This window comes from Myotis nattereri (genome assembly GCF_964212035.1).
Source record: "Myotis nattereri genome assembly, chromosome: 5".
Classification (NCBI taxonomy): Eukaryota; Metazoa; Chordata; class Mammalia; order Chiroptera; family Vespertilionidae; genus Myotis; species Myotis nattereri.
Window position 1 is genome coordinate 41,722,212 of NC_138080.1, and position 467,692 is coordinate 42,189,903.

General features: G+C 39.4%; 3 protein-coding genes across 6 annotated transcripts; 2 read left to right on the forward strand and 1 right to left on the reverse strand.

The window, feature by feature from the left end:
• The first annotated feature begins 112,874 nt into the window (after positions 1–112,874).
• Positions 112,875–136,696, forward strand: HPF1 (histone PARylation factor 1). Its single transcript, XM_081090931.1, has 8 exons — positions 112,875–112,992; positions 116,297–116,456; positions 118,316–118,505; positions 120,406–120,504; positions 125,911–126,061; positions 130,498–130,585; positions 134,221–134,393; positions 136,442–136,696. The coding sequence occupies exons 1-8, from the start codon at positions 112,942–112,944 to the stop codon at positions 136,571–136,573; spliced, it is 1,044 nt and encodes a 347-aa protein (XP_080947057.1). The 5' UTR covers positions 112,875–112,941; the 3' UTR covers positions 136,574–136,696.
• Positions 136,697–143,275: 6,579 nt separating this feature from the next.
• CLCN3 (chloride voltage-gated channel 3) lies at positions 143,276–232,118 on the reverse strand. Of its 4 annotated transcripts, XM_081090933.1 has the most exons (14): positions 231,573–232,118; positions 215,909–216,084; positions 179,068–179,225; positions 176,209–176,308; positions 174,203–174,390; positions 172,553–172,675; positions 170,989–171,195; positions 166,562–166,642; positions 165,107–165,652; positions 160,005–160,191; positions 155,916–156,314; positions 152,646–152,862; positions 147,439–147,514; positions 143,281–145,736 (listed from the first exon to the last, which is right to left on the reverse strand). In XM_081090933.1, exons 2-14 carry the CDS (start codon positions 216,066–216,068, stop codon positions 145,578–145,580), a joined length of 2,601 nt encoding a protein of 866 aa, XP_080947059.1. In that variant the 5' UTR covers positions 216,069–216,084; positions 231,573–232,118; the 3' UTR covers positions 143,281–145,577. The 4 variants fall into 4 exon arrangements, with proteins under 4 accessions (XP_080947061.1, XP_080947062.1, XP_080947059.1 ...); XM_081090935.1 differs by lacking the exon at positions 147,439–147,514 and having other exon boundaries at positions 143,276–145,736; XM_081090934.1 differs by lacking the exons at positions 215,909–216,084; positions 231,573–232,118 and adding an exon at positions 198,293–198,533.
• Positions 232,119–243,208: 11,090 nt separating this feature from the next.
• On the forward strand, positions 243,209–395,733 carry NEK1 (NIMA related kinase 1). The gene is made up of 34 exons (XM_081091794.1): positions 243,209–243,761; positions 261,000–261,148; positions 261,551–261,647; positions 265,783–265,880; positions 273,182–273,265; positions 276,253–276,320; positions 276,449–276,535; positions 278,793–278,847; positions 281,159–281,359; positions 286,743–286,803; positions 292,992–293,143; positions 301,273–301,332; positions 301,573–301,632; positions 301,728–301,775; positions 301,939–302,013; positions 307,668–307,831; positions 322,223–322,325; positions 337,648–337,731; positions 338,149–338,232; positions 338,636–338,710; positions 339,300–339,395; positions 354,353–354,484; positions 357,291–357,356; positions 357,439–357,667; positions 367,657–367,809; positions 371,557–371,733; positions 373,954–374,074; positions 376,671–376,759; positions 377,597–377,844; positions 383,259–383,410; positions 386,163–386,371; positions 388,154–388,284; positions 388,461–388,593; positions 394,273–395,733. Exons 2-34 carry the CDS (start codon positions 261,032–261,034, stop codon positions 394,284–394,286), a joined length of 3,723 nt encoding a protein of 1,240 aa, XP_080947920.1. The 5' UTR covers positions 243,209–243,761; positions 261,000–261,031; the 3' UTR covers positions 394,287–395,733.
• The last annotated feature ends 71,959 nt before the right edge of the window (positions 395,734–467,692 follow it).

Sequence of the window (467,692 nt, forward strand, 5' to 3'; positions counted from 1 at the left end):
GACAGGCAAACCTGAGCTAATCATTTGGCCTATCAGAACCTCAGATATAAAGCAGGAATAATATTTTCTCTTCCAACCTGATAGTTATTAGTATAAGAATCAGAGTGGGCTTGGGGGGCTTAATCTGTTTGGGTAATCTTACCCATGACCCCTGTTGGGTGGGTGGTTTCTAGGTATTTCCAGAGGTTAAAAAGAAAGATTATCAGGGAGCAGTCTTAGAACATTAATGTAACAAACTCACTCATCTTCCTTCTCCTCTCTAATCTCTCCTTAATGAAAATTAGCTGAAAATGAATGGCAGATTTCACAGTTATCTTGGGGTTCTCACTTAGCCTCTTGATTGCCTTACCTGCCAAATAAGTATGATCTCTACTGTCCAATACAGAGTACTAGACACATGTGGCTATTTCAATTTAATTATTAAAATTTTAGTTCTTCAGTCATACTAGCCACATTTCTTTTTTAAAAAATATATTCTTATTGATTTCAGAGAGGAAGGGAGAGGAAGAGAGAGATAGAAACATCAATGATGAGAGAGAATCATTGATTGGCTGCCTCCTGCATGCCCCACACTAGGCATCAAGCCCGCAACCCAGGCATGTGGCCTTGACCAGAATCGAACCCAGGACCCTTCAGTTGACAGGCTGACGCTCTATCAACTGAGCCAACCCGGCTAGGGCCATACTAACCACATTTTAAGTGATTACACAAGACTAGTAGCTACTGCGTTGGCAATACAGAAATAAAACATTTCCGCCATCTCAAAAAGTTATATTGGACAGCAATGATTTGGATCATTTGTAAAGGCCAGTCCAGCTCCAACTAAGTTCCTTGTTTCTTATATACTCTGAGTAAAGTCCTCTTGTATTGGATATGTAAATATATGTGCACCCCATGTTAAAGAAGGAGTTGGTGCTTTAGTCAACAAAATATACAACAACTTTGGCACATTATATGTGTTACGTAGTTTTAAATTTCTAACTGAAACATTTCCTGGGGCAATATATTTACACTAAAATTCTAAAAGAATTATTTTACTGGAGTAGAAAGACGCTCTTTAGTAATACCAATTTTTTTCTCACTTCCTTTCTAATCTAGTAGGGTTTTTTTATATATATATTTCTTTTTCATGTAACCTAATTCTATTTTAGACAAGTAGATAAAGAGGACAATTCTGCCGAATAACCTTGTAATCTAAAACCTGTAGCAGTTCTCTGAGAAGCAGCTGCTTCATCCCTAGGGCTATCAGGCATTTCAATTAGTAAGCTGAAGAAAAAAGCACATTCGTTTCCATTCCATTTTTTTAAATGCTGACACATCACTCAGTCATTCATAAACTAAAAATAAACACAAAAATCTCCTGGTACTTCAAGACCAAAAGTCAAAGTTTAAACTTTTTCAAGACTGTTTTACCAGGTTTCTTTATTCTCTCTGACCATCTGACAATACTTAAGAATATTTAATTCCCCTTCCTCCTTCCCTCCTTCTCTTTCTTTTCTTTCTTTACTTTTCTGTCTCTCTCCTTCTCTCACTCTTAAAGTGTGCTAGCTTTATTCTCCCTACATCCTGTTTTCAAAAATTATTATAGATGCAATGACACCACACTATAAAAAGTTTGGAAAACTGGAAAAAAATGGTGTGTGGGGGGGGGCATCTGTAATTCCATGTCTTCTTCAAATGGCTATTAGCACTTTGGTCTATTGCCCATTAAATCTTCTAACATAGTACTTGTTTTTGTATAATTATAGTATGCACACAAATGTATACTTCTCTTTTCAAAATAACATCTCTAGCCCGGCCGGTGTGGCTCATTGGTTGAATGTCGACCTATGAGCTTGGAGGTCACAGTTCAATTCCCTGTCAGGGCACATGGCCAGGTTGTGGGCTCAATCCCTAGTAGGGGGTGTGCAGGAGGCAGCCAATCAATGATTCTCTCTCATCATTGATGTTTCTATCTCTTTCTCCCTCTCCCTTCCTCTCTGAAATCAATAAAAAATATAAAATAACATTTCGATTTTTTACATTTACCAATATAAAACTGGAGCTTTAAATAGAGCACTTATTTGTTACTTCTTCCTTCTAAAAACAGTGCTGATGGCTAGGCGAGGAAATAAAAGTACCATCTCACTTTAAAATTGGCAAACATGACCTTCTAAGTGGTAACTGTCATTATGTACATATTTTCTCTCTTTTTATTCTTTTTTCTTCCTCTCTATTTTGCATGTTAAAAAAAATCTCAATAAATATTTGTTTCTGAAAGTTTACACCTCCCTGGGGCAGAATGAAATTGTTAGGGAGAACCATTTCAAAAGCTGTAACATCCAGCTGGGATCTTCCCACGGCCCTGATTGGGCCTTGCTTGGAGGTTCTGCAATCTGGGCTGCTCTGCTCAGAGCCATGAGGTCCCTGACATTCCTTCCTCTCCCTCCCCAAACCCTCCCCACTGTGAAGGCTGGCTTCCTTCTCCTCCTCATAATAAAAACTTAATTTTTCCAGTCTAGGACTAATAAAACAGCGTGTCTCTGGATCCAGCTGAGAGAAACATTTAAACTAGTAAGTCATCTCTATCTATAAAAATTTAATCTGTAAGGAAAGAAAAATCTAACAAGCCAAGACCTTTTGTTAACCACTTAACTTTAGGTTTAAGCAGACAAAGGGAGATTATTAACCCTCCAATGCATTAGAGGTTAAAATTGGTCTTAAGGTACAATATTTAGCTTTGAAGGTGAATTTCAGTTTTGCCTTCCCTTTTGCTGAATTGGTGGTTTTCCTTATGGTGAATAATGCCATCTTGAAATTTGATTTTGCTAATTTTTTTTCTAGCAGATCTCTTGATGGCTAGGTTCAAGTTTTATATAAAAGCCTCAATTGCTGAACCATAAAACTGGTACAGTTCTAAAGCTATTTTTTCAGACATAGGAACATGCAGAGCAATCATTTGTTGTCACTGTCTGGAGCCTGGGTGGCAAGAGAAAGCGTCTGAGGCTGTGATGGGAGCTTTGCCAACAGAAATACCAGCACCTAGATTGTGCTATTCTGCAGTACACCGTGTCCTCAAGGGATGTCACAATTACATTTCAAGAACACTCAAGGCTCCAACAGTAGCACGAGATCTCCTTTCCTGTTTCCTAATTCAGAGCCTTGCAGTGTTATTCACGCCTTCATTTCCTTTTGTGCTTCAAAAGAGAAATTACAGCCTGGTGTCAGCATGATCATCACCTGGCCAAAGTGGAATTATACCAGAGACAGGTAAAGCTGTACATTCTGATTCTAGACAATAATTTTGATTCCTTTTTTACTTTCCTTCCAATCACCCTGCATTCTCTGCATTCTCTGAAGTCTCTCTCCCTCCCCCTCCCTCCCCCTCCCTCCCCCTCCCCCTCCCCCTCCCTCTCTCCCTCTCTCATTTCTCTATCTCCAGCTCTTTCTTCCCCTCTCTTCTTCATGCTACCCCCATAAATAAGACTGCAGGCTCTTTGGGCCTCAGGAATCCAAGCAAATACCTAAATGAGCCTTGAAGCACCACTCAGTCAGGCAGCTCTATCTGCATGCAGCACCACTGCTTCCCACCAAAGGAAAGAGAGATCAAATTCAGTATATTCAGAGGGGAAATGAAAGGATTTGTTGGTTTTTGTTTTGTTTTTCCCCCCTAGGGTTATGAATATTGTCTTTGAATCATAGCCTCCGTAGGTGCTTGATAATTTAGGTCTAAACCATCTTGCCTGTCCCATTGAAATATTAAGTCACCAGATCAATGACAATATAGTTAGGACACATTATAGTAAATAATAATGATAACAATTAACTTTCCCCATTTATGCTTAGTACATGTATCATGTGCTGTAACTCTCCTTCCACACCCTGTGAAGCACATCTGCTGTTTCTCATGCTGCCTGAGAGCAAACACAAATTTACGCAAATGTACTCCATTCTGTAATGTGATTATGGGGTGTTGGGAGAGGGCAGGAGGGAAGGGGGAAAACATAAACAGAGACAGATAGAAAGAAGCTGCCCAGCCAGCATGGATCAGTGGTTGAGTGTCAATACTGATTCCTAATCAGGGCACATACCCAAGTTGCAGGCGCAATCCCCGGGGTGGGGCATGCAGGAGGCAGCCAATCATCATTGATGTTTCTATCTCTCCCTCTTCCTTACTCTCTTAAATCAATAAAAATACATATTAAAAAATAAAGAAGCAGAGAAGTGTGTGTATACAAATATAACCTAGACTTCAGAAAGAAGAAAGATAGTGCCTGACCGTGTTCTCCCTAACACATTCTCTAAGTGTACAGGTATACATATAACTGCCATGGTCTTCATATTGTGTCATTTCAAGTGGCTCCCAGATTTGTTCCTGTCAATACAGGAAAAAAGAAAATCCTGCTGAAGATTGAAAGAAACCAATGAATCCTAGAGTCTATAGCTATGTAAGTTCTATGTACTATTATATGCAGTTATATTGTAAGAGAGAGATGGTACATTGAAACATGTTCTTATTCCTTTTTTCCCCATCACTTTCTTGCATATGACATTTCTCCCTCCTAACCAGAGGATTCCAGCTGCTTAAAGGAGCATTAAAATTATTGTAGAAATGTAAAGAGAAAGAAAGCTTTTGACTTCCAGAAGCAGGTTTTTGAAACCCACAGAAACATACTAGGCTTGAAAGTTAAAAGTTAGAGAAAAGGGATTTTTAAAGCCTTAAATAATTCCTCTACATCTCAGCAGCAAAACGTGCAGGATTGGTCATAAATTTACTCTAAGCCATCAGCAGGAAGAACTAAGGATGGGCCATAAAGAGCACTGCAACCAGAAAGGGAAGTTTGCATGTAATGAGTTGTTTTACAATGTTAAGGTTATGATGGAGTAATAATCATGAGATGAATGAGATGAAGTGGCCTGAAGCACTTAGCACAATACCCATCATGTGATAAAAACTCACATGTTGATACTTGCCACACTACCTAATAAATATTACCTCTCTACTTGTCTGCTCTGCCCCCCACCCCCAGACCGTACTTGTATTGAGGGCAAGAATTCTGTTTTGCTCAGTGGTGCATCCTCAGCTCCTATTACACAGCTTGGTGCTCCATAAATATCTGTGGAACGAATGAACCTTAATGCTTCTCCTAGACAAAGATGTTCAGTAAGAGGTCAAAACTTGGGCTTGCTCTTAGTCATCTATCTACATAACACCACCTCAAACACCATTCTGTTTGTGGAAAAGAAGACACAAATCGAAATTAATCATCTGCATTTTAGGTTTGATAAGGATGCAATTTCTTTTTACTCTCAGGGTGATAACATAATGATATGGACTACAGGAAATGTGAAGGCCTCTCTATCTTTAGTGAGCTCTTTGAGATGCAAATAACATCTGTCCTGCATGATTTAGGCATTCCCTTGCCTGAGGACAGAGGCCTTGGCCAGGCCATCTCTGAAAGTGCCTTCAGCTCTATTACCTATGATGCTACTAACCAGTTAATATTTTTCTGTAATTTGCTCTTAGAAACTGCCTAATAATACAGGTTCTTTCATACAATTTGGTGATGTGACATTAATCTAATACTATGTAACCACTTTGCCTGCTCCATCAATGTCACTTACTCTATGACCCTGAAGAATTATTCAAGGACACCTTTCCTTTTCTTCAACTAAGCAAAGACCATCTTTAGGGCCCAAACCTCAATTATTTAATACCTACCTGGAGTTTCAGATTCTCCATGTACAAGCCCTTATAGTCCTTTGTTTCCTACTTTCATCCCATCCAATTATATTCCTTTTTGCTGTGATGAACTAAGTAGATTGCTAACCATAAGGACTGAATCAAGAATCTGTGTGTCAGAGCTTCCAAAATATTTGAAAATGCCAAACCTCACTGTAAACCTGTGTCCATCTGTCCCTTAGTAGCACAGCCTGATATCACTAAACCCAAAATACAGACTAAGAAGAGAACCTCTAGTTAGAGGATCTCCGTGGCTCAGTGGCTCATTTCTTCTCCACCACCCAATCTCAAATCACACGAAACAGAGATCAGAACTGATTATCTGAAAGAAGTTTATTGAGGCAATAAACATCATAGCTTCACAAAACAGATGAATTTTTCTCAAGGAAAATTAAAGTCTATGTGGATCTTGAAAGTCTGAGCCAAAGGTAGCTCTTTTGCTGCCAACAACTTACACACTATTCAGCTTTGCCTCTGCTTATCTTCTTTATACTTTAAAAATTAAGTAATTTGGCCCTAACCTGTTTTGCTCAGTAGATAGAGCATCGGCCTACAGACTGAAGGGTCCTAGGTTCAATTCTGGTGAAGGGCACGTATCTCGGTTGCAGGCTCCCAGCCCTGGTGGGGGCGTGTGTGGGAGGCAACCAATTGATGTGTCTCTCCCAAATTGATGTTTCTCTTTCTCTCTGTCTCTCCCTTTCCCACCTATTCTCTCTAAAAATCAATGGAAAAATATCATTGGGTGAGCATTAAAAAAATAAAATAAAATAATTATTTTAAAAAATTAAGTGATTGAGATTGGCATTCAGTAATAGCCATAACTGTCACGTATGGGTGCCTAATATGTGCCAGGCCCACTAGCCAGGTGGTGCCACCTATACATAGTCCACGTGGAAGGCAGCCCTAGAGTGTGTAATGTTGCAGCCTAGCCCAGTGGTCAGCAAACCGCGGCTCATGAGCCACATGCAGCTCTTTGGCCCCGTGGCATGGGCCACAAAGTTTCAATCGCACTATAAGTGTGCGCCTGCTCGTATTTTGTGGAAGAGCCACACTCAAGGGGCCAGTTTGCCAACCACTGGCCTACCCCATCAAACAATCATACAATTCCATCCTTATACTCACATAGGGTAATATTATCACTCCCACTTACAGATGACAAAACAGGTTCATTGAGGTAACACAATTTACCACGGTCACACAGTAATAAAGAACTCAGGTCTGATTCCAAAGGGCCTGCTGTTGTCAGATATCTGGCTCCACACTTTGGGACTAAAAAATAAGCAAGTGGACCTGGTCTTTAAGGACTCTGATATGCAATTTGAGAAAACAATACAAACTCACATAAAATTAAATAGTAATGAAATAATGTTTCAAGTAAAAAGAGAAAATGTGTCACAAGGCAAAACATGACTAATTTTTAAATGGACCATCAGACACTAATTGGTACAACCATTTAAAGGAAAGGGAGATCTATAAGTATATAAAAGCTCTGGTAAACACACTCCATGTATTAGAAATCCTACGTAATAAAGAGCTAATATACAAATGGTTGTCACTCCCTCATGCCATAACAGCTCAGAGACTCAACACTGGGAAGAGGGGAATGGGGACCAGCCAGTCACAAATGAGCTCACAAGAGAGGAATGGGGAACAGCCAGGCTGTGGTCCAAGAGAGGGACAAGCCGCATACCCTGCGGTCCCAGGTGCCTGTGGCTGTGGCCCGGGCAAAGCTGCCTGCCCATGGTCCCCTGCAGTTGCAGCTGGCTCGGGCGAAGCCGGCCCAGGTCCTGGGTGCCTGCTGCTGGCCAGAGGGAGGAAAGCCCAGGTCCTGGGTGCCTGCAACCAGCTGGAGGAGGGAATCCTGGATCCCGGGTATGGGGTGAGGCAGAGGCGGTTAGGGATGATCAGGCCAGCAGGGGAGCAGTTAGGGGTGATCAGGCTGGTAGGGGAGCAGTTAGGGGCAATCAGGCAGGCAGGCAGAGGTGGTTAGGGACAATCAGGCAGGCAAAGGTAGTTAGGGGCAATCAGGAAGGCAGGAAGGCGAGCGGTTAGGAGCCAGCAGTCCCAGATTGCAAGAGGCAGTCGGACATCCCCCAAGGAGTCCTGGATTGGAGAGGATGCAGGCTGGGCTGAAGGACCCCACCCCCATGCACGAATTTCATGCACCAGGCCTCTAGTCTATATATATAAAAGGCTAATATGCAAAGTGTCCCCACGGGAGTTCAAACGGGAGACCAGAAGTTCTATCGCTCGCTATAACATGCGCTGACCACAAGGGGACGACACAGAACGAAGGAAGGCCCCAGCCGGCAGCCAGAAGGCCCCAATCGTCCCTGATCGCCAGCCAGGCCTACGGACCCTACAATGCATGAATTTTGTGCACCGGGCCCCTAGTTTCTAAGTAAGTGCCTAAAACTGGAAGAAGCACAAAGCCAGAGAAAAAGATAAAAATATGACCTCATTGCTCCTGCAAATAGCCATTGGAAGAAAAGCCAGAAGACATTTACGTACAGGGAAGAAATGATAACAGTCCAAGGCAAAAATGTCAGAACTCTGTGAGAACGATTTGATGTGATTCCCTTTCCTTTAGAAAGTTTTTATTTCAGATTTAGCTTAAGGCCTTGGGAGCTCAGTATTTAAAATGTGTGAAAGGTATTATCTAAAATGAAAATGCTGTAGATGGTTTGGGTTTTCTTTTGTAATTTAATACAAAATTAGCTTAAAGAACTATGATTTTGGAAAAAGAATATTGAAAGATTTTTTTAGTTTAAGACTGATAAGTAGAAACTGCACTGGAAAAATCTAAATAGTAACTTCCAATTTAATACTAATGTTGATGGGTGTGAAAATTAAAACATTACATTCCTCCACGTTCTAATATGTAAGTAAAGGAGATGTTGATTAATACTACAGTTTTCTCTTATAAATCTGCATCGTAGGTAGCAGTTATGTGCACTTTTGAGAAAAATCAAGTAAACTAGGGTTTATAAGAAGCCTAGAAAGAGAATATTAAATTTATATCTGAGCTCTGATTCTTTCATATGCCAGAATGGTGCTGCTTCCTTTGAATGGTTAAGTAAGTGTTTTGTTAGCCAAAACATATTACAGTAGACAAAACTATGACAGCAGAAAAAGTATGGCCCACACAGTTATATGTGACTAAAGAAGGACTAACATTTTATAGACCTTAGTATGCAATCATTTTCATATGCATTTAATTTTCAAATTAAATGCATGCTTCCTTTGAATGGTTAAGTAAGTGTTTTGTTAGCCAAAACATATTACAGTAGACAAAACTATGACAGCAGAAAAAGTATGGCCCACACAGTTATATGTGACTAAAGAAGGACTAACATTTTCTAGACCTTAGTATGCAATCATTTTCACATGCATTTAATTCTCAAAAACACCTTTGTGGTAAATATTATTTTTAGCCCCAATTTATAGATGAGAAATTAGCTCATAGAAGTTAAATGAGTTATCAGGTAAATTGCAGAACCATACTTAGACTCCTGTATCCCAATTCTAACTTCAAGAGCTTGCGACAAACCATTGAAACTGACTTATTCTATTAGTAATATACATGCCCCTTCTTCATATCTATTGACTGCTGGAGAAATTTGATTAACCCTTCTAAGCTAATATGATTTCATCATTCAAGGCATAAAGGATTCCAAAATGTGACTGCATTCTGATGCAGAGTCCAAAGGAATGAAATTAAAGAAAACTACTGGCATTGGAACCAGACAGGCAGCCTAATTGGACTTCCACTTTTCACTGCCAATGTGAACTACAAGAAGTAGTTTAACCTCTTTGGACTTCAATTTTCTCATTTATAAAATAAAGATAATAGGACCTAAGTCATTGGGTAGTTTTAAATAAAATACTGTCCATTCATTTATCAATGGATAAAGAAGATAGTACATGTATACAGTGGGATTTAGCCATAAAAAGAATAAATGAAATATTGTCATTTGCAATGACATGGATAGACCTAGAGGGAATTATGCTAAGTGAAAAAAGTCAGACAGAGAAAGACAAATAGTATATGATTTCACTTACATGTGGAATCCAAAAAGCAAAATAAATAAACATATAAAACAGAAACAAACTCACAGATACAGATAACATTTTGATGGTTGCCATATGGGAGGGCGATTGGAGGAATGGATAAAAAAAAACAAAGGCAGGCATTAAGAAGCACAAATTGCCAGTTATAAATATAGTCATGGGATATAAAGTACATCATATACAGGGAATATAGTCAATAATATTGTAATAACTATGTACAGTGTCAGGTGAGTACCAGTGTTATCAGAGTGATCACTTTGTAAGTTACAGAAATGTCTAATCACTATATTGTACACGTGAAACTAATAGTGTATGTCAACTGTAATTGACAAACTAAAAATTATTTTAAAAAAGCAAAATATTGTATAACAATATGTAATGCTCAGAGAATCCTATAAAATAAAGAGGTAATATGCAAATTAACCCTCATGCCCTCACAAGATGGCTGCCTACGACCAGGCCAGCAGGGGGGTTAGTGAGGGACAACCAAAGGACTGAACAAGCAGGCTGCGTGGGGCAACCAGGCCAGCAAGGGGGCCGTGAGGTGTGACCAGGACAGCAGGGGGGGCAGTTGGGGGCAACCAGGTTGGCAGGGGGGGCAGTGAGGGGCGACCAGGCTGGCAGAGGGGGGCAGTTGGGGGCGACCAGGCCAGCAGGGGAGCCAGTAAGGGGTGACCAGGCCGGCGGGGGAGCCAGTAAGGGGTGACCAGGCCGGCGGGGGTGGGGGGGCAGTTGGGGGCGATCAGGCCAGCAGGGGGAGGGCAGTTAGGGGCAACTAGGAAGGCAGGCAGGTGAGCGATTAGGAGCCAGCGGCCCAGGATTGTGAGAGGGATGTCCGACTGCCAGCTTAGACCTGGCAGTCAGACATCCCCTGAGGGGTCCCAGATTGGAGAGAGTGTAGGCTGGGCTGAGGGGACCCCTCCCCCCCATGCACGAATTTCATGCACCTGGCCTCTAGTATAATATATGCTCAATTAATAGTAAGTCTGCTGCCATCATTTATTCAAAAAGTATCATATTGAGTGTGTATTAGAAGATGGGAATATAAAGAGAATGTGGTTCCTATCCTCATAAATGATATATTTCAGCAATAGTTACTTCCACAATTTTTATCATAAACTCATTATTTAAAAATTTCTGAGCCACTATCCTAAATACATAAATGTATATAAGATTTTATAAATTATATGCACATACTACTATGTGCTAAAAATTATGTGGTTTACAAAAAATACACAATAAATAACTGCAAAAGAATAAACAAGACTGGATTATCTTATATTCCCCTTGGAATGTACATTTTGAACGAAAAGTCAGCAAACTTTTCTATAAAGGGCCACATAGTAAATATTTAAGGTTTTGCAAATGTCACATCTCTGTTGTGTGTTTTTCTTTGCTTAAAAAAATTATTTAAACAACCCTTTGAAAATGGAAAGCAATTCTTAGCTCCAGGGCCTACTTGGACAGTAGTTTGCCCATCCTTGTTTTAGACCGTAGACTGTTTTAGAATAGATGATTCCAGATAATGAGCTAGTAAATAAACAAATACTATAGCAAGTACTATGAATCAAATCAACTGTCGAATGCAATGGAGAATAAGGGAAAAGAGGCCAACCTTAGTTAAATTGGCCTTAGCTAACGAGAAGGCCACACTGATGCTGAGACCTGAAAGATAGGGAGGAGCCAGTCACAGAGGAGCAGAAGGAAAACTTCCTGGCAAAAGAGAAGAACCTATTGTACCAGGTGCTGAGGTGGAAAGAGCTTGCTTGTGGAAGGACTGACAGGAAGGTTTGTGCCTGGAACTTGTGAAGGAGAAAAGAACAAAGTGTAACATGTGGTTTGGGAGTCCGGCAGGAGCCAGCTTTGCAGACTTTGTAAAAGACTCCCTTAAAGTAAAGCATTTGGAGCAGAAATGGAGGTAAAGAAGATAAAATCAGCAGATTATCTGTCTCACGAATATAGACAAAGTGAAATAATAACCAGAAGGTCGTGGATCAAGGATTGACTTCTGGGGCAAAACGAAAAGTTAAAGAGAAATAGAAGGCTTTTATTATGTCCTCAAGCTATTTAAGACAATTATTAAACTTGTAAGTTCTTTATCGTTATTCAAGCTTGAAATAAATTCCTCACTGAGGCTTGTGTTCTGGCTTTCATTAACCAAACAATCCAAGTTTAGGACAAAACCCTCATCTGCCCACATATCTGTTGTTTTTTAAGTTTATTCTTTTCCAGTTTAAATTGCATTAAAATACTTTTTTTTGGAAGGCTGCACAAGAATAGCACTATTGCCTCTGGGGAGGGAACAAGAAAGTGTGTAGCATAGAGGTTGGAGGGAGATAATCTACCTCCAGAATTTTGAACCATGTGGCTCTAGTACCTATTCAAAAAAACAAATAAATTAAATTTAAATTTAAATTTTAAACTGCATTCTGTACAGCCCCAGAAAAAAATTAAATGGTTCTCTAAAAATTCATTTGACTGGCAAAACAGGCAATTTTGCAATTCCAATATTTTCAATAACTTTACAAAGCATGTATATATACAGTTAACAACATTATACATTTTATCATAAACTCATTATTTAAAAATTTCTGAGCCACTATCCTAAATATGATACCTAGAAAATGTATAAATTAATGAACAAATTTTAGTCTAAGAGAAAATAAAGCAGTACAGTTAGGAATTTTAAAGTCAACTTACTGGAAAACAATTTGGAAGTTCTTCAAAAAATTAGAGTTCCCATGTGATTGAGCAATTCTATTTCTAGATATATACTCATAAAAATTGTACATGTTTATAGCAGCATTATTCATAATAACCCAAAAATGGAAATAACCCAATCGTGGTGAAGGCCTGGGACAGGGTGGGAACCGGGTGGAGGGGGCAATGGAGGAATGAGTGTAATACTCTCAACAATAAATATATTTTAAAAAGAGGAAAAAAGTGAAATGAAGTACTGAGAAATGCTACCACATGGATGAATCTGGAAAAATTATGCTTAGTGAAAAAATCTAGTGATTAGAGACCACATAGTGTATGATTCCATTTATATAAAACATCCAGAATAGGCAAATTCATAGAAACTGAAAATAGATTAATGGTGGTCTGGGGTGGGGGGTGTCATGGGGGAGGCAGGATTGGGAGTGACTGCTAGTGGGTATTGACATTTTGGGGGGGTAGGGGTGGAGGATGCTCTAAAATTAAACTGCAGTGGTGGTTGCATAACACCATGAATATACTAAAAACCACTGCATTTTACACTTTAAATAGGTAAGTGGTATGGTATATAAATTCTATCTCAATAAAGCTGTGGTTTTTTAAGAACTTATAAAGGGTTACTCAAATGCCACATTGTAACCTAAGTTAGGATAGCAGCCACTTGAAAGACCAGCACTGCACCTGAAACTAATACAACATTGTATACCAATGATTATTTATCAAACAAATTTTAAAAAGACTAACAATGTCAATGTATATTTAAAAAGACTAACAATGTTGAAATTATAAAAATGGACACCAACAGGACATTCTTTTCTTATAAAAAAATTAGTTTGGATTTCTTACCTATTGTGCCAAAAGTATGACCTCTGTGGAGTTAGCTATTCTGAAGCACATCAGTTGCCTACAGTGATCCCCTTCACTAACTGCCCTCGACTGTGCAAGATAATGGGCTGAAGTGGAGAAAATATTACAAAACTATAAATAGTCCTGAAATCAATGAGAACGGCCGTTAGCAGGCACTTTGATCCTCACAGATACTCAGCCTGTGGGTGCCGGGACTGCAATTGCCTTCTGCCCAAAAAGAAGAACACAGGTCAAGAAACTGCAGAGAATCTACAAATAGATCATCTACCTGTGGGCCACGGATTATTTATAGCTCATTCCTCTAAATCACCCTCCATTCCTGATAGATTGTTTCACCAACAAACATGAGCAATGATTTCCTTTGTGTTATAAAATATTCCTGCTATTTTCTTTACATAGTCTTGTTTTGCCACCACAGTGTCTCTATTTCGTCAATAGTAAGGGAGTATAAAAGCATTAGTATTAATATTAAATCTATTAATATACAGAAAAATATTAGAAGAGTATCTGGCACATAGGATTTGGCTTGATAATTTTATTTTTTTCTGAAGAAGCGTATTTGTTTTAAGAAAAATCCTAAATATGTTTAATTCAGTTGTTCAGTTAGCCGTTAACTATTAGTAATCAATGAATGTCTAGTACATGCTATTTATAGCAACAAAGGAAGGAGAGATGACGTGTTATTTGAATTCAACAGAACAGAAAAGTACCAACAACACCCAAATTCTCCCAAAGTTCTGAGAAATCCAATCTCATTCATTTCAACAAATAGTCCACAACATAAGGCGCCTCTCTCTCTCTCTCTCTCTCTCTCTCTCTCACACACACACACACACACACACACACACACCACACACACCACACACAGGGTACTTCTTTTCTTCCATTAACATAGCTTTAGTTCTGCTTTCTCTGCTAAGAAAGTCCTATACCAAAATAGGCAGCCAGTATCCAGATGACTTTGTGAAGCAACATTTCTCCCAAGACAGTAAAAAAAATAAAATGCTAGCAGTACTTATGGATGAACTAGAAAACTTCCAAAATGTACCTTTTTATTATTATTATTATTATTATTATTATTATTATTGATTCCAAAGAGGAAGGGAGAGAGAGAGATAGAAACATCAATTATGAGAGAGAATCATTGATTGGCTGCCTGCTGCGCACTTGGGATCAAGCCCAGGTATGTGCCCCAACCAGGAATCAAACCGTGATCTCCTGGAATCAAACCATGACCTCCTGGTTCATAGGTCGATGCTCAACCATTGACCCACACCAGCTGTGCAAAAATGAACCTTTTTGTTTGTAACAAGAAATGCAGAAAATGTCTTAGTTACAAGATTCATCAAATTCAGAGATAAAGCAATAAAACTAAAACAGCAAACCACTTTTTCCTATATGTCTTAAAACAATGTTTACTTTGAAATTTCAAACTTTCAGGAAAATCTAGAGAATAAACTTTGCAAACAATCAGGTGTTTAGCCATCTATTTTTTGCAAAATTATATTGCAGAAGAGACTCCAATTTCCAATATTTTTTTATCCTCCTTTCCCTGAATCAAGGGCAAAATTGAGAATTATCTGTTCAATAATATGCTGTGTTATTGCCTATCCTTTCTTTTCTGCCTATTCAAATGCTTTTCAATGAATAGCCCCATTAGCTGTAATCTTATTTCTATGGAATGAATAATGGAAGCGTGGAGAAGAGCAGGTCTTACCCAAAGTCATGCAGTGGTAAATCAGCATCCAAGCTGACCTTATTGCAGCTGGTACAATTAGTACAATTTCAAACCAAGACTCCACCAGATATTGTTTTCATAAACAAAAGATAAGCCAATCACATCTTTAAGAAGATAGAAATCAGAAGAAAAAATGAAAATAAATGTTAGACAATTCAAGAAGTGAGAAACAAATAAAATAAATAATAATTTTAATCATCTGTGCCAGAAAAACATACTTTTATGTTCAAACATTTTTAGGAAATAATGTTCTCAATGACCTTTCATAAAATATGGAACTCCGTACACAATAATTCTCTAGTTTCAAAAAAGTTTGTAGATCAATAACTTGTAAAGCAATGTTTTCTATAGCAAGCCTGCTCCTCTTTACCTAGTTTCTCCCAGGACTCGAGATTTTACTTTTCTCTTTCATCCTAAATGAAAGTAGTAACTCTTATGGCTAATGTCCCAAGATATAAACTCTCAAATAAACAAACACAAACTGTGCAATACTGTGTGATTTATATCATTTTTCAGGAAGCAAAATATTAATCTTATCTGACAATTTCTAGTATATTTTGGGCCATAAATTCTGCTATATTCATCCATTATTTTTTCTTCACAACTCTCTTTTCTTAAATAGAAAAATGGTGGTTTAAATAAATAAACCAGGTCTCCACAACCACAAATTTAAGTATTACCTGTCTCTTTAGAAATAGGATATTAAGATTGATCTAGTTCCTTCTATTCTTAGATTTTTTTCTTTTATACTTCCCAACTCTTACTATCCTCCAACACAACCAAGAATCAAATAAAACAGAAATAAATACATGTTCCAAGGGCATTTACCTGGGAATAGGTTTGTTCTCAGAAGGACAAAGTGCATAACAGATCAAGTATTCCCCAAGGGCCCAATGAGAAATGAGCTTGCAAGTCACATAATAAGCACATTCACTCACATGTTCTTCCCATAAATCGAAACAATAAGGAGGAAGGTCAAAACACCTCTGCTCCCCTGGGAAAGAGATGGTACATTCTTTTTAAGAAAAACCGAGTCTGGCCAGTGTGGCTCAGTGATTGAGTATTGACCTATGAACCAGGAGGTCAGGGTTTGGTTCCCGGGTTGCAGGCTCAATCCCCAGTAGGGGGCATACAGTAGGTAGCTGATAGATGTGTCTCTATCATCAATGTTTCTATCTCTCTCCCTCCCCCCTCCTCTCTAAAAAATCAATAGAAACATTTTGTATTTTTTTAAAAAGCAAAACTGAAGCTTGTGATTTTGTCATTTGAGCATCTCACTAAAACTGGTATTTCCATCATAGGATATTTACCACCATCCTACTATACTCCTAGCTCAAGGAAAAATCTAGAAAACCCTTCAGAGCTACAGATAGCAAAGCACAATGTAACCTAAAATTCTCAAATAAGTTGAAAATCATAGCCATCATTTAGTGAGCATTGGCTATGTGCCAGGTACTTGGGGCTCATATGTGCTATATGCTCATCACAATCTACTGTCATTAACATGGTTTACAGGTAACAAAAGTCAGGTTAAGGAGGGCTAAAGAATTTAGTCAAGAAAACCAATAAATGGCCAGGCCTGGATTCAAAGTCATATCCACTTTAGTCATTTGTTCCACAAATATTTGACAAGAGCCTGCTATGAGCTGGGCACTGACTGCTCAAGCTCCTGGGAACATAGCAGGAAGCTTACATTCGAATAGGGGGAAAAGACAACAGACAAATATGTGTACATGTCAGTGACGGCAAACCTATGACACTCGTGTCAGAGGTGACACGCGAACTCATTTTTTTGGTTGATTTTTCTTTGTTAAATGGCATTTAAATATATAAAATAAATATCGAAAATGTAAGTCTTTGTTTTACTATGGTTGCAAATATCAAAAAATTTCTATATGTGACACGGCACCAGAGTTAAGTTAGGGTTTTTCTAAATGCTGACACACCAAGCTCAAAAGGTTCACCATCACTGGTATATGTGTACATACAGACACAGATGTATAGTCAGGAAGTGAGGATTATCATAAAGGAAACTAAAACAGACTGAGAAGACAGAGTGACAGAGCAAGGGGTGCAGTTTTGGATGAGGTATCCAGGGAAGGCTTCTGTGGGAAATGATGCCCGAACAGGAAATGAAGCAAATGAAAAGGCCATGCAGATACCTGGGTAAAGACCCTCCCAAGAAGAGGGAACATGAAAGCCAAGACTGTGAGGTAGTAGAGGGTGTAGTATGTTGAGGCAACAACAACAGCATAGTCTTGGGGCTCTCACAGTGAGCCAGAGGGAACAAGATGTGAGATAGGGCTGGAGGCAGAGCCAATGGAAAGATCTTTGGATCCTACTGTAAAGAGATAAGAAGCAGATGGGGGATTTTTGATCAGGGGATGAGATAATGTTTCACTCCAAAGCTACTAACCTCTCTGCTTCACTGCTATCCTCAGAGGAGACAATTTCCCCTTTCACTTGCCCACAACCTGCTTCATTGACACCTGTCCTAGGACCCAAATTGCCCTAGCCTGTTTCCCTGACCACAGTCATACAGAGATGTGGTCGTTGATGGCTTGTTACTGTCATCCTTCCTTCTGCCTTATGGAAACTTATGAGCCTTGTACCTCCCTCTGCTAAGGGCAACTTTCTGAACCCTCCCTAGAAAACACCAATCCAAGGGGATTAAAGACTAGAATACATTTTCCAAGTCGCAGCCCACTCCTCCCACTTCTCTGCATGTAAATATCCCCACTGTTGTTGTGCTTTGATATTTTCATCATGGAGCAGGATTAATTTGGATTCACAGTCCCAGCCACATCTTCCAGGACAAAGGACAATAGGCGTTCTAGTCACGCTCTAGATACTTCTGGGAGCTGGAGAAACAGCAGTAAACAAGATAAAGTCACTCTGCACCTGGAGCTTGCATCCCATGTGTATCTACACAGCGATTCTCTATCAGGAAAGGGTGGGCGGGTCTTTGTAGTTTGAAGAAGTAAATGAAATAAAATATTTTCTTTGATTTTAGTTACAACACTCTTTTTATTTTAAAATATTAAATAACTTTAAAGGAGGGCATGTTTTATGTTCACCAGGGGGAAAAAGGCTTTAAAAGGCTAAAAATAGTGCAATAGAGAGCATTAATAATACTCTTATTTTTGTTATATATACACTGAAGCAGTCACTTTAAAGGGAGAATTTCAAATGATAAAATGGGGAAGGTGTCATGAAACATGGACAGGGGAGATTATTTGAGAGCAAGCGAAGTCTCCTTAAATCACCCACTGACTGCTCCATGTACTCAAAGGCTGGCCCCGTTCAAACAGCGGACTTGGGGTTCCTTCTATTTGTGCATCCCTGACTCAGTGGTTACACCTTCTGTTCTTACCAGTACTGCTTTAATGTACTTTCACAACCACAACCCATGGTTAGATGTTCCCATAAAGTTATATTCAGCCTCTTTTCTTTATTAAAAACTAATTCTAAGGGCAGGCAATCAAGACACCTGGTCCTGTACTCTTATTCTTCAGAACACATAGAGCTATAGAGCAGAGGCCTCAAAACTACTGACTGGTCCATTTTTTCATCTCCTACTTGTCAACTGGCCCGTGTGTGTGATATATAATATTCACATACATCAATTTTATATGTATGTATAAATATGTACATATCTACACACATTACATATGTGTGTGCCTATATCAATATATCATATTCAGTAACTGCTCATTTTCTTTATCAGCATAAGTTGTTTCTTATCAGAGCTAAAATTCTCCTTTATCTTTTGACAGCACTTATGGCCATTATCCCGACAGACATTCACAACCACATCTTTCCGGACAAAGAACAATGCTCGAACCACTGTTTTCTAGGGTGGCAAGGTAACTCCTGGATATTGATCTCCCCCTCCCCAATATTTTTACTTCCTTCCTTTCATAAAAACATTATCAAAGAAGACTTCCCAATCTCTCAAGACCTTGGGGAGAGTGGAGATGGAGGGGGTAACACTTGCCTTCAGAAGGGTGTTTGTGGAGAACCACCCTCCCCATGCCGATGCTGAGCTATCTTCTCAATGCCTCCCCCACTGTAGCTCCTGGGTCCAGGAGCATGCATCCCCCAGTCTACTCCCTAGAGAACTAAGCCCAAGAGGACGGCAGCACAAACGGTTAAAGATCAGACTGATGTCTGAGAAAGAGGCTTATTAATCTGGGACATTTTTACCCTTCAGCTGTTGCATGTGGAAACAAATACACATTCCACACTCTCCCAGAACAGGTGAAGGAATTTCATAAGCAACTGGTCAGCTGGGTGGCTTTACACTGACTTTCCCATCCGTTTGACATTTCTTTTCTTCCCTTCTCTTCTTTCTGGCAGCAAATTTCTAATCCTTATTGTTTTCTATGGCTCACATCTTCTACAAATACAAATTTATTGAGGAACTGACTGCATGCTCTGTGCTTGCTGCTATCCTATCTAATAATAGAGAAACAGGGTAATTGACCATAACTTCACTACCCTTCCCATTGGCTAATCAGTGAGATATGCAAATTAACTGCCAACCAAGATGGCGGCCGGCAGCCAGGCAGCTGAGGCGAACAGGAGGCTAGCTTGCTCCAGTGACGAAGGAAGCCAAGGTTCCCCGCCTGCCGCTGCTGGGCTCTGAGCTCCAGATGCGACAATGTTGCAATTATAGAAGCTAAACAAACCCAGAAACCTGCTTTCAGCCACCAGCGGGCTCAGAGCTTAGAGTGCCAGTGATGGCAACAGAGTTTCAATTATACAAGCTACACAAACCCAGATACCTGCTTTCAGCCAGCCATGGCCTCAGAGCTGGAACTGGCTCTCAGCTCCAGTGACAGCTATAGAAGGTAAATAAATCTCAGAATTAAAAAAAAGAAAAAAAAAAGAGGCTGGGAGCTTCAGTCGCCCGCCAGCCTGAAAATGGCCCTCAGCCCCTCACCCAGACTGGCCAGGCACCCAAGCGGGACCCCCATTCTGATCCAGGACACCCTTCAGGGCAAACCAGCCAGCCCCCACCCGTGCACCAGGCCTCTATCCTATATAGTAAAAGGGTAATATGCAAACTGACCCTAACAGCAGAAAGACTGGGAATGACTGGTCACTATGACACACACTGACCACGAGGGGGCAGACCCTCAATGCAGGAGCAGCCCTCTGGTGGTCAGTCACTCTCACAGCGGGGAGCTCTGCTCAGCCACAAGCCAGGCTGATGGCTGCCAATACAGCGGTGGTGGTGTGAGCCTCTCTTGCCTCCTCAGCAGAGCTAAGGATGTCCGACTACAGCTTACGTCTGCTCCCTGCTGGCAAGTGGGCATCCCCCGAGGGCTGCTGGGCTGCCAGAGGGATGTCTGATTGCCAGCTTAGGCCCAATCCCCCGGGGAGCAGGCCTAAGCAAGCAAGTGGTCACCCCCAAGGGGTCCCAGACTGCAAGAGGGCACAGGCCAGGCTGAGGGATCCCCTACCCCAGAGTGCACATATTTTTGTGCACCAGGCCTCTAGTCTATATATATAAAAGGCTAATATGCTAAGTGTCCATCCAGGTAATGACATCACGTAGCAATGCCTGGCTTCCTCTCCCTAGAGACTAGCCTCCTTAGAGTTTCTTCAGCCCAGGAACACGACTTGCTACATAGCCAGGTGGAAACATTTTACACTGTAACCAAATGTCTGTGAAGCATTTTACTGTGCCTCATCTTATTTGATCCTCACAGAAGTCCTGGAGTAGGTAGATAGGAGACTCAGTGAAATCCTATTTTATTTTCATTAGCCAGAAAACAGAGATTTAGAAAGTTTAGAAACTTGACCCGACTGAAAAGAAGTAAGAAATGGTGGACCTTGAAAATGACTTCAGGTTTCCTCACTGTGCAGAATATAGTCAAACACTGCTGCAGTTAAATATTTTACCCTTTGTTCCCCCTGCATGATCTACAATAATAATCTGCTTCATGTTGCTATTTACTGCTGTGTTGCTGACAATTACCTGAAAAAGAAGTTGGGGTGCTTCACTGGGCTGGAAAAAGTTTAGCTAAATCAGAAAGCAGGTCTAATTAAGCAAGTTTATTCTATATCTACAAAAGGCTAAGTTGACTCATGCAAGCATGATACATATAAAGCTCTTACTGGCACCAATCACATGCGTGTGTTTCAACCTGTCATTGTTGATGATGAATTTGGTTGACTCTTCCATTATAGAGAAAGTGCAAACAGCAATATTAAAATATTTCTTCTAATTAATTTCCTTTCAGTGTACACAAATTCATGCACTAGGTCTCTAGTGTGACTATACAAGGTATTTACCAAAGATAGAGTCCAAGATTTGGAAGTGCTTATGTTCTAGGTGGAGAACAAAAACAGGTAAGAAACGTACAGACACAAAGGAGATCAAAAGTGTGGGTTGGAAGGCTTTGGGGAGGATAGAGACCTACATTGGACTTGCAAGGGTTGTAGGGGTTTTTGTACAGGAGTGAGTATCTCCAGAGGCCATTCCCAGTGAGGCAAGAGTTAGGCATGAGCAAGATGAGTGGGAAGGCTGGTGAGCAGACTTGTCTGATTCCATCAGAGGTTACTGCATCAACATTCGTGGGTGTGTATGTGTAATATTTGCAATCCTTAAATATTCTTTTTACTTCTCTCTCTCAGGAGTAGATAAATGGAAAAACACAATGCAAGATTCATATTTTTTAAGGAAGAGCTGGAATAATTTAATATGGAATACATCCCAAACCACTACTATCACTCTCCCAGAGAAAAAAGAACACAGAGACTCCTCAAAGGACCCAGCAGCATGTTTTAAAAAGGCTTATATACCCCTACCTGGGCCTGTATTTGTGGATGTCACTCTGCACATGAAACAAGAGGAAATTCTCAAGATGTTAATATTTCTTCCTCTCTCCTCTCTTTTTCCACTTTACTGGAGAATGTTTCACCTCTGAGCCTGCTCCTGCTTTCTGTTCTTGTATACTACTCATTCCTATAGCATTTCAGTGAATATGCATAAAGTCTGAATCATAAGACTAAAATGAGCACCATTGCAAGATCTGAATGTGCCAAGGAGATTCACAGCCAGGATATGTAGGTTGAGCTGAAAGCAAGAACTAGGGTTCTTTTGTGATTCTGTTTAACACCTACATTCTCTCACCTTTATAATGGATTACTGTGTTTCTCTGGGCTCCCTGACTCACTTGTCCTTGCATATAGATAGAAGTTTGTTAATTTGTAATGGAATTTTTAAGGGGTATGGATTTGGAAACCCAAGACAATAAGAAACCTCTAAAATGCTATAGTTTCCTGAAGGAGAGAGCAGCTGTCCCTCAAATATTTTATTCTAAAATCAGTAGCACCAAATTGATTTTAGTGACTTTATTTTACTCACAGATGACGACTGGCTCGACCTCAGCTCATGTCTCTGTCACTGTAATCAGTTCTAGGCTGAGAGAGGAAGAATTATGCTTGATAGGTAATTTTAAAAATGACAGGAAATAGCATTTGGTCTTTTTGAGGGTTAACTACAGTTTTAAAAAGATAATCTATTGCCGAAACCGGTTTGGCTCAGTGGATAGAGCGTCGGCCTGCGGACTGAAAGGTCCTAGGTTCGATTCAGGTCAAGGGCATGTACCTGGGTTGCGGGCACATCCCCAGTAGGAGATGTGCAGGAGGCAGCTGATCGATGTTTCTCTCTCATCGATGTTTCTGACTCTCTATCTCTCTCCCTTCTTCTCTGTAAAAAATCAATAAAAATATATTTTTTTAAAAAAAAAGTTGTTTTTTTTTAAAAAAAGATAATCTATTGAGAGACAAAAATCACATAATCATATCAATTGATGCAGAAAAGGCATTTGAAAAAGTCTGACACCCTTTTCTGATAAAAACCCTCAGCAAAGTGGGACTAGAGGGATCATAACTCAACATAATAAAAGCCTTATATGACAAACCTACAGTCAACATCATACTCAATGGGCAAAAACTAAAATCATTTCCCCTAAGAACAAGAACAAGACAGGGATGCCTGCTTTCACCACTCCTGTTCAATATAGTACTGGAAGTGCTAGCCACAGCGAGCAGAAAAGAAGAAGAAATAAAAGGCATCCAAATTGGAAAATAAGAAGTAAAATTGGCAATATTTGCAGATGACATGATATTATACCTAGAAAACCATAAAAACTACATCAAAAAATCATTAGACCTAATAAATGAATTCGGCAATGTAGCAGGATACAAAATTAATGCCAAGAAATCTATGGCATTTTTATACTCCAATAGTGAACTTACAGAAAGAGAGATTAAAAAAACAATCCTATTTACCATTGCACCAAAAGAATTAAGATACCTAGGAATAAACTTAACTAAGAAGGTAAAAGACCTATACTCCGAAAACTATAGGACGTTGAAAAAAGAGATAGAGGAAGACATAAACAGATGGAAGAACATACCATGTTCATGGATTGGTAGAATTAATATCATTAAAATGTCCATACTACCCAAAGCAATCTATACATTCAATGCACTCCCCATTAAAATACCAATGGCCTATTTCACAGACCTAGAACAAACACTCCAAAAATTCATCTGGAATAAAAAAAGGCCCCAAGTAGCTGCAGCAATCCTGAGGAAGAAGAACAAAGTAGGTGGAATCTCAATACCAGATATCAAGCTGTATTACAAAGCTACTGTTCTCAAAACTGCCTGGTACTGGCACAAGAACAGACATATAGACCAATGGAATAGAATAGAGAACCCAGAAATAGACCCAAACCACTATGCTCAATTAATATTTGACAAAGGAGGCAAGAGCATACAATGGAGTTAAGACAGTCTCTTCAATAAATGGTGCTGGGAAAATTGAACAGATACATACAAAAAAAATGAAACTAGACCACCAACTTACACCATACACAAAAATAAACTCAAAATGGATAAAGGACTTAAACATAAGATGGGAAACCATAAAAATATTAGAGGAATCCACAGGCAGCAAAATCTTAGACATATGCCAAAGCAATATCTTCACTGATACAGCTCCGGGGCAGTGGTCGGTAAACTGCGGCTCATGAGCCACATGCGGCTCTTTGGCCCCTTGAGTGGGACTCTTCCACAAAATACCGACTTCTGCGCATGAGCCACAAAGTTTCAATCACACTGTATGTGCATGCCCGCACGTAGTATTTTGTGGAAGAGCCACACTCAAGGGGCCAAAGCGCCGCATGTGGCTCGCGAGCCGCAGTTTGCCAACCACTGTCCTAGGGCAATGGAAACTAAAGAGAAAATGAACAAATGGGACTACATCAAAATAAAAAGCTTCTGCACAGCAAAAGAAACCATCAACAAAACAACAAGAAAGCCCACTGCATGGGAGAACATATTTGCCAATGTTATCTCCCATAAGGGTTTAATCTCCCACATTTACAGGGAACTCATACAACTTAACAAAAGGAAGATAAACAATCCAATAAAAAAATGGGCAACGGACCTAAATAGACACTTTTTGAAAGAGGACATAAGGAAGGCCAAGAGACATATGAAAACATGCTAAAAGTCACTAATCATCTGAGAGATTCAAATCAAAACAACGAGGTACCATCTCACACCTGTCAGAATGGCTATCATCAACAAACGACAAGTGCTGGCAAGGATGCGGAGAAAAAGAAACCCTTGTGCACTGCTGATAGGAATGCAGACTGGTGCAGCCACTGTGGAGAACAGTATGGAGTTTCCTCAAAAAACTAAAAATGGAACTCCCATTTGACCCAGTGATCCCACTTCTAGGAATATATCTCAAGAAACTAGAAACACCAATCAGAAAGGATATATATACCCCTATGTTCATAGCAGCACAATTTACAACAGCTAAAATTTGGAAACAGCCTAAGTGCCCATCAGCAGATGAGTGGATTAGAAAACTGTGGTACATGTACACAATGGAATACTATGCTGCTGTATAAAGGAAGGATCTCCTACCATTTGCAACAGCATGGATGGAGCTGGAGAGCATTATACTAAGCGAAATAAGTCAGTCAGAGAAAGATAAGTATCACATGATCTCACTTATTTGTGAAATATAATGAACAACATAAACTGATGAACAAAAACAGATTCAGAGACAGAGAAGCATCAATCAGACCGTCAAACCTCAGAGGGAAAGTAGGGGAGGGTGGGGGTAAGGGAGAGAGATCAACCCAAAGGACTTGTATGCATGCATATAAGCATAACAAATGGACACAGACACCAGGGAGGTGAGGGACTGAGTGGGAGGGGGTGGGGGGCAATGGGAGGGATAAGGACACATTTGTAATACCTTAATCAACTTTAAAAAAAAACAACTTTATCACCAAGGGGAAAAGATAATCTAATTTACTAAAACTCCAGCTGGCAAAGCTTGAGCAGCATTATCTCTGCATTAGGTTTATATTAAATTAATCTTTCTTTTTCTTTTACTGTTCTTTAAAGTTTAACCATAATGAGGAAGAAAAGGAGTAAAGTTTTGCACAGCCTGAATTCGGAATACATTCATTTCTGAGTCACTGATGAATATAAGATATAGAGACTGGGCATGCTGACCATTTAGGCTGGAATTGAGACTGGATTGTCCAATGTCAAAAGAATGAGTGTTCACTCATGCTGCTGAAGAATGAAGGACAAAAGCAGCATGAACTAAGATTTCAACAGTTAGGAATGAAATGTTTGGAAACTTACCTTCATCTCAAGTAAGGAGGAAAAATAATAAGCCACTGATTCTATCTCTAAACCCTTATGGAAAGTTGTCTTATGGTTTTTCTTCTGTTGCATGGAAGAAAAGTACCTCATTCTCCTATGTGTGTAAGAGTTACTTCTCAATAAGTTTGGTCCCTATAGAAGTACGGCTCAGATCTTCTGGAAAGGTATCGACTTCAAATATTTTGATTGGGTCCAGGCAAGGACTGGGAAGGACTTGTTGGGTAAGGATGTTCATTGATAACCAGTCTTCCTACTCTCCCCAGGAACAACCAGATTTCCCTTTGGTTATGACCTGCTTTCTATCATAGAAGTTGCTTTTTAAATATATATATATATTTTTTTTTATTGATTTCAGAGAGGAATGGAGGTAGAGAGAGAGATAGAAACATCAATGATGAGAGAGAGTCATTGATCAGCTGCCTCCCGCATGCCCCACACTGGGGATCAAGCCCCCATCCCAGGCATGTGCCCTGACTGGGAATCAAACCGTGATCTCCTGGTTCATAGGTTGATGCTTAACCACTGAGCCACGCTGGCTGAGCATAGCAATTGCATTTTGCCCTATGCAATACCCGAGAGAAATTCTTGGTTTGGTTCTCAGGAGCTAAGGACAGAGGTCATCAGTTCTGCACTGCCTTTCTTTGCTTAGGTCTACAAAGACAGGAGGGAAAAATTACTGTCTTATTCCCAAGACCTTTGGATGTTATTTCCTAGTAAATAAGGAGGAAGGGGAGGAACCAACTAACATCTCACACTTTTTTGTCCTGTCCATTCCAAGAATTTTATGCTAAACCCAATAATAAATCCACACTGTATTCCTAAACTAGGAGAAATTACCTGCTGTAAATAAGAGGACAGTTGAACATCACAAAGGGCAAGCTTCATAAAAAACAAATTTTTCTTCCTTGTGACAGCTTTGTGGGAGAGCTGGATATCAGCAGGATTTTGAAGGTGGCCTTCGAGTTTTCATGTACTAGTATACATTACTCTTTGGGAGCAGTAAGTAGGGTAATGGTTCTCCATTTAAATGTTCTGGTGATGAGAGCCATCCATTTGTCACCTTTCCTGTTATTCCCTTCCTAAGATAAAGGAGGATGGCATGCTAAGGCCAAACCCATCACACAACCGGGCACAGATGCCTCAAGGAATCACCCCTCCAAATCCATCACATCCTCACATAAAAGCAAATAGGTCTACAAAAACAAAGAAAGAAACGAACCAGAAGCACTTCGTCTCTATTTCCCCACCTCATGGAAGGTCCACACGACATTCTCTACACCTCTGCTGGCCATGCTCCCCCTGATAAGTAGGTGGTATATAGGATTTCCGTGTCACAGAATGTCATACTAAATCACCTGTGACTGCACATTAAAGCTTCTGTTCTTTGAGTATAAGAAATCCTGACTTTAGGGTTCCCCATGAAAACTCACGGCCCACTAGGAAATTATTGTCAGCCATTACATTAAATAACAATTAACACTTCAGCAAGGAAAGACAGTCAGGTAAAGTAAGAAACTATGACAAAGCAGAAAGTGGTAGTGAAGAAAGTGACTTGGCAGAGTTAAGGGACCTAGAATAAGGCAACAGCCCTAAGACAGGGCATGAGAGAAGAATTCTGCCCTTCCAATGAGAAGTAGTAAACTCAGAACTGGACAAATGTAAAATGGTGATGACATTAAAAGCACTTACCTCACAAAATCATTGTGAGGAAGGAACAGGACCGTGCACATTTTAAGCACTCTGAACTGAAAATGCTATATCCGTATTAGCTCAATACTATATTCGTATTAGCTCAATACTAGCATTAACTGATTTACTTCTAAGACTGGCCCATAAGATTTTCTTACCTGTCTTTGGCTGCCACCCATTTTTGAAGGAAAGGTACCATGTACCTAAGTACTTATGGTTTATACTAGAGGCCTGGAGCACAAAAATTCATGCACTGGGGGTAGGGGGTCCCCTCAGCCGGGCCTGCCCTCTCTCACAGTCTGGAAGCCCTCAGGGGATGTCCTACTGACGGTTTAGGCCCACTTAAGCCACAGTCTGGACTCCCTCTGTGGGAGGCGACTAGGCTGATCAGGGGAAGGCACCATCCGCATCACCCCGCTGCTGCTCCCATTGCCAGCAGCCGGGGCTCAGGGCTTCCTGAGCCCACAGCTACCATGAATACAAGGCTGCCTGAGTCCCAGGCCTCGCAGCTGCTGTGGCTTTGTCTGGATGGACATCCAGAAGATGTCTGCCCTAATTTGCATATGACCCTTTTATTAGTATAGATGGTCAAATATATAATCACAGTACACAATCCTTTGCACTAAATTTTCATCTAATTATTATTAACTCAAGATATGTGATAAAACATTTAACTATTTCTCACCTAAACATTATCTGCTTCTAATTAAATGGCTGCAAAAATTGCAGATTGTTATATTTAGAATATGTTTACCAACCATTATATTAAGGTTCCTGGGCAATCCCACTTTGCAGGATGGCCATCTTTCATATTGTATAATCTTGCATCTACACTGTAGTGGTAGATGACTGGCTTCTGATTCTAGGAAATAGCACCAAACCTGAATTCTGTAACCAAAGACTGGCCTGAAATCTGTAACCAAAGACTGGCTTGTGCAAATACCGTACCCTTTACAACACTCTGGTTCCTCTCTTGTGCTTTTTATTTTACACAATTAATGACTCCAAACATCAAAAACATTTCTGCCCCTGACATTTCTCCCACCATCTCACCTTTATGGAACTCTCTTTCTCACTCCTTATTACTCTCATAATTAAAAAAGCATGAACTTTAGATATCAAATAAAACTAGGTTTGGATTCCAGCACATTCACAGGTTATAACTATGACTTCAGGCAAATCATTTGACTCCTCTGAAACTGTGTCCTCACTTATTAAAGGGGGTTGCTATGAGATAATAAAAATAAGATCCCTTAAGAGGGAGAAGAATGAAAAGCTTTGGGTAACATGCCTAGGCAACAGAAGACACTCTGTACCATCGGTTCTCAACCTGTGGGTCGCGACCCATTTGGGGGTCGAATGACCCTTTCACAGGGGTCGCCTAAGACCATCCTGCATATCAGATATTTACATTACGATTAATAACAGTAGCAAAATTACAGTTATGAAGTAGCAACAAAAATAATTTTATGGTTGGGGTCACCACAACATGAGGAATTGTATTAAAGGGTCGCGGCATTAGGAAGGTTGAGAACCACTGCACACTTGAATTCCCTCATTTCTTCTGCTGTAGCCAAGAAAGCTCCCTCATTCTCCAACTTTCACAGATCTCTCTTCTGATTTCTCTATCACGGACCATCTGCCTCCTCAATTCCATTCTAAGCATGTTGAGGGAAAAGAAATATGCCTTACAGCCCTTCAGGACTCCATTTGGTGCCTGTAGTTGGTGCCACATAGTATTATTATATCCAGTGAATGATCAACAACTGGCTTTTGTTCTTCTTCTTAATGATAATAAATCATATCACCGGCCTTTCCATAATTTTCTAAAAGTTGTCTCTTTCGCCACATATGTTTTCCAGAAATAGTGACAGCTGAATCAGTAAGAGTCAGAGCAGAAAACAGAATTCAACTCAACTCTAAAAAAATAAAAGAGTCTTTAACAAAGGACTTTTAGAGGTATGAGCAGTTAAGGGAACCAACAGGCATGTTGAGGCCCCTAGAGACTAGGTCCACAGGAAGCTGCTACCACACTTGGGCTGAGAGGGTGAGAAGAGCTGGGGAACAGCAGGCATTGTGCTTATGAGGGACATAGCCACTGCCAGACATAAGGGGCTGAAGCAAAGCAGTGAGGGCCCCAGCAGAATAAATTCCCTAACCTCTCACTCCTCCCAAACTTTGATCTCCTGTCAGTATTTTTCCATCGGCTGAATCTGTTTAGAAGCTAGTAGCAGAGGAGCCCAGGTGATGCAGTCCCCAGTTATCAGCCTCCATGGTACGGAACACAGCAAATAAGGTGAGAAAATAATGTAGGATGGGGACAAATGAAGAATAACCAATATAGGGTAACCTTCAATTTGTAAGTCCAAGGTATCAGACATTTTCATTTTTGTCTCATATAACAGAATAGAAGATAGGATTTCAGAAAGCTAGTCAAGGTCTGGATGAAAAAAGGAGTTCTTTAGTAAATTGACAAATTCAGTGACGGAAATTTCATCAGGTGATCTGATCATAAATTCTTAACTGTGTAGGTCATGGTGGGTAGTCAGTCAGTCATGCCCCAAGCATATAAAAGGTTTATCCTTGCCTTAAGCAAGTCCTGACCATTGTTCTTGTGTATCTAGGTTAACACACCTTTGAAATGACTCTTTTTTAGACCCCTCAGAAGCATAACCACCCTCAAGAGAGCACATAATCTTTTTTGTTGTTTTTGTTCATCCTCACCCAAGGACATTTTTCCATTGCTTTTTAGAGTGGAAGGGAGGGGGAGAGTGAGAGTGAGAGAGAGAGAGAGAGAGAGAGAGAGAGAGAGAGAGAGAGAGAGAGAGAGAAACATCGATGTGAGAGAGACACATCCACATCAATTGGTTGCCTCCCACATGCTCCCTGACTGGGGTCAGGGATTGAGCCTGCAACCAAGGTACATGCCCTTGACCGGAATTGAACTCAGGACCCAAGCTGGCTAGAGAAAGAGACCACATAATCTTAACTATCCTGTAATTCAATCCCTGCCTTGCTTTCTTCCACTTTCATGTAATCTTCCTTATGCTCCTTCCTTGATTCCAAAGCATAAAAGAAACTATAAACTGTCATTCTCCAGAGCATTTAAAACCTTGCTTCGCAGTATTGTTATCCGTTTGGCTCAAATAAAATCTTATAAAAATTCCCTACAGGTTTAGATGTTTCTTATAACAACAAAGGTTGAAGGCCTGGGGTGGGGGGCAGGTGCAGGCTTGAAGGTGACAGTGGGGGGAAAGAGGGACATCTGTAATACTTTCAATAATAAAGATAATTTTTTAAAAATATTTACTCTCAAATAAATCCAGTATTGGAACAAACCATTACCATGTTCCTCTTGACATCTTGACATACTGCACGAAGGAGGACACAGCATCATTTCTGTGATAGTCCTACCAAAAATCACAGCCAAAATCTAATTATATAAACCCAAATTGAGGGGCATTCTACAAAATATTCTCCAAAACTTTTAAGGTCATGAGAGATGAAGAATGACAAAGTACCTCTTCCAAATTAAGGGAGACTAAAGAGATATGAAAACTAAATGCGACATGCCATCCTGGATGAGAACATTGTTATCTTTTACTCTAAAGGACATTAGTCAGACAATCAACAAAATTTGAGTAAAATCCATAGATTGGGTATTTATAGTTTCATTATTAATTTTCCTGATTTTGATTAATTTTCCTGATTATATAAAAGAAAGTCCTTTTCTTATTTGAAGGCTATACAGTGCTAAAATATTTCATGCTAAAGGACACAGTGTCTCCAACTTACTCTCAGATGGTTCAGAAAAAGTGTGTGTGTGTGTGTGTGTGTGTGTGTGAGAGAGAGAGAGAGAGAGAGAGAGAGAGAGAGAGAGAGATCGATCAAGCAAGAAAAATAGGGGGGAAGTGATGTAAACAATTGGTAGATTTTGTTGAAGGATATCCAGGAATTCTTGTTCTGTTCTGTGAACTTCTGTATAAGTGTGAAGTTATATTTTAAGAGAGAGAAGTGCTCTAGCCAATGATTGAGGATGATATTTGCAAGAACTGCTCATTTACGTCAAGAGAATGGCTAGCTCCCCACTGTTTCACCAGCACCTCATTAAATGCATGTTACTCAGACTGTGTCTGGGCACCCAATGACTTCTCCTCTCATTATAGAACTCCTATAGGGAATTTCTATTATTTTCATTAAAATTTGTTCTGTTTTCATTTTTAATGGTCTGGTCTTAATGTTTCAACATTGGAAGCTGCCTCTAATGTTTTCTGTAGGTATAAATTGTCATTTTAAAATAGGAAGAAACCAAGTAAAGCAAAAAGCCATGACATGTCTTTGTTGGAAGGGTTGGCATGAAATCACAGAATTTTCTGCCACTTATGTAAGGCAGTGAATGAGTAATGAGCCTAATACTTATGCCAGCCTTTAAATTGGACTATTTTCCTCCTCCAAAACATAACTGGCTTTCTGATAGAATCATAGCAATTTGCTTATTTTCCCACTGCCTCTTCTGATCCCCTGAGCAGTTGTTTGAAAAGACTATGATTACATATATGGTATGTACATGCATCTTTCTAGATGTCTTGGAGAAAACCAACAACTGCAATGGTTTTTAGTGTGGGAAAAGCACAGCTAAACCTATTACAACTTCAAAGTTAAAATAGGCTTCCAGCTTTTTAAAATATTCTGATGATAATTGGGGAATTTAGTTTATTTTGGTGGTGATTGTTTCTTGCTTGAGGAGCTTGGGGATGGAGAAATGTCCATGTTTTTAGCATATCTATTTTAGCCTAACAAATGGTACCACTGAAATCTAAGAAAAATAAAGAAATTCTATGTCACAAGAAGATAGAAAAAAAGGAAACCGTGATACCAAGTACCCACATGATTGCTTTTAAGATTTTGATTAGCAGGTAAGTGTGTATCATTTTTATGACACCAGAATTTCAATATGTTATTATTCAACAAGCATGTATTACGTACCTACTGTGTGCCAGGAACTATGGGGAAACAAAGTCAAATACGACTTGATTTTGACCTAGAACCAATTAGCTAAACTACTCCCAGATTCTTAAACCTCAGAAACTGTGAGATAGTGTTTATTTTAACCAGTAAGTTTCAGAGTAATTTGTTATAAACAACAGATAATCAATGCTGCTAAATGAAAACCAAAAATATATGATAAAAATTTGCCAAAACATTAGTAGCAATTATCACTGATTAGTTATGAGTATTTTTCATTTTCATTGGGCTCTCTTTATCTTTTTCCAATTTTCTCTATTTATTACATACTCATTTTTAAAAACAGGATAAAATGAAATCAAAACATTTTTTTTAATTTTTTTGCTGTTTTAATACAAAGTTAAATTTAAAATGGATTTTCTTTCATTTCTATCATGTGTGTGTGGGCCACAGGATGTTGCAGGAACACTGGTTAACAAAGATATAGAAAGAGGGGCTGCAATGCCAGACAATATAATTTGACAAAGAGTTTGAATCAAGTATTACACCCAGATAACCAACCCATATGAAAGCCAGTAAGTGCTTTGAAAAAGCTTTTATTGATTTCAGAGAGAGAAAAGAAAAGGGAGAGATAGAAACATCAATGATGAGAGAGAATCATTGATCGGCTGCCTCCTGCACAACCCACACTGGGAATCAAGCCCCCAACCAGGGCATGTGCCCCGACCAGGAATCAAACCGTGATCTCCTGGTTCATCTGTCGATGTTCAACCACTGAGCCATGCTGGTCTGGCGTGAAAAAGCTTTTTCAACTTTTCAAAATTGAAAAATGTCATACTTAGAGAAAAGTAGCAGGAATAGTACAAAAATTTCTGTATACCATCATTCCTATGCACCAACATTCTCTAATTATGAACATTTTGCCACATTTACATTATCAGTATCGATAGGTAGGTGATAGATAATATGTGTATCTCCATGTCATAGCAATTATCATTGTTGTAATTTTACATTTCTTTGTATAATGATTTGTTTCGGTCTTTCCAACTATAATGTAATTTTTATAACTTTTTATTTGCCATTTTTTCCTGGTGGCTTAAACTGGCTCATACATAGCAAATGCTCAATATTTTGTTTCATGAATGAAGAAATGAAAGGAATGAGAGATAAAGAGAGAGTACCTGCCTCAAATCTTAAAGTTATATTTAAAAAGGTAGTATGTGTTTTATTTGTGTCCATGAACTGAGCCAGGCAGTAAGATTCAAGATGCAATGCTGAAGTAAAATCCAAAAGCTGTAGGAGGACCATAAGAAACAGGACAGAACGTATATATATTTATATGCATAGCCCATGGACAAGGGCAACAGGGTAGTGAAGACCTGGTGGGGGGAGGGAGGGGGAGGGCGGGGGGAAGGGGCTGAGAGGATGGGGGTAAAGGGGGGTGGGAGATATCTGTAATACTATCAACAATAAAAAATATATATTTTTTAAAAAGAAACAGGACAGAGAGTTGGTCCCAGAAATAGCATTCAAAGCAAGAAATTAAGCAAAGCTTCCTCTTGAAGCAGCTTATTTAAATTCTGTGTATTGGTCAGAATGGGCTAGGTTATGCTGCACTAGTAAACTACCCCAATTCTGTGTCTTAAACAAAAAAGATTTATTTCTACTTCACAGTACATGTTCAATACATGATTTTGGTATTCAGCTGGGAACTCTATGTCACCCTCATTCCAGAATCCAGGATAATGAAGCAGCCTCTATTAGGTACCTGCTAATAATCATGCCAGACGGAAAGGGAGTCTGGGAGGTCTAACCTCACTCTGGCTTAACTGTGACATTTCTTGTTGTCATTTCTGCTTTCAACTCATTGTCTACAAGTAGTCACATAGGCCCAAACAATCACAAAGGCAGCAGGAAATATGATCCTACCACATGCCCAGAGACAGAGAACTGGTAATACTTAGTGAATTGCACTAATGACTACCAGCATTGATGCAGCTTGACATTACCTGCTCAGCAATCACTACAAAAAATTGGTTTTATAGAGTAGGCTAACAACCAACAATGAGAATTTTACAGAAATCCAACATAAAGTCATTGCTTATATTTATCTAAGCACCAATGTTTTCCACTCTTACTATCCTTCTTACCTCTCTTCCATTTCTTCAGTGAGATTCCTAATCATCCCAGAAGTATTTAATAACAAAAGAGTAAAGCTTAATTATTTTTTGAAATTTTTAAAATATATCTACATTCATCCATTCAACAAATTTACAGCACTCATCTACTATGTACAAAAAGAATATAACTTTTTCACTGCAAAACACTGGTCATAATAGCTTATAATTTCAACTCTGGACCTTTAAACAAGATAATGGTGTGCTAAAGAAAAACACCAATGTGGGGAATCCAAGATTCTAGTCTTAATCACATTTTCCAGATACAACAGGTGAAGAAAAAGGCCTTAATACTAATATTAAATTTCTGAGGTTAACTTCCACTGCCAAAGCCTGGTTATATAGGTCAAACGCAATAATATTAAACTAAATCTCTAACAAAAACAGATCGATTTAAAATTATAATTGTGTTATCTTTTGAATTATATTTTCAAGACACAACAAAAGCAACTTTCAATCTTTTTGGCTGTGAGTAGGTATTAAACAAAAATAAGAACTGGATCATATTTCAGATAATTTAAATAATGTGAAACAGAGGACAGGAGTTCTTCCAAATACTCCAGAGATTTTGTAAACTTTATTAAATCAACTGAATAATTCAGCTCTCTCTATGCTAGAGTTCCTTTGACTTCATTCTGTGTGCATGTATTTGCCTGAGAGAAAAAGAGAGAGAGAGAGAGAGAGAGAGAGAGAGAGAGAGAGAGAGAGAGAGAGAGATTGAGATTACTTCTCACCAAAAGTCTAAGGTAGAACAGAAGAATGGAGGGCAGTTTTTGGAGGTTAGAAAATTAAATTGGAAAAAGAGGACTGATCACATAGAAAGTCCCAGAAAAAGGAAAGCAGCTTCTGCTATTTCATATATTTTCTCTTTCATTCATTCAGCCCCTCCTATGTGCTAGGCAGTATTATAGGAGCCAAAGATACACAGTCAATAAAATAAAAAAAGATCTCTGCCCTCATAGAGTTTACATTCTGATGGGGAGGGCAAGCAATCAGCACATCTAAAGAAATATAAGAATATCAGACCATGATAAATGCTATGAAGAGAATCAAACAGAACAGTAAATGTCATGGAGAATGACTATGATTAGGAGATGTTTTAGGTGTGCTGATCAGAGAAGGACTGGAGCTATCTGAGTTGAAGCCAAATGATGGGAAGGAGGCAACCTTGCATTGTCTGGGGGAAGATCATTCCAAAAAGAAGGAAGAGCTGTGTCAAGCCTCTAAGGCAGGGATGAGCATGGCATATTAAAGGAAATTCTAATGGAAGAAAACACACACTTAAAAAAAAGAAAAAAGAAAAAAAACACATACCTAGTCATACCCTGATGAGACATTTTAATTCAAAGGATAAACAGAAAATCTTATAAGCTTCAGAATAAACATATTATCTTACTAGAGGCCCAGTGCACCGAATTCATGCACTGGTAGGGTCTCTAGCAGCTGCCAGCTGCCGGCTGGGTACTCCCCTCCCCCCGCCCCCCTGCCACCTGCCCCCCACTGCTGCCGCTGGTTGCCGCCTGCGGGCCCAATAGCCCTACCAATTGCCCCACTGCTGCCCGGCTCCTAAGTGCTGAGGGAGCTTGGCGGCAGCCCCGCCCCCCACCACTGCTGCTGGTCGCCCTGTGATCAGATTGGCAGGGCATCGGGCCCCGGCCCAGCTCCCTCAGTGCCTGGGAACCTGGTGGCAGTGGCACGGCGACTGGATCAGTGGGGTGATCAGCCCCCGCCTGGCGACCAGTGGCTTGCACCCAACTTGGCCTGGCACCACCCACTTACCTGCTCCACCATCCCGCCCTAGTCCCGCTCTCATGGGGACCCATCAGGGCTGGCAGCGCCTCCACTGCTGCCCGCTGCCAGTGCTTTGCCGCCCCCCTGGTAGTCAGTGCACATCATAGCAAGTGGTTGAACTCCCAGCAGAACTCCCTCCCAGTCGAGGTGACAATTTGCATGTTAGGCTTTTATTATATAGGATAGGAAAGGTACTGGGGCTGCCACTGAAGTTGTCATTTGCTACATAATGCTGAGAGTCAGTCGACCACAGGGAAGGCATTCTGAAGTGAAGGTTGGATGGCTCCTCTGTAAGGACAAAGGAAAGTCAGTTTCCACATTGGAAGACCCAGAAAGCCTCTCTTCTATACGTGTTTTACTAACAAAAGTACCCAAGGAGGTAGTCTGGTGAAATAACAAAGGAATCTGAATAAAACTGTCAAGAAATAGAAAGATGTGGTAGAAAAGAAAAGGCAGTGAGCTGTGAAAACAGCACAATTTACTGTGCAGTATCAGTGATAATGTTCTTGTAACATTTAAATCATTTGTTAAAGAAGGATTCTTAACTAAAACAGACCATGTTTAAACATGTTAATTTCAAACTGGAAGTAAAAATCCAGCTTATTTAAACTACACCTGGATATCGAGGAAACAGAATAGGAAGAAATAAGGAATGTTAAAGCTCTCATCTTTACAGTGATGGGTATGGTATCAGATATAGCTTAAATTTTTATTTTGTTCAAGAAATATAGTGCCAAATGGTTATAAAAATGTGAGCATATCCACTAGTAGGATGGATTTAAGACATATAATTTCTAGACATCTACAGAGGGAGGAAAAAGGAATAAAGAAAGCATAATAAAGGAGGGGAGTTATGGATGTGTGTGGATCAGGATTATACAGTAAATCTCTGTACCTTGCCCTCATTTTTGCTGTGAATCTAAAACTAGTCCAAATTTTTTAATTTTTTAATGAAGCCAAAAAAGCATAATATATGATTCCAACTTTACGACCTTGTATAAAAAGCAAAACTACACAAACAATAAGATCAGTGGTTGCCAGGGGCTGTAAGTTGGGGAGAGGAGGGAGGGATGACTAGGTAGAACAGAGAGGATTTTTAGGGCAATAAAGCTACTCTATAAGATACTGTAATGGAGAATATAAGACCTTATGCATTTGCCAAAAACCATAAACTGTACAACACAGAGTGAACCCTAATGTAAACTATGGGCTTTACTTAATAATAACATATCAATACTCACTCGTGAATTATAACTAACAAATGTACCATACTAATATGAGATATTAAGATAATTTGGGCTTGTTTATGTAGCACCAGAGTTCTAAGAGTAGCAAACATATAAACCTCAATGCACAAACATTTCTCAAGTCTCTGCTTACATCATGTTTGCTACTGTTCCGTTGGCAAAAGCAAGTCATATGTCCAAGCCCAGAGTCAGTGAAGGAGGGCACTACCAAAGAGCTTGGATACAGAGAGGAGTGAACAAATTGGGGCCATCACTGCAATCATTCCACCATAATGGATTATTCAGTAAATGATGCTAGGAAAATGGAACCATTTGTGTGGAAAGTAGGTTAGATTCCTATATTACACCAAAATAAATTCCAGATATATTAAAAAATAAATGTAAAAACTGGCATATTCTAATAACAAAGTTGAGATAACAATGTGGAGAAAATACTTGCTATATATATAGTAATAAGTTAAGAGCCATACTATAAAAGAGATCTTAGAAATAAATAAAAAACATAACACGTATGTTAAAGCAGTGGGGGAAAAAGACTGACAACTCATAAAAGAAATACAAATGGATTTTAATCAAAAGAAAATAGAACCGGCCGGCATGACTCAGTGGTTGAGCGTCAATGTATGAACCAGAAGGTCACAGTTCGATTCCCAGTGTGGGGTATGCAGGAGGCAGCCAATCAATGATTCTCTCTCATCATTGATGTTTCTATCTCTCTCTCCATCTTCCTTCCTTTCCTCTCTGAAATCAATAAAAAATATATTTTAAAAAAGAAAATAGGACCAACATCAGTAATAATCAAAGAAATGCAAATAAAAACAAAACCAAGGTATCAATTTTGCCAATTATTTTGACAAAATGTAATGGTTAATGTCAAGTGCTAAACAGTGTGTGGGAACAGATGTCCTCACATATTAGTTAGAATATAAATTGTCATTGAAATTTCTAGAGGGCAAATTAGAACTGTATACCAAAAGTCTTACTTTGCATATTCTTTGATCCATAAATTCAATTTATGAGAATTTAACCAAAAGATAAGTGTGAAAGAAATATATAAAATATATGTATAAAAATAAAATATGACAGCCCATTTTTAAAAAGCTAAAATTTAGAAACAATCAACTTTTCCTTCAATAGGATTAAATCATGATGTATACATGCAATGGAATACTATGCAGCATTCAAATGCATAAAATATATCTTTATGTATTGCCACGAAAAGATATCCATGATAGTTTATTGAGAGGCCTGTGTAAATTAAATATTATCTGAGTTATGTGTAAATTTTTGTCATCTGCATAAACAATTATGGAAGAATAATTACCAGACTGCAGGGTTTTTTTGTTTTTTCACTTTCTCTATTCTGTTCACAACGTTTTTTACAGTAATGAGATGTCAGAAAAAATATTATTTTGCAATGAAATTAATAATATCATTGTGCTTTTAAAAAAAATTACCTCAAAGAATTCTTTGACAACTAGTGATTTTAAACAATATAGGTAAAAGTTTGTGAACCCTGAAGATAGAAAGTGCAATCATGGACAATGCAATGCAAAATGCTGTTTCTGGCAATAATGGAGAAGACATTTTGAAGGTCTCAAGGAAGAGAGGTCATTAAAAGAAAAAAAATTTAAGCAGCATGTAAGCTGAAGTTTAATGAGAGGCCATTGGCCTGCAGAGCAGGAGTCATTCAGTGGGCCTGAAATGAAATGAAGGGGGTTGAGGTTAAGAGAGACATTAAAAATCCAGTCTTGCCTGGCTGGTGTGGCTCAGTGGTTGAGCGTCAACCTATGAACCACGAGGTCATGGTTCAATTCCTGGTCAGGGCACATGCCTGGGTTGCCAGCTCAGACCCCATTAGGGAGTGTGGGGAAGGCAGCCAATCAATGATTCTCTCTCATCACTGATGTTTCTATCTCTCTCTCCCTCTCCCTTCCTCTCTGAAATCAATAAAAATGTGTGTGTGTTTTTTAAAGAATCTAGTCTTTCAGTGAAGTGTGTCTATACAGGATTGGGGCAACAGTTGTGAGTACAAGAAATAAGATTGTATTCTTGTCTTATTTATTAATTATTGTATTTATTTGTTTTATAACTGTAAGCCTACTTTTGTCTATCCCTGTATTCTGTAAGTCTCTGTGTTGTCTTTGAGTCTCAAATTTCCATCCATCTCTAGGTAATATAAGCCAATTAAGAATTACATATGTGAGCTAAACACAAACTTACGGTCCTAACTAATGACTTAAAGTCATTCTGCACTTCTATTAATGCCAGAGCTGATTTGAGCTCTAGTGAAATCTCCCTCTCTTTTGGGAATGTGCCATACCATAGGAGGGGGAGGGTCTGCAGCAGAGGCCAACAACCACGTTTTTATACTTGCTTAGGCACAGCTCCACATTGGCCAGATTGTTAATTTGTAAGTTTGGAAATCATTGCCATAAGGAAATAATGGCCTCATATGTCAATTTAACAAAGGGCCAAACTCAATGACATTTATTAAACATGAAAAAGATTTATAGATGAGGAAGGTGTGCTGTTTGGCAAACAGGATAAACTGGTAGTGATGCAAAATGGCCATTTCATTTTGAAGATACATTTGTATTCCTCATGCTCCTATCCTGCCATTTTTCAAACAAGGACACTGTTCATTGGGAAGTGCTATCTCACCTTTAAGGCTTTCATAGAGAAAATATGTAGTGGGGGAAAAAAGCACAGACTTTGGAATCTGAATCTGCATGCCAATATCCTCTTCTGAAAAATGGGCAAAATATTATTCACCTCACAGGATGCTATGAGAATTGAATAAGCCAATATATAGTCTAGAATGTTGTGAATATTTAGTGACTATTTTTCTTTCCCTCCCTTTCCTCTGGCCATTCTTAATTCCTTATATTACTTCTAGGGCCTTCTTTAGCTGTTCTCATACCCCAAATCTTCCAAAACCCTGATTAAAACTCACCTCCTACACAAAGTTACTTTTTGTTCTCATTTAATGTCTGTACCACATGAGTTCCTCGCATGCTTGGAGGATGGGGAAAAATATTTTGTCTACTTAACAGCTATGTAATGAGCTCCTACTGTGTTGCCAAATATGGCCTTATCTCTTCAACTACATTAGTTCTCATGCTCTACGACAGGGGTGGGCAACCCTTGGCACACGTGCCAAACATGGCACGCCAGTAACTTCTGCTGACATGCAAAACCCTCTCTTATAATCTTCCATTTACAATTTTTTTCTTAATATCGACTTTTTTATTTTTCAGATAAATTCAGTGTAGGTGCATCTTAGATAAATAAATAATTTTACATAACAAGTTATCTTAAAGACCATAGACATGGATTGATGAGAGAGGGGAAGAGCAATTTCTATGCCTCTGCCTTAACTCTCCCTGCCTTCCTAGATCCGACCAGTGTTTTCGTTTCATCCACATACGCTTGTGAATCTTTGTTCTCAGTGATGAATTTTGTTAAGTCTCATAATAGGAGTAGCCTGACGGATGAAAGTAGTAGCTCGTGCATATCTCTGAAGGTCACGAAATATAAACCTGATGTAAAATCTCTGTCATCAGTGATGCAGCAGCAAAAGTCCCACTGATAATATCAAACAGAGTCATAAAGTTTTCTGTCAGACTATCAGTATACATGTATACATTAAAAAATAAATGTAGCCCTAACTGGTTTGGCTCAGTGGATAGAGCGTCAGCCTGCAGACTCAAGGGTCCCAGGTTCGATTCCGGTCAAGGGCATGTACCTTGGTTGCGGGCACATCTCCAGTAGGGGGTGTGCAGGAGGCAGCTGATCAATGTTTCTCTTTCATCAATGTTTCTAACTCTCTATCTCTCTCCCTTCCTCTCTGTAAAAAATCAATAAAATATATATTTTTAAAAAATAAAAAATAAAAATAAATAAATGTATTTTTCATCATCATATACTGTGTTTTTGTCGCTCGAATGAATTTTATTATTTCTTCAAGGTTCTTCACATACATACACCTTAAGAGATATCAAGTAGGCGTAACATGTTCTCAAAAAATTAGGGTTGGCACGCAAAATAATTTTGAGTCAGAGAATTTGCTGGTTTTGGCACGCACTCACAAAAAGGTTGCCCACCCCTGCTCTAGGACATTACATTAAACTTTTTTGTCTTCCCCATAACACATACCATATAGGTTACTCTATAATAATTAATTACGGGCTTATGTTGCTTGACTGACCAAGAGATTTTATATAAGGCATTCAAATTATGTTTGTGAATATTTTAAAGGTAATTTGGTACATTGATAATGCCAATGTCAATTACAAGCACCAGTGGTATATGAATAGTTTGTGAAAGAAAAAAAGAAGCCAGTTTTCAATCTGTTCTCATGAAAATCTCTTTGCTCATGTCATGATTTTTAACAAAACTATATCTCATAGAGAAACAGGTCTTGCCTCCTGGTAGCAGAATGTTTTTAAATTTACTCTTCATTATCTAGGTATTTAATTTTTAGTTTTATATTTTCTATTCATGCCATGAATGATTGAGTTAATATCTCCAAATTGTAAATTGGTGTAGCCACTATGGTAAATGCTACAGAGTTTCCTCAAAAAATTAAAAACAGAACTACTACATGATCCAGCAATTATACTTCTGGGTATTTATCCAAAGAAATCCAAAATATTAATTTGAAAAATATATGCACCTCTATGTTCTGCGTTATTATTTACAAGATGAACGACTAAAGAAGATGTGGTTACATGTATGCAATAGAATATTATTTGTGCATAAAGATGAAATCATGCTATTTGCAAAACATGGATGGACCTAGAGGGTATTATGCTAAGTGAAATAAGTCAGAAAGAAAAAGATAAATACCATATGATTTCACTGATATATTGAATCTGGAAAAACAAAATCAATGAACAACCAAAAACGAAAAAGCTCATAGATGCAGAGGACAAACTGATGGTTGCCAGATGGGAGAGGGGTTGGAGGGATGGGAAAAAATAGTTAAAGGAATTAATAATTACAAATAATTACAAATTGCAAGTTATAAAAATAGTCACTGATCAATTGATGCAGAAAAAGCGTTTGACAAAATTCAACACCCATTTTTGATAAAAACTCTCAGCAAGGTGGGAATAGAAGGATCATACCTCAACATAATAAAAGCCATATATGACAAACCCACAGCAAACATCATACTCAATGGACAAAAACTAACACCATTTCCCCTAAGAACAGGAACAAGACAGGGATGCCCACTCTCACCACTCCTGTTCAACATAGTACTGGAAGTATTAGCCATTGAAATTAGACAAGAAGAAGAAATAAAAGGCATCCAAATTGGAAAAGAGGAAGTAAAACTGTCCTTATTTGCAGACGACATGATATTATACATACAAAACCCTAAAGTCTCCATCAAAAAACTACTAGACTTAATACATGAATTTGGCAATGTAGCAGGATACAAAATTAACACCAAGAAATCTATGGCCTTTCTATACACCAATGGTGAACATACAGAAAGAGAGACTAAAAAAACAATCCCACTTATCATCGCACTAAAACAATTAAGCTACCTAGGAATAAACTTAACTAAAGAGGTAAAAGACCTCTACTCAGAAAACTATAGGACGTTGAAAAAAGAGATAGAGGAAGACATAAACAGATGGAAGAACATACCATGTTCTTGGATTGGTAGAATCAACATCATTAAAATGTCCATACTACCCAAAGCAATCTATAAATTCAATGCACTTCCCATTAAAATACCAACGGCATATTTCACAGGCCTAGAACAAACTCTCCAAAAATTCATCTGGAATAAAAAAAGACCCCAGATAGCTGTAGTGATCCTGAGAAAGAACAAAGTACGTGGGATCTCAATACCAGATATCAAGCTGTATTACAAAGCCACTGTTCTCAAAACTGCCTGGTACTGGCACAAGAACAGACATGTAGATCAATGGAATAGAATAGAGAGCCCAGAAATCAGCCTGAACCAATATGCTCAATTAATATTTGACAAAGGAGGCAAGAGCATACAATGGAGTCAAGATAGTCTCTTCAATAAGTGGTGTTGGGAACATTGGACAGATACAAGCAAGAAAATGAAACTAGACCACCAACTTAAACCATACACAAATACAAACTCAAAATGGATAAAGAACTTAAATATACAACGGGAAACCATAAAAATTCTAGAAGAATCCAAAGGCAACAAAATCTCAGATATATGCCAAAGCAATTTCTTCACTGATACAGCTCCTAGGGCATTGGAAACTAAAGTGAAAATAAACAAATGGGACTACTTCAAAATAAAAAGCTTCTGCACAGCAAAAGAAACCATCAACAAAACAATAAGAAAGCCCACTGCATGGGAGAACATATTTGCCAACGTTATCACCGATAAGGGTTTAATCTCCAACATTTATAGGGAACTCATACAACTTAACAAAAGGAAGATAAACAATCCAAACAAAAAATAGGCAAAGGACCTAAATAGACACTTTTCAAAAGAGGCCACTCAGAAAACCAAGAGACATATGAAAACATGCTCAAAGTCACTAATCATCTAAGAGATGCACATCAAAACAACAATAAGGTACCATCTCACACCTGTCAGACTGGCTATCATCAACAAATCAACAAACGACAAGTGCTGGAGAGGATGTGGAGAAAAAGGAACCCTTGTGCACTGCTGGTGGGAATGCAGACTGGTGAGGCCACTATGGAAGACAGTATGGAGTTTCCTCAAAAAACTAAAAATGGAACTCCCATTTGACCCTGTGATCCCACTTCTAGGAATATATCCCAAGAAACCAAAAACAATGATCAGAAAGGATATATGCACCCCTATGTTCATAGCAGCACAATTCACCATAGCTAAGATCTGGAAACAGCCTAAGTGCCCATCAGTAGATGAATGGATTAGAAAACTGTGGTACATCTACACGATGGAATACTATGCTGCTGTAAAAAAGAAGGAACTCCTATCATTTGCAACAGCATGGATGGAACTGGAGAGCATTATGCTAAGTGAAATAAGCCAGTCAATGAAGGAAAAATACCACATGATCTCACTCATTTATGGATAATAAAGACCATTATAAACTGATGAACAAAAATAGATACAGAGGCAGAGCTGCCTCAAACAGACTGTCAAACTACAGCGGGGAGGCTGGGGAGGGTTGGGGGGCGGGGGGGGGGGGCGGTAAGAGATCAACCGAAGGACTTGTATGCATGCATATAAGCATAACCAATGGACATAAGACACTGGGGGGTAGGGGAGACCAGGGGATTGTCAAGGGCAGGGAAAAAAAGCAGATATATGTAATACTCTTTGTAATACTTTAAGCAATAAAACAATTAAAAAATAAATTAATTAAAAAGTAAATAAATAAAAATAGTCACGGGGATGTAAAGTACAGTATAGGAAATATAGTCAATAATATTGTAATAACCATATATGGTGCCAGATAGATACTAGACTTATTGTGGTGATCCCTTCATCTATCCTATCTAATAATAGACAAACATGGTAATTAACTGTACCTCCAACACGCTTTTCATCGGCTAATCAGGCTGATATGCAAATTAACTGCCAACCAAGTTGGCAGCCGGCAGCCAGGCAGCTGAAGCGAACAGGAGGCTTGCTTGCTCCAGTGAAGGAGGAAGCCAAGGTTCCCCGCCTGCCGCTGCTGGGCTCTGAGCTTGCACTCTAAGCAACTATGTTGCAATTATAGAAGCTAAACAAACCCCATGCTTTCAGCTGGTTGGCCGAGCTGGAGTTGCAACAGTGTTTCAATTATAGAATCCAAACAAACCCAGATACCTGCTTTCAGCAGCCATGGTCTCAGAGCTGGAGCCGAGCCTCAGAGCTAAAGCCGGCTCTCAGTTCCAGTGACAGCCATAGAAGGTAAATAAATCCCAGAATAAAAAAAAAAAAGAAAAAAAGGAGAGCTTGGGAGCTTCAGTAACCCACCAGCCTGAGGCCCTCATCCCCTCACCCAGGCTGGCAAGGCACCCCAGTGGGGACCCCCACCCTGAAGGGGGTGTGACCAGCTGCAAACAACCATCATCCCCTCATCCAGGTTGGCCAGGCACCCAAGCGGGACCCCCACCCTGATCTGGGACACCCTTCAGGGCAAACCAGCCGGCCCCCACCCATGTACCAGGCCTCTATCCTATATAGTAAAAGGGTAATATGCCTCCCAGCACCGGGATCAGCAGAGCCGCGAGTCCTCCCAAACCCGGAATCAGCGGAGCCACGAGGCCTCCTGGCACTGGGATCAGTGGAGCAGCAAGGCCTCACTGCCCCTGTGTCAAGCAGAGACGCGAGGCCTCCTGGCACCGGGATCAGCAGAGCCGCGAGACAGGTGGCGGGGCCACAACCTCCCTATCTGCCCTGCTCTGTTCGTGACAGGGGAAGGCGCCCCAACCCCCTGATCGGCCCTGCTCTGTGCCTTATGGGGGGAGCTCCCCAACCCCCTGATCGGCCCTGCTCTGTGAGTGACAGGGTATGGCGCCCCAACCCCCCAATGGGCCCTACTCTGTGTGTGACGGGGTGGAGCCGCAACCTCCCCATCGGCCCTGCCCTGAGTGTGACAGGGGGGAGTGCCCTAACCCCCTGATCGGCCCTGCTCTGTGGATGACAGGGGGCAGCGCCCCAACCCCCTGATCCGCCCTGCTCTGTGTGTGACAGGGGGCGGTGCTCCAACTCCCCTATCGGCCCTACTCTGTGCATGACAGGGGGGAGTTCCCCAACCCCCTGATCGGCCCTGCTCTGTGTGTGACAGAGGGGAGCTCCCCAACCCCGATTGGCCCTGCTCTGTGACAGGGTACGGAGCCCCAACCCCCCTGATGGGCCCTGCTCTGTGCGTGACAGGGGGCAGCGCCCCAACCCCCTGATCGGCCCTGCCTTGTGCGTGACAGGGGGTGGTGCCGCAACCTCCCCATCGACCCTGCCTTGAGTGTGACAGGGGGCGGTGCCCCAATCCCCCAATCGGCCCTACCCTGAGCGTGACTGGGGTTGGCATCACAACCTCCCGATCCACCCTGCTCTGTGCATGACAGGGGGTGGCGCCCCAACTCCCCAATCAGCCCTGCTCTGAGCCCGACCAGGGGCTGCACCTAGGGATTGGGCCTTCCCTCTGCCACCCGGGAGCAGGCCTAAGCCAGCAGGTCGTTATCGCCTGAGGGGTCCCAGACTGTGAGAGGGCACAAGTGGGGCTGAGGGACACACAGCCCCCGCCAGTGCACAAATTTTTGTGCACCGGGCCTCTAGTATATATATAAAAAGCCAGCGACCGTAATGCCGTAATGACTGGAATGACTGGTCGCTATAACGCCCACTGTCTCCCGCGGCCTCTCTCCCCGGCTGGCTGTGCCCCTGATCGCCCCCCATACCCCAATAGGGGGCGTGGCCAGTTGGCCAACCTCCTGCAGCCCCTCCTCCTGCCCAGCCCCACCCCAGATCGGCCCCCCCCACCCCAATCAGGGGCAGGGCCAGCCAGCCAACTGCCTGCAGCCCTTCCCCCCGGCAAGCCCCGCCCCCTATGGGCCCCCCCCATACCAGTCGGAGGTGGGGCAGGCCAGCCAACCTCCCATGGCCCCTACCCTTGCTGTTGACCCCCAATCGCCCCCCCACCGTATTTGGGGGCGGGACTGGCCGGCCCACCACCCGCAGCCCCTCCCCATGGCCGGCCCCACCCCCAATCAGCCACCCACCCCAATTGGGGGCAGGGCCCACCAGCCAATTGCCCTCAGCCCCTCCCCCCAGCCAGCCCTGCCCTGATCAGGCCCTATCGGGGTGGGCCGGCCAGCCAACCTCCTGCCATATCCTCCTCCTGACAGGCCGGGCCCCAATCCTCCCCAATTGGGGCGGGACTGGCCGGACCCCACCCATGCACAAATTCGTGCACTGGGCCTCTAGTAAGGTATATAAAGGTCTAAACACTATGTTGTACACCTGAAACAGATATAATATTGTATGTCAACTGTGATTGAAAAATAATTTTTTTTTTAATATATTTTATTGATTTTTCACAGAGAGGAAGGGAGAGAGATAGAAAGTTAGAAACATCGATGAGAGAGAAACATCGATCAGCTGCCTCCTGCACATCTCCCACTGGGGATGTGCCCGCAACCCAGGTACATGCCCTTGACCAGAATCGAACCTGGGACCTTTCAGTCCGCAGGCCGACGCTCTATCCACTGAGCCAAACCGGTTTCGGCTGAAAAATAATTTTTAAAAACACATTGAAAATAAGAGTGGATACTACCAAAGACCACTATAGAACATTGCATATTTCACGTTAACTAGCCCTTAACTAGAAGGATACAGAAGAATAAGCATTCATTCACCCCAAATAAATGAGTTACTTTTTGTTAAGTGATGGGGATGATTTCTGCAAGCAAGTTCTGGGACAATGGACAGCAGCAAAGCCCTGCTGACAAAGAGCTGAGACCAGATTACAGTGGAAGAATTGGCAGAATAGTGCAATGATTCAAACACAGTTGCCATTAATCATTTCAGCATTTTAAAAAAAAAAAAAAAGGACTAAGAAGAAGAGTATAAAGAGCAGGTTACCAGTTATAAATCAGATGAGCTCTGTTCAAATGAGCATAATTACTACATGGGGTATTCTAGTGAGTAGCAAAGAGACAATGGAGTTGGGAAACATTTGGTAATCAAGAGGAAATGTTAAAAAACACACATATATAAACACAATGATGGTGTGGTTCAAAAGCCTAGACTGAGCACTCTGGTCTTGATAACCCTTCTGAGTCTTATTTCTTCCTCTGTAAAATGAAGGAAATAACATCTGCAGCCCTGAATTGAGAGGAGTAAATGGGTCCTGGGAAACCTTTTATAAACTCCAAAATGTCTATATACAATATTGCTTTGGGTTTTTAAGTTCTCTGCAAGCTCCCATCTGCTCCTCCTGCCCCCTTTTTTCGTGTTCCAAGGATGGGTCAGGGAACAGGGCAAGGGCATTTTATCGCTCTTGGTGCTAAGAGGTGGAGCTTTCCCTCTGAGAAGCTGAAGGACTAAGCTGGGTCAACAGGAGTACAGTGAATTACCTCCGCTGATCTGAATACCACAATCCCAGGTATGCATCTTAAATTTTCATTAGCATTTTAAGCAGTCAACCAGCTTGACAGTTTATATTGAAATTGCAAATCCATGTACAATCTTAGACTTCCCTTTTTCTAAAGTATCACTAATCCTTACTTTAGACTTGTGCTGCTGATATTTAAAACCAATGTGCAGCAGTTTTGTTCCTGTTAAATTGTATCCTGTTGACTGCACCCTGCCAGTCCAGCTAGCTGATATCTGGCATTCTAAGGATTAGCCTACCATCCTAAATTTGTATTGCCCGTGAGAGACAGCATCTTTCCTGGAAAAGCTTGAAATCACCTAAAGTGGTGCACTTGGTTTGGTGACCATCCCTCCTGGAGAGCTCTTGGAGATGTATAATGTACATTGTCATACTGAAAGCTCTGATAGTCTGCAGTAAAGAAATCTGGTTAACTGTTTAACTGAATTCTAACCAGGGAACATACCTTAGGAAATGTTGGTATTAACAGGGAATGAGATACTATGTTGCATTAAGAAGAATAAGGCAGTCCTATTTGAAGTGACATATAAACATCTTCAAGACATTATTAAGTGAAAAAAAAGGAAGTCCAAGACCATAATCATATCTAACAGAATTTTAAATAAATAAATAAATAAATAAATAAATAAATAAATAAATAAAGGATATAGGTGTGCATGTGTACATAAACTTCTAAGCAAGTATATATAGAGAAGGTTGTAACGATAAATAGCTACTGCTTTCAGTGGTTACATCTGGAAATAGGTATAATATAAACGTAATGGAATGGTGATGAAAGTCAGTAAAAAAGGCTTTGTGAAATGAGTTAAACAGGTTTTAAACATTAGGTGAAGAATATCTCCTACGTTTTTTCAGATAAAAATATGGGCACTATGCAGTGTAATCTTTACAACCTGCCTTGATTGATGTGATGTTAAGGTAAACAGAGATGTAACCTCAAAAGAGCACACTACAGAGCAGTGCAAAGAACTGGCTTTGATGTTGGTTAGTTCTGGGTTCAAATCCATACTCCTCCACTTTCTTTTTAAACCTCAGCTTCCTCATTTATAAACGCAGGTTATTTAAGACATAACTGAAGAACAAAGAGTAAAATATCTGGCTCAAATTTTACATTTAACTTCTCCCCAACAACTTCCAAAATTGCTTTTGGAAGCAGGCAAGTCTGAGAAAAATTAGAGATCTGTCAGAAATGAAACCAAAAGATGGGATTGGAATCCAAGAAAAGCCCTTTCCATTTCCTTCTAAGCAAGAACTAATGCTTGCACATCAATCTTTACCAGTGAGCATGCGTGGAAGAGGTCCTGCCGGAGGGACTCAACGCTGTACTCTGTGGTCCTGGCTTGTAACCACTGAATCCTTACAGAGGCAGCTGAGCTATTTGGGCCCCAGAAAACGCTAATTCCAGTTCAAGTGAAATTGGAGCCAAAAATTTCAGACCCACAGCAGCTACACAAAGTTGCATTTAAGAGAACACTGTGTCTTAAAGAATTCTTAATAGGCACACAATTTCTTTCAGAGGCTTTCGGGAACATACTGAGATGAGTCACTAAAATAGAAAAATGAGAAAGAACCTGAGAGGAGAAAAGGGACTGGAGTTTATGAGAGACCTAAGGCATAAGGGCAGTGAGAAATAGTGCAAAGAAGCCATAGGTTTGTGACTTCATAGCATACAAGCCAAAAATCATGAGAGAGAAATTAAGATTTCAGGAGAGTGAATAAGAATCGATTTTTTAAAGTACTAAATTTTAAAAAGCAATGGATTTACCTCATGGAACATCTTAAGGTGGACAGATGACCTTTTAGTGATTTTTATCAGGCCCTGGAATCCTACTGTAAACTCCTTAAAAATGCCATCTTGTGAGAGGAAAGAAGAGTGCCACTTCCAGGTATTCAGTAAATTGTATGTAATTTCCCAAGGACAATGGACTTGGGAAAGTTGTGTTCTGAGCTGTGGAGGTGGAGCCATGTTACCAGGGAAACGAGATGGTATCAGGGATGAGTCCCTCATAATCAGCATCCATAAATGCCTCTTGCGATGAGGAGCTGTCCTGCTGGCACCAGCTATTCTAGAGAGGCAATCTGGGTATAAATCACTCTAGTTGAGGATTTTTCATGGCAAATTTTTAAGCTGACTAGTCCCTCTTACATACAAGCAAGCACCTGTCCTCAGTAATCAGCATTGCTGAGGGGAAATATTTTGCCCTCTCCTGGTCTCCATGGGTGGATTTTCCCCAAGCCTCTCTCCACCACTTACTTTCTCTGTCCTTGGTAAATTTGGAAAGTATATCTGATCTATAGCTGAAGTCCATTTCCTATTTTCTTGAGAGGAAACTTACTCTTCTGATCTTCCTACTTATTATAAATTCCCTATCGTAGTACTTACCCTAAGTACTTGGTACTTAGTAGTTAGTTACCCAGGTAGAAACATCAGCCCTGGTCTGGACTACCAGGGTCCAGATGGGTAAATCAGGCTAGTCCTGGGGGTCAGTTATGGCTCTCTATTGACCCATATCCCCAACCTGAACTCTATTTGTAACAAAGAGGATTTCTTTAAAGTACACATTTTTAATTGATCAAATTATTGAGAGATTGGGTAGAAAAGATGGATGCAACTTCGAAGCCCCTCAGAAACCCTTACAAGGTGCTCAATTATGATGAATGTACTTTAACTCTAGCCCAAATACCATATAATTCAAAGATGCCTTTCGATGGGCTCCCAGAGGTCCATGGACCCCCTGAAAATTTATAGAAATATTTACATGTTAAGTTCATTTTTCTGTACCCAAGAAAGGTTAAGAAACACCACCTAACTATTGACAGCAATAAAATAAATTCTACATGAATCCCAATGCCAGATATTTTCAGCATGCCTACCATTTTATATTTTTCCACTACCATAATGCTCCAAATATATATATAAAAAAAATTTGACTCTCTTTGCACTATTTATGAATATAAGGCTTAGCAAAATTTCTCATGCAACAAAGCCTCTTTATTATTTATACCTGGCCTATAGCAGTCAGTTTGTTTTGTTTTATTTTTAATTTTTTACTAGAGGCTCAGTGCACGAAATTCGTGCACTCAGGGGAGGGGGGTCCCTCAGCCAGGCCTGCACCCTCTTGCAGTCCCAGAGCTCTCAGACATCCTTAGCACTGCCATGGAAGTGGGAGAGGGTCCCGCCACCGCGCTCGCCGGCCTGCGCTCGCCAGCCATTAAGCCTGGCTCAGGGCTTCTGGCTGAGCAGCGCTCCCCCTTGGGAACGCACTGATCACCAGGGGCATCTCCTGCTTTGAGCATCTGCCCCCTGGTGGTCAGTGTGTGTCACAGTGACCGGTCATTCAGCTGTTCAGTTGATTTGCATATCAGCCTTTTATTATACAGGACAGTGATGGCAAACCTTTTGAGCTCGGCGTGTCAGTATTTTGAAAAACCCTAACTTAACTCTGGTACCATGTCACATATAGAAATTTTTTGATATTTGCAATCATAGTAAAACAAAGACTTATATTTTTGATAATATTTTATATATTTAAATGCTATTTAACAAAGAAAAATCAACCAAAAAAATGATGAACCAAAAAAATGTCATAGGTTCGCCATCACTGATATAGGATGATAGCCCCTTGGCCAATTCATACCATCCTCAGGATAAATAAAACAGATTTTCCTGAGGTTTAGGAGTTTGCTGGTTTTTGTATATTTGTGTTGTGAGGAAAGGTGCAATATTGAACAATTGGCTGCAAACTAAAATTTACCATGCAGACATAGAGAAAAAAGGACTCTAAATCCTGCAAAATCTTGAATAGTGGGTAAAATATAAATACACACACACACACACACACACACACACACACACATACATATGTATATGTGTATAAAAAGGACTCCCAAACCCAGTTGGTGTGCCTCAGTTGGTTGAGCGTTGTCCCAAACACTAGAGATCACTAGTTCGATTCCTGGTCAGGGCACATGCCCAGGTTGCGGGCTCAATCCCCAGTAGGGGGCATGCCAGGAGGCAGTCAATTGATGTTTCTCTCTCATCAATGTTTCTATCTCTCCCTCTCCCTCTCCCTTTCTCTCTCTAAAATCAATAAAAACACTTTTTAAAAAAGGACCCAAAAGTGCAAAAAGTGTTCTAAAAAAAAATGCAGGCTTCACCATGGGCAAGTCTAGATTCCATGATTCAGAAATTAATGTAAAAGTTTTCCTCAAACCAGTGATAACCTGAGCAGACCCAACAGAAGCAAACCACAAATTGCTCAATAAACCCAAAGCACCTGAGTTCATTAAAAATAAACCTAGCTAAAAATGAGCCAAACATTAAAAAATTACATACCTCACAAAGAAGCAATCCACCCTAAGAGCCAACAGATGTGACCGCAGGAAAATTAACACCTCCAAGAACCCCAGATAGTAGAACAAGCTAAAAGACTATACAATCGGTATGCTAGAAATTATTAAAGGAAGTGTAATAATAGTAAACACTTACTTGGTGCTTAATTTATCTACACTAATAAAAGAGAAACATGCATATTGGTGTCACTCTGCTATGCCCACCAGCCAATCAGGATGAGTATGCAAATTAACACAACAAAGATGGCAGTTAATTTGCATATGCAGGCGTGGAGCGAAGACTGAAGGCTCCGGCCCGAGTAAAGACTCAAGACTGAAGTTGACTGAAGACTGAAGACGACTGAAGACTGAAGAGGCTTGGCTTCTCTGCTGTGGTCGGAGCAGAGAAGCCTCAAGGTTTGCCTTCTCCGCTGCAGTCGGAGCGAAGGCCTGGGTCCCAGGTACTGGAGGAAAACCAGTGCCGGCAGCCAGGGGAAGGAAGGCCTATTGCACAAATCTCTTCGTGCATCAGGCCTCTAGTAAAAATGTAATCACTCACATTAATGGAGAGGTTAAATGACTCAGACAGACTTGAAGAAATTAATGGAAAAGGTATACTATGGCTTCTCCAATCACCAAAGACTAAAGACTGAGTTGATGCTGGTGCTCAGAGCAGGCAAAGAGGACAAGGATGGTGACAGGAATTAGTCTTGGACACCAAGCTGGGCCATATGTCAAGGACATGATGATGAAGTTCCTGGAGGAAATCTCTCTTCTTTCCTCCCTTGACTTCTTCCTGGGGACTTTCTTGAGGATAAGGTACTCAGGATGGCACCCTTTCAGAGACAAAAAGCAGGAGACCAGCATACCAGTTCTAAGGTATCCTTGGCTAAGTGGGAATCATAATAACTCATTGATCTAGATGTCGAATGTTCCAAGGAAGTGGTAACTTCCTTCATGGGTGTCCTCATCTAGGCAAGGCATGCATTAGCTGAGGCAAGAATACTTAGGAAACAAATCAGCAAATCCTACACTCTCCTGGCAAGGTGGATGGACACTGTGACTCTGCGATTCTGTTTCTGATCCCTTCCTTCCGTAGTGGTAATTTCTCTGTCCCTCCTTCCAACAGGCTACTGCTAATCAATGGTATTTTGCCACTACCCTGGGGTAACTTGGCTAAAGCCATCTTTCATGCCATCTCCAAGGCACAGCCCAAGTTTCTCACTCTGACCTGGGATGAGATAGCACTCAGTCTCTTGATCAGAAATTCCCTGATCATCTTGAAGAGCCGCACCTGGTGTCATTGAAGAGAACTTGGGATTCTGCTGTGGCCACCAAAATGCTTTTTATAGCAGTAAAATAAAGTGAATTAAATGTAAGGGTGGGAGGGACTAGACATACCAGGCAAGTGTTAAACAATATAGACTTCTGGGGGGAAAAGTGAGTTGGAATGGGAAGATTAATAATAAAAAGCAGCCCTGGCCTGTTTTGCTCAGTGGATAGAGCATCGGACTGCGGACTGAAGGGTCCTGGGTTCGATTCCGGTCAAGGCCATGTACCTTTGTTGTGGGCACATCCCCAGTGGGGGGTGTGCAGGAGGCAGCTGATTAATGTTTCTCTCTCATCAATGTTTCTAACTCTCTATCCCTCTCCCTTCCTCTCTGTAAAAATCAATAAAATATATTTAAAAATAATAATAATAAAAAGGAAAACTTCACCAAGAAGATAAAACAGTCCTGAACCTGTATGCACCTAAGACATATCTTCAAATTTTTCAAAGCAAATATTGACAGAATTAAAAGAAAAACTGACAAACCTACAGTCACATACATAGATTTTTAATTTTTTTTTTATTGATTTCAGAGAGGAAGGGAGAGGAAAAGAGATATAGAAACTTCAAAGAGAAGTTTCAAAGAAAGAGAATCACTGAACGGCTGCCTCCTGCATGCCACATACTGGGAATCAAGCCCACAACCCGGGCATGTGCCCTTGATCGGAATCGAACCCAGGACCCTTCAGTCCCCAGGCTGATGCTCTATCCATTGAACCAAACCAACTAGGGCCAGTCTCATAGAAATTTTATACACCTCTGTCAGCAACAGCTAATACAAGCAGTCAGTAAAGAATGTATAAGAATTGAAAAACATTAAACTAGAAACTCTCAAATAATTCCCTGTGGAGAATAGGGTAAGTCCTTTCCCTGCCGTATGAGAAATTGTCCTGAGAGAAAACTGAAAAACCGTAAGACTCCATAGGCACCAGCCTAATGAGGCCAGTTTCCCCTTGTGCCCAGGAAAAAGTCAGGCCTGTTGGGGTTTAAGAAACAACTAGGTACTAACAGACTCCGGCAAACTAAGTTTCCAGACTCTATAGAACAGACAGCTGCAGATAAAAGTAATGGGCCTCAGGTTGACCAGTTGTCCCTGGTAAAAGTTTGATTAGGCCATATTGGGTGATTTTAACAGTCAAGCCAGGCCTGGTTGGCCAACTGAGTAAAGCAGATACTTTTGGGAAAGGAGAATTTTGACCTCCTGTAGATCAGATTGAAGATTCCTTTCCCATGTATTTTCCCTAACCAGGCTTACAGGAAACAATGGACTTTCACAAGGTGGAGATTTCAGTTCTTAACACAGCATGGCCTCACTCTTTCCTGGTTCATCCCAACTAACCTCCTAGAACACCTCTCTTTATAGCCAGGAAGAAGCTGACATGCTTTTAGAACATTCTCTAAATAGATGCTGGAATTAATAATTCAACTAGGTTAATTCTGTTGTTAAGAATCCCAAAGATATGGAGAGGTACAATAGGTTTTTCAGATGGAAAGTAGGTAGGATTAAAGTTTAAAGGCCCTATTCCCTCCGCCCCCCGCCCCCCGCCCCCAAACACACACACACACGCTGTGTGTCTCCAAACTCAGGTTACAGGAAATGAGGGCAGAGAGAGATTAAATGTCTGGTTTAGCCAGTGAGCTGCACAGCCAAGATTAGAACTCCAGGCACCCTGAGCCACTTCCTCTGTGTCACACTGCTGCCTTATTTCCTGTTTTTCCACTCAAGCTAAACATTGCATGAAATTTGAAAACCAGTCACCAGCTAAAGAATGTAAAACCTTCAGGTAATTAGGGATACTGTTTATAAAGAGTCAAGAGAATGCAATTATTAAATATTAAGATATCTCCCCATGTACCAAATAGATAGGTTTGAACTCCAACTATTAGGCTCAATATCCTCCTTCATTTTGCATTTGGCTATTAGTTTCATCAAAACTAGACATGTTTGAGTGGGGCATGCTGAGGTTTTTGTTTGTTTTAGGGTATTAACTTTTCAACGAAACTAACAACTTGAAATGGCAAAAAATGAGTCCATCAATAAACAAACCAATCCAGAACCTACGTTTTTGCCAGGGTCTTAAATACGTATTTATTTATAACTTTAATAACATGTAAAGGAAATAAGATACCTTTTGTAAGAACTAAGGCATTTAATTCTTGTGTAGAAGGCTAAAAACATATTCATTATAGCAGACAGCTTGTTCTGCTTTATCTTCATTTGTTATTTCTTCACTTCTGGTATTTGTTTACTTTTATGCTCTACAGCAGAGACGGGCAAACTTTTTTTGTAAAGATCCAGATAGTAAATATTTCCAGCTTGATGAGCCATATAATCACCTCTGTTGCAATTACTTACCTCTGTCACTATAACAAGAGAGCAACCATAGAAGATATGTAAATAAATAAGCATAGCTAGATTTGGCCTCAAGCTGTAGTTTGTCAGATCTCTGTTCTCCATTACAAACCATATTGTGTGGCAGGATAGGACAGTTTGCCAAGTGAACTAAACAGTCTAAACCAGTTGACGTTTTTGTGTACAATTAAACTTACTTGATCTCTTCTCTTTATAATTTATTTGTATGACTGGTTTCACCCAGGAAATTATACGTTTTGATGACAGTAACAATATTTTATTAATCTAACTAGAGGCCTGGTGCATGAATTCGTACACCTGTGGGGTCCCTTGGCCTGGCCTGGCCTGGGGGATCAGGCCAAAACCTGATCTCCGACATCCCCCAAGGGGTCCCAGATTGTGAGATGGTGCAGGCCAGGCCGAGGGACCCCACCAGTGCACGATCAGGGAGGGACACAGGAGGTTAGCCAGCCGGGGAGGGGCCGCTGGAGGGCTCCAGGGCATGTCTGTCCAGCCCGTCTTGTTCAGTCCCATTTGGCTGAACCCCAGCAGCAAGCTAACCTACCAGTCGGAGCATATGCCCCCTGGTGGTCAGTGCACATCACAGCAACTGGTCAACTGGTTGACTGCCTCCTGGTGGTCGGTGCATGTCATAGCAAGCAGTTGAGCGGCCTTAGTATATAATTAGCATATTACACTTTGATTGGTTGAATGGACGACTGGACGACCGGACACTTAGCATATTAGGCTTTATTATATAGGATATTCTCCTTGAACTTCACACTAGACACATGTCCCAGAGGAAAGATAATGAGCTTAACTATCCAACCAATCAGAATTCAAATCTTGATCTTGCCGTTGATCTGCTGTGTAACATGGGGTAGGTCATTGACTTTGAGCTTCCATTTCTTCATCTATGAAAATGGAGATTATTTCTATTTCATAGTGAAGATTTATTTAATATAATATAGGTTAAACATTTTTATAAAATTTCAAAATATCAAGTGACTCAACCAATGGAAGGCCTTATGTTTTTCTCCACAAGGCTCTCCTTAGAATGATTCTTGAGAAAGAACACCAGTACCTGGTCACAGATGAATGGCAGTACAAGTTCCCCTGACTCCCTTCAGTTTAAGATATATTGCCAATATGGTGGTAAGTGTTCCTACTCACATCCACACAAGGCAATTGTTTGCTATGTAAGATGATGCAACAGGTACAACTCGCCATGTTTGCATAAATACTTATTCAAAATGAGCTCAAAGAGCTAATATAAACATACAACCAATTTATTTTGTGTGCACCTGCTTAACAATCCAGTGATAGGGGAAAGCTTATTCAATAGTAAATACTGTGATTTACAAGGTGTACAGTATTGTAGAGTTTAAAACCCAGTATTACAAAGTCAGAAACAAGCAATGGATGGTCAAGGCAGTGTTCTTGGCTTTGTTTGCTTGCAGATTAAAGGGGATTATGTAGCTAGTATTCCTTCCAATTAAAATGAAAACCAACTAGGTTCCTTTACTATTTCAAGCACTGCTAGTTAGTTTAGTACAAGGATGACTGAACCCTGAGGGCCACATGGCTGAGATCAGAGGTCACACTGGCACAAAGCAAAAGGGAAGACATTAAAAAGGATGCTTGATTGATGGGAATACTCTGCCATGGTTTTATTTTTCTCCTGGATGTTATAAAAAAGATAAAGTGAAATCTGAGGAAATAAATCTCCTGGTGCCTATGGGAGAGATACAATATGCTATAAAACATCAAATACACAATCATGTTGCAATTTGTGAGCAGTCAGGAGGAGAAAATTTATTTTGGTCCTGCTAAGATTACAGAGCACATGAGAAGTAAGGGGAAAACTAAAAATAAGCAATGCACACTTAAGGAAAAAAGTTCCAAAGGATTTTTTCTTTATAGATTATCAATTGGGATGTGGAGAGGAGATCACTCTCGCTGAAGCTAAATTTCCTGAACACTTTTATTTACAAACTTCTCAGAATGCTTCTGGACTACCATCCCGACCAAACAAGTTATCAGAGATTGCTGAGAAAAACAAGCTAATTCCAGTATTAGCCAGAGTGGCAGGTAATTGGCAAGGTACATAGGCTTGAGGAAAGATGTACAATGCACCCTACACCCAACATAAATGATTTTTAGAGAATTTGTGCCCTGTTTCCTTTTGCTAATCTGGGTAGAAAGCTACAATCAACATATAATTATTGCTCCTGCCAGAGATCAGCTCACTAATAGCAATACCTACTGTTTATTGAACACCTTGGCACTTCTGTTTATCTCATTTCATCGTCATCACAATTGCTCAAGGTAGATTGTATGTCCTCTTAAAATATGAGGAAAGTGGGCCTCTGAGAGATTTGGAAAGAGACCGATGACACAGAAGCGCTCATTCATAGAGCCAGAATTCAAGCCCAACACTATTGATGCCGAAGTTTATGCCCTTTCAACTCTGTCAAAAGCCACCAAAATGTTTGCTCACTATTGCTTTAGTGTCTGTCACAGAGCAATGCTGACTTCCTGACAGGACATATGTAACAAGTTAAGAGCCTATCAGCTACACATTGACTCCTACTAAAAAAGCATTTCAGTCTTAAATTTAAAAATTGTACAAGAAATACCTGAATAGACTGCATTTCTGAAATGCATAAAACTTGGGAAGAATGAAAACCAAGGAACTGGTTTTGTTTGTTTTTCAAGAAGAATCAGGACAATCACTTGCTTTCCTTCCCAGTCATCTTCCATCACTTCCTCCACAGAGAGAAGAGCCTTCTCTCACCCTCTGGTAACAGAAGAGCCTTCTCTCACCCTCTGGTAACAGCTCAGGTTGACCAGCTGCCTTCATAAAACTATTTGTGCTGAATTTACACAAGTCCTCAGTCTCCCCAGAATTTCTTTCACCCATGTCTGGGGTAGAATTTTTATTCCTAAAGGGCTTAGGGGCACCAGTCTTATCTGAAAGAGACCACTGACCTCCAATATTATAGCACTTTATATAAAATGAAAAGTGTCATTGTCTACTAGTATATCAAAAAGGATGGTTAACAAGCCCCCATTCCCCCTTCCTGGGAAGGCCTCAGCTCTCACCTTTGCTCCAATTCCTTCACTTGTACCTTCCTATCTTCCACTTGTACCTGGATCTTGGTGTGTGTTTTTTTCCAACTATTTACATTCCCAGACTTGTTAAGAAGTTGAAGAAATCGAGGGCAAATTTTATGTAGTAGGCTCCATGCCTTGCCCCGGCCCCAGCTTTCTGTGTTTTCTCAAAAACAGGTAGCCCAGCCTGCAGTGATCTAGAAAATCTAAAGAAAGGGCCATCATTCCCCTTGCTTATCCTTCAACTCTGCAGGATTAAAATTCTTATTATCATGGATCTACCTATTTTATTATCAGGCAGTTGTTTACATAGACTAAGGACACTGAGACTGTCTTCCCAGATCAATGTGTTACAAGATCAAAGTCATCTTCTCTTCCAGCCACCACAACCCTCACCCTTTGCCATCTATCTGCAGCTTATGCACGTTAAGGCAGAGGGCTGTGATTCGGGACTCTCCTCCACCACACACACTACAGGGCTGAGTGTGGGTCTCCCCACCCAGCCTGCCTGCTTACCACTTAGCAGCCATGTGACCTTGTATGAAGTCCTGAACTTCTCTAGGTCTCAGTGGCTCCATCCATCAAATGAGAATATTTATAGTGCCCATCTCATAAAGGTGTAAGGATGTCATTAAAGAACCCATGTAAGTTGTTTAGCTCAGTACCTGCATTTGTATGTGCTCAACAAATGCTGTATCGTTATTCCCAAGTGTTCTTATCCTAAAGTCTCCACTTGTGAGAGGCTTGAGAGCCATGGTGTTATGATTTAATACATGCTTGATAATAATTGGTACCTTCTACGAAAGAGTTTGAGTATGTGTTTGTTCCAATGCAATGATGCTTTCTGTTGCTGGATTTTGCAGGGACCCCACAGAGATATGCTCTCCTTGGGAGCCAGTCTCACACAGATGAACACCATTAATTCTACTGAGCCTGTGGAAGTCAACCTCTACCTACTTTGATCCATGAAATGTGTTTATATGAGGGCAAAGTCCTTCATCACTTAAGGGACAATAACTTACATTGTAAAAAATTCCTTTTCTGTGCACACCCTCTGCCCTGGCACTAGGAACACTATGAACACAAGTGAAGTGAGCCTTTGTTTCCTTTTAAAATCTGTCTCAGTATCACTACAGTATACTAGAGGCCCAGTGCACAAATTCATGCACAGGTGGGGTCCGGCCAGCCTGGCCCAAATCAGGGCAGATCGGGGCCGGGCCTGTCGGGAGGAGGAGATAACAGGAGGTTGGCCAGTCGGCCTGCCCTGATAGGGGCCTGATCAGGGCCAGGCTGGCTGGCGGGGAGGGGACTTGGGCAATTGGCTGGCGGGCCCCGCCCCCAATTGAGGTCAGGGGTCGATTGGGGCCAGCAGGGCTGGCCTTGGGGAGGGGCTGTGGGCTGTGTGCTGGCCGGCCCCACCCACAAATAGGGTCGGGGGCTAATCAGGGGTCAGTGGCCGGGGGAGGGGCCATGGGAGGTTGGCCGGCCGGCCCCACCCCCTATTAGGGTGGGGGGGCAATCAGGGGCAGGGCCAGCCTGGGGGAGGGGCTGCGGGCCAATCAGGGTGGTAGGGGCCCATCGGGGGTGGGGCTGGCCAGGGAGAAGGGCCACAGGCGGTTGGCCAGCCGGCCCCACCCCCTGATCTGGCTGGTTCGCTGGCTGTAGTGGGCATCATAGCAACTGGTCATTCTGGTTGTTACGGCATTCCTGTCGCTGGCTTTTTATATATATAGATAAAGAGGAGGCAGAAGCCTAAAGGGGGGGAAAATTGTATACTACACATTCTTCTCTGTCTGACTACTTAGACAAAGATGGTAGTTGCCCTTTCTACATGTAAGACTGGTAGGAAAAGGTCCTTCTCTTCTTGTCATGGTTAAACCCCAATAAACATAAACAAGGAGAACCAGCCAAGTGTGGTCTTATGAGAAAGCTTAGAAGAAAGACACAATTCTATGCAGGTGGTACAAGGAGGAAAGTATTGTCTCTGTAAAAGTTCTGAGATACTCTCCAGGCCAACCCTGTGTGAGTAAGCCATTGTTGATCAAAGCAAAGACCCAATGCAGAGAGAGCCTGAGGCTGACATGAGGGAGTTAGCAAGCCAGGGCAGGTCTGCAGGATGGGGCAACTAAGGATAGAGAAAACAAGAGATAAATGGGAGAAAGAGACCACTGAGACTCGATGAACTCTGCACGCTTTGGATTGCCACATAATCCCAGTCCATGTGAGTACATAAGATTTACAAGTATTTCAAACTTTTAACAGGAAGCCTCGGTGTGGTCTGCAGAAGCTCCTCACAAAGGTAGCTCAACTCTAGAATCTTACTTTCCTCACAGAGGCCAAGGAAGGTGGGGACTAGGAGCAAACAGTTTAAAGACATTTGCCAACCAGAACAACTGCGGGAAATATTACATGTTTCCTCATTGTTTTGAATGAGGGTTTCTCCCAGTGGTATAACCCTAGATGCCATCTGGATAGGAGCAATGAGGCTTAAACCTTATCAAGAGAATATACTTCTTGCCCTGACCAGTTTAGCTCAGTGGATAGAGCATCAGCCTGCGGACTCAAGGGTCCCAGGTTTGATTCCGGTCAAGGGCATGTACCTTGGTTGCGGGCACGTCCCCAGTGGGGAGTGTGCAGGAGGCAGCTGATCGATGTTTCTCTCTTATCGATGTTTCTAACTCTCTATCCCTCTCCCTTCCTCTCTGTAAAAAATCAATAAAATATATTTTTTAAAAAGAGAGAGAATATAGTTATCCACCTGACACAGGTGACACATGGCAGCTGTTCCTTATATCTACTTTCCTTTTTCTTTTCTTTTTTTGGCTGTAAAGAAATGCATCCTGCACAGATGGAGGAATGTCCAGTGTTAAATAACAGGAAAAAGTAACAATTCAGGAGCATTTACAGGTACAGTACAAATATAATTACCAGACCCTGGAACAGTGCAACCTCTAATTTTAGCTACTTCCTTTTGTTCCCTTACTGCTGCCCCTTGCCACCCTTCACAATTTTCCCCCATAGTAAAAATTGCAAGTAACAGCTGTTTTGGAATTAGAAACCCTCTACCCTACTTATTAGATCTGCTTTGCTACTGGTTAAGAATAATAGATGTGACATCAAGTTTTTTCTTCAGATTCTAATAATACCCTTTGAGATGACTTTTGTTCAACAAAAAGATACTGGGAATCACTGACGAAGTACACACTTATTGGGTATCTTTCTAAATTTCTTCTTCCAGAGGAAATTTCTTTCAGAGGGACATTGTTACAGTTCTATCATCCCTTATCCACCATCCCAAAAACCCAAAAGCTCTGAAAATGGAAAGTTTTTCATAACACAGTTGGCAGCAAAACCTGGTCTGACCTGAACTCATTAGAAGTCAAAACCTGGCCTGAACTGGCATAAGTCTATTTATAGTTTTAATTTATTGCACAATGTATTCTAAATGTAAATATACTTTTCTACAGAAATATTAATGTGCTTATCACCTAGTGCTTCCCTAGACCCCATTGTACATACTATGTGATATATCACCATTCTAAAATCTGAATTCTGAAACACATCTAGTCTCACAAGTTTCAGATTAGAAATCGTGGTCCAATAAATACTTGTCAAATCAATACACGAGTGAACTAAGAACTTCATTGGTGCATGTTTTACTGCACTAATCCCAAGTCAGCTTTTGAGCAATGGCTATGACCCCTTTGCCATCTCATTAGACACTCTTCTAAAGAAAGAGGAGCTCTGTGTCTTTGACATGACCGACAGCACCCTTAGTTTCTTTTGTCATATATAATGATGGATAGTGGTTGAGCCCTGGCATCTACTGGATCGCTGTACCTCATCATCCACTTAACCACTCCCTCCTCCAAATAGTTATTAAGTGTTACCACAAGACACTATGCTAGCATAAGAAATACAAAGATAAATTAGGTTTACTCTCTGCTCTCTAAAAACTCCTATATGTATACAGAGAACAGACTGGTGGTTGCCAGGGGTGGGTATGGGCAAAATAGGTAAAGGGGGTCAAAATGTATGAACTTCCAGTTATAAAATAAATAAGTCATGGGAATGTAATATACAGCATGGTGACTATAGTTAACAATATTAGATTGCATATTTGAAAGTTGCTAAGAAAGTAGATTTTAAAAGTTCTCATCACAAGAAAAAATTTATAACTATGTATGGTGACAAATGTTAACTAGACTTATGGTGGTGATTATTTCACAATTATACAAATATCAAATCATTTTTGTTGCACACCTGAAACTAATAGGATATTATTTTTAGTCAACTAGAGGCCCAGTACACGAAATTCGTGCACTGAGGGGGGGGGTCCCCCAGCCTGGCCTGTGCCCTCTCACAGTGCGGGAGCCCCGCGATCCATCACCCCAAAGAGGTAGGCCCTGCCCACCCATCTGGGGCTCCTTGATGGATTGCCCCAAAGAGGTAGGCAAGAGCTGGGAGTCCCGCCCACCGCAGAAACCCCAGCAGAAGCCCTGCGGAGCAGCCACCAGGACCCGCCTCCTCTGCATGAGGTGGCAGGGACTCTCCACCGGGACCCACCTCCTCCGCGCCATATGGAGCTGCGGGACCCCCCAGGCCTCGCTGCGCAGAGTGGCCACCAGGCCCCACCTCCGCTGAATGCGCAGCCATCTTGTGACAGCATGAGAGCATCACGGAATCAGGGAATGATGACCACCTAGGCTATTATTAGTATAGATAATATGCTTCAATAAAAAAATTGAAAAAGTTTTAAAGTGAAACTAAAATCATGAGAAAAAATAAAAACTCCTATTTATAATATTAATATCTATACTAATAAAAGGGTAATATGCTAATTAGACCGGGAGACCAGCCAGGGAGGGCAGTTGGGGGCCATGAGGCCGGCTGGGAGGACAGTTGGAGGCCATGAGGCCAGCAGGGGAGGGCAGTGGGGGCCATGAGGCGGGCCAGAGAGGACAGTTGGGGGTCATGAGGTCGGCCGGGGAGGGAAGTTGGGGGGAGCAGGCCAGCAGGCAGAGTGGTTAGGGGTGATCAGACAGGCAGGCAGGTAAGCAGTTAGGACAGGGGTGGGCAAACTTTTTGACTCGAGGGCCACAATGGGTTCTTAAACTGGACCAGAGGGCCGGAACAAAAGCATGGATGGAGTGTTTGTGTGAACTAATATAAATTCAAAGTAAACATCATTACATAAAAGGGTACGGTCTTTTTTTTTTAGTTTTATTCATTTCAAATGGGCCAGATCCGGCCCACGGGCCATAGTTTGCCCACGGCTGAGTTAGGAGCTAGCAGTCCTTGATTACAAGAGGGATGTCTGACTGACATCCCCCAAGGGGTCCCAGATTGGAGAGGGTACAGGCCGGGCTGAGGGACACCGCCCCCATGCACAAATTTTGTGCACTGGGCCGCTAGTTATAAACTAGAATGTTAGAAACCTAAAATATATTCTCTTATATAAAATAGTCATTCATTCTTTCTAACAAAATTTTATTAAATTCTACACTAGGCCAGTCACTAAGGATACAAAAGTGAACAGACCTTGTTGGGGGCACTAAGTGTGTTGAGGGAGGCTGATGCTTGGGAAAATTTGTCCTTTTGCAGCCAACCTTACATAGTGAGGGGAAATGCCAATCTCTGGCTAAGAAAGTAAAAAAGCTTTCCCAGAGGTTGTGATATCTGAGCCAAAGTGGGTGCTTCTTTAGGAAATAAACCAGAGAAAGGGTATCCTAAGGAGAAGGTACAGCATATGCAAAGGCACTGAGTCTAGAAAACACTTGACCCATAGAGCTAGAGTCCATTTGGAATGGATGCAGTTCAAAATGCATGAAGGAATAGAACATTTTTTTAAATTTTTTAAAATGTTTTTATTGATTTTAGAGAGCGAGAGGAAGAGAGAGGGAAACATAGAAACATCAATGATGAAAGAGAATCATTCATCAGCTGCCACCTGCACACCCCCTCATGGAGATGGAGCCCATAATGTAGACATAGGTCAACGCTCAACCACTGAGCCACACCAGCCGGCCAGCATAGAAATAGAACATTTTTAAGGTGAAGGAGAGACATATCATGAGAGGACTATGTTTGAAGGTAAGGAATGTCTACTGTTTGCTCTAGAAAATGAGGAACACCTGAGGAATTTTAAAGTAGCCAACTGGCATGATCAGATTTGTATGGTTTAATTTTTTTAAATGACATGAGATTCGAAGATAGGGAATAGTTTGGAAAAGAACAAAGAGAGTAAATTTGTTTCTAGCAAGATGCCCTTAGGATATTCAAATAAGAAATATTTGTCTTGCAGGACTGGCCCTAAGTAAAAGCTATGAGGCCTTAGGCGAAATCATAAAGAAAGCAAAGTAGATTTTCACCACCCTCTGCCACTCTGCTTCCCTGCGTCTGTCTCACTTCCCCATGGAAGTCCTCAGGGACACTGTCACGGCCAAACTGGTCAAGCTGCATTTAAAAAAAAATACAACTGCATTTATTTTAAATGGAAGGGCAATGTACTTTCCCCTTAAATATTTTTTGCAGCAAGGAAAGAGTAGATAATTTATACAATAAAATCATCATTTTCTCCTTCCTTTTTCCTGAGTGCTATATTTCACACACTTTAAAAGTAAGGGGCATCCCAAAAACAAAGTAGTAAGTATGGATTGTTCATGTGCAGCCCTCAGATGTGAATTCTGGTTTAATTTTTAAAATCTAAGTAAAGGCAATAAGGCAACAACTCAAACAATTACCTGTCAATTCCTTTTTTATAAATATGAAACAAATGGGCATTATTAATTCTTGGGTAGAACTCAGAAGCACTGAGGGGAAGGAAATGTATATTCACATCCTTTGATAGGACAGTATTTAACAATGACTAATTTTATTTCTTGGTCTGAAAACTCTCTCTAGCCTGTTATTGTCTTCAAAAGGATGGGATGTGATTGGCAGGGCTTTTCATGTCATTTAGTGTGGCTACAATCACGTGAGCATCTTAATAAACAAGGTGAGGATACGAATGCATTTTGATCTAAGATGCTCTTCTGAATTAGCTCCTTCATCTGTACATAATTTGGCTCCATGAAAATAAAGTTAGAATGTTGCCTTCTTTAGGTGTTCTCTTTTAAAATTTAGATATCTTGGAATGAGTCCCACACCCACTTAGGGATTTTGAGTCACACAGCTAACTTGGAAGAGACGAGAATCTAAACCTTGCTTTCTGCTTTTCTATTCATCTACACTTCCGATTGTCTGATTATAATCTCATAAAGAAACCTGAATAGAAAAATGTTTCAAGACAAAGTTATACAAAAATGCTCAAATGAGAAAATACTTATTGTGTGCCTTATTGAATGCTAAGCACTACTTGACATGGCCATCGCCTTCACAGACCTTAAAGAAAAAAATAAAATAAAATAAAATAGCCCAGCCACAGTGTTTCAGTGGTTGAGCATCAGCCTATGAACCAGGAGGTCATGGTTTGATTCCCAGTCAGGGCCAATGCCCAGGTTATGGACTTGATTCCCAGGATAAGGCATGCAGGAGGCAGCTGATCAATTATTCTCTCTCATCATTGATGTTTCTATCTCTCTCTCCCTCTCCTTTCCTCTTTGAAATCAATAAAAAAAATCTTTAAAAAACAATAAAATATCAATACCATGAATATAATTCTTTATATGAGTTCCAGTTGGAAATCACTCACCACTCCATGAATAATGTGGGAAGCTCATGCAGCTCACCAAGCTTCAGTCTTCTTCTCTGCAAAAACAAAACAAACAAAAAAAATGGAATAAACTCTTCCTTATTAACTTTTCAGGATGATTGCATAGTTAAAACCAGGGGTTGGCCCACCTGACCTGGCCCTCCACATGATTTTGTAAATAACGCTTTATTAGAACACAGCCATACTCATTTGTCTACGTACTGTTTATGGCTGCTTTCATAAAAATTAAGATCATATATTCAGCAAAGCTTAAAATATTGCTTATCTGCTCCTCTATAGAAAAAGTTTTCCAACCTCTCATTTAGATCATTGTTATATATGTGCAGAAATTTGCAATATTGTGCATGTATTTTCTATTTGGTGCAGGAATAGACCTCAGGCTGCATAGAGGACCTGCCCTACGAGAAGATAGGATACCTGGAGCATTAATCTTGGATTGACCTGGTTGCATGGTAAACACTCAGGAACAGTCAGGACTCACCCTCCATCTGGTGAGTCTCCAGAGCAGCTAAGACGGGCCTAGAAGGCTATTAAATAAATAAATAAGTAAGTAAGTAAGTAAGTAAGTAAGTAAAATGGTAAAGTTGGAAACAGTAGAGTATTACAGAATCTGACAAGACCTTTCTCCCAACAGGCTGTGTACCCTATGGCAATCAGGGACCAAAGGGGCAAATACTTTAGACTGGGAACATGCTGCTAAGGTGTTTGCCCTGTGTGCATCTATGTCCAGGTAAATGCTTTCTTTTAAAACTGAAATATAAGAAAGTACACGGCTTTTAAGTATACACCTCAGTGCATTTTTATCTATGTATATAACTGAGTAACCAATACTTAGATCAAGGTATAGAACACTTCCAACATCTCAGAAGGCTGCTGGGAGCCCCATTCAGTTGATAATCCCCTGAAGAAACCAAATATTCTGATATCCTGTTTCTTCATATATTAGTTACTAGTGGCCCGGTGCACAAAAGTCGTGCATGGGGGGGGGGGGATTCCTTCAGCCTGCACCCTCTCCAATGGGGACCCATTGGGGTATGTCTGACTGCTGGTTTAGGCCCGATCCCACAGCTAGCAGTCAGACATCCCTCTCACAATCTGGGATCACTGGCTCCTAACTGCTCACCTGCCTGCCTGCCTGATTAACCCTAACCCCTCTGCCTGCCTGCCTGATCACCCCTAAGTGCGTCTACATGCCTGCCTGATCGCCCCTAACTGCCCTCCTGTGCCACCCTGGTGCCCCCAACTGGCCTCCCCTGCCGGCCTGATCTCACCCCCAACTGCTCTCCCCTGCTGGCCTGATCGCCCCTAACTGCCTCGGCCTGCCTGATCACCCTTAACTGCCCTCCCCTGATGGCCTGATCTCACCCCCAACTGCCCTCCCTTGCCAGCTTGATCTTGCCCCCAATTGCCCTCTCTGCCTCTGCCTCTGCCCCCACCACCATGGCTTTGTCCTGAAGGAAGTCGGACATCTGGAAGATGGCCAGTCAACCCAGTCTAATTAGCATTTTACCCTTTTATTAGCATAGATACATTATATAGGATAGGATTGCTTAAATGGGGGGGGGGGGAGCCTTTTTCAGCAGGAGGAGATGCTCTTGGCAGACAAAAATACATAATCCCTATATCTGAACTGATAGCCAGCCATATGCACTATACTGCCAAACCGGTCATTAAAAAATTGAACTGCTTTCTTACACCTTATACCAAATAGCTATTGCCTTTAAAACCCCTCCTCAGCCCCCACCTTAGGTTCTGCCTTCACAGTTCACCCAGATTAGGTTCTAATTGGTTGGTTTCTATGCCAGTCAGCGTCAAAAGCTCCACCTCCTAGGCCAGTGATGGCGAACCTATGACACGCGTGTCAGAGGTGACACACGAACTCATTTTTTTGGTTGATTTTTCTTTGTTAAGTGGCATTTGAATATATAAAATAAATATCAAAAAGATAAGTCTTTGTTTTTCTATGGTTGCAAATATCAAAAAATTTCTATATGTGACACAGCACCAGAGTTAAGTTAGGGTTTTTCAAAATGCTGACAGGTCAAGCTCAAAAGGTTCGCCATCACTGTCCTAGGCAGCCACTGGCTCCTCATAGTTCACCCAGACTTCGTTCTGATTGATCGGTTTCTATGCCAGTCAGCGTCAAAAGCTCCGCCTCCTAGGCAGCCATTGGCTCCTCTCACTTTACCCAGATTTGGTTCTGATTAGTCGGTTTCTATGCAAGTCAGTGTCTCAGGGCCTATCTCCAGGCCTGATCAGCGGGGCGGGGCTGATCAGCAGCCCCCACAGAAGCCCAGATAGAAACAGGCACGGCTGCTGGCAAAGCCCGGAGAGAAAGAGAGAGGCAATGGCTGATCAAAAGCTGCCACGAAGGCTGCAGATCAGACCCTACCTCTCTCTGCGGGTCTCTCTCCTGGCCTGATCCACAGCCCCCTTGGCAGTCAGTGCTGGGTCGCCACGCCCGCAGCAGCAGCTGGGTTGTCACAGCAACCCAGCACTGACTGCAGGACTGACTTCAGGTCGGTGGAGCCTTCGGTCATTACGAACCCTGGGTTTTCATATATTAGGATGTCTGGTTTTTGAACATCATATAAATGGAATTAGACAGTAGATGCTCTTTTGTGCCTGTTTTGTTGTTTTTGTTGTTGTTGTTGTTGTTTGCTGTGGACAAGGCACATGACTTGAAGATCAGTCGTTCCTTTTCTTCGCTAGGAAGGCGGTCAAAATAACATAGGAACAGAACAGAAATTGGAGTAGCCATCCCACTGCCTACCTCAATCTGGTGTGTTGGTTAAAGGCAGAATCCCACCAGTGCCCCTAAACACATGCAAAGATCAGCTCATCGCAGTTCTCAGAGGGCAAATACTGTTCTGCTCCCACATAGCTAAAGTCCATAGGGGAAGACTCTCCCTATAATACAATGCTTGCCGCACCCTCAGCAGTCTGCCCTCTAAGATCCCCCTGGTGCCTGCACCTCTGCCGGTAAAGAAACATAATCCAAAGAGGACCACACCAAGACACATCATAATTAAAATGCCAAGAGCAAAAGATAAAGAGAGAATCTTAAAAGCAGCAAGAGAAAGACAGTCAGTTACCTACAAGGGAGTACCCATCCGACTGTCAGCTGATTTCTCAACAGAAACCATGCAGGCCAGAAGAGAGTGGCAAGAAATATTCAAAGAGATGAATAGCAAGAACCTGCAACCAAGATTACTTTATCCAGCAAAGCTATCATTCAGAATGGAAGGTCAGATAAAGAGCTTCACGGATAAGAAAAAGCTAAAGGAGTTCATCACCACCAAACCAGCATTATATGAAATGCTGAAAGGTATTCTTTAAGAAGAGGAAGAAGAAAAAGGAACTCTTACCATTTGCCACAGCATCGATGGAACTGGAGAGCGGATAAATACCACAAGATCTCACTTATTTGTGGAATATAATGAACAACATAAACTGATGAACAAGGACTGATCCAGAGACGGAGAGGCTTTGATTGGACTGTCGGGCCTTGGAGGGAAGGTAGGGGAGGGTGGGGGCAAGGGGGAAGGATCAACCAAAGGACTTATATGCAAGCATATAGGCCTAACCAATGGACACGGACAACGGGGGGGTGAGGGGATGAGCGGGGGGGGGGGGGGTAGAGGGTACACATATGTAATATCTTAATCAATAAAAAAATATATAAAAAAAAGAAACATAATCACCTGTACAAAAGCAGCCCCTTACCTATGGACAAAGATGCCAAAAGCTGCAGCAACTCACCAACAGTAAAAAAAAAAAAAAATTGAGCATGTTTAGCATTTAGCACAGAGCCACCCACACTAAAGGCACCTGCCAGGCCAGAACTCAATCCTCACTCTCACAAGCTGCACTTCTAGTGAACATCCTAAGACTAAGCCCATTGGCACAGGGATGGGTGGGTCTGTGAGGTGGTCTGACAACTGGAACTCTTCTCCACACTGAGTTCTGAACGGGTTGTGAAATGACACAAAGAGTAAGCGGAAGGAGAGCCAAAATATCCCATGTTTTACTGATAAGGCCTAGGGTGATGGACACAGACCATATCTGCAGGCAAACAGACTTCTTAATACCAAACCCTAGAATGAGACACTCACCAGTCCAATCACAGACGAAACTACATCATCTCCGGCCTGTCCTGACAGCACAGAAAAGCTAGGAAAATGTTGGCTCTCTGCAGGCAGCTGCTCCCCTGGGACCTGGGAGAGGAAGGAGCTGAGTTACACATGCCCAAGTTCTCCTTCCAAACCCCCAAATAGATTAAATCAGCCTTCCTCGCTGGGGAGAAGGGAATAAGGGAGTGGAAAGAAACTAGATGTTTTATAATACGTGGGGCTTCCTCCATAGAGCAGGAAACATCAGAAAACAGAAAAGAGTATTCCTTCAGCAGAAATGTAACCTACCAAACTCTTAGCTAATACATCATTAGCAAATGTTAACCGGTTAAAATATTAACCCATACTTAAAACATGGAGTAAATATTAATCAGAATGTTTTATTAATTAATTGAAAATCCCTTTCATGGACCATGAGCGATAAGAAGTTTTTAATTTTTGCAAATGGATTTATGGGTCAGAAGAACAATATAGCTTACAAATAGGGCATCTGTATTTTAAACAAGATATACTCATTTTATGGATCCACTTTAAAAAAAACACACAAGACTTTTTTTTAATAACTAACTACTATAAAATAGGAGATAGAGACCTCTTCATGAGAGAATTCAAAGAATCAACTTTACTATTTAAATACTTTCATCACCAACTATTATTTATTATATCTAATATCTATAGCTAATAAAAATGTCCTTTGGACCCTGGCCAGTGTTGCTAAATGGTTAGAGTGTCAGCCCTCACACGGAAGGTCACATAACTGGGTTTCAGGTTCGATCCCAGCCCTAGGCTGGGTTGTGTGTGCCTGAGGCAACCAATGGATCTCTGTCCCGCTCTTGCTTCCTCTCTCTCTAAAAAAAATCAATGGAAAAAATATCCTAGGGTGAGGATTAAAAACAACAAAAACGTCCTTTGGAGCAGAGCGCTACTAGTATTTCAACAAGTCTGCACTCTTTATTACAGGGTAGCCTAGGCAGATTTAAAAGACCTGTGATTATACAGTCCCTAGGATATTACTTCACATCAGGGATAGTGATCATTCAAATGATATTTGTATGACATCCACTACCTTTGTTCAAGAGCAATCTCAAAAAGCGGATTTCAAGAACAAAGAAGGGGGGAAAGTGCCAAAATATCTAAAATGATAGATAGAATACACTTTTTCAAAACTGAAAACCAAAAAATTGCTTTCTCCATGTGATACTGCGTAAAAATGAAACAACGATCACGTTTGAAATTTCACAGCTAAGTTAGCCAAGTCCATTAAATCGGGCATGCAATAAACTACATTTTCTAAACTAAGAACAGAAACACAAATAGTCGTGGTGATGTTGTGTTCTGCCACCGTGCTCACAGAATCTTAAAACACATCATAAGTCACTACCAATACAGAAACCGCAGGTGTCTCCGCACGTCTCCTCAAATCAACTGCCCGGGCTTCCACGGGGCCGCCTGTGAACACGGCGCCCCTCGGGCTGACGCCAAGACTTACAGCTGGACACCAGGACAGGAGCCCAATTATCACAAAACCTTCCGCTACCACCCTAGCCAGGCTTGCCTCCGTGGACAGAGCATCGGCCTGCGGACTGGAGGGTCACGAGTTCGGTTCCCGCCAAGGACATATGCCTGGGTTGCTGGCTCGGTTCCCAGCTGGGGGGGGCATGCAGGAGGCAGCCAATCAATGATTCTCTCTCATCATTGGTGTTTCTCTCTCTCTCTCTCTCCTTCTCCCTTCCTCTCTGAAATCAATAAAAATATATATTTTTAAAAAAAACACACGAAATCTTTTGCTACCCATGGTTGTCTTTTAGATGCTCTTTGGTTTAATATCAGGGTGGGGAACCTCTGTTCTGCCAGGGCCCATCTGGACATGTGTAACACCATTCGTGGGCCATACAAAATTCTCAACTTAAAAACTAGCCTGCTGTATTTGGTCAAACTTCTAGTGAACCCCTCACCTCACCCCCAATGCCTCAGCAGCGCCAGACCTAGTGGTTTCTGGGCCTTCTACAGCCGGCGGGCCGGATAGGATGTTCCCCGCGTTTCCTGCCGGACAGAGCTCCTGGGGGTGGGGAGTACAGCACAGTGTTTCCGAGGCCAACATCTCTCGAGCCAGTCTACTTTCCTCCGTGTCTCGGGAAAGCTCTTTACCTTTGCCTCTGTCTTTTGGTTTGTTTTTTTTTTCATCTCTAACGGGCAGGTGATGCCCGCTTCAGCAGCCACCCCCCACACACACCCTTTACCTGCAGTGCCACTGCCTGTCGTTTCGAAAATACGACATGGAAATCCCAGAAATAAACCTCCCAGGCTTTAAAATGTCCGCCTTTCTGAGGCGCGGGATGAAATCTCGCGAGCCCTGCCGCATTCCCGCGGCGTCCGAGGGCGTGTCCACGCTGTGGACGCTCCCGCGGCGACCCACAGTCTCTCAGTAGCCGCGGGGGTTGCCGGGTCGACTGTCCCCGCGTCTCGGCGCCGGTGTGCGAGTCGCCGCACAGTCGCCTAACGCTGAGGCGCGACGCCCACGCCGGGCACCGCACTGCGTCTCACCGCGTCATCACAAGAAGAAAGGTGACTACAGCGCGGTAAAATATTTCCAGACAGACCACCTTCACATGACTTTTATTGCAGTATGTTGTTATCATTGTTGATCTACTTTTTGTTAGTTATTATTGTTAATCGCTTACTCTGTTTAATTCATAAATGAAAATGTATCATAGGTAGGCATGCATAGGAAAAAATGTGATCTATTTAGGGTTCCGTACTATCCACAGTTTCAGGCATTCACGGGGGTTGGGGGGCGGGGAGGGGGGGCGGAGAGGGGGACGTCGTCCTGGAACATAAGGGCAGACTACTGTACATCCCTTCTATCTTAGGACATGTCCTATCATTTCTTCACTATTTTCTCCTCTCAGATTCATTCTATACACCAAGCTAGAGAGATACTTCTAAAATGCAAATCTGCAACTCCTTGCTGCTAATATTTCGGTAAATAAAGTGTGGAGCATTTTCCCACATCATTTCTGGGCTCCGCATTCCCATTTCCTTAGTTCTGGACTCATTCAGTGTCGTGAGACATTGATGTTCCATGGTCAGGAGACTGCCAACTCTAGCTCTAGCCAGCTGGGTGTGACTGGGGGCTGGGTCGGTCTCCACAGTCCCAGGATCCTGGTCAGTAACATGAAGTCATGGGACTAAGTCATCTTCACATCCCTTTCAGCTCTTTGACTTGGCAGAACCAGTAAAGTAGAATGGAGAAAGTCTGATTTAGTTTTGAGTCCTGGCTTTGCCAATTATCAGCTGTGTGGCTTTGTGTATGTACCATTAGCTTCATCACAAATAATATAGTGGTATATAACCATAGGATATAAAATATGCAGAGATATAATGGAGTTCTTCCAGTATAAATATGGTGATATAACAATATCTTCTAAATTGAGTTTTTAGATGAATTAGTTATATGGTAATAATTATTTACACTCTGATTTCTCTTTTCAGTTAAACCTTGTTTGTTGTAAAATTGTCTGCCTTGTGGATTATCTGAGGAAATCCAGAACTTTGTATTCATCCCTACACCACATTAAGCGTGAGTTACCAACAGAAATATTGAGTTGGTGACATACTGTGGGAAACATGAAGTGCTGTGAAAAAGTGCATGCTCTCATTAATGCTCTAAACCTGATGAAAATTATATTTTATTTCCTGGTACTTTAGATTATCCATGCCTTTATCTCTTTTTGTTGGTGGTGTTGTAAACAATTAAATGTTGAATAGCTTGTCTAATTGCCAAAGTTACTATATTAGGAATGATTCACTCTTCAAGCATTTATTGTGGGTGCCATGCCAGATTCTAGACATATCTAATATAATAATAGAGGAATGTGCAGATTAGCCGGGACGCCATGATGTCACGACCAATCTACAAGCTTCGGAGAGCTACAGGAGGGTGAGGCAGTGAGCTACCAGCAGTGGAGAGCTACCAGCGGCAGTGGGCGGGGTAGCCAGCTGAGGCAAGCAGCAGCGAGCTACTCGTGCACAGATTCGTGCGCAGGGCTACTAGTAAATACATAAAGTCACTAACGGGTCCTGCCAACTAAGGGTTGGCAGTTCAACTCCCGGTCAGGGCACATGCCCAGGTTGCAGCTTCAGTCCCCAGTCAGGGTGTGTACAGAAGGCAACTGATGCTTCTCTCTTATATTGATGTTTCTCTCTCTTTCCCTCTCTCTCTAAAAATCAATAATGGGCTTTCCTGAGAGGTGCTGTTGGAGAAATACATTTTATTAGCTCTTCTGGGAGAAAAGAGAGAGAAAAATATTATGCACATACAATAGGCTTTTAAGCAGAAACGGCCTTCATTTGAAAGGATTGCATTTATTGATTGACATTTGAGAGATCTAATTTTACTTTGAATGGCCCCTCAGCACCTTTTTCCTTGACCTAGTTGTTAATCACAAACTTCAGGGACTTCTTGAATGGCAAGCTTGATTGTTCTTATCCTGCAGGGTTAATACTCTAGGAGGAGTTAACTTTTTTTAATGTGGGTTCTGTAAATTTACCTTATTAATACCAATTAGCAAAAAATTAAGTGAGGCTATTAAGGCCTCTGCTTCATGATAGAAAACTATCTCTTAAGGAATTGAGGAATTAGTACTTCTGAGTACAATATACTGTATATGTGTACACATAGATATAGATGTAGATTTAGGTATAGGTATAGATATAGACATAGATATGTACACATATATATGTATACATCTATTATTTACTATGATGACATATTATTCATAAGTTATGAATACAAATTCCACTAATATCAGTTAGACTTGAATTCTAAAAATGTCACTGAAAAATTCTAGCAGTAGGTATAATTATTACTATTTTATAGATCAGAAAACTGAGGTAAGAAACGCTGGAAATTTTGTCCAAGGTCACCATCTTACAGAGTTAAGTCTCATAACTCAGGTCTGTCTAGCTCTGAGTTCCTCCCTTCTCCTCTCTGCCAAACTGCTCTGCCCATGGAGGGTACAGATTGCATAATGTGTCATTCTATCTGTTTGCATAAAAAGCCAGGCCCTGCCCTAGCCAGTTTGGCTCAGTGGATAGAGCGTCAGCCTGGGAACTGAAAGGTCCCAGGTTCGATTCCGGTCAAGGGCACATGCCCAGGTCGTGGGCTCGACCCCCAGTGGGGGGCATGCAGGAGGCAGCCGATCAATGATTCTCTCTCATCATTGATGTTTCTATCTCTCTCTCCCTCTTTCTTCCTCTCTGAAATCAATAAACATATATTAAAAAAAAAAGTCAGGCCCTGATGCAAAGGACATGCATGGAATGGGACTGTCGTTCACTCATTTATTCATTCACTGAAAATGAGTTTTAATGAGAGACGACCATGAGCCAGGTACTAAGTAAAAGGGTGAATAACAGACAAAAACCTTATCCTCTGTAGTTTACATTTCAGTGGGGGTTGTTAGGCACTGAACTAGAAAACAACACAATAATTTCAGTTAGTGGTGAGTACCTTGAAGAAAACAAAAGAGATGATGTGATCGAAATTACTTAGGTTGATCAGGAAAGGCCTTTCTGAGAGGGTGGCATTTGAGCTACACCTAAATAATGAGTGAAACACTTGAAGATGCGAGGGAGAGGAAAGTGAAAGTGCAAGACCCCTAAGGCTGAAGATTGACTGGTATGACCCATGGGGCAGGAATATGGTGAACTGGAGGGAGGAGATGTAGTCAGGGGCTAGCTAATGCAAAGCCTTGCAAGCGTGGTAAGGAGTTTATGAGGGAAGCCACTGGAGAGTTTTAAGCAGGGGAGGGAAGCCATGATCTGGTTTCTATTTTTAAAAGATTGCTCTACTATGTATAGAATGAATTGGGGAGCAAGAGTGAAAACATAAGAGCAGTTAGTAGGTTGTTGCAAAAATCTAAGCAAGAGCTGACAGTGTGCATATGTGAGCTGTATTTTGAAGACAGAATTAATAGGAGTTGATTGACCTTGAGGAATGAGGAAAAGAGAGGAAACAAGGACCCCTTGGTTTGAGACTAAAGTAATTGGATGGGTAGTGGTGCCATCTGAACTGACGTAAATATTTCTACATAAGAAATGTTAAGTTTGAAATGCCTTTTAGCTACCCAAGTGGACACGTTAAGACAGGTATTCATGTCTAAAGCTCAGTGAAGATATCCCACTAAGAGGTCTGGGAATCATTGGACTAGTAATGGGTTTTAAGTTGTAAGCTTTCTTGGGAATGTGTACAGAGGGAAGAGATGAGAGAATCAGCCCAAGATCTTCAGTTTTTACTAGGTTTACTATCTTCCTCGAAGATTTTCCTATTTATTTGTGATTCTTAAGAAGTGCTTCATATTTGAAAGCTATAGAGCATACTATTTGCCATTTGACATTAGACATACTTCTACATCTTGATCCAATAATAGCATAGAATTTAATTATAATTTCAATGCCTCAGTGCTGTCACCATTTCACATTCTTTAAATAATTCCACAATGTCATATTAGTTGAGGAAAAGGAAAACTCATAGCTGAAAGTTTATTTGTCTTAGTTTTCTCTTTGAGTTTACCAAACACATTGTCTTTGTCTTTATTTATGCTGTATTTACATTTTATGGCCAAGTCTCCTGGCCAGATGCTAGTGTTTCTCATTTCTTTCTCCATATTCAGATGCAAACATGAAAAGGCATGATGTCATTTTGAGTACATTAGTACATTAAGATAAATTAGACTTATAGTAACTATAGCATTTTCTGGGAAGATGTTTTATGATCAAGAGGAAACTTAGAATGTGCATCAACACACTTTGGGATTTTTTAAAAATAACTATGCCGATAGTAGGCAAAGGATTTTATATTATATTCTGGACAACTATGTACACTAGGACTTATCTCCTTGATACTGTCCTTCACTCCACCATCTATCTAATAAAGAGTAATATGCAAATTGACTATCATGCCAACACACAAGATGGCTGCCCCCATGTGGACACAAGATGGCTGGCAGGGGAGGGCAGTTGTGGGCTATCAGGCCAGCTGGGGAGGGCAGTTGGATGCAATCAGGCCTGCAGGGGAGGGCAGTTAGGGGTGACTGGGCCTGCAGGGGAGGGCAGTTGGGGGTGACCAGGCCTGCAGGGGAAGACAGTAAGGGGCAATCGGGCCAGCAGGGGAATAGTTAGGTGTCGATCACTCTGGCAGGGGAGTGGTTAGGGGCAATCAGGCAGGCAGGCAGGCAAGCGGTTGGGAACCAGCAGTCCTGGATTGTGAGAGGGATCCCAGATTGGGGAGGGTGCAGGCTGGGCTGAGAGACACCTTCCCCCCCAGCCGCATGAATTTCGTGCACTGGGCCTCTAGTTGTATTATAAACAACTTGAGATTAGGGCAGGGCTATGCCTATCTTTGTATACCTTGCATCATTAATTCATTTACTCATTCATTTTTTTCATTTAGTATACTAACAATTATTGAAGACCTACCATGTGCAGGATATATAAGATGAGTCCTTGAGTTTATAGTCTAATGTGGAACTCAGAGAAATGAACAGACCTTGTATTCAGTGCAATCTGACAGGTGTTGTGATGGTGACATGGCCAGGGTATGATGAGAACACATAGGTGAAGCTCTTAGAAATGGAGGTCAGGACAGCTTCACAGCTACAGCTTACGCTTCAGGGCTCCTCAACTGTGCCGACCCCTTCCAAAACCATGGTAATGTGTTCACATGCTCATAAATCTTTGTGAATTTGGTACTTTTGTCCTAAATAGGAGTGCTAACATTGCCTTTGCTTCATGCCCCACCAAACCTGAATTTTACCCAAAGAACAGTTCATGAAAATCTCCCAGAAGGAGATGACACAGGGCTGGATCTTGATGAGAATGGGTCCCAGAGAGGAGGAGTCCAGGTGCGTGGAGGCAAAGTCAGGAGGAGCATTGGCATTTGGAATATTCCCGGTGTAGAATGCAGTGTGGGGAAGCAAGTCTGTGTATATGCAAGCACCTGGGTGTTTACTGGAATCTTTATGCTTAGTCTTTAGACATCCTTGCTTAAAGGACACTGCAGATGCATGTGTCTTCTCAAGGATGCCTACCCTACTGATAGTATCAAATAGTTAATTTTACTTCAAGTTAGTGTTACAATTAAAGCCTGAGGAGGCAGGCGTACGGGGCTGTTTGGTTTCTCTAGCCATGCAGTCCCTTCGCCCTCTCGTTCACAGAAACGTGTGTCAGAGTAATCATTCATCCATTGCTCGGGGTCTGCTGGTCAGCCCTGGCAATGCAGCATGTGCAAAGGCTTGGAGAAAAGAGCACAAGGTCTCTCGGATATAAGCCCATATTTCACTGTGGCTGTAGCATAGGCTGCAGGATGACAGCTTGAAGTGAGACTACAAAAGTAAGCAGGACTTGGACGGTGAAGGGCCTTGCATGCTATGCTAAGAAGTTTGGATTTATTCTGAGGATTCACTGAAGATCTTAAACAGGAGAGGAACTTCATTATTTTATGTGTTAGAAAGATGACTCTGGCAACAGATTGGAAATAAGTTGAAAGGGAGCAAGAACAGAAAGCAGCAGTGAATTCAAAGAGGAGGTTGTTGAATTATATACTATAAACCTCTATTTGACTGGATAACCCTTACTAAAACTGCTAGTTCCAATATATTTTCTTAGAACTTTGGTGTCTTTGACTTTTATATTCAGCTGCTACCACTTCTTTCATTCTTTCTTGTGAATACACGTGAATTCATTGCATTTTTCTACTCCATTCCTATTGCCACCACTCTGTCCTCTGGATGCCAAATCTACTCCATCTTACTTCCCTTGATTTTTTTCTCTAGCCATTTTTACTTATCTAAAAATTATTTTATCTTACTACATTCTTTAAGTCTTTGTGAGTTTCTGAAGGAAAAATAGATCATTATTCTTGACAAACTTCTAGTAATCATCTTGTCTGTGGTTTCCTTCTGTATTAAATAGGGTAGGCTAAAGAAACACTGTTAAAAAAATTCTCATAGACTTAACACAACGGAAGTTCATTTTTCAGTCAAACCAAATGTCTATAGAAGGTGTTCTACAGGTGTCCTTCCACATGGGGTGTCAGGGACCCAGGGTCTCTTAATCTTGTAGCAATGAAGCCTATTGTCAATGCACTGCCTCCAGAGTTGCTGGAGAAAGAGGGAGAGCTGGGGGCAGAGGGAGAAAGGGAGAGAGGGAGAGAGGGAGAGGGAGAAGTATACATGATGGTCTTTGTTTATCCAACAGCACTTAGAAGTTGCAAAACCAAACCAAGGTTTGTATGAGTTGTAAGGTATGCTTAGTGAGGAAAGGCTCAGATATAGCCAAGAATCTGTGAACTTACCTAGACATTCCAAAGGGAAAGTTAAATTAGTTTATTGGGCATTTGTTGCTAAAATAGTTTTCCTCATTACATTCACTTACATGTTAAGCACTAGTGCTTAATAATGACACAGTGAACATTTGCTGAATGTCCCTTCAACTCTGTGGGGTTTTAGCACTTAGGCTGAAATTAAATGTGTTTTAATGTGACCAAATAATATCAACAAAATTTAAACGAATGTAAATTGAAGTGTGACCCAGAGAAATGAGTTTTTTACTATTCCTGAAGATCTGACACAAGATATGGATAAAAACTATTCCTAGAACATCCTTTCCTATGAAGCAGCTACACTAAAAAACAGATGCTATTAGCAGAAGTGTTAAGTAAAATTCCTGTGCCAAGAGGGAGAAATAAAGTGTGGCATTCCTATGACATCTAAGGTAACTAGAACCTGGTAAATATGTGGAAAAATTATCAATCAATGTATTCATTTAGACCTTGCACTGAATTGCCCCAAAATATCATATGTCTCAGGGTATGGTTTGTCTGTTTTTTTAATTTTCTATTGTGTCAAAAAAACATAACATTAAATTTACTATCTTAACCATTTTTAGGTGTTAAATATAAATCACATTGTTGTGCAACAGATCTCCAGAACTTTTTTTATCTAGCAAAACTTAAACTCTATTCACGTTAAACAACAACTCCCCATTTCCCCTCCCCTACCCGCTGGTAAGCACCATTTTAGTTTCTGTTACCTCAAGTTTGACTGCAGTAGATACCTCATGTAAGTGGAATCATATGATTTTTGTCCAGCGGTTCTCAATCTATGGGTTGTGACCCCTTTGGCGGTCAAACTACCCTTTCACAGGGGTCGCCAAAGACTATCCTGCATATCAGATATTTACATTACGATTCATAACAGTAGCAACATTATAGTTATGAAGTAGCAATGAAAATAATTTTATGGTTAGGTCACATCATCAGGAACTGTATTTAAAGGGCCAGAAGTTTGAGAACCACTGTATTTGTCTTTTTGTAACTGGCTTATTTCACTTAGCCTAATGTCCTTAAGGTTCATCCATGGTGTACCATGTCGGAATTTACTTCTTTTTTAAGACTGAATAATAGTAATGTTAATGCTTAAGTGGACATTTAGGTTGTTTTCATATCTTAACTATTGTGAATAGTGCCATAATGAACAAGGGAAGTGCTAATATCTTTTCTAAATCCTGCTTTCAATTCTTTTGCATAAATACCCAGGAATGGGATTACTGGGTCATGTTAGTTCTATTTTTAATCTTTTGAGGAACCACCATAATGTTATCTATCGGGTAAGGGGTTTAATACACTTTTCTCCAATCATTCCTCTGAAGAATTAGGAGCTACAATTTACTTTTCATTGAATGAAAGATAAAAGTAAGAGGAATTAGACCCAACTCTGAAAGGAAACATGGTAAGAGAACCAAGAAATTAATCCAAGACAGGAAGCCTCAAATTCATAGACCCACTCCCAAAAATTCTGATTCATGATGTTCATGACTCTGATGCAGACCCAGGCTTGGGAACCATTGCTCTAGGATATTACTAAGATGGTGTCACAACAGACAGTGTCACAGCTACAACAGGCACAGGTCTGGTGAGGCAGAGATTAGGCAAGGTCAGGCCAGAAGTAAGTCAGACAAACACAACAGAATTTGATTCAGGCAGTGGTCACCGGCTTCTTTATGACAAAATGGCAAGTGTCAGGGCAAGCAGAGTCTTCGAAACAACTACAGTCAGGTCTACATGGTCAGCATGTGCTGGAAGAGTACAGTACCATGGATAGCTCCCTGTTGGCTACATTGATTCAAGCAAGCCTTTTATTATCAGAATAAATAAGTTTACAAAATAGTTTCCACCTAGCAAAAAGTTCTGCACATATGCCTCATATAGTGGCTGTAGCATAAGGGAATTATACTTATTCCACCACCACTACCACTATCCAAGCTTTTGATATCTCTACCAAATGGGAAATTTATCTTCCCATGATGTACCTTTCCTAGGTGAATGCCAGATTCTGCCAGTGTCCCCTGTGACATTTAACACTATCAGTAATATTGAAAGCAACTGCTATCTGAAGAATGAATATAGATAAATTGATAGCTAGATACTTTAACTTTGGATAATGAATATTTCCAATGACACCTTCATTTCAAAGGCAGGCCTCCAATTAAATGAAAGAGATCATAGTACTGAAAATATTCAATGAAATATGAAAGCTATTTTCACTATCCTCTCTCACACACAGAGGGAAAGTTGCTGTTTTCAATGGACATTGATACAAAAGTCCAAGGAGAAGCAATAGTATTCTAAACAAATGAGTTATCTCAGAATCCAACACCTTAAATACAAATGTGTTACAGAGAGAAGATACAATGATGATTCAAACAAGACCTCTTATGTCATTTTTGTTCTTCTGACAGATCTTAACTCAACCTGCAACCAGCAGGCTCTGTGATACATTTAGGTGCAAAGTACTGGAATAAGATCATAAGTAGTTACACGCTGACAAATCTGGGAGTTTTCATGAAATCTCTCAAGTAATATGTGCTATATAGACTTTCACTTGGGGAGAGTGAATTGATCCCTTTAAGGATGTTTCATTTAAATCAGTGGTTCTCAACCTTCCTAATGCTGCGACCCTTTAATACAGTTCCTCATGTTGTGGTGACCCCCAATCATAAAATTATTTTCATTGCTACTTCATAACTGTAATTTTGCTACTGTTATGAATCGTAATGTAAATATCTGATATGCAGGTTGTATTTTCATTGGTACAAACTGAACATAATTAAAGCATAGTGATTAATCACAAAAACAATATGTAATTATATATGTGTTTTCTGATGGTCTTAGGAGACCCCTGTGAAAGGGTCATTCGATCCCCAAAGGAGTCGCGACCCACAGGTTGAGAACCGCTGATTTAAATAGAGTGGTAATTTCCCCAAATAGTTACAGTGTAAAAAGTTCTCAAAAAGACATGGAAGAAAACTTGCATTTTTGGTATCTCTAACCAAAAAAATGTGATGAAGAAAGAGACCAGTCAGAATCAGTTCATTCTGTTAGTCATACCTTCATATTCTTCCCCTTCCATTGTCCCATTAAAGCAAAAGCCTTGAAGATCCAATCTGCCTTGGGTTTTGCCCCAAGTGAAACAAATGTAAATAAATGGGGGGAAACATAATCTTTTGCCTCTGGGGTTTTTTTTATTTATATTGACCCAGAATAACTGCTGCCTGGTGTGTGAAATTGGGTGACCATATTGGCAACCATCCCCTCCATGCCTGAAACACACACTGATGTACGTGCCAGCAATGACAGTAGAGACACTAAGCTGGTAGTTGCCAGGGAAACTGTATATCTCTGCTGCCCACAATGTTGGGAGGGAGGGGTTTTGCCCTAAAGTAATAACTTAGAAAAATTAGTCTTTTGTCATCCTAACTGATTTATATATTCTATCCTATATATCAACACTCACTGGTTTACTACTTTGAACAGCATCAGGCCCTTTGGTGTATTTACTGTTGAGATACAGCATTTAAACCCAATTTTATAATTAACTTCTCCAATTACTTACACATCTCAATTGCTACTCAGTGGTAAGAGGCTTATTTTTAAATGTTCTTTAGGGTTGCATACCTGTTTCCAAGGTAGTTATATTGAGTTTGATCATCATATCCAAACCGTTTCCATGAATGCAGTTGTTAATATAACTTTGGGCTGGTTTTATGTGAAAACTATCATCTCACAGCAGAGTGGTCCTTGAATACCTGCTTCAGAGTCACCCGGGTTGCTCATTACACATGCAGAGCATCCTGGCTGCTGCTCCAAATGTATGAAATCAGTGTTTCTGAGAATGGAGCCTGAGAAGCTGCATGTTAGAGAGTTCCCCAGGTGACGGTATGCACAGTAATGTTTGAGACCCACAGGTATACCGGCTGGAATCAACTGTGCTCCTCTTCATTTCACCTCTTGCCTCATTCAATAGCACTAACTAAACAGTATTTTTTAATTAAAATTATGGTTGCCTTGGTTCTTCATTTATTTATTCAACAAATATGTCATTGCACAAATGCGATGAACGAGGCACTGGGCTGGGCTTTGGAGAAACATCAATGCACAAGACAGAGACATTCCCTGGAAGCATGAAGCTAATTCCTCCAGGGAAGACAGTCAACAAATAATTTCATAAGTAATTGCTCAATTACAATTTTGACAGGTGCTACTTAGGAGAAATGAAAGCTATTAATACCAAGAGGAGCTGACTCAGCCCTAGCCGGTTTGGCTCGGTGGATAGAGTGTTGGCCTGTGGACTGAAGGGTCCTGGGTTTGATTCCAGTCAAGGACACATACCTAGGTTGCAGCCCTGATCAGGGTGCACGTGTGGGAGGTAACCAATCCAATCACATCAATGTTTCTCTCTCTCTCTCTGTCTCTCCCCCTCCCTTCCACTCTCTAAAAATCAATGGAGAAATATCCTTGAGTGAGGATTAACAAAAAAAAGGAGCTGACTCAGTCTGAGAGCTCAGAGTGGTCGCCTCTGGGAAGGGAGGCTCAGACAGGGATCTGAACACTCAGCAGGGAAGAGCAGTCTAGAACAAGCATTCCCGGTGGAGTGAACCTATGCCAGGGCTCTAGGGAAGGAAAGACTAATGGGAAGAACAAAAGCGGTAAGAATGCAGCTGCCAGAGTAGGCAAGGGCCAGCTGATTCCAGCCTTTTTGAGTCCTGTTGAGAATTTTGGATTTTAATCTAAGAACAGTAAGAGAATTTTTAATATTCTTGCTTTGTCAGTGAGTTCTGCAGCTGTGGACTGACGGAAGAACAGGGGCAGTCAGAAGACAGTGAGGGCTCAGGCAGGGTTTTGCCCAATGACATGGGGCCGGAATAAAGCTTACAAATGAAGACGTTCAAATCATGTCCGATGAAAGCAGGACCCTGGAACATTTTAAGGTCCTTAAAATCTTGACAGCCTAATTTTACTAACTTTAAAATAGCTCTGGCAACCTCAGACTGCCCTTTATAATCAGTGATAGTCATTCATGAGGGAAAAAAAAGTAAAAACACCAATGGGCATCCAAATTGTTCATTCCATGCCGTGCCACTGGACTTTATGTGGTTTGTGGCTGCAGCCCTTTGTCTCCGAAAGAGAAGTGAGATTTGGTTGGGGCTCTCTTCCTGGCTGGGAGCACAGTCCCTGTTAACATGCAAACTGTAATGATGGTAGAGTTGAGGAACTTGGCACTCAAATCCTGGAACCTATTATTCTACTAAGTTAAACACAGGTTTAAGTTAAAAGGAATTGTGTTATTTTAAAAGAGTCATCAAGCACTATTTTAGTCAAAAGCACACAGTGAGAGTAACTAGAAAGAAGCTTCAAAGGAAACATAGAATGAAATCATTTTGGAACTTCTAATCTATAATGGTCAGTCTCTCTTTTTATCCTGGGCTATAATAAACAACAAAGCCCTTTACTTTCCTTCCTCAGCACATCGATAATGTGGTTTGAAACTTTGATTTGGATTATACGCTATACTAGGTATACTTTGAAAGCACGGTCAGCTATCATTGAGAGTCTCTACTGTCAGAAAACTCTTTACAGAAATCAGACTTCAAAAACTTTATTTATTTGAACACTACTAAACCAAAATTGGTGAGAGCAAATCTGATCTGAGGTTTACGTTTAATGTGTTTTTAATCAAAAGTTTAGTAAGCAAATTTCTAACATAAACAAAATTGAAAGAAAAAATTTCTTAAATACAAAAGAGTTCAAGAGAAGTCACTGTAAAAATAGTTAATATACTATTCATGAGTGTCATCTATTTAATACATCAGGCCAATGAGACCTCTAATCAAGTTCCTGAATATATAGCAAGTTTTTTTCTGAGAAAACATAGCAAGTTTTTCTTATAGTCATAGTTATATAATTAATTATTCTGATTAACTAAATATATATTAGTTAGTATTTAAGTAATTACATATTACTATATATGAGTTAACTATATAAAATTAGTTACATATTAATTAAATACATCTGTATAGACTTGCCATGTATACTCCAAATTGCCTAGTTCTGAAAAACTGGATAACAAAAAAATATTATTTCCAGAAAACTAGCTAAATATAATTGAACCTTCTTTTTCTTGTTTATTTGTGTTTTAAATTTACGCACAGTACAATTTTTTAAAATGTTGATTTTTTAAATATGTTTTTATGGACTAGAAAGAGAGGGGAAGAGGGAGGGATAGAGAAATAGAAACATTAGCCCTAGCTGGCTTGGCTCAGTGGATAGAGTGTTGGCCTGCAGACTGAGGGCTCCCGGGTTCGATTCCGGTCAAGGGCATGTACGTTGGTTGCGGGCACATCCCCAGTGGGGGTTGTGCAGGAGGTGGCTGGTCAATGTTTCTCTCTCATTGTTGTTTCTAACTCTCTATCCCTCTCCCTTCCTCTCTGCAAAAAATCAATAAAAATATATTTTTTAAAAAAAGAAAAAAACATTTTTTTTTTAAAGAAAGAAATAGAAACATTGATGTAAGAGAGAGATGGATCAGCTGCCTCATGCATACCCCCTACTGGGGATCGAACCCACAACCCGGGCATGTGCCCTGACCAGGAATGTAACCATGGACCTCTTGATTCATAGGCCGACTCTCAACCACTGAGCCATACCAGCCGGGTTGCAGTACAATTTTTGATGTTTATTTATTTCTATGAGCTATAACATATATATATAGATTCTTATAATTGCCGTCACACACCGGATACAAAACCACTCCAACACCTCAAAGAATTCCTTCATGTTGAACCTTTACAGTCAGATACTCTCCCCACCCCTAACAGCTGGTGACAATCTGTCTGTTCCACACTTGTATAGTCTTGCCTTTTTCAGAATGTTATATAAATGTTATATAAATATAGTATAGAATCTTTTGAATCTGGCTTCTTACACTGAGCACAATTCCTTTGTGATTCATCCAAGTTGGTTCAAATGTCTTCTTTTGATGATTCCCTAAATAGCATTTCACAGCCCTCATACCATTGATGCAAACAGCATTTATATATATAAACAGAGAAACACATAGAAACTGTAGGAAATATGGTATAGTTAGTTGGGCAGTTCAACTCTAGTTGTTCTTTATATGAATAAGATCTCCATATCAACTAGCTTGTTTACCCTTTGTTTCTTTCTAATAAAAGTGCCACATAGAAAACCAGTGGTAGTTATATTTAACTTGTCTGCTCAGCAATTTTAAGGCTTCCCCATTGCCTATCAACTTAAGTCCAAACTCCTCCTAACCTAAAGTTCTCTCAGAGCTTTTTTATTTTCAATCTTATCTCCACCAACTCCCTCAAGTCATCTACTTTCCAGCCAATGCAGGCTCTTCATCTGTCCCTGATACACTTTTCAGTTTTGCAACATTGTGCCTACTCATTCTTCCAGGGCCAGTTCAGATGCCACCTTCTACCTATAGTCTTGCCTAATTCCTCAAGGCTGCCCCCAAAGGGTATTTAACCTCCACTTCACATCGCTTGAATACCTCTCTATTTACATCCTACCTGAGGTGAAGGAATCTATACCTGCCTTATCCCTTCCTACCTCCTTTCCCTCACCTGCTCTCCTCATCACCCACTGGATTACATGCTCCATCATGGAAAGGTACGTCTTTCTCATCTTTGTAAAATACAGAGCACCCAGCATAACATCTTCAACTATTATTCAAGTGACACTAAAGCGTCATATAACAAATAAGCGTCTGGCTCTGGAAGACACAAGAGAGAAAAAAGCAGACATCTGAAAACTGATGGCAAAAAATGGCAATCTGACTATAATGCCACTGGAAAAACATTTTGCAGGATATTCCTGAGGTAACCATGTGACAGCAATTTCTGGACAAAAATTTTATACTTGTAAAAATTTGGCTGTAGACCATGGGTATTAACTTATATTACAGAAGAGCCCTTTATATTTAAGACTCCTAATCTCTTTATAAGCCACACATGCCATATTAATGAAATAAAACTTTTTCTCATTGGAGTGACTCATGGAAGCTGTTTCACCTGAGGATCAGAAAAATGGGCTACACTTTAGCTTCAAACACATCACTTAAGAGTTGGTTGCCTATAAGGCAGGAGTCATCACCCTATCATGGTTACTCATGTGATTGTTCTGCCTCCTTCAAGTGGTTTATAAACAGTGTATGTATAAGCAGGAATATATATATATATATGTTATATATTATATTTTTATATGTTAAGTATACCATATATGTTATATACTATACATTATATGGTATCCATTGAAACCTTCCCTGTCCCAAGCTCCTTCTGCCATGCATGTCACCCACATGTATATACTTCCTAGAAGAGATAAACTAAATGTAAAAACCACCCTGACTCTTAAAACATCTGGGCATTTGAAGTGCAATCTCAACCATTTCCCATCCCTTAAAGTTACACAGCCCTGCAAGGGTGCAGCCTGCTCCCTCCAGCTTCTCTAACGGTTCAAATCATAGCGACCGTCAGCGTGGCATTTGTGACGGATGGCAGCAGTCATCTCACAGAATCAACCACAGCCAGAGAGAGGAGAGAACAAGGTTCTGATTCTGTTCCACCACTGACTGGATATATGGACCCATGGAAGTCCATTTAATCCTGACAACAGAACTCTAAAGTAGGGAATCCTATTGTGATCCCCATTTTACAGAGGAGAAAACTAAGCAGGGAGAAGCTAAGTAATTTGCTGAAATTTACATAACTAGCAAATCATCCCCATAGTCTTGTTTCAGGGCCTGTACTCTTAAACACTAAGCTCTACTGATGAGTGAGTCAGGAAGAAAAAAACTAGGCTGCCAGACTTAGCAAATACAAATACAAGACACCCAGTTAAATATAAACTTCGGGTAAGCAATGAATAATTTTTAATATAAGTATCTCCCGTGTAATATTTGAGACATACTTATACTAAAAAAGATATTCTTTGCTTATCCAAAACTCAAATTTAATTAAGCAGCTGATCTATAAATTGGCTACCCTATGGGGAAGGGATGCCTGAGATGTGAGCCTAAGCCTCTCTGTTTCCCAGAGAATCTTCTCATATCTGCTGTCATATTTGAATACATGTTTCTAAGGTCAAAATCATGCCCCAGCTCCAGACCTGGTCCTGGACTTTGGTCAACTACTGAAGTTAAAAGGCAGGCCAGTTTGACCCAGCATCAACAACAGAAAACATAGCAATCCTATGATTTCAGTCCTTAAAAACCCACTTAACTTCTGTGCCTGATTTTTAAGAAAAATTTGAGTAGAGACCTGTAGAGACATTAGGAAAAATTAAAGGATGAGAAATGGGTAGTTTATTTTCCTATTCAAGAATGCCAATTTCTCATAAATACTCTAATAAGAAAAATCATCAATGTTTTCCAAGTACTTAAGGAGCCCAGTTAGGAATAGGGCCGAGAATAGAGAAAAGGAGAAAAGCCGGAAAGGTGATATTTAGATTTCTGCTTATAGGGCATGTTTGAATGTTTACTCAAAACACACATGCAGGTTCTAGACAACTATAGTAAAATGTAGGAATTTTTAAAAAGTCACAGCTTAGCCAGGCCCGGCGTGGCTCAGTGGTTGAACGTACACCTATGAACCAGGAGGTCAAGGTTCAATTAAAAATATGTATTTAAAAGTCATCAGCCAAAACCGGTTTGGCTCAGTGGATAGAGCGTCGGCCTGCGGATTGGGGGGTCCCAGGTTCGATTCTGGTCAAGGGCATGTGCCTGGGTTGCGGGCACATCCCCAGTGGGAGATGTGCAGGAGGCAGCTGATCGATGTTTCTCTCTCATCGATGTTTCTGACTCTCTGTCTCTCTCCCTTCTTCTCTGTAAAAAATCAATAAAATATATTTTTTAAAAAAAATAAAAGTCATCAGCTTAGTATACTTTTGGTGACTTCTCTTTTTTAAAATATATTTTTATTGATTTGAGAGAGGAAGGGAGAGGGAGAGAGAGACAGAAACATTGATGATGAGAGAGAATCATTGATCAGCTGCCTCCTGCACGCCCCCCTACTGGGGATAGAGCCCGCAACCCGGGCATGTGCTCCAACCTGGAATCGAACCGTAACCTCCTGGTTCATAGGTCTATGCTCAACCACTAAGCACACTGACCAGGTGATGACTTCTCTTTTAACATTAAATGGTGTGCATTCTTTATGATTCAGTTAAGTTTGTCTGTGTTCCCACATGGCTTGATCACACACAAGTGAATAAGCAGAAAACCATCATCTTTACCACATTTACTATTTACTGACCATCATCCAGAAATAACTGTCCTTTTACAACTATAAAGGCTTTCCTCTCCCCTCTTAGGACAAAACATTTTAGGGGAATAAGAGACTCTTGACAGAATTCTGATGTTCAAAATAAGGGTAAGAATGTACAAGTACACCCCTTAAAGGGAAAGAAGCATTTTACCCAGAGGCCCAATGATTTCACTCACAATCAGACCAAATTAGTAGAATCCCATTTAGGGAGACTTACCCTGAAAGAGGATTTAAATTGTTGCTCCAGCTTTGATCTTATACAAGTCACTTAATCTTTCTCTCTAAGTCTGTTTTCTCACCGCTAAAGTGAAAACAGTAATAATGGCTACCTCACAGGGTTGTGAGCAATGAATGAGTTAGTCCATGTGGCATACTTTACACAGTGCCTGACCTATATTAACATGCGATGGATGTTACTCATGTGTGTGTTTTTTTCCACCTCCCACTTCCACCACTCCCAGCGAACACTGAGCCCTCTCCGCGAGGGCCTGGTCCCCAATCCCGCCTCCCCCCAAGTCCCCTGTGGCCTCCGGACCGGAACATCCTTGTTGCAGAGCACCGCAACGGGGTAGAGAGAGTCGTTGTCCTCGTGTTACTGTTGCTATTGGTCCTTTGACTCCAAACAGTGCACCATGGGCCCTCTCAGTAGGTTCTCAGTAGAAAAGCATACTTCGGCCCTTGGGTCAGGTTCCTTTCCATAATTCAACTATCTTCTCAGGGTGGTCAGTAGAGTTGGCAGATGTATAACTGAATTCTTGGTATGTAAGTCTATATATATAAAAGCCTAAGTGATCAAACGACCAAACAACCGGTCAACTGATCACTATGACACTGACCACCAGGGATAGACGCTTAATGCACAGGATCGGGCTCCCTCCTGTCTGGATTGGGCCTATGGGGATTGGGCCAAAACCGGCTATCCAATATCCCCCAGTGGTCCTGGATCGTGAGAGGGCACAGGCCAGGCCGAGGGACCCACTGGTGCACGGCCTCTAATATGTCTATAATTAGATTTCAGTGTTCTTATAAAATAAGTTCTCAAGCCACAATTTTTATATTTCTTTTAAAAATCTGATACTTTTCCACAGATATTTAAATATTTCAAGTTTTATAGACTAATTATTAAAACTAATTTTTATTTTTAAAATATTTTTTATTGATTTTAGAGAGGAAGATAGAGGGAGAGAGAGGTAAAAACATCAATGATGCGAGAGAATCATTGATCAGCTGCCTCCTGCACTAGGTTGATGCTCAACCACCGAGCCACACCAGCTGGGCAGAAACAGTAATTTTTAAAAGAAAAGCTATTTCCTTTCTGACGTTGATTATATGTTTAGAAAATAGATTAATTTTGGAAGTTTTTTTTTATCTCCTATGTCACTTAGTCTATTATACTTTTTCACACTAGTGAAGTTAGACAAAATTAGATTTTAAGGCAAAAATAATTCTCTGCCTTTAATTACACTTTTTAAAATGCAAATTAGGTTGTAAATAAAAAATATTGGAGTTTCTGTAGCTTAAAAATAAATGAAGTTGCAAAGTCAATATCATATAAATATGTGTCCATCTGGCCAACCTTAAGATAGCCAAATTTATTCTTTCAATTATTTATATTTAACAAGAATTTAAACAGCTCCCTCTTGTGGCTTAAAGAGCCCTTGGCAATCTAGAGTTGGGTCAAATTATGTCATTTTAGTCACTGCACTTTCACTTAATAACATATTGTCTGTTTGCTGCGGTGGTGGAGGAGAGCAGAAACAGGGGCTGAAATAAATGTTGGTGCCTGGAGATGTAGATTGTATGGATGTAGTCGCTTTATTTATTTATTTATTTAGTTAGTTAGTTAGTTAGTTAGTTAGTTAGTTAGTTTATTTTTTACATTCATTTGAGAAAGAGAGGAAGGGGTGGCGGGGGAGACGGGGGCGGGGGGGGGAGGGAAAGGGAGAGAGAGAGAGAGAACTTGTTGTTCTACTTATTTATGCATTCTTTGGTTGATTTTTGCATGTGCCCTGACTGGGGATGGAACCCGGGACGATGCTCTATCCAACTGAGCTACCTGGGCAGGGCCGATATAATCAGTTTCAGATTGGAATTCTGGTGTAGTGTTTGTGCTGCTTCTAATTCAGAGGCTGTATTTCTATAAAATGAAAGATGGAGCTGTGACCAGAGCGGCTTATTGAGTGAATGACTGCCTATATTGATTGGTTGAACTTCAAGGAGCTCAGAAATCCTGATATCCAGTTTACCTATTTTCAGCTGAACGGCTTCAGATCCAAAAGGTATAAATCAAAAGTCCCATTAATACATTTTCTGTTAAACTTTTCTATAATCCCTGAAACTCCGCGTTAACCAGTTGTTCATACCAGAAATATTTGGGGAGGTGCCATTATGCACCAGACACTGTGCTAGACACTACAGTAAACAAAACAGACGTGGCCCCATGGTGCCCACAGCCTGGTGGAAGGCACGCATTAAACAAGCACACTGTGACATGTGGGTTGTGGCAATCACTGCAAATGAAAATGACAGGGAGCGCCACAAGAGGGGTTGAGGGGAGAGGTGAAGAAGGTGAAGGGATTGAGAAGTACAGATTGGTAGTTACAAAGTAGCCATGGGGATGTAAAGCAGAAAATACCATATATAGTCAATATTGTATTAACTGCATGGTGCCAGGTGGGTACTGGATATCAGGAGGAACATTTTGTAAAGTATGTGATTGTCCAGCTATCATGCTGTACACCTGAAACTAACACAAAATAATATTGGATTTAAACTATAATTGAAAAATAAATAGAATTTTAAATAATGACAGGAGATTGAATATAGATAGGTACCTTAGAGCAGGGGTCCTCAAACTTTTCATTTTTTATGTTTTTATAAAAATATATTTTATTGTTTTTTTACAGAGAGGAAGGGAGAGGGAGGGAGAGAGAAACCTCATCAATGAGAGAGAATCTTGGATTGGCCGCCTCCTGCACCGGTCCTCAAATTTTTTAAACAGGGGGCCAGTTCACTGTCCCTCAGACCGTTGGAGGGCCGGACTATAGTTTAAAAAAAAACTATGAACAAATTCCTATGCACACTGCACATATCTTATTTTGAAGTAAAAAAACAAATGTTTTCGGCAGGCTGCATGTGGCCCGTGGGCTGTAGTTTGAGGACCCCTGCCTTAGAGAAAGCAGCCTCTGGGAGAAATGACTGAGTAGGAATTTGCCAGATTAAGGGAGAGTGGAAAACTAGTTCCAGTAGGAAGAATAACATACACCAAAGTTGAGAACAGGGAAGAGCTTGACTCTTTGTAGGAACTGGAAGCACCTAATGGGCTGGAGGAGGTGGTAGGAGAGGGTAGAAGGAGGTGTTAGGCAAAAGCCAGGTCATGTGCAGCCCTGTAGATCTCATGTGGGCTTGGTGCATTATCCTGAATGCACTGGGTCTCCAGGAAATGTTTCAAATGACTGATATGTGCTAACATGCTTTTGTTGAAAAGTCATGTTGGATGCACGTGTAGACAAGGTTGGAGGGAAGCAGGAATGGAAAATTGCAGTATATAAAGGTCACTGTGTTATATACCTGAAACTAATATATTGTATGATAACTATCATTTAAATATAATTTTTTGAGAAAGACAGTTGCAGCATTCAAGCTAGAAATACTGCTGGCTGGAACCTAGATGGTGTTTGAGAAGATGGCAGGAGGGAGCAAGATTTTAAGTCTATTTGAAGATTACATTTGACATGATTTGATGATGAAATACAAAGTAAGGCATGAGGGAAAAGGAGGCTTAAAGATGACCCCCAAAACAGCAAAGACAATGATCTACAACTGTCTGCAAAAATATGAATGAATCTCACAAATAATGTAGAGCCGGACAAAAGAAAAGCCAACGCAGAAGAATAACTCCCTGAAGCTCTCACCTCCTCCCTTCTCTGAAGCTGCTGGGTGCCCACCAGAGCCTGTTCAGGTCATCTGCCTTCCAAAGTCATGCATAGAGAACCAACATGGAAAAATCAAAGCTTAAGATTTGAATAGTAGGAGGCAACCAACCAATGAAGAAATATATGTTAGACACCTTAGATGTTGAAGAAACTGTTTAAAATTCTGAGTAAGACAAAAATGGGACATGCAGCCGTAACTGGTTTGGCTCAGTGGATAGAACGTCAGCCTGTGGACTGAAGGGTCCCAGGTTCGATTCCGGTCAAGGGCATGTACCTTGGTTGCGGGCACATCCCCAGTAGGGGGTGTGCAGGAGGCAGCTGATTGATGTTTCTCTCTCATCGATGTTTCTAACTCTATCCCTCTTCCTTCCTCTCTGCAAAAAAAATCAATAAAATATATTTTTTTAAAAATTGGACATGCATTTTTGAACATTATGTTTAATAATGTAACATAATCAGAACATTCTGGTCAAAAAATTGAGGGAAGTAAAAAGTAGAGACTTTATTTATTTTCCTGTAATGATAAAATTACTTTGTGTGAATATATGGTAAAAGATGCCATGCAACACTATGAGCAATATTACTTTGAATTTTCTGTGTATTTTTATGCCAACTGTCTCACAAATTTTTCAGCTGTTGGTATAAAACCAAAATAGATTTTTCTGGCCCTAAAGTAGAAAGTTTCTACTAGTCAAGAAAAGAAACACCGGCCTTTCCAATTGTCAGAGCTAGAAGTAGCTTGAATAAAGAGCCCAAGTTTTTTAGCTGAGAAATTTGAATGGGGAGGGGGAATCATCTGAGGACAGTATTTAAGAATTTCCAATAGAAGTATCTAACAAGAAGTGGGGGATAAACAAAATTTCTATTTAAAACAATAAACAGCTCTAACCAGTTTGGCTCAGTGGATAGAGCATCAGCCTGCGGACTGAACGGTCCCAGGTTCAATTCCGATCAAGGGGATGTACCTTGGTTGCGGGCACATCCCCAGTAGGAGGTGTGCAGGAGGCGGCTGGTCGATGTTTCTCTCTCATTGATGTTTCTAACTCTCTGTCCCTCTCCCTTCCTCTCTGTAAAAAATCAATAAAATATATATTTTTAAAAAATCAATAAAATATATTAAAAAAATAAAACAGTAAACAAAATATGATGACGAGGACAAGGAGTTGAATGTGAACTTTAGAGGCTTAATTTGGTGGTTCGGTTCAAAGGAAGTTGACAGGGAAGTGTTTAAGCAAAATTGTTTTATTTATTCTGACAGTCCCCACACCGAATCAGAAATGTTATCACCTTAATCCCACAAAGGGGAAAATTCTCTTTATTATGGAAGGAAAGAAATGTTTCTATCTGCTTTCAATGGGGTGTCAAATTGACTTCTTTCAGATTTTGATACACTGGTCTCATTCTTTATATTGGTTTTCAGGAAAAAAATAAAAAAGAAGAGCAAGACTATAAATCTGCAAAGAGAAGATAAGGAGATTTCACAAGTCAGACAGAGACTAACCATATCAGGACCCCATTTGGCTTAGAACAGTTAACATCACAAGCTTGAATCTGTCGTGTACTTGCTGGTTTTAAGCAGGAAGCCAGAAAAGCAGATTTGGATGCAGCGGGCCAGTAACAAGCCACCCTAATCCCCCTTCAGACAGGGCTGGGAGTGCAGGAAGCTCACAGCTCTCCGGGAACCGGAACATTGTCAGCAGATAAAAGCCAGTTTCCTCAGGTCATGCTCTTTCTGGGATCAGCATGTACTCCATGACTGGTTAATGTGGGGTCTGAAAGTCCAACCCTCACCCCTAAAACTTGGGAAATTCAAAAAGCCTTTTGTTCCAGTGCTCCCTATGAGGTCAGCTGAGGCCTTTCTCAAGCAAGATTTCATTCCAGTCCAACTTCTTCCTCGGCACAACCCCATTTCCTTTGCTTCTTGTCCACAGATGTAAATCCGGACGATATTCCTGCATCAACTTTCTACTTGCTTACCTCAGATTCGGCTTTCCAGGGAATGTGGCCGCCACACAGACATTGCCAAAGGCATATTTTTTATTTGTTTTCCTAGATGTAGGGGTGAGGAATGAGAGGTTAAGTCTGGATCCTAATCCCTTTCATCAGGAAAACATTCAGAATCAACTTCATGTGATTATAAAGTAAGGCAATCCTCAGTCTATAGATTAATCTATATAATAACAAGGAATCCAGGCTTATGATACTGCCCTCCTTCCTGACATTCTTCCTCTGGCTACCAGGACATGAAATATTCTGTTTGTCTTCCTACCTTTATGACTAATCAACCTCGCATGCCTTTTATTATTTATTAATGAATAGTAAATTACCCAGGTATGCAGAAATCACTGAAAATATTAATTGTGATACAGAGCTATTAAATTTTCTCCTTCTTTAGCATCCTCACAATAGTAAAAATAAAAGTATATCATTCACTTAATTAACAACTATACATTGAATAGCATCTGTGTATCATAGGTGGTTTCGAGTTTGGGGGAAAAATGAATAAGGGATATTCTGCCCTTGAGAAGTTTAACATCTAGTGTATATTGTCTCAACCCTATCAAATCCAAGCTCTTTCTAAAACAAATATTTTGTAATGCCACCATTATAATTATGATATAAAATTCATTGGTAGTTAATCTATAAATTTAAAACACCAATATAATGCCTTGGTTGTAATATAAGCCACCCTAATCCCCCTCCAGACAGGGGGATTAGGGTGGCTTATATTACAATTGACATCATTCTTGGGGGCAAGTCCTTTTATATTTTACAATTGATGGCAATTGTAAAATATAATAAAATCAAAATACATTTTACATTTATAAACTATAAACAAAAGGAAAGTGAATTGTAATTTTTTTAATGTAGTTTAATATATAGGTACTATAGAAAAAATCAGATACTATGCCTTACAGAGTAGCACCCTCCAATCATTGTGACAACCAAAAACTTCCAGAAAATTTCTAAAACGCTATTAGCAGCTGTTCTGCCTTCATTGGAAATCACTAATTTAACTATTTAGGAGAAAAGAAGAAAACTATTTGCTATGTATCTGAAAGGTGGGAACTACTTCCAATATTTGAAGAATTATGTGTGGCACTTAATGTATCTTCATTCTAATTAGAACAAGACAAGACAGAAACAACATTTTCAAATAACACCCTGTTATGGGCTGAATGTATCCTTGCAGAATTCATATGATGAAGCCCTAACCCCTGTACTTCAGACGGTGATTGTATTTGGAGAGAGTACCTTTAAAAAGGGCATGAAGTTAAAGTGAGGTCATAAAGATGGGCCATAATCCTGTATGACCAATGTCCTTATAACAAGAAATTAGGACACAGAAAACACAGGTAGAAGGATGACCATGTGAGGACACGGTGAGAAGGCAGCCATCTGCAAGCTAAGGAGAAAGGGCTCAGAAGAAACCAGACCTGCTGACAGCTTGGTCATAGACGTCTAGCCTCCAGGATTGAAGAAAGCACATTTCTGTTGTTTAAGCCACTCAGTCTGTGTATTTTGTTATGGCAGTCTTGGCAAACTAAGACAGTCTCCTAGATGGGTGTTGGAAGGTTCAGACAGCTCTAGATTTCCTGCCCAGACCTGGGAAAGTGAGAAGGAAAATGAAGGGAATGGACTGAGAAGAAGCATTTGAGTGGAAGTAGCTGAGTAGGAGGCTGAATAGCTTTTGTGTTTAAGGAATCCTGTTGCCTGCTCATTAAATTTAGTATTGTATTCAACATTGGGGAAAAGAAAGACATGATTCTCATAGAGAAGTCTGTGTCAAAGCAGTAAAAGAGAGCAATTGTGAGCAAAAATCTAATTTCCAATTGCATTCTCAAAATGTAGTGTGCGTAAAAAAAACACACAAGGGAATTATGCATGCAAACGTCTAATAATTGCATGGTTAGCAGAAGTTTGCTCCAGCAGAAGGGAGACAAAATAACATATACTTATTGTATAAAATAATAAGGGTTCATCTGTAAAGACTTGTTTTCCAGTCCTGCATTCTGTTCCACCACATGTTCATTTTGATGCATCGGTCTCATGTTGCTCAGGCCCATCAGACTGCGACTGCATTCTGTGTGCTTTCACCATCACTGCTGACTCACAGTAGATCTGAGTTTAACAACGACAAACCCTCACTCCTTGTTTCAGTATTGTTGACATGGCAGCAATGTCTTCCCTAGAATGTCCGTACCATCATATTCCAATGGAGGTGTGGAGAAGTAAGGGGAGTAGATGGGACTAATCCCTTCTTACCATGGAAATAACACACAAGCAAGAAGAATATAAAGACTGCATGAACTGGAAGAAGAAAATGTTTGCTCCATTGCACTAATTTTTTTACAGAAGCAATAAAATATTATTAAGCCTTTACTATGTTCTGGACTCTACTAAATACTGCAGAAATACCCACGAAGTATAAAAGGACTTGCCCCCAAGGATGGTGGCCCCTAAGGATGATCATCTATCTGGAAACAACATGAGCATATATGAAGCAAACTCTTAGATACTGATCACAGATCTACCCTGACTAGGGCAGCAGCAGCTGAATCAGTCCAAGTACCAGGAGCCAACACCTTCAGTCAAGAACATGTAACAGAAGCACACCCAGGTCTCCTCATATTTACCTGGCATTGAGGTGACACCTGTTAAAGTAGATTACATCATCCGCAAGCAGAGGCATCAGTTGCTGCTCCATTATTATCTCAGCTTTGTTAATAGTATCTGTGTCAGCATTTCTAGTGACTGTTTTATTAATGAGTAATATTAAGTGTAGAGGGCAAGGACAGTAGATTTAAGGCAGCATCCATGAGAAACAACCCCAAACCCTGAGTAGAGACCATAAGTAAATATCTTCCCAGCCTGGTTTCTGATTCCCATAGATAATACCAATAATATGTTTAAAACTCAAACATTTATCTAGACGGTGTGGCTCAGTGGTTGAGCATCAACCTATGAACCAGGAGGTTATGGTTTGATTCCTAGTCATGGCACATGCCTGGGTTGTGGGCTCAATCCCCAGTGGGGAGAGTGTAGAAGACAGCCAATTGATGATTCTCTCTTACCATTGATGTTTCTATCTCTCTCTCCCTCTCCCTTCCTCTCAGAAATCAATATATATATATTTAAAAACTCAGACATTCAGGGAACCACTGTGTAGTCTAGGAAGGCGGTAAAGATAAGGTAACAAAAAAGGAAGTAAATGAGTCTCCAAGAGTCAGTAGATTTCTGATGTCGCTGTATTGGTATAACAATACAGAGTTCCCAAGGGCTTGCCAGCTCTTGCATACTGAAGGGTCATACCAAATTATAGGTAAGGTCAAACTGATTCCTCTCTTGCCCTTATAATACAGGGCTTTGGCCTCCTGAAAAGTTCCCCTTGAATGTTTCTGAGAGTGCTCAGGAATGGCTTGTATGTGCACAAATAAATGGTCATCTCAAGTTCTTCATTGCAGCTGCCTTTCCCAGCATTGGTGCTGGTCCCTCCATGAAATCTGTGCTGTCCCTCATGTTCCTAAAGAGAAAAATCCTGGAGGTTCTGAAGCCTGGGGTTGTCGCTACACCAAAGCCCTGTCATGTTCCTAAGGTAACAGGCAGATATTTCTTTTTCCCTCTGTGCGTCACACTTTTTCAATCATAAATAAATGCAATGTTGCCCATGTCCCTTGGTCTCCCAGTGCCCCTCTCCTCGTGCAGCCAAGAAAGCAGTCCCCCAAAGAGGGCTGGAGAAACATAAAATAATATCAATGGCTGTCAGGTAAAAACACATAATATGTGCCATGCACTGCTCCAAGGAGTTTACACAAATTAACTCAAAACACCCCTGAGAGGCATGTTTCTAATATCCCCATTTTAGAAATGGAGTCACAGAAATTAAGTACCCACCCCATAAGTAGTAGAACTGGGACCTGACCCCAGGCCCTCAGGCTATAGAATCTGTGCTCTGAAAATCTGCTTGACAAACATCAAGCTGTCCTTGACATTCCTCTTTCCCTCGGGTACCACAAATCCTCCAGCCAAATCCCCACTGAGAATAAATCCCTTATGGTGCTGGTTTGAGCTGAGACTCATGCTACACTAGCATCTTCCAAGGTTTTCGTTCCCATTACAATTTAAATGCAGTTTCTCTCAAGCCCCAAATGTCATGCATTCAGCCACCGATGCTCAAGAGTAGCATGAGCTTGATTTGTGTCATTTTTCCGTACTGTTATCTTAGCATTGATAAGCTATCACAGAAGGACAGAAAAATCTGTGATGGGGCCACTGCCCAGGAATTAGGAACTAGCAGGGATCTAAAGTGGGAAATAACGGGAGGCAGTGGGGACTGGAGAGGCAATGAGTCACAGGTGAAAAGGAAATTGGAGAGATGACAAAACAAACATGCTGAACTTAGTTCTACCTTTTGCCACTGAAATAGTGATTGTTATGATACTACAGCCAAACCTGGCTTCTGTTGTTACTCAAATTCCTAGGCATTAAAAGAAAACAAATGTACCTAGGTCCTATTTTGGTCAGCCCTCAAAATACATCTTTTCCTCCTCAAGATAATCCCAGTGAACTCTGAAGTGAGAGTTCACCATTTCACGTGTAATAATTTGTGAGCACTGGTCTCGGGTGCAGCTGATATAAATGACAATCTCAAGGGCTAGACAGCTAGAGGTGCAACCTGAAAACAAACTGGTTATAGTAGCAATTCATTCTGTGACAGACACTGCATGGTGACTTCTCTGAAAGCATCCCACAGGATAAAATAGCTTCAGTTTGCACAGAATATGGCAACTGACAATTACATCCCAATAGACACATATATATTTTTTAATATAATAGATTTTTGGAAGAATCAGAACTTCCCTGAGAGCCTGGGAACTTGGAGTGCTTGCTCCTGACTTGTGCTGTGAGGCCCAAGAAGCCAAAGCTTGGCAGTAACCCAGGGTGGTCATTGCAGGAGATGAGGGGGATCTTGTTGACCTTAAACAAATAGCCAACGAGATATTTCTCCTGCAAAATGGGCTGATTCAGAACAATAAAGAACTGCAATTTGGGACATGCAGTTTAATGGTGAACCTTGTGGAAGCCCAGAGAAACAAAGAAGAGGAATCTCTTTTATGGACTAGGAAGTCCTTTTATAAAGGAAGAGTCCATTGGAGAAGAGTCCAAAAGTTTAAAGTACAGTGACTTTTCATTGGCTGAGTTATGGCAGCCTCCCATTGGCTGGGCTGTTCCGAGGCAAGGAGGAGTCTTTTCCTCCTCCTGCTGAGGTAGTGAAGTACTGTCACTTCCTGTCAGAGATGTAGGGTACTCATTTTCTATTGAGGTCAGTCTCTTCTAGACTCCCAACTCCATTTTAAATGAGGCTACCGTTTATTAGTTTTTCACAGTTCTGTCACTGAGGCGGGGAGAGGGGAGAAGTTTGGGGTGAGAAAGAAGTAAAAGATGAGGAGTTCCAAGTGTGGCTCCTTCATCTTTTCTATATGACCTAGAGCAGTGGTCGGCAAACTCATTAGTCAACAGAGCCAAATATCAACAGTACAATGAAATTTCTTTTGAGAGCCACATTTTTTAAACTTAAACTATATAGGTAGGTACATTGTTATTAACTTACTTAAGGGACTAATTAAGCTAGCCTTTGCTAAAAACGTCCTCAGTCTGATTGAGGTACGTTCGCTGAGGTCGACCCCTTCCAACTCTCCATCCACACTCATCTTGTATACTTGTTTCGTCTATCTCCTTTCCAAAAACCAACTTCTGCGCATGGGCCATGAAGTTTCAATCGCACTGTACGTGCACAACCGCACGTGGTATTTTGTGGAAGAGCCACACTCAAGGGGCCAAAGAGCCGCATGTGCCTCGCAAGCCGCAGTTTGCCAACCACTGGGCTAGGGGATGGACCCAATGCAAGCCCAGGAAAGCTTAGGAAGTTGGTTGCTTATTTTGAAAAAGCTCCTGGTTTTAACCCCAGGGGAACAAAGAGCATTCTCTCACCCCCTCCTCCTCTTCCTCTCTCCACTACCTGGTAACACGCTGGTCAGTTCATTTATGTGCTCTCCAACCCAGGAACACGTGACCTTGTGGGCCTAGCTGCTACCTGGTTGCAGCAGACAGCATAGGCTCCAAAGGACTAAGCCTTAATATGGAACAGAAACAGCGGCCTCTGGCTTTGTTTTGGCCCTGAGACAGGGTTGGACTTTTTCCATGGCAGGACAGAGGGAAATGGGACATTTGAAACTCAGGAGGGGAACTCCTTTGATTTTCGCATACCGAATAAATCATCTTGCCACACCACAATCTCCCATGTGTAGATCCTTGGAATGCTTTCCTGGCGATCCAGGGAAAGAACCTGTTTTCCACACACAACACCTGCAAACACTTCTACCTCTCGCTGTTGTTCAACAGGTCAAGGTCAACACTAAATCAACCTCATGGAACAATTACATTAGCAGCAGGAGTCCTGGGGTGAAATCAGAAAACAATCTTTTCCCACTTGACTATTCAGGTCCACTATTTCAGGCAGGCTCTTTGTCTTGCATTTGAATAAAAACTCATAAGTCACTCTCAAATAACAAGAAGTCTTCCGGCAATGTCACGTCATTAAACATTAGTCTTGATTCGGTGATGCATATGTTCAGTCTGGTGCAATAAGTTAATATTTTATTCTTCATTAAAAGTTAAGGCTAAGGCATGCCTGGGAAAGTGGGGCTGCAGCTTCTCTCTCCTTTCTGGCCTCCCACTCCCACACCTGGGCAGCCACTCACTCAGGTGCTGGGGTCCCAGGAGCTGAATTTTCCAGAAATCCTCTTTACTCCTTCAGGCATTTTTAGGCCTTCCAAGTGAGTAATGGATTAAGAGGAGCAAAAGTGGTTTTTGACCACCTAAATCATTTATTCACTCAACCAATTCATTAAATTATCCATTTGACTTTTTGATTTAATAATAATTTATGGGATGTCTGCTATATAAAGAATACTGTGCTAGATACTGTATAAGACACACTCTGCCGTCAAGAAAATGTCTCTCTCGTTCAGATGAGAAAACATGCACGCAAAAGGCTATGTATATTAAGGCCCTATGGTCATAAGTGCTGTAAGAATTAACAAAGAAAAGTATCCTTTCCAACATGGATTAACAGAGAAGACTTTATGAGGAAATGGGAAGTGAATTTAAAACTTGAAGGTTATGATACAGAATTTTTGGACTGGAACCCAGATTCTTTGTCCACTGGAGTCGAACAAGGACAGACTCCCACATGGGGAGAGGGAAAGAGTCCCACAGAACAGACTCCCATGTGGGGAGGGGGAAAGGGTCCCACTGAGTTCCTTTTCCCTATGGCTTATAAAGGCTGCAGATCCTGGTGCCTTGATATCCCCAATGATTGGTCACTATTCCCTTAGATCGGTTATTATAGTGACTCCTGAGGCCCTCCTCCTCATTGTCCTATTCCTTCTGGGCTTTCTTCCTCCTTTATTTTGTGAATATATCTTTCTTGGCTACTTCCAGTTCCCTTATTTTATGGAGATGTAACTGCACCTGGCTTCCTTGTGTTATGGAAATGTACCTTCCCCCAGTCTGTAGCCCTGTGTTTTTCCATGGACCCCAATTCTAAAAATTCCCTAAACTGCCTATATTCCTTTATAGTTCCTGTTTCAGTTGTGTAATACCAATAGCTCAATATGCTATTTTACATACATATTATTACTTAATCTCTTCAACAACCTTGGGCAGTGGGTACTACTGTTATTTGCAGTTACAAATGGGGAAAATAAAGCCTAGTGATTTCAAGTCATGTGTCCAATTACATAGCTGGGAAGTGAAGGATCGGGGACGCAAACCAACATTGTTTTCTTCAGAACTCTGGGAAGAACTTTCCAAAATGGGAAGTGGAGTTGGAGAATAACATAAACAAGGGAAGAAAGTGAGGGAAACTAAAGGGTGGTCAAAGTAGGAGCTAATACAACATCTCATTTTGACTGAAGGTAATAATGTCAGTAGGAAGAACTGGGAGATGGTATAAGAGTTAACTGGGACAGGAAATTCAATAATCTTCATATTTCAGTAGCCCTTAAGAAGAAACTCTAACAGAAGAGGATGTCTAGCAGATACATGTCCCAGAGTGTTCTCCCACAAGTTTTTCCTGAGTTCGAGCTTGTGTTTGTTTCACCTCTTCATTTCTTTTTTTTTTTTAATTTTTAACATACTTTTATTGATTTCAGAGAGGAAGGGAAAGGGAGAGATAAAAACATCAATGATGAGAGGGAATCTTTGATCGGCTGCCTCCTCCACGCCCCTTACTGGGGACCAAACCCACAACCCGGGCATGTACCCTTGACCAGAATCGAACCCCAGACCTTTGAGTCCGTAGGCCGACGCTCTATCCACAGAGCCAAACTAGCCAGGGTTCACCTCTTTATTTCTTTATCATGGCAGCAGGATTTGATCTGACATATCTTTACATAAGGAGGGTCTATTTTCACAGTCCCGTGTTTTAATCTTTGGGTGTGTTTAAAGAATATAGGGGAGAAATGTGAAAGAGGGAAAAGAATAGTCAATAGAATCACACTAGGCAGGGAATAAAATAGTGGAATGACCTGGAGGGTAGATCTGTCAAAACTAATTTCTCCCCCTGGAGCCAATATATCTATCCTCATGTGCTTTTTAATCCTCAAACATAGTCATCACTGAAATTTTATACTTACTAGACTCTCTGGCTACTTACTACATTTTTTCCAAATTAAAAATAAACCAATAGCCATGCCCGGGTTGTGGGCTCAATCCCCAGTGGGGAACATGCAGAGGGCAGGTAATCAATGATTCTCTCTCGTCATTGATGTTTCTCTCCCTCTCCCTTCCTCTCTGAGGTCAATAAAAAATATATTAAAAAAATAAATAAACAAATAAAATAATAAGTTTAATCATTAATCGCTGCTGGAGAACAAGAACTTCAAAACTCTGGTGTGCAGACCATTACTGGGTCTGTCCCTATATTGTAATTCCTATAGGAGTTGCTGTGACTTCTGTGAGTGAGATCCAAGTGGAAATACCAAAAGTAACAGGCATAGAATAATTTCTATTTCCCATATTTTTTCACCATTTCTTAGAATAGGTATGGTCCCAGACTTTACCTTCTCTTTTCAGACTTTTTTTTTAATACAGTAACTTTTGAAAACTTGTTTTCAATCCCTAAAGAAGAGACACAAACATACATGATACATTGCTCAAAGAGAGTCAGAGTGAGGTGCTAATAAGTTCTGCGGTAAGGAATTGCATTCGATTTTGTTTCACCGGGGAGTCCCATACTTTCCTTCTTATAATAGCTATTATCGTCCTGTGGACAGATGTTAGGAAGCACTGTTACAGATGAAAATAAAGATATGCAGGTTCTGGCCTGTCAGACTGGATTATAATAAAAAGCCTTTTTGGTTGACAGGAAAAAATATAATGGATAATGCATAACGGTAAGTGTATTTTTTATGCATTAGACACCCATAAATTGCATATCCTGAACATAAACTGCTGCTGTGAGTTTTAAAATGCTTAAGATAAAAAATAAATAAATCAAAGCTTAATCATGTCTGGTCTCATTTTTGTGCTATTTCTCACAAAATACATTTTCTAGATTTCCAGAAAATTATCTGGAATTTTTTAATGAACATTCTAAATGTCTCTGAGCTACATGCCCTGTCTTGTTATTTCACCTTTATAAATAGTTATGAGCTATTGAAAACTGCAGAGATACAATTGTGTGCTAAGACAGTACAACTGCAGAATGGTTTTCCCCCCACAAACTGCAATGGAGCCCTCCTGTGGCTAATTTAATCCAGCAAATTTTCCCGGAGCTAAGCAGAAAAGCATATAAAGAAACAGTTTTACTGCAGTGATTGCCATGGCAATGTGCTTTGAGTCTAAGAGCCTTGGGAATAAACAGCCCAATGAAAAATATATATTTCCTTAGAATGAGAAAATAAAGCCCAAGGAAAGAAGAAACAGAGTTTACCTCTTTATTTTGCAGTCAGCATCGAAAGCCATTCTCATCAATTGCATGGTGGTGGTTACCAAAAGGAGAGGCCTAGAATTTAGAAGCTATGTCAGCAGTGAGAAAATATATGAACTTATAAAGAGGAAAACCACCTATTTTCATGGGTCAAATATACCAGATGTTAAATGAAAAAAGGATTCTCCATTTATCAAAAAATAATTTCTCTGGAAGTCTTTATATTTGAATGTTTGCCGCCATCCCCCCCCACTCCCACCCCTCCACACCAATTCCTACGTTGAAAACCTAATGCCCGATGTGGTGGTATTAGCAGGTGGGGCCTCTGGGAAGTGATTAGGACTCTGTGTCCTTATAGAAGAGGCCCGAGAAAGCTCCTTTGCCTCTTGTGCCATATATGATTACAGTGAGGAGACTGCTGTCTATAAGAAAGCAGATCAGGATCAAAGTGGCTAGAAAATTGGAATGTGATGATTTTCATAATTCTTATGCCTCTTTTATCTGAGTCACAGGAATCCTGAATATATACATTGTCTACCGGTCTCTTCCATAGACCATGGGCTCCAGGAATATAGCAACTACATCATCTTGGTTTCTCTAGTGCCTAACATAGTTCTGTTGTAGAGTTGGCACTTACATATCAATCAACTTTGAACAAGAACTGCATAGCAACAAAAGCTTTATTTGGGGGTTGGTTTAGGAATTACAAATCCAAGAGATAGAGATTTGGGTAGAAATCCAATTGCGTTCCCAGGGAGAAAGAAAGGGCAGAGTTTATAAAGACAGAAAAAGAGGGGCTTCCAAAGAGGGTTACAAGTTGCTTTCAAAGAGCTGTGATTGGTGCTGGCAAGCGGACTTACATTATGCTGTACATGATTAATGTCTATTGCTAGGTGGAATTTTTATTTTGTAATAGAGAATGCAGTGATGCAGTGCCAGTCCAGGACCTGTTGGTTTAGCTCAGCTCAAAAGTTCAGTTTCATATTGAGGGAGTGTGTTAACTCAGTCTCCTGGAAACCTCCTGGATCCGCTTTAGATTGTTCTCTTGACAATACCAACTCCATTTTACTGTTTTTCTTTCACATTATAAATGTTTCAAATGAATAAATGACTTAATGGATGAAAGGAAAGGTTAAAAATTATTTAATGATAGTGATTGCAATTCACTAGTGAAAATCAGCCAGTCAATTGGTACTTATTATTATTTTATTTTAGTATGTTTTTATTGATTTCAAAGAGAGGAAGGGAGAGGGAGAGAGAGAGAGAGAAACAGCAATGATGAGAATCATCAATCAGCTGCCTCTTACATGCCCCCTACTTGGAACTGAGTCTAAAATTCGAGCATCTGACCTGACCTGGAATCAAACCATTACCTCCTGTTTCATGGGTCGACACTCAACCCCCAAGTCACACTGGCCAGGCAATATTTATTATTTATTGCATACATTATGTAACAGTTTGTACATGAAGCTATATTCTAAGAAACCGTGGTAAAAAAAGCAAATGGATTGGTGAATCACCTGGACTTTTCATCCAGTGTAAATGTGAAGATTTGGGCCCCATTTGAAGACTTTTTAAGATGTCTTTGGATCAGCCAGCCAGTGCTCACTATAGGCTACATGGTCCCGGCTACTGATATGGATTAAACAGAGTTGGGCAGACCAAGCATAATTTGATCGTTGTTTAATCAAGTGGCTTGCCAAGGTCAAGTGGTCACAGATAGAGTCAGCATGTGTTGTCCAAGGTTAATGCAACAGTTCATGCACAGCCATCAGTGTAGCAACGTCTAGGGATCAGCTCTGCCTGAAGATTCTGCTGACTTTAATCTGGCAGTTTAGTCAAAAATTGACCTTTCGAACATCTCCGTTTCCTCCGGACATAACACAATAACCTGATCTCCCTAATTAGATCCCTCATGACCAATCATCCCCCAAAGCAGTTCCTCTTATCCGGGAGACTGAGAACCTGAGTGCCCTAAGGGCTCTGGGCCTTCTCAAGCAGATGTTATCCTCTAGGGGTGGGCAGTGGCCTGAGACATGGGGACTCATTTCATTCCTGATTACTAGGGTGAATGGTTTCCACCATTTAGAGCAGCGGTTCTCAACCTGTGGGTCGCGACTCCTTTGGGGGTCGAACGACCCTTTCAGAGGGGTCGCCTAAGACCATCGGAAAACACATATATAATTATATATTGTTTTTGTGGTTAATCACTATGTTTAATTATGTTCAATTTGTAACAATGAAAATACATCCTGCATATCAGATATTTACATTACGATTCATAAGAGTAGCAAAATTACAGTTATGAAGTAGCAACGAAAATAATCTTATGGTTGGGGGTCACCACAACATGAGCAACTGTATTAAAGGGTCGCGACATTAGGAAGGTTGAGAACCACTGATTTAGCGCCTCATGAACTGGCTTGTTAAAGCTGTAATTCCTTACACATATGCCAGTTTATGTGGTTATCATGCCCTGAACACTGCTTCAACGCTAAGTCTGGCTGTACCCCAAGACCTGAGTGGCATCCTGTCTTGACTTTAATTTGCAGCAGCTCTCATAACAAATACAGAAAGAAGTGTTTATTCAAGGAGCTCGATGCAACATCTATGGTCCTGAAAGCATGCAAAAGATTAGAAATAAATACTCCTTTTAAAAAATTTATCATTGATTAGGAGCTTGAAGTTAGCTGACTACTAGAATCAGTCACTCTTTTAAAGAATGAATAATAATGCTTTATTCCATTTCCAATGTCTTTTAGTAATTTCTGTTTCACTAACACCCAACCACTTAAATAGTGAATCCAGTAATATATATTTTAAATTTGGTATATATATTTTAAAATATATATCTATATGTAGATATATAGAGAGAGATACGTATATAGATAGATAGATATATTTCATAGCTACTATTGCTGCAGCATTTTCTCTACTTTATTATACTTAGGATCCTTTTCTTTTGTAGCTAATTCTAGTTGGTTGATAACCTTGAACTATGCCATCTTAACATTTTATTTACTTGTCACTATATAGTTCTGATAGCGCATGTCTGAACTCTCAATCTTTAGAATGCTACAGAATCATGTCCATGTTCCTCCTTTTACATACATTTTTATGAGAGCACATATTTAAAATATCGTATAATTCTTTATTGGAAAGTCAAAGGTCCTGTCAATCACCCATCACTTCTCCCATCAATTCTCTGTTTTCATACAGAGAATTTTTCTGTAGAAGACCTCCAGCACCATCACTAACTTTCAGAGATACAAATCTCAAGAGGATCTTATGTAAGACCGATTCCTGAGGAAAAAACAAAGGGTTAGAAAGATAAAATTTTTGTTAATTTCAAACCACTCCCACTGAATTTTATTTGAGAACTTCCTGAAATCATATAGACATAGGGAAAGCACCAACCAGCCCTCATAGGCAAGAAAGAAAGTTATTTTCCTCAAAGAAATTCCCAACCAACTTAAGGCAGCAGAAAAAGTTTAATTGTTGCATATCCTTATTTCCTCTTTTACTGACTTTTTCGAAACAAGGGACCCAGAGCTCTGTCTGGTCCCCCAATTAAAGGGAGATTCAGAGGATACAGTAAAAAAAAATGTATCCTTTAGATATGAATTTTTTAAGTTATTTCAAATATGATAAAAAATGCAAGTGGCGCCCTGACGGGTTTGGCTCAGTGGATAGAGCGTCGGCCTGCGGATTGAAGAGTCCCAGGTTCGATTCCAGTCAAGGGCATGTACCTTGGTTGTGGGCACATCCCCAGTAAGGGGTGTGCAGGAGGCAGCTGATCGATGTTTCTCTCTCATCGATGTTTCTAACTCTGTATCCCTCTCCCTTCCTTTCTGTAAAAAGTCAATAAAATATATTTTTTAAAAAATGCAAGTGGCGCCCTAACTGGTTTGGCTCAGTGGGTAAAGCATTGGCCCATGGACTTAAGGTTCCTGGGTTCAATTCCAGTCAAGGGCATGTACCTCGGTTGCAAGCTCGATTCCATACCCTGGTCGGGGCACATGTGGGAGGCAACCAATTAATGTGTCTCTCTCACATTGATGTTTCTCTCTGTCTCTGTCTCTCCCTCTCTTTCCACTCTCTCTAAAAATCAAAGGAAAAAAAATATCCTCACATGAGGATTAACCAAAAAAAGGGAAAAAAATGCAAGTAGCTTTCTGAACTATAGACCTTATATAATTCAGTGCAATTATATAATTCTATAAACTTCACTGATTGCTAGAAAGACAGTATCACATAGTGTTGAGAGTACTCTGGAATGTCAGACTATTTGGGTTTGAATTCTATCTCCTGTGCTTGCTGTGTGACCTTGAATAGCTCATTTAACCTGTCTGAGTGTGAGCCACCTTATCTGTCAAATAGTAATTACCTTAAAAATTATTATCAGGATTAAATGAGTCAATACGTATAAAGCACTAAGAACAGTACTGTTGCAAAGTAAATACTGTATTATATATGCTAAATTTCATTGAATTCTGTAAAAAATTGCTATGCATGTGCGGGCCTATATATCTAACACATGTAACGATAAATGAAAACATTTATCAATAATTGCTTTGTTTCAATTATTGGTGCACACTGATACTCTAAAGAAGTATAGCAAATTTGGTGAAATTTATCAGTTTCTTCAAAATCATTGTGGAATAAACATATAAATAGAATGAGACATTAAATGTCAAATGTTGAGTTAAAATATAAATTTTTATTCACATCAACAAAAATGGTTAAAATCAAGAAAAAGGACAATATATATTCAGGAAATAGAGAATTCATCTCAGGAATGAGGCACAGGACATTCCCAGGATGGCAGTGAGGGAGACCCCAGAGCATCAGTTGAATGTAAACTTCGTTGTGCATAGGAATCACTGGGGGATCTGGTTAAAATGCAGATTCTGATTCAATAAGTCTGGGTAGGGCTTAAGATTCAGAATTTTTAACAGTTCTCCACGGGATGCTGACACAGCTGGTTCGGGGACTACAATTTTGCACTGCAGAGCGTAAAGAACAAACAGTCCAGATTGTCACAAGACTAGGAAGAAAGAATGGGAGAGAGAAATTGATTTGCTTCTGGGAGATCATTGAGGATGACAGTGTTAGGCCGTAATAGTACAGCACAGTAGAAAAGGAAGAGGGATGAAATAGAGGGAAAGGTTAATCTTTACAAATCAAGGGGAAACATGGGCTGGGGTGAGGGCAATGCCCTATATCCAGGTGTTTATTTGCCCCTAGTAAACAACTGAGGTGGAAGGCCGCACCCCCTGAACGGAAACAAATTGGGGGTCCGGTATCTCAGGAGTATCCCTAGGAGATGCTCTGGAGGGCGGGGATGCAGCCGGGTAGTGGGCGGAGCCTCGGCCGGCCTGACTCCGAGCCTCAGGGGGCGGGGCGTAGGCGGAGTCTTCTCCCTAAATAGGCGCGCTGGGGGGCGGCGCAGGCATTCGGATTGGTGGCTCTTGAACCCGGAAGCAGTCGGCGGCGCTCGGAAGCCTCGGCGGCAGGCGGGAGACGGCTGGTCCAGCAGTTGCAGAATGGTCGGCGGCGGTGGCGGGAAGCGCAGGCCCGGCCGGGAAGGGCAGCAGGTACTGCCACGGAGGCGGTGCGGGCTCCGCGGGCGCTCTGAGTGGTAGCCGGGGCGCCAGGGGGCTGCTCATCGCACTTACCCAGTGACCACCGAGCGCCGGCCGTGTGCGCGGGTCGGGGCCGCTCTTTCCCAGAGTTCTGCTGGGTTTGGGGCCAGAGACGTAGCGCCTCGGCATCTTCTGCTCTCTCCCGGCGCGGCCAACCAACAGTTCATTCATTCATTCAACCAGCCAAATTGATCGGAGGCCGGGCGCAAGGCAGGCGCTGTGCCGGCGCCCCTGCCCCTCGCGGAGCCCCCAGCCTCGGGAGGCGGGGCACCAGCGAAGATAACGTGTTGCCGTAACGCTTTTGTTGGCTTTTGTAACAAAAAATGTGTAGCGAGTGCTGTGGGAACATGGAAGGGGGATTTTAACCAGTCCCTGGGAACTGTGAAGGAAGTCTTTTAGGGCGGCTCACCAGTGTGAAAGCGTTCGTGAAGGCGGAGAAGAGAAACAAGGGCCCAGAAATCGGTGCAGAGGTGTTTGGGCACAGCGGAGAGTCCCGCCAGGCTGGAGCCTGGGAGGTGGGGAAGTAAGGGGGACCTGATCCCAAAGGCAAGGGGGGTGGGGGGATGATCTGGGCCTTCATTATATTTGGGTCAAGCATCAGCGCAGCCCCTGAAGGGCACAGCTGTCCTAACTTCTAGTTATTGGGGATGTGGAGGTGCTGAATTGGTGTGTGCTGTAAGGCAGAGCTGCTAAAAAATAAAAATATAAATAAATCCTTATCTCCTTTTGGTCAGTGGACCGCTTTGACAGAGTGATAGTGTTAGAAACGAAATAACAAAAATAAAGATGACTCTATAGAGACTACAGCTAACAATAATTGCCAGATTCTATATATTACCTGCTAAGACTTTTCTGTGTGTTTTTGTAAGTAACTTACGCGCATAAACAGCCCTATGATGCAGGTGGAGCACTGCATATGCCCTGTTGGTAAATGAGTAAACAAGGCACAGAGAGAGGTGAGTAACTTGCCCAGGGTGACCGAGCTGGAAATCAGAAGGCAGGTGTCCGTCAACCCAGGTCACCTCACCAGGTCATCGTTAGGCAAAACTGCCTTTCAGCGAGGTAGATAGACTGAGACTTTTCATTCTAACAACTTAAGTGTGAGCCAGTCTTTGGACCAAAGTTGGCTATTAAAACAGAAGGGAGGGTAGGTCAGAACTTGATATGTTCCAACTGTTGTATTTGCAGTTGGAGAAGCAGCATGAAGTGCTGTGCCCAGGAGCCAGCCCATCTGGGTTTAAATAAATCCCTGTCCTTTCATTTTATACTTAGGGCCCTAGGGGTAATTACTTCAGTCTCCTCATCTGTAAAATGTGGATAATATCTTGCTCATAAGGTAGTTGTGAAGATTAAATGAGTTAATCCATAGAAAATCCTTATTAGAACGGTGGCCTGGCACATAGTAAGTGCATAATAACTACTTTTTTTATTATGTATTTTTATTATTATTATCTTTATTAGTTGTTTGCTGTTATCATCATCCATTTTTGGATTCATATTTCAGCACCTTTTTTGTTTAATTCATTAGGACCTCAGGCACATTATAATCTTTGGCTTTTTTACCTTGTTTATTTAATGACATAACAAACACCTGTAAAGCCACTGCCCAACCCGAGAACTGAAACATTGACAGTAACTACATCTACTTGTGTTCCTCACCTGCCCTCTAACTTCCTGTCACCCACATTCAATGTAGCTACCATCCTGAATTTTATGTTTTCCCTTGCCTTCTTTTTACAGCTTTATCAGCTATGAGTGTATGCCTAAACAACATTTATTTATTGTTTTTGAACTTCACAAAAAGGCTGTGATGCTGCATATAATCTTCAAGGACTTTTTGTTTCACTCAACATTCTATTATGAAGACTGATTCATAATATTGTGTGTACCTCTATTTCATTTTCACAAAGTGTAATATTACATTGTTGGAAATTCTGTAACTACCTCTTCTGTCAGTAGGCATTTTTCATTTATTCTCTGTCTTCTGCTCTTAGAAACAGTGCTATCAAGAACATTCTGGTATGTGTCATCTTTGTAGGCTTTGATGCTACCTAAAGTAGTATCAATAAACTTGAGTCTACTGGGAAAATTGAAGGCTATAAGTATGAGAAGGATTTAAGGTTAAAATTTTTCAACCTTGGCACTATGGACATTTTGGGCCATTTAAGTGTTTGTTAAGGAAGCCCATTCTGTGCATTGTAGGATATTAGCAGTATCCCTCGCCTCTATCCCACTAAATGTCAGTAGCACCTCTCCAAAAACCTCTCCAGACATTACTAAATGTGTCCCTTAGGGAGTTGGGGCGGGCGGGGAGAAATCCCTCCTGGTTGAGAAGCACTGACTGATGGGAAGAATAAGAAGAGAAGAACTTAATCCAAAAGAAAGGTTCTAAAAAGAAAATCAGCCGAAACCGGTTTGGCTCAGTAGATGGGGCATTGGCCTGTGGCCTGAGGGGTCCCAGGTTCGATTCCGGTCGGGGGCATGTGCCTGGGTTGTGGGCACATCCCCAGTGGAAGATGTGCAGGAGGCAGCTGATCGATGTTTCTCTCCTATCGATGTTTCTAACTATCTCTCTCCCTCTCTGTAAAAAATCAATAAAATATATTTAAAAAAAAAAAAAGAAAGAGAAGAAAATCAGATTGCTACTTGCAAAACTAAAGATAAGTAACCTCCAACTGAGTATTTTGTCATTATAGAAATTTATCGAATACCTAACATGCATTATAAAACTTGGCATACTTATATAATGAGCCTATTTTACAGACATGTTGGAGATCAAGTTTTATGACCTAGTCCTGGCATTAAAGGGCCTTTTGTGAAATAATTAACTAGTAAATTCCCTTGTATCCAGTTATTTTGGACAATTGCATTTGATGTGATAACAATATATATAAACAAAACGCATGGTGAATCCTATTTACCAAAAGAAGGCAAAACCTGCCTCTTCCTTATTCCTCTTTTCCCACTTTTTACCTTTTCTTTTTACTTTAGTTATTTTGTTGTTTATATTTTTTGTTTTTATTATCTTAGAGAAATACACTTAAAGACTTGCTGTATGAGTCCTCTTAACTACTATATATTATAAACTTTTTTATTTGCTTAAAAGAATTCCCAGATTTTACTCAAAAATACCATTTATAGAGTTTCAAAGTGTATCTCATAGAGTTGGGTAAACAGAAATAAACAATGTTGTTATTTAAGGAAAGTTATTGAAATTACTGTTTGGAGAAAAAACATTTTGTATGCCAATTTTCAGTGTGAAATAACAGTTGATGTGAAGAAGAGTAAATCCTGTGAAGCTGATGTCTCTAGTGACCTTCGAAAAGAAGTAGAAAATCATTATAAGCTTTCTCTGCCTGAAGATTTCTATCACTTCTGGAAGTTCTGTGAAGAACTTGATCCTGAAAAGCCAGCTGGTGAGTTGTTCCAGAATCGTTCTCCTACTTCTACCAATTGAAAAGACAGTAGGAAACTAAACCAAGGATCTAAACAGTTCATAGAAAAGGAACCGTTTCAAACAGGTTTCTAATAAGAGAAACATAAGCTTATGCTAAAAATTATACCACTATCGCCTATTATCCTGGTAAAGGTAAAGAATTTCACAACATCCTTTGATGAGGGTTTGAAAGAAAACAAGTATTCTGATATGGTGCAAGAGTTTTAGTATGACTTTTAGCAACTTATGGATTATGTGAACCAAAATTATGTTCAATGATATATATTGAAACAAAAAATAAGAAATGGCTTAAATGCCCATCAGTAATGCATCCATTCAATGAGTATTCATTGTTTTAAAAGAGTGAATCTGATTTTTAGGCAATGATAAAGTATCATGCCTGAAAAATTTTAAGTGAAAAAGAAGAGTATAGAGTATTCAGAAGTCAAGGATGCACACACACATCCTTATATACTTCCTATGTACGTATACTATCTCTGAAGGGATACACAAAAACATGATGTTTTTGACGAGTTACTTTTCACTCTTACCGTTTTGTACTGTTTAAATTTTGAGCATGATGTGGGGGGAGAGAAGCACTAATACTCAATTGATGAAAATGAATCATATTGGTAGATAACTATGAATTTTGACAATATATCAAAATACTTAAACTCTGCAGCTACTTCTCAAAAAATATTCATGGTTAAGATATTCACGGAAGCATTGTTTAGAATAGTAAAAAAGTTAAACAGTAAATATCAATAGTAGAATAGTTATCTATAATGGAACATTGTGCAGGTATTAAAAATTATGTTAAAGAATTTAATTTCATGGGAAAATATTCAGAAAATTTAAGTGAAAACAGAATGGAGAACAAAAAAAAATTGGAAAACAGCATGATCTCCCTTTAAAATATCTATATGTTTATATTTGTTTATAGAGAGGGGAATGTTATTACTGTCTACCAGACTATTAACCTGGTTATCACTGGCTAGTGAGATGGGTAGTTTTAGTTTTTATATTGCTTTAAAAATTAGGGTGTGCTGTCTTAACTTCCCGCCAAGCTGAGCCATCTTCTCCCTCCAAGGAAACTGTGCTCTTATTCACATTGTTACCTCTTCTAAGAATTTTCTTCCTTTCTCCAGCCCCACCATGGAATTCCTGGAATGCTTACTTCTCTCTTAGAAGAACAACCAGACCCATCTTATATAGTTAGAGTGTACATTTGAACAGACTTCATAACTGGTATTATTTAACATTCTCCCTCTGTGGTCTGAGAATGGAGATAGAAGGAATCATACAGCATTTGGTTGGCTAGATAGATTGTCAAGGAGGCAAAGGAATCCCACAGTGATAATTAACTGAAGTGGAGGGAAAGGGAAAGAAATGTTTTCATTAAATAAATTATTCATGTTCCTTAATGCACACTCATTTGTTATCTATCATGTTTCTCCCTTAATCTGGGTGTGCTACAATTATCTAAGGCTCACAACAACCTAGTAATGAGACAGGGTAAGTGTTTGCAGCTCCAATATGCCCATAGGAAAACAAAACAGTCTTGCTTTGGCCAAAATAACAAATGGCAGGAATGTTTGAAATGTATTCAGTGGTAAATTTAGGAGGAAATCCTAAATGTAAGTGCCACATTTTTATTGCTCTGATTTCTTTTCCATTGAGTGTTTATAACTAACATCTTCACATGTAACTAATTTTTTTTTTTTTTTACTTTAAATGATTTTTTAAGATAATTGCTTAGAAATAGTTTACTAGTGAAAGGCATTATGTCCTATCTGCCTCTAGAAAGTTATTGTCTAAATAAATTTATTTAATTTATAGATTCACTTTCCGAAAGCCTTGGACTTCAGTTAGTGGGTCCGTATGACATCCTTGCCGGAAAACATAAAATGAAAAAAAAATCATCAAGCCTGAATTTTAACCTTCACTGGAGATTTTACTATGATCCTCCTGAGTTCCAGACAATAATTATTGGAGATAATAAAACTCAGTTCCACATGGGGTATTTCAGGTAAAGGATCTTTTCCTCTAAAATATAGTTACTGTCCTTCTAACAAGCATAAATAAATATTCAAAGTGAATGGCATATTTTTACCTTGTTGGTGGGTACATGGGCCATCTGTTCTTCTGTTGCTATCCTAACTTACCCTAGGATGGGTGAACTCTAGGTTTAACCTCACTGGTTTTTCCTTTGTGGTTATAAACTTTTTCTGGGGGGAAGGGCAGTTGAGAAAAGCTCTTTTAACTCAAGGAAGATAGTTTAGAGCAGATGCTGTGACTTTAATTAGCCATGTGCTTCAAGGGACCATAGAGACAGTCAGTAGTTAAGAATGTGCTCTAGCCCTAACCAGTTTGGCTCAGTGGATAGAGCGTCAGCCTGCGGACTCAAGAGTCCCAGGTTCGATTCCGGTCAAGGGCATGTACCTTGGTTGTGGGCACATCCCCAGTAGGGAGTGTGCAGGAGGCAGCTGATCGATGTTTCTCTCTCATCGATGTTTCTAACTCTATCTCTCTCCCTTTCTCTCTGTAAAAAGTCAATAAAAATATATATATTTTAAAAAAGAATGTGCTCTAGCTCTTTCCCTTTGGCGTGCCACTGAAGATCCTGGCGTTGCCCTGCACTTGTGACAGTCTTGATGCTGCCCCCACCTTATACCCACCAATAAGTCAATTTTCTATCAAAAAAAAAAAATGTGATCTGGAATCAGGTCCTACTGACTGGTCCTACTGTTTGCTATCTGACTGACCCTGTGTCAGTCATTAGTGATTGAATTTCTGTGACTTGGTTTCTTCTGTAAAACTGAGGTTAATATGGATACCTAATAGAATATTAGGGATTAAATGGCTCTGTGCAAGGTGCTTAGAATGCTAAAGAAATAGAAGTAGGTTACAGGGAAAAATACTTGTACCAGTAGAGATGCTGTCATTTAAAGTAAAGATTAACTATAAGATAAGAGAATAGAGGAAGTGTAGGAAACATGCCAAGGGAGAAGCAATGTGGTACAGTAGAATGTACACAGTGCTGGAAATTGGGTTAGCATAGATTTCACTTCTGGCTTTGTTGTTAATTTACCAGGACATTGGCCGAGTGCGTCATCTCTCTATTTTAGTTTCCTCAATTGTAAAATAAAAGAATTTGATTATATGTATACTAGCGGCCCGGTGCATGAATTTGTGCACAGATGGTGTCCCTCAGCCTGGCCGGTGTTCGGGGCTGATTGGGGCTTATGGGGGGTGGCCGGCTGGGGGGAGGGACCGCTGAAGGTTGGCTGGCTGCAGGAGGTTGGCTGTAGGAGTGCACTGACCACCAGGGGGAAGCTCCTGCGTTGAGTGTCTGCCCCCTGGTGGTCAGTGTGCATCATAGCAGCCGGTTGACCCATCATTCAGTTAGGTCGTTCATTTGTTTAGGCTTTTATATATATAGATAAATCAGATCCTTTTGCATCTAATGTTTTATAATCCTGTCTGTCCTCTTTTGTTTTTCTGCCTTTTTTCACAGACTATAATACTAGGGTTGAGTTGATGGTGTATATAATCTTCCCTACTTCTTTTTGATAGGCTTTACTCCCCTTTTCTTATATTTAGTTATACTCGTAACTAGGTCCTAGAAATGTTTTTTTAAAAAATACGTTTTTATTTATTTTAGAGAGGGCAAACCGGGTATGTACCCTGACTGGGAATCAAATTGGCAACCTTTTGGTACATGGGCCTAAGAATCTCAATTTTAGGTTCTGTATATAAGCAAGATTTGTCATTGCTATTCCTAAGAAACTTAGAGCTTAAACCTGGCAAATTCCAATCAAAAAGCAAACAAACATGTAGATATAAATTGTTGTCTATAGACCTAAAAATATTACTTGTCTAATGTAAATTATGGGCAGCTAAATTTTTAATATCTTTTGCTTAAACAGGGATTCTCCTGATGAACTTCCTGTATATGTTGGTACAAATGAAGCAAAGAAAAACTGTGTAATTGTTCAAAATGGAGATAATGTGTTTGCTGCCGTTAGGTAAGGAAATTCTTTATTTCAATCCTTTTCTAATTATATTTGTTTATAATATTTGTGCTATATGAGGAATTGAGGTAACCTAAAAATTCTAGATTTCTAGAGATAATTTCTGACTTTTGCAGGTAGTCTTATACTTATATTCTACTTTTCACTCCCCACCCCCTGCAAAAAAAATATCTCATATATCTAATTATCTTATTTAATGAAACTATTCCTTAATGTTGACCTCAGTTGTCCCATCGGAAAAGCAAAATTTTTTTTAGTGAAAACTGATGATATTTTAAACACCATCACTATGGATTCATAGTAAGAGCTCACTGTATCTAGTTCAAACAAATATTTAATAAAGTAAAACAGTGCTCATAACATCCTCAGAAGGGCTGATGGAGCAGCCTGAACCTCCAGGAATGAAAGATGTGGGCAGAACTGGCTCACCAATGGAGTTTGTCTCTGCCACCATCAGGAAACTGGAAATCGGCAGCTGCTGCCACAACAAGTGGCTTCGGGACCACACTGTCTTTGCTATAACCTGGGCCAATAAAATGGATGCCCTGCCCTCTGCCTCTCAGCCCTCATGCAGCTAAGGACCAGGTACTGAGATCTCAGCTGCAGCTACTCCAGAACAGTTAGTTGCCTCTACAGCTATGCTCACTGGTGGACAGCAGAAGCACAGCCTCCTCTCCCCGGTATCTCTTCGGATTTCAGAGTTGCATCTGCTTGAGAGAGCTAGGTCCCATGTGGAGTCTGAGCTGAAGAATAGTATGGGAAATGCAGCAAGGTCTCTTGTGGAAGGGGCTTGGGATGGAGCTGAGCGAGCTAGTCCACAATGCACCAGCCTCAGACAGAACTCGAAGCTATTTGTTAGCAGCTATACAGTTTACACTGTACAAAAATGAAGAAAGCCATCTTTATCATTTAAATACAATAAGTAGATCATGTTTTGTGGGAACTCTTTTTATTACCCACTTTTTAAAAAGACTTATGTCTGTGATTTAATAATGCAGATTTGCAATAAAAAATTCAAACTAACTGGACTGCGCTGCTATGTATATGTCATACATACCCGTGTATTTAAAGGGCAACTCGTAGACATCCAAAAAAGGTTCTTTCTCTTCTGATGCTTCTGAGTTTTATAAAATGTTGCTTGTCTCTGTTATACAGTTCTTATAGTATCTGTTCTTATAGTAAATTTTATAATTTACATAGAATTTAAAGTTCTTTTAAGCCCTTCAGATTTACCATTCAGTTGAAATTGGTGCCATGTTTATTAGAACTGATATCTGTTTACTTACCTACTGTCTGTCTCTTGCATTATCATGTAAATTCCATAAGGACAGAGGCTTTCTTATATAGAGTACTTGCCCCATAGTAGGTGCTCCAAATATTTTTGACATGCAAAAACACCTAACTTTTCATTAATCTTCTTAAAAATCTCTTTAAAAAAGAAAGTCATAGTGGTTATCTGAAATAATCCAAGACTGTTCTGGTATTTTTTAGCTTTTTGGAGAACACAGAAAAGAAAAAGAAAAAAAATTGGTGATAAATTTATAATTTAGGTGAAGACCAGCAAGTAAGTATTTGAGTACCTATTTCACTCAGATGTTTTCAGTCTCCAATAATTTATCTCAAACATAGAGGTAAAAATACTATAATGTCTTTCAACTGTTAACAACTGTTTTAGTTTTTAAGATTTTCCTTTTCTTAAAAAGCTACTAGAACATTTAGTTTAACTTATTTCTATACCAGCCTGAGTAAGGTCTTTGAAGTGAGACCATCCTATATAATAAAAGCATAGTATGCAAATTGTCCCCTCAACTGGGAGTTCATCCTGGCGTTTGACCAGGGGGTGGGGCCAGCCAGGGGAAGGGAGGGAGTACCCAGCCGGCAGCTGCTAGGGACCCTACCAGTGCACAGATCCTGTGCACTGGACCTCTAGTTTGTTATAAACAAATTATTTTTATGCCCCAGGAAACTAGTTCACTTTGTGCAAGATTGAATAGTAGTCAAAGAAATGCAAATTAAGCCAACAAAGATTAGTCAAGAGTAAAGAGTGATAATACCCAATTAGATGATAAGAAACTACTGATTTAAGTGTTAATTGGTAAAACTTTTACTAGTGTAGAGAGCAATTTGAATCTTATTCCAAAATTTCATGACAGATTATTAACATTGCCAGGTACTACGCTAAGAAAAGAAACATTTTTACCCTTAAATCAGCAGTTCCATTTCTAGCTAGTTAACTATAGAACTTCTGGACAGGTACACAAATATGTGTGTGTATTACTGATTATTGATAAAAATGAAAAATTGGAAACATCAAATTCAGCAATGGGAAAAATTAGGTCAGTAAATAATAGAACGTCCATACACTATAATGCCAGGATCCTTGTATGTTGATTTGGAAAGATGTTTGATATATGAAGAGGCCAAATAATAGAATAGTGTAGAATGATTCCTTTTTCATATTGTTTAATGAACATAGGAAAAAATCTAGCTATACTCAAAGTTTCCATTTATCTTTGGACAACAAAATTTGGAGTGAATTTTTCCCCATTCTGTTCTTTTAGCAGTACTTTTGCCCTCACCTCTTTTTAGAACTCAGGGATCCCCAACAGTCCACAGTCTATTTTTTTGATAACTGCTATTTAGTTAATGGTTTTAATCGTGACTTCATATCAGAACCTCCTGGGTTACTGGTTAAAAGTATTTGACTTTGAGCTCTTTTGGTCCTGCCTCTAAAAATTCCACTTCAGTACATATAGAACAGGACTAAGGAATATATGTTGTTAAATACACATTCCAGATATGTCTAAATGTAACACAAAATTATACTTTTCTAATTTTGATATTTCAGTTTTTAAAATTTATTTACCCTACATTTAATGAATGCTTAATTTGTTCAGGACCGAAAAACTAAGCAGATTTGAAACTTAGTAAAAGAATAAATTTATTTTATCCAATATATCAGATCTTGGGTGATATTGTTAAATAATCTTTTTTCCTCTTGCCTGCTGCTCCATCTTTCTCTGCTGCATTGTACTGGTAATGTGAAACCATTAACTAAGTAGCAGTTATCAAAGAACTGTGTGTGGACCCCTCAGGGGGTCTCTGACACCTTTTTAAGAGGCCTATGAGGTCAAAACTATTCACGGTATAAGATGTCAGTTGTGCACCAGTGGCACAGAGGTAATGAAAGGTGGGTAATACTTGTTAATACCTTGACAAGAATCAAGACAGTGGTTCCAAATTAGCAGTCATTACATTATTATTAAGGTAGTAATATATTGTGTGTCATTTAAGAATGTCAGTGTTGAAGCAGTGAAAACATTAGAGTTCTATCATTGCGTACACACCCCTTAACATTCTGTGTGATGAAATGGGACATACCTAGAAAGAAAGCCTTTGTGCATACTCAAGTGTTGGCTTGTCTCAAGGAAGAAGCTCTTGTGTGACAGAGCTGTGAGCTGAACTTTCTCCACAAATGAACCAAAGAAAACAGCTAACTGTATTTGTTGCCAGTGGTTAAAATTCAGGGTTTCAAAAACAAAAATTAGAATTGGGGAAACTTACAAGCACCATTGTGAGCTTGACAGCTTCTCACTACCTAACGACGTTTCCAATGTGACTAGGGGTAATAGTAACGAAAGTGATTTTTTCATATTGTGATATATCAGAGTGAATATGATATAATGAAAAGTTTCAATATTTGGAAGATCTGCATAATTGAGTATTTTCTAAGTGATCACTGCTGTATTCATTCAAAATTCAAGGTACCCTAATGGATTTTAATGAAACAGAGTACAAAATGTTCCTGGTTGTTATTTCAGTTTGTACTTGGCAACTGTAAGCTTCAGAAAGCAAAGTATTGGAGAGTAAGTTGAAGCTGAGAGACAAAAGCTGCATACATTGCTACCAAGATAATCATAATAATGTGATAAATGTGGAAGACAGCAATTAAGTGCCTTAAGTAGCGATAGAGTCTTCACAGAGATATTTTATCTAGGCCTAGAATGCCTACGAGCTTACTAGAAAAAATGGAAAGAAGGATGTTCTAGGCAAGGTAGCAGTATATGAATGAAAGTATGAAAACAAGAGGTGCATAGTATTTGAAGGCCTGTATGCCATACCAGAGAGGTTGAGGAAGACTAAAATTGATTCACCTGGACCTGATGTCTTTAATTTGCTTTTTATGGTTGATATAAACATATTCTCATGATACACAGCTGGTTATGACTGAAGGTAGCATTTGGTGTAAGTATGTGTGCTGTCATCAGAAGACAGTGATTTGGTGGTCTTGATTTCTGTGGCCCTGTGATCCTCCCCTGCTAACTCTGAACTTGAGTAAATGGATTGTTCTCTGTCCTCAGTTTCCTGACGTGTAAAATGGGGATAAGAATAACACCCACTATAAACGTTCTAACCTTTTAAAATGCCAAGTCCACAGCAAACTGTCAAATGTCAGTAGTAATAGAAGCGACTTTCCTCCTGGGAGTCTGGCAGTGGCTACAGAGGAAGGGGGCTGACCTGTGTTTCCAGCTCTTCATTTTACTCTCGCCCTCCTGTTCTGCTGGTTAAAGTCTTAACCTGCTTATGATAAAACACAGTTATTTCCGTAACTGGCAGTAACGTAATGTACTGTTCTCATGCCTTTTGTATTGTGCTTCTGTATAAGCTTATAAAGTAGCTTTGCTTTCCTTTTATGTTTTCCAAATTTATCTTAAAACAAATTTGAAGGTAACATTTTTAAAAATCTGCTGATCGCCCTAACCGGTTTGGCTCAATGGATAGAGCATCGGTCTGCAGACTGAAGGGTGCCAGGTTCGATTCTGGTCAAGGGCATGTACCTTGGTTGCGGGCACATCCCCAGTAGGGGGTGTGCAAGAGGCAGCTGATTGATGTTTCTCTCTCATCAATGTTTCTAACTATCCTTCTCCCTTCCTCTCTGTAAAAAAATCAATAAAATATATTTAAAAAAAAATCTGCTGATCTTCAGTATTATAACAGTGTCTCCTGGCTCTTCAAAAATAAAAAATCCTTTTGTGTACATTCTATTTCCTGTAATGCCAGACTCCTCCACAGCAGTATGTAATATCTTAATATCAAGTAATGCCACATAATACTTGGCTTAATCTCAGCTTTGTAAATATCCCTATATCTTTATTGTAGACAGAGATAATACACATTTCAATCATTTGTTGGTTTTGAGGCTGAAAGCTTTTTATTGATACTGCTTTTCCCTTGTTTGAAGAAATCTATTGGGGATTATGAGAGAGCTGTTGGTAATTATTCTGCAGTCTTTTTCTTAATGGAATTTGATGTTTTTAACTTAGCTCCTTTCACTTTCCCAAGCCTGTGTACTTAGTACAGTGGCCTATTGTATAACGAGGGCTTTTAATTCTTTTTCAGATTATTTTTGATGAAAAAACTTAAAGAAGTAACAGATAAAAAGAAAACTAGTTTCTTGAAATCCATAGATGAAAAGCTCACAGAAGCAGCCAGAGAACTGGGGTACTCACTGGAACAGAGAACCGTGAAGATGAAACAGAGAGACAAGAAAGTAAGATTTTTAAATCTGTTAATCGCTGGCTATTTTGCTATTTTAATAGGGTTTTTTCCCCTCCCTTGACTCCTTCCCACGTGCCCCTTATCCTTGTCTTTTCACCTGCTGCCTCATCCTAAGGAGAGCTGGATGCCACCCCTAGGACTTCCTCCATGGCTGTGTGACAGACACCTGGACTGTCATGAGGACTGCACTGGAGCAGGGCTTAGTTGGTCTGTGGGTCGTTACAGGTCGAGTTATGTGCTGTGTTGCTACTGGGGTTGCCTAACTCATGCCAGTATTTTCCACGCTTTTAATCTTGTTTTACCACTTACTCATTTAATAGAACTGACTGAAGGCAGCTTTGCATATAATTTACTTAAATTTCTTTTTTTAATGGGTAAGGTCATTGGCTAATGATTTAGTGCAAGGTGTCCTTTGGGAGTAGATTTGTAAGGCTATGCCTCAGAGTGCTTTCCTCAGGGCCTCTAAGGTGGTTGGTTCCCTTCTGAGAGACAGTGTGTATCCAGATTTGTTCATTTCCTCCAATAAATGTGGGTCTTAGCAGTCCTCTCTCCTTATCCCTTCAGCATATCGTGTTGCATCTCTCCTAGTGCCTGTAGAGTAGTGGAGTGCTTTGTAAACAGCAAATACTTTGGTAAGGTGTTGGATCCTTTGGTTTATCACTTAGAAATTCAGAGTAAGTTACCAGACAAGCTAGAATTCTGCTCTGGGGTAAATGAGAATTCTAGAGGAGTTTGTTCCTATAACCTCTGGGGCGGAAGGACATTGGTCACTGGAGAATGAGGGCACCCCAGTCTCCTTCCGCCTCTCACCATTGTCTTCTGTAGCTGGTTCCTTTGAATGTTCTAGGCCAAATGAAGTACTAGTTACTCCAAAATAAACTAGTACTGGTGATGAAGTACTTTACTGTATTTGGTTATTGAAAGTCCTACTTTAGGTCCTTCCCTGATCGTGACTCAACTATAGGGTGATGTTCTGGTAAATTAGTCACTAAACTGCAGTGTTAGCAGTTCTTTCTTTACTCCTGTAGACCAAAAAGTTTCTAAATATATACATTTGAATGAAACTCACTACAATAATATACAGAGATCCAACAGCAGACTAGAGGATCATAAGAATCAAGTCAAAGATTTGAAATACGAAGAAGCAAAAACACCCAACCGGAAAAGCAAAAGGAAAAAAGAATACAAAAATATGAAGACAGTGTAAGGAGCCTCTGGGACAACTTCAAACGTACCAACATCAGAATTATGGGCGTGCCAGAAGAAGAGAGAGAGCAAGATACTGAAAACCTATTTGAAGAAATAATGACAGAAAACTCCCCCTACCTGGCGAAAGAAATAGACTTACAAGTCCAGGAAGCACAGAGAACCCGAAACAAAAGGAATCCAAAGAGGATCATACCAAGACACATCATAATTAAAATGCCAAGAGCAAAAGACAAAGAGAGAATCTTAAAAGCAGCAAGAGAAAAAAAGTCAGTTACTTACAAGGGAGTACCCATACGATTGTCAGCTGATTTCTCAACAGAAACCATGGAGGCCAGAAAGGAGCTGCAAGAAATATTCAAAGTGATGAATAGCAAGAACCTACAACCAAGATTACTCTACCCAGCAAAGCTATCATTCAGAATTGAAGGTCAGATAAAGAGCTTCACAGATAAGAAAAAGCTAAAGGAGTTCATCACCGCCAAACCAGTATTGTATGAAATGCTGAAGGGTATTCTTTAAGAAGAGCAAGAAGAAGAAAAAGGTAAAGATAAAAATTATGAACAACAAAGTGACAACAAATACATATCCATCAACAAGTGAATCTAAAAATCAAGTGAATAAAAAGTATGGGCACCTCCAAACCCCTCTTTGTTTGGGGTTTGGAGGTGCCCAGATGAGGTGCAGCTGTGAAGCAATGCAGGCTGCTGACGAGCCTTAGGCCTTCTTTTGGAAGCTCTGGGGTTCTTTGACCCAGCTGCAGTTTGTTAGGTTTTAGATTGCAAAAGGCCAGGCCATTCGTATGCAAAAGCCTCTGCGCAAGGCTTGGGTGGGGCAGGGTCTCAGGAAATCACAGTGCAAATAGCAATGGTTGCCTGCTGGCCCTGCCCCGGATAGGTCCTTGGGTCTCTATGTCCCTCGGCCCCATGCAGGAACAATGAACGCTGCAAGCACCTCTGAGAGAAAGCCTCCCTTGTGTTCTGGCCCAATGCCAGGCAGTCCAGTTTCTCCCCCTAGGAGTCTGGGTCCCTAGAGTCTCGCACAGAATTGGAGTTCAGAGCAGTTGGGAGTTTGTATCTCCCTCCTGATTGAAAAAGACCACAGCGTACCCAGTTGCCAGCCCGTTTCACGCGGCTACATACCTCCGCTCTTCTGCACCTCTGCACCTCCTACCAGTCTAGATGCGCTTTTCTCTTTCCCTCTAGTTGTTGGACTTCCACTAAGCCAGCCTTCCCGTGGTTCTGGATTTTAGTTGTAGTTTTGATGTGGTTGTGCGAGGCAGCAAATTCAGGTGTTTACTTATGCCTCCATCTTGGTTCCTCTGTATTCCTGATTCTTGAGTAAAGACTGAGCTTATATGTACAGAACAGCTATTAACAATTTCTTCCATCAGAGCCTTATTTTATTTTTCTGCCATCAACTATCATTTATTTCAGGTAGGATTCCATAACTGTAAATAAGATATGATTGGGGTTTAAACTTCATAGGCATATTTTTCCTGGCCTACTCCCCTGTTGTTTTATGCTTGTTTGTTTGTTTGTATTTGTTCTTTTTATAAAAACAGCTGGTAAAAACATAAATATAAAGAAGAAAAGAACTTATAAGACCACCATGATTTTTATCCTGCCAAAGACAACATATTGGTTACACTTTCTTTGTTATTTTAATCTCCATTTTAATTTGTACTTTTCCAGTAAAAATAGACCACTATACAGTACATTAGAAATCAGTATTTTATACTGACAACACCTTACAGTGCTTTGGATTGCAAAGTCCTTATGATTTACCTCATTTGACCTTCAAGGCAAATCTGCAGAGTAGGTAGGAATTATCATCCTATTTTACAGATAAGTAAATTGAGATTTATAGATTTGTCCAAAATCATAATTGAGACAGATCTGAGACCTGAATTCAATTTAATAATTAGCATTCTTTCCACTCCATCCTCTTACTAATTGACTATAAGCCACTTTGCCTTTTTTCATTCCTAGATTTCATTATTAAAAAGGTACTTTGACTTAATGATATTGTAAAATAAGGGTATACCATTCTATCCACCCCTGATCCTTATGCCTTAGAATATTACCACCGTGGTACAGGGTTTTCCTAAATTTGTATTTCTATTGTCCATAATGAAATTATGATTCTGGTATTTTGCTAATAATTGATACTTCTTTATAGACAGTTAGTACAGTTTATCATCTGGGAAATGTGAAAGTACACATGATGGTTTTTGTTGTATGTCAGCGTAAGATAAGTCAGTATATCACTTTTTTCTTTATCAATACTGTTTTATGACCTGCTTTTTATGCTTATGAATATATTGTGATTATTGCTTCATATTGCTAAATTTAAGATAAATATACCTCATTATTTTAAGTGGCTATGTTTATGTTCAAAGTTTAGGTTGCTTAACATTTTTCAAACAACCTTGCCATGAATATCCTTTTATACCTTTATTTGCACACTTATCTGATTTCCTTAGAAGAAATTCCTAGAATTAGTTTTGTCAGGTATACATGGTTTTAGATGATTGTGTGTGTATGCTTTGTTTTTTAATTTTGTGGGGTTTTGTTATTTGCAAAACTATCCTATATATGGTGTTATATTCCCACCAGCAATGTATGAGTGCCTATTTTCTCCATATCTTCACCAGTACTGGGTATTATCAGGTCTTTATTAATAATACTTCCTTGTTTTAATTAGCTTTAACTAGTTTTAATTATTTGATTATAAAGGACATTAAATATTTTTTACTTCTCTGTCGGTCATTTGTATTTCATTTGTGAACTATAAAATCTGCCCATTTTTCTATCGGGGGTTAGAATTAGTCTTCTTTCTTCCTTATGTTTTCCTTTATTTTTAAGACTCCTTTACAGTTGAACAAATATTCTGGCTTGCCTCCTGTAATAGCATGCCATCGTTCTTCCCACACAACTCAGGCTGCAGACTTGTAATGATGACACGAGTAATAACAGCCAGTCAGTTCATTGTTTTATAATTGCTTGAAGTCCTTATGACTTAGCTAATTTTAAAGATAAGGAATGTTAAACCTTTGCCCTGGCATCCAAATTGACTAATATAAAACGTCATTAAGTTATATTTTGACAGAAATGTTGAGGGTTTGTGTGTGTGTTCTGTTAGGTTCAGGTGAGTTTTTGTTTGGTTTGTTTAGTCTGTTTACCATGATTAAGTTTTTTTTTTATTTTTTCTTAAACTTAGGTCGTGACAAAGACCTTTCATGGTGCAGGCTTGGTTGTTCCAGTAGATAAAAATGATGTTGGGTACAGAGAGCTCCCTGAAACAGATGGTAATGTATTTCTCATGGACATGTGTATATGTGCATATATATGGTAATATCTGGAGGAAGGCTTTCCTTCTCTGGAACAGTAGGTGTATACATGTGCCTTCGGTGGGACAGTCACTAGAGCTTAGTGATAAGGAGCACGCTCCGGTTTTAGGGTTGGTCAGGCCTGAAGTAAAATTGGGTTTGTACCTGTGTAACCTTGAGCAAATTATTTAACTCCACTAAACTTTGTCATTTTTATCTGTAAAATGGTTAATAATGGTGAATACCATTTATAGGGAGGGGTGTTTGGGGTATAAAAAAGTATATAAGGTCTTAACACAGTGCTTGCCTTAATAGTGCTTAAATCATAGTAGTTACCCCCAACTGGTGTGGCTCAGTGGTTGAGTGTCGACCTATGAACCAGGAGGTCACAGTTCAATTCCCGGTCAGGTTACATGATGGGTTGCAGGCTTGATCCCCAGTGTGGGGCGTGCAGGAGGTGGCCAATCAATGATTCTCTCTCATCATTGATGTTTCTCTCTCCCTCTCCCTTCCTCTCTTAAATCAATAAAATATATTTAAATATATATATATATATACACACACATATATAGTAGTTACAGGCATTTAGGGAATTTCAACTTAGTGCCTAGGTTACATTTTCTGAATTATTTCAGAATCTTTGACGTTGGTCAACATACAAGATAGTAATTATTGAAATAGTATGTTTTTATGTATTACTTTGCAAAAGTTTTTTCATCTGCAGATAAATGAACTTAGCATTCAGAAGTCCAAGATCCTGAACTAAATCATTTATGGATATGAAAACACTTTGAAAATGGACTATTCATACACAAACTATAATTATTGCTATGTTAAGAAAACAAAATCACTTCTCAACTCTTTCCCCTTCCCTTTATTCTCTTATTACTTTGAACATCCCTGTGGGCATTGCCTTAATTATCATCCTGTTCCAAAGAGGATACAACTTAGAAGTCAAAATTAGCACTTCCTCAAGGAAGAACCAAATATTCCTTCCCAGCTTATGGATTTGGCCGTCAATTTATTTTATTTTATTTTATTTATTTCAGAGGGAAAAGGGAGGGGGAGAGAGAGAGAGAGAAACATCAGTTGATCGGCTGCCACCTGCATACCTCCCACTGGGGATCAAGCCTGCAACCTTGGCATGTGTCCTTGACCTGAATCAAACCCAGGACCCTTCAGTCCACAGGCTGATGCTCAATCTACTGAGCCAAACCAACTAGGACTTGGTTGTCCTTTTTTTTTAAAGGGGAGAATGATGGTTTTTATTTTTTTAAATATATTTTATTGATTTCTTTTACAGAGAGGAAGGGAGAGGGATAGTTAGAAACATCGATGAGAGAGAAACATCGATCAGCTGCCTCCTGCGCACTCCCTACTGGGGATGTGCCTGCAACCAAGGTACATGCCCTTGACCGGAATCGAACCTGGGACCCTTGAGTCCGAAGACTGACACTCTATCCACTGAGCCAAACCAGTTAGGGCTGGTTGTCCATTTTTTTAAACAGAACCAACCGGCCTTGCTTGGTGTTCTCTGGGGTTAGCATCTGGAAATCTGCATTCCTAATGAGTTCTCTACAGAGGCTGTTCTCAAACTTTATTGTGCTGCAGAGTCTTTAAGCAGTAGATTGAAGTCTCACAATTATTCAGATGTATTACTTTGTCAGCTTCACATCACATTAGAGGAGTTCCATGAGGAAAATGAATATGGCTGGGCTATAGAATAAGGTAGCTGTTAGTCATATGTGGCTGAGCACTTCAAATGTGGCTACTGTAACTGAGAAGATGAATTTACTTTAATTCAGTTGTTTATATTATACTAGAGGCCCGATGCACGAAATTCATGCAAGGGGCTTGGCCCTCACAGCCCCAGATTCATCTGGAAGGATGTCCAGTCTAATTAGCATATTATGCTTTTACTATTACAGATACAAAAATGATTGTTTTGGGTAGTTGGATTAAGTTAAATATCTAAAATAATTAATTTCATGTTTCTTTTTTACTATGAATATGAGAAAAACTTTAACCTGCATTGTATTTGTTGGACAGGATAATCTGTCCCACTGTCCCACTGTTCCACATTTCCGCCCTGAGTCTAGAGGTACATACTCTGTCTCTACTGGGGAAGACCTGTGGGCTCTCCTTACTGTCTAGTCTTCTGTTTACATTCTTCTCTTCAGCCTCTGCAAACTCACCTATTCGAAGTTTTGACAAGTAGAATTAGTGTCTTGTTTGGGAAAGGTTGAGAACATCTGTTACAGAAATAGCAGTCTCTAAAACTTCAGGGTTGGTGGGTTTTAAATTGTAGTGTCTGGAATAAACCCTGTTACCCGCCCCTGGTTGTGGTCCTGGGGTTTTATGTCCAAGATCTTCTTTATTTCCCTCAACTGTTTCCTAACATTCTAAACATTAAATCCTTCAGTGGTTTAATTATTTTTGAATGAGAAATGGTAGCAAGACATGAAGGACCTAAAATCATCTTGCTTCTGCCTACTGTTATTTGCTAAGAGGAGTAATTGACTGGCAGCTTGTCAGTGTGTGAGTGTTCAGCAAATCACAGTACGATAACCATGCCAAAGTTAAAAGCCCTAGTATATCTTTACCACCCCTGATAATCCTTATATTTGTACTTAGTACCAATAGAATATTGTGCCTCATACATGTAACTTGATAGCTATGTATCATTCTTAGGTGTGATTGTTAATGTTTAAACCAATCCTTTTCTCCCCACTTAATTAATCACTTAATTTAAAGATGTGTTTTGTTGGTTTCAGTAATTGCCATTCTTTTTATTATTGGATAATCCTCCAGGAGGTACTTTCTCAAAAAGGTCTAATTAGATGTTCAGTACCGTCATTCTCATATGCACCCTGAGATCTGACACACATTGGCATCCAGCAGATAGTAAGAAAATGTTGAAAGCCAAAATAGAAATGTTAAACCACTGTTCTTTATAGTTAAACATTAGACATTTTCCGTGTTCTTTCTTCATATTACACTTCTGCATAGCTGCACTTCCCCACTTGGGTAAAGGTTTGATTTTGAAATGTTTTATTGTTGTCTTTTCCTGTATTTTTTAAATAAAGAAGGACAGGGCAAAAAGGGATGAACTTTACTGTCTATTTGGATTTTATTTAATCCAACTGCCAATAAGGACTATCCCAGGGGTGCTTTGCATATGATCTCTGTTGCCATATTCTTTTGTTGTTGTTGTTGTTGTTGTTGTGTGTGTTTTTTCCCAACCTTTTAAAAACAGAAAAACATTCACATTCTTAGCTTGAGGGCAGTTAAAAACGGGGGTTGGGCTAGGTTTGGCCATAGTTTGCCAATCCCTGGACTAGCCTACTGAATATCGTTGAAAGCTTAGTGAAATCATGATTGCAACTAGATCCACTGAAATACTCACATTTTGCTAATACAAGAAATCATTTTGTTAAGCCATGTTTATGCTTGAATCTTAATTAGAAAAATTATAAAATTGCCATTCTAAATTACGTTGCCATCCAAGGTTATATCAGTAGTATGAAAAGTCCTAAGAAGAAAAAAAACCCAGCTGATACTTTTACTTCTGAAGATGATTATAGATAATTTTTAATATCATTGATTTCTTTCAGCCAACCTCAAGAGAATTTGCAAGGCAATTGTTGAGGCACCGAGTGATGAGGAGAGACTAAAGGCTTTTGCTCCCATTCAGGAAATGATGACCTTTGTGCAGTTTGCTAATGACGAATGTGACTACGGCATGGGGCTAGAGTTGGGAATGGACCTCTTTTGTTATGGTTCACATGTGAGTAAAAAACCACCACCAAACCTCCCCCTGTTCCCCACTCCTTCTCCCCTCTTCCCTCCCTCCCCCCCCCCCACACACATGCACATTACATATCCAAGTTTTAGCACAGGTAGGGTATGTATTTCAAAAGGAGCTTTTTGAAGTGATTTTAAAGAAGATATTTAAAAAATACCTTTTATTTGAAATTCATCTTATATTCTGGCAAAGGTGACTTACCAAGATTATATGCCTTCAGGTTTACATTAAAGTGAATTTACTTTAGATGTATTAAAGGAACATGCATGTGTGGGTACATACACACCTTTCTCAGGGCTCCATTTCATTTCCTACTGTGATGGAGGAGTTATTTGTCCTTGTGCTTGAATTCCTAGATGAAGAATAAATACTATTTTAAAATAGCTTTAGCCTTAGCCAGTTTGGCTTAGTGGGTAGAGCGTCGGCCTGTGGACCAAAGGGTACTGGGTTCAGTTTTCGTCAAAGGCACGTATCTTGGTTGCAGGCTCCTCTCAGGCCTGGGCCCTGGTTAGGGCTCATGCAGGAGGCAACCAATCGATTTGTTTTTCTCACATCGAATTTTCTGTCTTTCCCTCCCTCTTCCACTCTCCCTAAAAATCAGTGGAAAAATATTCTTGAGTGAGGATTAACAAAAATATTAAAAGTAGGCTTTAAATTACTTAAAATATATGAAATGCTAGTAAATCATTAGCTAATTAAATAGGACACACCTACCCAACAGTTTAGTCAGTGCGTACTCAACTATAGTTGCCTCAAGGTCAAAGAGGCAAGAAGGTGTAGTGGCTTCAGTGTGTTTCTAGGGCCAGCCTGTTCGGTTTTAAATTACATCTGCCCCACTTAAATGCTTTGTAAAATTTGGCATTTTTTCCAACACCTTTTTTTGTCTCCTTACCTATAAAATATGTCTGCACGCAGACCATTTAATTCCTGTGATGTCACCTACAAAGCACAAAGAGGTAAACCACCTTGCACAGGCAGTCTGGTTCCCGAGTCAGCCTCTAAGTTAGTAATTCCCAAACCGTAAACAGCATAGGAATTAGGCTCTGTTTCAGTAGATCTGGGGTGAGGCCTGAGAAGGCCACGTCTCTGAACTGCTCCCAGGTGATGCTGCCGCTGCTGCTGTGCACATACTGAGGAGCTGGACGAAGCCAGCAGCGCACGTTAGCGCACATCAGTCATCTGCAGGGCTGTTCAAACAGACGGCTGCGTTACCCCCCGCCCCAAAGTGTTTCTTGGGTCCTGAGAATTTGTAGGTCTGGTGAGTCTCATTTGAGAATTCTGCTTCCTCTAAACCACATTACTGTCTTTCCTCTGCCTTCCTCATGTATGCTTACCAGTAAAAATAATCCAAATATTTAACAACCAGAATGACAGCCTTGACCAACCAGAACAGTGCTTGGCCTACTAGGAAATGAACCAGTTTGATCAAAAAAGCCTGATTGTTGTGAAAAGTTAAATAACATATAAGAATATATGAAAAGGTGTTATTACACAGAACCTAGCACATAGTAAGTGCTAATTCATGTTTACCAACAAAAGCATTGCCAGTTTTTCTTCAAGTAAATAACAGCAGTAGTCTAAGTCACTTGATAACCCAGGCAGGAGCTTAAAGGATAGAGGGGTTTACATGGTAGGTGGAGGAGAGAGAATTTGAAAAGGGATTGGTTTGAAAACTCAAATTCAGCATACCTCTTCATAACAAGGTAAAAGCATTTGATTACATAGTTTGGAGCAGAAAAAATAAAGGTTGATCAATCTTATCTAAGGAAATAGGGAAGCTTACGTTTTTAACTTGGTTTTCTTCTGAATTTCCTTCAGAATATACCATTAGTCTTTTAGAGCTACAGAATTGCCTCTTGGACAGAATGCCAGTGGACAGAATGCCACTGTCAAAATTCAGTCCTAATCAATTGAGAAAGTAGCTAAAATGATTTGGGGAGTATGCTTTGTTAAATGAGTGCTTTTTAAATCTATTTTCTGTTACCAGGGCATCTGCTTTATTCTCTGCTTAATGTTATTTTATTTTTCAGTATTTTCATAAAGTTGCTGGCCAGCTTTTACCTCTTGCATACAATCTGTTGAAGAGGAATCTCTTTGCAGAAATTATTGAAGATCATCTGGCAAACAGAAGTAAAGAGAACATAGACCAGCTTGCAGCATGAAAGCTGGCTTTCCGTGGTGTACAATATTTTAAAGCATTAATATTAAACTTGTGATTTTTGTTTGTTTTTAAGGGATACAGAAAATAAACTGATGGAAACATTTACTAAAACTTTCTATAAATCTCTTCTGGTTTTGTTTTGTTTTTTTAATTGTTGACAGAATTACAGATGTCTCCCATTTTCTCCCTTTTTGCCCCCCCCCTCAAATGAACTCCCACCCTATCCTACCCCATCCCCATACTATTGTCTGTGTCCATGGATTATGCATGTATGTTCTTTGGTTAATCTCTTTCTGTACCCTCCCACTGAGATCTGATCTCACATATAAGAGAGATAATGTGATATTTGTTGTTTTAACTGGCTTCGCTTCACATAATAATTTCCAGGTTCATTGTTGCTGTCTCAAAAGGTAAAAGTACCTTCTTTTTTTTTACAGCTGGGTAGTATTCCGTGGTGTAAATCTACTTTTTTTAATCCATTCATCTACTGATGGGCACTTGGGCTGTTTCCAGATCTTAGCTCTCCTATATAATAAAAGCCTAATATGCAAATTAACCAAACAGCAGAACAACCGGTCACTATGATGCACACTGACCACCACGTGGCAGATGCTCAATGCAGGAGCTGCCCCCTGGTGGTCAGTGTGCTTCCACAGGGGCTCCTGGTGAGCGCAGCGGCGGGGAGCCTCTCCTGCCTCCATGGCAGCGCTAAGGATGCCCGACTGACGGGAGCGGGCCTAAGCTGTCAGACATCCCCCAAAGACTCGTGGACTGCAGGAGGGCACAGGCTGAGCTAAGGGACCCCCCCCCCCCAGTGCATGATTTTTGTGCACCGGGCCTCTAGTTGTAAATAATGCTACTATGAACATAAGGGTGCATATATTCTTTCTGATTGGTTTCAGGATTTTTAGATATATTCCCAGAAGTGGGATCACTGGGTCAAATGGCAGTTCCATTTTTAATTTTCTGAGGAACTTCCATACTGTTCTACACAGTGGCTACATCAGTGTGCATTCCCATTAGCATTGTACTAGGGCAGTGAGGGCGAACCTTTTGAGCTCGGCATGTCAGCATTTTGAAAAACTCTAACTTAACTCTGGTGCCGTGTCACATATAGAAATTTTTTGATATTTGCAACTATGGTAAAACAAAGACATATTTTTGATATTTATTATATTTAGATGCCATTTAACAAAGAAAAATCAACCAAAAAAATGAGTTCACCTGTCACCTCTGACACGCATGTCATAGGTTCGCCATCACTGTACTAGGATTTCCTTTTCTCCACATCCTCGCTAGCACTTATTGGTTATTGATTTGTTGATGGTAGCCATTTTGGCAGGTGTGAGGTGATCCCTCATTGTAGTTTTAATTTACATCTCTGATGTTAGTGAAGTCAAGCACTTTTTCACATCTGTTAGCCATCTGTATGTTCTCCATAGAGAAGTGTTTATTCAGATCCTTTGCCCATTTTTTAATTGGATTGTCTTCCTGGTGTTAGGTTGTATCAGTTCCTTGTATGTTTTGGAAATTAACCCCTTATCTGATGTGTAATTGGCGAATAATATTTTCCCATACAGTAGGTTCCCTTTTCATTTTGATGGTTTCTGGTGGGGTTTTTTTCATGTGCAAATAAATGGTAGTCAAATCATCTAAATTGTGAGATCCTAATCACATTTGAAAGTCATCCTTCAATGTCACAGGAATTCACCACCAAATTCCTAGATAACCAGACTATCCTCTCCTCCCAGGAGTCCTTTTCAGTATTTAACATGGGCAGCTAATAATTTATTTCTGAGACTTGAGTTAATAGCTATAACTTTAGAGATCAGATTTATGAAGGGTGGGAAAGGCACAGCCATGATACTGTACAGTATTCTCCTAGAGTGCCTGACCCCACCTAACGAAACTGCATTTTAACAGGGTCTCCTGGTGACTCATGTTTTCTCCCATGGGAATATTCTTTAAAACAATTCTCCTTCTACTCAGTCTGTATTAGTAATCCTATTCCATAGTATACATATAGTACTAGGGGCCCAGTGCACAAATTTGTGCACCTTGAAAGGAACTGTGGGCCACGAAGCTGCAGTGGGCATAGGGGTGGGCCTCGGCCCATCTTCCATAGCCCCTCCCGCCCCAAATGCTCTGGCACCAGCTGTGGGTGTGAGCGGGACCATCGCCAGCAGCGGGTGCGAGAGACGGCTGCCGGTCCCAATCGCCTCTCAGGAGCAGGGGGAGGTGGAGAAACCCTGAGGGGCAATTAGGGCTGGCAGCTGCTGCTCACACCCACTGACAGTGCCAAGCTATTGGGGCCAGCGCCAGGTGGGACTGCAGGGCACGGGAGCAAAGTATTTTCAGTAACTGCCAGAGGCTCACCCCAATGACAGCGACCTGCACCCTGCCTTGGTCTGGTGCCCCCGCTCACCTGCTCCACCATCTTGCTGCAGCTGATGCCTGCCATGTTCCGCACATGTCCCTGGCGGTCAGCGCACATCATAGTGACCGGTTGTTCGGTCTAGTTTCATATTAGGATTTTATATCCTATATAATAAAGAGCTAATATGCAAATGGTTGTCACACCATAACAGCTCATTTAACAGTAGGGAGAGAGGAATGGGGACCAGCCAGGCTGCGGCCCAGGAGAGGAACAAGCTGCCTGCCCTGCAGTCCCAGGTGCCTGTGGCTGTGGCCTGGGCAAAGCCGCCCGTCCACAGTCCCCTGCAGCTGCGGCCGACCCAGGTGAAGCCGGCCCAGGTCCTGGGTGCCTGTAGCCGGCCAGAGGGAGGAAAGCCCAAGTCTCGGGTGCCTGCGACTGGCCTGAGGAGGGAATCCTGGGTGTCCTGGGTGCAGTGCAGGCGAGGCAGAGGCAGGGGCAATCAGGCCAGCAGGGTAGCAGTTAGGGGCGATCAGGCAGGCAGCTATGGTTAAGGGCAATTGGTCAGGCAGGCAGGCAGGCAGGCAAGTGGTTAGGAGCCAGTGGTCCCAGATATTGAGAGGCAGTCAGACATCCCCTCAGGGGTCCTGGATTGAAGAGGGTGCAGGCTGGGCTGACAGACACCCCCTCCCCTCTACAATTTTGTGCACCGGGCCTCTAGTATATAGATAATATAACATAGAAGTCAGTATACTATTCATTTAGATTTTAGTTTTCCATTGCAAATTACTTCATTGTACTTCCAGTACAAATCTGTGTTTTACCAGATTCAGATCCTCATTAAACCTGACAAAATGTCCTTCACTTGAAAAACAAAGCAAATCATGAAGTGTAAAATAGCAAACATTGTGGATTAGGCTAAAGAGCCCATAAGTTCTTTCCCTTTCATATGGACTACAGGAAAGCCCCGAGTTCATCTAGTTTAGTCCCCACATTTTGTAGTCCCCAAAGTTACCTACTTTGTGAGCTGTGTCCTTAAACAGATGTTATGAGATACTTAATGTTTTTAATAAAACGTATGAGTGGACTACTTAAAAGGAAAAACTTCTAGTCAGGAATTTTAATGCCTCATCTCCAGTTATGCCATAAGTATACAGCCCCCTCAATAAGAAAGAATATACATGCTGGAGAAAAAAACAGAACCATTAACCTCAAGTTGGTCATGCTGCTGCCCTTCATTCCTACTTTCACATTTTTCCCAAACATGCAACAGATCCTCCATCCTCAAGTTTATTTCACAGAAAACAGAAGCAATAAAAACTTCCATGAAATCTCACATTACTACCATTCCTCATTCCTATGAATGTTGCTTAGTGTCCTGCTGTGTGCGCAGATGACATCCCTTTTAGCTACTCAAGGACCCCTCAGTTGATCAATTTCCCTCTTAAACATTCCCATCAAAAATGAAAGCTATAATGTCCTGCATCTTAAAATACCCTTTATCACACATCCCTTTTCTGAAAATCTCAGGAGCTCCAATAGCTGCCCTTAATTCCTTCCAATCTCTGGCAAACCTGTTCCAGATTTTTGCCTGATCCCAGCGAAACTGCTTTGGTCAAACTTGTTATCGCCACGCTGGCCTATTTTCAGTCCTCATTTACTTGACCTACCAGTTAAAACTTACTCATTTACCTTAGGGGACTACCCTTAATGGCACACTCCCCACCCTACCTCACTGGCTCGTTGTGGGGAGCAGCTATAGGGTTAAGCCTCGGACTGACCTTTTGGCAAAGTCACAAGTCCCAGCTTAGAGGGCACAGTCCTCTAAGCATAATTAGGCTTGACCTTATGCTCCCTAGATCTTATCTGGGAAGCTAATGGGCTGAGGGAGGTGCAGGAAGTGGCCAAAACAAGTGAAACTCACAAGAACAGTGTAACTATGGTAACCACTATCTTATTTACCTCTGACTATAAAATAAAGGCTCAGCTTGCCTCTGGATCTCTCTCTGTGGCCTCAGTCAGGCACAGGAAGATCCACAGAGACTAAAGAGAGCTATGCTGATCATCTAAACGCTGTCTCTGTGTAAATCATTCTTCACCAACTCCGTCCACACCTTTGGGAACCCCTGGACCGCTGGGGCTGGACCCCGGCAGCTCATCTCAAATCCAAACATACAAGTGCATCCGTTCTCAGTCCTTTCTGTCCACCTCCTCCCGTGGTGACCCCTTCCTGTCCCAGGATGCTTCCCACGGTCTAAGTCTCAGGCTGCACTTGGGAGTTCTCCTCAACGTGTCTCATCTGTACAACTGCCTGGTGGACATATGCCCACTTAGACGTCTAAAAGGCGTTTAAAACGTAATGCCTAAAACCAAAATTCCTCTCCGTACACATCCCCCAATCTATTCTTTGTGATGTCTTTCCCACGTCAGTCAGTGGCCATTCTGTTGTTCTGTGCTCAGACCAAAAACCATGGTGACAACCTTTACTCCCATCACTCCACATTGTTGGCAAATCCTGTCTTCCACCTTCAGAATGTCTAGAATCCAACCACTTGAACAGCTTCCACGAGTTCCAGTCAGATTCAAACCTCTATCAGAACTTACCTTGTTATTCCAAGAGCCTTCGAGATGGTCTTCCCACTTCCACCCCTGCCCCTTCCAGTCTATTCCCACTGAAGCAGCCAGAGATCAATCACATCACTATTTGCCTCACCAGAGTCCCGCTTTATTCAGGACAAAAGCCAAATTCTTACACACCCAACCTCGTTTCTCATCTCATACCTTCCCCCCTCCAGCCACAGTGACCTGCTTACTGTTCCCGGTACCTGTCAGGCATGTCCTACACTTCAGGATGTTGGCATATATTTCCTCTTCTCACAGATAACTATAATTCCCTCACTTTCTTTAGGTTTCTGCTGGGATGTCACCTTATCCCTGAGGCCTTCCTTGGTTACCCTAACAATAGCATCCTCTTCATTACTTCGCTCCCTTAGAACTCTGTCTGATTCATGTATGCCTACAACAATGTGTGGCATGTAGGAATTATTTTTCCACTGAATCTGTGGTATTTACCACCATCTGGCACCATATTATGTGTCTCTTTCCCAAATGGAATGTAAGCTTCAAAGACAGAGAATAATGCCTAGTACACAGTAAGTGTTCAATAAGTACTTAGTGAATGACCAAATGAAATGAATGATAAAAGTTCTATCCTTGAATTTTTAGTAAAGTGCTTGCCTCTTTACTAAAAGTTTAATATTAGTAGACTCCTGAAATCTTTTAACAATTCAAATGTCACCACTTCTTTTTAGGCAGTTCTATTAGCAAGTTTCCAAGGTAAAATTTTAAAATGTAAATCACATATTTTCTCTTCATACAAATAGCATAGTATTTCTTTCTTTTTAAAAATCATGGTTTTTGCCCTAGCTTGTTTGGCTCAGTAGATAGCGTCGGCCTGCAGACTGAAGGGTCAAGTGTTCAATTCTGGTCAAGGGCACATGCCGGGGTTGCGGGCTCAGTCCCCAGTAGGGGGCGTGGAGGCAGCCGATCGATGATTCTCTCATCACTGATGTTTCTCTCTCTCTCTCCCTCTTCCTTCCCCTCTGAAATCAATAAAAACATTTAAAAATAATAATAAACACCATGGTTTTGTGAATGTAAATGGAAATGAAAACTTTCTGTAAACCTGCAACTTGCACAGACAGGGAGGCTCTGTACTATTGCTGGTATGTATATACCCTGCTGTTCAATCCAGCAGCTGCTGTTTGGTTGCTCCTTGCTTGCACCGTGCATGAATGGTTCTGTAATCTGAGGGAAGCTTTACATATATATCACCCCTTTAAGGCTGCTTGTGCAGGACATACTGGCCTGCACTGCAAAAAGAGTAAAAGTGGAAGGGTTTCTATGTATAATTGAAGGGCAAACCACACATTGTCATATAGATTTTAATAGATATTCTGATTAACTCATCACAGTAATCATTTTTACTGTAATGATATGCAGCTTTACTATACTAGTATAAATAAAAACAGATAAATACAGCTCTAGGCAACATCACAGGTTAACAAACTAAGCATTCTTCATGAACCAAAACTGAAAACAATTATTAGGAAGAGATGCTGACACCCTTGCCCATTCTCATCAGACCTTCTCCAAAAAGCGACGCAAATAAGGTGCTCCACATATTATTTGCCAATCAGCCAGGCACATATATTTCATGATCTCCACTATTTCACAGTTTGGTGAAAAAGCAGACATACCTCAACCTATCAAGAAGAAAAATGGAACAGATCGTAATCCCAAAGAAAACCACTGAATGCATAGAAATATGGCACTTTTCCTGTATTTCAGCTGTAAGACACATCAGAGAGAGAAATACACCAAGAAGAAAATTAATATCCACCTTGAGTGTTCACCCTGAAATGTCAGTCTCTGAAGCAGGATAGGCAATGAAAGGAGGCCCTAACATGAAAAACAAAATGCATGTAAAGTTTACTATGATGAAGCTACCTGCAAAGAAACTCGCTTCTCTTTCCAAGGCTTGTAACTGAGAACAAGCAATTAAGTTGTTCGGTAGCCAGTGCTGAGGAACTCACACTCCAGCAGCGCCTTGCACGCTTCAGACAAGCTGGAGATAAGATACACACAACCATCGTTCAGAAATTATCGTACTCTGGATGGTCAAAGAAACTTTGAAGGGGCCAGAAAACTTGAAGTCTGCCAATGTAGGGAAGTGTCTTGGACAAAGTACCAATTTTAGGCAGATAGAAAAACTAGAATGTTTCATGGAGTTTCTAAAATTTTTTCAACTTAACAATTGTCATTCTAATATGGCTTCATGATCTTATAAATCTTCAAGATTTTACCCATTTTATGTGATCTTACAGATCTATTAAAAACTAGGAAGTGAAGACTCACTTCCAAAAAAGCAGCTCATTGCCAGTTTGTTTCAGAAAATGTCTGCAAAAAATCACTTTCCAACCAAAAATGCATAATCACAGAATATTTAGGCCGGTCCTTCAAGAAAACTACCTTTGCCGATAGTGAATTAAGACCATGATTAAGACAGACATTCCCAAAAACAATCCCAAACATACCCCAATACATTTTCAATTCATCCTGCAAAATATGCACTGCGAATAGTCAAAACATCATTGAATACCTCTGGATGTGACATACCCGAAGATTCAAAGGTTATGTTCTGATTACAATTTTAACTATTTTTGCAATTTCATTTGATTTTTTTAAAGGTAAACACTATTTAATGTTTGATTTTAATCTTCAGAGTGATTTGTAGTGTTTCAATTTTCCATTAATGAGTCAGAATGGACAGGTCAGATGATAGAATCCAGGGGATGGCAGTGAAAGATCAGAAGAAGGTTTATGTACACATTAGATCATAAATAACCACATCTTCTCTCAAACCCTTGTTCCCATTGTAAACTTTGTTCATATCTCCATATTTGTAAGTCAGAATTAGTCCATAAAAATCACATTAAAAAGGTAAAATTACTTAAGTGAGATATTAACTGATCTGTATTTTATAAATTTTAATCCATAAAAATATAAATAAGAATGGTAAATTTTTAAGAAAAAGAAATATACATTAGTGCAAGTTATGAATTACATTTCTTCAGTGTCAGCAGTAAAATATCTTGAGGAAAGAAAAAAATTACTGATCTAATTTCAAGAAGAAAAAAAAATTCCAGTGTTTAAACATGCAGTTAATTCCAGATATAGCTAAACAGAATAGTTACTTCTCTTTACTGTCAGAGCAGTAGCACGGTGCTTCCTTATGCTGAACAGTACTTGTATTTCATAGCAGTTTTAGAAATAGAAAATATGCATAAGACCAGGTCACATTATCCATAAAATCTGAGAGGGGGAAAAACAAAAAGATTCTGAACCACACAGCACAAAGCTGAGAGATCTCATTCATGCTTCATTCAAGATTGTACCTGTTTGATCGGCCTTTGTTATGGTGCATGTGTCGGCTCCAAGCATTCAGCGATGGTAAAAAAAACTACATGGTTAGTGGCATAAGAAACACTCCCTTCTTGTGATGAAACCTCAGTAAAATCACAGTACATCTCAATATGAGAAAGGATTGCTTCAAAAGGGCACACCAATTTAAAGAGGCTTTGTTACAGAGAGAGAAAGAAAGAGAGAGAAGCTCTTCTGGAATGTAAAAAGGTAATGCTTAACTATACAATTCATGAATTAAACAGAACAGTTTTGATTAAAAAAGGGCAAGACCTGCAGTCTTATAGATGGCTCAATTCAAAGTAACCCCTCCAGAAACGGGGACTGATAACACGTCTTTGCGATGTTGGAGTAACAGGCCGGGTGCTCCAGGGCTCCAGGGCCCTCTCCTTTGGGGCTCAAGTCTGCACTTTCATGGCACATCCTCAGTTGAACGCATCCAGTGCAGAATGACAGGAGGTGGATGGCTGCTCTCCTTAGACGGGGAAATACCTCACTCATTTCCTTCTCTCTCCTTTCCCTCCCCCAAACAATTCCTCCGTTCCACCAGCATTATTTGCAAACCATGTTGCAAAAGCCTGGCTTTTATATTTTCTTTTTCTTTCTTTTTTTGTTTAAAGGAGAACTATAGGTAGACGACTCCCTCAGGTTACAGAGTTGTGCTATTCAACAAATGAACTTCCTCTTCTGCCTCCTCTCTGTCCTCATCTACGAGGTTCAGTTGAACATTACCGAAGCGGGGTCTTGGTTTGCCGTCTGGGCCATATGACGGAGGATATCTTTTTTTGTTATAATGCCAAGGAGGCGCCTGAAAAAAATAAAGAGAAGACTGCCATTAAAATAAAAGGGAAAAAGAAAATGAGAAGCTACATTTATAGCTAAATCCTTTTTGTTGACAGGAATAGAGCAAAGCAAGTGCCTGATATTGTACTTTCAAAAATATTTTATTGGTAAAGATAATCAAATTACCCAGCTACCATCCTTTGATATAAAAAGTATTATGGTCACTAATAGTACAATGTTCTTTCCACTGAGACTCTCATTGAAGTTGAGCTATTTTGACTAATGAATGCCAACAAAAAAGTAACAAAAAAAAATGGGAGGATGTATGGAGAAGAAATTATACTAATCCCATTTGAGAAGGAATATACATTCTTATCACACCAAAAAAGCAGTAAATATTTGATGACCAAATCCCCTCAATATTCCATTTTTTAAAACTAAAATTAACTTTTAAAAAACAGATTGCCCAGTTGTATGCATAATCTTCATGAAAGCACATACAATTGAGATAAAATGGTCAACACAGAACCTCAATAGCAAACTTCAGAAGCCAGAATAAATCTATAAGACAACCCAACACTCATCAATGTTTTCCTTTTTTGATTTTGGCCAAAAAAGTTAAGATAGAGTGCTTTTATGAAAGTCTTAGTTGTTAATGCTTACATTAAAAGATAGATGAAAAAATCAAGAAGCAGTCCTAAAATATTATAAGTGAAGCACAAAGCAGGATGAATGAGTAGCTACTTATTATTCTGATTAGTAGTTTTTTTAAAAGGATGCATGAAACACTTGTGAAATATTAGCATACAACAGGAATACACAATCAGTTGTGTATTAAACAAACTGGGACAAGTTTATATAGGTATGGCAATTGCATGGCAAAATAATTTCAGGCATTTATTGCTAAAGCCAGACAATTTTTAGGTTATGAGGTAAGATAATAATTCAAAATTTATCTTTAGTCATTAAACCACTAGGAAGGACATAGAGTCTGTTAGAACAAATGCATCTGACCCTAAACACTGCTTACAGCACTCTAGAAGCATCATACAAAAGGGGCACACACATATTCTAGGTCCAGTTCACTAATGAAATGGCAAGAGACACATTATTGACTTTGAAAGTATTGAGGGTATGGAGGGTATAGCAGAAAAAGAACTAATGCTATGCTCACACACATTTATATATACACATACATATTACGCTCCAGTTAGTGTGCCCATAAAAAAATCCATTTAATTGTCGGCAAATTTAACATTGCTAAGCTCGGTTAAAATGATTTGTGAGCTTAGATTTACCACAAGACTACCACAAGATCAGGAAACATTTTTTTTTTTTAAAAGGAGGGGGAGGGTTTGGGGTGACGGGGTAGACATTTTTAATCTGGCATCCTCTGAGACTGGTGTAAGCACTAAAGTAGACAGATATGTTGTGTTACTTTAAAAATGTCCAGTAATATTTACTCAGTCAACTGCCAAACTCTTTACAGTTCTTAAATTGCAACTAATGATTTTGATGAGATGTTAACTTTTGCTTACTTCCCATGAGTGAAATTTTACATACATTTTAATTTATCTTACAGGCATATTATGAGATAGAACTGAAATTGGCAGCATGTAGGCCTTTGCTGGGCAGGTGTCTGGGAAAGAAAGGACTGAACAGTTCACAAGTGTCATGCCTCCTGACGTCTAAGGTGTCTAATGAGGAGATCTCATATATCTAATCACCAAGGGTTCGACGTGCTGCTTTAGTTGCTCGAGATGCTCTAATATGTTCTTCTTTGTGATGATCCCCAAGACAATCCTGAAACAGATCATGTTATGCTAATAACTGTGAGAAATTAAATTAAAAGAGGTTCCAATCATAATGATAATGAGAGAAAGAATAAAAACATGGACCATACGAATGCTTTTAATGAACACTAGAAAAATAAAAACAAAAATGGTTTGAAATCCCAGGTCCCAATTGCATAAATTCTACTGACTTTCAAAAGTGACATGGTGCTATTTTCAAATACTGGTGGGTTATTTTCCTTGTTAGGTTAAAAATCAAAATGATAAAAGTTTACAATGAAGATGACTACAAAGAAAAGTACAAATAATATTAATACACAACTATAAAATTCTGAAATTTATTTTCATTTTCACTGTTCCTTCCTTTGAAGAAAATGTTTTTCTAATATCTAAAATGTCACAGTGCAGCAGGTATTTTCTGGATCTACCTCAGCAATGTAAAGACAGGAGAAATCTCAACCTTTATTGCCTATGAGACTTGAGAAAGCCCTTTATTTTACTATTACTTGAAATTAAAATTAAAGGCAATGTGTACCAAATAAATAGTGCTGACCAACAAACACCCCATAATTTTCAGGACCTACTGAATGCTACTTCTTAAAGTAAGCAAATAAGACTTGTTTAAGATTAGGGGATCAAAATCACTTTCACTTTATGAATTCTTTTCTAAATGATTCCCAGTTAATATATTATTATTATAACATCAAGCAAAAGAATGGACATAAATTCTCTGGATACTTGAAAATAATTAAACTTTTGCCCTAACCGGTTTGGCTCAGTGGAAAATAATTAAACTTTTAATTATTAAAACAAAATTCTGGTTACCAGTTTTATAACGAAAGTCAATGAATTCAACTACAGTATATGACAATATAGACAGTGAGTGTCAAAAACCTTAAAAAGTGCCCTGGCTGGTGTGACTCCACTGGTTGGGTGTTGTCCTGTGCACCAAATGGTCATGGGTTCGATTCCTGGTCAAGAGTACATTGCTTGGGTTGTGGGCTCAATCCCCAATAGGGGGTGTGCAGGAGGCAGCTGATCAATGTTTCTCTCTCTCTCTCTCCCTCCCTCCCTCTTCTTCTCTCTCTAAAATCAATAAAAAGATATATATTTTTAAAAACACCTTAAAAAGCTTTTAATCTTTAAATTTGGGAAGCCCACCCAGAATTCCCTTCAGGGTAATTGAACATATTTATATTTCCTTGGTGATCAGGTTAAGTGAACTTTAATTTTTTAAAAAATATATTTTATTGATTTTTTACAGAGAGGAAGGGAGAGGGATAGAGAGTTAGAAACATCGATGAGAGAGAAACATTGATCAGCTGCCTCATGCACACCCCCCACTGGGGATATGCCTGCAACCAAGATACATGCCCTTGACCAGAATCGAATCCGGGACCCCTCAGTCCGCAGGCCGACTCTCTATCCACTGAGCCAAACTGGTCAGGGCAGGTTAAGTCAACTTTACTATTAAACTGCCTTTGAACATTCTGACTTCTTGAAGGGTGTCACCAGGGGACTTCACATAGTCAAAGTAGCTTGGTCCTACGATAAGTCAGTTATAAAAGAGTTCCTTAGGGTGGTGCCTGGATGTGAAGGTTGGGAAGCAGGGAAGGTAGGGAATAGGAAAGACATAAATAGGTTCTATGCCAATGTTTTTCATTATTTTTTTTTAATAATGTACTGATCACTGAGAACAAGATAAACTGAAAAGTTTGCAGAGCACGGGAGCAAGATCCCCACACTGTACTACATAAAATAAGCACTCACTCAGTAGATGTTCTTCTCTGATGTTTAAGGTCAAATAGACAACAAAAAAACATCAATTCACTTGAATTTACACTTGTAGTCAGGAAATGTGAAAATCTTGACAAAATTATTCTAATTTAATTCTTATTTCATTATTTCTATCCAATTATAGAGTGACTAATTTCAATAATATATTAGTAAGCTCTGCCAAAACACAAGGTACACAATGGAAAAAAAAATTATGTTTTTAAGGAACAAATGGCAAATTTAGAGATTTACAAAGCAGTGATTATATTTACAAAGTAATAGCCCTAAAAAGAAGAAAATACATATATCCCCTTCTCTTTAGCTAATGGAGAAAAGTGATTTGAGCATAATAAGGCCAGTTCAGTGCTGCTTTGTGAATTTCAGGAAATGTAAGGAAAATCAGTGCAAAATGTGACCCATGTAGAGACTGATTTGCTGTTTCTTGTGGGCTAACAAACAATGATGTAAGAGTTAACAGAGCATGACCCAACATTTTTCAAAGTCTGTTCCAAGAAAAACCAAACATCCGAGTTCTAACCCTGTCCCTCCATCAAGAAAAGGTTTAATATTCAAATAAGTTTGGAAAATTTGTTTTCTATTATCCCACTTGAGAATCAAATAATACCAACATTTTATAAGTTCTGAGAAGTTACAAATAAATAAACCTCAATTATATTTAATCCAATACTTTCCGAACTTACATGATCACAAAACTCTTTTAGGACAATGCCTACTGACATCCTGCTAGTTCTACCAAGACTCGAAGATTCTGAAAAATTCTGCTAATTAAAATTAAAAGTTAGACATCTATAACTGGCATCTTTACAGACATACTTCCCCTTGTCTCTCTGGTCTCATTTTCTCCTGGCATCCAAGGTTCCAGATTTGTTATATCCCTTCCCCCAAATAGTTATTCTCCACCACCTCTAAGGACCTAGTAGAAACTATAAAATGTGAGCAATTGTCCGGAACTTCATAGTCTATACTAAAAACCAGAAGATATAATTTTTTTCTAAGTTTAAATCTTAAATTATTTAAAGTGAGAATAAAACACTACTTTCTTACACATTTCACAGAAAAAAACCCCAATAGACACCACCCCAAAGGATCTCTTCTTTTTTATATTTATCAATCTGTTTTCCTTACAGGACAGAAATAAGGAAAATATAATCAGGGCAATTAAATGTGTTCCTTTAGAACAGGGGCTGGCAAACTTTTTGACTCGAGGGCCACAATGGGTTCTCAAACTGGACCGGAGGGCCGGAACAAAAGCATGGATGGAGTGTTTGTGTGAACTAATATAAATTCAAAGTAAACATCATTACATAAAAGGGTACGGTCTTCTTTTTTTTTTTAGTTTTATTCATTTCAAACGGCCGGATCCGGCCCGAGGGCCATAGTTTGCCCACGGCCGCTTTAGAAAAAAAGCCACACACACACACACACACACACAACACAAGCTTTCTTATAAACACAGTATCAGGTAAGATTTTAATTAACTATCCTCCATTTCCCCCACTTCATTCTTTTTTTACACTTTCTTCTAAATACACTTTCTAATGTCTGTGCTACCGAAACCTGAGAATTAACCAGCAAAGGGAAATACGGTAATTAACTCGTATAGCTTTGTGGACATAGTTAATCATGACTAGAGAATGACAATATGTTTGGTCCTACATAAAAGAACACACCGTGGCAAGCACAGAGAACAACTCAAAACAAGTAAAAGTTCCTAACAACTCATCTTAGCTTCCCACTAAATCATTTATAACTAAAAGGGCCCAAGAAGCAGTAAACCTTTATGAAGTTACTCCATTTAACATGTACTCATTTTTAAACAGTGAAGTTTAGTACCATTATTTTTCACATTAAACAACACTAAAGAAAAAGGTTCTTTTACTACATACATCTCTTCCCATCAATATCTGTAATATTTAACAATTCTGACCTCCCTGCCCCTAATCAAGAACTTTCTCTCTTTAATGATTTACTTCATATCATCTCCAGTTATTTTAACTGGCTAGCACAGTGAAATCACTAAACATGGATATCTTTCTAGCTTTATATTTCTATTCCTAACACAATACAGTATCATATATGTCCAAGAAAATAGGTTAAGATTCTATCAGTCAATTACATTATAAAACAATAGCAAGACATTGGGTTTTAAAACTGGAAAGATATTTTATTCCCTGATCGCTGACTTGCTAACCACGTGACTGGGCAAGTTACCAAACCTCTTCAAGCTCCATTCCTACATCTGTAAAGTCGGGATACTGCCACCGACTCTGCAGAGGGGCTGCAAAGTTAAATGAGCAAGGTAGTCAATAAACAAATTTCCTTTATTTTTGTCCTTTCTCCCTCTTTTCTCTAGATAGGGGGTCACATATTTTGTACAAAATGATATTTTAGAATACCTGCTGTGATTCTCTAAGTGTCTGGTATTTCAATAGCTTCAGGCTATGCATGCAGTTTATGCACAATCTTCTGTTCCTCATTTCTAGCTTTCCCTTTCAGCCCTCAGGTAAAACAACGTTCTTAAGTATCTCAACTAGGAACAGTAACATAAAGGGGGAAAAGGGGCTAGAGAGAGAATGGGAGGGAAGCAGGTCCCAGGTCAGGAACAGAGGGAGCAGAACATGAGGGAGCAGTATGTGATCAGGGAATAATCCTCTGTGCTACTCTCCACAATCCCTGTGACATTTGCCAAACGCAACCTTCCTATTTCCCCATCCTCAGAAATACTGGCAGTTTGTATGTTAAGGGCAAAAATAATAAATTTGTGCATTTTAAATACATGAGTATTTATATGTAAAAGGTCTGTGAGTGGAGAAGGTAGAAAAGAGGAAACAAAGCATTTGCTAAAGGAAGTTTTCAGCTAATTTACAAATTTCATTTAATTATGCATTATTTAATTATATTTCATTTAATTATATATATTCCCTTGTTACATGATAAATTTAAATAACAGCTGTCACAGTAAACAGCAGAACATCTAGAAAGTTATTCTGCACTAGAAATACATATTTTAAAACTGAAAGACAAGAGGAAGCAGGTGTTGGCAGTCCTCCACACAGGTCAGGGCCACCTCTCGTCCACGGGAGGAAATGCTCGAAGCACCACGTAGGTGCTGAAGATGTTTCAGTGTCACTACACTTTGTCACTACACTTTGGCAAAGATCTGGGAGTTGACATTTTTCTTATTCTCTGGTGTCAATCTGATTGATCTTGTATTTATAGCCACACTAAGAGCCAGACTTTCCCACTTGGGAGCTGATTACACTCTCTCCTATTAAGTGCATATGAATTCCACTAAAAGGGATAAAAACCTCTGACAAGTGAACTGATTTTTTGATGAAACTTACCCATTGTGAGTTACAAGGCACTGCCTCAGGCCCAGCTTTCGGAAAATATCCACCACAATCTCCATGGGGGTGTGGTCCGTCACTGTGAAAGGGCTCATGTCAAGAATGCTGCGAAGCTTCAAGGGCCGCGGACTTTCTGCTGGCAGAGACGGGGTGTGCTGTGCAAAGCACACACGAGAGCTGCCCACGATACCTTCTTGTTTCTTTCTGGCACTTTCTGAAGAGACAGAGAAGACCAAAAATTAAATTTGACAGGTTTTATTTTACTTTAAGGTCAGAGATTAAACAAATAAAGCAATGTATCCCATGACTTTTGGTCCCTTCATTTTTTCCTGTCTTCTTAAACAAAAAAGGAATAAACTAAGAAGTCAGCAATTTCTTATATTTGACAGAATCAGAACCCATCACCAACACACCATCTGCATGTAAATAAAATATGTTTTGGTAAACCAAGGTTCAATTGTCTTTAGTGGCACTGACCCTGTTTATTAACTCTGGGGGGGATAAGGAAGCATGTTTGGAATATGAGATTTTTAAACCTGCACAAATTATAGGAATCCATCATCGAATAACACCTGCCTGTGCCAACAGTCACTTCTCCTGCCTGGGAGGTGGGACTAAAAAGAGCTTCATCCTTGCTTTGACAATGGTGTGTACTTCACCACTGTGAATTAGCTCCTTCTCTCTCTTTGCTAATGTTAACATTTAATTTTCTAGATGAGTCACAAGTATGAACAGGTGGGTGAAACTACAATTACGCACATAATGGGCACGAACTGACTTCCTAGGTTTTATCTGAAAGGCTGTGATAATTGCCCCCTCCAGTGTGCTCGGCCTCACATGCTTCGGTCCTGCTGCCTACTTCCACTCCCTACTCTGAGTGCTAGACAGGAAGTGGCAAGGAGGCAGAAAACTGCAGAGGAAAGGGAGAGGTCATGGGAACAAGAAGGAAATCCGTGAAATGGAGAGAATACAAAAATAAAATAGCCAGCTTTATGCATCTATTTTGAGTTTAGTGTGTATTCAAAACTGTCCTATAATAAGGTATTTTATATATTATTCTTATATGTGTAAAGCCTTACAGGTCCACTTTTCCCATTCAAAAACGTAAACTTTACAAAAATGTATGTGGATAAATACTTAAGGTGTGTTCGAAAAGTCATGTGACTAACATTTCTGAGGATGTGACTTGATCTCATCTATCTAAAAGTACCTCTATTCCTGCCCTAACCAGTTTGGCTCAGTAGATAGAGTGCCGGCCTGTGGACTGAAGGGTCCTGGGTTTGATTCCGGTCAAGGGCATGTACCTTGGTTGTGGGCACATCCCCAGTAGGGGGTGTGCAGGAGGCAGTGGATCGATGTTTCTCTCTCATCGATGTTTCTAACTCTCTATCCCTCTCCCTTCCTCTCTGTAAAAAATCAATAAAATATATTTTTTTAAAAATAAAAATTGCCCTAACTGGTTTGGCTCAGTGGATAGAGCGTCGGCCTGCGGACTCAAGGGTCCCGAGTTCGATTCCGGACAAGGGCATGTACCTTGGTTGCGGGCACATCCCCAGTGGGGAGTGTGCAGGAGGCAGCTGACCAATGTTTCTCTCTCATCGATGTTTCTAACTCTCTATCCCTCTCCCTTCCTCTCTGTTAAAAAAAAAAAAAAAATTAATAAAATATATTTTTTAAAAAATAAATAAAAATAAAAAATAAAGTACCTCTATTCCCTTGTGAACACTATCTGCCAACCCAACATTCTATTTCTCAAGACAATAACAAAAACTAAAAAATATATCCACTGACTCAGTGAGAATGTAATTCTTAACTTTACCACCTTCTTCTTTTAAAAACCTGGCCTTCTTTCTTTAAATTTCTATGTAAATTCCAAAATTCTGATCTTTTCCATTTCTTTGCCTGGCTACCATTAAAACCTAAAGAATGGGAATCTAAACAGTGAAATTAAACTCTCTGATTGTAGGTTTGCCATGGCAATGACTTAGAAGCTGAAACACTTGAACAGAGACAAGTCTGACCACATACTTTGCCCACTCTGGCAACTACTATTGTATTACTTAGAGCAAAACTTGGAATGATGGGATTGCCGGTCTTTGAAAAAGTCTTCTAAAGGTGTAAGCCTTTTCCTAAACTGAGTAGGATATTCTCCGAAAGCTATTTCCTTCTCTTTTTTTCTACTTTAATAGCTCTTGCAAATTGAGTTTCTTTCCAATTTGATTTAAGAAATACTCTCAACTACACTGTCTAGTCTTTCCTCTTGCAATGACACAAGAATGGAAATATTTTACAGTCCTTCTGCAATTGCCACAGGGATAAGTTGAAAGGGGAATGACGAGCTCACATGAATGACCTTTGGAGACAGGGCAAATGCTTGACACTTCCAGCTCAGGGGCCTCTACTAAAAACTGCAGAGTGTCAAAGCAATTACTTAATGAAAATATTCTCTATCACCTTTGGAGGTCAGAGGGGAGAGAGGGGAGAGAGTGAGCTGTGTAGAAAAGGACTAGAAGCCTTATGGGTCTCCTTATTAAGACTGTAGTACTATTGGGTAAGAGGAAAAATTCATTTTGGAGGAACACAATTGCTTCCTCCTCGGGGAAAAAGTTTAATTTATTTCCAAGAAATAACATAGTATGCCTAATGCCTTTAAATTTTTTCAGGAAATGTTAGCTCAAAATACAACAGCACTTACATACTTTTTCAACCTGACGTTTAACCACAAATAAAATCTCAATGACTTTTTTCACTTTAAACTAGATATTACAACTTAATATTATAAACCTAAACCCCAAAACTAAAAAAAGAAGACCTTGTGAATCTGGTATGAAACAGGCCAATGAAGATGGAATTTTCAATAACTTGCATTCAAATAAGCCAACTTTATTAAATAGAAGAATGTATTTTGCTGGATGCCCTGGCACTTGCTAAAGTCTTATATGTTCATTAAGAGTAATTATATATTAATTAAGAAAAATCAACTTAACAAGGCTTATCTGAGCGGGGGTGGGGGGGTGGGGAAGTATCTGAGTCCAAACTAATAATAATGCCAAGTCAAAGATAAAACTCTATTTAGCAAGAAAACAACCTATGGAAGCATAAATTCCTTTTCTAAAGAATATAAGACCTGCCTTCACAAACCCAACCAATTAAACTTTATTGCTTCCTATCTTCCAGAAATCTACTATATATCTATGTCTATATCTACCTAGATATCTAGATACTGATACTTATAAATGTGTATTTTTTTTTTTTTTAAGAAGGTACCTATTGCAATTGTCAGGTCTCTTCTGAGGGCAAATCCTACTAATCTCTGAGATTCTTTTGACATTATGACAGGAAAGCCATTGTAGCTGGTTTCATTAATCATGTTTTCTATGTCATCCACTGTCATGTTGTCTTGTGTCAGGACAGCTAAGGGAGGATCATTCCTTCGAGGTCTCATGACATCAGCAGCCAGGGTGGTATGAGTGAATTCTTCTTTTGCATCCAAGAAAGGGTATCCATTTAACCGAATGTGCGCTTCATAAATGCCTTCCCTACCAAAGGCGTCTCCAACCCATTTACTGGTCATTACTGCAGCCATAAGGGGGACAATATATTCCAGGCCTCCAGTAAGCTCAAAAACAATAACCACCAGGGAGACAGTCATCCTTGTCACTCCACCTGAAAAAAATAAGCACCACTGGTCAGGAAGGACAGGAGCCTCATCAATACTTGCTAGTAGAATTTTTGCACTAGGCAAGTGAATACAAACTTAGTGAAAAGGATTATCATCGAAAACTACTATTAGGATAATTATTACTATTTTAATAAGATCTAAAAGAACACCAATCATCTTTGTTTGTAACACAGAAGACTTGAAATAACATTTCAAAACCTGCTTGCTTCATATAAAAAACCACAGCTGTCCAACCAAAACAACTTTGCCATTTTGGTTCACTGCGATAGCAAAGACATAATTTCACCCTTATAAAAGATCATTCATTCTCAAGGAATTTGGTGAAGCACATCATAGCTTTCTTGTTTACTACCAACTTACAAATGAAATTTATATGTGGGTAGAATATTAATTTACTATATTTCTCTCCTCTAAATCTTTTCAAAATAAGCAAAATGTTGATGCCTGTGGTCTATGGTAGCAGTATAATATTCCCTCCCTCAGAAAACTCATCTCTTCATCTATCCCAATCACCATTCTGCACTACCTTCTCTATGCCAATGCCTCCCCGACATGTCTCCCTCTACAGCTACATTTGCCCCATGTCTCCAGCTGTGCACGCCTTATCTTATTGTGCTTGTCTTGACTTCCTCTAAAAAGACAGTGCACAAGCACTGTCACAGAAAACATCACACACTTAAAACTAAACTACTCTTCCCAAAGAGCTCCGCATTCCAACTTCCCTGACTCCAACAGCCAGCATCACATTCTTCCTGACAACCTAGGTAATCATTCTTGGTTCATCCTTTTACTTTATCCCAACACCTACCTAGACTCTCACCTAGTCCTATCTGATTTCCTCTGCAAAATATCTATGGGTACCTTTTTTGAAAGTCTCACTATTCGCAACCTAGTCCAGACCCTCAAAACTTTGTTCCTTGATTTTAATACTATTTTGTGTTACCTCCTTAACTCCAGGCCTATTACCTTCAATCCACTTTCTAAGCCATGTTCCTAGGTTAATCTTTCCTAAGTAACACTTTCACCATGTTGCTTCTTCGCTCAGAAACCTACCAGGGCTCACCAGTTCATTCTATATTAAGCTTAAACTCTTCCTTCTTGTTTTTTAACCTAAAAATAGAAGGGAGAAAGGACCTACTATTATCTATCTATACTCTGCCAGGCATGTCCTAGTCAGTTTACAAAAGTGTTTTTAAAAATTATTTTTTCATGAAGAACTTATTTTACCAGGCACCATGCTAAGAGCTTTATATACATTTTATCTCATACTAGTGGCCCGGTGCTCAAAATTCATGCACTGGGGAGGGTCAGGGGGTTGGGGAGAGTCCTCAGCCCAGTCTGCGCCCTCTCGCAGTCTGGGACCCCTCGGCAGACATCCCTCTTGCAATCCAGGACCCTCACTCCTTACTGCCCACCTGCTCGCTCACTGCTCAGCTCCCTGCTCCTTAGCGGCAGGCTCCTTACCGCCCGGCTCCTTACCGCCTGGCTTCTGGCTGAACAGCGCTCCCTGTGGGAGCACACTGACCAGGGGGTAGCTCCTGCGTTGAGCCTTTGCCCCCAGGTGGTCAGTGTGCATCATAGCGACTGGTCATTCAGGTCATTCTGCCATAACAGTCACTTAGGCTATTATATACAGTAGGTCCTCAGGTTACATCAGAGATCTGTTCCTACAGCTCGATATAACGCAATTTTCGCTGTAATTTGGAACCCACCTACCTAAGCACCTACGTCACTCACATGGAGCACATACACAGCAGTAATGAAGTGAAACAGTAAAACAAATTTAAAAGAAATATAACAATTCCTAACCTTTACTTGTGGTAAATAATAAAAAACATAAAGCACATATGTACATATGTCAAAATGACAGACTTTCTCTTTTTATAAATACTGTAAATGGGAGATGGCGACGTAACCACGAAACGACGTACGTCGAGTCTGACGTAACCTAAGGACTGCCTGTATATAGATAATCCTCAAAACAACTGTAAGAGATAGGTAGTTATTATTTCCATTAAAAAATTTTTTTGAAGTAAGTAAAGGAACTTTCCCAAAGTCATCAAGCTACATGTGGCAAAGGCACAACTGCCATAGATCTGACCGATTCCTAATACAAATTCATCCTAACTTAAACCATGGCAATCTCACAGTCTGGGTCCTTCTCACCATCCAACTTTTTGTTTCCCAAAAGTACCCAAATGCATTCTGTACTTCAATACTGTCAGTTTCTTCAGAGGCCCATGAATACTATTCTAATTTGTCTTCACATTATATTCTTCAACAAAGTCCTGTAAATTCTATTAATCTTTAAAAATAAAGTTAATGTTTTACCCTAAATTACTTCAGCTCTTTTTTCCTCTAGATTGCTACAATTTTCATAGACTCTTGCAGTACAATATATAATCATTATGTATTGCTCACTATTATTTTCTCAGTGTGGGTCTTGTCTACCCAACCTGATTATAGTTGAGGTTGGGTTCATGGTTTATACTTCTTTTTCTATGACTCACTGCGCCTAGCAGAGTGCTAAACAGAAAGTAGGTACTCAATAAATACTTGCTACTTTAGTGAAAATGATTCTGTCCTTCACTTTCACTTGATATTATACTGTTGAAGATTAAAAATTACTTTACACAATTTTGATGTATTGAACAAAAATAAGTCAAAATACCAACGATTATTAAATATTATTACCAAAGTTTAGCTGACATTTTAAATATAAAACAACTACTTATCATGCCCAAGAGGACAATAAATATACTTGCAAATATTTTGCTTTTCTTTTCTTTAAAACAGTAGTGACTCTTCTCATTTTTCTATAAATACACCTTACATGGGGGAGGGCTGGTAAAGAAACCTTTTACTGAGGCTAAAAATAAATCACTGCAGAGCCCAAGTAAAGCTACTCTGTAGCTTTGCTGGCATGCTAACCTAGGAACCAGGCTATAGCTAGTGGAGGGAGGTTAAGACCCTTGACAATGAAAAAAACAAAAATCTTCTTGGACAGGGTTCAAATTAAGCCTAAGATGTTTTCTGTCATAAAGCATTAAGTGATATTAAAAAGATTAAATTAAATTTTTATTAAATTTTTGCATTAACAAATTTTCACAGGCAGGTAAAATAAAACCTAGTACTGTTTATCCTATATAAAAGGCTAATATGCAAATCGACCGAACAGCGAAACGACTGGTTGCTATGATGCGCACTGAGTACCAGGGAGCAGAAGCTCAATGGAGAGCTGCCCCCTGGAGATCACTGTGCTCCCACAGGGGGAGCACCCCTCAGCTGGCTCATAGCTGGCGAGCACAGCGGCAGTGGCAGGAGCCTCTCCCACCTCCACTGCAGGCGGGTGGTAAGGAGCCAGGGGTCCCGGACTGTGAGAGGGATATCTGACTGCCAGCTTAGGCAGATATACCCTGAGGGGTCCTGGGCTTTGAGAGGGCCCAGGCCAGGCTGAGGGACCCCCCCCTCCAGTGCACAAATGTTGTGCACTGGGCCTCTAGTATCATATAATAGTAGTACTATTTCATTTCTGTGAAAACACTCTCTTCCTCTGTCCTGTGCCTCACCTTTTCCCTAACCCCACCCTACCAATTAAGCACAAGCAAGCTCTTACTCATTTTCTCTCTCAGACTCACAGGCATCCAGACACAGACAGACACAGTGGTTGTTACCTAAGCATGCGGCAGCACCAACCATGGCATAGAGGCCAGGAGTAATGCAGTCAGCCCCAACCTCACACCACTCCTTAAAGATAAACCAGTCATGGTGATAATATGCAAGCTGCTCCACTGCAATGCCCACAATCCTCCCTGCAATTGCTCCGATGGCCATGCTGGGGATGAACAAGCCTGACGGAACCTACAACAAAACAGAATACACGATAAGGCAGAGGTCCTCAACTGCATGCTTGAAACTATGTTCTGTGGATTTCTTTCTAACACTTTTGCTTCTTTTCACATGACATAGCAAAATCCTAAAACTTTTAGCAAAATCTTACTATACAGTATCCTAACAATTCCATGAATTCAGTTACAAAATAACACATCACATTCTCTACTCCAGCGGTTCTCAACCGGTGTGTCATGACCCCTTTGGGGGTCGAACGACCCTTTCACAGGGGTCACCTAAGACCATCAGAAAACACATATATAATTACATATTGTTTTTGTGATTAATCACTATGCTTTAATTATGTTTAATTTGTAACAATGAAAATACATCCTGCATATCAGATATTTACATTACAATTCATAACAGTAGCAAAATTACAGTTATGAAGTAGCAACGAAAATAATTTTATGGTTGGGGGTCACAACATGAGGAACTGTATTAAAGGGTCACGGCATTAGGAAGGTTAAGAACCACTGCTCTACTCCAAAGAGAAAATAAACCAAGGGTTATTTCTCTAGGTAGGGGTTCCTTAATGCCAACCCCTAACAAAATTTTCATTAGTACATGGTAAAATGTGGAAAGAAAAAGAAAATAACAGTACAAAGCACTTTTCATAATTCTATATCAATTCAGTATTAAGTACTGCCTTTACTCCAAGATTATGTCCTTCCTATATATTACTTGTTTATAAAATGATAGAAAGATGCTATCCCTCTTAAGTGGTACAATATAAAGCGGGCAATGTTATCAGGTGTCCCAATAATTATGTAGTGATTTTATATTATCCTATATAATAAAAGCCTAATATGCTAAGTGTCCAGTTGACTAGTCAGCTGTTCAACCAAAGTGTAATATGCTAATGATATGCTAAGGCTGCTCAACAGCTTGCTATGACACGCACTGACCACCAGGGGGCAGACGCTTCAACTGGTAGGTTAGCTTGCTGCTGGGGTCTGGCTGATCAGGACTGACCGAGATGGGCCGGACATGCCCTGGAGCCCTCCCTCGGTCCCTCCTTGGCTGGCCAACCTCTCATGTCTCTCCCCGGCCTGGATCATGCATTGGTGGGGTCCCTTGGCCTGGCCTGTGCCCTCTCTCAATCTGGGACCCCTCGGGGGATGTCGGAGAGCCAGTTTTGGCCCAATCCCGCAGGCCAGGCAGAGGGACCCCACTGGTGCACGAATTCGTGCACCAGGCTTCTAGTATATTTATATGTATACATGCATGCATACATTATATATATATACACATATATACATATATGTATATATATATATATATATATTTTTTTTAGTCAATCAATATTTTTCTCCTTTTAATTCATACATATGAATCTAACGAGGATAATAGAAACAGTAAACACATTAAGCAAGATCATTTAAAGACTATTAAAAGACTAATAGCTCTAAACTGTTGTGGATATGAAATAAGCTGAGCACAAAGTGTTGGCAAGTTGAAGAATATATCAGGTTCATTAACTGGATATCCAAATAGAAGGGGTCAAAATATGTTTGTTTATTTTCCTGCCAGGTAGATCCTTTGGCCAAAGCAGAGGGTAATAGGCCTCTGGTGTCCTGTAGCTCAACTAAGGGTGTGTTGTTTGCTGTTGTTTTTAGACAGAAAATCAACTTACTGTAGAAATAGGAGCTTTAACAACTCCTTTAATTTGATTCACTAAGAAGAAAAAGGAAAATTTCAAGGTTTTTCTAATATTTAACTCTTATATTTAATTAGTAATATTTAATTACTATAATGTGGACTAAACACAGAGGATAATACAAAAGAGACCATATTTCTGGTCAGGGGACATACAAGAGTCACCAATGAATACATAAATAAGTGAAACAAATCTCTCTCTCTCTCTCTCTCTCTCTCTCTCTCTCTCTTGTCCTCTCTCCTTTTCTCTCTTTCTTTAAAAATAACTAAATAAAACTTTTAAAAAAACAACAAAAGACCATATTTCAACGCCACTCCAATTTTGTTAAAATCAAGCTGTTACTCTCCACAATGTACAGCTGTGAAAGCACACTAACACTAGATAATATATTATATGAACTAGAGGCCCAGTTCACAAAAATTTGTGCACTTGGGGGGTCCCTCAGCCCGGCCTGTGCCCTCTCGCAGTATGGGACCCCTCAGGGGATGACCACCTGTTGGCTTAGGCCCACTCCCTGGGGGGGGACTGGGCCTAAGCTGGCAGTCAGACATCCCTCTGGCAGCCCGGGAGCCCTCGGGGGATGTCCACTTGCCAGTGGGGAGTAGGCCTAAGCTGCAGTCGGACATCCTTAGCGCTGCTAAGGAGGCGGGAGAGGCTCCCACCACCACCACCGCTGTACTGACAGTCGTCAGCCTGGCTTGTGGCTGAGCAGAGCTCCCGCTGTGGGAGCACACTGACCACCAGGGGGCAGCTCCCGCATTGAGCATCTGCCTCCTGGTGGTCAGGGTGTGTCATAGTGACCAGTCATCCTAGTCGTTCTACTGTTAGGGTCAATTTGCATATTACCCTTTTGTTATATAGGAGTGCCTGGCCAGCCTGGGTGAGGGGCTGAGGGCTGGGCCATTTGCAGGCTGGCCACAGCCCCTTCAGAATGGGGGGTCCTGCTGGGGTACCTGGCCAGTTTGGGTAAGGGGCTGAGGGCCATTTTCAGGCTGGCTAAGCCCCCCAGCAGGGACCCTGACCCTATGAGGGTGTGGCCAGCCTGGGTGAGGGGCTGATGGCCGTTTGTAGGCTGTCCACGGCCCCCAGCCACCCAAGCTCCCAGTGGAGGCTGGCTGGAAGCAGGTATCTGGGATTTATATGTCTTCTATAATTGAAACTTTGTTGCCATGAGCGGAGCCCACAGCCAGCTCAGGGCCAGCGGGAAGCCTGGCTTCCTCCATTGCCCAGGCAACCAAGCCTCTTGCTTGCTACAGCTTCGTGGTTGCCGGTCGCCATCTTGGTTGGGTTAATTGGCATATAGTCGCTCTGATTGGCTGATGGGCGTGGCTTGGGGCATAGCAAAGGTACAGTCAATTAGCATCTTTGTCTTTTATTAGTGTAGATTACAGGTAGAGTAATTTAAAGAACAAGGATTAGCTGACATCTGATATACATCACCGACAGTCACATAATAGAATTATATTTACTGGCAAATCACTATCAAATGTTATTCTCACTTTCATAAGTTAGAAAAAAACAATGTCCCAGGGCATAAGGACCAAGTCCTTGATGGAAAAAGGCTTTGGGCGCCCTAACCGATTTGACTCAGTGGATAGAGCCCTGGCCTGCGGACTGAAGGGTCCCAGGTTCGATTCCTGTCAAGGACACATCCCCAGTAGGGGTGTGCAGAAGGCAGGTGATCAATTTTTCTCTCTCACTGATGTTTCTAATTCTCTATCCCTCTCCCTTCCTCTCTGTAAAAAATCAATAAAATATATATATATTTTTTAAAAAAGGTTTTGGGCTTAGTAATGTAACTCTTGCTTCAGCAGTGTCCTTTCAAGGTAACCCCTACAGGGATATGGTAAAGTAGAAAAGTGGCTTCCTAAAGATATGGATATCCTGATTCTTGTGAATTCATTATGTTATATAGCAAGGAGAAATTAAGGTTGCAGACAGAATCAAGGTTGTTAATCAGCTGACCTTCAAACTGGAGATTATCCTGGATTATCTGGCTGGGCCCAAAGTAATAATAAAGGTGTTTTAAATGTGGAAGGATTTAGAAGAGTGAGTTTCAGAATGATGAGGTAAAGAAAGACTTGACCATCTATTGCTGGCTTTGAAGATGGAAGAAGGGGGCCATGAGCCAAGGCATGTGGGCAGCCTCTAGAAGGCGGGGGGGGGGGGGGGGGATCCCTGTCAATACTTTAATGTTAGCCCAGTAAGGCCGATTTTTGATTTCTTATCTCCAGAAATGTAATAAATTTGGGTGATTTTAAGCCACTAAATTTATGCTAATTTATTACTGCAGCAATAGTAAACTAATAAATGGTTTAGAAATATCATGAATTTTCTAACACTCCTCCCACTAAATGGTAGAACATATATCCCTCCCCCTGAGCCTTGGTGGGCCTTTGTAGCTGTCTAGACCAGCCGTGGGCAAACTACTGCCCGCGGGCCGGATCCGGCCCGTTTGAAATGACTAAAACTAAAAAAAAAAAAAAAAAAAAAAAAAAAAGACCGTACCCTTTTATGTAATGATGTTTACTTTGAATTTATTTATATTAGTTCACACAAACACTCCATCCATGCTTTTGTTCCGGCCCTCCGGTCCAGTTTAAGAACCCATTGTGGCCCTCGAGTCAAAAAGTTTGCCCACCCCTGGTCTAGACAAACAGTACACAATAGAAGGCATGCTGTATGACTTCTTTGGCTAGGTTAGAAATGGTCCTCTTGGGGCACTTGCTTTTGGAAATCTGAGCTACCATGTAGGCAATCTAACCACCCTGAGGCCACCATGCCAGAAAAACCACAGAGGGAGAGATGTTAGAAAAGGCCAGATGTTCCAGCTCTAGCTGTCTGAATCTTCTCAGACCAGGTGCCAGACAGATGAATGTCTGAGATGAGCAGCCTTAGCCATGTCTCATGACAACTGTACGAGAGACCAAAACATGCCAGCTGAGTCCTTAACCAAATCAGACCATTATCAAAAGCAATATAAGTTATCATAAGCTGCTAGATTTGGGGGTAATTTGTTACATATTAACAGATACCATGGCTCAGCAATATATCCTAAGGATTTTTTTTTTTTTTCATTCCTTAAAATTAAACCCAAAAAATAAGAACTTTTTCAGGCCACAGTTAGGAAACAACCACCTTTACATAAAAATTTCATCTCTCATTCCACATACAAGTTTTGATCATGCCAAGATTAGTTAAATATCACCCCTCATTGGCACTTACCTTGATACCAAAAGTGAATACTGTCATTATGATTTTAAATATGAGTGCTAAGCATAACTGCCATATAGCTGAATACACTCCGACGCCTGCTGGACGATCAGGAATATCATCAACAATTTTGCTGGCATTCATGTCATTTCTGTAGTCACAAAGAGAAGAGGATTCCAGGGGCCCACAGTCTGTAAAAAGCTCTCTAATCAGTTCACTGGTGTTGAGCCTAGTATATGGATTAGGGAAAGCTATCACAGCAGTGATGGCTGCAACAATAATGACTTCAAGGACAGGATACTTTCCAAATTTGGTGGATTTGCGTCGACGACACCAAGCTATATTTGCCCTAATGAAAAAGGCTCCCCAAAGCCCTCCAAATACCCCGAGGAGAATAAAAGGAAACAGTTCAAAAAGGTACCATGGTGTATGATACTCCACATAAAAAAGGACCAGACGGCTATTACCAAATGGATTAATGGATCTCAAAACAAATGCAGCAACTAAAGCAGCAAAAAATGATCTCCATAAAGTTTTAAGAGGAAAATAATAGCTAACCTAAAAAAAAAAAAGAAAAAAAATTAATGATATAATTTTATTTTCTGATATAACTTGAACAGTAAATATCATAGCTCTAAATTTTGCTGCCACTAGAATTTACATAGAATGGATTTCACTATGGTAAGAAAAATATTGATGTTTTATTAACTTTAACTATCACCTCATTATACATTCACAATATCAACTAGTCATAAATGTCTAATAATTATTTAAAATACCTAGCATTTCTTATTTTCAAAATGAATTTCACTTCCAATCATAGTAGTTAACAATAAATGTACTACCACCAGCTCCTGTTAGCTCATACAGAAGTATTTGATTTACCTCTTCTATATTAAATTTTAAAAAGAGGAAAAAATAGAAATAACTAAAAAAGTACATTTTAAAATATTCCTAGTCATTTTTTTGTGTAAATGTGTAAAAAGTCTTAAGCACCAAAGAGAAAACAAAAATAAAATATTCTACTAAAGCAACTAAAATGATCTCCTCAAACATCAATAACTGCAATATAAATAATCACAGAAGAAAAACTTACAAAGATGATTTAGGAATTAAAAAATTTAAATAAAAAGGCTGTATTTAAGCTAATAGAGATAGATCGTTTTAAATATTTCTTTATTAAATCAAATTCATATCTGCTTACTTTAATATGTCAGCAAAGTTAAATTTTAAACAATAACTAATGTTTGTAAGTAATATATTTTTTAAAATTTTCTCAAGGTAAAGAACATATATAGTATATTACCTTTTATGTATGAGTGAAAAATAAGTTTATGAAAATAAATTTGAAAACTTAAAAACAAAGTCTATACCTACTACACTAGATATAAAACTGAAAAGTATGCTAAAATATACTTTAATGGTAATTATATACAACTTTAATATATGTTCTTTTTTTTAACCTACCTCTTCCAGGCTAAAAAGAACTCCTCCGATCGGTGCACCAAACGCCACAGAAACACCTGCAGCTGAGGCAGCTGAGAGCACCTAAAAAAAAAAAAAAGGATGTGGTTTATTTCGTGTTTTTATAGTTCAAACATATGCCAAATAAAAATTCTTCACATTACTCGAATTTTCGAAATGACTTCTGAATTTAACTCATATGTCTCCCTCCTCTCCAAGCAAATGCAAATATGTATTTCCTCTAAAAAGATTTTTTTTATCTTCTGCTTTAATTAAAAGGTCAATCATATATTCAATATTCAGTAAAAAAAAACAACACCTTATGCAAGATATGCTAATATAAATGGGATATAAAAAAGAGGCAATAAATACAGCCAACTTTCAAGATGTCTGTTTGCGAAGACCGGTGGAGAGAGTAGTAACTGGTTTGAGGGGAGAGTTTACATATTTTTATTTATTTTTTAATCCTCACCCAAGGATATTTTTCCATTAATTTTTAGAGAAAGTGGAAGAGAGAGGAAAAGACAGAGAAATATTGATGTGAGAGAAACACACTGATTGGCTGCCTCCTGCACATGCCCCAACAGACCAGGGCCCAGGCTGGGGAGGAGCCTGCAACTGAAGTATACCTACTACACTAGATATAAAACTGAAAAGCATGCTAAAATATACTTTAATGGTAATTATATACAACTTTAATATATGTTCTTTTTTTTAACCGGAATCAAAGTCGGGACCCTTCAGTTCACAGGCCAATGCTCTATCCACTGAACCAAACTGACTAGGGCTGTTTACTTATTTTTTTTTTTTAATATATTTTATTGATTTTTTACAGAGAGGAAGGGAGAGAGATAGAGAGTTAGAAACATCGATGAGAGAGAATCATCGATCAGCTGCCTCCTGCACATCCCCCACTGGGGATATGCCCGCAACCCAGGTACATGCCCTTGGCCGGAATCGAACCTGGGACCTTTCAGTCCGCAGGCCGAAGCTCTATCCACTGAGCCAAACCGGTTTCGGCAACTTATTTTTAAATAGGATATAATTTCTTCATATTTTAGAGCTAACTGCGTCATCTACATATATAAAAGGCTATGTGTCCAACTGTACATCCGTCCGACCGTCCAACCAAACAACCAGCAGGTACATATGAGGCGCACTGGCAATTTAAAAATAAACATTGACTCGTGTATGTGCAATACATATAAAGCTCTCACTGGCGCCAATTGCACGCATTTTAATTTATAATACTATATTATATATACTATTTTGACATGTAATTTTTTGCAGTAACATAATTACTGCACAAATCTTTCTTCTAATTAATTTCCTTTCAATATACATGAATCCGTGTACCAGGCCACTAGTCATTAATAATTGCCTTAGTCCAAATCCTAGTAAAATATCCACGGATCTTAAAAACTACTGAGTTTCCCTATGTTTTCACTACCCTAAGTCCTCTGAAAATACTGCCACTACCAATATGGAGAGCCTTCAGCACAAACAATGGCTGCCCCTTTGGATACAGCCTCACCAGCCAGACTCACATAATAACCTCTCTTGTGGATCTTCTCTGCAACTTCCTGGTCTGTCACTTGGACACTGCCCAAGTCCCACCAGTGTGAAGCCAACTACACATTGGGCATCTATTTCTAATTGCTTTTCTAAGAGTCTTTATTCTTTTCACTACTTCAATAAATATTTGAGGTTACCAAAGCATTTCCTCAAATGGTCAAGTTTTACATTTCTGAAAAAGAAATTAGAAATCATCAAAATTAAATTGTAAATGATTAAGAGTACAAACTACATAGTCAGGTTACTGTTTGGTAAATTAAAAATAAACAAGTATGTGTTTTAATTAAATCGTATCTGGCTTTAAGAATACAGACTTTGCTTATTTAGATAAGAAGTGTGAAAAAATTTAACTTACTTTGTGTGTTTTTTTTCCCATTAATGGAACTGCAGACAACATATTTAACTGAATTTTCTAATTCTACATTTAATAAAATAGAATTTTACAATCAAACTAACACCCATAACACACATTTTAATCTTTAGTAAGTATTTTAGAATCATTTAATTAAAAAATGTCAAAGAAGTGCGTATAGGAAGAAAGACAAAATATGAGGCTTTAATGCTTTCACTAACAAGTACCCTAACAAGTAAACTCTAGACCAGCCGTGGGCAAACTACGGCCCAAAGGCCGGATCCGGCCCGTTTGAAATGAATAAAACTATTGAAAAAAAAGACCGTACCCTTTTATGTAATGATGTTTACTTTGAATTTATATTAGTTCACACAAACACTCCATCCATGCTTTTGTTCCGGCCCTTCGGTCCAGTTTAAGAACCCATTGTGGCCCTCGAGTCAAAAAGTTTGCCCACCCCTGCTCTAGACATTTATATACTAAGGTGACAGAATAAAATTGTCATAAACATTACTAAGCATCACAGTGTGTATATTAAAATTCAGATGAATTAAATTTTTATAACATTTTCTAATAAATTATATCTTTCACTTATAATGAATAAATAAAAATACAAATCTTACCCCCAAATTGTCATGGTACAATAGCAAGTAAAGGAACTGAACTGGGGAGACAAATGCTATAGTTCCATTTAACCATTAACTTGCCCTGCTATAGTATAGTTTAGGTTTTGCTTTGAGAAGACATAAACATATGTCCACACAGTCATAGTAGTAGTAGTAGTATTAGGATAGTTAAGAGTATAGACTTTAGAGTGGAAGAAAAATAAATTTTAATCTACACTCTGACACGTAATCTTGGGCAAATTAGCCAAGATTTAGTTTAGTTACCTATCTATAAATGAGAATAATAATGCCATGTTAATAGGATTATCATGGGATTAAATTTTAAGATGCAAGTAAAGAATATGACATAGGCCCTAACCGGTTTGGCTCAGCGGATGGAGCGTCGGCCTGCGGACTCAAGGGTCCTAGGTTCGATTCCGGTCAAGGGCATGTACCTTGGTTGCGGGCACATCCCCAGTGGGGAGTGTGCAGGAGGCATCTGACTGATGTTTCTCTCTCATCGATATTTCTAACTCTCTATCCCTCTCCCTTTCTCTCTGTAAAAAATCAATAAAATATATTTTTTAAAACAATAAAAAAAGAATATGACAGAACCAGATACACAGTAATCAATAATAATGTTAGTTATCCTAATTACATAACAGCGATTTTCAACCAGTGTACCATGAGAATTTTTAAAACATGCAACACCTAACTATTTAGTCAGGGATACTGTCCTCTTTTCCCTTTTGACAAATAAGAAAAAAAATGACAACAGCCAATACAATAGCCTTCTGGTGTGAATGAATCAAAATTATACCTATTTTTTGTCAGATTGGCAAAAAAATATATTTTTTTGGTGTGCTGCAGAATTTTAATAATTAGTTTATGTGTGCCATGAGATGAAAAAGGTAGAAAATTGCTGTTATATACAGAATAGTACTGAAATCACAATTATCATCCAGAAATAGAGCAATGATGCTCTGAAATGTTCCACTTTTAGACTACTGCCAATGCAAGGACGTTTCAGTGCTAACATTAAAATGAACTGGAATTATATCAATTGAGGAATTAAATAGTTTGATAAAAATATTCTACTTTTTTCATTGTAGTATAAAAAACAACAGGCTGAAAGCTCTTCTTATGCTAGGGCCAGAAACCCCTGAATTCTCAATATTTAATGAGATATAAAATACTGTACCTTAAAACCCCAAAGGGCTCTGCACCATCTAGGACTGCAGATGAGAGTGGGAAAACTGGATGGGATTGGGCCTCCCAAGTTTAGAGCTAACACAGAATATCCCAGGAGCCTACTTTCCTTCTAGAAGACATCCAGAGCAATTTAGAAACATCAGGGAAACTCTGTAAGATGTAAAATTTAAAGACCTCTGGACCTAGACGATCTCAGGCTGGCCTTTTAAAAAATCGTAAAAGAAACTTCCCTGAACAGCTGAATAAAGAGGAGTTCCTACATCTCCTTTAATGTAAATCTCTGATTTAAACCTCAGGCAGTTTAGAGGCCCTCAGAACTGCCCCTGGTGCCAGACAGCTCTCTGCAGATGACGCACACACCCACTGGCATCAGACACTCCTCCCAGAGGAAAACACAGCTGTTAAGATTTCCAACCCTGGAGAAATACTGATGGTGAGAGCGAAGAGTAAAATAATACTACATTTGAGAAACACTTCAGAGGAAAGGAGGTATAAGGCAAAGCAATTAGCGATTATTCACTAAAAGAGAAGGAAGCAAACAATTTTCCCATTGTAATTTTAATCTAAACACAAATGCATCCAAAAAGTAAAGAGTAAATGTGATTTTTACACTAGAAAATTCTTCAACTGAATTAAGTGTATATGACAGATATTTATACATCAAATAAACTAGAAAAGACACTTACCTCCCTTTTTTTAGCTTCATTTGTGCTATACTTTGGAAAGAGGTAAGAAAAAATATTTCCACAACAACAGGCAACATGTACCAGGGGACCTTCTTTTCCTAAACTCAATCCTGATGCCACAGCCAGTACTAATGTGATGGTTTTAATCATTAAAGTCCATTTTCCCAAGTAACCTCTGATGATGAATCCACTCAAAATAGTTTTAATCTACAAAGGAAAGATTAAGACAGATTGATATCCAAAAAAAACCAAACCATGAGAACTTAACTAACTTAAGTTACTCTCTTGTTTTACTCAGAATACCACCTCATAAATTTTGGTGGACTATGAACAATTTACAATTAATTTTTCAAAAGCTTTAACTAATATGCTACATATAATAAATGTATATCATATTCTAACACTGTCCCAAGCAAGGATAGAAGGCAACCCTATCTCACGAACAAAACTAAAATATCAGGCCACGTTCAAGGGAATACAAACCTTAATACAAGATATATAATTACAAAGCAGAAAAAGACAAATTTAAATATTTGTTGTAGAAATATAATAGTTAGATATATTTCAGACATTTTGTGTCAGAAATAAAGATATTATGCCTTCTCAGTATGTAAATTATATGTAATATTTATCTACACGTTAAGTGACAACTGTTAAATACTGCATGATATTGCTCCTTATTTAAGATATTCTTAATAGACTTTGAAAATCACTACAATTTAGCTTTTAAAAGAAATGCACTAAAAAAGTGGTAAATTATTTAACACAGAAAAATACAAAGTGGGGGAAAGAAATGAGTTATGATGTTCAATCCTAACTATAGCCTCCTTTACTGTTGATAAACAATAAAACACAAAAGTTTGTGCTATTGATTCACTATGACCCAATGTTTATTTTAAAGTGTAAAACAGTTATATTATCTGCCAAATTCAAGAATTAACTTATTTAATTAAAATATATTTATATAGAAAAAGAGAGAGAAAGAATGTATTTAAATCAAAACATCCACTTATCAAATAACTTCAGGCTACAAGGTAATTCTTCAGGTTCCTGGGGTCTAAGTAAGTCTTATGCTATTTGTTTAGCCATGTGATAAATTAGTGTTAAGAAAAAAAAAAATCAACCTCCAAGGTAAATGGTGAAATGACTATAGGGCAGAATTTCTTTCAATGTCTAGAATAAGCTTACATTTTTTAAACTTTTCTTTTTTGGTTTTTAAATATATTTTTATTGATTTCAGAGAAGAAGGGAGAGGGAGAGAGAGACAGAAACATCAATGATGAGAGATAATCACTGATCGGCTGCCTCCTGCAGACCCCCATTGGAGATGGAGCCAGCAACCTGGGCATGTGCCCTTGACTGGAATCGAACCTGGGACCCTTCAGTTTGCAGGCTGACGCTCTACCCACTGAGTCAAACCAGCTAAACTTTTCTTTTTTTATATTACAAACAAACCATCCGCCCCCCCAAACAAAACAAAACAACTAATTTCCCTAGAAGCAAAAAAGATAAGCATCATAACAATTACTAAATGTTTAATGATACTAAATACTGTATGGCTTACCTCTGGAATTCCAGAGCCACAGGCATATGGAGCAAATACCTTTACCAAAGAAACAGCAAGAAAGGCAAAACTCAAGGCCCAGAAGATGTACATTATGTAGTTCATGATGTAAGAACCAGGACCCTATAAAGCAAACAGTTCAGTAGTATGAATTTAATTTATAGTGCACCACTAATGCAAGTGCTTGCCTCATAAGAAATGGGTAAAACTTGTAAAGGCTCCTGGTTTACTTCCACAATAATAAAAGCTTTACATGAACATTTAAGTAGAATCCAAAAACATATTTGTATCCATCCCAAGGAGACTTAGTCTTATTGTGCAGAGCCTCAACTATACTTCAATCTCTAAAATTCAGCTATAACCAATTTTTAAAAACATATCCATATATGATCCTATAACAATATATATTATACTAGAGGCCCAGCGCACGAAATCGTGCAGGTAGGGTCCCTAGGCCTAGCCTCCATCTTCTGCCCATTCGGCAGTCCCCAGGCCGAATGCTGCCTCTGTTGCAGGGCTGTCAGGCTGTTGGGATCACCAGCTCATCCCCGGCTGCTCGGGGACTCAGGCCTGTGGGAAAGCAGGTGCAGGCGACTTCACCTCCATGCGCGTGCGCATGGGCTGGCGTCTGATGGAACGCGCTGCCTGTTCAGGGCTGCTCACGCGGCGCCACCACTGCTGGGGCTTGAGACACTGATGGAAGCTGCAGGGTGCACCCATGACCTTGCTGCCCCAGTGTGAGCGGCCCCAAGCGGGCAGCGCGTTCCATCAGCGGCCAGCCCGGCACACATGCATAGAGGTGAAGTCACCAGCGCCTGCTTTCCCGCAGGCCTGAGCCCCTGAGCAGCCAGGGATGAGCTGTTGATCCCAACGCCCTGACAGCCAGCCCGGTCCTCCCACCACCCACCCCGATCCCGCCCCCTCCATTCACCATCACGGATCCATTGGGACCTGGAGCTGGGGGCAAGGACCAAGAGGTCAGCCATTCAGCCTACGCGCCAGTCCCCAGTCCCACCCCGCTCTGCTCGCGGGCCAGGGGGGAGGGACCAAGAGGTGCTCAATGCACCAGATGGTGATCAGTTGTTTGGTCATCCTGGTCATCATGGACACTGGCTTTTTAAATATATAGATAATATTCTAACTCCTAAAATATTCATTATAGAACATCAAGAACAGGATAATAATCACTTCAATACTGTAATGCCACACAGAAAAACTATGGATTTCTCCAAGATATCTCCAGTTAGGCCTTATTTTACTAAATTTTTTGATAATTCATACTTCTCAAATAATTGTGAAGTAATATGTTAAGCAGCTTTAGTAACCTGACTTCATGACAACTGTTTGTGGTTGTTACACAGATCCTACTGCACTTCTTTTCTACAATAAGAAATACATTTCACATCATAGCCCAGTAGACTCGTATGTGACTGTATAATTAATACAAGAGTTTCTTGAAACAATACTTATATTTTACTTGCTGCAAAGCAGTCTCATATTTTTCATTCTATCCTATTACATTTCTTTCTTTTTTCCCTTTTAATGCAGGTTGCAATCATCTAATATGTGATTAACTCTATAATTAAATGATTTTGGAGATTCATTTCTCTACAGCAATTTTTAATTCATCTTGAGACAAAGAAGACTTACCTCTGCTTGACCTATAATTAACTCTGCCCATGTTTTCCACTGTGGACATTTATCCCTCTCCTCAAATGTTGTTTCACTAGATCCCCAACAACACTGTTCATGGTTGTACCACAAAGCATTAAAGCAAATGCCTTCCTTGAGGTCAGTCATCCAATCAGCAGCAATGTCTATTAATCCAGCCAATGCCCCTATAAAAACAAGTCAGAGGTGGTAAAAAATTAAGTTTATTTTTGGGAGTTAAGAACTATCAAGTTAAAAAAGCCAAGGAAAGCAGGGACTCCCTACAAATAAAGGGTCACATCGGTAACATAATGTGAATTTAAGATTTTTAAATTTTCATTATCGTAAGTTTATACTACTTTTTAAAAACTGTAAATTCCTATTCTTTAAAACTGCCATTTTTTGTTTGAAATTAAAACTAGTTACATCATTCAAATTAATTGTGATTTTTTAAAAAGGTGTTTAAAAGATACTAAAACATATTCAAAATACAGCTACCTGGCAGAGGTTCACAAACCTGGTTACTGAAGTCAGAGTTTTTACTAGTATGTTTCAATCCAAAACTTAACAGAATTAATTTAATGCCCATTAGAAATAATGAGTGAAACTCCTAGCATTAATTAATTACTGTGCTAGACTTTCATTTTTTTCTTAAATATCAAAACATCAAATATATCAAGATCATTTACTGAGAGGATATAAAAAAATACACAAATTTATGGCCAAAATCTAGGTCCTTTCACCATATAAAAAAAACAATGAGTCACATAATTCTTGTGCATGTCATTTAGAGTTATCAGTAGTTCCCTCTATTTTCCACACAAATTTTAATTTTTTCTCATGCTCTTCTGGACATAATCTTCCACAGTGGAAGCTGAAAGTCATTAAAACAGTCCTTACTGTTTGTTTTCAGATCTTCAATGCTATTCTTAAAAATCTCACACACACAGGCTTTGTGGTTACTCTAGCATGGTGGTTAAAAGTGTAGGCTCTTGAACTAAACTGCCTAAATTTAAATCTTTGGCCATTTATTAACCTCTGTCTGTGCTTCAGTCCCTCGTCTGTAAAATGGTGATAATAACAACATATATACCAGAGATTTTCAACCGGTGAGCTGCAAGAATTTTCAAAAGATGCAATACCTGACTATTTAGTCAGGGGCACTGACCTCTTTTCCCTTACACTATCAAATAAAAAAATGACAACTGCCAGCACAATAGCTGTATGGTGTGAATGAATCTAAAGAATACCTATTTTTGCCCTGGCTGGCATGCTCAGTGGTTAGAGCATCGACGAGTGCACCAGGTTTGATTTCCAGTCAGAGGCATGTACCTGGGTTGTGCATTCGCTCCCCAACCCAGTTGATGTGTCTCTCCCACATCGGTGTTTCTCTCTCTCTACCTCCCCCTCCACTCCCTCCCCTTCCTTCCTCGCTCCTTCCCTACCTCCCTTCACCCCTCTCTGAAAAAGCAGTGTAAAATATCCTCTGTTGAGGATCAACAACAACAATAAAATGATACCTATTTTTGTAAGATCAGCAAAAATACATTTTTGGTGTGCCACAGAATTTTAGTAATTAGTTTATGTGTGCCATGATATGAAAAAGGTTGAAAATCACTGACATATACCATAGAATTGTATGAGGCTTACATATACATAAAGCTTTTAGAGCAGTGTATGACACATAGGAAGCACTCAATAAATATTACTTACTTAATATGAAGTTAACTTTAAAAGATATTTTATTGATCATCTGGTCCAAACCATGTACTTTACAGACACAGAAACTGAGCCCAGAAAGATTTGAAAAATTGGATAGAGCCAAAATGAGATGCAGAAGCCTCCTGCCTTCTAGTCTTGTGTTTAAGAAGAGTTTTTGGAGGAAAGAAACAAAATAAAAATGATTTTAAAAACCCAACAATACCTGAAAAAAAAATTGTGAAAAAGAGAGAGACCTACTTATTGTTCTGTTAACCAGAAAAGGACAGCATTAAAAGTTTCCTTACCGGATGCCAATCCTGTCAGTGTTACCACTAGCCATCCTGACCACGCATCGTACAAGCTTTTCGTCATTTCCCATGCTGATTCTTTCTTTTTGCTGTTGATCTGAAATTAGAAATGCTTATGCTTCATTTTCAAACTATGACTAGAAACCACAATTCTAGAATATAACAATTTTCTCAGTTTTTACACACAGGACAGTACTTTCTACACTAAATAATGGGGAAGGTGAGTTTGGGGCGGAACCACTATCAGTTGCTATACCTGTAAACCAATGACAAACATTTACCCAGAGATATATATTTTAGTAAGAACTTCAGAATTTGAGCCACGGCATCCATCCACAAACCATATAAAGTATGACCCAGACTGGTCTAAACCGTATCAAATTTAGCTGGTATGCATCTTTTATATTCACAGAAATAAGGCATTAAAGCTTGAAATGTGGATCATTCCCTAGTCATTCTCTGCTCCTAGAAGCTAAGTGGATTATTACATTCTTTAAAAGATAAGGTCAGTGAATAACAGTTCCATGCCGATTAATGTAGTACAAAACAATCATGTAAATAAAGGAACTATAAAAATAAATTTACAAATAAATGTATAGGTCTGTACATATGCAGGAATGAAGAGCTCCCATCCCACTGGCAGGTCCAGAGGCCCTCCTTTATCACTGTGTAAGGCAGATGTATCCTCCACTGAATATTGTGGAGGAGGTGAGGTTAGCATGGTGTTAACAGGTTTGATTTCCAGATCTCACTCTACTAAGACACAGGAAGCCAAGCCCTCCTCTCTTAATAAGAATGCACTTCTAAACCTAAACCCCTGTTTTACTAGGATTGCTGCTTTAAAAAGCCATGTTCTAGAAAGACATGTACCATCCGATTCCTCTCATATGTGGAATCTAATGAACAAAATGAACTAACAAGCAAAAAGGAGACAGATTCATAGATAGAGAGCAGGCTGACAGCTGGGGGGTGAGGGGCTGAGAAGGGAGTAAAGGGATTGAACAAAAAAGAAAGAAAAAAACTCATGGACACAACAGTGTGTTGATTACTGGGGGAGGGGCTGAGTGGGGGAGGCTGGAGGAGGGTATGAGGGGATAAATGGTGGTGGACAGAGACTTGACTTGGGGTGGTGAACACACAATATAGTACAGATGATGTGGTGTGGAATTGTGCACCTAAAACCTGTATAATTTTGATAGCCAGTGTCACCCCAATAAATTCAATAAAAAGGGGGAAAAAGCCATATTCTAGAAACTTCACTACTACCAGCACAGAGATAAAATTGGCTAAAAAAAGGGGGCAGGGGAAGCAATATCCTCTGCGTAGGACTTCAGTGCTCAACTGTCCCCTAGGAGGGCACCAACAAGAGCTTTATATGTATCGTGCATGCGCGAGTCAACTTAGCCTTTTATAGAATAAACTTGCTTAATTGGACCTGCTTTCTGATTTAGCTAAACTTTTTCTGGTTCAGTGAAGCACCCCAACTTCTCTTTCAGGTAACTGTCAGCAACACAGCAGTAAATATCAACAAGAAGCAGATTATTATTGTAGATCACGCAGGGAGAACAAAGGGTAAAATATTTAACTGCAGCAGTGTTTAACTATATTCTGCACAATGAGAAAACCTGAAGTCATTTTCAAGTTCCACCATTTCTTACTTTTCATTCAGGTCAAGTTTCTAAACTTTCTAAATCTCTGTTTTCCAGCTAATGAAAAGAAAATAGGATTCTCCTGAGTCTCCTATCTACCTTCTCCAGCACTTCTGTGAGGATCAAATAAGATGAGGCATGTGAAAATGCTTCACAGACATTTGGTTAAACGGTAAAATGTTTGCACCTGACTATAAAGCAAGTTGGGTTCCTGGGCTGAAGAAACTCCCAGGAAGCTAGTGGCTAGGGAGAAGAAACTGGACATTGCTACATGACGCCATTACCTGGCACCCACAGCCACTGTTTCCAGGCTGGGCTGTGGGCCACGCCATGGGGTCTTGGCAGCATTGGCTGCAATTTGGTGGGGTGTCGCTCCGGGGTGGTGGTGGGGTGTGTCCCATTTTGGGGAAGCAAGTGTTTGTGGGCACCAGGTCCATGCTGCTGTTTCTTTGTAAATGGCCAGTGCGCATCATGACAGCGTCTGCCCTCTGGTGGTTAGTGTGCATCATAGCTACCAGTCGGATGGTTGGACGGACACTTAGACTTTGATATATATATGTAGATTGCAGACCATAAAGTTACAAAGGACTTATTGGAATTTAAAATTTTGCTGTCAAAGAGATTTCTTTCTTTCTATCTTTTTTTTAATGTATTTTTGGATTACATTATACCAGGAAGTCACAACCCATAATAAGAAAGATCCATAAGTTGTACTCTTTAATAAAAGCCATTTTTTTGAAAAGCAATTCATTACAACACTCAATATCAATTTGAGAAACATTTCAGAATTTAAAAACTGAGAAAAGAGATAAAAGAGCAATACCGCATAAAACTATGTCCCCAGAAAGTAATTACTTTTGAATAATGAGAATTATGTAACGTTTCCTGTTTTGCCATAGCTGCTGTGCTGATCAAAGCCCAAAATCATGCTGACTTACAAATCTTGAACTTGGCTTAATCTTCCCCCCTAGTGGACCCTGTTTTCCTTTTCCTTTCTATTTTGTCTTACTACACACTTTTTTTTTTTAAGCTACCGCAAATCCTTTCTGGAAAGATATGGGGTATAAATAAACTAAAAAAAAAAAAAAATGCTTAAAATTACTTTAATGCATAACATATATTTTGACAGTCTGAGATCATTGGCAGAAATATATTACTAAAGGATCTAATTATAACTATATTTTTGTAAATAACTAAAAATACTTACCCGTCTATGCCTTTCTCTGTCTTTACATTTCTCCCGGACCCAATCAATAGTATGGAAATCATCATATGTACCAACGCCTGGAATTGGTTCATCCAAAAGATCCAGTAAATGTGTAGAACTGTTAATGCTGCCTCCGTTTGTCATTGTGTAATGAGTTCCTATAAGCAAAAGAGGAATAACGATTATGTTTTATGAGAAACAATGGTGAACTATGTAACCTACTTACAAGTTCATTTGTAATAGTATCACTAGAAATCATTACAATAAAATAGAGAAATTAAGAAAATGACCCAAGTTAAGAAAAAATTATGTAAAATTTGGAAATAAGGCAAAGTGGTTATGGCATGTCCTTTTTTAAAAAATATATTTTTATTGATTTCAGAGAGGGAGAGATAGAAACATTAATGATAAGAGAGAATCACTGATCAGCTGCCTCCTGCACGCCCCCAGCTAGGAATCGAGCTCGCAACCCAGGCATGTGCCCTTGACTGGAATTGAACCTGGGACCCTTCAGTCCACAAGCCGATGCTCTAGCCTCTGAGCCAAACCAGCCAGGGCATCTTTCATACTCATACTAGAGTATCAAAAATAAGCCTGCCTCATAGACTCTAGTCCAAGACAGCTAAGTAAGTTTGGACAAGTAATCTTTAAATGTTAAATATCCTATATATTAAAAGGGTAATATGCAAATTGACACTACCGGCCAAACAACCGGGAACTACTGGTCACTATGATGCACACTGACTACCAGGGAGCAGATAAGCAAAAGAGGGGAGCACCACTCAACCAGAAGCCAGCTCATGGCTGGCTAGAGCAGCGGCGGTGACGGGACCCTCTCCTGCCTCCACGGCAGCGCTAAGGATGTCTGACTAATGGCCTAAGCCAGTGGTCGGCAAACTCATTAGTCAACAGAGCCAAATATCAAGAGTACAGCGATTGAAATTTCTTTTGAGAGCCAAATTTTTAAAACTTATATAGGTAGGTACATTGTTATTAACTTAATTAGGGTACTCCTAAGGCAGTGATGGCAAACCTATGACACGCGTGTCAGAGGTGACACACGAACTCATTTTTTTGGTTGATTTTTCTTTGTTAAATGGCATTTAAATATACAAAATAAATATCAAAAATATAAATCTTTGTTTTACTATGGTTGCAAATATCAAAAAATTTATATATGTGACACGGCACCAGAATAATTAGGGTTTTTCAAAATGCCGACTCGTCGAGCTCAAAAGGTTCACCATCACTGTCCTAAGGCTTAAGAAGAGCCACACTCAAGGGGCCAAAAAGCTGCATGTGGCTCGAGAGCTGCAGTTTGCCGACCACGGGCCTAAGCCATTATCAGGACATCCCCCAAGGGCTCCCAGGCTGCCAGAGGGATGTCTGACTGCCAGCTTAGGCCTGATCTCCAGGGAGCGAGCTTAAGCCAGCAGGTACACATCCCCTGAGGGCTCCCGGGCTGCCAGAGGGATATCTGACTGCCAGCTTAGGCCCAATCCCCTGGGGAGCCCTAACTGCCCCCCCCCACCAGCCTGGTCACCCGTTACTGCCCCCCCTGCCAGCCCGGTCACCTCCAACTGCCCCCCCACTGGCCTGGTTGCCCCTAACTGGCCCCCCTGCTGACCTGGTCACCCCTTACTGCCCCCCCTCCGGCCTGGTTGCCCCACGCAGCCTGCTGTTCAGTCATTTGGTCATCCCTCACTAACCCCCTTGCCAGCCTTGGTCACCCCACACAGCCTGCTGTTCAGTCGTTTGGTCGTCCCTCACCAACCCCCCTGCCGGCCTTGTTGCCCCACACAACCTGCTGTTCGGTCGTCTGTCCGGTTGTTTCAATCGTGACAGCCCCTGGCTTTTTATATATTAGGATGCCACACCTTATAATAAAGACATATAAGTAAAGAAACATTTGAAATTTTTCTAAATCCCTAAAAACTCAGAAAAGCTGGTGCATAATTTCAAATAGGTGATTTCAGCATAAATAATTACAAATTACATCTTTAAATTATGTAGCAGTAATATAGATTTTATACCAAAGGTAAAAATCTAGAATTGTGTCATTTTAATAGAAATATAACTAACTGATAGAGAATATAGAGTGGCACTATACTAATATTTAAACAAACACTGTAAAAATATAACACAAAAAACCTGCTTATTTTATTGTATGAATTTAAGACTTGCTGTCTGGTGATTAAAATGACTCATTCCCTTTTATTTACAGATAAACTATAAATGTTAAGCCATTTCACAAAACTATCATCTGGCAAAGCTAGAATCTGAACTTTCCCCAATCACAATAAACACTGCCTAGATTACTAGTAGAGCAACAGCTTATCATAAATCTACTGGAGGGTGAAGGAAACGGAGGGTTGGACAAAGTCACGTCAGTACTAAAAACTACTTTTATTGCTGATAGGATCCAAATAAACTATACTGCAGGTTGCAAGTTCTGTTTCTTGATCATTCAAAGGGGCAGTATGAACTAGCATTAATATAGAAAGGGTTAATATTTTAAACAGTATAATAAATACTGAATATCGTTCTAATAAACTTAAATGTCTTTTACTTCTATCAGATAAAACAGAGTTTTCTCTTACCTCCCTACTCAATACATTTGAATGTTTGCCCTGGAAAGGTGTAAAACTTCTAAAAGGAGAATAGTATATTGATTTCAGTGTTTTGGCAGAAGTACTCCAAGAATAAATAATTTATTGTTCTTGACCAAGGGTTTAAAAGCCCAATCCTTGCAATGGCCCAGGCTCATTCACATAAAATATATACTCTAAACCTTACACTTAAAGCTCAATACACCAGCTCTTTTTTTCTGCCTCTACCCTGATTTTATTCAGCAATTTCCACTTGGTAAAAGCTAACTAAAAGATGCCGGAAGCTAATTCCAGCAGGTCATAAATGCAAGAAGTTCATTAAAAGGTTGGTGGACCTTGAGCCTTCAGCAAGGGATGGAAAATACATATTATTGCCTGTTGGAAATGGCTAAGGGCATTTCCCTAAAGCTGAAAAGGATGCATAAATGATTGCTGCCAGGCAGCTGAGGGCATTTCAATCTACATGTTATTGCCTCCTGCTGGCCAAACACCTGAACAGCCGAAGGCAGTTCCTCCAATCTGACAATGGATTCTGTATACTAAACTCTGCCTTTGATATGTATATCTACCTTGCTTTAGGACAATTTGTGTTAATAAAAAGCAAGGGGTCCAGAGAGACGGGAGGACTTTGTTTCTTTAGCTAAGTCTCCTCTGGCTCCCCAAAATGCCTTCCAAATTTGTTTCCTCTCTGGACTCTTGATTAATTTACCGCAGCCCCTTCTCCAGATTCCTTAACCCTTCTAGATGCCAAGAAACATCCACTGGCAAAAAGGCCACACATTTTCTTAAGAGAAAGCAACTGGAGAATGAATACAACAGAGTATAATATCTTGACAAATGTTAAGACTCTCTGACTCTGCTTTCCATGTAACATTAAAACTGGCAGGGGAGAGGGAGGTAAGAGAGCAACCAAAGGACTTGTATGCATGCATATAAACATAACCCATGGACACAGAACAGTAGGAGGGTGAGGGCATGTGCTGGGGGCTGGGATCGGCCAGGGAGAGGTCAATGGGAGAAAAAGGAGACTCATGTAATACTTTAAACAATAAAGAATTTTAAAAATTATTAAATAAGTAAAAACAAAAAACTGGTAATTTTTAAAAAATGTTTTTGGAGGGAAGTGCCATAGGCCTCTCTGGATTTCTGGTATGATAACATCACTTCTGTGGTACTCTTACCCAAAATGCATAAACTGAATCTTAGGAGGAAAAACAAGACAAACCCAAACTGAGGGAAATTCTACAAAATAAACGGCTTGCATTATTAAAAAATGTCAAAGTCATGAAAATCAAAGTTTGACAGAGGAACTGTTTTAGATTAAAGGAGATTTCTGGATTATTAGATCCTGGATTGGAAAAAAAAATAAGTTTTTTCTTTTATATAAAAGAATACAGTGGGACAACTGGCCAACGTGAAAATAGCCTGTAGCTCAGATAACAGCACTGATCAATGCCAATTTTTTGATCTTGAAAATTGTACTGTGGCTATGTGTAAGGGAATGTCTTCTCATAAGGAAATACACACTAAAGTATTTAAAAGTAAAAGTGCACTATGTCTACATCTTATTCTTACATGGTTCAGGAAAAATATGTGGTGCCTTTGTGTGTATATATATACTACTATATATATATTTTAATATATATTATATATTACACAGATATATAGCAAGAGAAAGAACAAGAAACAGAATAAACTAATGTGGTAAAATGTAACATTTCAGGAATCTGAGTAAAGGGTACACTATTTTTCAACATCTATAAGTCTGAAATTAAAAGAAAATATTATTTTAAGTGTACTTTGAAAAAATATTTTTTAAATGTATACTATGGCATATTTTACAAATTTCGAACCCCCTTCCAACCATGTGCCCTTATCTGGGTAGAATTTAAGAGACACGGACTACTGATCTTAATTATTACTCTTCTATGCAAAAAATACAAAAGCAAAATTTCTATACACTTAATGTGTATCCAACACAATGTCATCAGCCCCAATGATAAGAATTTCCAAGCTGTTTGCACCAATGTAGGTGAATAGCAAAAAGGGCACATATTCCTCTGACAGACTTATGAACTAAGAAGTAAAAAAGTAGAGACTATCATTCTTTTTTATGAAGTAGCAAAAAGTATTTATTTTAGCCATGTGTCTTGACTTCAGTGATGTTCAAATAATTAACTCTGTAGAAACTCTGACATCTAAACTATGTACAATCGAGGGTCCTGATATAATGTATGATTTTGACTTAATTTGGGTGGTACTACTTTAGCCCTAGTGCTCAATTCAGTTTCCTCACAACATGCTCCATAGCCTTGGCCCTTTCCCTTACATTTTATTAACTTCCTGAGGCAGCAAGAAACAACAGCCAAGCCCTACTAACTAGTGGTCACAAGGTACGGCTTTCCTTAAGCTGAAGATAACATCATGCCCTAAATTGTGTTTCAGCTTCTAAACCCTAAAGTGAAACGACCCCCATGAAACCAAACTGAGGGACCACGGAGCTCACCTCAAGACCCGACATCATGATTTACCTTACTTAATCCCAAACCCCTTATTCGTGATGGCATGATTTTGCTTCTTGCCTGTAAACCATTGGGGAGTTGGGTATTTTGGAACGCAAGCTCATCCATTCTCCACATTGGCACCAATCTAATAAATTAATTCTTTCATCCACTAAAAACTCCTGCTTGTACACTTCTTTCAGTCTGTGAACCTACAGATGAACTCTCATTCAGCTCGGTAACATTTATATGCAGTAATTCTAAGTATGTGAACACCAGAAATAAAGGACTCACACTTTTTAAACCAAAGGACTTTGTGGATCAATGTATTATGTTTTAGATCTTGCACACTGTGTCCCTTAATTAGAATATCTAGGGCTACCACTGCACATGTTGAGGTGGAAATTAGCCAGAGCAGCTTGTGTCCCCACAGACTGCTTGAAGGTCATTCTGTCCCCTCATGCCTACTTGCTTCTACTTGACAGAGCAAAGGTGATGAAAACAGTAAAGTAGAGAGGAAATACTGCTTGGTCTTGGTTTTCGGGGAGCCCACAGAAACAGATTTCCCCTTTAAATTATTTCTGAAAGAGAGTGGGTCCTTTTTATGACTTGCTGTCATATTAGCTTGGACAGTGAACAAGACAGATTTGGGTATGAAAATAAAAACTTTCTGCTGAGATAGAGCTGATTAGAATATTTCTTGGACTCTAATAAGTATAATTAAATGAATCTCCAGGAAGAGAGGAAGGTACCTTTCTCCTTGTATCCTGTTTCTTACTTACTGTACTGGATTATTACTGACAACTGAAAGGTGCCATATTGACTGTGAGATTAATAAATATTTTTAATTTAAAGTATGTTATTGCAAAAAACTGCTAAATATAATTTAAGAATTGGCTGGCCACTAAAAAATATTCAGACTTTTACTTTAATATATGTGTGACACGTCATATATTTTCTTTTGTATCTTGTTCTGCCAAACATGGAAATCTGAGTAGCACAAAGAAGGAAAATAGGAAAGATTTTCTATCATACTCTAAATTGAGTAGGGAACATTCACATTTCTAATGGGATCACAAGAATACCTACAAATCCCACATTAGGAGTAATTTTAAAGGTATTATGCTTCCTAACAATAACAATAGTTTTTAGATATTCCCAACCTATCATTTCTTTGTGTATATTTCACTGCAACCAGATTTGTATAAAGTTTAACTTACATATATTAAAATGAAATGAATATAAATTATATGTGTTAATAAAATTTTTATAAACAACAGTATAAGTTTAACTTCATCTTTCAACTTCATCTTATGCTTGAATGAAGCATAGAACTTGCACAAAATTAAAGTTCTTCATATATAAAGTACATCTCTCTTTCTTTCCTAAAATAATATTGCAAGGGTTGGTTAATTCGGAAATTATAATATGGCTTTCCTACAGCAGATATCAGGAAGGGAGCATGGAAGACCAAGGTGGTGAGGCTGCACTTCCCTGATTATATACTCAGTAAAAGCTCTTCTTACAGTTGTATTTTATTAACATAATGACATGATTTGCCCTGGGCTTCCCATTTCTCAAAGTATATGCAGCTCATTATTTATCTGTGAAGACAGTAGTAGAGATACACTGGAATGCCTTTTGGAACTGCTAATCAAGGCTCCTCACCCAACACGACTTCCTTTTCCCCTCCACCTACATTCCCCAAACCAGTTCAGTGAGACATTCACAGCCACAGGAGCAGAAATACAGCAGATGTCAGAGAACAAGGTTCAGTATCATGGCTTCTGAGTTTCATATTTAGGTTTTTGAAACTCATATAACAAGCAAAATCTTAAAAGCCAATACCTTTGAGTTGTGAGTGATAGGTTTCTGGCTTTTAAAAGACTAAGTAAAAAGAGGTTTATTAGCGTTAATAAGCCATGGCTTGAAAAAAGAACACATGAAAAACCAATTCTACATAGCTACATAGGGTTTGCTGAGGAATCAAGGGGAGGGAATGAGTAAACAAGAGAGTTACAATAGTTAGACTGGAAATTGGCTCCAGCCTTTAAAATGTCCTATAAACCAAAAATAAAAATATTACACTAGCCACACTGATTTATAAGCTTTTCAGTATTTAGCATATTTTTATTACTAGGCAGACATTCTAAAACTATCTCAAATCAAAATCCTATTTTCCAATTAGTTTATTTATTTTTTCTATTGAATTAAATGTTTGATTTATTGTCAACTAGAGGCCCGGTGCACAAAAATTTGTGCACTGGGAGGGGGGGCGGAGCGGCCTCAGCCAGGCCTGCACCCATTCACAGTCCAGAACCCCTTGGGGCAGGGGTCCACAAACTACGGCCCGCGGGCCACATGCGGCCTGCCGAAAACATTTATCTGGCCCGCCAGGTGTTTTTGCCGCTGCTGTGTGCATAGGAATTTGTTCACAGCTTATTTTTAAACTATAGTCCAGCCCTCCAACGGTCTGAGGGACAGTGAACTGGCCCCCTGTTTAAAAAATTTGAGGACCCCTGCCTTGGGGGATGTCCACCTGTCAACTTAGGCCCACTCCCTGGGGGATCAGGCCTAAACTTGCAGTCAGACATCATTCTGGCAGCCAGGGAGCCCTCGGGGGATGTCCGACTAAAGGCTTAGGCCCCCAAGGGATCAGGTCTAAACCGTTAGTTGGACATTCTTAGTGCTGCCACGGAGGTGGGAGAGGCTCCTGCCACCACCACTGCACTGGCCAGCCATGAGCCAGCTTCTGGCTGAGTGGCACTCCCCATATGGAAGTGCACTGACCACCAGGGGGCAGCTCCTGCATTGAGCGTCTGTCCCCTGGTGGCCAGTGCGCATCAGAGCAACCAGTCATTCTGCCGCTCAGTCAATGTGCATATTAGCCTTTTATTATTATTATATAGGATGTCCCTATTTCCCCCCTTTTGCCCCCTCTACCCAGCTCTTGCCCTCCACTTCTCCCTTGCCATCACCATCCTGTTGTCTGTCTCCATGGGTTGTGCATATATTTTCTTTGGCTAATCCCTTCTTTAAGTTCACTTCCTTAAATTTTTATTTTCAGATAAGTGCTTATAACTGCACTATTATATATTTTCTATTATATCATTTAGAATTAAGATTTTTTTTAACTGAATCCTTGTAAATTTTAGCACAATTTAATAAATTATGCTAGAAGCAATTAGGAGATTTTTCATGTAATGCAGATACATTTCAATTAATATTTCATTAATTTTTAATTTTTTAATATTTTAATTTGAAATAATCTCATACATGTAAAAAAAACACTATAAAATACTACAGCATATTATATGTACCCTTCACCCAATTTCTTAGGTGTTAATAATTTAAACATAACCATTATACAACTAACAAAATTTGGAATATATTTTTCTTATAATCTCTTTAATGTTACTTAATCCATTTACTTTGTTTTGTTAATCTTCACCCAAGGATATTTTTCCATTGAATTTTAGAGAGAGTGAAGGGAAAGGGAGAGACACATTGATCAGTTGCCTCCTGCACATGCTTTGATAGGGACTTGGGATCAAGCCAGCAACTGAGGTACACACCCTTGACTGGAATCAAACCTGGGACCCTTCAGTCCACGGGCTAATGCTCTATCCACTGAGCAAAACAGGCTGCAGCTTAATTCATTTACTTTTAATCTATATGTGTCTTTAAAGTGGGTTTTGTTTTTCATTTACCCTCATAATCTGTCTTTTAATTGGTGCATTTATGCCACTGACTTTCAGAGTGCTTACTGATAGAGTTACTACCATATCAGGCGGCTTCTGGGGCCGGCCTGCCTTGCCGCCCGTGACCGGATTGGGTCCCCGGAGGCAAGGCAGGCCGGTTTCTGGGGCTTTTAGGGCCGCCTGCCCTAGACGGCGGCACACTGGTGGCTTGCGCTGTCCCGCCCTGCCTACAGTATGCAAATTAGCTGCAATCTTTGTTGGTTAATTTGCATATCACGCTGATTAGCCAATGGGAGGCATAGCGAAGGTATGGTCAATTACCATGTTTGTCTATTATTAGATAGGATGAATGATAAAGAAAACCAAGACTTCCAAAATCAGAATAGAAAATCAGTGATTACATGACCAACTGCCAGGCCCTCTAATAAGCCTTATAAAGAGAAATGAAACATACAATACAGCTTCTATTCTTAAAACATTTTTGTGTTTCTGTGTACCAACAGGTACCTCAGAATTTTCCTTAATCTAGTAACTATTCTGCATTTATTTAATTTACATCTTTGTATATATGTATTAAAATAAGTGATGCTCTTAATTTGAGATCAAATAATGTTTTTGATGGTGTCTACACAAAAGACATAGTAAAAAGAATTAATTTTTCTGTCCAATTAATTGATTGTATTAGCATTTAAAGATTGCCTTCAGTTTACTATTCTCCAGCCACAGAGAAAGAGGGTAAGGCAGAAATATGGATGCAAAGATATTTATAAAGACTCTAGGATTATCATGGGGTTAAGATAGTTTTTGAATCTCCCTGAATCTGCTTATGAAGAAAAACAACATAACTGAAGATCAAAACAAAAGAGCAAACAAAAAATGAGAAATATTTGTAAAAGTCACAGGCAAGAACACAAGTGGATGAGGAAAACCTTCAACACCCCATAACTTTCAAAGTCTTACCATCTCTCTGGGAGAACACAAGAGAAAGCAAAAAGCAATTGGTGTCTGGTGGACATGAGAAGAGGAAATTAAAAAATATATATATCTTTGTTAATCTGAGTATAGCATCTGTTAGTTGGGTGGGTGTTTCTCAAAACATTTGCAAGAGAGTAAATGATTAGCCATAAAACCAGATTTGAATAGGTTTCCAATTAATTTTTGGATTTTTTCACCTTTTTTTCTTGTTCTTAACTTTTTTCCCAAGCCAATACCCAGATATTCAATTTTAATAACCAGATACATCTCCAAATTTCAAATAAACATATTGTCCCGTAACTATCCTCAGATTAGGGTTATCATTTGTATAATGGACACCTGTTTCTGCTTGCCTGGTAACCTTTTCCCTTCTTTATTTTTTTTAAATATATTTTATTGATTTTAGAGAGGAAAAGAGAGGGGGAGAGAGAAACATCAATGATGAGAGAGAATCATTGATTGGCTGCCTCCTGCACGCCCCTCACTGGGGATCGAGCCCGTAACCCAGGCATGTGCCCTTGGCTGGAATTGAACATGGGCTGACGCTCTATCCATTGAGCCAAACCAGCTAGGGCTCCCTTCTTTCTTTAACAGAACCCAAGTATTTTTAGGAAACTTCTATTCCTCGTTGTGTGCCGTCTTGGTGGAGGCCTCAATCCCGGTGAAGAAAACGGCACATGATTCAAGTTAAACTAATCAAACTCTATCTCCTGGAAATGTAAACCTTGAGCAGAGAAACACAAAGATAGTAAGAGTCTATTAATTTTAACAACTAAATTTCAAAAAGATAAAGGATAGCTCCTGCCACCTAAACCCTAGACCAGTGATGGCGAACCTTTTGAGCTCGGCGTGTCAGCATTTTGAAAAACCCTAACTTAACTCTGGTGCCGTGTCACATATAGAATTATTTTTGATATTTGCAACCATAGTAAAACAAAGACTTATATTTTTGATATTTATTTTATATGTTTAAATGCCATTCAACAAAGAAAAATCAACCAAAACAATGAATTCGAGTGTCACCTCTGACATGCGCGTCATAGGTTCGCCATCACTGCCCTAGATCATAGGCTGGAAGAAGGTGTGATCTGAAAGTAGTACCTCCCAAACTGAAAACAAGAAAAAATTTAAAACAACTTTTCTGGAGGTCTAACTACCAGATGCCAGTGACTATCCTCTACTACCTCATGGCTGAAAAACAGCAACAGAAAACACTGGAGAAAGATCACTTTCTTTTCAGTGCCTAGTAGAGAAATCCCATGACCTTAATGCACTTTCAGATCAGAAAGACCTAGACTCAAATTCCAGCTCTGCCGCCTATTAACTACGTGATCCAGCACCTCTTGGAGGTACCTGGTTTTCTCACCCACTTTTAGAATATGATATATGGACTGGAGATAAATCATATACATATCTGACAAACAGTAGGAAATCAATAAACACAAGGTATTGTTTCTGCTCAATATTCTGGCATTTAAAACAATCATTAGGACCTTGGCCAGGGAGCGCAATTGGTTAGAGCAGTGGTCGGCAAACCGTGGCTCGCAAGCCACATGAGGCTCTTTGGCCCCTTGAGTGTGGCTCGTCCACAAAATACCACGTGCAGGCATGCATGTACAGTGCGATTGAAACTTTGTGGCCCATGCGCATAAGTCGGTTTTCGACCTGGGCGAGTCTATTTTGAGAAAGGTATGTTGAGATGGTTTGGACATATAGAGAGGATGAACGAAAGATAGATGAAACAAGTATACAAGATGAGTGTGGATGGGAGAGTTGGAAGGGGTCGACCTCAGCAAACGTACCTCAATCAGATTGAGGATGTTTTTAGCAAAGGCCAGCTTAGGAGTCCCCTAATTAAGTTAATAACAATGTACCTACCCATATAGTTTAAGTTTAAAAAATTTGGCTCTCAAAAGAAATTTCAATCGTTGTACTGTTAATATTTGGCTCTGTTGACTCATGAGTTTGCCGACCACAGGGTTAGAGCATCATCCCAATACTCTTATGGTTGCAGATTTGGTCCCTGGCCAGGTCATATACAAGAATCAAGCAATGAATGTATAAGTAAGTGAAGCAACAAGTAGATGTTTTTCTCTCTCCCTTCCTTCCTCTGTCCAAAATCAATAAATTAAATAAAAAAGCAACAACACTTACCACTATGCATACTGCCTATTATATTATATTACTATGTGTTATATTACTCATAAGATATTAATCTTAACTAAAAGACTGAAAACATTACAAAAGCGGGGGTGGAATCTTACAAATTTGACTAATGAGCTCTGCTACAACTGTATATTGTGCAAAAATCTTATAGATTTTTAACATATAATGTAATTCATTATAGTTGACATGGACAAAAAAAACCCAAATATCCAAAAAGTATGGTCAATAGCCAACCTTTCCATAACTGAACATTTTACAAATCAAATATCACCAACAATATTTCATAGTTCAAGTATCACCAACACTAAAATATCTCAGCAAGCAGAAGAAACTATCCAATCATTGAGCTATAACTGGCATGCAGTTTTCTTAAAAAAATAACTTTATTAGTAATATTTTATGTCTTTTTTATTTTTCCCCAGAAATAGAACTTTATAAAATTCATGCATATCTACTTAAACACAAATTCATTATATACTAATATCTGTAATCTCAACAAAAAGTTTTTATATTATCTGTAGAAATTAATATTCATTATTATTTAAAGTAATATTTTCACCAATGGGAAAAGAATAGTGTTTTCAACAAATGCTGGGACAACTGACTGTCCTCATGCAAAAGAATGAAGCTGGACCCATACCTCATATCATACATGAAAATTAACTAAAAACGATCATAGACCAAAATGTAAGGGCTAAAACTATAAAACTCTTATTAGAAAACATGAGTAAATCCTTGTGACCTTAGATTAGGCAATGGTTTTGCAGATAAAACACCATACAACTGACAAGTGAAAAAAACAGACAAACTAGATTACATCAGAATTAAAATAATCTTTCCCACCTAGAGGCCACGAACCATTTTATCTGGTGTCAAATAATAAGAATAATGAAACAACTATCTTTATTGAGTACTTTACTGTGTGCTAGACATTGTTCTTAGCACTTTACATGTGTTATTAGCTCATTTAATCTTCACAACCCCAAGAGACAGGTATCACTGTCTCCATTTTATAAATTAGAACAAGGCACAGAGTTAAGAAATACGCCCAAGGGTACAAAGCTAGTAAGTAGTGGAAGAGGGATTCAAACTCAAGTAGTTTGACTTAAAGGTATTCCTTATCACTAAAAAATACTGCCTAGCCGAAACCGGTTTGGCTCAGTGGATAGAGCGTCGGCCTGCGGACTGAAGGGTCCCAGGTTCGATTCCGGTCAGGGGCATGTGCCTGGGTTGCGGGCACATCCCCGGTGGGGGATGTGCAGGAGGCGGCTGGTCGATGTTTCTCTCTCATCGATGTTTCTGACTCTCTATCTCTCTCCCTTCCTCTCTGTAAAAAATCAATAAAATATATTTAAAAAAAAAAAAAAACCCATGGCTTAAAACAACAGCCATTAAAAAAAAAAAAAAATACTGCCTAAAAAATAATCTCATGGTTTATTCGCTTGTATATTTTACGATATCTGGACACTCTCCTTTCCAAATTAGGTGGTGCCTTCTCCCAAAACACTTGTGCCCATGCATTTAGCTTTCAGACAATACAATCCTATCCATCACTATCAATCATCCCACTTTGCCTTTGGTTCCAACCACTTGTCCTATATTATTTAAAATATTGCAATGAAAAATGTTGCAATAGTAATCATGGGCACGGCTTTGCTACCAGCACTCACATCCCTATGCTTTAGCAGAGGTCTGGGACAGTAACACACCCCATTCTCATCTTTAGGTTGTTCCAGACTCAGCTTAGGCCACAGAAATACTGCCTAAAAAGAAAGTGTTAACTGCCTTCCTAATTGTATACTTAAGAAACTGGTTTTCAAACTTGTTTGACTGGCCCATGGCAAGAGCATTTCTCACTGACATAGTATACAGATACATACCTAAGTAAAACCAAAGTTTAGTATACTTACTATTTGGCATATACTCTGACACTTCTACTTTTTTTTTTTTTTTTAATACTAGTCACAAACCCAATCGATTTCATAGCCAACATGTTAAAACCTGAAATTTGACAAATACTTAACTAGAAAATACATTAATGAAATTATCTGCTTTCTCATCAATAAAAATCTTTATATTCCCACCTACTGGCCCTTCTATATTTGGTAAACTGAACTAAAAAAAAGGACTTCATGGTTCCACCCTAGGCTGAGCTTTTTATAAATTTCAAAGCCACATATAGTAAGCAGCCTAAGTCTCTTTTCAAAGGGGAATATCCAAATAATAATTTTACATGAAAAAGTATGTATTTATTCCTAAAATTATTATTACCTCTAGGATTGATCTCAAAACATGTGACAGCAGTGATTCTTATCATTTAAGCCCATAATGAAGATTACTGTCCTATCACACACATATAAAACATTCAATTTTTTTTTTTAATTATGGAAGAAGACAGGCAGAAATCCAAAATCCTACATATTGCCCAACTATCCAGTTTCTTCTGTATATTAAGAGCAGGAAGTCTAGTCCCCAATGTACTTTTTCCCTCCCTCTGTGACCTTACTGATAAGAAATGGTCATCCTGGTGAGGAAGGGAAAGTAAGTGTTGTAAGTTGATAGTGGAAGTTCCAGAATGTTAGCAGACTCCCAAATGAAAGATTAAAAGAGTAATGGCAAGCACCATGACTAGTATTTAGTAGGTGGTCAATTAAATGTCTGCTGGATAAATGAATAGGATAAATGAAGTATGTACTCTTTAAATCTGTTCTGCCATCCAGTCATATTTAACTGCCATCTATTTAAACTGCAAAGACTTGGAAATTAAAGCCAAATCCCGAAGAAGTTGACCAAAGACACAAAACCAGTCAGCAGCAATGCTGAGCCTACTATCACTGTTTTCTTCTCTATTCTATTGCCACCCCAAAATAAAGATACTTCTTAGGTAGAGATAATGAAGTGGGTATTAAAACATCTGTATAATTGCAAAGAAATTCCATATTCATTTATTATCTCTGCATATAAGATGACTTACATATTACATGAGTTTTTTAAATTATGAAATTTGTTCTCTGAAATGGAATGAGAAGTAAATTGACAGAAACTAAAGTAAATCCATTTTTTATCTAATTATGGTTGAAAAGGACTACAAAAGATTACAAATTAAACATGTTTATTAAAAAACAAAAACAAACTTTAAAATACAGTGTAAGCCGCCAGTCTCCTGTGCTTTTGTGTAGGCACAAAGAAAAGACCTCAATGCTGGGAAAAATAGCCAAAGTTACAAACCTAATCTACGTGGCAGATCTGCTCACATTATGAAATCTTGATACACAAAGCATTTATGACTTACGACAAGCCATGAGATGGTATAAAATTAATCATAGTAAAGTGTATGTTATTTTTAGAAAATAGAGCTAAAGATAGTAATCTGAACCAAATTTTATTGAAGATTTTAAACTCATACTGTGGGCAAATAAATTTAAAGACAGGCTTTGAATTATTTTAGAATACAAAGAGTTACTAACATCAAATAAAGAATCTTTATTTTGTTCTTTTAATTTACAGACACTTAGATGAATTAATTTGTAAGAACAGATTTAATTTTCTATTTGGCTAAAAGATTAGAGGTAACAGAAGCACAACAATGACTGGATACTTAAAATCATTTTACAAAGAGTCTACAAAATGTCCTCATGGCAGTAAGAATATCATCTAGCACCTGGATTTCCAAATAATGTGCAAAAAAATGCTAACTACTGATACTTTTAGGAGGGAATAAAAATGAACTAATTCATCTATTATAATAAGAACAAAAAAAAACCTACTTAAATACGTCTCTGAGCTAATGAATGTCAAGAAATGATTTCAAGTACAAACTTAAAAAAAAAAAAAAAAACAGACCTCAAACTTTTATTTCAATAGGAAGGTCACAATTTTTGTGGTTTAAAACTGTTATTTGTCTGGCATTCAAGTTTCCTCTAGAATCGGTACTCTTCTACCTTCCACCTTTCTATATTACCCCTTGTATGACACATTTATACAACAAAACTAATCAGGGAACAACATAAGAGGCATTTATTCCCACCAGAGCACGTACTCATTCTATCCTCTCCCTCACGAACATCATATCAGATTCCCTTGTGTACTTGAAGACGTGGCCTACTTTGAAAACACTTGTCAAAAAGAGACTGATCTCTTCCTCCCATAAAGCCCCAGAGAACATACAGTCTATACCATTCCCTAGAAATTTATTAACTTCCTTGGGGTTTGTTTCTTTGTTTTTAACTTAGGAAGCCTTCTGATGCCCCTTCCAGACTCAAAATGCCAAGTTATTACAGGGATTTATAGTAAGAAGCATGATTAGAGTATGAGCCAAATCTTCTAGATCAAATCCTGACTTTTAACATTTGCTTACCTCCATTTTGTCAACAGAAAAATGGGGGTTAAAACAATACATACTTCACAAGTTTGCAATGAGGAATAAAATGATGTTACACATAAGTGATCTGATACACCTAAAGCACTTAAAACAGTATCTGGCAAACGGTAAATTCTATACTAAGTATTAGCTATTATTAATATTACTATTAGTACCACCATCTTTCTCCACAGCACCAAGTAGTGCTGTATACATACATAAGAGCTCAACTAAATTCTTTGAATGAAACAATTAATAGTGAAATAAGTTTTAAAGATCCCTCAGGGAATAAATGAAGGCAGGCTCAAGACCGAAAAGATCAAATCCAGGATAGGGCCTGGTAGAAGAAGGGATTCATCCCCGGTCCACTCCCACCCCCACAACTAATTAAACTTCATGAACAATTAAGAAGAAAGTCACAGTATAAAACTGACAATCCAAACAAAGCAAGTTTTTTTTTTTCCCTGACAAAAATGACAGAGACTGGTGAGTGGGGAGCAGGAGCGGGCTAGAACGGGTCAATGGGGGAGGGAAATGGGGACTTATATAATACTTTGAGCAATAAAGTTTTTTTAAAAATGAAAGAGACATTTCATGAAAGAACTTGATAGCTTCTGGGTAGGAAATTTACCCCAAAAGATGGCTATTTCTAAAATGTCATAATTTCTAATCTACCAACAATATATTAACTAATTCTATTTTTAATCTACTGACATTTCCAGTTTCTATATTATTCACTTAAGTAGGGAGCTACATCATTTACCATCTCACCTAGAAAAGTAGTATTAAATGTAATTTACTCCACAAAGGTAATCCCTAACTCTAATACTCGGAGTTTCATGTTTACTTTACAGTTTCATACTTCCATTGTCTGCCTCTTTACCTTTTATCAGCCTGAAGATATATTTCGAGTCATTGTTTTGTCCTGATTCAGTTTTCTTGATTTATGTTAGCTGCTTATCTCCACATCTCCAGTTCCTTTGTGTTGACCCATGGCTATAATAGCTTATAAATTATGGAAAACAACCTTTTACCCTCAGATAGTAGGATACTACAGCCTAATTAATAACTGACTCATCGGTACTACAAAGACACAATTTTACATTCAAATAACATTAGCTTATATTAATTGAATAAGTCTCATCAAGGGACAAGGAACCTATTTGGGCTGCCAAGAGAAAGACTGATTTAGACTTAAGCAAGATTCCTAAAGGATTATTTATGAAAATACAATTGACACAAAAAGACTATATTTTAGTAATAACCGTATCAGTAACCATGCCTACTCTCACATATACTTTGGCTTATTTCTTATTATTTGCATGTGTTATACAGAGATGAACTCTATAAGTAAGTTATGTCAAAGACTGTTAAGCTAAACACTGACCATTTAAATTTCTCAAGCCTAGGTCTTTTGGTTTATTATCATCAACAAACAGATGTTGTAATAGCTCAAAGAAAACATAGTTTGTCTTGTTTTACAGTTTAATTACTTATAAATACTGTGACACTTGAACAGTCACCATTCATCCAAGTTGCTTCCTGTTAAAAGAAATCCTTAACAAAAAAAAGATGATGGTAACAGAAAAAAGGAGAGTTAATGCACACACTAAGAAAGGGGCCAACAGCTCTGGGTGGTAAGATTATGAAAAACTTTTATTTTCTTCTTCATTTGATTATTTCCCCAAATGTTCTAAAATTATATATATGTTATTTTACATGTATATGTAATTATATATGTTTCATAAAGAGGGGAACTCTGTACGAGAAGCACAATACTGTATATGTAACATGATCTTGGTGCAGTTCTTCTCAAAATTTGAAAAACAAGTTTTTACTAACAACACAATACTATAGGATATATAATGTTATAGCTGTTCAGAGCCTAAAATAGTATCTAGCAGGCACTGTAACCAATAAATATTTGCTGACTATCTTAACTTTTCAATTCTAATGGAATTTAACACTAAAAAAAAAAAGTGTTGTCAGAACAGAAACTGTATTTTAAATAAAATAGGCTAAATATACTCAGGAAAATCATGACTTCTTTATTTCATAAATATAAGTTTGGTTAAACCATAAAATGAGTTTATAATAGTAGGCAGTAAACTAACATGGCTCATAAAGTCACCTAAGATAGTTTTCTTTAGGGTCAATTTTTTTTCTAGAACAATTGCCAACAGCCTAGTTTTAGTATAACCAGTTTAAGAAAAATGAATAAAAAGCAGTTTAAATTAACATGTTGGGTGTTTTTCTAGTTTTTACAAACTATTAACTTTCATTTTTTCTGATGTATAAAAATTACCCTAAATTTTTTTATCATATCAATTTTTAAAAGCTACCTGTGTAAGACAATGTAGTTAATCAGTTGAAATGCATATTAAATGGAAAATATTAATATAAAAATGTGTTCATCTTTACTGTCATTTCAGTGTTCTAAAATGCTAGTCAGCTTTTACTATAAATTTACTTGTGGAGTGAAAGCTACATGGTAATTGGCAGCAGCTGAAGTATAATGGTACACAGACACACACTTGATTTCTCTGTATAAAATAAAGGAAACCAGTTTTCCGAAGGAAGAAAAACATTATTTTTAGGTGCCAATCAACACTACATTAGTTAACTGTAAAAGCGGATTAATTCATTTTCCCAGTTAAACAGAAAGAGGATTTCACACAGAAGATGGAGTCGGAGTCCGATGTGATCTGAAGCAGTACTAATCTGCACAGAGAAAACAATCCAGGACTACAGAACATTCAGAAGGTTGTATTTGCCCCTAGCTAACAACCCAGGCCAACTAAACAACATACTGCAGTATTTAAAGGACAACCAAGAACCTGTTTCAATTAGAGAACCGCCCAGCCGCATGCAAAACATACCCACAGTGGATTCAGAGCAAGGGGATGATATTACCTCTTTTATGTAATTCCCTCAGGGGAATATAGTCTCCTCCCCCGTCATAAGGCAAATAAGGATCAGAAGAAGCATCCATGATTAGAATTTTTAAAAAGAAGAAGAAAAAGAAAAGCTTGCTAGCTTAAAAAGACAGTGGCATTTCCTCCACCCCTGCTGCAGCAGGCAAGGGAGATGCCATATTTGATGAGGGTTAGAACTGTATGTAGTTCGACTCGCTAAAGCAACTGTGTTCTTCCACAGTGGATGATGTCATCAAAGGGAAATTATTGCAGCCTGGTTGCTAGTGGCTACAATCTAGCAAGGCTTAGAGGCGGAGCAGCCTTCTTAACCAGGTCCTGCTACATATGATGATGACTAAGCTCCAAGTATAACAGACAAAACTGGTTTGAGAATTTTAAAGCATTCACAATAGAGCTTCTATAGCGTCAGTGGCAACTACAGTAAGACAACAGAGCATTATTTCTTTTTGATTTTAAGATAAATATACAGGGGAACAAAGCATTTAATAGAGATGTGAAAAGGAAATTCTGATGTAGACAATGCCCCTTTTCATTTATAATGTAGAAAAAAGGGAGCAACACTCTAAGGTTGTGTGATTTTATAATATAAGGGTACTAATTTTTATATAGTAATGTCAGGTGAGTCATAAAGAACTAGAACATATCAAAGTCTTCAAGAGACTTGGTTTTAAAAGTCAACTTTTAATTATGTAAAATGTACTTCAGACTTCTACTGTGGGTTCAGAAAATTTAGTAACTGAGCAGTTGAATAATATTTTATCTCACTAATCCCATTCAGCAGCCTCTTGTTTCCTTCTTTCAAGAACTAACCAGTAAGACATTCCACCTTTTCAAAATAAAGAAAACATATTAACATAATAAGTAATTTGGCTATTGCTTGTGAAACAATGCATAAACAGATTTAGTAGGTAGGAGATTTTTCTATCTTCCTACTTGTCTTATCTCACAAATATTTTGTGCTTTAAAAAAAGGCTTTTAGTAAAATGTGTCTCAAAAGGTAATCTTTACTGGAAAATTTTATGAAATTCATAAATAAAGCAACTCTTTGTTTCAAAATGTCATTAAAAAAAAAGCTGATGCTCATAATTTGTACAGCTACTTTTAAGGTGCCTCTAGACTACGACATTCTCCTTCTGAAATAGCAATATTGTTGCAGTGCCACTAAATAAAAATGTACTATTCCTTAGGAGCAATTGGGGTTCCATAAAATTTATTTTCCTAAGTATTGAATGAGCCAACCTCTGAGGTCCACTCCAATTCAAGGCATTTATATGAGAACTGGGGTAATAAAAAATGAGAGGAGTCACATTTTAGTTATTTGAGGTATTTTTTAATTAGGATAAATAAAGTATTTATATTTAAAAAAGTGAGAACATCAGAAAGACAGATCTTCTCGTAAAATCCCACCTAGGATTTGAGGAAAAGGGTTTAGGAAAGGAACACAGACTAGAATTCATACCATAAAATCTAATTCTGATTCTGGCTATTAATATGATTTGACCATGTGAGTTTTTTTGTTTTTTTGTATTTTTTAAATTTTCTTAGAAATAATTTTTGTAAATAAGGAAAGCTTTACCAAAGAACTAAATTTACTACATCAAATTTAGTCCTTTGATAAAGTTCTACTATTATAAAACTTTTAAAAACTATATGCTATATGACATTCATAAATAATTTAATTTCTATGATACTATTTCCATTCTTTCATGCCTTTATATAAAATGAAAATCTAACTACAAGTTTTCCTGGTATTTGTGGACACTCTCTTGTTTTCCCTGACTTACAACTTGGTCACAAAGGAAAAATGAAAATGATAGCTAGCACTAGCTAGAGGGGGAAGAATACCTTTCCTATAAAATATATTGTATTTATTATAAGTAAAAGTATTTTTATCATAATTTTTAATTATTTTTAGTTAACAAAAATTGTATATGTGTACATGTATATACAATATATAAATTGTATGTATTTTTATAGAGTTCAATTTAGAATGCAACACACCAAACTCAACATTTGTTATCACTGAGGAAGGAATGAGGTCAAGTGGAGAGGATCATGGCACATTTAGTTTTTACTTTATAAAGTTCCACACTGTTTTAAATTTTTAAGCAAATATATATTTACTTTTTTGCATAGATATATTACTTTAATAATAAGAAATCTGAAAATTTTTTACATTTCAAAAGTAAACAAATCTCATGTTTATGGGATCCATGGCTGCCACTTATAAGAATTATTACAGGCTACAGTGCTTTATAATTAGACTTTAGAAAAGGATAAAGGCTGGAAGGTGTGGCAAAAGAGGACTTTGACACAGATTAGGTATTACCAGATTAACAAACTAAATTACAATTAGAGTGGGGCTCAAGTAGAAAGAGAAGACAAAGACAAATTCCTAGGTACAGCGGGTGGGGGGGTGGGAGGGATGTTCAGGAAGGAACTTCTGAAGAACAAAAACACTAAAGTGGCAGCGCAAAAAATTTAGAAGGGAAAGAGATTTCTACTTCCAAATGCACGCTAGATTCTAATTTCAACTTGATGTGGGATACTGGCTAAATCACAACCTCTATGAGGTATATAAATCAGGGAGGCAGAACAGATGACTACAGATGACTAGGATATCATAACTAAATATACACAACATATGACTATCGTATTATAATGTTCAAATTTTAAGTCCTTCCTAACACACATGATCCAAGAAACCTATAACAGAATTACTTTAAAAATGTTTTTTCCTAACTACCAATTTACAAGAAATATAGAAAACACAGAAAAATGTTAAATGACAGCTCAGGAACACAATCAGGAAAACCCAAATTAGGAAACAAATGATGTGATTTCTTCAACAAACAAGTAGCAAGGAAAAAAAGGAAGGGAAAGGGTTATACAATTAAAAACAAAACAAATAGCTCTGGCCAGTAAGCGCAATCGTTAGCATATCAGCCCAAAGACATATTGGTCAAGCGTTTGAATCCCAGTCAAGGGCATGTATCTGGGTTGCAGGTTCAACCCCAGCTCCGGTAGGTGGTGGCACATGCAGATGGCAACCAATTAATGTGTCTCTCTCACATCAATGTTTCTCCCTCTCCCTTCTCCATCTTCCTCTCTTTGAAAATCTATCCTCGGGTAAGGATTAACCAAAATAAATAAATAAATAAATAAAAACAAAAGAAAAAGACTTAAAAGATATATCAAGCAATTTCAATGTACAAGTTTTTTATGAAACAGTTTGGGAAATGTGAAATACACAATATATTTTAAGGAATAATTCATATTTTAGATGTAATAACCTTAAAGGAATTCTTTATTTTAAAGATACAAAAATGAAATATATATGCATATAGTCAAAGAAAAGCCAGAGCTGGACTATAGTTAATTAAAAAAGTAACAAGAGATTTTATTCAGGATTATTGAAATGGGCGGTAAGAGACCGAAATATACTAGTAGAACTCGGCTCAATTCCCAATACAACATGGAAGTGGGAATTTATAGCCAAGAGGGAATTAGAAGGTTTGTCAATAAAAAATTACTAAGGATTTGGACATAGGATGTTAGGATTATAAAATTAGCTTGGGAGTCTTCCTTCTCTTGTGTCTTTTGGAATAGCTGGAGAAAGATAGGTGTTAGTTCTTTGAATGTTTGGATAAATTCACCTGTGAAGCCATCTAGTCTAGACTTAATATTTGTTGAAAGATTTTTTTTTATTACTGCTTCAATTTTATTAGTTGTGATTGGTCTTTTCTGATTCTTCCTGATTTAAATTGGGAAGATTTGGAAGATTTCTAGGCGTTTATCCATTTTAACCAGATAAAGACACTACAAAGAAAGAAAATTATAGACCAATACCCTGATGAACATAGATGCTAAAATCCTCAACAAAGTATTAGCAAACTGCATCTAGCAATATATTAAAAAGATCGTACACCATGATCAACTAGGATTTATTCCGGGGCTGCAAGGATGTACCAATATTTACAAATCAATAAACATGATAAAGCAAATAAACAAAATGAAGGATAAAAACCACATGATATCAATAGATGCATTGGATAAAATCCAGCACCCATTTATGACTTTTTAAAAAAGCTTCTGCACAGCAAAAGAAACCATCAACAAAACAATAAGAAAGCCCACTGCATGGGAGAACATATTTGCCAATGTTACCACCGATTAGGGTTTAATCTCCAACATTAATAGGGAACTCATACAACTTAACAAAAGAAAGATAAACAACCCAAACAAAAATGGCAAAGGACCCAAATAGACCCCTTACAAAAGAGGACATACAGAAGGCCAAGAGACATTTGAAAACATGCTCAAAGTCATTAATCATCCAAGAGATGCAAATCAAAACAATGAGGTACCACCTCACACCTGTCAGAATGGCTATCATCAACAAATCAACAAACGACAAGTACTGGAAAAGATGCAGAGAAAAAGGAACCCTCTTGCATTGCTGGTGGGAATGCAGACTGGTGCAGCCACTCTGGAAAACAGTATGGAGTTTCCTAAAAAAAACTAAAAATGGAACTACCATTTGACCCAGTGATCCCACTTCTAGGAATATATCCCAAAAAACTAGAAACACCAATCAGAAAGGATATATGCACCCCTATGTTCATAGCACACAACTTATAATAGCTAAGATTTGGAAACAGCCTAAGTGCCAATGAGTGGATTAGAAAACTATAGTACAGCTAGCTACACAATGGAGTACTACGCTACTGTAAAAAAGAAGGAACTCTTACCATTTGCAACAGCATGGATGGAACTGGAGAGCATTATGCTAAGCAAAATAAGACAGTCAGAGAAAGCTAAATATCACATGATAAATACCACATTATATGCAGAATATAATGAACAACATAAACTGATGAACTAAAATAGATCGAGAGACAGAGAAGCATCAAACATACCATCCAGCTTTAGGGGGAAGGTGGGGGGAGGGGAATGTTGAGATCAACAAAAGGACTTGTATGCATACATATAAGCATAACCCATGGACAGTCAGTAGGGTGGGCGAGGACATGTGCTGGGGGATGGGAACAAGCGGGGAGATGCCAATGGGGGAAAAAGGATTCATATGTAATACTTTAAACAACAAAGAATTTTAAAAAAAAACCTCTCAGAAGACTGGGAATAGAGGGAATATACCTCAACATAATAAAGGCAATAAATAAATAAATACATGAATAAATAAATGCCATATATGACAAACCCAGAGCCAACATTATACCCAATGAGCAAAAACTACAAATGTTTCCCTTAATATCAGAAAGAAGACTGGGATGTCCAAATTCACCACTCTCATCCAACATAGTATTGGAAGGCCTATCCATAGCAATCAGACAAGAAAAAGAAATAAAAAATATTCAAATTGGAAAGGAAGAAGTAAAACTGTCATTATTGCAGATGGCATGGGAGATCCCTAAAGATTCCACCAAAAAACTACTAGAATGGAAAAAAAAAATTCAGTAAAGTAGCAAGAGACAAAATAAATGTCCAGAAACTTGTTGTATTTTTATACACCAACTAGTGGCCCAGTGCACAAAATTCGTTAACGTGGGGGGGGATGTCCCTCAGCCCAGCCTGCACTGCCTGCACCCTCTCCAGTCTGAGACCCCTCAGGGGATATCCAACTGCTAGTTTAGACCTGATCCCACAAGGCCTAAACCGGCAGTTGGACATCCCTCTCACAATCCGGGACCTCTGGCTCCTAACTGCTCACCTGCATGACTGCCTGATCGCCCCTAACCACTCTGCCTGTCAGCCTGCTCACCCCCAACTGCCCCCCTTGCCAGCCTGATCAACCCCAACTGCCCCCCTGCTCATCCCCAACTGCCCCCCCCACCGGCCTGATTACCCCCAACTGCCCCCCACTGCCGGCCTGCTCGCCCCCAACTGCACCCCCCCACTGGCCTGATCACCCCCAACTGCCCTCCCCTCCTGGTCTGATCACCCCTAACTGTCTCTGCCTCGGCCCTGCCACCATGGCTTTTGTCCGGAAGGATGTCCGGAAGGTCTCCCGGTCTAATTACCGTATTACCCTTTTATTAGTATAGATAATGAATTATCAAAAGGAGAAACTAAGAAAAGAACCCCATTTACAAGTGAATCAAAAAAATAAAATACCTAGGAATACCTTTAATAATGATGTAAAAGACCTGAACTTGGCAAATTAAAAGACACTGAAGAAGATACAAATAAGTGGAAGTATATACTGTGCTCATGGGTAGAAAGAATTAACATCATTAAAATGTTTATACTACCCAAAGGAGTTTACAGATTCAACTCAATTCCTATGAAGATACCAATGGCATATTTCATACCACAGGAACAAATATTCCAAAAATGTATATGGAACCAAAAAAAAACCCCGAATAGCCACAGCAATCTTGCGAAAGAAGATCAAAGTTGAAAGAATCATGCTACATGATATCAATCTACACTACAAAGCCATAATAATCAAAACAGCATGGTACTTGCAAAAAAATGACATATAGCTCAATGGAACAGACTATAGAGCCCAGAAATAAACCCACACCTTTAAGATCAATTAATATTTGGCAAAGAAGGCAAGAACATACAATGGGTAAAGACAGCCTATTCAAGAAATGTGTTGGGAAACTGGACAGATTCATGGGGACAAAATGAAATTAAACCACCTTATTATACCATACAAAAGAGTAAACTCAAAATGGATTAAAGACTTAAATGTAAGACTTGAAAGCATAAAAATCCTAGAAGAAAACATAGGCAGTAAAATCAAACATTTCTTGTAGCAATATATATTTTCTTTTTTAAAAATTAAATTTATTGGGGTGGCATCCTAGCTAAGAGAGAAGGAATATGCAAATTGACTGTCACACCATCACAAAGATGGCGGAGCCCACAGAGGAGGCAGGGTTTCTGTAACACAAGATGGCTGCACCCACAGCGGACGCTGAGTTCCAGTAACGAGCCTTAACGAGCAATCAGCAGGGACCTGAGGCTGCATGGCGCTGGGCTGGGGCGGGGGACCTCATGCTGTGCCCCCCACCCAGCGGGGCTTGACGGGGGACCACAGGCCATGCCACCCACCCTGGTGCCGGGCTGAGGGACCTCAGGCCGCGCCCCCCACCCTGGCGCTGGGCTGTGGGACTGAGGGTGCACCCCCAACCTGGCGGGGCTTGACAGGGGACCTGAGGCTTTGCCCCCCATCCAGCGCTGGGCCAGGGGCCCTGAGGCTGTGCCCCCCACCTGGCTGCGCCCCCTGCCTGGCGGGGCTTGACAAGAGTGGGGTCAGCCAGGTCTGGATCTCAGGCGATTTTGAGGCACTGCGGGTGGGCGGGGGATTTGACTCTGGGTCCCGCAGCACACCCCAGACTCTGACAGGAGGAAGATTTTCATATACATTTTACTAATTTTCTTTCATCTCTGATACTTCTATTATAGAGAAAGGGCAAATAGCAATACTAAAATATTTCCTCTAATTAATCCCTTTTTAATGTTCACGAATTTCATGCACCGGGCCACTAGTTGGTTAATAAGATACATAGATTTCAAATGTACATTTCCATGATACATGATCTTTATATTGCACTGTGTGCCCTCCACCCAAAGGATATTTTTTCTGATATATATCCTCAGGCAAGGGAAACAAAAGAAAAAAATAAACAAATGGCACTACATCAAACTAAAAAGTTTTTGCACAGCAAAGAAAACCATCAACAAAATGAAAAGACAATCCACTGAATGGGAAAACATATTTGCCAATGATACATCTACAGCATGGAACAGACTGATGAATCTCATCCAAAATGTATAAAGAACTTATAAAACTCAACACCAAAAAGACAACAATCCCATTAAAATATGAGCAAAGGACCTGAATAGACAGACACTTCTTCATTGATGACAAAAAGATAGCCAATTGGTATATAAAAAAATACTCAGCACCACTAGTTGTCAGAGAAATGCAATTAGATATCATCTCACACCTGTCAGAATGGCTATCATCAATAAATTAACAAACAGCTGTAACCGGTTTGGCTCAGCAGATAGAGCGTCGGCCTGCGGACTAACGGGTCCCAGGTTCAATTCCGGTCAAGGGCATGTACCTTGGTTGCGGGCACATCACCAGTGGGAGGTGTGCAGGAGGCAGCTGATCGGTATTTCTCTCACATCGATGTTTCTAACTATCTCTCTAGCCTTCCTCTCTGTAAAAAAATCAATTAAAAAAATATTTTTAAAAAATAAATTAACAAACAAGTATTGGTGAGGGTAAAAAAATGAAACTCTGTGCATTGTTGGTGGGATTGGTGCAGCCAATGTGGAAAGCAGTATGGAATTTCCTCAAAAAATTAAAAATGAAACTGCTGAATGACCCAGCAATTCTACTTCTGGTAATACATCCAAAGAAATCCAAAACACTAATTTGAAGGAAGAAGATGCACCCTTATATTCACGGCAGCGTTATTTACAATAGTCAAGATTTGGAAGCAGTGCAAGTGTCCATTAGTAGATGAGGGGATCAAAAAACTGTTATACCTTTACACAATGAACTACTTACTCAGCCAAAAAAAAAAAGAAGGAAATCTTACCCTTGGTGACAGCATGGATGGACCTGGAGAGCATTATGCTAAGTGAAATAAGCCAGCCAGAGAAAGACGAAGACCATGATTTCATTCATGTACAGAATCTAATGAACAGAATGAACAAGCAAGCAAAATAGTGACAGACTCATAGAGAGCAGGCTAATGGATGTCAGAGGAGGCGGGTAGGTAGAGGGTGTTGGGGTTGAACAAAAAAAAATTTTTAAGCTCTAGAGTGTCAGCCTATGGACTGACGAGACCCAGTTTGATTCCGGTAGAGGGCATATACCTTGGTTGTAAGTTTCTCAGCCCTGGTCAGGGTACATGCAGGAGGCAACCAATCGATGCGTTTCTCTCATGTCAATGTTTCTCTTTGTCTTTTCCTCTCTTCCACTACTCTCTCTAAAAATAAATGGGAAAATATCCTTGAATGAGAATTAAAAAATAAAAATCTTTAAAGAAAAAAAATGCTCATGGACACAGACAATAATGTGGTGACTACTGTGGTGGAGGGAGGAAGGTAGAGGAGGGCATAGGGGAGATAAATGGTGATGTACGGAGTATCACATGATCTCACTCATATGTTGAATTTAATGAACAAAATAAACTGATGAACAAAATAGATCCAGAGACACAAAAGCATGGGACAGACTGATGAATCTCAGAGGGAAGGTGGGAGGGGGAGAGAGATTATCCAGGGAACACATATGCATACTAGAGGCACGAAATTCGTCAAGAGCAGGCCTTCCTTCCCCGGCCGCCGGCACCCAGAACCCAGGCTTCCCTCGCAGAGGAAGGCCCCGTCCACCCGCCACAGCCCATCAGTGGGTGGCCAGGGCCTCCCTCCTTGGGGCGATCGTGGGACCCCCTGATTGACTGCACCACCAGCAGGTGGCCTGGGCCTCCCTCTGTGGGGCAATCATGGGGCGATGGCCAGGCCCCCAACCAATCGCATCGCACCTGCCTTGGCTGGCCTGGCTCCAGTGGATGTCATAGCATGGTCCCGGGTGGTCATCCGGATGGCCGTTCCACTGTTCGGCTGATCAGTCGATTTGCATATTACGCTTTTTTATATAGGATATGCATAGCCCATGTACATAGACAATAGTGTGGTGAAGGCCTGGGAGGGGCGGGTATGGGTGGAAGAGGGTCAATGGGGAAAAAAAGGACATCTGTAATACTTTCAACAATAAAGATAAAAAAGGGACACCCAGCAGTTGTGGCTCAAGTGGTTAGCGACAACCTATGAAGACCACAATTTGATTCGCGGTCAGGGCACAGTGTCTAGGTTGTGGGCTTGGCCCCCCGGTAGGAGGCCTGCAGGAGGCAGCCAATCAATGATTTTCTCTTATCATTGACTTTCCTATCTCTGTCTCCCTCTGTTCCTCTCTGAAATCAATAAAAATATTTTTTTTAAGGGAGGATAAACGATGAAGGAAAGACAGTTGACTGGGTGAACAAACAATACAACATATAGATGATATATTATAGACCTGTACACTTAAAACCTATATAATGTTATTAACCAAATGTCACACCAAGAAATTCAATAAATAAAATTTTTAAAAAATTACTAAGAGAACCTGGCCAGGTGGCTCAGTTTGTTGGAGTGTCATCCCATACACCAAAAGGTTGCAGGTTCGATTACCCAACAGGACACATAACTAGGTTGCGGGTTTGATCCTTTGATGGGGCGTATATAAGAGGCAACCAATAGATGTTTCTCACATTGATGTTTCTCTCTCTCACCCTTTCTCTCTCTCTAAATACCAATAAAAAAACATATCCTCCCATGAGGATTGAAAAAAAATTACTAAGGAAATATCTGGGGTAAGAGGAGGTGGGGAGGTTCTGGCTAAACAGTCCTGATAGGATTCCTGCTATAAGGCAGACAAGGGTGTTACTACCTTGAGGATGGTGGAGGATGAGGATCCAGGAGGGTGAGAAGGGTGGGAGATTCAGGCTAAACCAACTTTACCGAATTCTTACCAAAACTGAGCACTCTATACTAATAAAAGCCTAGGTGGTCCTCGCGCCCTCAGGCGTGACATCATCACAAGACGGCTACCACAAGATGGCCACATGCACAGTGGAGGTGGGGTCCAGCGGCCATTCCACGTGGTGAGGCCTGGGAGTCCTGCAGCTCCGTGTGGTGCGGAGGAGGCCAGTCCCGGTGTCTCTGCCACCTTGCGTGGAGGAGGCGGGTCCAGGTGGAGGAGGCAGTTGTGGGCGATCAGGCCGGCAGGGGAAGGCAGTGTGGGCAATCGGGCCAGCAGGGGAGGGCAGCTGAGGGCAATCAGGCCGGCAGGGGTGGGCAGTTGGGGGTAATCGGACTGGCAGGGGAGAGCAGTTGTGGGCGATCAGGCTGGCAGGGGAGGACAGTTGGAGGCGATCAGACTGGCAGGGGAGCAGTTAGGCATCAATTAGGCTGGCAGGGGAGCAGTTAGGGGGCAATCAGGCTGGCAGGCAGAAGCAGTTAGAGGCAATCAGGCAAGCAGGCAGGCGAGCAGTTAGGAACCAGCAGTCCCAGATTGTGAGAAGGATGTCCAACTGTGGGATCGGGCCTAAACTAGCAATCAGACATCCTCCAAGGGGCCCCAGATTGGAGACGGTACAGGCCGGGCTGAGGGAGACACACACACACACACACACACACACACACCCATGCACAAATTTCATGCACCGCCTCTAGTACTAAATAAAACAAGTCCAAAGTGAGACACCTAATTGGGAAGAGAATTCAGAGGTGCCTGACTAAAGTTTGATCAAGGAGAGACTTTATCAGTATATCTATCTAAAATGATACAATGTTTCAGATTTATTTCAAAATAATTGGGAGAAGGAAGTAGAGATGAAACAAAATTGACCATGAGTTGGTAATTATTTAACCTAAATGATAGGAACAAGAACGCACATAATATTCCCTATACATGTATTTAACATTTTCTATAATAAGAGCATTCTTTTTTAAAAATGCCAATGAATATAATCACTTGTATGAGATAAATATTAACAAAAATTATATCCTTTACTCCTCAAAGTAAATATATTACTCTTAAAAGTGTCAGATTAACTGTAGCTTACCCATTAAGTATAGGTGCTTTACAATTATATTGGAACACTCTGTATGACATTAAACTTTAGAGTTGTCTGTCCTCTTCCCTAAGCAAAAGCATGGGGGGTTGGGGGGGAGAAGAGAAATAGCAAAACTTTCAAGGAGAACAACAATCAAATCATACTACACAGTTACTGCAGCATAAAAAAAAGAGGACTTAGGAATTCTCAAAATTGACAAGCCAGAAAATAAATAGAAAAAACAGAATGGTTTTACAATATTCATCCCTCACAAACATATGCCATTTTAGCTCTCAACATGATTACAAGAGTCTCAACTAAAACACATGGATACAGAAAGTATGAAAGTAAAAGGATTGAAAAAATGTTGCGTGCAATCCCTAAACCCAAAGAAAATTTGGGAGCTATACTGATATCCAAGGAGGCTTGAAAGAAAGTATACTTGGAAAATAGAGTCACTTCATAATAAAAGTAATGTGGTTCAGTTCACAGGAAGATATAACCTAACAACATGAGATCAAAGTATATACAGCAAAAATTTACAGAATGACAAGAAACGGTAATACGTAAGTCTACAGATAAATATTAATGCATCATTATCATATACTTGATAGAAACAAACAAGGAGAAACATAGTTAAGTGAAAAAAAAGAGTTCATCAGAATATTAACAGATTTTACCTAATGGGTATATAGAGAATACCATTAACCAAAAATTTCATATTATATACTCTTCTATAGCATACATGGAACATATACAAAAATAGACTTTTTCCTAGGCCACAATGCAAGTCTTAAAAATTTTGAAAATGTTGATATTACACAATGTATATTCTTTGACAGCAATGTAATAATGTTGTAAACCCATTAAAAATAAAACCAGAAATTCTTCATAGGCTTGGAAATTATGAACTACATTTCTAAATAACCTATAAGTATAAACAGATATCATTATGGAAGTTAGATGGATTTTTAATTGGTGACAACAGTAATAAGCATCTGGAAGGAATTAGCTTTAAATATATTTACCTGAAAAAAGGCTAAAACTTAAAGAATTACTTCAAAAAGTTAAAAAAAAAGTTACAGGAAAATAAATCCAAAGAATTTAGAAGGAATTAAGAACAGAAATTAATAAAACAGAAAACAAATACATAATAGAAAAGAACAACAAAGGCAAAAGTAGTTCACTGGGAAGATTAATGACTGATAAATCTAAACGAACACTGATTATTAAGGGGTGGAGAAGAGAGGGAGAGAAAAGAAGAAGGGCACAACCAACCATTAGCAGCATGACAAAGTCATTATCATGACCGCAGAACCTACAGTCACTAAAACAATTTCATGCTAATAAATTTTTTAAATAAAAAGAATGATTTTTTAGACAAGTACAACTTACCAAATTGATCTAAAAAGAAACAACATTAAGAATAGTGCTAAGCTGACTTGGTTCAGTGGTTGAGTGTCGACCTATGAACCAGGAGGTCATGGTTCGATTCCTGGTCAGGGCACATGCCTGGGTTGCAGGCTGGATCCCCAGGTAGGGTGGGTAGGAAGCTGCCTATCAATGATTCTCTCTCATCACTGATATTTCTATCTCTCTCCCCATTTCCCTTCCTTTCTGAAATCAATAAAAACATTTTTTTTTAAAAAAAGAATAGTGCTATAACCATTAAATAGCTTGAAACATAATTTAAAAGCTTAATCCAAAGAAAATTCTAAACCAAGAGTTTCATTCACAAATTCTACCAAAATTTAAGGAAGAAATAATAATGCCAATGTTACATAAACCCTTCTAGAGACTAGAAAAAGACATCAGTACAACTGACTTTGAAGGGAGTGTAACTTTGGTAACAAAACCTAATAAGGACAAAGAAAAACTATCAGCCAATCTCAGTTATGAAAATATATGCAAAAATCCTAAATAAAACATAACCAAATCAAATCCAGCAATTTACAAAAAATAATACATTAATATATCTGAAAATCAACTAAAGTTAGAAAAAAAGGACTAAATCAGATAATCATCTCAAAAAATGGAAGGAAAATAATAAATTCAACATCCATTTATTATTTAGTATATTCTTAATTAAGAATAGGTGTTGAGCCTATTTAATCTGATAAAAGGTAACACCAAAGTCCAGATTAAACATCATCCTTAAAACTCTGAGGTAATACTTAATGGTGAAACTTTAGGGTCAGAACAAGACAAAAGATGCCTGTAATCATCATTTCCATTCAACAATTTACTAGAGCCAGCTGAGCAAAGCAAGGGGGACTGGGGAGGAGAAAGCTATAAAGATTAGGAAGCAAAACTGTCACTATTTGCCAATGATATGACAATATTCTTAAAAGCCATCATAAATAAATCATTAGAACTAATAAGCTATAACTTCTTAAAAATCAATATTCAAAAATAATCTTTCAGCCCTAGCTGGTTTGGCTCAATGGGTAGAGCGTCAGCCTGCAGTCTGAAGGGTCCTAGGTTCGATTCCGGCCAAACGCACATGCCTGGGTTGCAAGCTCGATCCCCAGTGGGGGGCATGAAGAAGGCAGCCAATCAATGATTCTCTCTCTCCCTCTCCCTTCCTCTCTTAAATCAACAAAATATATATATTTTCTTCCAAGGAATTTCCTCTAAATGTCAGTATTTTAGAACTGTTTAAACAGATCCATAGACTCCCTTTAATTTTATGTATTTACTTCAGCTTATAATTTTATAGGCTTAGCTCATAACTACTGAGACTTTTTCAACTGAAATTCTTAATTAGAAGCACAACATAAAACATAATTTACCCAACTATTTTCTCAGTTCTCCCAGAAAAGTTCACAGATAAAAGCCCTTAAGATGGAGGGCCCTTTTCTCTCTCTCTCTCTCTTTCTTTCTCTCTCCCTCTCTCCTTCCTGCTCCTCACTCTCTCTCTCAAATCAACTTAAAAAAGTTTTTTAATTTATCATAGCTGAAATTATCATGACTTTGCCACATGGAATAAAAGTTTTAGATCGTCTGTTAATCATTTATATCTTCTAGCAAATACAAAATTATTTTCAAAAAAGTCTCTAGTGTTGGGTTAACTAGTTATCCATATAGGAAAAAAATGAATCTGAACCCCTAACTCATATCACATATAAAAGTTAATTTCAGATAGATTATAAATTTAAGTGTGAAAGATACAAAAAAATAAAACTTCTAAAAGAAAATGGGAAAGGATCTTTATGACCTTGAAGTGTGGGAAGATACCTTAAAACAAAAACACAAAAGAGGAAAAGATTCACTGGATTTCATTAAAAGCGATAACATACTTATCTGAAGATGCCAGAAAGAGAATGAAAGGGCATACTACAGAAAGAGAAGAAATTGCAATGCATATATGTGACAAAGGACTCATAATCAGAGTGCATAAAGAACTCAAAAACTAGTCAAAAATACCAAAATACCAAAGCACTTCTAAAGAGGCGATCTAAAAAGCCAATGAACAAACAAAAGGCACTTCAACTCACAAGCCATCAGGCAAACGTAAATTAAAATCAAAACTCAAGACTACTGCAACTACACTAAAATAGCCAAAATTTTAAAAACTGATTATATCAAGTATTGGTGAAGATGTAGAACAACTGGAACTCTCACACAGGACTGGTAGAATGTACTTGCTACAACCACATTGGAACTATCTCTGACAGCATCTGATAGCACTGAGATCCACATACCCTGTCATCTAAGAATTCCATTCCAAGACATAAATTCCAAAGAACTGTGTACATAATGTCCACTAAAATACATGCACATGAAAATTCACAGCAGCATTATTATTTTATTAGAAGCCCAGATCACCTTTGAACTTACTGGCATCAGAGCCTATTATCTTTCTATGCCTCTAGGTCTTAGAGTCTAGGATCACATGTCTTTGGACTAGTGAATGTCCTGGTAACTAGTCACTTTCCTTTTTCCCAGTGCCCTCAGGGCACAGCCCAGGGTCCCAGGGTAGAGACCACAAATTCCCTCATTGCTACTGTTGTATACTTTTTAAAAAGCTAGGGACGAATGAATAAACAAGTGGAAAAACAATTCTCTCTCTCTCTCTCTCTCTCTCTCTCTCTCTCTCCCTCCCTCCCTCCCCCCTCCCTGCCCCCTCCCTCTCCCTTCCACTCTCTCTTTAAACAACAACAACAAAAAAACAAACAAACAAAAAAAAAGAAGCCCAGTGCATGAAATTTGTGCATGAGTAGGGTCCCTAGGCCTGGCCAGCGATCAGGGCTGATCTGTGGGGCAACCAGTGGGGCGATCTGGGGGCCCCCACTGACACCTGCCTTGGTTGACCTGGGGCCTGAGGGCTGGGAGCAGCTCCTGCATTGAGCATCTGCCCCCTGGTGGTCAGTGCGCATCATAGCGACTGGTTGTTCCACCATTCGGTTGATTTGCATATTAGGCTTTTATTATATAGGATTAATAGACAAAATATACAAGAAAAAAATTAAATATCCATCAATAATATAGAATGCATAAAATATATAAATTGAGCATATTTACACAATGGGATACTAAATGGCAATGGAAATATAATCAACATAGATGATGCTCAAAGAATAAGTAAATGACACCAGACCCAAAAGGATATAAATTATACTAGAGATTTTATGATACATCATAAAATCAGTTAAGGATCTAATATATATTATACTAGTGCATGAATTTGTGCACAGGTGGGGTCTAGCCAGCCCGTCTCGATGGGGGCTCATCAGGCCAGGCCTGTGGGGGGGAGGGGCCACGGACAGTTGGCTGGCCCCACCCCAGATCAGGGTGTTGGGGGCCGATCAGGACTGGGCTGGGGTGGGGGGAGAGGTGAGCAATCAGGGACTGGATCAGGTGGTTGGCTGCCACAGTGCGTGTCATAGCCACCAGTCGTTCTGGTCATTCTGCTGTTCCAGTTGCTGGGCTTTTCCATATATATATGTGGTATAATTCCATTTAGATAAAGGTAAATACCTGCAAAACTAAACTACAGTAATAGAAATCAAAATAGTAGTTACTTTGAAACTGGAAGGGGGAACAAGGGAGGATTCTGGGGGTCCTGATAATGTTTCTTGATACAGGGGTAGTTATATGAGGTGTTCATATAGAAATTCATCAATTTTCACACTTAGGATTTGATGATTGTTGTGATAGTTAATTTTATGCGTCAACTTTACTGAGCTAAGGGATGCCCAGATAGATGGTAAAACATTATTTCTGTATATATGTCTATGAAGGTCATTACACAAGGGATTAGCATTTGAATTGGGAGACTGAAAAAAGATGCTTTCATCAACACAAGTGGGCATCATAAAATCAGTTAAGGATCTAAATAGACCAAAAAGGCAAAGGAAAGGTGAATTTGCTCTCTGCTTGAGCTGGGATATAATCTATCTCCTTCTGCCCTTGGACATCAGCGCATTCAGACTCAAACTGGGACTTCTCCACAGGTTCCCCTGGTTCTCAGGCCTTTGGGAATGGGATTAGGATTACACCAGCAACATTCCTAGGCCTCCAATTTGCAGATGGCAGGTCATGGGACGTCTCAGCCTCCACAATCATGTGAGCCAATCACTCATAATAAATCTCTTCCTACACATCAGTATTTATCCTATTAGTTCTGTTTATTTGAGAACCCCAATTACAGTTGTATACATCTCTGCATTAAGTTATATTTAAATTTTAAAGTTTATCCAAATACAAAGTTTTCCTTTGGGATAATGAAAATGTTCGGAACTAGAAAGAAGCAGTAGCTGCACAACATTACAAAAATGCTAAATACCATTAAACTGTACACTTTAACAGTGGTTCTATGTTACATGAATCACCTCAATTTAAAAAAAGTTACCCCAATATGCAACCTCAGTAAAACAAGCATATACTGATTAGTAGATATTCATGACTACAAATATTAAGAGTTGCAATGCTGAACTTACCAACTACTGTGTCACCATCTAACAAATTGTCATCCTCAGAAGTCTGAAAGTCCATAATGACACCTGCTCCATCTAAAAGTTCCTCATCGCTACTTGCACTTGTTATACTGTTGTAGCTGTTTCTATAGTAGCCTCTATGGAACAGTTGCTCAGACTCCATTGAGCTGTTTGGTTACCTGGGAAAAAAGGGGAAAAATTGTTTAAAAATTTTCCCAACATATAATAAAAATCATCTAGTTTAACATGACAAAGGAAATTTCTGATCTCTGTATTGAAAAAATACTAAGTTTATTTACTCTAACAATTGCTAAACATCTGTCATGTGAAGTCTTTAAGGATGATTAAATAATTCTGTTCTCACTATGCAGCTGTAAAAAGAATGAAGAATATCTTCAGGTAGGGGTATAAAGCAATCTCCAAAGTCAATTGTTAAGTTAAAGAACAAAATACAGAGAAGTGTTTACAGTATACTACAATACATGTGGGGGTGGGGTGAATACAGTATAGAATTGCTTGTGCATGTACAGACTATCTCTGGAGGGATTTCCAAAATAGTTGGCCACAGGTCAAAGGAAAAAGATGGCTGAAGTACCAGGTCTAAAAGTGAGACTGTCCCTTCTGTATATTTTAGCAGGGGCAAGTGCTATCTTTAAATATTAATTTCATTCTCTTTTCATCATTTTAAAATTTAAATCTTCAGAGCCCATCCTATATAATAAAAGGATAATATGCAAATTGATCCTAACAGCAGAGCGACTGGGAATCACTGGTCACTATGATACACACTGACCATCGGGGGCAGACGCTCAATGCAGGAGCTGCCCCCTGGTGGTCAGTGTGCTCCCACAAGAGGGAGCTCTGCTCAGCCACAAGCCAGGCTGCCAGCTGCCAGTACAGCGGTGGTGGTGGGAGCCTCTCCCGCCTCCTCGGAAGCGCTAAGGATGTCTGACTGCAGCTAGGCCTGCTCCCCGCTGGCAAATGGACATCCCCCGAGGGCTCCCGGGCTGCCAGAGGGATGTCTGACTGCCAGCTTAGGCCCAATCCCCCGGGGAGTGGGCCTAAACCAGCAGGTGGTCATTCCAAGGGGTCCCAGACTGCGAGAGGGCACAGGTTGGGCTGAGGGACCCTCCCGAGTGCACAAATTTTTGTGCACCAGGCCTCTAGTAGTCAAATATCAGCCATGAAAACTATGATAATATGTAACAATTTTCATTTTTTCAAAGCAGATCATACCAAATAAGCATACATTTTCATTGTTCTTATTCTCTATACTTTAAAAATAGTATTACTGCTGGTTTAAATTTTTAAGTATATCTATCTACTTGTCAAATTGGAATACATTAATTAGCAACAGACTTGCAAGGTAGTCATAAAAATAGTAAAAATGTTATTGTCACAACTACCTAGGGTTTATTAATATTAATAGTAGGAAGAGAGCAAAGGGGAGGCCAGACATTATAAATATGGTTATCTGGTCATCATTATAACTTCATACTCCCCAGGGAACCATGGTCATCATTACAGCTTCATACTTCCCAGGGAACCACGGGTCCATTCCCTACAGATCACTGGGGGAAAGGATCTAACAAAGTGGGAGATGGAAGCATGAGCAGTGAAGTCAGGGTGATGTAGGGGAGGTGGCTTGCCTGTCAGTCTAGCCTGGGAAACAATGAGTGGCAAGGAGGGTGGAGCCAATGCAAGCCTGCAAAATCTAGGAAGGTTAAAATACCCAGATAGTCCTGGCCTTGTGACTCAGTAGGTTGGGCGTCATCCTGTGCACCAAAAGGTTGCTGGTTCTATTCCTGGTCAAGGCACATGCCCAGGTTGAGGGCTGGATCCCTGGTAGGGAGCCCAGGTTGCAGGCTGGATCACCAGGACCGGATGTGCTGGGGGCAGCTCATAGATGTTTTGCTCTCACACCGATGTTCCTCTAAACTCTCTCCCTAAATATCAATTTTTTTAAAAAAAAATCCTCGCCAAAACTGGTTTGGCTCAGTGGATAGAGCATCGGCCTGTGGACTGAGGGGTCCCAGGTTCGATTCCAGTCAGGGGCATGTACCTGGGTTGCGGGCACATCCCCAGTGGGAGATGTGCAGGAGGCAGCTGATCGATGTTTCTTTCTCATCGATGTTTCTAACTCTCTATCTCTCTCCCTTCCTCTCTGTAAAAAATCAATAAAATATATTTTTTTAAAAAATCCTCAAAGAGTCCCCTCTCCCTTGCTTGTCCCCTTTTCTCTCTTGCTCTGTGACCAGCAATCACCCGGAGTGCTTATCTATTCCCTCAGCCTGCTGCATTGTCCACGGCCATGCAGACCCCACAGCAATGGACTGCAGCAGGAACACAAGCTAAGCTACCCAGATGCTGGACTGAACTGGACTTTAATATGGAGCAGAAATTCTTGGCAGTGGCCTTAATTCTGGCCCTGCTGGAGACGTGATTTGACATTTTCCATGGCAGGCCAGAAGGAGACAGGACCTTGTAGCAGAACCCCCTTAATTTTACATAAAAATTTCCACAAAACCCCATCCTCCTGTGAGGGACTCAGGAAATTATTTTCCCCACGGTACCCCAAGAGCTTCACTTCCACCAATAACAAAACCAGTAAGCCTTGTAAAACAAGACTTACTACATATCATAAGTATACACAGAAAATAAACGATGAATGGAACTAAGCATACTCCAATTTTAGTCCTAAATTCTAGTACTGAAAACCTCAAGTATTTTCAGACAATCTCTTGTCCTCAATAAATTCTCCTTCGTCACATGGAAATTAACCTCAAAGAGCTATAATAAGTAAAAATTATTTGTAAAGCTTTTATACATTTTTTAGAAAAATAAAATATCATTTTTTAAAACAAATTTATTGCATACATTTCCTAATTTAGAGAAGGTGAAGTTTTGAGAGCTTCCTGAGAACATATCTTTATTCTCAGCATATGGTAGTGACTGGTACATAATAGATGGATAATAAATGTCAAATTGTTTATTCAAGCAATAAAGTAAAAAATATAAATGTATTGACTTTCAATAGACAATCTCTATAAAAGCATTAATCTGGTCTAGGGAGAACAACTAAAAACTACCACATACCCAAATAAACAAAATCAGAAATGAAAGAGGTGAAATAACAACAGACCCCACAGAAATACAAATGATTGTTAAAAAATACTATGGACAGCTCTACTCCAGCAAACTAGACAACCTGGAGGAAATGGACAAATTCCTAGATAAATACAACATTCCAAAACTCAATCAGGAAGAATCTAAAAATCTCAACAGGCCAATAACTATGGAAGAAATTGAAGCAGTCATCAAAAAGCTTCCAGCAAACAAAAGCCCAGGACCAGACGGCTTCACAGGGGAGTTTTACCAAACATTCAAGGAAGAACTAAAACCTATCCTCCTCAGACTACTACAAAAAATTCAAGAGGAAGGAACACTTCCAAGCTCATTCTATGAAGCCAGCATCACCCTAATACCAAAACCAGGTAAAGACAACACAATGAAAGAGAATTACAGGCCAATATCCCTCATGAACATAGATGCCAAAATCCTCAACAAAATCTTAGCAAATCGGATCCAGCAGTACATCAGAAAGATCATACATCATGACCAAGTAGGATTTATCCCAGGGATGCAAGGATGGTACAATATCCGCAAATCAATAAACGTGATACATCACATAAACAAATTGAAAGAAAAAAACCACATGGTCATATCAATTGATGCAGAAAAAGCATTTGACAAAATTCAACACCCATTTTTGATAAAAACTCTCAGCAAGGTGGGAGTAGGAGGATCATACCTCAACATAATAAAAGCCATATATGACAGGCCCACAGCCAACATCATTCTCAATGGACAAAAACTTACACCATTTCCCCTAAGAACAGGAACAAGACAGGGATGCCCCCTCTCACCACTCCTGTTCAACATAGTACTGGAAGTGTTAGCCATTGCAATTCGGCAAGAAGAAGAAATAAAAGGCATCCAAATTGGAAAAGAGGAAGTAAAACTGTCCTTATTTGCAGACGACATGATATTATACATACAAAACCCTAGAGACTCCATCAAAAAGCTACTAGACTTAATACATGAATTTGGCAATGTAGCAGGATACAAAATTAACCCCAAGAAATCTGAGGCATTTCTATACACCAATAGTGAACTTTCAGAAAGAGAGATTATAAAAACAATCCCGTTTACCATCGCACCAAAAAAACTAAGCTACCTAGGAATAAACTTAACTAAAGAGGTAAAAGACCTCTACCCAGAAAACTACAGGACGTTGAAAAAAGATATAGAGGAAGACATAAACAGATGGAAGAACATACCGTGTTCATGGATTGGTAGAATCAACATCATTAAAATGTCCATACTACCCAAAGCAATCTATAAATTCAATGCACTTCCCATTAAAATACCAACGGCATACTTCAGAGATCTAGAACGAACTCTCCAAAAATTCATCTGGAATAAAAAAAGACCCCGAATAGCTGCAGCAATCCTGAAAAAGAACAAAGTAGGTGGGATCTCAATACCAGATATCAAGTTGTATTACAAAGCCACTGTTCTCAAAACTGCCTGGTACTGGCACAAGAATAGGCATATAGATCAATGGAATAGAATAGAGAGCCCAGAAATTGGCCCGAACCAATATGCTCAATTAATATTTGACAAAGGAGGCAAGAACATACAATGGAGCCAAGATAGTCTCTTCAATAAATGGTGTTGGGAAAATTGGACAGATATATGCAAGAAAATGAAACTAGACCACCAACTTACACCATACACAAAAATAAACTCAAAATGGATAAAGGACTTAAATGTACGACAGGAAACCATAAAAATTCTAGAAGAATCCAAAGGCAACAAAATCTCAGACATATGCCGAAGCAATTTCTTCACTGATACAGCTCCTAGGGCACTTGAAACTAAAGAGAAAATGAACAAATGGGACTACATCAAAATAAAAAGCTTCTGCACAGCAAAAGAAACCATCAACAAAACAACGAGAAAACCCACTGTGTGGGAAAACATATTTGCCAATGTCATATCTGATAAGGGCCTAATCTCCAAAATCTATAGGGAACTCATACAACTTAACAAAAGGAAGATAAACAATCCAATCAAAAAATGGGCAAAGGACCTAAATAGACACCTTTCAAAAGAGGACATTCAGAAAGCCAAGAGACATATGAAAACATGCTCAAAGTCACTAATCATCCGAGAGATGCAAATCAAAACAACAATGAGGTACCATCTCACACCTGTCAGACTGGCTATCATCAACAAATCAGCAAACGACAAGTGCTGGAGAGGATGTGGAGAAAAAGGAACACTTGTGCACTGCTGGTGGGAATGCAGACTGGTGCAGCCACTATGGAAGACAGTATGGAGTTTCCTTAAAAAACTGAAAATGGAACTCCCATTTGACCCTGTGATCCCACTTCTAGGAATATATCCCAAGAAACCAGAACCACCAATCAGAAAAGATATATGCACCCCTATGTTCATAGCAGCACAATTCACCATAGCTAAGATCTGGAAACAGCCTAAGTGCCCATCAGTAGATGAATGGATTAGAAAACTGTGGTACATCTACACGATGGAATACTATGCTGCTCTAAAAAGGAAGGAACTCTTACCATTTGCAACGTCATGGATGGAACTGGAGAGCATTATGCTAAGTGAAATAAGCCAGTCAATGAAGGAAAAATACCACATGATCTCACTCATTCATGGATAATAGAGACCATTATAAACTTTTGAACAATAATAGATTCAGAGGCAGAGCTGCCTCAAACAGATTGTCAAACTGCAGTGGGAAGGCCGGGGAGGGTTGGGGGGCAGGAGGTAGGGGGGTAAGAGATCAACTAAAGGACTTGTATGCATGCGTATAAGCATAACCAATGGACATAAGACACTGGGGGATAGGGGAGGCTGGGGGACTGTCTAGGGCGGGGGGATAAAATGGACACATATGTAATACCCTTTGTAATACTTTAAGCAATAAAAAAATTTAAAAAAAAATAAAAAAATAAAAAAAAAATAAAAAAAAAATAAAAAAAAAAAAATAATAATAAAAACTACCACATAAATTACAAAGAAAATTTAAAATATGTAATGCTTTGTAACTTTATTACTGTTTTATGGTTACCTCTACCAAAGATGGCCTATTATTACACACTGAATTTGTTAGAACGTACTAATTAAAGCAAGAGTTTTTATATTTAAGGTAAATATTAAAGTAGAATACAGTGGAGCCTTGACTTACAAGTTTAAATCGTTCCGTGACGGAGCTCCTAACTCAAATTACTCGTATGTCAAATCATAAAGTGAACGAGTGAGACACGTGATGCTGGGCTGATGTTGTGGTGTTCACTGTGACGTTTGCTGCGCCAACTAGCGGTGGGGTATCTGAAGCTGGCTCGTAACCCGAATTTTAGCTCGCAACTCAAAGCAAAAAATCGGCCGAGAGACGGCTTGTATCTCGAAAAACTCGTTAGTTGGGACACTCATAAGTCAAGGCCCCACTAAACTTATAAAATAGCTATTCATACTAAGAATTTTGCGATGTCCATAGAGGCAATCAAATTAAATATTGTGGCTCTTGAGTAAATAACCAAAGACTTTGAAAAAAAAATTAACAGTTCAAGAATCATTTTAATTCTGCTGTATCAAAGCATTTAGACTCAGATTTTGCAAAGAACACATTCTATTTTTCACTTCTTTATGTGATAATCACACTAGAAGGGCTTAATACATATGACATACACCAAATAAAAAATAGTTACAGGTTTTCTGTATACTGTGACCTCAATCAGCAAGTTCCAACATGTCTCCTCCATTTTATCCCTAAAAGTCCCTCAAGAACTGTAAGTGTTAACTGGCAATTTCACTCAATTATGTTTAAAAAACTTAATTGCACTAACACCTCTGAGGCACCTAGAACTCCACACCTTTCTTTATAACAAGACCAACCAACTCTGTTCCAAAACTTTATTAAAGGCAGGCCTGTATGGGCTATTATTTCCATAAATTTGATAACTTAACAAACAAACAAACAAAACTAACCTAATTAGATCAGATTCACCCAGTGTAATATCTCTATTTAAGGCCAGCTGACTTGGGACTTTACATCTGCACAATCACTTCAAAGCAGCACTTCATGTTTGATTGAATAACTGGGAAGAAACATCTGTATTCCAGGGGATGCAGATGTTGGGGGCCATCTTAGAATTCTGCCTTCCACAATATCCCCCAATTGTCAATTAAAAAAACAAAAACTACTCCAGAAACCTAAACAGCTGTATACACTGTCTGTTCAGTAGCCACTAGCCTTGAAACATGGCTAGTCCAAATTGAGATATGCTCTAAGGCAGTGGTTCTCAACCTTCTGGCCCTTTGAATACAGTTCCTCATGTTGTGACCCAACCATAAAATTATTTTCGTTGCTATTTCATAACTGTAATGTTGCTACTGTTATGAATCGTAATGTAAATATCTGATATGCAGGATGGTCTTAGGCGACCCCTGTGAAAGGGTCGTTAGACCCCCAAAGGGATTGCGACCCACAGGTTGAGAACCGCTGCTCTAAAGTAAAACATCTATTGGATTTATAAGACTTAATAAGAAAAAAAATCAAATATTTCATTAATAATTTTATATTGATTTCATGTTGAAGTAATATTTTAGATATACTGGGTTAAAAAGATATATTGTTAAAATTAATCTCATCATTTCCTTTTTACCTTATAATACGGCTCCTATGAAATTTAAAATTACATATATGGTTTGCAGTTACAGCACAAATATTTTTTACAGAAATCACTGTTATAAAGTATTCAAAATTCTGTCTATACTAATAAAAGAGTAATATGCTAATTAGACCGGGAGATCTTCCAGGAGACCGGCCAGGGAGGGCAGTTGGGGGCCATGAGGTCGGCAGGAGAGGGCAGTTGGAAGCCATGAGGCCAGCAGGGGAGGACAGTTTGGGGCCATGAGGCCGGCAGGGGAGGGCAATTGAGGGCCATGAGGCCGGCAGGGGAGGGCAGTTGGGAGCGATCAGGCTGGCTGGGGGTGGGGGGGCAGTTGGGGGTGAGCAGGTCGGCAAGCAGAGTGGTTAGGGGTGATCCGGCAGGCAGGCAAGTGAGCGGTTAGGAGCCAGTGGTCCCCAAATTGTGAGAGGGATGTCCGAGGGGTCCCAGATTGGAGAGGGTTCAGGCCGGGATGAGGGACACACACACACCCAACCCCCCATGCACAAATATCGTGCACCAGGCTATTAGTGATAGCATAAAGTATTGGGGAGCACAAAAGACTTGGTTGGAAAGTTGTAAGGAGGGCATTCTGATAAAAGGAAAGTATGTGGAAGGCCACCTCCCCTGTTTATTGGAAGGGGAGACTTTGGAGAGTGTCAAAGGTTGCTCCCCTAATTATTCCTTTCCAAACAAGTCTGTACATGTGCAGACCCCCAGGTGTTTACTGGAATCCTTATGCTTAATCCCTGGATGCCCTTGCCTAAAGGACAATGTAAACACATGTGTCCTCCCAAGATTACTCACCCTATTGATTGTATCTAAAGATAAAAATTCCAATAAAAGTCTAAGGAGGCAGGCAATCAAGGCTTTCCTGGCTACTAAAGCCAGGGGTCCCTTAGCCCTCTCTCTCACAGTCAAACTGAGTAATCTGCTCATCCATCGTTCAGGGGCTGTTGGTCAGTCTCAGCAATAAAGGAAACATAAAGAAGTAATATGGACACCAGTGTTAAATCTTTTTAGGTTCTAAACTTAATTCCCAGGCTTGCCCACAAAAGAATATTTAAATCATAATACAGCAACTGAAATTCTGCATATTAAAAAAATATGCAAACAATGCTACAGTCACCTTTCCTTTTTAATTGTCAGAATTATATTCAAAACATTATAATAGATAATAGCTTGCAAATATATTTTTGCAGTTATGAAGATTATAGCAATAACCAATGAAAATCTTCAAGGATAAAAAGCCTGGTTTATTGCAGTAAGTTCCTAAATGATTTATGTAACATCACTTTCACCTCTTCTAACCTGATCTCTACATGGCAGCCAGCATAGTCTTTTCTAAAAGCAAGTCTGACCAGTAATCTCTCCCAATTCCATGAATTAGATTACTCTTAATCATTTCTCACCACCCTTAGCAGACAAACTCAAATATGGCGGACAAAGCCCTACACAGTCTGGCCTCTCTGCCTAGCTCTCCAGCTTCATTTTTTGTTGGTGTACTTCTTGCAAGTGCTCTTGACTCACTAATCTTCCTCTCAGTCCTAGCAGGCTCTTTCCTGTCTCCTGCTTCAGTGCCTTTATTGCTCCCTCTGCTGGGAACATATACTTCTCCTTAAGTCTTTAAATTGGATAGATTGATTTCTCATACTTGATTCTTATTTTTCAAAACTGTATTAGCTATTCAGGTTACTTTACCTTTTCATATAAATTTTAGAATAATCCTGTCTACAGTTACAAAATCTGGGTCAATTAATATTCATAGTATGAATGAATTACAAATGTATAACAAATGAATGGCACATCTCTACTTTGATGCTATATAAGAACTCAAATTCAGCAAGACCCAAAGTGAAGACATATTTGCCCCAAACTTGCCAGTCCTCCTACTCTCCCTATATGAGTTTACAGGATCACCATGTATCTAGTAGCCAAAGTTAATTTTCAGTGTTATTTTTGCGGTTTTTTTTTTTTTTAAGAATAGTTCATTAATTTTTAGAGAGAAAAAGAGGAAAGGAGAAGAGAGAAACATCAATCTGAGAGCACAACATCAACCGGTTGCCTTCTGCACGCTCCCTACCGGGCATCGAACCTGCAACCCAGGCACGTGCCCTGACCGGGAATCAAACCAGCAACCTTTTGGTGCACAGGATAACGCCCAAACAATGGAGCCAAACTGGCCAGGGATCAGAGTCATTTATTAATTCATTCAGCAACCATTTACTCAGCAGCTAGCATATACCAGGCACAAAACCAGGTGCTGGGGTAATAAATATGGTCTCTATTCTCAAGGCAGTGAAGGTGAAAGACATAAAAATAACTATAGTATGATATGATAAATACCACAGGAGAGGTATATACAAGGTATTTAACACTAAAAAGGAACAGGCATGCTGCCTGGGAAAATCTGTGAACACTTAGTAACAGAGGGAAAGTTTCAGCTGAGCATTGAATGATTAGGATGAGTTAACTAGGGTAAGTATGTAAGATTAAAAGTCAATACAGGCACACACAAAAAAGTGCAAAAACTGGGCACTATCATAACAAAATCTCCTTGGGTAGCTTACAGAAGAGAAGAGGGAGGAAACTAAAGACTAGCTGGAGAGGTAAACACAGGCCAGATCAAAAAAGAAGGGTTGCCCTAGCTGGTGTGGCATCAGCCTTTGGACTGAAGGGTCATGAGTTCAGTTCCTGTCAAGGGCATGTACCTCAGTTGCAGGCTTAATTTCCAGCCCCCATTCAGGATGCCTGCAAGAGGCAACCAATCAATGTGCCTCTCTCCCATCGATGTTTCTCTCTGTCTCTCCCTCCCTTTAACCTCTCTAAAAATCAATGGAAAACATATCCTTGGGTGAGGATTAACAAACAAATAAAAAAGAAGGGGTTCATGTCATGCTAAGGAACTTACGTACTCATTATACACATGGGAAACCACTAAGAGTTTTAAAAAAGAAACTACATGATCAGATATAAATTTTAGTAGACCAATTCTAGCAGCAGTGTCGAAGACAGATTAGAAGGACAAGAGACTGAAGGACTAAAGATAAGGAGAAAAGTTAGGTAACCCTTATTCTAGTACACCATTGAACAATCCTCCTATATAATAAAAGGCTAATATGCAAATTGTCCCCCCGGGAGTTTGACCGCTCACTATGATGTGCGCTGACCATTAGGGGGTGGCGCAAAATGAAGGAAGGCCCCGGCCAGGAGCAGCAGCTGGGGGAAGGAAGGCCCCAATCAGCCCTGATTGCCAGCCAGGCCTAGGGACCCTTCCAGTGCATGAATTTCGTGCACCGGGCCTCTAGTTCTAAACATAAGATAGTGAGGGCATCCGATATAATAAAAGGCTAATATGCAAATCGACTGAATGGCGGAATGACTAGTCGCTATGACACACACTGACCACCAAGGGATAGATGCTCAATGCAGGAGTTGCCCCCTGGTGGTCAGTGCGTTCCCACAGGGGGAGCACCGCTCAGCCAGAAGCTGGGCTCACAGATGGGGAGCATCCTGAATGGGGGCTGGAAATTAAGCCTGCAACTGAGGTACATGCCCTTGACTGGAACTGAACATGCACTTGTGACTGGAGCCTCACCAGGCGGCGGTGGCGGGAGCCTCTCTCGCCTCTGCGGCAGCACTAAGGACCCCGAGGGGTCCCCAGCTGCGAGAGGGTGCAGGCTGGGCTGAGGGACCCCCCACCCTCCCCAGTGCATGAATGTCGTGCACCAGGCCTCTAGTACTGAAATAAGACCAATATGGAGGAGTAGAAAGCATTTTGAGAAATATTTAAGAGGATGTGTTAACTAAAATGTGGGAATGGTGAAGAAGAAATCTAAGGTATCTGCTAACTTTCTGACTTGACTAATTAATTCAAAATTGCTAAAAGAAACAAATGTTTTTCTCCTACAGCTTACAGGCCTCAAGACCAGAATGTTCTTTTCAACTGTAGAATTATACAACCTATTCAAGGTTATACAACAATGAAGGGGATGTAATCTAAGTTCCCAAACTGCAAACACAAAGCAGTACACTACCAGAATGGGGGTTGGGGATAGAGCACAGAAATAGAAAGACCTTGGAAATGGGTGGCTAAGTGGCTAACAGCCTGACGTGGTACACTAATTTTTCATAGCTTCCAACAAAATTTTGTCTCACTCATAAAGAAGACCAGTCAGAACTGAGGACCATGACTAAATGTCAAAGGTATCTGGCTGGCTAGTAAACTGACAGAAAAGTATGCACAATCTGAGTGAAAGAAATTAAAATCCACACCACCCCTCCACCCCAAAATGACAATTCCAAATGTCTGCAACTAAAATGATGGATAAAAGTCTCAAGAGCAATGATGGCAGGGAAGTGAAACTGACTATATGTAAGAAACATTTTCATATAAGTATTTCAAGAAATGTATGTGCTAAGTACAGGTCAAATATAAAAATATGACAACAAATTTAAACCATAATTTATTCATTCTCTGTTTATAGAACAATTACTAATATACCAGAAATTGTACAAAATATAAACAATTTTTATTGATTAATGGCATATTAGTTTAGGGTTTGCGGCTTTCAGTAACCTACAGTATAAATTACTTTATATACTGTCCTCAAAAGGGATGTAATATTTTCCATAAATTACTATATATCCACATAATAAAAGGCAATACATGACAGATGTCACAGAGGACAGAAGAACTGTTATAAGAGGTCAGAGAAAAGACCACATTCCACTGTATCTGAGGATGAGAAGCCTTCTTTGGAAGAGACACATGTGAGTTGGACCTTAAAAGGTAAGTAGGATTTTATGGGGCAGAGATGGGAGAAGAGGTTAACTGAATCAAAATTATTGGCATGAGTTAAGCTATGGAGCCAAGAAGGCAACAATATATCTGCAGATGAGTATGTGCACAGAACACAAGTCCAGTAAAAGGTTTCATGGTCAAATAAGCACGGGTGATAAAGTATATCCCCATCTAGAATTATAACGGCTAACAGCATAAGTAAGGTTCTTGAAAAAAAAAAACTAGTAAAAATTAACTTTATAATCAAAATTTATGCAAAGTGTCTCAAGTTTATTTTACCCAGGAATGACCCCTCAATCCCATATAACATCATGAAACTAAGATTGGAACATCACAGTAGCAAGAATTTATTCTGATGCAAATTGTCAACCCATATAACATCTGATAAGAAACTACTCTCAAAAGTAATACTACTTGATATTTTATCCTGTTAATTCTGTTAGCCAGATGCCTGAATTGCTATGCCATACACATCTTTCTTCAAAAAAGTATGCATGGATAACTGCTAAGGGAAGTAACCTGTCAGCTCTGAAGAAAATGTCCTACATTCATAAAAATTTTAGTCATTCAAAAGTTAAATGCTAGATTATTTTAAAAGGAAAAACACACACAAATATAAGGCTCAGACTATAACAAAAAGTAAAGGTAAACAAAAATCCAACAAAAAGATGCTATGGAAGGCTTACACTTTGAAAACCAAATAATTTTCATGATTTTACAAGACAAACTATCAACTACTTCCCCTAAGGTCAAGAAACATATTTATTTAATTTTGTTCAAGTCAAAGTTGCAGATTAAATCTCTCCATATTTCAGCAATGCAAATAGGCAGTTTCCCCACATGGGTTGATCCTCTATTTTGTACTTAACTAAGGAACATTTATCTTTTTTTAAGAAATATATTTTATTGATTTTTTACAGAGAGGAAGGGAGAGGGATAGAGTTAGAAACATCAATGAGAAACATCCATCAGCTGCCTCCTACACACCCCCTACTGGGGATGTGCCCGCAACCAAGGTACATGCCCTTGACTGAAATCAAACCTGGGACCCTTCAGTCCGCATGCCAACGCTCTATCCACCGAGCCAAACCAGCCAGGGCAGGAACATTTATCTTTAAGAATCAAAATGAATCATTGCTGCAATGTTCATATACACATGTGAATGTTCATATAAAAAAATGCCAAAACAGGGTTTATTATAGTAGCATGAGTGTTTCAAAGGAAAAAAAAAAAAGATTTTCCAGAGTTTCTATAATTTTACATCACTTTTATAATTGGAAAAAGCAATGGACCTATCAAGCCATCCCTCCTATCCTTTTTCTTCTTCTAGGATTTTAATTAGTCCTACCTGCATTTCGAGCAAGAGCTCTGAAATCATGCCAGGCTTCAGTCTCAGTTCTGACACTTACTGAGGCCTTGGGAAAATTAATTAAATTCTATATGCCTCAGTTTCCACATCTGTATAATGGGAACACTGGAAAGTACCTACTTCATGGAGTTGGTGTGAGAATTGAGATAATCTACAAAAACTACTTAAGAAAGATCCTGAATCACAGAATTCACTCAATAAATATTAACACTTATTATGTCATATTATATGTTTTAGATCACTGCTGATAAGTTTGACTAGAAACTTAGCTGAAAGTTCTTCAAAGTAGTCATAGTGGCCAAAACCCACAGAATACTGCTTTGATATCTTACCCACCACAGAGATCACTTCCTGAGCGGTCTGAAAATTATTACCAACATGTCACAACAGGAAATGGAAAGCCTACCACCAACATGACCTGGAAAAGAGCCAATTTACTAACAAGATCATAACCTCAGCGACTCTGTTTCCTCTGAACTATATGTATGCAAAACCTGGTCAAATATTTACATTCCTAATGAGTAACATGATTGAAAACACAAGTAACGATCTACGTACTAAACATTCATCTTCTTAAAATCATTTGACCCTTTTTTCAAACAAAGAATCAAAGTCTTTCGAATTATTAGACATAGACATGTGGGGATCACATAAGGAATACAAATGTAGAATCACTGGGAAAAAAAATGATATTGTATGTAAGCTATGCCATAAAAAAAAAAAGTCTTTGAAGAGTGTGGGAGGTAGAATGTGGGAGTGGAATGAAATTTGTCATATATTCTGCCAACCATGGCTGTTTCTATTAACCAGAGGTTATAACAGCATACTCAATCTGAGAAATTCTCTGTAGGTCATACCTGTTTTTCTAGCCATTCTATGCAATCAGCAGCTTTTACGATGAAAGTCAACAATATATACATTAGCATTTTAACTCCTTTATGTACTCTTGAGCTACACAGTATTTTCTAGTTACTCACAAAGGCACATAAAACTGACATCAGTTAAATTACTCACATGAAGACCTCATCAAGAAACAAATCTGCTACATTATCTTTTGGAGATGAAAAGAAAAGCCTTTCCGGGAAGATTCAACAATCAATGACACAAGCCACAATGATGGTGCAGTAACTGAATTGCATAGAAAGTTTATAGTTCACAAAATTGAACTTTTGAATTCAAAAAAAAAAGAAAAAAAGAAATGGTATGGTCACTGTTGATTCAATTCTAACAAATACGCATAGTGTGTATGTATATTACCTTCTATGTGCTCCAGTTTTAAAATGCTATACAAATAAAGCATATGCAAAATTAATTTGAGAGTCTCAAGAAGCTTCTGGTCCAAGTTTAAGATCAAAACGCCAACGTTTTATATATACACACAAACTGCGTCTTGACATACATATAAACCTCAACTAAAAAGAAAAATAAACCGATATTTACTTTAAATGTGCGCAAATTTAGCGAAAGTAAATCCCACTCTCTGAGTTCCAATTTCAACTTTTCCTGGAAACTACTTCCATTCTATTCAAAAATCCTTTGACGTTTCCTGGACAAAACAGGTGAAATCTTACAGACTGTTCGAGGGTACACATCTAATTAGGGTGGATTTAACATTATGCAGGTAAATCTATTATACGATAATCCAAGATGACAGCCCTGGTGTCCAAGTTGACCCAAAACCCGTGAACAGGGCAGTTCACAAATGTTCACTCACAGAATGCAACTCACCTTGCAGCTCAGAGGCATAGCAAAACCGGTGGCCGTTTCCTGCGCTGCCTTAGGATTCTGCATCTGTTTCCAACCGAAAACCTAGCTAAACCCTGGGAGCTCCGCCTGGTGAAGCTTAACACAACCCAAACGACCGCAATTGAAGACACCTGGCCTTTTCTACGGACGAGGCTACGGAAATTCTGCCAGGGGGGACTTTTATCTGGGTCCTCCTTCCAACACGGGAACAGCAATAAGTTAAACCCGCTTGCTTTGGGCCCTAGAGTCAACCTGTTTCTCTACCCACAATTAGAAATAAAAATCTCCAGCATCACTTCCCTCTTAAGAGACTCCCACTACACCCAATGGTCTAACTCGGGAACGAAGTAGAATGGCTTTCAATCCACCACACCCTCCTTCCTCCACACGCGGTCCCGGACGAATGTTGACTACGGAAAAGCAGCTGCAGGCTGCGGACCAGACAGTCCGCGACCCACGGAAGGGGAAGAAAAGCAGCAGGAATCCGGAGCGCCCGACAGGTGCGTCGACGCGTGACGTCACCGCGTCGACGTGAACGGCCGTTCAGCGTCCGGCCGCCCCAACAGCTCCTCCTCCTGCCACGGTCGTAGCCGCGTCGGCGCCTATTGGGCAATGAGGGAGTAGTGGGCGGGGCGAGGAGGGGAGGGGCGGGGCGCCGGGAGACGGGGCGGGCGAGCTGGCGGGCACTGCGGGGCCGCGCAGGGTGTGAAGCCCTTCCTGCGCGTCACTCTGACGTTGCTGTTTGCCCCGCTGCTGACCTCGGGGAAGGATGGAGGCGGTCGCCGGAGAAGCCGTCTCCGAAGGCCGCAGACGGGCGCCTGCCCCCGCGTCCTCGCGAAGCTCCGCTCCCACGCCGGCGACGTGCCCCGGAGCTGCGCGTGATGCGCCGGCGAACGTCGGTCCCAGAACTGAAAAGCAAAAGCCGCCGCGGACAAGCGCTTAATTCGCACTTAGATCGAGCGACATATGTAGGGCCTTGGAATGGAGACCAGCAGCCCATGCTGCCTGTGCGTGTAGGTCACAGGCAGGGAGTGCAGTGGGGTCGCCTCGCCGGTGATGTGCCTGACATGCATGGAAAGAAAACCGATAGCCCGAATTTAGCCATTATGCGTTTTCAGAAACAGTGCTTGCAAATTACGTATTTCGGAGAAAATAGATAAGAATTATGTTTTCAAGTGTAAATTCAACTTGCACATAACAACTGAATATGATCTTGAAGGGTTTTCATCGTGGGTATGACAGGATCAGTCACCTAGATTCAAAAATTCTGTTTGTGTCATCTATACTTGGGGATATCCCCCCCGCCCCAAGCATGTGAAAGTAGGATGCAGACATTATGCTACCTTAACCCTGTGTACTTTTACATGCATCTGCTAAGACTAACAATGTCTGCAACACAATCAGAATATCATTATCCCCTGTGAAACTAAAGGGCCAAGTTAACCTGCTCCCAACACCCCTAAAATTATAGTGGTTGGGCAGGCATAAGGTAATAGTTGTAGGCATTCCAGTTCAAAAAGTAGTAGAAAGGAAGGTGGAGTCACTGTTCTCAAATGCACTGTCACCTGCCACAGGTGATGAAAATGGGCCCCTTTCTTCCCCATTATAGGAAGTGGTTTGGGGGTGAGGGGTGTTTGGGGGGGGGGGGGCGCAGGGGTTGAGAAAAGGAATCTCCTTTGTGCTACCCTCACCCAAGAGGGTTTTTATGCCATAAGAGGCTTGAGCACTCGCTTTTTCAGCTCATCTGTTTCCACTCGCTGATAACCTCGCAGATTCAGGTCACTCCATTCACGTTCACTTTCTGATTCAGGACCACCACCAACCCATAAATCCGGTATTTCTCAGTGTAACTTTATTTCAGAACCCCCTTTGCCCTTCCCTGTCACTAGCCTCACATAAAATACAGGGGTTTACGCAGCAGGTTTCCCTAACTCTGAATCTCAGGTTAGGCCACTGAAACAAGCTGGCAAAACACACCCAAAGTTCTTGCTACTAATCCTGGAACAACGAGGTCGAGTCATCCAGTGTGTACAGTAATCAGAGGGCCTTTCAAGTGGCCTTTCCAGGATCAAAATATTCAGCTTCTTGCAATTAAAACAAACTATACCCGCTATGATAAATAGTCTAAAAACTGTTAATCTAATTTATTTGGAAAGCCTAAAGATTAAAAGGCCTTCTAAGGACATATCTTAGAACCTGCCAAAATTAGGGATTCTGTTTCTTGTTGCCAGGAAAATGTACACTCAAAGAGAGACATTCTTTTGAGTGTAAAGCTTTGAAAATTATAGGATACCAGGTAAAAGAATTTTATTTTTTTTTTAAATCTTGTATTGCCCTGGCCGGTGTGGCTCAGTTGGTTGAGCTAGTTACGTGCACCGGAAGGTTGCCAATTCCATTCCCAGTCAAGCCACATGCTCAGGTTGGGTACCTATGGGAGGCAACCGAATTATGTTTATCTCTCCCTCTCCCTCTCTACAATCAAAATTTTTAAAAAATAATTTTTTATAACATACAGTGCTGAGTAATACCCAGATATTACCTGCTTCATGTTTTTTGAGAAATTACCTCCATGCATTGAGACCCTTCATATATACTACCAGATCTCGAGCTATCCTAGAAGTCATGGAAAGAAAGGCTAAAACATCATGAGAAGCAAAGAGAAAGAAAATACACGACAGGGTACAAATGAGATGGAAAGATTTGAATTGAAACCTGTGATTATGCAATGTTCATATGTCCTGTCTCTCTTGTTGGCACATTAGCCTTCCTGTTGATGCAATTGTAATTGGACCAGAGTTGGGGTTTGAGCAAGGGACCAAGGAGGTGCCAATGACACACTCTGACTCTATTGGAGAGATTCAGGGCAAGAATATCTGGCCACAGATGTAGCTTGCCAAGTAACCTGTTGAGCAAGTGCAGGTTTTGCACTTCTTGAGCAAGGTGTGTGGGACACATTATGATTGTCACCACTGAGTGGCAGAACTAAGGCCTGTGAATGTTGAATGTCCCATGAATATTTAGTTTAATTATATTCCTTAATTATATATTAAGGAATATATAATGTTTAATGAATATTAGTGCCTCTTGTATGTTTAGTGCCTCAAGAATATTAGGCATCTCTTAGTCATTTCAGCATTTTCTATGTTCACAAGTATATGCCCTACTAACTTTGTCTACTATGTCTCACAGATATTTAACTTATCCATGCTTAACACATGAGTTTTGTCGATTCTATTTATTTTTTTTCCAGGGAATAATTGAGTATTCTCAAACAATATAGTCCTGGGCTTCAGAGCTGGTATTATGTCCATGGTGATGATGCAGTCAAACTTCTTATGACAGCTTCATTACTTTTATCAAGGTAGATTTAGCAGAGTCGTTGTAATTCCAAGCACAATATTATTTTATTTTACTTGGAAACTGTTGAACAAGTTTCTTAGATTATTTTTTTAAGAAAACAATGTTGAAAAAAGAAGCAAAAACTTTTCTAAACTAAATGGAATTTTTCACAAGAGACTTTACAGACATATATTTTCTTCTCTCACTGCCGATGTATAGCCTAATTTTGGAAAGAGGCACATAGACTCTGAGAATGAGAGACAGTAGTCACAGTCTGTTAATCAATTATTTGTGCTTTCTGTGATCCTTTTATAAATAAATCATAAATCCTTTTATGGTAGTATATTAGTTCCTACATGGGGATTATCTCAAGAATCTTATAAGTGGGCAAGAACAAGTCTACTTATTAGTATACATTTGGATCTGTAATGTTGTGCACTGCCTTATTCCTTCATGAGAACTTGTTTATTTTAAAATCAATTGTTTCTGACATACACAACCATTTTGTCAGGAGTTCTCAACCTTAACTATGCATCAGAACTGTCTAGGGAGCTTCAAAAAACCAAAAACAAACAAAACAAAAAAACCGGAGCATGGGCCCCACTCTCAGAAATTCTGTTTTAATTGTTCCAAGTTTGGGCCTGAGTGAGCATATTTCTAATTACGGTGGGGCCTTGACTTACGAGTTTAATTCATTCCGATACCGAGCTCGTTAAGGAGCTCGTTAACTCAAATTACTCTATCAACTCAATGCAAAAAATCAGCCGAGAGACAGCTGGTATCTCAAAAAACTCCTTGGTCGGGACACTCTTTAAGTCAAGGCCCCACTGTATTCCCAGTTAATGAGCAGGACTCAGTCAGAACCACTACATTAGACATGGGACAATCTAAACAAAGTGCTCTGTGATAGCTTGGTGATAAAACAATAGATTCCATCTGAGGAAGAACTTTCTCTGTAATTCCCCTGGTATTTTTGTTAGAGAATCTGGTGGTGTTAAACCTTCTCTTCAACAGACTTGGATGTTTCAGATAGTAAGGAGTACAGCTAGATCCTTTGAACATTTTCTTATGTGCCCTAATATAAGCACTTCCAGCCGAATCTCATTCCCTCTCAGCAAGTGTTCCAGAAAGGATCCTGTTCATTGGGGTTCTTACAGATCCTTTACTTGGAGGGGGGTGATAAAGAAGGGGTTTCCTAGGGCTGAAATAATACCCAATAAGGAGTTTTTACAGATCCTGCGGTAGGCTTTTCCCACACATTACAAAAATATATACCAGTCAACCTGATCTCCATACTCTGCTCCTGGGACCTTAAAAGGATAGGCATTTGTATTAGTAGCCCATAAATTTAGTGGCTTAAAACAGCAAAAATGCATTCTTTTAGAGATCTTCAGGTTAGATTTCCAACACAAATCTCACTGGCTAAAATCAAGGTGTTGGCAGAGTTGTGTTTCCTTCTAGAAGTCCTAGGGGTGAATCTGTTTCTGTGACTTTTGCAGCTTCTAGAGGCCACATCTTGGCTCATCGCCCCCTTCCTCCATCTTCAAATCAAGTTATAGTGGGTTGAGTTGTGTTTTTTTAAATATATTTTTATTGATTTCAGAGAGGAAGGGAGAGGAAGAGAGAGATAGAAACATTAATGATGAGAGAGAATAATTGATTGGCTGCCTCCTGCACGCCCCCTAGTGGGGATCGAGCCCCCAACCCAGGCATGTGCCCTTGACCAGAATCAAACCCAGGACCCTTTAGTCCATAGGCTGTGCTCTATCCGTTGAGCCAAACCAGCTAGGGCTTGAGTCCTTCTCAGATCCTACCATTTTGAACTCTTACTTTTAAGGACCCTTGTGATTACATTGAACTCACCTGGATAATCCAGAATTATCTCACTATTTTAAGGTCAGTTGATTAGCAACTTTAATTCCCCCCTTGCCATGTACCTAACATATATACAGATTCCAGAGATGGGCTGGGGGCTGGGATATCTTTGAGTGGCCATTATTCTGCCTACTATAAGTTGCATAAATTATCTTTTGACTACAGGTGTTATATGCATTTTTAAAAGCCCTCTGGTCCAGCTGGCTTGGCTCAGTGGTTGAGCTTTGACCTATGAACCAGGAGGTCACAGTTTGATTCCCGTTCAGGGCACATGTTGCGGGCTTGATCCCCAGTGGGGGGTGTGCAGGATTCTTATTCCCTGACCCCAGTCAAGTTGCTGTAAATTTTCTTTGAAGTAAAAAACCTAGAAGTAGGTTTGTTTCCTATAATAGCTAAAAAAAATACGTGAAAAAACAACACAGTTCTACAGAAAATCAGAGAAATGAATAAACCTGTATGTATAGATCTATTTCGTGTGTTTGTGTTTCAGAAAAAGAACTTTGACTTTATTGCTTATGTTTCATACACATTGACAAGAGGGAGTGAAAAGGGATTAAGATGTTCTACCAGGAAAATAGTGATATGGTTCTAGTCTGGAATTTCCTCCTGATTCCGCCAGCATCAGGGGAATAATTGAAAATGACCTTTCCTTGTTCTTTGCCTTTTTCCCTGAGAAAGAATGTGAAATTATATTGAAAAGATTTGTACTCCTGATTACATTTGAAGCCTTTGACGTTGCAAATAATCTTCCAGGTTCATGTGATTCTTTCCTAGAAAACTACTATCTAAATCTCATTGGAACTTGATAGACTCTTAGTCATTTCAACCAAGTACATCCTCAGTTCAGTCTCATGAGGTGGCTCCTTTTTCAGGCTCTGTACAGCTAAGGACTCAATGTTTTACTTTAGTCTTCCTAAAAATAGGTTATGATCTATTTCTCTCTTTAGATAGCTGACTCTTCCATGAGCTCTTGCAGGTGACCCAACCCAGAAAGCGAGAAACTGAAGAACTAATTAGATAACTCCTTTATCTTTGCATATTGAAGTAGGCTTACCTGATTAAGATCCAAGCTACAGTTCAAATCCAAGCTATATATAGCTAATGATTACTTCAAACTACATAAAGTTAGACAGAATGGGCTTTCAGGAATTGGCTTAAAATCGAAGATGTTAGAATGTAGAGAGATAGAGTCCTAAATGTAAAGACACTTTTTTTCTTTGTATGTATTACATGTCTGAAAGAGATATGGATTTTAGAGCATGCATTTTCTCATATTTAAAGTTTAAAGACGTCTTTTCTTCAATCGCAAAAGATTGCTTGTATGTCAGGATAGTTTGATAAAATACATACACCTACACAAACATGTGGTCTTTTAATAACTTCACAAAGGGAAAATATCAATTGTAAATCTACCACTAACTATTTGCTTAAATTTGTTATCCTCTAATTTGTTTAATCTTGCTGCCTGCTTTCTGGAAAGAAGGAATAACAATACCTATATGTTTTGAATATGCCCATCCATGTAATTTGCATAGTGTTCAATCCATTGTGAATAAAGAACAATATATTTCTGTAAAATCTCTAGTAGAACACATTAATTATATTTATAGCTAGTCCCTTTCCACTTGTGATAGTATAAAGCACTATTAATAAAGATTTAAGGAATTTTTATTTATTTTCTACCAGAAAAGAGGCCCACAAGTATAACTTTAACCATCTTTAATATATAAGAATATAAATAATTATTAAAATTTTTAAAATTATTTTAGTGTTGGCATTTCTTTTTCAGAATGGAAAATATTGTTATAGTATTTCTTGATTATAAAAACACACTTTTTCTTTTTTTTAAAGAATTTATTTTAGAGAGAGGGAGGGAGAGTGAAAAACATCAATCAGTTGCTTCCCATATTATTCCCCGATAGGGGATCAAACCCACCACCTTTCAGTGTATGGGACAGTGCTCCAACCAACTGAGCCACACTAGTCAGGGCACTTTTTCTTTTTTTAATTGACAAAGTGATAAATGAAAGAGAAATCCATTAGTAGATAAAAATACAAATAGTGAACTTAATATATGATAAAGTTTACATTTCAAATTAGTGGAAAAGGAAATCACATATAATAAATGGTTCTTGCATAACTAGCTTTTTTCCCCATAAGAATACAAAGCTAGTTTCTCTATGTTAATCATATACAAAAATAAATTTCATATGCATTGAACTTATCGAACAAAAGACAAGAATATTAAGATTGTTTATATGCCTTTGAGGGTGAAAGAATATTTTCTTGGCAAAATGAGAAACCAAAAAAAAAAAAAAAAAGAGAGAGAGAGAGAGAGAGAGAGAGCCAGGTTTGATCAAATACAAATGTACAAATTTTTATATGGCCAAAGATACCATAAGAAATATCCAAATGTTAGTGAGAGACTGTCAGAAGATATTTGTTCCACAATATGACAAAGGATTCATTTCTATATTTTACAAATAGCACCTACAAATTGATTTGTATAAAAGATAAGTAGAAAAGGGGCAAGGGATATAAAAGGCAGACACAGAGGAAAAAATTCCAACTTTTTGCAAAATTAAGAGAGAAACATCCAGTGGTGGTGGAAATAGGCTATTGGGAGTTTGAATTTCTTAAACTTTCAAAAAGTAATCCAGGCTGTAGTAGATAAGTCTACAAATTAGGCCAACATTGATCCCACTCCTTCTTGTTAATCTTGCCTGGCCTTGAACCTTGTTTTCACCAAGAATATGGCAGAAGTGACCCTGGCCTAGCCTTTAAAAAACTGGCACTTTTGCCCTGGCTGGGTGGCTCAGTTGTTGAGAGCGTCATCCCATACACCAAAAGGTTGTAGGTTCAATTTCCAGTCAGGGCACATACCTAGGTTAGGGGTTCGATCCCTGGTAGGGGTGCATGTAGGAGGCAACCATTGATGTTTCTCTCTCACATTCCCATTTCTCTCTCTCTCTCGCTCCAAAAGAAAATTTATATATAAATATATATATATATTTGGCACATATCCTCGAGTGAGGATTTAAAAAAAGACTGGCACCTTCTATTTTTTTCTTTATATGAAGCCAGACTGGCACCTTCTATTTTTTCCTTATGTGAAGCCAGCTTTTATGAAAGAGATATGACTATCCCAAGACCATAATGTGACAACCCAAGCTACCCACGTGGAGAGAGAAAGAGTTGAGGAGTACCAAGGCACCAGACATGTGACTGAATCTTCTCAGGCCATCCAGTTCAGCATAGTTGCCCACTGCATGAAGCTGAGTGAGCAAAACCCTGCCTTATTTCCTGGCCACAAAATTGTGAGGAAATAATAAATCATTGTTGTGGTAGGCCACTAAGTTTTATGGTGGTTTGTTACACAGCAATATATAACCGAAGTACAGGAGTATCTATTCAAGTAAAAGGAAAGAAAGAAAAAGCATACTTTTTGACCCTGCAATACTATTTAATAGATTTTGGTATATCTAAATCATGGAATGTTGATATCCTTAACAAGAATTAGTCGAGCCGAAACCAGTTTGGCTCAGTGGATAGAGCGTCGGACTGCAGACTGAAGGGTCCCAGGTTCGATTCCGGTCAAGGGCATGTACCTGGGTTGCGGGCACATCCCCAGTAGGGGGTGTGCAGGAGGCGGCTGATCGATATTTCTCTCTCATCGATGTTTCTAACTCTATCTCTCTCCCTTCCTCTCTGAAAAAAATCAATAAAATATATTTAAAAAAAAAAAAGAATTAGTTGAGCCCTAACTGGTTTGGCTCAGTGGACAGAGCGTCGGTCTGCAGACTCAAGGGTCCCAGGTTCGATTCCGGTCAAGAGCATGTAACTTGGTTGCGGGCACATAATCAGTGGGGAGTGTGCAGGAGGCAGTTGATCGATGTTTCTCTCTCATCGATGTTGCTAACTCTCTATCCCTCTCCCTTCCTCTCTGTAAAAATCAATAAAATAATATTTTTTAAAAAAGAATTAGTTGAACTCGAGATATTTGTGATACATTGTTAAATAAAATGCAAGTTGCAAAACAATATGTATACTATAATCTCATTTTAAAAGATTAAAACAAATATATGTGAATAAACGCTCTTTTATGTTTTTATGAACTTACAAAAAATATAGATATTTGTAAAACTATTAACATTGGTGTCTTGGAGGAATAAGCACAGGGTGATTTTGGGTAGATAGGCTACAGACCTTATTTTTTTGTACTTGTGCTATTGGATTATTGCAAGCAGCAAAGATATTTTTTGTTGTTTGAAAGAAAAATCCAATAAAATATTTAAATAAAAGGAATCAAAGACATTCAAATATTCTTGTAAAAAGAAAAAAAATATTAAACTTTACGTAAGTATATAAACCAGAAAGGGAAATCATTGGGTAATCCTCTTAATCCAGGTTAGAGTAATTTGCCTTATTGATTCAACAATATATCAAGGGCATCTTTCTGTCAGTAAAAATAGATCCCAATGACCCTTTTTCTTCAATTCTTTTTTCCCCTTTCTCACCCGCCCCCCCCCCCAACCCTTTTTAATGGCTTCAGAATATTCTATTGTTTGAATGTATTATAATTTGTTTAGTCAAGTTCTTATTGTTAGAATTCACATTATTTCTACTTTTTCTGGTTATAAAAAAAATGGTTATTCTCATAATACATCTTCACCTACTTCTTTTAGAAGTGAAGTTGTTGATATACATATTGCTAGCATGCTTTCTACAAAAACTGTAGCAGTTTATAATTCCCACTAACAGTTTATGACAGGAGCAAAAATAATTGTCTAAGGCGATATCTAACCATTCTTCACGAAAACAGCCAAAAGGAATTTGCTAGTTTAGCAATTAGCAAATGTTTTCATGTTGCTTTGCTGTACAAAGGGACGTGGGTAGAACTAGAATTATTGTGCATTCAGTCACCAAAATTCCTACTTACTAACTGGGGTGGAAGGGTTACAGGAGTTTAGCCTAGAAGTGAGAAAATGAGGAAAACAAGTCTTTTGCATGGAGATGAAAGAGTAAGTCAACTGAAGCAGATTTTCTCCAGTTTGCCAGGCTGAATGACTTGCAGTGCCATCTTCTGGCAAAGAAGCCCAAAACTTTCAATTTACTGTACATGCTGGGTGGGAATCAAGTTTGTCTTCTAAGCAGGACTAAATCAAAGACCCACAGGAGAACCCAAAGGTCTTGGTGTTGGTGTGTTGGGAAAGGGATGAAGGGGAAGGATACAGATTTCTTTGAAGTAAAGACCTAAATCATTTGACCTCTGAGGTCTCTGGCAAAATCATAAGTGTCTCCAAGCTAATACAACTTGTGTACAACAGATACACCCTGGAGTTGTACCATCTTTCTTCCGCTTCAAGTTTGTAATTTCCAGTATCTTGAGATAAGTCACTTTAGCTGTAGGAATACCAGGACAACACCCTTATTAGGAAATATGTTTCTATCTTAGAAAGTCCTGCAATGAAGAAAGGTACTTAGACTACCACCCCTTTCAATATACTGACAATGAATTTATACATATTAGATATATAGGTGTAGAATATCCCATTATAACTTAAAAATTTTTTTCGAGGCTTAAAATTACTTTTTTGTTTTAATCATCCAAAATATACTAGAAAAAGGCTTGCTTTTTAAAGCAAAATTACTTTTAAAAATGTGGCATCCCACCCAGCTTGTGTGGCTCAGTGGTTGAGCCTTCACCTATGAACCAGGAGGTCAGTGGGGGCCATGCAGGAGGCAACTGATAATGATTCTCTGTCATCATTGATGTCTCTCTCTCCCCCTTCCTCTCTGAAATCAGTAAAAATATATTTTTTTAAATGGGGCATTTTTATTTATTTATTTTTTATTTTATTTATTTTTTACAGAGAGGAAGGGAGAGTTAGCAACATCGATGAGAGAGAAACATCCATCAGCTGCCTCCTGCACATCTCTTACTGGGGATGTGCCCGCAACCAAGGTACATGCCTTTGGCCGGAATCAAACCGGGGACCTTATAGCCCATGGGCTGACGCTCTATCCACTGAGCCAAACCCGTTAGGGCAAAATGTGGCATTTTTAAATAAATAAAAGTCTTCAGGTTAAAAAATTATTTTTGCAGTGTCTTATGTCTAGGACAGATTTATAGTATGCTTTATTTCAAATCAACTTCTGCCATACTACTTCAAACTACACACTCCTTTTTTCCTTTTCAACTTTCCTGCTGCTCCCTTAACCAGTCCCGCCTGCAGTGCCCTGGCCCCGCCTCGCCCTGGCTCCGCCCCCTCGCCCTGGCTCCGCCCCCTCCCCTCCCCGGCCCCGCCCAAGCCCCTCCGCTCCCCTCGGAGCCCCTCCATGCCGCTCTTTCCCAGCCACCTCCACTGCGCGCTCGCTTCAGCGCGCTGACGTCACACGCCAGCGCCAGTGACGCGCCGACCGCTCCCCCTTCGGCACTCGCTCCAGCGTTGAAGGGGTGTTAGGCTGCAGTCTTCAGCCCGGGGTCCCTAGCACTTTCTGCACACCCCGGAATCTAGCGCGGGCGTGGCGAGGCCGGAGGGCGTGGCCGGCAGGTAGCCTCCCAGTCCCGACGGCCACCGGCCACCCGCTCTGAAGTTGGAGAGGCAGCCTCCGAGGCACTCCCCCTGCTGCCGCCCCGCCGTTTCCAAGGGGCTCAGAAACCAGTTTGTTTCTCGCCCGGGTAGTGTGTACCTGGCTCACAGGGCGTTGCCCGGGTTGGGACCGAGTCCAGCCTGAGCGGTCAGGCCAAGGCTGTTGTCAGGCGTGGGAGTCTCACTGCCCCCTTCATAGTGGGCTGCCAGTGCTGGTTGGAGACTCGGTTTCTCTTTCAGGATGTCATTTTCGAAATGCGGGATGATGCCTCTGCCTCTTTAAGTCCCATAGGAAGATTGCTACACCTAGACTTTTGCTCATAGATCATCACCGTTATCCCTACTAACGGCCTGTGTCGGTGAGGTGAGTTTTACTTGGGGGAAGCAATGAATGGTATGCAAAATGGCAAAATCAGGTTGGAAACGAGGAGACCTTGCGTGGACTTGCTTATGTAGAGATTGCATGGATACCTTAAGTGCGCGGAAAAATAATAACCCTTATCTCTCACTAGAATGTTCATTCTCTAAGGAGCAATATGTATTATTGCAAAGCAATCACTGGACATTGTTTAAACAAAAATCTATTAAAGTAATAGAAATCTTGGTACGGATAAGCAATCATTTACAGGCTGATATGTTGTCTCCAATCTTAAGTTACACATAAATTTAATTAGAAAATGAGTAGCAACTGGTTGGCCTGTAATCTTACGTTTCAATTTCCATGATTTGAAACAATTTCCATATGTAAGGCATTAAAAGTTCTACTTTCAGAGTTCATAACTCATTTCTTACATATATACAGGCCTAATTTTTATTCTCTAAGATCAAGAAGCAGAAAAATTATTGCCATTCTAAGTTACATCAGAAATATTTATGAAGGATTAAAAGTTATATCCAGTGTAAACTAATAGTAGCCTTTCCTTATGATGCAGCAGTATTGTAGAGATGATGGAGGGAAGCCAGATATGGAGAGAAGTCGTCCTTTGTTTCTAGTTTAGGTTTGTCTGGTGTGAGAAGATCCACAGATCTTCATTTAAAATTGCCCATTGTTCTGGGTGAAAGGTAAGGAGCCTATTTTGTGGGAAAACAGGTTTTTGCACAGTAAAAGTCACCATTAGTTAAGTAAGGTTTATGGAACTTGGCCACAGGAGTTCTTCTGAGGTCATTTTAATAATACATTGACGTTGAATTCCAAGTAAATTTTATTCTGTCTAATCTTCCACCTTCTAAGTCATGATCATGACCCCATTTCATGAATGTAAATTATTTACATGTTGGTAGTTTCCACTAGGGAAGCCATTCATTATTGCCTGAATAGACTTACAGGGGAGAAAAACAAATATTTTTTGGGGGGGCGGAAGTCTAGTAGGAATCTTATTTTTGCTTCCTGCGTTTTTGAGTAAGGAAAAATAAGGCGGGGACTTTCCTTACTGAGAAGATAAATTGACCCTCTCCAATAATCCCAAATGGTAATTATTATTTTGGGAGAATTATATGTATGGATTGTAGCTGTGGACAGCACCATAAGGAATCTATTGACATTCCTTTACCCATGTTTCCCTTTAGGACATCCTGTCCACCATATAGCTGAAGTGACTTAATTTTTGAGATGGGGGTGGCTAAAGGTTTTCATCCATATACTCTGACATTTTTCATGTTTGGTGCAAATAACTTTATTATGTCAAACATTGCTTATTTAAGGCTTAAAGAAATTTTTAGTAAAATGTGAGAAAAGATGTCTAATTTGACTAGAGGCAAGATATTTTTGGGGGGCAGGGAAGAGAGCATAGTTGACACACTTGAAAAGAAAAATGATACCATGTAGGAAAATGTTGGATGTCAGGATTAGAAGTTTGGAAATGGAGAACTGTTCAAGGATTTTAACAAGAAAAACTGATTTAGGTAACATTCTTCCTACTTTCTATCAGAAGTTATGATTCTTCGATTTAATGTATTATTTTGAATAGATAATACATTTATATAGTTTAAAAAGTCTTTTCAACTAGTCAGTTCTCTTCCCTGAAGGCAGCCAATATTACCAATTTATTTTGTATCTCTTCAGAGATATTACTTAACCTATACAAGCATCTGTGTGTGTGTGTGTATATACATGTAAGGGTTATATATATAAATATATATATATTTATGCACATACTGTATATATAAATAAATGTGAGTAGAAACACACACATGTATATTTCCTTTTTATACACAAAAGGAAGTATGAGGTATTTGTTATTCTGGTACTTAGAAATTATATCTATATAAATGTTGCTTCTTTCTCTTTGACTTGTGGATGTATATTTAAGTTTTGCCATTTCAAACAATGCTGCAGAGGATAACTTTGTACCTGTCTCATTTTCATTTGAAAATGTTTATAGGGTAAATTCCTATAAATGGAATTTCTGGGTCAAGTGACTGTACATTTATAAGTTTGTATTCTCATCACATTCTGTTTTCTTATATTCCTCTTCACCACAGTACAGTAAAACAACTTTCTGAATTCGGCCATTCTGATAGCTAAAAAACATTATCTCTTGCACTTCTTTTATCATGGTAAAATATACATAACAACACTTACCTCTTCTACTTTTATATTGTATTTTTCATGTGAGATTGCATACCTTTGCACATTGTAACATCAATTATATTCCTTTTTGTTGTTAACTTTATATTCTCTGTCCATTTTACTGTTGGTTTTTTTCCGATGAATATGTAGAAGATTTTTATTTATTAGACAAAAGAATCCTTGGTGATCTGATCTAAATTATATAAATATATTTTATTTTTGTCATTCGAATTCTTATTTATGCTAGTTTTTGCTATGCAAGATTTTTATGTAGTCATATTAGTCCCTTTGGGCTTTTGGGGTTTGTGTCATACTCAGCTATTCTACTCTAAGATCATAAAAATCATCCTCTCATGTTCTATTTTATTACTATTATGTTTTCAGTGTTTACATTTAAGTATTTTATCATCTGGAATTTAAGTTGGTAGAAAGTGAGTAAAATGGATAATGGATTTAACTTTTTTCCCCACGTTGCTACCTAATTGTCTAAATACTATTTGTTTTAAAATTCATTTTTTCCCTACCTATTTGAAATGTCTCCATGGTCATCCACCAAGTTAAAACTTTAATATATATTTATGGAGTTTCTATGATTTGCCAATTCATAATTATTATAGCTTTATAATGTGTCTTGACATCAAGTAGAACAAGCCTTCCTTCATTGGTCTTTTTTCCCCCCAGAATTTCTCTGGCTATTTTTGCTTTTTTCATATTAACTTTAAAATCAGCTTGTCTAATCTCTTACCCCCAAAGCTTTGTTTTCTATGAAGACAGCATTAAATTTAGAGATTTTAAGAATTTAAATCTTTCTGATATTGAATATTCCTATTCCATCCATCTTCTTTCTTCCTCCCTCCCTTCTTTCTTTCTTCCTTTTTTTCATCTTTCTCTTTTTTAAAAATATATTTTATTGATTTTTTACACAGAGGAAGGGAGAGGGACAGAGAGCTAGAAACATCGATGAGAGAGAAACATCGATCAGCTGCCTCCTGCACACCTCCTACTGGGGATGTGCCCACAACCAAGGTACATGCCCTTGACCAGAATCGAACCTGGGAACTTTCAGTTCGCAGGCGGACACTCTATCCACGGAGCCAAACCGGTTAGGGCTCAACTTTCTCTCTTTCATGTTTGTTTTTTCCTTACTTTTTCTTTCTGTTCTTTTGATGATTTTTTTTTTTATTGGTTCATTTTCCAGGTTACTAATCCTGTCTGCTGTTGGTTCTTAATTTCAGATATGTTAGTTCTGGAATGTCCATTTAATTTTAAAAAATAAATTTCAGTTCTTTGTTGAAACTCTCCCATCTTTAAAATCTTTTAAAATAAGTTTTCCATCTTAAAAAAATCAGTTTGTTCATCTATCTCTCTTATTTTCTTGAACATATGAATCATGGTTATTAAAATCCCCTACTGATAACTCCATATTTGAGTCATTTGCGAGTCTATTGTGTGTGTTTTTTCTTTTCGTTTTGGTTGTTTGGCTCTCTCTATTTTTTTTTTTTTAACATGCCTCATAATTACTGACTGGATGCTAGAACTTGTGAATGAAATGTCTTAGAGTTTCTGGAACATTTATCCTCCAAAAATTGTTTTATTCTGGCAAGCTGATGGGAGTATCAGCTGATAACCTTGATCCTGTTGAGGTTTGGTTTTAGCTTTGTTAGGACTATTCTTATTCTTGCCCTGTGTGTGCACAATTTAGGAATAGGCTAACTGACAAGAGAGCAATTTATATGCAAATTTCTATTTATTTTTAAAATATATTTTTATTGATTTCAGAAAGGAAGGGGGAGGGAGAGAGATAGAAACATCAATGATAAGAGAGAACCATTCATGGGGCTGCCTCCTGCACGCCCCCTACTGGGAATCGAGCCCACAATCTGGGAATGTGCCCTTGACCAGAATCAAACCGAGGACCTTCAGTCCGGAGGCCACCGCTCTATCCCAGTGATGGCGAACCTTTTGAACTTGGCGTGTCAGCATTTTGAAAAACCCTAACTTAACTCTGGTGCCGTGTCACATATAGAAATTTTTTGATATTTGCAACCATAGTAAAACAAAGATTTATATTTTTGATATTTATTTTATATATTCAAATGCCATTTAACAAAGAAAAATCAACCAAAAAAATGAGTTCGCGTGTCACCTCTGACATGCGTGTCATAGGTTCGCCATCACTGCCTATCCACTGAGCCAAACCAGCTAGGACTATGCAGATTTTTAGACTCTAGGGCTACTCAGTTTTTTTCCCTCCTCTCCAGGATTTTGGCAGCCCTAAACCACTCTCTCCTCAGCCCATTAAGACTGCAGCTTTCTACTTAAGCTCCATTCTGCTTGCCACAATTTGGAAAAAGCCTTCAGGAAGAAGGCTGTGGTAAATATGGAACTTACTAGTATATTCCTACCTTTCAATGATTATAGCCCCTCAACTGCTGTTGTTTTATATATTTTACTCAGCGTTTATGATTGTTTTGAGAGGTGGGATGGTCTGTTACGAGTTTCACCATCATGGTTGGAACAGTATGTCTCACCATTTCCTAAGTAGACTTTCACTTAATCTCCCAGATTGTACAGGTATACCTTGGAGATATTGTGGATTTCACTCCAGACCCCTGCAATAAAGAGAGTCATAATTTTTTTTTGCTGATAGTGGGTCTTGCCTTCATTTTGTAAAAAAGGCAACATCTGTGAAGCACAGTAAAGTGAAGCACAATAAAATGAGGTGTGCTTGTACGAATATGGCATTTCCATTCTCAGCTGTGTCAGGATCCCCAATTTGGAGAAATCTTAGTCTTCTGCCGAGCTGAGAGAGGGGTAATCTCTTGATTGGGAGAGGAGAATGAGGCACACTGTGTGTCTGACTGCTGCTGACACAGTCACCCAATCTTGTTTTAGTCCTACTATTATCCTCACTCTCAGAGGCACCTGGTGCTTCCAATTATTGAGCTCATCTGTAGTGGGAATTGAGTTATTTCCCACCGCTGGCTTGGGATACAGCTTTCTTTAGTCTTCCCTCCTCTGCCTTTCTTATCCCTTCAAAGTTGTGTTAGGTTTGAGGAAGAAGTAGAGGTAAATATGTATGTTCATTTGATACGTTAACTATAAGTTGCAGTTTATTTTTTGACTTTTTAAAGATTTAGGCTAAAATAGTTACTCTCGTGGCTTCTTTTCATTTTTCTGAAGGAAAGACTTTGGCTATATCTTTCTGTTATTTCTACTCTTTGTGGCTAATAGTACAATTCTAAACAGTGTTGCAGTTTCCTGTTTTCTGACCCACTTGGCCTTTTATTTTCTTCTTCTTGAGTCTTAGATTATTATAGTTGTAGGGCCCTTAAGATAGCATTATGTTGAACGGATCAGTGTGTTTAGATGAAGTATCCAAGGCTCAGAGAAGTCAGATGGCTTGCTTTCTTCATGTAGCTTTTATTTTCCAAATCCTTTGCTTTATTTGTTGTATCACATAACTCTTTGGAAAGCTCAGGTATTAAAAACATCTTTGCTTTTATGCTTTGAATATCTTCAATATCAGGCATGTTTTATGGATATTGAATTGATATAATGATAAGAGACCTTAAGAATACTATCAAATTGGTATTGTGATTTTTATTTGATGTTGGAAGCTGAAGCTTGGAAAGGGCTTGATCCCTAGTGGCGGGGAGACAGCAATCAATGTTTCTCTCTCATTAATGTTTCTATCTCTCTCACTCTCTCCCTTTCTCTCAAAAAAAAAATTTTTTTTTAAAGAAAAGGGAAAACATTTATTTGTAATCTGACTTTATTACAATACTGATTTAGAACAGGATTTTTATGTTCCTTCAGTTACATGTTATGATGATTTTGGAAATATAAGTCTGTGGTACATTTTGTTATCTTTTCTTTTATCTGGTTTGAAAGTCTTCTAGGGTTGTAATTCAGCTGAGAAGTCTCGCAACTAGGAAATAAATAGCTTGGTTAAATATCCTGTAAGACAGTGAAAGTAATCTATCATGTTTTCCCTTCTACTTCCTCTAGTGTACTACACTAGTCTAATGTGGACTCTGCAGAAAAGGAGGGCTGTCAGTTGCTCTGAAACTTGTTGACCACAAGTCTTTGCTTGTTTATAAAGGTGCCTGCACTTGACATTATTTGATGGCAATTAGAGTCATCCTTCTTCTCTACTAGGGCAGATTCGATTCTACTTTACTGAGTTGTCAAAACCACAGTATTCACTCAGTTATGCAGTAGGCAGCAGAATGCAATATTAGAGACTCTTAGAGCTTGCATCTTGTTAGTGTGGTCCCTTGAAAGGAATTGGCAACTAAATTTTGAGGCAGGGCCAAACTTACTAATTTTATTTTATTTTTTCTTGGCACAAGTTACAAAATAATGATGGCTGTGAAATAATCTCATTATGTGGTTATTATTTAATACAATTTGACTTATGAAATTTAGTTTTCTAAGATGAGTTTATCTTGATTTTTTTTTCTAAATAGCATAGTAATGTAATATACTTTTGTGCCCTGGAGAAATCATTAAATTCTGGCTGGTGCCCAGAAAACTATTATATTATGCTATTTGATCAAAGTTGGCTTGAAAGTGTTTGAAATGACTCTCCTACCTTAATTCACTGATAATGCTGTATTGCTATTGTAATAGTTAATTTCCTGTTTCTCTTAAAGTTGCTAAAAGGCTTGTAATGTCTTCCAGAAATTTTGAAATGGAAAATGGTTATAATGTGTTCTAAGGTAGAAGAAAGCTCTTTCCTATAACATTTTATGGGGAATTGATTTTTACCACAGGCTGAGTTCTGGCCTTTAGTCTTACAGACCTAGAATATGAATTTTGTCATTTAAGGAAACTGAATAATTTCTTAGAGGCAAAATAAAATAAAACAAATTTTAGTATTGAGAAAATGAAGTGAGAACATGGATTTGTTCACTTACAATGAGAAATATGGTAAACTGTCACAGAAATTTTAATATAAAGTCTTCTTGACAAGCTCATTTTCTCAGACATAGAAAGCCTGCTTCCAATGAATGGGAATAGAAAAGAGTAAGTTAGGTGAATTAAATATTTATTAGTTTTAGATTAACATAGTGAATTCTTGTATCTCCACAATAATGATAATCTTGCTAATAAGCAGCACTAATGATTGCTTTTGCGACTTTGTCTCTCCACCTTTCCTTCCCTCTCCCCTCTCTCTCAATTTTTAAATTTTTTTTTTAATTTTTAAAATTTTTGTTAATCCTCACACAAGGGTATTTTTTTCCATTGATTTTTAGAGAGAGTGGAAAGGAAGAGGGGGGCAGAGACAGAGAGAAAGGGAGAGAGAGAGATATTGATGTGAGAGACACATCAATCAGTTGCCTCCCACACAGGTCCTAACTGGGACATGCCCTTGACCAGGAATTGAACGCATGACCCTTCACTGTGCAAGTCAACCCTCTAACCACTGAGCAACATTTGCCAGGACTCTCACTTTTTTTAAAGATTTCACTACCTTGCATATTTGGCTTCTGTCTCCACCAGTCTCCTGAAATTACTATTACTAAAGCTTCTAATGATCTTAATCAAATATCTGGGTATGGTAAGAGTCTAATTATACCAAAGGCAGAAATATAAAGAAAAGATTGATACATTTGTTCATATTGTTAACAGAGGGGAGAGGGCCTCGCCTCTCCTAGTTGCTTGTGGATATGGATTTCTTGTGATATCCGGAGAAAAATAATTTCCTGAGACTTGCACGGGAGGATGCAATATGGTAGAAAGCTTTCTGTGGAATTAAATTTCTGAATTTCCAAAATCCCATTTCCTTTTGTCCTGCCATAAAAGAAGTGTAGCTAGGGCTTCATTAGAGCTAAAATCAGAGCTAGTGTCCAGAGTTGCCTTTCCATGTCTGCACAGTCCAATCCAGCATCAGGCTAGCTTAATTTGTGTTTCCCCGCTGCAGTCCATCAGTCCATTGCAAGTAGAGTCTGCAGGGCCACATGACTACGGGGGAAACATGGGTAGGAGCAAAACAAGAGAGCCCCATAAGTCTAGAGGAGCCAAGAGTGGGGAGCAACAAAAGAGAGAATTCCTCTGTTGAGGGGATTATGTATTCCCAAATTTTCACAGGCTTACAGTGTCCACGCCCATTCAGGCCAACCATCTCTGTTCCAAGGTTGACTGACTGGCAAGTACCTTCCCTCTGTCACCCGACTTTACTGGGCATGCATCTGTCTTCCCTTTGTTAGAACTCTTCCCCTAGTGTTTTGCAGGGAATAGCCCTGTGGTTCCCTGGGGAGTGCAAGTTGCAGTTTCCTGGTGAAGCTGCCCAAATGATAAGCCTATAATGTCTGGCCTTCCCTTTCCTTCTTTCCTATCCTCTATAATAAAAGCCTGATATGCAAATTGGCTGTTCGGGCAGTTGTTTTGACCGAGAGTTAAACTGGGAGACCACTCGCTGACCACCAGGGGGTGGCGTGGAACATGGCGGGCGTCCGTGACGTGGCACTGGCAGCGGGCGGCAGTGGAGGTGCTGCGGGCCCCGATGGGTCCCGACGAGAACGGGACTGCGGCGGGTTGGTGGAGCAGGTGAGCGGGTGGCACCAGGCCAAGGCGGGTGTGAGCAGGGGCCCGATCGCCCTGCTGATTGCCCCACAGGCACTGAGGGAGCCAAGCGAGGGGCCCTGGCCCTGAATGATTTCCCTGCAGGCGGGATGGTGGAGCAGGTGAGGGCGGTGCCAGGCCAAGGCAGGGTGCCAGGTGGGGCTGCAGTGTTTCGAGGCTGAATAACTAGCTAAGTACAAGAGTGTCAATATCAAAATAAACTTTTATATTTAAACTAGAGGCCTAGTGCATGGATTCATGCACCAGTGGGGTCCCTTGGCCTGACCTGCGGGGATTGGGCTGAAACAGCTTTCCAACATCCCCAGAGAGGTCCCGGATTGTGAGAAGTTGGTTCTTGGGTAACACACCCCGAAATAGGGCTCGCTTCTCTCTGGTTCCGGGTGCATCACCTGATAACTGCCACTGCCAAGTGACCACAGATCGTCAGCTGCTGAGTTGAGCATCTGCCCCCTGGTGGTCAGTGTGCATCATAGCTACTGGCCAGTCGGCCGGTTGCCTAGGCTTTTATATATATAGATAAAATTGAAAAGCAAATAGCATGGACCTGGCTGATGTGGCTCAGTTGGTTGGAGTGTTATTCTATGTACCAGAAGGTCGTGTGTTCGATTCCTGGTCAGGTCACATACCTAGGTTGCAGGTTCGATCCCCATTCAGGAAGTGTGTGGGAGGCAACTAATTAATGTATCTCTCTCACATCAGTGTTTCTCTCTCTTTCTCTCCTTCTCTAAGATCAATTTAAAAAAATAAGAAAGAAAAGCTAATAGCATAAAAGTAAAAAAAGAATGTATGATATAGAAGGGTTAACATGTTCATTAAAGAAACCTTTACAAAATAATTTTATATTTTATTTTTTTAACTGTTTATTGCTGAGAGTATTGCAGATGTCCCCCCCTTCTCCCCTCTTACCCACCTCCACCGGGGTCCAGTCCTGCCCCAGGCTTTTACTACCTTATTTATAGTCTGTGTCCATGGATAATGCATGTATGCATATAAGTTCTTTGGTTAATCTCTTCCCACTGCTCTCTCCCACTTCCCTCAAAGTTTTGTTATTCTGTTCCATGTTTCCATGCCTCTCTTTCTATTTTATTCATCAATTTATTTTGTTCATTAGATTTCTTTTTCATTTATTTTAGATTCAGTTGTTGATAGATATGTATTTATTGCCATTTTATTGCTCATATTTTTTTATTGATTAAGGTATTACATATATGTCCTTATCCTCTCTTTACCCCCCCCCCCCCAAGTTCTGTGTCCATTGGTTAGGCTTATATGCATACAAGTCCTTTGGTTATCTCTCCTCCTTACCCCCACCCTCCCCTGCCTTCCTTCTGAGGTTTGACGGTCTGATCAATGCTTCTGTCTCTGGATCTGTTTTGTTCATCAGTTTATGTTGTTCATTATATTCCATATATGAGTGAGACCATGGGATGATTTATTTTCTTCTGACTGGCTTATTTCGCTTAGCATAATGCTCTCCAGTTCCATCCATACTGTTGCAAATGGTAACAATTCCTTCTTTTTTACCAAAGTGTTGTATTCCATTGTGTAGATGTACCACAGTTTTTTAATCCACTCATCTGTTGATGGGCACTTAGGCTGTTTCCAAATCTTAGCTATGGTAAATTGTGCTGCTATGAACAAAGGGGTGCATATATCCTTTCTGATTGGTGTTTCTAGTTTTTTGGGATATATTCCTAGAAGTGGGATCACTGGGTCAAATGGTAGTTCCATTTTTAGTTTTTTTAGGAAACTCCATACTGTTCTCCACAGTGGCTGCACCAGTCTGCAGTCCCACCAGCAGTGCACAAGGGTTCCTTTTTCTCTGCATCCTTGCCAGCACTTGTCATTTGTTGATTTGTTGATGGTAGCCATTCTGACAGGTGTGAGCTGGTACCTCACTGTTGTTTTGATTTGCATCTCTTGGATGATTAGTGACTTTGAGCATGTTTTCATAAGTCTCTTGGCTTTCTGTATGTCCTCTTTCGAAACGTATCTATTTGGATCCATAGCCCATTTTTTGATTGGGTTGCTTATCTTCCTTTTGTTAAGTTGAATGAGTTCCCTATAAATGTTGGAGATTAAACCCTTATGGGAGATAACATTGGCAAATATGTTCTCCCACGCAGTGGGCTTTCTTGCTGTTTTGTTAATGGTTTCTTTTGCTGTGCAGAAGCTTTTTATTTTGATGTAGTCCCATTTGTTTATTTTCTCTTCAGTTTCCATTGCCCTAGGACAGTGGTCGGCAAACTGTGGCTCGGGAGCCACATGTGGCTCTTTGGCCCCTTGAGTGTGGCTCTTCCACAAAATACCACGTGCGAGCGCACATGTACAGTGCAATTGAAACTTCATGGCCCATGCACAGAAGTCAGTATTTTGTTGAAGAGCCACACTTAAGGGGCCAAAGAGCTGCACGTGGCTCGCGAGCCGCAATTTGCCGACCACTGCCCTAGGAGCTGTATTGGTGAAGATATTGCTTTGGCATATGTCTGAGATTTTGCTGCCTGTGGATTCCTCTAATATTTTTATGGTTTCCCGTTTTATGTTTAAGTCCTTTATCCATTTTGAGTTTATTTTTGTGTATGGTGTATTGTTCATATTTTGTTCTCTTTTTTCTTCTTCTTTTCCCTTTAACATTTCATGTAATACTGTTTTGGTGGTGGTGAACTCCTTTAGCTTTTTCTAGTCTGTGAAACTCTTTGACTGACCTTCAATTATAAATGATAGTTTTGCTGGGTAGAGTAATCTTGATTGTGCGTCCTTGCTTTTCATCACTTTTAATATTTCTTGCCTCTTTATTCTGGCCTGCAGTTTCTGTTGAGAAATCAGTAGTTGTATGGGCATTTCCTTGTAGGTAATTAACTGCTTTTCTCTTTCTGCTTTTATGATTCTTTGTCTTTAATCTTTGGCATTTTCATTATGATGTTTCTTGTTGGGGCCTCTTTGGGTTCCTCTCTGCACTTATTGGATTTGTAAGTCTATTTCTTTCACCAGATAAGGGAACTTTTCTGTCATTATTTTTTCAAATAGGTTTTCAATTTCTTGCTCCTGCTCTTCTATATCTGGCACACTCATGATGCGAATGGTGATATGCTTGAAGTTGTCCCAGAGACTCCTTACACTATCTTCATATTTTTAGATTCTTTTTTCTTTTTGCTGTTCTGATTGGGTGTTTTTTGCTTCCTCATATTTTTTTTTTAATATTTTTTATTGATTAAGATATTACATATGTGTACCCTCTACCCCCCCTCTCCCCGCTCACCCCCTCACCCCCCCGTTGTCCGTGTCCATTGGTTAGGCCTATATGCTTGCATATAAGTCCTTTGGTTGATCTTTCCCCCTTGCCCCCACCCTCCCCTACCTTCCCTCCAAGGCCCGACAGTCCAATCAATGCCTCTCCGTCTCTGGATCAGTCCTTGTTCATCAGTTTATGTTGTTCATTATATTCCACAAATAAGTGAGATCTTGTGGTATTTATCCGCTCTCCAGTTCCATCCATGCTGTGGCAAATGGTAAGAGTTCCTTTTTCTTCTTCCTCTTCTTAAAGAATACCTTTCAGCATTTCATATAATGCTGGTTTGGTGGTGATGAACTCCTTTAGCTTTTTCTTATCCGTGAAGCTCTTTATCTGACCTTCCATTCTGAATGATAGCTTTGCTGGATAAAGTAATCTTGGTTGCAGGTTCTTGCTATTCATCTCTTTGAATATTTCTTGCCACTCTCTTCTGGCCTGCATGGTTTCTGTTGAGAAATCAGCTGACAGTCGGATGGGTACTCCCTTGTAGGTAACTGACTGTCTTTCTCTTGCTGCTTTTAAGATTCTCTCTTTATCTTTTGCTCTTGGCATTTTAATTATGATGTGTCTTGGTGTGGTCCTCTTTGGATTCCTTTTGTTTGGGGTTCTCTGCGCTTCCTGGACTTGTAAGTCCATTTCTTTCACCAGGTGGGGGAAGTTTTCTGTCATTATTTCTTCAAAAAGGTTTTCAATATCTTGCCCTCTCTCTCCTTCTGGTACCCCTATAATTCTGATGTTGGTACGCTTGAAGTTGTCCCAGAGGTTCCTTACACTATCTTCATATTTTTTGAATCTCTTTTCTTTTTTCTTTTTCGGTTGGGTATTTTTTGTTTCTTTGCATTTCAAATCTTTGACTTGATTCTTGGGATCCTCTTGTCTGCTGTTGGATCTCTGTAAAGTATTCTTTATTTCAGTCAGTGTATGCATAATTTCTAATTGGTCCTTTTTCATGACCTCCATGGTCTCACCATACTCCTTGAGGGATTCATTAAATTTATCGGCGGTTTCCATAAAATTCTTGACAAACCTTATAAACGTGGCCTTGAACTCTATATCCAGTCGTCTGGCCTCCTCCGTTTCTGCCAATTGTGACCTGTTTCTTTGTCTCCGCATTTTGGCTGCTTCCCTGTTTTGATAGAGTGGCCTGCGCGCCAGGTGTCCTGTAGGGCCCAGTGGCTCAGCCTCCCCAGTTACCTGGGGTGGACACTCTTGGTGCACTCTTGGTGCCTCGATTGTTGTAGGATCACTGGGAGGAATTGACCTCCAGGCCAATTGGCTGTGGGAAGCAGCTGTGTCTGAAGTGGGAGAATGGACCCCCTCTGACCACTGGGTACAGTGGCTCCTGGATCTAAGGAGGTGCTAATTCAGCCCCTGCCTGAGGCCTCACAGCCGGGCCACGAAGAGGCTCAGCTGTGAAGCAATGCAAGCCGCTGCGGGGCCTTGGGCCTTCTCTTGGAAGTTCCGGGTCTGGCTGGCCCGGCTGCAGTTAGGTAATTATCAGGTTGCAAAGTTCTGGGGCATTCACATGCAAAAGCCTCTGCCGCAGCCCGGGTGGGGTGTGGTCTCAGGGAGTCAAAGGGTGTTGAAAGAAGCAATGGCTGATTCTCCGCGCCCGGAGTCGCGCGTCTCAGTGTCCCCGTAACGGCTGCAAGCACCTCTGAGGGAAAGCGGCCCTCAAGTTCGCCCGCTGCCGCCTGAGAGAGCAGCCTCTCCCCGTATGTGTCCTGGGTCCCCAGAGACTTCCCAGAACCGGAGATCAGAGCAGTTGGGAGCTTGTGATTCAAAAAGACAGCCGCGTCCTCAGGTGCCACCCCCTTTCCGCGCGCGCGAGCCGCCACCGTACCTCTGCACTCAGCCTCCGCAGCTCCTCTGGCTCTCAGCGTGCTTTTCTTTTCTTCTAGTTGTAGAAATTACACTCAGCCAGCCTTCCTGTTGTTTTGGACGATGTTTGCTCCGTCCTTTGGGCTAATTTTCAATTGTTGTGTGGGGCGACTATTTCCCGGTGTTTATCTATGCCGCCATCTTAGTTTCTTGCTTCCTCATATTTTATATTGATTTGATTCTCTGTGTCCTCTACTCTACTGTTAATTCCCTGTAAATTATTCTTCATTTCAGTTAGTGTATCCTTCATTTCTAACTGGTCCTTTTTTATGTTATTGTTGTTCTCACTAAGATCCCTGAAGCTCTCATTAAATTCCTTGAGCATCCTTATGACCATTGTTTTGAACTCTGTATTTGGTAGTTTGCTTGCTTCCATTTAATTTAGTTCTTTTTCTGGAGATTGCTTCTGTTCTTTCATTTGTGACATGTTTCTTTGTCTCTGCATTTTGGCAGTTTCACTGTGTTTGTTTCTATGTGTTAGGTAGAGCTGCTATGTCTCCTGGTATTGGCAGAGTGGCCTTGTGTAGTTGGTATTCTGTAGGGCACAGTGGCTCAGCCTCCCCAGTCACCTGAGCTGGGCACTCTAGGTGCTCCCTTGTGTGGGCTGTGTGCATTGTCCTGTTGTAGTCGAGTATTGATTGTTGTTGGCATCACTGGGAGGGATTGACACCCAGGCCAGTCGGCTGTTCCGACCAGCTGTGACTACAGTGGAAGAGCCGCTGTGCAGGAGATGCCCCCATGGAGCAGGACTTGCTTCAGTGGGGCTGTGGTGCTCATCGAGTCTGCCCCTTGAGTGTGTTGCTCGTGGATATGGTAGGGTTGTAATCTGGCATGGGTCTGAAGCTGTCCACTGGCTCTGGGGCCTCTTGGGAAGTGCAAAGTCAGCTACTACCTATGCCCTGCCTAAGTCCACCTGGCCTTAGCTACAGAGCAATCTGCAGATGGCTGCTACTTATGCTGGAGTTGGAGGTATCCAGGAGAGGCCAAGCTGTGAACAAGGCAGGCTGCTGATAGTGCTGGGTCTGGGATCACTTAGCAAGAGGTATGGGGCATGCTGAGTCCAGCTGCTGCTTGTTTGAGACATTTTAGGAAAGCCTGAAGCCTGAGCCAGGACAGGCCATTCACGTGGAAAAGCCACTGCAAACAGCTTGGGTGAGGCTACAAATTGGGTGGGACAGGGCTTCAGGGAGTCAACAAGGTGAGGAAAACTGTGGGCCAGGTTGATGGAGACTCAAAAATGGTGACTGGCGATATGCACTGTGGTGGGGAGGTCTTAGCAATGGAACAATAACCTATACCAGCACTTTGTCTGGGAGAAAGATGCCCCCCAGTCTTGCTCTAATGCCAAACAATTACGTGCCTCCCCATATGTCCCTGAATCCTTTCTGTTGCCCCAGCGCTGGAACTCAGAGGGAGTAAGTCTGTGAGCCAGCTATTAAAAAGGAACTGCTTGGTATTCCAGCAGCCTTTGTGTCACTAAGCCACCATCCCTGCTGGTTTTTATAGCCCGAAGTTATGGGGACTTCTCTACCAGGCACTGAACCCAGGGCTGAGGGATCTGGTGTGGGAGTGGGACCCCTTGTTCCTCACGGGAGGCCTCTGTGGCCAAGGTATCCCACCCTATTAAAAAAAGCCACGTGTGGGTGTTGGAACAGCCCGTTTTGCGCCTCCATGCCACCGACTAGTCTCAATGTGACTTCTTTAATTCTCTAGTTGATAGTTGTTCTGTGGTTTAGTTGTAATTTTGATGTGGTTGTGGGAGGATGCAAGTACCGTGTTTAACCTATGTCGTCACCTTGGCCCTCCCTCCTACTTTTAAAAAGACTGTTCCAGAAAAAAATGGACATAGAACACGGATGAAGTGTTTCAAAGATCAGAAATACAAATGTTCAATAAACGGGTGAATTTTTCAAATTCACTGTTAGGCAAAAGAAAAGGCACCATTTTTCCCTTCAAATGTAATGGATAACAAGAACTGAAAGTGAGGCAGTGCTCCCTATGTGCCAGCACTGTTCTTAGTACATGACTGAAGTTAATCCTCCAACAAGTCTGTAAGTACAGACTGCTTTTATCCACAGTTTACAGATGAAAAAACTGAGACACATGAAAATGAGTAGCTTGCCCAAGGTCACATAAGTAATAAGTGATAAAGCTAGGATTTAAACCTACGTTCTTTGATTCCAGGGTTTCAGTGCTCTTTACTACCCTTAATTGCCTCTCAAAGATTTTAATAACACCAGTGTTAAAGAAGTACCTAGGAGCAAGCACTTTTAATTTTTTAAAAAAATTGATTTCAGAGAGGAAGGAGAGGGAGAGACAGAAACATCAGTGATGAGAGAGAATCATTGATCAGCTGCCTCCTACATGCCCCACACTGGGGATCGAGCCCACAACCCGGGCATGTGTCCTGCCCGGGAATCGAACCATGATCTCCTGGTTCATAGGTCGATGCTCAACCACTGAGGCACGCTGGTTGGGCCAAGCACTTTTATACACTGCTGGTTATAATATACATTATTAGTCATTTCTGTAAGACAATTAAGCAATATGTTTGAAAGTTTTAACATGTTCACATTCTTTGAACTAAGAATTTATCCTAAGGAATTTTTATAAGTAATAAGTACATAAAAATGCATGTATGGAAATTTTATCTGAAGTTTTTTTTAGACTAGCAAACACTGTAAATAATTTAAATGTATAATAGGGGATTAATTAAATAACTTTGGGAAACAGTCTTATTGGAGATAATAAAGTAGTGCTAGTAATTAATTCATAAAAGAAAAAGTTTGTTTCTCTCTCCATATATGTTAAGTATATACAGTATTTGACTTTACAAAGCCTTTTTATAAAATTGAAATGGTGTGTCTCAGTGGTGAGTGTTGACCTGTGAACCAGGAAGTCTGGTTCGATTCCTGATAAGGGTACATGCCCAGGTGTGGGCTCAATACCCAGTAGGGTGCGTGCAGGAGGCAGCCCATCAGTGATTCTCTCTTATCATTGAAGTTTCTATTTCTCCCGCTCCCTTCTCTGAAATCAATAAAAATATATTTGTAAAAAGATAATAAAAATAATAAAATTGAAATGTCACTGTTTTTCTCTTTTTAGCTATTACTAGGTTGCATGAATAAAATAAAGTTTATTTAACTTTCCGTAAATATTTAAAATATCCTTTTAAGTACACACATCACTAAGGAAGTATAATTTAAATTAAACAATTATTATGGAAGATGTGCTTGTATCTGTTAACAGTTATTTTTGTTTCTGTCTAGCCTATCAGTTAAGATGCCTTAGGAAAATAACTATGGAGAAATATGCTAGACTACAGAAGATTGGAGAAGGTTCATTTGGAAAAGCCATTCTTGTTAAATCTACAGAAGATGGCAAACAATATGTTATCAAGGAAATTAACATCTCAAGAGTAAGTATATTTTTCATTTGGTTATTCAAGTAATATCTGGTTACAAAAAGGTTCATTCTTAGAGATTAAAAAAAAAAAAGGCAATGTATAACCTAAAGTGGAAGACTGCCATAATCCCAGGGAGAGCCACTAATTTCAGAATAGTCTGTATATCCTTTCATATTTTTTTATGATATGTGCTTGTGTTTATATGTCTACTGTTCTATAACTAAATCTAGTTTGAACATCTTAAAATGTTTTTACTTGTCGATTCAACTCATTCTTTTTAGCTTCTGGCAATATTTTGTTATTTGACCATGCTTCTTTGTTAGCATTATTTTTTTAAACTACTTTCTTATTTATGGACTTTTAAATTGTATAGTAATGTTTAATATAGTATTTTCTCTTTTCCTCCCATTTAAGATGTCCAATAAAGAAAGGGAAGAATCAAGGAGAGAAGTTGCAGTGTTGGCAAACATGAAGCATCCAAATATTGTCCAGTATAGAGAATCATTTGAAGGTCAGATACAGTTTTCAAGAGAGTTCCAAAAACTCCTAAGCCATATAATGACATTTGGATACTTTCCTTATAGGGAATCTTTTTGTGAATGTGTTCATAGGAAGGAAAGTATATCATTTTTGCTTCAATATGTATGCATATGAATATTAGCTTGATTCTAGGATAATGTACCACACTATCCCTTGTAGTTTAATACTGGCTCAATGTTACTGTAATTTCTTAAAAAGAAGCAATGTTAGTAAGTGCAAGAATTTGGACAAAGCTAGAACAGTAGTTTACATCTTTTTGTTAAACTAAACTCCTTTGAATCTCTACCAGTACTGCTACTGAGAAAATGTTCTGATCTTTAGAAAGTATTCTATTCATTGGTATCTCTTGTAGACCTCATTCTTATGACACTGAGGTAGGTTGAAAAAGTGTTCTCAAGTTCTTAAAATGTCATAGCTGTATTGCTGATTTGGAAATATGTTCCATTATATTTGTTAATGCAGGAACTAAAATAAGGATAAGCTTCTTCAAAGGCAGGTTAAAGTGGTTTATTGAAATCCTGTTGAAGTCATTCCCCTTATTATCATAAATCCCTATAAATTATAAAACAGGAATACAGGTTGAAAGTAGATGTTAGTTAAATGACTGTTTTGGGACACATTACATACTAGTTTCAGAGTCTGAATTAGAGCTAAAGTATCCTTGCTCCCAGATCAACATTGATATTGGAAAATAGATGTGAAAAGTTTGGATAACATTGTTTCATATAGCCAGGCCAGGTGGTTCAGTTGGTTGAGCATCATCCCATGCACCGAAAAGGTTGCAGTTTCCTTTCCTGGTCAGGGCACATACCTGAATTGCAGGTTCATCCCCAGTTGGGGCATATACAAGAGGCAACCGATTAATGTTTCTCTCTCTTTCTCTGTGTGTATGTGTGTCTCCTTTTCTCTCTCAAAAAAATCAATCAATAAAAAAATTATTTCATATAATATGAGAGTGGAGAGAAAATATTTGCGGGTATTTAAATGTATAATTAGATTTAATATTAAATATTAGACACTTTATCTGTATCTCTAGAATTTATACATTCTAAAAATTTTGATCTTATTGAAAAAGTGGGAGTTTGTATTGTATCATTGTATATTTGAGTATATGTGTTATACATTTTTATTTTCTCTACTCCGTTACTTAAACATAAGGGTAGTGTCTTATATTTCTGTATCCCTAGCATCTGTGCAAAGTGCCTGGCACTGAGATGTGTGAATGATTGAAGGGATACAAAATAGATTAGTACTTCCCTCATGGAGAAAAGACTTTTTAGTTAACCTTATATTTTAAGTAGTATTTATCCCCCAAATAAACAATGTTTAAGCAGCAGAAAACATTATAGAATGTTTGTACTAAAGCTCCAGCATTTTATTTCAGGATTCCTTCTCCATCCCTTTCACAGTTCTTATTTAACCTCCTCTGTTTCCCTATCTCTGTTTCTGTCTCTTTCTCTCTTTCACACACACATACTCATTTACCTTTTTAAAAAAAATATTTTGATGGTTTTATTTATTTATTTTTGATACATGCATATGGTACAAAATTCAGATGTTATATAACAGTAAAAAGTTTGCCTTCTATTCCTACCTTCCGGGTACCTATTTTCCTTTCCTGGAGTTAACCACTGTTCACCACTGTCTTGTGTTTTTTTCCCCAAAAGTGCTCTATGCATTAGTAAGCATACATAAAATGATAGCATACTGTACATAATTTTTGCTCTTTGTTTTAATGCTACATAAATGTTAATATCCTATACATATTTTTATAAATAGTGGATTATAGGGGTTTTTTTGCATTGTGATTTCTCACATGTATATTTGGATAATCTTTTCTTATCAATCATAAAGTGTTATAACAGATTCTTTTTTTTTAATATATTTTATTGATTTTTTATAGAGAGGAAGGGAGAGAGAGAGCTAGAAACATCGATGAGAGAGAAACATCGATCAGCTGCCTCCTGCACACCCCCCACTGGGGATGTGCCCGCAACCCAGGTATATGCCCTTGACCGGAACCGAACCCGGGACCTTGAGTCCGCAGGCCGACGCTCTATCCACTGAGCCAAACCGGTTTCGGCAACAGATTCTTAATTAGTTATATAGGTTCCCAATCCATGGCACATTAGAAGCAGTACTATATCAGAAGGGGGTATCAGCACTACAAGTAATAACACCACCACAAGGTGCAAGAAATAAGTACTGCTGGAAATAAGGCCATAAGCACAGAGAGAAGTGAAAACTTATAAACGTTCTTTGAGTTGCAATAGTTTCACTAGTAAGCAGTAGTTTAGTAAATGTTAGAAGCACTATTGGCCTTTCTTATGTGGGAAGAATAAGCATAGTTTTATTTTATAAGAATAAGGGTGGATAGAAGGATTAAGAAGTGTCTACCCACAGAGTCATGAAAGTATTATCCTATCTAATAATAGACAAACATGGTAATTGACCGTACCTTTGCTATGCCTCCCATTGGCTAATCAGTGCAATATGCAAATTAACCCAACCAAGATGGCGGCCGGCAGCCACACAGCTGAAGTGAGCAGGAGGCTTCCTTGCTCCAGTGATGGAGGAAGCCAAGGTTCCCCGCCTGCCGCGGCCCAGCTCTGAGCTCCAAAAGCAACAAAGCTTCAATTATAGAAGCTAAACAAACCCCAGATACCTGCTTTCAGCAGGCCGTGGCCTCAGAGCTGGAGCGAGCAGGAGCTGGCTTTCAGCTCCAGTGACGGCAACGAAGTTTCAATTACAGAAGGTAAATAAATCCCAGAATAAAAAAAAAAAAAAAAGAAAAAAAGGAGAGGCTGGGAGCTTAAGTCACCAGCCAGCCTGAAAATGGCCCTCAGCCCCTCATCCAGACTGGCCAGGCACCCCAGTGGGGACCCCTACCCTGAAGGGGGTGTGATCAGCTGCAAACAGCCATCAGCCCCTCACCCAGGCTGGCCAGGTACCCAAGCGGGACCCCCACCCTGATCTGCGACACCCTTCAGGGCAAACCCATGCACCAGGCCTCTATCCTATATAGTAAAAGGGTAATATGCAAACTGACCCTAACAGCATAAAGACTGGGAATGACTGGTCACTATGACACACACTGACCACCAGGGGGCAGATGCTCAATGCAGGAGCTGCCCTCTGGTGGTCAGTGCGCTCCCACATGGGGGAGCTCTGCTCAGCCACAAGCCAGGCTGATGACTGCCAGCACAGCAGTGGTGGTGGGAGCCTCTCCTGCCTCCTCAGCAGCGCTAAGGATGTCTGACTGCAGCTTAGGTCTGCTCCCCACTGGCAAATGGACATCCCCTGAGGCCTGCTGGGCTGCCAGAGGGATGTCTGATTGCCAGCTTAGGCCCAATCCCCCGGGGAGCAGGCCTAAGCCAGCAGGTGGTCACCCCGAGGGGTCCCAGACTGTGAGAGGGCATAGGCCGGGCTGAGGGATCCCCTCCCCCCTGAGTGCAGAAATTTTTGTGCACCGGGCCTCTAGTTAATAATAAGTATTACAATATACATTTCAACTTAAGATGGGTTTATTGGGATGTAGCCCCATCATAAGTCAAGGAATTATTTGTATATCTGTCTACATATTGTCTGTATTCCAGAGATGTTTGGGTCAATGTGGATACTGCTATCCAATAAGATTGTGTATTCTTGGTAGAAAGAATATTAATGATGGAGTTATTAACCCAAGTTATTGAATGTCTGTGTTATCAGTATATCTTGACTTTGCATTCTAATCTTTTGAGTGTTATTCTGTTTCTGGTTTAACAGAACACAATTAATTAATTGCTGCTTTGCCGAAACCGGTTTGGCTCAGTGGATAGAGCGTCGGCCTGCGGACTGAAAGGTCCCAGGTTCGATTCCGGTCAAGGGCATGTACCTGGGTTGCGGGCACATCCCCAGTAGGAGATGTGCAGGAGGCAACTGATCGACGTTTCTCTCTCATCGATGTTTCAACTCTCTATCCCTCTCCCTTTCTCTCTGTAAAAAATCAATAAAATATATTTAAAAAAAAAAAATTAATTGCTGCTTTTCAGTAAACCTTTTGGTACCTTTCTTTATGCTTTTGATACACATGTTAAAAAATGGAATCTAATGTTTATATTTTGTAGAAAATGGCTCTCTCTACATAGTGATGGATTACTGTGAAGGAGGGGATCTTTTTAAACGAATAAATGCTCAGAAAGGCATTTTGTTTCAAGAGGATCAGGTGAGTTAGCATGTAGGAGATTGACCCTTACTCCATAATGTTATTTAGAAGTAATTCAAAGTTATTTATATATGTATTTATTATTTCTTTATTTATAGCTACAAATGCTAATTGTAATTACTAGGGCAGTTCAGTAACATATTCTAATATATTAGTCACATTCCTGTACTAATAGCTCCCATCTTAGTTCAGTTCTCTATCTCATTTCCTGCCTGTAATATTGTTCCATGTATAATATACTGTGTATGTATGTGTGTGTGTGTGTATATATATATATATACACATATATACACATGTGTATATATATGTTTGTGTGTGTGTCTGTATATGTATATACACATATATATGTAATACCTATATTTATGTATATAACTTAATTATTCATTATAACTGGTTAATTTTATACCCTGTCAATCTGGCTTACTGTTGCCAGACAATGTCTTCCTAAAATATGGCTTTTCTAGGTAACTGCAGCCCTAGAAGCCTGGTATTGGCAACTGCATGAAATCTAACCTCTGTTTTGATTTCAAGGATCTCTAAAATATGATCCTATCCTACCTAAGCAATCTTATTTTTTTATCTTATTCCTCAAAGTTCACCTTTCCTCCGCCATCTATTTAGTTATTTATTTTACATTTATGAAAGCTTTAATTCACATCACTCGTACAATACTATGCTGATGGCATGTGCCTCGATAAATAGGCTTCAAAAAGAAATTATTGCAGTGTAAAAATAGTTTCCCTGAATTCACGTGCTTTTTACTATTCCCGGGTCTCAAAATGGCTTTTAACGTTATTCTTTCAGATTTTTAGAGCTGTGTACCCCATATTGTGATAGGATATGTTTCTCTGCCCTGCTCCCTAGAGTGGTGTTGGAGCGAAGGGAAGTTAACACAGCTTGGCACCATTCTAGTCTGAAAGAGGCCCAATTTGAGAAATTCACTTTTGTTGCCAGAAAAAAAGGAACATGAGAAATTAAAGTGTCAAAAAAGGCTGGGGCGTTTACGCCCGAGAAGAAAGCCCACAAATTAAATAAATAGACAAATAAGTAGATAGATAGATAGGTAGATAGATAGAAAGATAGATAGATAGATAGATGATAGATAGATAGATAGGTAAATAGGTAGATAGATAGATACAAAGGTCAAATCTGTTCACTCATCAAATATTGAAGTGCCTTCCACACCAAGCTAGGCACCAGAGATAGAGCATGGAGCAAAGTGAGTGCTACCATGGAGCTATCCCGTGGACATTATAATCTCCAAAGCACATCTGTTTCCTTGATATTCTCCCAGTTGTGCCCATTTTCCAGAATAGGCCTGCTCTGACACCTTTTGGTCTTCACATAGCTCCAGACAAATTTTCAATACAGTGGAAGGGAAAGAGGTCCAACAAAAACTTACAATCCACTGACCTATCTTCTAGGGCTCTGTCAGTGTCCATTTCCGAGTTGTATATACAGTAACTGCATTTCCTCAGCTGACAACCTCCCAACGCACATGATGAACGGACCTCACCCATGAGGAATGGTGGATTCTTTTCATATACTTAACATATTTATTGAGCATGCCCTGGGACACATGTTTATACATCTCATTCTTCCTCCTATGTGCTTATTCTGATTATTTCTTTATTTTGATAATACCTTACCCCCAACTCTTATTAATATTCTATATGTTTTTTTAAAGCCCAACTTAAGTCTTATTTTCCATGACCTTTTCTTTCTCTAAATTGTGTTTCTCATTATCACCCATTCTTAATTTTAATTGTATGCTTTTACATAGGGGAGTGGAGGAAGTACTATGCTAGGAGTGTTTTTTTTGTTGTTGTTTTTTTTTTGGTTGTCTTTTTTAATTCTTACAACCCCCCATGAATTAATATAGTTATTTTCTATTTAGTAGCTAAGAAATCTGAGAGGATTAAGTAGCTTTCCCAAAATCACATAGTGTTTCAACGTACTTCTGTCTAACGCCAAACAATGATAGCCATTTTGCAACTCCAGATTTTATAGAACTTTCTTTTTACAAACTTAAAAGTAAATTGCAAAATTATTTAAGAGTTCAGAAATGGAAAGTCCTGTTTTCCACTGCTCTGTCCCTTAGATTTAGCTTGGTGTATTCCAGGCTTTGTTTTTCATACTTGCACATACACATGTAAAAATTGAGACACACATTCAGAAATAGGATATTATGCATACCATGCTCTATCCTGCCATTATCACTGCAACATTACCTTGTTAGTCTATATAGATCAAATATATTAATTCTAATAACTGCATCATGTTGCATTTCAACAAAGCCTGTGCTTCTTGTTTATTTTTACTCTTTTATCTTCATAACTCCATTTCCATTCCCCTTCTCTCCACAGGCAGCTCTTCTCGTGCTTTTAATGAATACTTTATGTGTTTTGCAAAAACAGCTATCATTGTTTTGTATACATGTATTTTAAATGCACACCTATTATAGAATTCATTCAGTTTTACTTTTTACCCTAATTGCTATGTTTCTAGCTCATCTGTTTTGCTATGAGTGCAAATGTTGCTTCTTCCTGCTATGTGGTGCTCCATTGTACTCGTCCAAGTCTACACTTACTTTTCCTAAATCATGCACCCTTCTTAATGTACTCTGAATAACTTCACCTCAGAATTATTTCCCCAACTAGGTTGTAATTTACTCTAGAGCAGAGATGGCAGTTCTTATTTATATCATATCAGGGTACTTAGGAAAGCTGTGTCTGTGGTAGACACCAAATTGGCACAACTAAGCTGTTGATTGATAATACCGTACATGTGGGGACTTTTAGGTTCTTAGTAGCAACTGTAAAATATGGTAAGGTGAGATCTTGACTTATATTTTAAATAAGTATTACTAAGTAAGGTAATGTCATAATTCTCAAGCTTTACTTATCTCCTCTTCCACAATTAAACCTAGTATACAGAACATAGAACTTGGGAGTAAGAAGATTTGGTTTTGAGTTCTTGTTCTACTTGTCAGCTAGTAATTGTTATGTTAACCAAGCCTTCCCATGCAGCTCTTATAACAACACTGAGCTAATTTATATATAGTGAGAGATAACCTCAAATTTTTATTTTTTCCTAAATTTAGGATCTAAACTTGGGAAGGCAAAAGTCTAAAGAGTTGTCAGAGATTTGGTCACTTAAGATAGGGCAAAGTAACAGTATATTTCAGAAAATAAAGGCAGATGGAGAGGATTCTGGGAAGATGGCAGACTAGGAAACACCAGGAATCTATCTCCCCACTAATGCAGTTACAGTGGCAGAACCTGTTTGATGTAACTATTTTGGATCTCTGGAGTCTATTGAAGGTTTGCAACTTCCAAGGTAACTTCAGCTCTTAGCTTTGTAGTAGCAGCTGTTCATTCTCCATCTCTCAGTCCCAAGGCAACTAACCATGCAGCATTTCAGGAGCAGCTTGCATGCTGGGCCAAAAGGTCCCAATGATCTCTATCATTGATAGCTACTTCTAATCTTCAAGGATAGACAAAGAGGTAGAGGTAGGCAGCTATTATTGTTTTGTCCCCTCACCCTCACCTCACCTCCATTATAACAAGTCCCATCCCTTCTGGTTGAAGTAACTCTAAGGGATTTAAACGGCCATACCCTTTTATTTCTTGCTTCATCTTTTTCTTTTCCTTTTTGGGGAGCCAGATATTACAAACTAGGACTTTCAAAAACAACCACATATACAAGAGGAATTAGAAAGTCACCATGCATATGTAGAGGAGGATGCAGGCTTAGGAAAGCCCTGAGAAAATTTTAAGTTTATACCTCAGGCTGATCCTCAGCTCAGAGATAGCAAACGACAATTTAAAAACAAACAAAAATTCAAAACAACAAACACTGGGGAAGGAGGAGAATTTTCTTTCCATAGTTACCCCATTATTAGATTTAAATGACTAGTTTTCAACAACATTTGAAAGAACATTCGAGAGAACATTTGAAGGATTAATGGCTGAAAACGTACAAAAGACTAACAAGGTAAACAGACAGGACAGTATGGTTTATTCAAAGAAAAGAAAATAAACAAAAACTGTCCCTGAAAAAGTCCTGATGGTAATCTACTAGACAAAAACTTTAAAACAATTGTCTTAAAGATGCTCAGAGAACTAAAGGAAGACATGGAGAAAGTCAGGAAAGCAGTGTATAAATTAAATGGTTATATTAGTAAAGGGAAAATTTAAAAAGAAAAAAATTCTAGAGCTGAAAAATACAATAACTGAAATAAAAAATTTATTAGAGGGATTCAAAGTTGGATTTGAGCAGGTGGAAAGAATTGGTGAATTGAAGCTATGACAGTGGAAATTATTTAATCTGAGGAACAGAAAGAAAAAAGATGGGAGAAAAGTGCACAGACCATAAGGAACCTGTAGAATGTCAACTAGTAGACCAACATATGCATTATGGAAGTTCTGGAAAGAGGAGAGAGAAAGAAAGGGTCAGAGAGAACATTTGAAGAATTAATGGCTAAAAACTTCCAAAATTTGTTGGAATACACTGTACATGAGTATAAACATCTAGGAAGCTCAGCAAAAACTCTCAATTTGGTTGAAGTCAAACAGACTTACACCAAGACATTACAATTAAACTGTTGTTAAAAGGCAAAGACAAAGAAAGAAGTGACTCATTATATGTAACAGAGCTCTGGTAAGATTGTTAGCAGATTTCTTCTTAGAAACTTTGGAGACCAGAAGACTTGGGCTGATGTACTCAAGTTCTAAAAGAAAAACTGTCAACCAAGAATTCTATATCTGGCAAAACGGTCTTTTGAAATGAGGGGAAATTAAGACATCCCCAGATAAACAAAAGCTGTGGTTATTCGTTATTGCTGGATTTGAATTGAAAGAAATGCTAAAGGGAGTCTTGCAGATTGAAATGATAAAACACTAGACAGTGACTTGGAATCATATGAAGAAATTGATCTCTGTAAAGGTAAATACATAGGCAATTATAAAAGCTAATATTATTGTAATACTTTTTTTCTACATAATTTAAGAGACTAATGCATTTTTTAAAAAGCAATTATGCATCCCAAAGCTAGTATTACAACTGGTTTGTACTCCACATTTTGTTTTCTACATAATTTGAGAATCTAATGCTTTAAAAAAATTATCAGTTTTTGAACACAGAAAGATAAAATTGTATAAAGGTATAATTTTGTGACATAAAGGAGTGGAATAGAAATGTAAAGGAGCAGAATTTTCATGTTATTGAAGTTAAGCTGGTGCAAATCCAAATTAGAGTATTATAACTAGGATAGTAAATGTAATCCCCATGGACTGACTTTGGCCTAGTAGGTATCGTTGCTGCTGAACACTTTTGTAAAGTTATAAAGGAGTACAGGTATGGGAGATATGGTAATGAAAAACCGTATCTTTAAATTGAGGCATAGGTCATTTCTAGATGTGTTTCAGCTCTACAGGGAGGCTGCATAACAGAAGACTCAGCACAGCTTAATTTTCATCTTTTTGTACTTGTTCTTGATCCCTCATGGTTGAATTAATTGCGCTCTGTGTGTACTTATTGCACTTACAAAGTTTGTGCATTTTATTAAGGTATTTGTTTATATTTCTGCCACCACATGAACTCCTTAAAGTTGAGAGTACTGTATTTCATTTTTCTTCTTACAGTGCCTTATGTGACTATGTGAATATGGAAAGGAATTTAAAAATTTGTGTGGTCCTTAGTAATTATCTGTTGAACTGAACTGAGAGGCTTGCTTTTTAAGAAAATTAATTTTAAAAATTAAATTTAGGTTATTTTAATGTAATATTTGTTCTTTTAAAAAATACTGAACAGATAAGAAGCATGTTAATCTATTTTCTAAAATTTTCCCCTGATATAAATATTGTTACCTGATTGGTAGCTCTCCTTCCTTTATTCTTTCTTTCATTCTTACACACACCATAACACTTATATACAACTATATAAAGTTCAGGTATATAACATACATAAATATACTTTTAAAAAATAGGAGTATGCTCTGCAACTTTCTTTTTTTCACTTAACAGTGTACATAGACATACTTCATTCTTTTCAGTGGCTGCATAGCATTTCTAGTGCAGTGTTATCAAATATATTTAACCAGGTCCATTGAAGGGCATTTAGGTTATTTATAGTTTTTTGTTTTGACAGACAGTGCTGGAGTAAACATCCTTGTACACATCCTTTTGTATTTGTAACACTGTATCTGTAGGATAAATTTGAAATTGCAGTTCTTTCATATGGTATGTGAATATAAAATTTTTGCATACTTTGCAAAATGACTGTAATTAATATTACCACAAATAGGGTATGCAAAGACCTATTTCCCCACATTCTAACCAACATTGTATATTATTTCATTTTTGTCAAGTTCAGTTAGTATTTTGTTTAAAAAATTTTTTTTTTAATTTGGAGGAAGGTTAGTATTCTGTATATGTGTTTATTGGCTACTTTTCCCCCAGTCATTTGCCTTTCTAGTCTTTGGTCCACTTCTTATTTTGGCTGCCAGTATTTTTCTATGATTTGAAAGAACTTGTACATATTAGAGAATTAGCAATCTTTCAATTATGCTGCAGATATTTTCTCATATGATTGTTATGCTTGATTATATCTTTTGTTATGCAGATGCTTTAAATTTTATAGAATCAACTTTGTCATCCTTATTTCTTGTGATATGTGGGTTTTGTGTCATGATTTGAAAGTCCTGTCTCAATCAAAGAACCTATGTGTTCTTCTATTATTGTGTGTGTGTGTGTGTGTGTGTGTATGGTTTCAAAATGCCATCTGCTTGGAATTATTTTAGTATTAGGTCTGAGGAATAAATTAAACCTTTTTACTTTCAAGTGGCTGACTCCAGAATGTGTTTATGTATGGGAAATGTGGGGAGAGAAAAAAAGCAAGAGATGTCCAACTTTTCAGCCTGATTTTTTTCCTCTTATGATTTTTATGTCAAAGAAAGCATCATAGAAAAAAATAAACTTAAAAACAGAAGTTGCCTATGATACTATAATAAAATATAAATTATTTCTATTTTTATTGCTCTCTAGAAATTTCTTTCCATATTCTGACATTCAGTAGCAGTCTCCTACATTTTAAAGTTAGTATGTGCCTAACTTTAATGTGTCTGTTGGCTTTAGTACCTATGTAATGTTAGTTACTACAAATTAAAAATAAATTATAGCTACGTTTTTTAAAGGACTTAGTTCCTTGAACTCATTCCTGAATCCTTTTAGTGGTCAAGAAAAGAACAGTGTGAAATGTAAAATTTAAAAGAAATGACAGCTCTCATTTTACCCCTCTAGATTTTGGACTGGTTTGTACAGATATGTTTGGCCCTGAAACATGTACATGATAGAAAAATTCTTCATCGAGACATAAAATCACAGGTATGTTTATTGTGTTACTAGTAATTTCTGAATGGATATGGACATGGAACCAGCATTGTCTTGATCCAAAATTTTAGAACCCAGTCCAATCTGGTCTATCTTGTGTTAGACCTCCTGCCTACTTCCTATATCTTTCTATATCTTGGTTTGCTTTCTCATTATAACAGAAAAATATTTTTAAAAATGCATGTGTGGAAGGCAATGACAATAGGATATAAATTTCTAGATTGGAAATTGTTTTCTTATAGAATTTTGAAGGTATTGCTCACGTGTCACTTGACTTGTAGTTGCTGTTTAGGAATTTCAAGCCATCATTCTTATCCTTCTTTCTTCTCTCTGGAAGATTTTAGGATATTCTCTCCATCCCTGTTATGAAATTTCAGTGTTACGCATTGTTGAGGATCAGCTTTTATTCATTATGCTGTGTAATTTCGCTCTGAGAAAGCGTATTTTCCAGGAAATGTTTTGGAAAATGTTTAGGTGTATTTTTTCAAATATTATTTGTCTGTTACTATCTTCAAGGTTGTCTTCAGGATTTTTTTCTAGACATGGTGGAGCTTCTTAATCTTTCACTCCAAGTATCTTGTTTTCATATTTTATCTCTTTGTCTCTCTGTTCCATTTTATAGGTCAGTTTCATCAACCTACCCTTTTAATTTTGTGTAAACTAGTGCTTATCTCATCTACTTTTTAAAAAAATATATTTTATTGATTTTTACAGAGAGGAAGGGAGAGGGATAGAGAAAAACATCAATCAGCTGCCTCCTGCACACCTCGTACTGGGGATGTGCCTGCAACCAAGGTACATGCTCTTGACCAGAATGGAACCTGGAACCCTCCAGTCCGCAGGCCGACGCTCTATCCACTGAGCCAAACCGGCCAGGGCTCATCTACTTTTAAAAAAACTTTTTTATATTTATTGATTTGAGAAAGAGAGGAAGGGAGGGAGGGAGAGAGAGGGAGAGAGAGAGATTGATTTGTTGTTCCTCTTATTTATGCGTTTGTTGGTTGATTCTTGTATGTGCCCTGACTGAGGATTGAGCATGCAAATTTGACATATTGGGACAGTGCTCTAACCAACTGAACTACCCTGCCAGGGCTCTCATCTATTTTTTTTAATAATAATTTTTTTCTCTGCATGGTTGAAAATGGAATTTCACATTCTGATTGGTTCTTATTTCATAATGTCTCATTCTTTTTAAATGATATTTATCCCTTCATCATTTATCTCTGAAATTTCTAAACATTTTATTTTAAATTTTTTGTTGGACTGTTTTTTTAAATTAATTATATCTAGAGTGAATTTATGCTCTGATGATTTGGAGGGGCTAGTTTTCTTTGCATTATATGTATGGCTTCATATGTATGGCTTGTCCCCACAGCTCACTTATCTTTGCATAGAGGTTCCATGGTTGTCTCACTTAAGCTCTCTCAGTTCTCAGAAAGGGGAGTACAGAGGAAGTTTGTTTCCTGTGTCAGGGCCGAGTGTCTATCTTCTTACCTCAGGCCTGCAGCTTCTTTATAGCTTAATAGCCACAAGATGCATAGTGGGAAGAAGAGAAACTGTGGTGGAAATTCACCTTTTCTGTCCCCCAACCCTCTGCCACCTAGTCCCATTTCATCCCATTTTACTCCATCCTTGTTAACCCCCGTTTGTGTCATCTTGGCTTTGAGCATGTGCCTGATTCAGATCTCCTGACTGATAAAGATGGGTTTTTAATTCATGTTATCCCACAAAATCTTGACTTCACTGTTTGATAGAGTATTGGAGTTCTGTATTTATAAATGCAAAATGGGTAAATTATTGGAAATTTAAATTTTTTTAAATCTATTTCTACAGATTGTTTTACCTTTTTTTTTGGATGATGCCCAGGGATCTGCACTTTTTTTAAAAAAAAGTTGACATACAATATCCTGTTAGTTTCAGGTGTACATCATAATGATTTGATAGATACATTTCAAAAAGATCACAATAAGTCTAGTTAGCATCTGTCACCATATAAAGTTATTAAAATATTACTATTTCCCTATGCTGTACATTACAACCCATGACTTACTTTATTACTGTAAGTTTGTATCTCTTAATCCACTTCACCTATTTTGCCTCCCCCTCACCCCCCACCACCCATTTTTGGAAAATTTTAGGATTAATTTGTTACATTTACTAGTAGGCTACTTAGAAGTTTTAGACAGTTGACGGAGGGGGAGGTTGGGATTGAATTTTTAAAGCTCTAATGAGATACATTTTATATTCCATAAAATCTACCCACTTAAAGTGTATAGTTCAATGATTTTTAGTATATTCACAGAATTGTGAAACCATCACCACTTTCTAATTCCTGAAAATTTTTTATCACTCCAAAAAGAAAACCTGTACCTGTTAGCAATCACTCCCTATCCCTACTCCACGTAGATCTTGGAAACCACTAATCTACTTTTGTCTCTATAGATTTGCTTAGTGGGGACATATTATGTAAATGGATTCATATAATATGTACCTTTGCCTATGTTAAAATTGAGTTATTTGTCTTTTATTGTTGCTGTTGAATTGTAAACGTTTTTATTCTGGATACAAATTCCTTGTCAGATATAGGATTTGCAAATATTTTTTCCAATTCTGTGGGCTATCTCTTTTTTTGGTGGTGTTCTTTGATGCACAATAATTTTTAAAATTTTGATGAAATCCAGTTTCTATTTTTCTTTTTTGCTTCAGTTGGTGGTGTCATATCTAAGAAATTGTTGCCTAGCCCAGTGAAGATTTACTTCTGTATTTTCTTCTAGGAGTTACAGAGTTTTAATTCTTATATTAGGTCTAGAGTCCATTTTGAGTTAACTTTTGTATATAATATAAGATAGGGGTGTACTTTCATTCTTTTGCATGTGGATGTTGAGTTATCCTAGCATTTTTTAAACTCCATTTTTGTGAAAAAAGTTGACTCAGAACTGAACTGTAATAATAATTCTGGGTTTTTTTTCTCACTTTTATAGAACATATTTTTAACCAAAGATGGGACGATACAACTTGGAGATTTTGGAATTGCTAGAGTTCTAAATAGGTAATATATCAGTTTTAAACTTGGTTTTGATATGTCTTTAGTGAAGTTTAAATTCATGGTTATGTATCTGTGATAATTTATATCTTTGAGTATCTTAAGCTTCTCCAATAATTCTTTTTTTGTTCTAGTACTGTAGAACTGGCTCGAACTTGCATAGGTACCCCGTACTACTTGTCACCTGAAATCTGTGAAAACAAACCTTACAATAATAAAAGGTATTTAAAATACTTATTATATTATGTAGATTTCCTTTAACTATATCTATTATACTATATATATTAGCCTTAAGAATATTCTAAAATCACTAATATACATATGTAAATGTATATACACAGACTTTTAAAAAATATATGATGAGGGGAATTGTAGAGAAGCTATTTCACTATCTTGCTAAAGGAACTATAGAAAGAAGCAGTTTATTATTGAAATTATATTTGGAAAAGAGAGCTTTCTTTGGTCTTTCTCTTTGTAATAGTAACTTCCTACTGAATTATAATAGCTAATATTTATTGAACATTTTCTCTATGAAGGGCACTGTTTTGTATGCTTTCTGTGATTAACTCTTAATCTTCACAGTAACATTGTATATTGTATGTATTAATCATTCCTCCTTTCCTTATAAGGAATTCAAATGCAGAGCGATATAAAGTAACTTCAAAGTCCCAGGCACCTGGCTTCCAACCTCAGATTTTCTAATTACTGAGTTGTGCGGTGGTTACCAGACTGTAAATGTACTAGATGGAAAAAGAAATTCTGCCACTGAATTCCAATTACCCTTTATTTTCTCTCAGTCTTTCCCATAGAAAAATGATAACCAAAAAGCATTGATGTTAATTTTGAAAGTGCTCATAGAAGCTAAAAGGTAAAAATTGATAGCTGGCAATAACGCATGTATTATTGCTATCTGTCCTCCTTCTCCCCCATTTTTTTTTTTGAGGATGAGGAGGAAGCTCTATTTCAAACTTGAGCATAGAGACTGAGAACATCATCCTACCAATGTATTTTTTTTAAAAAACTTTTGTTACATTAAGTCTAGTCCATTGAATATATTATTAGTGAATATTCTAAAGGATAACAGTATTTTTTTGAACTAAAGTAATTTTACATTTTAATGTTATTTTGCTGTCCTGTGGATAAGTCATCTGTAAAAAACATCATTCTTTCAATTAAGAATGGATTTGCCCTAACCGGTTTGGCTCAGTGGATAGAGCATTGGCCTGCGGACTGAAGGGTCCCAGGTTCGATTCCGGTCAAGGGTACAAACCCAGGTTGCGGGTTTGATCCCCAGTAGGAGGCATGCAGGGGGCAGCCGACCAATGATTCTCTCTCATCATTGATGTTTCTATCTCTCTCTCTCCCTCTCTTTTCCTCACTGAAATCAATAAATCTAAGTAACAAAATAAACTGATGAACAGAGTGGATCCAGAGACACGGGAGCATGGAATAGAGTGTGGAATCTCAGAGGAAAAGCGGGGGTGGAGGAGTGCGCTGGAAGTGGGGAGAAAGGGGGCATATGCGGTACTTTGAATAATAAAGAATTATTTTTTAAAATGACAATAGCTAACACACACACACACACACACACACACACAAAATATATTTTTAAAGAAAAGAAAAGAAGAGATCATATGTAAAGAAGATAGTGTAAATAAGTCTTTAATTAAGAGTAAAATAAATTAATATATTTACTCTTACCTAATGTTTCAGATGGCTCTCAGGTTTGAGATATAACTTTAGTAAATTAATATTTTCTTCATGTTTACTAAAGTAGTAGTGTTCTACTTTAATATTTTTAGAAATCATGCTATTTTTAAAATAAATCTTTATTTTTGAAAGTATTATGTATGTTCCTTTTTTTCTCCCATTGCCCTCTCCTCCCCCCTCCCTCTCCAAGCCTTCACCACCCACTGTCTGTGTCCTTGGATTATGCATATATGCATATGAGTTCATTGGTTGATCTCTTCCCCCCCTTCACTCTCCCTTGCCTTCCTTCTGAGGTTTGACAGTCTGTTCGATGTTTCTATGTCTCTGGGTCTATTTTTGTCCATTAGTTTATGTTGGTCATTAGATTCCACGTATGAATGAAAGCTGGCTTATTTTGCTTAGCATAATGCTCTCTAGGTCCATCCATGCTGTTGCAAATGGTAAGAGTTCTTTCTTTTTTTACAGCTGCATAGTATTCCATTGTATAGATGTACCATATTGCAAATAGTTAAGTAAAGCATTTGAATTGAAATAAAGTAACAATGGAATATTCATAACATTTACCAATTTTGTTTTTTTAAATACTAAATTTCTCTAATCTGGGATAGCTGTTTTCATCATTTGGTTATGGTTGAAATTTTAAGTTTTAAAGGACATGTTTAATGGAACATATTTTTGCACAGCATTTTCATGCTGGTATTTTAAGTGAAAAGAATTTTAAGTAAAATCTGAAACTTATAAAAAATGTGTCATTCTTCTGTTTCCTAGTGACATTTGGGCTCTGGGATGTGTCCTTTATGAGTTGTGCACACTTAAACATGCAGTAAGTACAAGTTTCTGAAATATTGTGTCAAAAAGTGACTATAATATTTTTTAAAAAATTATATGTCATCTTTCAGATGACCCTTTTGTACTAGAAATTTTTCTTTGTCAGTTTTTAAACTTCTCAATTTCTCTTAAGTATAAATTTTAATTTATTTTCCCTTAATATGTATGCATATATTACATACTTCATGTTATATATTTGTTCTTATAATACATATATCATACATTTTTCTGAAAAATTATTTCTAAAGACAGAAATAGATTTGCTGTACTTTTAAAGTTAAATTCATATATGAATTTGATATTTTAGCTTAACAAATTATATTTGTTTCATTTTAGCAGTTTTTATCAAAACAACCACATCATTTGTGTTTGGAATTGAAATCATCTAGGGAACATTTTCAACGTATTTATAAAGGGATTTTTAAATCAATTTAAATACCTTTTAATCCAGAGTTTTTAAAATTTTCACTTTTGAGACTCTGACATAGCACACAGCAAAAAGGGGAAGTTCTTGTCCTAAATAGGTTGGTTTTTAATCACTTTCCATTTCAGAATTTGTTTTTTAAAAATTCTTCCCCCATTGTTTAAACAATAGAGTGTTTTCATTACAGAAAACTTAAAAGAAAATACATAAACAATATAAAGAAGTGAATAAATACCAAAAGCAATTTTTTCAACCAGTAATGACTACCTGTAATATTTTATCATTTCCTTTTAGGTTTATTCTAGACTAATCTATAGAGTGGGTTTGTTTTGTTTTTCCCCTGAAAAATTTGGTTATATTTATAAGCAGTTTAATAGCCTGTTTTTATTTCCTGATATTCTTTGAGTATTTTTCTTCGTTGTTTTTTTTTTTTTTTTTTTTTTTTTTTTTTATGTTTGCATACTTTCCTACCGTATTGCTTTGGTTTTGTTTTTGTTTCTTAAGGAAAAAATTACAGACTGCCAAAGTGATATGGGATGGTCATTATTAGATCTGTATGTAGAAGAATGGGTTAGTTTTTCTGTGACAGTAATTTTAAGTCTAAATCAGAATATTTTTACATTTACCTGTTACCATTGCTTCATCTACATTTAAGTGTCAATATTGCTTCTGTATTTTGGAATTGTTTACTCTTAAGTGGACACATGAAATTAAGTAATTCTCTTACCTTTATTTATGAAGAGTTTGTCAGTTGAGAGATAGATAAAAATTCATTGTAGTGAAGAGCTAGAGTAACAAGTCTTTTTGCATTTAGAATTTCTTATGTACATAAATACTTCTTTACAATGGAATTGTATTCAAATTTTTAATCAACTGAAGGACATATTTTAAATGTGCTAAGAGAATTTAACATTTATCAGAACTATGTTATAATTGGCATAATCACCAGTGCCTAATTTATACCTTGTTTTATATTCTATACTATTTTAGCTGAGATATCAAAGCTTAATTTTACTTACACTCCAAATGAAATCATCTTAAGACTTTAAACTGCCCACTCTATTTTTTTAAATTTCAGTTAGAGTTTATATTGTGCTTAATACTAAAATGTATAGTATTCCCATTGATATGACTTTGGAATATTTGCTGCATTGTTGATGCCATGGCTTTTGGGAACATAACACACTTAAAAATAATGAGCAGTGTTTAAAGGGAAATTAATTAGTAGTTTATTATATTTCCCCAAAATATTTTAGTTCTATAATTGATGTCTTGTTTTAGTTACTACAATAGGAGCACAGGAAGGCAGGTCTTAAATGAAGACCACCAGGTTGGTTGGTTGGTTTTCATCTTTATTATTATTATGTTTTTATAAAATATTTAATTATTACTTATATTCCCATCTCTTAGTGTTTCCAATAACTAAAACTCTTTTTTTATTTTATTGATTTTTCACAGAGAGGAAGGGAAAGGGATAGAGAGTTAGAAACATCGATGAGAGAGAAACATCGATCAGCTGCCTCCTGCACACTCCCCACTGGGTATGTGCCCGCAGCCAAGGTACATGCCCTTGACCGGAATCGAACCTGGGACCTTTGAGTCTGCAGGCCAACGCTCCATCCACTGAGCCAAACCGGTCAGGGCTAACTAAAACTCTTATAACAAGTTATAACATCTTAAGATGACTGATATTCTCTTTTAAATATATTTATAAATAACCAAGTGAACCTTGCTCTAGAGAACATATATGGTTAAAATATTTGGAAGAGGACTGTATTTCTGTTCTATATTGTTAAGAAATGAACTATTGTCATTGTTGATATTCCCATTTTCAATGTGTGTGTGTGTGTTATGTATGTTAATTTATTTTTTTAAATTTTAGTTTGAAGCTGGCAATATGAAAAACCTGGTACTGAAGATAATATCTGGATCTTTTCCACCTGTGTCTTTGCATTATTCTTATGATCTCCGCTGTTTGCTCTCTCAGTTATTTAAAAGAAATCCTAGGGATAGACCATCAGTCAACTCCATATTGGAGAAAGGTTTTATAGCCAAACGCATTGAAAAGTTTCTCTCACCTCAGGTATGTTTTTTTACTGTAGAATTAAAATTGAGCAATAGGGTTATGGTGCTTAAGTAGAACATGCCCTCCTCTGTTTTGAGGAGAGCAAACACATCAGAACTTGGCGGGGGAGGGGAACGAGGTGCTTTTTCAAACAGTTCTGGGGCCACCTTTCTTTCCATTCCTGTGTAACTTCTCCTCCCTATCTGCTTTTCAGTCAGTCTCTAGGAGGGAGCACATTCATTCTTTGTCTCCTCTTAACACTTAATCCTTAACTTCTGATCACCACATGTGTGGTTGTTTTCCCACAGCAGGCAATTCTATGATACCAGCTGGTGTCCTACAATTCAGCTTAGTTCTGACACTATACTTGGAGATAGCTTCAGATCCCTCAGTCTCACAAGACTGCCCCTCTTAAGTTACTGCAAGTCCAGGTTGTCACTTGTGCTTCTGACCAATCAGAGGTTCCCACAACCCCTTCTTGGGTTCAATTAATCAGCTAGAGTAGCTCACAGAATGCAGAGAAACATTTACCAGTTTATTATAAAGGACATTAGAAGAGTACAGATGAATAGTCAGAGGAAGAAATATATAGGGTAAGGTTCATCAGGGTCAGAGTGCAGGAGCTTCTGTCTCTGTGGATCTAGGGTATACCACCCTCCTGGCATGTTCACCAACCTAGAAGTTCTCCAAACCAGTCCAAATTTGAATTTTTTATGGAGGTTTCATAATGGAGGCATGATTGATGAAATCATAGGCCCTTAGTGAGTGATTCGACCTCCAGCCCCACTCTCCTGGAGGGGAGAGTGGGACTAAAAATCCAACCTTCTAATCACTTGGTGTGTTTCTCTGTCAACCAGCCTCCATCCTTAAAAAAATATATATTTTTATTGCTTTCAGAGAAAAGGGAGAAAGATAGAAACATCAATGATGAGAGGGAATCATTGATTGGCTGCCTCCTGTATGCACCACACTGGGGATTAAGCCCAAAATCCAGGCATGTGCCCTGACCGGGAATCAAATCGTGACCTTCTGGTTCATAGGCTGATGCTCAATCATTGAGCTACACCAGCCAGGCCTTAAGGTCACTTTATTAACTAAAATTCAGGTGTGGTGAAGGGGGCCTGTGATAAATAACAAAAGACACCATTGCACACTTTACAGTTAGGAAATTCTGAGCTTTTAGGAACTACTAGTATGTGCCAGGCACTGGATGAAGATCATCCTATATAATAAAAGCCGAATATGCTAAGTGTCCGGTCATCCAGTTGTCCCTTCAACCAATTAAAGCGTAATATGCTACTGCTATGCTAAGGCCTCTCAACCACTCACTATGACATGCACTGACCACTAGAGGGCAGACAGTCAACCGGTCGACCAGTCGCTATGATGTGCACTGACCACCAGGGGGCAGACGCTCCAACTGGTAGGTTAGCTTGCTGTTAGGGTTTGGCCGATCAGGACTGAGCAAGACTGGCAGGACATGCCCTGGAGCCCTCCTATGGTCCCTTCCCAGCTGGCCAACCTCCATGTCCCTCCCTGACCCTGATCGTGACCGGTGGGGTCCCTCAGCCTGGCCTTGCCCTCTGGCAATCCAGGACCCCTTGGGGGATGTCAGAGAGCCGGTTTTGGCCTGATCCCGCAGGCCAGGCCGAGGGACCCCACTAGTGCATGAATTTGTGCACTGGGCCTCTAGTGTGTGTGTGTGTGTGTGTGTGTGTATTTTTAATCCTCATCCAAGGGTATTCTTTTAATGATTTTGGAGAGAGTGGGAGAGAAAAACATAGATCAGTTGCCTCTTGTATGCGCCCTGATTAGGGATCAAACCCATAACCTAGGTATGTGCCCTGACTGGGAATTGAACTTATAGCCTTTTGGTGCACAGGACAACATTCCAACCACCTGGCTGGTTTGTATTTCTTATTATAAATCACAATAGAACAGAATCATTCCTCTGTCTCTTGGGTTTATTTTGTTTTCCAATTTTTTTTTATTGTGGTAAAATATACATAACATAAAATTTATTATCTTAACTATGTTTATATGCACAGTTCAGTGGTATTAAATATGTTCATAGTGCTGTGCAGCCATCATCACCATCTAGCACCATATCTCTTTTCCCCTGTAGAGCAAACTTTCTACCCATTAACCAATTATTCCCCATCTTTCAATCACTAGTGCCTGGCAACAACATTTCTACTTGTTCATTGTTCTTTGGTCACATATGTATAATAGATTATTGATTTATATTTCCTGTAGTACTTGCATGTAGGTGCATAATAAATATTTGTTAAGTTGAATTGAATTTTATTCTGACAGGACTTATAAAAATTTATAGCAAATCAGTTAGCATAAGTTATTAATATTAGTACGATCACCTGAAACCGGAATTATTCGACATTATATGTTTTGTGTGCTATTTGTCAATTTAAGTGATCACTATTAAACTCTTCTGTAATTAGACATCTAGCAAAATCATAGTTTATTACTTTTATATGCTTTTGAGAGGTGAGGGAAGTGTCATATATATTCTGGCTTAACAGAACATCACTGTGAACAAACACTCTTCAGAAAACAGAGATGTGGATTTATTACTACCAGGAGAACGCATTAGTAAACAAGAAAGCCAATTAAAACTTGAAAGTTAAAATTGACTTGTATAGGATACAGAAACAGTCTCTGAAATGTGGATGTCATTTATGAGACTCCTTTGTTATCAATAACATTTTCAAGGACAGTTTTATGATGCAATGTACTATTTTTTTTTTTTTTTTTGGCAAGTACTAAAGAAGAAAGAATGACTTCATTTAACCTTGCTAGGGTTTCTTTCCCCCATTACCAGCAGTTAGGACATACAGTCTTAAGGCTGAAGCACTGGAATTCAACTCGCCAGCAATAAAAGAAAACACTCGACCCTGATTTATGTAGAACTTATAATATGGAAAGAAAAAAGGACAGATTGTGATTATTAACAAACGGAGTAGTTGACATTACATGTTTAGTATATTCTTAGCTCCCTGTTGCTATTTAAGCACCACTGAGATTTCATTCTTCATGAAAACTTTTATCTTTTGTTCTTCAGACTTATTTTCTGCTGTACAATTGTGTGTCGCTAACCACTGATGTATGTCCTGAGAAATGCGTTGTTAATTTTGTCATTGTGTGAACATCATTGAGTACACAAACCTAGGTTATAGAACCTACTGCCCAACTAGGCTAAATGGTAATCACCGTCACATACGCGGTCTGTTGTTGAGGGAAACAAAAACATTATGTGATACATGACTGTAATATCACTTGTTCAGTATTCTAGTGAGAAAGTGTGTGATACATTTTTTAAGGCTTTAACTTTCAAACAAATTATGAACTTTACTGCAACTTATGAACTGTTATTCTCAGTCTTGCACACTCTAGAAACTTCTTCCTGGGTGTGGCTTGATAAATCATGAATAATCTCTGGTTCACTAGGTACTCCATTGAGTGCTGTCCATCACCTTCTGTGATGATGAAGTGTTTTGTATCTGCATTATCCGACTTTGTAGCCACTAGACATATGTGCTTATTGAGCATTTAAAATGTGACTGCTGTGACTAAGGAACTGAATTTCAAATTACGTTTATTTAAAATTTTAATCCAAATAGCTACATATGGGTAGCAATTCTATTGGACAGCACAGCATAGTGATTCCAGAATCTTCTTGGCGTCTACATGTCCCTTCTCTCAATTCATATTTGCATTCACACTGTGGAAAAGAAAGACTCAAATTCAAACAATGGAAGAAATTACCCAATAGGAAGCAGCCTGGAGTTGGTAAAGCACGTTCAGAAGTGGAGCCTGAGAATGTGCATACTTAATACTTTCCTGGTGATGCTGACTCTGCTGGTATGAGACTTTGAGAACTGCTTTAGGGGATCCTTGCTGGGAAAGACAACCATTTCAGTTACTGTTTTTGCCTGTTGGACTTCAGGTCCACTGCCACTGTAGGAATATTTTATCCACCAACATTCATTTCTCTTGAAAAAAAAATTAACTTGCTTCCCCACCCAGTAAGAAAAAAGAGCAGACTTAAATTGAATTAAATCTTTGTTGGTGTAATAGTTTGTACTTAAAGAGGGGAACAAATGTAGTAAGGGGGAGAAAATTACTTGCAGGCAACACTAATAATTTTTGCTTCTCAAAATATGTTCATAAAATATTCATAGAATATTTTAGTAAATAGTAAAAAGAGACATTTGTTGCCCTGGCTGGTATTGGATGTTGTTCAGTGGCTAGCGTCAGCCTGCACACCAAAAGGTTTCACGTTTGATTCCCAGTCAAAGGCACGTACCTGGGTTGCAGGTTCAATAGGCAACCATTCAGTGTGTGTCTCTCACATTGATGTATGTTTCTCTCTTTTCCTTTCTCCCTTCCTCTCTTCCTCCCCCTCCCTCACTTTCTTTCCTCCTCTTCCTCCCTCCCTACTCTCTTCCACTTTCTCTAAAAATCAATGGAAAAAATATCCTCTGGCCCTAGCCAGTTTGGCTTAATGGATAGAGTGTTGCCCTGTGGACTGAAGGGTCCCAGGTTCAATTCTGGTCAAGAGCATGTACCTTGGAAGCAGGCTTGATTCCTGGCCCTGGTCAGGGCCTGTGCAGGAGGCAGTCAATCGATGTCTGTCTGTCTGTCTGTCTGTCTGTCTCTCTCTCTCTTTCTCTCTCTCTCTCCCTGCCATTTTCTCTAAAAATCAATAGAAAAATATCCTTGGGTAAGGATTATAAAAATAAAAATAAATAAATAATCCTCTGGCTTTAGGGGAAAAAAAGAAGAAGGAAAAAAAGAAAAAATATCCTCAAGTGAGGATTAACAAAACGAGAGAGAGAGAGAGGTTAAATTTTGTTGGAATATTTAAATATTATCCAATAATGTTTACAGTTATATATTGATAAGAGTGAAAACTTAGAGATGCTGAGAAGATTCAGAGTTACGTTGAAATAACTGAGCGGTTAATCTGAGAAGCGGGTAATGAAGCTATGCACAGTGGTCTAAGATGACTGAAAATCATTGGATTGTAAGAAATGCCATCCATGGATGATGTATTGAAAATACATCATCGGTTTGAAATAAGGGATATGGATACACACAGAATATAGAGGTTATTTCAAATAGGAGGTAGTTGTGTTAAATTGTTGATCTATAGAACAGCAAGCAGTGTGTGGGGGCCTTTGTGGTACATTAGGTTAATTTGGAAAGAAAGCTTGTTTGGAGAAGTAAAAATAAATTGGTAAGTTTGGGAGGCAGTGAGCATAAGAGGAATTTGGTGAATGGGTTATGTGATTGAGGAAGGAAAAAATGCATTGTGATTAATGTATTTTTTTTAAAAGTTAAAATCTTTTCTTACTTACTTAACCCCCTCTTTCAATCTAAGCTTATTGCAGAAGAATTTTGTCTAAAAACATTTTCCAAAGGTGGAGCGCAGCTTATACCAGGTAAATGAAATTTAATGAATCCTTTAATCTGTTTGCAATAATTAATATACTAATTATACTAAGTAGTAATATTCACTAATTATACTAGAGATATATGTAGACACAATAAATTGGTATAATTATAGATAAACTTAATCCAGATGAAATGCATATTTAAATTATGATATGATAATATATAATACCTTCTGATTAATTAATCACAAAATTTTTATTTTTTTGTCTGCCTTAGTTAAATGAAATCTGTCTTAGATATAAATGTGGATATTAGATTTATTGGGGTGATCACTTTGTAAATTATATAAATGTCTAATCACCAGATTGTATACCTGAAACTAATATATTATTGTTCCTTGTACTGTAGCTAAAAATAAACTTTTTTTAAAGAATTAATAAAATGATAGTGGGGGAGGAAAAATGAAGAGGCAGTTTATAACTTGGTATTCTGCTAGTACTGCACTATCAGCCTCCCAGCTTTCTGAATGTGATATTCAGTATAAGTCCGGTGTCCCGACATTATCACCACACTCAGGTATGACTTTCCACTGAGTGTTTCTGTCAGTCCCTGTAAATGTAGGCCACTTCCGTCTGCCTTTGTCAGTGTGTGTGCAGCACCAGCTACGCACAGTGGTCTATGATGACTGCAAATCACTGGGCTGTAAGAAATGCCATCCATGGATGATGTATTGAAAATTTCCGGGACATTGAGGGTGTTCCCAGGGTTTAAGAAATGCCTGTAGATAAGCAAATAAAGCCTGATCAATGCCTTGCTATATTTCATGACCAAAAACTGCTTTAAGACACTGTACTGAAACTATTGTTGAGTTGGTTAATATGCATTAAATGCAGACTAATTATTATTTTTTTAAGTTTATTTTTATTGTTGACAGTATCACAGATGTCCCCTATTTTTCTCCCTGTTCCAGCCCCACCCCAGGCCTTGACTACACTATTGTCTGTGTTCATGGACTGTGCATATATGCACACAAGTTCTTTGGTGGAGTAGTTATTTTAATGACCACTTTAATGGTAGTTCTGTTTCTTCTCTGGTTGTCATTCGGTGATGGGTTTCCCATTCCATTAATGAGATAGAGTTTTTTTAAGGCAGCATATCCACACTGAGTGAAGCCTGCAGTGAGGCTGAGGAGCTCATGGTGTGATGCATCTGTACACAGGCCTTTTGTTAAGTTTCACTGTTTGTGGGAGTCTGGTCTAGATTCCACGGATGTAAAGTAAATATTTTAAATGAAAACTATAAAATATCAAGTGGCATCCGTTTTGAAATTTTTAGTCCTTATCAAATGCTTAGGTGATATTCTGAGAACATTGTCACAGAATGTTATTAAAATGTCTTAACTAAGTGCCTACATCTTTATGTAAAATATTTTTCTTTGAGAAATACTTTATAACCTATAATTTAAAAAATAAATTAATGTGAAGTTAGGTACTTTATCAAGGATAATTTTTTTTAATATGGCCATCAACAGTAGAATATTTGTAGCATTGTGGGTATGGTTTTTATACCATGTGTATATATATATATATGCATGTATTTGTGTGAGAGGAAAAATATTTTTTTTGCATATAGAATGACTTCAGAATGGATTTCTAAAATCAGTGGACATTATTTAAGATTTGAAGAGTATTTTGTTTTTCTTTTTTTTGTAAATCCTCACCCAAGGATATTTTTTTCCAGAGAGTGGGAGGGAGGGAGAGAGGGGTGATGGGAGAGAGAGAAAGAGAGAGTGAGAGAGAAAAACCCCATCAATGTGAGAAAGACACATTGATTGGTTGCCTGTACTCCTCTGACAGGGGTGAGTGAATCAAACCCAGGTACATGCCCTTGGCCAGGAATTGAACCCGTGTCCTGCAAAGACCGACTCTCTAACCACTGAGCACCACCAGTCAGGGCGAGTACATGGTTGTTGTTTTTTTGAGTATATTGTTTTCAAACAATGTTTTTCCTGTTTTACTCCATTTTGAGTGTGAGCAGATGAATAAAAATGAATGCATTATCCTGAAACTGAGTCCATATAAGCTGGATGTGGTGTGGTGGTGCCTCAGGAAGGCCAGCTATACTTAGCTCTCCTTAAAGTCTCCTGACTCATCCTCTCAGTGTGCAGAGACTGTCAGTTCTTGGCAAGTCAATTCACTCTAAATAAAATTCACAAGGACAGACACGGCAAAATCAGCACATCTCTCTTGGCAGTCAAAGTCAAGCCTTATGAGAAGTCAAATCTTAATTAAAAGCCTCATTGTCACAAAGGCCAGAAATGCACCATGTCAGCACATTCTTTCCACATGGGTAAGCCTGCGTAGGAATTAGAAAGTTATTTTGTTGTAAGAGCAGTTGGATGGATGAACTGTTTAATAGCATGGGGCTAAAATAGGAGTTGTATTGCTGATGGGCCTCTACATATTGGGTGGGCTCCAACTCCTTATATTCCTTATCCTACTGGTAGCCTCGAATCTGAGTCTGAGAAATGCTCAAAGATCAGATAAGTAATTCTCTCTCTTCTCTAGAAAATGAATGGGGACTATTCATATAGTTTCTTGGGACTCTTCATTTTTATGCTTTTCTGCCTCTGGCCCCTTTTCTGGCATACCCAGTATGTCTTGGGTGATGTTAATACATGTAGCCAGGTTACAGTGTTATGACTTTGTGTATCTGTGGTCTGGATTAGTTTTACAGTTGAACTCTCACAGGAAAATTTTTCCCCCCACATTTCCTAGCTCCTGTCAGGATACATTTGGAGTATGTGTTTGGAAAACCTAATGCTAGCATACTATATTTCTCATCTCTTCAACCCAACTTACTTATGAATTGCTAAACTGCCGATCAAATGGATATTATTTTTTATTTTTATAAAAGTTTATTAAGTTATTTGAATAATATATGTTCTTTCTAAAACATTAAAAGAAGAAAATAAAACTTAACTTGAATCTTGCCCTGGCTGGTGTTGCTGAATGCTTAGAGTGTCAGCCTATGCCCAGAAGGGTTGCAGATTCAATTCCCAGTCAAGGATACATACCTGGGTTGCAGGTTTGATCCATGGCTCTGGTTGGGTGAGTGCAGGAGGCAATTAATTGAAGTCTCTCTCACATCAATGTTTCTCTCTCCCCCATCCTCCCTCCCTTCCATTTGCTATAAAAATCAATGACAAAAATATCCTCTGGTGAGGAGTAACAACAACAACAAAAACCTCGAATCTTAACACATACTGTTATATTTGTGTTTTTTCCTATAATAACACATGTATAACAATTGAAAATTGGGGTTGTGTTATAAACAAAGATTTGTTTCTTTTAAAGTACAATATTATATGATGATCATTTTCTAATACAGCTAAATATTCTTTGAAGAACTGAGTTTACTGGTGGCATTTCATTGTGAACTACTGGTTAATTTTTTTTCTCCATTCTCTTCCTAAAAAGGAAGAGATTGATTTAAATTGATTTACCACTTGATAAGATCCTGAGATAGCAGGCTGGAAGAAGCAAAAAGAAAGCTGCTATTTAGGCTGTGGGGCAGTTTGATCAGAGAGGTACCTTAATAGATGTGGAAAATAGAGGAAAGAGGATTTGGGGAAGCTGTTGATATAGACTATACTCTTTGACCTCCTGTAATATCTTTGAAAGATGTAAATAGTAGGCTTTTCTTTTAGTTACTTTAGTTTAACTTTTTCTTGAATGTATCATTGTCCTAAGGGTGAACCTTGTCTAGGCTTCAGTAAGAGTTTAATAAATAATGCTGCAGGATTTATCCTTATGTATAAATTTTTGTTTCTCTATTTCTTTAAAATTAATTCATAAACCTTTTTTTTTCTTTATTGATTAAGGTATTACATATGTGCCCTTATCCCCCCATTGCCCCTCCCTCATTCCCTCACCCCCCTGGTGTCTGTGTCCATTGTTTAGGCCTATATGCATGCATACAGGTCCTTTGGTTGATCCCTTCCTTACCCCCCACCCTCCCCTACCTTCCCTCTATGGTTTGAGCATCTGATCGATGCTTCTCTGTCTCTGGATCTGTTTTTGTTCATCAGTTTATGTTGTTCATTATATTCCATAAATGAGTGAGATCATGTGATATTTATCTTTCTCTGACTGGCTTATTTCACTTAGGACCATCCATGCTGTTGCAAATGGTAGGAGTTCCTTCCTTTTTACAGCAGCGTAGTATTCCATTGTGTAGATGTACCACAGTTTTCTAATCCATTCATCTGCTGATGGGCACTTAGGCTATTTCCCAATTTTAGCTATGGTGAATTGTGCTGCTATGAACATAGGGGTGCATATATCCTTTCTGATTGGTGTTTCTAATTTCTTGGGATATAGTCCTAGAAGTGGGATCACTGGGTCAAATGGGAGTTCCATTTTTAGTTTTTTGAGGAAACTCCATACTGTTCTCCACAGTGGCTGCACCAGTCTGCATTCCTATCAGCAGTGCACAAGGGTTCCTTTTTCTCCGCATCCTTGCCAGCACTTGTTTGTTGATGATAGCCATTCTGACAGGTGTGAGATGGTACCTCTTTGTTTTGATTTGAATCTCTCAGATGATTAGTGACTTTGAGCATGTTTTCATATGTCTCTTGGCCTTCCTTATGTCCTCTTTCGAAAAGTATCTTTTTAGGTCCATTGCCCATTTTTTGATTGGGTTGTTTATCTTCCTTTTGAGCTGTATGTATAAATGTTGGAGATTAAACCCTTATGGGAGATAACATTGGCAAATATGTTCTCCCATGCAGTGGGCTTTCTTGTTTTGTTGATGGTTTCTTTTGCTGTGCAAAAGCTTTTTCTTTTTTTTTTTTTTAATATATTTTATTGATTTTTTTTACAGAGAGGAAGGGAGAGGGATAGAGAGTTAGAAACATCGATGAGAGAGAAACATCCATCAGCTGCTTCCTGCACACGCCCTACTGGGGATGTGCTCGCAACCAAGGTACATGCCCTTGACCAGAATCGAACCTGGGACCCTTCAGTCCGCAGGTTATCCTTCTATCCACTGAGCCAAACCGGTTAGGGCAGCTTTTTATTTTGATGTAATCCCATTTGTTTATTTTCTCTTTAGTTTCCATTGCCCTAGGAGCTGTATTGGCGAAGATATTGCTTTGGCATATGTCTGAGATTTTGCTGCCTGTGAATTCCTCTAAGATTTCTATGATTTCCCATCTTATGTTTAAGTCCTTTATCTATTTTTAGTTTATTTTTGTGTAAGTTGGTGGCCTAGTTTCATTTTTTTTTTTGCATGTATCTGTCCAATTTCCCCAACTCCACTTATTGAAGAGACTGCTTGACTACATTGTATGCTCTTGCTTCCTTTGTCAAATATTAATAGAGCATAGTGGTTTGAGTTGATTTCTGGGTTCTCTATTCTGTTCCATTGGTCTATATGTCTGTTTTTGTGCCAGTACCAGGCAGTTTTGACAACAGTGGTTTTGTAATACAGCTTGATATCTGATATTCAGATCCCTCCTACTTTGTTCTTTCTCAGGATTGTTGCAGCTATTCGGGGTCTTTTTTTTTATTTCAGATGAATTTTTGGAAAGTTCAATAAACATTCTTCTTAACATAGATAGCCCTCTAGATAGTTTGACCACTTTATATTCCCACCAGGAGTACATAAAGGTACCTATTTCATGGGATCCTTAGATATAATAATTGTTTTAAAGTGTGTGTTCTTCAGTAAGTCTGTAAGTATAGACATTCAGATTGTATAAGAAGAAAATATTAAGCTGCTCATAGCTATAGAATTAATGTTTAACAGTTGTTCTTGAAGTTTATGTTCTGTTTTTGAAAGTAACTTCTAAAACAGTGAATGTTCTTTTTAAAGTTTATCTTTAACAGCTTTATTGAGATGTAATTCACATAGTGTTCAGTTCAGTGCTTTCTAGAATATTCACAAATAAGTGCAGTAATCACCTACAGTCAATTTTAGGGATGTACTTTTTTTATGTGAGAAATTTCAGCATCTTATAGGAGTGTGACTTTTGCTTCTTTCAAAAAGTGGCTTTAGAAAAATAGTTATAATGAAGGCATTGACATGTGCTAAGGAATTATATGTTTAATGAAAAGTTTCAAACTACATGCTATTTAGACTATGAAAATGGAAAAGTTCTATCTTGAAGAATTTTGAAATTAACGATTAACATATAGAACTCTAGAAAAATTATTTTTATCTTTTCATGTAGCTAAAAGACCAGCCTCTGGACAAAGCTTGGCTTCTGTTGTGTCTGCTCAGCAAATTACAAAGCCTGCTGCTAAATATGGAGTGCCTTTAACATATAAGAAATATGGAGAGAAAAAATTACATGAAAAGAAGCCACTCCAAAAAAATAAACAGGTATGATCGTGTTACAAACTGTGGCATTAGTAACAAAAATCACTTTGACCTTTTTTTTTTATTGCAGCTCAATTCCATTATCTTGACATTCATAGGATTGTTTTTATTTAGTTACTAAAGAACATTGCTGTTGCTCTCTGCTTTCACCAGTCTTCCAAAACCAAGAGGACTTAACAGAAGTCATAAAGAAACATTAAGTAGATAAATTAACCAAAGTAGTTAGCACGTTAAAAAGAAAGTGATGTTATAAATGAAATAATTTTTTTTAAAATATATTTTATTGATTTTTTACAGAGAGGAAGGGAGAGAGATAGAGAGTTAGAAACATCGATGGGAGAGAAACATCGATCAGCCGCCTCCTGCACATCTCCTACTGGGGATGTGCCCGCAACCCAGGTACATGCCGTTGACCGGAATTGAACCTGGGACCTTTCAGTCCGCAGGCCGACGCTCTATCCACTGAGCCAAACCGGTTTTGGCATGAGATAATTTTTTAAACAACCTAAGCAGAGCCATTTGTGTGTGTGTGAGTGTGTGTGTGTGTAAAACAAGTAAAAATCTGTAATGCACTTGATAAAAATCTGGGAAATTTTTGTATTTGAGAATTCACAAGCAGATAAATATATCCACAAAGCCCACTTATACTGCATTGTCAGCAAAATTCCTTGTATTCTAATCTTTTAAAGATTGCCTTCACTGCTCTTGTTCTAAAGTCTGGCTTGTCTCTGACCACACTGTTGTGTAGCTCTTTTACTTGGTCACTACTTTCTTTCTAATCCCTTATTACTGCTGAGTCTAGGGTGGGGTGAGGGAGGTGTTTTCCTTCTCATTGCCAGACTATTTCCTGCTTCCTAACCCTTCACCTCTTCCCCAAGCTCTGACACTTTTGCCACTAGGCTAAATCACCGGCTTACCCTCCCCACCCCCCCCCATGTTAGGGTCATCTGCAGACCCTCATTTTTGGAAGAGTTTAATACCTGACTCACTGTCATCACTCTTGATGGTTTTAGTATCCCAAAATGATGACCGTTTCAATAGTGCATGGCTTTTTATTTTCTTGATTGTTCTCTTTCAATGAATGGTCTTGTCTCCTACCATACCTCAGAACTCTCATCTGTAATATGCCATCAAATTTGATAATATTAATAGTAGCAACTATTCTGTCGTTGCAACAATAAACATCCCACTCCCTGACCATTACCTCCTATGTTTTCTGTGCATTCCTCAAAGACTGCCTCCAAAAATGTCTTTGTCTTATTTGGACCTGTGGAACTTGTTAGTTTTTCATTGCCCATTTCCTCCTAGTTTATATTTTCCTCTTCTGGCTTAAATTCCATCTCAGCTCTCCTGCCCTATTCTAGCTGTGCTCACTTTACATTTATAACCAACAATGTCAAATGGGCACCTTCTGGCTACCCTATGATATTTCCTCAGTCCACTTACTCTCCCATTTTCTAGATGATGAATTTCTTTGCCTCCTTGTTTTTCACTTCAGACTAATGATCTTGCTTCTTATCTCACTGAGAAAATAGAAGCCATTAGAAGAAAATTTTTCTACATCACTTCTTCCAGTCCGTCATATCCGTTTGAAATAGTCTGCTTTTGTTTCTATTACATGATCTGTTCTTAGTTGTAGTCAGCCCTGCAATTTGTGTACTAGTATATTATTATTATTATTATTATATTATTATTTTCCTTCTTTGGGCTCTCTTCTACATCATCATATTTCTTCTCTCTACTGAGTCATCTCTGTTAGCAAACAAACATGTTGTGTCTTTAGTCTCTAAAAAAAAAATCTTTCCTTATCTCCCATACCTCCTTTCAGCTGCTTCCCTATATCCATCTCTGCTTCCTTTACCAGCAGAACTTACCCAAGGCATTGTCTGTGCTGTCTCCCACCCCTCTTCTCATTTCCCTTTGACCCATTCCGCTCAGGGCTTCCTCTTCAGTTGTTACCACATAGCTCCTGACTAGGGCATTAGTGGCCTCCATGCTGTTCAGTCCAGGGGGCAGTTGTCCTCTCCCTCAGCTTCTGAGTCACTTGATTACCCCCTTCTTCTTTAAGCATTGTCTTCACTTGAGTCCAGTGTTACATTCTTCTGTTTCTCCTCCTACCTTGTTGACTGCTTATCTCAGCTTCCTTTGCAAGTTCCTCATGTCCCTGACAGCTTCCTTCTTGTACTAGACTCTCTCTCTAATTGACAGCATCTATAAACAGACACTCAAATTGGTATCTCCAGCCTGGACTTCTCACCTGAGCTCCGTCTTCATCTCTCCAATGGGATGTCTAATAGGCACCTCAGAATTAACATGTGTAAAACTGAACTCCTGATTCCACCTCCTTCCCATCTGTTTCTCTATTTTTCAGTAAATGGCAACTCAGTCCTTTCATTTGTTCTCATCAAAACCTTTGGGGGTCATCATTGCGAATTCTTTCAACATCACGTCCTAGCAACCCTGCCTTCAAAATACATTCATGGCCTGATTGTTTCTCATTATTTTTTCACCACATTAGTCCTCCCCACCTCCCTCATCTTTCACCTGGGTTATAATAGTAACCTCCTGGCTGATTTCACTGCTTTCAAACTTAGGTTTTTCAGTCTGTTCTCACTTGAGCAGCCTAAATGCTCTTTTGACAACAAAGGTCAGATTGTTGCAGTTTCCTCCTGGAACTTTGCAGTGCTTTTCGTCTCTCTCAGGGTGAAGCCAGCGCCCTTAAAATGGCCTGCAGAGCCCTCTGATGCCCCCTTACCTCCCTGAGCCTCACTTTTCGACCCCTCTTGCTATTCCCAGTCCAGCCATGCTAACTGAACCTTGTTGCCTTCAAACATGTCCAAGCCCTTAATTGAAAATACAAAAATGCGTTTGCACTTTCTATCCCCTTTTCCTGGAGGACTCTCCCTTGAGAAAACTGTAGTTTTCTCTATTAGTTCTTTCAGGTCTGTGCTCAAGACCTATGAATAGAGCCTTCATCCTTGACAACTGTCCCTCTCCCCACGCCCAGAGTTCTCTCTGCTCTGTTCTGCTTTGTTTTTTTCCACATTGTCGCTATCTAATGCTCTATGTGTTTTTTCTTTCTGTCCGTCTCCTCTATAACAGAGCAAAAGCTCTTGAGAGCAAGGAGTTTTGTTGTTGTTTCCACTGGTTCTGGACAAATAGCTTAGACTTTTCCAGGTCATTCAAATGTTCTTTAAAAGAATGATTAACAACCAAAACGCTCTACAGAAGCCATTTTGTTATTCTTTTTAGCAAATAGATAACTATTAAGAAACAAAACCTGGAGAGAGAAAATGATAATGGTTAAGTCTCTTGAGAACACTGAAAGGTGTGCTTATTTCATGTGGTCAACAGGAAAAAAGTAGTTTTAGTAACAATTTTGTTTAGTTAGTAAGATAAGTAGTCTGCTAAAATTATTAATAGTAGTACTAAAGGTACTAAAACAGTGGTTCTCAACCTTGGCTGCACATTAGAATCACCTGGGAATCTTTTTAAAATCCTGATTTCTGGGCCTCATCCTCTGGAAATTCTGTTTCTTTGTTATGGGGTGGGGCCACAACATTAGTAACAAAGAAACAGAATTTCCAGAGGATGAGGCCCAGAAATCAGGATTTTAAAAAGATGCCCAGGTGATTCTAATGTGCAGCCAAGGTTGAGAACCACTGTACTAAAACCTAATATAATTAACACTAGTTACTGACTATACCATGTATATGCTTTTTCTTTCTTGTCTTTGTTCATTAGGTAGCCCCTCCTTCTTTTTAAATGTTCTTCTTTTCTTTGCTTCTTTCTGTGTGGCTAAGTACATGTCACATGGATACTGGATTATTTTGTAAGTCTTTAGAAAATACAAAGTAAAGACCATATTTCTTCTCTCCTCAAATCTTACAGTCCAAATAAAGAGACAAAGGCATGAAAAAAAAATGAGCAAGTTGTGTGATGACTGCTCACTTTGTTAGCTTTAGATTATATATCTTATATAATAAAAGAGTAATATGCAAATTGACCCTAATGGGAGAACGACTGGTTGCTATGATGCACACTGACCACCAGGGGGCATATGCTCAATGCAGGAGCTGCCCCTTGGTGGTCAGTCCACACCCACAGGGGGAGCTCCTCTCTGCCACAAGCTGGGCTGACGGCTGCAAGTGCAGTGGTGGTGGCAGTAGCCTCTCCCACCTCCTCAGCAGTGCTAAGGATGTCCAACTGCAGCTTAGGCCCTCTCCCAGCCGTCAGTCGGACATCCTCTGAGGGGTCCTGGACTGCGAGAGGGTGCAGGCTGGGCTGCGGGACCTGCCCAAGTGCATGAATTTTTGTGCACCGGGCCTCTAGTAAAAATATAATGCTGGTATTATGGCCTGGGAGACTGTCACATTGGCAATGTGACCTTGGTGTTCAAAGCTCTTCACTGACTGCCCTGGTTAGGTGGCTTAGTTGGTTGGAGCATCATCCTATGAACCAAAAGGTTGCAGGTTCAATCCCTGGTCAGGGCACATACTCAGGTTATGGGTTCGATTCCCAATGAGGGCATGTACAAGAGGCAACCGATCAGTGTTTCTCACATTGATGTTTCTTTCTCCATGACTCTCTCTTTTAAACCAATTTAAAATGATTTGGTGAGTACTAAAAAAAAAGTTCTGCACTGATCTAAGAGAGGTAGTAGGAAATACCTCAAATACAAGACCTTTCTTGTTTCTTCCCTAAATGTCCTGTTCTCCAAAAAGGCAGGAAAATAATTTCTTCCTTATTTAAACTGCTTTAGCACCTTATTATAGTCTCGTGTTATTTTTCTAGACTGTCAGCTCTCTGAGTTAGGACCATCTTTTATACATTTTGCACAAAGTAAAGAGTCTAGCAAGTTTCTTAAAAAAAAAAAAAAAGTGAAGAAATTATTGAATAAAGTGAATTCCAAGTCAGTAAAGCAATATCCTGTAATTTTTAAGAGCTGTGAATAGGGTTGGTTAAAGGCCAAATAAAAACCCTGTTTTCAGGCACAATCAACAGGCCAGTATTTTTGAGCTCTCATCCCTATTGCCTAAGATAACATTATTTCAGTGTGAGGTGATGAAGAGAAATTTGAGCAGAAAATGATTCTTTATATATATGTTTAATTCTTGAGCTAGAAACTTGATTTCTATTAGAGTTATTTGGTTCTTTGAAGTAATTTAAGTAGTATAATTTTGATCTGAATTTTTTTCTATAAAGTATGTATTTCAATAAATTTGCTGTGGTCTTTTCGTATACTTTTGGCAGTTTTATAATATGAAAGGAAAGGAACATATTCCCAGTAGTCAAACATTACATTTATATTGCCTGTATTTTTAACGTAGCTCTGATTTGTATTTTGATGTTTTAATTTAATGTTATATATACTTTTTGTACATTTTTCTTTATTATTAGTGATTGTATTATATTTCATTGATATGAAATGAGTCAGATTGCATTCTTATGAATGTTTTCTTTTTTAAACAAATCATGCCCTGGATCAAAATTGCTTTGGAAATGTTTTATGTCTTCTAATGGAGTTCAGTGAATATGAGTCAAAGTAAAGATAATTCATAGACAACTTTTGAGATGTTTATTCCAAAATGGCAGTTATTACATCTACATTTCATTTTAACATTTGGCTGTACACATGCAGACTTTCTGGGAATGAATCTATCATTTTGGGGACTATCTTTATATTAGCTCAATAAGGAATGTACACATGGATGGACATGTAGATATGCAGTTGTCTTATCTCTTGAGCAAGTTTTAGCCTGACTGAATGGAGGGGTTGGAACTCTTGGTGAAATTGGATTAATGATATAACAGAAGGCCCTTTACGTTTGGGTAGGATTGTAGCCAACTATATAATCTATTCTTTCATGTGGCTGATAGAATCAAGAAATATATTGGTTTTCTTAATGTTTCTCTCATTTTCAATTAATATTATTCAGTATGCAAGAGCAGTATGCTCTGATATGTTAAGATTCTAGTTAATAATATTCTGAATAATAGATATTCTATCAAATATTCTGAATGACCCATAAGTGATTTAGATGATAATTATGTGTTCTGGATTTCAGGCAAGTTGTTGTCCTTAAACTTTTTAGGCAAACAAATATGATTTTTCTAAACCAGAGCAATGAGAACTAGATAATAATCAGTACTTGAAATATCATATAGCTTATTTTAATACATACCACTTAAAACTACATTTGTATACACACAATGTGAATGTTCTTAATGCTACACAACTGTACTTAGAAATGGTTAAATTGGTAAATGTTATGTGTATTTTACCACAATAAAAGGTAGAAAAATATTTAAGAGGAAAAATAATAAATAGAAAAAAAGAAGTGGCAATCAAATGTCTGAAAAGTTTTTCAAATCTAACAAAATATTGGAATTATTTTAAATAAGATTTTCAAGATAAGCTTTTTCCCCCTGGGTTTTTACATGACTGTTTTTTATAAAGACTTAATTTCCCCCTGGAAATCTAAAGAAGCATCTTTTAGATTTTTTAACTTTCTATCAAACTTAAAAATGAGTTCATAAGGAAAACCATATTGCTTAATAATACTGTCTTTCATTTAATTTTAATTTCAAAATTTAAGCTAATATATATTACATTATTACTCAGCATTTCATAAAATACTTACATATCATAAAACTGTCTTTGCTCCAACCCCTGTAAGTTATTTTTTAAAGGCTCTGTTAAAACAAAGAAGTGGTTATTAAGCCACCAGAGGGCGCTCCATGAACACATTTCAGTATTTTGCCTCTGATTTTAAAAAGAAACACAAAAACAGTTCTCTTGGTATGGATGCTTTATGTTCCCATATTTTTCTCTTCTGTGTAGACATAGTGTTCTGAAAGTACCTGTGTGATCTCAGAGGAACAGTTTGATATTTTTATTTTACAAATGTTTGAGTATCTTATATGTAGGGCAATGTGGAACATTAAAAGGTGAATATAACTTACGACTTCTTGTAACTTACCCTAGAGTTTGTAGGTATCTTATTTAAACATTCTCTTCTTATTCTACATTATTGTATAACCTATTTAAAAGCTGATCATTTACAGTAAGAATCCGTAATACTTGCATTAATATTTTTAGATTGTTTGGTGTTTGTGGTTCACCAATTTTGATACCGGTGCTAGACCTGCCACATTGGAGTTACCTGTGGAACTTGTCAATATATAGAAAGTGGGCCCCAGGTCCAAAAATTATGATTCAGCAACTTTTTGGGATATGTATTTTTTTAAAAATAGTTTTATTGCGATATAATTCATATACCATACAATTCATCCATTTAAAGTTTGTAATTAAATGATTTTCAGGGTATTTCCAGAGTTGTGCAACCATCATTGCAATCAGTTTTAGAACATTATTATGACACCCTAATCTTTTCCCCATTAGCATTCACTTCCCATTTGTCCCCCACCTCCATACCCCTCGGGAACCACTAATCTACTTCTGTCTCTATGTACATTTGCTTATTCTGGATAGTTCATATAATTGGAATCATACAGTATGCAACTGGATTTTTTTATTTAGCATAATGTTTACAAGTTTGTAGCATGTATCCATGTTGTAGCATGTATCAGTACTTTATTCCTTTCTATTGCCAAATAATATTCCATTGTATGGAAGGAATGTGTATTTTTACAAAGCTTCTGAGTAGCATTTCCCATTGTTTTAAATTTTATATAATAGAACATACTTTAAAATGTTAACTGTGTATTTGTAAACTATGAAGAGCAATATCTACAGTGGTGTGTTTTTTTCCTTATACTTCCATAACAGTGACCCCAGAACTCTCTCTTGACTATTTAAAAACTGTGGAGTGCTCTTTATTAGTAGTGGCAAAATTAGTTTAGTGGATGAAGAGCAGGGACTTTTTAAAAAGGGGATAGAATGGAAAGTAACAGAATCTACTAAACATAGTAAAGTTATTTTATGAAACTTTGGGAGTGTGTGTGTGCCTTTACTGGGTCTGGATGTGAAATATATTTCTTACTGCTGGTTACTTTTAGAAAAAGCTTGAAAGCTACTGTTCTTTAAGTATATCAATGTAGAAAACAAATGCAGATAGAAATGTAGATAATAAATCCTTATCTAATTTGTAGTTTTACTTTTTGTCCAGGCCCATCAAACTCCATTGAAGAAAGTGAATCCTGGAGAAGAAAGGAGGAAAATGTTTGAGGTATAAAGACATCTGTCTGCTTATTTTAAAGCTTTGCAAAAATAATTTTAAGAAAAGAAATGAAAGCTATAGAAAAACCTCCAAACCTTTCCTCCTTATTTCTTTATAAAAAAAAAAAAATACCTTTGACATTTCTTTTTTACCTCCCTGGGCATACCTCTACCTTTGGTGTGCCAACTTTCCTGATGTACTGGAAAAAGTAGAAATTATTATTGATAAAAATGTTCTTGTTTATTTAAGGAAGCAGCAAGAAAGAGAAGGTTGGAATTTATTGATAAAGCAAAGAAACAAAAAGATCAGGTAGTTTTTTTTGCTCTTATTCTTCTTCCCTTGCCAAGCTGCAGATGGTATTAGTTTCAAGGGTTCTAAGAAGTTTGTCTTTAAAATTGTTACAGATTAGTTTAATGAAGGCTGAACAGATGAAAAGGCAAGAAAAGGAAAGGGTAAGAGGATAATTCATTTTTTCCTGGTATATTCCACTCTCTCCCCACAAACACTTTTTACAAAAAGAACACTGATTTCCATTTCATCACTAAATGTATTTTATGTATTTTATATTAAATACTTGAAATGGTGTTTTGTTTGTTTGTTTCTTTCCCCCCAAAGTTGGAGAGAATAAATAGGGCCAGGGAACAAGGATGGAAAAACGTGCTAAGTGCTGGAGGAGGTGGTGAAGTAAAGGTAGGCACTTGATACCAATATAGTACTGCCACTCTTTTTCTAGTTTCACCTTGCTCTTTACAATATATATAATTGGCTCTCTTTAGGTATACATTTAATCTAGAATTCTTCAGCCTCTATTATGAATTCTTAGTTTTTCTGCATTTATTTGATATATAACTTGTATTGATAACTAGTATGTGACTGGCAATTGCTTAAACATTTTTATGTAAAGGCTATGGATACACTGTTCCTACCAGAAGATCTATTTAAAATCAAATTAGATCAAATTTGCCTGAAATCCTCTGCAGCTTCATGTGTCCTCCAAGATTAAATTTTCAGAAGAACTATGTTCATCTGACCCCTACCAATTTCTCTAAGCTTCTGTCCATCCATTCCCTACCATACACTGTATGCTCTAGTCATGCTGAACTAAAGACCATACTTGTAGTTTCCTTGTGGAGTGAGGTCTGCTTAATTTTTTTCTTTGCACTTGTGTTTCTCTTTATTTGATACTACCCTTCCCTACTTCCTCACTCTCATTCCCATTTCCAACCTAAGAAACAACAACAAGGAAGTTAATCATTAATTGTGTATTAAATAACCAGTTATCTAACTAGATCTGTTAATTCAAACATTTGCTTTGGATAGATCCAGACTATATAACTATACAAATTACTTAAGTTTTCTGAACCTTAAATTCTTATTTTTAAAAAAATTTAAGAACAGTTCCTGGAGTTTGGTTAGCAAGTTTTCATATGTTAATGTCCTGCTTCTTTCTTTGTTCTGCTGATCTTTATATTGTATTTCCTCTTTTGCTCGTGTAGCATCTTTACCTATCTGTGTAGGCTGACATGTAAAATGGTCCCCCAAATTCCTGACTCCTGGTGTACACACCTTGTATTTTTCCCTCCCCTTGAGTATTGGTGGAACTTGTGAATATGGTTGTTTAGCAGCTCCTTAAATAGGCTTTATTTTATGGAAAACGATGATGGTAGAGGCGATAGTCACTCCTGTGATTTCATTAACATCTGATTCACGACTCCCTCATAGCAGCCTGGATGGGGAGAAGGTTAGAGATAGGTATGCTTCTGCTGGCCTGGAAAAAGGCAAGTTTTCACATGGTAAGGAACTTAGTGATTTCTTAGAGTTGGTAGTGGTCTCTGGCCAAGGAAAGGGTTACCTTAGCCATTATAGCTACAAGGACATGTAGCAATACTAATGCCAAGAACCAGTGAGCTTGAAAAGGACCCTGAGCCTCAGCTGAGAATTGCAGCTATGGCTGAACCTTGGTTTCTGCCTGGTGAGATCCTGAGCAGGATACCCAGACTTCTGAGCCTAGGAAACTGTGAGATAATAAATGGATATTGTTTTGATTTGTTAAGATTGTGGTTATTTGTTACACAGCCATAAAAATGGACACATTATTATTTCTCTGTATTAATTTGTACTATCCAATCAACTGTTAGTCAACCCTTTAAACTGAATCCCTCTGACCCATGCTCATTAAACTTGATATTTAGGTGCTGGATATATATTTGTCAGTTTGAATTGATTGCCATTCTTACTTGTTTCTATTCTTCAAAGGTTATGATATGAATAAAAGTCTGCTTTGTCTGTTTTATGTAGACATATATGTTCTATCTTGACTTTCTTGAGTCACTTTTTCTAATTCTGTATTAGTATAGACATACAATCTTTAGTAATACAATTTTATTTTAATATTTCATTTTGTTATTTTTGTACTATACTATCTACCAGGAAGTACAACTTATTACCTCCTGAATGATGAGGAATTTGACTCATTCTAAAATAACCTTTTATCTGATTGGAAAGTAAAGACTTACCAATCAAAGTTAGGCCCTCAGATATTGTCAAGTATTTCATATCAAGTCCATGATTAATGTTGAGAGTTTAATTATTTTTCTTTTCCCTTTGTGTATATCTTCTGTGCAATAAAATAACTTTTCTTACTATCCTGCCTAAAGCTGTATTTAATCCTAAAGTTCATTTTTGTCAATGTTGTTTGATAATTGAGACAATTTTTCCACAGTGTTAGATACTATGTACTTAACAGATTTCTGCTTCACTTTATAAATTCTATAATGCTGTCACTGAGCATTAATAAAGTAATTTATTTGACCTAAAACAAATTTCTCACAGCTCTAAATCTATGTTAATTTCTGTGCTTATTCCCGTGGGGGTTTGAAATATTTAACTTCCTAGGCTATTTGATTTCTTAACAGTTTATAAGGACCTGGAGGCTCAGTATAATGTGAATCAAATTAAGGGAATCCCCAAAATAGAGATGAAATAAAAAATAAATATTAATGGAAGAATTTCAAAATTAATATTATTATATACCTCTAACTAATAAAGACATTCTTCTTAGTATAAATAACCAGCTGATTTGATTACTTAGTATCTGCAAAATCTGGGACACTTTTGCTTTATCCATTTTTGATGTATCTCTTATGAACGTGTTTTTAGAAAAATTATGAAATATTCCACATATGTAGTTTGATCATGTGATGATCATAATATTTAAGAGGCATATCTATTGTTTGAAAATATATTAGAATACTATTCAGCAATAAAAAGGGGTAGGCTGTTAATACATTTAACAACATGGAACAATCAAAACATTATACTGAGTAAAAGAAGCCAGACACGAGTACAGATTTCATGATTCCATTTACATGAAATTACAGAGACGGCAGCTCTCACTCACAGGACAGAGCAGATGGTAGTTGCTGGAGTGGGGAGGCATCGGCTTCCAAGGAACATGAGGGGACTTGCTGGGGTGATGGATATGCTTTTGATTGTGGTAGTGGCTGCATGAGTGTATACATTTGTCAAAATTCATCAACCTGTGCTCATATTGGGTGAAATAAGTGATTTTCAAAGGTCATATTGCTTCTGTATTCTAGTACAGTATTTTCAATGTTATTTTCAGTATAGGAATCTTCAGAGATGTTTACATACTTTCGTTTTCATAATTTTGTTAAAGAAAAACATTGAAACACTCAAATGAAGTTAAGAAGATATTCACGCCAGACTAAACTCAAATAGTAAACACTCTCCTAGGAGAAATGACTATCTTTCACCAGAATTCTGATTCTGATGCTTGCCTTGAGATTCGTGTTTTGGAGATGTGTGTGAGGAACACCTGGATGGAGTTTCCTGCCTAATTATCTTACCTATTTCTAGCAACTTTAATCTCTTGCTATTCAGACATCTTTAATCAGTTATCAGTATTTATCTTGAGCTGATATTTTTTAAATTAGTCTTTCTGATTTTTTAAAAATATATTTTTACTGATTTTAGACAGGAAGGGAGAGGGAGAGAGAGAGATAGAAACATCAATGATGAGAGAGAATCATTGATTGGCTACCTCCTGCACAATCCACAAAGGGCAACACGGGCATGTGCCCTGACTGAGAATCGAACTGTGACTTCCAGATTCATAAGTCGATGCTCAACCACTGAGCTACATTGGTTGGGCAAAATTAATCTTTCTTATAATATTACTAGTGGCCTGGTGCACGGAATTTGTGCATGGGGTGGGGGGTCTCTTAGCCAGCCCTGCACCCTCTCCAATCTGGGACCCCTCAGGGGATGTCCAACTGCCCACAGGGATCGGGCCTAAATGGGCAGTCAGACATCCCTCTTACAATCTGAGACTACTGGCTCCCAACCACTCACCTGCCTACCTGCCTGATTGCCCCTAACCACTTCTGCCTGCCAGCCTGACCACCCCCTAACCACTCCCCTGCCAGCCCGATTGCCCCAACTGCCCTACTCTGCCGGCCTGATGGCCCCGAACTGCGCTCCCCTGCTTGCCTGATCGCCCCTAACCGCCTCTGCCTTGGCCCCCACCACCGTGGCTGGGGCAACCAAGGAAGCCAAGCCTCCTGCCCACTCTCCGGCCGGCTCTGTGGCTCCAGCTGGTGCCACCATTTTTGTCGCATCAATTTGCATATTCCCTCCTTATTGGCTGTGGGCGTCGCCATCTTATTGCAAAGTGATGGTTAATTTGCATATTACTCTTTTATTAGACAGGATATGCAACCCACTGTGTCAAGATGTTAACACAAATGTTATCTCGTAGAGTACACTGAAATGTCTTTTATTTGATTCTAGTATTTTTCTTTGTATTTTTTGTTATTCAGACTTCTTCCTTAAGATGTTATCACTTGGAAGCTCTTCTTTACTGTCAGTGTTCTGGATTCTGTTCTCATCACTTCACAGAAATGGGTTTTTTAAACGTTACCACTCAACTTTAGTCATAGCAGTGTGTCTTACTTTCAGTGCTTTGACCTCTACATTTGAGGTCATTGGTTTCCTCACCTCAGAGATATTCTTCCACTGTGACATCTGTAACATTATACACTTACTTCTTTTTAACTCTTACCCCTTTCTGACATCTCCTATTTTCTAATTTGAGTTTTCTATGTGCTTGAATTCTTATGTGTCTGAAGTTGTATCCTTGTGTTTTTGCCTTTATCCTTCGTCATTCCCATGGAGAACCCAGAACTCCCTTAAGCACTTACTTTTTAGCTAAATGCCTTTTATTTCTAGGTGTCTTGACTTGGTGTCAGGGCAACAAGCCTTCTAATTATCCTCAATCTTTTTCTCTCTCTTATTCCTGTTTATTATGCATAATTTGCCTTACTGAATTTCTTAAAAACTGTTTTTGTATTCTATTCCCACTAGAAAGTTTATAAATGCTTTCTGTTGTTTATTATATGAACTCAAACACCCAGATTTGATAGCAGTTAGCTGTACTAACCTTTTATGACTAAGCTTAATTCCCCTATTTGCCTTCCTTCTGATTATATCTGTCTTCCTAATTCCTCCCCCTACTGCCAACACCCAAATATATACATACATTGCTTATTTTTGCTTTAATACTCTGGCTCATTTAGTATGTCTCTCCCTCTCCCTCGCTTTCAAGGCTGGGTTGAACAATATATTTTTCCAGTGTTTTTTCTTTAATTTTTAGAGATTTTTTTAACTTTTGACAATTTTTTTTTCTGTTTTGTAAATTTGCTCAGTACCAACTGCTTTAGAGTGTGCCTATGACCATTCATTTGCCATAGGCATGAAATGTTTTTCTAGTTTTGTGCTTAAGAATCTATATGGTGTTTTTGTTTCTTTTATTTATACCTAGAGCGTGTTTCAGTGGTGTTTATGTCTTCATTGCTTGTTGAATTGAAGGATTTGGGGTATGTTAAATACCATATGCAAATGTTTTTGTTAGCTATAATTTTGAATGTTACAAAAGCAGTTCTGCTTTACTTATAAGCTATACATATTTAAACGTAAAAGAATGGGATCACATAAAATGTATACTAGAATCTTGTTTCAAAACATATTAATTAAGACCAGATTTTTTCCTGTTTACATGAATTTAGTGACATTTTATATTTTTGTTTGTTGCATTAAATTATGCTTTATTGTTAGTTACAAAGTATATTACTTTTTTATTGTTAATGATTATAATATAGTAGGAAGACATTTTCCTTAGGCAATATGTTTATTAATATTTTCAAATTAGATAATTGCCTTTTGAAAGTCAAGTGTTGAAATTTTTTTCTTTTGAGGATGTTATGGGTGTTTTAGGTATTATGAGATAATCATTTGAGAGCTCTTTTTTTTTTTTTAATTCCTAGGCTACCTTTTTTGGCAGTGGAGGGGCTGTGGCTCCATCATCTTTTTCTCCTCGGGGACAATATGAACATTATCATGCTATTTTTGATCGAATGCAGCAACAAAGAGCAGAAGATAATGAAGCTAAATGGAAAGGAGAAATATATGGCCGAAGGCTTCCAGAAAGGTAGGTTGTGTTCTGTAGAAGTTGCATGTGCTTTGCTTCAGAGAAAGTAGTAAAAGTCGTTGTGCATATTTACCTACAGAGGAATATCACCTGGAGTACGTTCAGGATTTCCCAATGGGGCTGCAGTTCATCACTATTTCTCTAATGCTGATGCTATTAGAGAAACTTTGAAGAGATTGAAGGCCATGTCTAACTAAGCCAATGCAAACAGGTCGGACTGTAATGATCCATAAGTGCATCCTTGTTTGTAATTTTTTGTGTGTGTGTCATGTCTAGTTTAGTATTTACACTTTGTGAATGTTTTGTTCATTGATTTCATTGACTTTTTTTTTTCCTTCTGGGTTTAGTAATTTTCTCTGGTTCAAACTTGGCCTTTGATTAGGCAAACAAATAGCTCCTCAATTCAGCAGAATTTTCATAGCTTATTTGTATGTTATAGACTGAATGTCCTATTTAAAGGAACATGTGATAACTTTGAGTTAACATATGGTTGTAATAACTTCATCCACTTGCTTTAAATAAATCAGAATATATTTAAATGGAATCACACTTTATGCAAAACTACAAAGCCATTTTTTTTTGTGTGTTCTTTTCCTCATCACTTAGAACTCCACTTTTCTCTTTGTTGTTTTGGCTTGTTTTCTCTTCACATTCATTTCTGATTTATGGCTATGGTCTTGTTTATCAGATTTTTCTTTTCTTCCATTGAATTAATTTAATATGGTAGCAGTCAATAGTTTTAATTTGCATAGTTCCTTTTTTCTTAAGTGTGCATACATGTTTTCTTAGACAATTCCAATTTCTTTTATAAAACATTTGGATTTTCAGAATATCATTTTGTGAAAACGTTACCTCTGCCTTGTCATTTTAAGGAGAATACTTTATGATCCCCCAATTAAAAATATGATTAAAGGTAGTTAAGCGGAGATAAATGATTGAGGTTAATATAAATTAACATTATCGAATAATGTACAGTAGCCTGAAGTAAGCTAATTGTAGATTCTCCATTGTAGAGAAAGGAAGGCTGTAAAGACCCACATATAAATGCCTATTTTTTATGAGATGGCAAAGCAAATTTTATGTGTGGCTTTTATCCCCTGGTGTTATTGATCTTTCTAGTATATAACTGGTTTGGCTTTATTTTGTTTTATTTTAGTCAAATCTTCCTAAAATAAGTGTATCTATACATATAAAAGGCTAAGTGACAGACCATATGTCCGACCAACCAACCGACTGCTACATATGATGCACACTAGCAATCTATATATATAAAAGTTCAAGTGATCACACCTGTCAGAATGGCTATCATCAACAAATCAACAAATGATGAGTGCTGGCGAGGATGTGGAGAAAAAGGAACCCTCATGCACTGCTGGTGGGAATGCAAACTGGTGCAGCCACTGTGGAGAATAGTATGGAGTGTCTTCAAAAAACTAAAAATGGAACTCCCATTTGACCCAGTGATCCCACTTCTAGGACTATATCCCAAGAAATTAGAAACACCAATCAGAAAGGATATATGCACCCCTATGTTCATAGCAGTACAATTTACGATAGCTAAGATTTGGAAACAGCCTAAGTTCCCATCAGCAGATGAGTGGATTAAAAAATGGTAGTACATTTACACAGTGGAATACTATGCTACTGTAAAAAGGAAGGAACTCGTACCATTTGCAACAGTATGGATGGAACTGGAGAGCATTATGCTAAGCGAAATAATACAGTCAGAGGAAGATAAATATCACATGATCTCACTCATTTGTGGAATATAATGAACAACATAAACTGATGAATAAAAACGGATCCAGAGACAGAGAAGCATCGATCAGATGCTCAAACCTCGGAAGGCAGGAGAGGGTGGGGGTAAGGGGAAGAGATCAACCAAAGGACTTGTATGCATGCAGGTAAGCCTAACCAAATGGACACAGACACCGGAGGTTGAGGGCATGAGGAGGGGGTGGTGGGGCAAGGGGGTGATTAGGACATATATGTAATACCTTAATCAATAAAGAAAAAAAAAGCCTAGGTGACTGTTCGACTGTTCACCGTTAGCTATGACACACACACTGACCACCAGGGGGCAGATGCTCAACACACAGGCATGGAAACATTGAACAGACTGATGAATCTCAGAGGGAAGGTGGGAGAGGGGAGGGCGAGAAGAGATTTACCAAAGATCTTATATGCATACTAGAAGCCCGGTGCACAAATTTGTGCACTGGTGGGGTCCCTTAGCCTGGCCTGCAGGGATTGGGCCGAAACCAGCAGTCTGACATCCCTAGTTTAAAAATAAACGTTTACTTGCGCATGTGCAATACATATAAATCTCTCACTGGTGCCAATTGCATGCGTGTGTTTCGATCTGTCATTGTCGATCGTGAATTTGGTTGTTTTTGTTGACATTCTGAAGCTGAAAGAAAGCAGCGGCATCGACAGAATATGTCTTAAGACCAACTATTGGCACAATATACCTCTGAAGCCAAAAGAAGCTGTCGTCGTCGTTGACAGAATGTATCTGAAGACCAACTGCTATGCGATTGGCTATAGTACAAACAAGTTTAAAGTACTGCAGTGTTTGGGGATGTTTCAGACAGTTGTCTCTTAAATATGAGATCAAAGGATTCTGCTTTTAGCGAATGGTTAGTAAAACTTAGAGATGGCAAACTTGATAGCAGTTTTCATTTAGGAATGGATATTATTGAAATCCCTCATGAAATGATTTATAATGGATCTATTATTGAAGCTGCCTTTGGAAATAGTATATCTATAGGTAATATTAAAAATATATCTAAATATGTGATTCTTTGTCCAAAAAATAAGCATGTTCATAAATTAAATGAAGAAATTTTGGATATACTCAGTGGAGATTTTCACATATATTTGAGTGATGATTTCATCAATTCAACGGATGATGCCGAAAAGGAAAATTTTCCCATTGAATTTTTTAATAGTATTACTCTTTTGGGAATGCCGTGTCATAAATTAAAATTGAAAGTAGGTGTAATCATCATGCTACTGAGAAATATTAATAGTAAATGCAGACTTTGTAATGGTTAGGTTTATTATCACAAGATTGCGACCTAACATAATTGAAGCTGAAGTATTAACAGGATCTGTGGAAGGAGAGGTTGTTCTGATTCTAAGAATTGATTTGTCCCCTGATATATGTCCCTGTCTGACACTGGCCTCCCATTTAAATTAATTCGAAGACTGTTACTCGTGATGTCAGCATTTGCGATGACTATTAATAAATCACAAGAACAAACTCTAGACAGAGTAGGAATATTCCTATCTGAACCCATTTTTGGACATGGTCAGTTATATGTTGCTTTCTCTTGAGTTTGAAGAGCATGTAATATTAAAGTTAAAGTTGTAAATACTTCATCACAAGGGCAATTAGTCAAGCACTCTGAAAGTGTTTTTACTCTTAATGTGGTATACAGGGAGATATTAGAATAAGTTTAATCAATTTATCAGTCATTGTTTTTATCAATGTTGTTTTTATATCATGTTTTTGTTGTTTTTTATATCATGTCTGTTGTTATTTCATGTTATTTATTAATCAATTTATTATTTTCACATACATTTTACTAATTTTCTTTTTATCTCTGACACTTCTATTATAGAGAAAGGGCAAATAGCGGTATTAAAATATTTCTTCTAATTAATTTCAATATGCATGAATCTGTGCACTGGGCCACTAGTATAGTATAAAGAAAAATAGAGAAAGCTACATTATGCTTCTTTACACTGTTCATCTTCCAGAATGTTTCTTGGTTCTTCACAGTTAAAATGGCAAATATTGGACTACATTGGGCCATTTGCATCAGTCTCCTATTATAACCTCGAAATATTTGCATATACAGGATTGGGCAAAAGTAGTTTTACAGTTGTGAATATGTGAAACATAGTTAATAAAGCCATTGTAATAATCATAACCTGCATGTCCTTTCCATATGAACAACTGTAAACCTACATTTGCCCATGTCCATATTTGTACTTGAGTTTTAAATATTCTTAAATGGCTATATATATCAGTTACCTCTTCCACTCTACCACATCTTCCATCTAGTCTTTTCTTTGGGCCTCAGATATAGCTTTAGCATTTTAATTTTTCAGTTTTTATACCATTTTTTGTTTTGAAATCATTTATCATTTTACTAGAGGCCCGATGCACGAAATTCGTGCCTGGGTAGGATCCCTAGGCCTGGCCAGCGATCAGGGCCGATTTGTGTGGCAACCGGTGGGGCAATCAGGGGAGCCACCAGTGACACCTGCCTTGGCCTGCCTGGCACCGCCCGCTCGCTGGCCAGCCCCACCCCCTGCTGTCACTGCTGGTGCAGGGTGATCAGCAGGGTGATTGGAGGCCCCCCTGGCACTTACCTTGTCTGGCCTGGGGCCTGTGGGCTGGGGGCAGCTCCTGCATTGAGCATCTGCCCCCTGTGGTCAGTGCACATCATAGTGACCCGTCGTTCCGCTGTTCAGTTGATTTGCATGTTAGGCTTTTATTATATAGGATTTGTGTCAACTTTGATGGGCTTAGCTATACTCAAACATAGTATACATATTTTTTATGTTACATTGGCGTTATTTTTGATGATAGATAGTATTTATAGAACACTTAATATATACCACGTTGTATTCACTCATGGCAGCAACCCTTTGAATTAGATATTATTTTTAAAATAAATATGAAGAAATTAGGACTTACAGAGATTTAAAACTTGTGCATGGCAGCTTGTAAGTGTTAGAGCTAGGATGTAAACTAAGTCCATCTGACTGGAGAGTTCCGCTCCTTAAATACTGTTAAGATATCCCCACCTCTTGAAATTCTACTATTGGACAGGCTAAAGTTATTGATTTTGTTGGTTATAAAATTTTAAAATTGCAGGTGCTTTAAAAATTAAATATGAAACTGAATGAACTGAATGAACTGAAAGTGCTGAATGAACTTTCATATACACAATCCTTGAACAACATGGGGTGAACTGTGCAAGTCCTCTCTAACATAGAATTTTTTCAATAAACTTACAGTTGGCCCTCTGTATCCCCAGGTTTTGCATCTGTGCATTCAACCAACCTTGGATCAAAAACCTTTAGTCTGTGGTTGGGAATTCACAAGTGAGGAGGGCTGACTATGTGCATTGTTCCCCACCATTTGATATAATGGAGTTGAGCATTTGGGGATTTTGATATATGTGGGGAAGGGAGGGGTCTGGAACCAGTTTCCCATGGAAACCAAAGAAGGTCTATAATTTGTATGTCATTGTCATTCCTGATCAGTTCTTTTCCCTGATTCTAACTGACTCAGTAAACAAATCTAATCATTTAAGACTTTCAGATTCTCTTTTTCAGATCACCCATATGTGCCATTTTCTTATTTATGGCATTAATTATTTTATTTCTCCCCTTATCAGTAACTTTGGCCAGTTCAACTTTGCATATATTCAGATCTAAACACACCTCTTCAACTAATTTTTTTTAAGTCTTTTTTTTTTTTTAAGAGCAGTTTTAGGTTCACAACAAACTTGAGGGAGAAGATACAGCGATTTCCCATATATTATCCCTGTTTGCATATAACCTTCTGCATTATCAACATCCCCACTAGAGTGATACGTTGGTTACATATAATGAACTTACATTCAATTAGCATTTTAATATTGGAGCCATAGCCAATAGCCATGTAAGACCATTTTATTAAGCTATTGTATTGCGTATCTCTTAACATGTGTTTTACGGTGCTTCTGCTTTTCCAAGTCTCCTCTACATTGCTTCATTTAATTTGAGTAAAGCTGACAATAGTTTCATTCAATCAGATAGACATCATACCACTTAGAGGAGGAAGTTTAATGAGTAAACTCTCTATATCCTTTTTTCATCTCATTAACCCTATACTACCCCAGTTCTAGAAACCATATTGACTCATTTTTCATTTCTCACATTATTTGTGTTGTTTTCAGCTCTTAAAGCAATTAATTTGTAGTCATTCTTCAAAAACTTAAAAAATTTTCATATCAGGAAAGGACTTGAGCCATGGATATTAGGTATCCTACCCAGATCTTGCCACTTATTCATGCTTTTATAATAATAAAAGGAGAGAAAATAACTTACTCCTTTTTTTCTCATGTCTAGATAAAAAAAAAAGGAGTTTTAGAATAATTTTTAACCTACTTTAATGTCTCTGTATTTTACTTTCCAAAATTCTTAATTGCTTATTTTATATTTGTGGCTTATATGCAGTTTATTTTTTCATTCCTTTATTATTAATGTAGATTAATGTTTTACTGATTTAAAGTGGTATAATTTTGGAACACAAAAGATAAAGTAGATAGTTGGATTAGGGAGAAACCAAGATGGCGGCATAGATTAACGCCGAAGATTGCTCCCTTGAACAACCAATCAAAAATACAGCTAAAAGTCGGAACAGACATCATCCAGAACCACAGGAAGGCTGGCTGAGTGGAAATTCTACAACTAGGAGGAAAGAGAATATCATACCCAGACTCAAAGGAGGCGCAGTGCCGAAGTGAAATACTAAGATCCCCGGGGACCCACCCCGGCCAAGCCCTGCGCAGAGCCATTTGCCGGATAGCCTCAGGCAAATGCTAGATTAGCACTGCCCTAGAGATCCAGCCCAGAAGCTCTCCCACTGCAGACACAGCGGACTCTCATAGCCAGTTAGCCTGGAGGTCAAATCACCCCCGGTATTGCCGACAACAATCAAGGCTTAACTACAACAAGACTGTGCACAAAGACCATAAGGGGGTGCACCAATAAAGCATAAAAAATGCGGAGACAAAGAAACATGACAGAAATGGAGGATATAGAGCTAAAAACCACAATTTTAAGGTCTTTCAATAATTTTCTAGAAACTGCCGATAAATGTAGTGAGATCCTCAAGAAATCTAATGAGACCCTCGATGTTGTGATAAAGAACCAACTAGAAATTAAGCATACACTGACTGAAATAAAGAATATTATACAGACACCCAACAGCAGACCAGAGGAGCGCAAGAATCAAGTCAAAGATTCGAAATGCGAAGAAGCAAAAAACACCCAACCGGAGGGGCGGAATGAAAAAAGAATACGAAAATAGTGTAAGCAGCCTCTGGGACAGCTTCAAGCGTACCAACATCAGAATTATAGGGGTGCCAGAAGATGAGAGAGAGCAAGATAATGAAAACCTATTTGAAGAAATAATGACAGAAAACTTCCCCCACCTGGTGAAAGAAATAGACTTACAGGTCCAGGAAGCGCAGAGAACCCCAAACAAAAGGAATCCAAAGAGGACCACACCAAGACACATCATAATTAAAATGCCAAGAGCAAAAGACAAAGAGAGACTCTTAAGAGCAGCAAGAGAAAGAAACTCAGTTACCTACAAGGGAATACCCATACGACTGTCAGCTGATTTCTCAACAGAAACTTTGCAGGCCAGAAGAGAATGGCAAGAAATATTCAAAGTGATGAATACCAAGAACCTACAACCAAGATTACTTTATCCAGCAAAGCTATCATTCAGAACTGAAGGTCAGATAAAGAGCTTCACAGATAAGAAAAAGCTAAAGGAGTTCATCACCACCAAACCAGGATTATATGAAATGCTGAAAGGTATCCTTTAAGAAGAGGAAGAAGAAGAAAAAGGTAAAGATACAAATTATGAACAACAAACATGCATCTATCAACAAGTGAATCTAAGAATCAAGTGAATAAATAATCTGGTGATCATAATAGAATCAGGGACATAGAAAGGGAATGGACTGACTATTCTTGGGTGGGGGGGGAAGGGGTGTGGGAGATGCGGGAAGAGACTGGACAAAAATCGTGCACCTATGGATGAGGACAGTGGGTGGGGAGTGAGGGTGGAGGGTGGGGCAGGAACTGGGAGGAGGGGAGTTATGGGGGGAAAAAAGAGGAACAAATGTAATAATCTGAACAATAAAGATTTAATTAAAAAAAAAGATAAAGTATATTTAGTTGGCCTAAAACAGAGTATGTGCATATGAATTCTTAATAATGTTTAATGAAAAGAATAAATCTTAAGAAGTAAATTGACTATTTCCTCTTTATACCATGAGCCTAGCATAAATATATATCCAACGTTTAGTCCAGTTTTACTTTAGAGAGGAATAAGGATGAGTATGGATCCTTTTTTGTTATTGTTGTTTGGTATATATGAAGTAGTAAGCAGAAATGCTTGAGAAATAAAGACACTTTATAGATTTATAAACATCATTAGGAGTCATAGGAAAAATGAAACTAATCTTTTCTTTATTAATAAGGTGTACTACTCTGATTTTAGCATGTTGAACCAACCTTGCATTCCTGGAACTCTGTTTTATCTATCTTTATATTTTCAAAGGCAAGCATAATATTAGCAAATAGTTGACACTCAGTAAGTATTTGTTTAATAAATGAGAAGAAAAAGAAATAGTGTTACGCAAAGATAACTACAGGTTTTAAGTTTGTGATTGAGACCAGACAGTTATATAAACCTGCTTATTTAAGCCAGATTAGGAAAAGACTAGTCAATGAAGCAAAACTTATAAATCATATAAATAAATAGAGCAGGTAGTATTATCCTGTACTAGTATAATAAAAGCCCAGTGACCAAATGACGGAATGACCAGAACGACCAGTCACTAAGACGCACACTGACCACCAGGGGGCAGACGCTCAATGAAGGAGCTGCCCCCCGGTGGTCAGGGTACTACCACAATGGGAGAGCCACTCAGCTGACCAGGATGAGTGGCTGCTCCCGTTGAGAACCCCAGGCCGACAGGCAGAAACCAGGGCTGCGATCACCACCTCCTCGCCCCAGGCTCCTCTTTGCTCCCTGCCACCTCCTCCGGATGCCTGCAGTCTGCGTAGCACTGCTGCTACCAGGCTCGCAGAGCTGACTCGGGAGGCTGGGAGGCAGGTTTGAGGCCACTCTGCCGCCTCTCAATGCTATTGTCCCTGGGCTTGGCCCCAACTAGGTCCTCTGGAGATGCAAGTTCTCTGGCTCCACCAAAGATGCTGCACCAGGGAGAGGCCTTTCAGAGGGCGGGTCCACAGCCACTTGGAAGACCGGGATGAGCGGTGCTCCCACAGCAGGCTGATACCTGCAGGCCATGCTGTTTACCAGTGCACAAATCTCATGCACCAGGCCTCTAGTCTATATATATAAAAGCCTAAGTGACCAAATGACTGGTCAGCTGGTCACTGTGCTGTGCACTGACCACCAGGGGTCAGATGCTCAACACAGGAGCTGCTCCCTGGTGGTCAGTGCGCTTCCACAGCCAACCTCCCAAGGCCCTGCCAGCTGGCCAACCTCCCGCAGCCCCCCTCCCCCAGCAAGCCAACCTCCCATGGTCCCAATTGGCCCTGATCACCAGCCAGGCCAAGGGACCCCACCCATGCATAAATTTACGCACTGGGCCTCTATATCTATAATAATAAAAGCGTAATATGCTAATTAGGCAAAGCTGCTGGGGATTGGGGGGAGGCAGAGGAAGTTGCAGTGGTGGTGGGGGACCAAGGCCCTTGCACGAATTTCGCGCATCTGGCCTCTAGTATATATATAAAAGGCTATATGCTAAGTGTCCCTCCCCCCATCCGACCGGTTGCTATGATGCACACTGACCACCAGAGGGCAGAAGCTCAACACAGGAGCTGCCATAATGTATACTGGCCATTAACAGTGAAATGGCAGTTCAGACCTGGTGCCGACAAAGCAACATTCAGCTTCCCCCAAGTGGGGCACGGGTCCTACCACAACCCCGGAGCAACAGCCCACCAAATCGCAGCCGATGCTGCCAACACCCCATGGCACAAAATGCAACCCACAGCCCAGCCTAGCCGGGAAACGGTGGCTGTGGGTGCTGGGTAAATGACGTCACGTAGCAACACCCAGCTTCCTCTCCTTAGCAATGACTAGCCTCCTTGGAGTTTCTTCAGCAGGAACACGACTTGCTTCATAGCCAGGTGGAAACATTTTACATTTTAACCAAATGTCTGTGAAGCGTTTTCCCATGCCTCATCTCATTTGATCCTCACAGAAGTCCTCTAGTAGGTAGATAGGAGACTCGGTGGAATCCTAGTTTCTTTTCATTAGCCAGAAGATGGAGATTTAGAAAGCTTAGAAACTTGACCCGACTGAAAAGAAGTAAGAAATGGTGAACCTTGAAAATGACTTCAGGTTTTCTCACTGCACAGAATGTAGTCAAACACTGCTGCAATTAAATATTTTTACCGTTTGTTCTCCCTGCATGATCTACAATAATAATCTGCTTCGTATTGTTATTTACTGCTGTGTTGCTGACAATTACCTGAAAGAGAAGTTGGGGTGCTTCACTGGGCAGGAAAAAGTTTAGCCAAATCAGAAAGCAGGTCTAATTAAACAAGTTTATTCTATATTTATATAAAAGGCTAAGTTGACTTGTGCATGCACGATACATATAAAGATCTTGCTGGTGCCAATTGCACATATGTGTTTCGATCTGTCATTGCTGATCGTGAGTTTGGTTGATACTTCTGTTATAGAGAAAGGTTGAATAGCGATATTAAAATATTTCTTCTAATTAATTTCCTTTCAGTGTGCATGAATTTGTGCACCAGGCCACTAGTATAAATATAAATGGTGTGAAAAGTTTATAAATCAAAGCTATAGTACATATAACCAGGTTTTTAGCAAAATAATTCTGTGCAACTGTTGTATTAACGTATGTCAGTTGGAGGTTCAGACTGATAAACATTAGACCTAGTATCTTAGGATGGAAAATAAAATCCAATTTACTTCTGTAAAGGTTAAAGAAGGAAGTTGATGCAGTGAGGACACATACCAGAGAGATTAGAAATTTTATCTAATTACAGATGGTGGTGTAAGCCTTCTGGACCCCCCCAAAAAGCCTAACAGTAGACCTGTAGTTTCAGTAGACATGACTGAGCATCATACCCTCTGAAATTTTGTGTACCCTTTTTAGGCCCAGCTTTATTTAGAAGGGGCTTTAGTAGGCTAGGATACAGCCTTGCCTATATATATTGAGGACATATGTTGCATCCAGACCAGATGTACCTTATTAATCTCACAGCTATGCAGTGCATAATATGACTGGTAGAATATAGCACATGTGCTCTACAGAGGCATTAACAACTTTCTCCTTCATTATGCTTAATCTACTCAAGCTACCATGGCTTGGCTGGAGTGTTTTTCTGAATTTGGTCATGTGGAACTAGATTAAAATTTAGCTACCTAGGCATATCTGAGAGTCACAATAAAAGGCTCTTAGCCAGCTTTAGAGATTATCTAATCTTAGAAAATTCCAGGGATGGAAATTTCACAAGAATCTCCTTTATGCATCACATAAGGTAAATGAACCTTAGAGCACGCTCATTCATAGCTTTGTGGTGGAACAGATTTTAATAGCTTAATTTCATTTCTAAAAAGTGTTTATATTTCAGTTAGTAGTTAACAAAAACATGTAAAGGAAATTATTATTTGAGGCATAAAAATCAGAAGTTTTTAAACCTACCAGAAGACAGAGAAGGCATTATTGCATGTGTTTTTCAGACCATAACTTAGTTACGGTCCTAAAGAAAGGCTGTAGGAAGCTTGTGTGCTTTAGTAGCCAAAATCCTAATAGGAGCACAGACAATAACTTCATCTTTGTTCCTCACCTCCAAAAGTAACTGGAGTTGATACTATGCTCTGAGTTCTATGACTACTGGGGTTGGGTTGTACTTATTTTTGTGTCTCTTATACTTAGCATGGTAATAGGCACAATATATATTAGATGTCCAATAAATGTTTGTTATTGATATTTTGTTTTGTTTTGTTTTGTTGTTTTTTTTTTTTAATTAAATCTTTATTGTTCAGATTATTACATTTGTTCCTCTTTTTTCCCCCCATAACTCCCCTCCTCCCAGTTCCCACCCCACCCTCCGCCCTCACTCCCCACCCACTGTCCTCATCCATAGGTGCACGATTTTTGTCCAGTCTCTTCCCACATCTCCCACACCCCTTTCCCCCCCAAGATTAGTCAGTCCATTCCCTTTCTATGTCCCTGATTCTATTATAATCACCAGTTCATTCTGTTCATCAGATTATTTATTCACTTGATTCTTAGATTCACTTGTTGATAGATGCATATTTGTTGTTCATAATTTGTATCTTTACCTTTTTCTTCCTCTTCCTCTTCTTAAAGGATACCTTTCAGCATTTCATATAATCCTGGTTTGGTGGTGATGAACTCCTTTAGCTTTTTCTTATCTGTGAAGCTCTTTATCTGACCTTCAATTCTGAATGATAGCTTTGCTAGATAAAGTAATCTTGGTTGTAGGTTCTTGGTATTCATCACTTTGAGTATTTCTTGCCACTCCCTTCTGGCCTGCAAAGTTTCTGTTGAGAAATCAGCTGACAGTCGTATGGGTATTCCCTTGTAGGTAACTGAGTTTCTTTCTCTTGCTGCTCTTAAGAGTCTCTCTTTGTCTTTTGCTCTTGGCATTTTAATTATGATGTGTCTTGGTGTGGTCCTCTTTGGACTCCTTTTGTTTGGTGTTCTCTGCGCTTCCTGGACCTGTAAGTCCATTTCTTTCACCAGGTGGGGGAAGTTTTCTGTCATTATTTCTTCAAATAGGTTTTCAATATCTTGCTCTCATCTTCTGGCACCCCTATAATTCTGATGTTGGTACGCTTGAAGCTGTCCCAGAGGCTCCTTACACTATCTTCGTATTTTCGTATTCTTTTTTCATTCCGCCCCTCCGGTTGGGTGTTTTTTGCTTCCTAGCATTTCAAATCATTAACTTGATTCTTGCGCTCCTCTGGTCTGCTGTCGGGAGTCTGTATAATATTCGTTATTTCAGTCAGTGTAGGCTTAATTTCTAGTTGGTTCCCCATCATAACATCGAGGGTCTCATTAGTTTTCTTGTAGATCTCATTAAGTTTATCGGCGGCTTCTAAACAGTTCTTGAGAGACCTTACAAGTGTGGTTCTGAACTCTATATCTTCCATTGACAATTTTGTCCTGTTTCTTTGTCTCCGCATTTTGTTATGCTTTCTTGGTGCACCCCCTAGTGGTCTTTGTGCGCAGTCTTGTAGTTAAGCCTTGATTGTTGTAGCTAATACCAGGGAGGGTTTGACCTCCAGGCCAAGTGGCTGTTAGAATCAGCTGTGTCTGCAGTGAGAGAACTTCTGTCCTCTAGGGAGGTGGGTGCTAATCTAGCCTTTGCCTGAGGCTATCCGGCAAATGCCTCTGTGCAGGGCTTGGGCGGGGCGGGTCGCACAGGATCAACAGTTTGGGCCGGAGAGAGCAGTTATGGCGGCTCTCAGTCCTGTCCCCAGGGGCTCTGCCTCTCTGAGTCCCAGCAACCGCTGCAAACCTCGGAGAGAAAGCTGCACTCGCTCTGACTGAAGCCAGACAGTCCCGATTCTCCCGTTTGAGTCTGGGTCCCTAAAGACTCGCCCGGATCTGGAGCTCAGAGTCTGCGACTCCCTCCCGATTGAAAACGCCAACCGCGCCCTCCGCCGCCAGCCCGCTCAGCGCACTCCGCACCTCAGAATTTGACTTCAGCACTGCGCCTCCTCTGAGTGTCCGTATGCGTTTCTCTTTCCTCCTAGTTGTGGGACTTCCACTCAGCCAGCGTTCCTGTGGTTCTGGGTGATGTCCGTTCCGTCTTTTAGTTTCACTTTTGAAGTAGTTGTTCAAAGCAGCAAACTCCGGCGTTAACCTATGCCGCCATCTTAGTTCTATCCCTGTTATTGATATTTTTATTTGTAGTCTGGACTCAACATGTTTACATTCTGTAGTAATTGTCAGAGGAAGATACAGACATATAATTGGAAAAGATAAAAACAAATAACTGTGCTATTAATTTTTTTCCTAACAACTATTTTACTGTTTCATAGTGCTGATATTTAAGGAATTCAGGCATTGCTTTTTACTGTATTTTTGAAATTTCACACAAATAAACTTTTTATTCATTTTTGAAATTGCTACTATACTGCTTTAATTTTACTTCAATACTGATTAAGGGAAAGATCTTAGATATATTTTATACAGAGTTCTGAAATACGCTTAACTACTTGGAAGCTATTGAGATTCTTCTGTAATTAAGTATAGTCTAAAATAATTTTATGTATCTATAAGTTGAGTTGATTAAATAAATGTAAGAGTAACCTTGTTAAGATTTGGAATGATAGTATAGATTTTACTTCTACTTAAAACAGTAAAGAATTTGTTCTAGGTAGTAGACACTAATATACATGTAGGTATTTCTTCATTACAGAGGAAGGTTTTATTTCATATTAGCCTTCATATTCTGCAACAAAGAAAAGATTTAGAATGATTTTTAACTTTATGGAATATTTAATATTCAGAATTTCTGAATTTGCTATTTATCTACATTATCCAGGCAAAGGGGACAGCTAGCTGTGGAAAGAGCTAAACAAGTAGAAGAGTACCTACAACGAAAATGGGAAGCAAGGCAGAATAAAGCTCGAGCCGAAGGACATATGGTATGATTTTTTTCTCTTGAGGTTTTTGAACATATTAGTATTCAAAGTGAAGGTCCGGAATAAGGTAAGTATAAATGAAAAGAACTATAATCTTTTACAAACATTTCCTCTAAACATTTGCAGAATGTAAAGTTGTGATGTATCTTAACTTATTTAACTCCTCTTCTGCTATATCTTTTAAAGATAGGGTAAAATTCTGTTGTTGGTATGATTAATTGAGAGTAAGTTCATGGCTGTATCTTTCCTTTAAAAATAGCTGAAGTAAATGTAGCAACCCAGATATATATAGTGAATAAATTAGTTCTTATATTATTGCTCATTTTATTTCTCCATATGCTTTTGGTTTTAAATACTTTAAAGTAGCAGAGAATGTAAAGAAAAAAGGGAAATAAACATTTGGATAAGTATGTGTAATTACACATTTACTCAATAGCAAATTAGAAACAAAAGTATATTAAAAGTTTTGACTTGTAGAGGTACACACTGATTATTATTTCTCTCAGCTCAGCACTCCATGAAGCATCATGCTCACATAGGAAATAGGTCAATTATAGGGTAACATATTTTGATTAGACATATCTACTGTAAGTTCATAAATGATATCTTTATAAGTTAATGCAATTATTCCAATTTAGGATATTTTTTTGAAATATATCATAGAAAGATAGCTAAGTTTTTTAATGGTTACCCTTTTAACAAACAGTAATTTATGTTTCTCTAATATCTGGAATTATTCTCTATTTTTATGCTTCTTGTAGATAGTAGAAGAGATCCTCCAGCATTTTCCCTTGCTCCATACCTCCCGTGTTAACAGCATCAGGAATTTTAGTTACAAGTTTTAATTTAAAATGTTTAAAACAATTATTAGAATTATCAAGAGTTACAGATTTTCCCCCCTATCATTGTTCCTTACATCCTCCTATTCTTCCTTCAGTTTATTTTTCTTCATGCTGGAGAATATCTTCTGGTAATCCTTCTCAAGAGAAAATTTCCAAGATTTGTTGGGAAATGTCCTTATTTTGTACTCGTTATTAAATGATAATTTGTAGTGCTGGTCTTCTGGTGAAATTGCTCAGTGTTTGTCTCAACAAATATTTTGCTGTCTTTTTTGAAAAAGATTTTTGCTGTATATAGTATTATAGGTTGAAAGTTTTTTCAGTACTTTAAAGATATCACTCTACTTATTGTCTGTCATGTCTATTTCTGACAGGAAGTCTGCTGTTATTCTAATTTTTTTCTCTAGATGAAATGTTTTTTTTCTTCTGATGGCTTTTAACATTCTCTCTTTATCACTGGAAGCAATTTAATTATGCTATTCTGTATCTTGATGTACTCTTCATGGTTATTTTATTGGGGCTCATTGAGCACCTTGGATCTGGGTTTAAAATTTTTATCAAATTTGGAAAAATTGCAGTCATTATTTCTTCAACCAAATTTTTCTGTTCTCTCTCTCTTTCTTTCTAGGATGCTCAGTACCCATATATTAGACTATGTGATGCTCTCTCAACAGCTGACTGTGTTCTATTCAATTGTTTTCAATCTTTTTTCTATGTTTCATTTTGGATAGCCTCTATTATTATATCTTATAGTGCATTAATTTTCTTCCACTTTGTGTAATCTGCTGTGAATCCCATCCAGATATTATATATTTTTTTACCTCAGATATTAAATGTTTTATCTCCTAAAATTCATTTAGTTAATTTTAATACTTTTTATATATCTCTTTATAATACTTATTCTTTTCTCTACCTTCTTGAACATATGAAATATATTTGTGATAGCAGTTTTAATGACCTTGTGTACTAATTCTGTTTTGTTTATTATTCCTGATCTATACCTGGTAATTTGTGATTGGATACCAGGCATTGTGTATTTTATCTTTCTTTTTAATATATTGGGTTTTTATCCTGGGATGCAGTTAAGTTACGTGGAATAGTTTGAGTCTTGCAAGGCTTGCCTCTAGCTTTTCTAGGCAGGTCCCAAACAGCCTTCAGTCTAGAACAGCCGTGGGCAAACTACGGCCCGCTGGCTGAATCCTGCCTGTTTGAAATGAATAAAACTAAAAAAAAAAAAAAAAAAAGACCGTACCCTTTATGTAATGATGTTTACTTTGAATTTATATTAGTTCACACAAACACTCCATCCATGCTTTTGTTCCGGCCCTCCGGTCCAGTTTAAGAACCCATTGTGGCCCTCGAGTCAAAAAGTTTGCCCACCCCTGGTAGAACTAATTTGGCCCCTTGCTCAGGCAGTACTCTTGAGTACTTAATGCCCTGTGATTGGAGGTCTTTCCACTCTGGCTGTTGGAAGAATGAAACATTCCCAGTCCTAAGTAAACTTGAGATATTGTTGACATTATGCTGTTGTCACTCAGCAGGAAACACAGAGGAAACCCCCTACAAATCTCCAGTACTCCTCTCTGTGCAACTCTCTGTTCTTTGGTACTCCATCCTGCCAGTTTTAGTGATTTTCAACTTCTCAAGTTCTGACTGCTGTTTCCTTAACTCAGGGAAATTGCTAAGCTCTGTTTGGGGACGTGTGCTGCAGTGTAGAAGATATATAGTTATTTAACCACTGCCATAGTCATGGTATAGCACTATTCCATCAGCTCTTAAAAGTTTCTTCATCTCACCACAAGAAAAAAAATTGTTACTATATGAAATGATGGATATTAACTAAATTTATTGTGGTACTCATTTCTCAGTATATACATATACCCTAAATCATGATGTTGTACATCTTAAACGGATGCAATGTTATATGTCGATTATATCTTAATAAAATTGAGGAGAAGATTTTCTTGGTGTCCCTTTACAATCAGTCTATCACCAGCCATAGGCAAACACTGATCTGTTTCCTGTACTATAGTTTTGTCTTTTCTGGAATTTTATATAAAATTATTGGTCATGCGGGCTATAATTTTTTAGGATGATGTGTGTCAGTAGTCTGTTCTTTTTAAATTCTTGAGTCATATTTTATTGTATGCTTGACCACAGTTTTTTATTTATTTATACTTCAGTTGATAGACATTTATGTGCTTTCCAAAAGAGATGCCTTTAAACTCATTGGAGTAGCATGAAAATTGTATTCACTCACTTATATTAATAAGTATAATTGACTAGCCTGTCCTCCCTGGGGAGCCCTTCTTACTGAGTTGGTATATCTCTCCTTATTATGTCTAGTGTAGCTAGGGACTGGACTATTTCTACACTCAAGCTTCTGAGCATTGCAGGAGAAAATTAAAGCTCTGATGATTAATGTCAGATCAGTTTATGATTTCTGATTTCTGCCAAGCTGTCAGTCCTAATCAACAATCCTTTTATAGCTTCATGGTCAACAGCCTCTCCTATTGCCCACAGTGGCAATTTTCCTCAATGATTTTGTCCTTCATCCTTCTCTATGAAAATATTTTACTTTACAGGTAAAATTAAGCTTAAGAATCTCACATTTTCTCAGATATTCTGCCTCCATACTCATAAATTTATCCATCATGGTATTCAATCTTTCTTTGTTTTCTCTAGTCTCAGAGAAGACTATAATTTCATCTATTCAAAAGTAATCTTTCCCACTCCATCCAATTTGATGATTATAATACTGATATTGTTAACATTTATCATTTATTGGGTGCTTACTGTGTGACAGGCATAGTTATAGTTCTACGTTCTTTACTTTTAATCTATCTATAATGATTGATTGAGTTGAGTTTTTTGTAGTTAATCTATGTTCATTTGTGCAAATTTTTTTATCCTTTCTAATAATTCCTGCCTTATAAAAATTTTGTATGTGTTTATTGATTTTAGAGAGGAAGGGAGAAAGAGAGAGAGAGAGAGAGAAAGAAACATCAGTGTGAGATCGGCTGTCTCCTGCACGCTCTCTACTGCGGACTGAGCCCACAACCCGGGAAATTGCCCCTACTCGGAATCAAACTGGCAACCTTTTGGTGCATGGGACATTGCTCAACCAACTGAGCCACACAGGCCAGGGCAATTCCTGCCTTTAAATTGGTGTGTTTAATGTAATTATATCATATTATTACATGTAATTACATTAAATATAATTATTGATTTATTTAGATTTAGGTATAACATTTTATTGTTTGATTTCTGTTCCGTCTGTTTTTCTCTTTCTAATTTTTTGCTGACTTTAGACATTGGAATTCTTTTTGTTATTTAATTTCATTTAATCTTTGTGATTTTGGCTATAACATTCTTTTATGTATCTTTTAGTGGTTGATAACGGGATTAAAAAACAGACTTCCCTTTTCACAATGAACAATAGTTTATTACTTCAATTAGAATGTAGAAATCTTTCTATCATTTAGGTCCCTTTACTCTCTTCCCTTTAAATCCTTTTTGCTATAGTTGTCTTGTATATTACGTATACATTTACATACAATTTAAATCTCTAGGCCATGTTATAATTTTTGCTTATAACTTCAAACATATATAAGAACTCAAGAGAACAGGAATACTTTGTAATATGTACACAAATATTTACTATTTCTCTTGGTATTCCTTTATTCCTAATTTTCCAAGTTTCCTTCTTATATCATTTTCCTCCATCTGAAGAATTTCTATCTACACTAATAAAAGAGAAAAATGGTAAATGGCGTATGGCACTACCCTTTTCAATGGCTAATAAGGGCTATATGCAAATTAACTGCCAACTAAGATAGCAGTTAACTGCCAACAAAGATGGCGGCTAATTTGCATATGTAGGCACAATACAGGGAGGCGAAAGGGAAAGCAGGAAGAAGCCCCCTGCCACTGACAGTGATCGGAAACCCAGGGGGGAGCTAAGAGCTGGGGGGCAGGGCAAAGGCGGCCCTGGGGCCGCCTTTGCCCTGCCCCCCAGCCATGATCAGAGAATCAGGTGCCTTTGCCGCCCTGGCCAGTGATAACAGGAAGTAGGGGTCGAGCCAGCAATGGGAGCTGGGCATGGTCGAAGCTGGCAGTCCTGGGAGCTAGGGGTCCCTTGCCTGGGCCTAAAGTGGAGCCCACGATCGCGGGGCTGCTGCAGCTGCGGGTCCCCGCTGTCCGGGCCGGACGCCTAGGCCAGAGGCGTTAGGCCTGGGCAGGGGCAGATCGGGAGATCGCGGGGAGCTGGGGATCCCCTGCCCAGGCCTGACACCTCTGCCGGAGGCCTCAGGCCTGGTCAAGGGGCCAATCCGGTGATTGGTGATCGGAGGGTGATGAGGGTCAACTCCTCTGGTCGAGGCATCAGGCCTGGGTGGGGGGCGGAGCGGGGATTGGAGGGATATGATGGTCCCCTTGCCCAGGCCTGAAGCCTGGGTCAGAGGCGTCAGGTTTGGGCGGAGGGTGGAGCAAGCGATCAGAGGGAGATGGGGGTCCCCTGCCCAGGCATGATTCCTGGGCCAGAGGCCTCAGGCCTGGGCGGGGGTCAGAGCCAGTGATCGGGGGGAGATGGGGGTCCCCTGTCCAAGCCTGACACCTCTGGCGGAGGCGTCAGGCCTGGGCAAGGGGCTGATCAGGCGATCGGAGGGTGATAGGGGTCTACGCCTCTGGCCGAGGCATCAGGCCTGGGCAAGGGGCAGAGCCAGCAATCGGAGGGGTCTGGGGGTCCCCTGCCCAGGCCTGACGCCTGGGCCAGAGGCATCAGGCCTGGGCTGGAGTCAGAACCAGTGATGGGGGGAAATGAGGGTCCCCTGCCCAGGCCTGACACCTCTGTCAGAGGTGTCAGGCCTGGGCAAGGGGCCGATCCTGCGATTGGAGGGTGATGGGGGTCAACGCCTGAGGGCTCCCAGTATGTGAGAGGGGGCAGGCTGGGCTGAGGGACACTCCCCCCCCCACACACCCAGTGCACGAATTTCGTGCACGGGGCCCCTAGTTATTTTAGAATAGGTGTACTGGCTATAAATCCTCTCAGTTTTATTTTTAAACAAAAAGTTTAAACATCTTCATTTCTAAACAATATTTTTGCTGGATGTAGTATTTTGGGTTAACACTTTATTTCATTTTTCTCTTTAAAAATGTCACTTTACAGTTTTTGATGAGACTATTATTAAACGGTAATGTGTTATTTAGAGCACCTATCTCTAGATGCTCCAAGATTTTTTCTTGGAGTGATTAAGTTGTTTCTGGCTTGGATTTCTTTAGGTTTATTCTGTTGGTGGTTTGTTAAGTTTCTTGGACTTGTAGGTCTTTGCCTTATGCCATTTTTGAACCATTATTTCTTCAGCTATTTTCCAGCACTGTACTTTTTCTCTTCTCTGGTTCTCTGATGACATGAACTTGTTCCACAGGTTTGTGAAACTCTGCTCATTTTCCCCCCGATTTCATTTCTCTCTGTTATCCAGTTTAGATAATTTCTGTTCTCTTTTCTGGTTCATAACTCTTTCCCTTTTTATCCTCATTTTACTTTTTTTAATCCATTCAGTGAGTGTTTTGTTTTAATAATTGTATTTTGTGTTTCTGTTTTCTTTTTCTATCTTTGTTTTCTAATACCTTCTATTTTAACCTTTTTTCACTACTGCTCATTGCTGTTCAAGCACTTTTATAATAGTTTCTTTTAGATAATTTTACCATCTGTGTTATCTAATTATGTTTATTGTATATTCCCAAGGAAGATGAGATTTTTGTGGTTCCTCGTATGCTGATTAATTTTGGATTGTGTCCCTGGCATTTGGAATATTATACTATTAGACTCTGTGTTTTGTTTAAATTTTATGGAGATTATTGATTATATTTGTTTTAGCAGGCAATTGGCTTGTCAGGCTCAAGCTGCAAGTTCCTAACCCTTCTTCTGTGTACTGTGGTTCTACTTACGCTTCCTTTCTCAAAGCTTTACAATGTCCTTCAGATCCTTTCCATGTGTGCACTGCCCAGTGAGGTCTGTCTGGGATCTGGGCAGAAGTCTATTTCTTTGTTCCATGCTCAAAGTCTTTGGTATGCAGAACAGGATTATATCCACATACACACAGGTAATAGGTGAGCCTAGGACTTTATAAATAACTTACGGGGTCATTTTTCTGATGCCATAGACTTGATGCTTTCCTATTCCCTGGGGCTTCACTTTTCATTATTCTAGGTATAAGACTCATATATCTAGGATTTTACCACTTCTGGGACCAAGTGGAGGGAGGAAGGGGGAGGGAGAGCAGAAGAAGGGAGGAGGCACAGGTTTTGACTCTGCCTTCTTGGAGCTTGAGTGTCCCAGGAGACAAATCTTGTCTTCCCTGAGTTTTAGTTCCTATAAGCTCCTGTTGCTGTCTCAGCTCTCACCACAGCAGTGAGCTTTCCTTGGGGCTGTGACACAAGAGAAAGGGAAAAAAGAAGAGAAAAAGAAAAATGGGGGAAGATTTCCTACCTCCTCCCTGAGTTTTCCCTGAGAGTCCCTCCTTCTCCTTAAGCCAGAACAAGAAGTTTTCTTTCATCTCTGTCATTACCAGAGTGCTCAGTTTCAGGAGTTTCGCCAAGTTAGGTTTAGGCAGAAGATACTGTGTTTTTTTAAAGAGTGGTACACTCATCACGTGTTTGCTAATACTTTGAGTTCTGGTGTTCTCTAATTTTCCTGCTGATTTTTCTTTACAGAGTCCTCAAATTTTATGGAGATTTCTGTAGATTTTATAGTTACATTCAGTGGGAAATAAGGGTGGCATGTACTTATTTCATCTTACCTGAGCCATCTTACTGGGTACCTCATCCTTACTATTTCCAAAACTAAATTCATGCCATTGTCTTCAAACCCACTGCCCTTCATGTGTTGCCCATACTGCTGTAGAGAATCACCATCAAAGATGGCTTGATGTTGAAGTTTCTGGTTTGAGTTAACTGGGAATTCAAGACATCTTTTGGTATCTCCTCTCTGTCACTGTCCCACCCAACTCATATCCAGTCAGTGACGCAATCCTGTGTTTTCTACTTTCTGAATATCTTACATCCCTCTCCTCCTTTCTATTTTTATTATTTCTGCTGTAGTTGAGATAATTATCTCTTGCTAGTTCTTTCATCTCTTTATTTCTAATCTTGATTTAGTCTAACACATCTTTTACTTGAGCTGCCAAAAGTGATCTTTCTAAAGCAAAATTGAACACATTGCTCATATGCTTAGAGTTATTTAGTGGTTCTTTATTGCTTGGAGAGTAAATTAAAACCTCTCCAGCTTAGCACAAAGCTTTCATCCTTTGGCTTTCTCACTGCTCTTGATTTCCCTCTCTCTGTTACCTTCTTTATCCCTTAAACTTTAGCAATATTAGACTATTGCAGTTCCCTGAAACTGCCATTTGTAGTTTTTACCTGAATCCTATCTCCCTTATCTCCTTGGAGAGATAGTTCATGGTACCTTTCTGTTGCCTCGGAGAATAGGAAACGTGTTTTCAGTACCATTGAATTAGTTCTCTGCTGTGGACGAGGTGATCATTAACCATAGAATTGGAATAGTATAATTACTATTAATATGCTCAGCATGTAATCAGTTGGTTCTATGGAACAAGAATGTATTATGCATCTAGCCCTGGTTAGTGTGGCTCTGTGGATAGAACATCAGCCTGCACACCAGAGGGTCTCATGTTTGATTCCTTGTCAAGGGCATGTACCTCGGGTGCAGGTTTAATCCCAGGCTCCAGTCCGGGCTGTGTGAGAGGCAACCAATCCATGTGTCTCTCTTACATAGATGTTTCTCTCTCTCTCTCTCTCTCTCTCTCTCTCTCTCTCTCTCTCTCTCTCTCTTTCTCTCTCTGTTTCTCCCTCCCTCCCTCTCTCCCCACATTCTCCTTCTCTCCCTTTCTCCTTTCTCCTCTCTCCTTGTTCCTTTCTCCATTCTTTCTCTCCCCCTCGCCCTCTTCCACTCTCTAAAAAAAATAATCAATGGGCCGGAACCGGTTTGCCTCAGTGGATAGAGCGTCGGCCTGCGGACTGAGGGGTCCCGGGTTCGATTCCGGTCAAGGGCATGTGCCTGGGTTGCGGGCACATCCCCAGTGGGAGACATGCGGGAGGCAGCTGATCGATGTTTCTCTCTCATCGATGTTTCTGACTCTCTATCTCTCTCCCTTCCTCTCTCTGTAAAAAATCAATAAAATATGTTTTAAAAAAAATAATCAATGGGAAAAATATCCTTGGGTGAGGATCAACAAAAAGTAAAATATTTTTTTAAAAAAGAATATATTTTTAAAAAGAATGTATTACACATCTATATTGTGCAAGGTATTATTAGGTACTAAGGATAAAACAGTAAGGCATGACCCCTTCCAAGAGTTTATCAGCGCTAATTAATTAATTAATTAGAGAGGCTTAGAGAGGAGAGAGTGAGAGGAGTATGATAGACAACTCATGGAGTACCTACTTTGAAAACATAATCAGAAATCCGGAAGAACAGTCACTTAGAGTGATATGCCTAATTCACTCAACCCTGTCATAAGACCCTCCTTAGCCCAGCTTTGTTGATATTGAGAAAAGAACATTTAAAGTAAATTCAGCTAAAATAGAGATTCACATTTTTTAGTAAAGAGTGAAAAAATAATTTAATTAGGTATTTGCCTTGAAAAATACAATTTAAAAATACTTTGTCTTATATTTATCAGAATTTTGGTTATATTTGCAAATCTGTATTTGGAAAATAATTAATTTGGGGAGGATTATAATTTTTCTGATAGGATTGTGTAATGAATACTATATGTATTTTTATCAAATTCAAGTTCTGGCTATAAGGAATATTGTTTTTTTACATATGATTAAAAGAGGAAAAATGTTGCCAATTTAACTTGATACAGTGCTTTTTATCACTTGTTTATTTTATACTTTTTGAAATACTTCTTTTAGACTTATTTTTTATTATGTCATTCTTGTACATCCACAAAAAGGAAAATATGAATGAGAGAAATTGATAAAGGTATTCATTCCTAAATCTGCTTTACATTTATAATTTGACTTTTCAATCCTTTCTTCCTTACATTAGAGTCATTGATGTTCATATTTTCTCAAATAATATTAGCTTTCATGTCACCAAGTACGTTGATATTTCAGCCTTTCTTAAAAGAGTATTCTAATTTTGTCCCTGGGATTTTTCTCTCAAGGAATCAGTACCAGTCTGCACGTTTTAATACTGACACTTCGGCTCTGATTAGCAGGAATCAATGGAAGGCTTTTAACAACTGCTAGGGCTCATATTTCTTCTCAAAGAAGCCTTCCATTTTTTAAAAATTGAAACTTTGGGGGATTGTGGTTGTTCAGTTATGATACAAAAAAAAAGAAAAAATAACAAAATTCATAAATTACTCAGGCAGTAACATATGTGTCTGCCTGGCCAATAGGTCATAAGATTATAACAGAATAAAGGCCCAGTGCACAAAATTCGTGCACAAGTAGGGTCCCTAGCAGTTGCTGGCTGCTGGCCTGGGCCTCCCTTCCCCAGCTACCTGCTGTGCTGCCCTGCCCCCTGGTCGAACTCCTGGTTGAACTCCTGGTTGAGGGGACAATTTGCATATTAGGATTTTATTATATAGGATTATAAGATGTCATTGAAATAATAATAAGATGCACCCATGTGAAAAATATTGATGAAAGATGCTATATCCTTCACTTCTTGTTTTTTAGGTTTTACTTTTATAACATTGTAAAAGGGAGCCATTTTTTAAAAAATGGCTGAGCCTTTGTCAGTTTTCCAAAGATCTTTTCTTAATTTTTAATACACAAACTATTTTCAAAGACTAATATCATAATTCTTTGTAGTTTTCTTTCTGTCATATTTGTAGATGATTTTGCATGTAATCTGAACAATTTTCCAATATCACTGTCTTCATTTTCGTGAAATCCTTCATCTTTGGCAAGATTAGCAACTTACTTTGTTAATCAGTTTGTATTAGGTATGCATTATATTGTCAGATATTTACAACACCAAACAATCAGGGAGAGATTGACCAACAGAGACCTTGATGTGTTGAATGTAACTAAAAACTGGTGTTAAGTAGGGTTGGAGTAATATGTGGGGACTAATTTTATACTGGTCATTAATGCAAATTTATGGGTTGCGACAACTTTTGCTTCTCAATTCAACATTATAATTGCTAAATATCTTTGTATAATAACTGAACCTATAACACACTATAGTGATGGGTATCCTATATAGTAAAAGCCTAATATGCTAAGTGTCCGGTCATTTGTTCAACCAGTCAAAGCGTAATATACTAATGATATGGTAAGGCCACTCAACTGCTTGCTATGATGTGCACTGACCATGAGGGGGCAGACACTCGACTGGTCAACCAAGTCATTATGATATGCACTGACCACCAGGGGGCAGATGCTCCGACCGGTAGGGGTCTGGCTGATCGGGACTGAGCGAGATGGGCCGGACATGCCCAGGAGTCCTCCCGCAGTCCCTCCCCAGCTGGCCAACCTCCTGCCTCCCTTCCTGGTCCTAGTCATGCACCAGTGGGGTCCCTCGGCCTGACCTGTGCCCTCTTGCAATCCAGGACCCCTTGGGGGATGTTGGAGAGCCAGTTTTGGCCCGATCCCACAGGCCAGGCCGAGGGACCCCACTAGTGCATGAATTCGTGCACTGGGCCTCTAGTTTAAAATAATAACCCTGATTCTTCAAGAAGAATATGTCAACATCAGTAATTTAAGGCAGCACATAATATTTTTCCATTGATACATATTTAATTACATGCTCATGATCTATTTGTAAAGAGGTTATGTCTTAAGCCTAATGTGTGTTTTCTAATACTTTTAAAAATCACATTATAAATAAACAAACCTAAATAGTTATGATTAAGTTCTCGATCTTAAAGATTAATCTTCTAGAATTAGAAAACTGCTACAGTTAAATTATTTGATCAATACATTTTATTAATGGCTTTGGGAAATCCTAGTAAATCATAATATTGGTTCCGTGGCAAATGAAGTCAAAGTCCCTGACCTATGAATAAACATTTGAAACTTATATAATTTTTAGGTTGAATTGTAATTTAAAGAAACCATGGATTTTAAGTTATTTTATATACTTGCGTAGGAATTCAAAATTTTCCATGTTTGGATAACTGAAATTTAAAAACTATATAGGTTAGAGAAACTCTAAAAAGAAAGACTTAAATGCTTCATCCCATTTCACTGCTAAACATGATACCATGGTACGAATATAACATAATTTGTTCATTCATTCATCCACTTTAGTACATCTGGGTAGTTTTAAGTTTTTGGCTATAAGAGTAAAGTTGCCAAGAACACTTGAATACAAGTTTCTAAATGAATATAAATTTTCCTTTCTCTGCGACATATACTCAAGAGCGGATTGCAAGGAAATAATACTGAGTAAAAGCAGTCAATCTCAAAAAGAGACATACTATATGATTCCATATATATGTACATATATATAATTTGTGAAATATAATTATAGAGTTGGAGAACAGATTAATAGTTGATGGGTATTAGGGAGAAGTGTAGTGAATATGGCTATGAAGTGTTACAGAAATGGTACAATTAAATATCTTGATTATGGTGGTTACACAAAGCTGTACATGTAATAAAATTACATTGATGTAGTGACACAAATGTGTGCATGTATAACTGCTGAGATCAGGCTCTATGGTTTGTACCAGAGCCAGTTTTCCTAGTTTTGATAATGTACTACAGTTACACAAGACGATAAAATTGGGAGAAGCTGGATAAAAGATGCACAGAACATTCCTGTACTTTTCACCTTTAATATTTCAAACTAAAATATTAAAAAGATTGCTTCAAAGTAACTCTGATATGTTTTACTTGTATTTTTCAAATAGCATGAAGGGAAGATATAACCTATACCAGTATTCAGTTCACCACCCACTCTCTGTAACTGTAGATATTCCCATACACCTTTTCAGAGTTCACCTCATATCTTTGACCAGCCTTGCCTTTTCCTTGTTTTCCCTCACCTCACCTCCCCCACCCTATGATCTGTATCCCCAAAGCTCAAGTAACTGATAAGCTAATGGCAAGATCTTGAAGAGGGGAGGAAACTGAGTGGGTAGAAGCCTTTTCTCAGGCTGGAAGAGGGGGAAGGCAGAACATGCTCACATAATAATACTTTTTGTTCTGGCACACCTATGAAGTGGGTGGTATTATTATGCCAATCTTACAGCAGGTTTACTAGTAAGTAATTTTGCTCAAGGTCATTAGTGGTTAGGAGGCATTGACAAATACATGAACTGCCAGACTTCACAGCCTGTCACAGTCCATGGTCTTAACTGTCATAGAATATTGCCCTTCTTCCACTCTGATGAGTGCTACTGTGGGAGTTATATACAAAAAATGGTATGGCAGGTCACACTTGACTCACTGAAGGAGGCGTGGGTAAAGCTTTCCTGGGGTGGGATGTTTGGTTTGCATTTTGGAAGGTGAGTTAGCCATTTTGAGATGATGAGATGATAGTCCATAAACCACAAGAATGTAGGCTTTATGATTGAGAGATGAGACTAGAGATGCTTTATCTGCCGTTCAACAGAAAGTGGTATATATTCTGATAATAATGGATTTATGTGGAGCTCAGTGTGAAAGAGAATATTGGAAAGGGTCTCTGAGTGCATTGAGACTAGACTGGGTGGATAGGTTGGGGGGGTGGGGGGGAGTGAGACCAGAGGTAAGATGATAAGTTAGGAAGCTCTTCTGGAGGCAAAAACTAGAGATAAAAATTATGGAATTATTATAAGGTAGACTTAGTATTTGGTAGTCATTTATATTAGGCAGACGAGACAGAGAGAGAAAAAGAGAGAGAGAGGTAACTCCCACCTTTCTGACTTGGATATCCAACTGTGATCAATAACTGAGGTAGGAATAAGATCATGTAGTAAAAAGAATGATGAAATCAGGTCTATAAATTATTTGAAGAACCTTTCCTACATAAGAGCATTGTCCAGATGTCAATTGTATATACATAGAAATTCAAGAGAAAAGGACTGTGAAGTTGGTTTAGATTTAGGAATTGGCAACATATGTTAAGGCCTGGGAATGACAAAGTAAAGAAGGGCCAGAGAATGAATCTCTAGAAAATATTGACATTAGCAGTGAGCCAAGGAAGAGAAAAGCCTGTGAAAAATAGTGAAGATTGGAAGATCTCAGGAGAGAGTGCTGTTTTAAATACTGAAAGAGAAGAGAGGCGTTTTTTTTTGTTGTTGTTTTTTTTTTATGTGTAAATTGTAATTCACTATTTAGTGGAATATTATGCATATCATGTAGTCAGTCAGTTAAGAATAATGTTTTTCAGAATAATGAATGTAGAAAGAGACTCAGAACATTAATGTTAATTAATATTAAGTGAAAAAAATCGGAATACAGTAAAGTTTCATTAATTTTTGTAAAAATAAATGTCTGTATATTCATGCATATACATAGAAGGAAATTTGGAAGGTAATATTCTTAAATTTTGCCTGCCAGGTAATAGAATTATGAATTATTTATATTTTCTTCACTTTATAGATTTTGTACAGTGAACATACATTATATTTATGAAAGAAAAGAATGCTTATGTAAATTTAGTAGATTTAGCATAAACTAATTTCCAATGGAATTGTTAAATGCAAAATCTACTCAAAAGGGTTCATTTGAATTGTGAACTAGAGGTCATTGGTAACCTTAGAAAATTTTCAGTCACAGTGAGATCAAAAAACAGATTGTAATGGGTTAAAAAATGAATGGCAGGCAGGAAAATGGAGGTGATGAGCATAAAATGTACACTTTAAACAAGTTGATAAAAAGACATTAGATGGGGAAGTGGGACTGAAGATTTTTTTTTAATTAGGAGGAACATGAAACCCAGTCATGTGCTGAAGGAAGAGAAAATGAATAATTCAACAATCTATAATACTTTTATTGAAGGGTATTAATTTCTAATAAGGTAATTATCATGTTTATGATAAACTATGTTAAAAAATGAATCAGTTTGTGATTGGCTATGACTCTTTGTAGTATAGTAATAGGACTTCCCTGAGTGCAAAAAGTTTAAGCTCAAATAGTTTGTATTGTGTTTGTGTTTTTAGTATGTAAACAAACATATAGAAATGATTGGCCCTTTGTAGAGGAAATTTTTGACTTGGGACTTAGCTAACCTCCAAAACAATTTTGGAAACCTGCTTATTTATATGGCTAATAAAAGCATAGCCGGTCTCTATTTCAAATAATGTTCTATGGGGTTTAATTACTTCCTTCTGTTGTCACTGAATATGTTGGTTTAGCTGATGTAGGAAAACGCCAGGGTTTGTTTTCAGTTTATCAGCTAGAAATAAATAATCAGTATTAGCCAAAAGAAATAAAGTGGCTCCTGGATATTCCTAGGTAAGATGCTGATGTAGCCTTAGTCATTCTTTAAACTTAGTACATTAAATGATGAACAGGGAATCCTGCAAAACCTGGCAGCTATGTATGGAGGCAGGTCCAGCTCTTCAAGAGGAGGGAAGCCAAGAAACAAAGAGGAAGAGGTATGCTTCCCGCATGTTCGCTTCCTCCGTCACACAGCCATTTTTGAGTTTATTGCCTTCCTTTCCTGCATGGTTTAAATGCTTAACAATTATTTGAGGATTTTGTAGGTCTATAGGGACCTGTTAATATTTTTTTGACTGACATACTGTGTCATAATTTTGCCCCATAACTGTTATTTGGTATCCTGAGTTCAATTTCTTTTCTTTTGATAAAATTAAAAATTTGTAATTGCAATGTATTTCTTTTCAGAAATAAGTTGATCTAAATTAAAAAATTGAAAGCTAAGATTTTGAAATTTTTATTTATGGTATTCAGATTAACCCTTTTCTTTAATTTAACAATGATTTAGCAGTAAAAAAAAATGTTGGTAGTTTTCTTTTAAATTAAAATGTGGTGTTTTTTTTTCCTCCTTATAGGTTTATCTTGCGAGGCTGAGACAAATAAGATTGCAGAATTTCAATGAGCGCCAACAGATTAGAGCCAAACTCCGTGGTGAAAAGGCAGGTTGACATTCAATTTTAGAAAACATAATTGAATGACATTATAATAGGTTAAGATTTAAAATGCAACACAAAATCTGATCAAGACAGTGAAAGTCAAAGACCAGAAAACTCTAAAAGGGGGTAAAGTAAATCTTATTTAAAATTGATACTACCATTTATTTGTTCCAGAGGAATTCTAAGAGGAAACTATAAATCATATCCATAGACTTATTAAATGCTACATTTTCTATCATTCTCTTTTTATCTTTTTCCTTGTTGTACATAAGAGTTAATTGTGAGAACAAATGAGTAACATTGAACAATTCACCATTGTACACAGTTAGATGTTAGTTTATTCATATTCTCTGCACCAGATTTGAAGTTCTATCCTAAGTGGTTTGCTTCTCTACTTATTTTACAGAAAGCAGCTGATAATTCTGAAGGACAAGGAAGTGAGGAGGCTGACATGAGACGTAAAAGAGTTGAAGCTCTTAAGGTATAGACTGGAAATGGTTTTCTTAGAGAAAATTGAAGCCTTAGATAGAGAATTGTGCTAAGTCTTTTGTAGTTCAGTCATCGTCTTCTCTTGCCTTAATTTTTCTTTCCCCTTCATCCCTCAATTTTTGGTTTCTAAAAAATAGCACTTTTTCACTCTTTATATCATATTTATGGAGAGAAATTTAATGAAACCATGGTATAAATACATTAAACCATCACACAGGTAACCTTAAAAAGGAAAAATAGTAACCTTATAAATGAAAAATGTAATTGTTCACTTCTGTGAAAAAAATAAAGTTCATGTATAATAATTATCATTTAAAATTTTCACAGTTATATTTCCATTAGAGTGTGCCTGCATTTATTTTCACTCAACAAACACGTGTCAAGCAGCTGCTGTTTATTGAGCCCTGGTTTAGGTGCTGGAAATATAGAGTGAGCTTACATTTTGATTCTGGGACACCAAACACATGTGTGTGCACACACGTTTCTTTTTTGTCTAAAAAGTAAATATTTGTATAGACCTGAAAAACACACACTCTTATGCCCTTCTTTCTGGTAACTAATTTTGTTGTTTTTATTTTCAGGCCCAAGCAAATGCACGTGCTGCTGTACTAAAAGAACAATTGGAACGAAAGAGAAAAGAAGCATATGAGAGAGAAAAGAGAGCGTGGGAAGATAATGTAAGATTTAGCTCATTCTTAATCCTGGTCATGTTAATGCCCTTGTATCTCTTGCTGGGTAGCATGTCAGAATTATAATTTTGTAACTCTATTTTTTAAAATTCTCATTAGTTCTCCCTCTCCCTCTCCTCCCTGCTCTTCTCCTCTCTAATGCTCTCTCTCTCTCTCTCTCTCTCTCTCTCTCTCTCTCACTTTCTCTCTCTCTCTCTCTCTCTCTGCTATTTAAGGATGATAGTTATTTTGGGGCTTGATTTGAGGTGAGAACCTAATTTATTTATTTATTTTGTTATTTCTAATCAAAGTCCCAGCATCTTCTATTGGCTACACCTTCCTTCTAATTTCCACTGTTTATAGTGCTACCTTTAAGATACGTTAAATTCTATTATACTAGAGAAAGACTCTATAGCAAATATGTGTCATGATTTCTTCTGCTCCATTCTTTTTGTCTATTTTACCAATACCACATTGTATTAGTAATTATGGATTTAGAATATATTTTAATTTCTAATAGAGTTTGTCCCTTATTTCTTTTTAACATATGTTATGCTGAGTTATTTTCTGTCTCTTTCTTTATCAGATATATTTTAGGATAATTTTTGATCCTGTTGTAATTTTGATCAGTATTACCTTAAACCTACAATTAGCTTAAGAAGAACTGATATGTTTATAATAGTTTTTAATCAGGAGTATGTTAAATATCTACATTACTCATTGTTTCTTTTTTTTATCTCTTGCACAATTTTGATCATTTTTAACTCATACTTGTTATATTTCTTGTAAAGGTTATTTATTGGTAGTTTAAAATTCCATTTCTGTATTTATAGGTTTCTTTTTCTGATAGAATATTGCTGATATTTGGAGAAATTGTTGTTTTTGTTTTGCTTATTTCTTGTGCAATGAGTTTACCTATTTTATCACTTTTCGGTTAATATTATGGGCTTGTAGCATAAGACTATGTCATCGGCAGGTAGTTATGATATACATCATAAAAGTAATCTCTACAGTTTATTTACTATTTATTTTATGCCAGGCACATTATAACCACGGCACATGTATCGCTTTGTTTAATCTTTACAAAGCAGATATTGAAAGGGTAAAACAATTAGATGAGGTCACATTTCCAGTAAGTGCAGAACAGAGATTTGAAACTGGGTTTACCTAGTGTTGAAGTTTTTATTCTTATGCTCTACACATTGATTTCTTCTGCTTTTTGAAAATTGTGCCTTTTGTTACCATTTTATTCTTAACTGCATTGGCCAGTACTTCCAAGATAATGTTAACTAAGAATAGGGATACTGTTTTGTTTCTGTCTTTAATGGATGTACTTCATTTATTTTTCTGTTGTGTATGGTAAAATAGTAAGGAATAGGGTCTTATCTCTAGATTTTACAGTTTTATCAGGAACGTGATTTGGGGTTTTATCAAATGCCTTTTGTGCATCTGTTAATGTGATTTTTGAAAATCCACCCATTGATGTAATATAGAAGTAGATTCTCATCTTACCAGATTCCTAATGAGAAAGAAACATTTAGCTATACAAGAATGAGTGAAAGAGAGCTCCAGAATTCAGACAACATATCTGCGGAAATCTGTTCTGTGGTTAAGTCAGAGTCTATATCTTGAACATGATGAGTTCCTACTTTATTGCATTTTGCTCTTTGTTGTGTATTTTATTTCTATCTTTGTCCCATTCTTTTGACCTGTCATACAGGCCTATAAGGCTTCTCGTGGACAGACTCCCCATCTTTTGCTCCCTTAGAATGTTCTTATCCTTAGTCTTGCCATCAATCTTATCCATTTAAATAGACACATTATGAGCTCAATTTGGAATCATGCTCCTTGTTCCAAGTATCACTGGACATGAACAGTTTCAGAAATCTCTGCAAGATAACGTTTATTTGACATCAATAGACTTAAGAACATCAAAGAGAATTAGGATACTACTTATACTGAGGTCCCTATTTCAAAGCTGCTCCTCTGATGGTCTTCATAGTATGACCTTAACTTTCCCTAAGCCTCTGGAGCAAAAAAGTTTTACAGGTGATGGAGGAGGTGGAAGAAGAGGAGGGGAGCATTCTGGAAGCACTTTTAGGTTTTTATAGTTTAACAAGTACATTTTACAAATTATGTTCAACAGTGCTTCAGCTCTGAGTGGATGCTTTACATCCTATATAATAAAACCCTAATATGCAAATTGACCGAATGGCAGAACGACCGGTTGCTATGACATGCACTGACCACCAGGGGCAGATGCTCAACATAGGAGCTTCCCCCTGGTGGTCAGTGCACTCCCACAGGGGGAGTGCTGCTCAGCCAGAAGCCAGGCTCCTGGATGGTGAGTGCAGCGGCAGTGGCAGAAGCTTCTCCCACCTCTGCTGCAGGAGGGCAGTAAGGAGCAAGGAAGCCCGGACTGGAAGAGGGCACAGGCCGGGCTGAGAGACCCTCCCTCCCCCCAGTGCATGAAATTTTGTGCACCAGGCCTCTAGTTCTTATTATATAAGGCCTAAGCCAGCAGTCGGACAGCCCTCTTGCAGTCCGGGATCCCTTGCTCCTTACTGCCCTCTTGCTTGCTCCTTACTGCTAAGTTCACTGCTCCCTAGCGGCAGGCTCTCTGCTGCTTGGCTTGCTGCTCCTTAGCACTCCCATGTAGGTGGGAGAGGATCCCACCACTGCCACTAAGCTTGCCAGCCATGAGTCCGGCTTCTGGCTGAGCAGCGCTCCCCCTGTGGGAGCACACTGACCACCAGGGAGCAGCTCCTACATTGAGTGTCAGCCCCCTGGTGGTCAGTGTGCATCATAGCGACCAGTCATTCTGGTAATTCTGCGTAACAGTTGCTTAGGCTTTTATTGTATAGAGATAATATTATTATTACTGGACAGTTGTAAACCTGCAATAGTAGTAGAATAGTTTTATTTTCTCAGATGACAAATTGGAGCCAATGCTTTTCTCTTATCAGAAGGCTGCATTAGACCTCATTATACCCATCCAAGGTACTTTAAGAGCATTCATATACTTACAATGCAGCCTGAGAAAAACTCCCCTTAAAGTCTTTGCTTTCCAAGCTATATAAAACCAGTGTAAAACTTTTTCTCTGTATATATCTTCTTTTTAATGGCAGATATGCCTTAGATAGTTGTAAAGTGCACAAATGACAGGTGTATGATTATATTATTGATAGGTAATACTACTTGCTAGTATGGTACAACTTTGTATTTCTTCACGTTCCTTCAGAAGTGTTTTTATGGTAGCAACATTAAACTGTGGTAGTGAGCCTGGCTTTTGAGATCCAACAGGCAAGGGACCCATTTTCACCTGGGGGAATTATTTTATTGTGTGCGCTTATGGTAAAACTATCCAACAAGGTTTCCTGGCTTCTACTAGCTGAGGGATAGGCAGATCAACTATAGTAGACCAATTGAATTCTCTCCCAGGGTTTGAGGCTTGAGCAGAATATCACAAGATTTCAAGTTGGAGTTTGTTTAATGCTGTAAGAGAACCTCAAGAAAATCACAAATTAGTTTCTGCCACCTAGATTCATAAAGCTACCCAGGTTTTTGGCAAAGATTCCTTTTGCTTTTGCGATCCTACTTACTGCTCCTTTCCCCCTCCGTTACCCTCCTCCCTTCCTTCAGAATTAGTTTCTATTGCTTTTAATCAAAGAAGCTTAACTGATTCACCATGTCAAATGTCAGTAGGGTACTTGGTGAATAGTAACACAAAATAAATTCATTGGGAATTCTGTGGCTCATGATATTTTATTTATGCATAGAGAACTGTTCAGTAAACATTTGTTTACTAACAAAAGGAGGCTAGAAACTCATAAAAAAAAAGATCAGATTTTTGGTTACTAGAGGTAGTGATTGGGGAAGAAGAAATTGGTGGTCAAAAGATACAGGCTCCCAGTTATAAGATTAATAAGTATTAGGGATGTAATGTACAACCTGATGACTATAGCTAACAGTGGTGTATGATATATAAGGAAGTTAAGAGAGTAAACCCTAAGAGTTCTTATTACAAGGAGAGATATTTTTTTCTTTTTATTTCGTTTTATTGTATCTATATGGGATGATGGATGTTAACGAAACTTATTGTGGTAATCATTTGACAATATATGTAAGCCAAGTCTTTATTCTGTATACCTGGAACTCATACAGTGATGTATGTCTATATCTCAATAGACTGGGAGGAAAATGAGGCTGGGAATCTAAACACCTGAATTTCAGCCTCAGCTTTGCCAGTTAACCTGTTTGGGGAACTGGCTTAATGTTTCTAGGCCTTTATTTCCTCATCTCCTAAATGAAGGGCTTGATCTCAATGGTGTTTAGTCTAAATTACCTAGAAAAATAGTCTTCATAATGTAAGTACTTAACTCCAGATTAATCTATATGAAATGGATTAAAGTTATTTTACTGAGTAATTATGTCAATAGAAAATCTAATTTAGCATAATCTAGATCAGCCGTGGGCAAACTACGGCCCTCGGGCCGGATCCGGCCCGTTTCAAATGAATAAAACTAAAAAAAAAAAAAAGACCATACCCTTTTGCCGAAACCGGTTTGGCTCAGTGGATAGAGTGACGGCCTGCGGACTGAAGGGTCCCAGGTTCGATTCCGGTCAAGGGCATGTGCCTGGGTTGCGGGCATATCCCCAGTGGGAGATGTGCGGGAGGCGGCTGATCGATGTTTCTCTCTCATCGATATTTCTAACTCTCTATCTCTCTCCTTTCCTCTCTGTAAAAAATCAATAAAAAAAAAATATATATATTAAAAAAAAAAAAAAAAAAAAGACCATACCCTTTTATGTAATGACTAGGGGCCCGGTGCACGAAATTCGTGCACTGGGTGTGGGGGGTGGGGGGGAGTGTCCCTCAGCCCAGCCTGCCCCCTCTCACATACTGGGAGCCCTCAGGCATTGACCCCCATCACCCTCCAATCGCAGGATCGGCCCCTTGCCCAGGCCTGATGCCTGCGCCAGCGGTGTCAGGCTTGGACAGGGGACCCCCATCTCCCTCTGATCGCTTGCTCCACCCCCCGCCCAAGCCTGACACCTCTGACCCAGGCTTCAGGCCTGGGCAAGCGGACCATCATATCCCTCCAATCCCCGGCTCCGCCCCCCACCCAGGCCTGATGCCTCGGCTTGAGGAGTTGACCCTCATCACCCTCCAATCACCAATCACCGGATTGGCCCCTTGACCAGGCCTGAGGCCTCCGGCAGAGGTGTCATGCCTGGGCAGGGGACCCCCAGCTCCCCGCGGTTGCAGGCTCCGCCCCTTCCCAGGCCTAACGCCTATGGCCTGGGTGTCCGGCCCGGACAGCGGGGACCCGCAGCTGCAGCGGGGGGCGCTGCGGTCGTGGGCTTCGCTTTAGGCCTAGGCAAGGGACCCCTAGCTCCTGGGACTGCCAGCTTCGACCATGCCCAGCTCCCATCGCTGGCTCCACCCCTACTTCCTGCTATCACTGGCCAGGGCAGCAAAGGCGCCTGATTCTCCGATCATGGCTGGGGGGCAGGGCAAAGGCGGCCCCAGGGCCACCTTTGCCCTGCCCCCCAGCTCTTAGCTCCCCCCTGGGTTTCCGATCACTGTCAGTGGCAGGGGGCTCCTTCCTGCTGTCCCTTTCGCCTCCCTGCGTTGTGCCTACATATGCAAATTAACCGCCATCTTGTTGGCAGTTAACTGCCAATCTTAGTTGGCAGATAACTGCCAATCTTAGTTGGCAGTTAATTTGCATATAGCCCTGATTAGCCAATGAAAAGGGTATCGTCGTACGCCAATTACCATTTTTCTCTTTTATTAGTGTAGATGTTTACTTTGAATTTATATTAGTTCACACAAACACTCCACCCATGCTTTTGTTCCGGCCCTCCGGTCCAGTTTAAGAACCCATTGTGGCCCTCGAGTCAAAAAGTTTGCCCACCCCTGATCTAGATAGAGTATAAGGGGCTTTACTATATATTTATGTATTGCCCATTACTCTAATTTAGGAGTGATTATCATAGTATTCAGAGTTGGAGTTACCATTATTAAATTTTCTGAAATGTTAGTTAAAAGTTTCACTGTATGTATGTTGTTGCATTTTCCTTCAGTAAGACCACATATCTTTTTTTAAAAAAATATATTTTATTGATTTTTTACAGAGAGGAAGGGAGAGGGATAGAGAGTTAGAAACATCGATGAGAGAAAAACATCGATCTGCTGCCTCCTGCACACTCCCCACCAGGGATGTGTCCGCAACCAAGGCACATGCCCTTGACCGGAATCGAACCTGGGACTTTTCAGTCCACAGGCTGATGCTCTATCCACTGAGCCAAACCAGTTAGGGCAAGGCCACATATCTTTCATTGAATTCTTAAATGTCTTTGATCTAACAAATGGTAAAAATGGCTGCCTTACTTATTAAATCTTTGGCATGTATACCCAATTTTATAAATTTTTCTCTTTGACATAATTAATGGTAAAATATGGTGGTACTAAATAGGACTTCACTATGGAAATTAATTTTCATGTATGATGATAGGATTCCCCCTCCCCCACCACCCCCAAATAATACAGACTTGTGCTTACTAGAGGTAGTGATTTGGCAGAGATTCCTTGTCCTAATTATTTTATACTTTTGTCTCCTATGAAACTTTGTTTTGTTTTCTTAGTTTAATAAATTTCACTTTTATGTTGTTTGTCCCATTGGACCGATTTTCTGAATTAAGAACTGAGTCTAATGTTTCCTCGTATGACAATTTAAAAATATGTTATTATCTTCTATCTCTGGATCTGTTAACATTGAAGAATAGCTAGCCTTTCTCAACTAGCATATCCTATCTAATAAAAGAGAAACATGGTAATTGGCGTACTACCACTACCCTTTCCATTGGCTAATCAGGGCAATATGCAAATTAACTGTCAGCCAAGGTGGCGGCCGGCAGCCAGGCAGCTTGAAACTAACATGAGGCTTGCTTGCTTCAGTGACGGAGGACTCCAACTTTCCCCGCCTGCCGCTGCAGGCCTCTGAGCTGCAAGCAACTATGTAACAAACATAGAAGCTAAACAAAACCCCAGAAACCTGCCCGGCTTCAGCCAGCAGGATCGCAACATTGTAAGCAAAGGCCAGAAACCTACTTTCAACAGCAGAGGCCTAAGAGCTGGAGCCAAGCCTCAAAGCTAAAGCTGGCCCAGAATTGCAAAAAGAAGAAAAAAAGGAGCAGTTGGGAGCTTCAGTCACCCCCAGCCTGAAAACAGCCCTCATCCCCTCACCCAGACTGGCCAGGCACCCCAGTGGGGACCCCCACGCTGAAGGGTGTGTGACCAGCTGCAAACAGCCACTATCCCCTCACCCAGGCTGGCCAGGCACCCCAGTGGGGACCCCCACCCTGAAGGATGTGTGACCAGATGCAAACAGCCATCATCCCCTCACCCAGGCTGGACAGGCACCCCAGTGGGGACCCCCACCCTGAAGGATGTGTGACCAGATGCAAACAGCCATCATCCCCTCACCCAGGCTGGCCAGGCACCCCATTGGGGACCCCCACCCTGAAGGATGTGTGACCAGATGCAAACAGCCATCATCCCCTCACCCAGGCTGGACAGGCACCCCAGTGGGGACCCCCACCCTGATCCAGGACACCCTTCAGGGCAAACCAGCCGGCACCCACCCATGCACCAGGCCTCTACCCTATATAGTAAAAGGGTAATATGCCTCCCAGCACCGGGATCAGCAGAGCCACGAGGCCTCCCGGCACCGGGATCAGTGTGACAGGGGGCAGCGCCCAAACCCCCTGATCGCCCTGCGGCTCTGTGTGTGACAGGGTGCGGCACCCCAACCCCCTGATCGGCCCTGCTGTGTGTGTGACAGGGTGCGGCGTCCCCCCCTCCCCCCACGGGCCCTGCTCTGTGTGTGACGGGGTAGAGCCATAACCTCCCCATCGGCCCTGCCCTGAGTGTGAGAGTGGCGGCACCCCAACCCCCTGATCGGCCCTGCTCTGTGGGTGATAGAGGGCAGCGCCCCAACCCCCTGATGGGCCCTGCTCTGTGCATGACAGGAGGCTGCGCCCCAACCCCCTGATTGGCCCTGCTCTGTGCATGACAGGAGGTGGCGCTGCAACCTCCCCATCAACCCTGCCTTGAGTGTGACAGGGGGCAGTGCCCCAACCCCCCAATCGGCCCTACCCTGAGCGTGACTGAGGGTGGAATCACAACCTCCCGATCGCCCTGCTCTGTGTATGACAGGGGGCGGCGCCCCAACTCCCCAATCGGCCCTGCTCTGAGCCCGACCAGGGGCTGCACCTAGGGACTGGGCCTGCCCTCTGCCACCCGGGAGCAGGCCTAAGCCAGCAGGTTGTTATCTCCCGAGGGGTCCCAGACTGTGAGAGGGCACAGGCCGGGCTGAGGGACCCCCCCTCCCCCCCGAGTGCACAAACTTTTGTGCACCGGGCCTCTAGTCTATATATATAAAAGCCTAAGTGGCAAGATGACTGAACAGGCTCTGTGGGACGACCAGGGGCCGGCAGGGGGGTTAGTGAGGGCCGACCAAACGACTGAGCAGCGGGCTGCATGGGGCGACCAGGCCGGCAGGGGGGTTAGTGAGGGCTGACCAAATGACCTAACAGCAGGCTGTGTGGGGCAACCAGGCCAGTAGGGGAGCAGTTGGGGGTAACCAGTCTGGCGGGGGGGGGGGCAGTTGGAGGTGATCAGGCCAAGCGGGGGAGGCAGTTACGGGCAATTAGGCAGGCAGACAGACTTTCTGAATTAAGGACTCTAATGTTTTCTCTTATTACAATAACAAATATGTTATTATCTTCTATCTCAAGATCTGGTTAGCATTGAAGAATAGCCTTAAGCTGAATTCAGGTTATAAATCATATGTTGATGATGTTTACACAGAAGGCCAAAGTTCTACTGTACTAATAAGTTAATGATATGTGATAACTTGGCTTATAATGAATGATGTTGCCATGTCTCAATAGATACCCCAAATTACTGTTAAATTTTCCAAAAGCTGACTTAGTTTTATTATTAGTTTTGTAATTGTTAGAGTTAGCAGGATGTTCTGTTGGTTCTTAGTTCTTTGCTTTAAATGTCAAATGTCTGAGTTTCTTTGCTTGCTCATTGTTTTTTTTCTTCTGATTTGTTTAGCTTAGTTGACCCAGGGAGAAACTAGTATATGTTTGATTATAGGACATAAGCATTTACTAAAAACTGCTGACAGTGATTTATTACAAAGGTACCAATAATGTTGTCTTATACATTGGATCAAATATATCTTAGATCATGGACTATATACTAGTCATTAGCCATATACAAATATGTCAGCCAGACAGATTTTAATAATATAAAGTAAATTTTAATAGTAATGTGTGAAACATTTTCTTCATTAAAGTATCTTCTGTTGGTTAAAAAAAGAGATTTGCTTCTATGGGCACAAAGATGAATAGTATGAAGAGAATTTAATGGAGATCGTCCATCTTTTAGCATAGTTTTAGCATTGTCCTAAATGTGATTATCTTTAGTCTCATATTAAGTCATATACTTTACCAATAAATATACTGGTAAATATATCTGGTTTTAAACCAGACTTTTAGTGTTTTGTCTCTGTTATTTTTGGTTTTTCTTAAGATTGTGATTAATATAGAAATATCTCTTCAATATAATTTATATCTTAATAATGTAAAGTCAAGATAAAGGATTTTCAGTTTCTTTATGTGACTTTTGCCTTTCTTTACTATCTGCTAAGTATTGCCAAGAGGATTTAAAATTTTTCGTAGGCCATAAGTCTACAATTTCCAAGAGTTGTGCCAGTGCCTGTTTAAGTCGTATAAAAATTATGTGTGCCTATGAATAAACATTTAAAAAGTATAGATGAATGAAGTTATAATTAGTTGGAGCAGTAGGTATATGGGTGACTTTTTTTTCTTTTATTATGAGTTTTCTTCATGTTCCTATCATAGGCATCTGCCCAATAATTTCTGGAAATGTCTTTTGAGATATTCTTTATAAGCATAAATGCAAATTATATCATAGGTTGAGAAGGGAAATTGGTGCTCTTCTTTAGTAAAATTGTTTAAATTCATACTATCTTTCCTGTTTAATTATTCATACAATTAAATTACTCTTGATCATTTTTTAAAATCTTAGTTTTTAAATTTTTATAATGTGAAGTATTTTCTTTCAGGTTTCTGCTGCTTATTGACCTGTGTCATAAACCTTCTTTTGTAGTGCAAAAACTTTAAATTCTGATTGTACATAGATGGGAGGTCTTGTTTTTATTTTGCTTTGTGCAAGTATCTTCATTTCATCAGGTTTTAAAACCAGGCTTTTAGTGTTTAAGCCACATGACTTTATTTAATAAAATCTAAATAAATGTTTGTTGAACTATAATAATTGCTACCATTTATTACACACACAGTTGTACACCTTATGTAAATTATCACATTTAATCCATATACCAAAGAGACAATGAGTACAGCATTCCCATTTTAGAGAGAAGAATTTTGAAGTGTAGAGAGGATAAGAAACATAAAAACAACCACAGGGTTAGTGAGGGGGAGTTTTGGACTTAGAGTGTAGACCTTTCCCATTCAGTTGTATTTCATGACTTCCTTAAACAATGAATGGCCATTCAAACTGGGTACTCTTGAAGGCCACTCAAACTATCTTCCATCCTGGCTTTTTACACAGTTCTTTCTGTGGTTTCTATTTTGTTTGTTTTTCCCTAGATCATTTAACACACATCTCTCTACTTTTATTTCTCTGTAACATACTGATTGATTTATGTGTTTCCCTTTCTCTTCTAGTTTATAATTCTTTGAGAGAAAGCATGTGTCATTCATTTTATTTTATTTTTCTTTGGTTTGAAATTATTTACTGCCATTAGTTCTGGTCTACAATATATTGAGTTCCCCTCTGCCCCCAGGTTTACTGAGATATGTGTAGATATTGTGAAATGTTTACCACAATAATGTTACTTAATACATCTATCACCTCACATAGTTCCCATGTAGCATTCATTTTCAATACTCATTATCTAGCATTGTGCTTCACACTTAGTACATCTTTGAATGTGTTGATTAATTTTAATCAGATATTGTATATTTGTTTTCTCACAAAATCATATCAAACTTATTTATTGAAATAGCAGAAATAATTTTGAAGTGAATTGGCATAATACAATTAATAAATATGATATGTAGTAGAGAAATTATTACTGATTTACAAAATAACAACAGAATTTGTACATTTAAATTAATTTGTTTCCTTCAAAATAATCATCTAGGGAAATAACATTATTCTAAAAATGTGGCTATTTGTTCAGATCTAATTGGAGCTTGTTTTTATTTCCTCAAAATTTATGGAACCTTTTTTGAGTATACTCTATGATAAGATAATCATAAAGTTTCAAAATATTTCTATATAATCTTTCAAGGAGATTATAGTCATTTGTAAGAACTCTAATTTTTAAAAAGTTATATATAATACTAGGTGCCCAGTGCATGAATTCGTGCACGGATAGAGGTCCCTTGGCCTGGCCAGCAATCAAGGCCTATGGGGGACCAGCCAGGGGAAGGGACTGCAGGAGGTTGGTCAGCTGGTCGAGGGGCTGGCCAGCGTGGGGGAGGGACCGAGGGATGTTGGCTGGCTGGCCCTCTGATCAGGGCCATCGTGGTGGGGAGGGCGGCTGGCTGGGGGGAGGGGCTGTGGGAGTGCACTGACCACCAGGGGGCAGCTCCTGCATTGAGCATCTGCCCCCTGGTGGTTAGTGCGCATCATAGCAACTGGTCAACAGATTGTTCAGTCGTAACGGTTACTTAGGCTTTTATATATATACTAGAGGCCTGGTGCATGCAATTCGTGCACTTGGGGGGGGGGTCCCTCAGCCAGGCTTGTACCCTCTTGCAGTCCGGGAGCCCTTGGGGAATGTCTGACTGCCTTCAGTTGGACATCCTTAGCGCTGTCATGGAGGCAGGAGAGGCTCCTGCCACTGCCGCTGCACTTGCTTCTGGCTGAGCGGTGTTCCCCCTGTGGGAGCACACTGACCACCAGGGGCCAGCTCCTGCATTGAGTGTCTGCCCCCTGGTGGTCGGTGCGCATCATAGCGACAGGTTGTTCCACCGTTCGGTTGATTTGCATATTAGCCTTTTATTATATAGGTTAGATGTTTTAAACATCAGCATACTTTCTCCACAATACTGAAATACTGAACTATGAGGTTAAGACAGTATTTTCTTTTCTATTTTTTAAATTAAAGACTAATTTTTAGAGCAGTTTTAGGTTCACAGCAAAATTAAAAGGAATGTACAAAGGTTTCCCATATTACTCTTGCCTCACACATGTATAACTTGCCCTATTATAACCACCCTCTACCAGGTACATTTGGTATAATTGATGAACCTACACAGACACATCACCATCCAAAGTCCATAGTTTACATTAGGTTTCATTCTTGGTGTTATATACTCTATGGGTTTGTGCAAATGTATAATGACATGTATTCGTCATTATAATATCATACAGAGTATTTTATCTAGCCTAAAAGTCTCTGTACTCTGTATGTTTATCCCTCCCACCACCTTTACTCCCCTTATAACCCCTAGATCTTTTTCTTTAAAAAAAAATTTTGTATTTTTTTTTTATTGATTTCAGAGAGGGAGAGGGAGAAAGAGAAAGAAACATCAATGATGAGAGAGAATCATTGATCGACTGCCTCCTTCATGCCCCCTACTGGGGATGAGCCTGCAACCCGGGCAAGTGCCCTGGACTGAAATCGAACCTGGGACCCTTCAGTCCACAAGCTGATGCTCTATCCACTGAGCCAAACAAGCTAGGGCTCCACGGATCTTTTTATTGTCTCCATAGTTTTGCCTTTTACAGAATGTCATACGGTTAAAATCATACAGTATGTAGCCTTTTCAGGTTAACTTCTTTCACTGAGTTAATATGCATTTAAGTTTCTTCCATGAATTTGCATGGCTTATTAGCTTATTTCTTTTTAGCACTAAATAATATCCCATATAGATGTATATATACACACCAGTTTGTTTGTTTTTTATTCATTTACCTACTGAAGGTCATCTTGGTTGCTTCCAAGTATTACCAATTATAAATAAATCTGCTGTAACCATCTGTGTGCAGGTTTTTATGTGGACATAAGTTTTCAACTCCTTTGGGTAAATATCAAGGAATATGATTGCTGGATCACATGGTAAGACTGCTTGGTTTTGTAAGAAACTAACAAAACATCTTCCAGAGTGAATGTACCATTTTGCATTCCCATGAGAAATGAATGAGAGTTCCTGTTGCTTCACATCCTCAGAAGCATTTGGCACTGTCAGTGTTTTGGATTTTAGCACTCATGATAAAGTTCAGTGGTATCACATTGTTTTAATTTGCAACTTCCTAATGGCATATGGCAAGGAGCACCTTTTCATATGTTCATTTGCCTTTTGTACACTTCTTTGGTGAGGTGTCTATTAAGTTTTGTCCATTTTTTAAACTAGGTTATTTGTTTTCTTATTGTTGAATTTTAAGACTTCTTTATATATTTTGGTTAACAGTTCTTTGCGTGTTTATATCTTGCAGATAACTTTTCCCAGTCTGTGGCTTGTGTTCTCATTCTCTCAATTGTGTCTTTCACAGAGTAAAAGTTTTTAATTTTAATGAAGTATTGTTTATTAATTCTCTCTGTCATGGATTGTGCCTTTGGCGTTCTATCTAAAAAAGTCCTTGCCAAACCCTAGTTCATCTAGATTTTCTCCTATGTTATTTAGGAGTTTTATAGTTTTGCGTTTAACTTTTAGGTCTGTGATAGATTTTGAGTTAATTTTTATGAAGAGTGTATGGTTTGTGTCTAGATACATTTTATTTGTTTGTTTGTTTGTGGATATCTAGTTTCAGCACCATTTATTGTAAAGGCTATATTTTCTCCATTGAGTTGCCTTTGCTCCATTGGTAAAGATCAGTTGACTGTATTTGTGTGCTCTATTTCTGATTTCTGTTCTGTTCCATTTATCTACCTGTTTATTCTTACACCAATACTTTAATGTCTTAATTCCTGTAGCTTTATAGTAAGGCTTGAAGTCATTTCTCAAATTTTGTTCTTTTCCTTCAATACTGTGTTAGATACTTCCATCTTCTCTTGAACAACATATACTAGCATAAAATGAAAGCCCAGAAGACTAAATATTAGAATTGTATTACTACCTTATGCTTAGAAGATACTCAATAAATATTGCATGTGAAATGTATTCTCACCAGAAGTTTGTGTTTATTGGTTTGAAAAAGAGATAAAAGTAGGGAGCAGAGTTGCTGCCATATTAATGTGGCCATACCTGTAAACGCCATTTCCTGGTATTATTAAAGGTTCAGAATCTAACTTTGCATTGTTTAGAGTCTAAGTGGCAAGATAAAAATGAACACCTATATGAATATAACAAATGATATTTTAATGACATAAATCTTATTCACTATGCATAATAGTTCTTCCATTCTCATTTATGTTGACATTTTTATAATGAGGGCTCTTACGTTTGGTGATTGATGTTAAACTTTAAGAAGATTGTACCAAACTTGCACAAATTACAGAAACATTTTCAAGTGTAAGATTAATAAATATTTTTTCTTCCCATGAAATGCTTTTGCCCCCATGAAATGTTTTAGTGTATTAAAGTGAGAGGATTAATATTTAGTTTTTTAGAAGACAGTTTGTTTTTAAGAGCACTTAATGAATTACTGTTAATAAAGTATTAAAGAATGACTTGGTACTACATGACACATAATTATGTTTACATCTGAGGCCTGAGATGTTTCTCTTTATTCACTGATCATGCCTACCTACATCATGAAAATTGAGGAATGGAGAAAACTATATGTGGATACAATGTATAAGCAAACAGTGATCTTATATATACCTTCATATATCTTTTATCTCTTCCTGCAAATATAAATTCCCAGTGTGTATTTAAATTCTTTATTATAGTTGGTGTCTAAAGGAGTAAGGAGTTCTGATATGTCTCCTCCTTTGGGACAGCGTGAAGCAAGTGGCTCGCCATCAAAGCATCAGATAAGACCTGTTATTTCTGTGACTTCAGCCTTGAAAGAAGTGGGTATGGTAAGTTTCCTAAAATTTAGAGCTCCTTAAAGTCAAAAGATTATCAAAAGGATTCAATTTAATGAAGTTATATTAATTTCTAATGTTCCATTAGATTTTTCTAGGAATAAAATTACCTAAGATTTTTGTGTCTGCTCTACTCTGAATTCTGGAGCCTTGCTGCTCATAAGTTTTATATCTAGGAACACCTGGTAGATAAAACTATTTTAAAGCTATTCTCTCTCCTTCTTTTACTTTAAAATAATATTGAACAAATAAAATATATATACAAATGTACCAAAAATAAAGCTAAAACATTTTTATATCCCAGCTTTCATAATTAACAAAGGTGTACTTTTTAAGAAATAATGTCTTTGGTACTTAGAGTAATTTACTCTAGGAATAAAGTTTAAGACATATTTACATTTATTGTTTTGGCATAGCAAATGTTAGAGGAGTCAGTATAATTACAATTAATGCATTAGTTATTTCTTTTACCTTCTATTTCTGAATCTGTCATGCCATATGGATGACACACAAATATGTGGGCGAGTATAAAGTTTAAGCTCCAAAGAATATGCCAGGTATCCATCTGAAATGTGAAAACTCTGTTCTAAGGTTAAGGGAAATGGGTTCATGATGTGGAATTTCAGTATAGAATTCATCAGACAGAAGGGGAAAAATCTCCTGAACCATCTATATAATAAAGAGCCAGGGTCATAACGACTGAAGGCTCGACCAGACCGAAGTCAGTGCTGGGTTGCTGTGGTGACCCAGCACTGACTGAGGCTGCTGCGGGCGCCCAGACCTAGCACTGACTGCCTAGGGGGCTGTGGATCAGGCCCGGAGAGAGGCCTGCAGAGAGAGAGGCAGGGTCTGATCTGTAGCCTCTGTGGCAGCCATTGATCAGAACTTGCCTCTCTTTCTCTCCTGGCCTGGCCAACAACCACACTTCCATTTCTCTCCAGGCCTCCACCGGGGCTGCTGATCAGCCCCCGTTGATAGGCCCAGAAATGCTGACTGGCATAGAAACTGACCAATCAGAACCAGATCTGGGTGAATGTAAGGAGCCAATGGCTGCCTAGGAGGCGGAGCTTTTGATGCTGACTGGCATAGAAACTGACCAATCAGAACCAAATTGGCCGGCAGAGGAGGGCAGTTGGGGATGAGATCAGGCAGGGGAGTGTCATTGAGGGTGAGATCAGGCCAGCAGGGGAGGGCAGTTGGGGGCGATCAGGCAGGCAGAGGCAATTGGGGGTGAGATCAGGCTGGCAGGGGAGAGCAGTTGGGGGCTCGATCGGGCTGTCAGGGGAGGGCAGTTAGGGGCAATCAGGCAGGCAGGTAGGGGCGATCAGGCAGGCAGAAGTAGTTAGGGGCGATCAGGCAGGCAGGCAGAGAGGTTAGGGGCGATAAGGCAGTCAGGCAGAGGCAGTTAGGGACGATCAGGCAGGCAGGCAGAGAGGTTAGGGGCGATAAGGCAGGTAGGCAGAGAGGTTAGGGGTAATCAAGCAGGTAGGTAGGTGAGTGGTTAGGAGCCAGTGGTCCCAGATTGTGAGATGGGTGTCCTAAACCAGTTGTTGGACATCCCCCGAGGGGTCCCCGATTGGAGTGGGTGCAGGCTTGGCTGAGGGAAGCCCCCCTCCATGCACATTAACCTGATTTCTCCTCTCCTGGTAATTAATGGCTGTGCCTTGTAATAGTTGAGTTTCATTAAATTTTTGTAGACAACACTGTTATTGGTGTGCCAATTTTTACAGCCTGTGTGTTTGTCTTGAAAATAAGACTGAGTAGGAAAAGACAAGTTTCTTGGTTACTCTTAAAAACTTCATAGAAGTAACTGTTGTTCTTCAAGTAGGATTAGTCTCTCTTCTTTCTGATAACAACTTTGCATGTACTACGTTGTTCACTTCAACTTTAGATACCACTGTGTGGTTCCCTCCTGGTACCCAGTCTCACATCTCAAGTAGCTGTGACCTCACTGGTTGTAGCGACTGCTAATTCCTGACCACTGTACTGGGTAAAAGGCTCTTTGTCTCATTACATGTAGTGCTTTCAAACTGACCACTGTACTTTTTTTGTGTTTTTCTCAAATACTACAAATTAAGGTAATTCATGTAACTAATTGGTTTTTCTTTGTGTTTTCTTGGTAAATATTGCTTACTTATACTTTTAAAATTACTCTTGCATACTCTGAGTCTTCCATATATAATTTGCTTTCATAACTACTAATTTCCTCTTTTCATATATGTAAAAATTCTAGGTGTCTAAGATTGCTATGATTTTGCTAATCAAATGATAGAATTTCTATTATCCTTGGTACATGGGGCTCAGAACTCACTATTGATACTCTCTTGGCTTAGGTAAAAAAGGCCAGTTCTCAATTATGTTTAGTAGTATTGCTTAATAAGCATACATATGTACATGAAACAAAGAAAGCTTCAAAATAAAACAGCCTATCTTGCATTACTTTATTCATCAAAACTTTCCTTAGCTCTAATTGAGAGCCTATATGAATTAATTTTCTTTTTATTTCTATTATTGACTTAAAATTACCAAAAAATTCAGGTGCCAAAGAGGAAGAGGATATAGTCAAATAGGTAATCAGTAATCCAAAAATATGACAAATAATTGAGAATTGGCCCTTTTACTATATATTTAATGTATTACCTGTTTCTCACTGCTGATAATATAGGAAGTTGTGTTAACATTTACAGGAATAAAATAACTCACAAGAAACAATTTAATGAAAAACAAAAAGTAACAAAAATTTTGAGTTAGAATGTTAAAATAACATTATTTCTTACTCTGAAACTATCTGTGTTTAAAGGACAGAAGTTTAACTGATACCCAGGAAACCTCAGAAGAAATGCAAAAGACTAACAATTCCATTTCAGTAGGTACAATTTTCCATTTTTTTTCTCAATCATTGTACTTAATTATATACATTATAAAATATAGCATTTTAACTGTTTCAGAGTAAACGAGAAATACTACGGAGATTAAATCAAAATCTTAAAGCTCAAGAAGATGAAAAAGGGAAGCAGTATCACCCTGATATGGGTGAGGTAATTGTGCATGAAAATGCCGAAAAGCATGAAAAAGAAAAGTTGATTTCACCTGATCGCAAGAAGTGGGAGGCAGGAGGTCAACTTGTGATTCCTCTGGATGAGTTTACATTGGATACATCCTTCTCTGCAACTGACAGTATGTATGAAAGTTTTTTTATCCTGTTTTGGCATAGCACACATGTAAACTTGTAGACTGGACACTCTGAGGGAAAGAACACTTTAGAGGGATTGAGAGAACCTGGAAGAAATTCACATATATGTGAAACATGGGGAAAAACTATTCAACCTTAAGAATAGCAAGGATTTTTATTATAGAAGTGTAAAGTGTGAGTGGGGGGACTAATGATATATACTATTTAAATTGTATTACTTTAACCCTTTCTAATCTGTTCCAGGAATAATTCTTGATGAGCACTGGAGTAGTAAACTGACAAAATCTCAGAAAAGTCCCTTAGGGATTTAGCAGGGATATTAAGAAGATCTCAATAATATACTTATTCAGCAATATTTATGAACACCTACTATTGTCTTGCATTTTCGCAGGCACTAGATAGAGATATAACAGTGAATGAATGAAGTGATATGTGCTCTTTGGAGCTAATATTCTAAAACAGTGAGGCTGACCTCTGTCTAAAGTTTTAAGTAATTTTTTTTAATGGACTATTTTTGTAGAATTCTTTCTTACCATGGAGAAAACCCCAAAGAATCCACAGAATTTGTTTACTTATTTTAACAGTTCTTTTTAAAAAAATCTTTATTGTTGAAAGTATTTCTTTTCTTTTTTTTTTTTTTAAATATATTTTATTGATTTTTTACAGAGAGGAAGGGAGAGAGATAGAGAGTTAGAAACATCGATGACAGAGAAACATCGATCAGCTGCCTTCTGCACATCTTCTACTGGGCATGTGCCCACAACCCAGATACATGCCCTTGACCGGAATCGAACCCGGGACCTTTCAGTCCGCAGGTCGACGCTCTATCCACTGAGCCAAACCGGTCTCGGCGAAAGTATTTCATTATGTTCCCTTTTTTCCCCCATTGACCCCATCTAGCATGCCCCCCCCCGCCCCCCCGCCCCAGGCCTTCACTAACCTATCGTCTCTGTCCATGGGTTATGCATATATGCATACAAGTTCTTTGGTTGATCTCTTCCCACTCACCCATACACCCATGCCTTCCCTCTGAGATTCCACAATCTGTTCCATGCTTCCATGTCTCTGGATCTATTTTGTCCATCAGTTTATTTTGTTCATTAGATTCCACATATGAGTGAGATCATGTGAAAATTGTCTTTCTCTGACTGGCTTATTTTGCTTAGCTTAATACTCTTCAGGTCCCTCCATGCTGTCTCAAATGGTAAGAGATCCTTCTTTTTTACAGCTGCATAGTATTCCATGCTATAAATGTACTACAGCTTTTTTATCCCCTCATCTGATGGGCACTTGGGCTGTTTCCACATCTTAGCTATTGTAAATTGTGCTGCTGTAAACATAGGGATGCATACATTCTTTCTGATTGGTGTTTTAGGTTTCTTAGGATATATTCGTAGAAGTGGAATCACTGGCTCAAATGGCAGTTCCATGTTTAATTTTTTGAGGAAACAGTTCTTTATGGAATTCCATTATATGCCACATACTCCTAAGCAGTGAGGATACATAATGGTTAATACATGTTCTCTCCACTCAAGGAGATGAGGGTCTAGTGAAAAGGGAGGCAAGAAAAGAGGCAATTCATTATAGTTGATAAATAATGTGGTAGGAAATAATCATAAGGCACTGTAAGAATATGTATCCCAGGGCATAAATCAGTCTTGGGAGAGCTAAGAAAATGATTTTTGGAAACAGTGATGTGATAAGGAATAAAAAGTGTTAGCTAAATAAACCAAAGCCACGCAGAGTGTTTGCAGCAGAGAGTAGGACTGACAATTACGAGAGCATGTGAAGCGCAGGGAATGGATATAATTCAGCATGGTTGGCAAAGTTCAGAATTCAAGACAAAGAATGGCAAGCAAGAAACCTTGGAACAGGTAAGCAGGGCCAGATCATGAAGGGTTCTATACGCTGGCTGTGTTGAACAGTATGAGCTTTACCCTTATTGAGAGAGGTCTTCAAACAGAGTGCTGTTAGGGTTTTCTGGCATATTGAATCCTGACTGGGGAATAATAGATGGGGGGCTGGGGGAGGGATAGTGGTACCATCAGACTGGTGGTACTTTGAATTTTTGTCCTCTTCCCTAATCTGGCTGCTACTGTTTGCATCTCAGAGTTCCCAAATAGCTTAATAGCTTATGCATTTCGTCCTGGCTTCTACAGCTGTATTGAGAGACACAGGTTGATGCTTACTTCATCTTCCCAAGACTTTGAAATGTAATTATCCTTAAAGAGATTTAAATACTAAAAAAATTAGTCTTTATAGTTATCTGTGTAATGGCAATTTCTAGTATTTTTTAATGTCTTCGTTTAGGTTCACATACCCACGTAGTATCATTTTCCTTCTGGCTAAAGGACTTACTTTAACATTTTTTTGTAATATTGGCGATAGATTCTTTCAACTTTTTATACTGAAACGTATTTCACCTTAACTTTTAAAAGATATTTTCTCTGGGAATAGAGTTCTGGGTTGGCAGTTTTGTCTTTCAGTGCTTTAAAGATGTTGCTCCACTGTCTTCTTACTTGCATTGTTTCTAACTAAAAATCTGATTCTTACCTTTGTGCCTCTCTATATAACATGGCATTTTTTGGTGATGTGTCTTGAAATAGTTGTTTTAGATATTTTTCTCAATTGTTTTGGTTATTTAGGCAATAGCACAATCCAGTATCCTATTCCATCTTACACAGGATTAAAAAGTCCTTGAGACCAGTTTTTAGAGGCCTTGTACTAATATAGACGAAAAGCATTGATAACTTTCACAGAGTTGCTGAAAGATGATAAAGAAAAGAGGGCACTCTAAGATATATTTGGAAACAGGCCTATAAGGGTTTTATGTGAAACTCTTCTAGGAGTTTGTCAGAGGAAGAAAAACTTTGAAGACAAAGTGAGGAACATTTAGAGTTAGGAAAATTGAGAGAGCGGCTTGGATTACAAGGAAAGAGAGAAGACTAAAAAAGAGCGATGACAAATTGAGAGCTAAAAAATTTACATTGGTTTTGTCCAGGAAAAGGCATTGTGATCTTGATAAAAGCAGTGTCATTAGAGTGCCAGGGGCAGAAATAGAGCCTAGGAATTAAGCAAATGGAAGTTGAGGAAGTTAAAAAAAAAAAAAAATTAACCAATGGACACAGACAATGGGGCGGTGGAAGCTTGCCAGGGGTGGGTCAGTTGGAGAAAAAGAGACATATGTAAATCTTTAGATAATAAATTAAAAAAAAATTTAGAACCTTGTAAGGAAGCTGAGCTATGAAGGGCGATAGAGATATAGGTTGGTGTTACTTGGTAGCAATTTAGAGTCAGTGAAACTTTATGAAAAAAGAGACTTAAAAATATTTTATGCTAATTAGGTCAAAGTATATCACATCACTCTCCCATTTTAAAATAAGTGATTTCCATAGCAATTAGAACAAAAATCCAAAGTCCCTTTCATAGTCCACTAGGCTCTCCTGAGGTTTTTCCTTGCCTATTGACCTATCTACTTCTTTCTACCTACTCACTTTTTAAAAAAAATATATATTATTGATTTTTTACAGAGAGGAAGGGAGAGGGATAGAGAGTTAGAAACATCGATGAGAGAGAAACATCGATCAGCTGCCTCTTGTACACACCCTCCTGGGGATGTGCCTGCAACCAAGGTACATGCCCTTGACCGGAATTGAACCTGGGACCCTTCAGTCCGCAGGCCAATGCTCTATCCACTGAGCCAAACCAGTTAAGCTACCTACTCACTTTTTACTTCTTTTAACACATGCCAAGCTCTTTCTTTTTCTCTTATTCTTAGTCTTCATTCTTAGTATTAATATGTCTTATTTCTTCTCAGTGCTTTTTAGATTTTCTCACTAAGCTATGGTTTTAGTAAATTTGATTATGATGTACCTTTATGTCATTTTTCTTCATGTTTCTTTTACTTGGGTTTTGTTGAGCTTCTTGGATTTGTGAGTATATAGTTTTCATCAGATTTGTTTGCCATTATATTTTCCAGCCCTCTTTTCTAGATGTCAATATGAATCTTGTTAATGTTTTCCTTATCTGTGAGTATCATCAACAATCTTGTCTCTAGTTTGTGGAACATATGGAATTCAGTCATAATGACAGTTATAAACGTCCCTATCTACTAATAACATCATCTCTGTCATTTTGGGGATTGGTTTTGATTGATAGACTTTTTTTCTATTTAGTATAAGTTGAATTCTGCTGCTTTTTTATACAGGCTTGGTAATTTTTGTTTGGAGGCCAAGCAGTTAATTTTACTTTGATGGGTGTTATATATTTTTGTGTTTCTGTAAATATTTTTGTTCCTTTTGTTCTGAGACACAATTCACTTGTAAAAAGTTTGACCCTTTTATGTCTTGCTTTTAAGCTCTGTTAATGGAGCCAGAACAATGTTTAGTCTATGGCTAATTTTTCTCCCTTTACTGAGTCAAAAACCTCTCTGAGTAATGTACTTGATGCCTTGTGAATTATAAGGTTTCCTTTTCTGGCTGGTGGGAATAGGGACTATTTCTGATCCTGTGTAAACTCCAAGTATTGCTCCCTCTACTCCTTTCGGGTGGTCTTTTTTCTAGACTTCAGTAATTTCCTCACACATGTGCTGATCATTATTCAGCTTAAGACTTGAAGGGGCTCTTTACAGTTCTCCTGAATTCTGTTTGTGTAGTTTTCTACTCTTCAGCACTCTTCTTGCCAATGTAAGCCACTTTTGCCACCCTAGACTTCCAGTTCCATTACCTCTGCTCAGAGAGACCACCTGGTCTTCCCTGTATGGAAGGGTATGAAGTATATATATATTTTCTTATGGACATTCAGTTTTCTACTTTCCTTTGTTAAAGAGACCCCAAACACATATTACATTGTTTTGGCCTTTTTATCAAACACCAAGTGGCTGTAAGTCATAGGTCTATTTTTGGGTTCACTACTCTATTCAACCATCTTTTTTAAAAATTGGTTCTCTGTTGGTAACCTTTTTGACTGTACAAACTGATTATTACCTGCTAATTTTCAGGTCCTTACTTCCATAGAACTGGAAATTTATATCAGTAAATATTTGGGTACCATTGAAAGTTTATGACTTATACCCCATATTATATGAAATTATATTCTATCTATTACTGCTAAATACCTAAGTGCTAAGTGTATTACTAACGAACATTCTGAAAATTCAAACTTCAATAATTACCGATATTTTTGCTTTCCTACATTTTATTTTTCAAGTTTACACAAAATTATTATTGTCAAAAAGAAAATGTAGTTGCCTACTTAAGATATATAAGAAAATAAAACAAAATTTCTTAGCTATACTTTTCTCTACTTTTAATCCATAAGTGCATTTAGCTTAGTATTTGTTTTCTATTCTCTTCAATTAAATTTATGGAAAAAATTAATTTATATTTTATCTTTTTTGTGCTCTCCCAATAATTGCTCAATTATATTCGTTTTTTATTTTCTCAAGTAAAAATTTTATAGAAACATAATATATATTTTTTAATTTTTATACTCCCTAAAATTCTTTAGTATTTAAAAAGTAATTATAGACATATTTTTATTACTGGTGTCAGTTGTTTCATCATTCATTTCCTGAAAGTCTTTTCTTAAGCATCATCATCATATGCTCTTTGTGATATAAACTTTATTTCTCATGAAGCACTCAGTTGGATAGAAGACCATGAATCTGCCTTATCCTATCTAATAAAAGAGAAACATGGTAATTAGTGTATGACCGCTACCCTTCCCATTGGCTAATCAGGGCAATATGCAAATTAACTGCCAGCCAAGATGGCGGCCGGCAGCCAGGCAGCTGGAAGCTAACATGAGGCTTGCTTGCTTCAGTGACAGAGGACTCCAACATTCCCCGCCTGCCGCTGCCGGCCTCTGAGCTGCAACTCTAAGCAACTATGTTATAAATATACAAGCTAAACAAAACCCCTGAAACCTGCTTTAGTCGCCGGGCTTCAGCCAGCAGGATCGCAACATTGTTTCAAATACAGAAGGTAAACAAAGGCCAGAAACCTGCTTTCAGCAGCGGAGGCCTAAGAGTTGGAGCCTCAGAGCTAAAGCTGGCCCAGAATAAAAAAAGAAAAAAGGAACGGTTGGGAGCTTCAGTCACCCGCCAGCCTGAAAACAGCCCTCATCCCCTCACCCAGACTGGCCAGGCACCCCAGTGGGGACCCCCACGCTGAAGGGTGTGTGACCAGCTGCAAACAGCCACTATCCCCTCACCCAAGCTGGCCAGGCACCCCAGTGGGGACCCCCACCCTGAAGGATGTGTGACCAGATGCAAACAGCCATCATCCCCTCACCCAGGCTGGCCAGGCACCCCAGTTGGGACCCCCACCCTGATCCAGGACACTCTTCAGGGCAAACCAGCCGGCCCCCACCCGTGCACCAGGCCTCTATCCTGTATAGTAAAAGGGTAATATGCCTCCCAACACTGGGATCAGCGGAGCCGCGAGGGCTCCCGGCACCGGGATCAGTGTGACAGGGGGCAGTGCCCAAACCCCCTGATCGCCCTGCGGCTCTGTGTGTGACACGGGGCGGGGCCACAACCTCCCCATTGGCCCTGCCCTGAGTGTGACAGGGTGCGGCACCCCAACCCCCTAATCCGCCCTGCTCTGTGTGTGACGGGGCGGTGCCCCAACTCCCCTATCGGCCCTACTCTGTGAGGGACAAGTGGGAGCTCCCCAACCCCCTGATGGGCCCTACTCTGTGCGTGACAGGATACTGAGCCCCACCCCCCTGATGGGCCCTGCTCTGTGAGTGACGGGGCAGCGCCCCAACCCACTGATTGGCCCTGCTCTGTACATGACGGGGTGGCGCCGCAACCTCCCCATCGATCCTGCCTTTAGTGTGACAGGGGGCGGTGCCCCAACCCCCCAATCAGCCCTACCCTGAGCGTGACTGAGGGTGGCATCGCAACCTCCCAATCCGCCCTGCTCTGTGCATGACAGGGGCGGCACCCCAACTCCCCAATCGGCCCTGCTCTGAGCCCGACCAGGGGCTGCACCTAGGGACTGGGCCTGCCCTCTGCCACCCGGGAGCAGGCCTAAGCCAGCAGGTTGTTATCTCCCGAGGGGTCCCAGACTGCGAGAGGGCACAGGCCGGGCTGAGGGGCCCACCCCTCTTCCCCCGAGTGCACAAATTTTTGTGCACTGGGCCTCTAGTCCTATCTAATAAAAGAGAAACATGGTAATTAGCCGTACATCCGCTACCCTTCCCCATTGGCTAATCAGGGCAATATGCAAATTAACTGTCAGCCAAGATGGCGGCCGGCAGCCAAGCAGCTTGAAGTTAACATGAGGCTTGCTTGCTTCGGTGACGGAGGACTCCAACGTTCCCCGCCTGCCGCTGCCAGCCTCTGAGCTTGCAGTTTGAAACATTGTTATAATATAGAAGCTAAACAAAACCCCAGAAACCTGCTTTCAGCCAGCCGGGATCTCAGAGCTGGAGTTGATACAGTGTTTCGATTATAGAACCCAAACAAACCAGATACCTGCTTTCAGCAGCAGAGGCCTCAGAGCTGGAGCCAGAGCTAAAGCTGGCCCAGAATAAAAAAAGAAAAGAAAAAAAGGAGCAGTTGGGAGCTTCAGTCACCCGCCAGCCTGAAAACAGCCCTCAGCCCCTCACCCAGACTGGCCAGGCACCCCAGTGGGGACCCCCACCCTGAAGTTTGTGTGACCAGCTGCAAACAGCCATCATCCCCTCATCCGCTGGCCAGGCACCCCAATGGGGACTTCCACCCTGATCCAGGACACCCTTCAGGGCAAACCAGCCGGCCCCCACCCGTGCACCAGGCCTCTATCCTATATAGTAAAAGGGTAATATGCCTCCCAGCACCGGGATCAGCGGAGCCGTGAGGCCTCCCGGTACCGGAATCAGCGTGACGGGGCAGCGCCCAAACCCCTGATCACCCTGCCGCTCTGTGTGTGACAGGGGGTGGGCCACAACCTCCCTATCTGCCCTGCTCTGTTCGGGACAGGGGAAGGCGCCCCAACCCCCTGATCAGCCCTGCTCTGTGCCTGATAGGGGGGAGCGCCTCAACCCCCTGATCGCCCTGCGGCTCTGTGTGTGACAGGGTGCGGCGCCCCAACCCCCTGATCAGCCCTGCTCTGTGTGTGACGGGGCAGAGCCCCAACCCCCTGATTGGCCCTGCTCTGTGGGTGGCAGGGTGGCGCCACAACCTCCCCATCGACCCTGCCTTGAGTGTGACAGGGGGTGGTGCCCCAACCCCCCAATCAGCCCTACCCTGAGCGTGACTGAGGGTGGCATCGCAACCTCCCAATCCGCCCTGCTCTGTGCATGACAGGGAGTGGCGCCCCAACTCCCAAATTGGCCCTGCTCTGAACCCGACCAGGGGCTGCACCTAGGGATTGGGCCTGCCCTCTGCCACCCAGGAGCAGGCCTAAGCCAGCAGGTCGTTATCTCCCGAGGGGTCCCAGACTGCGAGAGGGCACAGGCCAGGCTGAGTGACCCCCCCTCCCCCAAGTGCACAAATTTTTGTGCACCGGGCCTCTAGTCTACACTAATAAAAGACAAAAATGGTAATTGGCGTACGGCGATACCTTTTTCATTGGCTAATCAGGGCTATATGCAAATTAACTGCCAACTAAGATTGGCAGTTAACTGCCAACAAGATGGCGGCTAATTTGCATATGTAGGCACAATGCAAGGAGGCGAAAGGGAAAGCAGGAAGAAGCCCCCTGCCACTGACAGTGATCGGAAACCCAGGGGGGAGCTAAGAGCTGGGAGGGAGGGCAAAGGCGGCCCTGGGGCCGCCTTTGCCCTCCCCCCCAGCCATGATCGGAGAATCAGGCGCCTTTGCCGCCCTGGCCAGTGATAGCAGGAAGTAGGGGTGGAGCCAGCGATGGGAGCTGGGCACGGTCGAAGCTGGCAGTCCCAGGAGCTAGGGGTCCCTTGCCTAGGCCTATAGCGAAGCCCACGATCGCGGCGCCCCCCGCTGCCACTGCAGGTCCCCGCTGTCCGGGCCGGACGCCTAGGCCAGAGGTGTCAGGCCTGGGCAGGGGCGGAGCCTGCAACCGCAGGGAGCTGGGGGTCCCCTGCCCAGGCCTGACACCTTTGCCGGAAGCTTCAGGCCTGGTCAAGGGGCCGATCCGGTGATTGGTGATCAGAGGGTGATGAGGGTCAACTCCTCTGGCTGAGGCATCAGGCCTGGGTGGGGGGCGGAGCCGGGGATTGGGGGGATATGATGGTCCCCTTGCCCAGGCCTGAAGCCTGGGTCAGAGGCGTCAGGCTTGGGCGGGGGGTGGAGCAAGCGATCAGAGGGAGATGGGGGTCCCCTGCCCAGGCATGATTCCTGGGCCAGAGGCCTCAGGCCTGGGCGGGGGCCAGAGCCAGTGATCGGGGGTGATGGGGGTCCCCTGTCCAAGCCTGACACCTCTGGCGGAGGCGTCAGGCCTGGGCAAGGGGCCGATCAGGCGATCGGAGGGTGATGGGGGTCAACGCCTGAGGGCTTCCAGTATGTGAGAGGGGGCAGGCTGGGCTGAGGGACACTCTCCCCCCCCCCACACCCAGTGCACGAATTTCGTGCACCGGGCCCCTAGTCTATATATATAAAACCCCAAGCAACCAGCTGACCAGCTGACTAGGTGGTAGCTATGACATGCACTGACCACCAGGGGGCAGATGCTCAATGCAGGAGCAGAAACCACAGACAAGGAAACATGGAACAGACTGATGAATCTCAGAGGGAAGGAGGGATGGGGGAGGGCGGGAAGAGATTAACCAAAGATCTTAGATGCATACTAGAGGCCTAGTGCACGGATTCATACAGTGGTGGGGTCCTTCAGCCTGGCCTGTGCCCTTTTGCAATCTGGGACCCCTCAGGGGATGTCGGAGAGCTGGTTTCGGCCCGATTTCCACAGGCCAGGCTGAGGGACCCCACCATTGTAAAATCCGTGAACCGGGCCTCTACTAATGCTGTATTATGTTATTTCATTGAAATCGTTGTATCTTTTTCTTGTAGGACATACAGTGGGAGAGGTTATTAAATTAGATCCTGGAGGATCTCCAAGAAGAGTCTGGGGAAAAAGCCCCACAGATTCTGTTCTAAAGATACTTGGAGAAGCTGAACTACAGCTACAGACAGAACTATTGGAAAACACAACCATTACAAGTGGTAAGCATAAACTAGTTGTTCTATACTGGCAGTAATATTAAAAACTAAACTAAAAGCTGTGGTACATTTACACAATGGAATATTATGTGACTGCAAAAAAGAAGGAACCCTGGAAATCATTATGCTAAGTGAAATAAGCCAGTCAGAGGAAAACAAATACTGTATGATCTCCCTAATATGTGGAATCTAATGAACAAAATGAACTAACAAACCGGGGTAGGTACCCTGACCAGGAAACACACTACCACCTTTCAGTGTTTGGGACAACACTCCAACCAATTGACACAGACTGGCCAACTTTTGCCCTTTTCTTAACTGGATTGTTTGTTTTCTTACTCTTGAGTTCTAAGAGTTCTTTATATATTTTGTGTAACAGTCCTTTATGTGTTTACTAGAGGCCTGGTGCACAATTCATGCACAGGTGGGGTCCCTGGTCTGGCCAGCGATCGGGGCCATCAGGCCAGCTGGCTGGGTGGGAGGGAGGGGCTGCAGGAGGTTGGCCAGCCAGGGGGATGGGCTGCAGGAGGTTGGCTGTGGGAGTGCACTGACTACCATGGGGCAGCTCTTGCATTGAGCATCTGCCCCCTGGTGGTCAGTGCACTTCATAGCGACCAGTGGAACGGTCATTCGGTCGTTCGCTTGCTTAGGCTTTTATATATATATAGATGTCTTTTGCAAATAATTTTTCCCAGTCTGACTTGTGTTCTCATTCTCAACATTGTCTTTCACAGAATGAAAGTTTTTAATTTTGGGGGGAAAGTTTTTAATTTTAATGAAGCACAGTTTGTTAATTCTCTCTTTCATGGATTATGTCTTCGATATCCTATCTGAAAAGTCCTTGCCAACCCCAGGATCATCAGGATTTTTTGCTGTGTTACCTTCTAGGAGTTTTATAGTTTTGCATTTAACATTTAGGTTTGCTATCAATTTTTGAGTTAATTTTGTGACATGTGTACGGTCTGTGTCTAGACATTTTTTTTGGCCTTTGGATGTTCAGTTGTCCAGCACCATCCTATATAATAAAAGCCCAGTGGCCATGATGGCAGAATGAGCAGAACAACCGCTTGATCTGTCACTATGATGTGCACTGACCACCTCTTGGTACCTTTCCCTGGCCAGCAGGCTCAGATCACTGATGGCGAATTGGGAACTGGGGTGGGGGCAGGACTGGTGAGCAGGCAGACGGCTTACCTCTTGGTCCCTCCCCTTGGCCCGCAGGCTCCGATCGCCGGTGGTGAATAGGGAACTGGATTGGGTGGTGGGGGATGCGGATGGTGCCAAGCCAAGGACCCTGCCCCGCCTGTTGCCCGACACACAGAGGGCGACCTGCAGCAGGGATGGGGTCAGAGAACAAGTGGGAACGGCCGACCTCTTGGCCCCCCCCCTCCACCCCACCCCCCACCCCCCACCCCGGCCAGCAGGCTTCCATCCTCAGATAGCGAGCCGGGAACTGGCGTAGGTGGTGGCAAGGGGCGGGGCTGGCCTGATCACAGGCTAGGCCTAGGGCAGCCGTGGGCAAACTACGGCCCGCGTGCCGGATCCGGCCCGTTTGAAATGAATAAAACTAAAAAAAAAAAAGACCGTACCCTTTTATGTAATGATGTTTACTTTGAATTTATATTAGTTCACACAAACACTCCATCCATGCTTTTGTTCTGGCCCTCCGGTCCAGTTTAAGAACCCATTGTGGCCCTCGAGTCAAAAAGTTTGCCCACCCCTGGCCTAGGGGCTGTACCCGTGCATGATTTTGTGCTCCAGGCTTCTAGTTTATTATAAAGACTATTCTTTCTCCATTGAATTGTCTTTGCTCCTTTGTTAACGATCAGTTGACTATATTTATGTGGTCTATTTCTGAGCTCTGTTCTGTTCTATTGATCTGTTTGTTCCAATTCCACACTGTCTTGATTACTGTAGCTTTTAGTAAGTCTTGAAGTTAGGTAATATTATTCCTCCAACTCTGTTCTTCTTTAATATTGTGTTGGCTATTCAGAGTTTCTTTCTTGCTTCTCCACATAAACTTAGAATCAGTTTGTCAGTATTCCCAAAATAACTTGCTGGGATTTTGATTGGGATTGCATTTAATCCATAGATCAAATTGGGAAGAGCTGATATCTTTTTTTTTTCTTTTACCAGAAAAGTTTTTACTTTTTTTATTCATATTTATTATTTATTTATTTTACACACAATAAACATTAATATTTTAAGAAAATTTTTAAATATAATGTTACATGCAATAAACATATTTCAAGAAAAAAGATTTTAAATATAATAATATTACCAAAACTGTACTAACATAGTATAACATCACAAAAGTTATAGGAAATATTAAAAATCTGCAAATAACAGGATTACTCCTATTATATTCTAAAATATTTTTTTCTCTGGATCTATTTTTGTTCATCAGTTTATGTTGTTCATTATATTCCACAAATCAGTGAGATCATGAGATACTTATCTTTTTCTGACTGACTTATTTCGCTTAGCATAATGCTAGAAGAGATGATATCTTGATAATAATGAATCTTCCTATCTATGAACATGGAATATCTCTCCATTTACTTAGTTTTTCTTTGTTCGTTTTCATCAGTTTTGTAGTTTTCCTCATTATGTAGTGTTCCCCCTACCCCCAAGTTTAGGAAAGTGTTCGTGAGTTTTCTATTTTGTTCCTTTAGTCTACAGAGGAACTTCTACTGTGTGTACTTTGGATCTTTTTTTGCCTTTCTATATCTTTCACTTTATCTTGAATCCTTTTTGTTGCTTTTAAATTTTATTTTTCAATTACAGTTTACAATGTCTCTTATTTCTTGAATTTTTCCCCTGTTCACCTTTTATACCTATTAAGACATTGTGCCTTTTGTTTATATGATCTTGTGTCTATTTTGTAATCTTTATTTCTAATATTTTTTTCCCTAGTCTTTCCTAAGCTCAGTCAACTTTCTCATTCCTGATTATTTTTTCATGTTGTTCTCTTGTGTTTTATATCATATTCTTAATGTTTCTAGTTGATTTAAAAATAGTGAGTTATTGCCCTGGCTGCTGGGTGGCTCAGTTTGTTGGAGCATTTTCCCATATACCAAGGGGTTGTGGATTTAATTCCAGTCAGGGCACATACCTCAGTTGTGAGTTCAATTTCCAGGCAGGGTGCGTACGGGAGGCATCTGATCAATGTTTCTCACATTGATGTCTCTCTCTCTCTCTCTCTCTCTCTCTCTCTCTCTCTCTCCCCCCCCCCTCTCCCTCTCCCTCTCCCTCTCCCTCTCCCTCTCCCTCCCATCCTCTAAAAAACATAAAAATAGTGGGTTACTAATTTTAATTTGTTTTGTGGATTTTCATTATCCATGGCAGTGGTTTTCAACCAAAGTGATTTTGCCCACAGAGGACACTTGGCATTGTCTAGAAACATTTTTGGTTGTTACCTGGAAAGGGTGCTAGAGGAATCTAGTGAATAGAGACAAACAAAAACAATTAGTTAATAATTTCAAAATACCATTGTAACACACATATATTAGTTTCACCAAAAGGAAAAAGAAAGTTAATCATATATTAACCACCCTAGAATTCGTTGTGTATAATTAAAATAAAATTTGGCTGTCATGTACCTTAATTAATTATTAATTTCTAATACATAACAGAGCTTAACCATTAATTACCTGTTATCAGAATGCAAGTTTTGAACTTTTCTCTAAATGCTATTACTGGTAAAACACTTTGAAAATGTAGCATGATTTTTCATTTTTATTGTTTCAGAGATTTCTCCTGAAGGGGAGAAGTACAAACCCTTAATTGCTGGAGAAGAACAAGTAAATTGTATTTCACTTGAAATGAACCCATCAGCTACTGTTGCTTCTTCTGTTGAGACAAACAGTCCAAAGTTTAGGGAGGTGTCTCCACAGATGTCATTGAAACCAGAAGGAAATGTGGATGGTATGTGTTAAAGGGTCAAAAGGAGCTGTATTTAATTGAATAATACTTTGATCTCTTCTTATTTTTAAGTTTCTAATATTTTAATGTGCCTATGAATCTCCAAGAAGGGGATATGCGATGTATCATTTACCAAATTCATTTGTCCATGAAACTCTTGAGGCCATGTCTTCCTTAAGAAACTTTTGTTGCCTAGAAGGAATTATTTTGGGTTTTCTCTTCTAAATTCTCCTTATAAACCAAACAGTTCTTTCTTCAGTCGACCTCTGTCTTGCACTTTATCAGAGACTACTAAAAAAGGTAGCTGCTTAGATAGTTCCTTAGCTAATCACTGAGTTTGTTCAGAACATTTTCTGTTGTTCTTGTTTTCACAGGTACCAAATTTTCTGCTACTGTATAACAAGAATCCCCTTTTCTCTAGCCTCCAATAACTTTTTTTCACTGGCCAGTTTCTCACCAACTGTCCCTTTGAAGCCTTTCAACTTCTGCCTGTTGCCCAGTCCCAAAGCCAGTGCACATGTTTTAGGATTTTGTCATGTCAGCACCCATTTTTCAGATAAGAAATTCTGTTTCAGTTATCTATTCATGGAAAACAAATGAATCTTACAACTTAGTGGCTTAAAATGACTATTATGTTTTATCTTACACTTTTGTGAGTTAAGAATTAGGAAGAGCCTTCTCTGCCGTGTGGAGAAACCCTTAATTGCTGGAGAAAAACAATTGCTGGCATCACTCAGGGATATTCCTCTGTCAGCTGGGCTGATCTGGAGCATGCAAGATGATGTCACTCCCTGTCCTGGCAGGGCTCAGCTGGGCCTGCTCAACTGGGTTCCTTTGTTTTCGTTTAGTCTCATGGCCGTGCCCTTCAGTCTTTCCTGAATAGTTAAGCTTCTTAGAGGGTGGCTTTGGCTTCCAGATTCCAAGGTGGACAATGCCAGTTCTCTTAAAAGCTAGATCTAGAAAGGACATAGCAACATTTCAATCGTACTCAGTTGGTCAAGGCCATCAGAGCACTGGGCCAGCACAAGGGGAGGGGAGAAAGAGGCCCTTTCTAGATGAGACAGATGTCAGAGACTTGCTGTATGTGTGACCATCTTTAATTCACCACAATAACTTAAATATTCTTACTCATTAGAATCATAGTTAGTAGGTATCATAGACTTTTATTTAAAAAAAAAAAAACACCACAAACACTTTTGGGCATAGAATAGAGGCTGTATAGCCTAGTGCAAGAGTCAGCAAACTTTCTAAAAGAGCCACATGGTATATATTTTAGACTTAGCAAGCAAAACAGTCACAAATCTACTTTGTACAATGAGACAATGAGTCATATTTATATGCTTAAGGTGCTACAAAACAATTGTTCATGAAAAAGTTAATAAAAAATAATTTCCCCCAAGTGCTTACCTTATATGAATAACCCCCAAAAGTCATTTGAATAAAAGATAAAAACGTTAAGGATTGATACAATATCAATTATCTTTCTAAATAGGACAGCTAATTGGAAACTTTTTAAATCTAGAAGGAAAGAGTATTTGGATTTTAGGAAAAAAGAGGAGATGCTACTGGCTTAAATAAGATAGCATTGATATCAGAATTGGAGAGGAATTAACAAAGGAAGAAGAAAAACTCTTCTCATTATTTATTTTCAGAAAATATCAACCAGGTAAAAAATGAGTCACTGCCAGAAAACAGAAGTAGTACCCTGGTTATTAATTGTTTGAAGGTCTAGGAAATTAGATTTAGTGCACTTCAATTATGTTTTTAATATCATTGTAAAAATCTAGGTAATAGGATTTTTTTCTTTTTTGGCTTTTTGAAGATAGATTTTGGTAATTGAACTTCCCTGTCAGTTATTAATCCATGATATTACAGTCTATTCTTCCTTGTTTCTAACCACAGATATTGTTATTTTAAGCTACTTTTTATACCTTCTTTAAAAGCAAATTGTATATTACCGAAATTTTAAGAAAGAAAAATTTTTATATACTAATAAAAATACAATGTGCAGTATTTCTTTTCAGTATTTTTATTGCAATGAAAAATTCAAAAGGAAAAATCTATCATTTCAAACGCAGCTGAACTAGAGTTAACACAATACTTTTTCCTGTTATCATTAATATATTAGCCTAAAGCTAGGTAATGATAATTTATAGAAATTCATTCCATTTTCTCTAAACTAATTTTGCTTTGAGACGTTTTTTGTTATGCTTTTGCTTTCAGAACCTGATGATTTGGAAACAGAAGTTCTAGGAGAGCCATGTGGAACAAACAAAGAAGATGGCTTACCTTTCCCTGTAACTGATGTATGGATTAGTGAGAGGAAGGAAACAAAGGAAACTGAGTATGTTACCTCTTTTTTCTTGTATGTCAAAACCTGGATCCCGTTTTGTAATTCATTTTTTTAGAAAGTATGTTTTTATTGATTTCAGAAAGGAAGGGGGAGAGAGAGAGAGAGAGAGAGAGAGAGAGAGAGAGAGAGAGAAACATCAATGATGAGAGAGAATCATTGATTGGCTGCCTACTGCATGTCCCACATTGAAGACTGGCCCGCAACCCAGGCATATGCCCTGAACAGAAATTGAACCATGACCTTCTAGTTCATAGGTGGATATTCAACCACTGAGCCCCACCAGCTGGGCTGTAATTCACTTTTAGGAAATACTATCATGGCTGGGTCAGCATGACTCAGTGGTTAAGTGTCTACCTATGAACCAGGAGGTTTGGTTCGATTCCCAGTAGGGGCACATGCCTGGGTTGCAGGCTCAATCCCCAGTGTGGAGCATGCAGGAGGCAGCTGATTCTCTCTCATCGTTGATGTTTCTATCTCTATCTCTCTCTCCTTTCCTCTCTGAAATAAATAAAAATATAGTTTTAAAAAATAGTGTCATAATCTAATATTACCATATATCTTATACCTTATAAAAGTAATTTAATTTTTGGAATTATATTCATATGGTTCAGAAATCAACAAGTATATAAAGACATACAGTAAGAAGTCTCTTTCCACCTCTATCCCCATCCAGCAAATTCCCACTCTCCTCCTTCAAATATTTTTAATATGTACATAAGCAAAAACAAATATATAGTCCACCTCCCTTTTAAATATAGTTGTTAATATAATGTACACAGTATTTTCAACACTTTACATTTTTAGTCAGTAATCCAGGAATATTTTTCATATTAATACATACAGTGCTTCCTCTATTTTATGACTATTCAGTATTCCATTATATGGATAAACCACAACTCAGCGTCCTTTATGAATTCATATGCGGCAATGTATTCATTACCTTTTAATAAAGTCATTTTACATGAATGTAAATATATCTATAGGATAGATACATAGCTGTGTAATTAATGGATCAATTCCATTTTTATAAATTGCATTTGTAATTCAATTATTGTTCTCCCCAAAGGTTGTACTCATTTATGCTTTCAGAAAAAAATGTATAAAATGTCTTATTTTCCCCACAGCCTTGCTAACCTTTTATTATCAGAGTTTTTATTTTTGCCAATCTGATAATATCATGGTTTAGGGTCTTAGTTTATCTCTCTTATTATTGGTAAAGTTGAGCATAACTTTTCAAATGTTTAAGTTTCATTTCTATTCTGTGAGTTTCTGTTTATATGGAAATAGGTCTAAAATATTGAGTGATTATTGAAACAAATTTATATTGAATGAAACATTTCCATATACCAGAAAATATAATTCTATGTAAAATCATTACATATGTGCATATATATGTCTGTAATTTTAAAGGAAAAGTATGGTCGGATGTCCACCAAACTGATAACAGCATGGGAAACTAGGATTTGAGTGGTTAGGGGTGTCTTAAAAGAAACACTACTTCTTTTTTTAATTGAGGTAAATTTATATAACATAAAGTTTATCATTTTAACTATTTTTAAATGTGCAATTCAGTAATATTTAATACATTCACAGTGTTGTCCAACCATTATCACTGTCTGGTTCCAGAACATTTTTACCACCCCAAAAGGAAACCCTGAACCCATAAAACAGTACTCATTTTCCCATCCTCCCAGCCCCTGGCAATCACTAACGTGCTTTCAGTCTCTATAGATTTGCCTATTTTGGATATTTCATATGAAATAATACAATATGTGGCTTTTTGAATCTGTCTTCTTTCACTTAACATAATGTTTTTAAAGTTCATCTTTGTTGTGGCATGGATCAGTACTTCATTCCTTTTATGGCCAAACATTTTTCCATTATATGAATATAGCATACATTTTTATCCATTCAGCAGTTGATATACATTCAGCAGATGATGATGGGTCATTTTCAGGGTTGTTTCTACCTTTTGGCTATTGTTAATAGCAATTCTGTGAACATTTGTGTACAGGTTTTCATTTGAATACCTGTATTCAGTTCTTTTGGTTGTATACCTGGAAGTGGAATTTCTGCAGCATAAGATAATCCTGTGTTTATCTTTTTGAGGAACCAAGGAATACTACATTTTGAATGAAGAAATGTATTACTTGTATGATTAAAAAGAAATAGTTTAAAAAGTAAAAATAGAAAATTGTTCAAAATTTGTAACTAAAAAAGTAAAAACTACTTAAATTTGATATAGGTGAAAAGTATTAAGAAAATAAAAACTGCCTATGAACCAAACCCACAGAGATAAATTACTGCTACCTTCTGGAATATATTCTTCTAGTCTAGAGATTTTCAACTGTTAAAAGAAATGGTGAGGGAAGTTGTTGTGAATAATTATGATTGTTGAAGATTTGAATGGGGTAAAAAATATATTGTGCTTATGAGAGGAAGTATACATATAAATGAAAAAGATATTTAGGAGAGAAATCACAACATGCCAGTGAAGTTTAGTTCTATTTTTTTTTATATTTGAGAGTGCTATTTCTAGTAAACTGTAAAGTTTTTTTTTTTAAACTGGTATACCTATATGTGACAGCTTAGAAGATAGGATCACTATTCAGCAAGATGAAGTTTCTGAAGAAGGAATCTTAAGGAAGGTGGATCAACTTAGTGAAGTTCATATAGGTAAGCATCCTTGTATTGGTCTAATTATGTTCTGGAAGGTTGTGAACACTAGCCTGTTTTATTTGGACAATATATTAATAGAAACTATTCCTTTTTAGTCACCTCAATTATTTAAAAAATGTAATAGACATAGAGCACTGGACTCTGCATTTATAAGCCTGGATTGCTTGACAGTGTGAGCAATATAACGTTTAGGTCAGTTATTTTATTAAATGTTCAAAATGAAAAGAATTGCTTCTCAAAACTAAGGCAATATACTAAGGACATTCATAAGTTGTCTTGTTTTCAAAAGTTAATTAAAATATAAAAAGCATACTTTTTTTCTATCTAACTTATAGGAATAAAGGTAAACTGAAACTAAATATGAGTGTCTAAACAGTGTTTCTTCACATTTTCTTGCATCTGTGTGTACATTTTAGAGTTTCCAATGTGATGGAAGTATATAACATTAAATCTTTTTTCTGAGAATGAGACATTATATCCTGTTATAGATTACTTATCAGATAGTACAATTACATACAGCAGGTCCTCTAATAACATCATTTTGTTCAGAGTCATTTCTTTATAACATTGATGAGACATAGTAGGAACTTACTCTTGTTTATATCAGTTAGCCTATTGTAAAATTGGTTTTGTTATATGTCATTTCAGTTAAAGTTGCAGAGTCTATTGGCAACATTAAGTGAGGGCTATATATATATTTTGATTTTGTTTTTCTGGTAGACATGAAGGTTTTTTGCTAGAATTTGTGTTAAATACTATGCCTATCAATATAACTTAGAAATTTTATTTAAGTGCTATATAGATTTATCTCATAATTTTTGCTTTACACCACAGAACCTGGAATAGGTGATTCTCTGCACTCTAAATGTGATGTAGATCAATCTATGCACCCAGAACCATTTTTCCATAAAGTGGTTCACCCAGAACACTTGAATGTAGTCTCTCAAATTCAGTCCATTCTGTGTTCACCAGAAGAATCCTTTCCACTTCGATCTCACTCTGGTTCACCGCCAAAAAAGAAAAACAAGAATTCCTTGCTGATTGGACTTTCAACTGGTTTATTTGATGCAAACAACCCAAAGGCAAGTATGCTCCTCACATGGAAAATGTTATTCATTTGGTAACAGTTTTATGGATTGTTTGTCTTTGATAAACTGTAATATTGAGTTTTAATCTCTTAAAAACACAAGCACATATACTCAGACATACATCAAAACAATTTACAGAAACAACAAAAAAACTTCCATTTTATCATCTGAGATACTGAAAACAATCGGGACAAAAACTCTTTCATTGGCTCCCTGTTCAAGGTTCTTTTTATAGGGTTTTCTTTTATTTAGCAAAATATTTCTCTTACATTATCTTTCTTTCCCACTACCCAACTCAACTTCCAATGTTAGTATGAGACTAAGTTTAAGCAATGTATTTTAAATGGATAGAAGTATCATATTGCCTAATTTGTACATAGAAAGATTAATAGATGTTCATATCACTTTCTGATAGAAGTTTTTCAGACACATTTCTTACTTGCTAAATATGTAACCAATTTTTTTCTTGATAAGAAAATAGAGCATTATCTCTGTAGAGAATCTAAAAATACAAATAAAAAAATCACATATTATTTTGTTACTTTTCATATATATAATTTTTATATGTAACTTTTTAAAAAATATATATTTTATTGATTTTTTTACAGAGAGGAAGGGAGAGAGATAGTTAGAAACATCGATGATAGAGAAACATCGATCAGCTGCCTCATGCACATCTCCCACTGTGGATGTGCCCACAACCCAAGTACATGCCCTTCACCGGAATCGAATCCGGGACCCTTCAGTAAGCAGGCCGACGTTCTATCCACTGAGCCAAACCGGTTTCGGCTATATGTAACTTTTTACCAAAATAGAATACATGCCTAATCTTTTTTTCACCTGCTTTTCTATGTAATATGTATTATAAAATTATTATAAATAATAATACTACAAAAATAGCATTTTGTCATATTGTCAAAAAGTCTCTCATCTCATCTTTAATGGCCACAAATTCCATTTGTCTACTATGTCATTATTTTTAAACCAATCTTTTATTTAGGTTTGGGCCTTTATGTTTCAATTTTTGTGATTGCCATCCCCTGTATCTTTTTACATATCCACAATTATTTCCATAAAATAAATTTCTGTAAGTGCAATTTAAAAATACATATATTGCCTAATTTCCCCATTAGAAAACAGTTTATAGTGCTGTCAGTTGTATGTGAGAGTCTATACTCTAAATAGCACCAACTATTATCATTTACTTAAAAATTACGTATTTAATGAATGAATAATGGTGTTAATTTTTTTCAATTTGTGTTTTTGTATCTCCTCGGAAGGTTGAATATTTTTTATATATTTATCTATATGTGAATGAGTTGCCTGAGTTCTTTTTTTTTTTTTGGTTTAATTCTCACCTGAGAGAGAGAGAAACGTAGATGTGAGAGAGACACATCGATTGGTTATCTCACACACTCCCCAACCAGGCCAGTGATTGAGTCTGCAACTCAGACTCAATCCTGACTGGAATCGAATCTGGGACCCTTCAGTCTGCAGGCTAACACTCTTACCACTGAGCCAAACCAGCAAAGGCTGAATTCTTTTGTCCTTTATTGTTTTTTAAATATGTCATTTTGATTTTCCATTTAATTTTCCAATTAGATAAGTGGAGTATTTTCTTATGCTTATCTTAAGTATATATATTGCTAAATACTCTCACTTATTTAATAGTAGTTAGATTTTCAAAGATATAAACTTGGTGTGACAGACAAGGATTATCATATAACTCCTGTACTTCTTTTGCATTAAAGGTGTATAGCTGTCTTTAGCCCAAAGCTTTTTAAAACCTCATTGCTGTCTTTAAAGAGAGGGAAGGCAGCGGTGAGGGTAAGGGGGAGAGATTAATTGGGGTACTTACATTCATATATACATAGCCCATGGACACAGTCACTAGTGAGGTAAAGGCTTGGGAGGGGTAGGTACAGGGTGGAGGGAGTCAATAGGAGAAAAAGTTAAGAGGACATCTGTAATACTTTCAACAATAAAGATAAATTTTAAAATAAATACAATTATGACTCCTTACATAATACATTCAATTATTTGATTTACTTTCATGACCTTAGTTTACACCTCACTAGTTCTGTAAAAGTACTTTGGGAGAAAAAGGCAAGAAAAAAACATTAGGAAATCAAAGCAATCTGTAGCCATTTCAGGCAAGGACAGAAAACCATATCTGCCTATCCCATAAATCTCTGAAATAATGCTGATCTTGAATCATGAAGATAAGCAAGTATATAATCTGTTTCCTAAAATGGGATAATTTAACCTCTTACAAAGATTTCTTGTTATAGCAAATGTAAAGTGGGGAAAATATTAATGTACAATTTACAACTAGCACATGTACCTTAATGTCTTCTTTTCATTTGCTGAAATATCAGTCTATAATAATAAAAGTGTAATATGCTAATTAGACCAGACAACTGAATGACCTTCCAGACAACCTTCTGGATGAAGCCGGGGCTGCGAGGGCCAAGGCTGTGAGGGCTGAACCCGTTGCACGAATTTTGTGCATTGGGCCTCTAGTTCTTAGATAATGTTCATGATTTTTGCCTTTGGTAGGTGCTCATAATTTTTTAATTAGTGTTTTAAATTCATTTTTAACCCAGTTTATGGGTTGGAGTGAGCAAATATTTATAAAAACTATTTTTTAAATCCTCACCTGAGGATATGTTTTTTGATGATGGCGGGGGGGAGGGGGGGGAGGGACATCAATGTGAAAGAGAAACATCTATTGGTTGCTTCTCATATGCTCACCAGCTATGATCAAACCTGAAACCTAGATATGTGCCCTGGCCAGTAATTGATCCTGCAATCTTTTTGGTGTACGGGATGATGCTCAAACCAACTGAGCCACCTGGTCAGGGCTATAGAAACTATTTCAAGGGTGAAATGTTATATTTTAATTGCAGTAAACAGAAGCTAAACAGATGTGCTCATCATAAACCATTTCACAGTATAACCAGAGTATTACTAATTAATAATTTTTATGAAAAATACTACTGACGAAAAAGTGAGTTGCAGGTTTTTTATGTTTTAAAGTTTTCTAAAACATTGATCTCCTGTTTGATTTATAATGGCACCAAATGCTACTAGCTGTGTGGAATCATTCCATAAAGAATCTAGAAAAAAGATTAGTCTGACTAAATAAAGATGTAAGATGACATGTTATAGATAGCTATTTTCAAGAAGATCTCTTTCTATGATTGTTAAAACTATAGAATATTACTTCAACAACATGAAAAACTTAGAATCAGAATTATAGAACTGAAATTTTGCTTATATAAAATTTTCTGACTAAAGATGAATATTCTATTTAAAACTTGAACAGTCTTTCAAAGAAGACTACGAACCTAAATGATTTTTAACATAGGACGGAGAGTTGTTGGGTTGGTAGGTGTGTAAACCCATTCTGAGAGGAAGGTTGTCAAATGACATACCACTGGAAATTTCTTCCTGTTATTTTATGTTCAGTTATGAAAGCTGTTTTAAGGAGTGAAAGGAATAAATTAGAATTAAGTGTTTTTTTTTCCAGGCTAAAATTTACATCAGCCTAAAAAGTAGTGCATCCTTTTGTGTAGTTGCTTTGTATTTAGGTATGTAATGCATATATGCTATTAATTTTTTATCACCGTTTATCCCCCTGTAGACCCTTCCTTCTCTACCTCCCTCTAGCCACCTGCCCCTGCAATCATTCACTGTCTTCTCTGTCCATGAGTATATGCTATTAATTTTTATTGATTAGCATGGATCTGGAGAAACTGTTACTAGGTGTGTATTTTGCATACTGCTGGTTTATAATATACATGGTTCAAAACATTAAAATAATAAATATGTCAAAGATAAATTTTGCTGACAGAGATTCAGCAAAAGAAATGCTTGCAGTACTATTAAATGCTTTAACAAGCAGTGTATCTTCACCATCTTGCCGTTTGAAATCATTTTTTCCTCTTGAGTGCTTTAATATGTAAATTATGTTCCAGTAATGGAAATTTATCCTTTTTTATTCTCAAAAACAGGTTGTACCAATAAAATTGGCCAAGTATATAAATTTTCATTAATATGCTAAAAACATTGTGTTTTCTCAGTCTCCCGTCTGGTGTAGGATTCTTATCAGGGCCTTAGGAGTCATGCTTCAGATCTCACAGAGTCCTTAGCGTTAACCCAACCCTGAGACTTATATAATACATACTTGTTTGGTAGCCCTGTCTGTCCATTGACATTCTAATGGTTGAAAGTTAGTAGACAAAAGCCATTCCTCAAATTCCTAGTCTTATCTAACAAAGAAATCAAATTTTAAACACCTCAACTCTATGCATGGTTTTTCCTTAGCTTGGTTTGCTGAGTTCCTTCTCACCTGCTGCTACCAGGGATTTTCAGCATGAACATGGAAGTGCCTGTCTTTAGCCTTCCAGAGTAGGAAAAGCTCCACTCACAGCCCGTTGTTCATGTAGCATTGTTAGGCTTTTTTGTTGTTGTTAATCCTCACCTGAGGATATTTTTCCATTGATTTTTTTAGAGTGGAAAGGAGAGAGAGAAAAACATCGATGTGAGAAAGACACATTGATTGGTTGCCTTCACACACAGCTCGACCAGGGTTTGGGATCGAGCTTGCCACAGAGGTACATGCCCTTGCCTGGAATCGAACCCGGGACCCCTCAGTCCCCAGGCTGATGCTCTTTCCACTGAGTCAAACCGGCTAGGACTTTGCTTCCTCCTCCCCCCCCCCCCGCCACTCCCCACTAATTTGAGGCCCCTCATTTAACCATTGTTGGCTAGCCAGCAACTCCTAGTGATAAAGTGGTACAAAGAGCCATCAATTACGTGTAATGGTGCTTAGCCACACTTCAGATGAACTTTTAAGATTTGGGGGAAAATACAGGTTTCCCCCAAAAATGTATGCACACTTAATAGCTGATTGCTCAATTTTGAAAATGAAATGTATTTTAATAAACAATGCCTTTATTCAAAGTGTATGTATACATTTTTGGGGGACACCCTATATTTATGGCGGGTTAGCCATAGGAAAGTAAAAGAAAACTTGGCAGAGATACCATGAAAGGGCACAATATGGACCACGAGTGAGAAGGAGCAAACTGGCAGTTTCTAGCAATGCCTGATTCCTGACAGATTTCCAGTTCCATGATATGAGTACATCCCTAATAAACACCTCTCCCTACCTTTTAAAGGTGACCCTATGTTGAAATCTATGTGTTGAATCCCAAACATAACTCCCAAGTTTAGTTTCCTCACTGAAATTCAAAAGAATTAGTTCTCACCTTGGGCAAGTGAGCCTTTAAATATATATACTAATATAATAACAAAATTATCTTTAGCTCTAATTTTATAAATTTTGGTTTTTATTTTCTAATTATCATACTCCTGACAAGAAATCTGTTGCCTTTTCTTAGATGTTGAGGACATGTTCACTTCCAGATCTCTCAAAGCTGTTCAGAACACTGATGGATGTTCCCACGGTAGGAGATGTCCGGCAAGACAACCTTGAAATGGATGACATTGAAGACGAGCACATTAAAGAGGGACCTTCTGATTCTGAAGACATGTGAGCGCAGTCATTAACAGAGAGTAACACTAACAGAGTTTCTGAGTTTATAAATGTTCTAGAGATGGTAACCTACCTGGACAGTTTCTAAAAATTATCTGTAGCTAACTTTTCACTACTCCTTTAACTTTTTACAACACGTTTAAACTACAGTCATGCAAATTTTGATAGGTATTTCTGCCTCAACCTAATATGGCTTAATCTCACTTGTAGAATATAAGAAAATGGTTTCTCTTGGTGTTCCCTGTTTTATTCACCACTTAGCATCCAGCATAATGGCTTGCACCTGGTAGGTGCTTAATAAATATTAAGTGAATGATTGTTAGCAGGATAATGACTGTTTAATAGTGCAACACCACATGATATAGGGGTTATAGTGGGAATTTATGAAGTGCTTACTTACTACACTACAATTCCCCAGGGAGATGACCAGAAAGCTCCATCCTCATCTATCTCCTGATGGGAATGATTTCAAAACCATGGCAGTGGGGAGTTAGTGGGTGGGATAGTTGTTTGGTTGTGTGTGTGCACTTGCTTACATGTGTGTTCTACATGTAAGTAACTTAATTGCTTTCACAAAATTCCTTTCTTCATGATTCATAGGGAATCTAAAATCTAGCAGGGTCATTTAACCAATACTTCTGAGAATGGTTGGAAGTGATGGCCCTTTAGACAGTAATCCCGCTTCACATTCTTTGATATCAGTTAGTCCTCTTACCCCTCAGACAGTGTTACAGATTTTGGGGGGGGAATAAAACCAGGACACCCTGTAATAAAGTGTTTGAGAAGGTACAGTGTATTTAAGTCTCCAGGAAATACATTACAAGATATTAGAATTTGTGTGATTTATTTTCTGATTTTTTAATTAAATTTTCTCCTTTTTCACCTCTGCCATTCAGTAGAAAGAACTTGTGTTTTGGTCTGATTGAAAGCATTAGATCAGTCTCACCATTTCCCTTCCTATAATATTTGAGCCAGGGTTACTTCATCTGCTGTATTTTATTTTCACTCTTTGTTTTTCTTAAGTCTTACCCCTTCTTAAATTTCTAACCAAATTTTATTTTTAAATGCTGCTTTCTTTTTTAAAAATTATTATGGGGTTCTGTAGAATTTTGCTGGTACCCTCAAAATTTAGAGAAAAAGTTACCTTTTTATCTTTGTTTTCTTCTGCTTAACTCTGGTCATTGAGCATTTTAACTATCTTTTTATTACGCCTATTGAAGAACATAACATTTCAGCACCTTTATGGTTGACAAAGTGCTAAGTAGCAGTTTTTTCCTCAGTTTTTATAAAGTCATCCATTTTTATCTGAGTAAACTATAGCTTAATTGTGACTTATGTCTTGTATTTACTAGTTGATTACAAGTTTATTTTAAAATTTAAGTTAGAAGCCTTTAACATGATTTTTTAAATTTGAAAACTAAGATTTTTTTTTAAGTAAGTTAATCCATGTCTGTACAGGAAATTTCACTTGACGTTTTCTTTGGGAGGAAAATTAATTTATTTAAATCCAAACTTTACTCAAAATTGACTAGTAAGAAAGCCTACTAAAAGGTGAATTTGGGACCAGGTTTTGAAGTACCTGAGACAAATTTTGAAATGTTCATTTCATAAAAGATCATAATCTCATTTTTCCTTGCAATGGCAGACTTAGCAGTCCTGCTTATTTTACGACCATTATAGAGGCCACTAATTCCTCTAGGCTGGCCACTAGAGGGTTTTATCCACAGGTCAATGTTCAGTCATTGTGGCAATGGTACATAGCAGATGTGCCTATTATGCTACTTTTGTAATTAAATGTAGTAAGTTAAGTGCTACTAGTAGGATGATCCAAAAATATTAGATACTCTCTTTGCTTTGCTTTTCTATAGCTACTACAAAGTCAAAGTGTAGGAGTTTGTACACATAAGTACAAAATAAAGCTATTTCTACATTAAAGATTATTTTCTTTTTCTATTAATGGAAATTTTATTCCCTGTCTCACATAATATTGTTGATATTTTAGTTCTTCGGTAAACATTTGTCTATTTGATCAAAGTGTAAACTTTAGGAAAGGCGTTAACCTATTTGCATGCCACTTTAGGAGAAAGAAGCAAATCATAGGAGAGATAACATTGTGAGTATGAGTACATTTTGGGGGTATTATAGAAGTGGTCACAGGATTTAGAATTCAGTCCTGTGTGAATTGACTGTGTGACCTTGAGTAAGTCATTTAAACACTTTGATTCACAGTTTTCATGTCTCTTATGTGAGTTTTGTGTGAATAAGATTTAAATAATAGGATAAAACTAAAGTACTATGTAAATGTATAATACTATTTGCATAAATTAGTTCATTTCAGTATCTATATTTCCATGAAAATAGAATTAATATCCTGAGCAATTTTTGGAAATAGGATTCCCCACATAAGATTATTATGGTTAATGTATTATAATTACAGTAAAGTCTACTTATATACTTTAGGAATATTTTCAAGAATAAGGATCTAAAGATGAGACTTCTGGTGACCATTTTATTTACTAAATCATCCAATTAACCTGAACATATAATTCCCTAAGTATTTCCATTTCTAAGAGTTCAGATGCCCAGTGAGGGTTTATATGGAAAGCTTTTTGTATGGTGTGCCATTATTATACATCCATACCAAGATTTTGCTGAACTTTCAAAATTACATAAAAGAAAAGTTTTGGAGTATTAAGTGTTTGAGTAGAAAGACATGGGCTTTAGTAGTGTTTAATTTTTTAAATTTCAGTGTGTTTGAAGAAACTGACACAGATTTACAAGAGCTTCAGGCCTCTATGGAGCAGTTACTCAGAGAGGAACCTGCGGGGGAGTATAGCGAGGAGGAAGAATCAGTCCTGAAGAACAGTGACCTAGAGCAGACTGTGAACGGGACAGATCCAGCCGATGAGGAGGACAACCCCAGCAGCGAAAGTGCTCTTAATGAGGAGTGGCACTCAGGTGCGTGATCACGATTGGGGTGGGCCTTTTCCTTTTTCAGTGTGTACACCTATTTCAACTAGAGTATGTTTTTCTGATATGAACCATTTACAGTTTTATTTTTTGTTATTTTTATTTTTTAATAGATTTTTATTGATTTCAGAGAGTAAGGAAGAGGGAGAGAGAGAGAGAAACATCAATGATGAGAGAATCATTGATTGGCTGCCTCCTGCACACCCCCCACAGGGGATGGAGCCAACAACTGGCCATGTCCCCTGACTGGGAATTGAACCATGGCCTCCTGGTTCATAGGTCGATGCTCAACCACTGAGCTACACCAGCCAGGCTGAACCATTTCCAGGTTGTTTTTTTTAAATATATTTTATTGATTTTTTACAGAGAGGAAGGGAGAGAGATAGAGAGTTAGAAACATCGATGAGAAAGAAACATCGATCAGCTGCCTCCCGCACATCCCCCACTGGGGATATGCCCGCAACCCAGGTACATGCCCTTGACCGGAATCGAACCCGGGACCCCTCAGTCCGCAGGCCGACGCTCTATCCACCGAGCCAAACCGGTTTCGGCCCATTTCCAGTTTTAAATAAAACTGAAGCATGCTTCTTTGTCTTACTTATATTTATTCTTTTTCTTTTCACACAAATGCACATATACAGTTTTTCCATTTCTTTCCCATTAAGTTATGGAAATGCTTTTTGAAGCATTTTTATTCTATTTCTTGGCAGAATAATAATATTTATTGATTGATTTATTTTTTTAGTAATAAAGATAACTTCATTTTCTTAGTATTTTATGTTTTGCAAAGAGCTACATACAGTGGTTAACTAGAAGGGTTAAGACTAAAGCAGCTTTTTAAACTTTGGTTTAGAAACTATTCTTTATTCATAGCATTACCGCTAAAATACAAAGAAAATTTGTGTATTCCAATAACTGCATTTATTTGGGAAGAAGAACTAATGTGGAAAGGAATGATCCTTCAGTAATTTTGTTTTTTACTGGAATTTTTCAAAGTACCTTTGGTGTGCATAAAACATACAGAGCATTTATAATACTTTTTAGGTGCTTTACTAAAGTTTTATGGTATGTATTTTAGGTTGTCTGCCTTCTGCATGCTTTTTAATGTTTTGGCTCATGTTTAATAATCTACTTTTTAAAAACAGTAGTTAGGGTTGGTTGCTGTGATGCAGAACATATGTGTGTGCTTTTTCTATTTTTTATTTATTTTTTGCTACATTTGATGACATCTGTAGGGAAGCTTTTATTCTATCCTGGTTTACTGTTTATTTCTATAAAAAGAAAAGATTTTCAAAGTAATGTTCTTATTAAGACAGATTTATGTACATTGATTGCCTGTATAAATGGCAAATATTATAATGACAAAAACTTTATATTTAAAGTACAAAGTGCTCTGTTTCTTTTTTATTATCATTTTTAGGTAGAGAAAGGGAGGGGAAGAGAGAGGGAGAGAGAGAGAGAGAGAGAGAGAGAGAGAGAGAGAGAGAGAGAGAAAGAGAATGAGAGAGAGAGAGAGAGAGAGAGAGAGGGACAGACATCGATTGGCTGCCTCCTGCATGCCCCCTACCAGGGATTGAGCCCATGTACCTGAATGGGAATTGAACTGGCAACCTTTCGGTGCACAGGATGACACCCAACCAACTAAGCCACTCCAGCCAGCGCCAAAGTACTCTATTTCAATGACATGATTCACTTACAGAATTTTAGTATATTAGGGTAATAATTATTTGATTTAGTCTTTTTTAATGATATCTTTTTAATGTTTTTTAGATAACAGTGATGGTGAGATAACTAGTGAGTGTGAATATGATAGTGTCTTTAACCATTTAGAGGAACTGAGACTTCACCTGGAGCAGGAAATAGGCTTTGAAAAGTTCTTTGAAGTTTATGAGAAAATAAAGGTAAGTGAAATGTCAGTTAAAACATTTAATTTTGAAATATGCTCTGTTTAAATTACTAGTGAAATGTCAGTAATTTTTTTTATTGGTAAGTAAATTTATTGTAAAAGATTAACAAAGTATCCAACTAGAGAAAGATAATATTCAAATATTACTTTGTATTTGGAAACTTGGTATAGGCTGTTCATGAAGATGAAGATGAAAATATAGAGATTTGTTCAACAATAGCTCAGAATATTTTGGGAAACGAACATCAGCATCTTTATGCAAAGATTCTTCATTTAGTCATGGCAGATGGGGCCTATCAGGAAGGTAAGATTTCCTCCCATCTTTATATTTTAAATAAATGTGCAAAAAACAAAATGGCAAATGTAAATTGATGAGCTTCAGCATATGCAAAGTTTAACCTAAATAATACTAAATGTAATCTCTTTCAGAGTAAGGAGAGTTCATCTGTAGGGATTGGAATGTAACCCATTTTTATATTTGGAAACTATTTACCTATAGAATCACTAAAAAATATGTTAGGACTTTATGAAAAGTTATTAGTTAAAAATGATTTCTCTTGCCCTAACCGGTTTGGCTCAGTGGATAGAGCATCGGCCTGTGGACTCAAGGGTCCCGGGTTCGATTCCGGTCAAGGGCATGTATCCTGGTTGCGGGCACATCCTCAGTGGGGAGTGTGCGGGAGGCAGCTGATCGATGTTTCTCTCTCATCGATGTTTCTAACTCGCTATCCCTCTCCTTTCCTCTCTGTAAAAAATCAATAAAAAATATATTTTAAAAAAATGGTTTCTCTTTAAATATAGTCAAGAGCACTTACCATGGAACCAAGAGACCAGTGTCACAGTCCTGACTCTTTGGGAGGCTAATGATGTGACATTGATTTATTTTGTCTTAAGTTTCACTTTTCTTTGCTATAAAAATAGAAAGATGATCTCCAATCTAATGTACTTAGATTGGTTTTCAAAGTAGTTATTGTGTGCTTCTGGAAGGTTGTCCGGAAGGACGTCCAGAAGGTCGTTTGGCTGTCCGGCCTAATTAGCATATTACACTTTTATTATTATAGAATATATATACACACATATAATTGATTGCTCTTCCTAAGATACTTTTTAGTACAGTAGGAATTAGAGAAGGAAAGGTTGGTTTGTGAGAAATGGAAAGAAATATAGAGGGAACAATTTATAAGGAAAATAGAATGAACTGATTAATGTATATTAGGATGAAATTGACCATATTAGAAGCTTTTATTGAAATTTAGTCTTTGTGATATGACACTGTGAAGTGTGTAAAATACACAGAGGAAATTAGTGAAGATTTTTGACCTAAAAAAACTGACATAGTGAATGAGGTGTCTTATAAAGTTCAATCTGGCAGCAGTATTCTGGATGGTTTGCAGAGTGCCAGATTGGAAGTAATCTGTTTTGAAACTGTAGGTGTGTTTGGGCATGAGGTGATGAATACCTGGATTTTCTGTTCATAGGAATAGAGCTGTTAATATTCAGTTCAAGTATTTCAGAGCAAGGCTTCTTATAAAAATATTTGATAGTTTGACTCATGAAAAATTGTTTACTAAAATGAAATTAAATATTTTTTTAATTTGGGGAGCAGCTTTATAATTATGTAGACTTATTTACATTGACTGTTTTTTTCCTAAAGTTTTATGGTATGTTTTCTAAAGCTCAACAAAAAATGTTTCTTTGGATTGTTTTAATAGAAGTAAGTCTTGTAAAAACTCTAATAGTTATTGATAAATCAAAATTAGAAAATCTTCAGGTACAGTGTCAGTACTGTTATCTTATAGCTTCAGAAATCACTGTATTTTGCCCAGCCGAGTGGCTTAGTTGGTTGAATGTTATCTTGTGCACCAAAAGGTAGTTAGTTGGGTTCCTGGTCAGGGCACATACCTGGCTTTCAGGTTTGATCCCCTGTTGGGGCATGTGCAGAAGGCAACCAATTGATGTTTCTCTCTCACATCAATGTTTCTCTCTCTCTCTCTCTCTTTCTCTTCCTCTCTTTCTTTCAGCATGTCCTCAGGTGAGGATTAAAAAAAAAAATCACTTTTTTCAGTACTATTCTTTTTAACAGAATAACTGTCAAGAAAAAGTTAGGGTTGTTAGCAACAAGTAATGTACTGAATATATACCAGTCTTCCTTCATAAACCAGTAATTAGTGCTGCATTTATTCTTCATTATGATCTCTTTTAGCCCTCTTAGGATTATAGCAAATAAAAATAAAATGTTTTATATTAATGGTGGTTGCTATGAAATCTATCAATAGAAACTTAAGGGAGCACTTCTCTATAAAAAATGTTAAAGAACTACAACAGTAATTGGTGGAAAAATATAAGAACTTAATGTAGAGATATAGACTTAGTCTAATGAAGATGTTCCATTACACAAAATACCTTGAAAGTTCTCTTCTGGAATTTCCCTGTGACAGCTTATATACCAGATTCTTTTGATTATCCTTTTTGGTATAAGTGCTTTTTCTGGGAACATTTAATTCTTTGGAAAAAGCTCAACGTTACTTTAAAATCAAGCTTAGTGAATGAAGTGGGTTATCAAGGTCAATAATATGTGGTCTTGCCCTAGCCAGTTTGCTTGGTGGTTAGAGCATCAGCCCAGAACTTTGGGGTTGCAGGTTCTGTTCTGGTCAAGGGCACGTACCTTGGTTGCAGGCGCACGTGGGAGACAACAGTTAATTATCTCTCATATTGATGTTTCTCTGTATCTCCCCCTCTCTTCCACTCTCTCTAAAAATCAATGGAAAAATATCCTCGAGTGAGGATTAACAACAACAACAACAACAAAATAATAAAATGTGGTCTTTTTGTTTTAAGTCCTATCCTGAAGTAAGGAACCTAATTTTTCAAAATTAATTTATAAACTGATTCTGATGATTTTGAACAAGAATGTATTTCTAGAATATTGGTCAAAAAATTCTATTACTTTATGGTTTGTAGGCTGAAATTGAGGATTTAAAATGTTGATGCTTAAATTTAACAATATACATTTTTATAAGACTTTATCTTTTTTGAAAACATTAAAGATTGCATTTAAAAATACATACAATACAAGATAAAATTAAGAACAAGTGTTTGGGAAATTCAACATATCAGGCAAATGAGTGCAAACAATATAATACTAAGCCAAGACCGAAGTAAGAATACAAAGTTTATGTTCAAATGATTTCTACATTTTGTGAAAATAAGTCACAAATTTGGTGCTGATCTTTCTAGCAAAGCAGGAAACCTAATTAAGTACATGAGTCACAGTGTGCATGAGACAAAACATCTCAGTTACGCAAAGGTCAGCTATTTTTGGTATTGAAAGAAAGGAAACAATTTCCCACGATTCTTAAAAAAGAGAGGACTATGATATAGTGTTCCTCAAGGTCGAATAATATGTCGATTCCTTTAAAGGGTAAAAAATTGTTTTCAGATTCCAAGAATCTAAGTCCATGGACATCAGTGAAAAACTCAAGTTTTAGTCCTTAAAAATGCCCGTCAGTTGTGATTTACTAGTGTAAAGCAAATGCTTTCCTCCAAAATGTTAAAAGATTATTTTTATTATTAGAAAATTGGAAATATATAATTAAAACATTATCTGGAACTTGTGAATTCCTGATTTTATTGAGATCTTGAACCCCATTTTATAAAATCCTATATAATAAAAGGGTAATATGCAAATAGACCGAACGGCAGAACAACTGAACAACCAATAAAAGCATAATATGCTAATGATATGCTAAGGCTGCTCAACTGCTTGCTATTACATGCACTGACCACCAGAGGGCAGAAGTCAACTGGTAGACCAGTCATTATGATGTGCACTGACCACAAGGGGGCAGATTCTCTGACTGGTAGGTTAGCTTGCTGCTGGCATCTGGCTAATCGGGACTGAGTGAGATGGGCCAGACACATCCTGGAGCCCTCCCGCAGTCCCTCCCCAGCCCAATTGTGCACCGGTGGGGTCCCTCAGCCTGGCCTGCACCCTCTTGCAATCCAGGACCCCTCAGGGGATGTTGGAGAGCCGGTTTCAGCCCAACCCCACAGTCCACTCCCCTGGGGAGGGTGCTAGATGCAGGGCTCATGGCTGGTGAGCGCTGCTGCAGCAGCGCGAGCCTCTCCTGATCGGGACTGATTGGGCACAAGCCTGTGGCAGACATAGTGGGGCCTGGATGAGCGGGAGCGGCAGGTAGCTGCAGGTGGTGTTGGACTGTAGGTTTTGGCCCGATCCCTGCAGGCCACCCAGAGAAACCCCACCCATGCATGAATTCGTGCACCAGGCCTCTAGTAGTACTATATCAGACTGAAAAATATCCTCAGTAATTTTTACAGTAGTTGGATTTCATGTGGCTCTTTCTCATAATATGGCATGATGCAAGTTACTGGCATACGTCCAACCTTGTAGTCTCTTAAGAAGGAAATACATACCTTCTTTCCACATTCACTTTGGATATTGTACTGTGTTTATGTAATGAAATTCTCTAGAGCAGTTAAAACAAATGGGCTAAGTTTTTATCTATCAATATGGATAAGCCCCACAAATATGATCAGCTGAGTAAGTAGTTAGTACATGATACCATTTTTGTAATGTTTAAAAGCAATTTTATTTAAGTATACTTATATCTAATAAAAGTAAAAAATCATGGGAGGGAAGGACTCACATCAGACTCAGGATACTGCCCCTGGGGAAGAAGAGAAGTCACTAAGATTGGAGAAGAGTACTTTGTACCTGTAATATGATTTTTCTTAACAAATAATCCAAACCAATATAGCTACAAGTTAACTTTTATTATTTCTAAGGATTAGGTAGGTGTGCACCTAATCATTACTTTATTCTCTGTACTTTCCTGACTATTTGAGACATTGTGTAATTATAAAAAATAATTAAATTATAAGAGTGATAATTGTAACATGTATGTTGCACAAGGTAATGATCTGGCTGTATTGTAAGAAATCAAGGTTTCAGGGTAATTCTTCCTAGGGGAGAGGACATCAGAGTTGGATTTTGAAATATTAATGTGAATTAACCCCCAAATCAATATGTGTACTTACACATAGAGTGATGTGAAATATTGCATTAGGGGAACTATAAGCAATTCACTTTACTCAAGCATGAATTATGGGGATGCTTAGGGAAGGTGGGCAATGAAAGTAGATAAGGCTAGATATATTGAAAAGGCCAGATAATGAAGGGCTTTGCAATCCATATGAGGGTTCTGTCCTGAGGCAGTGGGGAGCTAGTGAAGGGTCTTAAGCAGTGCAGTGATTAGAGATGACACTTGGAATTTAATGAACAATCACCTTTGCTAGCGTGTGGAAGATGGCGATTGTTATCTTAGATTAAATTAAGTGCTCTAATTCATTCAGCAGTGTTTTTTTAGAATAACAAAAAATTGGAAATAACCAGTGTCCATAAATAGAAATGCTGAATTGTACCATATCCATAAAATAAAACAAAATGCAGCCATTGAAATTGACATGGAATATATCTATGACTTATTCTTTTTCAACATTTTATTGTAAAATTGTCATTATATAGAAATGTTGAAAGAACTTTCCAAGTTATCACCCATATATGCACCACCTAGATTCTGCCATTAACATTTTATGATCTTGTTTTATTACTTATTTATTCATCTTTTTGTCCATTATGTGTTTTAAGGGGGAAAACTCATGTCTCAAAATGCATTTTATTGTAATTTTAAGAAAGATATTTGTATATGCACAGGGAAAGATCTGGGAAGATTTATATAAAATTAACATTGGTTGTCTTTGGCTTTTGGATGATTTTTTGCTTCCCACTTTATTGTTCATTGTATTGTCTGAATATTTTACACTGAGTATGTGGTATTATAATAAAAATTACATTAAAGCTCTTTTCCTTTAGCATGAAAAATATAAATTTTTTACAAGTAGATACATACAGTTGATTTGCAGGGAAATGAATTAAATTATTTTCTTTTTTTTCTCTTTACAGACAATGATGAATAATCTTCAGAACATTCTTTAATCCTCACCTGTATGAAAGCATTTGAATTTGGCTCATCAGAATAACAAATTTCAGTGGGGACTGTAGCAATCTTTTATAAATGATATGTCAGATTTAAGATGGGCATGCTGATTGCATGAAAAAGTTGGACAAACATGACATTTTTCAGTTAAGATTCTAGTATTTTATCTATTATATTTTGTTTGTTGAGTTCTATTGTTGCCTCCTACAGACTATATACTTCATTAAATCTTCCAACCAAAGCATAAGAGACATTGATCCAGAATTGGGCATAATGGTTTTGAAGAAGATATATCATGAAGTAAGGTAACTTTTACTTTCAGCAAATGTCCTTAGGTCGAAAGAATTACTTATGTTGTGAAAGACCTGCCTGTGGTTTTTCATTTAAGCATTTAAATAAGGCCCTTTTTTTCTGTCTACTTGTTTTCACGACCAGCAATTAGGTATTAAATAACCTTGTCAAGGGCTCTATTTAAATCTTTACATTTTGAAGATGGAATTTTTTAGCCTTAAAGTTTATATGCTCAGCCCTTTTTCAACCGTGTGTCTCCTGAACTAGCTGAGTGAAAACAGGCTATAGAAACAGTCTTAGAAATAGTTGAAAATTTTGATTATGAAAGAATAACAAAATTATATTTCCTGATGTTAAAAATGTTGATTACTTCTGTTTCTTTTTTTAAAAGACCAGAACCAGAAATATTATATCTAAAAATTAGTCCGTGGATTTTAACATCAACCTAGCATAGAGCATAAAGTTGCCCTTTCTGTTTTTAATGTTCTCTCATGCATGTGCTTTTATGAGATTAAAAAGGAGGAAGGAATCGTTTTTGACACTGACAGTTTTGGTAACTGTTATTCTATAGGGGGGAAATGTTCGCCTCTTTTATTTCCATTATGAGAGGATCATTAAGATTGTAGTCACACAGCTTTAATTGCAGTATTCGAGGTTTCAGTAGCAATGTATAAAGTCCAGATGCTTTTCGTAATAAAAGTAGATTTTTTGAAACTTGCGTACAAAGCAGCCTGATTGGCATAATCTATAATTTGAACAATAAAATCTAATCTTGCAGCACTATCAGTACCATGCTGAATTTATTATGTATATTATTTCTAGCATCCAAAACTAAATACTTGACTTTTATAAATTTGTTTATTTTGTGATATTACAATTAAATTTTTATTATCTACCTGAAGTGCAGTGTTGGTTGTCATATATTTATTAGCACTGTTTTCAATAGAGTGGTTTTACACAGAGCTGAGAACACTTTCATTTCTTTTACCTGATGATTTTTATCTTTTTTTTTTTTTTTAGTAGATGAATATTTGAATTCTGTACTTTAATTCTGTATAATCCTGAAAGATGAGAATGATTTTTTTAAGTCTTTAACCTATTATAACTATTAGAAAAGCAAGTAAAGGTTATGACACAATAGAAAAGGTTGTTTAGCCATATTTCAAAAGTGTCATATATATAAGACTAGGGATGACAAACAGGGTTTGTGTCATCTCCAGTCATCTTGGTGGTAAGTGGCTCTGGAGTATTCTTATGGAAACGGTCATCTATACCAGTGGCGAAGAGGGTATTATTGGTCAGTTGGTTTGGAAAAAGTTCTCTAAACAGACCTTAAAATTGCCAAGTATAAAAGAAAAAGATCTGACTTCATAAAATTTATAAAATTTTACTTTTTTTTTTTTTTATATATATTTTATTGATTTTTTACAGAGAGGAAGGGAGAGAGATAGAGAGCTAGAAACATCGATGAGAGAAAAACATCGATCAGCTGCCTCCCGCACATCCCCCACTGGGGATATGCCCGCAACCCACGTACATGCCCTTGACCGGAATCGAACCTGGGACCCCTCAGTCTGCAGGCCGACGCTCTATCCACTGAGCCAAACCGGTTTTGGCTAAAATTTTACTTTTAAAAGGACATTGTTAATAAAAAGAAAAAAAGCTAGCCATAAATTGGGAGATGTTTGCAAAATATATACCTGACTGCCCGGCCCGTGTGGCCCAGTGGTTGAATGTTGACCTATGAACCAGAAGGTCACAGTTCAATACCCAGTCAGAGCACATGCCCGGGTTGCAGGCTCAGTCCCCAATGTGGGGCATGGAGAAGGCAGCTAATCGATGATTCTCTCTCATCATTTATGTTTCTATCTCACCCTCTCCCTTCCTCTCTGAAATCAAAAAAAGAGGTCACTGGTTGATTCCTGGTCAGGGCACATGTCTGAGTTTTGGGGCTCCATGCCCAGTGGGTAGCATGCAGGAGGCAGCTAATCAATGATTCTCTCATCATTGATGTTTCTATCTCTCTCTTTCTCTCTCTAAAAAATTAACGAAACATCTTTTTTTAAAAATCAGAAAGCTTAAAAGTAAAGTTTTGCTAGCAGGAGAATCAGTCTCATTAAATAGTCCCTTCTTGGAGAAGAATATGAAATACCTGCCCTGTAACTCTAAGAGTTTTCTGTTTAGTGGAATTTAACATGTGTCAGATTAGTGTTTCTGAGCTAGTTGTGTGTCACTGAAGTAGGTAGACAAGGTATGTTGTGAGTACAAGGATGAACATTTTTCCTTTATCTGGGGAAGAGAGGGGTCTTATTCTCTTAAACCAAGTTTCTTAGAAGCAGATCCCCACACAAGGATTTGTGTGCTGGTGATTTCTTAAGGGAGTGCCCCCAGGGGAGGCTGGTACAGATGAAGGTGGGGATAGGAGAGGGAGGGTGTAGTTTAAGGCCAGGTTTTACAAAGGGTAGCTTCAGCTGATCTCCCAGGGAGAAGTTTGAGGACTTGTCCAGACCCAAGGTAAGGGAGCAGGGCTTTCATAATCCCATAGCCTCAGGCACTGGTTAAAAGCCATGTTCAGGATGTGAACCGCATCCAGCATGGACAAGGGTGAACCTGGGGAAGGGTGGTGAAGGGTTAAAGAAGACAGACAAGAGAATACAGCTGGGGCTGGGTGGATCTCTAGTGCCTGGATGAGGACACAGAGAGACCCAGCCTGCAAGCCGAAGCTTTATTTTATAGTCAGAGCACACAAAGCAAAACAAGGGAAGTGGTCAACATGTTTACAATGTTCTTGTGAGTTTCACCTTGTTTTGGCAGCACTTGCTGCACCTCCCACAACCCATTAGCTACCTAGGAAGGAGCTAGGGAGGACTATAAGATCAAGCTTAATTATGCTAGAAGGACTCTGCCCTCTAAGCTGGGACTTGTTTGTGGCCCTGCCACAGGTAAGTCCAAGGCTTATAGCTACTCCCTACAAGGATGCAAAGACCAGGCTTTGCAAGTGTGAACCAAGTGGCTCCAGTAGCCCGAGAGCAGTTAGTCAAAGAAAAGTCACAGGTGTTGAGTGTTGGAAGCAGAAGCACACTGAAGCCTAGAGAGCACACAAAAGTTTAAAGCAGCGGTTCTCAACCTGTGGGTTGCGACCCCTTTGGGGGTCGAATGGCCCTTTCACAGGGGTCACCTAAGACCATCGGAAAACACATATATAATTACATATTGTTTTTGTGATTAATCACTATGCTTTAATTATGTTCAATTTGTAACAATGAAAATACATCCTGCATGTCAGATATTTACATTATAATTCATAACAGTAGCAAAATTACAGTTATGAAGTAGCAACGAAAATAATTTTATGGTTGGGGATCACCACAACATGAGGAACTGTATTAAAGGGTTGCGGCATTAGGAAGGTTGAGAGCCACTGGTTTAAAGGGACCCAAGGAGGACATTGTCTACTACAAATATTGTTGGGAAAATATAATTAGCACATCAAAGACTGGATTTAATTTTTATAAAGTGAGTCATTTAAAAGGATAATGTAAAAATAGTGGCATAAATGGTCCCTAAGGTAAAAATGATTAAGTTGGCACATGCTGGTTTGGGTATTTGTTTTCATTTATATGGCACAGTCAGGAGTTCAGTTGCCACCAGGTGATGGCCACTTCAGTCTTCTTTGACATTCTCCATGCCCTCCTACTAGCCCAAGACAATGCTAATCTTGTACTTATTACATTGCATAAAAATGACTGATTTAATATTCCTTCCCTAAAGGCTCTTTGAGGGTCTCGGAGCACTGACTGTGCCTTATTCATCTTTGCATTCTAATGTCTGCTCCATGCCTAGCTTCAGTAGGTAGTCAATAAATGTTTGTGGAATGGGCGAATATAGAAACCCTTTACAGCCTATGGAAATTCTAGAAAATAACTTTTATCTTCAGTATAAAGTTTGTGTCTTGTATTAACTAGACAAAAGCAATTAAAATGATAAACTCCTGCTAGCACACCAATAAACGTTACTGAGCCTTAGCAGATAACTTTTACATTTGGCACAGAAAGGTTCTTACCTGAAAATGGAAATTTAAACCTTTAGTTAAGAAAAGCATTCTTGATTAAAAGCTCTTGATTAAAAAGAGCTCATTAATGAAAAACAATACTATTTTTATAAGGACTCAGCTCCTTTTATCTTGCCCTGGTTTGGTTTCACGCTTCAACAAATCATACCCTTTGGCAGTCACGGCTCCTTGCACTGCCAAATGCAGTATCCGGGGTTGGTCATGCCCTTCCCTGACGTCACTCTAGAAGGGGTCATCAGCTAATTAGTTGCATTAACTGGTCACCATTATTGTATCCAAGCTTCAAGTGGTGCCGTCTGATGGAATCACAACTTGAAAAAAAGTTGATTTTTTTTCTTGACATAACAAAAATGGTCCTTAAGACAGTTATAATGGACTGTATTGATTAAAGGTAACCTATAGATGTTCAGGAGAACAGAAGAAAACTCTCTTGCATAGAATGAATACTTCTGGCTTTTTCTCCAGATCAGACATGGAAAATGTCTATTTCTCAGATTTTAGCTTCTCCCTCTTCAACTCCCATTTCCTACAATGTGCCTGCCATTCATCCACATATAGTACCAGTTACTGCTGCTTCTCACTAAACTGGAGTCTGTCATCTAGGCTCCTCTGCTTACATGTCTCTAATTTTGTTCTCTGGATGGTCAGCACCTTCAGAGGTGCTTCAGCCCCCGCCCCCACCCTCAAGAGGTCTCAAGTGTCCTACTTGTGAAGACCATGCTGTTCCAAGGCAATACCTAGTCCGCTTGAAATTTGTCACTTAAATCTATGTAACTTGATTATGGTCAATCTTTCCATCTTTTTAGATTAAAATCGCTCAAAGAAGCAACTCTGAATGTTACACCCTATTGCAGACTAGAAGGGGGAAGGATCATAGAAGAGGGAAAATTATTTTTGAAGGGGTTCCCTTGAATTACAGCCCAAGTATTTTAGGTCTTATTTCCTTCTCCATTCCTTTTTCTGAGAATGAATTTCCAATTAGAACTTTTAGCTTTGAACATTTAAAATCTAAATAGAGTCAACTAATTCATGACTTTAGCCAAAGGCCATTACAAAATACAACATAGTCTTTAAATTAAGGAATAAAGCACAGAATAAAGACTTGAATTGCAGGCACAGAACTTTGTAATGGAAATTTCACGTTTATTTGAAATACGTACTGACCTAATCAAACGTCACAAGGAATAACTCACTGAGTTGTGAATTCCATAGTTTGGAAAGGAACTAGATTTAGCTCACTGTGGTTTCCTTATGGTATCCAGCTTGGAGCTTCACAAATTTATTGAATTGGAGTTTTCTTAACACTCTTGAGGCAGTTAATATAAGTAAGAGGCCTGCTTCTTCAGTTCACAGACTTTTATATAAAACAGTTATGTACCCTGAGGAAGTCACTTTGACTGATGAAATTTGCTCCAGAAAGAGGTGATTTCTAGTCTGGTAACATAGCGCAAGTTATAAAATAGGCCCGCCTTGAAGTATTGAGGTTAAGTGAAATAACATACAGAATGCCTTGTTGAGATTGAGATAACATATAAAATGTGTCTGGCCCACTGTGAGCACCCAATATATGTAAGTTTTCTTTTTCCTTCTTCCAGGTTTTATCTTCGATAGTCCTGATGCATATGCGACATGGTTGCAGACTCACGAACAACGTAGAACAGAGTGAAAGATACTCCCTAACTCAGGCATTCCAAATATAACTACTTACAGCACTGAAAGTACTCCACCACCCTTAATGGTTGAGATCTGTGCTCATTTTATTACACTATACCCTATTAGTTAAAGGCCCCTGGGGTGATATATGGTCCCATATTAATATTAGAAGTAGATACATTCCTCACAAGCAATTAGGTTGTGTTTTTCTTGAACTATGAATTGTGTAATTGGTCACATTTCTCTCTGTTGGCTGGTAGGAAGCTTAGAATCAAATTTGCTTCTTAATGTTTAGTAAGTATAAAGAAATTCATCGTATATATCTTACATTCTCTTTACTCCTAATTCTATTTAATATCTTTATCTTTTCCCTTTGCAATGTATTTTTACCTACATTTAACTAATGTATACATACTTTTTTTCAGATAGTTCAGTTGATTTTTTTTTTTTTCAGATTTAACCCATTGGAATTTATCTTTTGGGACTGTGTGTGTGTGTCTATTCTGTCATCTTCCATGGCAGCAAACATCAGTTGGAAAAGGGAGTTTAAAACACAACAACAACAACAAAAAAGACCAAAGTACCTTGTTTGTTTACTTTGACAAAACCTAATACTGCAGGATTTCCCTGTTCTCTGAGCTATTTTCCACCCAAAGTCTTGCTATTGTGAGTGTTTTATTGCAAGTAGAAAAGGAATGTATTTAAAGCCTATGAGGTAGGTCAGGAAATCCCCATGAGTGTCAGAGAAGCATGCCTGGGAAATCATCAGGAACAGAGTGCATCCATGCAGCCAGAACCACAGTCTGCATCACACCAAAGAGCCAGTGGGGGCAAGATGCTGCCACTGTGAACTGTGGGTACCTGTCTTCCCATCTGCCCCTGCTGCTCTTGGAAACCGGTGTTGCTGCCACTACTGCCCACAGAATGGATTCTTCACAGCCTCTGTTTTTCTTCTCCTTTCAAATCACTGCTCCTGGTTCACAGTTCTGGGTCAGTCACATGATCAGTCTCTAGTAAGGGAAAATAGGAAAACAAGTACTGATTTTTTTTAAAAAATCTTCTTTCTGATCTGATCTTTTAAATCTTTATAGTGAAAGGAGGGTTCTGTGTCCTACCATATTTACCCAATGGAGAATTTGCCCCAAATAAGAATGTTCAGATTCTGGACAGCACAATGACGACAGCTGTCAACTCCAGTCCACTCCTTTGCCTACCTATTAGCCACACACACACTTTTTAAAAAATACATCGTTTTATTTCCCTAGCGGCCAGTTTCGATTGCTAAAGGGTCCTGGGTTTGATTTTGGTCAAGGGCATGTACCTCAGTTGCAGGCTCCTCCCTGGCCTGGGCCCTGGTTGGGGTTCATACAGGAGGCAACCAATCGATGTGTTTCTCTCACATTGGTGTTTCTCTCTCTGTCTTGTTCTATCTTTCTTCACTTTCCCTAAAAATAAATGGGTAAATATCCTTGGGTGAGGATTAACAGCAACTACAAAAATGTGTGTGTGTGTGTGTGTGTGTGTGTGAATTGATTTCAGAGAGGAAGAGGGAGGGAGAGAAAGATAGAAACATCAATGATGAGAGAGAATCATTGATTGACTGCCTCATGCACTCCCCACACTGGGGATTGAGCCTGCAACCCAGGCATGTGCCCTGACTGGGAATCGAACTGTGACCTCCTGATTCATAGGTTGATGCTCAACCACTGAGTACACTGGGCACACACACACACTTTTTTTAGCCTATAAATATTCTTAAAAATGGGTATTAAATAATAAAACACATTTCTAACACATTTTCTTCCTAATGAAGTATAACCCAGTTTTATGGATCACTACAGTAGTTTCACTCCTATAGTTTCAGCACAACCTTGTCCCAACCTACTTAAGTATATATTAATAACACATCCTATGTGAAATAATGTAGAAAAGAGAGAATGAAACTTTCATCTTAATTGAAATATATAAACATTTTCATTTAGCTGAAAGGAGGTGGGTACTAGTCATTCTAAATACTCTACAGAAAAACTACCAAGTAAGCTGCAGAAATTCTGGATCAATATAGAATCTTAGTGTCCTTATTAAAATGTACACACAAAAACAGATTTTGAAACTTTATTTTCTGGTTAAAATTTGAGTGATAACTATGGGTATAATTTATCAACAGAAACATAATTCTGAGCTGCAGTTTGCTCTTAATAGAATGTTATGTTTTGTTGAGATTTATGAATTCATTATTCTTGTAGATGATTTAATTATATAGTCTTGCCTATGTTTTCCATACAAAATTTTAATAAGCAGGACTTCCAGCATCATAAGGGTTCAAACTGAAGCATAAAAGCTGTGGTTAAGTTACATAAATGATACATATTTATGATATCAATCTCCAAGGTGTCTACTTACTTCAAATTTCTAAGTGTACAAAATACAATTTCTTCTTTAAAATCTCTCCAGATTGAATAGCATGGGGTTCTGACTTCCTTTTAAAATACTGAATTACTAGACACATTTTTATGTCTTCCTCTAGAAAAGTATTATTGCACAGACATTTAATTCCCTACTATGAGTAAAACAGTTCACCGGAATCATTCCGGGTGGAAACTGGAATGAACCATGGAGATATGTAGCCTAGTCAAACACTCTCCTATTACAGATGGGGAAGAAGGCCAATAAGATGAGATTAACGTCCCAAGGCTACATTGCTAGCATCAGCATTATTGCTCCCAGATCTTATGATAGATCCTTCTTGAAATCTTTGTCAGAGATGACAATGGTTCAAGCAGGTTTGAGGGCTATGTGAAGCGCAATCATTTGCAAGAATTTTACCCCAATAGCTCTCTGGCATCCCCAGATTATGGAGAATACTGTGGTCCTTGGATTGGAATTTTATGGGCCCATGACAAGAACAGCATCCATAGTGGCTTATTCTTTAGAATACTATTAAGTATTTTATTTAGACTCATTGAATTTTTGAGCTGAATGGTGACTGAGATATATAAAGAGTCATTCTCAGTCTCTGCTGCATAGTGGAATCACCTGGGGAGCTTCAAAAATCAATGATGCTGCCCTGGCCGGGTAGCTTGTCCTGGTACACCAAGGTTCAATCCCCAGTCAGGGCACATACAAGAATCAACCAATGAATGCATACTAGTAAATAGGTGAAATAATAAACTGATAACTCACTCTCTCTTTCTCTCTCCCCTCCTCCCCCCATTCTATTCTCTCTAAAATAAATTTAAAAATACTTTAAAAAAATCACTGGTGCCCCTGATTCTATTATAATCACCAGTTTATTCTGTTCATCAGATTATTTATTCACTTGATTTTTAGATTTACTTTTTGTTAGATGTGTATTTGTTGTTCATAGTTTGTATCTTTACCATTTTCTTCTTCTTCCTCTTCTTAAAGGATACCTTTCAGCATTTCATATAATACTGGTTTAGTGGTGATGAACTCCTTTAGCTTTTTCTTATTTGTGAAGCTCTTTATCTGACCTTCAATTCTGAATGATAGCTTTGCTGGATAAAGTAATCTTGGTTGTAGGTTCTTGGTATTCATCACTTTGACTATTTCTTGCCACTCCCTTTTGGCCTGCAAAGTTTCTGTTGAGAAATCAGCATAGAAAAGGAGTGGACTGACTATTCTTGGCGGGGAAAGGGGTGTGGGAGACGCAGGAAGAGACTGAACAAAAATTGTGCACCTATGGATGAGGATGGGGGGGGGTGAGGGTGGAGGGAGGAGGGTCGGAAACGGGTGGAGGGGAGCTGTGGGGAGAAAAAGAGGAACAACTGTAATAATCTGAACAATAAAGATTTAATTTAAAAAAAAATCATTGGTGTTGATTTAACCATGCACATTCTGATTTGATTGGCCTCAGGTGTGGTCCATGCATTAGGACTTTAAAAGTATCCCCAGATGATCCAAATGTACCATAGGGGTTAAGAGCCTTTGATCTAGAGCTGGTTCCCCATTTTCTTCCACATTCATTTTGCAGATAAAGGGAGACTTGGAGAGTTTGAGCATTGCTCATAATCACCAGCTGGTTAATGATAGCTTATGACCTCAATCTAGCCTTGTTTTCCTAAGAAGCAGGGCCAGTGACTGACCTTGAGATTCTCACCAGCGGGACTTCTTTAGGCCGTCAGAACACAGAAGCATCTGTCCTTGGGGCTCCTGGAGGAACACACAGGACAAGCCTCTGTTGTTGGATCAAGACATCTCCATGAGGTTGGCATGAATCACCCCATTTTATAGATGATGGATTTGGGGGTCAGATAGATTTTCATAAGGCCACAGTTATTTTAAGTTCTAGGGGAACTTTTGAATAAAATCTTATAATTACTCTAACGTATATTCAAATTATTTTGTGTTATTATTGGAAACCATATCCCTTAGCACTTCAAACTTAGTTGATTCACAGTCCCACTTATGAATTAAGTGAAAGGAATCATTCTTAAAGAGAAATGTATGAAAGGTAAGCACTTTTACCCTTCTGCCATGTATAGTTAAGGTTTTTTTTTCATTATGCCCATAATTCATTTGTAATGACATCCATATAAGAGGATTTTCCTTAGAATAAAATCTCCTAAGAAACCTAAAGTCTAACAGGAAATACTGAATTAGAATGAGTAAAGTGCATGAGATCGTGTGTAAAAGGAGCATGCATAAATCACGCGTTTGTAAGTCCTGTTCTGAGAGTGGAGGGTAATTATGGCCTCACTAGGAAGGCTTGTTTGAGTCAGCATTGGCCTATGAGGCCACTGGCATTTGGAAGACTGTTGGCAGAATTTCCCCTGTCACCACTACATCTGTAGCTAGGGGCTGGCACTGAAGTGGGGGTAGGGGTAGCGTGGAGCAACAATGCCTTTGGTTGATGAGAGGGGGTGAGTGCCTAAAAAAGGGCCAAGCTTGACCGTGATTCACAGTGACTCACACTCTGGCCTCTGAGGAGACAGTCACATATTTCACGCTGTTGCTTGGAACATCTCTTCTATTGTAAACCTAATGATTATTGAGAATGGGCTGCTCTGGGTGGGCAACCACTTCCTTAGCACTCAGCTTCCAGCTGCTGACCAGACCCAGAAACTAGTGGGCTTGTCCTCTTCCAGCCCCCTCAGAAGCTGGCTATCTGCCTGCTGATGGCAGTCCCTGTCTGCTGTGCAGGGGAATTGTAATTGGGTATAGTCTTGGGATTTGACAAACTGCCCATGAAAGCTGCTTCCCCCATCCTTTGTCTTTCTATAGTGGAGCTGAGAGAAAAGGGCATAAGAACTGTCTGTCCTTTCATGGATATGATTGATTTCCAGAAGGTGAAAAAAAAGTATTTATACATAGATATATAGATAGATAAATAGTTCTCTCTCTCTCTTTATGTGTGTGTGTGTGTGTGTGTGTCCCCCTCTCAGCAAAGAAAAAAACTGAAAGAGAATACAGGGTGGAGCAAAAGTAGGTTTACAGTTGGTATGGAAAATAATACAATAATTAATAAATAATAATAAATTATTTTTGCATACTCACAACTGTAAACCCACTTTTGCCCCACACTGTATACCAAATTGATAAATAGCAGTTGTCTCTGGGGAGTAGACGATATTTTTTTCCCAGTCCTTGTTACTGTGCTTCCTACGCGTTCCAGTCATTATGAGCTATTTTATATAGCTCTTAATGAACATTCTATAATTTTTTAAAATAAAATGTAAAATATTTTCTTGTTACGTGTAAACCATCTTATCCCTTTGGTCTCTGGAAAACAGTCTGATTACCTAGAGCGCTGATTTACCTTAAAACCAAGAAGATGGGTTACTTAAAACCTTATTTCTTCACAGGTAAAATGAAAAATTGGGGTTAACAAAGAAAGTTTATTTAGAGAAAACTGGGATGGTTAAAGCGGTATTGCTGGCTATAAAAAAGACAACAAGTGGATCCTGGTGATGATAGAAATGTTCTGTGTCTTGTTTGTATTGATGCCAGTAGCCTGGGGGGGGGGGGTGATATTGGTTTGTTTTTCGTTTTGTTTTGTTTTTTGGGGAGGGCAGTTTGTTATCATTGGGAAAAATTGAGTAAAGGGTATATAGCATCTCTCTATTTTTTCTTACAACTCCTTGTGACTATAATTATTCCAAAATAAGTTGAATTTCTTACAAGTTCCTAAAAAGTATTGCTCTGCTATTTCTTAAGAGCATTAAAGGCAAAAAGGCTTCATCATTATTATCCATCTCAGAATCATTCTGGAGTGAATATTTAATATTCTGTGCTCGTGATTTTGATGAAACAAGTTTTGTTGCATTATTTTTTAATAATTTAAGCCATAGACATGCATTTCAATATAACTGAAAAGCTGGAAGAGCCAAGTGTACTGTCAAATGAGAACATGTATTGTTGGGATCAAACCTCCATGGGTCTTGAGTTTCTGTATACCTTGTGAGTGAGGTACTGACTGCTCTTCATTCTAGATAATATTTCCAAGGAGGTTGTGTTTAGCAAACAGCCTTGGGTGAAAGAGTGTGTTCCTGCAGGGCAAAGGACAGGCATGTCTATTGCCCATTTAAAAATATTTAGGTTCCCTAAGCTCAGAGTCCCTCTGTATAACACAACCCATTGGGTATACAGGTGTCATTTGGATCCCTTCGTGCCACTGTTGGAATTAGGACTCAGAACCAGTGCAAAAAATGCTGACACTCAGGCTGCTTCTGTTGCTAAGTTGTACATTGTCCTTTGCCTCTGACCCAGGAGTCTCATTTCTACCAGCATCCTTGAAGCTGTACCAGGCTAACTTGTTAAGTTGTAAGTAGGGTAAAAATCTCAGACCCTTCAGAGTTCTTGACAGTTTTGGTGATGAGTAGAGAGTTGACTTTCTGGCATAGGAAAGATGAGGGCCTTGTAGCTAGCTAATGGGATTTGAGGAATATCTATGGGAAATGGCAGGGAGCGTGGCTAATGAAATTTTATGGTCAAGGAGGTAATAAATGGTCTTCCACTTTATTTCCTACTAATGAGGAGAATTGGGTTGCAGATTAAAGATAGATTCAAAGACAGCTGCCCAAATGGTGCCTTGGTGGTTGCTGACTATGGCCCAGATGGAGGATTTCTTTGTCAATCTGGCAGGCAGCCTCAGGTCCACACCTCATTGTAGTAACTAGCACCAGTATTTGTCCTGGTCAGCAAGGCAGAAGGTTCTTCTCTTTTCAAATAAAAGTTACTGATATCTTTACCTACATTTTGTATGAAAGGAGGGAAATTCATGACTGCTATTACAGAGACCAGGTAGATCACTAGAACTTGGTCTGGTTTGCATGAAAGATGAGATACCATGGGACATATAATGTTTATGAAGAAAGACTAACAACAGCTCTGTGTCTTATGGCTCAAATCCTCCTGCAGTCCATCGGGACAACCTTAGATTCCTTTGGAAACTAAGGTGAAAGGTCTCAGATTTTTTTTTTTTTTTTTTTTTTGCAGTGGGTCCTGTCTGCTATTGAGAAGCTTTGGCCATCTTACAGACATTTCCTTGAGACAAATTTGTTCCCACAGGAGACCATAGATGAGAGGCATTGACTAGTATTTGGGCTCTTACTGCCTTGGATTGGGTTTACTTAAAATGCTGAAGCAGATGACAAACTTGAGAATGATAATCTGACTCAAAGAAATACAAATTCTTGTGGTCAGTCTTGCCACCCTGAAAAATTCACCTAACCCTGATCTGTAAATAAGATGAGAACATGAGATGTTGTCTGAGTAAAGAGCTAACTAACAGTTGTCCCAGATTATGGTGACACACTCCTCAAAGATGGTCACAGCTGTGTGAGCCATGCTTGAGTCAACAGAGGGTGCAAACCCCATGATCTCAGGAAACAATGTGGCTATAGCTGCAAAGTCAAGGGTTCCCAAGGCTGAAATAAACAGTTTCAGCCATGAGGACGTCACCACCCAATATAGAACACTGTGAGGCCAAGAACGATGGAAGTTCAGTGGGGTGAGCACTGAGCCACTGCCATACTGTCTGAGACTGAAAGTAAATGAAAAGCCTTGTTTAATGCACAGAGCCACAGATTTAGTCTGCTCAGGCTGGCATAACAAAATACCATGACTGTGTGGCTTAAACAACAGAAATTTATTTCTCAGAGTTCTGGAGTCTGGGAAGAGCAAGATCAAGGTGCAGGCCATTTTGGTTCCTGGGGAGACCCTCTTCTCAGCTTGTAGCTGGATGCTTTTCACTATGTCCTCACTTGAGGGAAGGGGAGAGAGAAGGAGAGGATGATGGATGTTTAGTGTTCTGTTCTCTCCTTCTCCTCTTATAAGGACACTAATTCTGTCATGGGAGACTCAGCCTCATGACCTTATCTATACCTAACTAACTCCAAAGACCCCATCTCCAAATATCATCACAGTGGGGATTAAAGGTTCAAGATATGAATTTTGGGGAGATACAAACATTCAGTTCCTAACAGCCACTCTCAACCTTAATGGCCCTGATTCTTCCCTCCCACTCTACCCCAAACTCAATCACTTTAAGGAGAAAAACAATTAGAGGTGATGCTGATGTCTGTCTGTCCACAAGACCATACTCACCTGTCTAAGTATCCTAGGGATTTAGGGGAAAAGGAGAGACTTAAAATGTTATGGCTCTGTTGGATATGGGTCCTCAAGGCAGTATCCTATCTGGTTCTGTTTCCACAAGGGCTCCCAATTTAAGAGATGGGGTTTGGGCAATAGAGAAAGGAAGCTAACATGGTCTTGTGCCAGGGTCCTTTGTGTCAACTCAGTGTACTATTGTATATTCACTGTTGAATATATAATTGTTTTAATGTTTTACATACTTGTAAATGTTCATAAAGTCCAGAGGGGAGTTCCCTGATAGAAAAGAGCCACATTTAAAAACTGCTAGTGGAGCACATACATTGTTCTTCAGCCTACCTCCCTGACCCTCCTGGGTTGTGCAACAGAAACAGTATAGAATTCCAGGGGAGAATAGCCTTGATTAAAAATTTAAAGGTAGCAGGGATCATAAGAGATGAAATATCTATAAATATAAAAGGCTAATATGTTAAGTGTCCCTCTGACCGTCCAATCAGTCGCTATGATGAGCACTGACCACGAGGGGGCAGATGCTCAATGCAGAAGCTGCCATGACACACACAGGCCATTTACAAAGAAATGGCACTGCAGACCTGGTGCCAACAAAGCAACACTCGGCTCCCCCCAAGTGGGATACAGGCCCCACTACCACCCTGGAGCAACACCCCACCAAATCTCAGCCAACGCTGGTGAGACCCCATGGCACAAAATGTGGCCCACAGCCCAGCCCAGCCCCAAAACGGTGGCTGTGGGCACTGGGTAATGATATCATGTAGCAATGCCCAGCTTCCTCTCCCTAGTGACAGGCCATTTAACAATAAAGTGCACTACGGACCTGGTGCCCACAAAACAACACTTGGGTCCCCCCAAGTGGGACACAGGCCCTGCCACCACTCCAGAGTGACAGCCCACCAAATTGCAGCCAACACTGCCAAGACCCCATGGTGCAAAATGCAGCCCACAGCCCAGCCCTGCTGGGAAAAGGTGTCTGTGAGTGCCGAGGAATGACATCGCATAGCAACACCTGGCTTCCTCTCCCTAGTGACTAGCATCCTTGGAGTTTCTTCAGCCCAGAAACACTACTTGTTTTATAGCCAGGTGCAAACATTTTACACTTTAAACAAATGTCTGTGAAGTGTTTTTGCGTGCCTCATCTCATTTGATCCTCACAGAAGTCTTGGAGTAGGTAGATAGGAGACTTGGTAGAATACTATTTACTTTTCATTAGCTGAAAAACAGAGATTTAGAAAGTTTAGAAACTTTACCCAACTGACAAGAAGTAGGAAATGGTGGAACTTGAAAATTAATTCAGATTTTCTTACTGCGCAGAATATAGTCAAACACTGCTACAGTTAAATATTTCACCCCTTGTTCTCCCTGCATGATCTACAATAATAATCTCCTTTGTGTTGATATTTACTGCTGTGTTGCTGACAATTACCTGAAAGAGAAGTTGGGGTGCTTCACTGGGCTGGGAAAAGTTTAGCTAAATCAGAAAGCAGGTCTAATCAAGTTTATCTATATATTTAAAGCTGTTGCTGGCGCCAATCACATGCATGTGTTTTGATCTGTCATTGTTGATTGTGAATTTGGTTGACACTTCTATTATAGAGGAAGGACAAATAGTGATATTAAAATAGTTCTTCTAATTAATTTCATTTCAATGTGCACAAATTCAGCACTGGGCCTCTAGTCTCAGTATAATAGTCCTGTACAGCCAGTGAAAAAGGCTAACCAGACTGGAGGCTTACAGTAGATTGTTGCCAACTGAATTCAGCTGTTAATCCCATAGCCCCAGCTGTTCAGACATTATGACCATAAATGAATTCATTACACAGACCCATGGCACTTGGCATGCTATCTAGGACATTGCCAATGCCATCTTTGCCATACCACTGGCACCTAAGAATCAAAACCAGTTCCCATTCATGCTATATTTGCAATATCCCCTTAGGACAGTGGTTCTCAACCTTCTGGCCCTTTAAATACAGTTCTTCATGTTGTGACCCAACCATAAAATTATTTTCGTTGCTACTTCGTAACTGTAATGTTGCTACTGTTATGAATCGTAATGTAAATATCTGATATGCAGGAAGGTCTTAGGCGATCCCTGTGAAAGAAAGGGTCGTTCGACTGCCAAAGGGGTCGCGACCCACAGGTTGAGAACCGCTGCCTTAGGAGGATCTAAATTTCCCTGCTACTTGCCACTAGTTAGTAGTCAGAATTTACTGCAAGTTCCTCTACCTCTGGTATCCAAAGCTGTCATTGTGTAGATTATATCCTGTTGCTTGGCAAGTCAGAAGCATCAGTTTCAATGGCCTTGACTATGATATTGTCATACATCTGCCAGCAGGTGAAGCTGATAAACTCTGACAAAATTTAGGGGCTAGCTCCCCAAGTAAATTTCCTTGAGACTGGTGGGCAGATTACAATGTCCAGTTGCCCTGGCAGTTAGGGAAAACTGCTGTCTCTTCAGCCCTGCCATCACCACCATAACAAGGACGCCCACCCCTGGGGCTCTGTCACCTTGGAGTTCCAGGAGGTGAAACTGCTTCTGTGAAGTTTTGCCCCTCACCTCTTCCCCACATCACTAAGGCATCTCTGAAATTTGTACCAAGTTATGCTTGGGGACAAGTATCTTCAGGCTAAAGAGGATTCTAGTTTTTCAGAAAGGTCTTCCTGCCTTCTCAAAATATACAAGCTGCATGTCTCTGAGAATCCATCCATTCACCAGCTTCCCTGCCACCAACAGAGCCCACACTAGTGCCACCCAGTGTGGTCCATGGTGGCAGCATGTTGGAAAGGCAGGATCTGGGCCCACCGCACACTTGTTGCCTGGGGAGGCGCTTGAGGTCAAGGCTCAGGGATTGTGTGTTAACAGGCCCCTCAGGGGATTCTTCAGAATTGCACCCCCTGTTGGTTTTCCCACAGCCTGTCCAGCTTCCATTGCAGCCCCATCTCTTCTACGTGAAACAGCCAGAATATTCTTTTAAAAATGCATGCCAACATCATGTGAATACCTCCACCCCCTGCCTTAAAAGTGCTTAAAGAGTTGGTCTCACCCTAACTGTAACAGGAGGAGTCACACCCACTCCCCATGCACCTCTCAGTCCCCGCCCTGAGCTGCTGAGGAGCCAGGGAACAAAGCTGAATGTGGAAGTCCCCAAGGCTTGCTCCCAGCACAGCCCACTCTATTGTTAAGCCAGATGGACCAAGCCATACAAGAGTCCCCCCCCTTATCTACGATTTTGCTTCCTGTTACCCTCAGTCCAAAAAATATTAAGTGGAAAATTCCAGAAATAAACTATTCATAAGTTAAAAAGAAAAAGGATGCTCATAACTTGCACATTGAAAACAGTATGTGCCTCTTTGGGTATTCAGTGTGTTCCTTTATATCCAGATACTTTGAATGAAGCCCCAGTAAACAGACTGCATTAGCAGTTCTCCAGCAAGCTGTGACATGCACCCTACCTTTAAGGCTCCACAATCCTAATGAGCCCTCAGAGCTGTAAGTCTCTGTGACTGATTACTTTTATGATTGGAGTCTCTGACAAAGGGAGGCAGCCTCCACTCAGAGGCAGTCCTTAGGGTTTTGCACTTGTCAGCTCCATGACATGGTAACCAGATACACCCATTTTGAAAAGTAGCTCTTAACTTGCTCCTGGGCTCTTGTTGTAACTGAATGCCTGACCCATGGAGGCCTTGTGACTCTTCATCCTGTGTTCCCATTTTGTGTTGGATTAACTTTGACTCAATGAGTAACAAGGCAAGACAGCCCAACAAGCTTCACTTCTCAAATGGGGATGTGACATTCAAGAACATAGCTGGCCTGGCTTCCATGTTGGCTTTAAATGAAAAAGTGGCATTTAGCCCGGCTAGCGTGGCTCAGTGGTTGAGCATCAATCTATGAACCAGGAGGTCACAATTCCATGCCTAGGCAGAGCACATGCCTGGCTGTAAACTTGATCCCCAATGTGGGATGAGCAGGAGGCAGCCAATCAATGATTCTCTCTCACCATTGATGTTTCTATCTCCCCCTCCCTCTCTCCCTTCCTCTCTGAAAACAATTAAAATTTAAAATTTGACATCTATTTCTTCAGGGAAAACTTTAGCTCCATACTACCACCTGAAGCTAAGCTGCTGGCTCAGTAGGGTCCTTGACTCCAGTGGTTTTCCTAAGTCCCTGGGCTGGTTCACTGATGGTTCAGCTAAGCTAGTACCTGATGGTGTCCACTGGGCTGTCTGCTGTGTTTGTTTAACTTTAGCACCAGCTCTGAAGAACCAAAATGTGGTCGTTCTACTCTGTGAGCAGAAATCAAGGGCATTCTCATAACTCAGGCCAGTACCCCTCTTGATGAAGCTAGTTGTATTTTTACTGACTCTTGGGCCGTTGTCAATGGCCTAGATGCCTCTTTGAAAACTACACACTGGCAGAGAGACCTATTGCTGTGGCTGTGACTTGTGGGAACACATCATGACTACTGACAGAACTGTCTGGGTCATTCACATAGATACCCACACGCAGGGCCCATTCTCTGGTTGGAATCGACCTGCCAGTTGAGCTTTTGCCTCCCAGATTGCTACCTTTGCTGTCTGGATCCCTCATCATACTGGACATGGCAGCACATCCACCATCAGAGACTTGGCACAAAGTAAAGAAAACTCTGCGTTTCTGATGCAGAGGCCACCACTACATGCTACGATTGGTATTCCCACCATAGATGACCCATTTGTCTTGAGGTGAGGAGGGCCACATTGCATGGGGCATTACCTCTATAAATTCCTGGCAGATTGAACCAATTGATCTTTCTAGAGGCTATTGGTAATGCCTCACCATTGTTGACACTTTTTAGGTTATAGTGTTGCTGTTGTAGTGGAATAGTTGACTCTGCCCACACCACTGTGGCCCTTGGAATTTATCTGTGACAAGCTTTTGTTTTCCTGGATGATTTCATTCCAGTGATGGTGCACCTTTTATCACAAAAGCTATTCAAAAAAGTACAGATAGTCAAGGTTTTCAATGGGTCTTCCATGCTACCTACAATCCACAGAATCTGATACTGTTGACCATTGGAATGGCCGCCTCAACACTCAACCAAAAAGATTTCTGAATCAACCTTTCTCTCCATCCAGATTCCTACACCTGTCTAAAGTATTTTGGTCACTGAATCAGCCCCACTCCTGAAAGTGATCATCTCCTCTTGGCCGCTTCCTAAATAATAACATGACAAAAGTGGTGGAGAGATGTTTTTTGGAAATTCAGGATTTTGTCCTAACAGTTCTTGGGTTGTGGTGCATCTTTCTTTCACCTGAAAGCAACCCTTTGCTGGCTTGGTTTGTACATTATCTGGGTGGCAACCTGTCCAAATGGGGCCTTGGAAAATTGAACTTAATTTTGGTTCAGATACATGAATTCTCTTGTTGGATGGACATGTCCTGGGTCATCAGGATAATGACCATTTGGTTGAGTGCACTGCTCATTGAGTCTCCCTAGGGCGGCCTACAGGGGTCAAAGTAGAGGTATAATGGGTCTCTAAGTTTTATAAAAATTCCCATATCCCTGTCGCACTTAACTTGGTTAGACAGAAGTTCTGGGCATATGTAGGAGGTGATTAGAAAAAAAAGTTATGATTACTGGAACGGACACAATGATTTTATGGTGTTGGAACATGGGAAGGACACTAATGATCTTGGACCCTGAAAAGTATGAGGGAGGGAAGGGCATTAATGACCTTTATCTCTAGGAATCACCCTGGAGCCTTCCCCATGAAAGTGCCCTGGTCATTTAGTGCCTTGCCTTTAACTGGCTGCTGGGTCTGCCATCCCCTGCCTAGCACCAATGACCAGAATTTGATCTCCATTTTTCTTAACCTTCCTAAGAAGTTTAAGAAAAACAGCAGGGAATAGCCCCAGTTCTTGCAACACATGTGTCCATAGCTCCTCATGTCTTCACACTCTTGTTCTTTTTTATTTTAGGCATCAGTCATTCCATATAACAAACATATGCCACCCTATTGGTAGTATGGACAAAAGGACAGGTTGGACTGACTGCTATCAGGCATTTCCTCCAAAACAAGAATTAGATTCAATTACTCTACTGCACTGAAAACCCTAATGCCTACCAGTCAGCCAGGAGACCATGTTTGAGACAATGTCCCCCACTCATGTACCTACTTAAGTGGCACCAACAATTATTGCCGGGGCTGACCAGTAGACCCTGAGCAATGAATGAATGATTACCCCTGACACAGGACTGCTGTGAAAGGGACTACCTGGCTAAAGGAACCAGATAGCCTCGATCGCCTGCCTCTTCAGGCTTTTATTGTAACAGCAGTTTGAGATAGTTTATCTTTTAGATACTATCAGTAGGGTAAGTAATCTTGGAAGGACACACGTGTCTGCAGTGTCCCTTAAGCAAGGACACCTAAAGATTAATCCTAATGATTCTGATAAACACCCAAGGGTATACACTTGCACAGACTTGTTTGGAAAGGTCAAGGAGCAATTAGGGTTGCTGCCTTCAGCCAACTCCCCTACGTTGGAAATTCCTCCTTACAAACTTTCCAACCAAGTCTCCTGTGCTCCCCTACAAATTGTAAATGCATTTTTTTCTAGGGCACAATGTGCTTTCCAGAGACTTTAATTCTTACATGGAAGCCAGACATTAACTTGCCTCCCTCCTGAAAACACAGTGACACCACTTTAGGAGTAGTAAAAAACAAAACTTCAGCCCTGGAAAGTATTCAGGTAACTTCAACTCACCAGCCAGAATTGTTATGGATGAGGGAATTCCTCCTGTGCAATTGTTAATACATCCTGCTCTGCTTGGAGTAAGCCTTGAGCCAAAGGGGATTTCCAAGGTAAACTCTGATGTTTATAGGATTTGTTCAACTTGGAACTCAGGGTAGCAGGGAGGGGGATATGGTTGAGGTTGACTCTATGAATTGGACTCATCCTGGTGCTTGGAATCTCATTAGTAACAGCTTTTATGTAATACTATATGAGACAATTTGAATAGATTTGGTTTTAGCCTCTGTCAATCAGATTAATCAGTGCAATGGCATAGTCATGGGAAAATTTATCAGGAGCTGAGACAGTTGGATTGAAGGGTAGCCCCTAAAAAGATATGTCCATGTCCTAGTCCCCAAAACCTGTAAATGTGACCTTATATGGAAATAGTGTTATAGGTTAATTAAGATAAGGATCTTGAGATGAGATCATCTTGGATTATTGAGATAGGCCCTACATCCAATAACAAGTGCCCCTATAAGAGAGACACAGGAGAGAAAAGGAGAAGGCCAAAGGTAGATAGAGGCAGAGATTGGAGTGACAGAGCTTGGAGTCACCAGAAGCTGGAAGAGGCAAGGAAGGATTTGAGCCTCTGGAAGGAATGGGACTGTGCCAACAGCTTGAGTCCAGATAGCTGGCCTCTGTATACAAATAAATTTATGTTGTTTTGAGATACCCAGTTGGTGGTAATTCATTAGGGTACTCTCAGTAAAGTAAAACAATGGTGTTGAAATGAGGGTTGGATTTTGTTGGGGAAAATGTTTCCATGAGTATCTCATTTTTCTGTGTATCTTGCATGCAAGGCACTGGCTGCCCTTTATTCTAGATTGTCTTTCCAAGGAACAGTCTTGGAAGATATGATGTCTCCCTTCAGAGCAAAGTATAGGTATGATTACCCCTTTAAAATATTCAGGTTTCCTAAACTCAGTTTCTTCCCTGTAATTCAATCTACTGTATGTTCAGATGTCATCTGGCCCTCTTCACATCACCTGTGGGAATTGGGGCTTGTGAACCAGTGTAAAATGCTGATACTTTGAAAAATGCTATTACTGTGAGTTATAAAGAGTCTGTTGTCTCTAACCCCAGGAGTTTCATGTCTTCTACCAACATCCAGGAAACTGGCAAATTAACTTGTTAGTTTGAATATAGGTTAACTCTCAGCTTCTTCACAGTTACTGACAGATACCATTTTTAAATCTCTTGTAATTAGTCTGTGAGTAACATTTTAGTTCTGTCCCCACCTTTTGTAAATGCCTAATTTAATTCTACCCCCCCCTTACAGTTCTCTAAAATTATGTGTACATTATTTGTCAAAGAAGCACATAAATGGTAAAGAGGTTGATTTATTATAATATGTTTTCATCAGTTCAGGAAACAGAGTAAAGAAGAGAGAAATTTTGCTTTTGAAAATCTGCTGAGTCAAAGGGTAAAGACATTGATGAACATCTGAACATGAACCAATTTTATTGTCTTCACAAAGTCATATGTAGTCAAGAATGCTTTTGTTAGAATATATCATTCCTACTTGGCACCTCAATTAGATGGAGAGCTGACTTGTTGACAACTCTTCAGGCAAGAGACACATCCCGCTCCCAGTCTCCCCACCTCCCCCACCAGCTGCAGAGAGCTGAGATAAGGACTCGCATTGGTGCGTGTTGAACTTTATGAAATGACTAATTGGTGCCATTTGTGGTTAGATGTTGTAAATGCATCATATCAACAATCCTGTCATCATTCAAAACTGGGCAGGAGAAAGGAATAGGAAGAATGTTTTACTTAGCAAGCCTGAGCTGGTCAGGCAGGCTGGAGGCAAAGTCCTGAAACTGTCTGAGTTTGTCTCTGGCACCACCCATTCCTTTTCTCCTTTTATCATCTTTCACTGGATCTTCATGCTGTCTCCCAGCTGCCTCGGGCTGTCATACCCCCAGTGCCAGAGCTCTAGTCCTCCCCCATCACTAACATATCTTCAAAACATACCTGCCCAAGACGTTCCAATTGTTTCTGTTGCAAACTACCAACACCCCAGTTATCAATTAAAGCACTCACGAGAGCCACAGTAGACCCAGGTGGGCAACACTATAGACTGAAAGCCATATGCCAAAACCTGGGAAACTGCATTTTTGATGGGTTGAATTGAGAAATAAATTTCTATGTTATGTACACTCTGCCTTTTACTTTAAGAAAAAGGGAGAGTAGCCATGAAGAGGCAGGAGAAGGTTCAGATCTTGCTGTGATCTTCTCCCAGCTTTAAGGTGGGGAGTGTGTGAAAACCAGAGGGCCAGACAGCTACACCACACCGCACAACTCTCTTCTCAGCCACACAAACTGTGCCACCTGCTTGCAGGACTTCACTCGTGACACATTCACTCTGTGACTTCCACTTCCTGTGGGCACCGGGACTATGGGTCCTCAGGACTTCTGGGAGACTCACAGGCAGTGATGCAGTACAAGTGAATGGGCCTCTTTTCATTAATCCCGACCAAAATGGAGAGACAAACCAACTACTCTCAACCAACAGTGGTAACCATGGCATTTATCAAGACTGTCTCAGTCATAAGGGGCACAAACCCAAATCAACTGGTTCCATTAAAAATGGGTTTAATGACTCAGTAATCAAAGTCCAGGGTGGGGTGCATATCAAAGACTCAAGAAACTCCAGTGATGCCAGCAAGTCTCCCCCTGTGTGTGTCTGTCTGTCTGCCTGCCTCTTCTCTCCCCTCTGCTTCTCTCTGTCAGCCTCCTCCTCTCCCACCACATATGGGCGTGTCCCCTGTGGTGCGTGGGTCAGAGAGCTTCCAGCTTCTATCATCCTTGCTCAGCAATTGTAGAGGAAAGAGTGGTTTCCTGCAAGTGCTCACATGTAATCCAAGGACTCTGAGTTCCAGCTTAGGTTGCATACCCATGTGGGGACCTCTTTCTGACCTGGGTGGCTGAGTCACTCACCCAATCCTACACAGCGATAGCTTCACCAGGACTGCTGGAATAAGGAAGGCTAAGCTCCCTAAAGGATGGTTCGTTCGTTGGCGAAGGGGGAGAGTGAGAGTGTGGAAGTGGAGAGTCGAGCTGGTTCTCAGAAGAGATGCCTGCTTCCAAAGGCGCATGTGGACACAGCTCTGATATGGCTGTGAAAACGTTGGGTGCTTCCAGATCTGGACACCTGGGTAGCTCAGGTCGTTCAGCTTAATCACACAGCTGGCCTGGGGTTTGCCTACCACTCTCTGGAGTTTGGCCAATTTCTGATCACTAGTGTCTTGGGCAAGCACTTTACAAGGCCCACTGTCAAATATTGCTGGGTCATGGGAAACTGAGTCCCTTCTAAGCTTCAAGGAGACCATGGCCCTTTAAACATTGCTGACTATTGATTTCTATATCTTGGGCCACACCTGTTGGCAGTCATTAGGATAGGGACAGAAAATCCTGGCATTCCTTCTCCCTACTCCCCACTCCTTTGCTCCAGCGGATATAACTGAGGAATCAAAACACTTCCCCCTGAGCCAGAAAGGGCCTCATTCTCCAGGCAGTGGCTCTCGGGTATGTGTGTTTTTACTGAGGGGAGCCTATTTGTTATTCCTGTGCTGTGCTGTCACAAGGCAATTAAATGATAACCTCTTTTTATTAGGCCTGACCAGTCAGCCTAGGCAGCACCTCTGTGGAATTCCTGTTGGTGAGATTGCAGGCAGGCTGCACCAGATGGAAAAGGAAGTAGGGGCCATGTTCTTTGGGGGATGTGGCAAGTGCTGAGCACTGTGGAAAATTCTCTGTTGTTCAGATCTTGTGTGGAAAAGGCATACGAGAACAATAGGTAACCTTTTTATCCAGATTTTTCCAGCTGTCAGTATACATCCTGTCTCTCCAGATTTTCTTATTTAAGGCTGAATAACGGAAACAACAAACTAGGGACCGTGACATTTGTTTTAAGTGTGAAAAGCATGGCTGCGAAGACGCTGATTTTCTGTAGGAAAAATGGAAGCCAGCCTTGGAAAGCAGCTCCTTTTTTTTTTTTTTAATCTCAATCACAAGAAAACACTAATGTTATAAAATAATATGGAAGATACTAAAAAAGCAACAGATGGGACAGTGTAGAAAACTGAGTTTGAAATATAAAACACAAGTTTAAGAATCCCCAAACCAAAGGCCTGACAGTGAACAACAGGAATGATAGGAATAAAAACAATTACCAAACTTCAGTTATGGATACAAACCTGCAGGAGGTCCAGGTAGTTTTAGAACTGAGCTCTACCGAGCATTTAAGGAATCTTTGTCATGTACACACCATTTTGAAGAATAGAAGAAAAAGAGGAAGTTTTCCCAACTCATGAGTCTACAAAAATTCTCAATATCAAAACCAGATACAAACAAGAAAAGAAAAAAGAATTATAGGCCAATTTTACTAATAAATATAGAGTTTTAAAATTCTCTATAAAATGTTAGTAAATCAAATCCAGAAATGTATAAAACAAGAGTCCATCAAATAAATGCAAGGACATAGGATATTTTAACATTAGAAAATCTAATGTAATTCAACATATTATCTGGTTAAAGAAGATAAACTATGTCAGTAAAGCAGAAAATACACTAGATAAAATTCAGCATTCATAACTTATAAAAAGAGAAATTTAGTAAACTAAGACTAAAAGGGAATTTCCTTAAAATGATGAAGCGTATCAGTCAAAAGCCTACATCACACACGGTATTTTTATGTTGAAATGGTAAACTTTTTCTTTAAAAAATCAGGTACAAAAATGCCAACTATGAACACAGTTATCCCACACCGCACTGGAGACTGTAGCTGCCCAGGAACATGGAGGAAACAATAGAAGGGATAAGGCCTAGAAAGGAAGACACTGGCCTGTCATTATTCACAGACAACGTGAGTTCCTACATTGAGAATCCAAGAGAATCTATAGACAGATTTTTAACGTGTTATTAAACACTTTACATGTTATATATAATGGCATGTGCATGTGTGTTTAGTGAATAATATTGAATGCCTACCCTCTGCCAGGCACTGAGCTACATGCCCAGTATACAGTAGTGAATAAAAGAGATAGGGACCCTGCCTTCACAACTTATAACTAGCAAAGGAGATAGGCAGTTAAACAAAAAGGTAATAATACAGTAAGATAAATGTTATTATAGGGGAGGACTTTGAGATTCCAGCAGGAACCTCTAATTCTGTTCAAAGAGAGGCAGGGAATCAAATACATCTTCCCAAAGCAATTGAAATATGATCTGAGGTTTAAGAGTTGAAAGGCAGTTAGGCAAAGAGCCTGGGGAGAGAGTTTCCATGGAGTACCAGTCAGAGGTGCGAGAGAGCAGAACATGGCAAAGGTCTGTGTAGCTGGAGGTGGGGGGATGGAGGTGGGGTGGGGGGTGAGGCGAAGGGCATTAGAGCCTCAGTCCATAGTGTGAGCATGGTCCTAAGGGCAATGGAAGCCATCAAAGCATTTAAGCAGCTTCCATGTTAGTGAAGTGGAGAATGACTGGAGAGAAGATGTGTCAGACTGAAACTAAAAATATTGTTTTGGGGCACTTTGCAGCAATCCAGGCAAAAGATGATGGTTGTCTGTACAAAGTGGAGGCTGGGAGGAGCTGGATAGATTTGGGATATTTTCAGAAGAGAGGGTCAAAGGACTAGGAGACTGGTTGGATACAATGTGTGAAGGAGGAATGACATTCAATTTTCATGCTAGGATATACCAAAGACTGGAAGGAAACCTACTAAAATATTAAGATTATCCATTAGTTGTGAAGTTATGGATGATTTTTGTTTTCTTTTTTATATTCACCATTTCCCAGTTTTTTTTTGTTTTTTTTTTTTTATTGCTTAAAGTATTACAAAGGGTATTACATATGTGTCCATTTTATCCCCCCGCCCTAGACAGTCCCCCAGCCTCCCCTATCCCCCAGTGTCTTATGTCCATTGGTTATGCTTATACGCATGCATACAAGTCCTTTAGTTGATCTCTTACCCCCCTACCTCCTGCCACCCAACCCTGTTTTTTATAATAAATATTTTCATAATCAAGAAAAGGGGATGGCCCAGCCGGTGTGTGACTCAGTGGTTGAGCATTGCCCTATGAACCAGAAGGTCACGGTTTGATTCCCAGTCAGGGCACATGCCCAGGTTGTGGGATCCATCCCCAGTAGGGGGTGTGCAGGAGGCAGCTAATCAATTATTCTCTCTCATTAATGTTTCTACCTCTCTCTCCCTTCCTCTCTGAAAATAAAAATATGTTTTTAAAAAAGAAAAGGGGATGGATAACCATGTTCTTGTTCCTAACATCTGTTCCTTAGCACCCAGCTCTCTTCTAGCAAAACTATTATAATCCATGCTAACAGAATAATGGGCTGGCCATATGCTATTTTTCCATGTAAAATATTTTGCTTTTTTCAATTGGTGGTTTCTGATGGCAATTTGTAATTCCAAAGAACTTTATGGTTTGGAAGCTAGCAATTAATATGAAAAAGTGGGAAAACCCCAAGTTTTGCAGACCACTACTGCTTACCAGCTTAGTGGTCTTGGGAAAGTTACCGAATATCTCTGGATACACCTCCTGTCATGCTTTCAGTGTCAAGTGACATAATGTGTGTGAAAGCACTCGTCAAACACCATACACATGTTAGTAGTTATATGGCATTACCTACAGGTAAAGTTCAAACTCCTTTCCTGGCATAAGTCCTTAAACAACCTTCCTGAAATTAGCCCTTCAATTCTATCTTCTCACACTTCACTCTTCTGTTAAGTACTCCCCGTAACTATACTTCACTTTCTCAACCCTTGTACATTGAGTATTTGCGAAGACCAAGGCAGTGGTGCACATATTTTCAAAACGATGCCTTAGCTTAAGTGATCATATATTCTGGTTTGCCTGTTGTCCGGGCATCTCATACAGTTTACATTTATCTTGAACAACTGTGTCTTTTACTGTGCTCAGCTTCAGGGACTTTAGACCTACTTGCTCTGCTAAATCCCCGTGGACTTTGGATTCCATCCATGGGCTTAGACCTTGGACAAATGATCTCTCTTTGATCTTCAGTTTACTCATCTGTATACTGGAAGTAATAATATCCACCCTGTGGTGATTAGAATTAATATTCATAAAGTGACTGGCATGTAATAGGTACTTAATAAATCAGGACCAATATTCCAGAGATTCTGTAGTAATTAGCCTGATGATTTTGTATTTTCCAAAAAAAAAAACAAGCAAAAATGCATTATTATCATCAATATGACCAGCTTTTTGGTGAAGGAGAAATATATATTTATTTTTAAAATAAAGATCTATGTATTCTTATACTAGAGGTCGGGTGCACGAAAGTCGGGGAGCGGGCCTAAGCCAGCAGTTGGGCATCCTTAGCATTGCCACTGTGTCTTCTGGCTGAGCGGTACTTCCCCTGTGTGAGCGCACTGACCACCAGGGGGCAGCTCCTGCATTGAGCATCTGCCCCCTGGTGGTCAGTGCGCATCATAGTGACCAGTCTTTCTGCTGTTTGGTCGATCTGCATATTAGCCTTTTATTATATAGGATAATGTACAGTTTTCTGTGCTCAGTCTATGTAATTCTTTCACAAATTGACTGGCCATTAAGTAATGGCCAACTATTCAATCAACACAAGAAGTTCTCCAAATCTTTACCACTCACTGAGTGTTACCTAAGAGAAAACCCCATTCATTCACCCATTATTCCTCTCAATCCATTTTATAGTTAAAACTAGGTTTTCAGGCGTGATGGGTAAAACTTGGCAAAGCTGCAGGGGAAGGAAAGGTGGAGTGTTAACAACCAGAGGAAAATGTACCCATCAATCTTCATCCCTTCCTGACATAGGATGACATGCACTTTCAATTAACACGTCCCCCCTGGGAAGTACAGAATAAAAAAGAACCACTCACTGTATAAATAAATGCAAAAATGCTTTTTAAGAGTTATATTAAAATTAGGTTTCACCCTTTCAAACATCTGTGAGTTGGGTCTCAAAGCCTTCAGGAGCTACTTCCTCCCTTGGGATAAGAAGTGTCAGCAGCAGTAGCTGTCAAGTGCTTCAAAGGGCCGAGCTGAGATAAGGCCAGGAGGTCCTACCTCTCAGTCAGTCATCAAGGGAGACCAAGGCCCTGGAGGCGCTGATTGGCCCTTAGCAGTGAGGAAGGTCTAGGCCTGGACTTCTGGGGCAACTTGACATTTTTAATTGGCCTTTGAGGGAAGGAAACATTTCTTTGCCCCTTTCTAAGACCAGGGAAGCAAAATTCCATTGTCCCTAGAATCATGACAAGAAAGGGTGTTCTGCAAGCACTTGAGCAGCCTGCCTTGTGGGGACATTGAACCAGGAAACAGGTCCACAGTAGGACAGAATGACACAGTCACATGTGATGTGAGGGAAATTCCAAAGAATCAGTCAGCACAGATGTGAACTTAGTTGCATAAGCAGCAATGTTCCTGTGGATTCTTTCTCTCAGAAATTGAGCCTTGTCTCATGGCAAAGTAATTCCTTTCTCTATCTCTGCTTGGAAAGCCCTGTGAAAATAAGCCAAACTATCAATATGTCTATATTAATCTTATTCTCTCTCTCTCTCTCTCTCTCTCTCTCTCTCTCTCTCTCTCTCAGAGCTATAGGATGTCTTGGCCCATAATCTACTTGGGTAATTTCAAGAAATTATTTCACTTTTAACTTTTCTTTTCTACTTTTGGATATCTTCCTTTGACAACGAAGGAAGTAATTTGTTTACAAACAGGAATGGCTTTCAGATGGCTTTTTTCCCAGAAGAGAAATTTCCAAAACAGGCTGTAAATTAAGATAACCAGATGCACTGTTTGCCAGAGATGAATCTCAGGATTTTAATGTTTTGAGGCCTTTATATAGAGCTTTTAAGACCTTCCAAACTATGTCTTCATCTCACCTCTATATTTAGGGTTGAAATGGGATCCTGGAGAATTAGATGTCGTGAGTCTCCAGGGGAGCACACACTGTAGCAGGGACACAGCATAACAGTCACGTGTTCAGGCAACGAGTCCAAGACTGTTTGGTTGCCATTCAAGCGAGCACGTTGCGGGCCCGGAGCCAGGGTCAGGAGCTGCAGAAAGCATTTGCACTTTGGACGCCTGGAAAGTGCGGGCGGGTTGGGAGGCATGCACACACAGGTCACCTCTGCAGGCTTGCGTCCTTTCCACTTGAACTTCAGCACCACGTGTCCTTTCTTTTGCTACTCTGTGAATGTAAGGCATTTTCCCATTTCTGCGCTTTGTTTTTTAGCAGAAGAATTGGCACCATACCGATATTCCTACACTTCACTGCAAGAGAAACAGGTGCATGGGTTTTATCAATTTATGAGCTGGAAAACCATATAAACTGCTCATGGGTGACACATGAAGTCCAGAAATGACATTTTACCTGCATAAGAGGACTGAGAAGTGGGTCCTTTGGTTTTGATATCTCTTTGTTTTACCACCTAATGAAGGGGTGAAGGGGCAGGATGTTTAAAAAGCACTGGCTTTAGCACTGACTGGCTTGGCTCCAACAGTGGATGGAGCATTGGTCCGAGGACTGAAAGGTCCCGGGTTAGATTCTGGTCAAAGGCACATACCTTGGTTGTGGGCTCAATCCCTGGCCCTGGTTGCCTGTGGAAGACAACCAATCGATGTATTTCTCACACATCAATATTTCTTTCTGTCTCTCCTCCTCCCTTCCACTCTCTCTGAAAATTAATGGAAAAAATATCCTCGGGTGAAGATTAATGAAAAGCACTGACTTTAGAGACAAAAGTAGTTCTACTGCTTATTAACTGTGTGATGTCTGGTAAGTAATTTCTTTGTGCCCACCTGCTTATTGGGGACAAACATGCAATCTCCTTAGGTGGTTTTGAGAGGCTCCCAGTAACAACACCTGGCCTATGGTGGGCAGTCAGTAAATAGTAGTTTCCCTTCTTTGCCCCAAAGTTTGACCCAATAGCTCTGGAAAATGTTATTCCAGCCTATTCGCTAAATATAAAGTGAAAACCAAATGGTCCTTTTTGAACACCAGAAACACACAGGAGCACAAACAGTCCCCATCATGTGCTCAGTACTGTTAGGGACACTGAGGAATATTTTCAAACTATGAAATATGTAAATAGCACCATTCAATAAGCAAAAAATAGCCGAATTATCAAGAGTATGTAAAGAATTATCACAGCTCAACAATGAAAAGACAAACAACCCAATTTAAAAAAAGGGTCTAAAGATTTGAATATACATTTTTTCCCCCCAAAGAAGATGGCCAACAACCACATGAGGCTTCACTGTTCACCAGGGAAATGCAAACCAAAATCACAGTGAGATACTACTTCACATCCACTAGATTGGCTATCGTTTTTTTTTAAAAGGTAAGTGTTGGAAAGGATGTGGATACACTGGAACCCTTCACACTGCTAATAGGAGTGTAATGTGGCACAGCTGCTTTGTAAAACAGTATGGCATTTCCTCAAAATGTAAATTATAGAGTTACCACATGACATAGCAGTCCCACTCCTAGCTGTATACTCAAGAGAATGAAAAACATGTCCACATAAAAACTCGTACATGAATCTTCAGAGCAGCATTATTCATAATAGTCCAAAATAGAAGCAACCCAAAAGTGGTATACTCATACAATGGAATATTATTTAGCAATATAAAGGAATGAAGTACTAATACATGCTACCACATGGATGAAACTTATACTAAGTGAAACATGCTAAGTGAAAGAAAGATTACATATTGTATAATTCCATTATATAAAATGCCCAGAATACATTAACATGTGGAGACTGAAAGTAGGTTAGCGGTACCCAGCTGGTATAGCTCAGTGGTTGAGCATCAACCTATCAACGATTTGATTCCCAATCAGGGCACATACCCGGGTTGTGGACTCAATCCTCAGTGTGGGGCATGCAGGAGGCAGCCAACCAATGATTCTTTCTCATTATTGATGTTTCTATCTCTCTCTCCCTCTCCCCTCCTGGCTAAAATCAATTTTAAAAATATTTTTTAAAGAAGAAAATGGATGGGAAACAGTATACAAATCAGACAAAAGCAATTCATTAAAAAAAAAAAAGTAGATTAGTGATTGCCTGTGGTGGGATTGAGGGGGGTTGTTGGGCAGTGAATTAGTTTCCAAGGCTGCCATAACAATCACAAATTTGGTGGCTTAGAACAGAAATGTATTCTCTCACAGTTCTGGAAGCTAGAAGTTGAAATGAGTGCTGAAGGATCTAGGAAGAAAGTTCTAGGGACCTAGGGAAGAATCCTTCCTCATTTCTAGCTCCTGGTGCCTGCTTTCCTTGGCTTGTAGGAGCATCATTCCCGTTTCGGTCTCAGTCTTCTGTGTGTCTGTGTCTGTGTCCAAATTTCTCTCTTCTCATAAGGACGCCAGTCATATTGGGTTTGGGCCCACTCTAAGTGAGAATGATCTCATTTTCGCTTGAATACACCTGCGAAAATATCTGTTTCCATTTTAGGTCACATTCACAGGTTCTGGTGTTAGGACTTGAACGTATCTTGGGGGACACAAGTCAACCCACAGCATGCAGAAAAGGGGAGTGACTGCTGATGGGTATAGCATGTCTTTTGGGATGATGGGATGCTAAAATTGATTGTGATGATGGTTGTTCAACTACAGATATACAAAAACTAACAAATTGTACACTTTAAATAGGTGAATTGTATGGTATGTGAATTATATCTCAATGCATCTGTTACTAAAAAAACAGAACTATAAAACATGGTCCCTGCCCTACTGTAGTTTATGGTCTAGTGAAGGAAACCAGTTTGGCCATGTGAAACAAATGAACAACAGAAGTCACGTAGAATGACATGTCAAGTCATGCAATATGATGACAGATACTAGATGCTTAGAAAAGAGGGAGATGAATGAGAGCAGCATAATCCCAAAACATCATAGATAAGTTGTGATTCAAATGGAACCTTGAAATATGAGTAGGATTTAAAATTACTTCTCCAGGGATTTAGAGTGGCTTGAAGTTCCCTCACTACTCAGGGCTCTTTTATCTTCAGGTATTTGCATGTGTGGTCCCCTCCACGCTGAACACTCCTTCCTCCTCCCCCCTCTGGCCCCCTGGGCTGCTGGCTGCAAAAGCCAGATCCCTGGCTTGCAGTACTGATGTTGCCTGGATGGCAGGGTGGGGTGCACTTCTCTGGCTCTCCCCTCAGTCCGCATCATCCCGGGGCAGGGTGCAGAGGGGGGACCTAGCTAAAACAGAGACTTCGTGTGAGTCATCTGATCCTGGGAGGGCAGTTTGCTGGTCTTTTAGATGCTCTGCTGGGGAAGAAATCCAATCTCTGCAAAAGGCAGGAAGGAGCAGGCAGGCCCCTTCTCTTGCAAGGAGCCAGGACTCTGGGAGGGCTGCGGGGAGGAAAGTATGTTGAAGTGTGGAGAAGAGAGGACACAGAAGCCCAGAGACTCATGGGGTTCTTTGAGAGCCCTCCTGTGTGGACTGAAAGGGACCCACTTCCCTGGGGAGAGTCCAGATTTGCTTTTGTGTGATTTTCTGGGCTCTATGTGGCTAAGACCTAGAACTGAGTCTTCTTCATTATAGTGTCTCCCAGACAAAGCACACCTCCTGGAGTCCTCAGTAAATATTTAGTTGAATGAATATATTATTCAGTTTATTTCCAGCTCTTAGGCACTGCTTAACATGCCACTTAATACTATCTTAATTCCTAAAGAGAAAGTAATAGGTATTTATTGTAGAACATTATGGACATAAATATTGATAGAGAATGATTTTCATACATTGTACAAAGATCAAGTAATAGTGATTATACATTATTTTTAAGTAATGCTAGTAGCATTACCTAAGGCTATTATCATCATATTATTTAGGATATTATTATATTGTATTGTATTATACTAGAGGCCCGGTGCATGAAATTCATGCACTTGGAGGAGGGGGATCCCTCAGCCCAGCCCACCCTCTCTCACAGTCTGGGAGCCCTCAGGGGATGTCCTACTGATGGCTTAGGCCTGTTCCCCAAGGGGAGTGGGCCTAAGCCGCAGTCTGGCCTCCCTTTGCAGGAGGTGACCAGGCTGATCAGGGGAAGGCGCCACCCCCATCACCCCTCTGCTGCTGCTACTGCCAGCCGCCAAGGTGTTTTCGTCAACATGGACTCCAGTCCCTTCACCATGAAAATGACAACTTTCTTTAGGCATTTTCAAGATGTCTCTTTCATAGGGTATGACATTTCCTTCTTTCTTTTTTTTTTTTATCCTCACCTGAGGATATTTTTCCATTGATTTTTAGAGACCATGGAAGAGAGAGGGAAAGACAGAGAGAAACATCACTGTGAGAGGGACACTTCAATTGGTTGCCTCCTGCATGAGCCCTCATCTGGGCCCCAGCCAGGGAGGAGCCTACAACCTAGGTACACGCCCTTGATCAGAATCAAACCCTGACCCTGCGGTCCGCAGGAAATGGCTCTATCCACTGAGCCAAACCGGCTAGGGCAGGATATGACATTTCTTATCCCCTTCAGCAGCGGGCCTTCATTTTTTCCTCCAGGAGTGAGGTGGCAAAACCCTAGATCACCTTCTTGGATTCTTATTACCCAAGTTATCAAGAACACTGCGAGTGGCATACCACAAGCTTAGTCAATGAGCGGTCAGAAAAGGTGTTTCCTCTGCAGCTCAGGTGCAGAGGCGGGCTTGCTAGGGCTGGGCAGCGGTGGCAGCTTGGGCACCGCTGCTCAGGGGCTCTGCCTCTGCTCAGGGGCTGCGCCATCTGTGGCTTGCCTCACAGTGCAACCAGTCCCCTCCCGCCCATCTGCTTGCACAACCACCTCTTGAGCCAGTCGTGACTGTTATGGCGTTCTGGCTAATTTGCATATTACCTCTTTATATATAGATTATAAATTCCCATTTTTCAAGAAGCATATGGGGTATTTTATAATAATTAACATATAAAAATGGACAAGGAATTCTCAGACTTAATTGAGCATTAGAATACCTACAGTGTTTGGTAAAATGCAAATTCTTGAATCTCACTTCTACAGATTCCAATTAATAGGTCTGTAGAGGTGTCCAGGAATCAGCATTTAAAAAAATATCTTTATTGATTTCAGAGAGGAAGGGAGGGAGAGAGATGGAAACATCAATGATGAGAGAGAATCATTGATTGGCTGCTTCCTGCAAGCTCCCTATTTGGGATTGAGCCTGAAACCTAGGCATCTGCCCTGACTGGGAATCAAACCATGACCTCCTGTTATAGGTTGATGCTCAACTACTGAGCCACACCAGCCAGGCATCAGCATTTTTAATAGACACCTCCAGTGATTCTGATGCAGGTGGTTCCCAGATCACACTTTGAGAAAATTTTCAATAGAATCCCAAAACTGAAAATCAGGATCAAAGAGAAGAAAACCTATAAAAATGGTTCCTGAAAGGGTCAATGCAATGTCTCTAACGTTGCCTACATTTATTTTGAGGTTCTGAGCAACTCTTGAGAGAGAGAGAGAGAGAGAGAGAGAGAGAGAGAGAGAGAGAGAGAATAATTTATATGGCTGTTATTGGAAGAGTGAACGTGTACTATTCCTTAGGAGAAATAGTTTTCTATCACTAGACACTACAGATTGTTGTTCATACGTGTTCTGCCCAGGCTTCCTCCTCAGGTGCTAGCAGGGCTGGGCACAGACTGAGATGTTTGCTGAGCGGGAGGTTGTCATCAGGGGCTCTGCTCTTAGAAATGCAGTGACAGGAGTGATGATAAACACACAGAGGTAAGTTCTGTACAACAAATATGTATTTGCCATTTGCCAAGTGCCAGGAACTCTGCAAAGTGCTGGTGGAAGAGAGAGGAAGAGAGAGCCTGCTCCTGAGAGGCTGGCTCTCTGACAGGTGGGCAGAGTCAAGGGCTGTAGATGTGAGCATTGTCTGACCGTTGAGTGGGAAATGCCGAGCTGGTTGGATGTGGCAGGAAAATGTACCTTTCAGTAAGGTGAGCTTTTCAGCTCACAGAATCCAGGGTCTGGCCTGACAGGAGCTCCCCCATGTCAGAGAGGGCACCCTAAGTGATGGTATCCACTGTGACCTGTCTTTCACATGAGTTAGGTTCCAGATTAGAGTATAAGAAAAAATTACATTTAATCAAAATTACTCTTGTAAAATTTCTTATATTGTGCATAAAAGTGTACATATACAGGGTGGGGCAAAAGTAGGTTTACAGTTCTGAGTACACAAATTACAGAGTTTATTCTTGTATTATTATTAATTATAGTGCTTTTTTCCATAAGAACAACTGTAAACCTACTTTGCCCCACCTTGTATACAGCATATGTAGAACCCTGAGATATGTAATAAGTAGAACATATGCAAAAAGAAAGTTTTTACTTATTTTAAATTATATCATTTAAATAATTTCGCTTGTCCTACCTACTTCCCAAACATAAATGGTTGCTTCATGTAAATTAAAATCATGTATGATGAGATAGCACTGAAATGAATAATGTCCTCAACAGGATTTTCTTTTTTTGCAACAAGTGTAAAACCAGATTTTATATGAGAGGTTCTTACAGCCCTCTTCACTAAAATGTGAGTGCTACACATTTAAGTATAACTCAGTGGAGATGAGTCTAGCATTAAGCACTGAGTGATTGGGGTCCAAGAGACGGGGTTCAGTGGACTCACTTGCATGAAGGTAAAATTTAGAGAGCCTCGAATTGCCAAATTCTAAATACTTCGTCCTTATGACATCTCCCAATTACTCCCTCTGCAAGGCTCTTTGTAAGAGTTGGGTGGCAAACAGTTTAATTATTTGCTGCCTGGCACGGGCTGAGGCAGTGGTCTTCTATTTCTGATTCCAGTCGCTTCCTTTAGGAAAGTAACAGAGGACACTGTGAAGATGATGCTCAGTCAGGACGGTTGTGGAGCCGACTGTGTTTCTGCCAGAAGAACAGAAGGTTATCCCACATTCGCAAAGAGGGTGGGCACACAGACAGAGATTTTCTCAGGAGCAGCTTTGGGCCCACCTTAGTACTTACATACTGTACGTGTCACCTGAGATCCTGAGTTTCTAAAATAAGGCAGACATAGTTGTGGTCTGGAAAAATGTTCTAAGCAGATGCTAGTGGTTGCCCACTATGGATGTAGAAACCATTCAGGAGCAAATTATCTACTAGTGAGCAGCATGGTGTTAAAATGTATGGCCATTTGCCCAGCCAGCGTGGCTCAGTGGTTGAGGGTCAACCTATGAACCAGGAGGTTACTGTTTGATTCCCGGTCAGAGCACATGCCCGGGTTGTGGGCTTCATCCCCAGTGAAGCAGCCGGTCAATGATTCACTCTTGTCATTGATGTTTCTATTTCTCCTTCCCTCTCCGTTCCTCTCTGAAATCAATAAAAATATATTTTAAAAAATATATTTGGCCATTAAAATAAGTCCTAAAAGGTATTATGTTTCTGACCCAGTCTATCTCCAACTTGCTTGCATTTCAGGCTGGGTTTTGGCCTCATGTCTACACTCTCCCTGATACCTGAATCTTGGCAGCTCTTGTGTTGGGGCCCCCTTTTCAGTGTTGACAGCTCCTAGTGACCTCACTTTGCTCATCAGCAGAGAAAAACTAGCTCTTTGAAAACTAATTCCCTATGAATGGAATTCTAAGATAGCATTGTCCCAGAGAGCCTGAATAACAGAATGAAATCTCAAAGGTACTCTAAGCCATCATAGGACAACTCTGTTATTTTCATGCATTCTTTTTTTTTTTTTTTTTTAAATTTCAGAGAGAAAGGGAGAGGGAGAGAGAAATAGAAACATCAGTGATGAGAGAGAATAATTGATTGGCTGCCCCCTGCACACCCCACACTGGGGATCGAGCCCGCAACCTGAGCATGTGTCCAGGACTCTTCAGTCCACAGGCCAATGCTCTATCCACTGAGCCAAACCGGCCAGGGCTTTTCATGCATTCTTAATACAAGATTTACATGTGCAACATTATCCTACTCTGACAGTAAATAATAGCTGTTAATTGTGATTTGGCTGACATAAGAGGTCTACTTTATTATTTAATTTGAGAAGATTATGGCCTCACGTAGCTTTCATGCTTTCACCCAATTTGAAATAGACGTATAAACTGGCTGCCTTTGGAGTCAGTCTGCTGGGCCAACCTAGTCATATAGATTCCTGTCTCCTGTTTTGAGATATTCCTGGGGTCTTTACTGACAAGATTCATGGGCCAGTGTTTAGGTAGTTTTCTTGGCATGTAATCTAATACATACACCAGGCCAGGTCTCAGCAGTGGCAGATCTTGTCAGAGGTGATGGGGTGTAGTTATAAAGCTATAAGCATTTTACTAAGAGGTCTTCACTATCTCAAAGACTTTCTAAATAGGGCAGGACCCCAGTCTTCCTACAAAATAGTGAGCCCACAATGTCGATGGATTGATCTTTGATTAGCCTGGAGACACAAAATTGAATTAAGGTTACTATAGAGCAGACAGAGCGTCTGACCTACTAGGTAGTGGCGCAGAATTCTCTGAGCGGGCATTGCCTGTAGAACCACCTGCCTGCACCTGGAAGGGAACTGTGGACATGAATTGAATGCTTGGGCACCCTTCTTTGCCATATCTGCCACTAGGTCCCTTACATTTTGGTTCATTGAACCTGATGACATATGTAAGATTTCATACCTCTGTTAGATCAGGAAACTGAGGCCTAGGATGATTGGTAACTTTCCTGAGGTCATATACCTCGTAGGTGGCAAACAGAATATTGTGAGAAAATTTATAATCACATTCCTAATTCATATATGAAACTAACAGATGAAAACAATTTGTGTTGTGTGTGTGTGTAGCTACCTAGGTGCTTAGGCTTGTTTTACAAATGTGTTCCATAAGGTTTACTCAAATGAAGTGTTAGACACATGGAGCAGTTGGCTTTGAACTCTACTATTCATTCCTCTTTCCCTCTAGGGCAGTGGTCGGCAAGCGGCTCGCCAGCCACATGCGGCTCTTTGGCCCCTTGAGTGTGGCTCTTCCACAAAATACCACGTGCGGGCGCGCAAGTACAGTGCGATTGAAACTTCGTGGCCCATGCGCAGAAGTCGGTTTTCGGCCTGGGCGAGTCTATTTTGAAGAAGTGGTGTTAGAACAAGTGGGGGGTGTCGGTTGGTCGGGCGACAGGAGACACGGCGCAGGCGGGCCACGGGATACGCAGCGCGGGGGAGGCGCCAAATATCAACAGTACTTAAACTACATAGGTAGGTTAATAACAATATACCTACCTATATAGTTAAAGTTTAACAAATTTGGCTCTCAAAAGAAATTTCAATTGTGTAATGTTGATGTTTGGCTCTGTTGACTAATGAGTTTGCCAACCACTGCTCTAGGGCCTTCACAAATAGAAAGGCTTGCTATAAGACAGTCAAATGTGGGTCTGAGCATAACGTTTATATTAATGGTTTAATATGGAGTGAATGATCTTAAATATATTTTTATTGCTCTCAGAGAAGAAGGGAGAGGGAGCGAGAGATAGAAACATCAATGATGAGAGAGAATCATTGATTGGTTGCCTCCTACATGCCCCACACTGGGGATCGAACCTGCAACCTGGGCATGTGCCCTGACTAGGAATCGAACCGTGACCTCCTGGTTCATAGGTCGGTGCTCAACCACTGAGCCAGACTGGGCATGGAGTGAATGGTTTTATATTGATGAATGGCTGAGCAGGGTTTCCAGGAAACCATGTCTGAGAATGAAGCTTGGTGCTGCAGTCTGTCGGGGTCTTCTGCTCCCTCCTGAGATCCAGACATTTGCAGCCCACTCTACGCACATACAGAGCAGCCACAGCGAACCTCAGGCTGGCCCATCTTCCCAATTCCCCAAAGGGAGAGGAGGAAGGAGGGAGGAGAAGTATTTCATGTACTGGGGACAGGAAGTGAAAGGGAGGTGGTGGCTGTCTGATGGCCAGCAGGCCCAAGAGAGCCACCGGCGACCTGGGGCCTGAGACACACAATCCTATCTTCTAGCAAAGCCTGGCCCAAGGAATGCCAGGCCTTCCCTGATCGCATTAGCCACCCCTCCCTCGCCTGGGAAGGACAGCAGGTGTCCTCGGGCCATGCTCCCATGTCATGGCTGGGAACAGAAAATCCCATCCTCTTTGGAAACATGAACAGCGATGATCCACGTTCTTGAGCATTTGAACTATGCGGAGAGCAAGACTGAAAACCAGAAATAAACAAGAGGCTTTGAGCCAAGACAAGGTCACGGTGACAATCTTGTTATCCAAGCAGACTGTTCATGGTCAGAGGATTCCGGGGCCTGTGAGTGTCTACCCAGAAGCAGGTGCTATCGTCTTCTCTCAGCACAGAGTTTTTCTTAGAATTTGTTTGGATTTAATCTCTATTAGCTTGCTCTTATTTTTTTTTTTTTGCAGTGAAATCTAGAACTTCAATGGAAAAGTATTGTATTATTTTTGTATAAAATGATTCCAAAACATTATTTTACTGCTTAGTTTAAACTAACTTGCACAACCTTCCAGTGGGAGTTTCAACATACAAACACTGATGTTGCAGCTACTACCCAATTATAGCGGCTAAAGGCATAATTTTGGTTTTGCATTTTATTTGTGCAGTGATATAACTTTCCATAGTAATTACAAATTTACATCAGTCCTATTACCAGTTTGGTGCTGAGCTTACTTTTTCAACAGCACAAAGTATAACTATCATTCATTAATTACAGTAGCTAACACTTATGTGGCACTTCTCACGTGCCAGGCACTGTCCTCCAAACTTAACTCATTCAATCCTTCCTGCAATCCTTTAAGGTACTTGCGATTATTAGCTTCACTTTACAGGTGAGGAATGAGGTAAATAAAAATTTTGAAACCTATTATGCTTTTATAAAAGATGGGGATATAGCCTGTATTACATATTTATGTATGTGTTTATTATACACACACACACACACACACTCACTCACTAGTCAAAAGTGTGTGCGTATAATAAATACATATATAAATATGTATTTCCTATATGCTCCCTGGCTCTCACACATACATAAACTCCCCAGTATTAACATTCCTCACCACAGTGCTGTTACATTTGCTACAATTGATGAACCTACACTAAAAACACATCACCCAGAGGTCAGAGTTTACATTAGGGTTCACTCTTGGTGCTGTAATTTCTAGGAGTCTGGACACATTTATACTAAGATGAACCCACCATTATAACATCAGATAGTAGTTTCACTGCCCTAAAAATCTTCTTTGCTCTGCCTACTCATCTCTCTTCCCCCAATCCCTGGCAACCTTTGGTCTTTTTACTGTCTCCATACTTTTACCTTTTCCAGGTCATATAGTTGCAATCATGCAGTAGGCAGACTCTTGAGAACAGCTTCTTTTACTTACTCACATGCACTGAAGATTTCTCCATGTCTTTTTATGGCTCGATAGCTCACTTCTTTTTTTAGCATTGAGTTATTCCGTTGCCTAGATGTACCACAGTTGATCCATTCACCCACTGAAGGACATTTTGGTTGCTTCCAAATTTTGGCAATTGTGACTAAAGCTGCTACAGACATCCTTGTGCAGGCTTTTGTGTGGACATAATTTTCAACACCTTTGGGTAAATACCAAGGAACATAATTGCTAGATCATTTGTTAAGAGCATGTCTAGTTTTGTAAGAAACCACCAAACTGTGTTCCAGAGTGGCTGTGCCATTTGCATCCCCACCAGCAATGAGTAAGCGATCCTGTTCCTCCACAGCCTCGATAGCACTTGGTGTCAGTATTCTGGTTTATGGCCATTCTATCAGGTGTGTGGAAGTAATTCTTTGTTGTTTAAATTTGCAGTTCCCTGATGACACATGATGTGGAGCATCTTTCCATGTGTTATTTGCCAAGTGTATATTTTCTTTGGTTAAGTCTATGCTAAGGTGTTTGGAATATTTTTAAATTGGGTTTCTTTCTCTTTTCTTCTTCTTCTTCTTCTTCTTCTTCTTCTTCTTCTTCTTCTTCTTCTTCTTTTTCTTCCTCCTCCTCCTCCTCCTCCTCGTCCTCCCCCCTCCTCCCCCTCCTCCTCCTCCTCCCCCTCCTCCTCCTCCTCCCCCTCCTCCTGCCTCCTCCTCCCCCTCCTCCTCCTCCTCCTCCCCCTCCTCCTCCTCCTCCCCCCCCCTCCTCTCTCTTTCTTTCTTGCATTAATCCTCACCCGAGGATATATTTCCATTGATTTTTAGGGAGAATAGAAGGAGAGAGAAAGACAGAGAGAAATATCAATATTAGAGAAACAAATCGATTGGTTGCCTCCTGCATGAACCACAACCAGGGCCCAAGCCATGGAGGAGCCTGCAACCAATTTACATGCCCTGACTGGAATTAAACCCAGGACCAGCTTTGGCAGGTTGTTTTATTTTTTTTCCAAGGCTCCCCACGCTCGCCCCCATGCTCGCCCCAAGGCTCCCCATGCTTGCCCCAAGGCTCCCCACACTCGCCCCTGTGCTAGGGGCAGGGACCTGGCAGAGAAGAATTACCGAGTGAGCTGAGGGGCAGGGACCATGGGAGAGAAAAGTTGCTAATTATCTCGCTAGAAAAGCAATGTGCTATGATTAAACCCAGCCAGGTGTGACCTTGCTTTCCTCCCGTTTGTACTTGTAAACTTTATGTGAACTTTTATCCTGCCAGTATCAGAAATGGCTAATGAACCGCTTTGCAGTTTGTTTGTTTGTTTGTTTGTTTTGGAAATACTTTGTAGTATTGCAGATAAAAGGCTTTGCTGTACTCTCGGTCGGCACTGCAAGCTGTGATGCTCCTATGGGAGGGATGTGGCTGTAGTCACCTGGCCAGCTTAATAAAGGCTCTTAAAATTTAAATTTTGAGTTAGTGGTCTATCTCGCTGATTGAACCCATAGCATTTGGGGGCTCGCCCGAGATCCCCGGCAGCGGTGAGAGGGACCCTTTATTTAGGGCAGGAGGCTCTCCCCCACTTGTCGCCCGGCACGCAATGAGATACCTCACATCCCTGTGGGGAACAACTACCAAGGAGGCCTCTAGTCCACCCAAAAACTTTCAATTCGGAAACCGAGCCACCTGGACTCTCGAGAGAGAGGTAAGGACCAGTCGTTAAACAGGAATTGGGACGTCCCATGGAAGGACCTATACAGAGGGCTGGACACAGCGGTACTCCTGATCCTGACCCACGGCCACGACGGTGGCCGGGGTCCCTGGTAGGTGCGGCTTTAGGCTGCACTGGATTTGTCTGTTTGGCGTTTGTTTGTCTTAGTGTTTGTTGTCTTAGTGTTTGTCAAAATGGGGCAGTTGTCGTCTGCTTCTGTGTGCTTCCTGCTGCAATGTTTTTTGAAAATTTTCAGGACTTCAAGATGCGAGCTGCAGGTTCTGGGCAACCTTAGGTTGCATTTGTCTGGTTTGTTTTGTCTTTGTTCCTTGTTGTCTTTGTCTTTGTCAAAATGGGTTAAGGTCAGTCATCTTGGTCAACCCCCTATCAGTCAGGCCCACTCCGAGTGAGTGGAAGGGGAGCTTGATCACCTCCCGGGAAGCTATAGAGCTCCCGCAGGAATTGGGAAAGACAAAGACAACAAACACTAAGACAAACAAACGCCAAACAGAAAATGAGTCAAGAAGCCTCCCCACGCTCGCCCAGCTCCCTGGGCCGGGCTTGGTTAAATACTGCCCGGGTTATCGCATAGATTGAGGACTCGCGGTGTGTGATTAAGTCAGTCAGCTGAGGAGGCTCTGCGAGCCGCCAGGTGCCCACCCTCGGGGTGTTCGGGGTGTTCGCAGAACCAGCTGGGCCAGAGCCTGTGCTCCCGCCCAGGGATGAAGCTGGCAGCCTGGGCTCCTCCCAGGTCCCCATGGCCAGGCCATCCCCTGCCTCCAGGCAGCTGTGGCTTCCATGGCAGGGGCACAGCGCCCGCCCGCCTTACCTGAGCTCAATCCCGGAGGGCCCTGACGCCCTATCCCCATTTTGCTTCCATTAAAAATGTCTGTGTATTTCCCACCCTCAGCAACCGGCTTCTGCCAGCGGAGGCAGCCTGCGCCCTGGGCGAGGGCACCTGTGAGGCGATCAAGGGCCTGGGGCTGCGTTGCTGTGAGCAGAGGGGCGGAGGCTGGGGCCACAGGAAGGCTCCGGCGTCTTCAAGGCCTGGCAGGCCGCCCGGAGGACCCCGCTCAGTCTCCCAAGAACCCACAGTCCAGTGGCTCTTGGTCGTTCCCAACAACAGGAATGCAACGGAAACTGACACTCCACTTCTCACCCCGCAGATGAGCACTCGGTCCGCAGTCCGCAGGCCAGAGGCGCTGGGCTGGGCTGGGAGCAGGTGCTGCACCCCAAGGTGGGTGTGGAAGCGGCGGCATCGGGGAGGGATGTGTCTTACCCCCACAGGTAGGGAGACACAGGGACCTGGCCCGCAGCCCCAGCTCGGTAACTGGGTCACACCGGCCCCCTGCCCAGCGACCTACGTGTACCATGGCTCCCGGGGCGCGCCCACAGGGCAGAGGGTGGGAGGGCCTGGGCTATGCGCCCGGGCTGCTGGGACACCGGGCAGCTCTGAGTGAAAGCCAGCGCCAGAGCCAGAGCGAGCTGCGTGCTGCTGCGAAGGTCTTCAGAGCATGAGGCCAAGTGGTTGGTTGTTTTCTTATGCTTGAGTTTTAACAGTTCATTGTATATTTTGCATGACAGTCCTTTATCAGATATATCTTTTTGTCAATATTTTCTCCCAGTCGATAGCTTGTCTGTCATTCTCTTGACAATGACTTTTGCAAACAGAAATCCTTATTTTAATGAAATCCAATTTATCATGTGCCTTTGCTGTTGTATCTAACAAATCATCATCAAACTCAAGTTCATCTGAATTTTCTCCTATGTTATCCTCTAGGGAGTTTCATAGTTTTGTGTGACACATTTAGGTCCGTGGTCCATTTCAGTTTATTTTTGTGAAGAATGTATAGCGTGTATCTAGATAACTTTTTTTTTTTTTTTGCCTGCAGATTTGTAGTTCTTTCAGCATCCCATTTGTTGAAAAGACTACCTCTGCTCCATGATTGCCTCTGCTCCCTTGACAAAGATCAGTTGCCTGTATTTATGGAGGTCTATTTCTGGGATCTCTATTCTGTCCCATTGATCTATTTGGCTATTATTCCACCAATGGTTTACTGTCTTAATTATTATAGCTTTATAGTAAGTCTTGAAATTTCATAGTGTCAGTCCTCTGACTGTGTTCTTTTCATTTATTTTGTGTTGGCTATTATGGATCTTTTGCCTTTCCATATAAACTTTAGAATCCGTTTTCTTTATATCCAGAAAACAATTTGTTGAGATTTTGATTGGGATTGGATTGAATCTATGCATCAATTTGAGAAAAATTCACATCTGGACAATATTGAATCTTCCTATGCATTAACATGGAATATTTTTTCATTTGTTAGTTCTTTGATTTCTTTTACCAGAATTTTGAAGTTTTCCTCCTATAAATATTGAACATATTTTGTTAGATATAAAACTATGTATTTCATTTTGGAGGATGCTGATGTAAATGGTATTGTGTTTTTTATTTCAAATTCCCCTTGCTCATTGCTGGTGTATAGGAAAGCGATGGATGTTTGTATATGAACCTTGTATCCTGCAACCTTGCTGAAATCACAGATTAGTTCGGGAATTTTTTTTGGTCAATTCTTTTATTTTTTGCCACATAGTAAAATGACCTAATGCTAAGGATATGACAAAGATCTAAAATCTAGCAGGCAGTAAAAACAAGTTATTGAAACAGAAAAAGAATCAGACTGGCTTTAGATTTCTATATGCAACTCTGAAACCAGAAGAGAGTAGGATAATATTCTCTGACAACTATCAGTGTGGGTTAAAAAGCAAAAACCAACCTCATGTTATTTAAAAAACCCACTTTAAACAATGCCATAGAAGTTGAAATTCAGAGGCTATTAAAAGGTACCATCAGCCCTGGCCGGGTAGCTCAGTTGGGTAGAGCATTGTCCAGATGAACCAAGGTTGCAGGTCCGATCCCCAGTTAGGACACATATAAGAATCAACTAATGAATGCATAAATAAGTGGAACAACAAATCAATGTTTCTCTCTCTCTCTCTCTCTCTCTCTCTCTCTCTCCCTCCCTCTCTCTATCTTCCCCCTTCCTCTCTCTCACTAAAATAAATTTTTAAAAAGACACCATTACATAAATATAAACAAAAAGAAGTCATGTCTGACAATATTAATATTGGACCAAATAGGACAAATAATTGAAATAAATAAATCTTGATATGTCATAATAAAAGGCAAATTTTTAAAATAGGTATAACAACTTTAAACCATGTTCACCAATTAATGTAGTAACTATATATATAAAGCAAAACTCTTAAAACAATCTAATAAAAGTATAATAGGGGATCTTAATGTACCTTTTTCAGAATCAGACAAATCTAGCAGACAAAATAAATAAATAAATAAATAAATAAATAAATAATAAATAGGAACAGAGGAATAGAATAGAAAACAAGCAAAAAGCTTGACCTAAGAGATGTATGGACTATTATATCTCACTAGGGGCCCGGTGCACGAAATTCGTGCACTGGGTGGGGGGGGGGGGAAGAGTGTCCCTCAGCCCAGCCTGCCCCCTCTCACATACTGGGAGCCCTCAGGCGTTGACCCCCATCACCCTCCGATCGCCTGATCGGCCCCTTGCCCAGGCCTGACGCCTCCGCCAGAGGTGTCAGGCTTGGACAGGGGACCCCCATCTCCCCCCGATCACTGGCTCTGGCCCCCACCCAGGCCTGAGGCCTCTGGCCCAGGAATCATGCCTGGGCAGGGGACTCCCATCTCCCTCTGATCGCTTGCTCCACCCCCCGCCCAAGCCTGATGCCTCTGACCCAGGCTTCAGGCCTGGGCAAGGGGACCATCATATCCCCCCAATCCCCGGCTCCGCCCCCCACCCAGGCATGATGCCTCAGCCAGAGGAGTTGACCCTCATCACCCTCCGATCACCAATCACCGGATCGGCCCCTTGACCAGGCCTGAGGCCTCCAGCAGAGGTGTCAGGCCTGGGCAGGGGACCCCCAGCTCCCCGCGGTTGCAGGCTCCGCCCCTGCCCAGGCCTAACGCCTCTGGCCTAGGCGTCCGGCCCAGGCAGCGGGGACCTGCAGTGGCAGCGGGGGGCGCCGCGATTGTGGGCTTTGCTTTGGGCCCAGGCAAGGGACCCCTAGCTCCTGGGACTGCCAGCTTCGACCGTGCCCAGCTCCCATCGCTGGCTCCACCCCTACTTCCTGCTATCACTGGCCAGGGCGGCAAAGGCGCCTGATTCTCCGATCACGGCTGGGGGGCAAGGCAAAGGCGGCCCCAGGGCCGCCTTTGCCTTGCCCCCCAGCTCTTAGCTCCCCCCTGGGTTTCAGATCACTGTCAGTGGCAGGGGGCTTCTTCCTGCTTTCCCTTTCGCCTCCCTGCATTGTGCCTACATATGCAAATTAGCCGCCATCTTGTTGGCAGTTAACTGCCAATCTTAGTTGGCAGTTAATTTGCATATAGCCCTGATTAGCCAATGAAAAAGGTATCGCCGTACGCCAATTACCATTTTTCTCTTTTATTAGTGTAGATAATTACATTGTATTTTAGTGAAACATTTACAGAAGTTAATCTTGTCTTTGGTCCCAGAGAATACTAGGATCTCTAAACCAACTCACAAAAATTGAGATTTTTATAGACTACATTCCCTAATCATAATAATTTGTTTAAAAGGAATACATAATAGAAAGGTGATTACCCTCCCCCCCTCCCCCCCGCCCAAATCTTCTCTAATTACTGGAAAATTAAGAAACAACATTTTAGCTCTGGCCAGTTAGAGTATCAGCCTGCGCACCAAAGTGTGGCCAGTTTGATTCGTGGTCAAGGGCACGTACACAGTTGGGGTGAGTGTGGGAGGTAACCAATCAATGTGTCTCTCTCATGTTGATGTTTCTCTCTCTCTCTTTTTCCCCATCTCTTCCCTCCCTTGCACTCTGTCTGAAAATCAATGGAAAATATATCCTCGGGTGAGGATTTAAACAAAAAAAGAGAAATGACATTCTAAATAACCCTTCAACAGAATGTAAAAAGAACTGTAATTACAAAACCCTACAAAGCAATACTGCAGAAAACTTCATACCAAAATATATATAATACAGATCAGATGATTCCAGTTGATAATTTATAGTCTTAAATGCTTTATTATTGTGAACATCCAAATCTGTAAGAATTTTTATTTGAACCAAACTGATGACAATTGCTGGGAAGCAAAGTCTCAATGCCCTGAGATAGTTAAGAAGCCTTGTTGCTTCCATACCATTCTGGAGCTGTGAGCTATACCAAGGACATAGCTACTATTAGTGCAAATGTTGGCTATTTGATTGTTGGCCAATTGACAAGCCCAAGTTACCATGGAAATTATGTCCAGCTCCGTAACTTTCCTGTTCATCTTTCAAAGATCCATCTATAACCAAATTTAGTCAGCATTATCAATAAAAATTTCCTGTAAACCATTCTTGGAACAAGAAGGTGGTCAGTAAGCAAAACACACTCATGGATGTCTTCATCCTGCAAAAAGGTAGCTAACTTGCTGGGTTAAGACTGTTACATTGAGTTAAAGTAATATTAGGTGCATCAGGAAATCTAGATGCTAGAAATTGGCCTTTCTTCAAATAGTTTATATAGGGCCACCTATCTATAATAATAAAAACATGATATGCTAATTAGACTGGACATCCTTCTGTACATCCTTCCAGGACGAAGCCAGGGCTGCAGCTGCCACGCTGCGAGGGAGGGATCCAGGCAGCCGCCTGTGGCTGCGAGGGAGGGATCCAGGCAGTCGTGGCTGTGAAGGCCTACTCTTGAATGAATTTTGTGCATCGGGCCTCTAGTAACACCATAATTCTTACTATAAATGGTCACTTTTCTGTTTTCTTTTTTTACTCTGAGGAATTCCATTCAATTTTCCACACTGTGTAACTGCTAATTCTGTAAGATTTTTCCTCTTAACATTGTTAATCTTCTTAAAATATCTTATTTTCTTGTATCCTCTTTCTTTTTTTTTGAGTTGTCTCTTATTTAAAATTGTTGTAAAATAAATGGAAGTAAATATTGCTTGTCTAAGTAATGTCAAAGTTTTAATCAATGCACATTTAAGTTTGAAATACTCATAATCACTGATTTAAGTGCCAATTCTTTTAAAAAGTGATTGCTTCATTATGATGTCATTTTATTATGACTGTTCACCTGAATATTCTATCTAGGCAGAAATGCAGTATGGCAAAAGATGAGTTACATTTAAGGCTCTTCCATTTTACCAGGAAATCAGTAGACTTCTTACATTTTATTTTCTAGGGCTATGTCACTAGGAATTTTTCAAAATTGGGAGTTTTGTGGTTGGGCAGATTACATTATTTTATGCTGAGAAATAAAAAAATAACAGGCAACTGGGAGAACATGCTACACACACACACACACACACACACACACACACACATATATACATAGCAGTAAGTTGTTAAAAAGTAATTGTGGAATAATTTTCTGAGTAAATAAGTAAGAGGAGTTAGGGTTCATATTAAAGTTAATGAATATGCATACTTGATCTGTGGTCTCAAATTGGTCATCTCTATACCATGCACAAATAAAAGAATGTGTTGATGTCTTTGAAATAAAGTCTCGAATTCATTCATTGCTGGTAATTGCTACTGTTTCATCTGATCCCTCCTCAAGGATGGCAGGCAGTAACACTAATGTGAATGCTTACAAACAAACATCTTATTGATCAGAGAGCCAAGTACTCAAATATTATCTGTGATATTTTCATGTTAAGCAAATACTCTCTTTGGCAATTACAGTCATGGGAGCATAAACAGACAGGAGGAGTGGGCCAGAGAGTTAATTTATTGAGATTCATAAAACTAACATTCTGAGAGTTTCACTATACTGTATCTTTTTAAGAATGATAACATTTTCAGATCAGTTTAATTTCAAAATAGGGCCATCCCTTTGGGGAGAATAAATAAAAAAACAAAAAACAACAAAATATTAGGTACAGAAAGCAAGAGCCAGTTAACAGACAGGAATGTTGAGTGTAATAAGAATTCAGTGGATATTCAATAGAATGAGGAACATAAACAATGGAGAGCCCATAACTATTTCTAAAAATAGTTTGCATAAAAATAAATAAAATATATAAATAAATAAATAAATAATAAAAGAAATGGTTATCATGTAAGGTGGGAGTCCTTTGACTACTGAATCTAATTGCTGACTGTAATATCCTATGGGTCTATAATAATCTCAGTGTTTTGCATTAAAACTTCCAGAGTATTTCCTCTATTTTTATGCATAAAAAGTTAGTTTATTTTTATGTATAAAAAGTTGGTAGTTTAAGGTGACCCAGAGCGAGAGCTTTAGATACTGGTAATTTTTTAGAGATTTTACAGCTTGCTTTCCTTCTGGGTCCCACTGAATTGGATCAATTTGATACTCTAGTTTCTCTTCAGATCACATAAGTCCTTCGCCTTTTACTAAAGAAGACGCATAGAAGCTGGGCCATTAATGAAAAATTTAGAATCCAATTCTGACAGTATCCAGTCAGACATAGAAACCCACCAAGCTTTTGTTGTTGTTCAGTTTGGGAAGAGGAAAGTATATTACTCCTCTGAGTCTTTCAGGGTTAATCAATAGGCCATCTTTATTTTTTATTTTATTTTTATTTTTATTAATTAAATCTTTATTGTTCAGATTATTACATTTGTTCCTCTTTTTTCCCCCCATAACTCCCCTCCACCCAGTTCCTACCCCACCCTCCTCCCTCACTCCCCACCCACTGTCCTCATCCATAGGTGCACGATTTTTGTCCAGTCTCTTCCCGCATCTCCTACACCCCTTTCCCACCCAAGAATAGTCAGTCCACTCCCTTTCTATGTCCCTGATTCTATTATAATCACCAGTTCATTCTGTTCATCAGATTATTCACTTGATTTTCAGATTCACTTGTTGATAGATGTGTATTTGTTGTTCATAATTTGTATCTTTACCTTTTTCTTCTTCTTCCTCTTCTTAAAGGATACCTTTTAGCATTTCATATAATACTGGTTTGGTGGTGATGAACTCCTTTAGCTTTTTCTTATCTGTGAAGCTCTTTATCTGACCTTCAGTTCTGAATGATAGCTTTGCTGGATAAAGTAATCTTGGTTGTAGATTCTTGGCATTCATCACTTTGAATATTTCTTGCCACTCCCTTCTGGCCTGCAAAGTTTCTGTTGAGAAATCGGCTGACAGTTGTATGGGTACTCCCTTGTAGGTAACTGAGTTTCTTTCTCTTGCTGCTTTTAAGATTCTCTCTTTGTCTTTTGCTCTTGGCATTTTAATTATGATGTGTCTTGGTGTGGTCCTCTTTGGATTCCTTTTGTTTGGGGTTCTCTGCGCTTCCTGGACTTGTAAGTCTATTTCTTTCACCAGGTAGGGGAAGTTTTCTGTCATTATTTCTTCAAATAGGTTTTCAATATCTTGCTCTCTCTCATCTTCTGGCACCCCTATAATTCTGATGTTGGTACACTTGAAGCTGTCCCAGAAGCTCCTTATACTCTCTTCGTTTCTTTGGATTCTTTTTTCATTTTGCTTTTCCAGTTGGGTGTTTTTTGCTTCTTCGTATTTCAAATCATTGACTTGATTCTTGCACTCCAGCTGTTGGGAGTCTGTATAATATTCTTTATTTCAGTCAGTGTGTGCTTAATTGCTAGTTGGTTCTTTATCACAACCTCGAGGGTCTCATTAGATTTCTTTTAGGTCTCATTAAGTTTATCGGCAGTTTCTAGAAAATTCTTGAAAAACCTTAAAAGTGTGGTTTTGAACTCTATATCCAGTAGTTTGCTTTCCTCCATTTCTGTCATTTGTGTCCTTTTTCTTTGTCTCCGCATTTTTTATGCTTCCCTGGGTTGATAAACTGGTTTTCTGTGCTAAGTGTCCTCTAGGGCCAAGTGGTTCCGCCTCCCCAATTACCTGAGGAGGACACTCTTGGTGCATCCCCTGTGGTCTTTGTGCACAGTCTTGTTGTAGTTAAGCCTTGACTGTTGTAGGTATCACTGGGAGGAATTGACCTCCAGGTCAATTGGCTGTGAGAATCAGCTGTGTCTGCAGTGAGAGAACTTCTGTGCTGGAGACACCTCTCCGGGGCAAGACTTGCTTCAATGGGGCTTTGGTGCTCACTGAGTCTGCCCCCTGAGTGTGTCCTTTATGGTTCCAAGGAGCTGCAAACTCCCATCTTTAGATATGATATGGCCACGGTATTTTACTTGAGGCAAGCAAAATTGATGCTTATTCTTTGAGAACTTATGTCCTTTGAACCAGTTGTGGCCCCATCCTGCAGGCTCACACTGTTGTAATGGGTACATTGTGTCCTCCTGGAAGTCTAATATGTCCTACATCATCAAAATAAAGCATCTACATATTGGATTAGAGTGAAGTCTCTGGAGAACTTAATACCATTCAAATCAGCTTTTAGTATCTAAGATAATAGTTGAGACTCTTTGTATATCCTGGTGCATTACTGTCCAAGCAAACCTATAATTTTCCCAGGTGAAAGGAAAGATGTAATTCATTCTCTTGTTCCCGCTCTTTCTCTCTATCTATTTTAGAGAAACGCTGAAAAATCTATCACTGATACATAAATCTATCACTGAAAAATATTGGCAGTCCACAGGAATAGCTGATAATAGATTACATGGATTTGGAACCAAAGTTTTTTGGGAATAATTATTTTATTTATGGCTATGATTTCTGTATACATATCTCCATCCTTTCCCATTGAGTGTTTTTTTTTTTTTCTTTCTAGAAGGATAGGAAAATTACAGGGGCTTGTATGTCAAATTATAAGCCCCCTTTAAAAAAGTAATCTTGTATATTGGGCTCAATTCCAGCTTGTGCATAAAGGACACCAATGACTGAGAAAGTTGTATGGGAATCTCCTGTAACAAACACTCAGGCACTCTCAAGATTAGTTACCTCTTGTGAAGTTTCCTTTAAAATCATTATTTTCCCGCTTGGTTCAGTATCTGATTTACTTACTTCTAAATACATTTCACCCTTCTGAAAAAAGGTATGTGGGCTTCACTGGCTTCACGAAAATCTTGATTTGATTAGCAAAAATATATGTTGCCCGGTTGGAAGGGCACAGGTCCTGATTTAAAAACAGTTATTGGTTGATTAGATATCCCTGCCATTTGCACAGAAGCTTGACTCTGTGGGAGAAGGCAACTTAGTCGGGTGTGGTTAAGAACAGATAAAGTAACCCCAGTATCTACAAGGGCCTTAGTAATTTCCCCTTTTACGGCAATTTCGTTTTCTCTTAAACTCTTAGTAAGGAGAAGGGGACATACCCTCTCATAGTCCTTGGAGCTATCATGTGCTTGTTTCTGTTTTTCTTTCTAAATCCCATCTCTGTTTTCTATAACCCTTCTTAAGGTGGCCTGGCTTTCTGCAATAAAAACACCTTCTCTGTTGGTATTTCCCAGTGAACCCTAGTTAGTAATTCTGCTGTTTTGCTTCAAGAAACCTGTAGGTATGTTAGTTGGAATAGGTCAGAATAGCCAGGATCACATGTTCTAACAGTTAAATCCATTGCGAACCCATCATATTCCCGGAGAAATCTGGGAAAGTTTTAGGTAGATTCCTTAATTCTATTCTTGTCCAAGGAATATATCTATATTAGAGACTAGGTGCACAAAATGTGTGCAAGGGGCTCGGCCCTCGCAGCCATGGCAGCTTGCCTTGGCCCTCGCAGCCCCGGCTTCATCTGGAAGGACGTCTGGAAGGTCGTTCGGCTGTCTGGTCTAATTAGCATATTAGGCTTTTATTATCCTACTAGAGGCCTGGTGCACAAAACTTGTGCACTCAGCAGGGGGTGGGGTGGTGGGTACCTCACCCTGGCCTGCGCCCTCTTGCAATCTGGGAGCCCTCAGGGGATGTCCAACTGCCACAGAGGTGGGAGAGGCTCCCACCACCGCCACTGCACTTGCCAGCCATGAGCCCGGCTTCTGGCTGAGCAGTGCTCCCCCTGTAGAATGCTCCTGCATTGAGCATCTGGCCCCTGGTGGTCAGTGTGTACCATAGTGACCAGTTGTTCCACTGTCCGGTCAATTTGCATATTAGCCTTTTATTATATAGAATATAATAAAAGGCTAATATGCTAAGTGTCTGGTTGTCTAGTTGGCCATTCGACCAATCAAAGCGTAATATGCTAATGATATGCTAAAGCTGCTCAACCACTCGCTATGAATTGCACTGATCAGCAGGGGTCAGACAGTCGACCAGTCGACCAATTGCTATGACGTGCACTGACCACCAGGAGACAGATGCTCCGACCAATAGGTTAGCTTGCTGCTGGAGCCCTCCCGTGCCCCTCCCTGGCCCCGATTGTGCACTGGTGTAGTCCCGCAGCCTGGCCTGCACCCTCTTGCAATCTGGGACCCCTCAAGGGATGTCAGAGAGCCGGTTGTGGCCCCATCTCGCAGGCCAGGCCAAAGGACCCCACTGGTGCATGAATTCATGCACCAGGCCTCTAGTTATAGATAATCACTGGTTCCCCTCTGCCTGAGACTGGCTTTTTTCTTGAAGGGAGATGATAGAATTCCTGCATTATCCTTGTCTGAATTTCTGTTATAATTTTCCCTCTGGTCAGTAGGAAGTGTTAGTGGAGGAGATATAGAGAAGACAGAATGGGAAGGAAGAAGGGAGGAGGAGGGAAAATCTGGATGAGGAAGCTCAGAGAGCGAAGGATATACTGGAGGAGCTATAGAAGGGCGGGGGGCAGGATGGAATGTTGGTATTTATTAGCTTCAGAAGCCTTCATTAATTCAGAGACAGTCTCCAAAATTTCTTATTAAATTTCTTTTTTTAAAAAGAGAATTAATCTAATGCTCCTCCAGCTTCTAATTTCTAATAAAGATAAACTTCCTATTGATTCAGTTTAATTTAGAGCTGGCTTTTTTCTAAGTTTGCATACAAAAATTAATTTAGGTATCAAAAGAATTCTATTTTGGTCACCTTAAGTTGATATTACTTCTAGTGATATCTTCACATTTTTGTAAGTGCTTACAAGTCTTCCTATTAGTTATAAATCTGCTGAAGTATTAATGGAGGCTGGGGCTGGGAATTTTTGACCTTGGAGGCATGGATTTCCCATGTTAATTTTAGTTTTCTTTGCATATCTGAAGAGTCTGGACAAATTTCTAGGGATAGTGTGTGGTGGGTTGAAGTGTGTTGCTTATGAGTTGAGCTCCAAGGGGCTGTCACTTCCTGAGTTGCATTCAACCCTTTTACATGTCTTAGTTTCTCTCCCCTGATGTTGGAGTGCTAGGTAACCAACCTGTAGTATGTATTCCTGAATGAGTCAATTATTGGATTACAGTTGGGTTGAAATTACCTATGGGGCTCCTGCATGTTGTGAGGCTATACCCTCTGACACCTCCACAAAAATTCTTAGTCATATAAGAATACCAGAGGTTGAGCTGCAGGGAAGAAATCCCCCTATTTTCGATGCTGAATGAGTTCAGGCTCTCATTTATCCAGCAAAAGGTTTTTAATAAAGACTCTCAGAAAGAAATTCCATTGAAAACCAAACTTAAAAACCAGTCACCCATTTTAATCTTGTCCTGAATTTTTAACCCTTCCTTTAGCCTTGGTTCTTTCAACTTTTAACCTTCAGTTCCACCTCAACAATAAATTTAAAAAATAAAAATAAAAATGCCAGGCCTAAATAAAAAGAGGGAGGTCTGGAATTCCAAGGGAAACTCACCCAACTCCACCTGATGCAAAACAATGCAGAACAAGGAGCCCGTTGTGCCACAATGGGCCCCTGCTGGTGCCAAACACAGGGCCAGGTCTGCAGGTGGTCCTGGAGGGGCTTCTTTGGAAACCTGCCACCCTACACCAAGTAAATGTCAACATAAGAGATGTCCAAACCTATAAGAATTTTTTAGGAGTTTATTTGGGCCAAACGAATGACAATTGCCAGGGATCAAAATTTCAATGGATTGAGAAAATGCTCCAGAGAATGGGAGTTTTGCACCTTAATTTATACATTATGATCAAAGGAGGAGGCATTAGGAGGTTACATGAAATTCATTGGTGATACATTAGATAGACAGCAGACAGCAAAGCAGGGAAATATCTGGAATTGGATAAAACGTAAAAGGAAGAGACACATGGGTGGGTATAGGATAGTTAGCAGTTAACAATGAATAAGATAAGGATAACAATGAAGGCGTTTTTTGGCCTCTGCTCTAGTGGTGGTGTCCCGAGGGATTTGGAAAGGAAGGAAATTACTCTGACATTCCAAAGGTGTGTTATCTGGATGCAAAAGTACAATAGACAGTCTTAGTTAAGGTAAAGATTGACCTTTGTCAGGGAAGATACCTGCCTAGGACATGACTACCTGCCATGACCGTTATTTATTTATTTATTTATTTATTTATTTATTTATTTAATGTTTTTACTGATTTCAGAGAGAGAATGGGAGAGAGAGATAGAAAATCAGTGATGAGAGAGAATCATTGATCAGCTGCCAACTGCACATCCCCTATTGGGATTCAAGCCTGCAACCTAGGCATGTGCCCTGACCAGGAATTGAACCATGACCTCCTGATTCACGGGTTGAGACTCAACCACTGAGCCATACCGGCCAGGCTACAACCTATTTTTAGCTAGAAAACTTTAATTTCAGACCATTCTTTGTGGCTGCTTTAGGACTCTGAGTTTGTAAGGCCATCATGTAGGCCTCCCCTGAGCATGTAGCCCCTTTTTCGTCTAAATTATTAGAAACAAGAGAGAGAAATAAACTTAGAGCTCAACCTAGGAAGTTAGAAAGAACAACAAATGAACCAAATTGTTGAAAGAGAGAATAAAGATAGAAGTCAATGTATAGAAAAAAGTAGAAAGGATAAGTACATCTAAAAGCTGATTATTTTTTTAAAATATATTTTTTATTGATTTCAGAGAGGAAAGGAGAGGGAGATAGAAACATCAATGATGAGAGAGAATCATTGATCGGCTGCCTCCTGCACACCTCCTACTGAGGATCAAACCCAAAACCCGGGAATGTACCCTTGACTGGAATTGAACCCAGGACCCTTCAGTCCACAGGCCAACACTCTATCCACTGAGCCAAACCAGCTAGGGCTAAAAGCTGATTTCTTGTGAAAGACTCCCCTTAGGACATGAAGTCCCAGCCTGACAGAGAAAAAGGCAGGGAGAGCGAAGGAACACTCGTGTAACCACTGGCGTGTGGACTTGGCCAGGCTTCATAGGGTGCAGACAGGAAACAGCTCTGTGTTCTCCCTCCAATGCCTCACACATTTTTTTGGTCAGAAATATTTCCTTGCTCTTCGTGACATTTCCGGTAGATCCCATGGCTTTTCACCCACTTTCGAGTCTAAAAACAGTCCCATTTTTAGCTATGTTGTAGTTTGATCCAATCTAAATGAAAACCTCCACGACTCATGCAACTCATGCTTTTCCTCTTTCCCCAGCTCAGACCTCACTGCTTTCTAGAGCAGAGGTGGGGGAGGGGTGTGATTGGCCATTTCACCTGTACCTGGTCTCCCCCAGGCCTCCTCCAGATGAGGCAGGGAGTGTGTGGAGAGGAAAAGGACTATTGGTATTACTGCTTTTTAATTTAATTTTATTTTTAGTTTATTGAGGTAACATTGGTTAATAACATCATATACATTTCAGGTGTGCAACATTACAACTTGATATCTGTGTCTTCCATTGTGTGCTCACCACTGGAAGTCTAGTTTCCTTCGGTTACCATATATTGTACTATTTCTTTTGTTAGTCATACACCCTCCCTCATGACACATTTTCAAATTCTGGTTCCTTCTTGGTGTAAAGCCGTGAGTCGTTGGAGATTCCCTTGGGAGACCTTCACACCTGCACCTTTCTGTGGAGCAGATGATTACACTCAGCAGCTGACCTCTGAAACACCCCAGCCCCCACAGCCCCTGCCCTCTGCCTTTTGTTTTTTGTGGCGTGTGTTTTTTAGGGGGAGGGGGTTGTTTAGTTTTGTTTTATTTTGGAATTCAATTCACCTTAGCCCTCTTTCTGGGAATCGCTTCAAGATGACCGAAGCCCTGCGACGTAAATGTACTATGAAAAAAATGTAAGCATCCTTTTGCTGTCAGATGGCGGAAATCCACCTATTACATTGCATCCCTCCCTGCTTGCTCTGTTGTAGAGACTGCTCCAGGCCACCGGCCTCCTCCAGGCTCCCCAGGCTCCTCATGGAAAGAGTCAAGCTCTAGCGCTGAAGTGACCTTCACCTCTTAGGAGACACAGGTCAGCCTCTCCTAACGAACTTCTGCTGGGCTTGGTCCTGGCCCCACAGCCAGGGAGAGAACGCCAGCCTCCTTTCCTACCAAAGGGTCCGCTCCTACAAGCAGATTTCTTTTGTTTTTTTTTTTTGTTAATCCTCACCCGAGGATATTTTCCTCATATTGATTTTTAGAGAGAGTAGAAGGGAGAGAGCGAGACAGAGAGAAACATCAATGTGAGAGAAACACATCAAGTGGTTGCCTCTTGCACGAGTCCTGACCAGGGCCCGGGCAGAGGGAGGAGCCTGCAATCAAGGTAAAGTGCCCTTGACTGGGATTGAACCCAGGACCCTTTGTTCCACAGGCCAATCCTCTATGCACTGAGCCAAACGAGCTAGGGCTACAAGCAGATTTCTTAAAGTTTGTCTCACAGGGCTTGCTGTGGGAGGTGAGGGAGCTGAGCGCACTCCTCCACATGCCCATCTAGGTTGGTAACTTCTGCCTGGCTAACTCCCTTCGATTCCACTTTTGAACTTCTAGTTTTCTCCTTTGTCAGCTGGAGGAGTGTGTTGAGGTGAGTGATGAGGTACCACTGGCCATCCACCTGGAACACAATGTTGAATCTCATGCCATAACAAAAAAGTAAATTCCAGACGATTAAAGACTTAAATGTAGAAAAATAAAATGAAAATAGAATGACAATTTAGGAACTATATGACCTAGGATTTCAGAATATCTTTCAAATAAGAGAGAAGAAAATCTAGAAGCTATAAATAAAAAGACACTTATTTGAGTACAGAAAAAGAAATCATAAAGAGCTCTTTCCTGTTCTTCTCCTTTCTCATTTCATTTTCATTTTCCTTTCTGTTCTCTTCCGTTTCCTCCACTCCCATCTCTTCCCCTTACCTTCCCTCTCCTACCTGAATAATTCAGTCCTAAAACCATTAGGTGAAACTGAGGTAGATTTCCCCAGGGCCTTGGGGGAAGATGGGGGTGAGGAGTGAGAGGAGGAAGGTAGAGGGGAGGCCCTTAGGACCTGGAATAAGCTGTCCTCACCTGAGTGGTATGAAGAGGGCATGGGAGAGGGTGTCCCAGGACAAGGTGACAGAGCCTGGGTGGGAGGATAATGCAGCTGTCCCCACAGAGCAGCAGACTGGAGTAGTGTGTCAGAGCCCTAATGGGGTGAGGAGGGTTGCTGTGTAGGTGGGCAGTTCAGTAAGAAATGTCAGAATTGAGCAGGATAAAGAAGATGTCCACAGTGTGGTAACTGCAGGGGTAGAGGATTATGGGTGGGTATGGAAGAGGGCATAGAGGGGATAAATGGTGTTGGAGAAAAGTAAATTAAATTAGATTATTTTTTTTTTAAGAAAAGGTATCCATGCCCTAGCTGGTTTGGCTCACTGGATAGAGCGTCGGCCTGGAAGGGTCCCAGGTTTGATTCCGGTCGAGGACATGTACCTTGGTTGCAGGCACATCCCCAGTAAGGGGTGTGCAGAAGGCAGCTGATTGATGCTTCTCTCTCATTGATGTTTCTAACTCTCTATCCCTCTCCCTTCCTCGCTGTAAAAAATCAATAAAATATATATTTTTTTAAAAAAAGGTGTCCACATGGAGGGGTGGCCTGGTATGATTTGTCAGAGACCAAGCAGAATAAAGAGTGTACCTAAAAGGGAGGGCTCACACTGGGAAATGTCCCAGTGTGGATGTCAGGGCCCAAGCAAGGTAAGGAGGGTGTCTGCATAGGAGGGCAGCATGGTTCAGGGAACCATGGAACATTTAGGATGAAGCAGTTGCCCTCACACGTGGTTGGCTTAGACTGAGGTGTTAGAGCCTGAACTAGGTAAGAGGACATCCTTGTGGGAGATCCTGTGTGGGGAGCAGAAAGGCAGAGCACGGGTGGAGTGAGAGGGGTTTCATCAGGGAGGTACGGCCAGCATAGGGCATGGGAAATCCTTATACAGAAGGACTGATAAAAAAAAGTATGCATACTAAGAAAAATGAGAACCAAGAGAAAGAGCGATAAATGTGGAAAGAAGGGAGAAAAAAGCATCAGCTCTGTGGTATTGATTGAAATTAGAAATATCTTGGGCTCATGGGTTTCAATGTGTATAGATATAGAAATAACTATGAACACCAACGTGTGTGTGTGTGAGTGTGTGTGTGTGTGTGTGTGTGTGTATTTCTTATTAGTCCACTGAGATGGCCTAAGGTAGAGATACTGCAAAAGCTGTGAGTGCAGTAGTACCAGGATACTAATTTCTGAAAACCACTGTCCACTAAAATGAACCAAGCTTCCTTGGAGAAGTGAGATTCCAGGTCTGGAGCAGGGCAATTCCAAAAGGAACCCAGAACATTGTATGGTTCCAAAATGCAAGGAGGTGTTCAAAGAATTTGGGGACATAGCAAAAGAATAGAGAAGCCAGCCTGAAGCAATGCCCACAAATCTGGGACAAATTGAGCATCAAGATAAGTAATGTAACCCTTTGAATAAAATTGAAAAGCATGAAAATATATATAAAAACGCAACATAAATAAATTGAAAGCCTGAGAAGAGAATATTTACTTAGCCTTAAAATACGCCCTAAGGAAATCCTGTAGGGAGAAAACATAACTTGACAGCGGAGAGGACTAGAAGACTTCTTCTTAGTCAAGGTATGAAATTGGACAACACCAAATCCAGATCACGTGCCGCCTGCTGGGATGCCACGGGAGGAGCACAACATCACTTCTGTGATTGTTTTTTCTGAAGGTGTGTAACCTGAACCTAGTAATGAAGAATATTTTCAAACTCAATTTCTCCAAAATGTCTGGCCTATGATTATAAGAATTCAAGAATGAGAAATGATTTCCAAGTTGAAGGAGATTAAAGAGGCATGATGATAAATGCAATGTGTGATTCTGAACTGAATGCGCCTTTGCTGCAAACCCTGTTATTGGTGATGATGGAGGAGGAGAAGGAGGAGGAGGAGGAGGAGAAGGAAGAGGAAGGGGAGGAGGAGGAGGAGGGTGAGGAGGGGGTACTGGTGGTAATGTGTGGATGTCAATGTCCCGATTTTGATGGTTGTATTGTGGTTATGTAGGAGAATATCTTCGAGGTGATGGGATAACATGTCGGCAACTTACTCTCAGATGGTCCAGGAAAATGAAAGTTCTTTATATAGTACCTGCAATTTTTCTGTAAATTTGAGATTGCTCCAAATTTTAAACAATTAAAAAATGAACTTATATGTAAATATAAAAAAATAGAGAAGATGAAAAGACTAATTCCCAATTGGGAAGAAAATGTTAGTAATGACCGCTAACATCTTTAACATACAACGGGGTCTTCTGAAACTGATAAGATAAAGACTAACAAACAAGAGAAAATCCAAATGACAAGTAAACAATAAACAAATAAAAAGAGGTTACCTCATTTGTTGTCAGGGTCATGCAATTTGAACTGTTAATCCAATATCATATGGCACCTACCAAATGATGTCAATTAAAAAGAATGGCAGCCAGCAAGGGTGATTTGGGGATGTGGAGTGAGTATTGTCAGACCATGATGATAGAACGCTAAGTTGCTTTGTTTTTATGGAATGAAATCTGGCAATATGTGTTAGAAATGCACATTCCTCTTAACTCAGAAATTCCATCCTGGGGAATCTATTCTCTACATAAGGACATAGAAACAAGAATGTTTAGTGCAGCTTTGTTTTGAGTAGCAAAAAAACAAAATAATGAGTGGCTACTGATAGGAAAATGATTGAGAAAACTATGTGACTATTATAAAGAATAAGTTAGTTCTATGCAAGTTGACTAAAAGCGATTCCTAGAGTATATTTTTAAGAGAATAAAAAGCAAGATACAAAGAAATAGATAAGATATAATCTTATTTTTTAAACAAAGTCAATTCTATAATATAGATACATATATTTTGTATATGGTTACAGAAAGGGTAGATACAGATAGGAAGGAGAAGATGATGAACTCTGATATATTGCTCCATTTTGACTAATTTCTATTGCTGTACACACAGTTCTCACAGTCTGGGCTAATTGATGACCGAGATGCCAGCAGTTTGGAGAAATTAATGGAGAAAGACTGCTACTGTGAAAATAGTGAGAAGCAATCGTCAGGAGCTCTAAGGCCAACCCCCAGCTGAGAAGGCTGGGATCTGAGAAAACCAGCAGTTGGAAGTGGGACAAGTGACTAATATGCTCAGAAAAAAATGTTGATAGTGAGGTCCAAAAAAAATTTAAGATAAAACCTACAGGTGATGACTATTTACCGAAAGTGGATGAAGAGGTGGTGAGTGGGAGAGGAAGATTCCAAATGTGAGAGTCAGACCTCAGGGAATATTGCAGGCCAAGAATGTGAAAAGACTTAGGATCAACTTCTTGCAGTGCGCATCCTGTAAGTGGAAGGTGGGTCTGGAGTTTATCTCAGAGACATAAAAGTGTTGACAAAGCACTATAGTTGGCTTGGGCCCTCATCTGCTCTTCCTCCTATAAGGCAGTTCCAAACTCTCATCATTGAAAGGCTTGGGTGGCTTCTGGTGCCAATAGAAAGGGAAGAGGGATGGAAAAAAAAAGATAATAAACATAAGATTAAAAATCTAGAATGCTGATGTTATTAAGAGAAAAATGTTCCTAAATTCCTCAATGTAAAATAATCACATCAATACCAATACTAATATCTAAATTGCTTTGTTTTTATGGAATGAAATCTGACAATATCTATTAAAAATGTGCATTCCTCTTGACCCAGAAATTCCATCCTGGGGGATCTATTCTCTACATAAGGACATAGAAACAAGAATGTTTATTGCAGCTTTGTTTTGAGTAGCAAAAAAACAAAGAATAAGTTAGTGAAGGCTACTAATAGGAAAATGATTGGGAAAACTACGTGACTATTATAAAGGATAAGTTAATTCTATGCAAGTTGACTAAAAGGGATTTCTAGAGAATGTTTTTAAGAGAATAAAAAACAAGATACAAAGAAATATATAAATATATATCTATATTAGTATATACTAAGACTAGTTAAGATTTACCTAATTCTTCCAAAGTGCCATGTAAATATACTAAGCACTCTCTTTCAAAATGTATTATCTATTTTAAGCTTCACAACAACCTATGAGATAGGTACCATTATCTTCATTTGATAGATGATGAAACTAGATCTTAAAATCACATTAGTAAAAATTCCCAGAGCCAGGATTCAAACCCAAGTCTGCCTGACTCTATAGTCTAGCTATTATGTTTGTACAATAACTTTTACAACAATGGCCAGGAGTCATCTGTAAATGTTAATTTTTTTGTGTTTTTTATTTCAAAAATCAGGGAAACTTGTACTGTATTTCAAACATTTTCATCCAAATGAAAGATTTTTCCAGAGTAACCCATCCTTCAAGGATTCTGGATAGCTGAATCTTTAAACTGTACTTTGCAGCTCCTTACTAGATTTCAGTAATTAGAATCCCACAAATTGATTGAAATTGAGTTTCAAATAAAATTTTTATAAAATAGTATAAAATATATTGGTTGTAAAGTCTGAGTACTACATGAATTCTACCTATTGCATTTCTTTTTTAAGTCCTTTTTAAAAATATATGATTTTATGGATTTTTTAGAAAGAAAGGAAGGAGAGAGAGAAAAAGAGAGAATGAGAGAGAGAAAGAGAGAGAGAGAGAGAGAGAGAAACATTGATTGGTTGCCTCCCATATGCACCCCAACCAGGGACCAAACCCACAACTTGGTTATGTGACCTGACTGGGAATCAAACCTGTGACCTTTCAGTACACAGGATGATGCTCAACCAACTGAGCAGCACCAGCCAGGATGATCTATTCCAGTTCCTTGTGAGCTTTTTTTTTTTTCTTTTTTTTTTTCTTTTAAGCCTTTTCAATGTTTTTGGCAAGATTTTTTTTCTGAATAATACTTCAATATGGACCTTTTTTGGGTAATCCATGTGATTTCCTGAAAGTTCCTGCTGAGCATATCCTTACTATGTAAACATAACACTTGATTTCCCCAGGAAAAGCATCCATTATTTGCGAATGTCAATAGACTTTATAAGCAATTTGCCACCTGTGAGTAAGGTCATCCTCTTTTTCCCATATTTTCTCTATTGCTTGTAATATGGGTTACAGAACTCTTAGTAAGGCTATTTGCAAATTCTTTGCTTTAAGACCTCCAGACCTTTTGAGTAAACATCCCTTCATTTTTCTTGGGTAAAGGATCTGATTTAAAAACTCTAGCCAGCGTACCTGATCACATTTCCTCCAATATGTCAAGTTAGCCATAACTTCTCTAAACATCTAACCTTTCCTTAACCCCTGTCACAATCATACAACTACACATAACAATATATACAGTTCCTTTTCATTTATCAAAAGAAAGAATCCATGGGGAATAAAGATTTGACAGCTTCTGTTACAAGATAATTGTAATACTTAAAAAAGAGAGAGAGAGAGATGAGACAGATGGTGTACACTGGAGACATGTGGAAGTTTGCTTGAAAAATAGCTTTAGAAATTCAATTGAGACTGAGAAGAAATTATGCAAATCATTTTTGCATAAATAAAAGCATCACAGAAAACAAGGAAATGATCTTAATCTTTAATCTTCCACAGTCTTGTCAAAGAGAAAGAATGTCAACTGGACTGATACCTGATCTCAGTTCTATTTCAGAAAAAGCCTTTGTAGCCACTCATTTGAATTACAGAGAAAAATAGATTATTTTGAGTGAGATGACTAAAACCTATTTTCTATATTTCTATGCCTAGGTCTGATTTGTTAACATCAACCATTAATACATTTTTTGATGAGTTATTCAGTATTTTTATTATATGTTATATAATTTACATGGAGAATGCTTTATGTTAAATTTATTTGGTATTCTATTTGATTAATTTATAAAGCATAAAATGATGACAGAAATTTAATTTTTAAAGTTGTTTATTACTTTATAAATGATAAATTTTATATACTTGCCTGATTCACACATCACACACACACACACACACACACACACACACACACACACACACCTGTTTAGGAAACTATGAGGACTCGCACAATACAATATACAGATGATGTATTATAGAACTGTATCCCTGAAACCTATATAAATTTATTAACCAGTGTCACACCAATAAATTGAAAGAGAAAATAAAAAGAAGCTATGAAGACAGAAATTCTGTAAGAACAATGTGAAGACTGGGGTACAAATTTTGGCAGTATCGGTTGAGGTAATGAGAGGCAGAAAAATAGTAAGGACATATTTCAGTGGAAAGAGGAAAACCATCATTGAATTCAGGCAAGTTTTCAGAAAAACAAATTTGAAGTGCAGCATGATCAGTATTTTGGGTCATGATAATTATGCTTTTAAGAAGATGAATAACCACACATTTTAAAAATGTATTTAAAAGTATTTTTATTGATTTCAGAGAGGAAGGGAGAGGGAGAGAGACAAACATCAATGATAAGAGAGAATCATTGATCCGTAGCCTCCTGCACACCTCCTACTGGGGATCAAGCCTGCAACCCAGGCATGTGCCTTGACCAGGAATTGAACCCTGACCTCCTGATTCATGGTTCGACGCTCAACCACTGAGGCATACCTACCAGGTCTGAACACACACTTTATCTAGGAACAAGAAAGTGAGAAAGTGAAGTGTTAGGCTATAGACAAAAGAAAATGTTAGGATAGGATTATTTATACTCATTATTAAATTACAGAATATAGGCTTATATGTTAGGATGGATAAATTGAGGAAGGCCCCAGTGAATTCATTACGTTGTGTGTGTGTGTGTGTGTGTGTGTGTGTGTGTGTTTAAGCTTGCTTATTTAAATGCATTAGAAAAGTCAATCTTTATTTTTAATTTGATCAGAAAAAGAGGAGTCTGAAAATAGATAAACAAGCTTTAATATATAAAGATTGGTTACCAAGAGAGATTATGGAATTTCATTTCCCGAAGATGGTTAGATAAAGTGATGGATATTTATATACTCTCTAATAGTTTGGGTTAGGTAACATTTGCTTAGAAGCAAAAAGACCACTTCAAGGTTTAAACTTTTAAAATGATTATGGAATTTGACAAGGGAAGGTATGTTTAATGGAAATGAAGAAACCCTATTATATTTTCCACATATAGGTTAAATTTATCTTTCAACTTGGGTCAGAAATGGACTAGGGGCACCTAGTTTTAGGCATGTTTTCATTGAAATTTAACAGTGCTAAGCAACAGGACCTTCTGAGGCTTGATGTGGGTGACTGGTCCATTTTTAGGTAATTTGGGGCCAGCCATGTGTGTTTCTCTGGATAGGCTAATATTTTAGATCCTTTTAAAACTGAAATAAAAAAATCTGGCCCTAGCCTGTTTGTCTCAGTGGCTAGAGCTGTGGCCTGCGGACTGAAGGGTCTTGAGTTTAATTGCAGTCAAGGGCAGGTATCTGAGTTACAGGCTCAATCCACGCCCTTGTCCATACGCGTGCAGGAGGCAACCAATTGATGTGTCTCTCTCACATCGATGTTTCTCTCTGTCTCTCCCCCTCCAGTCCACTTTCTCTAAAATCAATAGAAAAATATCCTCGGGTGAGGATTAACAACAACAACAACCACAACAACGCACATACATACACAATAAATAAGAATAAAAAAATAAGCTAGCATTTATTAATAGGAGAAGCTGAGCACTGAATGGTGGAGTGGGCAGAGAAATAGGGGGCAGACTGGAATGAATAGAGGTGGCAACTCTCAATGGCTCTCCTGTGTCTCAAGCGAGAAGCTCCTCTATGCTGCTCAACAAAACCAAAGCCCTAGAGGGCCCTTTCTGAACCAGCTTCCCTAGTCAGCACCCGGGCTGCCCGCCTCTCACTGGGCCTCTGGGTGACTCTAGGTTAGGGTTTCTCAAAAAATTGTAGTGTCAGTAGCATCCATATTAGAATCACCTGATTCTTGAACCCATGCTAGACCTACTAAGTAAGAATCTCTAGGGAGGATGCTACAGTGTCTGCATTTGCAGGTAATTCTGACCGCACGAAACCTCAAGAACCACTCACTCCCCGGAGGCAGATTTGGATTTAGAGTCAGTTTAGAGAGCTCCAGCTCTCCCCACGTGTTCTGCTGTCAAACAGTTCCTCAAGGTGGAGGAAGATGCAGTTCAGTTACCTCCCACTCATTTCCTAGCATCCATTCCAATTGAACTGAAATCCTTGGGGAGTGCCTATAAATACGCCATCTGCTCAGGTTTTTTTTTGCCAGACAGTGGAGTTCGCACCACCTTCCCACTACTGCAGACCAAAATAGCTTCTTTGGGTCTGCCCGATTCTAACTGCTAGGAGCTTAGTTTCCTGACAACTATGCACCCCAAGACCACTTGGCTTTTTACAAGGGGATTCCATTATCCTTGAGTATCCTTTATGCAGTTGGGATGGGAGAAAATGTTTAATGCTGGAAAGACCCATTGAGTTAATGCAACCCACTTTCTAATTATATGGAAACAGATGCAGGCAGATATGTATATAGAAAGAAGGCAGGAAACAAACATATCATTGAGTCCCTACTACGTGCCAGAAAGGTACTGCGCTAGATTTTTTAATGAGTTTTGTCATTTTTTAAAAGTAGAGAACATTCTATCCATTTGTGTAGATAAGGAAGCTGAAACTCAGAAAATTAATTTGCAATGTTATTCAGTTAACAAGTAGTATAGATCAAGGATGGAATCTAGATTCTAATAAAGAGAACAATATTAGCTATCATTTATTAAGCACTTACCATGTACTGGGCATGGTTCCAAACATTCTGTTTTTATTAACTTATGTAAAACTAGAGCCCCAGTGCACAAAATTCATGCACAGGTAGGGTCCCTACACATGGCTGGTGATCACGGGCGATTGGGGCCTTCCAGCTGCTGGCCAGGGCCTTCTTTCATTCCGCGCCACCCCGTGGTGGTCAGTGCATGTCATAGCAAGTGACCAAATTCCCCGGTTGAACTCCCAAGGGGACAATTTGCATATTAGCCTTTTATTATATAGGATAGCCATAAAAACCTTGAGGTACGTAGTAGTAGTAAGCCTTTTTGATAGGGGAAACTCAGGTAGAGAAGACTAGAAGCATGCCTGAAGGTCACTCAGTTGATAAATAGAAAAGCCTATGACTCCAAAGTTCCCTCCAGAATCAAGTACCCCAGAGAGAACAGAAGCAGGGAAAGTAGTTATTGCCCAAGCAGGAGATAAGCAGGCCTGAAGGGATAGATTTAAGAAGCACTCCTGATGGTCTCTGGATCATCTATCTGTATGGATGGGAGGTGGGGAGGGGAGCGCTGAGGGGGGCGGCGGGGAGAGGAAGAAGGAAAAATTGAAAATAACTGCATTTCCTTGATTGCTTGCTTGGGAACTAAGTACATGCTGACACCGTTATCTAGACCTAGAATGAAGGCAAACTGGCATTGCCTTTATGTTCTGTGTTACACACATGGATGGTATTTAGCTGTTTCTCCAGCTTAACTGTGAAATGTCAGAGGAAGAATCATGTATCCCCATCTTCTATATAAAAATGCGTTGATTGATTGACTTTCAACAGAATTTGGGACTTTGTCTGCCTGTCTTCCTGTGTGCAGGACAGTGAAGTACTAAATATATATATATATATATATATTCTTTAGGATGTAGTAAATATAATTCTATACTTGATTAATTCCTTATTTGATAATTATTTTCTGGTACCCATTATGGCCTGGCTATCAAGGATACTGTGGTGAAGAAGACAGACCCAGAGCATACCTTCTGGGACCTTATGTTCAGGTCCTTATATTTACTATATAGACAGTAAATAAAGAATCAAAAATTAGTGAAAAAGTATTATAAAGATAACAAAGTGCTGTGGTAGAGTATAACGGTGCAAGGCCCAGGTGATACAAGGTTTTATAAGACATGGTAGCCATTTGATTCCAAGTGTGACAGGAAAAAATTGATGAGTTTTGAGTAAGGGAATCCTATCTAATAAAAGACAAAAAGGGTAATTGACCGTACCTTCGCTACGCTTCCCATAGGCTAATCAGGGTGATATGCAAATTAACTGCCAACAAAGATGGTGGTTAATTTGCATACGTAGGCTCCAAGCGGTGGAGGGAAGCCAATCAGCCCTGAAGCTGACCGAGCAGCGAGGCCTCACATCCCCGGGATCAGTGGAGCCGCGAGGCCTCACGGACCTGGGATCAGCGGAGCCGCGAGGCCTCACAGACCCGGGATGGGCAGAGCAGTGAGGCCTCACAGCCCCAGGATGGGCGGAGCTGTGAGGCCTCATGGCCCCAGTGCCAAGCGGAGCAGGGAGGTCTCAGCACCCTGGCACCAGGCAGAGCCGCGAGGCCTCACAGTCCCAGGATGGGCGGAATAGCAAGGCCTCCAGGCCCCGGGATCAGTGGAGCCGTGAGGCCTGACACCAGGGGGGGGGGAGGGGGCGGGGGCTCTGGCCAGAGCTTAGCCAGAGCGAAGGCCTGGGTCCCAGGTGCCAGAGGAAAACTAGTGCCAGCAGCCAAGGGAAGGGAAGGCCTATTGCACGAATCTTTTCGTGCAACAGGCCTCTAATCTATATATATGTAAAAGCCTAAGCGGCTGTTTGACCGGTAGCTATGGTGCACACTGACCACCAGGGGGCAGACACTCCATGCACAGGCAGAGAAACATGGAATAGATTAATGAATCTCAGAGGGAGCAAGGAGGACGGGAAGAGATTAGCCAAAGATCTTATATGCATACTAGAGGCCCGGTGCCCTCTCGCAATCTGGGACCTCTCAGGAGATGTTGACCTCTCGGTTGACCTCTAGGAGAGCTGGTTTCAGCCCGATCCCTGGGGGCCAGGCCGAGGGATCCTACCAGTGCACAAATCCGTGCACCGGGCCTCTAGTAAAATATAATCTGTTATGCATTCTTTTGGAGTTCACCATGAATGCCATTATATTCAGGGCCAGATTGTGAAGATAGAAATAGAAGCAGAAAAGTTGATTAGGAGGGCCAGAAGGAGAGTGATGATGACTTAAGTATAGGTGAAATGAAGGCAAAGGGAAATTGGTAGACATTGAAATATATTTGGGGGAGGGGGTAGCTCGCAGAGTTGTTGATAGAAAGGGATGGAGAGGAAGAAAGGGAGAAATCAGAGATAGCCCCAAAATTTCTAGTTTAAACTGAGGCCTGGCCAAGGTAACTCAGTTGCTTAGAGCATCGTCCCGATATGCCAAGGTTGTGGGTTCAATCCGTGGTCAGGGCACATACAAGAATCAACAGTGAGTTCATAAATGGGTGGAACAACAAATCAATGTTTCTCTCTCTCTCTCTCTCTCTCTCTCTCTCTCTCTCTCTCTCTTCCTCTCTCTCTCTCTCCCTTCCTTTCTCACTCTAAAATCAATATATAAAAATTTAAAAAACCAACAACTGGGTAAATAGTACTATTTACCATTATCATGGTAACTGGAAGAGGAATTAGTTTTGAAGAAAAATGGTGGTCAGATACATGTATGTATATTATGTGTAAGTATGATACCACAGCCTACCAAAGAGTGTTCTGGACTGGGAATTTAAAAGCCTGATTTGTGTCTTAACATCCTCAGTAAGAGCAATCACCTCTCTGCACCCCATTTTTCCCCATCTGCAACATGGGGATGATTATATCTGTCTTTGTTGCTTCAGAGGGATGCCGAGAAGATAAATGAGATAACATATATGAAAAGTACTTTGAAGTCTTGGGAGGAGAAAAACTGTGTACAAATCCAAGCTCTCATTATTACATACAGGGTGTGTTTATATTTTTTATGTTTGTACTCAAAGTCATCAGTATTATCACGCTTATGTCCTTTCCTTCATGTTCAGTTCTCAGAAATGGCAAGATGAACATCTCATTCCCCAACTGTCCCTTCACCTATAGTGTTCTCTTGACAGGATTTTGCAAATATTAGTGTTGTCTTAGATTTTTTTAAGACCCCAGGGAAAAGGGTTTTTCACCAGTTTATCTCAGCCTGGGTAATTCTTGACAGATGACACTAATAATGGCATCTTTTCTAATAGAGATGCACAGATTATAGAGAACCAGCACATTGTCTCATTGAATCCTCCAACAACACTCTAAGAAAGGTATTATTTTTTTCACCATTTGACAGAGGGAAGATGGCTCAAGGGGTTAAAGTAATTTGCCCCAAAATTCATTTTACAGCCGGAGTCATTAAGGCTAATGAAAGTGTTGTGTTCTAAAATATAGCATGAACTAGCACCAGGGATGTTCAAGAGCCTGTAGCCAGATCATATTCATGGATGTGTGTGCAAGCTTCTTTGATCCTATAACCTTAGACACAATGTCTTCAGTTCTTGGATAATGGGTGTGACTACTGATTTTCCTGCCTAGAGTTTCAAGGGCTGCACCCTATCACCCATAGCTTTGTGCCAATGTTCTTTCTAAATGTAAACAAAATAAGAACAAAACAAATAGTCTCTTGCTCTTCAGAGTAATTACTACCTGATGAATAGGATGGTCTTTTCCTTGGGAGGAGACCCAGTGCACTGTTTCCTCTGAGGTGATGTGCACAAGAGAGGTCCTTGAAATGGTAGAAAGAAAACTGGATGTGGAATCCAGAGACACGAGGTTGAATCTTGGTTCAAAATTACGGACTGTGTGACCTGGCGATGAAGTGAACCTCCTGGAGCATCAGTTTCAATAACTGTAAACTGCATATAATAATACTTATCTGTTCACTGGCTGTAACCTTCTAGTCAGAGTCACCTTCATCTGCAGTTCCAGAAGCACAAATATATATGTGGGCTAAGTAGTCACTTTCAGCGATCCTTGTTTGTAGATTATTGGACTAAAAGTTCTCTATTCTGTTCATTTCTACCCTTGTCTTTCTCAGCAAAAATGCCAATAATAGCAAAAATGCTATTATTTCTGGTGTTCATACAGTATGGCTCTTAGCATATTAATCTATTTAGAACAAAGCTAAGGAGGAATGACATACAGGGTTGCATGAGGACTGAGTTAATGCATATGAAATGTTTAACACAGTGACTGGCATACAGTGAATGATGGATAATTGTTAGCTGTTTTAAATTTTTCTTACTTAGGTGATTCTCATTTTCTTGAGTGGTTTGTCTGTGGACCGGAGTGGAGAGGAGAGAAGAATCTGGCTCCCTTTAAAAATGTCAGCCTAGTGGGTGGGCAGGTAGGGCTTTCTTGCATCCTATCTGCAACCCTTCCCGCTTATTTTTGCCCAGTTTCTACACACCCAGGAAAGTATCTGGGTAACTTTTTTGTAAGTTGATGGTAAATGCCAATAGAATAATGACAACTTTGAGAGCAGTGACAAAATTTTAGCTTGTTTTCCCTCTGAACTGAGTCTGAAAAGCAATCCTAAACCTGTGGACAACTTGTTTTTCAAAACTACATTTCAGAGTTTACAGGTGTGTGCGCCTGGGGCAACCAAAACAAAGATTCCAGTGATGGTGATGGCTGCCTCCCAGGCTCAGATAAAAGAGGCGCCTCTCAGTGAGCTTTGCGTGCCAGCTCACCTGAGGTCAGACTTTGAATTTTCCCCACTTGCGGCAGGTAGAACAGGGCCTCCCAAGGCTGGTTTTTAAAACCCACACGACTGTTTTCCCAGGCTCTCTCCCTTCCCAGTTTGAGTTTCTTGGTCCGCAATCCTCCCTGCTGGCTCGGGTGTGTGTCCCGGGGGAGACAGGGT

What these genes read in the sequence shown, in the direction of transcription:
- CLCN3 (XM_081090933.1), bottom strand. Translation starts at nt 216,068, where the DNA reads ATGGAGTCTGAGCAACTGTTCCATAGAGGCTACTATAGAAACAGCTAC. An exon ending in ACAGAGAAAGGCATAGACGG is followed by an intron (nt 176,309 to 179,067) that starts GTAAGTATTTTT and finishes TTCTAATTTCAG; the next exon opens with ATCAACAGCAAAAAGAAAGA. An exon ending in TGGTGCTGCCGCATGCTTAG is followed by an intron (nt 156,315 to 160,004) that starts GTAACAACCACT and finishes TATTTTTTTCAG; the next exon opens with GTGGAGTGACAAGGATGACT.
- HPF1 (XM_081090931.1), top strand. Translation starts at nt 112,942, where the DNA reads ATGGTCGGCGGCGGTGGCGGGAAGCGCAGGCCCGGCCGGGAAGGGCAG. An exon ending in AATGTGTTTGCTGCCGTTAG is followed by an intron (nt 120,505 to 125,910) that starts GTAAGGAAATTC and finishes ATTCTTTTTCAG; the next exon opens with ATTATTTTTGATGAAAAAAC. An exon ending in AGAGCTCCCTGAAACAGATG is followed by an intron (nt 130,586 to 134,220) that starts GTAATGTATTTC and finishes GATTTCTTTCAG; the next exon opens with CCAACCTCAAGAGAATTTGC.
- NEK1 (XM_081091794.1), top strand. Translation starts at nt 261,032, where the DNA reads ATGGAGAAATATGCTAGACTACAGAAGATTGGAGAAGGTTCATTTGGA. An exon ending in CCAAACTCCGTGGTGAAAAG is followed by an intron (nt 338,233 to 338,635) that starts GCAGGTTGACAT and finishes CTTATTTTACAG; the next exon opens with AAAGCAGCTGATAATTCTGA. An exon ending in AAACACAACCATTACAAGTG is followed by an intron (nt 367,810 to 371,556) that starts GTAAGCATAAAC and finishes TTATTGTTTCAG; the next exon opens with AGATTTCTCCTGAAGGGGAG.